This window comes from Dendrobates tinctorius, unplaced genomic scaffold (genome assembly GCF_039654945.1).
Source record: "Dendrobates tinctorius isolate UK_male_01 unplaced genomic scaffold, ASM3965494v1 ptg000016l, whole genome shotgun sequence".
NCBI lineage: Eukaryota > Metazoa > Chordata > Amphibia > Anura > Dendrobatidae > Dendrobates > Dendrobates tinctorius.
Window position 1 is genome coordinate 81,243,994 of NW_027361684.1, and position 576,716 is coordinate 81,820,709.

A 576,716-nucleotide genomic window follows, 5' to 3' on the forward strand; every position below is an offset into this window, starting at 1 on the left:
TTATGATGACTTTGCTTACTGTGGTCCTGTGACTCATCCTTCTAGACCTGTCCTAGAAGTGGAAGAGACTGAGTGCACTGATACCCAAGCACTTTGCATGCTGGAGGATGAGAACATGAGAGGGCAAGTTCAAACAGTCATTGGACCTCCGCAGCACATTTCATATGATGAAAAAACTCACATGCCAACTACAGCGTCTTGCTGCAGTGTGCAGACTGGCAAGGAGGCAGAGTTGAAGAGTCCTTGGAAGATGATGCAGAGAATGATAAGGTCCCAGACCCCACATGAAGCAGAAGATATCCTAGTGATGTGCGCACAAAAAGAGGGAGCAGGGTGCAATGGTAGAGTGGGTGGCCCCTAGCAGGACTGCTACTAGGAATTTCGGGGGCCCCATACTGGAAAAAATTTTGGGGGCCCCCTTGAGACTCCGCCCAAGCTCCACCCCTGAAACTGTCCACAGTCCCACCGCTCTCTCATAAAAAACCCACTTCTCACCAATCACACATTAACAGTTTCCATCTCCAGATCACACACACAGCCAGCAGCTTTGTTTTGGCCAAAAGATTTTTTAAATCTGCCACCACAACAAAGTAGACTCTTTTGGCCGGGCCCTTATCAGGAGAAACTGCCAGGTGAGCACTTACCAGCGGTTTCAGCAGCCCTGACAGTGAGAGCTTGGAGCCTCTGATGGCCTGACACAGCTGTACTTACAGCAACCGGGAGCTGGGCAAGATGAGAGCAATACAGCAGGGCTGGAGAGATCAGAACACCTGGTGGTGAGTGTACTAACAGTACCTGCAGTCATGTGACCACAGGGAGCAGGGCTTAGCGCCCTGCTGCTGGAGATGCATGCAGGATGCTAAAGGGACCCTGGAGCAGAGGAAAGAGGAAAGGATGGGGCACCAAAGGGAGACAAAATCCAAGTCAAGCCAAGGTCAGTAAACGAGAGAGGCAACGCGGTACACAAGGAGCAGGCTAATCAGGAATAGTCAGGGACGTAGCAAGAGTCAGAAACCAGAGAAGTAAATACACAGTACAGAAACAAAAGGCAAACTCACAACGGGAGACAGAACCGGGTCAAAACCTTACAAACAGCTATGGCACAGGCACAATGTACAGTCACACAGGGGTCGACACACTCAGCCAAGGGTTAAAGTTTAACCAACAAAGGATGGCCCCACAATGAGGATATAAAAAGCCTCAGAGAAAACCAAAAGGAGGCCATCCAGGTTAACCCTTAACACACCCAACCCACTCACCAGCAAACCATGACAGCCTAGTAGATTGATTCACCCGGTTGTTGAAGGTGAACTCTGCTAACGGTAGGACATCACACCAGTCATTTTGCAAGGCAGAGGTCAAACATTGAAGAATCTGCTCAAGTGACTGGTTGGAGCATTCTGTTTGACCGTTGCTTTCAGGATGGTATGCTGAGGAGAAAGACAAAGATATCCCCAACTTTTTACAAAAGGCCCTCCAAAACTTGGCCACAAACTGTGGCCCCCATCAGACACTATATCCCTAGGCACCCCATGTAAATGTACAACATGTACAAGAAAATGTCTGGAGAAGGTCTCCGCTGAGGGTAAACCTGTCATTGGTACAAAATGAGCTAGTTTGGAAAATCTGTCCACTATAACCCATATCACCATATTACCCCAGGAAGAAGGGAGATTGGTAATGAAGTCCATGGACAGATAAGTCCTTGGCCTCTCTGGAATTGGTAATGGCACCAATTCCCCAGCCAACCAGCAATGAGAGCTCTTTGAACGGGCGCAGACCCCACATGCCGCAACATTTTTTTTATATCAGAAGCCATTAAAGGCCACCGAAATACTCTTGCCACTGCTTCCCGCGTGGCCAAAATACCTGGATGAGCACTTAGTTTAGATTCCTGAAATTCCGGCAGGAGTTTAGTGTGCATCTGTTCAGGGACAAACAGTTTGCTTTGGGTCTAGACTTTGGAGCTAAAGATTGAGCCTCCACAATCTCCCGCTCAAAATCTCGGCTATCGCCACCCCGGGTTGAAGAATAGAGGATGGCGGCTCAGGGGCGGACACTGGCTCAAAACTACATGACAAGGTATCCGCTTTCACATTTTTCGATCCAGGGCAAAAAGTAATAGAAAATTGAAATCTGAAAAAAGTCACCAACGAGCCTGCCTGGGCGTTAACCTCCTAGCGGACTCAGTATATATTCTAAATTTTTATGGTCTGTGATGACAGTGATGGGATGAGCCGCCACCTCCAAAAAATGCCTCCATTCTTCGAACGCCAAATTAACTGCCAGGAGCTCTCTGTTGCCTATGTCATAGTTTCTCAGCCGGAGAAAACTTCTTATAAAAAAGCACAAGTCATAAGATTAGTCAAGATGGCGGGTCCCTGCGACAACACTGCCCCCCACCCACCTCCGAAGCATCCACCTCTACAACAAATGGCTTGGATGGGTCCGGTTGTACCAAGATAGGATATACAGCAATACAGCAGGACTGGAGAGATCAGAACGCTTGGTGGTGAGTGTAATGACAGAACCTGCAGTCACATGACCACAGGGAGCGGGGCTTAGCATCCTGCTGCTGGAGATGCATGCGGGATGCTACAGGGATCGTGGAGCAGAGGAGAGGAGAAAGGATGGGGCACCAGAGGGAGATGAAATCCAAGACAAGCCAAGGTCAGTAAACGAGAGAGGCAACGCGGCACATAAGGAGCAGGCTAATCAGGAATAGTCAGGGACGTAGCAAGAGTCAGAAACCAGAGAAGCAAATACACAGTACAGAATCAAAAGGCAAACTCACAACAGGGGACAGAACCTTACAAACAGCTATAGCACAGACACAAGGTACAGGCACACAGGGGTCGACACACTCAGCCAAGGGTCAAAGTTTAACCAACAAAGAATGGCCCCACAATGAGGATATAAAAAGCCTCAGAGAAAACCAAAAGGCAGCCATCCAGGTTAACCCTTAACACACCCAACCCACTCACCAGCAAACCATGACAGCCCTATTCTACTCTAACCTATTAAACATTTGTTAAAATATCCAATACAATTTAGGTATATTTCTATTTCTTTTTTTAATTTTTAAAATGACCAATAATAATGACATCCAAAGGGACAAATACCACCGCACCATGTCCAGACCACATATTACCACCACAGTGACTAAATAAGATTACACACAAGGGACAAATACCACCGCACCATGTCCAGACCACATATTACCACCACATGGTGACCAATAATACCACATACAAGGAACAAATAGAGCCACACCATGACCAGACCACATATTACCACCACGGTGACAGAATAATAGCACATACAAGGGACAAATACTACCACACCATGACCATATCACATATTATCACCACATGGTGACTGAATACTACAATAATGATCATTGATTAAAAAGCACAATACTATTACCATAAGTGTTATTATACACAGGAGCTCTGTATATAGTGTCAGTGTACAGGTAATTCAGTGATCACCGGTGACATTATACACAGGAGCTCTGTATATAGTGTCAGTGCACAGGTAATACAGTGATCACTGGTGACATTATACACAGGACCTCTGTATATAGTGCCAGTGTACAGGTAATACAGTGATCATTGGTGACATTGTAGACAGGAACTCTGTACATAGTGTATAGTGTCAGTGTACAGGTAACACACTGACTCACCAGTGATATCTCTAGGTGAAGTCCTTCAGTTTCGCTTTTTATCTTTCATCCACCACAGACCACCATCACGTCGTCCAGCCAGGGCTCGTTTCTGCAGGAAATAACACAGTTATTTAGAGCTCCGCTTGCAGAACATATTACTTATTTTTTTCCCAACTTCTATGCTTCACCAGATGAAGAAAAAAAGGTGACATAGTGTCGCTCTGCACAGTAACAGGACTGCCTCTCATTTAAAATAATATCCTCAAAAAAATTAAATAAATACATCACTGCAGTAATAATATCCCTTAATTAGCCCCTGTGGTAATAATAATATCCCCCATCCTGGCCCTGTGTACCTCATTTCTGGCTCTAGCCATATGTTCTCCCATCCTGCCCTCATGAGTATCCATTCTGCCCTCATATGATCTCCTCATCCTGCTCCATCTGTCCCATGATCCTGCCACCCCATCTGTCTCCACGTATCCATCCTGCCCCATGATCCTGCACCATGTGTCTCCCATCCTGCCCCCTGTGTCTCCCATCTTGCCTTCTGTGTCTCCCATCCTGCCCCCTGTGTTATCCATCCTGCCCCATTTGTCTCACATTCTGCCACCTGTGTCTCACATTCTGCCCTCTGTGTCTCCCATTTTGCCCCTGTGTCTTCCATTTTGCCCCCTGTGTCTCCCATCCTGACCTGTGTCTCACATTCTGCCCCCTGTGTCTCATATCCTGACCCTGTGTCTCACATTCTGCCTTCTGGGTCTCACATTCTGCCCCCTGTATCTCACATCCTGCCCCCTGTGTCTGACATCCTGCCATCTGCGTCTCACATCCTGCCTCCTGTGTCTGACGTCTGTCATCCTGCCCCCGGTGTCTCACATCCTGCCCCATGTGTCTCACATTCTCCCCCCTGTGTCTCACATTCTGCCCCATGTCTCTCATCCTGCCCCTTTTCTCCCATCCTGCCCCCCTGTGTCTCCCATCCTGCCCTCTGTGTCTTACATTCTGCCCCCTGTGTCTCACATTCTTCCCTGTGTCTCCCATCCTGCCCCGTGTCTCCCATCCTGCCCCGGGCTTGCCGCTTTCAATAAAAATAAAAAAAACACTTTCTCCTTACCTGGTCGCGCTCCTGCGGTAAAGCTCCCTCCACGCCGGGCCTATTCGGATTTGAAGCAAATCCCTTGTCTGGCGCATGTGCTAAACTTGGTGGTGCAGAGCTTCCTTTAAAATTACCCACATATGCCAGAAATGCTACTGAACGTGCGGCAAGGAGGTTATACCGAAGACAGGTCGGCAGCAGCAGAGTGAGAATGCCAAAAGCGCACACACTCTGGCCACACTTTGTGACCAGATGAGGAGACGGTGGAGGAAGCGAAGTACAAGGAGTAGGCAACATGTAAATGATAAGCTTGCGAGTAGGGCCCACTCTCCTCCTGTAACTGTTTAAACTGTCTTATTTGGTATTGATTTTTTTTGTCCGTATATGTTTCTGCTTAATTGTAAAGTGCTGTAGACTATGTTGATCTATAGAAATAAAATTAACATGGACAGTGAAAAGGCTAGGTGCCTTTCTTTTGTGCCTTTCTCCCTCGTTTTCTAGGGCCGTGTGACCACCACCTCTTCTTCCATACTGCCCATGTCACTCAAAAGGCCTTGACTCCATGTGGGGTCTAGGACATCATCCCCCATTGCATCAACATACCTCTTCAGTCTGTCTGTAACTCTGCTGCCCTACTAATCCACTTCTGTCATCGCTACTACTCTGCTTCTCCCCTCTGAAAATCCTTTCATTGTCTCCCAATTCCACAAGGTATCCACTCCAAGCAAGTAACACGGTCCTATAGAGCTGTCTATAATCTGTCTCCATCATATATCTCTGAACTAATCACCCAATATCTTCCGCCACGTAATCTCTGGTCCTCCCGGACCTCCTTCTCTCCTCCACAATTGTACATTCCTGATCAAATTGCCTGCAAAACTTCTCCTGAATATCACCCATCCTGTAGAATTCTGTGGTCCATCACATCTGACTATCCCCTACATTCACATTTCAAGCAAAACTTGAAAATCCAAGTCTTAAGAACAGTTTTCAACTTGCAATGACCCCGCTGCCACCTCACCAACACCAGAGCTGCTGCATCCCCCAAACCTTCTATCTCCTTCCACATTTTCCTGTAGAATGTAAGGCCGCAAGGGTAGGGTCCTCTCTCCCCTGTATGACACTATTAGCTTGTTAATTGTAATTTGTATTTGTGTATTGTATGTAATCCCTCCTCTTGTACAGCACCATGGAATCAATGGTGCTGTAAAACTAAATAATAATAAAACTAATCCCCCACATGATGTTCCATCCAGTCGTTACCCCTGACCTCCTTGTGGGTTTACACACAGCAGGAAGCTACAGCAATTGGCAGCTGTGTTATGTCATCAGCAAAATCAGAGATGTGCTGCAGTGGTCGGCTGATCATTTGCACTACCCACCCCACGTACTCATCCTACAACAGAATAAGTGGTTGGGCATCAGTGCACTCATTTTCTTCAGATTGTGGGGCAGGGCCAGGTGGTTGGCCCACAGAACCACAGCCAGCAGAGACACCAAACAAAAATAGAAGTGACTGTTGCATGACTTAGGGTTCAGAGTGTTTGCCTGATTTGCAAGGTGATAAGGTGGAAAACAGATGCCCATGAGCCACAGGTGCCAAATCTGCACTTCAATGGTGGATCATGTGGAAGGCAAAACAAAGGGTTTGAAGGCACTCTCAGTCAATCAATCCAAAACCACCTCTACCTGTTCTGGCCTCAACATTCATCCAACTGTACTCGGTCCTAAGAAATTACCGTACTCAGAATTTCCTGTTGCTTGCTTGTAGCAGAGGAAGGTGTTTCATTTGGGCACACAGCAGACACAGATCTACAATGCCCTCTCTGTCTGCAGCAGCTGCATCCTCACAACTAGCAACGTGGCCACATCTCCTATTTGATGCTCTCTTCATTGTTTTAAATCAAAAAATTGCAGAATATTACATGGCCTGTACAGAGAGAGAATAAGAGGCTAGAAAATTATTACACTACCTGTTTTCAGGGTACTCCAAAAAAATCAATTAAAAAAAGCAGTGTTTGCTACCTCTTCCTCCCCTGTCTCTTCCATCTACACCTCCTCAAATATATCAATAACCCACCAGGGGTACAAAGATTCTAATCAACATATTCAAATTCAGAATGGATCTAACAAAATACATAAAATATAACTTTTAATAATTTAAAGATTAAAAATAGGAGATGTACCCAAATAACATGACAAACACATGCAAAAACATGAAATAAGTGCTAAAGGCAACCAGTGCAGATACAATGGATACGGAAAGTAATCAGACCCCTTTAAATTTTTCACTCTTTGTTTCATTGCGTCCATTTGGTAAATTTAAAAAAATACATTTTTTTCTCAATAATGTACACTCCGCACCCCATCTTGACTAAAAAAAATAGAAATGTAGAGATTTTTGCAAATTTATTAAAAAAGAAAAGCTGAAATATCACATGGTCATAAGTATTCAGACCCTTTGCTCAGTATTGAGTATAAGCACCCTTTTGAGCTAGTACAGCCATAAGTCTTCTTGGGAATGATGCAACAAGTTACACCTGGATTTGGGGATCCTCTGTCATTCTTCCTTGCAGATCCTCTCCAGGTCCATCAGGTTGGATGGTGAACGTTGGTGGACAGCCATTTTCAGGTCTCTCCAGAGATGCTCAATTGGGTTTAGGTCAGGGCTCTGGCCAGGCCAGTCAAGAATAGTCACAGAGTTGTCCTGAATCCACTCCTTTGTTATTTTAGCTGTGTGCTTATGGTCATTGTCTTGTTGGAAGGTGAACCTTTGGCCAAGTCTGAGGTCCAGAGCACTCTGGAAGAGGTTTTCATTCAGGATATCTATGTACTTGACCACATTAATATTTCCTTCAATTGCATCCTCTCGTCCAGTCCCTGCAGCTGAAAAACACCCCCATAGCATGATGCTGCCACCACCATGTTTCATTGTTGGGATTGTATTGGGCAGGTGATAAGCAGTGCCTGGTTTTCTCCACACGTACTGCTTAGAATTATAGCCAAAAAGTTCTATCTACGTCTCACCAGACCAGAGAATCTTATTTCTCATAGTCTGGGAGTCCTTCATGTGTTTTTTTAGCAAACTCTATGCCGGCTTTCATATGTCATGCACTGAGGAGAGGCTTCCACTCTGCCACAAAGGCCTGACTCTCTCATCAAGGATCTTCTCCCACAATCGCTCAGTTTGGCTGGACAACCAGGTCTAGGAAGACTTCGGGTGGTTCCAAACTTCTTCTCTTTAAGGATTATGGAGGTAACTGTGCTCTTAAGAACCATATGTACTGCAGAAATTCTTTTGCAACCTTGACCAGATCTATACTTTGCCACAATTCTGTCTCTGAACTACTTGCCCAGTTCCTTTGAATTCATGATTCTTATTTGGTCTGACATGCACCTTGAGCTGTGAGGTCTTATATAGACAGGTGTGTACCTTTACAATTCAAGTCCTATCAGTTTAATTAAACACAGCTGGACTCCAATGACGGAGTAGAACCATCTCAAGGAGGATCACAAGGAAATGGAGAGCATGTGACTTAAATATGAGTGTCTGAGCAAAGGGTCTGAATACTTATGACCATGAGATATTTCAGTTTTTCTTTTTTAATACATTTCCAATAATGTCTTCATTCCTGTTTTTTCAGTCAAGATGGGGGGCATAGTGTACATTAATGAAAAATAATGAACTTTTTTGAGTTTACCAAATGGCTGCAATGAAACAAAAAGTGAAATATTTAAAGGGGTCTGAATACTTTCTGTACCCACTGTATCTGACATTGGTTCGATCTCACCATTTGCTGTCTTCTAGCGAAGTCGACCAAAGGAACAGGAAGGTGATAGATCAAAGTATCACCTGGATGTCTAATACTTTTTATAAGTTTTGACAGCAGCTCATAAGACAACTTTATTTTCTCTTAATCTATGGGTGGCTAATGCATCATGAGAAACCCAAAATATAGCCACACTGTATCAAAAACTTAATCAGTCTCTCCTCCTTCTCGGAATCCTGATACTTTGATCTATCACCTAACAAGCTTGACCTATCACTGTGAGATCTAGGTATGAGGTCAGATGCCAATGGGAGGGGCCATCATATCCTTAGCATATAAAAGCGGGCACTGTACATGGTGGCCATACACCTACTTGATGTTGCATGCTGCACAGCACTCTGGCAGCATTGAGGAGCATTTGTTGAGCAACTAACCTCCTTTTTTTCTTGAAGCAATGAGTCCATAAACTGGAACCCTAGTTTGCATTGTTTTGCACGTATATACCCAAAGCCCTACGTGTTTCATCCATCACTGGTGGATGAAATGCGTAGGGAGGGTTATGTAGGGACATCTAGTGGGATAGACCACACTTGGGTACTGTCCTGGTTAGGACAGAAGACATAATTTGGGCACGACACAGAATTTATTGTTCCTGACCTGTCTAATCTCCTTCATGTACAACCTGTCTTGCAAAAAACCAGCCCCCATATGTCTATGTGGACAGAAAAATAAAAGTTATGGCTCTGGGAAGAAGGGGAGGAAAAACAAACATACAACTTCACTCTAATTGTGGGTGCATTCCAACATCCAGCGTCTTGGATACAAACAGATATGGCCCACCCCTGCCTAGTGTTTGTATATACACAGAAAGTCAATGTGGACCAATCTACCTAAACCAATCCAGAAGGATAAAAGGAAACATAAATGGAAATATGCACAAACACAAGGCTCTTATCGCACTGGCACTGTAAGACAGACTTTATGGTGGTCTTCTTCCATATTGAAACAATTGTCAATGCATTTGTTTTCTGTTTTACAGTTATAAAGTAGAGTGAAAAATGTTAGCAATGTTTCTGGAGCCCAGGGATAGTTATGAGTCAGCTTCTGCGGTTTATGTCATTATACAGGCTGAAGTCATGGATACAAACAGTAAGCAGCAAATCAGTCTTTTCAAATATGCTCTTTCTTAAGAAAGGAAATGATTAAAGACATAAAGAATGTGATAACCAGGCACATTAGAGGGAAGCATAAAATATAGACAAAACACTTCATTTCAACTAATTTTTCAAGCTCATAAAACACTTTAAAGGGAAGTTATGTACTTCACCATATCATAAAATAAACGTGATTAAGCCGAGCAGATGCAATAAAGTAATTGTACAGTCCATCCCCAACACAGCTGTCATAGGCTTATACATTGTGCTAATTCTCTCATCACCCCTGAGTACAGCCCTGTATTATATGTGCAGGTCATATTAAATATTAGTAAGTCATTTCAGTCAGTTCAGAGGTAAGTATCTTCATCTCTGTGACAAACACTGGAAAATCAGCAAAGAGGGGAATGTGCCTGGTACCATCCTAAGGCCTCTCCCTACTAAAACACACTCTCAGAGTTTTACATTTTTCTTTTAAGACATGGAAAACTGGAAAAATGTCATGAAACACATGAACAAATTTTTTCATAAAATTGTAGAAGAGAAATGTACTGCGAGAAAAATTGCCAAAAGGCTGCCAACATGAATCCACTGGATGCGTCTTCTGGACAGGCATACTGTAAGCAGACTAAGTTTTTAACACAGAGTTGGTAAGAACATGGATTACGGTACATTCCCATTACAATGTACATTGGAGGCATAGTTACCAAGATTTTTCAACATTCTGAATGTGTCTGGATAGATTAGTGTAATCAACTAGCCAAACCCTGCATAATATAAAAAGAAACTTTTTTGGTATCTGTTGTATTATTTGGGGCCTATACAGTGCCTTGCGAAAGTATTCGGCCCCCCGGAACTTTTCAACCTTTTCCCACATATCATGCTTCAAACATAAAGATGCCAAATGTAAATTTTTGGTGAAGAATCAACAACAAGTGGGACACAATTGGGAAGTTGAACGAAATTTGTTGGTTATTTTACATTTTTGTGGAAATTCAAAAACTGAAAAGTGGGGCGTGCAATATTATTCGGCTCCTTTAACTTAATACTTTGTTGCGCCACCTTTTGCTGCGATTACAGCTGCAAATCGCTTGGGATATGTCTATCAGTTTTCTGCATAGAAAGACTGAAATTCTTGCTCATTGTTCCTTGGCAAACAGCTCGAGCTCAGTGAGGTTTGATGGAGATCGTTTGTGAACAGCAGTTTTCAGCTCTTTCCACAGAATCTGGATTGGATTCAGGTCTGGACTTTGACTTGGCCATTCTAACACTTGGAGATGTTTATTGGTGAACCTTTCCATTGTAGATTTTGCTTTATGTTTGGGATCGTTGTCTTGTTGGAAGACAAATCTCTGTCCCAATTTCAGGTCTTTTGCAGACTCCAACAGGTTTTCTTCAAGAATGGTCCTGTATTTGGCTCCATCCATCTTCCCATCAATTTTAACTATCTTCCCTGTCCCTGCTGAAGAAAAGCAGGCCCAAACCATGATGCTGCCACCACCATGTTTGACAGTGGGAATGGTGTGTTCAGGGTGATTAGCTGTGTTGCATTTACGCCAAACATATCGTTTGGCATTGTTGACAAAAAGTACAATTTTGGTTTCATCTGACCAGAGCACCTTCTTTCACATGTTTGGTGTGTCTCCCAGGTGGCTTGTTGCAAACTTTAAACTACACTTTTTATGGATATCTTCGAGAAATGGCTTTCTTCTTGCCACTCTTCCATAAAGGCAAGATTTGTGCAGTGTAAGACTGATTGTTGTCCTATGGACAGACTGTCCCACCTCAGCTGTAGATCTCTGCAGTTCATCCAGAGTGATCATGGGCCTCTTGGCTGCATCTCTGATCAGTTTTCTCCTTGTTTGAGATGAAAGTTTAGAGGGACAGCCGGGTCTTGGTAGATTTACAGCGGTATAATACTCCTTCCATTTCAATATGATTGCTAGCACAGTGCTCCTTGGGATGTTTAAAGTTTTGGAAATCATTTTGTATCCAAATCCGGCTTTAAACGTCTCCACAACAGTATCACGGACCAGCCTGTTGTGTTCCTTGGTCTTCATGATGCTCTCTGTGCATCAAACAGAACCCTGAGACTATCACAGAGCAGGTGCATTTATACGGAGACTTGATTACACACAGGTGGATTATATTTATCATCATTAGTCATTTAGGACAACATTGGATCATTCAGAGATCCACAATGAACTTCTGGAGTGCGTTTGCTGCACTGAAAGAAAAGGGGCCGAATAATATTGAACGCCCCACTTTTCAGTTTTTGAATTTCCACAAAAATTTGAAATAACCAATAAATTTTGTCCAACTTCACATTGTGTCCCACTTGTTGTTGATTCTTCACCAAAAATTTACATTTGGTATCTTTATCTTTGAAGCATGATATGTGGAAAAAGGTTCAAAAGTTCCAGGGGGCCGAATACTTTCGCAAGGCACTGTAGATAAGTTCAACCTCTATGCTGGAAGCTATCCTGGCTCATATGATAATTCTGCACAGTGAACTTATCTTTTGAGCAGCAGCTTTTGTGTCATTGAAGCAAGAATAGATGTGTTGACTATGGTACGTTGTGCATTAAAAGTGCCGTTTACGTGACAATTTCTTATTTCACAATGAGGACTAGATGTGAGCTTGGCTTAAAAATGGTTGTTTTTCCAATTTTAAATGGTTCCATTTTGGCTTTTTGTTACAGTGACCACCTAATATAACAATTTGTTTGGGAACACACAAACATACAAAAAGCCATGAAAACAATTTTTAGCTTCAAGGGGGTTTGTCACCCGATTTTATAATATAAACTGAACACATCATTAAATAGATGCCTTAAATCTAACAAAGCTGGTGTACTTATTTTGAAAATCTATGTAAGAATGCTTGTACAATCCTTTTTCAAAGGTTTCTTTCCTTATATTTAGAGGAGCCCTTCATTTGATTCATGCTGCCTGAACTACGGGCACCATGAATCAGACACTGGCTTCATTTTTGCAGCCATGTATGTTTTACTATGAGGCATTGTGGCATTTCAGATAAATCATACTTTGAAAAGCTGTAAATATGCATATCAGATAACTAGTCCGTTAGGTCACCAGCAGCCTCTTCCTGCACTGATCCCCTTGACATACAGGACTAAGAGCTTGGGTATAGTGAATAACTGTCAGTCATGGGGAGGTGAGCGGGGAGGAGCTGTCATGAACCTGCCTCAGACAAGAGGTCTGAGATGAATGGCTTCACTTGGCGTTTCATACTATGTTTTATTTGAAATATTAAAGTGTTTCAGAGTAAAGTATTTATGGCTGTGTTGCAGTCAATGTCTGATTCATGCTGCCATAAGTTGGACACCAAGAAGCTACTGCCAGGCCTCTCCATAAAAGGAGCACTTTATGAGCCAGACCAATCTGGATTCATAAAATAATCATTCTAATACCTGTATTAGGCTAGGTTCACATTTGCCACAGCGTATCATCCGCATGCGCAAACGCATACAAAAGCACATGCATATGCGTCCTGGTGGTAATCTGTTTTTTGTCCTTTATTTTCTTGGTCGAGTGGGTGTGATGGCCCCTGTAGCAGTCTTCTGGTGTGCTGCTGGACTGGGCAGTGTGGTGGAGGCTGCTGGCTGCAGGGGTGCTGAACTTGGGAGCATGGTGGATGTTGCTGGCTGCAGGATTGATGAAGTCGGCAGCGTGGTGGATCTCTGAACTGGAGGCGGTGGTGGTGGAGGATAGTTTGGTGCTGTTGGAGATGTAAAGTATATGTTCAGCTGCTGGTAATATCCTCCGGCCTGTGAATTGTAGCTTTGGGACTGCTGCTGCTGCAATGCATGGCTGTAAGCAGCCTGGCAGGCCTGCATGATGTTGGGCTGGAATTGAGGCATAAGGTTTTACAACACTTCCTGCTCTATTGCTGAAAAAAAAATTTACGCCGATCTCTCAAGGTCAGCTTCCAGGCGGTCAAGGCATTTGTTGACATCCTGTATAAGTGTGTTCACATGGTTTAACCCACTCTTCTGTCTGTCATAAGGCACCTTAATAATAATAATAATAATCTTTTTATAGCGCCAACATATTCCGCAGCGCTTTACAGTTTAACAGTTTCACAACACAAGTCATAAGTAGAGTTGAGCGATACCGTCCGATACTTCAAAGTATCGTATCGGATGGTATCGGCCGATCTTTAAAAAAAGTATCGGTATCGCCGATTCCGATACCGGAAGTCCCATTCAAGTCTATGGGACTTCCGGTATCGGAATAAGAAAAACCCTTTCCTGCCCTTGTACAGCCTCTCTGGGGTCTGTACGGGCCTTTCGGGGGGCTGTGCCGGCCTGCCAGGGGGTCTGTGCAGGCTCCGGTGGTCTGTGCCGGCCTGCCGGGGGGCTGTGCCGGCCTGCCGGTGGTCTGTGCAGGCTCCGGTGGGCTGTGCCGGCCTGCCGGGGGGCTGTGCCGGCCTGCCGGGGGGCTGTGCAGGCTCCGGGGGGCTGTGCCGGCCTGCCGGGGGGCTGTGCCGGCCTGCCGGTGGTCTGTGCAGGCTTCGGGGGTCTGTGCAGGCATCGTCTGATGGGACTACAAGTCCCATCGGGCGATGCCTGCTACCATGACAGTGATTGACACATTAGCCAATGATGGGACAGTAATAGTCCTATCATCCGGCTAATGTGTTGAATGTAAAAAAAAAAAAAAAAAATTACATGCTACATACATACAACATGCATACTACATACATGCTACATTCATACTACATACTACATACATGCTACATACATGCTACATTCATACTACATAAATACTACATGCAACATACATACTACATATATACTACATACATACTACATATATACTACATGCATGCTACATACATACTGCATGCTACATACATACTACATGCTACATACATACTACATGCTACATACATACCACATATATACTACATACATACTACATGCTACATGCATGCTACATGCATGCTACATGCTACATACATAACACATATATACTACATGCATGCTACATACATACTACATACTACATATATACTACATGCATGCTACATACATACTACATGCTACATACATACCACATACATGCTACATACATACTACATATATACTACATACATACTACATGCATACTACATGCATACTACATACATACTACATGCATGCTACATACATACTACATGCATGCTACATACATACTACATGCTACATACATACCACATACATACTTCATACATACTACATACATACTACATGCTACATACATACTACATATATACTACATGCATGCTACATACATACTACATGCTACATACATACCACATACATACTACATACATACTACATATATACTACATGCATGCTACATACATACTACATATATACTACATGCATGCTACATACATACTACATATATACTACATGCATGCTACATACATACTGCATGCTACATGCATGCTACATACATACTACATACATACTACATATATACTACATACATACAATACATTCATACAATACATACATAGACATACAGTACATATAACATAGAGTAACATACTTACCAATACTTGTCACATTGTTCCCCGAAGCCATTGTCTTTTCCGGAATAAATATTAACATAACAAACCACAAAAATACTCACCCACGATCCGAAGCAGTCCACGAGTGTGTCCCACAACGATCTTGGGTAGAGAACTGCAGCATCAGCTGATGCTGCCGTTCTCTACGGGCTGCAGGAATCCAATGACGGAAGGTAGGTATCCTTCCGCACTGTATTCCTCCGCCACTTAAAAAAAAAAAAAGTCCCTAGTCTCACTTTATGCCATTGCTGTGTGGGAAATTCCCACACAGCAATGGCATAAAGTGAGACTAGGGACTTTTTTTTTTTAAGTGGCGGAGGAATACAGTGCGGAAGGATACCTACCTTCCGTCATTGGATTCCTGCAGCCCGTAGAGAACGGCAGCATCATCTGATGCTGCAGTTCTCTACCCAAGATCGTCGTGGGACACACTCGTGGACTGCTTCGGATCGTGGGTGAGTATTTTTGTGGTTTGTTATGTTAATATTTATTCCGGAAAAGACAATGGCTTCGGGGAACAATGTGACAAGTATTGGTAAGTATGTTACTCTATGTTATATGTACTGTATGTCTATGTATGTATTGTATGAATGTATTGTATGTATGTAGTATATATGTAGTATGTATGTAGTATGTATGTAGCATGCATGTAGCATGCAGTATGTATGTAGCATGCATGTAGTATATATGTAGTATGTATGTAGCATGCATGTAGTATATATGTAGTATGTATGTAGCATGCATGTAGTATATATGTAGTATGTATGTAGTATGTATGTGGTATGTATGTAGCATGTAGTATGTATGTAGCATGCATGTAGTATATATGTAGTATGTATGTAGCATGTAGTATGTATGTAGTATGTATGTAGTATGTATGTGGTATGTATGTAGCATGTAGTATGTATGTAGTATGTATGTAGTATGTATGTAGTATGCATGTAGTATGCATGTAGTATGTATGTAGCATGTATGTGGTATGTATGTGGTATGTATGTAGCATGTAGTATGTATGTAGCATGCATGTAGTATATATGTAGTATGTATGTAGCATGTAGTATGTATGTAGTATGTATGTAGTATGTATGTGGTATGTATGTAGCATGTAGTATGTATGTAGCATGTAGTATGTATGTAGCATGCATGTAGTATATATGTAGTATGTAGTATGTATGTAGTATGTATGTGGTATGTATGTAGCATGTAGTATGTATGTAGCATGCATGTAGTATGTATGTAGCATGCATGTAGTATGTATGTAGTATGCATGTAGTATGCATGTAGTATGTATGTAGTATATATGTAGTATGTATGTAGCATGTATGTGGTATGTATGTAGCATGTAGTATGTATGTAGCATGCATGTAGTATATATGTAGTATGTAGTATGTATGTAGTATGTATGTGGTATGTATGTAGCATGTAGTATGTATGTAGCATGCATGTAGTATGTATGTAGCATGCATGTATGTATGTAGCATGCATGTAGCATGCATGTAGTATGTATGTAGTATGTATGTAGTATGTATGTAGCATGCAGCATGTATGTAGCATGTATGTAGCATGTATGTAGTATGTATGTAGTATATATGTAGTATGTATGTAGCATGTAGTATGTATGTAGCATGTAGTATGTATGTAGTATTTTTTTTTTTTAACATTTAACACATTAGCCGGATGATGGGACTACTACTGTCCCATCATTGGCTAATGTGTCAATCACTGTCATGGTAGCAGGCATCGCCCGATGGGACTTGTAGTCCCATCGGACGATGCTTGCACAGACCCCCGGACATCAGCACAGCCCCCCGGCAGGCCGGCACAGCCCCCGGCAGGCCGGTACAGACCCCCACAGGGTGCACAGACCACCGGCAGGCCGGCACAGCCCCCGGCAGGCCGGTACAGACCCCCACAGGGTGCACAGACCACCGGCAGGCCGGCACAGCCCCCCGGCAGGCCGGTACAGACCCCGGGCAGTCCACACAGCCCCCCGGCAGGCCGGCACAGCCCCCCGGCAGGCCGGCAGAGACCCCCGGAAGGCCCGAAATGACGGCGCATCATGATGCGCACACACCGCGCATCATGATGACGTCAGGCCGTCAATCAACTGAACTTCCGATTCCGATGCCGAATTCCGATATTGAAAAAATATCGGAAGTCGGTATCGGAATTCCGATACAGCAAGTATCGGCCGATACCCGATACTTGCGGTATCGGAATGCTCAACACTAGTCATAAGTAATAACGTTAACAATACAGTAATTAAAGTAAAATAAGATGACCCTGCTCGTGAGAGCTTACAATCTATAATGAGGTGGGGGAGATACAAAGTACAGGTGTGTATTTACAATGATGTATTTACAATGATGGTCCAGCCATCTTGAGAAGGTGGGGGACAGAGATAGTGAATGGGCTACATACTCACACTTGCACATAAAATGACTGATTAGTGAACGTGATAGACTGCTCTGAATAGATGTGTTTTGAGAGAGCGCCTAAAACTGTGCAAAGTGTGGATAGTCCTAATTTCTTGTGGTAGAGCATTCCAGAGGGTTGGCGCAGTGTGGGAAAAGTCTTGGAGTCAGGAGTGGGAGGTGCGGATTAGTGCAGAGGTTAGTCAAAAGTCTTTTGCAGAGCGCAGCGGTCGGCTAGGCCGATAGACAGAAATGAGGGAGGAGATGTAGGGGGGTGCTGCACTGTGGAGAGCTTTGTTGGTAGGAACAAGTACTTTGAATTGGACCCTATAATGAATGGGCAGCCAATGTGAGAGCTGGCGAAGAGCGGGCGCGTCCGAGTACCGATTAGCCAGGTAGATGACCCTGACTGCTGCATTAAGTATGGACTGGAGAGGGGAAAGTCGAGTAGCGGGGAGGCCAATTAATAGAGCATTGCAGTAATCCAGGCTGGAGTGGATCAATGCTACAGTGAGGGTTTTTGCTGTTTCCATAGTGAGAAAAGGGTGAATTCTGGAGATGTTCTTTAGGTGTAGGCGGCAAGAGCGGGCAAGACATTGTATATGGGATGTGAAGGAGAGGTTGGTGTCAAACATAACACCCAGGCAGCGTGCCTGCTGCCGGAGTGTTATTATGGTGCTGCCCACAGAGAGGGAAATGTCAGATTTAGGGAGGTTAGTAGATGACGGGAGCAGAAGAAGTTCAGTTTTTGAGAGGTTAAGTTTCAGATAGAGGGCGGACATGACGTTGGAGACTGCGGACAGACAGTCACTGGCGTTCTGTAGTACAGCGGGGGTAAGGTCGGGGGATGACGTATATAGTTGTGTATCATCAGCATAAAGATGGTACTGAAAGCCAAATCTGCTGATGACCTGTCCAATTAGAGCCATGTAGAGAGAGAAGAGAAGGGGGCCAAGGACTGAGCCCTGAGGTACCCCGACAGCGAGAGGAAGAGGAGATGACGTGGAGCCAGCGAACAAAACACTGAAGGAGCGGTCAGAGAGATAGGAAGAGAACCAGGAGAGAGCAATGTCCTTAATGCCTAGTGACTGGAGCCTATGGAGTAGGAGACCTTAATCCCATCCTGGAAGACCGAGCTTAAGTGCATAAACTTGGGCATGAGTGACCTCTCCCAGGCCCTCTGCTGCTGATGAAAAGACCCAACAAAAGCAGTGGCAGAGGGCTGGGAGAGAGGAAAACCTGATGGACCAGCCTGTGATGCCTGACAGGTTGCTACATCGCTGGTGGATAACTGGGACTGCGTCTGTTCGTTGTCTGGTCGATGAGGGGCCACTTCAACAGAGGATGATATAGGTTGTGTTGTGCTGCACCAGGTTCTGTGGTGAAAATAAAAGAAAAGCATTAGTAAAAAAAAGGATAAATAATAGTAAGACAACACAAAAGATACTCACGTTCACTGAGCAAGCGTAGGCCTCAGAAAAGCAAGGTTACGGTGGTATTTGTATTTTCTTATTATCCTTTGAGCAGCAGCACTTTTAACCTTGTTCTTCTGTCTCATGTCCTTGTTGAAGCGATCCTTCATCAAGCGTCAACGGACTCTTATTCTCTTCACTGTGAAGGGGGAAAAAAGGAAAAAATAAATTGTAAAACAATGCACCTACATTTACAGTTTCAATGCTTCACACCACATTGCAATACTTACCAAAATTATTTCTGGTACATGGTGTGGCACGTTCCCAATCATACAACAGCGATCTGGTCACTTCTTCCCAGAGTTGTCAAATCACAACAGTGTAGGAGTGCTGACGATCACGGGTGTCCCACAACGGTACTTGCTCTTGCACAAGGTTAATGAGTTGATCGTTGTCAATGTCATGTTTGGCTTCTTCCCATTGTGGAACTTATAGAACAAATATAAAACAATTTTAAGTAAAACTGAAAAAAATTAAATTACAACTTTGATGAAAAGAATGTGAAAACATATCAAGGACCAAAGAAGGAAAAATATGGCTTGATTAATAATAATGCAGTGAGATACTCCCCACAAAATGTAGAACCATAAGAAAAAAATGGGAACTTACGTCCCTCAAATAAATATTAATATATGTGAACAATAAGACCATCAAAAAATAAAAAATGTCCTCTTTATGCAAAAATGTAACAAATTTTAGAGTCGCTCTATCACATTTTTTCCTTCTCTGCTCCACGAATATTATATGTGAACATATAAATAAATTTCTTCTTGGCATCAAAATCACTTTACGGATTGAGTGTGCAGTGAATTTTCTTCATAGGGATCCAGGGTCCTAAGAACCCATTGCATCGGCACCTCGCTTTTGGACAGAGTGCAGGCCAATTTACCTTACTTGCACACCGTGAAACGACGCATGTGTACGCAAAAGCATGCGCACGCATGCAAACACAGGTCCCTGCGTACACCATGTTAAATATATGTACTCATGACGCATGCGGATTTATGGTGATAAAATGCTGTGCACACAGACACAAACGTGAAACCATCCTTATACAGTCTTTTTGCCATAAGTTGTCAAGTTAAATAATCCAACCTTGTCTGGTCTATTTAACAATGTATCTGGTCATGTGACCGATCGACTATAAGTCATGTTACACGCTCCTGATAAAATAATAGTTCACTACAGTCATGGCCAAATATTTTGAGACTGTCACAAATTTTGATTCTCACAAAGTTTTCTGCTTCAGTGGCTTTTGATCTTTACCGAAGTACAATTACAAGTATTTTATAAGTTATTAAACTATTATTATTTATCACATTTTCTGTGTCTTTGTTTCACCTGCTTTATAAGGAGTGACCACATGTTCTCAATGGGATTGACATTTGGGGAGTTTCCTGGCTGTGGGCCAAAATTTTCCATGTTTTTTTCATTGAGGCAATGAGTTAGCACGTTTGCCTTGTTACATGGTGCTCCATCATGCTGGAATAAGCATTGTTCATCAACAAATTGCTCTAGCATTGCTTGTATATGTTGCTCTTGGAAGAAGTGAAGAAGTTTAGATACCATTCTCCATTCATGCCAGTGTTCTTAGGAAAAATTGTTATGAGCCAGGAAACTCCCCAGATTTTAATCCCATTGAGATGCTGTGGTAAAACCTCCAAAAATGAGCACACATACAAAAACACAGAAATTGTGAAAAACTCCAAGCACTCAGCAGGCATGAACAGGTTCGCATCAGTAAGGAATTGGCCTAGAAACTGATATCCAGCTGCCAGGGTGAATTACAGATGTCTTAAAAAAAATAGCTCAGCACTGTCAATATTGAGTTTTTGCATAAACTTGATGCATTCGCTAATAAACGGTTAAAAACCTATGACATACCTATAATTCTACTTCATGGCCATATACACATCCGACTAAAAGGTCTAAAAACACTGAAGCAGCAAACTTTGTAAAAACCAAATTTTGTGTCAGTCTCAAAATGTGTGGCCATGATTGTATGTAGACTGATTTCCTTCACATGTTGTCACACACACTATAAATGACTCCCTGTGTAAGTGACCAAAATGTTTATTAGTTATAATGATAGTTATTTGAGCAGCACAGAAGGCCATCCATAATAAAGTGAGATAAAAATAGACCATAAAGAGACCCAAAAAATACTTTGAGGCTGCGTCCATATATAAATAGTGTAAAGATCGCTCATATAGGAGGCGATTCATCAAGACTGGCATAGCACATGCTAGTATTAATGACGCACTCACTGGAGGACACTGACCTGATTCATTTACCGCATCAGATACTGAGCGCGCGCCATTGCCAAGGTTGGCATACATTTCTGGAATAAGTTATGACATCAGTGGCGTAACTCATGATGAATTTTATGGGTGGGCCGGCGTGACCACTCTCCATTCCACCCATGCCCAGTCCGAGCTACTTCCATATTGGACGTCTAAATGACAAAAGTCACAATATTATTGTGTAACTGCCTAGTTGTGCAAAAATATTGAGACCTATTATGCATAGACACCTTAATGAATCGGCCCTATAGAGTATCATAAAGTGACCTTTTACATAGCGTCATTCACGGTGCTGGAGATTGCCCATATTACCCACCACACAAATACCCTCTATAATCGTGCATATAAAAGGACTTTTCATGGAACAATTTAATATAAACTTTAAGTCATGTCTAGGCAGGGTACATTCAACAGTTTCTTAATAAAGAATTTAATGATGTCTGGAGGTGCTTCCATATCAAATATCCTTTCACCTTGGTTAACCTTCAGTAAATTGGTCTATTGTATTGTAATTAGGAAATCAAGTCGGTTACACCAGTGGATTTACATGAAAGGAAAAATATGTTATAATGTTTAGACAACTTCAGTTAAAATCAGAACTGAACATAAACTGTCGAGACCAACACAATTCACTGAAATACAATGCATAAACATGTAAAATCTTTTGTCTAAACCACAATTTAATTGAATTGTGGCTTTGTACATGTGTAATTCTCTTCTTTTTTACACTCAGTGCTGGGAAATACAACCACAAGGTTAAAGACATTTCAACCATATTTTAATTGAACCCAGTGTAAAATAAATCAAACTGTCCTATTCTCAAGTTCAGCGGAATGAAAGTAAAATGATACAGTTTAAGAACCATTTTCTCTGCTTTATTAAAAATGTTGGTATGAATTATTGCCAAGAATGTCAGATAGAAATGTGTCAATAAAAAGCTACCTGAAATCTGCACTGCCCAAAATACACATCTCTCCATTAGACTAAGCTGCCAAAGAATGCTCAAAATACCTGGAGAGAAACTACAGAGATCCATGAATGAGAATTAGGTCTGAAGTATAAGAAGGTCAAAAAATTCTGGAGATTACTAACTAGAAAAACAAGCAATGGACCGGGCCTGCAGATCTCACAATCACTGTGGAAATAATGTCAGTGGTGTACCTTTCAGTCTCCGGTACATGACATCATTGCTAAAAAAAAACCCCAGCAAATGTGAAAAAAATATGTTTTCTATATTTGGAATGTTTATGAAAAACACTGAGTCCTGCAAAACGTCTAGTAATTTTCTACTGGGAATATTTTTCAGTCATTTTTGTTCTGCTTTAACCCTTTTGTGACCAAGGTCTTCAAAATACGAATGTCTAACCCTCACTTCTGATGAATGTCAAAGGTGTGTGACCAAGGAAAGTGCCACCAAAGAATGGCAAAAAGGTAGTCTAATTGAGATATTCTTAAAAGCAATACATAATTATTTAAAATGCTACCTTTTTTTTGCTGACTTTTGCATAAACTAAATAAAATACTCTTTATGCCGTCTATGATATGGGAAAAATACAAAGGTGCGGAATTTCAGATCCAAAAAACTGCTATATAGCCCTACGCTTAAGGCCCTTTTACATTTAGCGATGCACCAGCGATCCAACCAGCGATCCGACCCGGTCAGGATCGCTGGTGCATCGCTAAATGATCGCTAGTGAGCTTTCATACAGAAAGATCTCACAGCGATGCAGCAGCGACGCAGCGCACGATACTTACCATTCACACACAGCGATCCTGCGTCCTCCCGCCCGCGTCCAGCGTCGCTCGTCGTCACAGCAGGAAGTCTCAGCAGGAAGCGCCCGACGAGAAATGGAGCCGGACATTCTCGCGCGATCAGCGATGGACAGCGGGGGAGCCGGTCGCTGGTAAGTATCACACATAGCGATATCGCTAGCAATATCGCTATAACGTCACAAAACCAGTGACGTTTTAGCGATATTGCTAGCGATATCGCTTAGTGTAAAACCCCCTTTAGGTATTTAGGCTCCAGACAGGTGACACAATATAATCAGTGCGATCACAACTGATACTGAACCAGTCTTGTACTTATCCTTCAGAGAACAAAAGCGTTAATCTCCTGATGATCAGTTTCGTCTTCATCTGGCTGGCTGGAGCCATTCCTCTGTAGCCTAGGGTGCAGCACTAGGACAGGGTACAGTATGGAGACTTCTGCTGCAGAGAGTTGTCTCACAGATACACAGAATAGTGAGGAGAATGAGGTGGAGGACATGGCTGAGCTCCTGAGACACAGAGAAGATTTCTTTATCTTATTCTCAGCTTTATATGTAACATGATGCAAAATAGATTAAAGGATAAAGAGGAGGTTAAAGGGTTTGTCCGACCATGGGGTACAAGTCTGCAGTTGCTCTATGTGATGATTTTTGCGCATTTCCAGGTGCATTCCAACTAGGCGTATCCGGCCTTGCTGAATACACTTGAATGGAGCTAGGTCGTACACAGCTAGTTGGCAGGTGATCATATGTATGCATATCACATACTTGTGGTCATGCCCCACTGCGTACACTAGTGAATCCTCACAACGCGCAGTGCGTGCGATATAAGGATTCACAAGTGTGAAGTCACATAGGGTGACTGGACTTGTACTCTAAGGCTGGACAAACCCTTTAAGTAAGGATTTGCTTGTATTTTTTAATTTTTACACTGTTTGTGCATTTTCTGTTCTGTGTTTAACATACCTTTAATGGAGGCTGCACATGAGGTCAGTATTAACACTATACAATATACTTGATGGGATGACACGTGTGACATATAGAAGCCCATGACTTCATCTTAGCATCATAGGTTTCCATGATAATGGCCTGGCCTGAATGCAGATTTTTCCAATTCTCAACCTCAAGAAAGCATTAGAATGCGTAAAATGGCCATCTGCCATGATTGTCTCATCTTCTCTGTTTTGGATAATGTCACATAATTGTGAAGGATCGGTGAGTGCTGGATTTCTTTATTCTATGCCAATTATTAATGATATGATCATGTACAGAAATATAAATAATAGAAGATATTTTACTAAAAGGAATTGAAATAAGATTAATGTATGTAATATCAGTGCATAATATAACAAAAAAAACTGTTTTTCTTTTTTTGTCAGTGCAGTTATGCCAAAAAATGCTGTTCTCTATAAACTATCCAATGTATGACAGTAATAGATGAGAATAACATACCAGCACTTAAGCTAAATGTGTGCCAGCTAATAACCATGAACTGAAGAGCCTGACACTGAATTTATCAGGAATGACACATTCCCCTTGAGAGCCCTCCCATAGGAAGTACAGCAGTCAGCACAAGAATACGGACACCCAGTGTATGAGAGAGCCAATGCTAACATTGCTCATAAATGCATACTGTGAATATGTCCGTCCGCTCCGTACAGTCAAATCCATTTTTCCTACCACATCTGTTTCATTAGAAGCTGTAAGTCCCAAATGGTTACTGCTTTCTGGATAGTATTCGGCAGCAGCTGCTGCAGTAGACTTTCCACTTCAGCATACATTATCACACATTAAATCTGAGCTTTGTCTATGGCAACCTACAATAACAAGAGTACTCCCATTGTATCTCAAGTTCTCCAAAAAAGCCTGGTATAAATGAAAGCACTGATAATTTTGGCTCTGCAGCTTTTATTTTTTTGAGGTACTGCAAAGAAACCAAACAGGAGATACCCATTACATACCTGCATGGCCAGTTGATGATAGCATCTGGTCAAAAAATGTAATGAGACTGTCATAGTTCCACCGCTCATGGTGTCAGGGATGCAGTTACTAACAGCTCAGCCATCCAATCCGGTGCAGGGGCGTACTGAGCTGTCAGTGTGTTTATTGACAGCTCAACTAGCCAATCTGTGACTGGGAGGCGTCGGCTGTGATGCGCCCGAGGGGCAGTGGGGTACTCGGTAGCGGGCCCGTTAACTTCAATGGGAGATGTCACAGCGGCGGTGACCTGGTCCGTGGCCCCAGGCGGTAATGTAAAAGGGGTAGAATTGAATGGGGGTAAAGTTTATGTAGTGATTCGTGACGCCAGTTGGAGTGTTCGACTGTAGTATAGCCGGCACTGCAGATGATCCCTGCGGGAGTAGATGATGATGGCAGTGCAGATGTTAAACCGTCTCCAACCAGGGCATGGCCCACAGAGATTGTGATGCAAGTAGAAGGCACGGAGTAATAAGGCAGGAGACAAGGAATGTCACTTTATCATTTACTGTAGTTCAGGTGCAGTTCAGAGGAGATATTACAACTCTCACCAGGTGACAGTCTGCTCTGGAGAATGGGAGTTATCTTTCCTTGCTGTTACTCAGTGTAACCTCCTTCTATCCTAATCCCTTCTGGGACCAAGGCTTTCTGGAGTTTAGAACTTCCCAGTATTGCCTTTACTCACTGTGTATTTCGCCTTCAGCAACTTGCAGTTTGAATCCTTTGTGAAGCAGCTCAAGTTCCCACTTGCACTATCCTTCACTGATCCTAGGTTTTTGCAGTATTTCTGAGGGAAAACACTTTTCTGCTGGTTACGTAATCCCACACAGTCTCTCAGCTTACCACCCAGCTCTGAAAGCATGGATGATCTAGGGGCTGGTTCCCTGCTTTGTAGCTCTCACTCCTGGATCAGCCACATGTCATCATGGCCTCCAAGTGTACTTCTTCCTTCTTCACACTAAGAACAACAAGTCGGCCCCTCCCCCTCCCAGTCTGGGCATGTCTGCAAAGCTCGCAGCTTCAGACAAATGGGGGAGTGAGGCAAATTGTGTGTGTGTGTCTAGCAGACAAAATATAACTCCGATTTCTCACAAAACACATACAGAACAGTAAATATTTAACCCTTTTGTGGCAATAAAGACACAGGGCGCCACAGCTGTCTCTAGGTGTTCAATATCCCAGGTAAATGCCATGCCTACTTAACTGAGCAGCTTCTCCCAGACCACTGCCAGATGTACATTCATCTTGTGAGGTTTGTGCTTTGTGCTCTCCTGTGCCTTGAGTTCTATATGCTTGATCTGTTGCCTAACCTTGGACTTTGCTCTGACTATTTTCCTGTTTTAACCCCTTCAGCTCTAATCCGTTATCCTCCCGGTACTCTGACCTCGGAACATTACCTGACTACGCTTTTGTTTCTTCCTTCTGTTTATGATGTACCTTCCTGGCTTCTGACCTTGGACTCCTTGACCACTCTGACTTACAACTTGGCCATGAGAAGTGACTAGCGTAACAGAGACCACCTCTAATGCTGACCACGTATTGATGAGGTGGCTATGGATGCATGTGACCTGCTCTACCAGACTATGGGGGGGAGGGAAACTATCAAGACAGTGACTCCTGGAGACTAAAATGGAGAGTCACAATCATGCCATTTCTTTTCTGAATAGGATCAACTCATAGTCATCAGACTAGGCAAAGTGTATACCATGGAAAAATGGTAAAGGCTCCCTACTAGCTGAAATGAAGAAGAGGTCTTATCATTAAAGAGATAGTTCAATGCTTAGATATTGACAAAGTACCCTTAGTATAGCTCAGCAATATCAGATCAGTGTTAGTGCCACACTCAGCACCCCTAAAATCATCGGCAACCAACTCTGGCCACAGACACATACGAACATTGTATGTAGCAGGACACCACCACTTCATCACACTGTTTAGTGCCTGGGTACTGCAGATCAAATATCAATTATTTTAATTTATCCATACAGTTTGTGTTTGACTACTACCATAGATGGTAACAGCTGATAGGTGAGTGTGCCGGATGTCAGACCCTGACTAATGTGATCTTAGTAGTGGAAAAACCCTTGAAGAGTTTTAGACTCTGTTTACATAGAATTTTTTGTGACATATATAAAAAATGTGAAACATGTGACATATATCTGTTTTTCTAAGACCCTATGACATTTACCAACATATGAAAAATATCTCAGCTGGAAGGAAAAAGCAATAAGTGAACAGAGCCAGGCAGTGTGTGTACAGTGAATGCGAGGGATGAGGCAGAGCCCTGAGGGGTATCAGAGATCAGTGCATTGTTTTAACATCTTCTCCAGTTCAGCCCAGTCTGTTATTTCCAGCAGTACTCAGGAGAAATAGTCTGCAGAAAACTTTAGAAATGAACATTTGTAAGGCTATAGTAAAATAATGTTCATGGTATGCTATCTTCCTGAAATTTCACATTAAACAGTTCACAACATAACAGTTCAGGTGACAGCAGACCTTAAACAGACGTTATCATCAGACATTTACATTTAATTTACATCAGATTGTGTTAAATTTATTTATTTTTTTGTAATTTTTCTTATCTTCTTTCTTTAAAAAAAATAGTAATCTTGCAATTTGCACGATGGCTATTGGGTTTTTATAAACCCATGCTTTCTGGGTTTACAGGAGCTTTCTTATCAGTTGAGGTCAAAGTGCAATGACAGATAACACCTCTATACACAACTGCTAATAAAGATCCACCAATCACAATAGGCAATGTCACAGTTGACCCCGTTCCCCTCCCTTCACAATGACTTTTGAACATAATGCAATGATAGAGTTGGGGTCTGTTCATTGTGACTATGTACAATGGGTACAGAATAGTGGCAAGGCACAGATCTGGCCAAGGTTACAAAAGAATTTCTGCAATACTCAAGCTCCTAAGAGCACAATGGCCTCCATAATCCTTAAATGGAAGAAGTTTGGGACCACCAGAAGTCTTCCTAGACCTGGCTGTCCAGCGAAACTGAGCAATCATGGCAGAAGAACCTTGGAGAGAGAGGTAAAGAAGAACCCCAAGATCACTGTGGCTGAGCTCCACAGATGCAGTAGGGAGATGGGAGAAAGTTCCACAAAGTCAACTATCACTGCAACCCGACGGAAGCCTCTCCTCAGTGCCAGATATATGAAAGCCTGCATAGAGTTTGCTAAAAAAAAACCACATGAAGGACTCCCAGACTATGAGAATTAAGATTCTCTGGTCTGATGAGATGAAAATAGAACTTTTTTGTGATCATTCTAAGCGGTATGTGGGGAGAAAACCAGGCACTGCTCATCACCTGCCCAATACAATCCCAACAGTGAAACATGGTGGTGGCAGCATCATGTTATGGGCGTGTTTTTCACCTGCAGGGTCAGGACGACTATTTTCAATTGAAGGAAACATGAATGCGGCCAAGTGCAGCGATATTCTGGATGAAATCCTAACAGAAACAGGAACTCTAGAAGATCTTTTATTATGTTTATGCTTCTTTTATTATCTTTAACCAGACTGATACCTTTTGAGGTCACTTTTCATTGTCGGAATGAAAGTTTCATACCTTGTGATGGAGGCTAGAAAATTGCATCAAATCAGCCATTGTTTTGTGGATTCTCTCCCTGCTCTCATTTACGATGCAACCTAAATATCGTGTTTATGGTGTACTACTTTTGCACATTAAAGCATTTTTTATGCAATGGGGTTATTCACTCTTTTTTACTTTAGTGCATCTCAAAGTTCACCAGAGTATACCTGCCAGATGGAGACTTTTCCGAGCACTATATCACCACTGTTGTGCCCATATTTGCACTACCCCAAAAGGTGCCATGTGGTACTACTGAAAAAGTTATTAGTTTTAACAGCTGATTGTTGGGATGAAATAGAATCTAAAAATTCTCTTAAAGACTAAGGCGATGTGCAAAGTGACATGCACTTCGCCACAAAATTCACTTCAGTCAGACACTGGAATAAGATTTGTGACATAAAATATGCCACCACTCACCCATCCCACCTCAGTTCCACCTAATTTGTTGAAGCCAGTAGAAAATGACATGAAAATGTCAAGGCATCTCTTTGTGCAAATATTTTGCAGCTTTTCCAAGATTTTTACAACAGTTTTCTGACATAAAAGCTTTGTTGAATTGGATTCATAGTCTCTTACTTCAGCTTGTTGATAGTTCAGCTTTCAAACTGTTTGATTATCAATTTCTTGGTTTTATATGAATAATAGCATTTGCAAGAATAATGAACAATATGACAAGAATATATATTCTCTTTCCAATGCTCCATTTGCTACTGTAGAATTCCTGCAAAACATAATCAACCAATCACTGAAAGCCATCCCTACTTAGGACATGAATACCATTTCTTCCTTTTCGCCTGACTTATCGTTGAATGAGTGAACAATCTCCATTCACTTAATTCTTGAAAGACGAATGAGAATTTTTTTGCTCACGTAAATGAAAACAGGCTCTCCATGCATGTGTTGTGACAGAGAAACAACCGTGACACATTCAGCTGTGGCGCCAAACAGCTGATCAGCAGGAGCGATCCAGGTATCCGGGTTCCCTCTGCGGCTTGTTCGGTAAGCGCTATAGCTTGCCGAATAAGGAAGAAGCTGAACATATTCGCTCACCTCTATTCTTTATACAATATAAGGGTAAGTGGTGGAGAATGCTTTATGGCCTTTTGCCAATAGATTCTGCTGCCTCTAAATAGGTGGCCATGCCAGCTGATACTATTTCAGACACATTCTAATATTATTCATAGTGAATATTACCAATAAATTTTATTTGCCTTTAAAATTATACAGCGTTGTAATTATCAGATATAAAACTGAAAATGTGGTGTTAATCCCCTGAAATGAAATTCTGAAGCCTATATTTAAAGTGCTCGATGATTTAACAGAGCCTACAAAGGTTACATTTTTGTATTGACTCATATGGTTAACACCTGATGTTCATTTTAAAATGAACAAAATAGTCGCATAGCTACTCCTTACAAATACTCCCAAATGATGGCATGTCAAGTATTTTGATTTTGCTTCTACAGTGTGTAGTTAATAACACAAAAGCATTACGTCATCAAATATAGGAAAATTCCAAGGTACCTGAGTTTACAGATAAAGAAATTATTTTTATTGATCATATAAAAATGAAAACAATTTGGCCACACACAGCCATTTTCAAGCCAAAACAGAAAAAGCCAAAAATATACATTTGTATGGACCAACAATCTATTTATATACTAAGGACATACAGTAAATGAGAAGACTCAAACATATCGTGATTTTTAACCCATTAGCCTCCAGTGCTGCAACGTCCCCGGTGGGCCCAAAAGTGTAAGGTGTTCAGGGAATAGAGACATTGCCAAAGGAAGGGATACTGAAACCCAAACACCACTGAACAAGACACATAAGTTGAAACGTCAAGACTGGGCAAAAAAATATATGATTTTTAAAAGATTGTATGAACTGATGAGATTAGAGTGACTCTTGATGGACCAGATGGATGGGCCCCTGGCTGGATCAGTAATGGGTACAGGCCTCCACTTCGATTCAGATGCCAGCAAGATGGAGGTAGGGTATTGCTACAGGTTGGTATTATTAAAGATGACCTTTTTGGACCTCTTTGGGTTGAAGATGGACTTAAAATCAACTCCTAAATATACTAGCAATTTTTTGAAGACACATTCTTGAAGCAGTCGTACAGGAAAAAATCTGCATCTTTAAAGAAAACCATGAGGTTTATACATGACAGTGCTCCATCACATGCATCAAAGTACTCCCCTGCTTAGCTACCCAGTAAAGACCCTAAAGATGAAAGAATAATGACATGGCTTCTTTCCTCACCTGACTGAAACCCTATTGGGAACTTGTGGGTCCTTCTTAAATGGGAGGTGTACAATGAAGGAAAACAGTACACCTCTCGGAATAGTGTCTGGGAGGCTGTGGATGTGCCCTAAAAGTTGATTCTCAAAACCTCACTTTTATTTACTTAAGTATTTAGGTTTCTGATTTATTAACCTTTTGGATTGACTGACAGCAATGTATTTGTTCAATAATAAATGTAATAATCTAAAATACAATTTGTCTAATAATTGTGCACATAGTGTAGATGTTAATACCCAAGTATATACAGTTGTGGTCAAACGTTCACAAACCCCGGCAGACTTTTTTCTTTCTTGGCCTTTTTTCAGAGAAAATTAATGATAACACCAAAACTAGAGATGACCGACTTTGCCTTTTTTAGGGTCGAGTCGGGTTTCATGAAACCCGACTTTCGCAAAAGTCGGGTCGAACGAAATTGGCCGACTATAGGGAGAAGTCGGAGGCCGACTGAAACACGAAACCCAATGTAAGTCAATGGGGAAGCAAAGTCGGCAGGGAGTGGAGGACAGTAAACACACCTACAGTGCCCATTTCTATGCCAAAAACATCAATTCTTATTACTGAAGCTTGTCAACCTTAATTTACTTCATAATATTAGTTACGCATTGAAAACTGGGGGTTATTTGGCTAAAGTTGTGGGGGGCTAGGGCTGGCTCCAGGTTTTCGTGTGCCCTGGGCCAAAGAGTGTCAGTGCGCCCCTTTAACACATACCACAACTCATGATGCTCCGATACGGCACAAAAATATAGGTATAGTACAATGACAAATACTTCACTGCTTACATGACATGACTGATCTATTGTAAATTGTACAATAGCTGAAAAAAAGGACAGCATATTACTCCATACAGTATTATGGCCACCACATTGTGCGCCATACAGAATAATGAGCCTCATATATTTCTCCATACTGAATAATTGGTCACATATAATGTTCCATACAGTATATGATGAGCTCCACATAATGCTACAGTATATGATGGTCCCCATGGACGATGCTCCAGTGTGTTATGGGTCCAAATAATGCTCCATATATAATGGGCTCCATTTCTAATGGTCCAGTGTATAATGGGCCCCATAAATGCTGCTCCAGTGTTTTATGTCCCACATTTGGAATGCTCCAGTATTTGATGGGCCTCATGGATGATGCTCCAATGTATGATGGGCCCTAATAATGCTCCATATATAATGGGCTCCATTTCTAATGCTCCAGTGTATAATGGGCCCCGTAAATGCTGCTCCAGTGTCTGATGTCCCCCATTTGGAATGCTCCAGTATATGATGGGCCTCATGGATGATGCTCCAGTGTCTTATGGGTCCTAATAATGCTCCATATATAATGGGCCCCATTTCTAATGATCCAGTGTATAATGGGCCCTGTAAATGCTGCTCCAGTGTCTGACGTCCCCCATTTGGAATGCTCCAGTATATGTTGGTCCCCATGGATGATGCTCCAGTGTCTTATGGGCCCTAATAATGCTCCATATATAATGGGCCCCATTTCTAATGATCCAGTGCATAATGGGCCCTGTAAATGCTGCTCCAGTGTCTGATGTCCCCCATTTGGAATGGTCCAGTATATGTTGGTCCCCATGGACGATGCTCCAGTGTATGATGGGCCCTAATAATGCTCCATATATAATGGGCTCCATTTCTAATGCTCCAGTGTATAATGGGCCCAGTAAATGCTTCTCTAGTGTGTGATGTCCCCCATTTGGAATGCTCCAGTATATGATGGGCCTCATGGATGATGCTCCAGTGTATGATGGGCCCTAATAATGCTCCATATATAATGGGCTCCATTTCTAATGCTCCAGTGTATAATGGGCCCCGTAAATGCTGCTCCAGTGTCTGATGTCCCCATTTGTAATGCTCCAGTATATGATGGGCCCCATTTTTAATGAACCCAGGCATGGTATGTGAAATGAGCTCCATGGAGTAATCTGAAGTGTGTGCTGCCGCATCCTTCACTTTTGGTGTGCGTGAAGGACACAAGGAAAGAGTTTGCTCCTGACCTGAAGCCTGCACTGACGACTCAGTGCTTGCATTTTTTGAAACTTCAGAAGAGGAGACGATAGAACTGGAGGCTGTTTCAGCAATGTAGGCCAAAAACAGTTCCTGATGCTCTGGCTTTAAAAGCAGTCTACCTACTCCCAGAAAAGGGAATCTTACAGGCCTTCCGGAGCTACACCATGATACAGGCGCAACACCTCCTGCCTTAGCTGCTATTGTGTTTTTGGCACTACCAACAGATGCACCACCACCACCACCATCAGTACCAGGTGGCCCCCCACACCCATGTCCGCGTCCTCTTCCACCATACTTCCTCATATTTTGGAAAATGGACCCAAAATACCAGCAGATATATGGTACTGTATCAGAAGCGTACAGCTCTATACAGTCTAGGGATAACAGTAAATCTATGTATATATTTCATGAGTCATAGACAGACGCTCACAAGCTCAGTATGGATTACACAATAAAAAAAAGTTGAAACCGGGTACAGTATTACCAGATACAAGGTACATATAGTATAGTGTAAACATTCTGAATCTCCGTATATATTTCAGGAGGCAGACACAAACGGTCTCAGGCCCAGTATGGATTACACAAGAATATGAAAAGCTGTAAATGGGTAATGTAACACAAGCATACAGCTGCATACAGCGTTGGGGTAATCTTAAATCTCCAAATATATTTCCGGAGTAACAGAGAGACGTTCACAGGCTCATTATGGATTACACCAGAATCTAAATAGCAAAAAAGGTTACTGTATCAGAAGCGTACAGCTGTATACAGTGTTGGCCAAATTTGAAATCTCGGTATATATTTCCAGAGTCACCCTCAGACGCTCACTCAGTCTGGGTTTGACCATAATAAAAAATGTTGTAAAAAAGGTACTGGATAACAAGATAGCAAGTATACATATTATAGGGTACAATTGAAATCTCCGTATACATAGTCCCGTAGTCACTCTCAGACGCTCACTCAGTATGTATTTGACAGTAATTCTAAATGTTGAACAAAGGTACTGTATAACAATATACAAGCTGTATCGAGTATAGGGTAAAAATTGGTATCTCCGATTCACCGTATATATAGAAGGCGTAAACCACACACGCTCACTCACTATGGATGATACTGTAATAAAAAATTTTGAGCAAAGGTACTGTATCAGCACAAACCAGGTGTATCCAGTCTAGGAGTAATTATAAATTTCCGTCTATACTTCCGGAGTCAGACACAGACACTCACAGGCTCAGTATGAATTACACCAGAATTTAAAAAGTAGAAAAAGGGAAAGGTATTCGAAGCGTACACCAGTATACAGTGTTGCGGTACTTTTAAATCTTCATATATATTTCAATCTCAGTAAGCCAGTCCAGACTCTCCGCTACTGGAAACTACATGGATACCAGTACAGACGGAAAGTCGAGTGTTAGCAGAAATTTGGGAATTACTCATCGCGGGAAAACCTCCCAGTAGATGTTGCAGAGGCGATGCAGACCCTCAATTACTGTGTCTGTGGAGACAGCGAAAACAGTTCTTTGTGAAGAAAGGATTGCTTTATAGCAGTAGTGTGGATCACATCACCGTTACTCGTCTCCATCAAATTGTGATAACAGGGAGAGATGTAGACATGGTCCTCATTGCCTATCATGATGTGTCTGGTCATTTTGGAGTGCAAAACACAGAAGCCATAGGCTGTAGGCGATTCTATTGGATTGGCATGAGAGGAGACATTGAAAAATAGTCACACATCTGTGACTATCACAACTGTGAAAGGTGTTCCTAAAGCACCACTGCATCCGCTTGTAAGTTGACGTCCATTACAAATGGTAGCCATTGATCATCTGAAGGTAGAGGCCAGCAGGACAGGCCATAGCTACATCTTAACCAACATCGATCAATACACCAAATTTCTAGTTGCCGTCCCTGTGAAGGATTTAACTGCCCAGACTACACAGCGGTGGACCAGGGAGAGGGAAGTATTGCAACTTGCAAGTGCTGTGGCCATGACCAAGCAGGGGGGCACACTCGTGGGCGATGGTACTGGCACAGGGCCACTCATAGTACGCTGGTGTATCTGATGGCAAGTGGTCCCCCCCACCATCAGAGACACTGTATTGTACTATGAGGGGCCCTGTGCCAGTGCCGTTGGCCATCAGTGGGCCCATCCACCTGTTCAGGGCAACGGCACTTGCCCGGGTGCGCCAGGTGTTGACCCCAGCCCTTGGGGGGTTGGGCAGCCCAGTTAGGGAGGTTTAAAAATGGCATATGTTGATGTGTAGGCTGGACATTCAGCAGCTGCAAATGGCGGAATCGGGCAAGTCCGAGGAAGAGGAGGACAAAAGCGAGGCAGTTTTCTGGCAACCTATGTGTCATCAGGGGAAGGTGGGACAAAATCCTTTGAAACCTATGCATGATTATTTTAATAAAGGTTAGATAATCAACATTTTGGGTCAACAGAAGGGTCCTTTTTTCTGTCAGGATTGATCCAGCAGCACTGAAGACTCTTTCAGATAGCACACTAGCAGCAGGGCAGGCGAGCTCCTGTAAGGCATACTGTGCCAATTCAGGCCAGGTGTCCAGTTTAGAGGCCCAATAGTCAAAAGGGAATGACCTGTGAGGGAGAACATCGATATACAATACAGTGGATATACAATACTGTTTGAGAATCAGACAGTTCAATACGGTGTATGGAGAAATGGAAATGTCCGTATATGTATTTACGGAGTGTCACACACACACACGCTGACTCTGTATAGATGTGACCGTAATGCGAACGGCAGATATACAATACTGTTTGCAAACCGGACAGCTCTATACAGTGTCTGTATGGAAAATTGTAAATCTCCATCTATTTTTATACGGAGTGACACACGCTGTCTCTGTATAGTTTTGACCGTAATCAAACAGCTGATATACAAAACTGTTTGAAAAGCGGACAGCTCTATATGGTGTAGGTCTGGAAAAATGGAAAATCTCCTCGGTTTGTTTTTCCAGAGTCACACACAGATAGCTTGTATTTGTCTGTGATACCAGCCGGTACATGGTAGTGTGTGAGAAGTGTACACCGCTATACGGTGTGTGAAAAAATGAACGCTCAGTAACTGACCAGAACAAAATAATAAAAGTTGGAGTGCTTTGAAAAAAGCAGTTTGAACAGTAGTGTGCACACAACATTGCAGCTATCAGGTAGCCTAAATACTCTGCCTAATCACCACCAATGCTGCTGCACACAAAAATCCTCCCCTTTCACTGCACACTTACTGTACAGTGAAAAGCGCTATCAGCAGAAGCTATTTTTTTTCTTCCTCCCTGTATAACGCTCTCCCTTATTCAGAATCAGCAGTAGCACCTCTCCGTATTCTAAGATCGGCAGAAGTAAGATGGCGGTCGGCGGTCACGGCCTTTTATAGCCACTGTGACACCACGCAAAGCCAGCGAATCACTTCAATGCCCTTCTCTAAGATGGTGGTGGCCGCTGCCCATGTCATCGCGTTGCCCACAGTGTGCGTCCTCCATCATTGGCTGAGAAAAAGCACTGGAAGCATTATTTGAAACGCGACTTTGGCGCACTGGTCGGTGACCTCATGGCCGACCTCACGCTATGGTCGGGTTTCGATAGGCGAAACGCAACTTTAGCTAAAGTCGGCGACTTTTGAATTTGACCCACCCGTTTCGCTCAACTCTAACCAAAACCTTTTCTCCACTCATGGTTAGTGGTTGGGTGAAGCCATTTATTGTCAAACTACTGATCAGGGTCATTTGGATGTTTTGGGTTGTGATTATGATTTAAAAAGAGAAAACACAGTAGTTTGACAATAAATGGCTTCACTCAACCACTAAACATTAGTGGAGAAAAAGTTTGGTTGTTATCATTCATATTCTCTGAAAAAATTCCAAGAAAGCAAAAATTCTGCTGGGGTATGTAAACTTTTGAACACAACTGCACTCCCATGTTTGCCTGTTGCAGTATAGAATTGATGCAATAACTGAGATCACTCTTAAAAATTAAATTGAGACTCAACTGAAAAATCAAGTTCAAATGTAATTAGCTGAAAATGAATTGAAAATTAGTTATTAATTAATTTCATTAATTCATATGTTTCGATAATGATTGCAATGAGAAACCATATAAAAAAAGCATATTTTCATTGACTTTTTGCAGTGGTTTTGCCTTTTTGTCATAATAATGCAATAGTTTTATTGTGTTCATGGAAAAACTGAAGGGCACCTCCGCTGTTCAAAAGATGATACCCAAATTCATAAATGAAGGAAATCCCCTAGTATTTTATTTCCATTATAAGTTCAATATTTTTGACAACATCCTATGCTAGTAATGATATTGTCATGGAAGAATAGATAAAAGTTTATTTGTCTCTCCTCCATTAAGCTACTCTTCCATATCATTATCCTTGAAGAGAAAGAGCTGTAAAACTTCTACAAACAGTAAGTGAAGCATTTTACAGAACAGAAGAGCACCAGCAACAATGATTTTCACTGTATGCATGAATAATAGTCTGTTCATGGCCTCACTCATTCCCGGATCAATCTACAGTGCCGACCAAGTGCTCCCATTCTGCTTAGTATGGCACTTGAAGAATAGAATTCCTATCCTTCTCTGGGTTTTTCACTGCGCTGAGTGCTCATTAATATTCAAGCACTGTGTAAAAATGCTGTAGGAACATTTCCATTTTCAACGAGTTTTAGTTCCCAGTGTAGGTAGTGAATAAGTATTCTTCTAGGATCCTAAACAGAGGACTTTTCCTTTCATAATAAAAATAATAAACCCATGAATAATAATACATATGTTAAACAGGGTAATGCACTACTTGCTACTTTACTGGAAAAATTACTGTAACTTCTAGAAGAAACAGTCGACTGTACTGAAATTTGGACTTTATATACTTTCGTTCATCAAAAATGAACCTCAGCGACGAGAAACATCCTCGCGCCGAGTGGTCTTGCCAACTTGTCGCCATGCTGGTCAATCCCACTATGAAATAGACTTTCTGCATGGCTTTCTGCACGTTAGTAATTTATGTGTGGTGCTCGTGCTTCACTCTTGCCGAATTCCTTCTTCATTTGTTAACAACGTACAGAAACAGTTTGGAGGAGCATGTTTTCATGATAAAAACTTTTTGGAAAACTGAGTCTTTAAAGATGTACCAAAGTGAGTTTGGGGGTCGAAATATGCAGTCCAAAACCTGTATTGAAGCCTTCTTTGATGCCAGCGTAAATTCCAAGGGACTGTGGCCATTAAGATCACCTGATTTAACACCGCCATATTTTTTTCCTTTGGGGCCATTTGAAAGGCCAGGTGTACAGTAACAAGCCATGAACATTACAGGCAATCCGAGAGAACATACAGCGAGAAATTCAGGCTATGACCCCCGACATCCTGCAGAATGTATTCAGCAATATAGTACAGCCTGCGTAGGCGTGCATAAATGTGAACAATGAACATTTTCAATACCTGCTTTAAAACATCAGTTTCTCATGAACCAAGGTACATACAGTCCAAATTTCAGTACAATAGATCATCTTTTTTACAAGATACAGTATTTTTTCTGGGTAAAGTATTAAGTGAATCAAACTGTACCATGTCAATTATGTAATCCTAGTACTACCTCTCTGCACATATTGAATGCTGTATTGCAAATCAGCTCAAATGTTGAATGGGGCTGACCATCAATACCACAGACAACCTGGGGATAGGTGTGGTACTGTTCTGGCAACAATGCAGTCATACTTTACTAATTCTGTACCACCCACTGAATAATTTGCACATACAGATGCTACTCACAAAATTAGAATACCATCAAAAAGTTAATTAATTTCAGTTCTTCAATACAAAAAGTGACTCATATATTATATAGAGTAATTACACAGTGATCTATTTCAAGTGTTTATTTCTGTTAATGTTGATGATTATGGTTTACAGCCAATGAATACCCAAAAGTCATTATATCAGTAAATTAGAATACTTTATAACACCAGCTTGAAAAATGATTTTAAAATCCGAAATGTTGGCCTTCTGAAATGTATGTTCAGTAAATGCACTCAACATTTGGTCGGGGCTCCTTTTGAATCAATTACTGCATCAATGTAGCATGGCATGGAGGTGATCAGCATGTGGTACTGCTGAGGTGTTATGGAAGCCCGAGTTGCTTTGATAGCAGCCTTCAGCTCCTCTGCATAGTTAGGTCTGGTGTCTCTCATCTTCCTCTTGACAATACCCCATAGATTCAGCAAAAAGCAGCCGACCGCACAACAGGAGCTAAGTGGATGCAGGTTCAAAGGTCCACGAACCCAAATGAACAAATGTCCATATAAGAAAAAGGAACAGCATCCAATCCAGGTGAAGATCGTATCAAAAATTTATTCTGCCATTGTGAAATACAACGTTTCAGCCATATTGTGGCCTTTTTCAAGTATACCATAATAGCACAGAAGGTGGCCTTTTATGGTGTGGCGCAGCCAATCACCATTTCAGGTAACACCCATCACATAAAGTCATACATAAAATACGTACAAATACATCCATCAGATACAAATATCTTCAATAAAACTTTTTATCTGATTAATATCAATAACTGTCATAATCTTATTAGAAATATTACAAAAATATTTCATCCATAAACAGAAATCCCAAAATAAACCCACCAATGATCGTCATGCATCTAAAGTATCCATGGAGATAACATACCAATCACCAACAATGATACATATCCCTGTATAATCCACCAATCCATATTCCCATAGTAACGGCGCCAACCCCAGAAGCCAATTATATGTGGACTCACACATCCATGTATAGGCAGAAGTCCCTCTCACCTCTATGACATCATCAGCAGGAGCCAAGCTTTGTCAGAGGCGCAACCCAGTGACGCATGTCACCAGGACACTGCGCACGCGCCGCCCACTCCAATAGGTCCGGTCACGTGACGCATCCAACACAAAGCACCGCGCTTGCGCAGTGCCATGCATGAGAAGCAGCCACACGAACCGCCCACCAGAGGGACCGCGCACGCGCAGTGACCCGGAGTCTGCAGACACACGAGACGCCCCCTCTCAAGCTCGCGCCTGCGCAGATGATCAAAAAACAGTACGATACCGCACTTGAATAAATGAGTCCACACAAATGAGCCAAAGATATCCTACATATCAATAATATATAGCAACATATAGGGCATTACAAATCAAGTAACCACATCCATAGTAACTTTAATATTTTATATTTTGTAAAATCCCCCAAAAAATGGGTCACCATATATTGCATATTATAGAAGGAGCACAATCATGACGGGGATACATGTATAACAGGAAACAAATAAGAAAAAAAGAAAAGAAAAAAAGAAGAGAGGGCACGGGGAATGACAGGCAAGAAATATATGACAAAAAATCTCAAAGGACAACATCCTCTTCACAATTCAGGACTGTTCAGTCCCCGTGTCCTCCACTCCATGCAAATGTGCAACCTATAAACACAAAAATAAACATAAGAAAATTTTCTAAAAAAAGGAAACCATAAAAAAACACATATATAAATATATTCCCCAACATCAAAGGATAATGACACAGGACAAGGGATTAAGTAACACAAGTCTGTAAATTATAATATAAATTTAAACCCCTTGGTTGCAATGTATCCAAAATCGATATCCATCTCAACTCCTTCTTTTTCAACATCTTTACCCTATCACCAACACGTCTCAATACAGGAACCCCTTCTATTACTCTAAATCGTAACTGATTCACTGAGTGTCTACACTCCAAGAAATGCTTCGGAATCGGCAACTCCACAAGTTTGGTCCTAATTGTACTCTTTCGAGCCCTAATCTCCATGGTGGTCTCTCCTATATACATTAGCCCACACGGGCACAAAATCAAATAAATCACAAAACTCGATGAGCACGTATATCTTTAGATATGTCTTATCTTTAGATATACGTGCTCATCGAGTTTTGTGATTTATTTGATTTTGTGCAAAAAATAAAAGCAAATAGTCTGCGAAAAAATGTCTCATGCAGGCGGACGTGGGCGTGGGGGGCCACCTGGTACTGATGGTGGTGGTGGTGGTGCATCTGCTGGTTGTGCCAAAAACACAATAACAGCTAAGGCAGGAGGTGTTGTGCCTGCGTCATGGTGTAGCTCCAGAAGGCAGTTTTTCATAGTGACTATTATCCACAAAGGGACACCATACACCCACCCTTCAGATTTTATCCTAGACTTTGAATACTAAAGCCTTATGTATTTACATCTATGCAACATATTGTTACACTTTGTGTACCACTCTCATCAGATATTGGATACCCTAGACAATGAGACGCTACTCTGTTTATGAATAAGCTACAAGTACAGTAGTTCTAGCGGTAACAGTCTATTGTGATTCAATAATAACTAGATTGGTTTACTGTTGATCACTGGTCTTTTGTCCACAGGTTAAGCAAATAAACATTAGTGTGCTCATTATTTATATTTTTATAACCTATAACATACATTAAACTGCCTTCTGCATTGCACACTGGCACAAATCCGCTGTCTGCAGTCACTTACAGTGACTGTAGACTTTTGTTCTTAGGCTGGAAAACCAATTAAAATAGTTTATGCATCGACTTCCATCGCCACTCTGTGATGCAATATCAGAGGAGACGATGGCCTGTTATACCAGCTAGTGCCTTGCTGAAGGCCCTCATGGCTGCCATCTTTGTCTTTCGGTGAAGCCCAGCCCATGGCTTGACTTCGCAAGAGAACGTCATTTTGTCTTTGTACTGCAATATAGCTGTATTGCAGCATATAGAAAAAGTAATCAAATGAGCTCATATTCAAGTCCAAAAGGGGAACTAAAAAAATAAATTAGAAAAAAACATTATTGAAAATATGAAAAAATGCAAAAATTCTAATCACTGTGCCTTTTCCACCATTAGTAATAAAAAAAAATGTTAAATAAATTAAAAAAAGCATATTTTGTATTGGATTATCTATAACAGTCTGATCTAGGAAAATATAAAATTAATTAGCTTTTATGGTAAATGCAATGAGAAAAAAAATCAAAACACAAGAATTGCATTTTTTTGTTCTCCAAACCTCCGTAAAAATATGCAATAAAAATGTTGCTTCTATCCAAAAACTATACAATTGAAAACATCATATACGGTATGTCTTATACTGGTCTACAAACAGAAAAATTTAAACGTTTGGGCTCTCAAAAAATAGAGACGGAATTATTTTTTACAAAATTACAGATTTTTTTTCAGTACTTAAATTAAAGAAAACTTTAGAAGTTTGTTATCCCTAAAATTGTACTGACCTGCAAAACTGTATTGCCTTGTCAATTTTACAGTATAATGAACAAAAGAACTATTTGCAATTTCACTGCACTTGTAATTTTTTTCCCATTTAGAGTACATTGTATATTACAATGAATTACAGTAAATCATTGAAAAACACAACTTATCCCGCAAAAAACAAGCCCTCACACAGCTTGTCGAGGAAAAAATAAAAAGTTATGGCTCTTGAAAGAGGAAGAAAAATGGAGGCCACAAAACAGAAAATTGCAAACCATCCTTAACTTTATTTTTTATATTTTTCCCCCATATAAGTCATATTAGAGCTCTGCACCAAACACAGTCACAATGCTTTATCTGGATGTTCCGTGTGCATTTATCTTAATTAAAGGGAATCTATCACCAAGTTTTCGCCACCTATTCTGATAGCAACATAATGTACGGAGAGGAGCCCTAATTCCAGCAACTTGTCACTAAGTGGGTTGCTTGCTGTAGTCCTCCATCATGAGCTCTATATATCCTCACTCCCATTATTGACCGGCAGCTTTCTGCCTATGCACAATGTACACAGAAATCAATCAGTGGTGTGGGTGGGGTTATAAAGAGCTCAGCATTCAGACAACTGGTAGATCTATAGCAGATACAACAATTTTTAATCAAAACTGCAGCATCCAGTAAAGTACTGTATTTTTAGGACTATAAGACACACCGGACCAGCCTGGTATTCTGGTAGGCATGTCCCCCTTTTCCCTAGACTGGTAGTTACGGCCCCCTCATTCCTAGCTTGGTAGGCATGGTCCCCTCATACCTACCCAGGTATGAATGGCCCCCCTTCCCTATCCTGGCATGCATAGCCTCCTCATTCCTATCCTGGTATGTATGGCCCCCTCATCTCTATCCTGGTATGCATGGCCCCTTCATCCCTATCCTGGTATGCATAGACCCCTCATTCCCATCGTGGAATGAACAGCCAACTCTTCCCCATCCTGGTATGCATGCCTAGCCTGGTAGGCATATCCACCTTATCCCTAGACTGGTATGCATTGCTCCCTCATCCCTAGCCTGGTAGGTATATCCCCTTATCCCTAGACTGGTAGGCATGGCCCCCTCATTTCTAGCCTGGTAGACATGGCCCCCTCATCCATACCCTGGTGTGCATGGCCCCCTCATCCTCATCCTGGTATGCATGGCCCCCTCATTCCCATCCCGGTATGTATGGCCCACTCTTCCCTATCCTTGTATTCAGGGCACCTTCATCCATATCCTGGTATGCATGGTTTCCTCATCCCTATCTTGGTATGCATGGTTTACTCATCCCTAGCCTAGTAGACAACTCAGCCTTATCCCTATCCTGGTAGGCATGGCCCCCTCATCCCTATTCTGGTAGGCATGGCCTCCTCATCCCTAGCATGGTAGGCATGTCCCCCTTATCCCTAGTCTGGTAGGCATGGCCCCCTCATCCCTATCCTGGCCTTGAAGGTTCCCCTAATCCTTATCTTGGTATGCATGGCTCCCTCATTCCTGTCCTGGTATGCATGGCCTCCTCAACTCCATCCTGGTATGTATGGCCCCATCCTTATCCTGGTATGATTGGCCCTCATCCCTATCCTGGTATGCATAGCCTCATCAGAAAACATTTAAAAAACATAAACTATTATACTTACATTCCTGCACTCCCTCACAGCGTCTTGTTCTGATGCTAGCAGCTGATTTATGCTTGTAAGTAGCGCATGGCAGAGATGTCATGCCCTGCTTACAAGCCGAGGACAGCTGCCAGAATACTCACTGTTCTCCATGCCGGGACTATGTGTTTGGAGAGCAAGGAATATTCATTGCTCTTTAATATCGGGCCCAGTGTTAGCCACAGCCGCCTGCTTCCTGCAGCTGCCGGGCGTTCACATGTGCCCGCTACTAAAGGGAATGAATATTCACTGCATTCCACACCTATGGGAGTGGAGAGCATTGAATCTTCATTGCCTTAATAGGGGGCACACATGAACGCCCAGCAGCTGCAGGAAGACGGCTGCTGTGGCTAACACCGTGTCCTTTATTAAAGAGAAATTAATATTCACTGCTCTCCATGTCCATGGGTGTGGAATGCAGTGAATATTTATTCATCTTTAGCAGCAAGCACAGGAGTAAGACACAATCACTGGCCCCTGCCTCCTGTGACCTGCTGCTCCGTCCCTGCCTCTCTCCCCCTTCCCCATGACAGCCAGAGTAGGTATATCCGGACTATAAGATGCATCTCCCATTTTCCTCCACATTTTTGGAGGAAAAAAGAGCATCTTATAGTCTGAAAAATATGGTAAGTGACACATCGCTTTAATCAGGTTCTCCCCCCCACCCAGACAACATCCTGCTCTCAGATGGGATTGCAAAAACCTGATGACAAATTCCCTCTAAATTGCTATGAATATATCAGAAAAAAACTAAAGTACAAGGATATGCTTTACTCGATTTTCCCTTTCAGTCAATCCCATGACTTTGCACAGAATACTTTTGATTGACCTTGAGGTTGTCTCAAACATGTTCTTGCTGGTGCAATGTATCTGGTAATTATATGGAGAGGATTATTGAGTCTTTTATATGCCCTGATTGAACTGGGCATGAAAACAATTGCTTTCTTCCAAGACCTCAGGCGCTAAAGCTGTCAAAAATGTTAGGAAGGTGTCACGAGACAGTCTGGATTCATTTACAAGATCAAAACTGACTTCTAAATATTTGCTGTTTAAAAGTAAAGCACAACAGATGTTTTATGCATTAGTATTAGAAATTACTGTAATATTTGGAGATAATAGATGCAACTGCATTTTTCTTTCTATGTTTGAGCCTATTTTGAAATTACATTGTTTAACTGTAATCAATAAAGTCTGTTTTAGATTAAGGATGGCAAAAATGTAACCTGTTCTTGCAATGCAGAAGCTAGTACGGTATGGTCCCATAGTCCACCAAACACTTATTTCTTTCACTCGTCGGCCTTCAGAATTGATGTGTGAGGCTTAACCCAAAGCAATAGTGGGATTGGATGTCATTCTCATAACGCATCTTCTTATGGTACAATCATGATTTTTAAGGGCCAAAGCAGGCAGACGAAAATTAGCTTTATTCTAGTTTTCTATCGCCATAATGAGGCTGCAACATTCAGGCCCACCCAGCTAATAGAATCGTGTGACATTCTAATTCAGCAGCTATATTTTGTCAGTGAGAGACCAAATTCCAACCATATAAAATGTGCCTAATTATCGTGATATAGTAAACAGTAGTGTACAATATATACAGGCACTATAGTTAGGCAAGAGGGTGTCCATATCCAGAAAATTCACCAAATGCGTAAAACAACCTGTTCACAAAAAGGTATAAAGTATTGGGGTATATAAATATTACATTTTATTACATCATAATAGAACAATACAATAAAAGGATAAAAGCACTACATAGAGTGCACGGAAAGTGACTGACCATAGCAAGAGGAGATGGCACTACAGGTTATATCGCATCTTTAACATATCAACACATTATCTAATAACCATATATGAGAGACGTATGTGGCTACCTGAGCACAATATATAACAATAAGTATTGTCAGGTATAGTATATAATAATAACAATCAAATTCAAGGAAATAGAAAGGTTTTTTTTTCTTGTGCAATTACCTGTATCCATCTCCCACTGGAATGGCACGTAAGGCCATTTTTTTTTTTTAAACCTTGTTTTTATTGAATACAAAGATTTTTTTTATTTACATACATACAACAATGCAAACATTACCTGGGGAGTATAAGTCAAATCATCTATTCCAGAAATTGCATTGGTTCACAGGAGAATAAGTCAAAACAAGAACCGGAAAGAGGGGGAAAAGGTATGTCAAACACAGGTACATTTCTTACTTTTCGGACACCTAACATGAGTGCCTAACTTTGAGCACAGGACCCACCGACACCAAAGTATACCTCCAACACCTAGAAGTAACCCGATGCCTATATAGGTGTCTCTCCCAATAGTAGCTGCTCTTGATACCAGACTGTTGGTTGAAAACAGGTTTTAATGTCATCCTGGATGCATTGTGGAAGCAGAGAAATGAAGCTTTCCTGTTTCAAAAAAGGACTGCACCATGCAAGAAGGCCTCAACCCATCAATCTGAAGCAGAAATGACAGTTTTTCTAAAAAGATCTTGAATCCAAACAACCCTGAGGATAGGGAAAAAAGGGAACAACGCCGCGCACGATCTAAGTGCAGTAGAATCTAGGTGTAAATTGCACGTTTATATAATTGCACTCACCTAGTCAAAGGCGAAAATTAAGCATTGATAGGGGATCGGACAGGAATCCAAGGGGAATGGTCTGCAGCTCGGCCAACTGGGCACACAGAAAAGGCCCTCAGACATCCGTGGTAAAACAATAAATATCTAGGAAAATCCCAGTATGTAGCCGGCGCTTCTGTATAGAGATTTTCAGAGATGTTATATATAAATATCTTCTTTATTGAGGTAATAAAAAATTACGCGACAACGTGTTTCGACTCCTACACCCTGAAGTCTTCTTCAGGTCATTAAAAAATAAATATTATATATAACATCTATGAGAATCTCTATACGGAAGCGTTGGCTGCATACTGGGGTTTTCCTAGCTATCTAAAAAGATCTTGAAAGGAGGGGCATGGTCATGGATCTATGTCTGCAGAATGGCCTTAGTATCTGCTGCCGCCATCAAATGTAGTAGTTTACAGGCCCCTGGAGAGCAGGTGTTTTTATCTGGTTCTAAATATCCAAAAAATGGCCCATAGAGGTTCATCAGGAGAAAAATTTGTCAGATGTGTACTGGTGAATCATCGTATTTTCTCCCAAAATGGTCTGATGACTGGGCATGCCCAAAGGCAATGGAACAAGTTGGCCTCTGGGGAGTGGCATTTGAAACATTTGGAGGTTGTGCACAGCCCCATTCTATGACCCTTTTACGGAGTGAGGTAGGATCTATGACAGATTTTAAATCTCATTTCTATGAAACGAGCTGAGGGGAGGAATCTATAGGCTTGATCTAGAGCGTTCACAATGGTTATGCAGGAAAGGCTGGAGTCCTCAGTTTGCCATTTTGTTAGCGGAAAATTGGGATTGGTCATAATACTGGGCTACATGGATAAATTTGTAGTTGGTGGTTATTTCGCCAGACGAAGAATTAGATTTGGTGAACCATCTAAACAGGCATGGTCTCCACTCGAGCTCAGGAAGATGTGTTAGTATTTTTGTTACGTAACTTTTACCTTGTAAGTATTGGAATTGAGGGAATATGACGGTGGGGTATTTACATTGCAACTCCTCTATTGAGTATATCTGTCTTTCCTCGAGGTGGACTAAGTATTTAATAGATGTTATACCCTGAGAGTGCCATTGATAGAAGATGGGGTGAGAATGTCCATTTTGAAAGTGAGGGCTACCAACGAGCCAACGAGTGGAAGAAGGAGAGACACCAAGGGGGAGAGACGAAACTGTCAGCGTATCTTTTACCATGCCTTCCATGTAAACATCAGAAGTGGGTTAACTCGTATTTCAGCCAGAAACTCAGTATAAGGGAGGGGTAAGAGGGCAGGGAGAGCTAACCCTGGGGTGAGGCAGCATTCCAAGTCATATTGGGGGTAACAAGACGTCCCTCCTAGCCAGTCCAACACCACCCGGATTAGGGATGCTAGATTATAGTATCTAATATCAGGGAAGTTTATCCCCCCATTTCCCTTCAGCTGTTGGAGTAATTTGAAGGCTATATGGGGCTTTTTTCCCTCCCAGTTAAATGAGCGGTATAGATAATTGATCCGTTTCTCTTCTTTAGGAGCGAAATAAATTGGGAGAGTAAGGAAGAGGTATAGAAGGCGTGGAAATTCTGTCATTTTAATTAAATTGGTTCTGCTTAGATATGAAAAGCTGAAATCTTTCCATTTGGCTAAGGTGGATTCTAAGTTTTTGAGATATGAATTAATATTGGTTTTGTATAATTTGACTGGGTATCTTGTCACCTGTATTCCCAAGTATTTTAATGAGCCAGTACTAAACTGAAATGGGAACCTCGATACCCATAAAGGTCTGGAGGGGCCACGCAGCATCATCACCTCTGTTTTATCCCATTTAATATTATAGCCCAATAACCCTCCTACATCCTCCAACTCTTGTATAAGGGAGTGTAGGACATGTTTGAGGTTAGTTACTACCAGTAGAATATCATCTGCAAATGCCGCAACCTTTAATTCTCTAGAACCCATCGCAAGCCCTTTAAAAATAGGGGTCTGCAATAGGTGAGGAAGTAAAGGTTCTACAGAGAGGATGAATAGGAGGGCTGACAAAGGGCATCCCTGTTTGACCCCCCCCCCCAAAAGAGATATATTGTGGGTGCACTATATCCATTGACTGTCGTACAAGTATTTGCATTTATATGAAGGTATTGGACATACTGTAGGAACCTCAGGCCAAAATTTCCTCTGCCCAGGACCTCATATCGGAAAGGCCACGCCCCTTTATCAAAGGACTTTTCGGCATCCAGACTCATCCGCATTGTAGGTGGTTTTGATGCATCCTGGGCAAGGACCGTGGCTGCGATTGCAATGCGTTTATTTGCCACACTGCTCCGAAACTGGGTAAAGCCTGTCTGAGCCTCACATAGAAGGCCAGGCCACAATGTTTGTAGATTGTTTGCTAGGATCTTTGCCAAGAGTTTATAATTCTGGTTGAGGAGTGAGATTGGGCGGTAAGATTGTGGCAATAAAGGGTCTATATTAGATTTAGGGACAACTGTTGTGCGTTAGTCTGTAAATGGGTTGATGGAAGCCCCCTGAAGAAAAGCTTCATCAAAAAGATTAGACTGAATGGGCACTAAGTAAGGGGAGAGAATCTTATAATATCCAGCTGAGAAACCATCAGGGCCTGGGGTTTTAGCGCTAGATGCGTCTGCTATAGCTTGCCTCTCTTCATCCTCTGTTATCTTTGAGTCTAGCATCACTTGTTTTTCAGCAGTCAGAGATGCAGGTTAATAAGGTTCAAAAAGGAGTTAATTGTGGGGAGATTGGCAGGGGAGGCTCTGTATAGGTCCTCGTAGTAGTCACTACAAATTTGTGTGATCTCTTCATGGTCAGTCGTCTGCAAGTTCCGTAGTTTAATAACTGGATTGTAGAGTTGTTTGCTTTTAGTTAGGGTAGCTAGCAATTTGCCCGTCTTGTTTCTCCAGCGGTAAAATTTATTTTGGGTTAATTGGATTTGCCAGCGTGATTGGGAGTGTATAAAAGAGTCCAGGAGATGTTTGGCCATAGAATAAGCTTGTTGTTCATCAAGGGATGGGGACAGGGCAAGTGTTGTCTGAGTCAGAAGGACGTCAAATTTCCTTCTATGTGTCTTCCTTCTACATGACAGATAACTGATGATATGGCCTCTCATGACAGCCTTAGAATTGGTCCAGAGTAGAGGGATATTTTCATTATGGAGGACATTGTCGTCCAGGAGGTCATTCCAGTGCACTTTAAGAAAAGTTTTGAAATGGTCTGATTCTGCCAGGTAAGACGGAAATCTCCAATGTCATGTCTGAGGGCTTGGGTCTGTTAAAGTCAGGGATAATGAAATGGGCGCAAGATCTGAGATCAGTATTGGGTGGATGCGGGAATCATGATGTTGAGGAAATAGTTGTGTGGAGATGAGAAAGTAATCAATACGGGAGGACTGGTGCGTAAGGGAGTGGCATGTGTATTCTCTAGCTGCAGAGTCCGTCACTCTCCACGGGTTACAGAGTGAGCTGTTCCATAAAGTGTAAGACAGAAGCGGTGGCTACGGAAGTCTCTGGGGAGGGTGGGGAACTGTCTAGGGCAGGACATTGTGCTAAATTAAAATCTCCTCCTACTATTAGATCGTTAGGCCCAAGTTCCAAAAGATTCTGGAGAATTGATGTGAAGAAGTATGAATGGGTGCATAGAGATTGACAAAAAAATATATTTTATCGGCTATGGAACATAGCAGGCCCTTTTTAATAAGGATGGCTACTCCTCGTGATGATGAAGTAAGCGAGGCAGCCCTCCAATGTGTCTCTTGAAGAAAGATCACATCTGGCAAGAATCGTTTCATATGTATTAAAACTTTTTTACGCTTGAGGGGGTTGTTAAGGCCCGCCACGTTCCATGACAAAAAACGCGTAGGTGGCGTTGGAGTCTGGTGTCTGAGGCATACTAATCCTGGATCCCAGGGCAAGGTCTACACAGTATATAGCAACACGGTATGTTCATCCCTTTCAGTCCCAGTGAGCCGCAGGCATGAACAAGTAGTAAAGGTGTCATCGGGGGGTGGGTCCCGTGTCCTAGTACCAGATATGAGAGGGGGGAAGCACAAGAGGGTAAAGGCAACAGAGAACAACAAAGAAAACAACACAGTTAACTTTTTCGGATCAGTGACAGAAATGGGCTGGGAGTATACCAGGAGAGCCATGCCATCACCAAAAAGAATGTTCCATAACAGAAACAACAGTCCTCCTAAAATGAAAGATAACATGCATAGTGAGTTTTGAAGATCATCTCACTGCGACATCGCCAGCAAGACTGAATCTTCTGTACGCCACCTCTGGATCTTCTTAAATAGCTACACGGTCTCCATCTTGGATTTTCAGTTTAGCTGGATAAAGCAGTTGAAACCTAATGTTTTCTTCGATCAATAGACGACAGATAGGTACAAATTCTTTGCATTTCTCAGTCACAGCCGCAGGGAAGTTCTGGAAGATTAGAATCTAGAATCGTGGATAGTCAGTTCTCGTTGTCGACGATATGCTCTCCACACCCTTTCTTTCACGGCCCAGTTAAGGTATTTTGCTATAACCGGACAAGGTCTGGTATACCACCATTTTGGGTAGGCCTATTCTGTGTGCTTGTTCTATCATCGAGTCATTACCAAGGTCCAACTGAAGGGCAGCAGGGAGATCTTTGGTAAGGTATTCCATAAGATGTTCACCGTCCACTGATTCCGGGACGACCACAAAACGTAGATTGCTACCGAGGTCTCTGTTTTCCAAGTCTTCTAACTTATCTCGCAGTTCTTGCTCTGAGACCTGATTTTGCTGGAGAGAGGTCCATAGCCCTACAAGTTCCGTTTCATTAAATTGAACTCTTTATGTAATCAAACTATAGACAGCATGAATCAGAGATTGGCAACACGAGGGCCGGGGATCAACCGAGTTTTCCAAATAGATTTTCTCTGAAAAGAAAGAGTATTGCAGACAAGAATATATCTGGCTGCAATCATGTAGCGAAAGTCTGATTTATGCTTTTTGTGGTTTGGGCAGCAAGAATCAGCTGACAGGTTCCCTTTAAACGAAATCTTTCAGCAGGTTTCTGCCACATAATCTGAGAAACCCTCCAGCGGGCCTGTCTGACAGTCTCTCCGATAATGATTAGCATTTTTTTGTACATATTTTAACAACCTAATTTGCTGTTGTTTTATAAGGGGGAACAAACTAATTGACAAACATTTTATCTAAATATCTCTAAATCATGGGCAAACATATCATTGGTGCAACTTGTGCAGAAGCACAAGGGCCCAAAAAGTGAGGAGGGCTCATTTCCAAAGCAGGTGGAATTGTGCATTATGATGAGCGCACAGGGTCCCTCTTCTGCTGTGTCAACCAAGTACAATTGGATGATGCTGTAGAAATAGGACACACTGGTACTGTAGCTTTTGGGCATTGCAATGGCATTAACATTTCAATTAAAATTGCTTAGATATAATGTTATAGAAAACAAACAGTTCAATTACGGTAGTTTATTTAATGTGAATGCATCTAATCTCCATTGACATATCTGGGGCATGTGATGATCATTGGTCTTGCCTTCTGGAGGACTGTCAAGTTTGCAGCAAAAATATCAAGGAATTGGTGGATTTCTCTAACCTTTGGCCTCTGGGCTTTCATCATTAATTATCTAAGCTAATCCAGATTCTCCATGTGAATGTCTGGCATAGGAAGATTTTATCCAGACACCCCAGAGGCGCTTTGCATTATATAAGTATGTATTCTACTTCATTGTGTTCCCCACCAATATAAAATATGTCTTAATATGATATAAACATAATACATATCTACATGTATGCCTATATTTATTAATATTTCCAAGTACCTTAGTCAAAGCCCTTCCAAGGCTGATTATTTGTGATTTTGCATTTAGTTGCTCACTAACAGCTTATTACATTTGCATAAATTAGTCCTGTGATGCATTATGAGTAACGGATGCTGTCTCCAGGATTCATATACGAAGTTCTAGCCACAGTGGATATAACAAGTCTACACACACTAAAACAGGCTGATATGATTCTCCAGGTCAGTGCTAGAGATGAGTGAATTTGATCGGGTCACAGCTTATTCGGCAAGCTATAGCGCTTACCGAATAAGCTGCATCGGGAACTCGGCTTCCTGGATCCCTCCGACTGATCAGCTGTTCGGCTCTGCAGCTGCATGTGTCATGGCTGTGTGACAGTCACGACACATGCATGGAGAGCCTGTTTGTTGGGCTCTCCATGTATGTGTCATGACTGTTTTTTTATATTTTTCATATTAAATTTTTTTTTAATGTACTTAATAGTCCCCTTAGAAGACTTGAGGCTGCAATCATCCGATCGATAGTGCTATACGTAACAGGGCCTTAGCCCTGCTGTGTTTAGCAGAAATCACAAACTACAATGAACACCAGCCAAGAGTCGGCATTCACAGAAGAATCACAAAGACAGGCATGGGAGTCATCAGCAGACCCTCGGTTGTCATGAAAACCCATTGGCGCCCCGTGATCACAAGATTTGGTGCCGTTGGTCAAGATGAAAGACATGCTTCCAGCCGTTGTGTTAAATCCCACTGTCAGTGATTCACAGCGGGATTTAACTGGTTAACAGCAGCTGGTGGAGCACCACCATTATGACCGCCGATGCACCTTTTAACGGCGGCAGTTAAAGGTACTTATTTCTCAGCACCACTTTTTAATGGCGCTGAGAAATAAGGGTATAGCGCTCCCCAGCATCGGAAAATCTCCAGGGTCTCGGCTATCGGGGGTAGCTGAGACCCCGGAGAACAGGATTCGGGTCTGTTTGTACCGACCCCAGTCTTATCGCCAATTGCCATTATTCACTGCAAAAAAAGTCAGATTTCCCTTTTATTTCTCTCTCCTAGGATATGATCTACCATACCAGAGGAAAAATGGGGTCCCCCAAGCCCCCCAGTACCTCCGGTGTTCCCCGGGTCCCTCCGGCTCTGTCCCTCGACCCTTGGTGTCTTCTTCCGGGAAGAAAATGGCCGGCATATGCGCAGTGTGCCCACCGAGACCTGCCGGCCGGCACCCGGCAACAATAGTTTTTCCTATTGGTTCATTTTCATCACTGTGATAGACCCTATCACAGTGATCAAAAAAAAAAAAAAGTAAATCAAATCCCCCTTTATCACCCCCTTAGTTAGGTAAAAATAATAATAAAAAAAAGTATGTCTTTCCATTTTTCCATTAGGGTTAGGGCTTATTTATTTTATTTATTTTACTCATTTATATAGCGTCATTAATTCCACAGCACTTTACAGACATTATTGGCACTGTCCCCAATGGGGCTCACATTCTAAATTCCTTATCAGTATGTCTTTGGAATGTGGGAGGTAGACAGCGTACCCGGAGGAAACCCACGCTAAAGCGCCCTTCACACTAAGCGATATCGCTAGCAATATCGCTATAACGTCACTGGTTTTGTGACGTAGCAGCGATATCGCTATGTGTGATACTTACCTCCAACCGGCTCCCCCGCTGGTTATCGCTGATCGCGTGAGAATGGCCTGGGCAGTTTCTCGTCGTCAGCTTCCTGCTGTGGCGACGAGCGACGCGTTGACGCGGGTGGGAGGACGTCTTCATCGCCTCGTCTGACAGGTATGTAGTGACCGCTGCTATGTCACTGGTGAAATCTGCCTGTTTGGCAGCTCACTAGCGACCACTTAGCGATGCACCAGCGATCCTTACCGGGTCATATCGTTGTCGGGATAGCTGGTGCATCGCTAAGTGTGACAGTACCTTAACACGGGGAGAGCATGCAAACTCCTTGCAGATGTTGTCCTTGGTGGGTTTTGAACGTAGGACCCCAGTGCTGCAAGGCTGCAGTGCTAACCACTGAGCCACAGGTTTGGGGATAGGGTTAAAGTTTGGGTTAGAGCTAAGGTTAGGGACAGGGTTAGGATTGGGGTTAGGGTTGTGTTGGGGTTCGGGTTAGGGCTGTGTTAGGGTTGGAGTTAGAATTGGGGGGTTTCCACGGTTTAGGTCCATCATGGGGTCTCCAAATGTAACATGGCGCTCGTGATTGATTCCAGCCAATTTTGGGTTCAAAAAGTCAAACAGCGCTCCCTCACTTCTGAGCCCTGCCATGAGTCCAAACAGTGACTTTCCCCCACATACGGGGTATCGGTGTACTTAGGAGAAATTGCACAACAAATTTTGTGGTCCATTTTGTCTTGTTACCCTTGTGAAAATAAAGTTTGGGTCTAAAGCAAATTTTATGTGAGAAAGGTAAAATGTTATTTTTTTCCTTTCACATTGCTTTAGTTCTTGTGAAGCACTTGAAGGGTTAATAAACTTCCTGAATGTGGTTTTGAGCTCATTGAGGGGTGCAGTTTTTAGAATGGTGTCATTTTTGTGTATTTTCTGTTATATTGACCCCCCAAACTCACTTCCAATTTTAGGTGGTCCCTAAAAAAATGGTTTTGCAAGTTTTGTTGGAAAAATGAGAAATTGCTGGTCAACTTTTAACCCTTGTAATTTCCTAACAAAAAAAAAATTATGTTTCCAAAATTGTTCTGATGTAAAGTAGATATGTAGGAAATGCTATTTATTAACTATGTTGTGTGATATGACTGATTTAAGGGCACAAAAATTCAAAGTTTCAAATTGCAATATTTCCAAAATTTTAGCCAAATTTCAGCTTTTTTCATAAATAAATGCAAGTCATATTGAAGAAATTTTACCGCTAACATGAAGTACAATATGTCACGAAAAATCAATCTCAGAATCAGTGGGACCCGGTGAAGCATTTCAGAGCTATAACCTCATAAAGTGACAGTGATTAGAATTTCAAAAATTGGCTTGGTCATTAAGTACAAAATTGGCTGTCACTGAGGGGTTAACTGAGAAAATGGAAACGGTCTTAGGAGCGCAGGAAAGAGACTCAGACAAGAGATGGGGTTAAACCACAATGCGTTTCGACGGAGGATCCGTCTTCATCAGGTGGAAGTTTATTAATGACATAGGGCATGGGGTATTTAAATGGGAGGCAGCCAATCACAACAGTCAAAACAGTCACATGTTATGATAGTCACATGTTACAACAAGATGACATCATATATTAGAAAAAAAAAAGGGAATTAAAACAACTTACATAAAACGTGAGATAAAACAGCATGAGGTAAACAAGTTTTAAATGTATAAAATGTGCAAAAAGGAGCAATAAAATAATATAGATAAAAATGAATAAAATTATTAACAGGTTAGTAGACCAGTAAAAAGACCAATAAAAAAGCGAGAACCCATATTAATAATAAAAGCATGTAAACAATAGCATCTAGGTAAAACGCACTGATGCTAAAAAGGCAAATAAAGTTATCTGGTCACTTTATCTATAGTTAAATTCAGGCCTTCAGGGGCAAGTGTGCCAAGCTTGAATATCCAAAAGCTTTCTCTATTGATTAAACTGTTGAAGCGATCAGCCACAGTATCAGGTATGTGGTCAATAATTGTTAGTTTCAAAGTTTTTAGATTTTTTGATGCACAGTTAAAAAATGTTTGGAAAGGCTGTGCAGGAGAAAGCCACTTTGGATATTCTGTCGATGCTTGTTCAATCTAGCATGCATCGTTTGTATGGTTCGACCTACGTACTGTAGGCCACAACCACATTCAATCAAGTATACCACAAAAATAGATTGACAGTTAACATGAAAATTAATTTTATATGAGGTACCTGTAGTGTTGGATTTAAATTCATGTACCCCATTTAAAATGGAGGTGCAGCAAAGACATTTGGGGGCTCTACATGCATAGCAACCAGGGTTTAGAGAAATTGGGAGAGAGGATAGGGAGCCTGAACTCAAGGTGGTGTTGCTTGGTGCAACAAGGTTTCGTAACGTGCGGTTTCTGCGGAATACCGTTCTAGGTCGGTTGAAAGTGGTAATGAAACTCCATCAATCTATGATCTGTTCATCATCTGGACTGGCACAGAGGAGGAAGCACTTGAATTCATCCGCAATCTAAATTTGAATGCCTGGGGCCTCTGCTTCACAGCTAATACCTCCACTACGTCTATCCAATTCCTGGACCCTGTTGGTACATGTTGATAAATTGGGACGGTTTTTCACCACCACACATTTTAAAGAAGTAGATGTGAACAGCTACCTTAGTTTCAGCAGTGGTCATCTACCCAAGTGGATTCAGAATATTCCATACGGGCAATATTAGCGTATACAAAAAAATTGTACAGAGGATACTGACTTCATTGAGGAGGCAAAAGTTCTGAAACAGCGGTTTCAGCAGAAAGGGTACCCTAAAAAATTGGTCCAGGATGCATTCCTGAGAGCCAAAACTTTCACACAGAATGACTGTATAAGCAAGATTATGAGTAACAAAACCGCTTGTTCTTCTGGTACGGAGCTAGGTAGATGGAGTTTCGTTACCACTTTCAACCAATCCTATGGGTTGATTAAGAAGCTCCTTACCAAGTACTGGTTCATCCTGAAAGGGGACCCAGTTTTGACCAAGCATATTCCCCCCGACCTAGAACGGTATTCCGCAGAAACCGCACGTTACGGAACCTTGTTGCACCAAGCAACACCACCTTGAGTTCAGGCTCCCTATCCTCTCTCCCAATTTCTCTGAACCCTGGTTGCTATGCATGTAGAGCCCCCAAATGTCTTTGCTGCACCTCCATTTTAAATGGGGTACATGAATTTAAATCCAACACTACAGGTACCTCATATAAAATTAATTTTCATGTTAACTGTCAATCTATTTTTGTGGTATACTTGATTGAATGTGGTTGCGGCCTACAGTACGTAGGTCGAACCATACAAACGATGCATGCTAGATTGAACAAGCATCGACAGAATATCCGAAATGGCTTTCTCCTGCACAGCCTTTCCAAACATTTTTTAACTGTGCATCAAAAAAATCCAAAAACTTTGAAACTAACGATTATTGACCACATACCTGATACCGTGGCTGATCGCTTCAACAGTTTAATCAATAGAGAAAGCTTTTGGATATTCAAGCTTGGCACACTTGCCCCTGAAGGCCTGAATTTAACTATAGATAAAGTGACCAGATAACTTTATTTGCCTTTTTAGCATCAGTGCGTTTTACCTAGATGCTATTGTTTACATGCTTTTATTATTAATATGGGTTTTCGCTTTTTTATTGGTCTTTTTACTGGTCTACAAACCTGTTAATAATTTTATTCATTTTTATCTATATTATTTTATTGCTCCTTTTTGCACATTTTATACATTTAAAACTTGTTTACCTCATGCTGTTTTATCTCACGTTTTATGCAAGTTGTTTTAATTCCCTTTTTTTTCTAATATATGATGTCATCTTGTTGTAACATGTGACTATCATAACATGTGACTGTTTTGACTGTTGTGATTGGCTGCCTCCCATTTAAATACCCCATCCCCTATGTCATTAATAAACTTCCACCTGATGAAGACGGATCCTCCGTCGAAACGCGTTGTGGTTTAACCCCATCTCTTGTCTGAGTCTCTTTCTTGTGCTCCTAAGACCGTTTCCATTTTCTCATTGCTCCTATCCTCCATTGGAGGTTTTCAGCTGGAGCTGCGGTGGAGACCTGACATTTTTGTCTGCCCCTGGGTTGCTTCCTAAGCGCTCCCCTATGACCGCTTATCACTGACTCTTACTGAGGGGTTAAAGGCACTTGTGTGAGGTAAGATGTTGGCTTGCACTCTGAGGCAACACGACCTTTGACAGACACAACCTTTGGGGTAACTATACAGCAAAGCTCGAAGGAGTTAATGAATATGTGTGTATAATATAATCCTACAGATGTTCTAAAATATATAATTAGTTATTTATTAAAGTTAAAATTATACACAAATAAATGTTAAAAATCAGGAAAATTTCAAAAACTTAAGCAGATATGTAAGGGATGGGGTGAAAGTCCACATAAAAAAGTAAATGAATAGTAGATCAATTCATGAGATTATATAGCTCTGGCAAAAACTAAAAGACCACTGCAAAATTTTCAGTTTGTCTGATTTTTCTGTTTATAGGTATCATTTGAGTAAAATGTAAATTGCTCTTTTATTCTATAAACTACTGACAATATGTCTTTGAATCCCAAGCACTAAATTTTGTATTTATTTTCAGAAAATTAGAAATGGTGAAAATAAAAGAATGCAGTGCTTGCAGACCTCAAATAATCCTAAGAAAACAAGTTCAGAATCATTTAGAAACAACAATACTAACGTTTTAACTCAGGAAGAGTTCAGAAATCAATATTTTGTGGAATAACCACAATTTTTAATCACAGCTTTCATGCGCCTTGGCATGCTTTCCACCAGTCTTTCACACTGCTTTTGGGTGACCTTATGCCATTCCTGGTATAAAAATTTACGCAGTTCTTCGTTTGATGGCTTGTGACTACCCATCTTCCTTTTGATTACACTCCAGAGGTTTTCAAATGGGTTAAGGTCTGGAGATTGGGCTGGCCGTGACAGGGATGTGATGTGGTTGTCCTTCATCAACACATTGATCGACCTAGCTATGTGACATAGCGCATTGTCCTGCTGGAAAAAACAGTCCCGAGAGTTGGGGAACATTGCTTGAGCAGAAAGAATCAACTGTTTTTCCAGTATAACCTTGTATGCGGCTTGATTCATACTTCCTTCTCAAAGATTTACCTGCCCAATTCCAGCCTTGCAGAAGCATCCCCAGATCATCACCGATCCTCCACCAAATTTCACAGTGGGTGCAAGACACTGTGGCTTGTATGCCTCTCCAGGTCTAAGCATTAGATGACCAGGTGTTGGGCAAAGCTGAAAATTAGACTCATCAGAGATTACCTTACTCCAGCCCTCTATGGTCCAATACTTACAGCCTTTGGCAAACTTCAGCCTGGCTCTCCTTTGCTTCTCATTGATGAAAAGCTTTTTCTAGCTTTACATGACTTGAGTTCTGCCTCTAGGAGCCTGTTACAAACTGTTCTTGCTATGCATTTCACCCTAACTGCCATTTGCCTTTCCTTTTGTAGGTCACTTGATGTCATCCTGCAGTTGCTGAGTGACATTCGAATAAGATGACGGTCATCCCGGTCAGTGGAGAGATGTTTTCGCCCTCTGCCGGTCTGTAGCTTTGTTGTCCCAAATATGTGTTGCTGGAATTTGTTGTAATGGACTGCCATCTTAGAAATTTTAAGGATAGAGGCAATATGATGCTCACTGTATCCCTTTGCTAGTAAAGCCAGAATTGAGCCCTTCTTTTCCTCACTCAAGACTTTTCAACTCTTTTGGCATGGTTAAAAGTTATTTTTTCATTCCATTTACTTTTGGGATATTACTAGCACTTATTTTGCCATCCAACTTGCCCTATTGCAAGAGGATTGTGAACACCACAGCAGGGTTTTTATACTTTCCTTTGTTCAATAAGATTTGGTTCAGGTGATCACCTAATCAGAAGCACATTCAGTAGAATGAGGTGTACTCTGGTTGGAATTCAACTGACACCGGAATGGAATGGCTGGCAGACATGTAGAGAAGCTGATTTTTATAAAACTATGCAGTGGTCTCTTAATTTTTGCCAGTGCTGTATATACTACACTCACTACAATATTTAAGTGCCTGTGCATAACTGTAAACCTAAATCTCAGACATGATTGCATATTTGCTACATAATATGAAACAAGATCAATGACAATTTATCCTAACAAACATTCACAAAGTCCGGGCCCCAGCGCACGTTTCTCAGACCAATTTCTCATTTCTCAAAGGGATGAATATTCAATCATTTCTGACATTTAGATTTACATTTATGCACAGGCACTTTACTTATTATATATTGTAGTGGGTAGTATATATAATCTCATGAATTGATCTACTATTCATTTACTTTTTGATATGGACTTTCATCCATACCCCTTACATGTCTTCTTAGGTGTTTGATATTTCTGTTTTTTAATATTTGTGTATATTTTTAACTTTAATAAACTATTTATTACTGTAGTGTGTGTTACATTTGTAGGGTTTATTGTTTTATATATTGGATGCACAATAATGCATTTCCTAGTGTTCATTCATAGGTCCGAATTTTCTACATACAAGAAAAGCATCCTCATTATTCTCCTTAGACTTTGACCAAAGTGTGGTTCAAGTAATATCCATTTTTCTCGTATGTGGAGAAAAAGTTTCTCTACCTTCTCCATTTTAACAGTTTGTGATGTCATCTGAGTGTGTTACTGATTTTTTTCACAGACCTATTGGCTTGCATTGCTGATTTTGATCCGATTCTCTTGGTCCGCGAAAAATCATGGATATGTGAATGGTCCCATAGACTATCACTGGTACAAGTTCTATACACGAAAAACACAGATAGCCCTTGTATGTGAAAACTGGGCATCTGAATGAGCCCTTAATGTAATTTTTTTGCCATGTGTAATTTTTCAGTTTCTGACACTGTACACGCTGTAGTGTACTTTGAATATTATTTAATGTATTTCCTTCTGTCCTGAATAATTTAATACACCTTTAAGCTTATGAAACATTGCAGCATATACTCATGAGAACGATGCTGTTACTTACAAATTAACTGTTAATATTACATGCAGCTCTCCCCCATGAGAAAGTCGTAAGTAGTGACCTTGCTTAGCAAGTATGAAAAATGAATTAAGCTAACACTTTGTTCCTGTGCCCTGTTCGTTTATGTTCCGTCTTTTCCTGTTAGTGTTAGCCCTTGTACTGCCCTTCCCTGCAGCCTCTGCCAAACTTTTCAAACAAAATACAGAATTTTCCAACTTTCACAGAAGTTTCTATGGACCTTAGAACGTTCTAACGACTTTGCCACTTCATCAGCCCTTGTTCACATACAACTGAAGAGATATGTAACTTGTAATGTCAATTATACTGTATGCTTGTTAAGCCCAGCATTGCTCTTTATAAGGTTTACTTTTCCATCTGGTGTTTATATGATTTAGCAATCTAAGTGAATGTACTCCATGCACTCACAAATTCTATGTCAAACAGAATTAAGAAAACCCAAAAGGACCGGGTGAAATGTTGATATGTGGTGAAAAGGTTTCATTCTTATTGATGTGTTCCCCTGAGGAAACAAGGTTTAATGGAGTGCTGGGTTGACATTAAAAAATTAGTTCATAGAATGTTAGAGTTGGAAGGGACCTCAGGGGTCCAAAACAGGATTCACTAAACCATCTCGGACAGATGTCTCTCCAGTCTCTGTTTGAAAACTTCCATTGCAGGGGAACTCATCACCTCGTGTCAGCTTGTTCCACTCATTGATCACAATCACTGTCAAAAAGATTTCTCTAATATCTAATCTGTATCTTCTCCCATTCAGTTTCATCCCATTGCTTCTCGTTTCCTTATGCAAATGAGAATAATAATTATACCTCTACCCTGTGACAGTCCTTCAGATATTTATAGACAGCTATTAAGCCTCCTCTTAGCCTTCTTTTTTTCAAGCTAAACATATTCTTTAATCGTTCCTCATAGGACATACATACTTTGCAGTCTGCTGACCATCCTTGTAGCTCTTCTCTGAACTTGCTCCAGTTTTTGAATGTCTTTTTTTTAAAATGTGGTGCCCAGAACTGGACGCAGTATTCCAGATGAGGCCTGACCAAGGAGGAGTAGAGGGGGGTTATTACTTCACGTGATCTAATTTGTTAGAAGTTTGATTTCTCTGATCAGACATATTACAAAGTTTCTTATTTTCACGTGCACTATTGATTTATGAAATAAAAATGGCAGTGACATTTTAAAACGTAACAAAAGTGGTGCAGAGCATGAAAAAGCTATCTGGAGCATGTAGCTTAGTAAATCAGCCCCTCCAGTGTGAAACCTGAAAGGGTTAGAAGACTCACAAGTTCAATTATTATGTTCAGCTAATTTTTAACTAAAAATCCATCACAAGATCAATTCTTGAGGAAATCATGACACACAACATATAGTAATGTTCCCAGGTAACACTATTTATCATGATTTTAAGCACTAAGCAATGGAAAAGCCTCAGTTTTATAAAGAACTCAGATCAATAAAATAACCGTGAAATTGCCGATTGCAGCTTTTATGAAACTGTAATATAATAGTTTGGCTTTTTACAGGAAGGGAAAAGAATCCATTCTTTTATGCTCTGCTATTAAATTCAGGACATTTTCTCACAGACCAGATCAGTAGCATTGTATTTCTCACGGTTCAGACTTCCTAGCAGTATGTTAGGTTAATGGTGCGTATATGGTACTTACCAGTTTGAATTAACACAGAACTTATTTCGTTCATCACATTAATCATCAGTCAACATATAAATCCCTTCCAACATTAGGATGTGAATAAACATCCTGTGCAGGGAGCCACAAATGGATGGGGTTCAGTGGATGCCAACTATGGTACATAGCCGGCATCTAACAGCTGCTAATAGACAGCAGCAGTGGCCAGTAACCTAGAAAACAGGCAGTAACGATAAGATAGGAAATCCACCCATTCTTGAATAACAAATAAATTGTAAAGTTGATTGTATAAGCACTTTGCTATTTTGACACTGTTCATTTTATCATGTGATATACCAGAAAGTATGAAAAAAAATTCCAAGTGCGGAAGAATTGCGAAAAAAAAATACATTTTCACAAATTTTTTTATTTTTATGTACCATGTTCACTATACCATAACAATCACCTGGCAATATAATTTTCCAGGTCAATAACGATTAAGGAAATACCACATATGTATACTTTTTATTTAAGTGCCGAATATAAATTTGGAAATATGTACCAAAAAAAAAAAAAAACGTGCTTGTGTTGCCATTTTCGGAGAACCAGAACTGGAGATGAGTGATCCCGAACTGTAAAGTTCAGGGTTCGTACCGGACACTTAGTGCCCGATGCTGAATTCCAAACATGGGCTTCTCCCAGAAGTCTGCTGTACTGTTCGAAGAGAGAGAGATATTCTGTGGGGGCACTCAGCTTCCCTTGACAAACCTTACTACGACCATTTTACAGCACCATTGACTTTACTGGGTTCGGGTTCAAGTTCGGACAGAATTCTGGTATCTGAATCGAAGATTAGACTAAAGTTCGGTTGAAGCCGAACATCCATGGGTCCACTCATTCCTACCTGTAAGATTTCCAACTTTTAGTTGATAGGGCTGTGCGCTCTGAGCTGACATTTTTACTGATACAATATTGGGGCAGATATAATGTTTTGATTGCCTCTTGTTGCATTTTTTTTGCAGTGTTGCGATGGCTGAGAAACCGTAATCCTTGTGTTTAATTTTGTTTCTCAGTGCGCTACTTACCGATCAGGTGAACCAATGCTATATTTTAATAGATCAAACTTTTACAAATGTTATGACACCACATAATGTTTGTATATTGCTTTTATTTTTTCTTTATAGCTCAAAAAGGGAGGTGATTTGAACTTTTTTTTTTTACATTTTTAAAGACACTTTTTTTTTTTTTTTTTTTTTACTTTTCACTGTACTTGTTTGTTTCTTAGGGAACTTGAGCCTGTTCTCTTCTCGCTTGTGCTATATACAGCAATACGACAGTACTTATGTATAGCAAAAATTATAGTCTCCTATGAACATCAGCCAGAAGCTAGCATTCATAGGAGGTTCATCATGACAGGCACAGGGTGTTAAGCTGACCCCTGGCTGTCATGGCAATTGCATCACAGAGGCACCGATGAGCACATGGAATGAAGCATTCGCCTGGTGAGCGGTAAATGCCGCTGCCAGAGATTGATAGTAGCATTTAACTCGTTAACAGCCGTGGGTGGATTTTCTGAGCTAGTATCAAAGGCAGGGAGCCAGCATATGAAGTAACTGTACGTAATGTCAATAAGAGGCTAAAGGGAATCTGTCAGTAGGAACAACCTCCTGGAACCATCTATATGGGCATGTAGATCATAGGTGAATAAAATGGTACCTTGATATCTGCAATCCAATATTTTATTTCAAAGATATTAACATTTTTCTTAATATTTAAATGAGCTATTAAGATCTATGGGCCGGACACAGATCTCCAGAGTTTATATCTTTTTTTTTTTTTTATTCCATCAGATGAAAAAAATACGCTGGTGTGACCCTAGCTTCACTGTGATATCCCCAAAAAATGTTCAGGTCACTGACACACGAAGCATGTGGGTTTATATTTTAATGAAAATCATTCAATATTGTTCTTTAATAGCTGCAAAAAAAAAAACTAACCTCTCTTCAGTCCGATCACATTTCACATGGAAGATCGTAAAGTAAAATCAAATGCAAAATATGGATTTTAAAATAAAACTTTGATTTAATATACAAGTTTTCTGTAAAATACAAAATAGTAAAAGACAATTGCAAATCTAAACAGTTTATAGATAAAGTCAACATTGCATTATGCAAAACAAAGTCAACGTTTGAGATAATCCTAAATGGACATCCGGATTCCTAGAGAATATGAACACTGCTGTTAAAGAAAAGTATCTTGAAAGATATATTCTCTCAGGGAAGTCTTGTGGAATTGTTTGGAAATCTCCGTTTTCCATCTCCTAGAAGAACTTGAGTTATTGTTCTTTTTGGTAAAAATTGTCCAGAAAACATAGCAAAACGTTACATATTTCACTTTGTGATTAGTATTCCATTTATATTCTAAGTCTTTATTGGCAGTACAGCGGGGATATGAGGATTCCATCTTCCCCGTAGAGAAATATTCCAGCTGCAACCATACGTGCTCATTCAGTAAACCTAGGGGAAATGCAAACTTTCCAAGTATCGAGTAATTCTTGATAACCCCTAATATGCTTGGAGGGATCCTTTTATCAGACTGGTAAAATGTAAGTAATTAAGAAAAAGCTTCTTGCTATAAATTAGATTAAAATGGTCACAGACACGTGTAAAGACTATGAAATGTCAATTTTTGTTATTAATATGATATAAACCATGGATATATTCTGTAACGGATAAGAACAATGGACGAAAAGATGTATTTGATTAGTAGAAAAAAAGTACATCTCACTACTTTCAAAGTCAGCGGCTTACCCTTTACCCTCAAACTGTTTTGTTAACAAAGTGCATTCAACTGCTTCTTCCATGGACACTCAAGATGGATTTCGTAGAATTGAGGCACAAATATTTTAAGCCAATATCTTTCCATTAAAAAAAAAAAAAAAACACAAACAAACTATAAATTTGTCTAGCATTTTAACACGAGTTTTACATTTAACCCATTTTAAATTAAGCTTCCAAATGAACGATTTACAGATTTCTATAAATATTTAAGTAAACTTACAAAAACTGGCCACGTAAGGTCAGCATAAGACACATTTGATTAACGATGTATGTGATCTAGTTTTCCTTTAAAGGGTTCCGTTTGTACAAACAGGAAATTATGTGAATTTAGCATGTTGAAAATAGATTACACTAAAGATAGGCAAATTTATTTGAGTGGAAATTAATTACACTGAAATTTTACAAATTTATGTATCCTGTTGAGTGGTGATTTTCTTTTTTGGATTTCACTCTGCAAATTCAGCAAAATTTTGGCCATTTAGCTAAACTGTAAAAGGGCCAGTAGAACGTTAAAAAAATAAATGAAAACAAGCCACTAATGCATCACAGTTCAACTCTCTGGCTACCGCCTCTCCATGCTCTCTCCGTTACATTCCTCAGCACCTCTTCTTACCATTCCCACATGGGTATTTTCAAAGGAGGCTCGGGACGTCCGTGTGCATGCAGATTGTGGCGCAAGTCGTGATGCAACAGCGTGTGCTGTGACCTTAGGACGGGCACTCAAGGCCAGAAATTCTAGCCCTGTCTAGGCTGGGACATCTTTGTCCATTTGTGTGATGATGTTGCGTCATCATGACCGTGACCTTCCCTCCACATACACATGGATGTCCTGGTCCTAGTCATGGCTGTAAGCTGGTAACAGGGAGCAGTGAAGGTGAGCTGTGAGATGAGTATTATTTTGTTTTTTTTCTACGTCATACTTTTATTATCTTCTGTGGTCTTTCAACGAGAATTCAAGGAGAATAAAACAACTGCAATTGGTATTTCCCAGTAAAATCCAAGTGATTTGGTGAATTTGAACGTCGTCAGTGTTCAACATTTTATGCAAAATGGCCATCGGATTCTCAGAACTTGTACTTTGGCCACTAAAATAGAGGATGCTAAAATGGTCGATCCCTCCTGTCATGTACTAATTTGCAGCTCATACTATTTTACTACTTTTATTCATGGACTTTTTTCCCTTAACAGAAAAAAAAATTATGGAAAATATTTCAAACTCTTGTTTTACCAGATTAGTACTGAAGATCATATTAAAGTAATACATGCAAGCTAACTGTAATTGCTTATGAACTAATTATACACACTTGACTTGAAAGAGTGCCTAATGAACTCGTGGCATGTCCAGACCCAACTAAGTCTTTGCGGCTCCACCAATTGAAACCTCAGCTTTGCTGTGAAATTTAGCTAGTATAAGAAATACAGAAATAATTTCATATGGGTGTTCTTAATGTCCACTTATGCTGCACAATTATTGATTTTCGCAGGAACACTAGTTTCATAATAATCTTGCAGTCTAAACAGGCTGTCGATCACCAGAAGAATGTTTGTTCATTGGGTTAAATGATCGTTTGCTTTTTTCAAAGGAACATAATTCTTGGCAGAACACTGTCCTGTGTAAACAGCGCCTATGCTACCAAGAACAATGGCAGCCTATGCACAATGAACTATCTATTACAGACCATTGTAAACAGGTAATTCAATGACCACCGATTGGTGAACAAATATCTAGCGTTTTCATTCGGCAGGTGTAAACAGACTAACTTCTGGAAATGCTCCACATCTCATTCTGGTGCTTGAAATCCATTCTTTGTAGGAAACGGATGAGAGTTTTAGCGTTAACAGGTCCCAGAATATTTGTCAATTCCGCTACCAAAGAGCCAGTGATCTCCAGCTTGATGGTTAATGAATATTCTGAGATAAATTCTACCTGCAATAAACCTGCAAAATATGTACCCTACGGGAGACATTGTCTAACCCAACTTGATCATGGTTAACATTTCTATCTGTGTTACTATGATTGCTATAAATTATTAAACTCAGTCTTGTGTCAATTATAATCCACAGCTCCTAAGAAATAAAAAGGTTACATTACATTTCAGGGTAACCCTTTAAATATTTCCTGCTCAATTTGTAATTTTTACAGTATTGTACTTGTATCATGTAGTTCATGTGCTATTTAAAACATATTTAATGTATTTTTTCCCCAAAAAGGCCAGTAACAAATGGCTAGTTCATTTTCATTACAAGAATGAGTGCAAAACTCATAGTTTGCTAATGTATAAAACATTATTTATAATAACACATATTGTAAAATGCTGGTGCCCATTGATTTAAAGAAATAATGGCAATTCCAACCAACGTCTATGTATATTTTTCTATACAAAAACAAATTTATAGCAGACACCTTTGGAACTTTCTGCACAAAGAGAAGTCTGATTATAATGTGCAACTGAAAAAGTCCATGAAGGTTTGCAGGTAATATTAGTGAACATTCCATTCCTAATGAGCGCCGCAAGCAGGACGGCTAAATCAACAAGTCAGTCAATGTGCAAAACTAAAAAAAAAAAAAAAAAAAAAGACTAATCAAAAGTCTATCCATAAATAATTGATAAAACATTCCTGTAATGGATTCAAATCAAAGAAAGCAAACTCTTCAAATTTTCACTTTGGAGTGAAATTGCACCAAATAAAGGGTACGGTCACACACAGGTGAATGGCTGTAGAAGTCATGCCAGCTGCTCCAAGCAGTCCAGATGATCCGGTATAGGAAGGCCTGTTAAAATTGTCAGACATTTGTTCCAAACAGTAAAGGTGGGACACACAGGCTGTGCAAAAGCAATGTCAAAAGTGTAAAGGTGAATGGAGTTCAAGGCATCATAAAAAGATAGTGAACCATTATCGTAATCTAGCAGAATTCCAATACGCCGTAGATGTGGAGAGGGTTCAATCGGAATCTCTTTACTGTTATGTCTCACTGCCCAGTTATTGTTACATCGACAAAATACCCAGGAGGCCGAATTCTTTCCTATCCACTCGTGCTTTGGTGCAGACTTGTATGCAATCCCAACCGCATACCTAAAAAAGAAAAAATAAACAAACAATTACTCCAAAATAAATGATCACTACCAGATTTTGATAGCTTATTTTAGTAGTATTTACTGACAGTTAAATTTATATTTATGTTTGGGTTATTTTAGCTAATGAGCACCCTCTGAAAAGTATATTAAGAGCATTAGTACTATATTCATCTTATACAGTGAAGGAAATAATTATTTGATCCCTTGCTGATTTTGTAAGTTTGCCCGCTGACAAAGACATGACCACTCTATAATTTTAAGGGTAGGTTAATTTTAACATTAAAAGATAGAAAATCAAACCTAAAATCCAGAAAATCACATTGTATAAATTATATAAATGTATATGCATTTTGCAGTGAGAAATAAGTATTTGATCCCTCTGGCAAACAAGACTTGATACTTGGTGGCAAAACCCTTGTAGGCAAGCACAGCAGTCAGATGTTTTTTGTAGTTTGTTCCTGTCTTTGTCAGTGGGTAACCTTACAAAATCAACAAGGGATCAAATAAACATTTCCTTCACTGTATATATATATATATATATATATATATATATATATACACATATATACATATATATATGTAAACAATAAAATAATTATATATATATATATACATACACACACACACTATATATATATATATATATATATATATATATATATATATATATATATATATATATATATATATACACACACAAATGTATGTGTACAAAAAGTTGCCGTATTTTTCGGCAAATTTGGGGGGAAAATGGGGGTGCGTCTGATAATGCCGATATAACTTATCAGTGCTGCGGGCGTCTCCGATGCTGCTGCTAGTGTCTCTGATGCTGCGGGGGCTCTGCCGGCATTTTGTGAAAGGCCAGAAACCCCGCAGTTCCATGGTTTCCTATGCGGTGGACTCGGGAAAAAGCCCGCTGGGGGCAGCACATGGGCAGATGGAGATCTCAGCGCTGAGCCCCCGCAGCAGCACAGGAGACACCTGCAGCAGCAGCACCGGACACGTGCATTAGCGCGCCGCACATCCAAACACCCCCTCATCCCAGCATGCGGCCTGCAGCAATGCTCTACTCTTGCCTCCTCCAGCAGCTACCCTGAGACCCCGCTTCACTGCAGCCACCATCCCGGTATGCATTAAGACGCATGGATTATAAGAAGCACCACCATTTTATTAAAAAAAAATTCTCCTATTTTTCTCCTCAAAATTTGGGGTGCATCTTATAATCCGAAAAATATGTATTCAAAGAACAAGTCATTTTCTGATGATAGATTTCCTTTCACCAAGAGAACGAACACAAATTAGGCCCTACTAGATCCCATTGATACAGCTCAACCCCTTCATGCATCTGGGAGAACTTTGTATATCCTGGATGCTTTCAGAACCATGTGGAGTAGCTTAAATTATAAACTAAGCTACAGTTTGCACCATTTCACAAAAATATATACTAAATTGCAGTGTGTAAAGAGTGTAATTCTGCTATTTCATGAAATCCTTACATACTAAATAAAATTCACAGGATTCCAATGTAGGTTTTCATTATTGCTTAGTATTGTGGTCACTAAACCAAGGCCTTATTTTAACCTGAAATGCAGAAATTTGGTAAGGCTGATAATAAAAGCAAATTACCCATTTGAGAAAGTTTTTATAGAGAATGTTAAAATCTTCAATTTCCTCTAAACATCGATACTCAAGTATATAAAATTCTTAAGGGAAACATAGGCCTACTTGTGTTACTGTTTAAATATTATTTCTGGTTCATTATGGTATACTCTTCATGTAAAAAGAAAGGAAAACCAGCAGATATAAGCTCAGGGACTGACACGTAATACATACCAGGTGCTTCCACTTATAACCACTTCCCAGTAATGGCGGCCACTGTCCAGGAACACATTGCCAGCTACACCATAACTTCCTTGGCTTGTGAAACGTTCTGGTGTGTGGCTCTTTTTCGAGGAGGTTTCGTCTCTTTCCACAGTCAAGTTGTCATGAGAAACCTTAAGCTTCCGATGGGCAGACTTTGGGTCTAGTTTAAATGGCTGACCTAGAGAAAGCAAACAATGCGGAATATAAAGAATTTTCAGCTTTTCACAGTGAAGTTTTATCTGGCAGCACTACACCCAAAATGTTGTTAGTGGCATTGTGCGACCCGGTCCTTTCAATGATGCAGATCAAAGCTGACGGTCACATTGAGCAGCTGTGTACCAGAGAGGTGAAATAAAGTTCACTCTGCTTTATAACGTGAATATCGGAAAGAGGCTGCCACCTTACTGACTGATAAAATCACATTTCTTTTTTGGGGATATTTTTTAGGCAATCAGATAATTATTAGAAAATGCAAACACTTTTTTTCCAACATACAAAAAAGTTATCATTTAATTTAATATAGTAAAACATAAACAGAGGCAGTACCGATAGTTCTATCTATCCACTTGGCTAGAAATAACTTAAAGAAGGGAAAAATTCAAGAAAAAAATATTCCCCTGCAATTTAACATTAAAAAATTCTGAATAAAATATTAGTTGAGTGCAGATTAGCTCTCCTCCAGAAGAAAGTCTGCCCAATAATGCCATCAGTAACTCAATGTCTGACTTTTTAACGAGCTTGAACTATATTACATTTCTAGTTGGAGTTTTTGGCTAATATTATTATTATACAAACAACATATTGGGAATACCCCATTAAGAATGTTTTTCCAAACCCAAAAAAATCTCCAAAAGTAAAACAATCATTCAAATACAATGGTTTTGGGGTTCTTGCTCCATGTCAGTGCAGAGCAAAATACTGGTTGTCTCGGTTTACAAGGCACGATCCATGCCGGTAAATATTCTGTGCCAAAAGAATGTCATGTATAGGCAGCGCATTAGGCAATGTACTGCAGATGATGAGGACTATAAAATCTGCTTAAAATTGATTGCACATGATGAATGAGCGAGTGCTTTTTCATCGGATGTTTGCTGGCCTGTTTAGAAGGGCCAATAGTCAAGAAAAAATCTCTATGAACATACGTTACCCAAAAGCTTCTCTTCCATCAAAATTATCCCGCGTAGAGGTAATCTTTTTACCACAAAGAAGCCAGAATTCAGGTTTTATTTTCCCATTACCATTTCGATAATGAATTACTGAACCCCTTGCTTAGAGCAATAGGGCCACATATTTTCCTAGATTGCACAAGTAGAGGAAAAAAAACAATAACAAACAACATGGTCCATTGCTGGGAAATCTTTCTTCCTCCACCAGCACTCTCAATTCCATAAAATTAGAAATAGTGTTCGATCTTCAGAACATTAAAATCAATCAGTTTCATCCATTAGCTCCAGAGTAGTTAGCAAACAATAAGGCTAACAACATTTAATGGATAGTCTAAATGGTATAGGTGGTTCTGCAGGCAGTCTGTTGTGTAAGGGGGCTTCACGACTGCTGATCCTTTAGTTTTCATAAAGATATACACCAAAGAATTCAACAGGGCGAGGGCTCCTGTGTATGGAGCAGTTGGGAGACAAAGCTGTCAGCCAAACAATCGGCAGAATGACAGCAATCTATTTGATATGGGGCCCATTTACGCTACAATTGTATGCACCCAAAAACATTGAAAGCAAAAAAAAAAAAAACAACAAAAAACAGAATTAAACAGATGACTATCTAAATATTATTATATTTTCATTGTCTATGACTATTGAGATTGCCATTTAATTCCCTATCGAATAAGACATTATTTAGAGACAAAAATGTCATATTGTAACAGAAGAGTTAATAATCTGATAAATGGCTAAACAATTAACTTTCATGTACTTTTCATGACAATACTTCAGGTCCAGTATCTCACATTACATCACATGTATACCTGACAGAGAGTGAACGGCACATAAAACTGGATGAACAGTTCTAGATTTCAAACTACTAAAGGAAATTAAAGGGGCTTAAAGGAGGCACGTCCGTAAGCTTGTGCAGATCAAACGAACTCTCCGAGGACTTGTAAATGGCAAAATAACATTCCGGTGTTGTATTTAATACTTTAGAGTTTAAATCCAGGATTACGCTTGGATATCACCCTGGGATAATAAAGAAACACAAAGTGGAAGGAAATCTTGCCCTTTTAGATATACAAGATACATTTGTATACAACATAGGTGCTGGATGGAATAACAAATGTGATCAGTGATAGCCCAATTCAGTATTCTTGTCAATTCTGTTTATAAAGCTTTAATGGAAAAAAAAATGAATTTACTGGGAATTGCTCATAAACAAGATACTTCCTACTATGTCAGGATCAATATATCTTTGTATGAAGCCTGAATAAAGGTAAAGCTTACTAAGGAAATGGTGGATGTTACATTGAAAAAAAATTTATAAAAGACATCTAAAAAAATAACCTAGAACAATGCCAAACTTCTATCTAGATAAAAGAATAGAAAAACAGTGCAGCAAACTACCCAAATGTGTCTACTAAAGAAATGTTGCCATCCTTGAGGGTGGAAATACTCTTCAAAGGTCTACTTGAAACTGGACATTACATGGACAAAAGTCCTATTAACATTATGATAAAGTGGAAAAAGTTGTCTTGGAAGAAAGTGTACCTTATTTGTCCTGGAATTGCTCAAAAAAGCAAAATATTGTTGTATTAAATACATGTCCATGTTTAACAGGAAGATGAACTCCATGTGGATGTTTGCCTTTACATGAAATTTCAACATGAAGCTTAATGTTCCTGGCTACAAGTCAGTGTCAACAAAAGATGGCACAAAGGAGAAAAGACTGCCACATAACATGCCATGATCCAAACAGTGGAAAGAATAATATAGTCACGGCCAAAAATACCATGTCAATTTCCATATTTCAAGAGAAAACTTCACTCTTCTCAATAAACACAAAGAAAAATATTTTCTATAGCATGAAATCGGAAACTTGTATCGTAGGGTTGGAAACGTGCCTGTGTTAGACAAATAAACACTGAAAAGAAATTAAACTATACATAGTTGCATACGGCTTTTTACATACGTGGCGGTCCATTAAGTTACAATGGCCTCAGCTGACCATATTTCAATTCTCAATGGTCATCCGGGAACAAATTAAACTTGTAAGTTGAGAGACACTTGTGTTTTTAGCAACTCAATAAAGGTCCTATTACCAAAAGATTAGGGTTACAAGACAATATAATGCAAAAATCTATTAATATTACTCCCTAAAAGGGTATTCTAACCTGGTAGAATTACATAATTGTTAAAGCAGTGTGAGGCCCCATCTCTTGAACCCCTACTATTACCCAAATGGGGGACTTAAGTCTCCATACTCCATTAGCTACAAGACTGTGGCCAGGAGGAGTTCAATACAGTGGCAGTTTCTTTCATTGTGTGACCAGAGCTTGTCTATCTCTGTCAATGCCAAAGACTATGACATGTGGACCAGAAAAATGGCCAAAAGAAAAATGCTCACAGAAAAAAGCCAACAGCCATGAATACCCACAGGAAAATTGCCTACATGAACAAAATGACATTTATCACCCCCCCCCCTCAAGATCTGTAATATGTTATATCACTCCAGAGCCGGTGCACAATGTGACTATAGCTGTACTGGCATGTGAGCATGGCTACAGCAGTACGGCATGTGACCAATTCTCCGTGTGTGAATACTGCCTTAGACCTCTCTGACCCCTTCATGCTGTGGCCAATTTCCATTTCTGCATTTCCATTACTTTTCTGTCCACATTGACAGATGAGGGATTATTTTATGTGGGACAAGTTGAACTTTTGAATGACATTTATTGTACCACATAGCGTACTGGAAAATGGGATAAAAATTCCAGCAGCGAGCCCGCTCCATGCACCTGTTTCCGGCATGCACTATACATATCTATATATCTGAATTTCCCCATGGTGGGAGGATTAAAGGATTATCTTATCTTATACAGAAGATGTTGTTAAGGGGTTAAAAAACAGTTTTAATAAACTGCTATTTTGTCCAGGTAGGACATTTTCCTGTCGGCATTCATGTCTGCAGGCTTTTTTCCTGTGCGCATTTTTCATGGAACCCTTTGACATATGTCCCTGAGTATTCGTAGAGGTCCGAGTGGTGCGACAGATGAGTGGTGAGACAGATCTAGCATCAGCTATCTATTAGGTATGTGATAATCTGCAGACAGAAATATTCTTTCCTTGCCACTGTGACATGGTTGTACGGCCTACAAATAAACATAAAAGACTGATGGCAGAAAAGACCACATGGTCCATCTAATATGCACTTACATCATTTCCTTTTTATTTTGATCTTAGGCTGAACAGCACCGGTATTGGTATTGGATTATCTTTGGCCAGCGAGCCAGTCATTCTAATAGTGGTGCTGAATATACAGTATATGCTGCGATTTTAAATTTAGAATTATGTAAATATCTAATGATAACATGATCATGAGTATAAAACTACTTTTTTTTGCCATAAAATAATCAAAAGGTGGCAATTATAGAATATGCTTTAAAGTGCAGTTTAAGTTTGGCTGCTTTAATCCACACAGTTGAAGGCTAAAGAATTTGTCAATTTTTTTTTTATTGATGGCAACACCCCCTTACGATCAGCTGTTCACTGTGCCAGTCAGATGTCCTTGGATGATGTTCATTTTAAGAAGGGGTGGACCTGCAGTACCCAGCCATGTCGATTATAGAAATGACTGAGCTGCTGGGTTCTGGCAACATCCAAAAACTTCTACATCTGCTGCCAGCACCAGTAGCAGCTAATCGGCGGTAGTGTAGCACACTCACAAATCAAATATATCCTAAGGCAAGGCCATCAATAAAAAAAAAAAAAAAAAAGTAGAGGTAATAGTCTTAGATCCAAACAGGAGAAAAGGAGTTTCAGCATCTGTATTGTTAAAAATGTCCCACATCTTAATTCATTTAAAGGGAATCTGACAGAAAATTCACAATGACCAAACCACGGGCAGCATGAACCAGAGATTGGCTCTACAATTGCAACCAAGTACCTTATGTTTTAGGCTAGAGACAAGTTTGTTTGTATAAAAAATCGTTTGACTTTCATCCCAAAAACAAGGTCAATTTCCATCTACTTTTCACACATGTGCCATCCATTTGACCATTTTTTACATTCATGTGACATCCTTGTGGGATCAATTTACATCTCCATCTACATTCAAAAAATGTACAAGATAAAATACAGCTCCCTTGGTTAACAACGAAAACGTATCCATAAAAATTGTATGAAACGTGGATGTTCTGTGTGATACCAGATTCTTTTTTAAATGGGCGAGTCTCATCCGAGACTCGGAAGAAAGTAGTGCAGGCTGTGGTCATTTTCCTCATAGACAGCCAGATCTAGAGATAAATCAGTCTTCCAAACAGCCCTTTGGAATAACATGGGTCAGTGTTCTGTTCGTGTGCTGTCTGGTCATAAATCACATGTCCGATTTATACGCTCAACAGTAACGAGCCCTGAGAGCCTGAGGGAACCTGCAGACAAGTATGTAAATCTTGTTCCCTTGGAAAAGTTCTAATTGACATGGAAGATTACTTTACCTGCAGATTGAACACCTTCACAAAGGAAGGTAAAACTTCCCTTACAAAAAGTGTTGTACAAAAGATTATTAAATATGACTAAAATAAAAAAACCTCACCACTCATTCTGCAAAATATTGGGAGAGGTCAATGACTACATACATGACTCACTAAATTTGAGTGAAAGCCCTGTACACAAAGATCTTCTAAAGACCGGATCACAAAGGAAAGTGATATATTTTATGGGTGAAAGGTCTTGCCTACAGCTGCTGTTGAGTTTGGAGTTTGGTTTTAATCTTACCTGAATGTTACTTTAGGGACTGGCTTTTTATGACTGTTCTTGTTAAACCAGATGAGAACTGCTTTCCGCCTGAAATAACATGTAGTAAGCCACTTACCCCTGATCATAACTGCACCACAGGTCACGGCAGATATTGTCTGTTTTCCTCACTATTCTATTCACGCTCTTGTAACAATGCGGGAAAGTGAATGGACTTCTTGAAGAATGTAACAATAGCTAATAGTGCATGACTCCTACGAGACTTCAGTCACAACTTTTATTATTGTATAGATTTTTCACAGCTGCATAACGTCTAAATACAATTTCATTAGTTCTGACATGCGGTCAACTTTAGTAAGAGAAAATGAATCAAATATACAGCAAAAAATGCATAGATTTTTTCATTGAATGAGACATTAGAACGGATAACGAAATCATGGCAAAATGTTACTCTTTGTGAACTACAATATAAAACAAATGTCAAATGGAGAAACTAGCTGTGGATGTCTTTTTGCATTCAACAACTGTAATAGCAGTTGATGATGATTAGTTGATCACAGGTCGTCACACGGCAGGAACCTGCAATGATTAGCTATGATTCTGTGGGGAACTCAGGAACACAATTAAAAGGAAGCTCTCATCAGATTTATGCAACCTGAACCATAGGCAGCATGAATCAGACACCGGATGCACCTTTTAGAAAGATGGCTAAGGACCATAGAGAGAGACCCATCTATATTGATGCAGTCCCATGCTGGCTTATCCCAGTTCTGCTCCAGTTGATGGATAGGTCTCTCCCATGAGTGTACATGGAGACTTGTCAAATAAAAGGGAGCAGGTAGAAAATCTGACCAGGGACCACATGAGACTCCCCTCAGGTCTCTCCTTAAGGTTCCCAACCGGCTTTTCAAAGTACATTTACTCTGGAATACACAGAGAATGTAGAAATCAAAATTCAGGAACAAACTGAAAATTCTGGAGGCAAACAAACTCTGAGTAGCAACTATATTTTTTAATTTATTTCATTTTCTAGGTCAAGTATTCTATAAAGGTATGAAGATCTCCAAAAGTGAACCCTGTATATCAAAAATTCTCTCATGGTTTATTTAAAAATGGTTCTTCAACTACAATTAACTACTCATGGGCCAAAAATAATGACAACGGAAAGGACCAGAGGCAAAAGGTTGCAGATACACCACATCAAACTATCATTAGATCCCTATGTACCTGTGTAAGCCTTTGCTAGTAATAAGATCCTGCCTACATTGTCTATGACAGCTCATTAATACTTGCCATGTCTTTAGTCCATCTTTTTATGTTGGGCCTAAACATGGAGATTTCATAAAAATATCTTTTACCAATGTCAGTGTTGCTGCATGTTTTAAACAAAAATGTCTGCAATGGTAACAGGAAGGAAAATAAATTAAATCGACAGTGCACCATCTTTTCTGGTTCAAGTCCCACAATGACATATTGAACCACTGCCAAGTGCTGTGATAAAGACATAAAGGGGTATTTTCCTTTCTAAAAAACGTATGACGTATTAAAGCTTTTTGTTGAGATTGTCTGATGGGTGCAGGTTCCAAAGCTTTGATAGGTCGGTGTCTTGGAATCTATCGAAAAGGAAGAGGGAAAACCCACAATCTTTCTACAATTGGCTCGTCATAGAGGCGGAGGCCACGTATGTATGTTGCCATTTACATTATCAGTGTTGTGTTAAGATGAACTGGGGTCAGCAGAGCATGCAGTCCTACTCAGTGCACCATTATTAATCACACATCCCTGTCCTGAAGTATGCGCCACTTTTCTTCTTTAACATGGAAACTACATGAGAGCAGTCACACATTCCCATAACCAGATGGTTGGGCGCTGCATAGAATGGCATCATGGGTCGTAGGTAATAAATAATAATCTATCAAGACTATATGCTGAGAATAAGAATTGACTACAGATAAAAATACAAATGTTAATACGAGTTTATTCTTAACAACTGACAAAAAGCAAAGTGAATGAACAAAACAGAAATCTAAATCAAATCTATATTTGGTGGGACCACCCATTTCCTTCACAGCATAAACTCTTCTAGCTACATTTGTACAAAGTATCATCTCTATGCTGATGACACCCAATTATACACTTGTTCTCCTGACATCATGCCAGCCTTTCTAGAAAACACCGGCGATTGTCTAAACGCTGTGTCTAACATCATGTCCTCACTATATCTGAAACTGAACTCCTTGCGTTTCCTCCCTCTACTAATGTACCCATACCCGACATTGCTATTTCTGTGTGTGGCTCCACTATTACTCCCCAGCAACATGCCCGCTGTCTTGGGGTCATACTCGATTTCGAGCTTTCCTTTGCCCCCCACATTCGATCACTGGCTCGCTCTTGTCATCTGCACCTCAAAATCATTTCTAGAATTCGACCTTTTTTTACTTTTCAGTCTGTAAAATCTCTTACTGTTTCTCTTATTCATTCTCATCTCGACTATTGTAACTCTCTTCTAATCAGTCTCCCTCTTACCAAACTCTCCCCTCTCCAATATGTCTTGAATGCTGCAGCCAGGATCATATTCCTCACCAATCGTTACACCGATGCCTCTACCTTGTGCCAGTCATTACACGGCTACCCATCCACTCCAGAATTCAGTATAAACTTATTACCCTCACCCACAAAGCCCTCCATGGCTCAGCACCACCCTACATCTCCTCCCTTGTTTCAGTATACCACCCTACCCGCACCCTCCGTTCTGCTGATGACCTGAGGTTAGCATCCTCAATAATCAGAACCTCCCACTCCCGTCTCCAAGACTTTACACGTGCTGCGCCAATTCTTTGGAATGCACTTCCCAGGTCAATACAATTAGTCCCCAATCCCCACAATTATAAGCGTGCCCTGAAAACGCATTTATTCAGACTGGCCTATCGCCTCAACACATTAACCTAATCTATCCCTGTGTGGCACAGTCAAAAGTTTTACCATAACCAGGTTCCCCGCATCATGCTCCCACATGCTTTATGCATCCATTAGCCCTCTGTGTCTGTACTGTTACACACTTAACATTATGGCTGGTCCATACAATCAGGGCAACTGTTACCACCCACCTTTCGTGTCTCCCTTTATTTTCTTCATAGATTGTAAGCTTGCGAGCAGGGCCCTCATTCCTCTTGGTATCTGTTATGATCTATGTGATTATTGCTATGCTGTAATGTCTATTGTCTGTACAAATCCCCTCCGAAATGTAAAGTGTTGCGGAATATGTCGGTGCTATAGAAATAAAATTTATTATTATTTATTATAAAGTCAGGGATTTTTTTAGCATTACACTCTGGTACACGAGTAGCAAATTATACCAAATGGGTAGAGATTTGTGGATCTTTCTCTAAGATATTTGGATCAACATCCCTCCCATGTGTAACCTAGAATAAATGATGCTGTTTTGAAGACAAAGATTTACTATTCTCTTTATTCACTCACTTTGCATGTTGTTAATAGTATCAATTATCACTTCTATTTCTGAAAGCATTCTTGCGTAGAAGAATTTTATCCACACCTGCCTAAAACTTTTGGACAGTAATGTAAAAAAAAAGCTGTATCAACAGTTCCCAGATGTTGCCAAAGGAAACTACAGCTAGGACCTAATTATACTTATTCGTGCTCAACAAATTTTTGAGGCTACAGAACAGATGAACTGGGGTCAGAAGAGCCTGCAGGCCTTCATCTCTACTAGATATGCCAAACGTACTTTTTCTATCCAACTCTTTACAAAACAGCATTTCTTTCCAAATTTATAAAGACACAACAAAGAAACATTTTTAATAAAAGCCTATTTACCCAACGGGCCCATAACAGGCATACCATGAGAAATTTTCCAGGTGACAGTCCAGGCATGGTTCATTGAGTAGAAGCTGGGTGGTATTAGTAATAGAAATTTACATTTCAATGGCTAATAATAAATTTTATGAAGAATAACCTGTTTTGTTATGTTGCTATTGATACTTGCAATAACCATGATCCATGTTTATGCGAGCCTGTTTGGTTCCATCCATGACTGTTCCTCACTGCTACTGTAGTGGTATGTAGGCATATAATTCCCCTATTTTAAAACAGTGTTCTATGGGAAAATTAATGCTGCTATCTTTGAGCAATTACCTTTATGACCGGCAGCATTGAACATGCTAATAAGGTATGTAATAAGCCCCGCCCAGCGGACCGGACAGCGGCAGTTTACATACATCTGAACCGATATAAAAAAAGGTATTTATGCATGAAAGGTGCGGGGTCAGGGGGAAGCAAAGTACTAAGAGAATCCTAATATGACACACAATTGAATGATATCATTATATGATATCTCAAAAAAGGGTGACAGATTCCCTTTAATAAAATCTGCTGCCCACCCAGCCGGCACCTCTGCCCTTCTGTTCTAGAGATCTATGAAAGTCTCCAAAAATTAGGCCTTCAGATATTCTATTCTGTCATGTTGGTCAAGAATCATTTTATTTCGAACACACGCCGAGATGACAATGAACAAGGTTTGTCAGTCACCCTTTTGCTCTCCAACAAGAATGTGAAATCTACCAAGTAATGCAGCACATATACAATAGCTTCCCCCTCATAAGATTGCTTTGAATCGTGTATCATTTTATCGGGCATGCAAGACTTCTATATAAGTATTTTGGTTTTATCCTATGCTCTATAAATAGACTAATAGGCCAATTGGATAATATTGGCCCTTATATGTATGTAAAACACAAATTACCTTGTAAGACCTATTGCAGAGAAGTAGAAGTACTTGTAGTAGAATATGATGGTGCTATGGAAATTTGTCTATGAAGATTTGTCATTCAGGATAGCTGCAGGACGCCACCCTGGGAGCTGTAATGGTGGACATAATAGCAGCTATCTAGTTGAATTTTACACAATTTGACAAAAAAGGACAACTCAAGATCTTGTCTTGTGTTCACCCGCGATGCTCACATTTTTGTGAAAATGCACTGCTGGTCATAGAAATTACTGCATGTTCCACAGTGACATTGCTACATGTCTTAACTCATACTGTTCCCCTATTTACATTTTTTTTCACCAAAATACCTAGTATACCTAATAGTAAACCATAAACAAAAGGATGCCACTGTTACACAAGTCAATTCATGAAATTTCTTTCCTCTGAAATATTACATGAACATCTGAGAGTTTCTATCTTGTAAAGTGGTCATATTTAGGAATCACAGCACTCACATGAAATGGCAGACCATATAATGTTACAGAACAGAAGCGACAAGCACTGAGCACAGTGTATAAAGTCACCTATGATCTGCTGACTGAAAAACTGCAGAGCTACATGCCTCACCTAGCATTACCAGCAGCACAAAAACGGCGCATGGCATGGGTTTCCATTGCCGAGCAGCTGCATGGAAGCCTAACATCACCATTGCACAATTCCCAAAGTTCGATTGAGTTGAATCGGACCAGTCAGACGAATGCTACCTTCCTGTCTGCTCTGTGACAACTGTATAGTTTGTTTTATAATGGGTTGGCTTAGACCTCTCAGTTCTGGTGAGGAGAAATCATAATGCTGTGTGTATATCAAATCTTCTAGGCACACTTGCACATGGTTTTTGAAGAAACTCGGCAGGGATGTTATTCCAACCATCTTAAAGAACTAACCAAAGATCTGTGGCAATATGGTTTGTGCAAATCCTTCTGTCTCTTCATGTAATTCCAGACAGACTCGGTAATGTTCAGATCAATGCTATGTGGGACCATATCAACACTTCCAAGACTCCTTGATATTCTTTATGCCTTTCAATGTCATTGGCTTTATGTTGTTTGAGGTTGTAGTCCTGCTACAGAACAAATTTGGAGCCAAATAGATGCCTCCATGATGGTACCACATAATGGATAAGCATCAGCCTGTAATTCTCCAAAGTGAGAATATAATTAATCCTGACCAAATCTGCAACAACATTTAATGAAATTAGACCCCAAACTTGCAAGGAACCTCCATCATGCTTCCCTGTTGCTTGCAGACACTCATTATTGTTTCACTCTCCAGCCCTTCAGTAAACAAACTGCCTTCTGTTACAGCCAAAAATTTCACATTTTGACTCATCATTCCATGGCACCTGCTGCCATTTTTCTGCAACCCAGTTCCTATGAATTTGTACATAGTCACCTGGCCTTGTTTCCATATAAAAAAATATGGTCTTTAGGCCACATTTCTTCCATGAAGACCACTTTTGGTCAGACTTTTCTGAATAGCAGATAGATGTAGCTGGGTCTCACTGTTCTTAGTTGATGGCACTGTTGGACATCTTAGAAGGAAGGCGTGATGTGCCATTCAAATATTGAACTATGTTTCCTGGGCTGACCACTGCACTCGCATGTGGTCATAAATGTTGCCTATTTATTGGTGTTCCTTTATAAGAGATTGAACAGCACATCCTTAAACTTCAGACTGCTTTAGAATTTTTGCCTGGGAGAGACTTTGCTATAAATACCTTATGTTTTGTTGTTGTGTACTGTCTTGCTACTGTGTATGATCTGTAATATGAACCCATCTTCCAAAACCTCACCTTTCTAGTACAGTTTGGGTATTCCTCACACAGTTTTAAGCCTCGTACATGACTGTTTCTGTTTTAATTAATGACTGTGTTTAAACCTACATGTGAAAATAGGTATTAGACCTACCGGTAATGATGTTTCCAGGAGTCCATCCTGACAGCACCATGGAGGACGTCCTCCTCCTCCTTACAGGGACAGGAAAAGCACACGAGAGGTTAAAAGGTCATGTCCCACCCCCTTTCCCTCAGTGATTTAACAAGTACCACAAGGTGGATGATGCTAGTAACAGTTTAATAAAACAATCATATTTACAGCATATGACATATCGTAATATAACATAGTATAACATAACAGGGAGGGAACTACCCGTGCTGTCAGGATGGACTCCTGGAAACATCATTACCGGTAGGTCTAATACCCATTTTCCAGGACGTCCACCTGACAGCACCATGGAGAGTACCAAAGCACCTCCTCAGGGTGGGATTACCGCCTGGAGAACTTTCCTCCCAAATGCGGTCTGTTGACCAGATAACACATCAAGCTTGTAGTGCTTGCAGAATGTATTAAGGGTGGCCCAGGTTGCTGCTCTACAGATTTGATCAACCGAGGCCCCCGTCCGTTCCGCCCATGAGGCCGATACCGCCCTCGTAGAGTGGGCCTTTATGGAATCTGGCGGGCTGGTGCCTTCGGCTTGGTAGGCGTCAGAGATTACTGAGGTAATCCAGCGCGCGATGGACGCCTTAGAGGCCTTTTCCCTTTAATTTTTACCCCCAAAAAGGATGATGAACAAGTTTGGGTCGATGCGCCAGCTATTGGTGGCCTCTAGATAGTCTAGAACTGCACGCCTCACGTCCAGCGAGTGAAGACGCTGTTCCTTTTTATTACGGGGATTGTCACAGAACGATGGTAACACTACCTCTTGGTTTAGATTCTTTGCGGAGGCTACCTTTGGGGTAAATGCCGGATCTAACCTTAGGATTATACGGTCATCTCTTATCTGAAGATATGGGTCCTTAGTGGACAGGGCCTGGATCTCCCCTATTCTTTTGGCCGTGGTAATGGCTACTAGGAAGGCCGTTTTACGAGTGAGAGCAGGGATGGTTATTTTCTCGCTGAGGGCGTAGGGTTCTGTACAGAGGAACCTGAGTACCAGGCCCAGGTCCCAAGGCGGGGTGAGCTGCCTAATCGTGGGGCGCAGGCGCTGCGTGGCTCTTATAAATCTGATTACCCAGGGATGTGAAGCTAGCTGGTAGTCGAAGAAGGCGCTCAAGGCTGAAATCTGGACTTTCAGAGTGCTGGGCTTAAGGCCTTTATTAAAACCTGCCTGCAGGAAATTTAGTATACTAGGGAGGTCGGGGGTGCCCGCCCCGAGATCGGACCTGCCACCTTCCAGACAGAATCTTTTCCATATCTTTTGGTAGATTGCGGATGTCACCGGCTTTCTACGGGCCTGTAGGGTGGATATGACCTGATCCGACAATCCCTTTGCCTTTAGGATGTCCCTCTCAGGATCCAGGCCGATAGGTGGAGTCTTGCTGGGTTTGGGTGGTAGATCGGGCCCTGGTGGATGATGTCCTTCCACAGGGGTAGCTCGACTGGGTTTCCTACTGCCATGGCTCCTAGAAGGGGAAACCAGCTTCTCTTTGGCCAGTATGGGACGATCAGCATCACTCTTGCGTGGTCTTCGCGTATCTTCCTGAGCACTGCCGGTATGAGAGCTAGTGGTGGGAATGCATAAGCGAGGGATTCTCCCCAAGTCTGGCTCAGAGCATCTACGCCTTCCGGGTGGTCCGTCGGATACAGGGAATAGAATCTGGGGACCTTCGAGTTTTTTCGGCTTGCGAAAAGATCTATACTGGGGGTCCCCCAACGCTGACAGATGGTCGAAGATCTCTTCGTTCAGTTCCCACTCTGTCGGGTGGATCCGTTGTCTGCTCAAGTAGTCTGCAACTTCGTTCTGAGAGCCTTCTAGGTGTACTGCGGTCACAGATTGGACTGATTGCTCCGCCCACGCGAATATCCTTCCCGCTAGGGCCTGTAGTGGTTGATGTCTGGGTCCTCCCTGGTGCTTCAGGAATGCCACTGTCGTCATATTGTCAGATAGTATGCGGACGTGACGATTCTTTAGTACCGACTGGTTTCTCCGCAACGCTTCCCAGACCGCGAAGAGCTCTCTGAAGTTGGAGGATCTGGACCTGATGTCTACTGGCCATCTCCCCTGGAAGATCTTCCCTTCTATGTGGGCTCCCCAGCCCCACGCGCTGGCGTCTGTGGTGACTACCACATATGGAGAGGTTGTCCAAAGTACGCCCATCTGAAGGTTTCTGGACTGTGTCCACCACCGAAGGGACTCCCTTACACGTTCTGGCAGCCTTAGGGGTCTGTCTAGCGATGCCTGACTTCTGTCCCACCTCGCGAGGATCTCCTTCTGTAATGCTCTCGAGTGGAATTGGGCCCATCGGACACACTGAATGCAGGCCGTCATGAGGCCCAAGACCTCCATTGCCTCTCTTATGGAGCACTGACGTCTCAACAGGTCTCTGGTTCTGGCTTGAATGGTCCTCTGCTTCTGCTCGGGTAGCCAGGATATTCTGTCGGCTGAGTCTAGAAGGACTCCAAGAAATACTTTTCTGGTCTCTGGTCTGAGGTCCGACTTCTCCCAATTGATCACCCAGCCAAGGAACTCCATTACAGTAATTGCTCGGTTTGTGTCGCGAATGAGCTTTTCTTTGGATCTTGCCACCAGTAGGAAGTCGTCCAGATATGGGATGATCACGATACCCTGATCTCTCAGGTAGGCCACCACTTCTATCACCAGCTTTGTAAAGATTCTGGGAGCTGAGGCCAACCCAAATGGAAGACACTGGAACTGGAAGTGGCAGGTCTGGGCCGGTAAACTGACCGCGAACCTTAGTAACCTCTGGGATGAGGGATGGATAGGGACCTGGTAGTAAGACTTTTTTAGGTCTAGGGTACACATGACGGCGTCCCTGTCTATTAGGGGGATTGCGGATCGGATTGATTCCATCCGGAATCTTTTGTACCTGACCCAGGCATTTAGCGGTTTCAGGTTTATGATGGTACGAGCCTCGCCCGATGGCTTTGTGATTGAAAACAGGGAAGAGTAGTGCCCTCTTCCTCTTTCTGTGGGCGGAACTGGTACTATGACCTTTGAGTCTACCATGTCCTGTAGATCCGTCCACATTGCGGAGTCCTCCAGGACAACGGTGGGGGTAATATATCTCTCGGGGGAGGAGAATAAAGTTCTATGCTGTAGCCTTCCGCGATGGTTCTGAGGACCCATTGATTGTGGGTGACTCGGGACCAGTTTGTTGCGAAGTGGCGAAGTCTTCCCCCAATACCTATGGCGTCAATGCCTCCTCGATCTTGATGTTGACGTGAATGGGTGACTCTTGTTCCTCCCACCTTGGCTGAAGGAGCTCCTATAGGAGCTTCTATTGGACCTTGCCCGACCCCTGAATTCGGTCTGTCTCCTAGAAAAGGAGCCTCTCCGAAAGGGCTGGGGCCGCCTGGGTTTTTCCTCTGGGAAACCTTTATTTTTATCGGACACCAGCTCTAGAATGTTATCTAGGGCTGGCCCGAATACTCTCAGGCCCGAGAAAGGGATGGAGCATAGCTTAGTTTTAGAAGCATTGTCCCCCGACCAGGATTTTAGCCAGACTGCTCTTCGGGCCGCATTAGAGAGGGAGCAGTTTCTGGCTGCAAACCTTACTGATTCGGCCGACGTATCCGATAGGAACGCCGTGGCCGATTTCATGAGAGGAAGAGAAGCTAGGATCTCTGATCTAGGGGTAAGGCCTTCCTCCAACTGCCCCATCCACAAAAACATAGACCTGGCCACCGAGGTGGCTGCTATGTTGGCTCTAATAAGAGCCGCTGACGTCTCCCATGCTCTCTTTAACAAGACGTCCGCTTTCCTATCCATCGGGTCTCGGAGACCTGATGAGTCTTCAAATGGGATGGCCGTTTTTTTGGTACCCTTAGCGACCGGGACATCTATTTTAGGGACTTCTTCCCATGCCCGGGTTTCCTCGGGATCAAAAGGCAGTCTATTTTTAAAGTCTCGGGAGAGTATCAACCGACGCTCTGCCTCCTTCCACTCCTCCTGGACCATCGCTTTGATGTGTTCACTTACGGGGAACACTACCTGTTTCCTGGCCACTAGTCCTCCAAACATTAAGTCCTGTCTGGACTGCGGTTTAGAGACTTCTTCTATTTGCATAGTGTTCCTGACTGCCTGGACCAACTCGTCAGTGTCCTCCAGTCTGAACAGGTACTTTCTGCTCTGATCCTGTCTATCCCCCAGGATCTCACCTTCTTCCTCCTGATCTGAGTCCCGGAAGTCAGACTCCTCACTAGGGCTTGCTTCCGACTCTGGGTCTGCCTCCCACCTTGGACGTTTGCGACTCGGCCCTGGGCTGGGGGACTGACGACGAGCGCAGCTGGCTGTAGAGGCCCGGACTTCCTCCCTTATCAGCGATCTCATTTCGGCAAGGAGGGATGGCTGTTCCTCGCCTATGACCCTTGAGGTACAGGGTCCGCACAGGGTCTTGTTATAGGTGTCTGGCAGCTTTACCCTGCATACGGGGCATCGGACTGATTTGGAGGTGGCTTTGGCCGGGTCCCTCACCCCCGAGGGGGATTCAGCCGGGGTTCCCTTCTTCTAATAATACAGAAGGGGCTCTACTTAGATCTGGGTTGTGGGGATGGATGGGGGAGGGTGGTCTGCGCTGTGCGCACTTACCCCTCCACCTGCTGGAGCATTTCCTTCCATCCTGGCGCGGTTCTGTAGAGCGCTGTGGGCCTGCAAAGCGTGCGCTGTGGGCCTCTGAAGCGTGCGCCACAGCCTCTGAAGCGCGCGCTGTGCTGTAGCGCGCTCTGTGGACTCCGTAGCACGCTCTGTGGACCTCGACGGCGCGCGCTGAGATTCAAGGCCGGCGTGTGACGTCACCGGATGTGACGCGCGACCTCTCGCGATAGGCCGCCTCTCCACTTCCTGCCGGGCCCTGCGCGCGGCCCCCGCCTTGTTGGAGCCGTCGCTCTTCTCCCGGTGCCGACCTCCTGTCGGTGCCCCCCCGGCCTGTCGCGGCGGTCTGCTGCTCCTGCCACGGGGCCCCGCCGTCGCTCGATATGGCGGCCTGCCGGAGGCCTCTCTCCTGCCTCCCGGCCTCCATTCTTTCGTCGGTGCCCGTTCGGCCAGCCGCCTACGGGGAACCGACCATCGCCTGTATGGCGGTCCGTGCTGGAGCCGAGAGCCTCCCCTAGGGAGGAACGGCTCCCTCCAGGAGCGTCGTCCTGCTCCTGGCCTTTGGGGCAGAGGGACTCCCCCTCGGAGAGTTTCGGCCCCGGGACCTCTTGACAGGGGAAGGCTTGGACTGGCCGCACGATCCCCTGAGCTCCTCCGGTAAGTCTCTCGTGTGTCCCTCCATGCAGGGACAGGAAAAAACACTGAGGGAAAGGGGGTGGGGCATAACTTTTTAACCTCTCGTGTGCTTTTCCTGTCCCTGTAAGGAGGAGGAAGACGTCCTCCATGGTGCTGTCAGGTGGACGTCCTGGAAAATGGTGATCATTATCACCTGTTTGGTTTAACGGGTTGCCCATATACATGACAATAAAACTGCGGACCTTGTGCAAGTGCACCTAGAGGAATTGAATTGAAGTGTGTTTGAAGGAAAAGGGGTAGTCACACCAGTATTGATTTTATTTAATTTCTCTCTTGTTCATTTACATTGCCTTTTGTTAATTGATAAAATTCCATTTGAAATCAGATGTCCAGCATTGCCATCAGCTCAGAATTGTCAGCAAGCAAATGGGACCCAAATTCACCATACTGATTGGAAAAGTTTGGCCAGAATTGGTCTCCATTTAGGAATCATGGCCAAAACAATACATTCAATATGGAAACAAAGCCAAGCAACGCAATTATGCACATCAATATAGGAATAGGATAACGAAAAAGGGTAGTTGGTACTCTAGACTGATAAGTCAAAATGTGATATAACTAGCTGGAACAGAAGACAATTTGCTTGCGAATGGCTGGAGAGCTGTACAACACGGAGTATCTGCAGGCAATGGTGGAGTATGGTGGAGGTTCCTTGCAAGTCTGGGGCTAAGTTTCATCAAGTGGTGCCTTCTGAATGCTAAGAAATACAGGCAGTTAGTCATCTATCATGCAATAACATAAGGGAGGCATCCAATCGGCTGCTAATGTATCCTGCAGCAAGACAAAGACCCCAAATATACAGCCAATGTCATTAAGAACTATCTACAGCATAAAGAATAACAAGAAGTTGAGAAAGTAATGAGCCCTGATCTCAAAACTTTCTGATTTGATTACATGAAGAGACAGAAGGATTTTCGCAAGCCTATATCCACCTAGCATTTTTGGTAAGTTCTCCAAAATGTTAGGAATAATCTCCCTGCAGAGTTCCATTGAAAAACTGTGTGCAAGTGTACCTAGAACTACTGATTCAATGATGCGGTACTGAAGGCTAACTGTGATTGTCGGAAATATTGATTTAATTTGAATTTCTGGTTTGTTCATTCACTTTGCATTTTGCTAATTAATTGAAATAAACTATGAACACCTATTATTTAAATCATTGTTATTTTGCAGCATTTTTACAACACCTGCCTAAAACTTTTGCACAATATTGTATATACAGTTGTTCTCAAAAGTTTACATACCCCAGCAGAATTTTTGCTTTCTTGACCTTTTTTCAGAGAATATGCATGATAACACCAAAACTTTTTCTCCACTCATGGTTATTGGTTGAGTGAAGCCATTTATTGTCAAACTACTGTGTTTTCTCTTTTTAAATCATAATGAAAACCCAAAATATCCAAATGACCCTGTTCAAAAGTTCACATACCCTGGTGATTTTGGCCTGATAACATGAACAGAAGTTGACACAAATGGGTTTGAATGGCTACTAAAGGTAACATCCTCACCTATGACCTGTTTGCTTGGAATCAGTATGTGTGCATAAAAACGGAGTTTCTGGGATACAGACAAACATCTTTCATCCAGCCACTGAAATTTCTGGATTGTGAATCACAGGGAAAGCAAAAGAATTGTTAATGGATCTACAGGAAAAGGTAGTTGAACTGTATTAAACAGGAAAGGGATACAAAAAGATATCCAAAGAATTGATAATGTCAGTCAACAGAGTTTAAATTGTGATTAACAAACAGAAAATCAGCGGTTCTGTAAAAACAAAATCACGGTCGGGTAGGCCAACAAAAATTTCGTCCACAACTGTCAGGAAAACTGTTCGAGATGCAAAGAAAAACCCACAAACATCAGCTGAAATACTGGACTCTCTGAAAACTAGCGGTGTGGCTGTTTCAAAATGCACAATAAGGAAGAAAAATGGGCTGCATGTTCGAGTTGCCAGAAGAAAGCCATTACTGCACAAATGCCACAAAATATCTTGCCTACAATACGCAAAACAGCACAGGGATAGGCCTCCAAACTTCTGAAATAAGGTAATTTGGAGTGATGAGACTAAAATTTAACTTTTTGGCCACAACCATAAACGTTACATTTAGAGAAAGGTCAACAAGGCCTATGATGAAAGGAACACCATTCCTACAGTAAAGCATGGAGATGGAGTGCTAATGTTTTGGGGATGTGTGAGCTACAAAAGGCACAGGAAACTTGGTCAAAGTTGAAGGAAAGATGAATGCAGCACGTTATCAGGAAATACTGGAGGCAAATTTGCAATCACCAGCCCGGAAACTGCGCATGGGACGTATTTGGACATTCAAACATGACAACAATCCAAAACACAAGGCCAAGTCAAGTTGTCATTGGCTACAGTAGAACAAAGTGAAGGTTCTGGAGTGGCCATCTCAGTCTCCTGACCTCAATTTCATTGAGCCACTCTAGGGAGATCTCAAGCGCGCAGGTCATGCTAGACAGCCTAGGAATTTACAGGAACTGGAGGCTTTTTGCCAAGAAGAGTGGGCAGCTTTACCATCTGAGAAAATAAAGAACCTCATCCGCAACTACCACAAAAGACTTCAAGCTGTTATTGATGTTAGAGGGGGCAATACACAGTATTAAGAAATGGGGTATGTAAACTTTTGATCAGGGTCATTTGGATGTTTTGGGTTGTCATTATGATTTAAAAAGAGAAAACAGTAGTTTGACAGTAAATGGCTTCACCCAACCACTAACCATGAGTGGAGAAAAAGTTTTGGAGTTATCACTCATATTCTCTCTGAAAAAAGGCAAAGAAAGCAAAAGTTCTGTCGGGGTATGTAAACTTTTGAGCACAACTTTATACACACACACCCTCTCTCGAGTTATACATAATATATACAAAAACATTGACATTCATGAAACTTGGTGTAACATATGTGAATAGACATTTTAACAGCTCCCATGTTGTTCCTTAAGGGTAAGAAAACATGAACTTCTGAAGATTCAGTGGGTGGATGTTCTTCAGTAAGCCAGATACAAATTACTGGTGTTTTAACTCTGGCCAAAACAAGAAAAATCTCCCTGTTTAAACTACTTTACCCTAACACCCTACACATTTCCTACATGTTTTCTTAATCCGTCCCAATAATTTTTCAAATGCTCTGTTTGGCATCAAGCTGAAGAAAACTAAAACTTGTGATTTTTAATTTAACTTGAATGCCTAGAAACACAAAAAAGTGTTATTTATTACCTGTTTAATTCAGCCAGCCTATTGTACCGTTCAGCGCAAAATCTATTTGTTTAGTGGTGGTTCTGTATCCTGATTGAGTATTTTGCGAGTAGGCTGTATCCAATGGGAAATCTACACTGCTGTTCCAGCTGCGCAGAATTATTTTTTACAGGCATGTCTAAGATCTGCATCTTAGCAAAAACGAGAGAAAGTTCTAATCTGCATACAGATCTGTAGAGTGTCAAACTAAATATCCGCAACAGAAATCGGAGTATAATTTATAATATACAGGTCTCAAATTTAGGTTTTTTTTAGCTGAAATCTTTTTTGTTCAATGAGTAGTTAAACTTTGAAGACACACCTACCTAGCCTCTATTTGGGTAAGCCTATCAAACCTGTGTAATGTAACCTGGGATAATGAATTTAATTATCTAAAGGGCCTGTGTGATATTAGAAAAAAATTATTAGTTTTTTTCCCCCAGGAACATGACATTTGCTGAGCTGTAATACTAGACATAGCCATAAGTGTGGGGCAGTTTATACTGGAAAACTGCTATAGTTCGCCTATGTATTGCTAAAAACAATTTTCAATGATTTCAATTTCAAATCCTCAGTGCCGGTCTATTTAGGATGCAGATGTTCTCTGCAGCATGTGACTGAGCAAAAGCAGAGGAGAAAATCCACTGAATACACACCCCGATGGAACATACCTTAACCCCATAATGGCGCTAGACTTTATAATGACACTTTCTGCATAACTTCGGACCTGTGCAGCTACTGACACTGATCAGAACTAGCGGTGAGTGAATATGCTCGGACAAGGTGTCATGCTCGTGTGCTAACCAAGTGTCTTTGGCGTGCTCGAAAAATATGCTTGAGTCCCCGCGGCAGCATGTCTTGCGGCTGTTTGACAGCTACAACACATACAGTGATTGGCTGTTTGTTAGGCAATTCCTGCATGTATTGCTGCTGTTGAACAGCTGCAAGACTTGCGGAGACTCAAAAATAATTTTCGACCACGCTGAAGACACTCAGAACAAGAGCATGCTCGGATAACACCTTATCGCTCACCACTAATCAGAATGTTGGAAATTTCCATAGCTGATTATACAGTCTCACTCACAGTCATTTAGTCCTGATCTTATCTTCCTTTCGCTACTTTGGAGGGACAATCATGAACACCGAGCACGACTGTCTCCAAGCTTCGAGAGCCAACCAGAATTGAGTACTTTACTTTACAAACACTAGAGTTAACCTAAAGTGCACTGAAGTACAATGCAAATGTTATTAAGAGCCGCTTAATAAAATTTGGTTGTCTGTGTGCAAAGAAAAAAAAAAAAGAAAATCTACACTACCTATGTATGAGCAGGTGTAGATGTGCACCATCATTTTTTCCACTTTCAATAGTATGTTATGACAAATCTACGGCTGGCCCGGTCTCCTCCCATTCAAACCTGTCAGTTCTTACTTTTGAGAACTCGTAAAGAATAATAAAAAAATGCACATTTCCGGCCAAGTGTGTCTTGTGCCAAAATGTGAAACTTTTTTACAATACAAAACAAGTGTACATCTAATTTCCCAGGTGTCTAACCTTCTAATGAGCATAAACCCACCTACTGTTATACCTATAATTCTCGAAGAGGAAAAAAACTCACAAGGAAATGGACACACATTTACAGCTACTTACTGTTTGTCTTTAATTTCCCGGGTTCGCTGTTTCGGCTGCCGGCTTGGTTTATAGCCTTCACAATAAAAATATACTTGGTGCCACTTTGTAGGCCGTGCACTGTATAGTGGTTCTGCTTGATATTGGGCACAATCATCCAGCTGTCGGCAGAATTACACAAACCTGCAAGAGCAAATGAATGTACTGGTTATTACACAGGCTAGATGTGCATTTTGCAGCCTCATTTGCCAAGTGAGGGAGTAACACGACTGAATATAATATATAGTGCCCTTATTATAGGGCATTAATGCGCCATCAGTGAGGGTCTGACCCCGAGTAACATAACAAATACCAGAAATAAGTGGCCATCTGGTGATGCTCTAAATCACGTGGCTCTGTCTATCACTGCAATAAAGGGTCACGGCAAGTGTCCCTTAGAGAGTTTAAGGACAGAACAACAATATGATGTCCTGGTAAAACCCTTTTTTAACTTTTACAAGACAACTGGCAACTTAAATTGTACTTCTAATTTATTTTTCATAATGCTCCACTGTTACTGGGCAAAAAAAGAAGAGGTTTGAAAACTTCTTCAGTCAAAACACTCAAATGCTTGACTGAAGTGGACTGATAACTATTTTCTGCAAAAGACAAGGGCAACGAGGAGTTTAATACATATGAAAAGTGACACTATAGCGGCACAAAGCCACAGATGTAGCAGTGTGATTGACAGCTGTGGTGACATTACTGCACACAGCCATTAGCACTAGTAAAACACCACATTTTATGCTCACACCCACACAATCCATTCACATACACATATAGACCTTCTCATTAGAACAGGGTAAACATGATGCATATAGATCACTATCCATAGGATAGATGATAAGTTATTGATTGTTATGAGTCCGACTACTGGGACCAGCACAGATCGGCAGAATGGTCGAACTTTTATCCCTGTTAGAATAGTGTGGCAGTGTGCTTGCTCGACGTCTGTTCAATTAAGCCCCTATGAAACTGGTGAATGCTGCCCTTGGCTTTTTTCCCCATATAGAATGAATGGAAAACATTCCCCAATCTGCCGATAGGTACTACTGGGACAGACAACCATCAGCAAGTTAGGTGATTGGACAACCCTAATAAACCATCAACAAATTATTACTAAAGGTATATATAGCAGATTTACATTGTGAAAAAGAATGGCTTCCAGAGGTTATCCAGTCTTTGAGAGATAATAATAATAATCTTTATTTTTATATAGCGCTAACATAGTCCGCGGCTAGCATAGTCCACACATTATCATCGCTGTCCCCGATGGGGCTCACAATCTAAATTCCCTATCAGTCTGTCTTTGGAATGTGGGAGGAAACCCACGCAAACACGGGGAGAACATACAAACTCCTTGCAGATGTTGTCCTTGGTGGGATTCGAACCCAGGACTCCTGCGCTGCAAGGCTGCAGTGCTATCCACTGAGCCACCGTGCTTATTAGACTTATTTGTAACTAATAAGTCATGTCAGACTAACTTAATTTCCTTCTATGACGGAATCACTGATTGGGTGGACCAAGGAAATGCTGTAGATATAGTATATCTTGACTTCAGCAAAGCATTTGACAAAGTCTCTCATATAATCCTTATTGCAAAAATGACTAAGTATGGAATGGACAAGGCAACTGTTAGGTGGATTCATAACTGGCTTAGTGATCGGACCCAAAGAGTGGTCGTAAATGGCTGCACATCCAGTTGGAAGAATGTCTCAAGTGGGGTACCACAGGGCTCTGTCCGGGGCCCTGTATTGTTCAACATCTTTATCAACGATTTAGATGAAGGAATTGAGGGTAAACTGATTAAATTTGCTGATGACACAAAGCTAGGAGGGATAGCTAATACTAGAGGAGAGAGAGAGAGGATTCAAAAAGATATAAATAAACTGGAGAAGTGGGCAGCAACTAACAGAATGGTTTTTAACAGGGAGAAATGCAAAATACTACATCTGGGCAATAAAAATGAAAAAAGCATATACAGAATGGGAGGAATAGGGCTAAGTGACAGCACATGTGAAAAAGACTTGGGTATACTAATAGATCACAGACTGAATATGAGTCAACAGTGTGATGCAGCAGCAAAAAAGGCAAATGCAATTCTAGGATGTATTAACAGAAGCATAAAGTCTAGATCACGTGAAGTCATTATTTCCCTCTACTCCTCTTTGGTCAGACCTCATCTGGAATATTGTGTCCAGTTTTGGGCACCACATTTTAAAAAAGACATCAACAAACTGGAGCAAGTTCAGAAAAGAGCGACCAGAATGGTGACCGGTCTGCAAACCCTGTCTTATGAGGAAAGGTTGCAGGATTTGGGAATGTTTAGTTTGCAAAAGAGAAGACTGAGAGGAGACTTAATAGCTGTCTATAAATATCTAAAGGGCTGTCACACTGTAGAAGGATCAACTTTATTCTCATTTGCACAAGGAAATACTAGAAGCAATGGGTTGAAACTGAATGGGAGGAGACACAGATTAGATATTAGAAAAAACTTTTTGACAGTTAGAGTGATCAATGAGTGGAACAGGCTGCCACGAGAAGTGGTGAGTTCTCCTTCAATGGAAGTCTTCAAACAGAGGCTGGACAGACATCTGACTGGGATGATTTAGCGAATCCTGCTTTGAGCAGGGGGTTGGACCAGATGGCCCAGGAGGTCCCTTCCAACTCTACGATTCTATGATTCTATGAATCAAATCGATTGCACAATTTGAGGCCACTTGCTAACACAAACTCTTATTTCACCATTGAGGAAACATGTCCTATGAGCATTCTAGTTCACTTCTGAAGTCAGGGATGTTTCGTATTCTGCTGAAGTGTCTGCTCCCAGAGATGAGAATATAAAGCATCACAAATTATACACATCTCCACTGTAATCCGAGATAGGGGGCATAGTAAAAGGGGTTTCCAGAACTAAGATATTGATGAACTTTCCTTCTTATCTTGCTCAGTACCTTCTGTATTGGTCACTCTTGAGTACAGGTGAATGTAATTTGAGGTGCAGTACCTAGGAGCAACCACTATGCAGTGTATTAAGTAGTCATGTTCTAGCTTCGTAAACTGTCAGATTCAGATGGACACGTCTCCAGGCACCAGCTGATCGGTGTGGTTCCTGGGTGTTGGGCTGCTCTGTTCGAAGATGTGGAGCCAGCACAATGCTATCACAACTCACGAAAGCGACGCAGTTGGCAACTCTACGTATTAGCCCATGCCATACATGTTTTATGTAAACTTTTTTAACTTGGTTAACTCCCTTAATGGTGTTAGAAGAGTCTCCCGATTTTCTGCATGCATCCTGCAGAAGGAAAATACCAGAAACACTCCCAATGAGCAAACAAACATAGTTTGAAATGACTTCTTACCAAACTCTGAAATCAAGAATCTATTTGTAATTGCCTTGCCTGCAGATATCACAATTTCTGATGGGATCGGAATTATCTAATGTTGAGACAAGAATTAATTTAAACCCATTAGATATTATTATGTCATACTGACATTGTGCTGTACTCAAGCTCTATGTTATACACTTCTGAAGCTATCAGATGCCTTCAGATCCAACATGGGATCTTCAACCATCATATGTATTTTTCGACAGACTTCCTCAGGTCTTATTTAGCAGTGCTGAAGTTACGGTGGGTCTGTGTTTTTGCAGCCAGTGACCCCTGTGGCAGATACTAGTCTCAAGTGACAACGTGGACGCACTCATTGACAGTCGCATTAGTGTGGCTAGTGCTTTCAGTGAATATGACCTACAGCCGTAATCAGTCTTGAGAGAGGAATCTCTGATCTGTCTGACAAGTAACTTCTTGAGGGAGTATAAGCTGAAAGATAACCTAAAAAAACTGTCAGGATGGAGAAATCTGTACATAGTTTCTTTACAAACAAGACAAGACTTCTTTTTCATTTGTTTTAGCTAAAAACAAATCCATACAGACCTTTGATTGATCTCTTATATACCGTAATAACATATTCTTGCCTATTTCAAGACCAACAAAATACTCTGACTGCCATGTATTTCGAAGCATAAGTGATTTCTGCACTAAACCATATTCCTTTATAGGTTTTCACCTCAAAATCCTTAGCAGAAGTCAGAAGCAATCCTTAAATATAAGTGAATAAGCTACATTGCACTTTATATTTTCTAAAGTAGGATGAAATTATGAAAAAAGCACAACTGTATATTGTTTTTAAGACACTCATTGTGCAATAAAAATGACCAGGTGTAAAGGATACAGCCGGGGGGAGTGGCGCAGATCCCACCACTGTCACCAGTTTGTCAGGTGAACGCAACTCTGCTGCCTCCAAAAGTTAGGGCAGTTACGCAACTGACTAACGGGTGATGGACGAGGCCGCAGCTGCTTCCACTACTAGGCAAGTTATTGGGGAACTCACAGTAAGTGTATGGTATATACACCTCAGAATCCAATGCATAGAATATATGTACATACCCCGGGGTAAGGTCACTGCCAACTCCACAACAACAGTGGGAACCACTACTAGCGGTCACCATCATTTATACCATCAAAATGGACACTCATTACAGGTACCAAATGACGTCAGGGGTGCGGTGTTCCGAGCAAGAGGAACTATCAAATTATATGTATTTAATCCAGAAAGGTAGGAGGTGTTTAAGACATATAAAGGAATAACGAAAGAGAAGTACTAAACCTGATGTTGCAGGAATGGCTCTTACCTTTATGGAGGCAAACACTCTAATTGGGAAAACAATGTAATTTGAAACACTCTCACAGTGAACTATGTCTTCCAAAATGACAAAGACAGACATCTAAATTCTGCTATTTGTTAGATCAAGGTTACGCCCACATTACTCCCCTTGATGAGCTCATGTGGAAGACTGGTTGTAGGATGTGCTAAGCCTCTTAGAATTTTATGACATGCTCAACTTACAGGATGTCATTGCCCCTGGAGGTAGATGTTGTCGTCATGTTTCTATTTGCGATTTTACCTGGCTACAGAAATGAAACACAACATGGATAGCATCATTTGTTGGACCGATATTATGTTGCAGTTCTGCCGGCTTTACAGTGATGTGAGTGAATTAGGTATGTCAGTCCCTTCGCCGAAAATATATTTTGCATAAATATTGGATTGATGCAAAAACCCAGTATTCATCACTGACCACTGGCTACAAAAGATCCGCAATCCTGGCTTTGATCGGAGGAAGCTTATGCCTGAGAAACATACTTCCCTGCCTCTCATATTTTTTAAAACATGAGTGCGCCAAAGCTTCCTCATTTGCACATGAAATAAAAGTTGTGTTTTCAGCCAATAAAACAATAAGTTATATAATGTCGGTATGATTCTATAGGGGTTAAGTCCCCTGTATAACGCTTTTAGCAGTTTAATATATGTTTTGGAGGGGACTTGACTCCCTTTTAAGTAACTGCAGAAAATGAATTTCCGCACGTACAGTATATGTCTTTCCAAGATAATTCTGCACTGTAACATAAAGCTTATTTTCATCCTACACTTTCATCATACATCAGCTTTACATTTCCAATCTATGGGCAAGTCATGCATGGTTCGTCCATGGAGCCAATCAGTATTTCATTCTCCACATTCTATTTGGATGATTAAGCAGAACGCAGCACCTTAGCCGCCTACATTGGTATGAAACAATGTTCAGTGTGCATACCAGATGGTGGAATGGGTTATTCTGCAAGAATGTCCGGTAATTATTTAAATTGTGTACAATTCATTATATATAACCTGGCAAAAAACGGTCAAAAGACAGTACATAGAATCATGCAATATGTGACTCATCAATATAACGTAATTCACATTTATCTGTTCCTTATGGAATAGAAAATTACAGGTTACTATTGGACCTCTGCAAAAATCAAATCTAAAAACAAACAACAACAACAACCCCATATATCCGGAATATATGTTTATAGAAAATAAGATTAACGGCCATTTCCTCCTATTGAGCCTGAAATGTGAGTACTTTCATATGCTGGTAAACATGGAGCGCTTGACTGAAGGTGCCTAGTTTCAGCCATAAAAAGCTCAGATGCAAATGGACGGCATTAGGAGGTATTTCCTTTCAGAGCTGTGCTGTTTATGAGCAGCAGAGAGCTTTAACTAAACCCTCATCCAAACAACTTAAAACAGACTCCAAGAGCAAAAAAAACAACAGATTAGAGGTTAGATTCCTAGCTAATCTATCAAATGAGCTAGAAAACCACTCTGGCGTTCTCTCCGTTTATCAATCTAGACTAGTTGGGAAGGAAGAAGCCCGAGGGGATCCGACCCAATGACTAGAAACCTATTCCCGACACCTATGTAAGTTGAGTTTTCTCTGAAATGCATTTAAAAGTAAGACACAGATGTCACCAATGAGGGAGTCTATCCCCCTGAATCACGCCGCCCGTGGCTCAGGCCATAGGAACCATCCAACAGGTTCTTATCTCTCTTCCATTCAGGGCGAGACGCAGTAAATAGGACAAACCTTGGTGTCTGACGTAGAGGTTCTAGAAATCAGACTCCCATCAATCATGTTACATGAAGACATCCTTGTGATATACCATCATTTTAATATTAAATTATTTAACATGTCTATTTAGCGAAAAACGTTGTTGCAAAACTGTGCAGAACTTGTCATCACTTTCTATCCCTGTGGGAGAATTACCCAAGAGATTACCCAAACATTACCAGTGAACCCAAACATAAGAATATTCAGTGAAGACAGTTTCCAAATAATGAGATAGATAAAAGGGTGTTTATAAAGTTTTATGGAGCCGCTGCTACAGAATGTCTGTGCCCGCCTCCAGCTCTTCCCTTTCCTCTCTCCGCAGAATTTTAGAAGCACCAACTGTCATCTCTTGTCACTGAACACGGATTTTATTCATGAATTAAGAGTATAAGAGCAGCTGAAGAGGAGAAAGAAGCATACCTCCTACCATACTTTTGCCACTCACAGACGTGATATTAGATCATTTTCCTCACGTAAAAATGACTAATGGTATGTGCACACATTAGGTATTTGGTTCAGAAATGTCTGCATCTCTTGGGTGGAATAACACTACAAAGCTAAAGAAATGAGTAGTGTGAACGTGCTCTTACATTGTGCACTTATACCAGCTTATAGTCCGGCTCGTTTCTTTGGTTTTGCTGTATTTTTTTGTACGTTGTACAAACATATTTCTGAGCTAAGTATTTCATTTGTACAGCTTCTCAAGGATGGGAGTCTCAGTTAGAACCCTGCACTGCTCTACCCTTACCACACTGAAGTTGTTATACACAAGGTAAGGCTTTAATACTAGAGGCAGGTTAGGACAAACTCGACGAGTACGGTACATTGTGCCATGGTGGGATAGTTTTTATGATGAAAATAGTGTTAAAGTACATTATGTTATGTACATGCACTAATACCATTTACTTATTATCTTCCTGTAAAGTATATACTCATTTTTTATTGGGTTTTTCCTAGGATAAATATTGCGTAAAATAGGTGCGTATTTAATGATTTTTTTTTATATTTTTTTTTGGTGCAGATTTTTCCTCACTTACTAGTATGAAAGAAATCTGCAGCAAAACGCTAAAAAAAACTTACATGCTGATTTAAATCTGCACCATATCTGCAAGTCATAAATAATCAACATGTGCCTAAGACTTTAGGATTCTCATTCAGTTTGCTGGCATCAGGAAACCTTCAGGTTTTGTGACAAATCAACACAAAAAACCCTGCCACAAATCTGCAATGTGTGCACAGGCTAAGACTAGTTTCACACTAGCGTTCAGGATGGCTGCGGATGGAAGCCTACTTCCTCCTTTCTTCCTCCGTGAAGCTCCGCCCACTGCTGCATGCGTCCTGAGTTTCCCTGCATATCTATCTTTAATATTGGGTATGCAGGGACATGCGTTGTAGGCGGACGCGTCCGCATGCGGTGATGACGTGTGCGGCGACCGCGTTTCCGCGAGGTCGCTGCACACGTCAAATCGCAGCATGCGGACGCATCCGCATGCAACGCATGTCCCTGAGTACCCAATGTTAAAGATAGGTACAGAGGGAAACGCAGGACGCATGCAGCAGTGGGCGGAGCTTCACGGAGGAAGAAAGGAGGAAGTAGGCTTGCATCCGCAGCCATCCTGAACGCAAGTTTGAAACCAGCCTTACATGTTTGACTCATTTGTTTGTTTTTTTCTTTTTAATACTTATCCGACTTTGGAAAATCGGATGCAATAGGTCAAATTTATGCAGAAATACGAAAAACTCTGAAAGGTTCACAAACTTTCAAGTACCACTGTAAATGTTTGGTTGTGCTGAGGATTCATGTGTATGTGAGAGCCAGGAAAGATAGCGGTCTCATGTCCGCTCAGAACTGGAGAGCTGCCGCGCTGGGACAATGGAGATGAAGCGACGGCGCGAGGCAGGTGAGGACTTGGGGAGGGTGAGCCATACATACAACAATGAGACGGGGGTGAGCCATGCATACAAGGATGAGAGGGGGGGGTGAGCCATGCATAAAACGACGGGACCGGGGGTGAGTCATGCATACAAGGATGGGAGGAGGGGGTGAGCTATGCATACGACGGTACCAGGGGAGCCATGCATACAACAGGGAGAGCCACACATACCAGGACAGGACGGGGGGAGGCACATATACTAGGACGGGGGGAGGCACATATACTAGGACAGGACGGGGGAGCCACACATAGCAGGACAGGATGAGGGGGGAGCCACATAGCCACATATACCAGGACAAACTGGGGGAGCCACATACCAGGACAGTGATGAGGGGACAATGCATACCTGGCTTATACTCGAGTCAATAAGCTTACCCAGTTTTCCGTGGCAAAATTACGTGCCTCGGCTTATACTCGAGTATATACGGTATATTATGTTCCATTACAGCTGGAATGTGAAAATGAGAGCAGAAAGAAAGAGGTTCCCAATGGAGAAAACATTCACAAACTGGAGAAAATATTGCAGAAAGTTATTTACTCAGGGGTGGTTACTGACAAATTCACAAACCGGATGGGACAAATCCTAAATTCATCAATGACAGCTGAAGGAAAATATCTGCACCATTTTACTGAATCATATCAAAATCCTGTAGCCAAAAGCAGTCAATGTGGTCCCCAGGAGATCTGGATCTAGTTCTGGATCCTGTCTCTGAGCCACCGGAAACATAGGGGAAACCACTTGGAGTGACGTGAAGGAAATAAGTGGCTACGAAGGACGACAGAGGAAACAAGTGATGTGAAAAACACAGGACAATTTAACAAAGAGCCTGAGTGATGCGAGTGTGGCTGTGATATGGGCAAGTGCACTGCAGTGTCAGGCTTTATTAACACATTACATTTTGATGCAGTTTTTGCATGCAATGTTCTTCTATGAGGAATGCACAGAAGAGGAAGGCTCCTTTTCCACGATGAGCTTTTGGTGCGTTTTTGACGCTGTGTATTTTTCCTGCATAAAAAAGCAGCGTTTTAGAGTACTAGCAATGAGGATGGGATTTATAGACATCTCCGGCCCACTGTGCTTTTATTTCACTCAGCGTGAACTTAACTACGGAGCGAGGTGCAAATCCACAATATGGCAATTTTTTCTTGTGGGAACATGGTGTGCAGACTTTCCCCGTAGACATATAGAAAATCCTGAGGTAAGAAACACATGCGTTTTTTAGTGCTTTTCCACGGTGGAAAAAGCATCAAAACACATGTAATCCGAAACTAACTATATCAATAAAGTTTTACCAAAGCCAAATACCAGTAAGAATCAAAAACAAAGCATCTTTATTTAAAGCACGACACAACATCAAGAGAAACTAGATGTGTATTTCCTGAAGGAAGTACAGATAGTGCTTTGAAATGGTGCCCGGGCTGCCCCTTTAAGAGAGACTTGCCTGCTGTCCCGTTTTAACTGTGGGTGCCTCTCAGGGGCCACTTTGGCCTAAGGGTCTGATTTGGTGGGTGGGGCCCCTCAGGATCCAATTTGGTGGCCTGGGCTCCTCATGGCTTGAATTGGTGGCCTGGATCCCTCAGGGTCCGATTTTGTGGGTGTTGCCCCTCAGGGTCGGATTTTGTGGGTAGGGCCCCTCAGTGTCCAATTTTGTGGGCGGGGCCCCTCAGGGTCCGATTTTGTGGGCGGGGCCCCTCAGGGTCCGATGTGGTGGGCGGGGCCCCTCAGGGTCCGATGTGGTGGGCGGGGCCCCTCAGGGTCCGATGTGGTGGGCGGGGCCCCTCAGGGTCCGATGTGGTGGGCGGGGCCCCTCAGGGTCCGATGTGGTGGGCGGGGCCCCTCAGGGTCCGATTTGGTGGGCGGGGCCCCTCAGGGTCCGATTTGGTGGGCGGGGCCCCTCTGGGTCCGATTTGGTGGGCGGGGCCCCTCAGGGTCCGATTTGGAGCGCTGACCCTTTAAGACTCATTTCGGTGCGCCGGCCCTTTAAGAATCACTTTGGCGCGCCGGCCCTTTAAGAGCTAGTTTTGCCCACTGGGCTTCTAAATCCACTTTGGCGCACATTCTCTCTCAGGGGCATGCGTCATGTGATGAAGCTAGATTTGCATTTGTGCTGTGGGTTTCTCTTTAAGAGCTGATATTATCTGCTAGAAACTGTGTCCTGGAGAGGTCATGTGACGTTCGTAGGCGTTGGCATAGTAACTGGGTCTGCCTGAGCATATCAATGAGCTTAACTGCCATTTCAATCGCCTCGGGGCATGTTTTGACTGTGGCAACATTTTTCCATTGAAAAGCGTTGAGACAGTGCATTCCAATGACGGGAAAATAATTTTTCAAACGCAAATTGCGCAAAAACTACAAATCCGATTGACACGAAAAATACTTAGCACACTACTCATGGACGCTGGTTTCGAAACGACACCTCAACGGAGTCTGTGCGTGTAGCGGTTCGGGCCGCATTAATTGCGGAAATCAACTGAATAATAAGAAGAATAAGTTAGCAGCGTTCGGATTACAAGATAGTGCTTTCTTCAAAGCACTATAAAAAAAAAACGCAGAGTCAAAACCACAACAAAAAAGCACCCAAAAAACGCAACGAAAAATAGCAAGTAACCTAATTTAAATAATAGGTACAGAAATGGTGCAGAAATTCTGCAGCGTCAAAAACTCACTAAAAGCTCATCATGGGAACAGAACCTAAATGCTCAAAACCTGAAGATTAGATTATTCTGTCCCATGTAAAGGCAGCACAGTATAGTTACAGGCCTGCTCTGCATTTAGCCAGAACAACGCAAATAATACAGTATTCAGCAGTTTGCTTAGAGCCACATCACCACCACCAGTTTACCAGTACTCTCTTAAAACAGAACTTAACATTTTTCTTTGCATCTTTTAGTGATAACTCTGCAGCAATATTCTAGTTGTATGCGGTAATTGGTTTAATCCCATCTCAGACAAGTCTACACGTTTTCCCCCTCATGGGCAGCTGGATCATCTGACCTCCAGTTCGACAACCAGTCCAGTTCAGATTTTATTGCACGGACAGGAAATGCTTTTGAAGTACATGATGACATCATCAACTATCAAATCAGTTCTGGTTGGTGTCAGACCTATTCCCTCACTATTGAACTCTACCTGCATGGGGGATATATAGAGGAACGGGGAAGGCAAATGTAATGGGATGCTTATAAAACTAGCTAAAAAGTTGAGCATTGGAGTCAAAATGCAGCATTAATTTTGTATTATGCTTTTAAGAAATATGAAAACTGCACTGAGACTGGTTACATCTAATACAGTTTTTGACAGTTTCATAAATATAATGCAGAAATAATGATACATATAAGAAAGCATTGATAGTGTATGTGAGATATGATGAGACTTTCAGACCCTGCTGTACACATGACACAGGAGACACAGACTCTGTTGCATATATCACAGGGTACATGGAGACTGAGATATACATCACATAAGATACAATCAGACTAGACTGCTAAGTACATCATATAGGACACAAAGACTCTGTTGTATGCATCACATAGGATATACTGAAACTCTGATGTAGATACCACATAGGATACACTGAGACACTGCTGTATACATCACAAACGGCACACTAAAACTCTGCTGTAAACATCACCTAGGATTAACTGAGACTCATTTGTATACATCACACAGGACACACTGAATCTGCTGTATACATTACATAGGACACACTCTGCTGTATACATCACATAGGATACTCGGATAATTTGCTGAATACATCACATAGGATATACTCAGAATGCTGAATACATCATATACATATGCATCACATAGGATATACTGAAACTCTGATGTATATATAACTTAGGATACACTGAGAGAGACTTTGCTATATACATCACAAAGGACACGCAAATTCTGTTGTATACATCTCGTAGGACACACAGATTCTGTTGAATACGTCACATAGGACACACCGAGACTGTTGTGTACATCAGATAGGACACAAACTCTGCTGTATACAATCACAAAGGATTCACTAAGATTGCTGTATACATCATATAGAAATCAACGACAATGCTAAATACATCACATAGCATACACAGGCTCTGTTGTATACATTACATAGGGTAGGAGAAAAAGCTGTGCAGAATCAACGTGCACACACACAAAAAAAAGCTACAAAAAGTGGCTTTATAGAAACAGATTGCCAAAATAAATTAAAATCAATTAAAAACACACAGACACCAATACAAACAACGACAATGGGCAGGGAGGACAAAATAGTCCCAGATCAAAGTTTATATATAAATAGATGATAAATATAATTATAATGTAAGTTCATGAACTAATTACAGAGTAAATACATGAACCAGGAATTATTAATATTTAGAAAATTGATGTAGATGTACTGTATAAACAGATATTTTTTGTTATCTCAATAATACATTGCTGGAACTAAGGCCTATAACAAGTATAAGCAAAAGCTAGGCCAAAATATAATTATTGAATAATACAAATGGATCCAGTGCCGCTGCAACACAGCACACATAGAAAGATAGTATGATATATTCACTATTAACGTTGCCCATGCATAAAATACTATACCCGTTGTGGAACCAATTGGCCCCACCAATACCCAACACGTGTCGCTATCAAATATAGCTTTGTCCTGAGAAGTCCAGTAAGTAGCTCCCAAATTCCCTATTTTTGCGGTGTCCACTATCCTTGTTCTTTCATATGGTGCACACTGAGATTCTGCTGAATACATCACATAGGATACATTGAGACTGCTGAATACATCACATAGATATACTAAGACTGCTGTATACATTACATTGGATACACTGCGACTGCTCTATAGATCACATAGATAAAATGAGACTGTTGTATACATTACATAGGATACACTGAAACTCTGCTCTATACATCACATAGGATACACTGAGATTCTGCTGTATACATCACATAGGATACACAGACTCTGCTGTATACCAGGGGATAACAGCTGATCTATTACTGCTGCAATTAGGAGGAAGTGCAAGGTGATGAGATTTTACCCCTCTTCAAAGCAAGAAGCATCACATGAATTGTGGTCTGCAGCAGACAACTATCAGTTAGGAAGACAGATTCACGATGGCAAACACAAAAATGACATATTGATAAGACAAGGCTCTACATTTTTTTTTTTTATAACAGCCCATGCTGCATTAAAAATGCTATTTTTGCTAGAGCGCTGTTTTAAAATGATAAACCATACATCTGGACAGCAAGCTCAATGGAAATATGTGTAACAACTACAAAATTAAAAGGTTTAAGTTTGCATAGTAGTCAGTACAGGGAATACATTTGCCTGCAAGCGGATTTCAATCTTGAGCCTCTTAACCTCCTTTTTAAGAAACCCATTATAACTTTTTTTTTTAGTTGTGATGCTTTTCACTGTCTGCTCTCACGTATTCAGGAGTTAATAAACTTGTTACTAAACTTTATAACCAGCAGGTGCATTTTGTAAATAACCTCAAGTATAGAAGTATAGCATATACTTTACAAATATTTCTTTACAAATATAGTGTTTAATATGCAGAAGTATTGTCTCTAACGAGATTATAATTTTATACAAGATAACAGGACTTGTAAACCAACCTATAAGATTAATTTTATTAACTGAACAACTACAGTGCTGCCGGTCAATCCAAAAGGTCAATAAATCTGAAAATTCAAGAAAGTGAAAGTGAGTTTTTGTCTTTCTTAGGAGAATATCTATGTGTGCAAAATTATTGGGCAACTATCAGTGTATAGAATTATTATGCAACTAAATGAAAAACATACATTTTTCTGTCTCAATTCTTTATTTTGATGTGTTAAAGTGAAAATAATAACCAAACAACTCAAAATGTACAAAAATACATTTCTGAAACATTATAAAAAAGTGACAAATACCAATTATTATTGTTTATTACTATAGTGCCATTTATTCCATGACGCTTTACATGTGAGGAGGGGTATGCATAATAAAAACAAATACAATAATCATGAACAATACAAGTCAACGACTGGTACAGGAGGAGAGGGGACCCTGCACGCGAGGGCTCAAAGTCTACAAGGGAAGGGTGAAGATACATTAAGTGCGGGGTACCAATTTACCACCCATTCTTTTCAATAAGAATTATAAATCTTCCATCCATGGAGACTTAATTTGTTGCCAATCAACTTTTTGGGCAGCACCAACCACAGCCTCCTAGGCATTGTTCACAGAGGTGTACAGCTTTCCTTTACCATAAACCTCCCATTTAAGAAGGGCCCAAAAGTTCTCAATAAAAGTGAAGGTCTATGCCAATTACTGATGGAGCCACCAGCCCATCAATCTGGTCCATCAAGAATTACTCTCATCTCATCAGCCCTTAAAACCTTTGAAACATTCGTCTTCAATTATGTTTTGGCCCAGTCTTGACATTCCAATTTATGTGTCTTGGTCAGTGGTGATGGAGTTTCAGCCTTTCTTACCTCAGCCATTGTATGAGTACTGAAAGCCATGTACTTCTCAATTCCATGGAGGTTGAGGTTCTGGAAAAAGACAGCACTGGATGATAATGGTTTCCTTGTCTCTTCATGCTTGATTTTTCTCAAATCTTTGGCAGTTAATCTGCATCTTTTTTTTTCTCTACATGTTTTTTACAACAACTATTTGCTGGTTCTGTGATCACACCCCAATATCTTAGCAAGTTCTACAGTGCTGAATCCCTATGTAAGACAAGGAACAATTTTTTGACTTTTCAGATAGAATTACATTCTTTTTTGGCCCATTTTGCCTGAGAAAAACAAGCTGCCTAATAATAATTTGGCATACTTATATAAAGGGTGTTGATGTCCTTAGATCATGTCCTCCCTCATTACACAAATGCACATCACCTGATCTGCTTCATCCAATAAGCATTCAGCTTGGAAAATCTGCCTAAAAATGATGATGTGGTCAAAATACCCTCTTGCCTAATAACTGCGCTCACAGTTTACAGCATTACGATAGGCTGCAAAGTGAGATGTACAAAATACAGTAGTTACATTTATAGCATTGTTTTACTTATTTTTTACTATTTAATATTCGTTGAAAAAAAATATGTTTTCTGAAAGCTAAATTACTGTTAGCTATATAAATAAAATCACTGCAAATGAATTATTTTTTCAGAAGCCGAAATGACGATTAATATTGGCTCTTCTACTGTTATGATCTTGTAACCTGAAGAGTTGCGGCATCCTCTTTGAACAAGTCTCTTTTCATGTTTTGTGTTGGCAAGTGTCACACGTTCACTTACTTTGACTTTGTGCATCGGATCCGTCCGAGGATTTTTTTCTCAGAGCGCCAGAGGCAATTTCATTACAGACAACTTTTCTTTAACCACAAGTGGGATAAGTGCCAGAGTAGGTATATAGCACCATGCACAATAATAAACATATTATATCCGGCCAGGCATGAATATTTGGATAAAAAAACTAGAGTAACTTAAGGAACACATAAGACCAGGATATCGATTTGACATTTGTTCATAATTGATAGTCTGGACAAAAGAACAAGTGCTAGGCTAATATTTGGGAATAAAGTGCTAATATAGTCACCATTAAGTACCAACAGCAAGCCAGGGTTAACCACAGCTGCTGCAGGTGTTACCTTGCGGGGCCGGGGAATGTGTGGTTACAATCTTGTGGCTTTCTTTCTAACACCCAGATCTAATACATCAACATGTAATCTCACATATGGTTTTAGAGTGAAAGCTCAAAGAGACTGGAAACAAGGCTCACTGTAAAGGAATACTATATAAAATCATGTCCAAAATACAGAAAAGTTATAAAGAAACTTTTTGTAAGGCATTTTGTAAAGTATGGAAAAAAGAATAAGTTATGAAGCGCATTTCAAGTTAAAAGGTTGGTCTCAATATCTGTCTACAGGAGATCAAAACTACTGCCTCATGGCTCCTTGCTTGCCAGACAGGAGTGTGCTCCTGATGATTGACAGTTCGGACCAGCGGCATGAACGCATTGGGGCAGCGATTCTGGCTGGATACAGCAATCCGGCTAGCTTCAGAGCAGCGCTTGCCCAGGAGAAGGGCCATCGGTGATCGGCTGCAGAGGTGGCCAGTAACCTAGGCAATGAGCAGAGAGCCATAGAACTAGAAAAAAACCTTCATTTTTGAAAATGGAAAGGATTTGTAATAACATGTAAATTGCTGCTTGTTTTTAGAAGTACTTGGCCAATTAAACTATCTCCTCTGCTCTCAGAGGACCATCTGAAAACACAATTTCAGGTTTTTGTGGATGTGAATGCACATTCATTTGGTTGTGAACAGTGTGGAGGATTTGTAGCCTGATTCAAACAGAAAACTAAGATAAGTTATGGAGTGAAATGTCGCCGTGTTGTTCTAGCTTAATTGTGCATCATCTTACACATTTGGACTGGTGTGCATTTTAGCTTAATGAGGAATGTGTAGCATAACAAATCCAGTCAAATAAGCAAACAGGTGGCACCTGGACCTGTTGAAGCGTAAAGAATAAGCGAAACGGCCGTTGTCCACCATTGAACAGACTCTCCCACTTCCACAATTTTAATCTTCATGAACTGAATAAACAAGATTTTTACCGGAAAGCAGAGTGCCACCTCTTCACTTCTTCGTTTAGATTTCTTACGACAATGCACTTCTAAGGTGCCGCACCTTCTGCTGTGGATCTTTCAAGGTATGCATATTGTATTTAGTGCCGGTGTCTCTACACTTGTGAGGAATGTGGCATACCTCGCTGCCAGTCACTTGTGGCAGCATTTATCTCCTTGGAGAGCAAAGCACTGGAGATGGACGCTTTTCTTTCCTTATACAACACACGTCAGGAGAGATGTTTAGCTCCACTAAAATAGGAAGGAATGACTCAAAATAATCTAATCTAATGTGTGTGGCCAATTTTAGGGGAAATAATTTCAAGCAAGTCTTCTTATCATCAAAGGCCGGATTACAGTGTCAGGAAACACCTCTATACACAGCTGATTACACAGGATCCACCAATCACAATAGGAGATTGTTACATCTGACCTTGTCCATGTCCCTGCCCTCAATGATCTTATGCACACACTCATTAGATGCTTCAGTACAAAAGGAAGGGAGAGTTCTGTTCATTGTGGCTAATGTACATGTGAATTTTCTGAAACAGGAAGAATGAGTCTAAAATGCCCCAGTTAGCCAGTGTGAAAACTGCAAGATTTCTAATTTTTATATTTAATACAAATTGTGATATGGGAAAAGAATACTGCCAAAAAACATATTTAACTCAAAAATTTGATGTAAAGAAGAGACCATTTTCTGATGATAGCTTCCTTTTAAGCATCTTTCGGGCTACCTAAGCATCAGTTCAGCAATGAGCTTACACATTTCTGCTATTTTATGCCAATTTCTGGTGTAAATTATACTCAACCTCTTGGGCAGTGCCCATCCCCTCTCACTAAGTAGTCTCACTTTGCAGAACACTTGCGCATCTTCGCCTTGTGCAAAAATCTGCAACAATTATACTGTATGTATGTAAAGTGTATAATACATTACCGCATACCCTTTTCTGAGCTGTTCATACTATTAGGGTAAGCTCACACAGGGCGTTTTTGCTGTACCAAAACCTGATTTCTTGCCAGGAAAGAAGTTGCGTCAAAAACGCAGGATTAGGTGCATTTTTTTCATGCGTTTTAGTGTCTCTTTGTGCATGCTAATAAAGCTGAGTGCCCCCAGTGAAAAAAAAAATAACTGCTTCCTGTAGAACCACCCATAACATTAATGCTCATCTTCCTATACCAAGACATGACTGCTACCAGACACTCCCTCACAATAGCTCACTATCAGGACACCTCACTACCAGACACTCCCTCACAATAGCTCACTATCCGGACACCTCACTACCAGACACTCCCTCACAATAGCTCACTATCCGGACACCTCACTACCAGACACTCCGTCACAATAGCTCACTATCCGGACACCTCACTATCCGGACACCTCACTACCAGACACTCCCTCACAATAGCTCACTATCTGGACACCTCACTACCAGACACTCCCTCACAATAGCTCACTATCCGGACACCTCACTACCAGACACTCCCTCACAATAGCTCACTATCCGGACACCTCACTACCAGACACTCCCTTCACAATAGCTCACTATCCGGACACCTCACTACCAGACACTCCCTTCACAATAGCTCACTATCAGGACACCTCACTACCAGACACTCCCTCACAATAGCTCACTATCAGGACACCTCACTACCAGACACTCCCTCACAATAGCTCACTATCAGGACACCTCACTACCAGACACTCCCTTCACAATAGCTCACTATCAGGACACCTCACTACCAGACACTCCCTCACAATAGCTCACTATCAGGACACCTCACTACCAGACACTCCCTCACAATAGCTCACTATCAGGACACCTCACTACCAGACACTCCCTCACAATAGCGCACTATCTGGACACCTCACTACCAGACACTCCCTCACAATAGCTCACTATCCGGACACCTCACTACCAGACACTCCCTCACAATAGCTCACTATCCGGACACCTCACTACCAGACACTCCCTCACAATAGCTCACTATCCGGACACCTCACTACCAGACACTCCCTCACAATAGCTCACTATCAGGACACCTCACTACCTGATAATAGCTCACTGTCACTATGGACACCTCACTAACCACATCCCAAGCTCTTGGCTTTGAGGTCACTACCTGCTGGCCATGACTTTTCTGTAGAAAAAAAGCAGCAAGTAATGATACCTGTGTTTTTGCAGCACTTTTTTTTTAAACACCCATTCAAGCCAATGGGTGAAAAAACGCACCAAAAACGCTTAACCCCTTCACGACCTATGACGCCTACGTAGGCGTCATGAAAAGCAGTGCCCAAACGACCTATGACGCCTACGTAAGCGTCATGCTATAAATAGCCCCCCTGCGGGTCGGGTGACCTGGGTCACTGAAAGGTCACCCGACCCGCACACAAAGGACCCTTCAGAGTTAACACCTGGGGGTGTGGCTTAGCCCCCACGTGCCTACGATCGCTCTGATTGGCTGTTAAAAGTGAAACTGCCAATCAGAGCGATTGTAATATTTCACCAATGAAAATTGGTGAAATATTACAATCCAGCCATGGCCGATGCTGAAATAGCATCGGACATGGCTGGACACCGAGACCCGACCCCCCCCACACCGACTGACGGCACCGATCGGCTGCCGCCACCGTCTGATGGCACCGATCGGCAGCCGCCGTCATGATCTGCCCCTCCGCCTTCCCTCTGCCCCCCCAGCCCTCCGATCGCCCCTCCGATCACCCACTCTCACCCTCCTTTGTGCCTCCGACCTCCCGCTATCCGTCCCGGTGTCCTGCCGTCCAGCGTCATGGGCGCCGCCATCTTGCAAGATGGCGGGCGCATGCGCAGTGCGCCGAATCGAATCTGCAACGCTGCAGATTCATTCATTTATTTTGATCACTATGATAAACTTTCATAGTGATCAAAATAAATAAAATGTAAATCACCGCCCCCCTTATCACCCCCATAGGTAGGGACAAATAATAAAATATATATATATTTTTTTTCCATTAGGGTTAGGTCCAGGGCTAGGGTTAGGGTTGAACTTAGGGTTAGGGTTGAACTTAGGGTTAGGGTTGAACTTAGGGTTAGGGTTGAACTTAGGGTTAGGGTTGAACTTAGGGTTAGGGTTGAACTTAGGGTTAGGGTTGAACTTAGGGTTAGGGTTGAACTTAGGGTTAGGGTTGAACTTAGGGTTAGGGTTGAACTTAGGGTTAGGGTTGAACTTAGGGTTAGGGTTGAACTTAGGGTTAGGGTTGAACTTAGGGTTAGGGTTGAACTTAGGGCTAGGGTTGGGTTGGGGTTGGGTTTACGGTTAGGCTTGTGGTTAGGGTTAGAGTTGGGATTTCGTTAGGGGTGTGTTGGGATTAGGGTTGTGGTTTGGGTTATGATTAGGGTTGGGATTAGGGTTAGGGGTGTGTTGGGGTTAGGGTTGGAGATAGAATTGAGGGGTTTCCACTGTTTAGGCACATCAGGGGCTCTCCAAACGCGACATGGAGCCACCATTTATTCCAGCCAATTTTGCATTCAAAAAGTCAAACGGTGCTCCCTCCATTTCGAGCCCCGACGTGTGCCCAAACAGTGGTGTACCCCCACTTATGGGGTATCAGGGTACTCAGGAAAAATTGCACAACAACTTTGGGGGTCTAATTTCTCCTGTTACCCTTGGGAAAATAAAAAAATGGGGGCTAAAATAATTATTTTTGTGGAAAAAAAAAAGATTTTTTATTTTCACGGTTCTGCGTTATAAACTTCTGTGAAGCACTTGGGGGTTCAACGTGCTCACCACACATTTAGATAAGTTCCTTGGGGGGTCTAGTTTCCAAAATGGGGTCACTTGTGGGGGGTTTCCACTGTTTAGGTACATCAGGGGCTCTGCAAACGTAACATGACGCCCACAGACCATTCCATCAAGTCGGCATTTCAAAACGTCACTACTTCCATTCCGAGCCCCAACGTGTCCCCGAACAGTGGTCCCCCCCCATATATGGGGTACCAGCGTACTCAGGACAAACTGGACAACAACTTTTGGGGTTCAATTTATCCTGTTACCCTTGTGAAAATAAAAAATAGTGGGCTAAAAATCACTTTTTGAGGAAAAAAAAATATTTTTTTATTTTCACAGCTCTGCGTTATAAAATTCTGTGAAGCACTTGGGGGTTCAACGTGCTCACCACACATCTAGATATGTTCCTTGGGGGGTCTAGTTTCCAAAATGGGGTCACTTGTGGGGGGTTTCCACTGTTTAGGTACATCAGGGGCTCTGCAAATGTAGCATGACGCCCACAGACCATTCCATCAAGTCTTCATTTCAAAGCGTCACTACTTCCCTTCTGAGCCCCAACGTGTGCCCAAACAGTGGTCCCCCCCACATATGTGGTACCAGAGTACTCAGGACAAGCTGGACAACAACTTTTGGGGTCCAATTTATCCTGTTACCTTTGTGAAAATAAAAAATAGCAGGCTAAAAATTTATTTTTTGAGGGAAAAAAAATATTTTTATTTTAACGGCTCTGCGTTATAAACTTGTGTAGCACCTGGGGGTTCAAAGTGCTCACTATGCATCTAGATAAGTTCCTTAGGGGGTCTAGTTTCCAAAATGGGGTCATTTGTGGGGGAGCGCCAAAGTTTACGCACACAGGGGCTCTGCAAACACAACATGGTGTCCGCTAACGATTGGAGCTAATTTTCCATTCAAAAAGTCAAATGACGCTCCTTCCCTTCTGAGCCATGCCGTGCGCTCAAACAGTGGTTTTTCCCCACATATGGGGTACCAGTGTACTCAGGACAAACTGGACAACAACTTTTGGGGTCCAATTTATCCTGTTACCCTTGGGAAAATAAAAAATAGCGGGCTAAAAAATCATTTTTGAGGAAAAAAAATTATTTTTTTATTTTCACTGCTCTGCGTTATAAACTTCTGTGAAGCACTTGGGGGTTCAAAGTGCTCAACACACATCTACATAAGTTCCTTCGGGGGTCTAGTTTCCAAAATGGGGTCACTTGTGGGGGAGCTCCAATGTTTAGGCACACAGGGGCTCTCCAAATGCGACATGGTGTCCGCTAACGATTGGAGCTAATTTTCCAATCAAAAAGTCACATGGCGCTCCTTCCCTTCCGGGCCTTGCGGTGCGCCCAAACAGTGGTTTATGACCACATATGAGATATTGATGTACTCAGGAGAAATTGCCCAACAAATTTTAGGATCCATTTTATCCTGTTGCCCATGTGAAAATGAAAAAACTGAGGCCAAATAAAATTTTTGTGAAAAAAAAAGTACTTTTTTTTTTACAGATCAATTTGTGAAGCACCTGGGGGTTCAAAGTGCTCACTATGCATCTAGATAAGTTCCTTGGAGGGTCTTGTTTCCAAAATGGGCTCACTTGTGTGGGAGCTCCAATGTTTAGGCACACAGGTACTCTTAAAACAAGACATGGCAACCGCTAAACATTCAAGCATATTTTACATTCAAAAAGTAAAATGGCGCTCCTTGCCTTCTGAGCCCTGCCGTGCGCCCAAACAGTGGTTTATGACCACATATGAGGTATCAGTGTACTCAGGAGAAATTGCCCAACAAATTTTAGGATACATTTTATCCTGTTACCCATGTGAAAATGAAAAAACTGATGCTAAAATAAAATTTTGGTTGGAAAAATTAAAATGTCCATTTTTTCATTCCATGTTGCTTTAGTTCCTGTGAAGCACCTGAAGGGTTAATAATCTTCTTGAATGTAGTTTTGAGTAGCTTGAGGGGTGCAGTTTTTAGAATGGTGACACTTTTGGGTATTTTCTGCCATTTAGACCCCTCAAAGTGACTTCAAATGTGAGGTGGTCCCTAAAAAAAATGGTTTTGTAAATTTTGTTGTAAAAATGAGAAATTGCTGGTCAATTTTTAACCCTTATAACTTCCTAACGAAAAAAAATATTGTTTCCAAAATTGTGCTGATGTAAAGTAGACATGTGGGAAATGTTATTTATTAACTATTTTGTGTCACATAACTCTCTGGTTTAACAGAATAAAAATTCAAAATTTGAAAATTGCAAAATTTTCAAAATTTTCGCCAAATTTCCATTTTTTTCACAAATAAACGCAAAAATTATCGACCTAAATTTACCACTATCATGAAGCCCAATATGTCACGAAAAAACAATCTCGGAATCGCTAGGATGCGTTCCTGAGTTATTACCTCATAAAGGGACATTGGTCAGAATTGCAAAAAATGGCCTGGTCATTAAGGTCAAAATAGGCTGGGTCATGAAGGGGTTAAAGAAGTGACATGCTCAATGTCCAAAAAACGCAGCAAAGCACAAAATGCTGATCACACAAAAAGCCAATGTGTGTGCACGAGATTTCTGAAATCTCATAGGCTTTGCTGGTAATGGAAAAAGCAGCTGAAAATTAGCATAAAAATGCAGAAAAAAAAGCAGCAAAACACCCTGTGTGAACTTACCCTTATTGTAAAAAGCATAGAAACAACCAGCTGTTAAACTGGAACACAGCCCATTAAATGTGCCTTGTTTTATTTATGCATTGTTTGTAAAGTAATTAAGAAAAGAGAAATACAAAACTGAATTTGTATCTCATGGCTTAAGGATGAGCACAGCTTACTACGATTCTTATGACCCTGGTATGACATAAGTAATCATGCAACCTAAATGTAATTTATTGATTCCTGGCACGCTGTGGATGCCAGTAAGATTATTCAGAAAATCCACCAGGGTCCCGGTTAACTGACAGAATTTCTAAATATATAGCATCAATACCTTCATCATGCAGGAACTGCTGACACACTTCAGGCACATGAGGCCCAGCACTGTTATCCCACAGAAGGAACCCAGGGCCCACTGCACCTTCATATGGTCTCACAATGGGTCTGAGGATCTCATCCTGGCATGCTCTGACTAGCCCATAGGTGAACAGGAGAATCCCCCCAGTGGGCCCCTGTGAAAATCAGGGCCACCAACCTTACTGTATGGACAGTACTTGGCATAATTCACTTGATTCACTCAGGAAAAAAAAACAGCACCTCATTATTCATTAACCAAACTACCCAGTTTACTATTGTATAGAGTTATAGGTAAATTTATTAACCAGGGTCGTGTAATATTTGTATACAGGTGAAAAGTGGGCCCCCAAAGTCAATGCTACTGGTGGGCCCTTGGCAGCCCAGCCCGACACTGCATCCCTGTACCTAATGGCAGTCACTGTACCTCTGTCTAGCACATGGAGGGATGAGCTACCCTCCAATGAAATGCCTCCCCACTCCATTACTGACCCACTGCCAAACCAGTCATGCTGGAGGATGCTGCAGGCAGCAGAACATTCTTCATGGTGTCTCCAGACTGTCACATGTGCTCAGTGAGAACCTGCTCACAACCGTGAAGAGCAGAGGGCACCAATGTCTAATCTGCCAATCTTGATATTCTCTGACAGATGCCAATCGCCCTGCACGATGTTGAACTGTAAGCACAACACCCATTTGTGTTCGTCTGGTCCTAATACCACCCTCATGGAGTCTGTTTTTGACAGTTTGAGCAGACACATGGATGTTAGTGGCCTGTTAGAGGTAATTTTGAAGGGCTCTAGCACTGCTTCTCCTTGTATAAAGGAGGAGGTAGCGGTCCTGTTGCTGGGTTGTTGCCCTCCTAAGGCCCTGTCTCCGATGTACTGGCCTGTCTCCTGGTATCATGTGCTGCACACTGTGCTGACAGACACAGCTACACTTCTTGCCACAACCCACACTGATGTGCCATCCTGCATGAGCTGCACTACCTTAACAACTTCTGTGGATTGTAGACGCTGACTCATGCTACTTTACCTGTAGGGGTGAAACAATGACAAAATGCAAAAGTGACCAAAACAACAGCCAAAAAGGGATGAGAAAAGAGAAATGGTCTGTTGTCATCCCCTGCAGGACCACTCCTTTATAGGAGTTGTCTTGTTAATTGCCTACCATTTCTACCTGTTGTATGTTCTATTTGCATAACAGTAGGAGAAATTGATTCAAAATCACTGTTGCTTCATAAATGGACAAGTTGATTTCACAGAAGTGTGATTGACTTGGGAATTTCATTGTGTTGTTTAAGTGTTTCCGTTATTTTTTGGAGCAGAGCATATACACTACCGTTCAAAAGTTTAGGGTCACTTAGAAATTTCTTAATTTTTGAAAGAAAACCACAGTTTTTTCCAATGTAGCCAACATTAAATGATTCAGAAATACACTCTATACATTGTTAATGTGGTAAATGACTATTCTAACTGCAAACGTCTGGTTTGTAATGCAATATCTTCATAGGTGTATAGCGGCCCATTTCCAACAACCATTACTCCAGTGTTCTTATGGTACTTTGTGTTTGCTAATTTTGTTAGAAGGCTAATGGATGGTTAGAATACCCTTGAAAACCCTTGTGCAAGTATGTTAGCACAGCTGAAAACAATTTGGCTGATTAGAGAAGCTATAAATCTGACCTTCCTTTGAGCTAGTTGAGAATCTGGAGCATTACATTTGTTGGTTCCATTAAACTCTCAAAATGGCCAGAAAAAAAAGAACTTTCATGTGAAACTTGACAGTCTATTCTTGCTCTTAGAAATGAATGCTATTCCATGCGAGAAATTGCCAAGAAACTGAAGATTTTCTACAACGGTGTGTACTACTCCCTTCAGAGGAGAGCACAAACAGGCTCTAGCCAGAGTAGAAAGAGAAGTGGGAGGCCCCGCTGCTCAACTGAGCAACAAGACAAGTACATTAGAGTCTGTAGTATCCGAAATGGACGCCTCACAGGTCCTCAACAGGCAGCTTCATTAAATAGTACACGCAAAACGCCAGTGTCAACGTCTACAGTGAAGAGGCGACTCCGGGATGCTGGCCTTCAGAGCAGAGTGGCAAAGAAAAAGCCATATCTGAGACTGGCTAATAAAAAGAAAAGATTAGAATGGGCAAATGAACACAGACATTGGACAGAGGAAGATTGGTAAAAAGTGTTATGAACAGACGAATCCAGGTTTGAGGTGTTTGGATCACACAGAAGAACATTTGTGAGATGTAGAACAACTGAAAAGATGCTGGAAGAGTGCCTAACGCCATCGGTCAAGCATGGTGGAGGTAATGTGATGGTCTGGGGTTGCTTTGGTGCTGGCAACGTGGGAGATTTGTACAAGGTAAAAGGGATTTTGAATAAGGAAGGCCATCACTCCATTTTGCAACGCCATGCCATATCCTGTGGACAGCGCTTGATTGGAGCAAATTTCATCCTACAACAGGACAATGATGCAAGGCACACCTCCAAATTATGCAAGAACTATTTAGGGAAGAAGCAGGCAGCTGGTAATCTATCTGTAATGGAGTGGCCAGCGCAGTCACCAGATCTCAAACCCATTGAGCTGTTGTGGGAGCAGCTTGCCCATATGGTACGCAAAAAATGCCCATCAAGCCAAACCAACTTGTGGGAGGAAGCATGGGGTGAAATTTCTCCAGATTACCTCAGCAAATTAACTGCTAGAATGCCAAAGGTCTGCAGTGCTGGAATTGCTGCAAAGGAAGCATTCTTTGACGAAAGCAAAGTTTGAAGGAGAAAATTATTATTTAAAATATAAATCTGTTTTTTGAACCTTGTCAATGTCTGGACTAGATTTTAAATTCATTTGGCCACTCATTTGACTAATAAAAGTGTGAGTTTTCATGAAAAACTCAAAATTGTCTGGGTGACCCCAAACTTTTGAACGGTAGTGTATGCATATACCGTATATACTCGAGTATAAGCCGACCCGAGTATAAGACGACCCCCTAATTTTGCCACAAAAAACTGGGAAAACTTATTGACTCGAGTATAAGCCTAGGGTGGGAAATGCTCCATAGATTATTCCCCCATATGGTGTCCCCAGAAGAAGCTCCATAGATTATTCCCCCATATGCTGCCCCCATAAGAAGCGCCATAGATTGTTCCCCCATATACTGCCCCCATAAGAAGCTCCATAGATTATTCCCCCATATGCTGCCCCCATTAGAAGCTCCATAGATAGTTACCCCTTATACTGCCCCCATAAGAAGCTCCATATTGTTCCCCCATATGCTGCCCCCATAAGAAGCTCCATAGATAGTTCCCCCTTATACTGCCCCCATAAGAAGCTCCTTAGATTATTCCCCCATGTGCTGCCGCTGCTGCATGTAAAAATAAAAAAAATGACATACTCACCTCTCTGTCGCTGGGTGTCAGATACTCACCTGTCCTGCGTCCATGGCTGCTCACCGCTATCTGCCATGTCATTGGTCAGTGACGTTCAGATTGCAGGGGGCGCGGCGCGCACTAATCACGTCACCACGCCCTCTGCTGTCTGAAGTTACTGACCGAAGACAGACAGCAGCAAGCAGCCATGGACGCAGGACAGGTGAGTATTGCTATACTAACCCATCCTGATGCTGTCGCTTGAGCCCCCAGCTTCTCCGCACTCTCTCTCCCTGCCTTCAGCGGTCATGTGATACCGCTCATTAAAACTCATGAATATGCGCATGTTCATGAGTTTTAATGAGCGGTACCACGTGACCGCTGAAGGCAGGAAGAGAGAGCGCGGAGAAGCTGGGGGCTCAAGAGACAGCGTCAGGACGGGTAAGTATGACCTGACACCCCCGCCCTCCCTCCCCCGGTGTATATGACTCGAATATAAGCCGAGAGGGGGACTTTCAGCCCCAAAAAACGGGCTGAAAATGTCGGCTTATATTCGAGTATATACGGTATATTTTTGTTTTTATTGCAAATATTCTTATTATTAACAGTGTTTATTCGGAGTCTTGAAACTGCACAGACTCATCCATTACTCAATTTCAGGGTTTATTATTTTAGTGGGTTTGTATTGACAGGAAAAGTGTTTAAAAAAATGGGACATATTGAACATCATGCGGCATCTTTATTTTACTTCCATGTGTCATATAATGGTATTTGGCTGTGAGAACTGTAAAGTGAAGCATTGCCTGTTTACAAAAGACTTCTATATATAATCCTAACACAAATATGACTTAAAAGCTCCACCACCAACAATAGAACAAGCAAAGGAAGTGTTCAGTTTATTGCAAAGAAGGTTCCCAAAGACGTAACATACAGGACATACATCAGCAGACTTCCTGGGAATAGGCTGGCAAGATTATCGTGTTATGTTTAGAGATACTTCAGATTCCAGTGTGAATCTTTAAAAAGCACCTATCAGTCTGGGGCTGCCCTTTTCATTTAATAAAAAAGAACAAACCCTAGTACCCCCCTTAAATGGCCAGGACAACACACGGAGGCCAGTTGTGCAATGAAAGCGTATTATTGCAAAAGTTCTATCTTTTTTGGACGAACCCAGTGTTACCGAATATCTTAATAAGAGGTTTAGGAGTACATGAAAAAAGCAAAGCCTACATACACATGATTTGTGGTTGGTTCTCCAAGATGTTAGGAACAATGTCCCTGCAGAGTTCCATTAAAAAACTGTGTGCAAGTGTACCTAAAAGAATTGGCGCTTTGATGCTGTTTTCAAGGCAAAGCGTGATTATACCAAATATAGATTTAATTTGAATTTCTATTTTGTTCATTCACTTTGCATTTTGTTAATTGATTAAAATAAACTCATCTCTACAGTTGAGCGAAACGGGTCGAACAATTTCAAAAGTCGCCGACTTTTGGCAAAGTCGGGTTTCATGAAACGAAACCCGACCCTAGGATGAGGTCGGCCACGAGGTCGGCGACTTACGCGCCAAAGTCGCGTTTCAAAAGTTTGTTTTGCGCTCTTTTTCAGCCAATCAGGATCCACGGACACTGTGGGCAACGTGATGACATAGGCAGGGGTCACCACCATCTTTCAGAAGGGCATGCAAGTGATTGGCTTGCTTTGGTGGGCGTCACAGGGGGTATAAAAGGGCGTGCACGCCGACCGCCATCTTACTTCTGCCGATCTTAGTATAGGGAGAGGTTGCTGATTCTGTAGGGAGAGCGCTAGGCAGGGAAGAAGACAAAAACACTGCTTCTGCTGCTAGCGATTTGGCCTGCACAACACACCAGTCACTGTGTGTGCAGTGCAAGGGGAGGCTATATAGTGGTGTATCAGTGGTGTTGGTTGTTGGGCTGCCTTCTAAGGCTTCCTGACATTCCTGCATTGCTGTTTACCCACTGCTCCGCAAACTGCTTTTTTAAAAGCAATCCAATCTCCCTTATCCTCTAGTCACTTTGGTCACAGCTGTGCCATCGAGCCTGTCACATAGCGCTCAGATATTCATTGGGCCTCACACAATCCAAAAGTGTCCAGTGTCCAAAAGTGTGTGCAGAGATTCAAAATCTCCCTTATCCTCTAGTCACTTTGGTCACAGCTGTGCCATCGAGCCTTTCACATAGCGCTCAGATATCAGTGGGCCTCACACAATCCAAAAGTGTCCAGTGTCCACAAGCGTCTGCAGAAATTCAAAATCTCCCCTGTCCTATAGACACCTTGTACCTTGTTTTACATTACTATATAGTTTGTTGGATTTTGTCTACATTTCTACCAAAAATGAGGAAGGCTGGTGGAAGAGGCCGTGGAATTGGGCGGGGGTTGGCAGCTGGTAATGATGGTGTTGGTGGTGGATCTGATGGTAGTGGACCGAATGCAGGAGGTGTTGAGCCTGCGTCATCGTCTGGCTACACAAGGCCTCGAACGCTTAGGCTGTGTGCACACGCTGCGGATTCCGCTGCGGATTAATCCGCACGGATTTTGCAAAAACCGCAGATAATCCGCAGGTCCAAAGACCTGCGGATTATCTGCGGTTTTGCCTGCGGTTTGGTCCTGCGGATTCACTATCTCCACAATGGTGGAGATAGGAACCCGCAGCGGTTTCCGCAGAAAGAATTGACATGCAATTCTTTCTGCGGATTCAAAACCGCAGCAAATCCGCGCGTTTTTTTCCGCAGCGTCGGCACAGCGTTTTTTTTTTTCCATTCAAATGAATGGTACTGTACACCGCAGCTAAAACTGCTGCGTGTCCGCAGCGGCCAAAACCGCTGCGGAAACGCAGCGGAATCCGCAGCGTGTGCACACAGCCTTAGTTTTCTAGGAGTTGGCAAACCGCTTTTAAAGCCAGAGCATCAGGAAAAAGTTTTGTCTTACATTGCTGACTCAGCCTCCAGCTCTATCACCTCCTCTTCTTCAGTTGTAAAAAGAGAAAGCACTGAGTCGTCATTGGAGGCTCATGTTCATGAACCACACCTTTCCTTGTGTCCTTCACCCCAACCAAGATTGAAGGATGACGCAGGCCATACTACTGATTACTCCATGGAGCTGTTTTCACATACCATGCCTGGATTATCAAGTCAAATGGTGAATTACCCAGGCCAAGATGAATCTGACATGGAGTGCACTGATGCACAGCCGCTGATGGATGATTCTGCTGGTACATTCACTCAGAGCACTACATTGTCCTCGCAGTGTACAGAGCCAGATTCTGACCCTGATGAGACTCAGGTGCCCCTTCCCGCACACTATACCACCATACACGGTGACACAGAGGAAGGTGCACATGACATAGAAGAGGAGGTGATGGATGACCCAGTTGTTGACCCAGATTGGCATCCATTGGGGAAGAGGGTGCTGCTTCCAATAGCTCAGATGAGGAGCATCCACAGCAGACATCGACATCGCAACAGCTGTTATCTGGCAGGCCCGTAGCACTCCAAAGACAGGTTCCAAACATCAAAAGAGTTGCTGGACAGCTTGTCCAGAGGGTCAAAAGATCACAGCGTGCTAGGCCGCAAAATGTCTGCCAAAGTAGGAAGAGTGCAGTGTGGCACTTTTTTGAACAAAATCCTCATGACCAGGCCAAGGTTATCTGTAAGAAGTGCGCAAAGACCTTTAGCCGAGGGAAAAATCTGAAAAATTTGAATACCAGTTGCATGCTTAGACATTTAACCACCATGCACTTGCAAGCGTGGACACAACACCAAACCTCAAGTGCCACATGTGCAACTGATCACAACGAAGGTAGTCAGCAACGCTACATTGTTTCCCCCACTGTAAGCCCACCGGTTAGCACAGCAGCAAATGTTGAGGTGTCGTTGCAAGGCCACAGCAGTCAGGGAATCCCACTGTTATATCAACGAAAGACTGATTCTAGGCCATCAGAAAGAACACCAACTCCATCACCATCATCAACCCTCTCTCAGTCCGCCCTGTCCACCGCTACTTCCACCATATGCAGCTCTCAAGTCCAGCTCACCATCCCAGACACTATGAGTAGGTCAAGAAAGTACTCAGTCTCTCATCCGCGTACACTGGGTTTGAACGCCCACATAGCCAAACTAATCTCGTTTGAGATGATGCCCTTTCGGTTGGTGGAAAGCACAGCTTTCCGCGAACTCATGGCCTATGCAGTACCACGCTATGACCTACCCAGTCGCCACTTCTCTCGCAAAGCCATCCCAGCCCTCCACCATCATGTGAAAGACCGCATTGTCCATGCACTCAAGCAGTCAGTGAGCGGAAAGGTGCACCTCACAACTGATGCATGGTCCAATCGGCATGGCCAGGGCCGTTACGTGTCCATCACTGCGCACTGGGTTAATGTGGTGGATGCAGGGTCCACAGGGGACAGCGGTGGTGGGACAGTGCTGCCTAGCCCACGGTATAGGAAACAGTTGGATGTAGGCGTTCGACCCTCCTCCTCCTCCTCCAGAAGCGAAAGCTCGTCCACAGAGTGCAGTCGTACGAGCACTCCATCTGCAGCTGCCACTGTTGCACACGATGTGTCCCCCTATCGAGCAGCTAGTGGAAAGCGTCAGCAGGCTGTGTTGCAGATGATGTGTTTGGGCAACAGACACACCGCCGAGGTGCTGGCCGAGTACTTGAAGCGACAAACTGAGTCATGGCTGGGCAGTGTACATCTTGAGGCAGGCAAGGTAGTTAGTGATAACGGCCGTAATTTTGTGGCAGCCATAGCCCTTTCAAAACTCAGCCACATACCTTGCTTGGCTCACACCTTGAACCTGGTGGTGCAGTGCTTCCTCAAAAATTATCCGGAGTTAACAGCCCTGCTCCAGAAGGTGCGAAGACTGTGCGCGCACATCCGCCGGTCGCCTGTACACTCCGTTCGTATGCAGAAGCTGCAGCGATTGCTCCACCTTCCCAACCACCGCCTCATTAACGACATTGCAACAAGGTGGAACTCCACCCTGCACATGGTGGAGCGGCTGTGCGAGCAGAGGCAGGCCATAATGCATTTGTGGGAGGATACACGGCCAGGCACTTTGAGAGCAGACATGGAGTTGACAGGTGTGCAGTGGTCGAAGCTGAAAGACCTCTGTAAAGTCCTTCAGTGTTTTGAGGAATGCACACGGCTGGTAAGCGCAGACGACGCCATCCTAAGCATGAGCATCCCACTTATGCGTCTGCTCATGCAAACTTTGACGCACCTTAAGGAGCAGGCGTCTGCAGCCAATGTTGATGAGGAGGAAGAGGAGGAGGGAATCCTTGATGACATTCAGCCATTGTCTGCTCAGGGACCTCTCCTGGACGAGGTGGAGGAAGAAGAGGAGGAGGAGGATGATGATGGGGATGATTACTTAGGGGAGGAGGATGCATCTCGTGGGGCAAGTGAAAATGTTGGCGTGGCAAGGTCTGGTACAGGGTTTGTGCGTGACTGGAGGGATGTGGATTTGCCAGAAAGTGCTCCTCCACCCAGCACTCGCAGTGCATCATTGACACCGGGAACATTGGCCCACATGTCAGATTATGCCTTGCAGATCCTAAAAAGGGACCCCCGCATTGCCAAAATGATGAACGATGACGACTACTGGTTGGCCAGCATCCTGGATCCACGCTATAAAGGCAAATTACAAAACATCATGCCACAGGAGAACCTTGACCTAATATTGGCTAATAAACAAGCAACTCTGGTAAATCGGTTGCTTGAGGCATTCCCAGCACACAGCAGCGGTGATGGTTCTCACACGAGCCGTACGGGCCGGGGGCAGCTTGGCAGAGGTGTTCGTGGTGCACACAGCAGAAGTGGCGTTGGAGACAGGGGTTTCATGACAATGTTGTGGACTGATTTTTCAAATACCGCTCACACAACTGGTAATACTGCATCGATGGAAAGTGACAGGAGACAGCAGTTGTCAACTATGGTTACAAACTACTTTTCCTCCCATATCGATGTTCTCCCACACAGGTCATTCCCCTTTGACTATTGGGCCGCTAAACTGGACACCTGGCCTGAATTGGCCCAATATGCCTTACAGGAGCTCGCTTGCCCAGCTGCAAGTGTGCTATCGGAAAGAGTCTTCAGTGCAGCTGGATCAATCCTGACAGAAAAAAGGACCCGTCTGTCAACTCAAAATGTGGATGATCTAACCTTCATTAAAATGAACCATGCATGGGTTTCCAAGGATTTTGTCCCACCTTCCCCTGATGACACATAGGGTGACAGAAAAATGGCTTGCTTTGGTCCACCTCTTCCTGGGACTTCACCTATTTCGCCTTTAGCATCAGCTGAATGTCCAACATCAACATATGCCACTTTCTAAAACTCCCTAACTGTGCTGCCTCCCCCCCATGGCTGGGGTCACCACCTAGCGCACGACACCGTGCGAGTGCCGTTGCCCTGGACAGGTGGGTAGGCCGACTCTTGGGCGCGGGCACTGGCACAGGGTCCCTCATAGTGCAATCAAGTGTCTCTGACGGTGGTGGTGCACACCCGCCGTCAGACACACCGCTGTACTATGAGGGGCCCAGTGCCAGTACCGGCGCCCACGAGTGGGCCCCCCTTGCTTGGGCAGGGCCCCAGCATTTGCAATCTTTACCTCTCCCTGCTCCTCCGCTGTGTAATCTGGGCCGTCAAATCCATACTGTGCCTGACACCGTCTGAGCCTGCCTCCTGACGTATAGACATATATTTTGAATGTGTACGCTATCCATACATGTTATCCGGGGATACGGTACCCTTTCTAACCTTTGTGCAATCACGTGCAATCCATACTGGGCCTAACACCGTCTGAGCCTGCCTCCTGAGACATATATTTTGAATGTGTACGCTATCCATACATGTTATCTGGGGATACGGTACCTTTCTAACCTTTGTGCAATCCATACTGGGCCTAACACCGTCTGAGCCTGCCTCCTGAGACATATATTTTGAATGTGTACGCTATCCACACATGTTATCCGGGGATACGGTACCCTTTCTAACCTTTGTGCAATCACGTGCAATCCATACTGGGCCTAACACCGTCTGAGCCTGCCTCCTGAGACATATATTTTGAATGTGTACGCTATCCATACATGTTATCTGGGGATACGGTACCCTTTCTAACCTTTGTGCAATCACGTGCAATCCATACTGGGCCTAACACCGTCTGAGCCTGCCTCCTGAGACATATATTTTGAATGTGTACGCTATCCATACATGTTATCCGGGGATACGGTACCCTTTCTAACCTTTGTGCAATCACGTGCAATCCATACTGGGCCTAACACCGTCTGAGCCTGCCTCCTGAGACATATATTTTGAATGTGTACGCTATCCATACATGTTATCCGGGGAAACGGTACCCTTTCTAACCTTTGTGCAATCACGTGCAATCCATACTGGGCCTAACACCGTCTGAGCCTGCCTCCTGAGACATATATTTTGAATGTGTACGCTATCCATACATGTTATCTGGGGATACGGTACCCTTTCTAACCTTTGTGCAATCACGTGCAATCCATACTGGGCCTAACACCGTCTGAGTCTGCCTCCTGAGACATATATTTTGAATGTGTACGCTATCCATACATGTTATCCGGGGAAACGGTACCCTTTCTAACCTTTGTGCAATCACGTGCAATCCATACTGGGCCTAACACCGTCTGAGTCTGCCTCCTGAGACATATATTTTGAATGTGTACGCTATCCATACATGTTATCCGGGGATACGGTACCCTTTCTCACCTTTGTGCAATCACGTGCAATCCATACTGGGCCTAACACCGTCTGAGCCTGCCTCCTGATGTATAGACATATATTTTGAATGTGTACGCTATCCATACATGTTATCTGGGGATACGGTACCCTTTCTAACCTTTGTGCAATCACGTGCAATCCATACTGGGCCTAACACCGCCTGAGCCTGCCTCCTGAGACATATATTTTGAATGTGTACGCTATCCATACATGTTATCCGGGGATATGGTACCCTTTCTAACCTTTGTGCAATCACGTGCAATCCATACTGGGCCTAACACCGTCTGAGCCTGCCTCCTGATGTATAGACATATATTTTGAATGTGTACGCTATCCATACATGTTATCCGGGGATACGGTACCCTTTCTAACCTTTGTGCAATCACGTGCAATCCATACTGGGCCTAACACAGTCTGAGCCTGCCTCCTGAGACATATATTTTGAATGTGTACGCTATCCATACATGTTATCCGGGGATACGGTACCCTTTCTCACCTTTGTGCAATCACGTGTAATCCATACTGGGCGTGAGAACGGCTGGTGAGCTGTTAAGCAAGCTACAGCACCTGTGGTTTGCACACGTAAGTTTTTCATTTTTTCAGGAATGACGGTTAGGCCTAATTCCGGAACTGCGGTTGACCTGCACTTACTGGGAAATCATTGTTCGCGGGTAATAATTGTAATCAGTGATCCCCATCACTAACGTTGTTCAGCGGGTTATCTGCACCTGTAAGCGACAAACGCTGGCCTTTTCAGTGTAGCGCACATGCAGCCACGGACATGTAAGGGCATGACACACCAGTTATTGGCCAATCTCATGTGCCAGAGCCTCACGTGTCCCTCTAGTAAGCCGGACTCGGACCGCGGGGCATGACGGAGTCTCGTTCGTTAACGGAATTAAGCTTGCAATGTGTGCATCTGTTCTGTAGCTGGCATGGTTGAGGTTTCCCAGGTGGAGTCGAATTTAACCGTAGGCTCCACTCCTGGTGGTGCCCTTCTGGACATTCCTTTAAGGTTCAGCTTTGCAATCATACTGCCCACGTAAAACAAACACTTTGCCTTCATGAACGTTGTTTGGAGGGTCATGACTCGTGGGAATAACGCCGCCCAATCAGTTAACCTGCTAGAGAGATCCTTCGTTGCTCCCAAGCATGACATCACACTCCCTAGGAAGAAGGTAATGCCACTGTGGCGACCGTACTCCTGGGGGCGACACAAGTGCACTGATGCCCAGCCACTGCTCGATGAATCTGCTGGTACATTGACCCAGACCACTACATTCCCCTCGCACGCTACCCGGCCTGAATCTGACCCTGATGAAACTCAGGTTACCCTTCCCATATACAGTTCCATCTTACACGGTGACAAAGAGGAAGCTACAGATGAAAGTGCAGGTTCGGCCCACCCGCCATCAGACACACCACCGTACTATCAGGGGCCCTGTGCCAGTGCCGTCGCCAACGAGTGGGCCCCCCCTGCTTGCCCAGGATCACAGCACTTGCAAAGTTGAAATACTGTGCAGTGAGATGGAAGATGGGGACGACGAGGAGTCTAGACTAGTACAGGGATTCCCTAGCGAGGAGACTTATTTGATTGTTTTCAATGTTGGGACAGCAATTTTTGGGGAGCACTATACTCTGGAGAATGATAGATGGGGCCCACCATACATTGGAACATTCCAAAGGTGGACATCAGACACTGGAGCAGCATTTACAGGGCCCATTATACACTAGAGCATTAGAAATGGGGCCCATTATGTTTGGTGCATTATTTGGGCCCATAAGACAGTGGAGCTTCATCCATGGGGACCAACATATACTGTAGCATTATGTGGAGCTCATCATATACTGTTTCAAACATTATATGGGACCAATGATTCTGTATGGAGAAATAGATGGGCCTCGTCATGAGATGTAAAAAGTGAGGTATTTTTCATTGTACTATACCGCTATTTCTCTGCCGTATCGGAGCATGATGAGTTGTGGTATGTGTTAAAGGGGCGCTCTTTCGCCCAGGGCACATGAAAACCTGCAGCCAGCCCTACCCCCCCACAACTTTAGCCAAATAACCCCCATTTTTCAGTGCGTAACTTGTATTATGAAGTTAATTAAGGTTGACAAGCTTAAGTAAGAAGAATTGATGCTTTTGGCATTCAAATGGGCACTGTAGGTGTGTTTCCTGTCCTCCTCTCACTGCCGACTTTTATTCCCCATTGACTTACATTGGGTTTCGTGTTTCGGGACGACCCCGACTTTTCCCTATAATCAGACGATCTTGCTCGACCCGACTTTTGGAAAAGTCGGGTTTCACGAAACGAAACGCGACCCTAAAAAACCAAAAGTCGCTCAACTCTACTCATCTCTGCTATTGTTCAAAGCATTCTTACTTTACAGTATTTTTGTATACCTGTCTAATTTAATCCTTTGCATAGAACTGCACATATTTTCATTTTTGCATCAACTAATTTGAGTAAAACCAGATATTTTGTAATGTAAGTTATATCGTTAACCTTACTTTCATGTTATGGGTTAAAAAATGTTCTATAAAACCCATCTCATCAAAATTTTGGAAATTGTCCTTAGATTCAGTGAGATCTAGATTAAACTTTTACTTTTCAAAGGGGGTGTACTTATTTATGCTGAGCACTGTCTACTTTGTAGATTTGCTCTCATAGCAAAGATCTGGTCCTCATGGGTGATATGATAAGGAAATTCATTTAAAATAAAAGATACAATTAAAAAAAAAGTATAAATAAATATAAGAGATGAAAAACGCCTACATGGAGACCTTATGAATTGAGTGACAGATCTTACATGCCAAAAAGAGATGCAGTATTGAAGGAACAATTTTGCTACATGACCAATCTGTCCTTGGACACAATGAAACCAGAATAATATTGCACATTAGATAGAGTTCGGTTTGTATAAGCAATTTCCAGTTTTGAAGGGTAATTTTATGCCCAAAAGATAAAAAAACTGTTCTCATATTGATAATAATGTCAACATTTGTCCTTCAGTTATAGACAAGATGTCTGTGTCTTCAGTCATTTTTATAAAAAATATTCACACAGTTGAACAGAGAAATGTGCAACACAACAGACATACAAGTGCTTCTCACTAAATTAGAATATCATTAAAAAGTTAATTTATTTCAGTTCTTCAATACAAATAGTGAAATTCATTTTATATAGAGTCATTACAAACAGAGTGATCTATTTCAAGTGTTTATTTCTGTTAATGTTGATGATTATGGCTTACAGCCAATGAAAACCCAAAAGTCATTATCTCAGTAAATAAGAATAATTATCAAAACACACCTGCAAAGGCTTCCTAGGTGCTTAAAAAGGTCCTTTAGTCTGTTTCAGTAGGCACCACAATCATGGGGAAGACTGCTGACCTGAGATATGTCCAGAAGGCAGTCACTGACACACTCCACAAGGAGGGTAAGCCAGAAAAGGTCATTGCTAAAGAAGCTGGCTGTTCACAGACTGCTGTATCCAAGCATATCAATGGAAAGTTGAATGGAAGGAAAAAGTGTGGTAGAAAAAGGTCCACAAGCAACCGGAATAACCGCAACCTTGAAAGGATTGTTAAGATAAGGCCATTCAAAAATTTGGGGGAGATTCACAAGGAGTGGACTGCTGCTGGAGTCATTGCTTCAAGAGCCACCACTCTCAGACGTATCCAGAACATGGGCTACAAGTGTCGCATCCCTTGTGTCAAGCCACTCATGACCAATAGACAACGCCAGAAGTGTCTTACCAGGGCCAAGGAGAAAAAGAACTGGACTGTTGCTCAGTGATCCAAGGTGGTGTTTTCAGATGAAAGTAAATTGTGCATTTCGTTTGGAAATCAAGGTCCCAGAGTCTGGAGGAAGAGTAGAGAGGCACACAATCCAAGCTGCTTGAGGTCTAGTGTGAAGTTTCCACAATCAGTGATGGTTTCGGGTGTCATGTCATCTGCTGATGTAGGTTCATTGTGTTTTATCAAGACCAAAGTCAGTGCAGCCATCTACCAGGAAATTTTAGAGCACTTCATGCTTCTCTCTGCCGACAAGCTTTTTGGAGTTGGAAATTTCATTCTCCAGCAGGACTTGGCAATTGTCCACGCTGCGAAAAGTACCAATTCCTGGTTTAAAAACAACAGTATCCCTGTGCTTGATTGGCCAGCAAACTCGCCTGACCTTAACCTTGCCAAGAGGAGGTTGAGAAACAACAGACCCAACAATGCAGACGAGCTGAAGGCTGCTATCAAAGCAACCTGGGCTTCCATACCACCTCAGCAGTGCCACAGGCTGATCGCCTCCATGCCACGCCGCATTGATGCAGTAATTGATGCAAAGGAGCGTTGACCAAGTATTGAGTGCATTTACTGAACATACAATTCATTAGGCCAGCATTTCAGATTTTAAAATAATTTTTCAAGCTGGTGTTATAAAGTATTCTAATTTACTGAGATAATGGCTTTTTGGTTGTCAGTGGATGTAAGCCATAATCAACATTAACAGAAATAAACAATTGAAATAAATCACTGTTTGTAATGATTCTATATAATATATGAGTTTCACTTTTTGTATTGAAGAACTGAAATAAATTAACTTTTTGATGATATTCTAATTTTGGAAGAAGCACCTGTATTTGACATAATCTAAAATGGCCTGTACTATAAAACTTATTTGTAATTTACCCCCGAATTGCTGCTTTTTCATCAACTAACCTTACCAAAAAATGGAACAAAAATTACCCCAAAACACATATGGACCCAAGTGTACATGTATATGGGAGTCAGGTTAGAAGGCCGGGTTCAGAATACAGTATCAAAACAGCCAGTGAATTGTGGATGTGACTGGCTCCGTTGCACCTTTGTGTGCTTGTCTGCATAGCGGATGGCTGCAGGATCTGCCTATTTACATGCATTGAACCAGACTAACCCATGCTGCAATTTCAATTAAAAAAAAAAACTCGCTGGTGTGCACTTGCACATGGGCTATTATTGGGTAGGTGTGCCGTCCACTATGGACATACACAGCACATTGCCTGAAAATATAACCGTCTGAATAAGGCCATATATACGTCTCAGCACAAGTGTTTAGATAGCTAGCTAAAAGTGGGTGTGGGTACAAGTACTATGTGAGACCATTAAAGGGAACCTGTCAACTGGTTAGGCGATTTGAGATTCGGCCACCACCTTTCAGGGCAGATATACAGCATTATATCTATCTAACTGGTCCAAGGGGTGTTGCTTTTCTTGCGATGCCGGACCAAGAAGAGCGACACCCATAGGACCGGACAGCCCCGCAGGTGAGTATAATAAAAGTTATTTTTCTGCTCTTCCAGGTTGGGTTGGGTGCTTATCTACAGCATTATAGAAATTATAGAATGCTGTAAGTAAGCCCTGAAAGGTCATAGCCGTAACTCCTATCGGCCTAACCTGGTGACAGGTTCCCTTTAAAGGCTTCACCAACTCATACCTTAAAATTCCTTTTTATGGTTTTTAATCACATTCATTCATTGATTTTATTGAAAAATAAAGAGGGTCCATGTCGCCAGAAGTACAAGCATGGCACAACGTACTGGGCACTACAACGTACTGGGCACTACAACGTACGACCACCTGACCAAAAATACAAGCTTTCAATTCAATAGCAAAAACTTTTCATCATATTTTCTAATCATGGCTGATGAACTTGACATTGACAAGTAGTGAGCAATCCATGGATTCCTGTAACATATTAGACACTAAAAATGTGAAATTCTGAATCTTTTACTTCCTTCAAACCACGTTCTCTAATCAATCTATCCCGCATTTTGTTTCATTGTGTTGAAAAAAAATTGTAAAAAAGAATTACCGTACTTCTTCAAATTAACTAGAGAGTTATATTAAAATCCTCTTACAAAGGCAGATTTTCCATCTATTTGTTTAAACCTCTATATAGGAAAAAGTCAACTTTCATATAACTAGCCTTCCATCTTGTTAATTATCTTACACACACAGCAGTAATTAAAGTGGAGGGTGACGGCTTCCTACTGTGCCATCTTCAAAGCCTAGCAATTAGCACATCCCAACATGGAAATCCTATTAACACATCCACTGACTATACAGATTTTGTCTACACCAATTACACTTATCGCTCAATAATTAAGCAATTAGACATTGGCTTGGGCTTAAAATAGCAAAAATTAAGAAAACATAAATATATAAGTACAACCACAAGTAAAGCCCAGAGCAAGATTCAACATATATGATTTTCCTACAGTCTTGACACAACCCTGCTAATTTTCTTTATTACCGTAACCAAACAGTTCAATTTGTCATTATGCAAACCTCAATAAAGTAGTGCTGGATTCGTCTTGCATAATAATTTCAGTCCAGTTGTACCGATACAGCAAATGTACTTACTGACTAAGTTGGATTGTCCAGTGAAGATCGTATACTGAAGCTCATAGGAAACGACACTGAACTCGTCATCAGATGTCCAGTGAACAGTAATTGTGTCATAAGATGCCGTACAGAGTTCTTCTCTAATCACTGGAGGATTAGGAGCTGTCAGAAGCAATAATACATTCAGTTATGAAAAAAAAAATCTGGGGAATTTCAGCTACACTTCGTTTTTTTTAATTAAGATTAACAATTCCTGTACCCAGGTATTAACAGGGTTCCTAACACTAACATAGCTTTTGTCCGGTTGGAGTAGCATGCTAAACAGTCTCTAACCCCTTTCCTATGTAGCCCATTTTACATTTTTCAATTTTTAACCCTACCTTTCAAAAGCTATAAGAGCTTTTTAACAAGGGCAATTTTCATCCATAGTTTTTCAGGTTTTGTTCTTTTTATGGTTGACTATGCAAACAGAGTGATTCCAATTGTGTGTACTTTTGCATCCCTTAAAAGGTGTTGTCCACTTCCAGGACTGTGGGCCAAAAACTGAATAAAATGTGTAAGATACACTCAGCAGAAACTCACCCTCCCTGAGTCCAGCACCGGCTCACTGATGCTGCTCTGGCCCCAGTAATTGGACTGCAGCAGTGACATAAGACCAACAGGTTGAGGACCTGCGATGCTGAGCTCAGTGACTGATGCAAACTGTTGACGTGACATGACTGCTGTCGTCTACAGACCTGGACAAGAGCAGTGGCGGGGTGCTAGCGCTACACCCAGGTAGGATGAGTACCTGCTGAATTTGTTATTTTATGTATTTTACACACTTTGAGGCCACTTTCAAGAAAGTGGACAACTTTTTTTTTTTAGTATTTTTACTGCTTCTTTTAATACTTTTGTATGGCAGCTTGTCATCATTATCATAATAAGCATTGCCTCTGGCAGTGCCTTATAGAAGTACCACAATGGCACATTTGTAGACCTTCATCAGGCCCCTGATTGCCATGTCAAACCATAATAGAGGACCAAGTACCTCCCTTTGTCTAGCCATTTGAGTCCCTAGCTATCATGACAACCAATCTTTAGCCTCCAATCACATAACAAGGGTTGATATGAAGACACAGGAATCCCCTCCCTTTGTCCATCAGTTTATATAGACATGGCCGAAAGTGTTGACACTTGACACCCTTGAAATTTGTTCCAGAAAATGAACTATTTCTCCAAGAAAATTATTGGAATTGCACGTTTTATTATACATCTTTATTTCATTTGTGTGTATTGCAACAACATAAAAAAAGGGAAAAAAGCAAATTTTACATTATTTCACACAAACCACCAAAATAGGCTGGATAAAATTATTTACACCTTTCCAAAATTGTGGGTAAACAACTTTGTTTCAAGCATGTGATGCTCATTCAAACTCACGTGTGGCAATAACAGGTGTGGGCAATAAGAAAATCACAGGAAAAAAAAAAATGGAGATTCCAGCTTCTGGTGTTAAGAATAAAAAGTTTTAGGCATTTATTCAGATCCCATAGGTGGCACTAGAGTTTTAGTCCTCTTCCTCTCTTAAAAGACAATAGACATTTATTCAAACATTTAAAAATCGATTACAATTATGCAGGGAGCAGTAAACCACATGGCGACGCGTTTCGACCACAATCCAGCATTCTTACTCAAGGCCTGATGGGAAAATTTTCCCGTTAATCTTGTAAACCAATGTGAATGGATCTCACAGAACATTTAAAATATGCAAAAGAATGAAATAAATACAAATAACAAAATAAGATAAAAGAATATACAGCATATACTCGTGTATAAACCAAGTTTTTCAGCACTTTTTTGTGCAGAAAACGCCCCCCTCGGCTTATATATGAGCCATTGTCCCAGAACACAGCAGGGGAGGCAGAGTGGGGGAGCAGCGGGTCACAGGAGGCAGGAGCCAGCTGCTGTGCTCAACTCCTGTGCTAAAGAGAAAGGAATATTCACTGCACTGGCAATGAATATGCATTTCTCTTATAGCACACACAGTGTCAGCCACAGCCGCCAGCTTCCAGCAGCGGCCAGGCTAGCACTGGTGCCTGCTTATTAAGGTAAAGAATATTCACCTCTCTCCACTCCCATAGGCATGAAGAGAGAGGTGAATATTCATTACTGTAATGAGCAGGGAGACATGATTGCTTGGCCGCAGGAGCTGCTGACACCAGAACAAGATACTGCGAGGGCGCGAAAGGAAGGTAAGTAGGATGTGTTTTTTATGCTTTTCTCATGGGGGGGGGGGCTATACATACAAGGATAGGGATGAGGAATCATGCATACAAGGATAGGAATGAGAAGCCATGCATACCAGGACAGGGATGAGGAGCCATGCATGCAAGGATATGGATAAGGAGCCATGCATACAAGGATAGGGATGAGGAGTCATGCAGACCAGGATAGGGATGAGGAACCATGCATATCAGGACAGGGATGAGGAACCATACATAAAAGGATACAGATGAGGAGTCATGCATACAAGGATAGGGATAACGAGCCATGCAGACCAGGATAGGGATGAGGGGACAATGCACACCCGACTTATAGTCACTCGAGTCAATAAACTTACCCAGTTTTTTGGCAAAATTAGGTGCCTCGGCTTATACTCGGGTCGAATTATACACGAGTACATACGGTACATAAAAAAAAAAAAAAAAAAAACAGAACAGCATTTACAAAGCCTAATAATGGCATATGATATTGCGACGCAAGTTGAAACCCTCTGAAAATCGAATTCCCAAACGGAATAACCAAAAGGCTTTCTTGATTAGAAGTAACCTTCTCATGTCTCCACCCTGTGGTGGTTCCCTCACCCTTTCGATGCTAAAAACCTGAATGTTGGATAATTGTCTTTGATGACAGGTAATAAAGTGCTTTGTGGCAGAGGAAATGTGTCCGTTGGCAAGATTATTTCCATTAGAAATATCGTTTAGATGTTCATTGATTCTGATTTTGATTTTACAAGTGCATCCTAGGTAGAGCAACTGGCAAAGTGCACAACGAATACAATGAATTACAATTATTATATTGTTTATTCTGATGTGTTTGGGTGTTATTATTGTTTGAAAAAGCAATACATGAACTGGCATATTCACACGTTTTACAACGTGCAGCCCACATCTGTGAAAAACCCTTGTAGTTAAGCCATTAAGTACTTCATGACAATATGTTTAATAGTGGTATAAATTGTGAGCTATATTGAATGGACAAAACTGATCTGGGTGATTTATTGGCAATATTAGTGGTGGTTTTCCTATGATTATATTCAATCAAGTAGATTCTATAATTGGCACCACCAATATTGTGCAAACAACTCAACGTCCATCTATATTAACCTGGATTCCACAGTCTACATTTCATGTTCACAAATCAGATAGTCACTGCAGTTTTGAAACACCCCGATTTGTTGATGTGCTTGGGTTGGCTGCTAGTGGGGTGGAGAATAGTATTTCCCGCAGTGGGTCTTCTATACATAGATGAAGAGACAATGTCCAGATAGGTCAGTAAACGGCATATCCAAAAAAGTAATGGTGGTAGAATAAAAAAAAAAAAAAAAAAAAAAATGGGCAAATTTGAAACTGTAACCATTGGTATTAATGTAATCAATAAAATGGTAAATATCTTAACGTCACCACACCAAATGAGAACATCAATAAATCTACCAAACCAATGGATGCGTTCAAATAATGGATTCCGTGGTGTGTATGAAATTGTTCTTCCCAAACTACTTAAATCTGGCTGCAACACTGTTGCAACATAAGCTCTGTCTTTGGGCAAAGTACCTACTGTAGTTTCTTTAGCTCTAACAGACCCAGTATCACATGGCTTAACTACAAGGGTTTTTATAGATGTGGAGTTGCACGTTGTAAAATGTGACACTTTTTCAAATAATAATAACACTCAAACATATCAAATTAAAGAATATATTAATTATAATTCTAAAAACGTAGTTTATTGTATTCGCTGTGCACTTTACCTGTTGCTGTACGTAGGATGCAGTAGTCATAAAATGAAAATCAGAATCAATGAACATCTAAATGAGATTTCTAATGCAAATAATCTTGCCAACAGAAATATTTCCTTTGCCGCTAATCACTTTATTACCTGTCATCAAAGACAATTATCCTCCATTGAGGTTTTTGGCATTGAAAGGGTGAGGGGACCGCCACGGGGTGGAGACATGAGACGGTTACTTCTAACCAGGGGAGCCTTCTGGATAATCAATTTGGGAACTATCTTTCCTGAGGGTTTAAACTTGCGTTGCGATATCATGTGCCATTACTAGGTTTTGTAAATTCTGCCCTTTTTTATGTACATTCTTTTGTCTTATTTTGTTATTTGTCTTTTTGTAATCTTTGCATATTTCTTGTGATTTTTATCCTATGGTATCGATCCATTTACATTGATTAAAGGATTGAGGAGAAAATTTTCCCATCAGGCCTTGAGGAAGAACGCCGGATTGCGTTCAAAACGCGTCGCCATGTGGTTTCCTGCTCCCTGTATGATTGTCATGGATATTTAAATGTTTGAATAAATACCCAAAATGTTTTACTATTAACACAAGAAACTGGAATCTCATTTTTTTCCTGTTGTCTCAAAGCTTGTCAGAGCGTTATTCCGTGCACGATGTACTACAAGATACGGTGAGCTGGTAACTTTTCCTAATATAAAAATCACACCTGAAACCAGATAAAAAGGGGAGAAGTGGACTTAATGTTTGCATTGTGTGTTTGTGTGTGCCACACGAAGCATGGAGGACAAAGTGGAGAAGAGAACTGTCTGAGGACTTGAGAACCAAAATTGTTCAATTTTGGTTCTTAAGTCAATCTCCAGAGATCTTAATATTCCTTAGTACATGGTGTGCAACATAATCAAGAATTTTACAAACCATGGCACTGTAGCTAATTTCCCTGGATGTGGATAGCAGACAAAAATTGATCAAAGGTTGCAACGCAAGATAGTGGATAAGCAGCCCCAATCAACTTCCAAAGAAATGTAAGCTGTCCTGCAAGCTCAGGGTTAATCAGTGTTAGGCTGGTTTCACATTTGCGTTTTTTAGCGCTGGAAAAAAACGCATATGTGCGCATGCGTTTTTTCCCCTATATTTAACATGGGTGCGCATACCTGCGCGCTTGTAAGCGCATGTATGCGATTTTCATGCGCTGCGTTTTTTTGGGGTGTGCGTTTGGATTTTCCAGACGCAGCATGTTGCATTTTTTGGCCCTGCAAAAAAGCGCATGCGCACATATGCGCACGTTTTGCGCTAAAAATGGCCATTATAGCCTATGGATGCGCATATGTGCGCACTGGCATGCTCATGTATGCGTTTTTTTGCATATGCGTTTTTTTTTTTAACCATGGAATTTAGGGGTTTGGGTTAGAGTTAGGGTTAGTTAAGGGGGTTTAGGGTTAGGGTTAGGGTCAGGGTTAGGGTTGGGGTTTGGGTCAGGGTTAAGTATGGTTTGGTTAAGGGTTAGGGTCAGGGTTAGGGTCAGGGTTAGGGTCAGGATTAGGGTTAAGTATGGTTTGGTTAAGGGTTAGGGTCAGGGTTAGGGTTAAGTATGGTTTGGTTAAGGGTTAGGGTCAGGGTTAGGGTTAAGTATGGTTTTGTTAAGGGTTAGGGTCAGGGTTAGGGTCAGGATTAGGGTTAAGTATGGTTTGGTTAAGGGTTAGGGTCAGGGTTAGGGTCAGGGTTAGGGTCAGGGTTAGGGTCAGGGTTAGGGTCAGGGTTAGGGTCAGGGTTAGGGTCAGGGTTAGGGTCAGGGTTAGGGTCAGGGTTAGGGTCAAGTATGGTTTTGTTAAGGGTTAGGGTCAGGGTTAGGATTAGGGTTAAGTATGGTTTGGTTAAGGGTTAGGGTTAGGGTCAGGGTTAGGGTTAGGGTCAGGGTTAGGGTTAAGTATGGTTTTGTTAAGGGTTAGGGTCAGGGTTAGGGTTAGGGTTAGTTAGGGTTTAGGGTTTGGGTTAGGGTTAAGTATGATTTGGTTAAGGGTTAGGGTCAGGGTTAGGGTTAGTAAAGTCATGGTTTGGGTTAGTGTGAGGGGCCACCCTTATGTTGGAAAAAAACGCAAACGCGGTAAAAACGCACTAAAAACGCATACAAACGCATAAAAACGCTGCGTTTTTTTCATGCATGCTCATAAAAATGCTTGAAAAAAACGCAGCAGTTGTATGCTTTTGTATGCGTTTTTTCAATGCGTTTTTTTGCGGGAAAAACGCGCTGCAAAAAAAAGCAAGTGTGAAACCAGCCTTAGTGCTAACTATCCATCGACATTTGAAGGAAATGAAACGCTATGGCAGGAGACCCTGGAAGACCCCACTGATGACACAGAGACATAAAAAAGCTAGACTGCAGTTTGTCAAAATCCTTCTGGCAAATCAATTTGTGACAGATGAGACCAAGACAGAGCTTTTTGGTAAAGCACATCATTCCACTGTTTACCGAAAACGGCCTACAAAGAAAAGAACACAGTATCTACAGTCAAATATGGTGCAGGTTCAAAGATGTTCTGGGGTTGTTTTGCTGCCTCTGGCACTGGGTGCCTTGAGTTGAGTGCAAGGCATCATGAAATCTGAGATTACCAAAGGATTTTGGGTTGCAATGTAGTGCCCAGTGTCAGAAAGCTGGGTTTGCTTCCTAGGTCATGGATCTTCCAGAAGGACAATAACCCGAAACATACTTCATGAAGCACCTAGAAATCGATGGAAACAAAGCTCTGGAGAGTTCTGAAGTGGCCAGCATTGGGTCCGGATCTAAATCCCAGCATTCTGTAATGCTGTAGATAAGCCCCCTGATGTAACCTGAAAGATAAGAAAAAGGAGTTAGATTATACTCACCGGGGGGCGGTCCGGTTTTGGTCCGATGGGTGTTGCGGTCCGGCGCCTCCCTTCTTCTAACGGTGATGTCTTCTTCTTTGCTGCCTGTCGTGGCTCCCGCGCAGGCGCACTGCTCTGCCCTGTTGAGGGCAGAGCAGAATACTGCAGTGTGCAGGTGCCGGACCTCTCCCGGCGCCTGCGCACTGCAGAAATCTGCTCTGCCCTCAACAGGGCAGAGCAGTACACCTGCGCAGGAGCCACAACAGGCAGCAAAGAAGAGGACGTCACCGTTAGAAGATGGGAGGCACCGGACGGGACGGCAACACCCATCAGACCGGACTGAACGCCAGGGTGAGTATAATATAACTCTTTTTTTGTTATCTTTCAGGTCACATTGGGGGCTTATCTACAGCATTACAGAATGCTGTAGATAAGCCCCTGATGTCGGTGCTGGCAGCTGATAGGCGAAAAATAGGGTGACAGATTCCATTTAAAATTGCTGTTTGGAGAAGGCACCCTTCAAATAGGAGTAACCTGGAAAAGTTTGCAAAAGAAAAGTGGTCCAAAATTCCACTTTTGAGATTTTGTGTGAGATTATGTCCAATTTGCCTTTTTTTGTGCTGTTCCAATAAACACAAAGGAAATAAACATGTGTATAAGAAAAAGTGTAAATAAAATAATGTTCTGGGAGAACTACTTCATTTTCTGGAACAATTTCATGAATACTTTCGGCCATGACTGTACATAGAAACTTAGCTAATATCCACTTGCAATTGAAAAAATGAACGATAATAATCATCACAATGGCAATGTCAGCTTAAAGATCTGCTTTAACTCCTAAGAATAAACACTCATGATTATACTTCATGTGTCTAATCCTGCACCGCTGCATCTTTTAAAGGAAATCTGTCACTAAGATCAACCCACACAAACTAACCACATATATATAGGCATGCCAGACTTTGAAATGTTAATGCACTGAAATCTTTATATCTTCTATCTGTTGCTGCCTTCCAGCAGAATTATCTTTTTGAATAATGAGGAGTTAAGTCCTCTGAGCATGACATAGCACTTAATTATCTGCCTCGAGTACTGTATTTTTCGGACCATAAGATGCACTTTTTTCCCCCAAAATTTTGGGGGAAAGTGGGGGGTGCGTCTTATGGTCGCAATATACTCACTTTCTGTGGCTAGTGCGGGTGCGGTGGGGCTCTGTGGTAAGGTGGTGGCGGCGGGCTGTGCTCCGCTGCAGGGGCACTGTGCTCCAGTGCAGAGGCAGCGGCTCCGGCGGCATTTCCTCAAAGACTGGAGACTGCCATGTTGCCGCATGCTCAGGTACAGATCTCGTCCCAGGGGAAGAGTCTTGAGGAGATCATTTGCATATTCCCAGTGCCTTCTGGGATAAGTGAAGAGTCTCCGCGAGCTCAACGATCACTGGGTTTTGGCGGTTGCAGCTCAAAAGAGGAAATCGGAAAACCAGGGGAAGAGTCTTGAGGAGATCATTTGCATATTCCCAGTGCCTTCTGGGATAAGTGAAGAGTCTCCGCGAGCTCAACGATCACTGGGTTTTGGCGGTTGCAGCTCAAAAGAGGAAATCGGAAAACCAGGGGAAGAGTCTTGAGGAGATCATTTGCATATTCCCAGTGCCTTCTGGGATAAGTGAAGAGTCTCCGCGAGCTCAACGATCACTGGGTTTTGGCGGTTGCAGCTCAAAAGAGGAAATCGGAAAACCAGGGGAAGAGTCTTGAGGAGATCATTTGCATATTCCCAGTGCCTTCTGGGATAAGTGAAGAGTCTCCGCGAGCTCAACGATCACTGGGTTTTGGCGGTTGCAGCTCAAAAGAGGAAATCGGAAAACCAGGGGAAGAGTCTTGAGGAGATCATTTGCATATTCCCAGTGCCTTCTGGGATAAGTGAAGAGTCTCCGCAAGCTCAACGATCACTGGGTTTTGGCGGTTGCAGCTCAAAAGAGGAGATCGGAAAAACCGCGCGCCGATCGGCGCGCGAAATTTGGCTCATCTTTCATCGTTTTTAAGAAATCTCAAGATGGAAGAGGCCAGGAGCCATTTGGTGAGCTGCATTTCTTGCTACATGTTCACAGATTTACCAGTGGAAAAGCCAAACTTCACATGCCACAAATGCAAGCTTGTGTCCCTGTTGGAGGAAAAGTTGCAAAATCTCGAAGAGAGGTTAGCTACGTTGAAGATCATTAAGGAAGGTGAAGAGTTCTTGGACAGAGCAGAATTATCTCTTCATGTTACAGAAAGAGAAGAAATTCGAAGTGCACCTGAAGAAACAGAGGAATGGAGACATGTGACCCAGAGAAGCAGGAGGATCAGGAGGCAGTCAGCACCCATACTGCTCAGAAACCAGTACCAGGCTCTCACGCAGGAAAACGATGAAGAAATACATCAGGATAAGACTTTGTGAAAGAACTGGGAGCGCAGGTGGTCTTCTCTTCCATCCTCCCAGTGGATGGCCATGGAACAAGGAGGTGGAATAAGATTCTGCAGGTGAACAACTGGCTACGTCGATGGTGCCGTCAGCAACGATTTGGATTTCTGGATCACGGAGTGAACTACTTATACGATGGACTACTTGTTAGAGATGGGGTGCACCTTACGAAGACTGGAAAGCATGTATTTGGAAGTCGCCTTGCTACACTTGTAAGGAGAGCTTTAAACTAGAACAACATGGGAAGGGAAGCAAAAGACCAGAAAAAGCCATACACCTGACAAATGCTATTGAGAACTCTGCTATTAGAAGTGGAAAGGAAGAACAAAGACAAAAGAATCTAATTAATAAAAATATTGGAGAAAGAGAAACCAATCACAAACTAAAATGTTTCTATACTAATGCACAAAGCATGGGCAACAAACAAGGAGAATTGGAACTACTAACACAGGAACAGAAATATGATGTAATTGGAATCACTGAAACTTGGTGGGACAATACACATGATTGGAATACAAGACTAGAAGGATACAACTTATTTGCAAGAAACAGACTTGATAAACAAGGAGGGGGTGTCGCATTGTATGTTCGAAACGCGTATATCTGCACAGAGATTGAAGCTTCAGAGACTGGGAGTTCTGTGGAAACTGTTTGGGTAAGAATACAAGGACAGAACAATGGAAAGGACACCATTGTAGGCATTTACTACAGGCCGCCTGTGCAAGCCGAATATATAGATGAACTCTTTATGCATCAGATGGCCAAGTTCTCCAAAAAATATGACATAGTTGTCATGGGAGATTTCAACTATCCAGACATTTGTTGGGAATCTCTCTCAGGCAAAACTAACAGGTCAAGGAAATTCTTATCCTCTCTTGCTGACAACTTTATCTTCCAAAAGGTAAGGGAGAAAACAAGGGGAACTGCTACCTTATAAACAGGGAGGAAATGGTTGAGGAGGTAAAAGTGGCTGGGACCCTAGGAGGTAGCGACCATGCTATTTTAGAATTTTGGATTACTAGAGGTGGAAGACCTGTGAAGACTCAGAAGTCAAGGTTAGATTTCAGAAAGGCAGATTTTAAGGGATTCAGAAAGAGAATTGGAGGGATCCAATGGCTGGATATCCTTAAAGACAAAAATGTCCAGGAAGGATGGGAAATCTTGAAAAATGAAATTCTCAAAGCACAGTTGTTAACAATTCCGAAAAGAGGGAAGAATAGGAAGCATTTAAGGAAACCAGGATGGATGAACACAGAACTTAAGCACATGCTAAAAAGGAAGAAAAAAATGTTTATAAAATGGAAAGAGGGAGGCATATCTAAAGAAGAATATAATGCTGTCTGCAGAACCTGCAGGGCACAAATCAGATTAGCTAAAGCTGAAAATGAACTGAGGCTTGCAAGAGATGTCAAAATCAATAATAAAGGATTTTGGGGATATGTCAAAAGTAAAAGAAAAGTCAAAGATGCTATAGGATTTTTACAGGATGAAAATGATGAAATGGTAAGACAGGATGTTGAGAAGGCTGAACTTTTAAATTCCTATTTTGCATCTGTTTTCTCTCAGAAAGGAAATGCAACATCAACTGTTATTCACTGTCCTATTAAGGGAATAGAAGAATCCAGGATATCTATAAACAGAAAGATAGTGAGGAAACACTTAGCTAACCTAAATGAATTCAAGTCTCCAGGTCCAGATGAATTACACCCCAGAGTACTGAAGGAGATAGCAGAAGAAATTTTTGAACCCCTCTCCATAATCTTTGAAAATTCTTGGAGAACAGGAGAAGTGCCAGAAGACTGGAGAAGAGCAAATGTTGTTCCTATCTTCAAAAAGGGGAAGAAGGTGGACCCAGGCAACTATAGGCCGGTGAGTCTGACTTCTATACCAGGAAAGATCTTTGAACAAATTATTAAACAACATGTATGTCAATACCTGGATAAGAATGAAGTGATTAAACAGAGTCAGCATGGGTTTCTAACTAATAAGTCATGTCAGACTAACTTAATTTCCTTCTATGACGGTATCACTGATTGGGTGGATCAAGGAAATGCTGTAGATATAGTATATCTTGACTTCAGCAAAGCATTTGACAAAGTCTCTCATACAATCCTTATTGAAAAACTGACTAAGTATGGAATGGACAAGGCAACTGTTAGGTGGATTCATAACTGGCTTAGTGATCGGACCCAAAGAGTGGTCGTAAATGGCTGCACATCCAGTTGGAAGAATGTCTCAAGTGGGGTACCACAGGGCTCTGTCCTGGGCCCTGTATTGTTCAACATCTTTATCAACGATTTAGATGAAGGAATTGAGGGTAAACTGATTAAATTTGCTGATGACACAAAGCTAGGAGGGATAGCTAATACTAGAGAAGAGAGAGAGAGGATTCAAAAAGATTTAAATAAACTGGAGAAGTGGGCAGCAACTAACAGAAAGGTTTTTAACAGGGAGAAATGCAAAGTACTACATCTGGGCAATAAAAATGAAAAAAGTATATATAGAATGGGAGGAAAAGGGCTAAGTGACAGCACATGTGAAAAAGACTTGGGTATACTAATAGATCACAGACTGAATATGAGTCAACAGTGTGATGCAGCAGCAAAAAAGGCAAATGCAATTCTAGGATGTATTAACAGAAGCATACAGTCTAGATCACGTGAAGTCATTATTTCCCTCTACTCCTCTTTGGTCAGACCTCATCTGGAATATTGTGTCCAGTTTTGGGCACCACATTTTAAAAAAGACATCAACAAACTGGAGCAAGTTCAGAAAAGAGCGACCAGAATGGTGACCGGTCTGCAAACCCTGTCTTATGAGGAAAGGTTGCAGGATTTGGGAATGTTTAGTTTGCAAAAGAGAAGACTGAGAGGAGACTTAATAGCTGTCTACAAATATCTAAAGGGCTGTCACATTGTAGAAGGATCAACTTTATTCTCATTTGCACAAGGAAAGACTAGAAGCAATGGGATGAAACTGAATGGGAAGAGACACAGATTAGATATTAGAAAAAACTTTTTGACAGTTAGAGTGATCAATGAGTGGAACAGGCTGCCACAAGAAGTGGTGAGTTCTCCTTCAATGGAAGTCTTCAAACAGAGGCTGGACAGACATCTGACTGGGATGATTTAGCGAATCCTGCTTTGAGCAGGGGGTTGGACCAGATGGCCCAGGAGGTCCCTTCCAACTCTACGATTCTATGATTCTATCTCAGGAGACGAGATTCAAATCTCGGCAACGAGATCTCAGGACGAGATCTGAACCGGAGCATGCACCGTCCCCGGACCGGCGTCCATCTTCCCGGCGTCCATTTTCCCGGAGCCACGGCAACATGGCAGCCTCCGGTCTTTGAGGAAATGCTGCCGGAGCCACTGCCTCTGCACCGGAGCACAGCGGCCCTGCACCGCAGCACAGCACCCCATCCCCAGCACAGTACCACAGCACAGTACCCCAGGACCGCAGCACAGTACCCCAGCACTGCAGCACCCCAGCACAGCACCCCTTCCCCAGCACAGTACCACAGCACCCCTTCCCCAGCACAGTACCCCAGCACTGCAGCACAGCACCGCTTCCCCAGCACAGCAGCATAGAGTCCCAGTACAGCGTCCCAGCACAGCCCCCCTTCCCCAGCACAGTACCACAGCACAGCACCGCAGCGCTCCAGCACAGTACCCCAGGACCGCAGCACAGTATCGCAGCGCCCCAGCACAGCAACCCTTCCCCAGCACAGTACCACAGCACCCCTTCCCCAGCACAGTACCACAGCACCCCTTCCCCAGCACAGTACCACAGCACTTCAGCACAGCACCGCTTCCCAAGCACAGCAGCATAGAGTCCCAGTACAGTATCCCAGCACTGTGCCCCAGCACAGCCCCCCTTCCCCAGCACCCCTGCCCCAGCACAGCACCCCTGCCCCAGCACAGAGCCGCCACCGCACCAGCTTGGGATGGGATTTCCTAGCGGCCACCGCACCAGCCTGGAACACCGAACCACCCCTGTGACCACTCCTCCACCTGTGCCAGATCCCTTCCCTGGTAAGCTGAATTCGGACTGTAAGACGGACCCCCATTTGACACATTATTTTTTTCCCTATTTTCCTTCTAAAAATTTGGGGTGCATCTTATGGTCCGGTGCTTCCTATAGTCCGAAAAATACGGTAAGTTGTTTTCTATCCCAGGACCAGTCTTTTTAGCTTGATTAATAGTGGACTATCAATCAACCTAAAGAAGGAGGTGCTAGACAGGGAAACAACCTTGGGAGGTAGGAGATTGTTAAGTGCTCTGTCATGCCAAGAGCACTTAATACTTTATTTTCATATGAATTAAAACTCTGATTTGTCAGGACTGCAGCAACAGATACAGGATATAAAACTGTTAATGAATTTACATTTCAAAGTCTTGAAAACAATTTTGGGGAGGAGTTGATTTTACTGACAAATTGAACTTAGGAGAATAATACTGTATGGCAAGAACAAACAAAAGGTAGAAGAGTGGCTATGCTTCAGAAGAAAAAAAAAAAGGTGTATTTTTTAATGTGACTTAGCACTTTAAATTTCTTTTCTATAAGTACAGTAGATTTAAAAAAAAAAAAAAAAAAAAAATACTTTAGTTTGAGCTTACCTGTGAGATAATCAAGACATTCTAACAGTTTCTTCTCTCTGGAAAAATCCAATGCGAATGTGTCAAATGTGTCATTCAGATTAATCTCGGGAATCAGCACTTGAGAGGACGCAGTGGCCATGGAAACTCTAAAAACACAAAAACAAAAGTTTTAACAGAGGCACAACAAGTAGTTATCCCACGATACAGCATGAGTGGTTTTTCCACGGATACAGAAAATATTTGAGAATGTCAAAAAGGATCAGGACACGAGTAAAGTGGAAGCAAAGATGAACCACATCAGAAATAAGTGCATTTATGGGCTCTCTGAACATGGTGGACACATTGGGATGTGACCTGGCCACAGAAGTGGAAATATCAGATATCACAAAAGGATTTCACATAACGGACCTTACGTGTAAAAACTATGCAGTGTTGCTGTTAACAATTAATCACATTTCGGCTTCTTTTTCTCACCAAAAAAACAGATTAAAAATTGTAAGCACACAGATTGGTTGACATTGGCTCCATCAATACTCAGCAGCTGCATCAGTTTTTTATGAAAGATTATTGTGCTAAATGGGTTGTCCGTCCTGGTGACATATCCTTAGGAAAGGTCGTCCATATCCAAGTGGTGGGCCACTGACACCGGCACCCCCACAAATGAGCCATTTTCAGCTCCAGTGCTGGCGGGATGGAAACAGCGCACTGTTCAGCAAATACCAGCTCTGTTCGTGTTGTAGTTGCTGATGCCGAAAACGGACTCTCAGCTCCTATTTAGCTCTATTTCACTGTTCTCTGGTTGCATCTAGTCAGCTTTAGGGCTGAAATCAGCAGATCTGATATTGATCATCTATCTGAAAGTCCGATCATCAATATCATTAGGCCGGACAGACAGTTTATGTTCAATAAACTGAATAACAGAAACTCATATAAGGCCAGAAGGCCTTGGTTTTAACAGGTTGTCATTGTTAAGATTTTGCCAAAAAAATGGGATCTTCTTTTAGTACCAGAAACAGCATAAGTTGTGTGGTATTGCAATAAATGGTACTATGATGGTACAAGCAACAACGCATAGACAGCGGAGTGACAGCCCGTAGCCCAAGGAGTGGATGTTTTCACGCTCAGTCTCTGCTCCATTCATTGTTAAGGGGCCTGACAGTGAAACAATTCCATACACAATGAATGGAGCATAGGTCAAGGATTGGCACCCCTGGCTCCATTATAGATGGGACTACAGAGGGGTCCAGAGCACCAATATCAGGATCGCGGGATTTCCCAGCGGTTGCACCGCCAGCGATCACCAAGTTATTCCCTATCCTATGGTTAGGGGGATAACTTGTTATTTTGTGAACAACCCCATATCAATCCCTTTAGTCTCACTAACTGCTGATTTTGGTTTCAACCAGGCAAATTCTTTGGTAAACAGTTATGTCTCCTTTTTTCCATAAACATGCAATAACAATGGCCAATCTTTGAGTAGTTATCTAACATGATTGTCAAACTTACTATTCAGAGGTTTTTTTAAACAAGCAACTAAACTGCCTGTAAGGGTATGTTCCCATGGTCAGTAAATGCTGTGAGTTGGACGTTCCCTACATACGCAGCGCCCAACCCGCAGCGTCCAGATGTTACAGCATAGTGGAGGGGATTTCATGAAATCCCATCTCCACTATGCGTGCAGGGACACCTCCGGCTTCCCTGCGGAGACGCACATGAGGTGCATTTTTACCGACCGCAGCATGTCTATTTATTTTGTGAAGATGCTCAGTCTCCGCAAGATAAATATCACTGTTCAATGTATAGCACGCGGAGATTCTGCACAGTTCAATGAATACATGCGAAATCAACTGCGTTCAAAAGCCGGCAGCGCTTTGGACGGAGCGGACATGTGCTGCGTTCAAAGCGCTGCCGGTTACTGACCGTGGGAACATACCCTAAGAAGCATCAAGTGGTGACAGTGCATGAGGATTGGCACTCGTTACACTTCCTTTTACATTTGGCAGTCATATAAACTCTACATAGACAAGCCATCATTACTATGATGATTCACAATGAATTAATGATCTTTAGATCCACATAAAACCTGTGATTGTTGTCTGCTTCTCCTGTGGCCGTTGTCATGTACAATTCAGCCGATCACCATGTAAAATGAGCTTTTATGTCATCTTCATCTTTGACTAATTTCCCCAGTTTTAGCATCAACAAATTTTACTTTATCCATAACTTCAAATGTATGTCCTCTCTTGCCCACAAATACAAAATTAAAAAAAATGGGCAAGATCAAGCTTCCTGTGATGAAAATCTTCTAAGTCTCCCCTGCTGATATCTTTTTTCTCATCTTGAAAACAGTTGTTTGAAGAGCCAAGTCTGGTGACTTTAAAGGCCAACTTTAAAATTCCTGGGAACGCTTTCTTGATAAATTGTACACATATGCCATAAAACCTTCCAAAATATCTTGGCTTACAAACATGTTACTGCATTAAACAAAATCAGACTGAGTTTCTGCTGTAGACTAGAAAATAATGGTAGCCATGTTGAAGTAGAAGACACAAGATGCATACTGGAAGCAGTACGCCATATATCATCTGCTACCAAAAGTAGCCGTCAACTATAATGCAAACAGACATAATGATATATGTTAAAAAAATGTTTATCTGTGCATATACTATAGTTCAGTATGCTTTCTGCCTTTCTTGGCTTATGCGCCCATGGCAATAATCTGTCATTTCGACACACGAATATGGCTGCCAAACACTGGTGAATTAGAAAAAAAGAATGTTGCCTCAGTTGATTATTTGAAAATAGTTTTTAGATAAAGTAGAAAATCAAACAAAATCACTTTACCTTTCTGTGATGCTTTTTGCGGACTGGAGGAAGCGAGCGTGATCTGCCTCCTTTAGAGACAGCTCTGCTTGGGAAATGAGAGATGTAGAGCGTTCAATGCACTGCTTGCAATTGGCGACTTGCTGGGCCAACTTTCTCAACCGGACCACCTTTGAGGAACAGTCAATGAAAACTAATTAGAATTCTGCAAGTACGAAATAGAATAACTGGTTTGAGAATATAAGTGTTCGATTATAATTTGCAGAGTCTAACACTTTAGTCTCATACACACACAAATTTAGTTTAGGCACAGTTTGTGGTCTCCATTGGCTGATCTGTAGGCAGAGCTTGACCACAGTAGCGGCATGGTCCTCCCTGAGCTGCTACACATCTATCCTAATTTCCCAGATCAGGACCAAGGCCACCCATGCCTGGGTAAGGCAGCCATACCAGATGGGCAGCTGTATGACCTTCATCCAGTCTGCCGACCTTCTCGTCACATAAGAGTTCAAAGGGAATGTCCACTTTTTGGACAACCCCTTGTAAAATAATAACACGTATACTCACCTCCGGTGCTAGCGTTGTTCCAGCGGTGTCGGCACAGGCTCTCCCGGGGATTTGCCATGTCAAGGTATCCCTGAGGCCAACCAGTGCTGCCTTCACTCTCCCAACCTTCACATACATCAGGAGGAAGTTAGAGAGCAGCAGACCTGCCATGCAGCTTTTGAATATTGACTTTGATTCACTGCCAATCGACTCCGACGAGTTCAGTGTCACAATCTGACCTCACACAACACAAAACATTATGATAATCAAAATGGTTTGGGTGGGAATCTGCCTTCTCACAAAAAATAATTGCCCTATCAGAAAAACAATTTACAACTCTTTTCTAACCCAATCTGTGCTTCCCTCCTTTTTCACCATTCTTCTCATTTTTACACTGTACCCAGATGAAACAAAAACTGACCTCTTCTGCTCAAGACTTTCTGGAATGATGACCAGCTCCATTTTACCTCTACCCAAATCATTACTACCTCTACTTTATTCATCATGGTTGAGATGCTCTGTCTTCTCCCCCAAAGGCTACTGAGTCTGACTTCTCCACCCCTCAAAGCTACACATTAATTGCACTAGTTGTATGGCTAATTTTGAGTTTATTGCCATTACTTCCACATCCTGTGAATATATCCAGTATCTAGCTAACTCCGATAGGACAAAAAAGCAAATATCACCTGTTACAAACACAGTGACTTAAAATAGAGAGGCTATGCAGTTGTATTAATGGAATATTCATGGCAAAGCTGATGGCATTTGCTAACAGGGCCTTGTGTTATATGGGTATTCTTTGTAGTACATTTTTTAATGCCTTTTTATGCCCCCACCCTCCTCAGACCTTGTGGGCATTATACAGACAGTATATAGAAATGTTGCTTATTTCAATTCCAATCCGGGGAAACATCAAAAAAAGTTTTTCTATGATTTTCATATTCCTGTGTTGGCGTTGTCCAGGTAGCCTAGCTATTCCCATAAGGTTAAGTGCAGATGACATCTTTTTCAGGCAGATTCAGCCTGGAACCTGCTCGACAAACTGCTAAAAACAAAAACATAAAAAAGAATGAACATATGCATAGCAATATAAAAACGACTTGCTTTGCAAAGGTTTCATCTTTTGTCAATTTTATTACCACTTCAAGCTTCGAAAGCCATTAAGCAGTTAAAAGAAGTGATCGGTCCATTCTTCTGGCAGCTTGTACTTGGCAGCTTGTCCATTCTTCTGGCAGCTTGTAGCCGCCACTATTTTACATATAGCATGTAAAAAAAAAAAACACAATCAAAAAGCAAAAAATTTAAGAAACTGCTGGAGGCAAAAACCACCCCAAATAACGCTAGGAAAGCCAAAGTTTTTGTGAAGCATCTTCCACTTCAACAACAATGCGGCACGCCAGCATCGAAAAGTTGCCGTGTACACATACCTGAGACATACTCGAACTCACAGTGACCCGCAGGCGTGTGCCTAGGATATGAAAACTGAACTGCGATCCCCACTGGAGGGAGCGACGATTGTGATGCAATACACAGTCTACAACACCACAGTATATGTTGGTGCCTTCAGATTCCTACACATGTGGTGGCTTTATTAGTATAAAAAAAATTAACATAAAAAGGCTCAATTTTATGTAATCGGAATGGCTGCAGTAAGAGTGTGATTTACAAATTGCATGCATTAGGTTTTAAAAGCCCAATGTACATGAGGTCATTTGTTTAGATAATCCCTGGGTAAGTAATCACTTGGGGAGACAAGCATATACCGGCCTCACATCACGGCATCGGGCTGTGTGGGAGTCTGTATCCAAGTGACATTTTGGCAGTAATGCTGAAAACATAATTAATAATGCTGCAAAATGGATGACTTTTTCCTGTGAAATTAGAAAATGATGGTAAATAGTCCCAGAGATCCTTTTCATAGCTTAAATGCATTCCTCATGTGTGCAATAATACTTAGACTTTAAGTACTAAGCAGAAAAGATTGTCTATATAATGCCAATCTCATCAGGACCACACGAGCCAAAACAAGCACAGCTGGCCCCGCGCTCTCGCCATCCGCGTCATTTCCTGATAGATGTCTCTTAACATGATAACCACAATTTGTGATAAGTAAAAATTGTTGCAAGCATATAAGGTTGTAGTCATTCAACTACGTTTGGTTTTTCCAAGGTTAAAAAAATCCAAGTTTTTTAATGTAAAATATTCCACAGACCTGATAAATAAAAACTTATTTACTATTTATTTGGAAACTTCACACTAGACCTCAAAGCAGCTTGGTTTGTCTCTCCACTCTTCCTCCAGACTCTGGGACCTTGATTTCCAACGTCTAGTGTGAAGTAATCAGTGATGGTGTGGGGAGCCATGTCATTTGCTGGTGTAGGTCCACTGTGTTTTATCAAGACCAAAGTCAGCACAGCCGTCTACCAGGAAATTTTAGAGCACTTCATGCTTCTCTCTGCAGACAAGCTTTTCGGAGATGGAAATTTCATTCTCCAGCAGCACTTGGCCCCTGTCCACACTGCCAAAAGTACCAATACCTGGTCTAAAAACAACAGTATCACTGTGCTTGATTGGCCAGCAAACTCACCTGACCTTAACCCCACAGAGAATCTATGGGGTATTGTCAAGAGGAAGATCAGAGACACCAGACCCCACAATGCAGACAAGCTGAAGGCTGCTATCAAAGCAACCTGGGCTTCCATAACACCTCAGCAGTGCCACAGGCTGATCGCCTCCAAGCCATGAAGCATTGATGCAGTAATTGATGCCTAAGGAGGCCCGATAAAGTATTGAGTGCATTTACTGAACATACCTTTCAATAAGCCAACTTTACAGATTTTAAAAACATTTTTCAAGCAGGTGTTATAAATTATTCTAATTTACCGAGATAATGACTTTTGGGTTTTCATTGGCTGTAAGCCATAATCATCAATAGTAACCAAAATAAACATGTGAAATAGATCACTCTGTTTGTAATGACTCTATGTAACATATGAGTTTCACTTTTTGTATTGCAGAACTTAAATAAATTAACTTTTTGATGATATTCTAATTTTGTGAGATGCACTTGTATCTTCACAATGAGCTCCATTCTAATGTGGTCATCTAACGAGACAAGTCTCGGCAAGACTCTCAACGTTATACTAGCACATGCATCCTCTCTACACTGGCTGTCATATACGGTAAGTGGACCTGTCATAGTCTCCTAAAGGATTAATATAATCACCCTGCCGCCAAACAAATTGTTTCCAAGTTCTATTCCAACACACCTCAATGTAGAGAAACTCATGAAATTGGAGGCACCAATGTTAGGCCATGTTTACACTTGAATTATTTGAGGATTTCTTTTATTGGATCCTTCCAAAATGCCTCTTGGAAACACATCCTATTAAATAATCGCTCCCATCAATGTTGTTATCCTCTTAATATATTGTAGACATCTTATTTCTACCCAGCTAATTCTTCTCTGTTCCATTAGTTCCATGATATCATGTGATTAAAAACTGACTAGCTGAATCCTTCTAAGCTCTATGTATAGACAGCAAGTCTCTTCCATGCACGAGTCATCCATCTCTCTTCAACTTCTGACCCAACTGCCCCGCTCTTTCCCCCTGCCTGGGACTTTACAGTGAGCAGAATTGTAGTTTTAATTATGATTCATGTTGGGAAAAGGGACTCCCTGTTTTTGATTGAATCCATTCAAATGAGGCATTGTCCAATTTAGAAGGCGTTAAAAAAAAAAAAAAAACTTAAAATTTAAGTAATGTAAAACTCCTCCAAAAACGCCTAAAGTAGTTTCCACTTAAAAAAACTCATTTTAGAATGTCTCAAACATCTCCATGTGAACAAAACCGTAAATTTGTATCATGTGCTGTTTATAACATTTGGTCCTTTGGTGTTACTGCTATCTATTTAGCGTACATCCACATGACATGTAACATCAGCAGATGTGTCAAGAAATGTACAAAATCTGAAATATTTTGTAAAGCACAAAATCCGTTGTGAAGATCTGCAGCATAAATGGACAATCCTGGATTTTTTATGCAGCATGTGGATGACATCTGGTTAATTCTCATTCACTGGGCAGGTACTGTGACATGTTGTAGAGCAGGGGTCCCCAACCGTCGGTCCGCGGCCCAGCACCGGGCCGCTGCAGTGTCCTTGCCGGTCCGCGGACACAAGGGGAGCCAGGGGCGGTCAGTAGCGTAGCGGGGGCTGGGGCGGCGCGCAGCAATTCTTAAACTGCCCTCATGTGTAGAGGCGGCCAGGGAGCAATCCAAGCAGCTCAGCTGCCTGCAAGAGGGAATAGCAGGAGCGGAGCTGCAAGGACCCGTCCAGCTTCCTGCCCGCGCTTCTGTCTGACTGACACAGAGAGGAGCGTGCCGCTGCTGTGTCAGAGCGAGGAAGCGCGGGCGATGCTGCGACAGGTGAGAGGAGAGAGGTGGTGTGTGTATGTATGTCTGTCTGTGTGTGTGTGTAAATATATGTCTGTGTGTGTGTTTGTCTGTGTTTGTGTAGGTGGAGCCTGGCCCTGGAGGAGATGGGGACATGAGGAGAAGACGGTGATAGGAGAAGGCCATGAGGGGGTAATGGGAGAAGGCCATGATGGGGGTGATGGAGAGAAGGCATTGATGGGAGTGATGGAGAGACGTCAGTGATGGGGTGAAGGCAATGATGGGGAGAATGGAGTGATGGGGTGAAGCAGTGGCGTAGCGTGAGGTGGGCGGTCTGCCCCAGGCGGCACATGTGTGGGGGCGGCGCAGCAGCAGCAATTTCTCTCTGTGGGAGAAGCACGGAGGCAGTGAGGCACAGTGCACTGCAGCGGCGGGCAGGGAGCAATCACAGCAGCTCCGCTGCCTGCAAGCGGGAATAGCAGGAGCGGAGCTGCAATGGTCCGTCCTGCTTCCTGCCCGGTGGCCGCGCTTCCTGTCCGGAGGCCGCGCTTCCTGTTTGACACAGAAGCGCCGCTGAATGACATCATCATTCAGCGGCCGCTGCTGTGTGAGCGAGGAAGCACGGGCGATACTGCGGAGAGGAGAGAGGTGGTGTCTGTGTGTATGTCTGTCTGTCTGTGTCTGTATGTATGTCTGTGTGTGTGTATATGTCTGTCTGTGTGTGTGTGTGTCTGTGTGTGTAGGTTAGCCTGGCCCTGGAGGAGATGGGGACATGAGAAGACTGTGATGGGGAGAGAGAAGGCCATAACATAATAGTGATGGGGTGAAGGCAATGATGGAGAGAAGGGAGTGATGGAGCAGGCAAGGATGGGGGTGATGGAGCACTCATTCAAAACCTATGGTGAGTTGAGTCACATTATAAATGTTATTTAATTATAAGTATGCACTGCTACACTACAACCGCGTCCATAGCCCCGCCCCCTTATGACCAAAGCCCTGCCACACCTCCATCCCCGCCCTGCCGGGCCATGGAAGAATGGTCTTGCTTGAAACCGGTCCCTGGTGCAAAAAAAAGGTTGGGGACCACTGTTGTAGAGCATACATGTGTTAAGGATAGGGAGAGGGGAAAAAGCTGCAGCCAGAAGCTCCTGCCGGCAGCTTATATAGGGATCGGTCATATTGCCATCCAGAGATAGTGGGGGTATCCCCATACTCATTAGATAGCCGGTCTAATGATTCAGTTCTAATGCATGTGGTCACCTTAAGAAAAAAAAAATTACCCCAAACACTGTGGTCAATAAATACATTATAAATTATGGAATTTTATTTCGGATTCATAACAGGTTTATAACAGATCGGAACCATTTTTTAGATTACCTCCATGAAATGTGTGAATGCTCTGAACACAATAAAGGAGCATGAAAGTGGTGACTTCATCTTTTAAGTAAATCATTGCGATCCGTCCGCGGGGGTCTTAATTCTCTGAATAAGTCACCAGAGACTTTGGTTAAACAGTAGAGGGAGGATTTGCATGATGCCTAATTCCTTGACGTTACCTTCCGTACAAGCCTGGCCTTGCCCTCTGGATGGCTTTTAACTGTTGCTGTGACACAGCCGAAAAACAAATATTATTCTAATGTGTCTGACTCGGGGAAAGTGGAAATGCTCCACCTCAGATCCTGAACTGAATTCCAGACACTTCAACATTTCAGGACTGCTCAAATCATAAAAGAAAAAAAAAAAAAATGTATAAAAATATAAAAATCAATCACCAGGACTTAAACCGATTAAATCTGTCACTTGAATATTGTTTTTGCATTTCTCATTCCCACCCTGATCCTTGTGCTTGAAAACTCAGGCACAGCCAAGCCTGACACTGCTGTTCTGAGAACAAATGGTCAACGTGGAAGATCCTGCCAAATCTCACAATGCTTCAGAAGTCATCTATTTCATAGATTTACACATCTGATCCTGGGTCAACATGGCTTGTAAACCACAAACAGTATTCCAAGCGTAGAGCCGACGAGCCGCTCAGGATAAACTGCACATGAGCCAGAGGACAGAATAACCAGGTTATAGCAGGACAGATGGAGAAGTCAGAGAGGTCTTCACATGAAAATAAAGATCTGACCTAAGAATGTACTGAGCATACTGGGATCTGACACTGGCATCTTAGGCGTTAGGATGAAATGAGTTATTGTGTTGCTTTCCGATTACTCATTCAGTCTCTTAGTGCATCAATTTGTAGAAACCATATTACGAAAAAGCTGATTACCAAATTCCCATGCGCAGAGGCAATTTACAATTCCTGCACACATCTGGCACACAATGCTGCAGGCACAGGCTAAAACAGCTGGGTAACTCCCCCAGTTTTCTTTGGGTTGTCCAGAATAACTTGATTCACAGCCCAAAGAACACCCAATCTACTGGAAATATTGCGTAAAATTTGGGGTCATTGTCGCCCCCTCCTCTGATCGACAATGAGGCAACTCCTTATGTTGGAGATACAGTTGTGGCCAAAAGTATGGACACCCCTGCAATTTTGTCAGATAATACTCCGTTTCTTCCTGAAAATGATTGCAAACAAATTCTTTGGCATTATTATCTTCATTTAATTTGTCTTAAATGAAAAAACACAAAGAGAGAATGAAGCAAAAAGCAAAACATTGATCATTTCACACAAAACTCCAAAAATGTGCCAGACAAAAGTATTGGCACCCTCAGCCTAATACTTGGTTGCACAACCTTTAGCCAAAATAACTGCGACCAACTGCTTCCGGTAACCATCAATGAGTTTCTTACAATGCTCTGCTGGAATTTTAGACCATTCTTCTTTGGCAAACTGCTCCAGGTCCCTGATATTACATAGTAACATAGTAACATAGTTATTAAGGTTAAAGGGAGACTTTGAGTCCATCTAGTTCAACCCATATCCTATCCTAACTTGCCCTAACATGTTGATCCAGAGGAAGGCAAAAAAAACCCATGTGGCAAACAGTAAGCTTCACATTGGGGAAAAAAATTCCTTCCCGACTCCACATACGGCAATCAGACTAGCTCCCTGGATCAACGCAATATTAAGGAGACTAGTGTATATACCCTGTAATATTATACTTTTCAAGAAAGGCATCCAGTCCCTTCTTAAATTTTTGTAGTGAATCACTCATTACAACATCATATGGCAGAGAGTTCCATAGTCTCACTGCTCTTACAGTAAAGAATCCGCGTCTGTGAGTATGCTTAAACCTTCTTTCCTCCAGACGTAGAGGATGCCCCCTTGTCCCCGTCACAGGTCTAAGAGTAAAAAGATCATTAGAAAGGTCTTTGTATTGTCCCCACATATATTTATACATTGTAATAAGATCACCCCTAAGCCTTCGATTCTCCAAACTAAATAACCCCAAGTGTAATAACCTGTCTTGGTATTGCAGACCCCCTAGTTCCCTAATAACCTTGGTCGCTCTTCTCTGCACCCGCTCCAGTTCAGCTATGTCTTTCTTATACACCGGAGACCAGAACTGTACACAGTATTCTAAGTGTGGTCGCACTAGTGACTTATATAGAGGTAAAATTATGTTCTCCTCATGAGCATCTATGCCTCTTTTAATGCATCCCATTATTTTATTTGCCTTTGCAGCAGCTACTTGACTCTGGCCACTAAATGTGAGTTTGTCGTCCACACATACACCCATGTCTTTTTCAGTGACTGTTTTGCCCAGTGTTTTACAATTAAGCACATAATTATACAACTTGTTCGTTCTACCCAAGTGCATGACCTTACATTTATCCCCATTAAAGCTCATTTGCCATTTATCAGCCCAAGCTTCTAGTTTACATAAATCCTCCTGTAATATAAAATTGTCCTCCTCTGTATTATTACCCTGCAGAGTTTAGTGTCATCTGCAAATATTGAAATTCTACTCGCTATGCCCCCTACAAGGTCATTAATAAATAATGTTAAAAAGAAGGGTTCCTTCTCCAAACTGCCATTTTTAGATCTCTCCACAGGTGTTCTATGGGATTCAGGTCTGGACTCATTGCTGGCCACCTTAGAAGTCTCCAGTGCTTTCTCTCAAACCATTTTCTAGTGCTTTTTGAAGTGTGTTTTGGGTCATTGTCCTGCTGGAGGACCCATGACCTCTGAGGGAGACCCAGCTTTCTCACACTGGGCCCTACATTATGCTCCAAAATTTGTTGGTAGTCTTCAGACTTCATAATGCCATGCACACGGTCAAGTAGTCCAGTGCCAGAGGCAGCAAAGCAACCCCAAAACATCAGGGAACCTCCACCATGTTTGACTGTAGGGACCGTGTTTTTTTCTTTGAATGCCTCTTTTTCTTTCCTGTAAACGCTATGTTGATGCCTTTGCCCAAAAAGCTCTACTTTTGTCTCATCTGACCAGAGAACATTCTTCCAAAATGTTTTAGGCTTTTTCAGGTAAGTTTTGGCAAACTCCAGCCTGGCTTTTTTATGTCTCGGGGTAAGAAGTGGGGTCTTCCTGGGTCTCCTACCATACAATCCCTTTTCATTCAGATGCCGACGGATAGTACGGGTTGACACTGTTTTACCCTCGGACTGCAGGGCAACTTGAACTTGTTTGGATGTTAGTCGAGGTTCTTTATCCAACATCCGCACAATCTTGCGTTGAAATCTCTTGTCAATTTTTCTTTTCCGTCCACATCTAGGGAGGTTAGCCACAGTGCCATGGGCTTTAAACTTCTTGATGACACTGCGCACGGTAGACACAGGAACATTCAGGTCTTTGGAGATGGACTTGTAGCCTTGAGATTGCTCATGCTTCCTCACAATTTAGTTTCTCAAGTCCTCAGACAGTTCTTTGGTCTTCTTTCTTTTCTCCATGCTGAATGTGGTACACACAAGGACACAGGACAGAGGTTGAGTCAACTTTAATCCATGTCAACTGGCTGCAAGTGTGATTTAGTTATTGCCAACACCTGTTAGGTGCCACAGGTAAGTTACAGGTGCTGTTAATTACACAAATTACAGAGGCATCACATGATTTTAACAGTGCCAATACTTTTGTCCACCCTCTTTCTTATGTTTGGTGAGGAATTATATCCAATTTGGCTTTAGGACAATTCTTTTTGTGTTTTTTCATTTAAGACAAATTAAATGAAGATAATAACAAACAATTTGTGTTTGCAATAATTTTCAGGAAGAAACTGAGTATTATCTGACAGAATTGCAGGGGTGTCAATACTTTTGACCACAACTGTATATTATTTTGCCAGTGTTAATTTTTAGAGAAAATCTGTCATCAAGTTTAACTATTCCATCTAACAGTGGTATGATGCAGGGGCAGAGACCCCAGTTCCAACCACGTATCATTTATTGGGGTAAGGTTTTAATAAAATCACAGTTTTATCTGCTACAGATCTATCAGTTCTCTGAATGTTGAGCTCTGGATAACCCCCACCCACACCACACCACAGAAAGCTGACAATCAGTGGTGGGGGTGCGGTTATACAGAGCTCATCAATATGGAGGACTACATGGCAGCAGATTTACTAGTCCTCTAATTATAATCAAAACTAAAGAAAGCGGCCCATTAACTGACACACTACAGGAATTAGGGTCTCTGCCCATACATTATCCTGCTCTCAGATCAGGTAGAAGACATGGTGACATTTTCTCTGTAATTGAGTAGCCACATGGCGCATGTATGCACCTATACATTAATTTAATACTAAGGGTATGTGCACACAGAGTTTTTTGGTGGTGCGGATTTTGTAGTAAAATCCGCAGATAAATCCACAGGACTAAAGTCCTGCGGTTTATCTGCGGATTTGCCCTGCGGTTTCACACCTCATAATTGATGAGGTGTGAAACCGCAGCGTTTCTGCACAAAAGAATTGACATGCTGCGGATTGTAAACCGCAGCAAAACCGCACGGAAAAATCCGCAGCATGCGCACAGCGTTTTCCAGTTTACCACTGAAAACAATGGTACTATACAACGCACCTAAATCTGCTGCGGACCCGCAGCTGCAGAAACGCTGCGGATCCGCAGCAGAATCCGCACCGTTTGCACATACCCTAAGTGTGTGGGCCCTTTATTTGTTTTTTTTTTTTGTAGTGTACTGTAGTGTTTACTTGGCTCTATCCAAGGCTGAACATACTTATCCACCCATCTTTCCCAAGTAAGGTATTAATTATATGGTAAGTTGGTTTCCTTACACCTCCTCAGGTCAGATGAGCCCTGGCTTAGCAGACAGAGGCGAAACATGGTTGGGACCATCCATACAGGTTACCTTGATGAAAAAATGGTAACCAAATACCTTACGGTTTTAACGTGTATAGCAATATTTGCGTTCATCTATTCTTTAGTCAAAGTGTTTGTATATTCGCTACTTTGCATATTTATATTCGCTACTTTGCAGATTTGTGCTCCTGAACATTAATTTAATACTAAACAGGTGCAGCCGCTATTGTCATTTTTTGTTTTGTAGATTTCCTTTCAGAATGGGGATTGCCTGTCTACAATTTCTCGCTTACAGTTACATCAGGGTTGTCTCCCCATGGAGACAACTCATTGGCAGGTTTGGACTTTTATCCACAGATAGGGAGACCAAGCAGTTGGGCACACTATCGGGAGAAGGCTTCTGATGAATGTAAATACCTGGATAACCTTCGGTTGAGGGTTCATAGGAATGCTCGCTCCCAATTATGGTGGTGACAGAGAATGCGCTGCCAATACAACCCTATTAGCAATCATTCAGCCATTGGCCGATGTAAATGGACCAGTACAAGAGTGACAAATGACTTGTTATGTAGCCGATCAGCACTTCTTAAGGTACAGTGAAGGGCTAAAAGAGCACCAATGTGTCATTAGAGACATCTCCACAAGACCGACTAGACTGCGCAAGTCTTAGCGGCTGGACATTATGACAATATACTGACCAGCTACTCATCTTATGGAAATAAAAGTAGCCTGTGACTGAGGCTTTCCATTTGTTCTTTATTTCGAAGAGTAAGGTCTGGACGTTATCTTGGTCTTTCTGAATAGGCCAAAATAGAAAGAGTTTAAAAGTCCTTGATCTAATTCTCTTTCCAAACCTAACCCTGATGTGATTCCTGACGCTTGAATGCCTAAAGCCCCCGTTACACATAGCAATATCGCTGTAATGTCACCGATTTTGTGACGTAGCAGCAATATTGCTAGCGATATCGCTATGTCTGATACTTACCTCCGACCGGCTCCCCCGCTGCTCATCGCTGGTCGCGCGAGAGCGTCCTGGATCATTTCTCGTCGGGCGCTTCCTGTGGCGCCGACGAGCGACGCGTGGACGCGGGCGGGAGGACGTCAGGATCGCCGCGTCTGACAGGTAAGTAGCGACCCCTGACCCCTGCTATGGCAGCTCACTAGCGACCACTTAGCGATGCACCAGCGATCCATATCGTTGTCGGGATCGCTGGTGCATCGCTAAGTGTAACGGTACCCTAAGGCTAACCATGCACAATAGATGCCTGTCGGTCAATAGCCATCTTAGACGACTCTACCATACATGAGAGACCTCATTTGGCCGAGCGCATCTATGTTCTTTATCAGAAAGCCCCAGAACAACATGTTGGTAGGCAACTAATCTAAGGAAGAACAATGTGATCAGCAGTCCAAAATCAGACATATAGGCGATCGAAATCTCTTCTGACCATCTGTTGGCTGGTGCCCCATACACATTAGTCAGTCGGCCAAACCCGTTGCTGTTGGCATGTTCAGGGAACATTTGTCTAATGTGTATTGGGGTCTTAACAAGATTTTTCCTTGACATTGCCTATTTTCACATTTGTCACAATATGGTGCCCATTCCCATTTTAGAATTTCTTAGATGTAATTAACTTGATGTATGCACAGCAAGCTTGAGATTAATCATTACTGACAATATCAAAACGTGCACAACAATAGTCTCTCTGTCAGCAGCCAAGAGAGTTAGGAAATAATTATTTGTTAGCAAAATTCTCATTTAAATTTAGAAAAAAAACCGGACTTTTTTTGGTCCATAACGATCGAAAACTGAGGATGAAATGGAAAATTGTAGGATATAATCTATTTGAACGGTAAAGCCTAAAAAGGTCTATATTGCCTCTAACCTAACACAATGTCAGAATGTGTTATATCAGAGTTATCCAGTGATGAAAGCACTGCCGGGGGCCATTATTAGGACCAGAATGGAGAGATATGGATTGTTATAAGAGTGACAAGACAGTCTGTGGTTTTGATCATAAGAGAAGCTGCCCACTATTCTAACCTAAACCCAGTACTGTCGCCCCCAGTTAGACATATTGACCACATGATAAAGTCTTGACTAACAAAGACAAGGAATGATTCTGCGCCAATATCACAACTGAATACTGGACTGGGGGTTCGGTTTTCCTAAAGCAATGGACATCAAGTTTTGGATTCCGGCCTTGTTTTCAGAGAACCTATTTCTTTAGTTACTATTTTAACCGTTTATGCACCAGCTTTATGGCTATGATATATGATGGGTCAGATACTTTATCATCAAACATGCGCTTAAGTAATAAGAGTTTATTATTAAGAACACATTATTGCTAAGGTTTTGAACAAAAATGCTGGCCTGGCTTTTTTAAAAGTATTTAATCCCTTAATCACACTGCTGACCAGTTTATATTAAAGCCCCCATGGTAATTGGAGACAGAAAACTGCTTGTGACATTTCACCCTTCAGAGCACCGCTCTTCTAGTACTTTTGCATCAAGACTGGCCAACAGGTCTTTTATTTGAAGTTAATTAGAGGTGCATGACGGCTTAGTGAACCATTAAACCCACAGCGGCCTTATTCTTAGTCGGCCCTTTTCTCACAAAAGCACCATTAGACTTGACATTTAAAGTTAACTTCACAGTTAGAGAATAGCGCATACAAGGACGACACAGCTATGCCAACAAATGACCACAAAACGAGCTCGCTCTGGCCTCGAGGAGGATAGAAAGCTATTGTGATGGAAAGAAGTCATCTTTGTACACAGGACAACAATGGCATACCCTTAAAGGAAATATGTCAGCACATTTTTACCTCTAAAAGTAGGGCATGCTTGTACAGGTTCTTATATACCCCCAAAAAATTATATCTGTTTTTCTTTATACACAGAAATCTGATGTACCACTAATGAGAAATGTAGTATGGAAGCCATGTGAAAATCTGGTACCAAACAGGATTGTTCTAAAATAATAAGAAAATATACTATTTTAACCTGTTAAATGCCACTGTCAATATGCGACAACGGCATGCTGTCCATTGTGTGACAGCGGCATGTAAAGCGCACCGACATAAAAGTGCATCATTCTATCCGCCCATCTGCGCGCAAGTGACACGGTCGAAAGACGCCGATGGGTGGTCATGACAGCCTGGGGTCTGCTGGAAACCCCCGTGCCGGTCATGACTATATTCCTTTGAAAGCGAGACTGTAGCTTGCGTTCATAGGAGACTGGGATTTTTACTAGACATAGCAATACTGTGACATTGCTGTGTGTGGTACAAATGATCGGCTAATCGATTGAAGTCCCCTAAGAGGACTAACAAATACAGTAGAAAGTGAAAAAATAATATTTTAAAAATATGAAAAAAATAAAAAGTATAAAAGTTCAAATCCTTTTTCTCCATTAAAAAAAAAATACACATTTTGGTGTTGCTGCATTAGTAAAAGTCTGATCTATCAACATATGAAATAAATTAACCAATCAGTAAACAGCGTAAAGAGAAAGTAGCAGATAGAATTACGATTTTTTTGGCCAAGGCAACAATGCAATGGAATGCAATAAGAGGCGATCAAAACATCATATCTACCTTAACCCCTTCATGACCCAGCCTATTTTGACCTTAATGACCAGGCCATTTTTGGCAATTCTGACCAGTGTCCCTTTATGAGGTAATAACTCAGGAATGCCTCAACGGATCCTAGCGATTCTGAGATTGTTTTTTCATGACATATTGGGCTTCATGTTAGTGGTAAATTTAGGTCGATAATGTTTGCATTTATTTGTGAAAAAAACGGAAATTTGGCAAAAATGTTGAAAATTTCGCAATTTTCACATTTTGAATTTTTATTCCGTTAAACCAGAGAGTTATGTGACACAAAATAATTACTAAATAACATTTCCCACATGTCTACTTTACATCAGCACAATTTTGGAAAAATTTTTTTTTTTTTGTTAGGAAGTTATAAGGGTTAAAAGTTGACCAGCGATTTCTCATTTTTACAACAAAATTTACAAAACCATTTTTTTTAGGGACCACCTCACATTTGAAGTCACTTTGAGGGGTCTATATGGCAGAAAATACCCAAAAGTGACACTATGCTAAAATCTACACCCCTCAAGCTACTCAAAACTACATTCAAGAAGATTATTAACCCTTCAGGTGCTTCACAGCAACTAAAGCAATGTGGAAGGAAAAAATGGACATTTTAATTTTTCCAACAAAAATTTTCTTTTAGCATCATTTTTTTCATTTTCACATGGGTAATTGGTAATAGGATAAAATGGATCCTAAAATTTGTTGGGCAATTTCTCCTGAGTACACCGATACCTCATAGTGGTTATAAACCTCTGTTTGGGTGCACGGCAGGGCCCGGAAGGGAAGGAGCACCATTTGACTTTTTGAATGGAAAATATGCTGGAATATTTAGCGGTTGCCATGTCGAGTTTGGAGAGTCCCTGTGTGCCTAAACCTTGGAGCTCCCCCACAAGTGACCCCATTTAGAAACTAGACCCTCCAAGGAACTTATCTAGATGCATAGTGAGCACTTTGAACCCCCAGGTGCTTCACAAATTGATCCGTGAAAAAAAGGACTTTTTTTCACAAAAATTTTCTTTTAGCCTGTTTTTTCATTTTCACATGGGCAACAGGATAAAATGGATCCTAAAATTTGTTGGGCAATTTCTCCTGAGTACACCGATACCTCATATGTGGTCATAAACCACTGTTTGGGCGCACGGCAGGGCCTGGAAGGGAAGGAGCACCATTTGACTTTTTTGAATGGAAAATTAGCTCCAATCGTTAGCGGACACCATGTTGCGTTTGGAGAGCCCCGTGTACCTAAACATTGGAGCTCCCCCACAAGTGACCCCATTTTGGAAACTAGACCCCACAAGGAACTTATCTAGATGTGTGGTGAGCACTTTGAACCCCCAAGTGCTTCACAGAAGTTTATAACGCAGAACAGTGAAAATAAAAAATCTTTTTTTTCCTCAAAAATGATTTTTTAGCCCGCTATTTTTTATTTTCATAAGGCTAACAGGAGAAATTGGACGTTGTTGTTCAGTTTGTCCTGAGTACGCTGGTACCCCATATGTGGGGGGAACCACTGTTTGGGCGCACAGCAGGGCTCAGAAGGGAAGGAGCGCCATTTGACTTTTTGAATGGAAAATTAGCTCCAATCGTTAGCGGACACCATGTCGTGTTTTGAGAGGCCCTGCCTACACTTTGGAGCTCCCCCACAAATGACCGCATTTTGGAAACTAGACCCCCTAAGGAACTTATCTAGATGCATAGTGAGCACTTTGAACCCCCAGGTGCTTTACAGATGTGTATAACGCAGAGCCGTGAAAATAAAAATAATTTTTTTTTTTCCTCAAAAGATGATATTTTAGCCCACTATTTTTTATTTTCACAATGGTAACAGGAGAAATTGGACCCCAAAAGTTGTTGTCCAGTTTGTCCTGAGTACGCTGGTACCCCATATGTGGGGGGGACCACTGTTTGGGCACACGTCGGGGCTCGGAAGGGAAGTAGTGACGTTTTGAAATATCGACTTGATGGAATGGTCTGCGGGCATCATGTTACGTTTGCAGAGCCTCTGATGTGCCTAAACAGTGGAATCTCTCCACAAGTGACCCCATTTTGGAAACTAGACCCCCCCCCCCCCCAAGGAGCTTATCTAGATGTGTAGTGAGCACTTTGAACCCCCAAGTGCTTCACAGAAGTTTATAAACCCAGAGCCATGAAAATAAAAAAATCATTTTTTTTCCTCAAAAATGATATTTTAGCCCGCTATTTTTTATTTTCACAAGGGTAACAGGATAAATTCGACCCCAAAAGCTGTTGTCCAGTTTATCCTGAGTACGCTGGTACCCCATATAACGCAGAGCTGTGAAAATAAAAAAATCTTTTTTTCACAAAAAATCATTTTTTTTATTTTCCCAAGGGTAATAGGAGAAATTAGACCCCCAAAGTTGTTGTGCAATTTTTCCTGAGTACGCTGATACCCCATATGTGGGGGTAAACCACTGTTTGGGCACACGTCGAGGCTCGGAATGGAGGCAGTGCTGTTTGACATTTTGAACGCAAAATTGGCTGGAATAAATCGTGGCGCCATGTCGCGTTCGGAGACCCCGTGATGTGCCTAAACAGTCGAAACCCCTCAATTCTAACTCCAACCCCAACACACCCCTAAACCTAATCCCAACTCTAACCCTAACCACAAGCCTAACCCTAATCCCAACCCCAACCCACCCCTAACCCTAATATTAACCCTAATTCCAGCCCTAACCCTAATTCCAACCCTAACCCCAATTCCAACCCTAACCCTAATTTTAACCCTAACCCTAATTCCAACCCTAACCTTAATTCTAGCCCTAACCCTATTTCTAATCCTAACCCTATCTCTAACCCAAACCCTATCTCTAACCCTAATTCCAACCCTAACCCTAATTTCAACCCTAACCCCAATTCTAACCCTAAATGGAAAAAAAATATTTTTTTTTTATTTTATTATTTGTGCCTGGCTATGGGTGTGATAAATGGGGGTTGTATTTACTTTTTTTTTTTCCATTTTGATCACTGTGAGAGTTTATCACAGTGATCAAAATGAAAAATGAATGGGCAGCTGGCAAATTCATGGGCGCCGCCATCTTGGACAATGGCAGGCGCACTGCGCATGCGCCCGCCATTTTGCAAGATGACGGCGCCCATGATCCGGACGGCGGGAGACCGGAAGCCACAGCAGGACAACTGAGGTACCGGGGGGGGGGAATCGGAAGGTGGGTGTTAGGAGTCAGATTTCTGCCCTGGCTATGCAGAGATCTAGACCCTTACATCCTGCAGTCTCCTGCTATCCGTCCACTGCAGCAGAGATTGCAGAAGAGTTTGCTTTTCAGCAACTCTCTCCGGAGGCTAAGTCCTTCACCCCATACTCTGAGCTTGCTCCAGGGACAACCTCCCATTGGAGCTCAGGAGTCAGGTGCTCAGGTCCTGCTCCTGATTCCATTGGTCCAGCTCAGGGTTATGGAGACTTCCGGAAGGTCCCGTACACTATAAAAAGTGCGCATGGCTGTTCCGCCATGCGCTAGTATTTTCATACTGCTGCTGTGTGCATAGTATTGTATGATTGGACTGGTGGATGACGTATTATGAAACCCCTTCCCTCTGATATTACGATTGTGTGAGTGATTGGGCAGCCGCCAGTAGCAGCGCTAGCGGCAGCGCGCTCCAGCCATACCTAAGCGTCCTGCATTGCGCCAGCGTCCTTGCAGCACCTTGCTTGCGGCTCTGTTCACGCCGCGCTGCAGTTGCAGCTTATTTCTGCGTCCGCGGTTGCGACGCCAGCACACTTGTTACTACGGTAGGTGTCGGACGTAGTGACGATTTAACTACTCCGGGTTTTGCCTACCGCATGTGTGTCGCTGAGTCCCTGTGTTACTAACAGGCTCCGCGTTACTTTTCTATTTTTCCTGTAGCAGCTCTGTGCACTTAACAGAGACTGCTTGATTGCACCTGGGTGATATAGAACCCCGTGCACATTACCGCCACAGTGCTCTGTGTCTTCTAGCTGTGGTTTTTCCATCTGCCGCACGGTGGACCCCGGGCGGCGAATACGTTTATTTATTTTTTTTTTTTTTAAGCGTGTTCCGCCGCCGTAACAGTGGGGGAGAGCGATAGGAAGGGGAGGGGGAGCAGATGATGACGGCGGCAACCAATCGCTGCCGTCCATAAGTGGCAGGGGCCGATCGGCCCCGCCAGTCGGTGTGGGGGGGTGTCTGTGTCCAGCCATGTCCGATGCTATTGCAGCATCGGCCATGGCTGGATTGTAATATTTCACCAAATTTCATTGGTGAAATATTACAAATCGCTCTGATTGGCTGTTAATAGTGAAACAGCCAATCAGAGCGATCGTAGGCACGTGGGGGCTAAGCCACGCCCCCTAGGATTAACCATAGAGTGTCCTCTGTGTGCAGGTCGGGTGACCTTTCAGTGACCCCGGTCGTCCGACCTGCAGGAACACTATTTATAGCATGACGCCTATGGGGGCACGACTTTTCATGACGCCTACGTAGTCGTCACGGGTCGTGAAGGGGATAAAATGGTATTAGCTCAGGGCAAGAAACAATCACACAGCCCCAATGACCAAAAGACGTCTCCAAAAACAAAAACAAAAAAAAATGGCGACATGATTGTTTTCTTATTTGCTTTTTTTTTTTTTAACAAATTTTCGAAATGTTTTTTCACCCCTTAGAGCTTTCTTTTGCTCATTTGCCACACTTGGAATTTTTTTTTCCAGCTTCGCAGTACATCATAACAAAATGAATGGTGTCATTCAAAAGTACAAGTTGTCCTGTAAAAAACAAGCCCTCATATAGCTATGTGGATGGAACAGTAAACGAACTATAGCTCTTGGAAGAAGGGGAGGTAAAAATAAAAGCGCAAAAAATGGAAAAATCACACATTAGGAAGGGGTTAACTGCTGTGTATCTGTCCCCAATCTGACCTGTAAGAGAAGAAAAAGAACATACTCCCATGTGGGATGGTCTGGTCCAATGGGTTTCGCTGGTCTTGGTCCAACACGTCCCATCTTCTTGTGATGCCGTCCTCCTTCTTGGATCGTGTGGATGACGTGTCCCTGTGACAGTCACAGAAGTCTAATCGTCATCGCGCTCCTGCGCAGGCCTACTTATCTGTCCTGTTTAGGGCAGAGCAAAGTAATGCAGTGCGCAGGCGCTGGGAAAGGTCAATGACCCCAGGTCGAAGACCCCCAGAGCATGCGCACTGCAGTACTTTGCTCTGCCCTCAACAGGGCAGATAAGTAGGCCTGCGCAGGAGCGCGATTCCGGGAAGACTGTGTGTTTGATGCAAGGATGCGTCATCAACACGGAGCAAGATGGAGGACGGCATCACAAGAAGATGGAAAGTGTTGGACCAAGACCAGCGAAACCAATCGGACCGGACCGCCCCACAGGTGAGTATAATAAAAGTTTTTCTTCTTCTCTTACAGGTTGGATCAGGGGCAGATATACAGCATTATAGAATGCTATATATTAGGCCTTAAAAGGTGGGGGCCGTATCTCATAATGGTCAAACCCGACGCCAGGTTCCCTTTAAGAATAATTATTCTGAGACACAATAAAATAATTAATGAATATTTTCTGTGTAAAAAAAAAAACAAAGCCAAAACAATAATGATATATTATGATAAAACTCATTATTTATATAAAAGCAGAGTGAATCAGGGTGCTAGATGAGCAGGGACCAGAGTCATGAGGACATGATGTGGAGTGATGCCGAATCACTAGGAATCAGGCGGTATGACGTTGCGGGCCCTACTAAACACAAGAGGCGCCAGGATGTCAGGACAAGGAAGGTTGCGCTGATGTGGTCCGGCTGCCACAAAGAGCACACGTGGACGCCGAATCTGCAAATCTTTCTGCTCAATTCTAGCAGTGATTATTACTTTATTCACCCCTCACAGGAATGAGGCGATTGATAAATAGAATTGCAATATTTAGGCATGCAATCTATAAAATGCTTGTAATAAATGGTCAGCCTATGGAGAGACTCATATAGAAGAAGTTCTATACCTTGCCTTCCTTAATTTTTGTTCCAATAATCTGTCTCCTCTGCTGTATAATTTCAATGAGTTGGTCGCTCTCTTCCATTAATTTTGCTTCTTGGCGAGATGCATTTACCTGTGGGAATAAAAATAAACTGCATTAAATACATAAAAATCATTTTTTCATTGTTATAGAGATTCTGTGCAGTCAACTGATCAAAGGACCTAAAGAAATATCGATCTACTTCAGTGTTAAGTGCTGCTCTAATGTGCAGGCGCATGCTTCACAAGGTAAATACAGGCCACGGCTCAAACACTACGCTTTGCACTTATCTTCAAAATGCACTTAAAAAAAAAAGTGAAAGCTGACTTTAAAGTTTAAAGAAATCCTTGCTACACCTACACAGGTCATCTGCTAAAACAATTTATTGAAGAGCAACATGCATGATTAAGTGCGTCCAAAAATAAAATGCATTAAAAAATTATTCGCAAAAAGCATTAGAATACTTGCAATTTTCACATGACTATTTTAGACTCATACTGCCTTTCCTTTCAGGAAGATTATTCAGCAGTCTCATTATCATCAGAGGCAGGATTACAATAACAAATATTCTATACACAGCCCATAACACAGGAGTCACCATTTATCACACTATGCATTCCTATTTTGGTGTTTCCAGGTACTCCATCGCAGGCAAATTACCGGTATTCCAGATCTCTAATACGGAAGCAATACTGATGACAGAGAAATATGGTGGCTCAGTGAATAGCATTGTATCCTTGCTGCCCTGGGGTTCTGGATTCAAAGCCCACCAAGGACAACATCTGCAAGGAGTTTGTATGTTCTCCCGTGTTTGTGTGGGTTTCCTCCGGGTTCTCCAGTTTCCTCCCACATTCCAAAGACTCACTGATCGGGAATCTAGAGTGCGAGCCCCATCGGGGACAGCGATGATAATGTCAGTAAAGCGCTGTGAAATGTGATGGTGTTATATAAGCAAGAATAAAAAAGTAAAGATACAATATAATCCTTTATTCCTACTGTAATATTATGTTGACATTTTATGCTCATGTGAAATAGGCCACATACTAGATTTAGCTAAAAAAAAAATAAAATAAATAAAAATAAAAGCAAAATCTGCTTTAGAACTATGCATACAAAAAAAGCTCATTTTATTTTCTACAAAAAAGGCCATGGCCCCCCTTTGAGATAGGGATTTCATCTATATAGCTTCCCATGAGCAGGTGTCCGAACCCTTGTCCTACTCTGCCCACATCTACATTGTGGTCAACTGACACAATGTATGGTTTCAACACCAAAGACAGGATAGGACCGTCCCGACTGGGTACACCTTGTTGCGGTGGGATGGCTGTTAACACTATTTTGAAAAGTGTAACTAAGTACCTTATGTTATTTATATATGCACTATTACTATTTTCTTACTACATGGTATATGCTAATTTTCTTTTGTCTATGAAATGGCCACAGTGTGAATGTGCTCTAACGCATGGCACATATACCAGCTTATGCTCTGGCTCATTACTTTGGTTATGCATGCAAAAAAAAGTCTGAAAAAGAACAAATCAAAAAGCCAGATATGGGGTTCATTGGGTAAAAAGTAACTTCCCAATATGGTGCTTATGGAAATAAAGTGCTTGCTTATATATACATTTTTATAAGGTTACTTTATGCATCTTGATAGAAATTATGGACACAGACATGACTTCTCAACTGTCATGATATGTTAAGCCACTGTACTTCAATTTGACAGCTGCCCAAAAAGCTATAAAAAATATAAATCCCAGATTCTGTTTGAAGAAACAGAAGTCTTCCTTAGACTTTTTTTTTTTATCAGAAATTGCTATAGGAAATAGATATTAAAATTGGTACTTGTAGTGAAGATATTACAAACCCATGATTATCACCAACACTAAGTATACAAAACTTTGTAAGACTCAAAAAAAAAATCTAAAAAAAAGTCAAACACCCTGGATAAAAGTTCTAGGAAATGTTCCATCCTTTATCATTTGTACAAAGCATCAAAAGCCAAATGGCCTACAAAACAGTAGAAAAATGGTTGTTCAGGTCAACTTATCCCATGTCCATGATTATTCCACATGTAAAGTATAGGAACAAAGAGCCGGGAGTGGGTCAACAAACATCTTACTCCGTCAAGTTCATGCAGCCTAGGACCCCAAGAGTGATAACTTTGTTACCGCATTTTACACTGTATGTCAAACATAAATCCCTTTCAAGTACGGTAACTCTGATTGTCTCCAATGATATGACTACAACCGAGGAAGTCTGAGGTATGGGAGGCCGGTTAAGCAATATTAGACAATTTCTGAATGCACTCTGGAAAATTTATAACTAAAATTCCGGATTCCAGCTTGTATGTACATCCTGTACTGCACCCATCCTCAAGCATTTCCCAAAGTATTTAGCAGGTAGGAGACAAGGTTACAAAAATGTTATCACAGATGGGAAATCTCTGAATGACAAAGAGGAATATTAAGAAAAAAAAAAAAAAACTAAAATAAAAATAAGTTAATATTTAGTTTTGAGTGCTTAAGCTTCTAGTTCTAGCTTAGCATAATTCAGAATAGGCAATTGAAACTTGCTGGACGACAGCCACTTATCTGGGGTAGCCAGGCAGCACATGCCTCACAGTCTGTCACTCAGGAGTTTAAGTCAGGGCCAAATTGGCATAGACTGGAAAGCACAAAGGTTGCAAGAAAGCCTTTTTTCTTTCTGTCATACTATCCTTTTATATACTTTTATTGTTTCATTATAAGATATTTTTAATTTACAACATTAATGCATCAATTTTTGCATATAACAATAAATGGGCTGTAAACTACAAGGAGAACGACTTCTTAAATTAAATGTTTGGCCCCAATAAAATAATAAAGCCTATGCTCACCTTCCATGCCGGCACCGTTCCAGTGGTGTCAGTACTCGCTCTCCCTGGGGCTGTGATGCGGTGAAATGACACGTGATACCTGGCGCCCAATTAGCACCGACGTCACTGTCTCCGCCTTCGGACAAACTGAACATGAAGAGGAAGTCCGGGCTGCAGCTGATCTCAGACTTCCTCTTCATATTTATTTTGACAGGAGGTGGAGACAGTGACATCAGCGCTGATTGGCTCACTGGGTGTCACAACACCGCATCACAGCCCTGGGGAGAGCGAGTGCTGACAAGGTGGGAATGGCGCCGGGATGAGAGGAGAGTATAGGCTTTATTATTTAATCAGGGAGGAACATTTACCGTAGTTTAAGAAAGGGTTGTCCTACCAGTGGACAACCCCTTGAATTACTATGGTTGTGTAAAAGAAGGGGCTGAATACAACTCTTGACGACCTCAGTGTTATACACATCTTTCCAGAGTAATTGGAGTTCTTGAGCTTTGTGGTGAACCGATTCATTGCAAAATCAAACTTTTGGGAATAATCTGCCAAAGCATTTCAATTTCAAAACATTCACTCATCTGTAGTCTACAGTCTAAGTAGTAATAGAAATGGGTGTCAAACTTCTTACGAAACCATAAGCAGCCAAGTTAGCCAAATTATCTGTGCTTTGAGTTTTATTGGCTAACTACGCAACATTCAACCCATGCTGTGGCATCTAGTGTCTTTGTGTTTTCGTAATGGCAAAAAGCCATTTTCATGGAATTTTTGAGAACACAGGAGGGCCTGGCCAAGCTGAGCGCTCATATGTTTGGGGCAGCTGGGAGAAATAGCTGTCGGTCAAACCATCATTCAGCCAACAGCTCTCTATTCTTAACGGGGTGATTGAGACATTATTGTGCTTTTTCAGATCTTCGCATGGATAGAGGTGGCGCAGTCTGTATGAACAGGGAGCGGGTACATGTGGTGAGAGGCAGAGGAGTATGGATTGCTACTTAAGACTGGTGTCCTCAGAAGGAGGCATCTCAACTTCTCACACTCGATGCAATCTGTCGAGCACAAATAGTAATGTTTTTTATAAATGATATTTTCCTAACTGCTGCAGCACCAGGATCCCTGCACTGTTGCTGTGGGACACGTCAAATAGGATACGTTAATGAATTGGTAGTGTCTGTTGCCATCATCAATGTCCATGACAATATTTAGCGATTGGACTTTAATTTGCTGTGTGGATTTCTTAAACGTATAGGTGCAGGAATTAGTGGCTGGACGGAGAAGTATAAAATAACAAACATTCTATCTCAAGGTCCTCTTGAGGTAGATTCATTTTTTGATAAAAATATCACTTTAGTTTAAATCTGTACGGAGAGATCCCGCAAGGAGGCAGCAGACAATTTTCATAGTTGTTGAATGCTACTATGCAAGTCTCTCGTATTACAATGATTTCACGGTCGGTTGTGTGTAGCGTGCACTGATTGTCTGTAGCTTTCACATATGTCAAGTTATACTTTTGTGCAACCAATATGCCACCCACACGCATTAAAAAAGCAAAAGGTGAAATGTCGGCACACGTATGAAGCCATCCAGACAGCTCTGTATACTGTCATGGGTTTATGATCACTTTCTTTGCTTGTAAAAACCTCAGCTGCAAAACTCTTCTTTGTAGCTGCCAGTCTGAGCACCAGTGTCCTCCAGACATGGCGGAGTAATGTGACATGTTTACATCTGCAGCCATATTCCACATTTAGCGTCGGCTTTGAAGCCCTGAGTGACCTAAAGCAGAAAGGTCCTGTAACTCACACTGTTTTAATGACAAAATGTCGATAGACACACTAACAAAAATGCAATAAAAGAATGGAACTCCCTGAGGAAAAGCGATGTAGTATTTGCCACGGTAATGTGCATGAATGAGTCAAAATTAGCAAGCTTCCTGCAAAGTCCCTGTGGTTGCACAATGTGGGGATTTCCAAACAAACAGGCAATCCGCCACATATGTTAAGCAAAACATCCGAGCACGCCCAACATACTCTGAGACAACACCCGATCATGCTCAGATAACACGTTATCCAAGCACGCCCGCTCATCACTATGTAAGACATTACGTCAGCTGTAATTCTGATATATCAGTAATGATGTACTAATGCATGCAAGTATGAGTATGAAGCCATGCACAAAAAGTCCGGTGCTATTCCTCACTCCGACCAACCACATGGATACAGATGTGATCAATAAATAAAATATACACAGTGAAGTCAAGTGGTGACCCAATGTGACCCAAAAGTGCGGAAAACCATGCCCTCCACAATCCAATAACTTTGTAGAGTCCAAATAACCTGCTTAGAGATCACGCTAAATAGAAACTGCAGGTTTCCACCCCGTCTAGAACATGAAGAAGTCCTAAGTATAAAAATATGGAAGGATTTGTCTTTATGAGACCGTTCTCCACTTCCATGTACCATATGTTTTTTGATGATTAGGGAGATTATACAGTGCCTACAAGTAGTATTCAACCCCCTGCAGATTTAGCAGGTTTACACATTCGGAATTAACTTGGCATTGTGACATTTGGACTGTAGATCAGCCTGGAAGTGTGAAATGCACTGCAGCAAAAAAGAATGTTATTTCTTTGTTTAATTTTTTTTTAAATTGTGCAAAGTTTATTCAGAGGGTCATTTATTATTCAACCCCTCAAACCACCAGAATTCTGTTTGGTTCCCCTAAAGTATTAAGAAGTATTTCAGGCACAAAGAACAATGAGCTTCACATGTTTGGATTATTTATCTCTTTTTCCAGCCTTTTCTGACTATTTAAGACCCTCCCCAAACTTGTGAACAGCACTCATACATGGTCAACATGGGAAAGACAAAGGAGCATTCCAAGGCCATCAGAGACAAGATCGTGGAGGGTCACAAGGCTGGCAAGGGGTACAAAACCCTTTCCAAGGAGTTGGGCCTACCTGTCTCCACTGTTGGGAGCATCATCCGGAAGTGGAAGGCTTATGGAACTACTGTTAGCCTTCCACGGCCTGGACCGCCTTTGAAAGTTTCCTCCCGTGCCGAGGCCAGGCTTGTCCGAAGAGTCAAGGCTAACCCAAGGACAACAAGGAAGGAGCTCCGGGAAGATCTCATGGCAGTGGGGACATTGGTTTCAGTCAATACCATAAGTAACGTACTCCACCGCAATGGTCTCCGTTCCAGACGAGCCCGTAAGGTACCTTTACTTTCAAAGCGTCATGTCAAGGCTCGTCTACAGTTTGCTCATGATCACTTGGAGGACTCTGAGACAGACTGGTTCAAGGTTCTCTGGTCTGATGAGACCAAGATCGAGATCTTTGGTGCCAACCACACACGTGACGTTTGGAGACTGGATGGCACTGCATACGACCCCAAGAATACCATCCCTACAGTCAAGCATGGTGGTGGCAGCATCATGCTGTGGGGCTGTTTCTCAGCCAAGGGGCCTGGCCATCTGGTCCACATCCATGGGAAGATGGATAGCACGGCCTACCTGGAGATTTTGGCCAAGAACCTCCGCTCCTCCATCAAGGATCTTAAGATGGGTCGTCATTTCATCTTCCAACAAGACAACGACCCAAAGCACACAGCCAAGAAAACCAAGGCCTGGTTCAAGAGGCAAAAAATCAAGGTGTTGGAGTGGCCTAGTCAGTCTCCTGACCTTAACCCAATTGAAAACTTGTGGAAGGAGCTCAAGATTAAAGTCCACATGAGACACCCAAAGAACCTAGATAACTTGGAGAAGATCTGCATGGAGGAGTGGGCCAAGATAACTCCAGAGACCTGTGCCGGCCTGATCAGGTCTTATAAAAGACGATTATAAGCTGTAATTGCAAACAAGGGTTATTCCACAAAATATTAAACCTAGGGGTTGCATAATAATTGACCCACACTTTTATGTTTAAAATTTATTAAAATTTAACTGAGCAACATAATTTTTTGGTTTGTAAGATTTATGCATCTGTTAATAAATCCTGCTGTTGTGTGAAGTTTGAAGGCTCTAACTTATTTGCATCTTATCAAACCTGCTAAATCTGCAGGGGGTTGAATACTACTTGTAGGCACTGTACATTGAGAGACCCCTGGTTTAGATATTAGAAAGACTCTTGATCCAAAACAGCTCTTACTCGTCAAGGCATGGGTTCCACTACACCCCTGATGGTGTCAGGTACCAGGATATTAGCAATGATGCATTTTATAGATATTTTTTCGGATTGGACGCCCCTTTTAATGTGTGTTAAATAGCAAAATAAAATGTAAGACAACAAGTGCATTTACATTGCATGATTATCGGGAACAAGCTTTCTAAGGATGGTTCATTTCCCAATAATTGTGCAATGTGAACAGGCTGCAGATCACACGACAAACGAGCAAAATGCTTGTTTGTTGGGTGCAATGATCTTTTAACTTGGTAAAAACATTCTTCCTGGTGGCACCACATTATCCTGTATAAATAGGACCTGTGCTGCTGAGAACAATGGCAGCCTATGCACACAGAACAATCTATAACAGATAATTCAGATTAACATGCATTTATATGCTGCTGAATACCAACTCAAACCAAGCTCAATTTTTTTGTTTTTTTTCTTTGTATTTTTGCATTCTGTGCAAGCCGGGGTGTGGCCTCCCTCTCCTGAGCTGGAAATTGTATATAAGACTTCCCCAGACTGGTGTCCACTCGTTGGGACTCGGTCCTTTTGTCTGCCCTTATTCACACACTGAGGTCAACTTTGACATATGGTAAGGTTTTTAATATTAGAACAGACCTGGACAGAGTGCGTCCCATGGGCCATATTCGACCCTCTGGCTGTCTCAGTCCAGCCCGCGGACCGAGACAGCCGTGGGGTTGGAAACCTGAGGTGTGCGGGCTGCACCGTGCCCGCCCGCTCGCTGTCTCTCACTGTCAGCATTTTTGGAGGAGGGGCCTTCGGCCACTTCCTCCACCAATGAGCGTGTGAAACAGCTGACGCGATGACGTCATCTCATCGAGTCAGCTGTGTACCGCCAGAGAGTCAGCACATCGGAGGCAGAAGCAGGGCACTTGGGAACGGGACCGAGGTGAGTATGTGGTGGTTTTTTAAGGTGTATGAATATGGGGGTGAACATGGGGAGTCAATGGAATTGAACATGGGGATTCTATGGAATTGAACATAGGAATTCTATGGGGGTGACATGCTGCAAATGGGGAGGCTATATACTGTCATGCAGTATATGGGAAGGATGTGTGGGGCTCACGCTGTACATGGGGAGGCTGTGTGGGGCTCACGCTGTACATGGGGAGGCTGTGTGGGGCTCACGCTGTACATGGGGAGGCTGTGTGGGGCTCACGCTGTACATGGGGAGGCTGTGTGGGGCTCACGCTGTACATGGGGAGGCTGTGTGGGGCTCACGCTGTACATGGGGAGGCTGTGTGGGGCTCACGCTGTACATGGGGAGGCTGTGTGGGGCTCACGCTGTACATGGGGAGGCTGTGTGGGGCTCACGCTGTACATGGGGAGGCTGTGTGGGGCTCACGCTGTACATGGGGAGGCTGTGTGGGGCTCACGCTGTACATGGGGAGGCTGTGTGGGGCTCACGCTGTACATGGGGAGGCTGTGTGGGGCTCACGCTGTACATGGGGAGGCTGTGTGGGGCTCACGCTGTACATGGGGAGGCTGTGTGGGGCTCACGCTGTACATGGGGAGGCTGTGTGGGGCTCACGCTGTACATGGGGAGGCTGTGTGGGGCTCACGCTGTACATGGGGAGGCTGTGTGGGGCTCACGCTGTACATGGGGAGGCTGTGTGGGGCTCACGCTGTACATGGGGAGGCTGTGTGGGGCTCACGCTGTACATGGGGAGGCTGTGTGGGGCTCACGCTGTACATGGGGAGGCTGTGTGGGGCTCACGCTGTACATGGGGAGGCTGTGTGGGGCTCACGCTGTACATGGGGAGGCTGTGTGGGGCTCACGCTGTACATGGGGAGGCTGTGTGGGGCTCACGCTGTACATGGGGAGGCTGTGTGGGGCTCACGCTGTACATGGGGAGGCTGTGTGGGGCTCACGCTGTACATGGGGAGGCTGTGTGGGGCTCACGCTGTACATGGGGAGGCTGTGTGGGGCTCACGCTGTACATGGGGAGGCTGTGTGGGGCTCACGCTGTACATGGGGAGGCTGTGTGGGGCTCACGCTGTACATGGGGAGGCTGTGTGGGGCTCACGCTGTACATGGGGAGGCTGTGTGGGGCTCACGCTGTACATGGGGAGGCTGTGTGGGGCTCACGCTGTACATGGGGAGGCTGTGTGGGGCTCACGCTGTACATGGGGAGGCTGTGTGGGGCTCACGCTGTACATGGGGAGGCTGTGTGGGGCTCACGCTGTACATGGGGAGGCTGTGTGGGGCTCACGCTGTACATGGGGAGGCTGTGTGGGGCTCACGCTGTACATGGGGAGGCTGTGTGGGGCTCACGCTGTACATGGGGAGGCTATGTTTGGTTCATGCTGTACATGAGGAGGCTGTGTGTGAGGCTCATGCTGTTCATGGGGAGGCTGTGTCGGGCTCATGCTGTGCATGGGGAAGCTGTGTCGGGCTCATGTTCATGGGGAGGCTGTGTCGGGCTCATGCTGTACATGGGGAGGCTGTGTGAGGCTGATGCTGTACATGTGGAGGCTGTGTGGGGCTCATGCTGTACATGGGGAGGCTGTGTGGGGCTCATGCTGTTCATGGGGAGGCTGTGTCGGGCTCATGCTGTGCATGGGGAGGCTGTGTCGGGCTCATGCTGTGCATGGGGAAGCTGTGTCGGGCTCATGCTGTACATGCGGAGGCTGTGTGAGGCTGATGCTGTACATGCGGAGGCTGTGTGGGGCTCATGCTGTACATGGGGAGGCTGTGTGAGGCTGATGCTGTACATGTGGAGGCTGTGTGGGGCTCATGCTGTACATGGGGAGGCTGTGTGGGGCTCATGTTGTTCATGGGGAGGCTGTGTGAGGCTCATGCTGTTCATGGGGAGGCTGTGTCGGGCTCATGCTGTGCATGGGGAAGCTGTGTCGGGCTCATGTTCATGGGGAGGCTGTGTCGGGCTCATGCTGTACATGGGGAGGCTGTGTGAGGCTGATGCTGTACATGTGGAGGCTGTGTGGGGCTCATGCTGTACATGGGGAGGCTGTGTGGGGCTCATGCTGTACAAGGGGAGGCTGTGTCGGGCTCATCCTGTAAATGGGGAGGATGTGTCAGGCTCACCCTGTACATGGGGAGGATGTGTCAGGCTCACGCTGTACATGAGGAGGCTGTGTGTGGCTCATGCTGTACATGGGGAGGCTGTGTCGGGCTCATGCTGTACATAGGGAGGCAGTATGGGGCTCATGCAGTATATGGGGAGGCTTTGTGGGGCCTCATGCAGTATATGGGGAAACTGGGGCTCATGTAGTACATGGGGAGGCTGTGTGGGGATCATGCTGTACATGGGGAGGCTGTGTGGGGATCATGCTGTACATGAGGAGGCTGTGTGTGAGGCTCATGCTGTACATGGGGAGGCTATGTCTGGTTCATGCTGTACATGAGGAGGCTGTGTGTGAGGCTCATGCTGTACATGGGGAGGCTATGTCGGGCTCATGCTGTACATGGGGAGGCTGTGTGGGGCTTATGCTGCATATAAGGAGGCTGTGTGGGGGCTCATGCTGTATATAGGGAGGCTGTGTGGGGGCTCATGCCCCATATGGGGGAGGCCGTGTGGGGCTCATGCCCCATATGGGGGAGGCCGTGTGGGGCTCATGCCCCATATGGGGGAGGCCGTGTGGGGCTCATGCCCCATATGGGGGAGGCCGTGTGGGGCTCATGCCCCATATGGGGGAGGCCGTGTGGGGCTCATGCCCCATATGGGGGAGGCCGTGTGGGGCTCATGCCCCATATGGGGGAGGCCGTGTGGGGCTCATGCCCCATATGGGGGAGGCCGTGTGGGGCTCATGCCCCATATGGGGGAGGCCGTGTGGGGCTCATGCCCCATATGCGGGAGGCCGTGTGGGGCTCATGCCCCATATGCGGGAGGCCGTGTGGGGCTCATGCCCCATATGCGGGAGGCCGTGTGGGGCTCATGCCCCATATGCGGGAGGCCGTGTGGGGCTCATGCCCCATATGCGGGAGGCCGTGTGGGGCTCATGCCCCATATGCGGGAGGCCGTGTGGGGCTCATGCCCCATATGCGGGAGGCCGTGTGGGGCTCATGCCCCATATGCGGGAGGCCGTGTGGGGCTCATGCCCCATATGCGGGAGGCCGTGTTGGGCTCATGCTGCATATGTGGGAGGCTGTGTGGGGCTTGTGCCACATATGGGGGAGGCTGTGTGGGGCTCATGCGGCGTATGTAGTAGGCTGTGTGAGGCTCATGCTGTATATAAGGGGCTGTGGGGGGGGTTAAAAATATATATGGGGGTGTCAGCATACTTAATACTGCTCAATATTAAGTGATACAATTAATATTAAAAAATTAATATTGAGTATAATTAATTTCAAGCTATTGGTTTGGCCCTCCACAACAGTCATGGTCTCTCATGTGGCCCCTCAGGAAAATTATTTGCCCACCCCTGCATTAGACAGTGTAGGACCATCCCGATCAGAGTCACCTTGTCAACGGTGGGATGGCTTTTATGATAGTTTGAATGAATTACAGTAATACTAAGAACTCTGTATTATTTAGATACACGTTTGCTTTTTATTTAGTTATTGCAGGGTGTTTGCTCATTTTGTTTCTTGTAGGTTTCGCACATATCATTCAGTGTATATGGGTCGCCCACCCAGGGCTGTGGGGTACTCGGTACCGGGCCGGTGTCAGCGGGATATGTAACAGCAGCGGTGACCCGGTCCGTGGCCCTAGGCGCCCAAGTAATGGGGGAATTGAAATGGTGGAATGTAGTTGATTAAATAAATAGTTTGTGACGCCACCTTTGGTATTCGGCAAGTGAGATGTTAAGCCGACGCTGCATGCAGATCCTCTGGGACTGGTGGTGTGTTGCAGCCAAGATGGTGAAGCTCCCCACAGGTGGAGCTGTAGTCCCAGGGCAGTGTAGATGTAGGGGTAGAGGAGAGGCACAGGTGGTAGCGGTACAGGGTGTGTTAGCGCAGGAATAATTGGAGGACACCAGAGCATGTAGTTCCAAAGCTTTACTCACAGTCTGTAGTACACACAGGAGCCTGCCTCCGTGCTGTGTCCTCCAGGTCAGGGACCTAGTCAACCTCCAGGTCAGATGGAATGCTCCCTTCCAACACTCCGCCAACATGTGCCTTTCTGAACGTCTCCTCTTATAGCGCCTTTGGTGTGAAGTACTCCTAGTACCGAGTTACACTGGAGTTCCTCCTGACAGATGTTCCCAAGAACAATACTTGTACGGCAGACAGCTGTGGCCTGCTTCGGGGACTCCTTACTCCTGAGTCCCGACTCACTATCCAAGTTGCTGTTGTGCCCCCAAGTCTTAGATGGGAGTAGTGCATTTACAGCTCACCACTCCACCGGTGTCTGCTGTAGGACCATTAGTATCCATTCAACCTCGGGGACCGGGCCCCGGCCTTGCGCTAAGAACTTCTAGGCAGGGTTCTCTCCTAACCCACGTCCTCTGTTGCCTTTTACTCCTACGTTCCGTACTAGTCTCTCCTTCTTATGGAAGATCAGGTTTCTGTTCAATGTCTTTCTCCTTCTTTCCTTTCGTGTGCCAGCAGACCCAGGTCACTGAGATCTGCTGCAGCACCTCCTTCCTCCATCCCTCTCCCAGGGACCTTCACTCCTCTGACTCTGAACTGAACTGCAACTCAACTGAACTCAACTCCTAAACCTTCCCGCTCTTTTATGTATTCTAACTCCACCCGCCTCCCAGCACGTTTCGTGTTCCAAGCAGGGAGCCACCAAAGGTGCTCTGCTACACTACAAGCAGGGAGCCGCAATGTGGCTTTGCTGAACTACTGTGTTGTGTGGGATGCAAGTGTTGGAGCGTGGTCAGGAGCCTCCAACTTACCTGGATGGTGGTGTACCACACCTCAGGAGGAGGTGCAGTACCTCTGTGGCAACTGAACCCTCAGGGACACCACATTTATGTGACACACGATGCTGCCGATCAGCGATCATTTAAGGCTGGCTATACATATTGGATAGCTGTTGGCTGAAAGCGGATTCGGCCAATTGTTCGACTGACAGCCATCTCAGCCAACTCTCTCAAACACAAGACTGCTTGCACAGCTCTCCTGTGTTCTCTATAAGAAAGTCACCTGACATGTCAGCTGATGAATGATGTCACAAAGAACAATGTTATTGGTAGTCCGAAATCAGACATGCCTGATCAACATCTCTCTTGACCATCTGATGGCTGGCGCCACATACACATTAGGCAGTTGGCGATATTGGCAGGTCCAGCTGACATTAGTCTAATGTGTATTTGTGCCTTAATGCCACAGGTTGGCGGGTAAAAACCCAGCTTTTCTCATATACCTCAATGAGTGCCCCAACCTCCTCTGTCCTGAAAACTCCACTTTCGACTTGAGTTTGACACAGAGGGTCTTTCAGTCAGTCAGCCAGCCCATGTCACACACATGCTCGCTACTTTCCCCGACTATGAAACACTGTCCTGTATTGAACTAATAAGCTGAAAACGAAGTCCCTGGGACAAGGGACATTTGTCGGATGTAAGGGGGTAGGGGCACACTTATTAATTGAAGGATATGATTAATGCGTACATCATGCCATTTTACACACATTTAAAGATATCTTCTTCTAACTGAACAATCCCTGTAAATCCTGTAAATTGTGAGGGGAGGCCCCCATGGTTGCTACACTCATGACATTTTTATTTTACGCTACATAAACATTTCCCTGAGAAAGGCCGATTCAGTGCTGTGATCAATGTCACACTACAGAATGTCAGCGGGGGGGCACCAGCTAAGGGATATGTTAGGATTGTACCAAGAAGAACGAAACCTTCCACTCTCGCAATGACCTCACACAGAGAAACTGTGCTGTATTTGTAATTTTACGGGTTTATTTTCCTTTTTAGAGGAAGAGTTCTATATCCATAGTGTATTTCACAGCTGCAATATTACCCCCTTCCTTCCAAAACATTCTCAAAATAGCGGCCAGGAAAGGATTAAAGGAAATACCAAAGTAGGCCTGAGGATTAGGAAGAGTCATCTAATGGTGGGAGAGAAAGGAAACCGTGCTTCCCCAAATGCATGGTCACAGAGAAAACTCTGACATGAAGGATTGGAATTATAAAGGGGCTTGCGTGTCATTATTACATTGTGCGAGGATTCTTTCTCCTAAGAGTATTGGCAAATTAGGAATGACCCAGCAGTGATGAAACCACTAATGTTAGCATACTATGGCCGTAGAGATGGCACACAACCAAGCCATGATAGGAGTGTACACACCTGACATTTGTATGGCACATCATTCTTTTTTTCCTGCCATCTAGTAACATTTTCCTATTAGGCCATTACTAGTATATATGACTTGATGGCTGAACTTGTGTTTTATGCAATCAGAACATAAAATCATTTTATACCATGGATAAAGTACACTGGATAACCAGTTTTGATGCGTTCCCTCCATTGTCCTGGGGGACAACAACGGGTTTCCTGGTTCCCAGCATGGTAGACCTGTAGTATAGCACCTGCACTTTCCTACACAGTAAAACGCATCAGTCAGTTCGGAGTCTGACAATTACTGCTTTGGGAAATTTGGCAGGAAAGGGAAGGAAGGTAGGGGGTAAATGATGAGGAATATCTCATACATACATTTATTTTCACACAGACAAGCATATAAAAATCCTGTGTATAGTAGTGTCATGCTGGAGATTAATTATGGCGCAAGTCTCATTTCTCAACACAAACCCTGAGGTAATCTACCAGCCATAATCGGAGCGTCTTACAGAGGTAAACCTGGCTTACTTATTCTCCACGTTTTGCTGCTGAATACATACACTGAATACACTGTATAGTGGAGGATTATTTTGTAGTATCCAGATGTATTGAAATTCCCTACACCATAACAATGATTGCCTGCATGTTTCTCTAATAATGTGTTCTAAAACGGTTCACACAATGCATTTTTGTATAACTTTTTTATGTTTTTTTCAGCGCCAAAATGCGGCATTTTACAGTACCAGCAAATACCAGATTTTGAGATTCTCAATCACCATGCATTTCTTTCCTTACATACTTTGAACTGCTGCGCGCTTTTGGAATTCTGCAGCATGTCAATTCTGCCATCGGTTTTATTCGGGCACAAGAATATTTTGGCAGCGCCACAATGGCCTATAAGCCAAGGTCAATGTCTGTCATAAATGTGGACAAAAGCTAATAAGGGGCAAATCTATATAGAGTCCAGTCTAGAAAATGTGAAATGACAGATGACTGCTAAAACAGAGGAGGCTTATGTGTGAGGTAAAACACTTTAACCATTACTGAACAACTCCATTTGAATATACACAATGTGGATTATTAAAAAAAAAAAAATACTTGACTTGTGGTCACGTGACACGTTTTATGTCACGGATGCGCTGCAACCTATCATTGGCCACTGACTGGCTGTAGTCTTCACAGTTTGGTCAGAGTGGGCAGAATGAAGGAACTGAAAACCTAAAGGCTCTTGTAGAGGCTACAAATATGATTTATTATCAGTATTTCATATCCATTGGTTACACGTGAGTACAGTATTACCTTAATGTTTCAGGTGAAGACCCTTAATCAGACAAACAGGCCATCTTCAATGCATTTAGGACAAAGGGGTCCAGAAAGCAAGGTGGGAGTCCTCCAAATAGAGACAACCAGGATTCAGCTGTATCAAGGCCTGCAATGTCCCCATTTGTTGGAATCCCACCCGTAATACTGTACTTACGAGAGTGTAACCAATGGATATGAAACACTGACAATAAGTCCTATTTTAAGCATCTCCTTGTGCCTTTAGGTGTGCAGTTCCTTCCCTCTGTCTGCCATTGGTCTACAGTAGCTCAGTGATGGCTCCAGAGGAACTAGCACCTTTTATTATTATTATGCATTTATATAGCGCCATTTATTCCATGGCGCTTTACATGTGAAAAGGAGAAATATAGACAAGTATAATAAACATGTGCAAGACAAGGGACACACAAGTACATAAGGAGAGAGAACCCTGCCCGCGAGGGCTCCCAGTCTACAGGGATGGGTGAGGATACAGTAGGAGAGGGTAGTGCAGGTTGTGCGGTGGTTCAGTAGACCGAGGATCATTGCAGGCTGTAGGCTTGTCGGAACAGGTGGGTCTTCAGGTTCTTCTTGAAGGTTTCCGTTGATGGTGAGAGTCTGATGTGTTGCGGCAGAGAGTTCCAGAGTATGGGGGAAGCACGGGAGAAGTCTTGTATGCGGTTGTGGGAAGAAGAGATAAGGGGGGAGTAAAGAAGGAGATCTTGAGATGATCGAAGGATGCGTGCGGGTAGGTACCTAGAGACCATGTCACAGATGTATGGAGGAGGCAGGTTGTGGATGGCTTTGTATGTCATGGTTAGGGTTTTGAATTGGAGCCTCTGGGCAATAGGGAGCCAGTGAAGGGCCTGGCATAGGGGGGAGGATGGGGAATAGCGGGGAGACAGGTAGATTAGTCGGGCAGCAGAGTGTAGGATGGACTGGAGCGGTGTGAGAGTGCTAGAGGGGAGGCCAGAGAGTAGGAGGTTGCAGTAGTCAAGGCGGGAGATAAGAGCATGCACTAGTGTTTTTGTGGTTTTGTGGTTGAGGAATGAGCGGATCCGGGAAATATTTTTGAGTTTGAGGCGGCAGGAGGAGGTGAGGGCTTGGATATGTGGTTTGAAAGAGAGCGCAGAGTCGAGGATCACCAGTACCAAGTTTATGCGGAACATCACTGGTGGAAATTATGTGTTGGAGTCACTTTGCCTTTCTTCACCCACGTTTTTAAAAAGTCGGTGGCACTGGCATAGGGGCACCAAAAGACTGCAACATTCATCCCTAGTGTGTGCACCAGCAGAATAGTGAGTGCTGCTCTGGGATATAAAATACAGGATGTAACTCAAGGTTAGTAATGTAATGTATGTACACAGTGACTACACCAGCAGAATAGAGAGTGCAGCTCTGGAGTATAATACAAGATGTAACTCAGGATTAGTACAGGACAGGATCAGTAATGTAATGTATTTACACAGTGACTGCATCAGCAGAATATTGAGTGCAGCTCTCTCAAGCCATCTATTTCACTGGGTGATCCAACTGTTTCATTACTACTAGTGATGAGCGAGTATACTTCTTACTCGGGTTTTCCCGAGCATGCTCGGGTGATTTCCGAGTATTTTGGCGTGCTCAGAGATTTAGTATTTGTCGACGCAGCTGCATGATTTGAAGCTGTTACAGCCTGAATACATGTGGGGATTGCCTGTTTGTTAGGAATTCCACACATGTATTCAAACTGAATCATGCAGCAGTGTCGACAAACACTAAATCTCTGAGCACATCAAAATACTCGGAAATCACGCGAGCAACGAGTATACTCACTCATCACTAATTACTACTAGTTTGGTCAAGGTGGACATCACTACAAGATCGCTGGGGGATACCGGACATGGAGAAGAGGAGAGACAGCAGTGCGGGAAATAAGTATGCACTTTTTTATAATGGATATTGGAGACATTCAAAATTGGTTTTCAGTAACTGATCCTTTAACAACCATCATTTTTCATACTATAATGAAACATTTGTACTAGCATTCGCTTCCTTGAGTGTCGCTACAAGTTTCACAAGTTATCTGATAGTAATTATCTTCGTAGAGCTCCAGATACCCTCTAGCATAGAATAGAAGTAGACTCAAGGCTACACAGATACAAAAACTTCACCTTTTAAGAGTCAAAGAAAAAAAAAAAAAAAAGAAAACTTGGAACTAACTGAATCCAGGTCAACAATAGTGGAGATCAGTCTGGAAATGTATCCCAATTTCCTCTCATTGCTTATCAAAGCAGTCTAACTGTGCCGCAGGATTTCAGGTAATTGTTACAAAACGGACGATGTCCTTGGGGTGGCCTCATGTCAGAACAACCGTGCAGGATTAATTCTGTAACATAAAACTGAGCCTGAGTTTTTATGCTCCATTCCCAAACATCAAAGTGAAATCTTAAACTATTGCGACTTGATAATAACAATGTATTAGGAGCAGATTATGACTGCATAACAGAGATGCTTCCACAAAGACAAGAATTGGACACATCCACTCATGTATTAGAATACTAACAGCCAAAAAGGCCTTAATGATCATTGCGTCTCCATAACTGATGTGTAAAGTCATTTTTAGATTATGATTATAAGCGGAAATGAAAAGTACTAACATTTTTTAAACGGTTATATAAATTCTGGCTCTCCGGAGAGAATGCTACAGGGTATCTGGAGCTCTACAAAGATAATTACTATCAGATAACTTGTGCTTACCAAGTTTCATTGGGCAGATTTATAGGAACTATCTAAAATTTGATAACCCCTTAAATAAATGGCCCCAACTACAAGATAAAGTAAGGAAAAAATGCACACTTATCTCCCAGACTAGCGGTGCTCCTCTGCCCTCAAGCCCCCACGGTGGTGTCATGACATAAGTAATGTTACTGGGCCACTGATGGCTGGAACCTTCACAACATTCATCTGCTCTGACATAATTGTGAACACTGCAGCTGATCAGTGCCTGCTGACTTGCTGCAGCGGTCACACAAAACAATGTCACGAGACCAGCGATGGACACAGAGCGCAGGAGTTGTGCTGGTCTGGGAGGTACCGTAAGCAGTTTTTTCTTATTTTTTATTTTATTTTTTAAAAATTTTATGCAGCACACCAAGACCAATAATAAAGAGTTGTTAATCATTAATGGAAAATCCCGTTAAGGAAACTGTCTGGAAAAAAAAAATTGCCTTTGTTGCCTTATTCAAAGTTCAGGTTTTGTTTTTATAAAAACAGAATGCTAATTAAAAGCTGCACTGAGAATTAAAAGCTAAGAATAACATAGAAGCTTTATCTTCTTTTCTTTGAGACATTGTGGGAAATCTCCCACATTTCCTTTTAGGATTTGGTTAGATGCTTTTATGCAAACTAGAACAAGTCTTCGATAATCCTACATACTTATTAGTCCATGTTCACACGTGGGTTGAGTATTCACTAGGAAACTCCGTCAGTGATACGGGTCATAATGTGATTTTTGCATTAATAAAATATTGGGACAACGTGAGAAAAAACCCTACGGACGCTCATTTAGTCAATAGAGCATGTCGGATGCTAGTGCCAGAATGTATGGGATCTGGCATGGCAGATAATTAAGATTCACAAAATTAAAACTATTTGGAAAAGAACCTCAAAAGTGGGTAGCATCAGCTTACAGGACCTAAAGCAGAGGTGCACTTCAAGATCATGGCTTCTGCTTGTCCAACCACTGCTGGAGGCTAAACCTGGCATCTTAGAAATATGGTTACCACCAGTGGTTGGAGTTTTGCAAATCATTGCTCATCTTTGGTGGACCTCATACAAGAAGTCACCTCTACTTTAGTATTTTTGTGACCAGTTTGTGTATAGGAGAGTTAGTAAATGACCAAGGAACATTTATTGTAAAATTCTGTTACTCAAATGTTCATAAACTTCATGTTGTAAAATGAATATAACAAGTTGAAGAAAAATGAATCCTTTATCTATGTACAACTCATTAATAAAACGTCATCCAGAACAGATTCCTCTTTGTCTGAACAGGTCTGCAGGTTGCGCTAGAACATAATTCAATTCATTGCTTTGGTGAAACTCAATCGTCATACAGTATTCATGTGAATGAGATGACTTCGAGGCATGTTTGATCAAATTTAATCCATTTTGGCAAGTGAACATTACCAGAAGAGGACAATTACGTACAAGGTCAAGAGGTGTTTATGCACATTTACGATGCAGGTCACCTTACTAGACGTCGAATACTCAAACAAGGGAAAATAAGCGTGAAGTAAGTGTACAGTTAAGAATAGACGATGCCCTAAGAAGCAGACACAGCCAATAATTGCATAGTTTATTCCAAAGCCCGTTCCAATTTGCGGTATATTTATTTTTCATAGACTGTTACGTTTAATTCCGAAAAGCTAATAAAGACAAACCATGCAGTATATAGAGAGTTAGTTTTATACATCGACCTGTAACAAAAAACGCAAAGGAACTACTCAATAAGAGATCTGGGTGGTACGGCAGGGAGTCATGTTAGGTCCAAAGTGCTGGTGGCTCTGGAGCCTTAATTCTAGGAAAAATGCCAAAAGGACAAACAAAACCATAATTTGAGTGCTCTATAATGGGCTGTAAAAACATATTTCCCAAGTATTACTGGCAGCTCCCCAACTTGTCTCTTGAGAACAAAAATTCCTGCCACACAAGGTCTAATCTGGGCCACACATTTATCCATCAACATGATGTGTGCTCTGCTACTTGTGAGACCTTTGTTATCACTGGCAACAAAACTTTAATAAAAGCTGATAAAATATTTAAAATCTTATAAAAATAATGAAAAGCATAGTGTACTATTAAAATTGTCACATGTACACATTGTATCGAAAAAAATATTTGGACAAACCTTTTAATCATTGAGTTAAGGGTTTTCATTCAGTCCCATTGCCACAGGTGTATAAAATCCAGCCCCTTGCCGTAACCATGCCATCCGCCTTTCCAAAACTTGTGAAATAATGAGTTCTTCTAAAGAGCTCATTGAATTACCATAGATTGTAGCACTGTAGTGGGATGCCAATATTGTAACAAGTCATTCAGTGAAATTACTTCCCTCCTATATATTAACAGTTTGGGGAAGAAATTTTTCTGTTCCAGCATGACTGTTTAAATCAAGGTCCATAAATACATAGTTGGACAATTGCAATTTTGGTGTAGAAGAACGTGACTGGTCTGCACCGAGACCTAACCTCAACTACAATGACATTTTTGGGATGAACTAAAGAGGAGATTGTGATCCAGGCCTTTTCACCCAATATTATTTATATGTCTGACGTCACAAGTGCTCTCATACAAGAGTAGGCGCAAATTCTCACAGACAGTCCAAAATCATGCAGAAAGCCTTCCCAAAAAAGAGGAAGCTGTTCTAGATGAAAAGGGGAAGCTGCCACTACAGAGCAGAAATAACAAAGAACAAAGACAGATATAGACCCAGGGGTAGAGGAGAATCTAAAAGGTCAATATTACTATTATTCATTACTGTACTTTTTGTTTTAATAAAATGATGTTGCTGGAAGCTAAAATTATTTACAGAATACAGAATTAATAAAAGTGTTGGCAGCTACTTTTTTTTCTATTTGAGGCCTATTCTCGAGATAGGCCATCAATATATGATCAGTTGTGATGTCACGCCCATCGATCAGCTGTTGGATGCTGCCAAAACACAGCAGCTTCGTCAAAAACATAGTGGTCATGTCTGGGTACTGCACATCTGTAACCTTTCCTTCCTTCACATTTGAACATTATTTTTCACAACAGCCAATTGTCTAAAGGCCCTCTTAAACATCAACGTCAGACCATCTGATGCATATGTCAGCATCCTGACTCACCTCCGACAGATGATGTAGAAATGGAGAAGGATGGGGCAGTTTGAATTTAGACACCCAATCCCTGAGTTCTGACAGGAGATAGGCCGCCATCGGTAGTGTCTGGCAGCAGCTTGCTCATATGCCCCACTGAAAACACATGAAAGGTCAGCTATAATGCAGTCAGGGCAGATACAAGTATGGGCACTTTAAATGGGTTGTCCGACAACAATATACCTGGACAGGGACAGACTGCTGGCACTATCTGCCATGAGAATGAGCGTCCCAAAGTTCTCTGTGAGAATGAAGCATTAGGAAACATGTATGATCACTGTTCTCTGAACTGATGAGTTGATCAGCTACCAAACAGCCAACATTCATGCATGTATGAACTTTCCTGTGGATATGTGAATAAATGATAAATCTTGCTTATGAGACAAAACATGTTTAAAGGCAACCCTATATAAACCATGTCTACTACCTTTTAGCCCTCTTTAATAGATTTCCTGTAACCCCTTAATAAGAGTCCACTTCATCCACGTCAATCAAGCTGGAGATCTCCTTTGGACCAATTACTTATGTGCGTGACAGAGATAAGGGATATGCGTGACTGCTAAGTTCACATCAAGGGGTTGGAGGAACAGTATTAAAGAGGGATAAAAAAGTGGTTGACATGATTTATATAAGGTAAACCTGGTGACAGGTTGCCTCTAAGGCTCTATTTACACTGGCTATTGCTTAATAAGGCTTCCCTTGCTTTTGAGCACTTCAATTTGTGCCCTCACTTGTTCCCTACTCATTGCACCACCAGCCATACTCTTCACTACATGTTGCATCTCTTTGCCCCTATATAGTCTCACCCCTGCAAACCCCCACACCAGTAGAAGAGTCACCCATCCTGAGGCTGTCATATCGCCTCACCATGCCTGGTAACTACTAAAATGGTGCTCTTTGTATATAATAAAGTAATAAAAAGCATCATGAACACGTGACCGGATAAAATGGAATCGACCCTTTCATGTTTTGATCTTTACAAAGAAAGGTATGCAGCCTGCAACCAAATGGGGTTCCCTAATCTGTGTCTGGAGTTTGAAGATCTCCACATATGTAATGTATACTGAAAGTTACAGCATTGCTGCTCTTTAGAAGTGAACGCCTCCTTTCGCTTTGATGTTTCCACTATGAATGGCTGTCAAAAGCAACAATCAGCTTTACAGCACAATGCATTTAATATATGACAGATGAAAGAAAATAAAACCAGACTGTGCTATAGCCTCCTGTGTTCAGACACACATGGAAGATCCGATTTTAGATCCAATGAGATGGGCTTTAGTGTCCGAGTGATGACTTTATGATGGCAGCTGTAGTTTATACATCCTGGCCACACTGGCATCGTAAATCCATTTTGAGCCATACAGAGAAGCAATTCATTGGGTTGTGCAAAAGTAACCACCACTCCGTTGGGATCTAATACTGTTTCCCTGGTAAAATGCTGACAATTCCACATGTCAGATAATCCGAGAGCTCGGTGTCTCTACTTTGATCAGCTTCTGTCAAGCTTCTCATTAGATAGCATCAGTAACTATTTCTAAAGATGCATAAAGAAGGGGGGTAGGTGGCAGACAGATCAACTTCAAAGTGCCCCGCTCTCTAAACACTTTGCTGCAGAGAAAATGGGATGTTCTCAAATTTTGATGTTTCAATTATATTTCTGTGATAGTTTGTCAGGAAAGTAAAAGCAGATGTACAAGAAGCCAAGTGTTCCACAATCATCTTAAGTCTAAACGCATGGAATAAAAATCATTAAGGAGCACAGCTGATGAAAGTAATCCCAAGGAGGAACCAATTTCCGCAGCTTACAGCATGTATACATTGTGTATTAAATGCAAGAAGCATGTTTGGGACGTTTCTTAGATTGGAACCACTCTTAAATCCGCGCAGTCACCATGAACAGGAAAGAGTGGACATGAGCCAAAGCATTTGAACTTCAGGAGTTAAATGTGTTTAATGGATTTTATGGAATGCCAGGAAGGAATCTAGAGACGTGAAAATCACTGCGCAAAATGTTGTCTTTAAAGAGAACCTGATAGCTGATCGCATGCTACCTGAACCAAAGGCATCGTGAATCAGAGAACGGGTTTGTTATCGCAGCTATGGATGTTTCCCGGGTCTTTCTTTATGTGTGCGTAAAGGCAAGCACCTGTCAGTCAAAGGGAGCAGGGCGGAGAGAAACCACCAGGGATCCGACTCTTGGACTAGTTGTCCTAGTTGCATCGCACTGGCCTTTAAAAGTGTGCCATGTCTAAAATGCTGCAGCGTTTCAGAGTGAAACAAGCACAGCTGAGATAACGAAGCCAGTGTCTGATTCATGCTTCCCGTGAATCAGCTATCAGGTTGCCTTTAAACTTGGGCAAGTCAAACTCAAATGCACAGTGGGCCAATATTAAAAACTTGGACAAAGTGAGGGGCCATCCGTAATAATTATAACATTAATCACAACAGAAAAAAAGTGGGGCGTGAAATGGGTTGGGGGAATCTACCTAAGGTACGGAGAACCTCAATACTGCAGGAGACGTCAGGGTTGTGGGGATGTAGATCGAAAACAGGGTAATGTAAAAGGTGTGATGACTCTCAAACAGAAGGAAATATAGGAAAGTAAAGAACATCAGCAGTACGTAAACTGCACTGAAACAATAATCTCAGAGTCAAGATGGTAGGGAGCGAACAAAAAGGGGTAAGGTCTCAGCAAATTGGGTATGGATAACAATATATAAAAGAACAAAATGGAGAATACATGACCAAAGAGAGCAATAAAATAAATGATGGCAAGAGCGCACAGGCTCAATAAGACTACCTGTGCCCAGATTGTGGGGGAGACAGAGGGTCGGAGGCGCTATGGTCGCTGAGATGTATGGGAGAGCACGAGAGGAGTAGACGAGGGAACTCCCAGGTTACGTGAATGCTGGTCAGGAAGTGCACCACAGCTGGGGAGCGCGTTACTATAGGGCCTGTTGTACACAGCCTTGCAGCAATCAGGGAGCGTGCAGGAGCGGAATTGCGGGATTTGTAGTATTAGGTACATATGCTGTCTGATGACGGGCCATCTCTAGTAGACGCAAGGTATTTTCTCACAGGCCAAATATATTAAAACAGATTTGGCCCACAGGTCTGAGTTTGTCATCTATGGAAGAGAAACTTGTATTGCTTTTTAGACTACAGCTGTAGCTCGACAGCCAAAATCAATCAGCTGCACAACAAAAAGTCTCTGTGTAGCCCGTCTAAAGAAGTAGCGAGGTAATCTACAACAAAAAGGGTTTGTAACTCCAAAGAGCGCCGCTCTTGTCTGTGGACTGTGCTGGTATTGCAGCTATAAGTCAATGAAAGATTAAAAACTAGGGCAAGAATAATACGGGTTTGGAATCAAAATTAGACCGTTTTCTATTACAAAGCAGGGGCTTTACAGTAACATTGGTTGTACTACTCCATGATCGCAATGTAACGTTTCTATCTATTGATTGTCAATGTGAGGAAGCGGCTGCCAAATATGCTAAATTACTGCATTTTTTAGTTGTTGGCTGAATGCATTTTTGTCATTGTACACTTCAATATAAGTTGGCAGATTTTTTTTTTATAATCTGACCTCAAGTCTAAATTACGAAGAAATTGTGAAGAAAGTTGGCGACAAGTTGTTTTTATTTGCGAGACTGAGACTCAATGTTGCACAAGCAAAGTCACTGTGCAGCCGAAGCCACGTGCATGACGGCCAAGCGGCAACTTCCAACAATACAATAAAACTTCATGAACCAACAAGCAGAATCCTCTGCCTTGCCAAGATCTAAACCATTCTTCAAAAAGAAAGTTGTAATAATCCCCAGTTGTGCGTAGTTCTCATTACTATTGCTATAATGACACAGGGATATAATGGAGTTGATATTTGCACTCACCTCCACATGCTGGCATGTCTGGATAAGCTTGGCTAAGAGCATTTCCATCTCGGTGTTCCTTTTGATGAGGCTGGTGAGGTTGCTTTCTAAGCTTTGCTGTAAAATACAAAAACACAGCAAAGTTAACATTTCATGATATATTATTTTTGGAATTTTGCAGCACATAAAAAATAAAAGCTTACATGTATGTGGCGTGGATGGAAAAGGCAATACGAATTTACTTTCATGTTTACTACACCTGGATGCACAAGCTTTCATTTTTTTTTTTACAGAGAACTGGTGGATTAAAGTCGGCTGAACCCACAGCGTTTGGCAGATGTGCATGGCCTTCTATCCCTTCGGTGAGGGATAAAGATCAGACAGTTTGAGTTCAAGAGCACAGTCCTTCTGTTCTGAAGCTAGATAAGCCACTGACAGAGCAACTCACCTCTTCATGCCGAGCGTTCATGCGGAGGAGCAATCGGGAGACATAGTTGTTGGCTAATGTGTATGGACGTCTTCTCTAGTAGTAATATATGGCAAAAGAACATTTACCGAGGGAAACAACCGAAGCTCTCCCATCCACTGTTAGGAGCCTCCAAAGCCAATATTTTAGCTGAGGCCCCCTGCACAGATCTGATCCTCGAGCACTGTTATTTTATTAATGGACTACAGATCTACCATGGAAAATTAAAATTCTCTAACTTAAGAAAAGTACAAACAAAAGTCAAATATAAACTACGGCCATTTTTTCAATCATCTTTTTTTTCTTTAATTTTAACAATGCATCCAAAATGAAAAATAAAGACACTTTATTAGTAGATTTTAATTAAGCAATTCCTATTATTTTGGGTCTACAGGCCCCTTGCAAATCTATGCGTAACCATGGTAGCTGACAACAATCAAACCCTGTATAGTCTGATCTGGGTACTATGACTCTCACCACGGTGAAATGTAAGCGTTTAGGCAAGCACTGATCTGCACAGAGATGGAACTCGGACATTTTAGACATTACTGAGTGCTTTTGCTTTTTGCAAAATGGTCTATTCACCCAATACCACCCCAAATAAAAACTCAAAAAGTGCAATCATCCTTTAACTTACAATTTTAGCTATTTATAAGCCAAAAGAACTCAAGCTGGTCATCGTCCTAAAGCTCCCCCATACACAATAGCTGTCGGACAAAGAAAACTCTTTCATTCCACACCTCTCTTCTCCCCCATACACAGGAATGCTTGGCTAGCGAGTCTCCTGTATTCTCTCTGAGAGCCATTGCTAGACCTTTCTGGCAATGGCTTATCTCCTGGAGAACAAAAGGATCAGTGGTCAATACTGGACCTGTCGGATCCTTCTCTCCCCTGACATCATCTGTCGGTAGAGTCAGGAGGCCCCTATACACATTAGGCTGTTGGCTGATGTTGGAAGGTCCATACAATGTTAGTCTAATGTGTATGTGGGTCATTAGTCTTATGTTACCAGATCCTGTAGATTTCATTATGAATCCCGATTGGGGCTGTCTAAAGCCCCTATAAATTAGATAGTTTAGATCTCCTACACGCAGAGACCCTCCTGTGTTTACGAGAGAGCTGCTGCCATGCATCTCTGCTGGTGACTTATCTCTTAAGACCCATTTACATGGACCGACCGGCGGCACAATATGACGGCTTATCATAAACATTTACCCATCGGCAATCATTTCACTGCGTGTTTATATAGGAAGATCAATCGAAGTACATGGAGTGATCTAGTAAACAAGCATTGTGCACTGAGTGTACATAGACTTTCCATAGTTCTCGAAGGTACAAGTTCCGTTTAGATAACATTATGACGACGTTAGTCTAGTGTGCATGGTGGCATTAAGAGCTAATTTTATATGACTGACACTTATCTAGATTAGCTGCTAGACTTAAGGCCACATTCACACTTTCAGTATTTGATCAGTATTCTACATCAGTATTTGTAAGCCAAAATCAGGAGTGTAACAATCAGAGGAAAAGTATAATAGAAACACGTCACCACTTCTGTATTTATCACTCACTCCTGGTTTTGGCTTACAAATACTGATGTACAATACTGATCAAATACTGAACATGTGAACATGGCCTAATAGTCTCTTATCTGTCAGTTCCACCATGGCCAACACCTTATTCATTGTTTTGGTTTTTCTGTTTTCTCACGGCACACTGTTAGGGTACCGTTACACGTAGCGACGCATCAACGATTCCGACAACGATACGATCTGGCTAAGATCGTTTGTGCATCGCTAGTAAGCAGTCATACAGGCCGATCTTCATTACGACGCATCAGCGATGTCACTAACGACCACGGCGATCGTTTGTAACGTGTCACACACTGTCTATAATAGCGATTCAGACTTTGAATAGGCGTCCTTCAGCGCTATCTATATGAGTTCGAAGTCGCCAACGAGGTCGCTCGTCGTTGATAAGGGGCGTCAAACACAGCGATGCATGCTGGTCAGCGTGACGCCAGCGATCAAAAAATGATCCTGAACGTTTGCGCACAATCAGCGACATTGCAGCAGGGAGCCGGTCGTTTCCGCGTGTCACACGTAGCGAGATCGCTAGCGAGATCGCTAGCGATGTCGCGTCACAAAATCGTTGTCGCTTCAGCGATATCGCTAGCGATCTCGCCGTGTGTAACGGGGGCTTTAGTAACATACAATTAGCACTGCCAAGTTTCCTCACTCTTTCTCTATGCATATTTTAGCAATGAATAAATGAAAGTAAAAACTTGTTACAGTAGAATTGATTCTGTTTAATAATCATTAGTGTAAAGATTAGTACATGAACCGTCGAGTGATTCAGGTTCGTAATGAACAGAACGGACAGGTTTCTGATGGGGTTCTGGTGCTCTCACGCCAATAATCGTGGTGAAGATGGCGCTATTTGTTATTACATAGAATAGGTTTATGGACAGTACAAAGCAGATCCATAAATCACATTTATATGTCCTGCAGGAAAGAATTTCATTTTATAATGGCAGATGACTCTGGATACTTAAATATAAAACGAGCTACTTTTATTTTAATATTGCAATAGTGACAGGTAATGAAATCTACCGCCCATTATATCACCTGTCACAGCCTTATTACCCTTGTCAGGTGAACATGGAAAACGTAAAGAAATTTATAAGGTTTCAGAGCAGGTTATTAAACAATAATGTCAGATGTAATTGCTACTCCTTTCATCAAACGTCTAACATGAAAAGTATACTTTAAAAAAATCTGAAAAAAAGCCACTGACGCAGTAAATCCTTCTCATCTTACCTGTTCCACGCTGCGAGCAAAAGTGATCCAACTACACGAGGACATGTCTCATAATGCACATTACTTATATTTTAGGCACTTAAAATGTTCAACTCAATATGTCATATGGGCTACAGAATAAGTGAAAGCACAATCTTCCCGTTCCCATGTCATTTTTATGCCACTTATGGTATATTTAACTATGAAATGGAATTACAAAACCTCTTCGACATCAACTCCCATAATAATTCTCCCATAACTATAACTTTTAAGTACTTTTATTTAAAAAAAAACTATATGAAATAGAAAAAGAAACAAAATGCTTAAACAAGTCTGTAATGTATATATGCAATTTTACCAATGAGTGCTTCTAGGCAAAACTGTACCCCATCAGTCACAGCCTCGGAGATGGGCATATATTAACATTAGGAAAAAACCTACAGAATACATAATGTCTCCTGGGACACATTAAAACAACATTTAGCATTTTATAAACCGATTCTACTAGGGATATGGGGTTGTGGTCTATGCTGTTTATTGGGATTTAACAACCACATAATACTCCTAAAAGTTGTGCAGCAAGCAAAATAATTGTATAATAAACCAGGCATGCAGCAAATATTACACAACAATGTAAAAGGTTTCGCAGACAGACGGCCGTCTTGGTGCCACAGAAAAAGACGACAGGACTGACCTTGATTTAACCCTACTCTATTTGACGACTCAACATCCTGTAAAAGAGACAATAAAATGTCTGATAAAAGGCCCAGAACAACCAGATAAGGACCCTAAAAAGAGGACAGATATCTTGACCTGCAAGCTTACACATATACTTATACACTTTTGCAGGCAAACTAATATATGAGGAATTCAATGCATTGATACATTATACATGTGTGTATGATAATTATATAATACACCCACACATACTATATATATATATATATATATATATATATATATATATATATATATATATATATATATATATATTTTAGATAAATTGATAGATATAGATAAATACACATATATTACATAAACACACAAAAATTATATATATATATATATATATATATATATACATATAGATAAATTGATAGATACACACATACATATATAATACACACAGACATATACATAATGTATCAATGCATTAAATTCCATATATATATATATATATATATATATATATATATATATACACACACACACACACACTCACTATAGTATTTTAAATGTACTTTGGAGTGTTCTATTCAGTCAATGCAGAAAAATATTATTTTAGATTTTAAAGAGTATTAATTTATTAATAAGTCATAATATTGATTCCTTCTCCTAATCTACACACATACATTATATGTGTGTGTATATATATATATATATATATATATATATATATATATTTTATTTATTTGTACAGGTCAGAGAGAAGTGCGGCTGCACAGGAGCACGATCGTGCACACTGTCTGGTGATGTGGGATGTGTCATCCACATTAGGCAAGGAGGACAGCGATAGCAAGAAGAGAAGGAGGGCAGGATCAAGACCAGTGACACTCATCGGACCAGACCGCCTCGTAGGTGAGCATAATAAAAGCTACTTTTTGTGTTATGCACAGCGGATTGGGGACGTATATACAGTATTCTAGAAGGTTATATATGAGGGCTTACAGGTGCTGGCCTTGCTTTATATGTGAAAAACTTGGCCGACAGGTTCCCTTTAAGAAGTCCTTTGTCTGAAGCCCTTCGCCAACTCTGGGTTTAATCGCTATAACGGGTATTGAATATACAGTGTAATTTTGAAAGCATACAATTTTATATTCTCAAATTGCACTGCCAAAAGCAGACATGAGAATGTGGGCGTAGTAACAGGGTGTGAGCTGAAATGCTAGGGGCACTATAACAACCTTTGATTTCTATCTTTCCAGAGTAAAAATTTTATAACATGGCTTAAATTCAAGGCTTACTAATTTGTTTTTTTTTTCTGTTTGATGCGCGATAAAATTCTTTGTGGAATAATCCTATTAAGGTTTTACAAAGAATTTACAGATAAAGCCAACTGCACGTAACCATTATGACTACAAAGATACAAGTCATTACCTTGCAAAGCCCATGAATAACTCTCAGGAGGTCCACATCACATCAAGTTATTATATTTTCTATCAAAAGGAATATTGTGATTGTAATTTCATCAGTTAACTGATCAGCCCATCATACAGCGCCAATCTCATGTCTGGAGTCCAGATATTCATACACAAACCAGAATACAAACTCCAGTGTTGGAAAGTTTAATTTGGCATAAGAGTCAACTGCCTGTTCACAACTCCAATAATGTAAGCAAATGTTTCCTCCAGCCAGTGTAGACTGATGTTGTCTTGTCCCACAGCCTGGGGGAGGAATGTCATAAATCCGAAAAATGTTCAGTCAATCTGTGGTCCACAGAGAATTGTGCCGCTGGCTGCAATTTTCACTTCCTAATGCTATCGAATGCCAGTGGCGTCTGTCTGAAAAATTTTGATTGGCAATTGTGAGTCAACTAATTTTGCTTCAAGAGATGATTCTTCTCTTCCAGGTGATTGGTTCTTCACCAGATTTATACTCAATCTGACTTTTGGTATAAGTGTAATATAGACATTAGTTCAGATTGTTAATCGACATGACGCAATCCTGAGGATAAAATACAACAGCTCCCAGCAAGTCCGTCAACAATTTTACAAAATGTTTCCACAACAGTAGATGAGCAAAGGGTAGGTTGGAAATCAAAAGAATTTAAGAAATCTACTGTTGACACCATGTTTTCACCCACCTCATTATCTTAGATAAATTATCTTCACAAAAATTCATATGCGAAATCAAAATATGCATAGTCTACAGACCTGTGACCTCTCATACTGTACATTACGAGATAATCATCAGCGGATGGATCGTTTCACCAACAGCTGTCACGCTCTCTCCATACACTGTGTTCTCTAAGAGCGAGCCACTGCCAGACTCCTTTGACAGACGCTTAGCTTGGGGGAAAATTCAACAGGCTGGATCGTTCTCTCCCTCGAACATCATCTAATAGGGGAGTTGGGGGGGGGGGCTACTTCCACAAATTACAACATAGTTGGCCAATCACACCAATACCTGCAAGTTTAAGCAAATCTAGTGTAGTGTACATGGGGGAGGCTTTTTGAGGGGCCATACACAGTCAAAAGTTAATCAAGACAGTCAATTTCATCTAAAATGATTGATGCAACAGCTGAAATGTAATAACAACTGATCGTATTAGTTAACTCCACCTTTATCCATGTTTAGTCAATGACCAATCCTTATCAGAGAATGTTCCCAAAAATATCTGGTACAGCTAATACTCACTAAATTGTGTCTAGCTCCATCAGTAGAACAACGTTTTATCATGCCATTATTATTTCACTGGTTGTTCAACCATCAACTCACTTCTATCCAATGTGTATGGCCACTAGGGTGACCGCAAAAAATCGATGTCGGAATTTTGTCCTTCTGGACCCCACAAAACGATTCCCCTTTCCAGATATTGAGATAGCCAAAATTTGAGCTCGATCAAACGACGTTAACCCGTGCCGCTCGTCGCTCAAAGTTTGAAAAAAATCCAAATTGAGGTATTTTAAGATTTAGGTATTTTGCATAGTCTGTTAGACTATAAAGAATGTGACAACAACATTGCAGAAATAGCCCTGACCAAATTTTCGAACCATTTGTGGTATTTGAATGCAGAGTTGGTGGGATTATCGTTTTTTGATCCCACCATTGCAGACAATGAAAAGTTGTTAATGGCTAATAAATTGCTCAGTAGCACAGATGAACCATCAGAGCACGCTAGGGTTGTAAATCCAAAAGTTAGGAAAGAAAAATTAAAAGAGGTAGGAAGTAACCGACTTTAACGACCTTCTGACAAAAGATGAACAAAAGCAATATGTCCTGCAAGTTGTAAGCAAATGCCGAGCATTATATTCTGACGTTTCAAAAACTACTTTAACAAAAGCTCTAGAATAGATTAGATAACTATGTAAAATTATCAACTCATGTAGGTTAGCGTGCTCTGATGGTTCATCTGTGCTACTGAGCAATTTATTAGCCATTAACAACTTTTCATTGTCTGTAATGGTGGGATCAAAAAACGATAATCCCACCAACTCTGCATTCAAATACCACAAATGGTTCAAAAATTTGGTCAGGGCTATTTCTGCAATGTTGTTGTCACATTCTTTATAGTCTAACAGACTATGCAAAATACCTAAATCTTAAAATACCTCAATTTGGATTTTTTCAAACTTTGAGCGACGAGCGGCACGGGTTAACGTCGTTTGATCGAGCTCAAATTTTGGCTCTCTCAATATCTGGAAAGGGGAATCGTTTTGTGGGGTCCAGACGAACAAGATTCTGACATTTTTTCCCCCCCATATGAGATCCGGTCACCCTAATGGCCACGGTTAGAAGAACAAAAAGAATGCCCAGATTTACAATTATGTATTTCATCTGCCTGAATATCGCCTAGACTGGCCTTTCCCAGATAACCTCACTAAAATCTACAACTTTTGTGTTATATTTTGTATATTAAGCTCACACTATTTTTTGTTTTTTCATTGAAGGTCAACCGACATACGGTACCTCCAATGAAAGGCTTCACAGTAAGCTACTATGTAGGCATATAGGGGCCCACTCTAACATTTTATACAATGGAAAGAAACCAATGCTACTTATAAGAGCAGGGTGTAAACCAAACGATACTCTCTGGGCATATCCTGGGTCAATAGGGCCTCATGAATATATTTAATAAGCACAGGGAGCGATTCTAGCGTATAAGTCAAACATAGTGCAATAATAGGTATAAGCAGAGGCTTAAGGGGCATTTACATTGGAAGATAACAGCTCGCTCATTATTTGCTTTGGTCTGCTTGTGTAGACAGGCAATTAAACAACCGATCAGTAAAAGTTTATCGATGAACGGTAGTTTCAAGCCGCCAGTTGATCCATGTACAATGTTTTACGAAAACCGTTAATACAGAACCCGCAGTGGACTGCTGGTACACACAGCTCATCGGAACATCTATTCTTAGGTGACACCCTAGATCTAGATCCTGCCACTGGTACCAGTAACAATCTAGCTACAATCTCCCAGACTTTTGTTCTGACAAAAAAAAAGGGTAGACAAGAGAGACAAAAAGAAAAGAGGCAGACTCACTGTCTCAAAAGGGTTTTTTTTTTTCTTTTTTTTAAATAATACATTTGACTTTAGATCTCTGTGCATAATTTTGATTATTAATGTTAGCTGAGTTTTAATTAAAGATCCAAAGAAAACCAGCACAGATGGACGGGAAGAACATGTAAACTTTCCAAGCTTTATGTCAATAGGATTAAAGGAATTGTTCGAAGACAAAGTAATTTTCCCCCTAAACCCCTATCTAATTAGTGCCAGAATCTAAACTATTTCTAATATACTTGTATTAATAATTCCCTATCTGCCCCTAACGAACAATAACTGATTTTCTATCTTTGTCTACTGACTTCCTTTCTGATGACGCTTTGCTTCAGCAATCCCAGTGCATGCTGGGATACTCAAATGAAGCGTAATCAGTGGGTAGAGACTGCAGTAACAGCCGCAGGGCTGCCCCCTCCCTGAATTGAATCATCAGTGATGCTCGTTTCAGGATCTGTACTAGTCCCTGCACACTGTGCCATGTGCACAATGACAGCGCACACTCTATCGTTGGATCAGACAAGTGTTAACGAGTTGAGAACAGAGCGGTGTCAGAATACCTGGTACCCCAGCAAGTGATGTCACTGGCCTCTGCATGCCAGGTATTCTGGACACAGCTTGGTTTCTGGCTCATTGCTGCTAATGTGAGCCGGGAACAGAGCATGCTGTCATTGTGCACACTGCACATCAAGCAGGGACTAGCCCAGACCTTAAAATGAGTGTCATTGATGATGCTTCGGGGCGAGGACAGAGGCTGCTGTAGTGACCGCAGCATCTGTCACCTGATGATGCTTAATTTGACTAACCCAGCATGTTCTGGGATTCTCAAACAAAGCATTATCAAAAAAGTGAAGGATAGAGAATTTTTAATGCAAGTATATTAGAAAATAGTTTAAATTATGGCACTAAATAGATAGGGATTTAGGATCAAAATGACTCTTCCTTCTATCTTAAGATGTATTTCACATTATTGGTAACTACCGTATTTGGATTCATGTATGTTAATTTTGCAGCTTGGAATATCTAATAAGGTAAATTGTAGGTTCAAACGCCGAAAGAAAGCACAACAAGTAGATGTATCAGTTTATCTGCATAATACTCCACCAACACGTAGATAATTCCGCAGAGACTTACTGTAGACAAGGCCACTATGAACACATTTCAGCGGTGTGAAGTTTCACAGAACAGTTTACCGTTTCAAAAGGTACAAACATGAATGGAAGCCATACTCGGAAGAGCAGAGGACTGAGGGAGAAAACCTTCCGTTACACTAACTTGCCTCAGTAACTTTACTCAACAGCTTTATTTTCAAGCACACAAGAGCCCTTGTTGGAAGCCATGTGTGAAAATAATGATGTTCTGTCCGCTACCTGTGGAATAACCCGCTCTTAACAAAGATCCCTTAAAATCTTTCATCTGTCTTGGCACAAGAAATCTGAATTACAATGATGACCAAGGGAATATAAGCAGCTGAAACTCTTCAGTTTCTTGTCTGAATTTTAACCCACACAGTACTGATAATATAGCACGAGGTCTTCTGGTCTTTTCTGACGTCCCATAAAGATTTAGCTTTTTTGGTTTTGGTTGGACATCGCTGGGGTCTTATATTAGCAGGTTCCTTTATGTATTTTATCTGGCATATAAAATGGTCCTGCTGCGGAGATATGCTGGTACTGAATGGGACAAGCTGTGATACAAGGCTTAAGCCCCTTTACATTTAGCGATGCACCAGCGATCCCGACAACGATACGACCTGGTCAGGATCGCTGGTGCATCGCTAAGTGGTCGCTAGTGAGCTGCCACACAGGCAGATCTCACAGCGATGCAGCGACGCAGCAGCGGTCGTTACTTACCTTTCAGACGCGGCAAAGATGACGTCCTCCCGCCCGCGTCCACGTGGCGCTCGTCGGCGCCAGCAGGAAGCCGCCGATGAGAAATGGACGTGAACGATCTTGCGCGATCAGCGATAGGCAGCGGGGGAGGCGGTCAGAGGTAAGTATCACATGTAGCGATATCACTAGCAATATCGCTGCTGCGTCACAAAATCGGTGACGCTTTAGCGATATTGCTAGAGATATCGCTATGTGTAAAACCCCCTTAAAATCGCCTGTACAAATGATGCCACCACAACGTGAAGGAACGTGCTGATGGGGTCAGACCAGCAGGACCTCCGGCAAACACCGATGGCCAATGCTAATGATACTGTAGGTTTACAATTTTCAAGCCCATTTGAAGGAACAGTTGTTTTCTGTTCGTAATCACTGACTTCTAGTCACTAATGTAATTCAGGAACCTTTGCACAATAACCGATATTGTAGACTGATGGTTTAGATCCAGGCCGCGATAGTCTTAGTTACTCACCGGTTAACGGTATTTTTCGGAGTCCATGACAGCACCACCTGAGAGAGGGGATCCGCCCTTCAGGAACAGGAAACCTATAGATACAAAAGGGCGGCACCTCTCCCACGCATCAGTTGGATTACAGAGCACAAGAGGACCACAATGGTTAATAGCAAAATTTATACACAGTGTTTTTTATACAACTATTCCTTACTAGTGTACATATAAGAGAAAGAAGTGCATATCCAAATTTAAACTACAAAAGGGGGGGGGAATATGCGGGTGCTGTCATGGACTCCGAAAAATACCGTTAACCGGTGAGTAACTAAGACTTTATTCGGTCGTCCATGACAGCACCACCTGAGAGATTTACAGAGAGTAATAACTATTTTAGGGAGGGACTACAGCCTGCAGTACCCTTATACCAAAAGAGAGGTCTGTGGAAGCACCCAAGTCTAGCCTATAATGATTATAAAAGGTGCTCGGAGAGGACCAAGTAGCCGCCTTACATATCTGGTCAATGGAGACTTCTGATCTCTCGGCCCACGAGGACGCCATGGCTCTGGTGGAATGCGCCCTCAGTTTTGCAGGTGCCGGTCTGCCCTTTGAGGTGTATGCAATTGAAATAGCCTATCTAATCCACCTAGCTAGTGTATTTTTTGACACTCTACAGCCTTTCCTGGGACCTTGATGGGAGATAAATAGGGCATTCTCCTTTTTCCAGGGGTCAGTAACCGCCAGATATTCTTTAAGGCATTCTCTAACATCTAAGGTGTGTAATTTCTCTTCCTTCTCATTAGCTGGATTAGGGAGGAAGGATGGAAGGACTATTTCCTGTGTTCTATGAAAGCTAGAAACTACCTTCGGTAAGTACGCCGGGTCAGGTCTGAGTATTACCCTATCGTCCTTAAACTGTAAATAAGGAGGACGCCTAGATAATGCCTGGATGTCGCTTACTCTACGAGCTGAGGTTAGAGCTACCAGGAAGGCTACCTTGAGGGACAGGTTTTTTATAGAGGCTGATGAGATGGGTTCGAATGGAGCTTCTGTCATGGCTGTGAGGACTAGGTTCAAGTCCCATGGCATGAATCTATCCTTCACCACTGGCCTGGATCTACCTGCTGCCTTGATGAATCTACTGACCCAGTAATTACCCGCGATGTTGCAGCTAAAGAGGGCCCCCAAGGCTGAAGCTTGTACTTTGAGGGTACTAGTGGAGAGCCCCATTTCTAGACCTTTCTGAAGAAATTCTAAGATTTGATTTATAGGAGCCGAACCCCCAGCGACTACTCTAGAGTTCTTTAGGAATCTCTTCCAAATTCTGACATAGATCTTGGTAGTAGTGATCTTTCTACTTTTAAGTAGAGTGTCAACCAGGTTTGGGGAGAAGCCTTTATCTTTCAGCAGTGTCCGTTCAAACTCCACGCCGTCAGATGTAGGCCAGCCACCTGAGGATGAAAGACTGGGCCCTGGGATAGGAGATCCGGGATCTCCGGCAGGACCCAAGGATCGGACACTGACATGGTCCTGAGGCATGAGAACCAAGCCCTCCTGGGCCAAAACGGAGCGATCACTATAACTTTCGCTCTGTCTCTCCTGATTTTCCTCACCACTAGAGGTAATAGCGATAGGGGAGGGAAGGCATAGGATAGCCCGAAATCCCACTTTATCAGCAAGGAGTCTACCGCCAGGGGGTCTTCTCTGGGATTTAGTGTGCAAAATTGCCTTACTTTCCTGTTTTCCTTGGTGGCGAAGAGATCTATCTCTGGCAGTCCCCACTTCTGTACAATCAGGTCGAAGATAGAGTTTTTTAGGGACCATTCTCCTTGCCTTAAGAGATTGCGGCTCAGGAAATCTGCCGTGGTGTTTTCTTTCCCCTTTATATGTAGAGCTGTTAATGATAGGAAATGCTGCTCTGCTAGCTGGAACAGCCGTTCTGCTACATTCATCAGGGATTTGGAACGGGTCCCGCCTTGGTGGTTGATATACGCTACGGTGACCAGATTGTCGGAGAACACTCGCACATGATGGCCCTGTAGATACACAAGCAGTTCTTTAGCCGCCAGCTCTACTGCTGTCAATTCTTTCAAGTTGGATGACATCTCTATCTGATGATGCTCCCATAGGCCCTGGACCAGAATTTCCCCCATATGAGCCCCCCAACCGGAAGGGCTAGCATCCGTGGTGATTATGCGGGATATGTCATATTCCCAGGGAACCCCTCTGGATAAATTATTCTCGTCTAGCCACCATTCTAGGGACTCCCTTGTGTTTCGGGACAAGGTTAGCTGGCCCTCTAAGTAACCCCCAAGCATTTTTTGATGCCTTAAGACCTCGCCCTGTAGAGTTCTTGAATGAAACTGGGCCCACTGGACCGCCGGGATACAGGAGGAAAGTGAACCTAGAAGGGACATGGCTTTCCTGAGGGACATGGTCGGGTTATTGGAAGCGTTCAGGACCTGATAGTGTAGGCGAACCAGCTTCTCCGGGGGCAGACGGCATTCCTGTTTTTCGGAATCTAGGATGAGGCCCAAGAATTGTTGGATTCTCATCGGCTGTAACCGAGATTTTTTAATGTTAAGCAGCCATCCTAACCGTTCTAGGGCAGACCTTGCCCTTTGTAGCTGTTGCAAACAATGGTTAGCCGTTTTCCCTACAATCAAGAAGTCATCTAAGTAGGGAACTACTAAAATGTCTGATTCACGTAGATGGGCCATAACTTCCGCTACTACTTTAGTAAACACACGGGGAGCGACTGCCACCCCAAAGGGGAGGGCCGCATACTGGAAATGTTGAACTGACCCATCTAACTGCACTGCCACTCTGAGAAAACTCTGATGATCTGCATGAATGGGTATATGGTAGTAGGCATCTTTCAAATCTAACACCACCATGAAGCAGTTTTGAAACAGTAATTTTATTGTTGAATTAATTGTTTCCATCTTAAATGGACGTGTGACCAGGAATTCATTGAGGGATTTAAGATTTATTATGGTCCTTAAGGAACTGTCTGGCTTGCGGACCAGGAACAAAGGGGAGTAGAAACCTTTCCCCCTTTCTTCCTCTGGAACTTTAGTTAGGACCTTTTTATGGCAAAGATCCCGAACTTCAGCTTCCAGGGCAGACTGTTCTGATGAGGATGACCTAAGAGGAGTGACCTTAAAACGATCTTGGGGAACCCGGGAGAATTCTAGTCGTAGGCCCGCAGTTACCACCCCCAGTATCCAGTTGCTATTAGAGATTAATGCCCAGGCCGGGTAGAAGGCAGCTAGTCTCCCCCCTACCGGAGCAACTAGTCATTGGAGCGGCTTTTTAGTGTCCCGTGCTGGACCTTCCTGGCGCCCCCCTCCTCCGAACATGAATCCAGTACCTCTCCTTCTTTTGTCGTCCCATCTGCCCTGATCCCTGGACGGCCTCCTACGGAAATATCCTTTCCTGGTAAAGGGGCGTCTAAAAGAGGGGTTCGGCAGACTGGGGAACTTCTTTTTATCGTCCCCGGCCTTCTCTAAAAGTTCATCCAGGACGGGCCCAAACAGGTATTCGCCCTCACAAGGAATGGAACAGAGTCGAGATCTGGCCTGGATGTCTCCTGGCCAGCATTTTAACCAGAGAGCCCTTCGAGCTGCGTTGGATAAACCTGCGGTCCTAGCCGCCATCCTCGCAGAATCTGCTGACGCATCAGCCAGAAAAGCAGCAGCACTTTGGATAACTGGTAAAGCTTTTCGAATGTATGCTCTTGAGGTTCCATCCTTCAATTGGGAATCCAGCTGATCCAGCCAGACCATCAAGGATCTGGCCGTACATGTGGCCGCTACCGCTGGTCTCAAGGCACCCGCTGACATCTCCCATGTTCCTTTCAGAAAAGAATCCGCTTTTTTATCTAGCGGGTCTTTTAAGGAGGCCATGTCATCGAAAGGTATGGAGGACTTTTTGGAGGCTTTGGCCACTGCCGCGTCCAGCTTAGGGGCCTTGTCCCATTTGGTTACCACTGGGTCATCAAACGGGTACCTTCGTTTGAAGGCAGGTGGCAAAGAACCTTTTTTCAGGCTTTTTCCATTCTCTATCTATTAGGTTCTGGACTTTATCATTCAACGGGAAGGATCTGCGCTTTCTGGGATCTAGGCCTCCGAACATCACGTCCTGTGCCGAAAGTTCCGGTTTTGTGTCTGCTACCCCCATGGTGGACCTTACTGCTTTAACTAACTTATCCATCTGGTCTAAGGGAAAGCAGAAACGGCTCGAGTCTTCCTCTGAAGATGATGAAGTGGAGGCCGGGGAATCTGAGGAGATATCGATTCCAGGTGCGGCCGAGGACTCTGAACCAGAGAGGTTAACATCTCTTCCCTTAGAGGAGTCTTTTTTAGATAGGGCCTTCATTTCTGTCCTGATTATCTCCCTCAGGCTTGTGGTGAAGTCCGGTGTTTCTTCCGCCACCTGTATGGACGGGGAAGAGTGTAAGGGCCTGTCAATCTACCCCTAGGGTACCCCTATCCAACCCCTACCGTTTGTCGCACGCATGGCTGACACAACTTTTTAGGGTGGCCGTCTGGCAAAGGGCAATTACAGAGGGCACATTCCCTGTGCTTCTGCTTCCCCGTAGCTTTCCTTGCCTGCGAAAGAACAAAATAAAACACTGCATCAGGGTACATTCACGGAGATCTCTTACCCATGCAGATGAGGCAGGTACCGGGTCACGGAGGGAGGCAGGAGGGTCCTTTAGCCTGGAGGAACTTCTGTGGCTTTGTTCGCCCGTCCGTTTCTTCTTCTGCTGGCCACTCGTATGTGAATTCACTGTGGCCTGTTTCTCTGGGCGCTCCTGCGCCTCGTCCTGCTGCTCTGTGGGGGCTTCTGTCGAATCCATTGCTGGGCCTTCAGAAGCACCCCAGCAGCGTCAACTCCTGTGCTTTTAATGCCTCCCACAGTGTCCGGGTCAGCAGGGCTCTGGCGCGGCACCTCCCCCGGGTCCTCCCCCCCCCCGCGACTCCCCCCCCACATGCTCCGTCCCCCCCCCCCCCGGGTACCGCGCGCCGCCCCAGACCGCCGAGCACTGGCGGCGCATCCCGGAAAGCCGGCCGGCACCCGACTTCCGGTTTCGGCGTTCCCGGCCCCGCCCCTTCCGCTGCGTCACTTCCGCCGCGCGATCAAGACCGCGGGAGCGCGCGGAAAGGAGCCGGCACGGCGCCCCCGGCTCCGGAATGCCTGCCGCCCCCACATGCGCCGACCTGCGCCCGCCGCACAGGCGCGACCGCCAGCCCCCGGCGAGAGAGAGAGAGGAGCAAGCGGAGACCGGGTGAATGCAACAGGAGGGGTTCCAGGGGTCATACATACCTTGTGCCGGCCCTATGGAGACGGCTGTCCACCGGACCCTCTGCTCCGCCTGCTCCAACCACTGTCGTGGTGACCTACCCGGCCCCGTGGCGCATCCAGGGACCCGAGCTTGACCGAGGTAGGAGACCCCCCGCTACCTGGGTCGGTCAGCCGGCCTGGGAATCCCTCGACGACTCCATGATGGACCATCTGTAGGAAGTCCCGTCCTATAGGAACAGGAAACCAACTGATGCGTGGGAGAGGTGCCGCCCTTTTGTATCTGTAGGTTTCCTGTTCCTGAAGGGCGGATCCCCTCTCTCAGGTGGTGCTGTCATGGACGACCGAATAAAAAAGGGATATTTACCTTCTGTTACATATCAAAAGTATATACTATAAATGTCTGATATATAAAAAAGAAAAAAAAATCCAGTTTGCAGGTTCATCCAATAAAATCCCAACGCTCTATTGTAGAAAAAAAATTTAATACAGTTGCAGCAACAACACCGCAGTGAAGGGAGCCCATGCATTTCCCACAGCAATTAATTATAATAATAAAAATGTCTGATAGGCATAAATTCTAAATACAGGACTCTTACCTCTAAAAATCAGCACTCCAATGGTACAGTCATGCTGAGGTTTTTGACAAAAATTTAGAAATAGATCCTGCTCCTAAATCTACATCAAAATTCTGGTTGAATATGTTTCCAACTAATTTTAATGGGAAAAGCTCCATTAGTGCACACAGAGCTGATTTTTCTTCACGTTATTTTGAAAATCTGCAGTAAAATAAGAATCTTATTTACAGAGTATTTGAAGCATTTTTTACGTGGATTTGCATTTTCTAAATCATAGTAAAAACTGTGTGAATACGTCCTAAAGAGGGATGCAAGCACATAGCCCTCTACAATAGACCGTGGGTTTTTTTCCTTACCGCCTAATGATTCCTTAAGGCCCCGTCTCACATAGCGAGATGGTTAGCGAGATTGTTGAAGCGTCACGGATTTTGTGACGCAATAGCGATCTCGCTATGTGAGACACGTAGCGGCGACCAGGCCCCCGCTGTGATGTCGCTGATCATGCTTGAATTTCCTGGGCCATATTTTGATCGCTGGCCAGCGGGCATCGCTGTGTTTGACACAGATGAGCGACCTCGCTAGCAACTCAGAAATCATGGACGCAGGCGGGAGTCGTCAGAATCGCTGCTGTGTGACAAGTTCCCAACGACCGCCGAGGTGGTTATACGGATTGCTGGATTGTTGCTGCGTCGTTGGGTAAATCTGCCTGTTTGACAGCTCACTAGCGACCATTTAGCGACGCACCAGCGTTCCTTTCCAGGTCGTATCGTTGTCTGGATCGCTGGTGCATCGCTAAGTATAACGGTACCCTTAATCTCAAACCACAGTGGAGTCACAGACGCCATCACTTGCTCAATTCACATACTACTTTCTGAAGAACGGGTGACGAGACCCCATTCTGCTGATGGACGAGGCATCCAGAGATTAATACACAGTGCACTATTAGTATTTGCCAGTCTCTCCTCCTAAACTGCCTGCCATTCTCTACGAATTAATTTGTCATACAACCATTTTTCTGTCCACATGGTTGAATGGTTGGGGGCGGCACAGAATAGCATTACAGGCCGCATATGGCCCCCACTACGCAGGTTGTGACCCCTGATTTAGGGTCTCAATAAAAACTGTCCAAAAATGTAATCAGATCACCTCGCACACATTAAAACATACTCTGGAAAGAGTTAATCACGAATTAGGTTACTATGGGGAAGACTTGGGTGGGAAGGCAAGAGATGTTTATTAGTGAAGCATATAACCCACATATGATCAGCTTCAGACAGATGCTTCTCGGCATCGTTCAGCAGCATGAAGTGACGCCAGCCCACTGGAGAACAAAAACAGTGGGGTCCATGGAGACAGGACCTCATGTTTCTGAATGTGGTGCACCTGCTGACAGGAATATAATAGGGCACGATCATCATATAGCTCCGCTGCAGAATATTTCTGACAATAAGGATTACCGTAAATTAAATTGCTAGGAGGCATACACTACAAATGTATTTGGCAGCAGAAGACATTTTGAAAAATTAAAAAACATTTTAAAAACCGTTAGGGGTCTACAACTCCTATGCAAACATATATGTTATAATGGCTACAAAGTGGGCCAATAAACTGCACCTGAACATTATCCATTGGTGAGCTACCTTAATTTTTTGGAGATTATTGTAAAGGTTTGGTACATGCCTGGAAGGTTTTTGCACCCAGTTGCTATTTTTTTGTGCTGCTTTTTTCTTTTTCATCTTTATATCTATAGATATGTAGATAGATATATACAGTATATATAGATAGATATATCTCTCTATCTATAGAGAGATATATCTATACATTCATATCTATCTATAGATAGATATATAATACCAAGGCCGATGTTTATTAATGAACAATGTTTAATTTTGAAAAAAAAAGGAAAAAAAATGGCATGGGCTCCCTCGCAATTTTCTGCGCAAGAGAGGGAAAGCCGTCGACTGGGGTCAGATATTCATAGCCTAGGAACAGACCATGGTTATTGCACCCCCCCCCCCAGGCTACAAACATCTGCCCCCAGCCGCTCCAGAAATTCCAGCACTTAGCCTCTCTCTTCCCACTGCCGTGTGGCGGTGGTATATGGGGTAATATTTGTGGGGTTGATACCACCTTTGTATTGTAAGGTGACATCAAGCTCGGTTAGTAATGGAGACGCCTCAATAAGATACCTATCTATTACTAATTCTAGAGTTGGTAAAGGTTAAAAAAATAAATAAATAAAAAAAAAATAAAAAGACACACCCAGAAAAAAATTCTTTTAATGAAATAAAACACTGCACAGTTTTGCCATATTTATTAGACGCCTAATCTTCTGCAGCATGTGCACAACAAACCCGAATTTCCCATTCACTAACATTGGCTGTGCACTACCCTGCAGATTTGATGTGAATCCGTGAGGCCAAAAACGCTGTGGATTCCAAGAGCTTCTCGGATTCCCAAGAAATACTTATAATAGACAGTGTGTGGTAGCTTAGCATTTATGAAATCCTACCCACAATCTAATAAAGCATAACATTGCAGATAAGTGTATTTATCTTAGCTCTCACTGGCTCAGGTTCCCAACAGACAAGAAGGAAATACAATTCAGCTACCATAAAGCCATTTCAATATAGGTGTGTAAACACGGCAGGATGAGGCAGGAAATTTGCTTTAGTATTAAAGCTGCACTTTGTACCAGAAAAAAGGCTGGACATATACTGCCTGACCTACAGCATTCAGGCGTCATTATTTGTAGAATTAAGATAAGTAAAGTAGCTAAAGTGTTAAAATTAGGAAGCAAAACACAATTGTAGCAAATAAACTAATAAACTGCTCAGTTACCATGAGCCCTTAAGGCCCCGTCACACTAAGCAATATCGCTAGGAATATCGCTAAAGCATCACCGAGTTTGTGACGCAGCAGCGATATTGCTAGCGATATCGCTATGTGTGATACTTACCTCCGACCGGCTCCCCCGCTGGTTATCGCTGATCGCGCGAGAACGGCCTGGGCCGTTTCTCGCCGGCAGCTTCCTGCTGGCGCCGACAAGCGACGCGTGGACACGGGCGGGAGGACGTCTTCATTGCCGCGTCTGACAGGTAAGTAACGACCGCTGCTGCGTCGCTACATCGCTAGTGAAATCTGCCTGTGTGGCAGCTCATTAGCGACCACTAAGCGATGCACCAGCGATCCTGACCACATCATATCGTTGGGGATCGCTGGTGCATCGCTTAGTGTTACGGGGCCTTTACACCACAAACACTAAAATTCCTTTACTCAGACACTAATTTGTTTGGAGAGTCTGCTTGTGTGGCACCTGGAGAAAATAACATCAAGCTCAACTATCAGGAATGATCTGGTCAAAGAGTAAATGTCCAATCGTTACCAGTGTGTGATCTACTGAGGAGCTAGAGATATCACAATCACTGAAGCGTTCTCTGCCTTTTACATATTCCATCATCTGATAGTTTAGGGCCTGTGCACACGTTGCAGATTTGTAGCAGAACTTGAAGGGTTTCCTGATGCCAGCAAAGTCATCAAGTATCCGGAAGTCTCATGCACACGTTGCTTATTTGTGACATAGATTGGGTGCAGATATAAATCAGCATGTTAATTCTTTCAGTGTTTTTGCTGCAGATTTCACGCATACTAATGAGTGGGGAAAAAAATCAGCACCAAAAACGTATTTCTGCCAAGAGATGCAGAAATTGTGCATAAATTTCTCCACCAAAAACTTACCGTGTGCACATACTCTTACACGGTCAAAAACAGAAAACAAGGATACAAAGAAATCGTAGCTGACTTCCTGTTAAAGGTGTTGTCCAATTTTAGAAAACTTTAGATAGTTGTTACCCTACCTCATGCAGAGAAAGCGCCACCGGTGTCTAAGTTTTGTCTGCAGCGGTCATGTCACAAAAACAGCATGCATCAGCACTGCAGCCAGTCACTGAGTTCAGCAGCTCTGCTGTTGTTGACGGTACGAGCCTCCAAGTTCAGTGATTGGCTGCACCCGTGATGCATGCAGTAGATGAGACGTCACCGCTACAGTCTTGGCTCCGACACCGGAACAGTGGCAGGGAGCCGCTGCTGGACCAAGGGAGAGTGAGTACTACCTCTTTGGATTTTTTACACTATCTAATTGATGTATATTTAATTAAAAGTGCAAAAAAATGGGTTTTATGTTGGCATATGTCACCCATTAGCTCACATGGTAAAAAAATAAGTATATAAATAGTATAGAGGGGTCCATGGACAAGTTAGAGGTATAAATCATTGACTACTCTCAATGTCTACTCCAGCTGTGTAAGAAAAGGTGCGAATTTAGCCTTCAATTGCAAATTTGTAGTGCTATTGAACATAATTTTAAAAAACTGTCAATGAAGCTATTTTACTAAATAAATCAGTAAGGGTACGTGCACACGCTGCGGAATGCTCTGCGGATTTGGCCGCGCGGATTTTGTAAAATCCGCAGGTAAATCTGCAGGTCAAAAGACCTGCGGTTTTACCTGCGGATTAGCATGCGGTTTTGCCCTGCGGTTTATGACCTCTACAATGGAGGAGATGGTAAACCGCAGCGGAATCTGCAGAAAGAATTGACATGTCAATTCTTTCTGCGGTTTAGTAATCCGCACCGTCTGCACTGCGGTTTTTGATATCCATAGGATATTATGGTACCGTACGCCGCAGCAGAATCCGCAGCGTGTGCACACACCCTAAACGCACCACAGATAATCAGTGTTTAAAGTAAAGATTAATTAGGTACACATATTAGATGCAACAGGGAATTATCAAAAACACATTGATGTTAGTCACATCCAAGAGCTTAGCATAAATGCGGAACAAAAGTAAATTAAGAGTGAAGAATAGGTCAAATTATGAAATACACAAAACCAGGCTGGGCGGGAGAATAAGGGATGGGTCTGGTAAGACACTTCTGAAAGATCTGTCGGAAACATAATCCAGTAGTGACCTACAAAAAAAAAAAAAAAAAAAAAAAGGAGATCCCTATTTTGCGCTCCACTTTCTGGCAGCCTTCATTCTGTCGTTGCGATCTGTTCACAGTTCCATATCGCAGCTTCAGGCCAAGCAATCTCTTGTATAACTCATGTTCAGTGATCATCATGAATAGCTAAGCCGAAAACTCATTTGTGTTTGTCATATTCAATTGAAGATCTGCAACTTAACCAGTTAGGCTCCGGCATGACGACCTTTAAGTGAAGCTCATTTTGATCATCTACGTACAGATCTAACAGAACAAATTAAGTCTATTATTCAACAGGAATTCGGAGTTTATTGGTGTACCCCAATAATAAAAGCATTACAGACGCCTCATGCACGTTGTGCCCATTCTCCAGGGTACAAGGGTACATTGCACTATCATGTCATTCCTACGCTCCTCTTACCTGCATTTATATCAGGGTAAGTGCATTTATTCCGCTCTGTGTTACTGCATTATTATCCCTTTCGAGTATTGTAAGAGCTTTCTGATGCCGTGTTAAATTGCGTCCTTCTGTAAATAAATTATACATTCACTTCTATTCCGTTCCCGCACGCACTAAAAAGCCAGAACAGCAAGTGGGAACCTTACAAAAGCCTGAATATTATTTTTTGTACCGTAGTTGGCATCGTTCACTTTCTGTTGGAGCTCCAATGCTTCTCATTATTAAGAATATCATTGCATGTAACACAATTCGTGCAAAATCGCAAAATGCCAACAGACACCTCCCAAACTCATTTATAAGTTAATGCGATCTGTTACGATCCAAATCCATTAGATTTGTTATGGATTGGTTAACGTAACCATTGATGGAGTCTTTAGAATAGCATGTTGTCCTCACATGATCACCACAAAAATATTTAAGTCCTTAGAGACCATATATTATTTATGAACATAAGGATGAGTGACCTCATGGAGATCAACATCCAACACTGCGGAGACACCATCACATGTTTCTCAACGCAGTGATCTAGAGCAATGCCCCCATCCCTTATGGGAAATATGCAAAAGCATGTAAATCAACAGCCGCGGAGACACCATCACATGTTTCTCAACGCAAGCAATGACTAGCCAGGTCTTTCCCCGGGAAGGAACAACCACGGGAAGGGCAGTCTCCAATGAAGGAAACCACCTATGCCAAAACATGGTATCCATCCACAGACAGCTGTTTCGGGGTATTGCCCCTCATCAGTGTGGAGTAGGAAACTGGCTAGTAGGAGCAATGCCTAGTGAAAGACTATGAACATAAGGATGAGTGACCTCATGGAGATCAACATCCAACACTGCGGAGACACCATCACATGTTTCTCAACGCAGTGATCTAGAGCAATGCCCCCATCCCTTATGGGAAATATGCAAAAGCATGTAAATCAACAGCCGCGGAGACACCATCACATGTTTCTCAACGCAAGCAATGACTAGCCAGGTCTTTCCCCGGGAAGGAACAACCACGGGAAGGGCAGTCTCCAATGAAGGAAACCACCTATGCCAAAACATGGTATCCATCCACAGACAGCTGTTTCGGGGTATTGCCCCTCATCAGTGTGGAGTAGGAAACTGGCTAGTAGGAGCAATGCCTAGTGAAAGACTATGAACATAAGGATGAGTGACCTCATGGAGATCAACATCCAACACTGCGGAGACACCATCACATGTTTCTCAACGCAGTGATCTAGAGCAATGCCCCCATCCCTTATGGGAAATATGCAAAAGCATGTAAATCAACAGCCGCGGAGACACCATCACATGTTTCTCAACGCAAGCAATGACTAGCCAGGTCTTTCCCCGGGAAGGAACAACCACGGGAAGGGCAGTCTCCAATGAAGGAAACCACCTATGCCAAAACATGGTATCCATCCACAGACAGCTGTTTCGGGGTATTGCCCCTCATCAGTGTGGAGTAGGAAACTGGCTAGTAGGAGCAATGCCTAGTGAAAGACTATGAACATAAGGATGAGTGACCTCATGGAGATCAACATCCAACACTGCGGAGACACCATCACATGTTTCTCAACGCAGTGATCTAGAGCAATGCCCCCATCCCTTGAGAAACATGTGATGGTGTCTCCGCAGTGTTGGATGTTGATCTCCATGAGGTCACTCATCCTTATGTTCATAGTCTTTCACTAGGCATTGCTCCTACTAGCCAGTTTCCTACTCCACACTGATGAGGGGCAATACCCCGAAACAGCTGTCTGTGGATGGATACCATGTTTTGGCATAGGTGGTTTCCTTCATTGGAGACTGCCCTTCCCGTGGTTGTTCCTTCCCGGGGAAAGACCTGGCTAGTCATTGCTTGCGTTGAGAAACATGTGATGGTGTCTCCGCGGCTGTTGATTTACATGCTTTTGCATATTTCCCATAAGGGATGGGGGCATTGCTCTAGATCACTGCGTTGAGAAACATGTGATGGTGTCTCCGCAGTGTTGGATGTTGATCTCCATGAGGTCACTCATCCTTATGTTCATAGTCTTTCACTAGGCATTGCTCCTACTAGCCAGTTTCCTACTCCACACTGATGAGGGGCAATACCCCGAAACAGCTGTCTGTGGATGGATACCATGTTTTGGCATAGGTGGTTTCCTTCATTGGAGACTGCCCTTCCCGTGGTTGTTCCTTCCCGGGGAAAGACCTGGCTAGTCATTGCTTGCGTTGAGAAACATGTGATGGTGTCTCCGCGGCTGTTGATTTACATGCTTTTGCATATTTCCCATAAGGGATGGGGGCATTGCTCTAGATCACTGCGTTGAGAAACATGTGATGGTGTCTCCGCAGTGTTGGATGTTGATCTCCATGAGGTCACTCATCCTTATGTTCATAGTCTTTCACTAGGCATTGCTCCTACTAGCCATTTTCCTACTCCACACTGATGAGGGGCAATACCCCGAAACAGCTGTCTGTGGATGGATACCATGTTTTGGCATAGGTGGTTTCCTTCATTGGAGACTGCCCTTCCCGTGGTTGTTCCTTCCCGGGGAAAGACCTGGCTAGTCATTGCTTGCGTTGAGAAACATGTGATGGTGTCTCCGCGGCTGTTGATTTACATGCTTTTGCATATTTCCCATAAGGGATGGGGGCATTGCTCTAGATCACTGCGTTGAGAAACATGTGATGGTGTCTCCGCAGTGTTGGATGTTGATCTCCATGAGGTCACTCATCCTTATGTTCATAGTCTTTCACTAGGCATTGCTCCTACTAGCCAGTTTCCTACTCCACACTGATGAGGGGCAATACCCCGAAACAGCTGTCTGTGGATGGATACCATGTTTTGGCATAGGTGGTTTCCTTCATTGGAGACTGCCCTTCCCGTGGTTGTTCCTTCCCGGGGAAAGACCTGGCTAGTCATTGCTTGCGTTGAGAAACATGTGATGGTGTCTCCGCGGCTGTTGATTTACATGCTTTTGCATATTTCCCATAAGGGATGGGGGCATTGCTCTAGATCACTGCGTTGAGAAACATGTGATGGTGTCTCCGCAGTGTTGGATGTTGATCTCCATGAGGTCACTCATCCTTATGTTCATAGTCTTTCACTAGGCATTGCTCCTACTAGCCAGTTTCCTACTCCACACTGATGAGGGGCAATACCCCGAAACAGCTGTCTGTGGATGGATACCATGTTTTGGCATAGGTGGTTTCCTTCATTGGAGACTGCCCTTCCCGTGGTTGTTCCTTCCCGGGGAAAGACCTGGCTAGTCATTGCTTGCGTTGAGAAACATGTGATGGTGTCTCCGCGGCTGTTGATTTACATGCTTTTGCATATTTCCCATAAGGGATGGGGGCATTGCTCTAGATCACTGCGTTGAGAAACATGTGATGGTGTCTCCGCAGTGTTGGATGTTGATCTCCATGAGGTCACTCATCCTTATGTTCATAGTCTTTCACTAGGCATTGCTCCTACTAGCCAGTTTCCTACTCCACACTGATGAGGGGCAATACCCCGAAACAGCTGTCTGTGGATGGATACCATGTTTTGGCATAGGTGGTTTCCTTCATTGGAGACTGCCCTTCCCGTGGTTGTTCCTTCCCGGGGAAAGACCTGGCTAGTCATTGCTTGCGTTGAGAAACATGTGATGGTGTCTCCGCGGCTGTTGATTTACATGCTTTTGCATATTTCCCATAAGGGATGGGGGCATTGCTCTAGATCACTGCGTTGAGAAACATGTGATGGTGTCTCCGCAGTGTTGGATGTTGATCTCCATGAGGTCACTCATCCTTATGTTCATAGTCTTTCACTAGGCATTGCTCCTACTAGCCAGTTTCCTACTCCACACTGATGAGGGGCAATACCCCGAAACAGCTGTCTGTGGATGGATACCATGTTTTGGCATAGGTGGTTTCCATCATTGGAGACTGCCCTTCCCGTGGTTGTTCCTTCCCGGGGAAAGACCTGGCTAGTCATTGCTTGCGTTGAGAAACATGTGATGGTGTCTCCGCGGCTGTTGATTTACATGCTTTTGCATATTTCCCATAAGGGATGGGGGCATTGCTCTAGATCACTGCGTTGAGAAACATGTGATGGTGTCTCCGCAGTGTTGGATGTTGATCTCCATGAGGTCACTCATCCTTATGTTCATAGTCTTTCACTAGGCATTGCTCCTACTAGCCAGTTTCCTACTCCACACTGATGAGGGGCAATACCCCGAAACAGCTGTCTGTGGATGGATACCATGTTTTGGCATAGGTGGTTTCCTTCATTGGAGACTGCCCTTCCCGTGGTTGTTCCTTCCCGGGGAAAGACCTGGCTAGTCATTGCTTGCGTTGAGAAACATGTGATGGTGTCTCCGCGGCTGTTGATTTACATATATTATTTATGGCATGCCTTAAACCCATGCTGATGTGCTGTATATACAACATGGATTTAAAGAGGTTGTTCACTACTTTATCATGATCTAGGTCATCAGTGTCTATCCAGTCGGGGTCCAACACCCAGAACCCCCACTGATCAGCTGTTCTTAGTGTCGGCAGCGGCCGCCGGCTGGAAATGCTTAATTGCAAAGCTGCTCTGTCTTCTGATAATGGCGGAGGCAGGGTACTGAACATCTGCCTGCTATTCAAATCAGTAGGAGGCGGATATGCAGTACTCGGCCTTGGCCACTATTAGAACAAAGCAGCTCCGCAACGGAGTACTTCAGGCAGGCGGCCGCCACCAACACAGAGATCGCTTGATTGGCGGGGGTATCGGATGCCAGACCCCAACTGATCAAACATTGATGACCTATCCTAAGGATAGGTCATTAATAATAAATTCGTGGACAAAGTCTTTAAGGAAGCTACCAGAATGGTTGAGGGAAAACCAAGAGGCGTTTTCACCTCTTCTGTTTTCTTTGCTCTCATGCAGTATTCAATTAAAGCAGTGTATGGAATAGAGCCCGAGCTGCCACCATTGTTGCTCCAAGTGGTCATGTGATTGCCTGGATACTGGCAATAAGAAGCTGCCAATGGCTGTAACAAGACCCATCACAGTCCTCCTATTGGTGACAACAGTAACTATAACAGGGGTGCTTTCTACCTAACCATTATCCTAATTTGAAAGTAGAAATCTTGTGCACAAAAGGTGTAAGAAACCTACATTGGTGATAAAGTAAAATACCCAAAATCATGTCACTATCTGAACAAATAGACATATCTTAAACTAAAGATGGGGCAACCATTGTGAATTAGGGGCCTCGTGAATCTCCATCAGATGATGTCTGGGAGGAGTAGGGTTGGGCTGCTTGAATTTCAACACCCGATCCTTCGGCTTTCAATGGAGATACGCCATCACCGTAGGCGTCTAGCAATGGCTTTTTCCTCTCTCCCCATCAAAAACACATAAACCTTTAGCTGAGCGCTCTGTGTAGGGAATTTAGGAGAGATATTTGTACGACGAACCAACGTTCAGCCAACAGCTGTCTCGTGTAGGACCTACTATATAAGCACTCCAACAGCTAAACTGTATCTGGTCCTGAAACCCTATAAATGTCCTGAATCTTAACTACACCACATTTCTCTATAGAGATTTTACTTTTTTTTTTTTTTTTTTTAAATTTTAAGTGAAAGATTTCTAATTAATTTTCTATACCAACAAGAACAAATCTTTCATGGTTTTCTAACATTAGATTCTGTCTCCTGTAACACATCGTTAAGTCAGCTACATTTCAATGTGAACAGTCACGTAATGTAAATTGTGACTCATTTATGATCCAGCACTTGTCTTCCTGATTGTTCCTGGCAAGGATATCCTGTGCTCAACCAAGACAAGATACAAGAAGGCTGGAATGTCAAAGCCAAGTGACAGTAACTGATAAAAGTTTCAACATTAACCCTATGCGAATACCAAACAGGAATCCTGGTAGGAATTTATCATTGGAGTATAAGTGTTAAAATTATCAAAGGGTTTGTCTGGGCAAAATAATAACATTTTGCCTAGGTGAGGGGATACAGAGAAACTAACCAAGTCATACTGACACAGATTGCTCTGAGATCTGTACAGACACAGGAAGTGATGTCATTTCACCATCTATTAGACCACTGCAGCCTGTGATTGGCTGTAGTGGTCAGATGACTTGAGCAGCGTTTCAATGGATATTTTAGGATGATGGACTTTGTTATTATTTATACATCCTGTCCCCTAGGCAAAGCTTTATTTTGCCCAGACAACCCCTTTAAAGCTATTTCCAACACTAAAAGTCCAACTAGTGTCAGACTGGGGTGTCAAGGGCCCAACAGTAGCCAACTTCAGGGCTCCACCTTTCAGCTTCATGCAAATGTGACCATAACCATGAATTGGGTAGATTGTTAAATGAATTACATACTGCTTTTGTCTGTGCGTAGTGACCAGGGCCGTGGAGTCGTAAGCCAAACCTGCGACTCCGACTCCTCAATTTCCCTTACACCGACTCCCACATATATTGCTTATATTCAAGTGAAAAATTTATTGTAGTACAATGTGAACATCAGACACTTAATCATTTTTATGATACAATAAACAAGATATTTAGATAGAACATAATATATATTTATTGGAATACAACTTTAGAACACAAAAAACTGTAATAAATTGTAAATATCTAATACACTATGTAATATCGATTACATTTATAACACTGTGTAATAAACTATGTAAGTGGCAAAAAACAGTTTTCAACAAAAACATACTAAATAACATTTTTGCAGTCTATGAATTTGTCCTAAGAAATAGATTTGACTCCATCAGATCCTCCTTCATAAATTACCTCAAATCTGACCTAATAATTTTAAGGCCAGAGAACAACCTCTCTACACTAACTTGGGTTGGAGGCAAAGCCGTAACCACATGGGCAGCATCTCTAACAATTTCCGGGTATAAAGGAATTGCCTCATGCACAGTCATTTTGATGAACGGTTGAATTTTTCTATTTCTTTGAGAGCAAGTGAAACATTTTTCTGAAATATGGTCAATCTGCTTGCTATAGGAGACAGAGTGAAGTCTTTTTCCTTGCTGCAACACTTTGCCTGCTCCATGTCATCCAAATACTTGTCAAAGTCAAACTCCTCATCTGATGAGGATGAAGATATGGCAGCAGTAGCACTGTCAGTCCTCTTGCGCCTGGCAGTCCTCCTGTAGGCCACTCATCCTAACTGCTACCTCAGTCAGAGCTTCTTTTCCTTTAGTAAGCTGTTGATCATCAAGCAGTATACGATGACTTGGGTCCACATAAACAGCTGCCAGAAAATTTTTATTTTCCAATAGCTGTATCTCTCTCCATTTCATTGAAGCAGAAATGCCATCTGCGATTAAACCACCTCTTTGGGACAAGCAAAATGGCAAGTTCTTCCACTCCCTTATGAAAATGCCAGGAGTTAAATCCTCAGCTTGTAATTTTTTAGTCACGGTAAATGGGTGGTTAAGCAATTCCTTCAATTCAGCCACCTGTGTCCATTGACCTTCATTTAGGGTTAGCCATATCTGTAAGAAATGGTTTTAGTTCAAGCAATCGCTCAATCATTAAATAAGTGCTGCACCACCGAGTGATCAACAATTGCCCCTTTCCCAGCACGTCTCTTCAAGATGGAATCAATTTTAGGGGTTCTGGCGGCAATAGCCAATTTCCTCACTTTTCCAAATGAGATTTCCAGCATGTTCCTCTTGCAGACTACCTCTTATTGCCAGCTGCAGCGTGTGCACAACACAACGTATGTGATGAATAGGAAAGTGTTTTGAAGCAGCATCAACAAGATCATCTATTTCTACAGTATAATTTTGCTGTTCTTCTGTTGTAATATCTGTTTGTTCCTCAGTTACATGAACAGCACTGTGGCCTTCCATCTCAAACATACTGAATCCTAAATTTTCTTCTAGCTGTTGTTCATTACTCTCATTCATCAGTTTAATTGTACTTATGTTTGAAGTATTGTCCGTTACAATAGCAAGAACCTGTTCTTTTTTGAGTTCGTAATCTTGCAGGACTTTTTCCACTAAGGCCTGGAGAAACTAGCTGCTGTGATGAGCTTTAGTATCTTTTACTGCCAATGTCTTAGTAACAATTTCTTTGTTGTCACAAACATATCGAACATTGATGGCAAAATAGTTCACTCTGTGACGTGTGCAGGCATCCATTTTAAGAAACATGAAGCGTCTTTTGAGAGTCTTTTTAAGATCTTCCTTTTGGTTAAGGGCTTCTTCAATCACTAATTTTCTAATACTTTCTCTTTCCAGAGAAACACCAAGTTTGCGGGCGATTTCACCATTAAGAGCTGTAAAAGCTGGTCGTGCAAATAGTGATAATGGTACACCGTCCTTCACAACAAGCTGTATGAGCTGTCTTTTAAACATATCTGCTGTCACTGTTACAGTAACTGTGTCACTTACAAAATATCTTGTTAATGATGTTTGAGATGCTCTTTCCTCCTCATTTGCCTGGCAGGAAGTGCTGGGCGCGGGTTTCTTGGTGCTGCTGTTATCTTTCTCAGTCACAGATTTGAAAACTTCTGGGTGGAAGCGCTGTAAATGTCTTTTTAGATTGGAAGCTCTTGCAGGAGCATTTTTATCACTGCCTGAGTAAGCGCTGATTTTGGCATCACAGCATTTGTTTTCCTCTGGGTCACTTGTCATACATTGACACAAAATATTTTTCATCTTGAGTCACTGTGAAATGCTCAAATACAGCTGATTTCATGGGGAGCTTCTTAGACATTTTGTAATCATATAAATTCACTCTCAAAATAATTTTGTCCTATAAAATAAAATAATGTATATTATAATTCCAGCAAGAACAGGGAACCATGTACAGTGGGGAAAATAAGAATTTGATACACTGACAATTTTGCATGTTCTCCCACCTACAAAGAATGGAGAGGTGTACAATTGTACACTTCACCTGTGAGAGACAGACTAAAAAAATCCAGAAAGTCACATTGCATGATTTAAATAATATGCATTTTATTGAATGAAATACGTATTTGATACAATAGAAAAACAGAACTTAATATTTGGTACAGAAACCTTTGTTTGCAATTACAGAGGTCAGACACTTCCTGTAGATTCTGTTTCTCTCAGTTGAAGTGTACCTATGATTAAAAATTTCAGACCTCTCCATTCTTTGTAGGTGGGAATTGACAGTGTATCAAATACATACTTTCCCCACTGTATAATTTTAGATAGAAATAAAACAAACTTTGCATAAATCAATAGTACAGATGACAAATATAAAGTTTGTAAAATATGTTATTAGATAGCTTTACTTTGAATTTCCAAGGCTTTTCTTGTTAGGGTACAGCTCACTAAATGCTTCACAGTCTATGAAGAGTGGAGGAGGGAGGGAGCAAGTTTGTTGTATATCATACTCCAGGAACAAAGAAACTGATAACAGAGCTAATAACTTGATGTTTTGGCTTCTATACCTATACAAGTCCTCATATAAGTCCTCATCAATCCTATTGCTGTATTTTCCCTGTATATTGTATGTATATTGTATAAAAGTAAAGTATATGAGCTCAAAGAAGAAACAAGCATCAAGCATACAGAGAGAACATACAGTATACTGGACTATTGATTTATGCACAGTTTATTGAAAGTTTAAATATGCTTTAAGAAGTAATTACCTTAATCTTGATATTCTGTTCACTCTAGCAATTCTTCTGAGATAATTGCCTTCCTTCTTTCTGAATGTTTACTTGTCTGTGTTGTACCCTTGTCTGTAGAGGAGGAGCTTCACTGGTGCTAGAGTTCACCACTGACACCTCAGCTGCTGCGAACCTCATACTGCATACCCCTACACTTGAAAATAAAGCCTGCACCTTAAGAAGATGTGGTGAATGCAGTCTATTTATTCCAACTATCAATTGATGTTGATGTGTTACTGAAAACGAGCAATGCCTGTCCTGGGCGTCCTTTTGGGCAGCTATGAGATGTACCTGACTGGTGCTAAAAAAAAAAAAAGTGTTAAGGGCCTGTCACAATAAGCGATATCTCTAGCAATATCGCTATAACTTTTGACGTTATAGCGATATTGCTAGCGATATCGCTGTGTGTGATACTTACCTACGACCGCTCCCCCGCTGCTTATCGCTGATCGCGCGAGAACAGGCTGAACTGTTTCTCGTCGTCAGCTTCCTGCGGCACTTCCTGTGGAGAGAAGAGCGTGGAGCCGGGCGGGAGGACGCAGGATCGCCTCGTCTGACAGGTAAGTAGCGACCCCCGTCCCCAGCGATGTCGCTGGTGAGATCTGCCTGTGTGACAGCTCACTAGCGACCACTTAGCAATGTACCAGCGATCCTGACCATGTCATATCGCTGGTCGGGATCGCTGGTGCATCGCTAAGTGTGACAGTACCTTTAGGGTACCGTTACACCTAGCGATGCACCAGCGATCCCGACTAGCGATATGACGCGGTCAGGATCGCTGGTGCATCGCTAGGTGGTCGCTAGTGAGCTGCCACACAGGCAGATCTCACCAGCGACATCGCTGGGGACGGGGGTCGCTACTTACCTGTCAGACTAGGCGATCCTGACGTCCTCCCGCCCAGCTCCACGCGTCGCTCGTCGGCGCCACAGGAAGCCCAGCAGGAAGTGGCCGACGAGGAATAGTCCAGGAGCTTCTCGCGCGATCAGCGATAACCAGCGGGGGAGCCAGTCGGAGGCAAGTATCACATGCAGCGATATCGCTAGCAATATCGCTGCAACGTCACAAAATCGGTGACTTTACAGTGATATTGCTAGCGATATCGCAGTGTGTAACGGGGGCTTTAGTCTCTGTGCTATCCGGCTTTCATTGTTTTTGGTACAGATAAAATATGGACAGACAGATATGGATAAATGGATGGAGCAGATTTCTAATCTGCTTTTGCTATTGAAAACATTATGAGCTCAAAAACCTTTCAGGTGATGCAGTTTTTTAAAAAATCTGATCTGATTTTGCAGCTGAAAAACATATCCTCAAAAAACGCAGCAAAAACGCTGTGTGTGAATGTAGCCTTAGATCAGGAATAGAACAGCCATTTATAGAACATTTCATAACTTTCCCAAATTCCTATGAAAAAATATTCAGCTTATTCTGCATTGAATTACTGTACCCAATTTATTATATATTTTAGGAGTCAGAGTCGGTCCATTTTAAACCGACTCCACCTCCACAGCCCAGGTAGTGACTCAAGTATATTATGCCCAGTACTGATCATATAAGAGGGTTGTGGCCCGCTCCCCCAACAGTGGCCCACCGGAGGAATCTCCTGTGGGCCAGTCCAAGCCTGGTCCCAGTACTCAGAACCCCACCTATCAGCAAGTTCTCTCCCTAAACTAGGGGCACTAAAACGCCTAATAAGAATGGACAATCTATGTGACTACTAGAGACTCCAGAGTACAGTGCTTAACTTTTTCAGACCGCCCCATAGACAATTAAGTCTGATGGGAAATTTCACAGTGAACTTTCAATGTTAGAAATATCTTTTTAATTGGTAGCAATGAAAATTTTGACTTTTGCCGATGACCGTATTTTCAGTTCGAGTGCAATTTGACAAAACATCGGAACATGTGCATGTCTGATTTTTGTTTCCTCGGACAGACTCTGTCAAAGGAAACAATTGCAGCATGCACGATTTGCTTCAAATATTCTTTTCGCACTAGGCCATGCAAGTCAATGAGTCCGTCAAAAAATCAGACCGTACTCAGATGACATCTGAGGTCTGATCTTCACCGGCTGATAGAATGGAGAAAATGGAGAAATATTTTTCCATCTTCTCCACAATGAGAAAATCAGATGACACTCTAATCACAGATAGATCAGAGTGATTAGCATAATCGGACCAATTTTCCCGGATGAGAGAAAATAAGGTCTTTTGACCCTAGTCTTAGGGCCCCGTCACACATAGCGACTCACCAGCAATCCCGACAACAATATGAACTTGTCGGGATCGCTGGTGTGTCGTCACATGATCGCTGGTGAGCTGCCAATCAGGCAGGTCTCAGCAGTGATCAGGACAGCGACACGCGGGTAACAAGCCTACGCACGTCGCTTAGTCACCCACAGTGTACGTTAAGACACCAGCGCCGCTCGGCGCTTAGAAACCTGATGTTTACCTTGGTTACCAGCTCCCTGCACCAGCGCCCTGGTATCTAAGGTACACATCGGGTTTCTAAGCGCGGCGCAGCGCTTAGAAACCAGATGTTTACCTTGGTTACCAGCTCCAGCTCGCTGATCACTGGTCTCCCGCCTGCCACACGCAGTGATGCGTGCTGGCCAGCGGGAGACCAACGATCAAAAAAATGTCCAGGCCATTCGAGCACGATCAGCGATACCTGGCAGGGGGGGCCGGTCGCTGGTCAGTGTCACACACAGCAATCTCGCTGGTGAGATCCCTGTTGCGTCACAAAACTTGTGTGACGGGGGCTGTAGTGTAAGAGAAAAATGGAATTACATGTGGACATTAGGGTGCCAAGGAAATGCATGATAAAAATTAAGTAGCAAGTTTTTGAAGTTCTTACCTCCTAATTTTGTTCATTTTTGGTCATAGATATTTTATAATTTTCTTTTTTTAAGATTAGTTATCATTTACTGGTTGCTCAATGGCACATCATATTGCAGTTTTAAATGTTTGCTTAGCATTTATCGTCATGCACGTCCCGCGTTATGTATGGTATGTTATGCCGTTTACCGATTAGATTAATTGATTTTATACTTTGATAGATCGGGCGTTTCTGAACGCGGCGATACCAAGTGTGTGTGTGTGTGTGTGTGTGTGTGTGTGTGTGTGTGTGTGTGTGTGTGTGTGTGTGTGTATGTATGTATATATATATATATATATATATATATATATATATATATATATATATATATATACACACACACACATACATATACATACACACACACATACATACAGTACAGACCAAAAGTTTGGACGCACCTTCTCAGTCATGAAAATAAAGAAAACTCTTTGAATATGAAAATTGTAGATTCACTCTGAAGGCATCAAAACTATGAATTAACACATGTGGAATTATATAATTAACAAAAAATTGTGAAACAACTGAAAATATTGTATGTCTTATATTCTAGGTTCTTCAAAGTAGCCACTTTTTGCTTTGATTACTGCTTTGCACACTCTTGAAAATACCAAAAGAACAAGCAGTCAAAAAATCCATAAAACAACAATGTTTATTAAGTAATACTCAAAATATGGACATACAGTACATGGAATGGGAGGATAAATGGATGGACATGCACAGTGGTCATAAAGGCCAACCACACTGCAAACACAGTGCCAGGAAAAATGGTGTGCAAGATAATAGATGTAATAAAACTTTATAACAGGTTAGGGACACATCATTATAGATAATATATCAGAAAGTGTATTGAACAGTCATCGTATAGCAAGTGCTGCTGCCTATGACCAGCTGACAAAATAAAGACACAAGGCCATTGCAAAGCTGGTGCTCAAAGGAGGCACCATAACAATTAGATCATATTGGCTGCAATAAATTTACCTGGAAACTGTGAAGACAGTGAGGTCAGTCCTGTCCCCAGGGGACTTCCAACAGTCTTGAAGGAGTTCCCAGAGATGCTTAGCACTTGTTGGCCCTTTTGCCTTCACTCTGCGGTCCAGCTCACCCCAAACTATCTTGATTGGGTTCAGGTCTGGTGACTGTGGAGGCCAGGTCATCTGGCATAACACCCCATCACTTTCTCTCTTGGTCAAATAGCCCTTACACAGCCTGGAGGTGTGTTTGGGGTCATTGTCCTGTTGAAAAATAAACGATGGTCCAACTAAACGCAAACCGGATGCAATAGCATGCCGCTGCAAGATGCTGTGGTAGCCATGCTGGTTCAGTATGCCTTCAATTTTGAATAAATTCCCAACAGTGTCACCAGCAAAGCACCCCCACACCATCACACCTTCTCCTCCATGCTTCACGGTGGGAACCAGGCATGCAGAGTCCATCCGTTCACCTTTTCTGAGTCGCACAAAGATCTCAAATTTGGACTCATCAGACAAAAGCACAGATATCCACTGGTCTAACGTCCATTCCTTGTGTTCTTTAGCCCAAACAAGTCTCTTCTGCTTGTTGCCTGTCCTTAGCAGTGGTTTCCAAGCAGCTATTTTACCATGAAGGCCTGATGCACAAAGTCTCCTCTTAACAGTTGTTGTAGCGATGTGTCTGCTGCTAGAACTCTGTGTGGCACTGGCCTGGTCTCTATTCTGAGCTGCTGTTAACCTGCAATTTCTGAGGCTGGTGACTCGGATGAACTTATCCTCCGCAGCAGAGGTGACTCTTGGTCCTTTCCTGGGGCAGTCCTCATGTGAGCCAGTTTCTTTGTAGTGCTTGATTGTTTTTGCCAATGCACTTGGGGACACTTTCAAAGTTCTCCCAATTTTTCGGACTGACAGACCTTCATTTCTTAAAGTAATGATGGCCACTTGTTTTTCTTTACTTAGCTGCTTTTTTCTTGCCATAATGCAAATCTAACAGTCTATTCAGTAGGACTATCACCTGTGTATCCACCAGACTTCTGCACAACACAACTGATGGTCCCAACCCCATTTAGAATGCAAGATATCCCACTTATTAAACCTGACAGGGCACATCTGTTAAGTGAAAACCATTTCCGGTGATTACCTCTTGAAGCTCATCAAGAGAACGCCAAGAGTGTGCAAAGCAGTAATCAAAGCAAGAGGTGGCTACTATGAAGAACCTAGAATATAAGACATTTTCAGTTGTTTTACACTTTTTTGTTAATTATATAACTCCACATGTGTTAATTCATGGTTTTGATGCCTTCAGAGTGAAATTACAATTTTCATAGTCATGAAAATAAAGAAAACTCTTTGAATGAGAAGGTGGGTCCAAACTTTTGGTCTGTACTGTGTGTATCTATATATTATATATATATATATATATATATATATATATATATATATACACACACACGCACAAACACTTGAGCAAGTGGTAGATCTAAATTTAATGTCAACATATTTTACATGGTGAATCCTTATGCCAAAAGAAACACATTTGAGGGGTAAGACTTACCAATTTGCACAGTTCATTTTTTCCTTGGCACCCTAGTGGACATAACCTACATCATGGAGCATTTCCATGTATCCAAGCACATGTTGCAAACACAACCCTAATCAAATGAAATGGACCTTTCAGTTGCAGAAATGTCTGCAGCAAATCCAAAATTTGTGAATGTTACAAATTTAAACAACATCAGACAGAAAAGAGAAGTGAAATCCCATGTTAATCGATTGGAGTAAAAGTGATGTCAGGACTTGACTTGATGAGGATAAATGAGTCAAGCGGCATGTAAACTAGACATCTCTGCTCCCCACTTGTGACAATCACACAGCACAATATTTCCATTAAACTTTAGCATTTGCTTGATCTGCCAGAACTGCACAGGAAGGAAACAAACTTCTCTTAAGGAAATATGTAAGAGGAGATAGAAGTTAGATGATTATAAACTAAACATCAGCCATCAGTGACCATTTGGCACGTGTGCTACTTTGGGTAATTTTGCTGTTTTGCCGAGATACTGAAGTAAGGGGAATTTTAATCTAAATGAAAAACAAGATATTTTCCAACTATTGTAAAAGGCTTCCTAGACTGGAACAACACCAATTTTATAGGCCAGATTCTGTGTATGAACTGATACATGTCAGCAGAAGAAAGCCATGTAACAATACATGTCCTATAGGTTTAGACTAAAGCCTTATTAAAATGAATGCTGTCAAAGTGGAACGATGAAGGCATACAGCAGCCAATCAGAATTCCAACTCAAATATCTTAGGGGCTTTTCTAGAGATCAGAGTTAAATCTACTTTTTCTTTAAATTAATCAGTCTTCTCTAATAATTTTATGATGTGAGATTGAGAGGGTACAATGTTTAGTCCCAACAGTCCATTTCCAACCCCTCTCTGCATAATGATAGCAAAATACATATAATATATACACACACACACACACACACACACACACACACATACACTAGGTTGGCCCGTGCAAAATTTTCGCACATTGGTCGACAGGGGGTGCAGGCAATTTCAGAGAAAGCAAGCTGGTCAAATGTATATGTATTTCTTGAGATGATGGCTCTTTTCTTGCTGAATGGAGCAAGTTTACCTTTCAAGTGGTGAATCATTTGAGTGTGTGGGGCAAAGTAATCAGCGAAAAAGCAGTGCATGTTTACAAATGTGTTTGCATATGTGACTCACCATTTGTGTGTGGGGCGGAGTAATCACCGAAAAAGCAGTACATGTATACAAATGTGTTTGCATATGTGACATACCTGCAGTGAAGTGTGCAATCCTCCAATGTGCCTGAAATAGGCTGGGCAAGCACTTGAGCAAGCTGGAAAGACCCCAAGGCAAATGTTTGGATTTGTTTATGATGTCTGTAAGCAGCTTTGTGATAGTGTGCTTTGGGGCAGTGTGCTGTCACCTGCAGGTAATTTGACCTTTCAAATGGTGTATCATTTGTTTGTGTGGGTGGAGTATGAACGGAGCAAGTGTGCAATTCAATAGGCTGTGCATGTTTACAAATGCGTTTGCATATGTGCCTCACCTGCAGTGAACTGTGCAATCCTCCAATTTGGCTAAAATAGGCTGGGCAAGCACTTCGGAAAGCTGAAAAGCCCCCAAGGCAAATCTTCGGATATGTTTGTGATGTCTGTAAGTAGTTTTGTGATAGTGTGCTTTAGGGTAGTGTGGTGCCACCTGCAGGTCATTTTACCTTACTGCAGGTTTATAAAAATTAATGTTTAAACTGTATTTTGTGATCAAATTGTGGATGTGTGGCCTGTTTGGCTATTTTCTTGCTGAAGGGGGCAAGTGTACCTTACAAATGGTGTATCATGTGTGTGTGTGGGTGCAGTATGAATGGAGATACAAAATCATCACCAAAAAACAGTGGCTATAAATATATATTTATTATATATATATTTTTATCATTATGCAGAGAAGAGTTGGAGGTTGGGACTAAACATTGTACCCACTGAATGTCAGGCAGGTCCTATTTAAGTAATTTCTTGATTGAGAACAGGTGTGTAAGAGTTAGGCCTGTTTCACACTTCAGTTTTTGTGTGTCAGTTAAAATCCGCTAAAATGGCGGAAAGCGGATCCGTTGGTAACTGATGTGAACGGACCGTTATTTTGAAGAGAGAGAGAAAAACCGCAAAAAAACGGATCCAACGGATGGCCATCCGTCAAGATCCACCGGTAATGCAAATCAATGGGGAAAAAAACGGATCCGCCAAAAAAAATGGTCAAAAACGGAAGTGTGAAACAGGCCTTGTTATCAGGCCTGGGTGTGGCTAAGAAATTTGAACTCCGCTTTCCTAAGATGTGATAAACCAAAGTTACCATATTTTTCGGATTATAAGACACACTTTTTTCCTCAAAAAATTGGGGGGAAAATGGGTGTGTGTCTTATAGTCGTAATATACTTACAAATATTGTGGTGGCAGCAGGAGTCGGGCAATTCTGCGGCAGTCCAGGTCCGCCACTGTCGTGCGATGATCACAATCCCTTCCCAGGCTGGTGCAGCAGGTTCGGCGGACGTGCTCTGTGGTGCGGGAGGGCTCTGCTGGCATTTTGTGAAAGCCCGCACATCCATTGGCTTCCAAGAAAATGGCCGCCTAGGGCGTCACATGCTCACATTGCAGCCTTGGCCATGTGGGGCCTCCGGGCTTTCACAAGATGCCGGCGGAGCCCCCACCGCCGAACCTTCGTCACCAGCCTGGGATGGGATTTCCTGCAATGGATATGCGGGGCCTCAGGGCTTTCACAAGATGCCGGCGGAGCCCCGAGCACCACCGCCGAACCTGCCGCACCAGCGTGGGATGGAATTTCTCAGAGGCCACAGCACCTGCCTGGGATGGGAGTCATATCGCCGGACCACCGAACACCCCCTGTGACCCCGCTCCACCAGCGCTGCCGTTCCCCCCCCCCCCAGTCAAGCTGAGTTCGGACTGTAAGACGCACCCCCATTTGAAACATTAATTTTTTTTCCCTATTTTCCTTCTGAAAATTTGGGGTGCGTCATATAGTCTGAAAAATATGGTAATTTATGTTTTATGAGGGGGGAACAATCACATTTTCACACAGGGTTAGTAGGTTTGGATTTCTTTTTCCCTTAACCCCTTCTCTACCAAGGGTGGTTTGCACGTTAACTCCCGGGCCAATTTTTACAAATCTGACCACTGTCCATTTATGAGGTAATAACTCTGAAACGCTTCCATGGATCCAGGTGATTCTGACACTGTTTTCTCATGACATATTGTACTTCATGTTAGTGGTAAAATTTCATTCAAATAACTTGCGTTTATTTGTAAAAAAAAAACGGAAATTTGTCGAAAATTTTTAAAATTTCGCAATTTTCCAACTTTTAATTTTTATGCCCTTAAATCACAGAGATACAGCACACAAAAAACTTGATAAGTAACATTTCCCACATGTTTACTTTACATCAGCACAATTTTGGAACCAAATTTTATTTTTGTTAGGAAGTTATAAGGGTTAAAAATTGACCAGCGATTTCTCATTTTTGCACACCATTTTATTTTTACGGACCACATCACATTTGAAGCCACTTTGAGGGGTCTATATGATAGAAAATACCCAAAAGTGACACCATTCTAAAAACTGCACCCCTTAAGGTGCTCAAAACCACATTCAAGAAGTTTATTAACCCTTTAGGTGCGTCATAGGAATTTTTTGAATATTTTAAAAAAAGAACATTTAACTTTTTTTCACTAAAAAAATACTTCAGGTTTTTATTTTACCAAGGGTAACAGGAGAAATTGGACTGCAAAAGTTATTGTGCAATTTGTCCTGAGTACACTGATACCTGATATGTGGGGGGGAACCACTGTTTCGGCGCATGGCAGAGCTCAGAAGGGAAGGAGCGCCGTTTGACTTTTATAATGCAAAATTGGCCGGAATTCAGATCGGACGCCATGTCGCGTTTGGAGAGCCCCTGGTGTACCTAAACAGTGGAAACCCCCCACAAGTGACCACATTTTGCAAACTAGACCCCCCAAGGAACTTATCTAGATATGTGGTGAGAACTTTGAACCCACAAGGGCTTCACAGAAGTTTATAACGTACAGCGGTACAATTAAAAAATCATATTTTTTCCACAAAAATGATCTCTTCACCCTCAATTCTTATTTTTCCAAGGGTAACAGGACCCTAAAAGTTATTATTGTGCAGTTTGTCCTGAGTACGCTGATACCCCACATGTGGGGGTAAACCACTATTTGGGCGCATGGCAGAGCTCAGAAGGGAAGCAGCGCCATTTGACGTTTTTGGCTGGAATTGAGATCGGACACCATGTCGCGTTTGGAAAGCCCCTGATGTACCAAAACAGTGGAAACTCCCCACAAATGACACCATTTTGGAAACTAGACCTCCCAAGGAACTTATCTAGATGTGTGGTGAGAACTTTGAACCCCCCAGTGCTTCACAGAAGTTTATAATGCCCTGGCATGAAAATAAAAAAATCGTATTTTTTCCACAAACATGATCAATTAGTCCCCAATTTTTTTTTTTATTTTCCCAAGGGTACCAGGAGAAATTGGACCCGAAAAGTTGTTGTCCAATTTGTCCTGAGTACGCTGATACCTCATATGTGGGAGAAAACTACTGTATGGGCACACGTCTGGGCTCGGAAGGGAAATCGTGACATTTTGGAATGCAGACTTTGATGGAATGGTCTGCAGGTGTCATGTCCGTTTGGAGAGCCCCTGATGTACCTAAACTATTGAAACTCCCCACAAGTGACCCCATTTTGGAAACTAGACCCCCCCACGGAACTTATCTAGATGTGTGGTAAGCACTTTGAACCCCCAAGTGATTCACAGAAGTTTATAACGCCCGGGCGTGAAAATAAAAAAATAATTTTTTTCCACAAAAATGATATTTTTGCACCCAATTTTTTATTTTCCTAAGGGTAACAGGAGAAATTGGACCCCAAAAGTTGTTTTGCAATTTGTCCTGAGTAGACTGATACCCTATATGTGGGGGTAAAACACTGTTTGGGCGCATGGCAGAGCTTGGAAGGGAAGGAGCACCATTTGACTTTTTCAACGCAGAATTGGCCAGAATTGAGATCCGACGCCAAGTTCCATTTGGAGAGCACCTGATGTGCCCAAACAGTGGAAACCCCCAATTCTAACTCCAACCCTAACCCCAACACACCCCTAACCCTAATCTCAGCCCTAACCCTAGCCCTAGCGGGAAAATGGAAATAAATACATTTTCTTTTAAATTTTATTATTTTTCGCTAACTAAGGGGGTGATAACAGGGGGGTTTGATTTACTATTTATGGCGGTTTTTATGTTTGGCGGCTGCCACACGCTAAAAAGACGCTTTTTATTGTAAAAATAGTTTTTGCATCACCGCATATTGAGAGCTATAATTTTTCCGAATTTTGACCCACTGAGTCATGTGAGGTCTTTTTTTTTGCGGGACGAGTTGACGTTTTTATTGGTATCATTTTCGGGCACGTGACATTTTTTGATCGCTTTTTATTCCGATTTGTGGGACGCAGAATGAATAAAAACCAGCGCTTCATGAATTTCTTTTGGGGGGTGCGTTTACACCGTTCCACCTGCGGTAAAATTGATAAAGTGGCTTTATTGTTCGGGTCAGTATGGTTACAACGATACCTCATTTATGTCTTTTTTTAATGTTTTGGCGGTTTTATGCAATGAAAACCATTTTATATAAAAAAATCGCTTTATTCTGCGAGCTATAACTTTTTTATTTTTCTGCGGATGACACAGTATGGCGGCTCGTTTTTTGCGGGACAAGATGACGTTTTCAGTGGTACCATGGATATTCATATGCGTCTTTTTGATCGCGCGTTATTGCACTTTTTGTTCGGCGGTATGATAATAAATCATTTTTTTGCTTCATTTTTAATTTTTAAGGGGTTCGCTAAAGGGGTTAACTAATGGGACAGTTTTATAGGGCAGGTCGTTACGGACGTGGCGATTCCAAATATGTGTACTTTTATTTTTATTTTTTTTTTTATTTCCAAAAAATGAATTTATTTGGGAATATTTTTTTTCCAATTTAGGCTAGTTTCACACTAGCGCTTTTGAGCGCAGCGACGGCCTGCGCACGGCCGCCGCTAAGCCCAGCCCCCTGCCGCACCTCCGCCGGTAGCTCCGCCTACCGGCGCATGACGCTGCATGCGTCCTGCGTCCTCTATCTTTATCACTGGGGGCGCAGGCCGTGCGCAGTATGCGTTTGGCGGCGCATGCGCCTTTTTGACGGTGCGCCGGCGCAACCAAACTGCAGCAGGTTGCGTTTGGCGCAGGTCGGCGCACCGTCAAAAAGGCGCATGCGCCGCCAAATGCATACTGCGCACAGCCTGCGCCCCCAGTGATAAAGATAGGGGATGCAGGACGCATGCAGCGTCATGCGCCGGTAGGCGGAGCTACCGGCGGAGGCGCGGCAGGGGCGGAGCTTAGCGTCGGCCGTGCGCAGGCCGTCGCTGCGCTCAAAAGCGCTAGTGTGAAACTAGCCTTAGCGATTTTTTTTAAATTATTTTTAGACTTTTTTTTTTTTTTTTTTAACTTTATTAGGTTGTCCCAGGGGAGACATCACTGTCCTGTGACAGATCGCTGATCTGTCACATCACAGATCACTGTGACAGATCAGCAATCTGTCACAGGCATAGACGCAGACTTCCTCATGCCTGCGCTTTGCAGGCACTGAGGAAGTCAGCTCCCTACAGGCCCCCAAAGGTCCCTGTCGCCATCTTGGATCTGGGGACCTGTAGGGAAAGAGACCCCCGCAGCAGCGCTGCACATTGCGCTGCTGTGGGGGGCTCAGGGAAGCACGGAGGGAGCCCCCTCCCTGCCGATGCTTCCCTTTAACCTCCGGTACACCGCGATCGTGTTTGATCGCGGTGTGCAAGGGGTTAACGTGTCGGGGGCGGTCCGTGACCGCCCCTGACACATTGTGCCGGGTGTCAGCTGTGATAATCAGCTGACACCCGGCCGCGATTAGCGGCGCTCACCATGTGGGCGCCGCAGATCGCTATGACGTAATATTCCATCCATGGGACTTAGGGCCAAGGTCACATGGACGGAATATTACGTCCAATGTAGGAAAGGGATTAATAATGAAGACCTTCATTTATAAATTGCATTTTGTGGTTACTTGTGGTATCTTATCTAATATTTATATTTGTTTGGTGATCTGAAACATTTAAGTGTGACAAACATGCAAAAGAATAGGAAATCAGAAAGGGGGCAAACACTTTTTCATACAACTGTATCTACTATCTATCCATCTATTTTATATACGGTATAGAGCTCTGGCAAAAATTAAGAGACCACTGCAAAATTTTCAGTTTGTCTGATTTTTCTCTTTATAGATATATATTTTTGAGTAAAATGTAAATTGCTCTTTTATTCTATAAACTACTGACATGTCTTCGAATTTCCAAGCACTAAATATTGTATTTATTTTCAGAAAATGAGAAATGGTCAAAAGAACAAAAAATGCAGTGCTTGCAGACCTCAAATAATGCTAAGAAAACAAGTTCATAATCATTTAGAAACAACAATACTAATGTTTTAACTCCAGAAGAGTTCAGAAATCACTATTTGGTGGAATAACCATGATTTTCAGTCACAGCTTTCATGCGTCTTGGCTGCTTTCCACCAGTCTTCCACACTGCTTTTGGGTGACCTTATGCCACTCCTGGTACAAAAATTTACACAGTTCTTCTCTGTTTGATGGCTTGTGACTGTCCATCTTCCTCTTGATTACATTCCAGCGGATTTCAGTAGGGTTCAGGTCTGGAGATTGGTCTGGCCATGACAGGAATTTGATGTGATGGTCCTTCATCCACACATTGATTGACCTAGCTGTGTGGCATGGCGCATTGTCCTGCTGGAAAAAACAGTCCTCAGAGTTGGGGAACATTGCCTGAGCAGAAGGAATCAATTGTTTTTCCAGGGTAACCTTGAATGCGGCTTGATTCACACATCCTTCGCAAAGATTAGCTTGCCCAATTCCATGCCTTGTAAACAGAAATAGCAAACCTCTCCAGATCATCACCGATCCTCCACCAAATTTCACAGTGGGTGCAAGACACTGTGGCTTGTATGCCTCTCCAGGTCTCCGTCTAACCATGAGACGACCAGGTGTTGGACAAAGCTGAAAATTAGACTCATCAGAGAAGATTACCTTACTCCAGTCCTCTATGGTCCAATCCTTATGGTGTTTGGCAAACTTCAGCCTGGCTCTCCTTTGCTTCTCATTGATGAAAGGCTTTTTTTCTAGCTTTACATGACTTGAGCCCTGCCTCTAAGAGCCTGATACAAACTGTTCTTGCCATGCACTTCACCCCAGCTACCATTTACATTCCTTTTGTAGGTCACTAAATGTCATCCTGTGGTTACTGAGTGACATTCGAATATGATGGTCATCCCGGTCAGTGGAGTCATTTTCGCCCTCTGCCGGTCTGTAGCTTTGCTGTCCCAAATATCTGCTGCTTGACCTTGTTGTAAAGGACTGCAGTCTTAGAAATTTTACGGATGGAGGCAACATGACGCTCACTGTATCCCTCTACTAGTAAAGCCAGAATTGAGCCTTTTTCCTCACTCTAAACTTTTCTTTTCAACTCCTTTGGCGTGGTTAAAAGTTATTCCATTCCTATTACTTTTCGGATATTACTAGCACTTGTTTTGCCATCCAGATTGTCCTATTGCAAGAGGATTGTGAACACCACAGCAGGGTTTTTTTTATACTTTCCTTCGTTAAATAAGATTTGGTTGAGGCAATCACCTAATCAGAAGCACATTCAGTAGAATGAGGTGCACTCTGGTTGGAATTCAATTGACACTGGAATGGAATGGCTGTCAGACATGTAGAGAAGCTAATTTTTATAAAACTGTGCAGCGGTCTTTTAATTTTTGCCAGAGCTGTATTTATAGATACACACACATATACTCATATACATAAGTCATGGCTGAAAGTGTTGCCACCCTTGAAATTGTTCCAGAAAATGTTCCAGTATTTCTCCCAGAAAATTATTGCAATTACACATTTTGCTATATACGTTTATTTCCTTTGCTTATACTGGAACACAAAAAAAAAAAAAAAAAAAACAGAGGAAAAGCCAAATTGGACATAATTTCACATAAAATCCCCAAAATGGGCTGGATAATACTGTTGGCACTCTCAATTTAATATTTGGTTGCACAACCAAACCAGTTGGATCTTTCGTCTGCTTATAATTATTTAAATTGACGCTGTGCCAGCAAGGAGTGTTGGGAGGTTTCAGCTCTGGGGCATTCAGGATTATCAATTTACCTAAGTACTTTAATACAGGCTGCAACCTAAGATAAGTAGAACATAACTATTCTAAATTACTCATAAATAAACTTAAATCACCACTCGAGCATTTTATTTTCTATTTGAGCCCCAAGTTCCTGCCCCTAGGATTAAACTCATCAGCCGCTGTCTTCAGCTCTTCCTGGTGCCCATCCGATCCCACTCTGTCATCTTGTGAGCGCAACTTGTGACTGACCAGAAGTCAGAGGTAACGGTCACAAGCTCTCAGTGTATGTCTATGAGAGCTTCGTTCTGGCCTTGTTCTAGCACTCACAGACTTGCACTGAGTTGTAACATCCTGACAGTACCGGTTACAAACTGCTGGAGACTGATCGGAGCGGTGTCAATATGAGATGAGAATGACGACTGGCAAGTATAAGGCTATGTGCACACGTATGCAGAAAATTTCTGCATGAAAACCGGACTCCTTCCCAGAAAACGCGCATTTTTGCCGCGATTTTTTCAGGAGCGTACCCAGACACATAGAAAATAGCCAGAAATGCTATTTTTACCGCGAAGCGGTTTTGTCGTGGTAAAAAACACATCAATATGCACAAAAGTGCAAAATCCATTAGCAGCTGGGAGAAAATTAACTTTATTCCCCCCGAAAATGTTCCAGGTTCAGTCATGGGGGTGGCACCGGCAAAGGACCAGTCACGGCTCCGAGTATACAGAGTGGCAACTGTACGTGCCCCTGACTGATAGCCGACCTCAATGTAGAGCAATCGACATTAATTCTGTAGGTTACAAAGTCTATGCACACTTTAAAATGAGATTGTTGAGGGTGAGACTATTGCACCCACTTTGATCAGCCATATCTATAGGTTGCAGGGCTCATGGTTTGTACTCTTCCACACCATATTTTTTACAACAGCTGATCATGAAATTGCAGGGATGTCCCAATTAAAGGAATAGAACAACCCTAGGGGTATGTGCACATGTTGCAGATTTGCCTGCAGAATTTTCTGCACAGAATCTGCATCTCTTGGTAGAAAACGCAGGTAAAAATCCGGGCGCTTTTGATGCGTTTTTTTTTTCATGCGGATTTGTATAAGTTTTTGTAAGCTAAATAAAGATTATTTAATGGAAAAAACAAAGTTGTGATGTCATTTCTTTGTCCAACCTCTTATTTTGCATATTCCATTGAAGAATAATGTTTGCACACACAGATATAGATAGATAGCTAGATCTATGGATATCTATCTATCTATCTATAGATATATCTAGGAATCCAAAAATAGGATTGAGAAAGGTTTGTTTATTTGGACTGAAACATCACCATAATGGGCTAAATAAAATAGCTCTCTTTTTTCACAAGAAACAGTGTGCTGTTCCTATTTTTGGATTCCAATACTAAGAGGTTTGGTATCTGCCTGTGGGAGCCTTTTGCATCCGGACTTACTTTCTCTTATTGGATTATGCTGCTCTAAAGTTCCGGTTTCCATATAGATATATCTATGTATCCATAGATATAGCTATAGATAGACAGATATATAATTCCAAGGCCAATGTCTATTAATGAACAATATGTTTAATTGTGACAAAAAGGGAAAAAAAAAAAAAATGTTGTGTGCGCTCCTGCGCCATTTTTTGTGACAGGGAAAGCCGATGACTGGGGGCAGATATTCATAGCCTAGGAAGGGACCATGGTTATTGCCCCCCCCCCCGCTACAATCATTTGCCCCCAGCCGCCCCAGTAATGGCACATCTGTAAGATATGCCAATTCCAGCACTTAGCATCTCTCTTCCCACTGCCCTGTAGCGGTGGCATATGGGGTAATAAGGGGTTAATGTCACCTTTGTATTGTAAGATGACATCAAGCCCGGTTAGTAATGGAGAGGCATCAATAAGACACCTATCCATTACTAATCCCATAGTTGTTAAGGGTTAAAAAAAAGACACACCCAGAAAAAATTTGTTTAATGAAATAAAACTACACAGTTTTGCCATATTTATTAGATGCCTAATCCATGCGACACCCTTGATCTCCTGAAGAAAAAAAAATAAACAAATACTCCCTGTTCCGACATAGTCCATTTAATAACAAGTGTCCCACGATGATCTCCCCTGTAAAACAGTGACATTAGGTGATGTCACTGCTCTACAGGGCCTCCCACCATGGACTAAAAGGAGACAATGGCTCCTGCAGTGCATCATTGAAGGGGTTACCCGAGTTCAGGCTCTCACTTTACAGCAATGCTGCGTGAGAATTAGAGTTAGGGGTCCTCTCTCCCGGCGGTGGATGGATACTGTAATGAGTAGCAAGTGTGGACCCTCTGGGTCACAATACCGGGATCCCTGGAGCGAGCTGGCCAGGTGGTGTCGACCCCTATACAGGGACCGTTAGGAGCAGGCCCGAAGGAGTCGAATACCGCGACAGCTGATACCAAGAGGGGCGGCTCTGGTGCGGATGAGACAAACAAGGCAGAGGGTCGGGAGCGACTGGAGTCAGGAGTGACTGGAGTCAGGAATGACCGGAGTCAGGAGCGACAGGAGTCAGGAGCGACCAGACGGGGCCAGAGTACTGTACGGAAGGAACACGATAATCAGGCGTTTCCATGAGGGAGGAGCCGCCTGATATACCCTGTGCTGGAGCTTGATTGGTAACCGCTCCCCAGGGAAGGTGCAGAAGGGGTTAAGAGAGGAGAAGAGTGCGCGCCGTGGCCTAAGGCACATGCCCGGGACAGGAGCAGAGGAGGAGGAGGAGGAGGAGGAGGAGGAGGAAGCCTTATGCAGAGCTGCAGGACGGGAGACTGGGGGTGCCGCGCGCCAGCTGGAGTGCTGAGCGGGGTGTCGGGGGGAGACCCAGGGAGCAGGAGCAGGCAGAGCGGGACCCGGCGAGACAGGTGACGCCGGCCCCGACCTGACAGGCGGCGCCAGCGTGACAGATACACAGAAGAGGATTACCTCCGCCTGTCAGTTCATCGCGGGAGCCCCTGTAGAGCACTGACATCACCCAATGTCAGTGATCTACAAGGGAGATCGTCGTGGGACACTCGTTACTAACTGGACTACGGCAGAAAGGTTGGTTTATTATTTTTATTACAGGAGATCGAGGACAAGGCGATTGGTGAGTATGTACTCTATATTATATGTTGTATGTACTGTCTGTAATGTATGTACTGTATGTTTTGTTTTTTTTTTTGTTTTTTTTACTACTGAACACATGCATCATCGGCAATGCTATCACTGTGAGCATTCATAGCGGATGGAAGCAGTAGTCCCATCAGACAATGGCTGCACACAGACCCGCACAAACACAGGGACACACGCACACACACTACAGGCAGATCCCGCACATACATATTATTATTATTATTATTATTATTATTATTATTATTATTTATTGTTATAGCGCCATTTATTCCATGGCGCTTTACATGTGAGGGGGGTATACATAAAAACAAGTACAATAATCTTAAACAATACAAGTCATAACTGGTACAGGAGGAGAGAGGACCCTGCCCGCGAGGGCTCACAATCTTCAAGGGATGGGTGATAATACAGTAGGCGAGGGTAGAGCTGGTCGTGCAGCGGTTTGGTCGATCGGTGGTTACTGCAGGTTATAGGCTTGTCGGAAGAGGTGGGTCTTCAGGCTCTTTTTGAAGGTTTCGATGGTAGGTGAGAGTCTGATATGTTGTGGTAGAGAGTTCCAGAGTAGGGGTGATGCGCGAGAGAAATCTTGTATGCGATTGTGGGAAGAGGAGATAAGAGGGGAGTAGAGAAGGAGATCTTGTGAGGATCGGAGGTTGCGTGCAGGAAAGTACCGGGAGACGAGGTCACAGATGTATGGAGGAGACAAGTTGTGGATGGCTTTGTATGTCATGGTTAGGGTTTTGTAATGGAGTCTCTGGGCAATTGGGAGCCAGTGAAGGGATTGACAGAGGGGAGAAGCTGGGGAATAGCGGGGGGACAGGTGGATTAGTCGGGCAGCAGAGTTTAGAATAGATTGGAGGGGTGCAAGAGTGTTTGAGGGGAGGCCGCAGAGCATGAGGTTGCAGTAGTCAAGGCGAGAGATGATGAGGGCATGGACTAGGGTTTTTGCAGATTCTTGGGTGAGGAATGAACGGATGCGTGAAATATTTTTGAGTTGAAGTCGGCAGGAAGTGGAAAGGGTTTGGATATGTGGTTTGAAGGAGAGATCAGCATCAAGGATTACTCCGAGGCAGCGGGCTTGTGGGACTGGGGAGAGTGGGCAGTCATTTACTGTAATTGATAGGTTCGTAGGGGGGGTCACGTGAGATGGGGGAAAGATGATGAATTCTGTTTTGTCCATGTTGAGTTTCAGATATCTAGTGGAGAAGAAGGATGAAATAGTGGACAGACATTGAGGGATTCTGGTTAGTAGGGAGGTGATATCTGGTCCAGAGATGTAGATCTGTGTGTCATCAGCATAAAGATGATACTGAAAGCCATGAGATTCTATGAGCTGTCCCAGGCCAAAGGTGTAAATAGAGAACAGCAGGGGCCCTAGGACTGAACCTTGTGGGACTCCGACAGATAGGGGGCGAGGTGAGGAGGTGGTGTGTGAGTGGGAGACGCTGAATGTCCGGTCTGTTAGGTATGATGAGATCCAGGAGAGGGCCAAGTCTGTGATGCCGAGGGATGAGAGGGTCTGTAATAATAGGGAATGGTCCACTGTGTCAAAGGCAGCCGACAGGTCCAGGAGGAGGAGGACAGAGTAGTGTCGCTTGCTCTTGGCAGTTAAGAGGTCATTGGTGACCTTAGTAAGGGCAGTTTCAGTGGAGTGGTGTGACCGGAAGCCAGATTGTAAGCGGTCGAAGAGGGAGCAAGAAGAGAGATGGGAGGACAGTTCAAGGTAGACGTGTTGTTCCAGTAGCTTGGAGGCGTATGGGAGAAGTGATATAGGGCGATAGCTAGATACAGAGGATGGGTCAAGAGAGGGCTTTTTGAGGATAGGTGTGATGGAGGCATGTTTAAAGCTTGAGGGGAAAACACCAGTTGTTAGTGATAGGTTGAAGAGATGGGTTAGGGTTGGGATGAAGACTGTGGTGAGGTTTGGGATGAAGTGGGATGGGATACATACACGCAAACCCCCACACACGGACACGAACATAGTCTCCGCCCTCACACTTACCTCTTCCCGATCTGCAGCGTTTCTCACACCTACATCCGCAGCAAATTCGCAGATGTTTTTTACATCTGTGGTTTTGCTGCGGATGTGCCTGACTCAATAGAAGTCAATGGGTGCAGAAACGCTGCAGATCGCATCTAACTCTGAAACGTGTGCACACAGCCTAGAAGACCTTGAATGGGAAATCTAATATTGATGATACAGTATAGAACCTCTGTAATATGGGACTCAAAGGTGAACATACAATTTAAATGGTGATATATTGTGCTGATAGATGATGTCCATATGATATGTGGCTGCTCAGTTTCTACAGGCTAGCATTACAGCATACAGGTGTGGGCGGATTTGCTTGCTAGTAGTCACTGTTTGCTGGGGGAAGCAAGCATTAAGGCGAGGTATTGTCATCCTTGCCATGCAAACAACTTTACATAAAAAGAAAAAAAAAAAAATCACAAGAGTTTAAATTGGCTGAATATTAGTGATGAGCAAGCATGGGGGCTCTCAGGCACACTCCCTCCCAGCCCTCCTGTTGGGGTCTCCCTGAAAAATGCTTGAGTTTCCCACTGACTTCCATTATACTCGTTACTAGTGTCAAAGCGGCTCAATTGGAGTATTGAGCATTTGAGCATTTTAGTGCTCAATCATCACTACTGAATGTGTGTCCCTTACATGCTTTCATTCATTCATGTGTATATATTATGGGATATGCCATGTGTAATTCTACATTCACACCAGAACAAAAGTAAAAATTGGGACCTTTTCTAAACTGCTTGCATCTCAAAACCCATGTAACAGCAAAATTAAATACTCATACTCTTATTGTTTTATCAGTTTAAAGGGAATAAGTCTCAAGATTTTTACCTCCTAATCTCAGAGTGCTGTTATGTAGAGACAGGGACCCTGATTTCAGAGATGTGTCACTTACCGAGCTGCTTGCTGTAGTATTCATAAAATCACTGTCTTATCACCAAGAGTTTACACTAGAGGACAAGTAAACCTGCTGCCATGAAGTACTCTTCAAAACCCGCCCCACTGCTGATTGGCAGCTGACTATGCACAGTGTACACAGAAAGCTGCCAATCAGTGGTGTGGGCGGGGTTACACAGAGCTCAGCATTCAGAGAACTGCTAGATCTGCAGCAGATAAAGAGTGATTTTATCAAAACTGCAGTAAGCACCCTAAGCTGTCATACATTGCTAGAATCGGGGTCTCCTGATTCTTCTGATGCTGCTCTCAGATGGGGTAGCGAAAAACTGGTCACAGATGCTTTTTAACAATACACTACACTTGCGACAGAAATCCAAAATTGTGTATCTATTAACGAATGCCTATAGACTAGATGAATGAAAAAGTGGTAAAAGTAAAGCAAACTAACACAATCAATCAAGACTGATACAAGATAAGTGTCGAGTTCTGCTGGATAGAACAACTAGTTATGTAAGTGCACCATATCCAGACTTTTACTTCTAGAATCTTGGCCTCGTAATCCTATGGAGACATCCACACATTTAGTATGAGGTGTAAAATATTTAGCTGTCAGATGTAGCAGTGTTCTACCATGGCCTTCAGAATTACAGCTTTCTACGTCCCTATGTCTAAGTGGCATGGGGAACATGTTCATCTCACAGTCTCCGGTTAGCAAAGAGATCTTGGGACATCGATTATGTGCTTTGTGCCCAGACTGTACGTCTTACATCTCTCTAGGCATCCGTGCCAGCCGTCTGACAGATACCCAGTGAGAGGTTACATAAAGATCCACTCGAAAAGCTTGGCAGAACATGGAGCTAGCGCGAGCCAAAGCCGCACAAGTTGGTCCTGTTACTCACAAATACCCTTTCACCCTGGGCCAGGAGGCACCCAGCTGTCTGTCCCAGGAGCTTTGTGAAAGTGAAAAGTGGGATTAGGGCAAACACGAAAATCATGATTTCGGTTAATGGTTTAGCAGGTCAGATAGCCTACTCATTTCCATACAATGTCTATAGATAATGCTTCTTTATTGAACGTTATTTCAAATGCAGCGCATTGTGTGTTATTTACATTGGCATTGTCATCATGATAATATGATTTTTTTTTTTACTAAAATTTGTAATGAGGCTACTGATTATGCAGAAAATAGAGCAACCGCTCCCATGAAAGCAGCCCTGTTGAATAATGCAGATGGCCAGCCTGCTCTACAGTAAAGGAGAATTTGTGTGTCTGGTACTTAAAGGGGTTGTCACAAAGACACCCTCTATCCAATTGACAATTTGCACTATCTACAGTGGAGAATTACACTCAAACACTGGCTCTTTACTCTGGCAGACGTCCCCACGGTATTTCAACACATGTTGTCAAAAATAGTAATAGATAACTTTAAAAGTAATGTGGGAAAAAAAATCTACAATATTTTTCTCTTTTAAGAAGGTAAAAGCTTTACACCTTGCATTTGTTACAGCAAAATTAGATCAAATTAAATTGTCCTAGTTGAAGGAATTCTAAAAAGTTGCCCAAGCCTTTTGACATATCAGTCAGGTAGCTTTCAAGGGAATGTCATCTGGTACGTTTGCTGGTAAGGAAGATCCAGCTTCAGTAAGTAAAATAAAATTACTTTATTTGTATCCGTTAAAACATGACATAGCTGTAAAGACATACGCTGTCGGGTATACCGGAGGAAGAGTGCCTAAGGATAACTGAACGCATTTCGAATACGCTGTGTTCTTAAACTCCGTTTGATGTCATCTAGTACACCTTCTTAGAAAGTCTGATGCTGGTAGTGCCAAAATTTAGGAGACCTGTACCTTGGAAAGAACAAATAGTCGGCTGGAGTAATTATTTAAAAGTGGGTTTATGTAGATGTAACTACTGGCAATCATTTTTAAAGGTGGCCAGCATATAAGTTTGCCTAACTACACAATCCTCAGCTTGTGGCTAAAGCCCCCGTTACACACTGCGATATCGCTAGCAATATCGCTGTAAAGTCACCGATTTTGTGACGTTACAGCGATATTACTAGCGATATCGCTGCATGTGATACTTACCTCCGACCGGCTCCCCCGCTGGTTATCGCTGATCGCGCGAGAAGCTGCTGGACCATTTCTCGTCGTCCACTTCATGCGGCGCTTCCTGCTGTGACGACGAGCGACGCGTGGAGCCGGGCGGGAGGACGCAGGATCGCCTCGTCTGACAGGTAAGTAGCGATCCCCGTCCCCAGAGATGTCGCTGGTGAGATCTGCCTGAGTGGCAGCTCACTAGCGACCACCCAGTGATTCACCAGCGATCCTGACCGCGTCATATCGCTGGTGAGTCACTAGGTGTAACGGTACCCTAATAAATACTATTAGCCCATATCTAATGTCTCACCAAAGTCATCTGCATCAAATACCTTGACATTTACAGACATACAGTGATGGCACAATCACGTAACCACCAAGAAAAAAAATACAGCTGGGTTCAGTATGAATGGTTTTCTCTGAACGTTGTTCATAATGTTGGCTTCTGGAGTAAAACAAGCTTCTTTTCAAATTTATAAAAAAAAAAAATCTATAATTTATACCCATTTAGAAAACAATGACAATAACTGGCAATACGTCACACAATATATCATTTTTTTTAAATCTAGAGGTAACGGGAAATATTGAATTAAACATTAGATTAGCGCTAGATAAAGCTTGGGACCCAAGTAACCAACAACACCAAAATTTTCAATGGCACCTAAAATCTTTTGGTTTGTATGGATGTCTATTAATTGACCACTTTTTAACCCCAGAATTGGACCATGTTCACAGCAGATTGATTCATGAATGACGGTAAGTAAAAGCACGCCAGCCAAACATTAGTCTCATAGCACACACCTTGCAAAACATTCTTCAATTTTAAGTTATTTGCTGTTAAGTGCCATATTTTTGGAAATTGTTCACGAGAGCTTTGAACCATCATATAACTGGAGTTCAAGAAGTTCACCATAAGGGCGCAATCAGACGGTCACACAGCAGTTCTCGGACTGACCATCGGCTACCCTGACTCTATGACAGCTGCATAGAAATACAAGCGGTCATGCTTGGGTCAGGAGAGCCGCCGGCCAGTCCAATCATTGCGATGCGATTGTCTGCGTCCTAATTATGTATGTTAATTCTGACTTTTCTGTTTATACATAGCATAATTTCAGCCAAAGGATCTCGACACCCAGCATCTCAAAAGTCAGATGGTCTGTGCACCTGTTGCATATAAATGGCATATTATGAGCACCTCCCTGAGTCCATCAAGAGATTTTACCAAATCCAATAGTATACTAAATCTATTGATCTAAGATCAAGTGTCATAGGCATCTAAACTTGTCAGGTTATTAAAAGTTCCATCCATATGAGGAACTGGCAAGTCATCACTAACCTGACATATTTTACTCCGCACCAGCCCTGGGGGGTTTTGCATCCACCTCAAAAGAACAGTCTAATTCTACCTATGAAATTACCAGGTTTATTTATTCATAGAGCTTGACAAGACATTCAGGTCCTCGAAATGAGCAACATATGTTTCACTAGCCCTCACGAAACGGCACGACCATCTACATTTAAGCCACCTGTGAGCTCTAATTGATGCCTCTAAATGTAGACCGCATGGAAGAAATCACTTCTATACACAGAGCAAAGTCAAATTTGTCAGAAATAGAGAAAGTGGCATTTTACTTAAACTTGGTTACTTTTTTGTGCCTTGACTTGATATTTTGGGTAAAAAAAAAAAAAAAAAAAAAGTACTTTTTGCATCCGTGTGAAAAGGGAAAAAAAAAAAAAAAAGATTGCACAGAGCCCCTTTGTTCCCTGCCTAATGAAGGATGATCTGCTATTAAAATAATTAGCAACGGTACTTTGATAGAGTGTACGTAATTAACGGAGCCCAATGCCCAGGAACAGAAAGATTCCAGGCAGTTATTTATGACACAAAAATGCGTTACTGTAATTTCACATCATAATTATAGCTCGGAAAATCTGACGTTAATTTAAACAATCACAAAGAGCCTCGCACGCCACGCTTTCTAATGTCGTGATTAGGAGGTTCCACCTGTTTCTATAGGAATGAATGAGGAGCTCATCCTGCTAATGCACCGTGGCAAGCTAGCAAATGAAAAATTATTAGTAATTCATGTCTGTGACAATAACGGTGAAATATAAGTGACAGTACAGGATCTCAACAATTTCTCTCTCATTCTGTTAAAGGCACAGACCCGAAGCTAAGTCTTTAAAATGACCTTACCGATCATGAAAATGTCATGTAGGTGAATGGTATCTCGAATGTTTGAATACTAAATCTTCAATTAAAGTTGTTCCTTTGAACAAAATCAGCCTTATCAGGTTAATTCTCTTAAATAATACATCTACAAAGTATTTAACCTTACCAAGTAAAACAAGTATCTATGAGTTAATAGATTTTAATGGTGCATCAATTAATATTCCCAAAAGTAGCTTCTGTATCCACATTTGTGCATCCCAAACCCATATTGGAATAATGTGTAATTAAATAAGTGTGTAGAGGTACTCCATGCACCCCCCCCACTGACGGAGCGCTTACCTTCAACTTGTCGTATCGATCAGCTAGCGCAGCAACCTGATGATCCCGATGCCGCCCAACCAATTTACACAAGGCACATATTAGTTGGTCATCCGTCACACAATACATATTAACTTTCTCATCCTCATGCTCCAGGCACATTAACCCTCTGATGTGTGAGTCAGGGATAGGTTCAATCAAACGATGGCCAGTGAATGGCTTCTTATTTGGGTGAGTTGCCTTCAGGCAGTCATCACAATAAGACACTTCGCAAGTCACGCATGTTTTTATGGCCTCTCGTGCCTGGTCCTGGTCACAGAACTGGCAAAGTACTTTTTCGCTGGAAGTCATGCTGTTGTTGGAATCGTATGTCCGCTCTCGACGTGTCTCACTAGGGGAATTAGGCCCACTCACAGATGCCTTCTGAAACCGGTCGATGATATTCTGCAAAGTCACGTTCCTCTTGAGTCCGTCTAAACCACGCTTACTGAGTGTGATGACATAACGGCAGGTGGGGCACTGGAAAGCGTTAATAGATTCTACGGATTCGTTGTTGGCACAGTGGGAGACCAGGATGCGATGCGCGCAGTTGAAACAGAGGCTGTGAGCGCAAGGCAGCAGCAGTGGGTCTTCAAACAGCTCCAGACAGATAGGGCAGGTCAGTTCAGACTCCAGTGTTTCCATCTTCAAGCAAAGCTTTCCTGTGTCGTCAGCGAAATCCAGGAAAGCTGATCAGCTATCTGAAAGCACATTATAAAATTTGATTAGGTGAGAGGGGTCAACCATGGGGGGTTGTCAACATTAATTTTAGCATTACAATCCAAAATCTCCGTAGTAGACACCATCAGCAATTTGCTTCTGTTTTGTTCATAGACTTGTGTTATGTCCTGGCTAATTGGGAGCAGTAGAATGGCTTAAGTAGCTATACATACGCTATCGCTAAAATACAAATTTGGTGATACTACAATTCTAAAAATCATAATCAGCAAATAAAAACAAAGACTTTTCTTGAAAACTAAACCAACTAATGGAGATCTTTCTTTGTATCTCATAAAAGACACATAAGAGGTTAAACCAGTTGACTGCAATGCCTCTATCGTAAAATTCACCATATTTCAAAGGAAAAAAAATGTTCATGTAAATTAGTAACTGGTTCATACCTGGACCATCGTTTGTGAATGAGAAACACTTAAGACAGCTTTGCTGTGAAAAGCGGTCTCACACTTGTGATACGAAATAACTGGAACCATATTTTCTGTTATGCTTTCCAGTTGGAGAGTGAGGAATGGGTTTGTCGAGTCGCCCTCCGCAGCTCTCCCTGCCTCTGCTCTCGTCATGGGCTCATTGCTGCTTTAGGTTGACAAGTCGGTGAAGCAGAAGCAAAAACGATGCTTCACACTCAGCGAGATGTACCTTCTCTCAGAACCACATACATTGGCTTTGTTGTTCCTGTCCTTGGACAAATTCAGACGGCACAGCTGCGGCACTGTACACTGGGAAGTTTAGTAACTATGTTTCTGTGTTCAATGAATCGCTGAGTGCACAAAGCCAAAACATAAAAATACAAAACGATGGGTCATTAAAGTTTACGCTCATTAGCGGCAGCTTGGAAAACAAACCATTGCACAATGACTTCCCAGCAATTCACCCAAAGCAGATAATATATTAATAGGATTGCTTTTTTCATCCACTGCTCTTGAGAACCTTCGGGGAATAAAAGAAGCAATAAACCAAAGAAAGACTAATAATTTTATAATATTTGTCAAAATATACATATACAAACACATCCCTTCAGGATTAATTTAACTTCTCACTGTAAAACAAAAACAAAATGTACATAATCTTATTTTACACTCATTGTACTAACAGTATATTATGATAGTATTTTTGGTAAGGAATTGTCAATGCCCAAGCAAATCTGCACTGAAAAAGACTCTGAAAAAAACTTTATATTGATAGTGATATTCCAGGTGCCGACAGTGGTTGAACGATGTTCAGAGTGAGGGAGACGGAGTTATTTTTTTTATTTTAAAAAAGTTGATCCAACTCTTTCACCACCAACTCCAAAATGCGTAATACAACAAAAAATAAATACTTAAATAAAACTCTTCATCTACATGACTTTGGGCATCCTTCATCCACTGGCAGAGCCCAGAATATCCCACAATTTTTTTTCTAATTCTCAAACGTTCATTCCAGCTCCAGTACTATACACCTAGGAAGGAGCGGTGGTAGCTTCAGACATCTCTAGTTTTGTGCCTCCCCAGGTGAGAAGTGCATGATCTGGTATTGAAACTAGATGCAAGAAAAAAAAAAAGTGTTCAGCTCACCCTTTATACTTCCATGTTGCTTTCAAGCACGGGCCACAGTTCTGTCAGGCAGTAGACAAAATACAGAAAGGACGGTCCAGCTCAAAAGGATAAAATCCAAAACATTTTATTTAAATATCCATAAAATAGGTATGCAGAATACAAAAATGCATGAACCCAACCGGAAAACCGGAGGGAAGGTTGAGGAGACACTGTACGCGTTTCGAACGAAAAGTTCTATTTGAAGAACTTTTCGTTCGAAACGCGTAGTGTCTCCTCAACCTTCCCTCCGGTTTTCCGGTCGGGTTCATGCATTTTGTATTCTGCATACCTATTTTATGGATATCTAAATAAAATGTTTTGGATGTTACCCTTTTGGGCTGGACAGTCCTTTCCGTATTGAAAATAGATACACAGATTTCAAAAAAAGCGATTTCCCTATTTTGAATTACACTTTAGGATTTAAAATTCAACTGTTTTCAAGTTTTCATTGAGGAGTGATAGCGTTATAGGCAAATCGATTAAAACCATAGTGGAAAAATAAGGGACTTTTGAGTCAAAGGGGTCTTCTGGACACCATTGGTGGCAGCTGTGTTACTTATTTATCAAAGTTTATTTTTCCCTGTTTCTACGAGGGAACGGAAAAGTGGAATTCACAATATTGATGCGAATCAGCATAACAGAAGCTGCCATAAATGTTCATCTGCATTTCACCAAAGAACCTCAATGGCAATGGTGTAGGATTTGAAGCCTTCCACTTGTCTGGGGTTTTCATGTTCAAAATTTTGTATTTGCATGATGTAGGTGGTTATCTCATGCCAAGGCAGAACAAATACTATAAGACAGTTACTAGAGTATCCATATCTAACTTCTTTGGTAGTTTATATTACTTAGAGAACACCATAAACTAATTTTGAAGTCTAAATGGCTTTCGAAGTCATCAAAACAGTCAAATTTATAGTGTTGCAAAAAAAAAAAAACTACTGAAGACTATAAATCCCATTGAAATGTATATAGGAACCAGGACAAGGTACTGTACAGCATGGTGATGCAACAGTTTCCGGTCATACGCCATCTCATTTATCCTCACTGCATTATAAACAGAGTTGACTTTAATCCACAGGTGGAATATATACACACGGCACATCTGCTCATCAGTGGAAAGCATCTTTAAAGAAATATGGGACATTCCTTTCTATATTATGCATTCCTTAATAGCATGCATCTTTCAACAAGGGAGGAGAACAATTGCCAAAATCAACAACTGGAAGAAAGCTTGGAGAAATTTAGATCTTAACACTTTAATGTCTATCCCAAAACCGAGGAGCCTTCTTCCTAGTTAGTGTGCATCAAGTCTATAGAGCACAACATGATCAGCAGTTGGTGTGCCAAGTAGCTGGTACTGGCCCAGTAGTTGGTGTGCCAAGGAACAACTTTCAAGTTAAAGTGGTAGTCCAGAGAAGACAAGTCATCACTTATCTACAGGAAAAATGAAAATGTATAGATAGCTGGGGGCCTTACTATTGGGACTTGCACCAATCGATAAGATATCACCTGACCTGTGGACAGCTGATAACTTATTTTCAATGGAGAACACCTTTAACCTTGGGCTATACCTGTTATTTAGCAATTCAAAAGATTCCCATAAACTTTAGATAGCTGTTAACAGAACGGTAGTAAGGCCGATCGTTTGGCTGGCTGCTATCTCTCTCTCGCCCTACTTTTCCATACACAGAGGTTGTTTTCTTATGAAAAAGCCACTGCCAGACTTTTCTGGTGGCATCTTACCTTAGGGAGAACAATCGGATAAGCTGAATGATTAACACCCCCGACTATAATCTGTTGAGGGCCCCCATACACATTGAATTGTCGACGGACATAAATCTATTATGTATGGGGTCTAAAGTATCTCTTCAAGTCCTCGGGTTTCTTTTAGCTAAATATATGAAAAGGAGTACTTCATACATTAAGGTGACATCATTACATGGCATATTTCCTAATCACTGTCCACTTTATTAATACTTCATTTTACAAAGGTACATTCTAGGTTAAAAGGGAAAGTACAGGATTTTCTGTGCATGACGGAAAATTTAAAATAATTATTGGTTGCCCCTCATGGCATTTTAGCAAGCGACAACAACGATCACACTTCACTTTACGAACTCTACCCCTGACAACCCATTGGTGAACCATTTCTGAAAACAGCAACACTGTCAAAAACGGAAACGTTTTCCAGTACTTTCATAGATTAGTTCATTTATCAGTCAAGTTCTTCAGTGTAAATGACTGATAAATACTTAAAAAGTTATCACAATCAGAAAGCTTAGCATTATCTTCTTATAAGCAGAACCTGGAATAAATATTATGCTTGGGGTATATTTTTCTCCTTGTTGTTCCTGGCAGTCTTTTTTCCGGACATTGTCATATGTTTTAATAGTAGTATCAGACAAAAGCACAATTTGACAACGTCATTTGAAATATCATATTAATGAACATCTTTAGGTTCTGTGATTCAATAATCCATAGTCTCACAGACGAATAGTTCTAGTCGTTACAGGCTCAGAGTTTAGGATTCCAAATACATTTTGGTACTTTACAGAACATTATTGTCTACAGTATTGGGGTCACTTACCTTCTAATAAGGTAGTATTTAACAGATTCCTCTAAAAGCTCTAAATCTAGCATGAGATAAGCATGGAGCAATTATTTTATTTTTTTTATATTTAAGGACCCACTGAAATACAATAGTATAACAAATTCCAAATATGACTGTGAGGCCAATTACATATCCAGGCAAATTGGTGGGTGAACAAGCTATCATCTCTTGAATAATTATTATGAAGACACAACCATACACACATTAACCGGTATTGGCCTTTTAAGTTGTTCAAACTGGTCAAAGATGCTCAATGACTCCGGATAAAGGCTGAACAATCTTTTTAAAAATATTCTGGGAAAGTTTCATAGATTTTAAGGTTGAGGGTAGACTTAAAGGGGTATCCCCACATCCAAGATCCTATTCCAATATGTAGTAGGTGTAATAATAATAATAATAATAATAATAATAATAATAATAATAATAATAATAATAATAATTAGCAGCATTAACTCCAATTAGAAATGTAGAATAGTTTTTCTGATTCACTGTGTTGCTTTCCCCATGTGCAGAGCATTGCAGGACCTTAGGTGTCCATGGTTACAACCACTGATCTAGTGACAGTTAGCTAGTTGCTAGTGGTCGTAACCATGGATAGCCAGGGTCCTGCAATGTTTGCACATGAAGAAAGAGACATAACGAAGAAGAACTATACTACATTTCTAATTGGAGGTATTTGCTAATATTATTATTACATCTACTATATATTGGGAGAGGATATTGGAGATGGAAATACACCTTTAAGTCCATCGAGTTCAACCTACAGCCTAACATGTTGATCCAATGAAGGGAAAAACCTTTGGTGCAGAAACTAAGAGCTCCATATTAGTGGGAGGTTCCATAGTCTCACTGTTCTGACAGTAAAGAATCTGAGTCTGTTCTTTCACGGAAAAATGTTTGAGAACTAGTTACCACTCGTATAAGGTGGAAAAATAAAACACAACCAACTTTTTTCAGAAAGTTTTTTCGTTGGAAAAAAATGGATGTTCTAAAATTTCACCCCACAAAAAAAGTTTTGGTGGAAATCGTCAAACCACTGCTATCTTAGAATTACTGACCCTATACAAACTTTGTCGAGACTTGCCGGCCATCTGCTTTACGTAGAGGTCTCCTGACTGTGCTCCGACAGACCGATGTTGACGTAGAGAAGAAATCGGGCAGGAGGAATTTCGATGCCTGTTCCTTTTGTTTTCAGGGGAGATAAGTCCCCTCTGTCAGTAGCTCTCTCCTCTCTCCCTAAAGAAAACACATGAGCACTCAGACAATCTGAGCACTCGTGTGTATGGGGAAGTTAGGAGCGAGCTTGCTGACGACCCCTTGTATGAAAGGCTGTATGTCAATTCGCATCTTGACACAAGAACAATTTAGGACAACGTTGTGTGGACATGAGAATCAATTTCTGAATAACACAACCATTACCTCTATGGAAAACAGGTGCAGCGTTTTGCAGAAAAATCAACATAATACCTTTAGCCATAAAAGAAAAAAAAGTCATGTTCCTTTTGTCAAACACTACACTTTGTATAAAGATCAGAAACCATTCAGAGCAACAAGCATGCAACAATAAAGGACAGAAAAAAACCTCCTTCCCATCACCGTAGCTTAGATCTTATCGTGGTTCTTATTTTAGATCGCCCCCATTATGATAATACAGGGGCATTCACTAGGAAAACAAAAGACAAAGATCTCACGAGTACAGCTCTAAAAATAGCTGTATTCATCATCAAAATCCCTCACTGCCATTACGGCACTCAGAAGGAAGAATGAGGGGAATGTGAATGCAGAAGAATACATTTATGCTTGGACAAAGGAGAATAATGTAACTGCATTACTTGTTTCCCTTTTCCTCTTATATTATAGCAGTGTTATAGCCTGGCAGACACAGGTAGACGGCAGTAAGCAATGGGTGCCGAGTGATCTATCATAGGTCCGTAATAGATCACTGAGTGGACGTAGGAGGCCATAGTCCTTCCTCAGCAGCTTGAATTTACAAAAGACTATGCCCTACCAAGAACGATGATGTTTTGTGCTGCCCAAAAGTTCAGATCACCAGATGAACAAGCGCTTTGCCTGTCCATCGAGTGATCGGCAGCCTATATACACAGCAAGATCACTGTAACAAGAAAATATCTTCACAATTACCGTTGAGTGTGAATGATCCTATAGATTGCATCAATACATGTCAACTTTTGATGTTGAACGCCTGCTAATCAGCTACAAGTTTACATACCAGCCATCCTTTAATAGCTTCCCATGCACACAGAATACGGTAATCTGTGCGCATAGACTGCGATTGTGTTTGGTAGAACATGTCCTGTTTACACAGCATGATCTGTGGGCATAGGCGCCACTGTTATCGGTAGCACATGTCCTGTTTACACAGAATGATATGCTGCCTAGAAGGATGATTTTTAAGAAAGATTAAAAAATAATTTCATCTGATGGGAAAAGTGCTTTGCTCGCTAACCAGGTGATCTCCAGCCTGCTTTGACTGCATGACTCTCTGGGGAAAAAAAGGGTTCCAAGCAACGTTCATTTATTGTTATCAGTTCGTGTAAATGTACCCATATCAGATAAAGCTAATTATACAGCATATGGCAATTCTGAATTTGCAGAGGATACTCTAAACTTCTATTCTCCTTAAAGGAAGTTACTCTACATTAGGTGTTTAATTTTAGTGTTAAGACCAACAGCTCCATGTGGACTTCACCATTTCCGAAGGAAAAGATTGTTAGGCGATATATGATGGCGTAGTGGTGGTTTAGGTTGTTAATGACCTGACAGGTACCTTTTAAAGGTCACAATACATTTTAGACAAACACTTATGGAACTGCTTTACCATGTATATTAGGCATTGGGCCAAAATTTGACACGTTAGGTGGAAAAGGAATTGAGCATTTTGAATTTAGGCATGGCAGATTCCTTGTTCTTTAGGGAGGTAAGGCACACTCAACTTTCATCATTAAAGGGGTTGTCCGATATCAATCTACAAGTTTGTGACTCCTCACATCGTGCGCACTGCACGCTATAAGGATTCTCCGATGCCGGCGTCAGGAGCGGGTGGCCATGTGACTGCAAGGATGTGATCTGCATACATTCGGCCACATTCCGACTAGACTGTTTATGTTTAGTTGGAACTTGCCCACTTCCATGCAGCTCACATACTTGTGATCACTCACATACTTGCACACGCGATTTGAGGATTCATAAGTGACTGCATACGTGTAGCTTAAGACCCTCCAACCCCTTTAAGAACACGTGCATGTTTGCAGTGAGTGGGGATTAAGTAGGATTAGATGACAGATGTTGATATATACACACCTTCAGGCCTCATTCAGACATCCGTATTGCACTTAGGTTTTCTAGCTGCATTTTTCATGAATAAATCATCTATCCATTAAAGTCTATGGGATTGTTCACAGTCAGTGTTTTTCACAGATCGTGTGCCATGTAAAACGCAAATGTCCATTTTTTTAATGGCAGCACGGATGAAAAGTCCCAAAACAAGTATATGGGTTCATGAAAAACAAACTCAGTATTTAATGTTGCAAAGGATAAGAGAAGATTTGTCATTGAATTATCCATCCTTGAAAAAACAACCGATAACGTATGGTAAAAACTGACACATGGAGCCAACGGTGATGGCACACTGATCCAAAACACTCATGACACCCGGTACAATTTTTTCACGTACGTGTGTAAACATGGACATGTAAATGAGGCCTTACATGTACGTTAGTGTGTGTAAGTAAAAGCGCATTAATCAATACAAAATTCATTATGATGTCACTGGAACTCTTTTCATTGCTCAAACACAACAAATAGCTGAAAGGAAAAATAAATAGAAAAAAACAATCCTTGTAGAAAGCTTTTGCAACTGGATTCCACCCTAGTGTGAACATACCCAGGCCCTGGACAGCTTTCCTGGGACTGAATCACTTTATTATGGCCCGCCATTATTTAGGTAAATGTAAACACAGCTGTCCCAGAGCAAAGCCTGGTGCCATTTTGGCCAAAATCTGCGTCACACCTTCTTTTTAAACAAAAATAAATCCTGGAAATGTCAATAGGTTTTATTCAAACAAAACCAATTTCCTCAGCTATGACTGCAGGAGTTTATTTGGCCTGTGAACTGCGTATTTGCTTTGTTCTAGACCTCACAGTGACAATGTATGGAGCTGAGCGATCCACTTTTCTGGCAATGTAAAATCTAGCAGACATCTCAATTTTTGTTCTACAACTTAAAGTGGCGTCTAAATCACTCGAAGTCTGATATTTGGCATTGTGGGGGTGAGGAGGGGACATTTTTAACACATGAACATGTAAAATTTAGGAAATCGATAATACTCAACAGATAAAAAAAAAAAATAGCATAGGCTATAAAATAAACAATAGCTAAAAAAAAAAAACAGCCTAAAAGAGCACAAACATACGTACTAGACACAGGAGAAAATCATTCCTCCAAAAAATCTACATGGCACTACGATCTACCACCGATGCCAGCCTTTGCTCAGCCTTGCCACCTGTTCCTTCCTCTTCTACCAACGGCCTGGCACTCCGGTAATGCTGGATAATCTGAGGAGCTAACCTTCAAATGAAAGAATATGTAGGGTAATTATAGCCGAATGTTGGCTCAACCATGCCTCAGATGACACTACATCTGTTATCGGAGAAAGCCTTTTGATGATGACATATTATTGAATACTCACCGACGGATCTCGCCATGCTTCTGTTAAGTAGAGCATTGTGCAAGAGGGGGGACCAAGCAAACCCAGGGCTGGCAGGTCAGGGGTCCCGAGTTGAAATGCTACTGAAGCACAACGTACCCTTGTGCTGAGCTGGACTACTTAATGTGAGACTGCTGACATTAGATCACAACAGGAAAATCTGTGTTACAATGCCAGGAAAGCCAGCTCCACCCAATCACCTCCGCCAAAACTTCTCGCAGCCCGACCCCGGCTACAGATAGAAGGCCTTTTCTCAGATTCCTGCTGAAGCTGAATGAAAGGCTGCTCAGGATAAGCTTCTTTCACTCCAGCATCTCTAACCTGTATGGGGCAAGATCTGGTAATGGAGATGTGGAAAGTAGGATAAGCTCAGCTTTCTCTGTAATTAATCCACAGCTGAATGAAACTCACCAGTTCCCATGAATGCAGCAGGAAGCTGACCTGCCACCGGCAGAATACTTTACATATTAAGCAATGAGGGACCTACCGGTGGCCACATACAAGACAAATCCAACAGCAAGAAAGCAATACACATGCTAATGTGACAGACGGCGACAAGCAACTCTACAATGGAGCACAATATAAAGTATACAGACACTTACATTGCACTTGAAGTCTATACACCAGTAATGTAGCCCTATGTGGGTCACATGATAGAATATACGTATAGCAAACAGACAACCATTTAGAATCTCTTCTAAATATTTGCTGAATATGCTAGAAGGACAAATTAAGCGCAGTAGGGGTTTAGCCAATATACCTGTATATGAAAAAACGCAGTAACTGCTCACCTTGTCTGTTTGTGTGATACAACACTAGTTAGGCGATGGACAGAAAGTGTCAGTAGCTGCAACACCAACGGGTTTTGGTAGGTCTAACATGGTAATAAAATAGTGGAAAATGTGGGCGATCTGTGCTGCTGGTTTTGTATCTATAATAAAGGTCCAATAAGTGGAATCAGTGTTCCAACGCGATTTTATTCTCAATGCGTTTTGAAGTTGACAAACTTCTTCAGGAATAACACAACTAGCAAAGTACTGCAGTGCGCAAGTGCCGGGAAAGGTCAGAGAGGTCCAGCGCCTGCGCACTGCAGTACTTCACTCTGCCCTCAACAGGGCAAATAAGTACGCCTGCGCAGGAGTGCGATGCCAGAGAGCAAAGAAGCAAACATGAGGGCGGCGTCACAAAAAGATGGGAGGCGCCGGACCCGGACCTGCAACACGCATCGGACCGGATCCCCTTTCGCCCGGTGAGTATAATAAAACACATTTTTCTTATCTTGCAGGTCGGATCCGGGGCTTATCAACAGCATTATAGAATGACGTAGATAAACCCTGAAAGGCAGTGGCCGCATCTTATAGCGGTCAAAACAGGTGACAGGTTCCCTTTAAAGCGTAACTTGTTTCAGGAGAACGTGCAGTAGAATATCTGTCTGTGCCTCTAGCCGCTCCCCATCTCCAGAGAACTTTATGAGCACCAAATGATATCTGTCATCTCAGTCATTGGAAAATCTGTATTCACTGAAGACCGATTAAGCGCTCACCTGTGATTTGAAAGTGAAAGATCAGTCCTGACATTCTGATCTCTGCTTCCTAGCCCTAACTCACCCCACAGAAAATTATTACGGTATTTATTTTTAGAGCACCACTGAATCCATGTTTTTCTTAAAAAAAAAAATCTTTAATCAGTAAGTAATTTTCTGAGGATAGCTTCCCTTTAATTTTTCAATATCTATTGTCCCATGGGCTTATCTTGGCCTGATGACTAGCGCCAAATGACTGACAAGTCGCTGTCCTGTTTATAGCTGCTGATGACAACTTATGGGAACAGAACATTGGTTAATACGATTGCTCTGCCCCATGAAGCATCACGTTGTCGGCAGCACATCGCCTGTATACACAGGGTGATGTGCTGCCGATAACAGTTTATGCCGGCATAAATAAAACTATCTGTTCTCCCAGCAAATGAGAGTTTTGCTCATGTATTAGCTGACTACCAGCACCATGCACCTACCATTGGGAATGTTCATTCACTCATTACCGGCTCGTCTGAACCTTCAATGTTGCCTATCCATGCGCTGTAAAGATAATATGCACTTTTAATTTAAAGATACATAGATTCTATTTACATTAAAATACTAAAATTTATTTAGTTTTTTAAGCTATACAGGGGAGTCCTCTTTGTGCATCATTTTAACAAGTTTGACTCCCTGAAAGAGGATATAGGGCCCATACAAGCCTGTACAATGGAGGCAGGGAGAAATTCTATGCAGTCAATGAATATGAAACAGTTAAGTCTGATTCAGATGTTACAGCACAATGCCCTTTTCATGAAAAGAGCAATATGTCTGGGGAAAGTCGTGGCACTGCCAGCCAGTATAAATATAGTACCATGCCATAAGAGCCAGAAAATAATACATTGCTTTTTTCATTCTTTCCAGTTTCGTAAATTTCCCAGTACTGCAATGGTTGGTAGGTCACAGAATCGCTCATGCAGGGAAGGTAGGTCACAACACACGGTTGGGTAATCCGGGAGAAAAAGCCTCTGGCCCCGCCACTAGTGAACACTTCTCAGCAAGGGAAAAATAATACACGGTATACATAAATCTCAGAGACTATATTTGGGGAGAGTGGAGGGGTTTGCTTACACGCGTGAAGTTACGCACAATGATAAGCTGAGTTCTACGGCACCAGAAGGTAAAATGGACATGTGGTTCTCAGAATTACAGTGAATGGTAAAAACGTTCAACCTAATTACACACTTGACTATGATTGAGCTGATGACCGGTGCGCGCCGCTCCAAATTCAAGGACGATGAAGGTCACTCCTAGTGTATAATTACATTCCTAGAAAGACTGATTGGTCAAATAGCACAACTGCAGTTCTGTTCAGATAAAAACTCATTATATCACAGTTCCAAGCTTCAGAGATTTTGGGGATTTTGGAGTGATTTCCAAAATAAAATCCAATCAACCTGGTGCAGTTTTCTGCTGCAGAAATTTCACAAGAGACAACTCAAAAGTGACAAATTAAATGCTATAGTTGATGGGGATTGTCCTTTTCAAACCGGTTACCTGTACAGTGAGCTGATCAATGGTTGCTGGATCCCCTTAGGGCAGATAGTATGTAAAGTACTCACTGAGGGTTAAGGGGGTTTTACACATAGCAATATCGCTAGCAATATCGCTAAAGCATCACTGATTTGGTGACGCAGCAGCGATATCGCTATGTCTGATACCTCCAACCGGCTCCCCCGCTGTCTGTCGCTGATCGCGCAGCTCAATTTCTCGTCGGGCGCTTCCTGCTGGCGCTGACGAGCGACGCGTGGACGCGGACGGCAGGACGTCAGGATCGCCGCGTCTGAAAGGTAATGACCGCTGTATCGCTGCTGCATCGCTGTGAGATCTGCCTGTGTGGCAGCTCACTAGCGACCATTTAGCGATGCACCAGCGATCCTGACCGGGATCGCTGGTGCATCAAAAAATGTAAAGGGGCCTTTAGGTTGGGTTTCCAGATATACTTTTGTGCATTATAGATAATAATGATTGCAGGGTACATAGGATACATCAGAAGTAGAGTCCATGTTCACAAGTCATACATGGGTAGTCAGTCAAATTCTTGTAAGGGGTAAAAAAAAATCTTATTAAATGATTATGGGTTAATATCTTAACCAAATTTTTTCATAAAAAAAAAAAAATTCCTATGACTCCTTCCACGCAGTGCTCCCATCTCCCTCTGCAGGAAGTTACGAGAACAACCAATCGTCTGCAATCACATGCAACTTCCTATTGAGCGGCCTGCTGAAGTAGATCTCAATATCATAACATGTTCCTTCACGAGGAATGTGGACAATAAATTGCATGAACAAACTATATCTCAATATGTGATATCCTGAAAATCAACACAGGAATGATAAAATCCAGCCTGGCAACAACTTTGAGGATACTCGGGGCCCATTTATACTGATTGATGATCACTTGAACACTCTTTTCCAGATATTCAGCCTGTCTAAATAGGTCAGCAATCACACGATGAAAATGAACATTTGATGAGTGAAATTATTTTTAAGCAAGCTCAAAAATAAAACGTTCTCGGCAGCACATCATCCTGTGTATTGTCAAACATGAAGATGATTTTGCAACAGATGGCACAGTTCTTTTTATACCATGGAAGAAAGTGGTCAGTCACAGTCAGAAACTCTATATACATTACCAGGGTCATTTTCACACCTTCTCAGACCCTTCCAGCTCCCTCACCATGTTTCCAGCCAAAAAATAGGACTCTGCCACCTCCTTCCTGATGTTGCAGCCTTGTTGAGACATGGTGGCCATCCACTACTCCATCCATCAACTCCTTCAAGGGTTGCATGGCAATCATCAGTAAACAGGATTATTATAGAATTAGACTTCATGTATGTCTGGGTCCACTGCATCAATTTCTGCTTGTGAGCACTGTTTAGCGGTAGCCAAATAGTAGGTTTATGGACAACTGCAAGCCTCTGTAGGATTTAACATCTTGAGGTTTACGAGATTCCAGAGGAACCAGCAGCTTCAAATACCTGTTTGCTGCTTTATAATGGTATTTTGCAGTTGTTCTCTTAAATTGACGCATTTGTCTGGCAGAAACCTTCCTAATTATGCCTTTATCTGCACAAACCCATCTGTGCTCTGTATCAGCCATAAAATCTCTTCACAGTACGATGATCAAGCTTACGTTTTCGTGAAAAATCTAAATGTTTTCATACCATGTCCAAGGCATTGCACTATTTGACAATTTTTGGCAGCAGAGAGATCCTTTTTATTTCCCATATTGATTGAAAGATATGGCTGCTTAATAATGTGGAACGTCCTTGTTAAGTACCGTAGTTTTCCTTTAATTGGGTTCACCTGGCAAACTAATTATCACTGGTGTTTGAATTTGATGTCAATGATCCAAAGAGCCCTTAGACACAATACCATCCTTGAGTTTATTTAAAAAACAAAAAATTACATCTTTATGCCACTTAAATCCAATTTGCATAATAGGCAGTAGCTTGACAGCCAATGGGAGTAACTTTTCTAGGAATTGATCATTTCTCAATTATCAGCATGTCTTCCCTTGCTATGCAAAAGGCTTGTTTGTCAGATTTAGGGTGTGCAAACGCTGCGGATTTGGCCGCTGCGGATCCGCAGCAGTTTCTGCGGTGGTGTACAGTACCATAATATCCTATGGATATTAAAAACCGCTGTGCAATTGGCGCGGATTTTTCCACGCGGATTTGCTGCGGTTTCTAAATCGCAGAAAGAATTGACATATCAATCCTGTCTGCGGATTATGCTGCGGTTTACCATCTCCTCCATTGTAGAGATGATAAACCGCAGGGCAAAACCTCAGAGCAATCCGCAGGTAAAGCCGCAGGTCTTTTGACCTGCAGATTTTTCAAAATCCGGCGGCCAAATCCGCAGAGCATTCCGCAGCGTGTGCACGTACCCTAAAGGGAGCCTGTCACCAAGTTTGGATGATACGAGTTACGGCCACGGCCTTTCAGGGCTTTAGATACAGCATTCTATAACGGTATAGATAAGCCCCCGATCCAACCTTCAAGAGAATAAAAATAACTTTATACTCACCTGTGGGGCGGAGCGGTCCAATGGGTGTCGCAGGTCTTAGTCCGGCACCTCCCATCATCTTGCTATGCCGTCCTCCTGCTTGCTTCATGTGGCTGACGCGTCCTTGCATCATCCACACAGGCTCCCCGGCATCGTACTCCCGCGCAGGCATACTTATCTGCCCTGTTGAGGGCAAAGAAAAGTACTGCAGTGCGCAGGCGCCGGAAAGGTCAGAAAAGCCCAGCGCCTGCAGGAATTTTCTCTGCCCTCAATAGGGCAGACAAGTATGCCTGCGCGGGAGTACGATGCCGGGGAGTGAGTAAGCGAGCAGGAAGGCGGCATCACAAGAAGATGAGAGGCGCTGGACCAGGACCTGCGACACCCATCAGACAGGACCGCCTCTCAGGTGAGTATAATAAAACTTATTTTTCTTCTCTTACAGGGTGGATGGGGGGCTTATCTACAGCATTATAGAATGCTGTAGATACATAAGCCCTGAAATGTAGTACCCGTAACTGATAACGGCCAAACCTGATGACAGGTTTGCTTTAAATAATTTTTAAACAAGCTAAAAATAATTGTTCTCGGAAGCACATTGCCCTGTGTAAACAGGACATATGCTGCCGAGAGCATAAAGTCCATAGAGTGACGTCGGCAGGTCTAAACTGGGCATTAAATGAGTGCTGATTGACCAGTCTAAATGCAGTATTGTTGCTGAACAATCATATACCATGCTTTTTGCTAGCACAAAACTGACCAATTTACGGTAGTTTTTTGTATCTTTTTGACTACTATGTTTGAAGCGTGCCAAAGATCTGATGTTCGCTCCCATATTCTATATTTCCAAGAATCTAAATCAAGCATCTGAAACAAATCATACTGTGTTTTACCAGAAACCCATTTTCCCACAGGCATAATCATGTTATGTCCATGCTTGCTTATGTTTCCAAATGAAGTTTAGCTTTGGGAAGCTGGATAGTCTCCCTTCTGGGATGTTTTCTGTAAATAGCGAGAAATACTCGGCTTACAGGAACCTGAGCAAAACGTCGGCACACCCCTTATCAAGTGCATGCATGTGAAACCAAGGCTTCCCAAATGAAAACCAAGCTTTGCGTAGCTAAGAAATCCCTGAAAGTCTGGATTTTGGAAATGCGGCTCCTTCACTAACCCCACTTGACCAAATGATTCACACTCCACTAAGCAGACATTTTGCCTGCTTTCAGTTGACATAGATCGTTTCGGTCTTACTTGAGCAATGAGCCTGTAATCTTCTATGGAATGCACACTGAATACCGCTAATGTTCGGCAGATGGAGTATAAATGTATTTTTCATGACTCGGAGATCACAAAATTACTGCTTCGAGAGTGCAGTACATACGGTATATATTGTTTCTTCGTACTCTTGAGAAGTGGTGTCCTGTCCGGCAATAGCATCATCTGTTATAAATCTATGGGAATGTGAACGCATGAAACGATTGCCAAGTTTAGAAAGTCTATTTCGTTCTCATTTTGACAATCTTGAACAGAAAAGTACCGACCAACACTTCGTTTTAGCCATGAGAGTCTCGGACCCGCTATGCCAACAATTGTCCTCAATTTTCCATATCCTCCACAAACAAATTTTTCAGTTATGACACAGAATCACAACTTGTTGACGCTTGAGTCTTTTTTTCCCAGAAAAACAGATCAAGCTTCCATTAAAAGATTATTCCGATCACAAACAGATATTTTTTGCAATTTACTGCTTACTCAGATTTGCATGTGTTCAACGCTGAAATTTTTCTTTTGTTATAACAACTAATTTTTCTCCATTTACAACTAGGAGCAATAGTCAACATTACTTGCCCTCCTCAAAAATATTCTTCAGCCAAAGGGACCAATGCATAACATTGTACAATAATGAAATATCGCAAACAGTAATTTAAAAAGTGACCAAAGTTATCAACGCAGTGAATTAGCACATGGGGAAACGCGGCAAACACCTCTGAGGCTCGGTGATGTAATGTACCTTATGTGATCCTAGAACTTATGCTGAATAACTCGTCTCCTGGAACAAGCCGCCGGCTAATCTCCACAGACATTTACTATCTTCATGTTTTGTAAGTGTAACCGACGTGAATTTAGAAGGAGGCTGACAAGAAGCAGCCCAGCAACATTGCCTAGTTAGTGCTGTAGGCTTCAGTCACTAGCGTAAAGGAAATGACAAGGATAATGTGAGCAAAAGGAACATGTATAAAATATCCTACTATACAAGTAACTGACTGTAGCCAAACCAGCTTTTTAATTTCACTTTATAGAACAACAAGATATAGAATACAGTTTTTATTTTTCCCATAAACACAGTAAGTTTTAGCAACAAAAATTATACAAAATTATAGGGGTTGTCTTGCCTTAGGATATACCACATGCTGTGACTTTTTCTGTGTCAAAGCTAGAAAGGTGCGGCCTCAAGTGTATGGAGCGAGGCTGGACAAGTCAAGTTGGAATGTGTCCGGGAGTATGCAAATCGCAAGCATGTGGTTACATGACTGCTCGCTCCCGATGCTGCCACCAGTGAATCCTCACAGTGTGCAGTGTGTGCGATGTGAGGATTCATAAGTCTGCAGTCACATAGAGAGACTGCAGACTTGGAGCTAGAGTTGAGCGAATTTGTTCGGATTCGGTCGCCGAATCTGGATTTGCCATATTCGTGCCATATTGGTACCCTATTTGTGCCGAATTGTATGTTTGATGATCGGTTCTGAACATATTTGGTAATTTCTACTCCCATTAACTCTAATGACGTTCGGCTGTGTTCGACGAATTTTGCAAAAACAATATTCGTTGCCAATCCTATTCGGAACTGAATCCGAACAATTTAGTTCAACTCTACTTGTAGCCTAAGGCCAGGTTCACAAGCCAGAATCTTCAGTCACTGTAGATAATAGGCTGCATACAGACAGTGCAAGATGCAAAAAAAAAGGATCGCCTGGCACTAGTCTTGTCCGCTTTCTGAGTGAGAATAGTGCACATAATGGCAAACATCCTGGACTAATATGGAAGAGAGCATTGAGCTGCACATGGACCCAGGCTCAAATATGACTGTCCCAATAATTTTAGTTCTCTGAAACTGGCTGCCCTCTTTAACGGCAGGACAGTGTATGAAAAAGTACGCATTCTTATTAGCCTACAAGAGACAAATATTTTTACAAATCATGGGTAAAGAAGATCCCCCCCCCCCATTAGTAAATCTAGAGCAATGTTTTACAAGGTTTCTTTTACTAACAGTAGTGGTCACAACTGAATAGAAGAGTAAAGGTACTGTCACACTTAGCGATGCACCAGTGATCCCGACCAGCGATGTGACGCGGTCAGGATCGCTGGTGCATCGCTAAGTGGTCGCTAGTGAGCTGCCACACAGGCAGATCTCACCAGCGACATAGCAGGGGTCGGGGGTCACTACTTACCTGTCAGACGCGGCGATCCTGACGTCATCCCGCCCGCGTCCACGCGTCGCTCGTCGGCGCCAGCAGGAAGCCCAGCAGGAAGCTGACAACGAGAAACGGCCCAGGACGTTCTCGCGCGATCAGCGATAGCCAGTGGGGGAGCCAGTCGGAGGGAAGTATCAGACATAGCGATATCGCTATAACGTCACAAAACCAGTGACGTTATAGTGATATTGCTAGCGATATCGCTTAGTGTGACAGGCCCTTAACAAAAAATCTATAAGAAAAACAAAAGTAGAGCACTTGCCTAATTTCTTGTATACCAAGAGAAAACCATTCTCACGTTTTCAGTGGAACATCTTTCAGAGGTTGTCCCATCAAGAGACTTCCTGTCCTTATGCCCCATGAGGGTACATGGGCATAGAGAATTTGGTACCGCCGTTTCTAAACTAAACTGGTAAGGAGTTCTGTACAAGCTGCTCCAGGGCTAAGCGGACTCAAGTCGTCCTTATATTACCAGGGCTGTTGTTCATTCGAGTGACCACGATTTCTGGTTCTGCCTTTTCCCTGTAAAATTAAATCTTTGCCAGAAGTGCAGGAGCAGGACCCAGAGCCGATCATTCTGGGGGCTGTATTCCCTGATAAGGCAACCTGTCTAAGCCATGTGATAATATTCAGACATGTCAAAGAATTCACTGATAAAGATGAAGGAGACAGGACTAATTTAGAGAAACCTTCAAAGACCCTCTGCACTTTTGTAACCTTCATTATCTATTAAAGGGGTTATCCACTACTCAGACAACCCCATCTCATCAACCATTTGCGTTTCCATGATGGCAGCCTAGAAAAAGCATGGTGTTCCCATCTGCTATGCTTTCTGTGGTAAAAAGGCACTGAAAATGGAGTAACGGGTGACTTATTGTATTGGAGGTCTGCTATAAGACTACTTTAATTTAAATGGTATAAAAATGTGAAATAGGCTAACTGGCTGAATACCTTTATGCATGCAAAAAAAAATGGACTACTGATTTTAACCCCATTGAGACGAAGCCTGTTTTCACCTTAATGACCGGGCCAATTTTAACAATTCTGACCACTGTCACTTTATGAAGTCATAACTCTGGAGCAACGGATCCTGGTGATTCGGAGACTGTTTTCTCGTGACATATTGTACTTCATGATAGTGGTAAAATTTCTTCAATATGACTTAATTTTTATGCTCTGAAATCAGAGTCATATCGTACAAAAAAAGTTAATAAATAACATTTCCCATATGTCTACTTTACGTCAGCACAATTTTGGAAACCGTTTTTTTGCTAGAAAGTTATAAGGGTTAAAAGTTGACCAGCGATTTCTCATTTTTACAACAAAATTTGCAAAACCATTTTTCCTAAGGGACCACCTCACACCTGAAGTTACTTTGAGAGGCCTATCTGACAGAAAATACCCAAAAATTACACCATTCTAACTAAAAACTGCACCCCTCAAGGTACTCAAAACGACATTCAAGAAGTTCATTAACCCTTCAGGTGTTTCACAGGAATTTTTGGAATGTGGAAGGAAAAAAAAAAAATATTTACTTTTCTTTCACAAAATTTTTTCTTTAGACCTAATTTTTTTTTACTTTCACAAGGGTAAGAGTTACTCTGTACTTCGTCTGGCCTCTGTTTTGCAGTGCTCTTCTTTTCAAAAGTGCACAAAACTGAGGCCGACGGTACTTTTATGCAATCCTAAAAAGACGGACACCACCGGATCGCAGGTGAGATGGCGCCCATAGTACCTCCATCTGCCTCATTACAGGGAATCTTCAGCCATATGTTGTCAGAATCACATTTGAGAGATTTACAAGGATAAATGTGCACCGAGCCTTACTGCAATCTTTGGGAGGCAGAATGGAAAAAAAAAAAAAAAAAAAAAATCAAACAGCATGTGAAGAATTGGTTTTATTTATTTTTTATGCCGTTCCTCGTGCGGTGTTAGTGATTAGTCGATTTTATTCTCTGGGTCGGTGCGATTACAGCGATAACAGATTTATATTGGGGTTTTTTTTGCGTTCTACGTGTGGTAAAATTGGTAAGGCAGTTTTATTCTTCGGGTCAGTACGATTTCAGTGATACTTTTTTTTTATGTTTTGGTGCTTTTACGCAATGAAAACTATTGCATAGAAAAAGTATTTTTGCATCGCTATAACTTTTTAATTTTTCTGCTAAAGGATCTGTATTGCAGCTTGTTTTTTGGGGGACAAGATGATGTTTTCAACAGTACCATTTTTATTTACATACGTCTTTGTTTGAATTATATTGCACTTTTTGTTCAGTGGTATGATAAAACATTTTTTTGCCTCTTTTTTTAATTTTTTTACGGTGTTCACTGAAGGGGTTAACTAGTGGGACAGCTTTATAGAGCGGGTCGTTACCGACGCGGTGATACCAAATATGTGTACTTGTATTTTTTTTTATTTACATAAATAAATGTATTTATTGGAAAAATACTTATTACTTTTTTCCTTTATTTAGGGATTTAAAAAAAAAAAAAAAAAATTTTTACTTTATAATTTTTTTTTAAAACTTTTTTACATTGTCCCAAGATGGGACATCACTATAGAATGTCAGATCGCTGATCTAACACTCTGCACTGCTGAGTATCAGATCAGGAAGGAAAGGAGGCATGCCGATGCCTGCTCTCAGCAGGCGCTCACAAGCCACCTCCCTGCAGGACCTGGAAGGACCCTATTTTGGTGCCGGGGGTCTCCATGGAGACCATTCAGGACATTGTGATGTGATCGCAATGTCCTGATGGAAGCACGCAGGGAGCCCGCTCTCTGCGCGATGCTTCTCCATGAGCTGTCACTACTGACAGCGGCATAGTAGGGGTTAAATGCCCACGATCGGTGCTAGCACCTATCGTGGGTGTTGCTGCGGGGTCTCAGCTGTCACATATAGCTTACACCTGCATGCGATCGCTGCAGTGCTCTGCATGAGGCTGTGCGATGGCAGCAGTGTACTAGTACTGCTCTGGGCACGAACGCACCTCCCGCAGAACAGTACTACTTTAGTATGGCGCATGTCGCGAAGGAGTTAAAGGGGTTGTCCAACACTCAGGACATTTCCGTCCCAATCAGCATGTTCCCACCACCAATGCTGGCGCCGTACCAGTGGTGTCAGCACTGGCTATACCGAGCTCACACTGTGTGAGATCGCCGTGTGTGACAGCGAACAGCGACCGGCCCCCCTGCCGGTATCGCTGATCGCTGCAGGAAAGGCCAGGACTTTTTTTTGGTCGCTGGTCTCCTGCTGGCCACCACGCATCGCTGCGTGTGACAGGCGGGAGACCAGCGATCTGCTGGTAACTAATGTACACATCGGGTATCCAAGGGACGTGCGTCCCTTGGATACCCAATGTGTACGTTAGTTACCAGCTTCCTGCATCAGCGCACTGGTTACTAATGTGCTCGGTGTCGCTGTGCTGATCGCTGGTGAAGCTGTCTGTGTGACAGCTCACCAGCGATCACATAGCGATTCACCAGCGATCCTGACACATTTTATATCGTTGTCAGGATCGCTGGTGAGTCGCTATGTGTGACTCCAGCCTTACGCTGAAACTGTTAACGAATTTTGAGTAAGCTATGCTATTGCATGAGCAGGTTCAAACCGGTTTTCTCTGGCTTGCTTGACACCTTTTTTCCTGGCCTTTGATTGGCAGTTCAAGAAAAGTTCGGGAAAAGTTTGTGTATAAATATCAGCTGTTTCTAATGGTCAGGACCCTCTGTGACAAGAAGAAGGAATATCCCTTCCACCCTCCCTATTTTCTGATCTTAATTTCTCAGTTTGTGTTGTTTATTTTGAGGGAAAATCGCCCGGTTTTGCCGGGTGGATTGGATAAGTTGGTCATGATGAATTTTAGTTTATAGACTTTATATTAAATTATCATTTATGAGTGAATCAATTATTTTCAAGGTAACCCAAAAATAAACGCCACGGCCATTTTATTCCATGAAATTTAGTGTTGTGGATTTATTTAGTATAAGTGGGTCTTGTGTTACCATGAACGGTTAGCCGCAGCTCTGACTCTTGATGTCGGATTCATTTAAAGGTGGGAAGAGTGAAGCCAGCGCTGATTGGGTGCAGGAATCAAGTGTCACAACGGGATGTGGGCTCGGGAAAGCCAGTGCAAACCCCGCTGGTACGGCGCCGACATTTGACTAGGAACAATGCTGATTGGATCGGGGTTGTCCGACTAGTGGACAACCTCTTCAAAATCCATAGTCCATTCTTTTGCATACATAGAAGTGTTCAGTCACTTAGCCTATTTCAAGTTTTCCTACTCTTTAAAAGACTATTTGCAATGTAATCTGAACCTAGCCTAAGGTGTACGTTAACTTTAATAGGCTAAATATTCTAGAAATATTTCTAATCACTGGGAAATTCTCATATCTATTGACAAAAAAAAAAAAGTAAACATGAAGATGGATATCAAGGAAAATATATGACAAGAGACTTTAGACTACATTTCCTGTTAATAATTTGAAAAACAAACAAGAGGAACCAATATAATTTGTCGTCTTAGCAGGGGTTATATTATCCCGCAATAAGGATCATCCAGAACCTGAATTTATTACAGAGAGCGGGACAAAGCTCCAATAATCCTGCCAGCTGTTGGTGAGTGACAGCTCTCAGCACGCTCCTGGCTGCTCAACACTGCCAATATCCACAAACTAGAAAAGACTTCTGGAACAAAAAAAAACGTAAAAGGACCCAACTCAAAAAAGTCTTTTTTTTTTTTAAAGTCACTTGTATTAGCGGATGACTGGAGCGCCAAGTTCCTCAAAATGATGCACATAGATCATGAATTTTGCACAAAAGTGGAAAAAAAAAATTCTGTCTTAAGAGAGCAAAAAATTTTTATTTTTTGTGAAATGTCCACAAAAAAAAGCTGCAAAACACAAAAAAATGACTATAAAACAGATGCAAATGCAAGACTGAATCAGGCCATAAATGACCCTATACATTTAGCAATTACTGTATGTTAAAGGAAACAGATCATTAGGCTTTTTTATCCCAAACCAATGACATCTATGTAAAGGTGCTGAAATGCTGATTACATCCATATATTTATTTTAAAAATCATTAGAGAAATATATGGTTCAATTGTTAAGCAAATAGCAGCATCCTCAGCTTTGCTGCCTCTTTTCCCTAATTCCCGCACGCCACCTATCTCCTGTCAGTGATTGACAGGTCACTCTTCTTTCAATGTCCTGCCTCTCTCTCCCGATTCTTTGCTGCCTCTTTTCCTTAATTCCCCGCACGCCACCTATCTCCTGTCAGTGATTGACAGGTCACTCTTCTTTCAATGTCCTGCCTCTCTCTCCCGATTCTTTGCTGCCTCTTTTCCCTAATTCCCCGCACGCCACCTATCTCCTGTCAGTGATTGACAGGTCACTCTTCTTTCAATGTCCTGCCTCTCTCTCCCGATTCTTTGCTGCCTCTTTTCCCTAATTCCCCGCACGCCACCTATCTCCTGTCAGTGATTGACAGGTCACTCTTCTTTCAATGTCCTGCCTCTCTCTCCCGATTCTTTGCTGCCTCTTTTCCCTAATTCCCCGCACGCCACCTATCTCCTGTCAGTGATTGACAGGTCACTCTTCTTTCAATGTCCTGCCTCTCTCTCCCGATTCCAAGTACAGGCGCCGTCATTCTCTAGCGCAGCGTATGAACAATAAGGTTCTGACGAAAAAGACAGTGAGCGGCAGATTGCAGATCACACCAGTACATGGCCTTCTTCACTCCTGCTGTTCTTTTCTGTTTTGGTTGTTCTAGTGAAGAAAACTTGTCTGTGTCAGGTACAATCTGAAAAATATGCAAATCGAGCCCAAACACCGGCCGCCTTTTCTGCAGGACGTTACTGACAAATGATGGCACTTGCACTAGATCTTGGGCAGGAGAGGCAGGTCACTGAAAGAGTGACTAGTCAATCACTGTCAGGAGACAGGCGTTAGGCAGAAAACAGGGCAGAGCTGTAGGTGCAGTTCCCGCCCACTGCACTTGCAGCCGTTTACATAACAATTAATACATTTCTCTAAAATGAAAATCCAGATTTCTAAAATAAAGGTATGGCTGTAATCAGCATTACAGGGTCTTCACATAGATGGCAATAGTTTATAATATATAAACCTGACGACAGCTTTCCTTTAAGCATGGCAGAATATGTGTATGGAGGAGTCGGGGGAAGAGAGCTGAAAGATTGACAATACCCTTGCTCGCTGAGCCATCTATTGAACATGGGGCCCATTAGTGGTAAAGTTGTTACATAGCGGTGTGCACTTGCTCTAAGGACAAATGGCAATGAGACCCCCCTAGGTGTCGGCACAAACATATGCTATCCCACTCAGGACATTACGACTCCATTTAACAACTTTGTGACACAATAACAGCATAAAGAGGAGGTGGGAGAAATCACACCCCTCAAGGTATCCAGTGAAGGGTTGGGAGCACATTTATTTTACGTTTCCTTTTTGGAATCCCAAACAGACCGCATATTCCCACTGACACTAAGAAGAAGTTTCCTTCCAAGTTGTGCTCTTGCCAAGGGTTCAATTAACTCTTAATCACTTGCCGGTAGCGTGCCCGCCTTATTGAAGCAAATGATGTATTAGAGAATTCTGCTTTCAGCGTAATGCTAAGATTACAGGATACCGCAATGCTCCCTTTATGCCATCAGTAGATGTCATAACCCCCAGGACTACTAAGGAGAAATTAGTAATATTAGTGATAAAAACATAACTCCAAAATGGAGACTCTCTGCGATCATCTAGCACTAATTAAGCAATGAATGAGCCTACAGAGGCCACTGCCCAATTAAGTGCTACCATTCTGGTTCAATAGCACTGAGCGTTCTGCGCCAAGCACAGATGTGCCCAGTTTACAATGCATGGCCAGGTAGCTGAGGAATGCAAATATTCTGCTACACGTCTCACCGAAGCAAAAAATGTGAGGTCATCACAGAAGCGATGAAGGCTGGGAGCCAGAGCAAAGGAAAAAAAAAAAAGATTCAAAACTAGTGTGCTTGTTCACACCATGGTGCACTCACATCCATCGCCTCAGGTGTATATAGCACAGCCCTCTATAACTAGGACGCTTCAGTGTGTGAAACCATAAAAGGCTGAGATATTTACAACTTCTTGGAATTGTAGAGTACATTTACCTTCTACAGCTAACCAGGTGTCGTAACCTCTTACCCCTCTATTAATGATATTGTTCTTCACATGCAAAGGTTTTGCTGCACCCTTGTCGCGGCCAAGCATTTGGTAAATTTTACGCCCCTTTTTTTTGCATATTGAGGTCCTTTCCCTGCTTTTTATTGACAGTGCTCTCTTTCCAGAATGCACATGTGCACTGACACTGCCTAGCCCAACCACACTCACAGTGTCAATGCCGGCGTGGGCAGGTGCGTTGTCCTCAATGACTCATCTCCTGTACAATGGCATCTGATTAAAGCTCTTACTATATAGAATAAGGGTAACTTTATAAAATTGAAGTGGTCGCAGTTAATCAGGCGTAATCCCTGTAATTTCACAATAGCTATGAGTAACACTACAAAAAATAGAAATATAGTGTAAATTTCAAAATCGGAAGTAGGAAAAAACAATAATGCAACATTCGTTGAGCAATGGAAAAAGATTCAAAGAATTGTACAGTTCCATCAAAGTAATCGTGTAAATGTCAAAATGGTCAGAGATTGGCTGCAGTGGTCACAGATAATTGCGAAAAAGAATGCAGGGGAAGATCTAGGAAGGATTGGCTCCAGGGTAGTAGGGGATTGGTAAAATGAGTACTTTTGGCATTTAAAAAAAAAAAACGTATGGGGATGGACAAACCAAAAAATGTTCCAACAAGGCATTGACTAATTTCTAATTTCGTTGACAGGTCAGAATTAGACATGTGCTCCAAATATTTAGAAAATCTGGCTCTTCATTTCTTTGCACGCAATATTAGAGTAGTGGTCCATCTGCTGTCTTAGTCATGCCCCGTACAGAACTGAGGAACGCTCCGAGCAGTAGGGTGCACGGCAAGATAACACAGATGACCTTTTCTCTATACATGAAATTGGATCCGCAATAATACCGTATCTATGTGTTCTGTAGTTATTACAGGAGACAGAAAGTAAAATGTTAACACTACAATTCCCTTCCTGCTGAAGAGAAAACCTCTGCAATTCTCAAGCGATACTGACATCAATACGGTACTAATGCAAGAACATCTTTGCAGATTTCTAGCAATTAAATATTCATCATTTTTGGCATTTAAAGAGTTTGACCATTACTTTTATACTGATGATCTATCCTTACAATTTGTGGGGATGCAACACCCCGCTCCTCAACATTTGTTACTGGCAATAATAAAAAAAAATAGTGGCCAAACCTTTTAAAAGGAATCTGTCAACAGTTGTCATATAACAACTAAAAGGGAATCTGTCACCCATTTTTTGTGATATGAAGTAAAGATATCCTTCAGGTTGTGTTCACACGTGGCGTTTTTCTCACGTTTCCGCGGCGGTTTTTACCGCGAAAAATAAGCATCCCATGCATTCCTATGGGATTCCGCAATGCTGTGCTAATGCTGCGGTTTTTACCGCGGTGGAATTGCTTCGCGGTAAAAAAACGCAGCATGCTGATTAATTTCGCAGAATCACGGTGATCTCGCACCCATAGGAATGCATTGTTCTGCTTACTTTCCGCATGTGGCTGTGCACACCATGCGAAAAGTAAGCAGAACATTTGCGGATGGTACCCACGGTCCGGAGGAGAGGAGACTGTCCCTCCGGTCTTTGGGTACCATATCCCTGCAAAAAATAGAATTTAAAATAAAAAATATTGTTATTCTCACCTTCCAACGTCCCGCGCAGCCTTCCCGCCTCTCTCTCCACGCTCCCGGTCCCAGTAAGCCTTTGCGAGCGATGACGCCTGTTCTCGCGGGATCGCGAAGTCTCGCGGTCATTCGTGCGACGTCATCGCGAATGACCGCGAGACGTCGCGATCCCGCGAGAACGGACGTCATCGCTGTAATTGTAAAGGATTACTTGCACCGGGAGTGTGGAGAGGCGCGGGAAGGCTGCGCGGGACGTCGGAAGGTGAGAACAACAATATATTTTTTTTATTATTTACATTCTATCCTTTACTATTGCTGCCGCATAGGCGGCCTCAATAGTCAAAAGTTGGTCACACTCGTCAAACACTATGTTTGACGAGTGTGACCAACCTGTCAATCAGTTCTCCAAGCGATGCTACAGATCGCTTGGAAAACGCTAGCAATTCTTCAAGCTAATTACGCTTGCAAAATGCTAGTTTTTCCGTGGGAATTTAAAATGCGATTTTCCCGCGGAATGGAATTCCAGAATTCTCACGGTAATTTCCGCGAGAGATCCGCTACGTGTGAACCCAGCCTAAATTTAGTGTTGCATAAGCATAATAGCAGTACCTTTGATACCCCCTGACTCCCCACCTGTGATGCACAAATACCATTTTTAGCTCTCCTGCGGTGTATGTAAACACAGAAAGGTATTTCTATACTGTCTGTAGATTGGTAATACAATAAACTGGTTTGATAAGTAGAGGCCAAAAACTGTCTTTTGGTTGAGGTGCCACCTGCAGGTCATTGTTTCTTTCTGCAGGTTTATGAAAATGAATGTTTAAACTGTATTTAGTGACAAAATCGTGTATGTGTGGTTTGTTTGGCTCTTTTCTTGCTGAAGGGGGCAAGGTTACCTTTAAAATGGTCCATCATTTGTGTGTGTGGGGCAAAGTAATCAGTGAAAAAGCAGTGCAAGTATACAAATGTGTTTGCATGTGTGACTCACCATTTGTGTGTGTGGGGCAAAGTAATCACCGAAAAAGCAGTGCATGTTTACAAATGTGTTTGCATATGTGACTCACCTGCAGTGAAGTGTGCAAGCCTTCAAATGTGCCTGATATAGGCTGCGCAAGCACTTGAGCAAGCTGTAAAGACCCCAAGGCAAATGTTTAGATTTGTTTGTGATGTCTGTAAGCAGCTTTGTGGTAGTGTGCTTTGCGGTAGTGTGCTGCCACCTGCAGGTAATTTGACCTTTCAAATGTGTATCATTTGTTTGTGTGGGTGGAGCATGAACGGAGCAAGTGTGCAATTCAATAGGCAGTGCATGTTTAAAAATGTGTTTGCATATGTGACTCACCTGCAGTGAAGTGTGCAATCCTCCAATTTGTCTGAAATAGGCTGGGCAAGCTGGAAAGCCCCCAAGGCAAATATTTGGATTTGTTTGTGATGGCTGTAAGCAGCTTTGTGGTAGTGTGCTTTGGGGTAGTGTGGTGACACCTGCAGGTCATTTTTCCTTACTGCAGATTTATGAAAATTAATGTTTAAACTGTATTTTGTGATCAAATCATGGATGTATGGTTTGTTTGGCTATTTTCTTGCTGAAGGGGGCAAGTTTAACTTTCAAATGTGGTGTGTGGGTGGAGTATGAACGGAGATACAAAGTAATCACCTGAAAAGTTTTTAGAAATAATAGAATAGATATAGCTTACAAATTTTAAAAAAATGCTTGGAAGAATCTACTTTGTCAATGATAATAAGTAATTGATTATTAGGCTAAGTGCACACGTAGCAGAAAATTTCTGCTGAAAAACCTGACTCCCTTCCCAGAAACCAGGCGTTTTTTTCTGCACGTTTTCTGCGCGTTTTTTGAGCAGAAAACGCGCGGTTTTTATGAGGTTTTTTTCCGCGCGTTTTCAAAACGCATAGAACTAGCCAGAAACGCGGAAAAATCAGCTAAATTAATGAGCATGCTGCGTTTTTTACCGCGATGCATTTTTTTCACTGTGAAAAATGCATCAATATGCAAAAAAAGTGCAAAATGCATAGAAATGAGTGGGAAGCTTATTTTTAGCAGTTTATTGGAAAAACCGCTAAAAAAGCGCTGTGTCTGAACACAGCCTAAAAGGATGAAGAAAAGATCCAGCACCTGCAACATTTACAACACATCTGCATAAGAGCCAGCGATCAGTCTTGCGGGGAAGAAAGCCATCTGTAGGGTCTGCTTAAGCTTGTGTGCACTGTACAACATGCAGCTTTTGTGAGCACCATAGTCTGCTAAACCACACGTTAAAGGTGTTTTGGATACAAGAGGATTTGTCCGTTTTTCTAATGCAGTTCCAGGGAATGGTTATTGCATGGCTTCACGTACCATATATAATATAAAAAAAAAAAGCTTCATTCACAAGTCAATATACAGTCAATATACAGCCAGTACAGTTTATGGCATTGTAAAATTGTATGCACATAATCAGGTCAAAAACAACTTTTAATGAATTAAAACTGTAAAATGACCTGTCAAGGATATATTCATATGCCAATGGTTTTCCCTAAATGGTTACTGTACTTTTGAATTTGATCTCTGTTGATGAATATTGTGATAAATAGGCAACCTGCAAATTACTTTATATACAACTAGCTGAAGAGCCCGGCGCTGCCCGAGCATAGTAACTACCTGCCGTCCCGCTCTCTCCCTCCGCAGCCCCGCTCTACACTCGCCATCACACTCTCTCCCTCGGAAGATCAGCTCTCCACCCGTTGTCCCGCATTCTCCCTCAACAGCCCCTCTCTCCATCCACCGTCCTGCATTCTCCCTCAGCTGCCCCTCTCTCCATCCACCGTCCTGCTCTCTCCCTCCACAGCCCGTCTCCATTGGCCGTCCTGCTCTCTCCCTCAGCAGCCCCACTTTCGCTCCGCAGCCTAGCTCTCCATCCACCATCACGCCCTCTCCTTCCGCAGCCCCTCTCCAATCGCTGTCCCGCGTTCTCCATCCACAGTCCCGCTCTCTCCCTCAGCAGCCTTAGGATTACAGGTCAGTCTGACAGGAGGTCAGTGAGGAAGGAAGCCACTCGGAAAGGAGTGGGGATCCCTGGAAGAGGGATGGTCGAAGGAGTGCTGCAGCTGCCTCAGTGATCTGAGCCAGCTGGCACGGGAAAGGAAAGGAAAGAAGGAGAAGGACACTGACCTGAAGCCTGAGCTTCCATAGAAGGGAAAGGACAAGTACGGAACGTAGGAGTAAAAGGGAACACAGAGGACGTGGGTTAGAGGAAGAACCCTGCCTAGAAGTTCTAAGCGCAAGGCCAGGGCCCGGTCCCCGAGGTCGAATGAACACTAATAGTTCTGCAGCAGACACCGGTGGAGTAGTGGGCTGTAAATGCACTACTCCCATCTAAGACTTGAGGGCACAACAGCAACACGGATAGAGAGCCGGGACTCAGGAGTAGAGAGTCCTCGAAGCAGGCTACAGCTGTCTGCCGTGCAAGTAGAGTTCTTGGGAACATCTGTCAGGAGGAACTCCAGTGTAACACGGTACTAGAGATCTTCACACTTAAGGGCGCTATAGAGGAGACGTTCAGGAAAGGCACATAAGTTGGCGGAGTGTGGAAGGGAGCATTCCATCTTGCCTGGAGGTTGACTGAGTCCCTGGCCCGGAGGACACGGCACGGAAGCGGGCACTACAGACTGAGTAAAGCTTTGGAACTGCATGCCCTGGTGTCCTCCATTCCTTCCTGCGTCCGTCCGCCTGGCACCGCTACATCCCCTGCGCCGGACACTACACCACCTATGTGTCTCCACATCTACACTGCCCTGGGACAACAGCCCTGCCTGTGGAGGGCTATACCATCATTGCTGCACCACACCATCTGTCCCGAAGGATCTGCATGCAGCGTCGGCTTAACACCTCCCTTGCTGAACACCACAGGTGGCGTCACAAACTATTCATTTAATTCACATCTTCCTATTACTTGGGCGCCCAGGGCCACGGTCCGGGTCACCGCCACTGTGACACATCTCACTGATACTGGCCCGGTACAGAGTACCCCACAGCCCTGGGAGGGCGACCCACATGTCCCATAGAAAATCCTATGGTAACAAAATGACACGCCATAGTATTTGGAGCTTTATAGCTAAAACATCTGGCTGCATTTTAGCCCCCATAAACAAGTGAAAAAAAATATATAATAAAAGGAACCTATAAATATGAATAAAAAGTCCAATGCAAAAAAGTGTGATAAAAACTGCAGCAGATAATTCAATGAAAGAAGAGGAGCAAATTCAGATGAAATGTATGTGAAAAAAAATAATCTGCTGTAGCATTTTTAAAAGTACATAAAACATGTGGCCGGGGCAGGTAAAATATTCAGAGAGGCACGCAGGCATTTCAAGCATGTCCAGGCAAGCATGAAATGTTTTGGCACAGCCCCATCAATGGTTCAACCTCACTTGCACTGCCAGTTGCTTTAGACTAAGGAATGTTACCGTCTCGTTTGGAATATAAACTAGAAAATCGATAGGCCGACAAATGGCATTCAGACAAAACAGAGAAAAAAAAAAACAACTTTTCATGGGAAATCCATGGCCGTGCCACAGGTAACACAATACATGGGGCGCACATCCCAAGTGTGGATATTACGTGTGTTCACAGGGAAAATATGCAGGAAGGAAATCAAATGAAAATGTAAAAAAACAAAACATTAACATCTCAGTTTGTTATTTGCAAAGGCAGACGTTTAACCCATTGATCAACGTCAATCCTGCGTAAATGTATACCTTTAAGAACAAAATGACTTAAAGTACATACAAAGTACAAGGAAGACTGTGCCTCGCCTTAAAGAGGACCTGTTACTGGGTCAAAAGTGTTGTTTTTTGCTCTTATCTTATTCCTGCCATACTGTTCCAGAGAGTTGGGCATTTTTATTTGGCGCTAATATTTATAATCTTTGCCAAGTAGGCGTGTCTCACGGGGTAATAATGCAGAGCAGTCAAAAGACACGCCCCACAGAGGATCCAGCGAGCCAAATAAAAAAAGGTCCATATATCAGAAGCTGTATGGTGGGTTAAAAATAAAAACAGTACTCATGGGAGCAGCTGGAATAAAATTAAAGCAAAAATTTCCACAAAAGGTGACAGATCCTCTTTAAGGCCAAAAAGCAGATAGCAAAAGCAAAAAAATAGGTGTGTAGCCTCCATTAAGACCTGAGGCCAGGGCACCGTGCTAAACCTGTTGTACGATAGATCCCATATAGATTTCCCTTAGATTTTTTTGTAATCTGTACACGTTTTTCCCTTGACTTAGGCCGTATGCCGATATCCAGAAGAGAAGTAACGGTGCTTTAGGAATGGGTCATCGCACACCTCACAGATGCTAAATATTTAGAAAGGCAAAGAAGCAAAAAAGTGTTCATCTTCGCTCGTTCATTTTACAGACTGCCCATAATAAAAGCGCCCATGTTCTCGTCAATCAAACCCAAAGGTGAAGAAAACAGTTGTGGTTCACTCAGCAAAACAGATTAGGAAGGAGGTGGCAGGGCGGCCGCCGCCGGAGACAGGTCCTCTCAGCATTTCAAATGCTTTAGAGGAAACGCATTTCACAGCTTATTAACAACTGACACTATACATGCTGCCATCGTAATTAAGTGACCCTATGACTTGTTAGCCCTAATTGTTGATTATTTTTCCATCCACATTAGTTTCCCGGTGTAGAGCAGCTGTGGTAATGTCAGCAGGCTTTTTGCGGTATTCCTGAAAGGCAGAGGTAAGAACCTACCAGAAGTGGCCAGTAAGGCTCATTGATGGATTAGGTGTGGAACTGAAGCCCCTCTGTTCTGATCACAGGGGGCTACATCAGCACACACTGCTAATTATGATGGAAAGATTACACAGCACACAATACATCACTGCTTACAGTGAGAGACGCCATGTTGATGCCTTGCCAATACTGAAAGCCCATACAAAGGCTTAGACAGTCATTTAGGATGAAAATTAATTTGTATTTCGGACCACCCCTTTAAAGAAAGGCTATCAGTTTTATTGTCGGATAAACAGACAGAATACACCAAGCATCTAACACATGAGAACTGGACAATATGGCAATGGAGGAAGACGGAATGACCTGATGAATGTTTTCTTTCATAGCTTACATAAGGAAAAGATGGCACCAGGATGCACGACAAGAAGAAGGTCGGAGGAGACGGTGCCATACCAAGGGATTTATTACACAGAGAATCTATCATGGGATGATACCAATGAGAACAAATTCTAACTTTTATTCCTAGTACAGGCTGAAAATGATATGCAGACTTCTGATGGCGCCAAGGGTGGTACCTGATACCCCATGAAGTAAAGATTCAACCACCACTGACTTAAAGGGAATCAGTCACCAGGTTTTTGCTATGTAACCTGAGAGCACCATAATGTAGGGGATGAGAACCAGATTTCAGCAATACCACAGGAAAAACGATGTGCAAAAGGTGGTGTCATTCAGTTGCACTGCTGATAAAAGCTTGATGGCAGAGGTAAACGCAAAGGAGATTAGTAGTACAGGTTTTACATGTCAACGCGTTTCAAGGTTCTGCAAGACCTCTTCATCAGGACAAAAACCTATAATGGGATCCAAGCAATGTGTCACTTACTAGGCTGTGTTTTCGTGTTTCAACACAATCAGTATTTTACCAGCAGGAGATTATCACTACAGGACAACTGGCCTTGTGCCCCCTAGTCCAACCCTGCCCCCAGCACTGATTAGCAGCCCTCTGTCACTATACAAAGTGCAAATAAAGTCTGTGGAGCCTCATTTAAGAGTCTCAAACACGGGACAAAGTCCACAGAAAGCTGCTAATCAGTGGTGTGGGTGAGGTTATACAAGGCTCAACACCCCAAGCTCTGCTAAATCTGTAAAAGAAAAAAAATCTGTGATTCTATCATAATTGTTGCATCCAGTAAACTAAGTAACATTACTGGAAACAGGGTCTCTGTCCCTACCTCATTGTGTTTACAGATTACATTTCAAAAACCTGCAGACAGAATTGCTTAAAAGCCATACGACAATGCTTTGCAATTTTATAGCCATAGTAACTACAATACAGCTTATGTTTTAATATATAAATGACATAAAAAGAAAAGTATACTGACCATGTGCGGATACGGCTAAAGGAAGATATGACATATGTCTGTCCCCGTGACCCAGCCACTGTGCAGAACACAGCTTCACTCAATGAGCACCCTGTTATAGGACACAGCGACTGTCACATCCATCAATAACCTGCGCGGCCATACTACACCTCCCAAACCACAGAAGTGAAGCTTTGTGACCTCTCTTGTCAAAGGAATCATGGAAATGTGTATGGGATCCCAAACAGCTCTGCTTGTGCCCATGTGTCCGCACATTCATAATAGTTATATAGCATCCTAACAGCCGGGCACATTAGCCTCACAATAGGCCATTCTGCCATCTGATACCCGACAAGCCTCCCGGCATACCAGCATAGAAAGGGGCTATTGGATGCCAAAAAAGGCCCACAAGACGTCTTCTTGGTGACGGCATACACTGCCTTCACATTCAGACTCCCATAGATCTGGAAGTCTTTTGCGCTGGCAGTAATTTAATAGGCATACAGGAGAGGAACATAATGGGATAGCGGAGCTTGGCTTTTACGAGGAAATGTGAGAGCCTCAGTCTACATATGTGGGAGCCGAGATGTAAAAAAAAAAAAACCCGTCAAGAATGGCAAAATAAATACATTGCAATACACATGATGTGTGGTTGATGACAGCTGCTAAAAACATACACAGATTAATTTGTTTCAGCAGGGCATATGCAGGGTTCAAGGTTTCCCTGCCGCCTAAACTAATATTATTCTGCACTTCATCACAACGCAGTATGACTCCGACCGAGAAACATGCTGATATCGGGCTCCTACCCAAGGCGTGGAGATGAGGAGGTACAAGGATTAGTGCCACCATGTACAAGTATCACACTACAGGGTGGAAAATCACTACATTTATCCTATCCCTGAAATATGGGACCCTAATGCTCTCCTATATATTGGTCTTCTCTACTATCTGTTCCCTAGGTAATTATTGTGGTTATCACAAAATGCTTTTTCCTATATAGCGCCATTAATTCCACAGCGCTTTAGAGACATTATCGTCGCTGTCCCCATTGGGGCTCACAATCTAAGTTCCCTATGAGAAAACCTTTAGAGTGTGGGAGGAAAGCGGAGAACCCGGAAAAACCCACACAAACTCCATGCAGATGTTATCTTTGGTGGGACTTGAACTCAGAACCCCAGCGCATGCTGATGAACATTCTTCATACAGATCGAGCATCCATGGGGAAAAAACTATCCAAGTATGTGAAGGGGTTAAAACATGTACATGATCACAGAATAGCAATCTCGCCATAAAAATCGGCTGTCATGCTGATGTTCAATGTGGGATCCGATTTTTTTCTCGCACCCATAGACCTGAATGTGTGAGTCTCATCCAAGACGCAGATGAAAGTCGTCCATGCTGCGATATTTCTCCCAGACACTCGGACGGTGAAAAAAATAATTCATCTGAACAGCACTATGAAATAACATGGGTCAGGGTCCTGACCGATTAAAACTCAGAGAGCGCATGTCCGATTTTTGCTCTCGTCTGCATGAGCCTTCAATGTCGGCTAATTTGCAGCAGAACAGGCCATTCATCTGATATTGGTGCAGGAGTCAATGGTGACAAGGCTATTTCTTCCATGCCAAGGACAAGGTACTAGGAAAGCAGCATGTCACTGTGCAAGCCTCCTATACCCTAGCCCCCCAGACTCCTGTCAGTGACCACACAGATTGGGGGACACAGCTGGGTCTTCAGGTGTCCAGGAGTCAGAATTAAGTTATAACACAATGGTTTGTATAATGTTCTTCAAAGTGAAAATGACGCTGTAGAGCTGAATTCAGATGGACGTCACACTTACTCGGACTAGCTACATGATTGAGAACAATTGTTGGTATTAATCCTATGACTTATTATTATTCACCCAAATTCTTCCTGTTTTTATAGGATTCAAGATGCACATTGTAGATTGTGTAAATTCTTAAGTAATTCACTACTGAGTGATTCAATGACTCAGCACGGCACAAAGAGGTTCTTGACAAGTGGACTCCTGAAAGTCTCACCACAAGATCAACATCATGCAAATAACCCAGAACAGTTGGAAAAGTACACCGACCCCGACGGGGACGAGGCTTACAATAGTCATCCATTATGTAGCCTGTATGCGGCCTCCCGACAGCAGTAAAGCTCAGAAGAACCCAGCAATATCACAAGATATATTTTACATCGATGATCTCGCCTGCGGCCCTAGAAATCCTTCAGCAGAGTAGAGACGGCAGCTGACAGGAGCCTCTTTCTCTGCACCCCGCAGAATCCTCAGGCTGTCGCGTGACTGCTGACACGCTCCTTGGGTTGGATACAAAAATATCTTATTGGTATTCGCCACTGGCCGCCTATTACTATTCCCCAGGCACAGGTCACTAGGTATATGGTATGTCACTAGGTATATGTTGATGACGTCTATAATAAAATCCACAACCACCTTTTTCTTATAATTGTTGTATATGGGATTAGGTTTAGTTTACATATCTTAACTCTCCAATGCGATGCAGCCGATCATGTCAGATCCTAGAGGTACCTGCTAAGCCCTTGTGTTCAGGACAGAACCAGATTTACTGCTTCTGTAAAAACAACTGAGATGCTGAGGAGTTCCACTAAAATCTAAACATGCCCGTAACGATGACGTGGATTTAGAGGAGTGGCGCCCTAAGGGTGTGTGCACACGCTGCGGATTCTGCTGCGGATCCGCAGCAGTTTTTTCTGCGGTGTACAGTACCTTTATATTCTATGGAAAACAAAAACCGCAATGCACACAGTGCAAATTTTTCCACGCGGATTTGCTGCGGAAAACCGCAGCATGTCACTTCTTTGTGTGGAATCCGCAGCGGTTTCACATTTTAATAGCCAGTAAAGGCTAAGTATACAGTTCTGAGCTGATATTAATGGCCTGGGAAGCTCCAAGGGTATTACCCCTTTCCCAGGCTATAAACATCTGCCCCCAGCCGTCGGCTTTCCCTCTGCTGGTTACGAAAATTGCGCGGGAGACCACGCCATTTCTTTCCGAAAAAAAATAAAGCTTTTATTAAATACATGTACAGTAATTTGCACACACACTGTACTAATTGCATTTGTTACTGACATCTATATATCTACTTATTCTATTTGTATTTACTGCATGTAATCCATCTCTTCTATCCTGTTTGCTCCTGCAGCAATTTTACAGAACACAGTAGATGAATTACCTGCTTTATGACAGAGAATTGCTGTATGTAAAAGATCATGTTAAAATCGCATGGTAATAGTATAGCAATCGCACTGCATTCAAATGTTAATCAGATGCTAGATGTGAGAAGTCGGATTGTACTCGCATGACACTCCTGCAAGTCTTGGCGGGGAGACCCTAACCGATATCCCACACGTTAAAAGGGAACCTGTCACTTGTTTTGGCCGCTATAAGACATGGCCAGCGCTTTTCAAGGCTTATCTACAACATTCTATAAAGCTGTAGATAAGCCCCCGGTCCGACCTGAAATATAAGAAAAATAAGTTTTATTATACTCACCGGGTGGGGGGGCGGTCCGGTCGGTGTCTCAGGTCCGGTCCGGCGCCTCCCATCTTCTTCTTGCGAAGACGCCCTCCTGCTTGCTTCATCGCTCCCGCGCAGGCATACTTCTCTGCCCTGGTGAGGGCAGAACAAATTACTGCAGTGCGCAGGCGCCGGGAAAGGTCAGAGAAGCCCAGCGCCTATGCACTGCTGTACTTTGGTTTGCCCTCAACAGTGCAGAGAAGTACGCCTGCGCAGGAGTGCGATGCTGGGGAGCGAGGAAGCAACAGGAGGGCGGCATCGCAAGAAGATGGGAGGCACCGGACCTGTACCTGCAACACCCATCGGACTGGACCGCATGGACCGCCCCCCCCGGAAGGGTGGGGAAGGGGAGGCTTATCTACAGCATAATAGAATGCTGTAGATAAACCCTGAAAGGCAGTGACAGAATCTTATAGCTGCCAAAACAGCTGACAGGTTCCCTTTAAGTGTGACTCCAGCCTAAGACTGACATCGGTGAGGGAGGGGAGGGACGGCATCACTTTGTTTATTTAAGGTCTTTGTGTCACAGCAGCCATCACAGATACACATAAGAAGCAGATATGAACCTCTAAAGGCCTCAATGCACCAACCAATAATCGGCTAAACAAACATTCATAAGAACGCTCATGCCCGGGAATTGGCCTGTGTAAACATGGCAGCAATCAGCCAACAAACAAGCCAAACCTTTCATTTGCAGTCTGGTCAGATTGTTTATGAAGGCAAACGGAGCTGCTGGAAATAAGGGGCCGGAGCAATCATATTAATAGAAATCTGTTTCTACAAACCCACCTTTACCTAAAATTCCAAGCAAGAAAATTCAGCCTAAATAGGTCACTGACTCATAAATGCACATGAGGGTCAGCGATGGCATCAAGCGTCCGTCTAAATCATTCCTTGCAATGTATTATGACCGGCAGTTTATAGTGGTACCAGCGATTTGGGCTGGACAACACAATATCAGTTTATATCCTAAAGACGTCATCTGAATCTGGTGGCAAGTTGGCCATCAATGAAAAAAATAACATTGAAAGGGATTGTCTAGGCATGGAATTAAATCATGAAAGCATTTTGCGCATGCTACCTCGACTCCCCTGAGCTCCCAGATATGAGAATGCCGTCACGTGACCGTATGTACACTATTGGCATTATCGTGGTCATGTGCCAAATATACTCCGTCACTTCTCTCAATAGAAGACAATTCTCACGCATGTGGTCATGTGATCACCTGCTCGCACCAGGAATTCTACACTGCCATTGACGGCAGACATCTGTCCCCACCCCAGACAAACCCCTTATTTTGCCAACGTGGGCACTAGCTAGCAAAATCTCTCTTCATATAAATACACAACCTTTTCCATATTTAGATCATTTAGGGATTATAGATTTTCAGGTCAAGACAATAGAACAATCACACTTTTGGGCCTTTTTTCACCAAACTCAAGCTTTATATTAATTAGCCAGACTCAACATTTGTCTTTTAGATACTATGCAGACCTAGAAAAGAAAAGTGAGATTGCTGCCCGTTTTCTGCTGAGATAGCAACAGTGCATGAAACGAACCTTCGTGATCGTGACTCATTGTTGGTAAATCATGTGTGTGTTTTGGTGACTTTCCAAGCGCTGCACGTGATTTTAGGACATTTGCCCGTCACTTTTAGGCACGGTGTTTTATAGGAAACGGAAAACAATTCTGGCGCCAAACCTGACACGTTGTGCCCATGGTATTTCGTAAGGAAATTAAAATGCAGCAAAAACAGTGAGGCTGTAGCCATCAAAGCCGACACGCATATCACAGATGTAAAGAAAAATGTTCTCTCTCGCCGATATGAAATCATTATGAAAAGTAACGTTCAACTAAAGCCTTAATGTAGCTTGTACAATTTATGCTCGCCACTTCAGCTAAGAGGATTTGGTGACTTTCATGTTTAAATAAGCATTACATGATGAAAGCCAGGCAGTGTTAGTATGCCGAGCGTCAAGATGGATGGCAGATGGCACTGTAGGTCATAAGAGCTCCTAAAGGTTTATGTTGGCTCATCAGAATATTAGAGCGAGGAGCACAGATTGATGAGAAACCCTGCACAAGAACATCAGGCAGCCTGTATTAAGACAAAGCCTATTTAGGATCGGCAGGGTTGTCCACCGTCCAGAAATTCCAGGACAGTCAGTAAAAATAGGGCACTTTTTTGTCCTCACATCTTCACATCAGAATTATGGGCTGCAGACATGTATCACTTCTAATAAGGCATATAAGGGCTCATTCAGACATCTGTGACAATTGGTCTGAGCACGGACCACTAATACATGAACTGGCCGTGGCTTTCCCGTCCGAAGCGTGAAAGCTTCAGGCTAGTCTGTACACTGCACGGACATCTGAACGCGCCTTCACACTATTCAGACTATCCTTATGATAACAGATACAGCTATAGGTTATAAATCGCCATGGCCCATGAATTTCCATTATATTAAAGTCTACTTTGTGAGATATGTGTTTGCTTTGAGTTTCCTACTCAAACCAGCCTGGGGAAAAGAACACAATAGTAGTGTATAGACTCTTTTCCGCCATGCCGATTGGAGAATTAGCCCTGGAGAATGGGTTTGCTCCAGTCGGTTTTTTGGAAGTCGTGACCTGCTGGATTGATCCAGTGCTTGCTGGTCGATCTGGAAGTGACAACTCAGTGTACACCTACGAGAGCCAGAACGAGACTCTCATACTTACATTGAGAGCTTTGACCATTATCACTGAGGTCACAAGAAAACATAACGAGACCAGGATGGCGCTGGGAAAAGCTGAAGACAGAGTCTGGCGAGTATAAGACTAACGGCAGAGACCGTATATCAGTGGCACCACTCCCGTGCTGAAATTTATAAAAAAAAAAATAAAAAATTATGGAGTGGTGCTTTAAAGGGTTTAATCTGTAGGTTAATAGTGTTACCTACCTGCCCAGCGCCCGCACTTATCCGCATGCATCAGGGAGAAAATTAACTTTATTCGAGAGCCAGCCACGAGACATGCGGGTGTGGGGACTCAAACATATTATTCGAGCACACCGAAGGCACTCTGTTAGCACCCGAGCATGCTCTGATAGCTCCTTATCCGAGCACGTTTGCTCATCGCTAATCAGAATTAATCAAAAGGAAAGAAAAAAAAAGTCCGCCCAAGGATTTAATTGTTAAATTACGGTAAATGTTAAAAATGTTGAGACTTCTGGGATGAAAATAAAAGCAAAAACCGTTCATTAGGCTGAGTTCACTCGTGGTGTTTTTTTCGCGTTTCCGTGGCGGTTTAACTGCGCGATTTTGCCGCGAAAACACGAAAAATAAGCATCCCATGCATTCCTATGGGATTCCGCAATGATGTGCTAATGCTGAAGTTTTTACCGTGGCGGAATCGCTTCACGGTAAAAAACGCAGCATGCTCATTAATTTCGCAGAATCGCGGCGATCCCGCACCCATAGGAATGCATTGTTCTGCTTACTTTCCGCATGTGGCTGTGCACACCATGCGAAAAGTAAGCAGAACATTTGCGGATGGTACCCACGGTCCGGAGAAGAGGAGACTGTCCTCCGGGCTTTGGGTACCATATCCCTGTAAAAAATAGAATTTAAAATAAAAAATATTGTTATTCTCACCTTCCGACGTCCCGCGCAGCCTTCCCGCCTCTCTCCACACTCCCGGTCCCAGTAAGCCTTTGCGAGCGATGACGTCCGTTCTCGCGGGATCGCAAATGACCGCGAGATGTCGCGATCCCGCGAGAACATACGTCATCGCGGTAATTGTCGCAAATGATTACTGGGACCGGGAGCGTGGAGAGAGGCGGAAAGGCTGCACGGGACGTCGGAAGGTGAGAATAACAATATTTTTTTTTTTAATTATTTTTTACATTCTTTTACTATTGATGCCGCATAGGCGGCCTCAATGGTAAAAAGTTGGTCACACTCGTCAAACACTATGTTTGACGAGTGTGACCAACCTGTCAATCAGTTCTCCAAGCGATGCTCCAGATCGCTTGGAAAACGCTAGCAATTCTGCAAGCTAATTACGCTTGCAAAATGCTAGTTTTTCCGCGGGAAAATCGCGGGAATTTAAAATGCGATTTTCCCGCGGAATGGAATTCCGGAATTCTCACGGTAATTTCCGCGAGAGTTACGCTACGTGTGAACCCAGCCTTACTAGTAGTAACAAAGAAAACAAATTTCAACCAGAAAAGTGGGACGATTTTTTTTCTCATTTGTCATTGGTATGCAATGTGCTATCCGTTTTTATATAGCAATTATTAAAAATTTACAAGATCAAATACAGTTTCCTTTGTAACAGAATTGCAATGTACACGCAAAAATCAGCACCGTACAGAATCCGATTTTCATAGCACTCACAGACTTGAATGAGCAAGTCTAATCTGACATACAGAAGAAACAAGTGCATGCTACTTTTTTTCCATAGGCGCATTTTGCAGTGAAAGAATAAATACCGTAAATATAATTTAAAAAAAAAAAAAAAAAAAAAAAAAAATCGCTAGTCTGCACTGCCCCACCGAAAAGGTTTTTTTCACGGACAGCACTCAGTCGATCGAAAATGCGGTCGCCTGAACTTGGCCTTACTGTGAGCAATCCAATGATTATAGTCAATCCTATCTACAACATTAGACCTGCCTGCAATGTCACACTTAACTACAACTAATGAAGGCAAAAGAATAACTTCCTAAATCAGCGCATTTACATTCTAACATGACAGAAAATATGCATTGTACACAACTCTGCTCTTTGAACATCAGGCGTTTTACGACTCAGGGGTGAGGCCTTCACCTCCACTGCCATGTGACTCACAAATCACATTTGTCAATCTGCTTTGAAATGGAACCTCAAGTCATTACAGCTAACTAACATTTGCTCTGGGCCAGCGTCATAATTTACAACGGATGTCTCCTCTTGTAGCCACACTTCATGAGGCTGCATAAAGTGGTTCAACAGGTCCTGTGAACTGAAACAATTAACAGCACTTACCCCAAGAAAAGAAATAGAAACACTTTAGCCTTGATGTTTTAGCCTTTGTCAGGCTACTTCTCTTCCTTGCTTGTCCTCTGCATCTTACCCTATTCTCAAGGAGCCATTATGCCAAGTGCCCTACCGTATAGAAGTGTGGGCAGGATCGGGACTGGCTCCTTCCTGGAAGCAGTGTTGGCGTCACCAAATGTTATCCCAATAATATCAGATTATCACTAACTATATTTTAGGCTGGCTTCTAAACACTATTTATCTACGCATGGGGCAATATTTTCCCCATATCTGACATACTTGAAAACAGTCAAAATATAGAGCAATTCTACAACCCAGAAATGATAATATCCATTAAAATGTGGAATTATTAATTATTATAGCGCCATTTATTCCATGGTGCTTTACATGTGAGGAGGGGTATACATAATACATACAAGTACAATAATCTTAAACAATACAAGTCACGACTGGTACAGGATAAGAGAGGACCCTGCCCGCGAGGGCTCACAATCTACAAGGGATGGGTAAGGATACAGTAGGCGAGGATAGAGCTGGTCGTGCAGCGGTTTGGTCGATCGCTGGTTACTGCAGGTTGTAGGCTTGTCGGAAGAGAAAAGGTCTTCAGGTTGTTTTTGAAGGTTTCCATAGTAGGCGAGAGTCTGATGTGTTGGGGTAGAGAGTTCCAGAATAGGGGGCATGCACTGGAGAAATCTCGCATGCGATTGTGGTTGCGTGCAGGTAAGTACCGGGAGACTAGGTCACAGATGTATGATGGACACAGGTTGTGGATGGCTTTGTATGCTATGGTTAGGGTTTTGAACTGGAGTCTTTGGGTAATGGGGAGCCAGCGCAGAGGTTGACAGAGGAGAGAGGATGGGGAATAGCAGGGGGATAGGTGGATTATTCAGGCAGCAGAGTTTAGAATAGATTGGAGGGGTGCGAGAATGTTAGAGGCGAGGCCACAGAGCAGGAGGTTGCTGTAGTCAAGGCGGGAGATAGTGAGGGCATGGACTAGGGTTTTTGCAGATTCTTGGTTGAGGAATGTACGGATCCGTGAAATATTTTTGCGTTGAAGTCGGCAGGAAGTGGAAAGGGCATGGATATGTAGTTTGAAGGAGAGATCAGGGTCAAGGATTACCTCAAGGCAGTGAGCTGGTGGGACTGGGGAGAGTGAGTAGCCATTTACTTTAATGGATAGGTCCGTTGGGGAGGGGTCGAATGAGATGGGGGAAAGATGATGAATATTGTTTTGTCCATATTAAGTTTTAGAGATCTAGCGGAGAAGAAAGATGAAATAGCAGACAGACATTGTGAGATTCTGGTTAGTAGGGTGGTGATATCTGGTCCAGAGATGTAGGTCTGTGTGTCATCCGCATAGAGGTGATACTGAAAGCCGAGAGACTCTATGAGCTGTCCCAGGCTGAAGGTGCAAATGGAGAAGAGCAGGGGCCCTAGGACTGAACCGTACGGGACTACAACAGATCGGGAGCAAGGTGAGGAGGTGGCGTGTGAGGAGGTGGTGTGCAAGTGGTAGACACTAAATGTCTGGTCTGTTAGGTATGACAAAATCCAAGATAGGCCCAAGTCTGTGATGAAAAGAGATTAGAGGGTCTGTAGTAATAGGGAGTAGTCCATTGTGTTAAAGGCAGAGGACAGGTCCAGGAGGAAGAGGACAGAGTAGTGTCACTTGGCTTTGGCAATTGTCATTTGTGACTAAAGTTAGGGCAGTCTCAGTGGAGTGATGTGAAATGTGAAAAACCCAGAAGCAGAAGGTTTGAAATACGTAATTGGTTAATAAAAATACAATTTATCTATTTTGCATACATACACAGTTCATACAAAGATTATAAGGCTCTACTTAATGAGGCTGTCCAATATTAGGCCAACCACTTCTGATATCCCACGCTTGGTCTACATAAAATAAAAAAGCCTATACACACCTCCCGTGCTGGCGCCGTTCCCGCGATTTCGGCACTCGATCTCCCAGGGAATCCTGTGCAGTTTTTGTGACCCCGGCGCCCAATCAGCGATGTGTTACTGTCCCCGCCTTCTGTCGAATTAAACATTAAGAGGAAGTCAGGGATCAGCTGCAGCCTGGACTTCCTCTTCATGTTCAATTCGACACAAGATGGGGACAGTGAAGACAGTGCTGATTGCAGTGTTGTGACATGTGACCCCGACGCCCAAGGGAACACCATGGAGAGCAAAGGAGGTCACCTCGGGAAAGGCACCGTGACGGGAGGCGAGTATAGGCTTTTTTATTTTATAGGTGCCAAGAGTGCGGTATGAGAAGGGGTTGCCTAAGTTGTGGACAACTTCTTTAAGGCCTACTTCACACGTCTGTTTCCAGTGTGGCATCAGCTTTTTTCACTGAGGCCACACATACTCTTCTAACCTATGGGGCTATGCACATGTCCGTGTGTCTCCATGTGTTTTGCATGGACACAAGTCTGTTTTTGTCTGTTTTTTCCGGCAGCACAGATGACAAGGGCCAATACAAGTCTATGCGTGTACAATCTGTGCTCGGTAGGTGTTTAATACTGTAAAGGAGCAGATTTGTAATTTCTTTCATTCTTTATTCATACTGGAAAAACACTGACAGTATAAACGGACACAAAGATGACACCGATATCATTTTTTCATGTACGTGTTCTAAACTGACGTGTGAAGGAGGCTTAAATCTGGTAGAGGATTTACCCCTATAATCTATTAGGAGCACTTCATCAGGCTCCTAATAACGTTTATAATGGTGTAACATATTGTTAATGCAGTCATTGTAAAAATAATGTTTATTCCTGGCGCATTTATATCCAGACAAGATCATGCCCAAAGCAGCATCACTGACAAACCAAAGTGAGCATGGAAGAGAAGGAAGGACAAATCCCATTGATAGGTCTCATGTAAATATATACCTTAGACCTGAAGAGCCTGGTGTACTTATTTTGAAAATCTTAAACAGAATGAATGTTTCTAATAATAAAATGGGCATTATATAAGTCCAGCTATTCTGTAGGGCTGAGCACAGCACCGTTTTATTTTCTCGGCCCGAGCCAGTCCAAGGAGAAAATCACTGTGTTCCCCAGTTGGATCTGATTATCGGATCTCACTAGGCCATGCTAGTAAATGAGTCTGTGGAAACCAGATGTCATCTTAGTGCAATTGATTTCCATGGACTGACACAATGGGGAATTTTATGTTTTTCGTCTTCTCCTTATCTGGGAAAATCGGATCACACTATGATGAAACTCTGATCGGAGTAAGATTAGCATATTCTCAAATGAGAGAAAACACGCTGCTATGAGTCTTATAGAATCCAGCCTAATGTGACCCATCTCACCACCTATTACAGCCAGGCCACCAGCCAGTAAAAAGTAATATAAAGGGCACAATAAAATTGATGAGAGGCTGAGGAATGGTAATTTTTGTTTTTAAATCCTAGAAAATCCTAGAAAACATTAGGTAAGCGAACATTGCTCTAACTGCTTCATGTAGGTTTGTCTGAAGCCCCAGGCCCTGCTTTCCCTCCAACAAAGAGTACTGGCGGGTCACCTTTGTGTTTTTACAGAAACCAGCCTGGGAGCTGGCTCATTGCTGGGTGGCTTCATTCTTTTCATTCTCTTTTTAGGCATTCCTACTAATATCTAGCACCTCCTCAAACAGCCAGAAATAAAAATGACAAAGCCCCTGTGTCTAGCTGACAGACACACAGTTTACTCAGCTAACTCTAACCCTAAAAGGAATCTCATCGGTCAGAGCTCTTCACATAAGCACTGGACGGACAGAATCTCGCCTCCTAACCTGACTTTTCCCACAGATGCTCTTGTCGGTGGTCAAAACTCTACACCCTACCACTCAGGAAGCCCTCGCGGAAAGTCAAGTGATAGGAGGGCATGCCCAAGTCAAGGGGATGGAGATGTGATGGTGGTGACTGAAGTAAAGGTAAGTATACTGTGGTTAGAAGCAAAATATGCTCTGCTATTCAGAATGGTAATCAACTTTTCATGGCCCAGAAGAAGCCAAATGATCCATCATTAGATGCTGAGCCTTCCTGAGAGGTGACTCTTTCGACCTTCCCAAATCTGTGACACATCCGTTTTTCTCATCTGTGTATTGTCCATTTTCTTTTTAAGTCCGACAGCACACTGCGGCATTAAGTTGAATGGATCCATTTACAATTTTTTTTTAAAGTAAGGCTCTGCTCACATGTTCAGTTCTCATCCAGTATTAAAAAAAAAAAAAAAAAAAAAAAAAAAAAAAAAAAAAAAAAAAAAAAACACAACACATCCGACACAAAGCCAAAAAGGAAGCAAAATGGAAACAGTCAATTATGATCTTTTTCCCACAAACTTCGACAACAAATAAAAAGTGTCTGGTTGCCATTTTTTTTTTTATTTTGAAAGCACAGAAGAGATGTGCAAACTAAGTTTTTCATTCAGCTAAAAAAACGGATAGCAGCTAGGAAGGAGCCAAATGGAAGACATTTTATGACATCTTCGTTCCCATTCAAATGAATGGATCCTGTAATGGAACATTTAATTTCCGTTTTCTATGATCCCAAAATGGCTCCAAAAAATCTCTAAATATGGAAATAATCACTGGACATGTGAACAGAGCCTAATCTGAGCATCCGTTCATGTTCGGCTATTCAAGTCTATGTAATTCTATTAAACCGGACAAAAAACAGAAGATACAGTTAGGTCCATGTATATTTGGACAGAGACAACATTTTTCTAATTTTGGTTCTAGACATTACCACAATGAATTTGAAACAAAACAATTCAGATGCAGTTGAAGTTCAGACTTTCAGCTTTCATTTGAGGGTATCCACATTAAAATTGGATGAAGGGTTTAGGAGTTTCAGCTCCTTAACATGTGCCACCCTGTTTTTAAAGGGACCAAAAGTAATTGGACAATTGACTCCAAGGCTATTTCATGAACAGGTGTGGGCAATCCCTTCGTTATGTCATTCTCAATTAAGCAGATAAAAGGCCTGGAGTTGATTTGAGGTGTGGTGCTTGCATTTGGAAGGTTTTGCTGTGAAGGAAACATTCGGTGAAAGGAGCTCTCCATGCAGGTGAAACAAGCCATCCTTAAGCTGCAAAAACAGAAAAAAACCCATCCGAAAAAATTGCTACAACATTAGGAGTGGCAAAATCTACAGTTTGGTACATCCTGAGAAAGAAAGCAATGGTGAACTCATCAATGCAAAAAGTCCTGGGCGCCCGCCGCCCACGGAAGACAACAGTGGTGGATGATCACAGAATAATCTCCATGGTGAAGAGAAACCCCTTCACAACAGCCAACCAAGTGAACAACACTCTCCAGGAGGTTGGCGTATCAATATCCAAATATACCATAAAGAGAAGACTGCATGAAAGTAAATACAGAGGGTTCACTGCATGGTGCAAGCCACTCATAAGCATCAAGAATAAAAAGGCTAGACTGGACTTTGCTAAAATACATCTAAAAAGCCAGCACAGTTCTGGAAGAACATTCTTTGGACAGATGAAACCAAGATCAACCTCTACCAGAATGAAGGAAAGAGAAAAGAATGGTGAAGGCGTGGTACAGATCATGACCCAAAGCATACCACATCATCTGTAAAACACGGCGGAGGCAGTGTGATGGCTTGGGCATGCATGGCTGCCAGTGGCACTGGGTCACTAGTGTTTATTGACGATGTGACACAGGACAGAAGCAGCTGAATGAATTCTGAGGTATTCAGAGCCATACTGTGTGCTCAGATCCAGCCAAATGCAGCCAAACTGATTGGTCGTCGTATCATACTACAGATGGACAATGACCCAAAACATAAAGCCAAAGCAACCCAGGAGTTTATTAAGGCAATGAAGGGGAATATTCTTGAATGGTCAAGTCAGTCACCTGATCTCAACCCAATTGAGCATGCATTTCACTTGTTAAAGACTAAACTTCAGACAGAAAGGCCCACAAACAGCAACTGAAAACCACCGCAGTGAAGGCCTGGCAGAGCATCAAAAAGGAGGTAACACAATGTCTGGTGATGTCCATGAGTTCAAGACTTCAGGCAGTCATTGCCAACAAAGCCTAGAACCAAGTACTAGAAATGAACATTTTATTTACAATTATTTAACCTGTCCAATTACTCCTGGTCCCTTTAAAAACAGGGTGGCACATGTTAAGGAGCTGAAACTCCTAAACCCTTCATTCAATTTTAATGTGGATACCCTCAAATGAAAGCTGAAAGGCTGAACTTCAACTGCATCTGAATTGTTTGGCTTAAAATTCATTGTGGTAATGCCCAGAACCAAAATTAGAAAAATGTTGTCTGTCCAAATATATATGGACCTAACTGTATTTTTCTTTTGAAATACCACAGCCAATGAATACGGAGTCATTTGCTCACAATTATTAATCCTTCCCACCAAATTTTTCCAATAAAGTTCTGAGTATAAAACAGAAGAACCTATGAAAGTGCCGATCTACACCTACAGATTTATAACAGCCGACATCAATTTTAAAGGAAAGTATGTTGGGTCAACATGCCCAGTATGGTGCTCTTACCGGAGATTAGCCATGCATCGGAGTGGCCTATTCCTCTCTAAACATTGATAACATGATGCACCCTTAGGTCATAAGAGTGTGCACGTGCATGGGGTGGTCCAAAACAAGTATGACAGGTGTATGGTTAGCCTAACAGCAGCCATGTCTTTCTTGTAGTCAATCTGTACTCGGCCGCAAACATTAAAAAAAAAAAAACTTTTCCTAAACATCAACAAAAGTCGCTGGAAATCATCACTACAGAACTATAAGGCCCCAAATAACGCATCACTATACTCACATTAAAGCAGATACCTTTCCATATGGGTTTCATGTACTACAGATGTCCCATAACATTTTACATTGGTCAAAGATTGAAAAAACAAATGTTTTCATTCATTTAAATATGTACTAAAGGAGGACAATGTTACAATCACTTGTATACAGGTAAAGAAATGAGTTACACGTGGAAAATCTTCCAGCATCTGCCTCCATTCTCTATTGTTCACGAGACCTTCTAATATTGTCATTATCAGCACATTAATGTCTGGGCCGATGTGTACGGAGGAATTACACTACCGAGTCCTGCGTATTGCAAACTTCAAGTCTGACCTCTACAGGCTGCTAATTGAAATCAATGTACATTACTGGTGTACATGTAATGCTGTGCTGACATGAGAGCACCAGAGCAAACACTATCAGTTGTGTGACTATCTAACCGTGGTGGTCTGCTGGACACACACAACTAATGGCTCTACCAAAGGTCACCATAAATAAGAACCAACTCATTTCACTTCAACTGATATATCTGCAACACGCAGTCCTCCCTCACACACAATCTAAAGATACAGATCGTAAATTAGAGATGGCCCAAGTAGTCCACAACACGGCCATAACAACTTGAGATAATGTGGCTTTATTCCGTCAGTGGTCACAACCATGCCAAGATGACCTGAAGTCAGTGTCTCCTTGAAACATGACCATAGTGTGCAAGTTGAATGATCGAGAAGACTTCTTGCCTCACCTTCATTCTAGTTACCAGTCGAGAGCGATACAGGAAAAATACCGGTATATCTTTGTACCGTGTTAGCCAGTATAGTCCTCGGTGGTTGATAGCTTGTAGTGGCCAACTGAAAAGATGGTAACAACGGCAAGCTACGCCTGATGAAGAGACCCGAGTAGGCTCTAAAGCTTGGGATTTGTTAACATCTTTTCACTAAGGCCAGGATCACACATGCGAGAAACTCGGACGAGTCTCACATGTTATTACCTGGCACTGCCGCCGGCACTGAGGAGCGGAACGTGCGGCTCCATGTATTGCTATGCGGCCGCACACTCCGATCCGAGTGCCGGCGGCAGTGCCAGGTATTAACATGCGAGACTTGTCTGAGTTTCTCGCATGTGAGATCCCAGCCTTAGCCTTTAAAAAGGTATCAACCACTGAGGACTCAAATTTTTATGTTATTATTTAATATCCCTTTAAGACGCTGGACAATAAGAAGTTCTAGAATTTGGGGGCTCTTACCACGGTCCATACTCTTCTACAATGCAATCCAACTAATCTAAAATAATTGAATCCGATTTTTGATCAAGTTTCCACTCACTTCATTGACAGCTTCTGCTGATAATGGAACAAGTGAAGAATGGTGAACTTTGGTGACAACCTCAGCCCCAGAGTCTAGAAGGTTATGCTGGTGAAGCTGGAACAGGTCCTGTTCCCGTACAGTAAACTAAAGGGAACTTGTCATTAGATTCATGCTGCTCAAAAACGACAGGCAGCATAAATTAGACACGTATGTTTTACTCTTAACTGCTGGGACAAACAAGAGGAAACATACGGAGATAGGCCGGCTGTATACAGTAGAGACCCAACTACTCCAATGGGGGGCCCAAGCCAGGCTCCAGATGATTGACAGGTCTCTCTCTATGTAGACACATGGAAAAACCTGTCAATCAACTTGAGAGGGGCAGGGAGAAGCTGGCTGGGGACCGCATTGGACTAGTTGGGTCTATAGTGCCTGGCTTATTCTAACCACAATGTCTCAAGAGTAAAAAACACTCCTTGCAGCAATGAAGCCGCCTTTCATGCACCCATCGTTCAGGCAGCATGAATCTGTTACCATCAGTGGTAATCTGTCAGAAGGTTTTTTCTATGTAATCTGATAGTAGCATAATGTAGGGGCAGAGACCCTGCTTACAGTGATGTGTCACTTACTGGGCTGTGTTTTGATGTTTCAATACAACCAGTGTTTATCAGCAGCAGATTATCCCTACAGGACGAGCTGCCTCGTGCACCCAAGTCCAACCACAGCCTGTCACTACACATTGTACACACAAAGCTGTTGTGTGGGCGAGGTTATATACAACATGTGAGCTCTGCTACATCTGCAGCAGAGAAAACTAACTATCGCTACTGGTGCACCCAGTAAACTAAGTGATACATCACTGGAATCATGGAATCAGAGTCTATGTCCCTACATCATGGTGCTGTCAGATTACATAGGAAAAACTTGCTGACAAATTCCCTTTAAGGAAATCAAAAAGACTACTACACAGGTACATGAAGCATAACATTGCAGTTTTAAGCAAACGTCCTGCGATGCCATGATGCTTTATAGCCTATAATTCAAAAACTGTGGTCTTTCGAGCAAAATTCACCCTGATCGGTAGTGCTTTCTGGGTATTTAAAGGGAACCAATCACACACATAAGGAGAGGACCTGTCAGTCTAGCTGAGTGGGCAGGGAAAGCTGTTGGGGACCTACCTTTTGGATTAGTCACCTCATGCCCAGGTCACACTTGCAGCAATGTTTCCGCTGCTGCAGTGCCCCAGAGTAAAACATATGTCTGTAGATCAGGAACCAGCCTCTGATTCAGGCAGCATGAACCATGTGATAGGCTCCATTCAAATACAGCTGGTTCTCAATATGAAGCCGCTGATGAATCTGTACATCATGTCATTAAGCTGAACAAAAATTAGGTCAGTGAGATTTTCCCCATTTCCAGTAATGAGCCGTGTAGAGACCAACTGTAGACTCCACGAAAACATTCTCTTTGGCCTAATGACAGCACAGCCCTTCTTAGGGGGATATTGTCACCCCTGAGGAAGTCGGGGGGGCCATTGTCACGCCCGAGGTAGTCGGGGGGGGCATTGTCACACCCGAGGTAGTCGGGGGGGGCATTGTCACACCCGAGGTAGTCGGGTGGCTATTGTCACACCCGAGAAAGTCGGGGGGCTACTGTCACACCCAAGGAACTCGGGGGGGCTATTGTCACACCCAAGGAACTCGGGGGGGCTATTGTCACACCCGAGGTAGTCGGGGGGCTACTGTCACACCCGAGGTAGTCGGGGGGCTATTGTCACACCCGAGGTAGTCGGGGGGATAGCTATTGTCACACCCGAGGAACTCAGGGGGGGGGCTATTGTCATAGCCGAGATAGTCGGGGGGCTATTGTCACACCCGAGGAAGTTGGGGGGATGGCTATTGTCACACCCGAGAAAGTCGGGGGGCTACTGTCACACCCAAGGAACTCGGGGGGGCTATTGTCACACCCGAGGTAGTCGGGGGGGGCTACTGTCACACCCGAGGTAGTCGGGGGGATGGCTATTGTCACACCCGAGGAACTCAGGGGGGGGGCTATTGTCATAGCCGAGATAGTCGGGGGGCTATTGTCACACCCGAGGAAGTTGGGGGGATGGCTATTGTCACACCCGAGGAACTCAGGGGGGGGGCTATTGTCACACCTGAGGAAGTTGGGGGGGATGGCTATTGTCACACCCGAGGAACTCAGGGGGGGGCTATTGTCACAGCCGAGATAGTCGGGGGGCTATTGTCACAGCCGAGATAGTCGGGGGGCTATTGTCACAGCCGAGATAGTCGGGGGGCTATTGTCACAGCCGAGGTAGTCAATACAGTGTGTCCAAAGAACGCTCTTTACTAGAAAGTCTGAGCTGTCAAGTGACTGAAACAAACTTTCCAGTGGCATCTCCGCGGTTTAGTTTGCTGATCATCACCACAAATATGTTAACAAACTGCCCATTGTCCAGTGGCGGCATCCACTCTGTTCCCACAAACCTACAGCAGAGGTTCCCATAGTTACCCGCTTGTCTATTTACCACCTAAGCGATCAAAGCCAGCGTGCAGCGCACACAATGAGCTGTGCCAGGCTTCCTACAGGGCCAATGCCCAGCCACTAATTAACTAATATACTCCTGCATATGGATGCACCGCTCACGTTCCCCATTCAAATAAACATTTGTGTCACCGGGGAGTCGTCCACTAGTAATGGCTGATAATGGGGACATTCATCATATACATCTCAGGGCACATTAATGCTGCACACACCGGCTATTCATTCACATCCTACACTCATTAGTTGGGATCGGCCGGACATTAGATTTTATAAATAATCATCTTCACAAGAACCAATCTGATGATTTCACGAAAACAGACAAAGCAAAACACAAAACATAACCCAAACATATATATGAGAAATAAGGAACTATACTGCTGAACAGGGACTGGAGTAGTCGGAGGACTGGAGTAGTCGGAGGACTGGAGTAGTCGGAGGACTGGAGTAGTCGGGGGGGACTGGAGTAGTCGGGGGATCACTAGATACACAATCCCCGTGGCTGACTACATACACACCATATAATTTTCTGTTTTGACCATGGACACCGGTGGTCCGCACCTTAGGGGGCTTTCTACCTGTGGTCCTCACATGTGGCTCCGCTGACTTGCACTGTACTTGCCATAGCTGCAGACAGGTTTGATCAGTGTGATGGGGCTTGTAGGTCAGGTTATTACAGCAGGTGGGGTACACCTCCTGCTGTAATAACCTAGGAGCAGCAGACACCACCTAGGCTAGTGATGGGCCTGGCCCCCATTACAGCACTCAGTGGGGTCTGTCACCCCAGCATCCTCCTCCCAGCTCTGACATTTGCCGGAATTAATGGGTAAATAACTGCTAATTCCGCACTTTCCCCACAGAGAGCCATCTGCAGAATCCTGCGGAGGGGGACGAGGCAATGAATGCTGCCCCCAGCGCGATCCCCAGAGCACTTGCGTCTCACCTGAGTCATGGTTGGCATCCCATAATCCATCCAGCCGATGTGATACAAGGTGCCAGTCCCCAGGGAGCTGTGCTGCACTCAGGGCTCAGCTGCCGCCGCCGCCGCCTCCGTCCCGGGCATGTCCCTGCACTGCACACTTTCTGCCTGGGACAATCTGAAGTTGTGTCCCGGCTCAGCCTATGAGAAGTGAGCAGCAGCGGCGAGAGGCGGCTTCATCCGCAGCACTGCACGGGCTGTGTGCGCTCACTGTGCGACCGGCCAGCAGCGGCCAGCCGCCCAGCCAATCAGCGGCGGGGGGCGTGGCCTACGGGGCTGTGAGGCGATTATGGGGATTAACCGGCTGTATGCTGAGAGGAGGCTCCTGGGTTCTGTCCGCATGACTGAGCGCACGGTGACTGCGGCGCATGAATGGTTAACAGAGCGCTCAGCTTTGTGCTCCACAGCGCACTGTCTGTGCTGTCACCTCACGTAATGCATGGGGGGCTGCGGCGGCCCCTCCCCCACTAACTTAATTATGCAAATATGAGGATAAGGGAACTGAGCTAGTGAAGCTGCAAGCGGGGGTCTGCACGGACCCGGGCACAGCTGTGTGGGGGCACAGAGGCCGGGAGCCCACCGCCACAGGCTGGAGGCCACTGTGTACACCGACACGTGGGGGGGTGTATGTGTGTGTATATAGTATATATGTACTGTGTGTATGTATTGTGTGATATATTTGTACTATATGTATATTAAATAAATATATATATATATACGGTATATACACAGACACAGATATATAGCTCATAATAACATAAAAAAGGAAAAGTGATGGAAATCACAGGATGGATAGACATGTTCATGATATGTAAATGATTAAAAAATGGAAATAAAACTTTCAAAACACTTCAATTTCTTTGGTATGGAATATGAGCATCAAGCACACATATACCCGCAAGGCTGAGGTCGCGTGGCGGTTTTTTCGCGTTTCCGCGGCGGTTTTTACCACACAATTTTGCCGCGAAAACGCAAAACATAAGCATCTCATGCATTCCTATGGGATTCCGCAATGCTGTGCTAATGCTGCATTTTTTTCCGCGGCGGAACCGCTTCGCGGTAAAACGCAGCCTGCTTATTAATTTTGCGGAATCGCGGCGATCCCGCACCCATAGGAATGCATTGTTCTGCTTACTTTCCGCATGTGGCTGTGAACACCATGCGAAAAGTACATTTGTGGATGGTACCCACGGTCTGGAGGAGAGGAGACTGTCCTCCGGGCTCTGGGTACCATATCCCTGTAAAAAATAGAATTAAAGTAAAAAATATTGTTATTCTCACCTTCCGACGTCCCACGCAGCCTTCCCGCCTCTCTCCACGCACCCGGTCCCAGTAATCCTTTGCGAGCGATGACGTCCGTTCTCGCGGGATCGCGAAGTCTCGCGGTCATTCACACGATGTCATCGCGAATGACCGCGAGACGTCGCGATCCCGCGAGAACGGACGTCATCGCGGTAATTGTCGCAAGGGATTACTGAGACCGGGAGCGTGGAGAGAGGTGGGAAGGTTGCGCGGGATTTCGGAAGGTGAGGATAACAATATTTTTTTTATTATTATTTTTTACATTCTATCTTTTACTATTAAGGCCGCATAGGCAGCCTCAATAGTAAAAAGTTGGTCACACTCGTCAAACACTGTTTGACGAGTGTGACCAACCTGTCAATCAGTTCTCCAAGCGATGCTACAGATCGCTTGGAAAATGCTAGCAATTCTGCAAGCTAATTACGGTTGCAAAATGCTAGTTTTTCCGCGGGAAAATCGTGGGAATTTAAAATGCGATTTTCCCGCGGAATGGAATTCCGGAATTCTCTCAGTAATTTCCGCGAGAGTTCCGCTACGTGTGAACCCAGCCTTAGGCTGGGTTCACACACAGCTTTATTTTCACGTTTTTCCCACGGATTTACCAAAAAATCCACTCAAAAAACGCTTAAAAGAAGCATCCCATTCATTTGAATGCATTTTGCACTTTTTGCACATATTGATGCCTTTTTTTCCGCGAAAAAAAACGCTTTGCGGTAAAAAACGCAACATGCTCATTAATTTCGAGGAAAATTCCGCATTTCTAGCTATTTTCCATGTGTCTGGGGACGCGCGGTAAAAACACGCAAAAATCGCAGCAAAAAACGCGCATTTTCTGGGAAGGAGTCCGTTTTTTATGCAGAAATTTTCTGCATACGTGTGCACATAGCCTTACACGCCTCGGCTGCTATCAGTGAGGTCATTAATGGTTTTCTGAGGAATGTTCTGTCTCGCTGAAGGCACTTGGGCAAATCATCAAGATTCACTGCTGGCAGCAACCTTTATGATTGCCGACCAATGATGTCCCAGTGTGCTCAAGCATCAATAAGTTTTCTTTTTTTAACTGAAAGCTTTATTTGAACTATTTTTCAATAGGCTTTGGTTAGTTTCGCACTAGTGTTCTTGGGCGCAGCGCCGCCGCTAAGCCCCGCCCCTGGCCGCGTCCCCTCCGGTCAGTTCCTCCTCTGATTGCATGACGCCAGTGTACCCTATATTTAGCGTTGGGTACGCTGACCATGCGCTGGTCGTGCACTGGTATGATTTTGCTGGCGCTGCGCCCGAGAACACTAGTGTGAAACTAGCCTTAGGAAGAGTTTTTTTCTTCTTTCTTCTCACGCTTTTTTTCACATCTTTTTGACTTGACAGAGTTAAGTGTGACAAGGAATCCACACCAAAGAAGAGACTTTTTTCCATCACTGAGGTTTTTGAAACCTTGTTGGATAAAAAACAGTCTGAACACAAAGTGGATTTTCTGTTGAAATCTATCGAAAACGTGCTCAAAGCACATTTGGTGCATTTTTTATGTGGACTTTGGAGCAGATCCTCTTTACATTACTTGTTGGAAAGCTGTGTAAGAATCTCCACATTATGCCAGCATCCACTTATAAAAATCTGTGTATACTCTGAATAAGGCCGAGGTCACACTTGCGAGTGTGATGCGAGAAACTCGCACAAGTCTCTCGCATCAATACCCGGCACTGCCACCGGCACTCGGGGCCGGAGTGTGTGGCTGCATGTATTTCTATGTATGTGTGTGACCCCGGTCTAAGTTTCATGTTCCCTTCAGTAGCACAACATACCAGTTTTTGGCCACGTTCTTCTCCGCATGGTAAGAGTATGTGTACACAACGTGTCTCAGACCTGTGTGAACCCACCAAGGTTTCCAAGCAGAAAACATTTCAGGAAAACACTGGCAATGTTTTTCCTAAAGAGTCTTTTTTTAGTGTCTTTATTTTGTTGATATTTACTTGTATGTATTAGGCCTCTTTCACACATCCATGTCTCCAGTAGGTGTGGTGACAGTTTTCACACGTACCGGAGAAACTGACACACATAGACCCATTCAAATGAATGGGTCTGTGCACATGGCAGTGTGTTTCCACGGACCATGTGTCCGTGGTCAAAACACGCTGACATGTTCGTTTTTTACCATCAGCACGGACGGCAAAATGTCCTGCACATATGCACACAGAGAACACACATTGATGTCCTCTGTGTGACACGCATCGCCACCTGGAAGGAAGCACTACAGTAAGCTGATATAGGCCCCCCCAACCAATCTGATATAGGCCCCCAACCAATCTGATGTAGGACCAGGGCCGCCATCAGGGCATTACTGCCCTGACTGGCGTATGGGGCCTGGTGGGCAGAGGGGGCCCGCATCGGGCCCGGTCTCCTCTGCTCACCGGGCCCTACCGGCGCTAAACCGGGCCCTCGGCGCTGCAGCAGTTGATTGCTATTGACATGCGGGCCCGCGCCCGCACATCAATAGTTAACAGCCGCCAGCCAATTGGAGGCTGATGTCTGACGTCCGCCGCAGCGCGCACCTTGCCGGCGTCTGACGTCAGTCGCCGGCGAGTGCGCGCTTCTGCATGGAGGGACACCTGGAGCTTCGCCGCTGGACCGCGGCCAGGTAAGAAGAGCTTGTGTTTTTTTTTTTCTTTTTATTTATTGAGAGCGGCGATCCGGGGGGCCCGGGGCAGATGGCAGAATGCTTAGACGCGATGGGGGCAGAATGCTGAACACTCTGGGGGCAGATTGCTGGACATAGTGGGGCAGAATGCTGGACACTGTGGGGCAGAATGCTGGACAAAGTGGGGCAGAATGCTGGACACTGTGGGGGCAGAATGCTGGACACTGTGGGGGCAGAATGCTGGACACGATGGGGGCAGAATGTGACAGTGACACAGGAGGGGGCAGAATTGACATGGGGGCAGAATGTGACAGTGAGACACACAGGAAGGGGCAGAATGAGATACGGGGCATGATTGGAGACATGGGGCAGGATCAAAGACATGGGGGCATGACTGGAGACACTGGGGGCAGGATTGGAGACAGATGGGGCAGGGTTGGAAACAGATCGGGCAGGATGGATACGATGGAGACAGATGGGGCAGGATGGGGAGATCATATGGGGCAGAATGGATTCTCATGAGGGTGGGATGGGAGAACGTATGGCTGAAGCCAGGAATGAGACACACGGGGGTCAGGATGGGGTATATTATAACCTCAGGGCCTAATTAAGGGATATTATTACTGCAGTGATGTATTTATTTTATTTTTTGAGTATACTGTTTTAAATGGGGGGGTCCTGTTACTGTGTAGAGCGACACTATGTCGGCTTTTTTTCTTCATGTGATGTAATGTAGAAGTTGGCAAAAATAAGTAATGTGCTGCAAGCGGAGCTCTAGATAACTGTGTTATTTCCTGCAGAGACGAGCCCTGGCTGGAAGAAGTGATGGCGATCTGTGCTGGATGAAAGATGAAAAGCAAAAATGAAGGACTTCACCTAGAGACATCACTGGTGAGTTAGTGTGTTACCTATAAACTGACACTATACAATGTATAGAGGCCGTGTGTATAATGTCATTGATCTCTGTATTACCTGTACACAGACACTGCATATTAAGCACAGATCTCCTGTGTATAATGGCACTTATGGTGATAGTAACATGTTTTTTTTTATTACTGGTCAGTATTGTAGTATTCAGTCACTATGTGGTGGTAATATGTGGTCTGCACATGGTGTTGCGGTATTTGTTCCTTGTATGTGATATTATTCGGTCACTATGGTAGTAATATGTGGTCTGGTCATGGTGTGGCGGTATTTGGTCCTTGTATGTGGTATTATTCGGTCACTATGGTAGTAATATGTGGTCTGGACATGATGTTGCGGTATTTATTCCTTGTATGTGATATTATTCGGTCACTATGGTAGTAATATGTGGTCTGGGCATGGTGTGGCGGTATTTGTTCCTTGTATGTGGTATTATAGGTCACTATGTGGTGGTAATGTGTGGTCTGGGCATGGTGTGGCGGTATTTCTTCCTTGTATGTGGTATTATAGGTCACTATGTGGTGGTAATATGTGGTCTGGACATGGTGTGGCGGTATTCCTTGTATGTGGTATTATAGGTCACTATGTGATGGTAATATGTGGTCTGGACATGGTGTGACGGTATTTGTTCCTTCTGTGTGGTATTATAGGTCACTATGTGGTCTGGACATGGTGTAGCGGTATTTGTTCCTTGTATGTGATATTATTGGTCATTTTAAAAATTGAAAAATAAAAATATACCTAAATTGTATCACATATTTTAACAAATAGTTAATAGGTTACAGTAGATTAGAGCTCGGCCAAAAGAGTCAACTGTGTTATGGTGGCGGCTTAAAAAATCTTTTGACCAAAACAAAAGCTGCTGGCTATATGTGTGATCTGGTGATGAGAACTGTTAATGTGTGAGTCCTGGACGCAATCAACATTTTTCTGATACATACAACAAAAATACGTTTATGACCTTTTAAACAAGCTGATAATCAGAGATTGGATTATATCGGCATTGCAATAATTGGTGTCGGTGTCACATTTCCCTCTGTAAATGAGGGACGTGCTGCTGACAACACGATACTGAATGGGGACAGAATGATCATATTAATGATTGTTCTTGTTCATACTGGACGGACCAGTAAACCAGGGCAGATCCATTTGTCTGGTCACTCAGTTCTCTGAAAGGATATGTTCACGTCATGAATTTTTCACGCAGGTTTGGAGTTGGTCCTCACCTAAACCTGACTGAAAAAGCGCTAATAAAAATACTAAAAAGATTAAATGATTTCTATGTAAAAATGACAGGCTGCTCACATGTTCAAGAATACAAGTCAAGGGAAGGGCTTAAAAACGCCCAGGCATCTTTTTCATAGTTTTGTAGGCGTTTTTGTTCCAAAAACCGCTAACAGTGTCTTAAGTTATAAATGTAGTTGAAAAACATCTGGAAAATGCCAGTATAAAAAGACACCTAAAAACACTGGAAAAACATAAAAAAGCAGTGATCAAAAACATTGAAAAAACAGACAGAAAATGACTAAAAAAAGCAATGTTTACATAATGCCAGAGAAAAGGAGAATTTCTGCTTGAAAAATAGTAGCCTATTGTCCAATGTAAATTGGCTCATACTCTACTCTACCCATTGAGAACACATGAATGCTTGGACAAGCTGAGATCAGAATCCACGTAGACTGAAAATGAGATGAAAGCACAAAAAGAGCTAAAACACTTTTTTGACTCTTATTCTTAGTTCTCTCCCCAGTCACCCACCTAAGAAAGTGGTATCGCTGAAGTTTCTAATATGGACCATTACTGTACTATCAGTGCATCAGCAGTAATTAGAACTTAATGTAATCAGCTCCAGTGGCTTTCTTATATTAGTAATTATTTCTAGGATCCTATTTTCTCAGGGAATTTGTCCAAAGTCACAAAGCATAAATCCCGGAGTACTAAAACGTTGTTCCCCATGCTCATTTAGACAATTATCAGTATGGTTCATCAAGTTTAAGTAGACACAACAAAGGTCAGATCCTGTAAGAGATCCCTCTACTACGACTTCAACCGATAACACAGCAAATTTTACATGGGCAATAACTGCTAGCTTGTTATTGATCACATCTATTACGCTTATAGGAACATTTCCCCTATGTGTCAAAAAGTATCTGGATGTCAGTTGACATTGAAAGTTTACTGGGGGGGTGTAAAAGGAAAAACCTTATAATTATTAAAAATACAAAACAAAATCAAGTGATCACCTATTGATTTGCTCTATTAGAGCCTGATGAAGGCAATTTTTTTTTGTAAATGTAAAGGACCCCGAGCTAAGTAGTACAACTATAACCATAAAATTCTAAGAAAAATATTAACAATCATTCTGTCTCCCTCATATCGTATACTTTACGCCATGGTTGGCAACATATTCCTTGCTTAGAACAAATGCGATGCCAACCAACAAAGATGTTTCATCACCCATAGAAAAAAACGCAATCAATCAAGTTTTATTTTCTATTGTTAGGAAGGGTTACAGCGGCCAATCATTGGGAAAGGATGTTCATAAAGTCAGTCAATCACTGCCCTATGTGGAAGGCCCTAACTAAAGCCCCCATCACACACAGCGAGATCGCTAGCGAGATCGCTGCTGAGTCACAAGTTTTGTGACGCAACAGCGATCTCACCAGCGATCTCGATGTGTGTGACATGTATCAGCGACCGCCCCCCCGCTGGGTATCGCTGATCGTGCTCGAATGCCCTGGACATTTTTTTGATCGTTGGTCTCCCACTGGCCAGCACGCATCGTGTGGCAGCGGGAGACCATCGATCAGCGAGCTGGAGCTGGTATCCAAGGTAAACCGCGGGTAACTAAGCGCGTGCGTCGCTTAGTTACCCACTGTGTACCTTGGATACCAGCGTGCTGGCACTGGGAGCTGGTATCCAAGGTAAACAGCGGGTAACTAAGTGCCGCGCGCTTAGTTACCCGATATTTACCTTGGATACCAGCTCTCAGCGCGAGCACGCTGGTATCCAAGGTACACACCGGGTAACTAAGCGACGCGCGCTTGTTAACCACGTTGTCACTGGTCCTGATTGCTGGTGAATAGAGTTGAGCGATACCCTCCGATACTTCAAAATATCGGATCGGAATGGATCGGCCGATCTTTAAAAAAAGTATCGGTATCGCCGATGCCGATACCGGAAGTCCCATTCAAGTCTAAGAGACTTCCGGTATCGGAATTGGAAAAACCCTTTCCTGCCCTTGTACAGCCTCTCGGGGGTCTGTACGGGCCTTCCGGGGGTCTCTGCCGGCCTGCCGGGGGTCTGTGCCGGCCTGCCGGTGGGCTGTGCGGACTGCCCGGGGTCTGTGCACCCTGTGGGGGTCTGTACCGGCCTGCCGGGGGGCTGTGCCGGCCTGCCGGGGGGGCTGTGCTGATGTCCGGGGGTCTGTGCAGGCATCGTCCGATGGGACTACAAGTCCCATCGGGCGATGCCTGCTACCATGACAGTGATTGACACATTAGCCAATGATGGGACAGTAGTAGTCCCATCATCCGGCTAATGTGTTAAATGTAGAAAAAAAAAAAAAAATACTACATACATACATACTACATGCATGCTACATACATACTACATGCTACATACATAGTACATATATACTACATGCATGCTACATACATACTACATGCTACATACATACTACATACATACTACATATATACTACATGCATGCTACATACATGCTACATGCTACATACATACTACATACTACATATATACTACATGCATGCTACATACATACTGCATGCATGCTACATACATACTACATGCATGCTACATACATACTACATGCTACATACATACTACATACATACTACATGCATGCTACATACATACTGCATGCATGCTACATACTGCATGCATGCTACATACATACTACATGCTACATACATACTACATACATACTACATGCATGCTACATACATACTACATGCTACATACATACTACATACATACTACATACATACTACATGCTACATACATACTACATACATACTACATGCATGCTACATACATACTACATGCTACATATATACTACATACATACTACATACATACTACATATATACTACATGCATGCTACATACATACTACATGCTACATACATACTACATGCTACATACATACTACATGCTACATACATACTACATGCATGCTACATACATACTACATGCATGCTACATACATACTACATGCTACATACATACTACATACATACTACATGCATGCTACATACAATACATTCATACAATACATACATAGACATACAGTACATATAACATAGAGTAACATACTTACCAATACTTGTCACATTGTTCCCCGAAGCCATTGTCGTCTACGGAATAAATATTAACATAACAAACCACAAAAATACTCACCCATGATCCGAAGCAGTCCACGAGTGTGTCCCACGACGATCTTAGGTAGAGAACTGCAGCATCAGCTGATGCTGCCGCTCTCTACGGGCTGCAGGAATCCAATGACGGAAGGTAGGTATCCTTCCGCACTGTATTCCTCCGCCACTTAAAAAAAAAAAAGTCCCTAGTCTCACTTTATGGTAAAAGCTGTGTGGGAATTTCCCACACAGCTTTTACCATAAAGTGAGACTAGGGATTTTTAGCATGTATGTAGTATGTATGTAGTATATGTGCTATGTATGTAGCATGTAGTATGTATGTAGCATGCATGTATTATGTATGTAGTATGTATGTAGTATGTATGTAGCATGTATGTAGCATGCATGTAGTATATATGTGGTATGTATGTAGCATGTAGTATGTATGTAGCATGCATGTAGTATGTATGTAGTATGTATGTAGTATGTATGTAGCATGTAGCATGTATGTAGCATGCATGTAGTATGTATGTAGTATGTATGTAGCATGTAGTATATATGTGGTATGTATGTAGCATGTAGTATGTATGTAACATGCATGTAGTATATATGTAGTATGTATGTAGCATGTAGTATGTATGTAGCATGCATGTAGTATGTATGTAGTATATATGTGGTATGTATGTAGCATGTAGTATGTATGTAGTATATATGTGGTATGTATGTAGCATGTAGTATGTATGTAGCATGCATGTAGTATGTATGTAGTATGTATGTAGTATGTATGTAGTATGTATGTAGCATGTATGTAGCATGCATGTAGTATATATGTGGTATGTATGTAGCATGTAGTATGTATGTAGCATGCATGTAGTATGTATGTAGCATGCATGTAGCATGTAGTATGTATGTAGTATGTATGTAGTATGTATGTAGCATGTAGTATGTATGTAGCATGCATGTAGTATATATGTAGTATGTATGTAGCATGTAGTATGTATGTAGCATGCATGTAGTATGTATGTAGCATGTAGTATGTATGTAGCATGCATGTAGTATGTATGTAGTATGTATGTAGCATGTAGTATGTATGTAGCATGCATGTAGTATATATGTAGTATGTATGTAGCATGTAGTATGTATGTAGCATGCATGTAGTATATATGTGGTATGTATGTAGCATGTAGTATGTATGTAGCATGCATGTAGTATGTATGTAGTATGTATGTAGTATTTTTTTTTTTTTTAAAACATTTAACACATTAGCCGGATGATGGGACTACTACTGTCCCATCATTGGCTAATGTGTCAATCACTGTCATGGTAGCAGGCATCGCCAGATGGGACTTGTAGTCCCATCGGACGATGCCTGCACAGACCCCCGGACATCAGCACAGCCCCCCGGCAGGCCGGTACAGACCCCCACAGGGTGTACAGACCACCGGCAGGCCGGCACAGCCCCCCGGCAGGCCGGTACAGACCCCGGGCAGTCCACACAGCCCCCCGGCAGGCCGGCACAGCCCCCCGGCAGGCCCGAAATGACGGCGCATCATGATGCGCACACACCGCGCATCATGATGACGTCATTTCGGCTGTCAATCAACTTTGAACTTCCGATTCCGATGCCCGATATTGAAAAAATATCGGATGTCGGTATCGGAATTCCGATACTTGCGGTATTGGAATGCTCAACACTACTGGTGAAAGCTGCCTGTTTGCTCACCAGCGCTCATGTAGCGACACACCAGCGATCCTGACCGAGTCATATCGTTGTCGGGATCGCTGGTGCGTCGCTATGTGTGACGGGGGCTTAAGTCAAGACCGTCACATTAGACTGTAGTCTGAACCCATCAGCTGACTTTAATCTAATGTGTATAGAGACCTGAGGACTTTGCTGGAATTTCACTCTAATACATTGTACTCTTAAAAGAAATGTGTCTGAGAAGCTTGATTAGGATCCTTTTAAAGACCCAGATACATTTCCCTCAAGGAGCATTGGTTAATGGGCGCTCCTTTAATAATATTTACATGTTGTAACGGATGGAAAATTTTCTGTTATTGTTGGCAGCTGTGATCATACACAAATAAGTGTTCGATGATTTGTAATATGACTGCTGCGCCTGTTTACAATGAGTACTGATTGTGAACGGACGTACCTGCAACCAATGACATGGGCAATCATCACCTAGTGGTAACAGCCCTTTACACTAGACCCTGATTCCCAATCGGTGGCTTGTGAGCCATACATGACTTGCAGATGCGCGGCTGTCTACCATCTTGGTGTATTACTATAGGCTCACGCTGTCAGTCATACAGGTTAGAGATCATCACACAGGAGAGGGCCGCAGCTTAGCTACAAGCAGCAGGGACCCGAAAACAGAGCGCAGAAGGAAGGTCCCCAACCCCACCTGGCAGGGTGCATCCCCTGAATGCCTCCAGGCGAGCTGGACTCAATCCCTCATCTGTATGTGGTATCCCAGATTGCAACTACTTTCAAGTAAAAGGTAAAGAAAACTGCACCTCTCTGTGTCCTTCACTTATTCTCTGCACCACAACGTTCACCACCATTTGAACAATCAAATATATTTTCCCTGGGGCCCCGCTCTACCCGTGAGGAGCTGAACCATCTTTGGTGCGTCACCATCAGCCCCAAAGGACCAAAACCGCAGCGTCAGCCACCCATTGCCGATCACCACAATTAAACATCACATAACTATCCTCTATTTAATTACTGGACGCCCAGAACCACGGACCGGGTCACTGCCACCGTGACATCCCCTTTTGAGAGCCTGACTGGCCCGATACCGAGTAACCTAAGGCCCTGCGGGGCGCTCCATATGATTAACCCCTTCCTGACATCCGACGTACTATCCCGTCCACGGTACCCAGGCCCGTATGACCGTGGACGGGATAGTACGTCTACCGCGATCAGCGGCGCCCACGTGGTGAGCGCCGCTGATCGCGGCCGGGTGTCAGCTGATTTTCACAGCTGACACCCGGCACTATGTGTCAGGGGCGGTCACGGACCGCCCCCGACACGTTAACCCCTTGCACACCGCGATCAAACATGATCACGGTGTACCGGGAGTTAAAGGGAAGCATCGGGAGGGAGGGGGCTCCCTCCGTGCTTCCCTGAGCCCCCCACAGCAGCGCAAAGTGCAGCGCTGCTGCGGGGGGCTCCTATCCTCCAGGCCCCCGAATCCAAGATGGCGACGGGGGCCTTCGGGGACCTGAGGAAGCTGGCTTCCTCAGTGCCTGCAAAGCGCAGGCAAGAGGAAGTCTGCTTCAATGCCTGTGACAGATTGCTGATCTGTCACAGTGATCTGTGATGTGACAGATCAGCGATCTGTCACAGGACAGTGATGTCCCACCTGGGACTATGTAATAAAGTAAAAAAAAAATTGAAAAAAAATGTAAAAATAAATTTAAAAAAATCGCCAAATAAATTAGAAAAAAAAAAAAATATTCCCCCAATAAATCCATTTTTTGGAAATAATAAAAAAAAAAAACAATAAAAGTACACATATTAGGTATCGCCGCGTCCGTAATGACCAGCCCTATAAAACTGTCCCATTAGTTAACCCTTTAAGCGAACCCCTTAAAAAATAAAAATAAAAAACGAAGCAAAAAATAATGATTTATTATCATACCGCCAAACAAAAAGTGTAATAACGCGCGATCAAAAAGACGCATATAAATATCCATGGTACCGCTGAAAACGTCATCTTGTCCCGCAAAAAACGAGCCACAATACAGCATCATCAGCGAAAAAATAAAAAAGTTATAGCTCACAGAATAAAGCGATGCAAAAATAATTATTTTTTATATAAAATAGTTTTCATTGCATAAAACCGACAAAAACATAAAAAAAGACCTAAATGAGGTATCGCTGTAACCGTACTGACCCGAAGAATAAAACCGCTTTATCAATTTTACCGCACGCGGAACGGTGTAAACGCACCCCCCAAAAGAAATTCATGAAACGCTGGTTTTGTTCATTCTGCGTCCCAAAAATAGGAATAAAAAGCGATCAAAAAATGTCACGTGCCCGAAAATGGTACCAATAAAAACGTCAACTCGTCCCGCAAAAAATAAGACCTCACATGACTCGGTGGGTCAAAATACGGAAAAATTATAGCTCTCAATATGTGGTGATGCAAAAACTATTATACAATAAAAAGCGTCTTTTAGCGTCTGACAGCCGCCAAACATAAAAACCGCCATAAATAGTAAGTCAAACCCCCCGTTATCACCCCCTTAGTTAGGGAAAAATAATAAAACTAAAAAAAAAGTATTTATCTCCATTTTCCCGTTAGGGTAAGGCTGTGTGCACACGCTGCGGATTAGGTGCGGATTCACCCGCGCAGATTTTGTAAAATCCGCAGGTGAAACCGCAGATCAAAAGACCTGCGGTTTTACCTGCGGATTGCTCTGCGGTTTTGTCCTGCGGTTTTTCATCTCCTCAATAGAGGAGATGGCAAACCGCAGGAGAATCCGCAGAAAGAATTGACATGTCAAATCTTTCTGCGGATTGAAAACCGCAGATAATCCGCGCGGAAAATTCCGCACCGTCTGCACTGCGGTTTTTGATTCCCATAGGGAATCATGGTACTGTACACCGCAGCAAAAACTGCTGCTGGTCCGCAGCGGCCAAAACTGCTGCGGAACCGCAGCAAAATCCGCAGCGTGTGCACACAGCCTTAGGGTTAGGGCTAGGGTTAGGGTTAGGGTTAGGGCTAGGGCTAGGGTTAGGGCTAGGGTTAGGGCTAGGGTTAGGGCTAGGGTTAGGGCTCAGATTAGGGTTAGGGGTGTGTTGGGGTTAGGGTTGGAGTTATAATTGGGAGTTTCCACTGTTTGGGCACATCAGGGGCTCTCCAAATGCAACATGGCGTCTGATCTCAATTCCAGCCAATTCTGAGTTGAAAAAGTCAAATGGTGCTCCTTCCCTTCCAAGCTCTGCCATGCGCCCAAACAGTGTTTTACCCCCACATGTAGGGTATCAGCCTACTCAGGACAAATTGCAAAACAATTTTTGGGGTCCAATTTCTCCTGTTACCCTTAGGAAAATAAAAAATTGGGGGCAAAAATATCATTTTTGTGGAAAAAAATGATTTTTTTATTTTCACGTCCGAGTGTTATAAACTTCTGTGAAACACTTGGGGGTTCAAAGTGCTCACCACACATCTAGATAAGTTCCGTGGGGGGTCTAGTGTCCAAAATGGGGTCACATGTGGGGAGTTTCAATAGTTTAGGTACATCAGGGGCTCTCCAAACGCACATGACACCCGCAGACCATTCCATCAAAGTCTGCATTCCAAAACGTCACTGCTTCCCTTCCGAGCCCAGACGTGTGTCCATACAGTAGTTTTCTCCCACATATGGGGTGTCAGCATACTCAGGCCAAATTGGAAAACAACTTTTGGGGTCCAATTGCTCCTGTTACCCTTGGGAAAATGAAAAAATTGGGGACTAATTGATCATGTTTCTGGAAAAAATACGATTTTTTTATTTTCATGCCCTGGCATTATAAACTTCAGTGAAGCCCTTGGGGGTTCAAAGTGCTCACCTCACATCTAGATAAGTTCCTTAGTGGGTCTAGTTTTCAAAATGGGGTCATTTGTGGGGGGTTTCCACTGTTTAGGTACATTAGGGGCTCTCCAAAGGCAACATGACACCCGCAGACCATTCCATCAAAGTCTGCATTCCAAAACGTCACTACTTCCCTTCCGAGCCCCGACGTGTGCCCATACAGTAGTTTTCTCCCACATATGGGGTATCAGCATACTCAGGACAAATTGGACAACAACTTTTGGGGTCCAATTTCTCCTGGTACCCTTGGGAAAATAAAAAAATGGTGACTAAAAGATCATGTTTGTGGAAAAAATACGAATTTTTTATTTTCACGCCCGGGCATTATAAACTTCTGTGAAGCACTGGGGGGTTCAAAGTGCTCACCACACATCTAGATAAGTTCCTTGGGGGGTCTAGTTTACAAAATGGTGTCATTTGTGGGGGGTTTCCACTGTTTAGGTACATTAGGGGCTCTCCAAAGGCAACATGACACCCGCAGACCATTCCATCAAAGCCTGCATTCCAAAACGTCACTACTTCCCTTCCGAGCCCCGACGTGTGCCAATACAGTAGTTTTCTCCCACATATGGGGTATCAGCGTACTCAGGACAAATTGGACAACAACTTTTAAGGTCCAATTTCTCCTGGTACCCTTGGGAAAATAAAAAAATGGTGACTAAAAGATCATGTTTGTGGAAAAAATACGAATTTTTTATTTTCACGCCCGGGCGTTATAAACTTCTGTGAAGCACTGGGGGGTTCAAAGTGCTCACCACACATCTAGATAAGTTCCTTGGGGGGTCTAGTTTCCAAAATGGTGTCATTTGTGGGGGGTTTCCACTGTTTTGGTACAACAGGGGTTTTCCAAACGCGACATGGTGTCCGATCTCAATTCCAGCCAAAAACGTCAAATGGCGCTGCTTCCCTTCCGAGCTCTGCTATTCGCCCAAATAGTGGTTTACCCCCACATGTGGGGTATCAGCGTACTCAGGACAAATTGCACAATAACTTTTAGGGTCCTGTTACCCTTGGAAAAATAAGAATTGAGGGTGAAAAGATCATTTTTGTGGAAAAAATATGATTTTTTAATTGTATGGCTTTATGTTATAAACTTCTGTGAAGCCCATGGGGGTTCAAAGTTCTCACCACACATCTAGATAAGTTCCTTAGGGGGTCTAGTTTCCAAAATGGTGTCATTTGTGGGGGGTTTCCACTGTTTTGGTACATCAGGGGTTTTCCAAACGCGACATGGTGTCCGATCTCAATTCCAGCCAAAAACGTCAAATGGCGCTGCTTCCCTTCCGAGCTCTGCCATGCGCCCAAATAGTGGTTTACCCCCACATGTGGGGTATCAGCGTACTCAGGACAAATTGCACAATAACTTTTAGGGTCCTGTTACCCTTGGAAAAATAAGAATTGAGGGTGAAAAGATCATTTTTGTGGAAAAAATATGATTTTTTAATTGTATGGCTTTATGTTATAAACTTCTGTGAAGCCCATGGGGGTTCAAAGTTCTCACCACACATCTAGATAAGTTCCTTAGGGGGTCTAGTTTCCAAAATGGGGTCACTTGTATGGGGTTTCCACTGTTTAGGTACATCAGGGACTCTCCAAACGTGACATGGCGTCCAATCTGAATTCCAGCCAATTTTGCATTGAAAAAGTCAAACGGCGCTCCTTCCATTCTGAGCTCTGCCATGCGCCGAAACAGTCGTTCCCCCCCACATATCAGGTATCTGCGTACTCAGGACAAATTGCACAATAACTTTTGCAGTCAAATTTCTCCTGTTACCCTTGGTAAAATAAAAAAAATTGAACCTGAATTATTTTTTTTATGAAAAAAAGTTAGATGTTCATTTTTTTTAAATATTCAAAAAAATTCCTGTGACGCACCTAAAGGGTTAATAAACTTCTTGAATGTGGTTTTGAGCACCTTAAGGGGTGCAGTTTTTAGAATGGTGTCACTTTTGGGTATTTTCTATCATATAGACCCCTCAAAGTGGCTTCAAATGTGATGTGGTCCTAAAAATAAAATGGTGTTGTAAAAATGAGAAATCGCTGGTCAACTTTTAACCCTTATAACTTCCTAACAAAAAAAAATTTTGGTTCCAAAATTGTGCTGATGTAAAGTAAACATGTGGGAAATGTTACTTATCAAGTTTTTTGTGTGCTGTATCTCTGTGATTTAAGGGCATAAAACTTCAAAGTTGGAAAATTGCGAAATTTTCAAAATTTTTGCCAAATTTCCATTTTTTTCACAAATAAACGCAAGTTATTTGAATGAAATTTTACCACTAACATGAAGTACAATATGTCACGAGAAAACAATGTCAGAATCACCGGGATCCATGGAAGCGTTCCAGAGTTATGACCTCATAAAGGTACAGTGGTCAGAATTGTAAAAATTGGCCCGGTCATGAACGTGCAAACCACCCTTGGGGGTGAAGGGGTTAATCAATGGATAATTGTTCTGATTGTTCAACGAGTGATTGCACCTGGGATAACCAGAAACAAGCATTTATATTTACTTATCTACCTGGGTATTTGGACCATAAGCCTGAGTTCACATGTACAGTAATCATCCTCTTGATCCAGTAAACAAAAAAACAGGGCTGGCTTTACAGATGAAAAACTGGAAACATTATAAAACTGTTCCGTTCACATTGACCTCAAAGATTTAACACCTGGATCTCGCTGCCATCAGCTTTTTTAGCTGGACAAAAAAGTTGTGCAGACATAATTTTTTTGTCCAACTAATGTTAGGATCAGATTAATACAGTGGTCTTCAACAAACACTATGTCAGGGTTTCCATCAGGGTTCCCAAAAAACTGTATTCCAAAGGGAACCCTGACAAAGCGCTAACAGATCCATTCACTTGAAGACAATGTTACTATTAACAAACTACTCTCTGTCCCAACACTATACATTTTTTTCAGACATGCAGAATAACGCGTATTAATGTGAACCTAGGCTAAAAAGACTGATTGCAGCTGGATTCGTTGATTACATAATTTAAGTCAATGTGAACACATCGGTAATTGAACTCATGCACACTACCGTGCTAACCATCAAAAAATCAGATCGCACTCAGACCAATGTTATTCAATTGGGCAGTACAGATGAATGATTTTTTTTCCTCTGACAATTGCAGCATGCTCGATTTTCCTCTGAATACTGGATGAGACTCACCAATTCAAGTCCATGGGTGTGAGAAAAATATCGGATGCCATACGTAGACACAGTATACCGTCCGATTTTTATGGATACATTGCAATTCTAATACAGGAAACTGCAAATGGTCTTGTAAATGATTAATAGCTGCTGCTGCTGTAGAAAAAAGGATTGTATATGGACAACACATGGATGACAAATGGGAAAAAAAGAAAGAAAACATCCCACTTCTCTAAATGAAACCTTGAATGATTTTTTATATGATTGTGTGAACCTGCCCTTAGGGTGTGTCAGTTTTTTATCAGTTTGAAAATGAACCAGTTGAGAAGATTGTTTGCAGACATACTATTCATTTTTTATAGTCAACCAGGCCAAAAATTCACAAATGGTTGACAACCTAGGATGTAAAGGGCACAGGGTCCCCCTATTCAAGACACACACAAGACATTGGATTCTCAATTCTGCAGTTTACAATACTGTACAAAAGTTTTAGGCAGGTGCGGAAAGAATGCTGTAAAGCAAGACTGTTTTAAAAAGTAGAAGTGTTAATAGTTTATTTTTATCATTTAATAGAATACAAAAGTGAAATCTAAATCAAATCAATATTTGGAGTGACCACCCTTTCCAATACCATCAGAGAGGAATCTGACTGGCTTTACGTTTATTCTGCAGCAGGACATCAACCCCAAACGCACAACCAAAGTCATTAGCAACGATCTTCAGAATAAATAAGAACAAGGAGTTCTGGAAGTCCTGATCCTCGAGTCTGTCTGGGATTACGTGATGCGACAAGGATCTGTGAAAACCTACATCACCAGAAGATCTGTGGTTAGTTCTCCCAGATGTTTGGAACAACGTCCCAGCTACGTTCCTTCAAAAACTGTTTGTAAATGTACCTTGAAGACTAGATAATTGAATGCTGTTTTGACGGTAAAGGTCACATCAAATATAGATTTGATTTAGAGTTCTCTTTTTTTCATTCACTTTTCTTTTTGTTAATTCATAAAAATAAACTAAGAACACTTCTAATTTTGAAATCATTCTTACTTTGCCGCATTGTTCCACACCTGCCCTGTTGATGCTCTGTTATTGTCTAATCACTGGTACAGATTTCACAATGTTGGATAAGAGCTTTTGTCTGGCATCTACATGTCAGTGCACCTTGGAACGTTATAGCAGAAGAATTAACAGTCCTGGTTTATAGCATGATACTAAAGGATACATTTTACTTCTACAAATGTGCCTGGAGTTTTACTTTAATGACGAGACTTATTATTTAAATAACTGTCTCTTTCTCTGGATAAAATTCATATGACATTTTAATATAACATAACCATAATAATATACATTATGATATAACATAAATATACAAAAACCAGGCCAACAATTTCACAATACACAGATTTTGTCAAATAAAATCCATGTAATTTCCTCTTACGGATATTGCCTACTGGAACACCATGCCAGAGAGAATTTGTCACCTTCTTTCACAATAAAGTGAAGTGGAAATTCATTTGCTTTATGACAGTAAAAAGAGATAAATGGGTGTATGCATCGTTAGTCTGTCCATGGCTATATGTTCCTCATTTTAACAATGTGCCATCAATTCATTTACTTTGGAAAATCCTACTCACCGACCTCATTAACAATGCTATTAGATGTATTTTACCAAAAGGTTTCTGACCCCTATTTATGAATCCAATATTTTATCAGATAAAGCACTATGGAGAATCTAACATGACCTATTGTTACATTGTACAAAATATAGACTCATGATCTGAAGAGATACACATGAAAATAGATTTCAACGTCAAGTATGAATTTATGGTCACAAACACAATATTGGAGGGATGCCAATTTGTATTATACTTCATATGTATTTTTATTTTAAACAATGTAATAATATTTATAGCTTTATATTTTCACATAAGTTTTTATTGTCTTTCCCCTATCTGCAAGTATTTCTAATATTTCATGTGTCTTTACTTCTGCATTGGGTGATTCATATTTATATTGTTTATCAATAAATGTTATGTTATCTATGGCATTATTCTTTTATACACTGGATATATAACAGCAGATAAGCTAATATGGCAAAATTTAAATAAATATATATATATATACTGCTCAAAAAAATAAAGGGAACACTTAAACAACAGAATATAACTCCAAATAAATCAAACTTCTGTGAAATCAAACTGTCCACTTAGGAAGCAACAGTGTTTGACAATCAATTTCACATGCCGTTGTGCAAATGGAGTAGACAACAGATGGAAATTATTGGCAATTATCAAGACACCCTCAATAAAGGAGTGGCTCTGAAGGTGGGGGACCTCAGACCACATCTCGGTACCGATGCTTTCTGGCTGATGTTTTGGTCACTTTTGAACGTTGGTTGTGCTTTCACACCAGGGCCGGACTGGGACAACAGTTTTTAGCATCAGTTTAAATCTGCCAAAATGGCGGAAAGCGGATCCGTTGCTGTACTGATGACAACGGATGCTACCGGACCGTTTTTTTTAACGGATCCGATGTAGGAAGAATTTTAAAGGATTTAAAGGAACCGTAGCCCGGGAAAGGAGAGAGAGAGAGAGAGAGAGAATTTTTCTGGCCGCCAGAGATGATTTCAGGGTTAAATTTCCGGCAGACTTCTTTCCTCCGGCCATGCGCACTATAAAATACGGATCCTGCAGCACAAAAAAAGTTGCATGGTCCGTCCGGCCATGTCGGCGGACGCCAAAATTTTGGCGGATCCGCAAAAAAAAGGATCCAACGGATGGACATCCGTCAAGATCCGCCGCTAATGCAACTCAATGGGAAAAAAAACAGATCCGCAAAACAAAATGGCGGATCCGTTTTATTTGCAAAACGGCGGATTTTGACTGATGGTCATAAACAGACGTGTGAAACAGGCCTAAGCAGAACTGCCACACAAACCCCACCAGCCCACAAACTATAACACTCATCAGCCCCGATCAGTGAATTTTTGTTATACTTTGTCGTCCCCTCATCACTCTATTAAAGGAGTTATTTAAAGAGCCACATGTTAATGGCGTCACAGAGCATATGATTGGACCACAGCTCCATTTACATGGTTCTCTTCAAAACTACATTTCCTAGGATCATGGGGTTCCCAGCGGTCAGATCCACAACAAACAGAAAGTCATCCCCTATCCTAAAGGTAGGGGAGAAATTCCAAATTTGGATAACCCCCCATACAGTATTATGGGCACCACATAGTGCTCCATACAGTATTATGGGCACCACATATTCCTCCATACAGTATTATGTGCACAACTTAGTCCTCCATACATTGTTATTGGTACCACATAGTCCTCTTTATAGTATTATAGGCACCATATAGCCCTCTATAGAGTATTATGGGCCCCACATAGTCCTCCATATAGTATTACAGGTACCTCATAGACCTCCATACAGTATTATGGGCACCATATAGTCCTCCATAGAGTATTATGGGCACCACATAGTCCTCTATAGAGTATTATAGGCACCTCATAGACCTCCATACAGTCTTATGGGCACCATATAGTCCTCCATAGAGTATTATGGGCACCACATAGTCCTCCATACAGTATTATGGGCACGACATAGCCCTTCATAGTATTATGGGCATCACATAGTCCTCCATACAGTATTATGGGCACCACATAATGCTCCATACAGTATAATGGCCCCATATATTGCTCCATACAGTACAATGGACCCCACATATTCCTCCAAATGGTACAATGAGCCCATATAATGCTCCATACACTATTATGGGCCCCATACATTACTGCATACAGTTTTATGGGCCCCATATAATGGTCCATACAGTATAATAGGCCCTCATACTGTATATTACTTCAAACAGTATAATGGGCCCCATATATTACTTTATACAGTATAATGGGCCCCATATATTACTTCATACAGTATAATGGGCCCCATATAATACTTTTCCCTGTCCCCACTGCTCTGGTCTCCTCAGTGTATTCTGATCCTCTGCACTGCTTGGCACCGACGATTCGCTGTAGTGATGTCATTGCACCCTCTGCACTAAGACATCACAGAGCTCAGACGCAGAGGGGGAAAGATGAGAGAGGGAGCATCAGCAGATGGCTCCCTCACTCATCATTGTTTTCAACTGTGTCAGCGCTGGCACCGGAGCCCCTACTTACGAGCCCCATAGCATGCCAAGTCCCCGATGGCACTTTCCCGCTTTTGCTGGGTGGTGATGTCAGCCTTGATATGTGTCATAATTGAGCACCACCAAATATTAAGCAGTGGGTGAAATGCGTTTAGGACACACACCCTTAAATCAAAGGCATTTATAAAAGGAAAATAATCAGCACACCGATTAAATGATTAAATAAGAGAAAAGTGGAGGTCTCTTTATTAGCTCATGTGGTAATATTTCAATTCCATAGCAGAGAAATGATCTGTTATACATCCAAAACTTTGTCACATGGGCTAATAAAGAGTCCGCCACTTTGCACAATCATCGGAGCGCTTTTTATTTTCATAGATACACACACTTAGAGCAGATACTTATATTTACACCATGTATACAGGACAGGAGGAGTATACACAATGTACACAGCTCTACACTATATACTGTGGTAAGGAATATAGAGTGGAGCTGTGTATATACTATATAGTGTAGAGATGGGCTAGAGTATATAGTGTGGATTCCACACTATATACTATATACACAGCAACATACTATATGAACAGCTCTACACTATATACACACAACTCTACATTATAATTGACAGTATTATACTATATTATGTTACATATTGCTGAATATATATACATTTTAAGTTTATGCTTAGAACATACAACACTGCCCTTCACCTCTCCAAACAAATCTATTTCAACACCCTCATCACCTCACTGTCCAATAACCCGAAACGTCTCTTTGACACTTTTCATTCTCTACTCAATCCAAGAGTACAGGCCCCAACCACGGAGCTCCGAGCTGACGATCTGGCCAATTACTTCAAAGAAAAAATTGACCAGATTCGACAGGAAATTATCTCCCAATCACCTCATACCATGCACTGTCCTCCCTCCCCCACTGCATCTAGCTCACTCTCTGATTTTGAACCAGTCACAGAACAAGAAGTAAGCAGGCTCCCTGCATCTTCTCGCCCAACTACTTGCACCAGTGACCCATTTCCGTCACATCTCCTCCAGTCCCTGTCCCCTGCTGTCACCCCTCACCTAACTAAAATATTTAACCTCTCTCTCTCTTCTGGTATTTTTCCCTCCTCATTTAAGCATGCCATCATACATCCACTACTTAAAAAACCATCCCTCGACCAAAACTGTGCCGCTAACTATAGACCTGTCTCTAATCTTCCCTTCATCTCTAAACTCCTGGAACGTCTGGTCCACTCCCGTCTTATCCGCTATCTCTCAGAAAACTCTGTTCTCGACCCTCTCCAATCCGGTTTCCGCTCTTTACACTCCACTGAAACTGCCCTCACTAAAGTCTCTAATGATCTGCTAACAGCTAAATCAAATGGTCATTACTCCATGCTAATTCTCTTGGACCTCTCTGCAGCATTCGACACTGTGGATCATCAGCTCCTCCTCACTATGCTCCGTTCCATTGGCCTCAAGGACACTGTTCCATCCTGGTTCTCCTCCTATCTCTCCGACCGCTCCGTTACTGTATCTTTTGCCGGTTCCTCCTCCTCTCACCTTCCCCTTACTGTTGGGGTCCCCCAAGGATTGGTTCTAGGCCCCCTCCTCTTCTCCTTGTACACTGCCCCTATTGGTCAAACAATCAGTAGATTTGGTTTCCAGTACCATCTCTATGCTGATGACACCCAATTATACGCTTCTTCTTCTGACATCACGCCAGCCTTTCTAGAAAACACCGGCGATTGTCTAAACGCTGTGTCTAACATCATGTCCTCACTATATCTGAAACTGAACCTGTCAAAGACTGAACTCCTGGTGTTTCCTCCCTCTACTAATGTACCTATACCCGACATTGCTATTTCTGTGTGTGGTTCCACTATTAGTCACCAGCAACAGGCCCGCTGTCTTGGGGTCATACTTGATTCCGAGCTTTCCTTTGCCCCCCACATTCGATCAGTGGCTCGCTCTTGTCATCTGCACCTCAAAAACATTTCTAGAATTCGACCTTTTCTTACTTTTGACTCTGCAAAAAATCTTACTGTTTCTCTTATTCATTCTCGTCTGGACTATTGTAACTCTCTTCTAATCGGTCTCCCTCTTACCAAACTCTCCCCTCTCCAATCTGTCTTGAATGCTGCAGCCAGGATCATATTCCTCATCAATCGTTACACCGATGCCTCTACCTTGTGCCAGTCATTACACTGGCTACCCATCCACTCCAGAATTCAGTATAAACTTATTACCCCCACCCACAAAGCCCTCCATGGCTCAGCACCACCCTACATCTCCTCCCTTGTTTCAGTATACCACCCTACCCGCGCCCTCAGTTCTGCTGATGACCTGAGGTTAACATCCTCAATAGTCAGAACCTCCCACTCCCGTCTCCAAGACTTTACACGTGCCTCACCAATTCTTTGGAATGTACTTCCCAGGTCCATACGATTAGTCCCCAATCCCCAAAATTTTAAGTGTGCCCTGAAAACAAATTTATTCAGACTGGCCTATCGCCTCAACACATTAACCTAATCTATCCCTGTGTGGCACAGCCAAAAGTTTTACCATAACCAGATTTCCCGCATCATGTTCCCACATGCTTCATGCATCCATTAGCCCTCTGTGTCTGTACTGTTACACACTTAACATTATGACTGGTCCATACAATCAGGGCAACTGTTACCACCCACCTTTCGTGTCTACCTCTTTCCTCATAGACTGTAAGCTTGCGAGCAGGGCCCTCTTTCCTCTTGGTATTTGTTATAATCTACTGTATGTGATTATTGTTATGCTGTAATGTCTATTGTCTGTACAAATCCCCTCTGAAATGTAAAGTGCTGCGGAATATGTCGGCGCTATAAAAATAAAATTTATTATTATTATTATTATAATATATATCGCATTGAGACTACTGTATACACATACAGTATGTATATACGGGTGCTGGGGCTGAAGTATATATATGGTGCGGGGGGCTGATGTATATATGGGTGCTGGGGCTGATGTATATACGGGTGCTGGGGCTGATGTATATACGGGTGCTGGGGCTGATGTGTATACGGGTGCTGGGGCTGATGTGTATACGGGTGCTGGGGCTGTTGTATATACGGGTGCTGGGGCTGTTGTATATACGGGTGCTGGGGCTGATGTATATACGGGTGCTAGGGCTGATGTATATACAGGTGCTGGGGCTGGTGTATATACAGGTGCTGGGGCTGATGTATATACGAGTGCTGGAGCTGATATATATACAGGTACTGGGGCAGGTGTATATACGGGTGCAATGGCTGATGTATATACGGGTGCTAGGGCTGGTGCATATATGGGTGCTGGGGTTGATGTATGTACGGGTTCTAGGGCTGATGTATATACGGGTTCTAGGGCTGATGTATATACGGGTGCTGGGGCAGATGTATATATGGGTGCTGGGGCTGATGTATTTACGGGTGCTTGGGCTGGTATATATACGGGTGCTAGGGCTGATGTATATACAGGTGCTGGGGCTGATGTATATACAGGTGCTGGGGCTGATGTATATACAGGTGCTGGGGCTGATGTATATACAGATGCTGGGCTGATGTATATACGGTGCTGGGGCTGATGTATATATAGGTGCTAGGGCTGGTGTATGTATGGGTGCTAGGGCTGGTGTATATACGGGTGCTGTGGCTGATGTATATACAGGTGCTGGGGCTGATGTATATATGGTGCGGGGGGCTGATGTATATATGGGTGCTGGGGCTGATGTGTATACGGGTGCTGGGGCTGATGTGTATACGGGTGCTGTGGCTGATGTATATACAGGTGCTGGGGCTGATGTATATTCGGGTGCTGGGGCTGGTGTATATACCGGTGCTGGGGCTGATGTATATACGGGTGCTGTGGCTGATGTATATACGGGTGCTGGGGCTGGTGTATATACGGGTGCTGGGGCTAATGTATATTCGGGTGCTGGGGCTGATGTATATTCGGGTGCTGGGGCTGATGTATATACAAGTGCTGGGGCTGATGTATATATGGGTTCTGGGGCTGATGTATATACGGGTGCTGGGGCAGATGTATATACTGGTGCTGGGGCTGATGTATATACTGGTGCTGGGGCTGATGTATATACAGGTGCTGGGGCTGATGTATATACAGGTGCTGGAGCTGATGTATATACGGTGCTGGGGCTGATGTATATACAGGTGCTGGGGCTGGTGTATATACAGGTGCTAGGGCTGATGGATATACAGGTGCTGGGGCTGATGTATATACAGGTGCTGGGGCTGATGTATATATGGTGCGGGGGGCTGATGTATATATGGGTGCTGGGGCTGATGTATATATGGGTGCTAGGGCTGGTGTATATACGGGAGCTGGGGCTGATGTATATACAGGTGCTGGAGCTGATGTATATATGGTGCGGGGAGCTGATATATATATGGCGCGAGTGGCTGATGTATGTACGGGTGCTAGGGCTGGTGTATATATGGGTGCTGGGGCTGATGTATTTACAGGTGCTGGGGCTGATGTATATACAAGTGCTGAGGCTGATGTATATATGGGTTCTGGGGCTGATGTATATACGGGTGCTGGGGCAGTTGTATATACCGGTGCTGGGGCTGATGTATATACAGGTGCTGGGGCTGATGTATATACAAGTGCTGGGGCTGATGTATATACAGGTTCTGGGGCTGGTGTATATACGGGTGCTGGGGCTGGTGTATATACGGGTGCTAGGGCTGATGTATATACAGGTGCTGGGGCTGATGTATATACAGGTGCTGGGGCTGATGTATATACAGGTGCTGGGGTTGATGTATATATGGTGCGGGGGGCTGATGTATATATGGGTGCTAGGGCTGGTGTATATATGGGTGCTGGGGCTGATGTATATACGGGTGCTGGGGCTGATGTATATACAGGTGCTGGAGCTGATGTATATATGGTGCGGGGAGCTGATATATATATATGGTGCGAGTGGCTGATGTATATACAGGTGCTAGGGCTGGTGTATATATGGGTGCTGGGGCTGATGTACTGTATATACGGGTGCTGGGGCTGATGTATATACAGGTGCTGGGGCTGGTGTATATATAGGTGCTAACTAGAGGCTGATCAGTGATGTATATACATACAGCCCATATATACATCAGCATTAAGTCAGCACCAGTATATACATCACCCCCGCCAGCACCTGTATATACATCAGCCCCAACACCTGTGTATTATACAGGTGCTGATGTATATACTGGTGCTGAGGCTTATGTATATACTGTTGCTGAGGCTTACGTATAGATAGGTGCTGACTCGAGGCTGATGTATATACAGTGTACAGTGTATATACATCAGCCATTTTGGGCACAGTGGCTGGTACTGAGGAAAAGAAAGAAAGAACAGAGAGAGAGCGAGAAAGAAAAAAAGAAAGATTAGAGAGAGAAAGAAGGAAAGAACAGAGAGAGAAAGAAACAGAGAGATAAAGAAATATTCTATAAAGATACTATAGCAATCTTAAAAAGGAGAAAACGGAGTAACGGATCCAAAATATATGCAAAAGTATAAATTTTATTAGTACTCACATCAAGTGCTGACAAGTATACAAGTTGACTAAAATAGGGGGGATAAACCCCAATGATACAACAATCAGGACAGACAAGGACAGGGTAAATAAAATGATACCAGTGCTCCAAATCTACATGGCACAACGTTCAGTCAGCCCATGGGCATTGCACATAACAGACATATGTCTAATGGTAAAAGATAGTCAAATATGGCATACTCAATTAAATGTGTATTGTACATAGTTGTACATGTCTGGAGCGCCAAAAAAAAAAAAAAAAAAAAAAAAAAAAAAACATCCAGAGGGGTCAATGTGCAAGTCCAATGGACACTGAACATAAATGAAACAATGACATGTGAAAGAATTCTTAAATAGTTAATAACATATGTATCAACATATCAAAACTGCGCAATTGTGCCAGAGAGAACCCGGGAGACGACCCGCCCAGTGGTCCAAATGACCGAAGTGTGGAAACAAGTAAAGGCAGGCTGCTTACCGGGGAGCAGAGGAGGTGAAGGCCCATGCAACGACCCCCGACGTACGTTTCGCGCCCGCCACAGGCGCTTTATCAAGGGACTCCCTTGATAAAGCGCCTGTGGCGGGCGCGAAACGTACGTCGGGGGTCGTTGCATGGGCCTTCACCTCCTCTGCTCCCCGGTAAGCAGCCTGCCTTTACTTGTTTCCACACTTCGGTCATTTGGACCACTGGGCGGGTCGTCTCCTGGGTTCTCTCTGGCACAATTGCGCAGTTTTGATATGTTGATACATATGTTATTAACTATTTAAGAATTCTTTCACATGTTATTGTTTCATTTATGTTCAGTGTCCATTGGACTTGCACATTGACCCCTCTGGATGTTTTTTTTTTTTTTTTTGGCGCTCCAGACATGTACAACTATGTACAATACACATTTAATTGAGTATGCCATATTTGACTATCTTTTACCATTAGACATATGTCTGTTATGTGCAATGCCCATGGGCTGACTGAACGTTGTGCCATGTAGATTTGGAGCACTGGTATCATTTTATTTACCCTGTCCTTGTCTGTCCTGATTGTTGTATCATTGGGGTTTATCCCCCCTATTTTAGTCAACTTGTATACTTGTCAGCACTTGATGTGAGTACTAATAAAATTTATACTTTTGCATATATTTTGGATCCATTACTCCGTTTTCTCCTTTTTAAGATTAGCATATGGAGTGGTAATCCATGCACAAGGCGTTTTTGGACCATGGTCACCGCCTTGTCTCGTTCTCTGATACTGGGCATTATCATATATGTAAAGATACTATAGCAGCCCGGCTCCCATTGTAGTGCCCATCTGAGCCTCCCAATGCAGGACATATCATGATCCGCTCACATTGCCGGCATCCCCGATTCCAAGGCAATCCCGCTGCCCACGCTGTCGGAGGAGGACACGGTGATCTGAAGCATTCCCTGAAGTGCCTCCATGGTTCCGTCACAATCTCCTGCCGAAATTACCTAATTTCCGTTTAGCTTCTAGAATGTCACTTCCGGTAGAACGTCACGTGCAAGTTTTAAAGTGCTCCTCGGGGCTCCGCCGTGTACTCCTTTGTCCATGGGAAAAGTAAGCTCCCTGCTGGGGCAGTCTCTCTCTCTCAAAATCGGGACTGTTCTATTGGATAAGGGAGGGTTGGTAGGTATGAATGGTCCCCACCATACACCTTGTACACGCATGGCTCCGCACGCCTCATACACACACGGTTCAGCTTTGTATGCCTCGTACACACACGGCTCCGCTCTGTACACCTCGCGCACACATGGCTCCACTCAGTACACACATGGCTCCGCTCCGTAAAGTTCGTACACATGCGACTCTGCTCCGAACGCCTTGTACACACGCGGCCACGCACTGTACACCTTGTACACACATAGTTCCACTCCGTAAACCTTGTACACATGCGGCGTTGCTCCATACACCTCGTACACACGCGGCTCCGCTCCATACACACGCAGCTCCACTCCGCTCCGTACACCCTGCACACACGCGGCTTCATTCCGTACACATGCGGCTTCATTCCGTACACACCGCTCCGCTCCGTAAACACAAGGCTCAGATCCGTACACTTTGTATACACAGGGCTCCATTCCATACACCTCGTACACACACGGCTCCGCTCCGTAGACCTTGTACATACCTCCGCTCCGTACACCTCCGGCTCCGCTCTGTACACCTCGTACACACACGGCTCTGCTCCATACACCCTATACACACCCAGCTCTGCTCCACTCCGTACACCTCATACACATCCGCCTCCGCTCTGTACACCTCATACACACGCGGCTCCGCTCCGTACACCTCGTATACACATGGCTCCGCTCCGTACACCTCGTACACACACGGCTCCGCACCGTACACCCCGTACACACCCAGCTCTGCTCCACTCTGCACATCTCGTACACACACGGCTCCGCTCCATACACCTCGTACACACACGGCTCTGCTCCTTACACCTCGTACACACGGCTCCGCTCCGTCCACCTCATATACGCTCTGCTCCGCACACCTCGTACACACATGGCTCCACTATGTACATCTTGTACACACACGGCTCTGCTCTGTACACCCGTACACACACGGCCTCTGCTCCGTACACCTCGTACACATGCGGCTCCGCACCGTACACCTCGTACAGACATGGCTCCACTATGTACATCTTGTACACACGGCTCCACTCCGTACAACTCGTACACATGCGGCTCCGCTCCGTACATCTCATACACACGCGGCTCCGCTCTGTACACCTCGTACACACACGGCTCCGCTTCGTACACCTCGTACACACACACAGCTCTGCTACATCCACCCTGTAAACCCCTCCTGACCCCATACAGTCTTCCCTCATCCAGCACCATGATAACCAGCACATCAGACTCCTGCAGACACCAAGAGGCAGGGATGTGCGCACAGGACCTGTGATGAGGTCACAGAAGGGGTGGAATCAGGGGTCACATGATCAGGGGTCTGGACAAAGGATCCTGATCATGGGACCCCCTGACTCCTCCCCTCCTCCCTCCTATGACCTCATCACAGGTCCTGTTCGCAGAGAAGAGAGCAGCCAAGCAACGCTGTGAGTGGCTGCAGAGGGGGGGTCTCTGGAGGGCAAGGAGTGTGGGGGTGCGCGGTGGCTTATCTCCCTGCTATAACCGCTGCACCTGCAGAGGGCCGGCGGCATGAAGAACAGCCAGGCCAGTGGCCCCATCAGCTGGCAAGAGGCCAGATGAGCAGGTGCTGCCAGCCCGCGGGCCACATGACAGCGGCCCAATGGGAAAAAGCCGGGCCTGTTTCACACTCGCAAATCTTCTTGCCACAGCTCGCATTGATGTGCCATCCTGGATGAGCTGCACTACCTGAGCCAATTGTGTGGGTTTTAGAGTCCGTCTCATGCTACCACGAGTGTAAAAGCACAACCAATATTCAAAAGTGACCAAAACATCAGACAGAAAGCATTGGTACTGAGATGTGGTCTGTGGTCCCCACCTGCAGAACCACTCCTTTATTGCCAATAATTTCCATCTGTTGTCTATTCCAATTGTACAACAGCATGTGAAACTGAATGTCAATCAATGTTGCTTCCTAAGTGGACAGTTTGATTTCACAGAAGTTTGATTCATTTGGAGTTATATTCTGGTGTTTAAGTGTTCCCTTTATTTTTTTGAGCAGTGTATATAATGTACATTGGGCTATTATTAGGCAAAGCCTATACAATACTTTGTAACGCTCTAATTAAAACTTAGGTTTCCCTATCACACCTTGTACATAACTGTGCAATAGTGATACTCCACAATTGGGTAATGCTAAAATATTGCTCATACCATAGTATTTAGGCTACATTACCATGACGGGCTTTTGATATTTCAGATTTTCTGCACCATTTCTGGACCTATTAAGTAAATTAGGATTTTTGCATTTTTTTACATGCATTTTTATCAGGTTAGTTTACGTTGAGTAAAATAAAGCACAGTAGGCCGGAGATTTCTATAAATTCAATCCACTTTGCTAGAACTGTAAGACTATGTTTCCACGATGAGCTTTTGGTGAGTTTTTGATGTTGCAGATTTTCTGCACCATCTCTGCATCTATTAGGTAAAATAAGTTACTTGTAATATTTTTTTTAAATATGCAGCATTAAAAACTCACCAAAACTCATCATGGGCACACAGCCTAAGTCTGCCACGAGCTGCAGTACTGAAGAATCTGGTGACAACATATCCTTGCTAATTTTTGAAAACTTGCAGTCTTAAAAATCTGTGTATGGACTCAAGTAATTTTCTAAATTAGCCAACTTGGTTTGTATCCGTGCAACATGTCCACAAAAGAACTGCGCCGGGGGAAGAAATCACAGAGGACAAGTTAATAGATTCAGTAGAAAAATATTCAGGATTGAGAGTCCTCAGTAGTTGATACCTTTTAATGGCTAACTGAAAAGATGGTAACTAGAGTTGAGCGATACCGTCCGATACTTCAAAGTATTGGATCGGAATGGATCGGCCGATCTTAAAAAAAAGTATCGGTATCGCCGATTCCGATACCGGAAGTCCCATTCAAGTCTATGGGACTTCCGGTATCGGAATAAGAAAAACCCTATTTTTGCCTTGTACAGCCTCTCTGGGGTCTGTACGGGCCTTTCGGGGGGCTGTGCCGGCCTGCCAGGGGGTCTGTGCAGGCTCCGGTGGTCTGTGCCGGCCTTCCGGGGGGATGTGACGGCCTGCCGGGGGGGCTGTGCAGGCTCCGGTGGTCTGTGCCGGCCTGCCGGGGGGCTGTGCCGGCCTGCCGGTGGTCTGTGCAGGCTCCGGGGGGCTGTGCCGGCCTGCCGGGGGGCTGTGCAGGCTTCGGGGGTCTGTGCAGGCATCGTCCGATGGGACTACAAGTCCCATCGGGCGATGCCTGCTACCATGACAGTGATTGACACATTAGCCAATGATGGGACAGTAGTAGTCCCATCATCCGGCTAATGTGTTGAATGTAAAAAAAAAAAAAAAAATTACATGCTACATACATGCTACATACATACAACATGCATACTACATGTAACATACATACTACATATATACTACATGCAACATGCATACTACATGCATGCTACATACATGCTACATACTACATACATGCTACATTCATACTACATATATACTACATGCATGCAACATACATACTACATATATACTACATGCAACATACATACTACATATATACTACATGCATGCAACATGCATACTACATACATATACTACATGTAACATACATACTACATATATACTACATGCATACTACATACATGCTACATACTACATGCATGCTACATACATACTACATGCATGCTACATGCATGCTACATACATACTACATGCATGCTACATACATACTACATGCTACAAACATACCACATATATACTACATGCATGCTACATACATACTACATGCATGCTACATGCATGCTACATACATACTACATGCATGCTACATACATACTACATGCATGCTACATACATACTACATGCTACATACATACTACATATATACTACATGCATGCTACATACATACTACATATATACTACATGCATGCTACATACATACTACATATATACTACATACATACTACATGCATGCTACATACATACTACATGCTACATACATACTACATACATACTACATATATACTACATGCATGCTACATACATACTACATGCATGCTACATGCATGCTACATACATACTACATGCATGCTACATACATACTACATGCATGCTACATACATACTACATGCTACATACATACTACATACATACATATATACTACATGCATGCTACATACATACTACATATATACTACATGCATGCTACATACATACTACATATATACTACATACATACTACATGCATGCTACATACATACTACATGCTACATACATACTACATACATACTACATATATACTACATGCATGCTACATACATACTACATGCTACATACATACTACATGCTACATACATACTACATGCTACATACATACTACATATATACTACATGCATGCTACATACATACTACATGCATGCTACATACATACTACATGCATGCTACATACAATACATTCATACAATACATACATAGACATACAGTACATATAACATAGAGTAACATACTTACCAATACTTGTCACATTGTTCCCCGAAGCCATTGTCGTGTACGGAATAAATATTAACATAACAAACCACAAAAATACTCACCCATGATCCGAAGCAGTCCACAAGTGTGTCCCACGACGATCTTGGGTAGAGAACTGCAGCATCAGCTGATGCTGCCGCTCTCTACGGGCTGCAGGAATCCAATGACGGAAGGTAGGTATCCTTCCGCACTGTATTCCTCCGCCACTTAAAAAAAAAAAAAGTCCCTAGTCTGACTTTATGCCATTGCTGCGTGGGAAATTCCCACGCAGCAATGGCATAAAGTGAGACTAGGGACTTTTTTTTTTTTTAAGTGGCGGAGGAATACAGTGCGGAAGGATACCTACCTTCCGTCATTGGATTCCTGCAGCCCGTAGAGAGCGGCAGCATCAGATGATGCTGCAGTTCTCTACCCAAGATCGTCGTGGGACACACTCGTGGACTGCTTCGGATCATGGGTGAGTATTTTTGTGGTTTGTTATGTTAATATTTATTCCGTACACGACAATGGCTTCGGGGAACAATGTGACAAGTATTGGTAAGTATGTTACTCTATGTTATATGTACTGTATGTCTATGTATGTATTGTATGAATGTATTGTATGTAGCATGCATGTAGTATATATGTAGTATGTATGTAGCATGTAGTATGTATGTAGTATATATGTAGTATGTATGTAGTATGTATGTAGCATGTAGTATGTATGTAGCATGCATGTAGTATGTATGTAGCATGCATGTAGTATGTATGTAGTATATATGTAGTATGCATGTAGCATGCATGTAGTATATATGTAGTATGTATGTAGCATGTAGTATGTATGTAGCATGCATGTAGTATATATGTAGTATGTATGTAGTATGTAGCATGTAGTATGTATGTAGCATGCATGTAGTATGTATGTAGCATGCATGTAGTATGTATGTAGTATATATGTAGTATGTATGTAGCATGCATGTAGTATATATGTAGTATGTATGTAGCATGTAGTATGTATGTAGCATGCATGTAGTATATATGTAGTATGTATGTAGTATGTATGTAGCATGTAGTATGTATGTAGCATGCATGTTGTATGTATGTAGCATGCATGTAGTATGTATGTAGCATGCATGTAGTATGTATGTAGTATATATGTAGAATGTATGTAGCATGCATGTAGTATATATGTAGTATGTATGTAGTATGTATGTAGCATGTAGTATGTATGTAGCATGCATGTAGTATGTATGTAGCATGCATGTAGCATGCATGTAGCATGCATGTAGCATGCATGTAGTATGTAGCATGTATGTAGTATGCATGTAGTATATATGTAGTATGTATGTTACATGTAGTATATATGTAGTATGAATGTAGCATGTATGTAGCATGTAGCATGTATGTAGCATGCATGTAGTATGCATGTTGCATGTAGTATATATGTAGTATGTATGTTACATGTAGTATATATGTAGTATGCATGTTGTATGTATGTAGCATGTATGTAGCATGTAATTTTTTTTTTTTTTTTACATTCAACACATTAGCCGGATGATGGGACTACTACTGTCCCATCATTGGCTAATGTGTCAATCACTGTCATGGTAGCAGGCATCGCCCGATGGGACTTGTAGTCCCATCGGACGATGCCTGCACAGACCCCCGAAGCCTGCACAGCCCCCCGGCAGGCCGGCACAGCCCCCCGGCAGGCCGGCACAGCCCCCCGGAGCCTGCACAGACCACCGGCAGGCCAGCACAGCCCCCCGGAGCCTGCACAGACCACCGGCAGGCCGGCACAGACCACCGGAGCCTGCACAGCCCCCCGGCAGGCCGGCAGAGACCCCCGGAAGGCCCGAAATGACGGCGCATCATGATGCGCACACACCGCGCATCATGATGACGTCAGGCTGTCAATCAACTTTGAACTTCCGATTCCGATACCGACATCCGATATTGAAAAAATATCGGATGTCGGTATCGGAATTCCGATACAGCAAGTATCGGCCGATGCCCGATACTTGCGGTATCGGAATGCTCAACACTAATGGTAACACATTGCAAGCTGTCGAGACTACTCAGGTCTCTTCATCAGGCTAGACTAGGGGTACCGTTACACCTAGCGATGCACCAGCAATCCCGACCAGCGATATGACGCGGTCAGGATCGCTGGTACATCGCTAGGTGGTCGCTAGTGAGCTGCCACACAGGCAGATCTCACCAGTGACATCGCAGGGGTCGGGGGTCGCTACTTACCTGTCAGACGCGGCGATCCTGCGTCCTCCCGCCCGCGTCCACGCGTCGCTCGTCGTCACAGCAGGAAGCGCCGCAGGAAGTGACCGATGAGAAATGATCCAGGAGCTTCTCGCGCGATCAGCGATAGCCAGCGGGGGAGCCGGTCGGAGGTAAGTATCACATGCAGCGATATCGCTAGCAATATCGCTGTATCGTCACAAAATCGGTGACTTTACAGCGATATTGCTAGTGATATCGCAGTGTGTAACGGGGGCTTGATACAAAATCTGAAGTCACATATTTATGCACAATACAGCCTAGAAAAAATGCAATAGATAAGACAAGTGACGTGAAGCAGAACTATCAATATGGGAGAGGGAGAAACATAAATATAAACATTGGACCAGTTCATAGATAAGTACTATTTGTACTAAATGTCTAAAGGGCATGTCACACTAAGAGATATCGCTAGCAATATCGCGATAACTAGTGACGTTATAGCGATATTGCTAGCGATATCTCTGTGTCTGATACTTACCAGCGACCCGCTCCCCCGCTGGTTATCGCTGATCGCGCGAGAACGTTCAGGACTGTTTCTCGTCGTCAGCTTCCTGTGGCGCTTCCTGCTGTGAGGACGAGCGACGCGTGGAGTCGGGCGGGAGGACGCAGGATCGCCTGGTGTGACAGGTAAGTAGCGATCCCCGTCCCCAGCGATGTCGCTAGTGAGATCTGCCTATGTGGCAGCTCACTAGCGACCACTTAGCGATGTACCAGCGATCCTGACCGCGTCATATCGCTGGTCGGGATCGCTGGTACATCGCTAAGTGTGACAGTACCTTAACTGGGGGTCTGTATGTGAGGGAGACAGGGCAAAAGCTTAGAACAAGAATGAATGCTCATCGTCACACAATAAGAGAAAAAAGAATGGATCTACCTGTGGCAAAACATTTCTGTATCCCTGATCACAGCAACGTGGATATGAAATTACTGGTATTGAAAGGTAACTTCAATTCGCAGAGGGAGAGACGAGTTTGGGAGTACAAATTTATGACGAACTTTGACACTCTCAGTGCTGGAATGAATGTGTCGCATGGATTTATGTCTTTTTACATCAATTAAGGAATTTCCTTTTAAAACCTTGTGGGGGCATCACAACACAGAACCAGACCCCAATCAGAGGACCATAAAACATCCGGACTCCTTATCTATGAACTGGTCCAATGTTTATATTAATGTTTCTCCCTCTCCCATATTGATAGTTCTGCTTCACGTCACTTGTCTTATCTATTGCATTTTTTCTAGGCTGTATTGTGCATAAATATGTGACTTCAGATTTTGTATTAGTCTAGCCTGATGAAGAGACCTGAGTAGTCTCGAAAGCTTGCATTGTGTTACCATCTTTTCAGTTAGCCATTAAAAGGTATCAACTACTGAGGACTCTCAATCCTGAATATTTTTTTATCTACTGGCTAACACGGTACAAAGATATACATCTTTCCTGTATCAAAATAGATTCAGTAGTGCAGTCTCCTGCCCTGGGTTTGTGACTAAAATGATTATATCAGTGCAAATGTCTATTTTTTTTAAAGCATGGTTTTCACAATTCTGTAGCACAATTTTTTTTGCGGCAGGTCTACTCAAAATATTTCTATACAGTAAAGGTACTGTCACACTTAGCGATGTACCAGCGATCCCGACCAGCGATATGACGCGGTCAGGATCGCTGGTACATCGCTAAGTGGTCGCTAGTGTGCTGCCACACAGGCAGATTTCACCAGCGACATTGCTGGGGACGGGGGTCGCTAATTACCTGTCACACTAGGCGATCCTGACGTCCTCCCGCCCGGCTCCACACTCGTCGCTCGTCTCTCCACAGGAAGCGCTGCAGGAAGCTGACGACGAGAAACAGTCCAGGACGTTCTCGCGCGATCAGCGATAACCAGCGGAGGAGCGGGTCATAGGTAAGTATCAGACACAGCGATGTCGCTAGCAATATCGCTATAACGTCACAAGTTAGTGTGACAGTACCTTAATGGTAGTCTTAGAAAAGAGTCTATAAAACTGACATGAAGGGGTATTTTATAGATAGATTTATAACCTATTTCCTTGTAAAAAAACAAAAACAACTTTTTACCCTTTTAACCCTATGCTATTTTTATGCTGCTCAGAAGCACAAAGTTGTCATGTGTAAAGAGTCTGTTCTCAGCAATGTAGGCAGTAGGCATTGTTGTCCATGTTTTTTTAAGAGCCTGAGAACTGTGCTCTATATTCGAGTGACTGTGAGTATCAGAAAATAGCACACTAGGATGGGGTCAATCGTAGCCCTCTCCAACAGGAGAAAAGGCCCCCAATAATGGATCACCATCCTTCCGAGCCAGAAGGCTACAGTGAGAGTCAGGGACTAGTGGCCGACCCTAGCTGCAGCCACAAGAAACACAGTCTTGCTACCAGCATCTGCCCAGGCTGCCACCTAAGAAAAACTAGGAGCCATCTAGATCGGCTCCCCTCCCGATTAAGGAGAGTCAGAGGTTTTCAGGGGAGGAGGACCTGATCACTTGTCATGTTCCTATGAGATACAGCTGAGACCACACTCCACTCCAGAAAGTCAAAGGTCTGTCTTAGGGTACCGTTACACTTAGCGATGCACCAGCGATCCCGACAACGATATGGATCGCTGGTGCATCGCAAAGTGGGCGCTAGTGAGCTGCCACACAGGCAGATCTCACCAGCGACATCGCAGGGGTCGGGGGTCGTTACTTACCTGTCAGACGTGGCGATCCTGACGTCCTCCTGCCTGCGTCCACGCGTCGCTTGTCGGCGCCACAGGAAGCGCCCGATGAGAAATGATCCAGGACCTTCTCGCGCGACCAGCGATAACCAGCGGGGGAGCCGGTCGGAGGTAAGTATCAGACATAGCGATATCGCTAGCAATATCGCTGCTACGTCACAAAATTGGTGACGTTACAGCGATATTGCTAGCGATATCGCTATGTGTAACGGGGGCTTTAGCTCATCTAGAGGTCAACTGATAATTTAAATATTACATTGCATATGTTGGACTAACACCCAATCTTTAGTATATGCACCTGCACATGTGTCACAAAACCATATCAACTGTAATAAAAGGAAAGAGCAATTAATGTAAAGCTGGCCAATCCCATGAATGCAAATTTGCATTTTATTATTTGCATAAAAAACATTTATCGCAATTTCAAATGGAAAATAACGTAATGTGCACAGAGGTTAAAAAATTGTAGTACGTTAATGTTATTTATATCAATCCACAGATACATAACATTACAATATAAGATCCATGTCTGTGTATGGAGTATTCCAAGACCTAATTTGAAATGTTTTTTTCTTCTTTTTTTTGTCCATAGGCAACACTTGTCCCAGACTGTGAAGCAAGATAATACACCTGTGAAAGGAAATAACTGAATGAATTCCACTTGCTATGCAAGCACTTTCACAAATTACTGCTCAGTTGCTTTCCCTACTGACCAGGTGTTACTGTACAAACTTAGCGGCAGCAGATAATCTTAAGGGTATGGTAGTTAATAAATGATAAAGCCACAAAGCTCTCAATCCAATATTCAGAATGGAAAAGCAATCCTGTTATCTGCCTCCGGTGGAATGAAGGGGGCGCCTAGTTACAAGTAGTTCCTTAATTCACTAGTGTCTTTGTAAAGCACACATTGTCTTGAAGAAAGCTTTCTACTAATCATTGTCCTTCCTGACAAGTAGTAGTGAGCCTTCAGGAATGTTCTTAGGCTCTGTTCACATGTTCAGTAATCATCTGTTAAGGCTCATACTCACTTGCGAGAGACTTGCACGATTCTCGTGTGAGTCTCTCGCATGCAAACCTGGGACTGCCGCCAGCACTGGGACCGGAGCGCTCAGCTGCATAGACATACATGTAGCTGCATGCTCCGGTCCCAGTGCCGGCGGCAGTGCCAGGTTTTCATGCGAGAGACTCACACGAGAATCGTGCAAGTCTCTCGCAAGTGAGTATGAGCCCTTAGAGCGGATTCAGCAGCAAAAGATGGTTCCTTTTCAAATGAAAAAAAAAAGATGCTTAATTAATGGATCAATTTTTCATAAACTTTAACATTAAAAGTTAAAAAACAAATCCGGTCTAAATCAGTTTTTGTTTTAGGTGTACAAAAAAGTTGGGTCTGCACAACTTTTTTGTCAACGGATCGCTGCTTGATCCGTTCTAACATGAGTATTGGACATGTGAATGTAGCCTAACCTACTACAATAAATATGTTAAAGGTAAGCATCATTGCAGAGATACATGTATATTATTATTTTTTATTATATTTATGCATTGCTTATATAGAGTTTTCATAATCTGCAGCGCTTTACATACATCATCGCTGTCCCCGATGGGGCTCACAATATAAATTTCCTATCTGTATGTCTTTGGAGTGTCGGAGAAACCAGAGAACCCAGAGGAAACACATGCAAACATGGAGAGAACATGCAACCTATTGATCAAGAAGGCAGCCCTCGATGTAAATAACTTTATATCATGTTGTCCTCATCAGATATCAGATTTTAGGTAGGATCAGACTTATGCTTTAAAGCTGACCGCACAGAAGTGCTAAAAATTGTCTTTCTTGGCTGCAGACAAATGTGGCCCAAACGTTATGTCATCCATCTGTCCAGCCTTTCAGATATTAGGCTGCTCATATTGGACTTCCTCTATAGCATTCACCGTCATTCAGAGATAATATTTTATTCAGCTCAGAACTGGTCATATAACAGTAAATTTACCAACATAACATTGGCGTTAAGAGGTCAGTAGAGTTATGTTGGTTCTCCTTACCTTTCGTGTGGTCTGTGTCCCTTGGAAGATTGGCCATATGTAATACTTAGGTATAAATACAGGTTTCAGGTGCATTAGCTGACTACTTTATGGGAAAATATTACTGCACCAGCAAGTATATAATGTTAACCCCTACATGCCATGGCCAATTTAATTGTAGTTTTTTCCTCCCCTCCTTCCAAGAGCCATAACATTACTATTTTTATGTCCTCATAACTGTTTGATGACTTGTTTTCTGCGGGACAAGTTGTAAGTTTGAATGGTAGCATACATTTTATCATGTGATGCATTGGAAATTGGGAAATGAATACCCCTTCACGCCCAGCCCTTTTTTGGTTTTGCATTTCTGTTTTTCGCTCTCCTTCTTCCCAGAGCCATAACTTTTTTTATATTTCCATCAATATGGCCATGTGAGGGTTTATTTTTTGCGGGATGAGTTGTACTTTTGAATGGCACCATTTATTTTACCACATTGTAGACTGAAAGACATGAAAAAAAAATTCCAAGTGCGGTGAAATTGCAAAAAAAAGTGCAATTCCACAACTGTTTTTTTCTGATTTTTTTTTTACCATGTTCACCAAATGCTAAAACTGCCCTGCCATTATGATTCTCCAGGTCATTACATGCTCATAGACACGAAACATGTCTAGGTTCTTTTTTATTTAAGTGGTGAAAAAAACAAAGTTTGTTAACAAAAAAAAAAGGTGTCATTTTCCAAGACCCATAGTGTCTCCATTTTTCGGGATCTGGGACTGGGTGGGGGCTTATTTTTGCGTGCTGAGGTGATGTTTTTAATAATGCCATTTTGGTGTGGATATGATCTATTGATCACACGTTATTGCATTTTAATGCAATGTTGCGGTAACCAAAAAAATTTAATTCTGGCATTTTTACTTTTTTTTCGCTACGCCATTTACCAATCGGATTATTTATTTTTATATCTTGATAGATTCTGAATGTGGCGAAACCAGATATGTGTATTTTTTTTAATTGTTTTATTTTGAACGGGGCGAATGGGAGGTGATTTGAACATTTATTTTGTTATTTTTTAAAAACTTTTTCCTTTTCACTTGCTTCAATAGTCTCCATGGGAAACTAGAAGCAGTGATAATGCAATTGCCTCTGCTACACACAGGCAGTGATCAGTTAGCCTATGTGTGTCAGAAATGCTCACTTACTCACCTGCGGTCAGTGCTCATACCAATCAGGCAGTGACAGTCACAGGGGTCTGCTGCAAACCCTGGATTGCCATGCCAACATATTGGCGACCCACAGTCATGTGACATGGGCGCCGATGGGCGGGATTAGTGACGTGTTTCTGGCACGATCACATTAGAGTCAATCAATGAGAGATTGACAGCGACATTTAACAGGTTAACAGCTGTGGGTACATAGCGATTCCACCCGTGGCTGTTAGGGGCACATGTCAGCTGTTCAAAACAGCTGACATGTGCTGGAAAAAATGTTAACTCAGCGCAGGAGCCCACATCAAAGGGAGAGACATGACATGTGCAGTACATGTATATGTATGTTCATTATACAGTAAAACTGACCTGGCAATATGATTGTCCAGGTTGGTACGATTACACAGATACCAAACATGTATAGTCTAATATTTAAGTTAAGAGGCGATAAAAAATTCAGCCATCATCAGTTTTGATAGATGCAGGCTTGGCATGCTAGCCCACATCAAAGTCAGGGACATGACATATGACTTAAATGTATGTCATTTGTCGTGAACAGGTTAGGCTGGTTTCACATTAGCGCATTTTCAGCGCGCGCACGGCCGGGGGTAGCTCCGCCCCCGAGCCGGCTCTCTGCCCGGCGTGCCCGCCCCTTGCTTGTAGCGCCGCCTACTAGCGGACAGCGGCGCCTGCGATCGGCGCACCCTATCTTTAGCATAGGGTGCGCAGATCGTGCGCAGGCCGTGCGCTAGTTGCGCTTTGACCTGCGCTGCGCACTTTTGACGGTGCGCCGTGCGCGCCAAAATCCGAAAAGTTTGATTTTGGCGCGCACGGCGCACCGTCAAAAGTGCGCAGCACAGGTCAAAGCGCAACTAGCGCACGGCCTGCGCACGATCTGCGCACCCTATGCTAAAGATAGGGTGCGCCGATCGCAGGCGCCGCTGTCCGCTAGTAGGCGGCGCTACAAGCAAGGGGCGGGCACGCCGGGCAGAGAGCCGGCTCGGGGGCGGAGCTACCCCCGGCCGTGCGCGCGCTGAAAATGCGCTAATGTGAAACCACCCTTAATTGTATTATACATAGAAATCTGGCAAAAATATACTGATATAATAATGTTATTTTTTTGTCTAAATAATTGGAATGATCACAGCTAAAATTATTCCAAGTGCTAAATGATTTCATGGTCCTTAATAATGTGAGGGTCATAGCACTGCAGCCTACAGCAACATTCATGTGGCACATCCCGGTCTTTAAGAGATCTTAAAAAGTTTGTGACATGCTCTGATCAGAAAAGATGACGTCCAGGCAACTTCAACCACCAATATTATTTAAGATTTGTTAAAACACATTACATTATTCGTACGTACATTTGGATGCCTGAATGAAATTCTTTCCCTTCAGTGGATGGCACAAATCTCTCCAGACAGAATAAACAAAACAATGACTTATCAAGAGCGCCACTTAGCACGGCTTTCAGAAAGTCATTAACCGTTACAAATGTTCAACAGTTATTTCTCTAGACGGCAAAATAAACTCAGGGCAAGAAAAATAAATATCCCATGAATTGACTGGCTTACATTCAAATTTTCAGCATTCAGTGATAATTTGTAGGCCCTTATTCTTTACACTCCCTCCAGTGACAAATATTTTGATTATTCCTGAACTACGGTACTTTTTCCTAAATTAAAATTTCTTATATTGGTCTCAGATATTTAGCAAGGAACCAGACAGGAAATCACTGTGTCTTAATACTACCCTGTTATACCCTATAATGGAGATTTCATTTCAAGAATAAATTACCGTACATGCTCGCAGTGTCAGACTGGCATGCCAGGGGCTCACCAGTAATCTTGATATTCAAGGCCCAATGTTTATCTATTTGCCATATTACCTTAACCTCGTTCACAAATTCACCTATGCTTTTATATAATAAACTGGGTAGCTTGTTATCTACTACATTAGGTGTACTGTGCCAAGCACTGCTCATATGGGGGGGCCCACCAGAAGATTTACCTGTTCTCCTGTGGGCCAGTCCGAACCTTCATGTGTATATGAAATGTTTATGTAGCTCAGATACTGATCAGATCTCATGCATTTGATCTCTACCATTATTACTTTTTAACATGTACTGCCTGATTTATCAAAGCTTTCAAGCCAGAATTCTGGTGTAAAAGCTTTGAAAAGTCTCAAAATTTAGGCTCAACTCAGAGCTGCACCTAAATTTTGCGACTTTTGGTGGTTTTACTCCAGTTTCTCCCAGCTCTGATAAAATGGGCAGAGTTTTGGTGGGACCAGGTGCAGCAGGGCACCCAAGCTCATCTAATTTATGATGAGCTGTGGTGTTTCCAACGCTAGAAATCACCAGGAGGCGCCCACCACTCGTCAGACACCTCACGTCATCAAGAGGCGTGGTGCACGCAAAATCAGGAGTGGAAAAGTATAATAGAAACACGTCCCCACTTCTGCATTTTTCACCCGCTCCTGGTTTTGGCTTCCAAATACTGATGTAAAATACTGACCAAATACTGAATGTGTGATTGTGGCCTATGGGCCATAATCTGTTGGAAATACTGCAGGATTGCTACAGCAGCATATGTAATCCAGATATTTTCCATCCTACCATTGTTACCGCATTTTTTACCTGCTTCGATTGCAATTTCTCCCATCATGTGAAGTATTTAACATTTGTTTAACAGAGTTGCAGAATTTTATAACAATTTAAATGATAATGAATATTATGGAGTGGAGTTACATGGTAATTTACAAGTTTTGTCACCAAGAAAATTTTTTATTAGTCAAAATAGGGGGATAAAATCTATATATAATATAGTAATAAGATGTATAATAAGAAAATGATCTGGTGTTTAAATCAACTTTTGGAGTTAAATCTTTTTTTGGACAATATTTTGTTCATATCACAATCTGTATAAAAAAAATAGAAAACTTTCACAGTAGCTAAAAGGACTATTCTAGTATGATTCTTCCTGTTTTAGAAAAAAAAACCTGTTTTCAGCAGCTTCATTATCATCACAGGCAAGATTATAATATACAGCTGATAACTAAAATAGGTGATATCGCAGCTGAACCAGCTACTCACCCTTCACTATGACCTTTGCACACGCTCATTAGATGCCTCAACACAAATCTGAGTCTGAATTTCCTATGAGAACTGCAAGGAGTCTAGAATAGTTGAAAATTGCAAGATTTCAAATTTAGTTTTAAAACAAATTGTGAAGTGAGGAAAAAATTGGGCCAAAATTTACAAAATGCATCTCATATAAAAACCTAATTTATAAAGTAGCTCATTTTCTGATGAAACATTACCTCTGCAGTATAATGTAAAAAATAAGAAATTGTGAATTAATTTATAACCAATGACTGCAGTTTTTCTGGAGACTTTAATTTTGACCATAGTATTAAGAGTAGAGATGAGCAAATTTCTTTGGGTCCCTGCTTATTCGGCAAGCTATAGTGCTTACCGAATAAGCTGCATCGGGAACCTGCTACCTTGATCTCGCCGGCCGATCAGCTGTTCGGCTCCGCAGTTGCATGTGTTGTGGCTGTGTGACAGTCATGACACATATCCAAGAAGTATCATTTCTCCTTGCGGAGAATGACATCCTAAGCATGGAGAAATGATACTTCTTGGATATCGGTCAGACGCCTCTCTCACAGCCAAACCAGATCTCACACTTTGCACTGATGAGGGGCAGTACGCCGAAACACAGTGTCTGCAAATTGAGATTCTGGCTTGGCTTTTATCCTAAGTCATGTGACAAGGCTTGTTAAAGAGTCGACATTGACTTTTAGGATTGCTACTTCCAATAGGTGGCACTAGAGTTCTAGTCCTCTTCCTCTCTGAAGAGACAATTTGCATAATTAGTCGTGACACATGCTTGGAGAGCCTGTGTGTTGGGCTCTTCATGCCTGTGCTGTGACTGTGACACAGCCGCGACACATGCAGCTGCGGAGCCGGACAGCTGATAAGCTAGAGTGATTCAGGAAGCCGGATTCCCTCTGCAGCTTATTCGGTAAGCACTATAGCTTGCCGAATAAGCAGGGACCCAAAGAAATTTGCTCATCTCTAATTAAAAGGACGATATTTACTTTACCTTTTAGCCATTGATATGTGAAAGCTTTTTCTTTAAATAGAATGAGTCGTATAGCAATTCTGACATGACACTAACGTTTGAGCCGAACAGGGTAGAAATTTCCATTCATTCCAGTTTGAAAGGTTTACAAATGCATTGTGTAAAATTCTGATCTGATACTGATCTGCTGCTCAGATGGAAGACTTAATACAATTACGTTTCCACAATTTTCTTTTTTATTTGTTTAGGAAACGCATAAAAGTTCTATCATCTTTATGGAAAGAGATCGAATCTTGACGTACCTCCATTGATAAAATAATATTTCGCTACACAGATCTTACCATTGCTAACAGTATTGATTTTGGTTCATACCTCTAACGGGAAGCACAAGTGGCATTCTCATAAAGTGATCTGGGTCTTATTAAAAATGTATTAGATATCGAACAGGAGCAAAATAATAAACGTTTTCCAGAACCTATAATTAAATCCCAACAAAGGAGAGAAAGGTAATGTCCCTATGTACTCAATATTGTGGCCCCTAACTTGCTCTCAATTTTAAGTCTCTTTAGGATACCATCGATTTTTTTAATCAGAAAGAGGAAGTGGATAACACGTGTAGTAGAAAAAAGAGTGGATACTGTCAAGGCAACATTGATTGCATTGGTATCTCCATGTCTTACACTCCCGCGGCTTAATTATAAAATTACAAATCAGATGCCTAATCCTGGATGAAGTCATAGAAGTGGAGCAAGGATTGCAATTAAGTGATTTCCACTGAAATACTAATTAGGTGGTAGTGTACCCCATGCAGTAATGTGAAAGCGTTCAATTGTGATGCAATTACTGGAGAACTACTTCTCTTACTGCGTGAGTTGTTCTTCTGTATTATGTTTTATAGTAAAACTCACAGCATCGGCAATCCTGATGTGAGATACAATGCAGCTTACTTAGCTGGATCGTAAATTACTGTATAACAGGATCATTCTTCATTACCATGGATCCAATATATACCCCAAAGGCAATGTCGTGTTATAGTTGATGTGTTCTCCAGCTGTACAAATGGTATCTTATATTGACCAGTGTTTTCCACCAAGGAAAGTGGTTGAAATTAGCAGTTTTAGAAAATAGTAATATCAAGTGTACTGCCAATGTACAGAGAATTTGCCACATCAAGTATGTATTCTGATCTGTGGGCTTATTAACCAGGAGGAATCGAGATTGTTATTTCACTCTTTATGAAAGATATCACCTGCAATTTACTGAATTAAATCACTGATAACATAGCTTGCGTTGCTCCCCAGTCCAGGCACCAGGTGGTCGACTCCCTCTGCTCTAGAATGCATCGGTTTACCATAGAGATATGGGGCGCCTCTCTGACGTCACTCTCCTAGGCCACTTAAGGCTATTTCAGGCATGCTGCCGGTTATATCGGAAATTTGGGGTAAGCTAGCTGCCAGGTGCTAGGACCTACAAGAACCACTATTGGCGAGCTCTGTTATTTCAATGGACTCTACTATGTATCCGCATAAGAGTGCTTATTTACTAACTGATCACAGGCATACTGCACACCAGGCAATTTCTGCACCATTTCTGCATCTCTTACCAGAAAAAACGAGGAAAAACGTAGCTATTGGCAAAAATGCACATTTTTGCAGCTGGTTTTTACCTGCCATTTTTTCCCCTCAATGGTGAAAAATGCAGGGCAAAAACACACAGAGAATTGACATGCTGCAGATTATTTTTTGCACCAAATCTGCAAGTCAAAAATAAGCAATGTGTGCAAGACACTTCAGATTACTCATTCACTTTGATGGCGTCAGGATTGCTTCAGATTTTGCTAGCAACTCTGTATGGCAAAATCTGCAAAGTGTGCACAAGCCGTAAATCTCCATTTAAAAAAAACCTGATTTTTCCCTCGTCTACTGATGTAATCGCTCTTATGATTGGGCTTGTATTTGTTCCACCCTAATCCGCTTCAGATTTGGGCACATCCCTTTCCCAGGAGAGGAGGAGATAAAATCAGGATTCTCACTTCTAATCACACATGCCAGATTAATTGCACAATTGTGGAATTTTGATAGTAACCACCCTTGTGGGTCAGTGTAAATTTCCCTTGAGTCTATGTAGAAATAAATAGTAAAGAGGGTTTGCACATCAAAATGACATGCTAGTCTGTCAGGGGATGATGAAAACAGTTTTGCCTTTCATTGACTTAAGTCTCCATCAGCAACCAAAGCACATCAAATCACTAAAAAATGTATGAGTAACAAAGAGGTCATGCTATCTCATAGAATCTTAGACAGGATCAGCAAAGTGTTTCTGATGATACGACCTGAGTCTTCTCAGTTGTTTCCCTATATACATATCATTTTAAGCATTATTTTATTGGCGCACCATCCATATTGACTTATAGGCTCACCATATGTCTCTAGTCTTTACAGAAAGATTGAAAGGATAACTGATAAAATACAATTGTTCACAATTTTTTTTTCTTTTTAGTTTCAACAATTTTATTGAAATGGAAACATCACTTAACATGAAATACAATCACATTAGAGTACAAGGATCCCCTCGCAGGGGGAAATACATAGAAAAAAAAGGCACTTAAAGTCAGACGGTATCCTTGACTACAAAATCTTCATTTAGAATATGTGTAGAAAGACAATTATAACACAACTAAGTTAAACTTAATGGGACGGGAAGGGAAAGTGGGGAGTTGAAAGTGAGTGTCGAAAATACGAGATATACCAACGTGGGACACCAGTGTACCTGTTTTAGAGTCTGTAATTGTAAGGAGCCACTGCCATGCCAGTGTATTATATAGAGATATCATTTTGGAAAGGTCATCATCTCTACGTGCCTGAATCCAAGGATCCCAGATACCTCGAAAGATTTCAAAGGAATCAGATCTGATGGCTTCTATTTTCTCATATAACATTATCAGATTTTTTTTTTCTTTTTAGTTTACTGTGTTCCCTAAATGGTAAAACTGATCTGGTAATTTGATTCTCCTGGTCAGTATGATTACATAGATGCCAATCATACATAGTTTTTTCACTTAAGTGAGGAAAAAAAAAATGTGGAAATTTGCAGAAAAAGTATTGTGCATTTTCCAAGAGCCATAATGCTTTCAATGTTCAGGATACGGGGCCGTGTGATGGTTTATCTTTTGCACCCTGAGATGATGTTTTTAATTATACCATGTAGATGATGTTTTGATCACCATGATCACCATGGACAAATGTCTTTTTTTCAGCCTTGCTAACTATGTTACTATGTTACTATGATTGCATTTTATCACGGCCAAAAAGAAATAAGTCTGCCATTTCAATTTTCTTCTTGTTATGTCATTTACGATCGGATTAAATTTATTTTATATTTTGATAGATCAGACTTTTACGAACGCAGTAATACCAAATACAGTTGGCTAGGGATTGTGAACTCAGCTTCCCAAAGACGTGATAAACCACAGTTAATTTATGTTTTAGGAGAGTGGGAGGGGCAATCACTTTTTCACACAGGGCCCTGTAGGTTTGGATTTCTTTTTCCCTTTAATAAAGACCTTCATTTAAAAACTGCATTTTTTGGTTACTTGTGTTATCTTTGTCTAATATTTAAATTTGTTTGGTGATCTGAAACAAGCGTGACAAACATGCAACAGAATAGGAAATCAGAAAAGGGGCAAAAATTTTATCACAAAACTATATATGTATTTTTTCTTTTTAATGGTTCAAAAGGGGGATTATTTGAATTTTTGTTTTTACTTTTCTGTATTTTTAAAATATCTTTCACCTTTTATTGTATTTAATAGTCCCCTTAGGGGACCTGCAGCTGTGACTGTCTGATTGCTTTTGCTTTACATCGCAGTGCATTATGTGTAGTGAAAATCATGGTTCCCTATGAATGCCAGCCACAAGCTGGCTTTCACAGGAGAATCGTCATGACAAGCAAGAGGGTCATCAGGAGACCCTCGGCTGTCATGGCAACACATCGGTGTCCAACGATCAAATTCCGGGCTTGCAGATTGGCAGGTGGAATGACACGCCCCCTACTGGTATGTGTCAAATGCAAAGACTAACAGATTAACAGCCGCGGGCGGAACTCTTCTTTCCTGGCACATGACGGCTGATTTAATCTGCCATGATGTGCCTTTAACAGATGAGAGCGAAGAAGAGGGCTCGGCGTGCGAGCTCGCATCAAAGTTAATGAGCCAGCATATGATACACCAGCATGTGATATGCCAGTAAGGGGTTAAAGATCTAGTCCGAATTTTCACAACTCTAGGCTAGGTGATTGACTGGATCTCTAATGTATATGTTGTCTGAAACACTGCGGCATTTCAGAGAAAAATAAACCCGTCTGCAGTTGTGCAGCCAGGCTCTGCCTGTGGTTTGGGCAGCATGAGTCAGGTGACATGTTCCCTTAACTTTGAGCGAAAAAGAATTGGCACACATGCTCTTGTTTCCCAGATTAAAAATATGTATCAAGTTCAGAGATCAAGGAAATGTAAATGATAAGTCCATGCATGTGTGGTCATTGGGTTAGAGTTTGCTGTAACTGGCGTAGAGGTGATTCTGTGTTTATTTATCTTCCTATCTACCTACCGTCTATCTCTATCATCCATCCATTTATGAGTTCCTGGAGCTTCACTGCATGTTTACTGCTTTCTCTCACATGCCTCTATAACAAGGAAGCCTCTTGGCTTTTAGGTTACACGTGTACTGCAAAAACTCAATATGGACGACAGATGCCTTACTTATATATGCCTTCTGAAGAAAACAACTGTTGCAAGTAAAAGTTATTTTGAGGATATTTGAGAATTGTAAGTTAGTGACTTTTTATATTATGGACAGATAAATCATAATATCCTGCTTTACAAGACTATGGGACAAATCATCATTATTGAATGTATTAACAGTAATTTAGCATATCATATTGTAAATCAAAACAGAGTAATTAAATCCTAGTAGGAAGTGATTAGTCGGTTGCCATTGGGGATGTCTCCTGCTGGAGCTTTGGGGCCCATAAATGAGTCAAAGTTGTGGTCTACTGGAAGATTTTCTGGTAATTTGTTGGGTTAGTCTGACCTACTTTTATCATCACTACATAGGCCAAAGTTACTACAAAAATTAGGAAAAATGTATACTCAAATGCTCATTAGAGTTAACAATACATTGGTCAACTTCAAAATAACTTCAAAATAATGCCAACAGCACTTAGATCATTTTTCTTCCATTTATTAACATGAATTCTTATTGATTTTACTGAAAGATTGGATACAAAAATCCAATATTTTAATATCTAGTAAACTGAGTCAACCTCATTTTGCTTTATATTCTCTAAACTATAATATTTCCATAAGATTGTCAATGATATTAGGTGACAAGAAATCACTTAAAATATGCGAATTGTCAAATTCTAAAGGATGAAACATGTCCTTTTGGTAAAGTCACTAAAAACCCTCAAGGTAGTGGTGAAGTTTGTGTACCATATTCGCTAATAATCTGCATTTCTTTTTCTCCAGGGCTTAATAATGCTTTTGGTTGAATATTATACTCCTGTCGTAGATATTTTTAATATTTCTTTCCAGAAGGTGAGCGCTACATAAATATAAAATAATGAGATCATAAAAAGGGTTGTGAAGCAAACAGACATTTTTGCCATATACCAGCAATGCGTTTAGACAGCAGATTGGGAACTCCCTCGCCTTGAAGTTTTGGTGTAACTTAAAGACAGTAACTTGACTTATTCTCAGAAAATTCATTCCTGCTGTTCAGGGCAAAGTCATATGCACTTAGGATAAAACACATTTTTATGGCATTTCATTAATTTCAACTCTTGTTGGGACATTTCCAAAAGCAATAAAGCTCTCCATATCAGAGGCTTTTATCTGACTGATAAGGACCAAAGGGAACAGGGGAATAAAAAGCTTAGTACAGGCCTCTATGTATTGGTTTATTGCTAATGTGTTTTCTATTATGGCCTAGGTTATATTGCATGTTAAGTAATACATATCCTTTTCAATAGGAGATTGACACTGGAATCATTGGAGAATTGATGTCTGTAGGGTCCAACAACATGTATATTAAGTCAATGCTAGAAGCCAGGATTTGTACCACAGAATTAAGAAACATGCTTTCTAGAAGGTTTCATTTTTTGCTTAGTCTTAGAAAAGCAATGTATGTTATCTTTCAAATTAGGTTCAGTTCCTCAATTTATCTCGCTGTTGCCTACTCTGTAGATGGTGAGTTTGACAGTGAGTTGGGTGTAAATTTTGAATGCAGATAAAATGTGAAGGTTGAGGATTTGGAACTTCTACATAAGTCATGAACATATATAATATTATATAATTAATAAAATCTTTCAGGACTGATTAAGCTGTATCTGCTTCAGTTCTGAGACTGACAGTCATGGAGAATATGGCAGTGCAGCTAGACTGAGTGTTCTATTGTGAATTGAAAGTTTCTGCTGATAATACAAGATAAACGTTTAATTATGTGGGGTCCAACTATTGAGAGTGACCTCCGTTAATTGGAAGCGCAAACGCTGGGCCTCTCTGACCTTTCCCGGTGCACTGCAGTACTTTCCTCTGCCCTCAACAGGGCAGATAATTATGTCTGCGCAGGAGCGCGATAAAGGGGAGGCCATGATGCAAGCAGGAGGGCGGCAACGCAAGAAGATGGGAGGCGCTGGACCAAGACCAGCGACAACCATTGGACCGGACCGCCCCCTGGGTCAGTATAATAAAGGTTATTTTTCTTCTCTTGCAGGGTGGATCGGGGGCTTATCTACAGCATTATAGAATGTTGTGTATAAGCCCTGAAAGGCGGTGGCCGTAACTCCTATCAGCCTAACCTGGTAACAGGTTCCCTTTATGCATCACAAGTTAATTGCATTCACCTGCATAACCCTGAGATGTAGTGGCGACATAGAGCGATTTTTCACCACACGACCTGTGTAGAGGACAAAACTGATGTGTAGTCCAAGCCTTCTTCAAAAATGCATGTTCATTTGTTCTCATTGGAGATAAACTGCCATAAGTAGTGTCTGGTAGTGGCTTAATCCCCTTTTACTATTGCGATCACATGCAAGATCAAGCCTATGTATGAAGATTGGGAAAAATAGCTGTCAACTGCGTTTTTCTTCTTTACTGCTGCCAAAGTACAAAACCCCATGAATTTCACCAAAGGATAATGGAAGCCCTATTGAAATATGTAGATAAGTGTATGCTCAAAACAGTAAAAAAAGTAATGTTCAAGGAGACCAAAAATCACTTGGTATTTTTTGCCTGTTTAAACAGGCAAATATAACCATTTTTTAAAAAAAACAAAACACTTTTTCAAAATGTTTTCTTGATTATTTTAATACTAGTTTAGAAGTTTTATGAATACACAGGACCTTGGCTCATTCGCGTTATTCACACATGGTAAATATAAATGGTAAAATCCTTAGATTTTGGACACGGTGTGGGGATTACATGGTGTATATTATTATACAATTGATATTACCAAGATGGGCCAATTTTCCTTCATAATGGCTGATTTGGACCTGATGAGTGGGAATTTCTAAGAAACCAAATCTGTTTGAGTGTAAAAGAATTATGAAGATAAGTATCAATTGCCTTTGAAGCCTTTGGAAATAGTGTCATCTGTTTGCAATAGGAACGCAAAGCATATTACAATAAAGGATAAAAGTAATAACATATGTATATGCCTAGTACACATTTTTGTTGGCTACAGAGCTACCTTACCATAGACATAAAGGATGCAAAGGGAATTAAAAAAAAAGAATATAGAAAAATAGAAATCATCGTACGGTTGCACAATATATTTAGGAGAATGAACGGTATGTGAGATTTTGTAATAATGAAGTTGACAAAATATGTCTCAGTGGTTTTATATTAAGCCTTAAATGGGATATTATACTGTACAAATTTATCTATAATTGGGAGAAATTTTGAGAACTGATGAGTTCTCCAAGAGGACATGGTAAGTGGAGGAAAAAGTCAATCTCGGGTAGGTCAATTAAGGTCAAAGTTAAAGTGAGTGCTTCAGAATTTGCTTTGTGTATCCAAGGCTTGAAGAAAAGGTCTTCAAGGCTGGATGGGAAAGGAGTATTGCCTAAAACTGGATTCAAGAGCAAATGGTTAGGTAATATAAAAGATGTGAAATTTCAGAACTAACTCATTGCAACATATTAAAGTAGTTCCTACAGTAGGTTGATGTTTTCATGTCTAATTTGAAAACTAGCTCAACCAAGGCAGCGCTTTTAAAGGAATTGGACTTTTTTAACCTTAACTGAAGTTTAACTAATAGACCCTGATTCTTCAAGGGTTAACACCATAATTGTGGTGTAAAACATGCATGCCTAGATAACAAGTTATCCGAGCACATTCGCTCAACATCACTAGTCATTATTTGATGTCCTCCCAATGAAGGAATGACTACAAAAATTTGATTAAAAATCTACCTAAAATATCTTTACAAATTTCCACTCTGTAGTTCTCAAGACTGATCAGTGCGCCATTCTAGGGTGACTATGGTCTTCCAAAATAAGCTAGCCTGCATTCACTGTTATTAAGTATCGTTATCTCTTATCTATAGCAGGGTATTTCTTTTTTACTATTTTCATACATGGAAAGATTCAAAGTTATGTTTATTAACACCGACCTTTATGTATTAATAAAGAACAGCAATAAAATGTCAGGAAATGTATATTTGCTCCTGGTGCTCTGTTTATCATTGAAGTCTTTATTATCCTCGGATTGAAATGTCATGTGTTGTGGAAATGTCAAGTAATGAAATTGCAGGAGGAAATAATACGGTTTACTCAGGACAAATAGAGGACCTATCTAACATGTCGGGTAGACTCATTCTTATGCCTCTGGGTTTTTATAGCCTAACGTCCTTAACCACTTAATTACTGAAAGGCTGTTACAGAACAAACCAAAGTCCAGAATTTAGACTTCGCAACTCCAATGTCACATCTCGTGCATAGTGCTAAAATGAGCGTGTCATGTTCTGACCTCTTGCAATTATGGTTGCCACATGAGAGAGCAGATACCTGATTACCCAGTGTTTGTGTTTATATGTCATGCTTGGTTTTTAGGGACATTATATTAGCTGTGAGGGTGTTATTGAACTTATAATACGTAACAACATTTGTTCTTCATGGCACAGAGTTACAATTTAGACAAGCAATTTCTGTTCAAAAGAACACAAATATACTTGGAAAATAAAACTCTAAATAACATAGTGTGTGGTCTGATATATTTGATTAAATATGCTGAAAATTATAGGAATTCACAGTGAAAAAAACGAATGCTAATCTTCACAAACTACTGGAAATAGAATATCGGAAGTGTAGAAAGAATGAAAAAAGTTGAAAATGAAAAATAAGAATAAGAATAATAAAAAAACGGAATATTGTAACGCATGGGTATAAATTCACCAGTTAATACATTTTTCATGTAATCATTTTTAATTAGAAGGTAACTTATTACATTGATGAAAAATTTAAAACAGATCTGATGATCTTGTCCAATTCCAACTTGGCTTATTATCACAAAGAAATATTTACCTGTTTACATTGGCAAATGGAAAAATTGATGGTGTTGAAAGAACATACTGGTATAATATGGTTTAGATAACTGGGACACCTAATCCTATTCTAAACATACTGGAGGTCATGTTTAAAGCATAAATTCTGTCTTAAAGGGGAACTATCTTTGACATTTTGCTTCCATAAGTGAATGGTAATGAGCTAGCATGAGAAACTAAACTTCATTATTACGTCAATTTAATTATGAAAATGCTTTTCTTGGTACTTCAGACACTTAATCTTTGCCTCTCTTCAGCCTCCTACACTGATCACTCTCTCTGAATTACACAGACATTGGTGAAATCAGGAAGTCATTTAAAAAAAGAGGGGTAGCACACAGTCATCTCTGTGTCCCCCATACACTATAGGAGTTTGCCGTCCTTTGACCCCTTTTGTTACTCCAGAAACATATATATGAGTTACAAGTGATGGACTATATTTGTGTCTCTCTCCATTGTAAAGTAAATAGTATAAACTACTATGTAGAGAGCTAAAGCTATAGTCCATCACTCGTAACTCAAATGTTTTGGAGTAACAAAAAGGGGTCAAAGGACCTTATACTCCTAAAATGTATGTGGAACACAGAGATGACTGTGTGATACCCTTTTTTATATGGCTTCCTGATTTAACCTGATATTTCTGTATATATGGATGACCTAAATCTCTCCTAAGTCCTAACTGTGGATAAAAGGGACCTCCAGTATTCCCATAAGTTCAACTCCTATTTTCTGAACTACTATATGTTTTTGATTTGATGGAAATGTCTCAGATGGTAATAACCTTCTAATATTTATTGGGCCTTTGTGAGTGATTTTTCATGAGAGTGTAACCCTTGGACAAGGAAAGTTTGTGCGCCTCTGGGTGACATGCATCAAAATCCAAAAATAGAGAAAAAGAAGGAGCTGCTGGAGTAACACAGATGCAGCAAAGCCACTTACAGAAAGTGCTGAAGGTTCAAGTAAAATGTTTGCCTCATCCCAGAGCTGGATTTTCAGCTATACTGTTCAGTACTGCTGTAAAATGTCCTGCAAGCTAATACTGCATCTGAGAATTTGTAATACAACGCTATGAGAGCAGAATTTTAACTTCTCTGTGTGTTATGTGTCTGAAAGATATCATAGCAGCTAGTCTCCATCCCACTAAGGACAATATCTGCATGGAGTTTGTATGTTCTCTCATGTTTGTGTGGGTTCCCTCCCACACTCCAAAGACAAATATGAGTGTCTGAGCAAAGGGCCTGAATATTTATGATCATGTGATATTTCAGTTTTTCTTTTTTAATAAATTTATAAAATTTTTTACAGTTTTGTTATTTTTCAAGTCAAGATTGGATGCAGAGTGTACATTAATGAGAAAAAAATGAACTTTTTTCAATTTACCAAATGGCTGCAATGAAACAAAGAGTGAAAAATTTAAAGGGGTCTGAATGCTTTCCATACCCGTTGTACTGAAATTGTGAGCCTTAATGGGTACAGCAATGATTATATATGTAAAGCACTGCAGAATATGATAGCACTATATAAGAAAAGCATAATAAATAAGTAGTTGCAACTAATACCGTAATTAGAGACAAAATATGCAAAGGGAAAACTGGTGAAAAATGCAAGATACAATGACCAATATTAGTGTTATTTCTCATGCACATGAACAACACCTTATTTTGAAGGGTGGCCTGAAACATACTACACTGCTCAAAAAAAAAAAAGGGAACACTTAAACAACAGAATATAACTCTAAGTAAATCAAACTTCTGTAAAATAAAACTGTCCACTTAGGAAGCAACACTGATTGACAATCAATTTCACATGCTGTTGTGCAAATGGAATAGACAACAGATGGAAATCATTGGCACTTATCTAGACAGCCTCAATAAATGAGTGGTTCTGCAGGTGGGGACCACAGACCACATCTCAGTACCAATGCTTTCTGGCTGATGTTTTGATCACTTGAATGTTGGTTGTGCTTTCACACTTGTGGTAGCATGACTCTACAACCCACACAAGTTGCTCAGGTAGTGCAGCTCATCCAGGATGGCACATCAATGCGAGCTGTGGCAAGAAAGTTTGCTGTGTCTGTCAGCGTAGTGTCCAGAAGCTGGAGGTGCTACCAGGAGACAGGCCAGTACACCAGGAGATGTGGAGGGGGCCGTAGGAGGGCAACAACCCAGCAGCAGGACCACTACCTCAGCCTTTGTGCAAGGAGGAACAGGAAGAGCACTGCCAGAGCCCTGCAAAAAAACCTCCAGCAGGCCACAAATGTGCATGTGTCTGCACAAACAGTTAGAAACCAACTCCATGAGGATAGTCTGAGTGCCTGACGTCCACAGATGGGGGTTGTGCTCACAGCCCAACACCGTGCGACCCTCCAAAGAAATGCCACTCCACACCATTACTGACCCACTGCCAAACCGGTCATGCTGAAGGATGTTGTAGGCAGTTGATCGCTCTCCACGGCTTCTCCAGACTCTGTCACGTCTGTCACATCTGCACAGTGTGAACCTGCTTTCATCTATGAAGAGCACAGGGTGCCAGTGGCGAATTTGCCAATCCTGGTGTTCTGTGGCCAGTGCTAAGTGACCTGCATGGTTTTTCCCATAAGCAAAAGTTCATTTTAATCAATAGATTTTGGAATAATAATAATTTCCACAATTGAATGTGTTTAAATTAAATATTCCTGTGCTGAGATAATCTTATACATGTGCCCCTGCTGTGTCCTATAATAGTATTAATTGTAGCAGATGCAAAGGATATTTAAAATATTGGATAGACCATATTTTTTTTCCCTATGGAGAAAATTGGCTTCTACTCTGTGGGTTTTTTGCCTTCCCCAGGATCAACAATGCAGAACAGCTGCACTAAAAATAGGCTGAACTAAATGGACGTAAGGTCTTCCTTCAGTCTTCAAAACTATGTTACTATGTTACTATTGTCATTAAGGAAAATTATCCTTTTTACAAGAAAGTAGAGGTAATGAAAAATAAAAATGACCACACTATGCCTGTAAAGATTAGGAGCAATTCACATTATAAAGCACTTCCATTCTGAATTATAACATTATGTTTCAAGCCCCGTCACACATAGCGATCTCGCTAGCAAGGTCGCTGCTGAGTCACAAGTTTTGTGATGCAACAGCGATCTCACCAGCGAGATCGCTGTGTGTGACACTTCTCAGCGATCGGCCCCCCTGCCGGGTATCGCTGATCATCCCGGAATGGCCAGGACATTTTTTTGATCGCTTGTCTCCTGCTGGCCAGCACGCATCGCTGTGTGAGACAGGCGGGAGACCAGTTTGGCAGCTCACCAGCGATCATGTAGCGACACACCAGCGATCCTGACAAGGTAATACCGTTGTCGGGATCGCTGGTGCGTCGCTATGTGTGACAGGGCCCTTATAGTATATGAAATTACTGCCAAGTTCAGATTAGCAGAACTGATTTTCAGTTGAAAAAATTGAAAAACCTTTTGTGTTTATATTCCTAAGAGGTGTGTACCAGTGCATTGTGGTCAAATGCCTTGCAAAAAGTGTCAATAGAGAAATAGAGAAGAGCAGGAGAACAGTGACAATGGAAGGTGCTGATAGCCAAGAAATCAACACAATGACTAGTTTTTTAAATTAAAAGAGTCAAGGTTAGCTGTCACGGGGCAGTGTCACGGGGCAGTAAGGGGAAAACAGATGACATGGAAGAAGGGCCCCTCAACTGCCCCTAAGGCTAAGGGGGACCTGACTCTCCTTAACTTGGGGGTACACTTAATGGTAGTGAGGCCCAAGTCCCCGACCTGTCCTTGTCTCCTGTTTAGCCCTGAGCTAAAGCCCCCAACCCCCTCCCCAGGAGGTGAGACAGGGAAAAAGTGTACTGCATCAAAAACCCAAAGGAAAGATTCAACAGACAGGGTAAAACAAAACAATACTTAGCTTGCTCTGCTGCAATGCTCCAGGACAGCAAAGATAGCCACTTGACAACAGCAAACAACTGAAGCACCACTGAATTCTGTCAGCTCCTGAATGCCAGCTTGGTTGGTATCCCAAGAGCAAGTGTATAACCAACAGTGATCTGCAGCACCAGGTGGCCTTATAAAGGGAGGTGGGAGTGGCACCCACCTGCATGGATAACTAATCACAATGCAGTAACACCAGCGGCCACTGGGGGGAAAAACTCACCAGCAGACTAACTAAAGTTGTAGTAACACCAGCGCCACCGGGGGGGAAAAACTGACATTAAAGGGAAGGTGCCGTGATTTTAATTTTTGTATTAATAATTATTGATTATATAATCAATTATTTTTAATACAAAATTAAATGAACTACTTTCATAGTTTTTTATTTATTACCTTTTACTTCTGCCACTGGAGGCTGCCATCTTTGTTAGTGTGGTTGTAACGACACTTTCACTCATCACTTACAGCAGCCATGGGCATAAGAAACTGCAGTCAGACTCCGACCCAATCTCTTACATTGAGGCCGCTCCTGCTACCTCTCAGCTGTGACCTGGGCACACCCCAATGCTGTTCACATCACAGCTGTGGGAGGCGTTCACGGCCATCTTGTTGTAGCCTGCATGTGCTGTCGTGTCAGGAGATGTCGGGGAGAAGCTGCTGCAGAAACATGGAGCGTTATGTCTGCTGCTTTTCTGTGGAGCTCTGATTTGTGGCTGGATGTGTTGCACTTCATCACCCTGATACAGTGACTGTCGGTACAGACCACAGCCTGAAGTCTCCTTGCAGTGATCAATGCATCTGTAGATAGAGCAGGATCCCTGCATGGTTACAAGGGGCGGCACCGAAAGCCAGGCTGGCCTGTAATGGTTAACCCTTCCTTGCCTGCTGTGCATGGTGCAGGTAGGGGGATCAGTGTCCAGGCAGGCAGCAGAGGGGGGCTGCATAGTGTTAAGAGGTGGGTAGCAGCTTCAGGGATGGATCCAGGATTCTGCAGAAGGTCTGACAGCCACCCTCTCACATTGTCCATCTACATGTGTATCCAATCCTATCCTGTGTGATACTCTGTTAAGCCGTGTATCTAATCCTGACCTGTGTGATGCTGAGCTGTGTATCTAATCCTGACCTGTGTGATGCTGAGCTGTGTATCTAATCCTGACCTGTGTGATGCTGAGCTGTGTATCTAATCCTGACCTGTGTGATGCTAAGCTGTGTATCTAATCCTGACCTGTGTGATACTGAGCTGTGTATCTAATCCTCTCCTGTGTGATACTGAGTCATGTATCTAATCCTCTCCTGTATGATACTGTCTGCTGAGCTGTATATCTAATCCTGTCCTGTGTGATACTGACTGCTGAGCCGTGTATCTAATCCCCCATAGACCAGCACACTGCTCTCCTGAAATACTCTGTGCTGCTGTCACCCTGCTCCTCCACCATATATCTCCTCTGTGCCCCCCATAGACCAGCACACTGCTCTCCTGAAATACTCTGTGCTGCTGTCACCCTGCTCCTCTCCCAGAATCCTTGCTGCCTGCCATCCTCGGTGACTGTCTGCTTGTCAGTATAACTGTTCAGTCACCTTCAAAATGGCTGCTCACTGTGTTCCTGAATCTCATCCTCTCTTATCCCTTAGCAAACACCCAGAAGGGGAGGAGAGGAGTGACATCACACCCATGTCAGCAGATTCCGCCCATAATTACTGCAGGACAGTAATGTGAGCTTGTTGTACACTAGGTTTTTGTCAAATTTCAGTAGCTACTCCCCCTAGTGTTTGAAAGTGGAAATGCCAAAACTTTTAAAATTATTTTTCATATTTTGCTAAAATATAAACAAATGATAATATTTTTTAAGAAAATTTAAACATTAATTCTTTACATTTTTTCAATTGCTGAATTTTTTTTTTTGATGGCACCTTCCCTTTAAGCCCCAATGGCCGAAAAGGAAAAAAGTTTAAATGTGAGGAAATCCAAATCTGACACAGATCCAATAAATAGATCGTGACAGTAGCATGGTGTACATTGTTGCCTTTTAGTGCTAAGGTCCTAGTCTTGAATCTGGCAAAGAACAATATCTGCATGATGAAGGGGCAGGCTTGGACTGGTCCACAAGGAAACTAGGTGAATCCCATGGTAAGCCCCGGTACATGTGTGGTCCAACCCCTCTTTTTGAGCAGCAGTTGCACAAAATATTTGATGTGCTACAAACTATGGCAGCATCTCATCATGCATGTAATGAATTACCCAGTTTATTGTTATATAGAAGCATAGGTAAATTTGTGAATTGGGGTAATGTAATAATTACATGTAGCTAAACCATTAATGGGCCCTCAGACTCAATGTTACTCTTGGGCCATTGTCTTACCAGTCCAACAATGAGAAGGAGGAATTCAATAACACTTGTGTGTTGTGCATAAATATTGATCCATAGTCCACTGGAAAAAGATGAGCCAAATTCATTAAGAATTTAAGAGCAAAGGAGACAATAAGTAATTATCTATGGCAACTAGTCAGGTCAGGTCATTCTTATTTTCCTCTTATTTTCCAGGGTTTACACCAAGCTATTTGATCTATTTCATCATTTAATTGTGGGTTCTTTTATTTTTTAACCTAGGTGGGAAATAAATAAAAAAAATCTATGTTTTTACTTTAAAATGAATGGAAGTCTTAATGTCGACCAAGGGTAAACTTGGCCTGCTCTACGTACAATTATGGCTAGGTTTAAATATTACAATTATTACATTTCAAACAAAAACTTTTTTCTTCATCCACAGAACTGATGTAATTGTTATTCTTGGTATTATAGAGAGAATATGAAGCTTTATCTATCTGATAAAACTTTATTATAAAGCTTCAATCTAAGCCAGTATTTGCTTAGTTGGCTTTCCACTACTGTGTCTGCAAGTATGAAAAAATATTTATTCGGAAGGAATTTAGCATACTTGAAGAAGCAGTTTAAATACTGTGTGTAATTTATTAGTGTCTTCTTCTTCGAAAAGCTTTAAAATAACTTAATGTTGGTAATAATTAGTCACTGCTCACATTGTAGAAAGCACATTCTTCTTAGCATTAAAGGGGTTGACCACTACTTGAACAACCCCTTCTCAATCACTACATTTCAGCCTTGTAAAATAATGACAGCTACACTCACCTCCACTGCCAGAGTTTTTCCAGTGATGACAGAGCCAGGTATCCCAAGGCTAGCGTGACATTATTATGTCACGCTAGCCCTGTAGCCCTGAATAACATGATACGACAGGTTCTGGCCAATTAAAAAAATGCCATTCAATTCAAGACACTTGCAAGAAAAAATATTCCCCTTGCCATTTCATACAACACTAAATATTTCTTCAGCCAAGGAGCAGGCTCATGAAGTCAGGCCCAGCCACATGGGCTTTCCCATAATGCCTTGCAGCTTTCACATGTTCTAGATCAGTTAACCCCTTCATGACCCAGCCTATTTTGACCTTAATGACCTGGCCATTTTTTGCAATTCTGACCAATGTCCCTTTATGAGGTAATAACTCAGGAACGCTTCAACGCATCCTAGCGATTCCGAGATTGTTTTTTCGTGACATATTGGGCTTCATGATAGTGGTATATTTAGGTCAATAATTTTTGCGTTTATTTGTGAAAAAAATGGAAATTTGGCAAAAATTTTGAAAATTTTGCAATTTTCAAATTTTGAATTTTTATTCTGTTAAACCAGAGAGTTATGTGACACAAAATAGTTAATAAATAACATTTCCCACATGTCTACTTTACATCAGCACAATTTTGGAAACAACATTTTTTTTTGTTAGGAAGTTATAAGGGTTAAAAGTTGACCAGCAATTTCTCATTTTTACAACAAAATTTACAAAACCATTTTTTTAGGGACCACCTCACATTTGAAGTCACTTTGAGGGGTCTATATGGCAGAAAATACCCAAAAGTGTCACCATTCTAAAAACTGCACCCCTCAAGCTACTCAAAACTATATTCAAGAAGATTATTAACCCTTCAGGTGCTTCACAGGAACTAAAGCAACATGGAATGAAAAAATGGACATTTTAATTTTTCCAACCAAAATTTTATTTTAGCATCAGTTTTTTCATTTTCACATGGGTAACAGGATAAAATGTATCCTAAAATTTGTTGGGCAATTTCTCCTGAGTACATTGATACCTCATATGTGGTCATAAACCACTGTTTGGGCGCACGGCAGGGCTCAGAAGGCAAGGAGCGCCATTTTACTTTTTGAATGTAAAATATGCTTGAATGTTTAGCGGTTGTCATGTCTTGTTTTAAGAGTACCTGTGTGCCTAAACATTGGAGCTCCCCCACAAGTGAGCCCATTTTGGAAACTAGACCCTCCAAAGAACTTATCTAGATGCATAGTATGCACTTTGAACCCCCAGGTGCTTCACAAATTGATCTGTAAAAAAAAAAAAGTACTTTTTTTTTCACAAAAATTTTATTTGGCCTCAGTTTTTTCATTTTCACATGGGCAACAGGATAAAATGGATCCTAAAATTTGTTGGGCAATTTCTCCTGAGTACATCAATATCTCATATGTGGTCATAAACCACTGTTTGGGCGCACCGCAAGGCCCGGAAGGGAAGGAGCGCCATGTGACTTTTTGATTGGAAAATTAGCTCAAATCGTTAGCGGACACCATGTCGCATTTGGAGAGCCCCTGTGTGCCTAAACATTGGAGCTCCCCCACAAGTGACCCCATTTTGGAAACTAGACCCCCGAAGGAACTTATCTAGATGTGTGGTGAGCACTTTGAACCCCCAAGTGCTTCACAGAAGTTTATAACGCAGAGCAGTGAAAAAAAAAAATATATTTTTTTTTCCTCAAAAATGATTTTTTAGCCCGCTATTTTTTATTTTCCCAAGGGTAACAGGATAAATTGGACCCCAAAAGTTGTTGTCCAGTTTGTCCTGAGTACACTGGTACCCCATATGTGGGGGAAAACCACTGTTTGAGCGCACGGCATGACTCAGAAGGGAAGGAGCGTCATTTGACTTTTTGAATGGAAAATTAGCTCCAATCGTTAGCGGACACCATGTTGTGTTTGCAGAGCCCCTGTGTGCGTAAACTTTGGAGCTCCCCCACAAATGACCCCATTTTGGAAACTAGACCCCCTAAGGAACTTATCTAGATGCATAGTGAGCACTTTGAACCCCCAGGTGCTACACAGAAGTTTATAACGCAGAGCCGTTAAAATAAAAATATTTTTTTCCCTCAAAAAATAAATTTTTAGCCTGTTATTTTTTATTTTCACAAAGGTAACAGGATAAATTGGACCCCAAAAGTTGTTGTCCAGCTTGTCCTGAGTACGCTGGTACCACATATGTGGGGGGGACCACTGTTTGGGCACACGTTGGGGCTCAGAAGGGAAGTAGTGACGTTTTGAAATGCCGACTTGATGGAATGGTCTGTGGGAGTCATGTTATGTTTGCAGAGCCCCTGATGTACCTAAACAGTGGAAACCCCCCACAAATGACCCCATTTTGGAAACTAGATCACCCAAGAAACTAATATAGATGTGTGGTGAGCACGTTGAACCCCCAAGTGCTTCACAGAAGTTTATAACGCAGAGCCGTGAAAATAAAAAAATATTTTTTTTTCCTCAAAAAATTATTTTTAGTCCACTATTTTTTATTTTCACAAGGATAACAGGATAAATTGGACCCCAAAAGTTGTTGTCCAGTGTGTCCTGAGTACGCTGGTACCCCATAAGTGGGGGGGGACCACTGTTTGGGCACACGTTGGGGCTCGGAAGGGAAGTAGTGACGCTTTGAAATGAAGACTTGATGGAATGGTCTGTGGGCGTCATGCTACATTTGCAGAGCCCCTGATGTACCAAAACAGTGGAAACCCCCCACAAGTGACCCCATTTTGGAAACTATATCACCTAAGGAACTAATCTAGATGTGAGGTCAGCACTTTGAACCCCCAAGTGCTTCACAGAAGTTTATAACGCAGAGCTGTGAAAATAAAAAAATATTTTTTTTTCCTCAAAAAGTGATTTTTAGCCCACTATTTTTTATTTTCACAAGGGTAACAGGATAAATTGGACCCCAAAAGTTGTTGTCCAGGTTGTCCTGAGTACGCTGGTACCCCATATATGGGGGGGGACCACTGTTTGGGCACACGTTGGGGCTCGGAAGGGAAGTAGTGACGCTTTGAAATGCCGACTTGATGGAATGGTCTGTGGGCGTCATGTTACGTTTGCAGAGCCCCTGATGTACCTAAACAGTGGAAACCCCCCACAAGTGACCCCATTTTGGAAACTAGACCCCCCAAGGAACTTATCTAGATGTGTGGTGAGCACGTTGAACCCCCAAGTGCTTCACAGAAGTTTATAACGCAGAGCTGTGAAAATAAAAAAATATTTTTTTTTCCTCAAAAAGTGATTTTTAGCCCACTATTTTTTATTTTCACAAGGGTAACAGGATAAATTGGACCCCAAAAGTTGTTGTCCAGTTTGTCCTGAGTACGCTGGTACCCCATATATGGGGGGGGACCACTGTTCGGGGACACGTTGGGGCTCGGAATGGAAGTAGTGACGTTTTGAAATGCCGACTTGATGGAATGGTCTGTGGGCGTCATGTTACGTTTGCAGAGCCCCTGATGTACCTAAACAGTGGAAACCCCCCACAAGTGACCCCATTTTGGAAACTAGACCCCCCAAGGAACTTATCTAGATGTGTGGTGAGCACGTTGAACCCCCAAGTGCTTCACAGAAGCACCGTGAAAATAAAAAATCTTTTTTTTCCACAAAAATAATTATTTTAGCCCCCATTTTTTTATTTTCCCAAGGGTAACAGGAGAAATTAGACCCCTAAAGTTGTTGTGCAATTTTTCCTGAGTACCCTGATACCCCATAAGTGGGGGTACACCACTGTTTGGGCACACGTCGGGGCTCGAAATGGAGGGAGCACCGTTTGACTTTTTGAACGCAAAATTGGCTGGAATAAATGGTGGCTCCATGTCGCGTTTGGAGAGCCCCTGATGTGCCTAAACAGTGGAAACCCCTCAAATCTATCTCCAACCCTAACGCCAACACACCCCTAACCCTAATCCCAACCCTAATCATAACCCTAACCACAACCCTAATCCCAACACACCCCTAACGAAATCCCAACTCTAACCCTAACCACAAGCCTAACCGTAATCCCAACCCCAACCCTAATCCCAATTCCAACCCTAACCCTAAATTCAACCCTAACCCTAAATTCAACCCTAACCCTTAGTCCAACCCTAACCCTTAGTCCAACCCTAACCCTTAGTCCAACCCTAACCCTTAGTCCAACCCTAACCCCTAGTCCAACCCTAACCCCTAGTCCAACCCTAACCCCTAGTCCAACCCTAACCCTTAGTCCAACCCTAACCCTAACCCTAACCCTAGCCCTAACCCTAGCCCTAACCCTAGCCCTAACCCTAGCCCTGGACCTAACCCTAATGGAAAAAAAAATAAAAAATATTTTATTAATTGTCCCTACCTATGGGGGTGATAAAGGGGGCGGTGATTTACTTTTTATTTATTTTGATCACTATAAAAGTTTATCATAGTGATCAAAATAAATGAATGAATCTGCAGCGTTGCAGATTCGATTCGGCGCACTGCGCATGCGCCCGCCATCTTGCAAGATGGCGGCGCCCATGACGCTGGACGGCAGGACACCGGGACGGATAGCGGGAGATCGGAGGCACAAAGGAGGGTGAGGGGGTGATCGGAGGGTGAGAGGGGATGATCGGAGGGCTGGGGGGGCGGAGAGAAGGCGGGGGGGCAGATCATGACGGCGGCTGCCGATCGGTGCCGTCAGAAGGTGGCGGCAGCCGATCGGTGCCGTCAGTCGGTGTGGGGGGGGTCGGGTCTCGGTGTCCAGCCATGTCCGATGCTATTTCAGCATCGGCCATGGCTGGATTGTAATATTTCACCAATTTTCATTGGTGAAATATTACAATCGCTCTGATTGGCAGTTTCACTTTTAACAGCCAATCAGAGCGATCGTAGGCACGTGGGGGCTAAGCCACACCCCCAGGTGTTAACTCTGAAGGGTCCTTTGTGTGCGGGTCGGGTGACCTTTCAGTGACCCCGGTCACCCGACCCGCAGGGGGGCTATTTATAGCATGACGCCTACGTAGGCGTCATAGGTCGTTTGGGCACTGCTTTTCATGACGCCTACGTAGGCGTCATAGGTCGTGAAGGGGTTAATCATGGCAGACTACAGTAGGTTCTGTAATAGATGAGGGCTAGAAAAGCTATTTTTGGATTTTACAGTCTTGGGAAAGGAAGTCAGTGTACTCAGCTCAAAGAGGGATAAAAAATTAAATGTGAATGTGGTGTAATACTGCAGCTTTGAAGCACATTGAAAATGGGAGAAAAAGTCTTAGTCTGTGAATAATTATGCAAAGATTAAAGTAATAGGGGGATTCTGTACCTCTGTAGTCACAGTAACTGTAACAACACTTTAATACTATATTTTTTTATTGTAGACACACTTCAGACATCAAGGGCAGTTTCACCCCTTTCTGACATGTGACATAATAATCCATTCCTGTGTCCTGGACCTTAATGTCCAGGGACAGATGATTACGTCATGACGATCGTACACGCACACAGGCTGTGCGCGAGAGATCCCCACCATGTGTCAGCTGATTTTGAAAGCTAGCACTCAGCACTAAGTGCCAGGAGCAGTCCCCCTAAATGCTGCAATCAAATACGATTGCAGCAATCCAGGAGCTGGCAGAGGGATGACAGCTCTCTGCCATTGGATCAGAGACCCCCCAGCGTGATGCGCGGTCCCGATCATTGCCATGGTGACATCCAGGTCACCAGAGCTAGGAAAGTTACTTGATCATGTGTAGTGCATGATCAGCAACTTTCTCTGTCAGTGCAGAGCTGACAGTTTGCACAGCATAGAGATGCTGCTGCATCCCCATGCTATACAAGCGATCAGCCTGCAAATAATGATAGTTAGTCCCATAGTGGAAAAAAGTTAAAAAAAAGTAATTTTTTTAAAATGATTGTAAAAATATTAAAAAAATAATAATAAAAAAATCAAAAGTTATTGTACCCTTAAATAAATATTTGTATGAAAAAAAATAAAAGTGCACATATTGGTATCGCGACTTCCGGAATGACCCAACCAATAAAACTGTTAACCCCTTTAGTGAACACTATAAAAAAAACAAGCCAAAAACCAATGTTTTATCATAATTAGAGTTGAGCGATACCGTCCGATACTTCAAAGTATCGTATCGGATGGTATCGGCCGATCTTTAAAAAAAGTATCGGTATCGCCGATTCCGATACCGGAAGTCCCATTCAAGTCTATGGGACTTCCGGTATCGGAATAAGAAAAACCCTTTCCTGCCCTTGTACAGCCTCTCTGGGGTCTGTACGGGCCTTTCGGGGGGCTGTGCCGGCCTGCCAGGGGGTCTGTGCAGGCTCCGGTGGTCTGTGCCGGCCTGCCGGGGGGCTGTGCCGGCCTGCCGGTGGTCTGTGCAGGCTCCGGTGGGCTGTGCCGGCCTGCCGGGGGGCTGTGCCGGCCTGCCGGGGGGCTGTGCAGGCTCCGGGGGGCTGTGCCGGCCTGCCGGTGGTCTGTGCAGGCTCCGGGGGGCTGTGCCGGCCTGCCGGGGGGCTGTGCCGGCCTGCCGGTGGTCTGTGCAGGCTCCGGGGGGCTGTGCCGGCCTGCCGGGGGGCTGTGCCGGCCTGCCGGGGGGCTGTGCCGGCCTGCCGGTGGTCTGTGCAGGCTTCGGGGGTCTGTGCAGGCATCGTCCGATGGGACTACAAGTCCCATCGGGCGATGCCTGCTACCATGACAGTGATTGACACATTAGCCAATGATGGGACAGTAATAGTCCTATCATCCGGCTAATGTGTTGAATGTAAAAAAAAAAAAAAAAAATTACATGCTACATACATACAACATGCATACTACATACATGCTACATTCATACTACATACTTGCTACATTCATACTACATAAATACTACATGCAACATACATACTACATATATACTACATACATACTACATATATACTACATGCATGCTACATACATACTACATGCTACATACATACTACATGCTACATACATACCACATATATACTACATACATACTACATACATACTACATGCATGCTACATGCTACATACATAACACATATATACTACATGCATGCTACATACATAGTACATGCTACATGCATGCTACATACATACTACATGCTACATACTACATATATACTACATGCATGCTACATACATACTACATGCTACATACTACATATATACTACATGCATGCTACATACATACTACATGCTACATACATACTACATATATACTACATGCATGCTACATACATACTACATGCTACATACATACTACGTATATACTACATGCATGCTACATACATACTACATGCTACATACATACCACATACATACTACATACATGCTACATGCTACATATATACTACATATATACTACATGCATGCTACATACATACTACATGCTACATACATACTACATATATACTACATACATACTACATACATACTACATGCTACATACATACTACATATATACTACATGCATGCTACATACATACTACATGCTACATACATACCACATACATACTACATACATGCTACATGCTACATATATACTACATATATACTACATGCATCTACATACATACTACATGCTACATACATACTACATATATACTACATACATACTACATACATACTACATGCATGCTACATACATACTACATACATACTACATGCTACATACATACCACATACATACTACATACATACTACATGCTACATACATTCATACATATATACTACATGCATGCTACATACATACTACATATATACTACATGCATGCTACATACATACTGCATGCTACATGCATGCTACATACATACTACATACATACTACATGCATGCTACATACATACTACATACATACTACATGCTACATACATACCACATACATACTACATACATACTACATGCTACATACATTCATACATATATACTACATGCATGCTACATACATACTACATATATACTACATGCATGCTACATACATACTGCATGCTACATGCATGCTACATACATACTACATACATACTACATGCTACATACATACCACATATATACTACATACATACAATACATTCATACAATACATACATAGACATACAGTACATATAACATAGAGTAACATACTTACCAATACTTGTCACATTGTTCCCCGAAGCCATTGTCTTTTCCGGAATAAATATTAACATAACAAACCACAAAAATACTCACCCACGATCCGAAGCAGTCCACGAGTGTGTCCCACGACGATCTTGGGTAGAGAACTGCAGCATCAGATGATGCTGCCGTTCTCTACGGGCTGCAGGAATCCAATGACGGAAGGTAGGTATCCTTCCGCACTGTATTCCTCCGCCACTTAAAAAAAAAAAAGTCCCTAGTCTCACTTTATGCCATTGCTGTGGGAACAGCAATGGCATAAAGTGAGACTAGGGACTTTTTTTTTTTTAAGTGGCGGAGGAATACAGTGCGGAAGGATACCTACCTTCCGTCATTGGATTCCTGCAGCCCGTAGAGAACGGCAGCATCATCTGATGCTGCCGTTCTCTACCCAAGATCGTCGTGGGACACACTCGTGGACTGCTTCGGATCATGGGTGAGTATTTTTGTGGTTTGTTATGTTAATATTTATTCCGGAAAAGACAATGGCTTCGGGGAACAATGTGACAAGTATTGGTAAGTATGTTACTCTATGTTATATGTACTGTATGTCTATGTATGTATTGTATGAATGTATTGTATGTATGTAGTATATATGTGGTATGTATGTAGCATGTAGTATGTATGTAGTATGTATGTAGCATGCATGTAGCATGCAGTATGTATGTAGCATGCATGTAGTATATATGTAGTATGTATGTAGCATGCATGTAGTATATATGTAGTATGTATGTAGCATGTATGTAGTATGTATGTGGTATGTATGTAGCATGTAGTATGTATGTAGCATGCATGTAGTATATATGTAGTATGTATGTAGCATGTAGTATGTATGTAGTATGTATGTGGTATGTATGTAGCATGCATGTAGTATGCATGTAGTATGCATGTAGTATGTATGTAGTATGTATGTAGTATATATGTAGTATGTATGTAGCATGTAGTATGTATGTAGCATGCATGTAGTATATATGTAGTATGTAGTATGTATGTAGTATGTATGTGGTATGTATGTAGCATGTAGTATGTATGTAGCATGCATGTAGTATGTATGTAGCATGCATGTAGTATGTATGTAGTATGCATGTAGTATGCATGTAGTATGTATGTAGTATGCATGTAGTATGCATGTAGTATGCATGTAGTATGTATGTAGTATGTATGTAGTATGTATGTAGTATATATGTAGCATGTATGTGGTATGTATGTAGCATGTAGTATGTATGTAGCATGCATGTAGTATATATGTAGTATGTAGTATGTATGTAGTATGTATGTGGTATGTATGTAGCATGTGGTATGTATGTAGCATGTAGTATGTATGTAGCATGCATGTAGTATGTATGTAGCATGCATGTAGTATGTATGTAGCATGCATGTATGTATGTAGCATGCATGTAGCATGCATGTAGTATGTATGTAGCATGCAGCATGTATGTAGCATGTATGTAGTATGTATGTAGTATATATGTAGTATGTATGTAGCATGTAGTATGTATGTAGCATGCATGTAGTATGTATGTAGTATTTTTTTTTTTTAACATTTAACACATTAGCCGGATGATGGGACTACTACTGTCCCATCATTGGCTAATGTGTCAATCACTGTCATGGTAGCAGGCATCGCCAGATGGGACTTGTAGTCTCATCGGACGATGCTTGCACAGACCCCCGGACATCAGCACAGATCACCGGCAGGCCGGCACAGCCCCCCCGGCAGGCCGGTACAGACCCCCACAGGGTGCACAGACCACCGGCAGGCCGGCACAGCCCCCCGGCAGGCCGGTACAGACCCCCACAGGGTGCACAGCCCCCCGGCAGGCCGGCACAGCCCCCCGGCAGGCCGGTACAGACCCCCACAGGGTGCACAGACCACCGGCAGGCCGGCACAGCCCCCCGGCAGGCCGGTACAGACCCCGGGCAGTCCACACAGCCCCCCGGCAGGCCGGCAGAGACCCCCGGAAGGCCCGAAATGACGGCGCATCATGATGCGCACACACCGCGCATCATGATGACGTCAGGCTGTCAATCAACTGAACTTCCGATTCCGATGCCGAATTCCGATATTGAAAAAATATCGGAAGTTGGTATCGGAATTCCGATACAGCAAGTATCGGCCGATACCCGATACTTGCGGTATCGGAATGCTCAACACTAATCATAATACCACTGAACAAAATGTAGAACTGAATAAAAAAGATGTATATAAAATAAACATGGTACCGCTGAAAACGTCATCTTGTCCCACAAAAACAAGCCACCACACAGCTCTATTAGCAGATAAATAAAAAAGTTATAGTTCTCAGAATAAAGGGATGCAAAAATAATATTTTTTTCTATAAAATTGGTTTTATTGTGTAAAAGCGCCAAAACATCAAAAAATATAAATGTGGTATCACTGTAATCATACTGACCTGAAGAATAAAACTGCCTTACCAATTTTAACACACGTGGAATTACATAGACCCTCCAAGAAAAAATTCCTGAATTGCTGGTTATTGTTCATTCTGCCTCCCAAAAATCAGAATAGAAAGCAATCAAGAAATGTAGTGTGTCTGAAAATGGTACCAATAAAAACGTCAACTTGTCCTGCAAAAACAAGCTCTCACATGACTCTGTGGGCCAAATTATGGAAAAATTATAGCTCTCAAAATATGGTGATGCAAAAACTATTTTTTGCAATAAAAAGCATTTTTTAGTGTGTGACAGCAGCCAAACATAAAAACCTGATATAAATCTGCTATCGCTTTAATCGCACCGACTCAAAGAATAAAGTTGCCTTGCTCACTTGTACGACATGAGGAATGGCATAAAAAATAAATAAAACCAAATCTTTACCTGCTGTTGATTTTTTCATTCTGCCTCCCAAAGATTACAGTATGACTCGGTGCAAATTTATCATGCGCGCTGCACTGACCACTTGCACCGGGATTTCATGTAAATCTCTGAAACAGGTGATTTAGACGGAACCCTCAATGGGAGATTCCCTATAATGAGGGAGATTGAGGCACTGTGGATGCCATAGGATCTGTCATCCGGCGGTGTCCGTCTTTTTTAGGATTGCAGAAAAAGAGCCATTGGCCACAGTTTTGTGCATTTCTGAAAAGAAGGACAACGCTGAACAGAGGCCAGACGGAGTCCAGAGTAACTCTGCTGCCTCATTATAGTGAATGGATTCCTCTGGGAATCACGCTACTCAGAGATTTAGATGTAAATCCCCAAAGTAAGTTCTTAGCGGCGAGTTCCAAATAAAAGTAATTGCTCCAAATAAAAGCTTCAACTCAATCCACAAAAAAAGCAAGTCCCCACTCAGGTCTGTCATCAGTTAATGGAAATATAGGGGGCTAAAAAACACATTAAATACTTCTATTATACTAGGAATACTTATTTATAACACCGTAGAGAAAACCCCCATAATAAAATGAACAATATTGTTTACTCAATTAGCTAGATATATTACAAAAGAAAAATGCTAAAAGCACCTATTTGTCAGGTAGGTTTTGAAACCAATAACCACAAGTGAGAATAATTTCCCACCATTAATTTTTTCCTTTATTTATACGTGAATATCTAAAATAGTCCCTTATAAATAAAGGACTACACACATAACACAATAGAAAATGCAAAAAGACAGAACTTAACAAAACCACACCTAGACCACAAAACTGACACACATATGATGCTTAGTAACAAATGGCAAATAAAATTGCTTGTAAGAACAACAATATTCTTTAATGCTGCTAGAGTGAGTCAAGAACAATGCTTTAATTTGAGCATAGTAAAACACTAATTCTTTTGTAGGGATATTAGTCCCAATATAGATGTAAATGTTCAGACTAACCCTCACAAGAAGGTATTCTTGAGCCAACCAGTTATCCCGTATACTGGGCCATATAAAATACTAGTTAACCAAGAATTCCACTACCTAGATATTGTTGAATAACTATCTAAGAGCTTTCCCTACAGTGTTTTAACAAATTGCTCAATAATAAAGTGCAAATATGCAGTTGTCCTAATGGACTAAAGTGTCATGCATCTACTCAGCATCAGAATATACTGTACATAATGAAGGCATGCTGAATAGCCCATATTATCAGCTATAATGAGACACAGAAAATGCTGCAGTTCTGCTAAAGTGTCATGCATCTATTCAGTAGTGTTGAGCCACCCCCCTAGTGTTCGAGTTCGGTTCGTCGAACAGGAGGCAAGTTCGTCGAATGTTCGTCGAACGTTCGACGAACACCGTCAAACCCCATTGAAAACAATTGCAGGCAAACACAAACACATACAAAACACATACAAAACACCTTCAAAGGTGTCTCAAAGCAGACAAACTGCTCAGAAGACACAAATAACACATGGAAAAGGGACAACTACATATAGAAAAGAGGTGGAGGAGTAAAAGGAGGAGGAGGAGACACAGATATAGGCATGTCATGCCCTTATAAAATCAAGAAAAGCTGGAATAAAAATCTAAAATAAAAAAACCTCTAAAATCGAAGACAATCATATACCGTTGGACTTCCCACCATAAATTATGCCAACTGCCGATCGGGCGGCGTTATTCCCACGACCCTCTCAACAGCGTCCATGAAGGCACAGTCTTTGGTTTCCAGGGGGAGTATGGTAGCAAAGCTGAACCTTAAAGGAATGTCCGGAATGGCACCACCAGGAGTGGAGCCTGCGGCTTAATTGGACTCCAGATGGGAAACCTCACCCTGCCGGCCACGGAAAGCATTGACAGATTGCAAGATTCTGTGGGTGGTGGTTCATGGCCGTTTCTAGTTGTGCTAGCGATTTGTCAGCTTAATTCCGTTAACGAACGAGACTCCGGCATGCCCCCGCGGTCTGCGCCCAGCTTATTAGAGGGACACGCGAGGCTCTGGTCTGTCATGCCCTTACATGTCCGGGGCTGCACGCGCGCTACACTGAACAGACCAGCGTGTGTCTACTCTTCGCTGACAGGTGCGGGTAACCCACTGAACCCCGTTAGTGATGGGGATCTGGGATTCCAATTCTTCCCCGCGAACGACGATTTCCCAGTAAGTGCAGGTCAACCGGAATTCCGGAATTAGGCCTAACAGGCATTCCTGAAACAATGAGAAAATTAAGTGTCCAAATCACAGGTGCTGTAGCTTGCTTAACAGCTGGGCTCCTCTGCTGAGTAGGAGACAGTGCTTACATAAAGAGGCGGCATAGCTTGGTTCACGGGTGGGCGCCTCTGCTGAGTAGCAGACACAGGTACTAGGCCCAAAGTATTCACTGGGCTAAATGCAGTTAAAAATTAGTTATTACATTAATAGGAGGTGTTTCTTTGTTCACGGGTGGGCTCCTCTGCTGAGTAGCAGACACAGGTACTAGGCCCACAGTATTCACTGGGCTAAATGGAGTTAAAAACTATTTCTTACATAAACAGGCGTTGCAGCTTGCTTCACGGGTGGCCTACTCCACCGACTAGCAGACACTGAAGCTTTGGAGCAGACCTCTGAATCACAGGCCATAGTATGACTAAAGAGGTCTGCAGACTCACCCATCTGTGTAACCCAAAGCCATAGTCTATGTAGTTTCTTAAGGTTAAAAGGGGGGGGTGACCCCACCCACCTTGAATTGCCGATGCCAATGCCATGTAAAACACAGCAAGGGGACTCCAAAAAGAGTCTCCATTTTGTCTAAAAATTGGGGCACAGAAACCACTTAAGTGGCTTCACTTGTCCGAGAGTTGCTTACAATGCTTGCTGACTCTGCTGAGGTGATTTTCATAAATCATTACGCTTTTAGTCTCCCCAGGATGACACATGGGTTGAAAATTCCTTGTAGATCCATGATTTGTTCATCTTTATGAACGTAAGTCTGTCTACATTGTCAGTGGAGAGCCGCGTGCGCTTGTCTGTCAGCACACCACCAGCAGCGCTGAACACACGTTCAGAGAGAACACTGGCTGCGGGGCACGACAAGATCTCCAAGGCGTGAGTGGCGAGCTCAGGCCATTTTTGCAGATTGGAAGCTCAAAAAGAGCAAGGGTCCAGTTCCACAGTCATGGCATCGATGTTAACTTAGAGATACTCCTGTACCATCCTCTCTAGGCGCTGACTATGTGTCAGATTTTGCGTTTCCTGTGGCCTTGCAAAGGATGGCCGAAAAAATTGGTGAAACGACTGCAAAAAATTGCTGTTACCACCAGATACGATGTTAGTGGTACGGTTAGAGCGATGACTCGACAGTCCCACGGTTGCCAAGTTAGAACTCTGAGATTCACTACGTGCACCACTGGTGTTTTGTGGAAATGCAGATGTAAGATTTTGTAACAGCCTCTGCTGATACTCCTGCATGCGTGAATCCCTGTCTATGGTAGGAATTAGTTCGCCAAATTTACTCTTGTACTGGAGTCACACATAGCGACTCACCAGCGATCCTGACAACAATATCAATGTGTCAGGATCGCTCGTGAATCGCTATGTGATCGCTGGTGAGCTGTCAAACAGACAGCTTCACCAGCGATCAGCACAGCAACGCCCAGTTGCCCACTAGCTCCCTGCATCAGCGCGCTGGTAACTAACGTACACATTGGGTATCTAAGGGACGCACATCCCTTGGATACCCGATGTGTACATTAGTTACCAGCAGATCGCTGGTCTCCCGCCTGTCACACGCAGCGATGCGTGGTGGCCAGCAGGAGACCAGCGACCAAAAAAAAGTTCTGGCCTTTCCTGCAGTGATCAGCGATACCGGCAGGGGGGCCGGTCGCTGATCGCTGTCACACACAGGGATCTCGCTGGTGAGATCGCTGTTGTGTCACAAAAATTGTGACTCAGCAGCGATCTCGCTAGCAAGATCGCTATGTGTGACGGGGCCTTAAGAGTGTGGCAACCCAGTATTCGGCATTACTTCGGATTCTGACAATCCAAGGCTCATGTTGCAGGTAGTGCAGCAAGATGGCACTCATAATTCTTGCGCATCCAGGAGGACCAAGTCCTTGTTTTCTTGGTGGCGGCGAGTCAAGAGTCATGTTTCGCTCCTCTGCCCTCTCCCCCCAACCTCGCACAACAGAAATATCATCAAGCTCTCCCTCATCTGATGAGTCCTCCATGCCCATCGCCATTTCATCCTCCAACTCTTCCTCGGCTCCTGCGCCTTCCTCAACAGTTTGGCTGCTACCATGCGCCCCCGTTATTCCCTCTCCCAGACCCTCCAATGCCAGCCGCCTTGGTACTGCTGACTGTCTGGACCTTGGAGATATTGTCCCATCCGCATACGACTCCTCCTGTTCCTCCTCCTCTTGTCCCACCACCTGACTCCGAATACTGTTTAACATGTGGTCTAGCATGTAAATGACGGGAATAGTCATGCTGATAATGGCATCTTCAGCACTAAACATTTTTGCTGCCATTTCAAAACTCTGCAGAAGGGTGCATAGGTCCCTGATCTGAGACCACTCCTGCAGCGTGATTTGCCCCACCCCTGGATCCCGGTAGCCAAGGCTATATGTCATAATGTATTTCACCAAGGCTCGTCTGTGCTGCCACAGTCGCTGCAACATGTGCAGAGTTGAATTCCACCGTGTCAGCACGTCGCATTTTAGCCGGTGAACTGGCAGGCCCAACAACTTCTGGAGAGATATGAGTTGTTGAGCTGCGGGATGTGAATGGCGGAAGTGAGCACACAGCGACCGTGCTCTCTGCAGAAGGCCATCTAGTCTGGGATAGCGGGCTACAAATTGCTGGACAACTAGGTTCAAAATGTGAGCCATACAAGGCACGTGTGTGACATTGCCCCGGCGAAGGGCCGCACCCAGGTTTGCAGCATTGTTGCACACGGCCTTCCCTGGCTGCAGGTTCAGTGGAGTCAGCCATCGATGGAACTCGGTCTCCAGAGCTGACCACAACTCCTCAGCTGTGTGACTCACATTTCCCAGACATTTTAACGTAAACACCGCCTGATGCCTTTGAGCCCTGGTGCCAGCATAGTAAGGAGGTGTGCAGGATTCCTTCTGCGCAGTTACAACATGGGTGGCATTACCAGACAGGCTTTGGGTGCAGGACCGAGAGGAGGTTGATGAGGCAGAAGCAGTGGAGGAACTTCGACCTACAGAGGATTGACGCGCAACTTGTGGGGACAGCAATACTTGGACAGCAGCCCCTTCTCCTGCTGTCACCATAGTTACCCAGTGCCCAGTCAGAGACATGTAATGCCCCTGTCCATGCCTACCCGTCCACGTGTCTGTGGTGAAATGCACCCGGTCACACACAGAGTTTCTCAAGGAAGCGGTGATGTTGTGTGCAACATGCTGGTGTAGTGCAGGCACAGCTTTCTTTGAGAAGTAGTGGCGACTGGGCATCTGGTACTGGGGCACTGCGACCGACATAAGGTCTCGAAAATCCTCTATGCCCACCAGGCGGAAAGGCAGCATTTCTGTAGCCAAGAGCTTGCAGATGGTGAAATTCAACCTCTTAGCTTTGTCATGGGTAGGAGGAAATGGTCTTTTACTTGTCCACATCTGAGGGACAGAGGGCTGGCTGCCATGCGTAGACGGGGTTGAGTAGGGTGTCCCCGGCAAACTGCTGGTCTGTGACGAAGGTGCAGGCGGAACAATTATGTTGCCTAGATCTGAATGTGGTGCTCTCGAGGTCGCAGAGACACCAGCAGGTGTTTCCACTTCCAAATTAAAGGACGACCTGCCAAGCACACTGGCTGTTGCGGGTAAAGAGGTGGATGCTCTGCATCCAAACACATGTGTGCCTGCTGTCCCCCCAGTCACAGAGGATGAGAGGCCGCGGATGCACAAGATGGGGCAGACGGTCGTTGGGCAGGGCCACTGAGCCGCATTGTAGCGCAGTGAGCTTCCCACTGCACCTTATGCCTCATATCCATGTGAAGGTTCATGCATGAAGTACTCAGACTAGTGAGTTTTTGCCCTCTGCTTAGCTTTTGGTGACAAATCTTACAGATCACATGCATTGGGTCATCCTTTGGAATTTCAAAAAATGCCCAGGCTATGCAAGGCTTAGAGACCATGCGGCCTGAGGAGCCACGACTTCTGCTCACAGGTACAGTTGTGGTTGAGGATGCAGCTGTTGACGTGCTTCCAGTACTCCGTCTCTGTCAAGGAAGGCGCAACCTAACCTCTTCGTCACTATCATCCTCCTCCACCTCCTCTGCTGACCTCATCGACTGGAGGACTGTGGGTTGATGGTAAGTGGGATCTCCAACCTCATCATCATCACCCTCTGTGTTCCCACACCCCTTGTCCTCAGAACTGACCTCTTCCTGCCGTGACCAATCAGGTATCTGAGTCTCATCATCATCTTCCTCATTTACTCCACAAACATGACTTACAGTTTGGGAACGAGGGTCTAGATTATGCTCAGAAGAATCTTGTTCATCTGGGCCTGGATCTGACTCACAAAGCTTCTGGGCATCAGTGCACATCATTTCCTCACCTGGACTCACATAAGCTTTGGAGCAGACCTCTGATTCCCAGGCGATAGTATGAGTAAACAGCTCTGCAGACTCAACCATCTGTGATACACCATACTCAGACGGGCGGCTGGAGACTTGGGAGCTGTGAGGAAGCAAGTGCGCTGGGGTGACAACTCTGAGGACTGGAGTATTTGTGAGGTTGTAGTTGAGGTGGAGGAGAGCCCACTTGAGGGAGCACTTGATATCAAGTACCTGCTCTTTTTGTGCCTCATCAGGAAATTGTGATTGGTGTGTCCGCAAGAAAGGGATCATATCCCATTGTCCACGAAAAGAAGTAGACATCTTACTTTGGCTGGAAGATGGTCTTTCTTCGGCAGATGTTCCAGTTGCTTTAGCACCTACCCCATGGACACAACCTTTTTTTCCCTTTGCAACATGCCTATTCCCCTTTCCACCAGCAGCAGGCCTTTTGCCACTCATTTTGGTGGTTAAGTTATTTATTGGCAACTCTGTAGATGTTTGCCCAAATAACAATGGATGTAAACCAAGCAGAGCTCAGTGACCAAATTGTGGTACTATACCCAAAAGGATTTTCTGGGTTAGATGTGGTAAAAAATTATTAGAGACACACACGGTGTAGCTCCTTGACAGGTGGACTACACCGCTGAGTAGTACACACCGCTACTAGGCTAAAAAGATTTTTCTGCACAAGATGCGGTAAAAAATTATTAGAAACACACACGGTGTAGCTCCTTGACTGGTGGACTACACCGCTGAGTAGCACACACCGCTACTGTGCCCAAAAGGTTTTTCTGGACAAGATGCGGTAAAGAATTATTAGAAACACACATGGTGTAGCTCCTTGACAGGTGGACTACACCACTGAATAACAGACAATGCTAGGATTGGCTGAGCTAGATTTGGACAGATGCTATGAAAAAGACTAGCACAGCACTGGCACAGGCCTGCCTGCCTACACTTGCTATGAACTGCTGTAACGTAGCCCTGAAAAGGGCTATAATTACAACTAGTCCCTACTCCCTAAATCTCTCTCTGCATGTAAGCTTGAATTCGCTGTAAATTCACATTTACAGTAGAGCGCCCACAGCAGTTGCGGTGCCGTCTAACACAAGCTGCAGCAGTGATAAAATGGTGGCGATGGGGGGAAATGGCTGCTTCTTATAGGGCAAGGACATGTGACATACACAGCCAATGCCCTTGCTTGTGTGAAAAAACATGCACTTTGCTTTGTGTGTGTGCACTGCTGATAGGCTGAGAGACTGCACCGCCCCACTGTAAATGCGGGAAAGGAAAAAAAAAAAGGAGATGTGCATTATTTCAGCACAGATCTATCCCCCGCCCCCCATCCCCAGCCACTATGCCATGAAACTGCCTCTTAACATTGAAAACCATTATTACTGTGAAAATAAAGTTACGCTTTTGGTGAACGAACCGTTCTCGAACGCAACCTCGAACTGCCGAATTTTAAGCAAAGTGTTCGAGTTTGGCGAATGGCTTGAACACCGCCTAAAACAACTCAGATTTGAAATTGGCGAACAGTTCGACTTGAACCCCGCTCATCTCTACTATTCAGCATCAACATATACATAATTAAAGCATGCTAGATAGCTCATAATCTCTGCAATAATAAGACACAGAAAATGCTGCAGTTCCATAAATAGGAAAGTAAATAATTCCAAATTGCAGACACAAACATGGTGTCAAAATGATAACTGCACCCCAAGATGAATTCATTGGGGAGTGTAGTTTATAAAATGAGTTCACATATAGGGGGTTTCTGTTATTCTGACACCTCAGGGGTTCTGCCAATGTGACATGGCATCCTCAAACCATTTCAGCAAAATCTGGACTACAATATGGCGCCTCTTGACTTCTGAGATTTGCACTGTGCCTCAAAAGTAGTATTCCCCCACATATGGAGTATTGACAAAATCAGGAGAAATTGCACAAAAAATTGTATTCTGCAATTTCTCCTGTTACCCTTTTGAAAATGCTAAATTTTGTGCTAAAATAATTTTTTTGTGGGTAAAATGTGATTTTATTATTTTCACAGCTCAACGTTATAAACTTCTGTGAAGCACCTGAGGGTTCAAGGTGCTCACCACACATCTAAATACATTTCTTAAGGGGTCAATTGTTGGGGATTTCCACCGTTTAGGCACATCAAGGACTCTCCAAACGGGACATGACATCGCACTAATGATTCCAAGAAATTTTTTTTGTGAAAGAAGATAAATGTTCATTTTTTTTCAACATTCCAAAAATTCCAGTGGAACACCTGAAGGGTTAATAAACTTCTTGAATGTGGTTTTGAGCACCTTGAGGGGTGCAGTTTTTAGAATAGTTTCACTGTTGGGTATTTTCTGCCATATAGATCCCTCAAAGTGACTTCCATTCCCTAAAAAATGAATTTGCAAATTTTGTTGGAAAAATGAAAAATCGTTGGTCAACTTTTAACCCTTATAAATTCCTAACGAAAAAAAATTTGGTTCCAAAATTATGCTCTTGTAAAGTAGACATGAGCAAAATGTTACTTATTAACTAGTAAGATAAGAAAAAAGTCACCACTTTTTAATATCCCACTGTCATAATTTTGCTACTAAAGAAAAATGTAAAACCAAAGTCAGAGATTGTGTACTTTTTGTCCAGATAAACAATCCATTAACAATATTTTTTGCATTTCCCTTGTCTTTTTTTCATTTTATTTTTTAGAATACAAAATAAAATCTCCACTTTCCAGGAATTTAAATTCAACTGTTTATATCACAAGGTGTGCATGTTGTAAAAAAAATGACATTGCTTTTGGAGACTTCCTTGTGGTAATAGTCAAATATTAGAACGTGCATACCATAAGTAAGGTAGGCATCATCCCTTAAAAAGGGATAATTTTTGGACTTTTTTAAAAATGTAAGTAGCTTAAAAAGTCTGTTATTGCAATGCATACTTAAATAGGCTACTACTTATAATCAGAAACCATCTGTTTTCACATAGCCAGCTAGGCTGAGGTCACTTGCACATTAATAAGGCTGTGTTTTTGTTAAAGAGCTCAAAGGGGTTTAATACAGTCCTAAGAGAACTCAGTGTTATACACACCTTTTCCGGGCAATTAGAGGCTTTGCAGTACTTCCATGAGTTTCCATGTGACAAAATGATTGCATCCACAGTTGGTTTACTATAATTGCACCTGCTATTTGGACCAATGTGACAAAGAATTTGCACTTTACAATCTAGAGGATTATTGATTAAATGATCTTTCAGTTATAATTCTGTAAGCCTAGACCATAATAACACATTTAATATCTAGATGAAATGGTAATTTTGACAATGATTGGATAGCTTGGCCAAATTATCCAATAAATTTGAACTGTAATGGTGTAAATATGGAAAGAAATCCTTCATATGGTATCAGGTTTACTAGCTATTATTACCATATGGTTTAAAGTGGAAGTACATATTATTTAGCATTTTTATTGAAATTGAAATATATAGAAACAAAGATAATCCAGTTATAAACAACATTATGTCCTTATAAAAAGCACATTTTCAATTACTTCAATGTAAATTAGATCTAAGCAAAGCAAACTATACAAGATACAGTTTCCAGATGTTATCCATTTAACTAAATACTTTACTTAGTAATAACCTGATGTTTAACTCATTTGGAAAATAACCAATGTATCTTCCAAATGTTTAGGACTGTGCATCCTTCAACTAAAGCAATGGAAATTGAGAAATTTTTGCCCCTGGTCATGCAAAAAATTATCAATCTGCAAAACAAGTCTACCACCAACGTCTTGCTGCGTGCATCATAGCCAACTAATAAGCTGTGGAACCATGATTGAAATATTCAATTGACATTGTTAAAAAACACAATTTTTATTTTTTAAATGCTTGAAATATGCCGCATTTAATGCCATCCACCAGAATATTCTACAGCTTTACAGGAAAGGAAGTTTTCAGCGTCAATCTAAGGGCATACATACATAAATTAGAGGCAGTTCATTCTATAGGCCATATGAATGGATGCATGCATGCACAATGCTCCTGTCACGATTCATTTTTAGATCCATGGCAGCTCTGGTTCTGCTATAATTTAAATAATGTTTTTTATTCTTTTGTGACTACAAGGGTTAATGTCAGTATCCTTGTTGGCAGCTGCTTTTTGGCTGGTCAGCTGATGTGGGTTGTGACCATTCTCACCATCCTTTAAAGAGTCACACGATGCATCAGCTGACTGTTGGTAATAGAGTAGTTCTTTGCAGACAAGCCTGGAGTTAGGAACTCTCTGGTGTTAGTGGTGTAGCTGTTGCTGCTATGGAGTTTTGGATTCCTGGTGCTGTATCCTCCGGCTGTTTGGAGCTTTGCAGAATAGCAAGTCGCTGAGTATTGTTTCCCTAATCTTCATCTGTCTCATGTTTGTCACTTCCTCTGTGTTGTTACCATCTGCAGTGGTGAGTCTAGCATCCTTGCTGGCCAGTGCACTAGCTATGGTATATTAAGGTGACAATCAGGGACCAGGCACATGAAGGCATCAGGGGAGAGGACCCGCATAGGGCGTTAGGGGAGCTTAGGGACAGTCACAAGTTGGAGGCAGGGGTTGCCCCATCCCTTGCTCCCTACTATTAGGGTCTTCCTCTCTCTTTTCCACCCCGCAGCTGATGTATGTTGTGCTGTCCGCCAGACTTACCCGTGCCCGAGTGTGACAGCTCCTTGCTACATCTTCCTTCATCATGGGTGGTGTCAACCTTTGATTTGCACGACTTTTCATCATACTGATGCTACATTAGTAAATATGGAGTGAATCAACTTAAGGGTAATACTGCTTTTCCCATCTGCAAACACAGATCTATGTGAACCCATAACCATAGTGAACACACGTAAATTCACTTCTTTTACCGGTTCACCATGCTAAATGTATGTGGAGGTCAGTGTGGTGGGCCTATTCTTACTACCGTTGCACTCTGAAACTCCAGGTATCTTTTTTTAACCTTTCACCAACCATCTATGATTAAGCAAAGTGGTGGCCAAAGGATGTCAATGCTATGGCGAATGCCATCTTGCTGAATTCACGTGGACTGTATTACAAAAGAATGAGCATTCTGTAGAATATAAATTCGACATAAGCAAACTAACATCTCACTACATCTATAATGGATTCATCCAAGGTGCTTGGCAGCTTGAGTAGAGCAATTCAATATAATCAAGAAGGATAAAATCCAGCACTCCATCCTTCTTGAGCAGGACGGAGTGTTGACTTTTCTCATACTTGATTTGTGAAATTCGAGTTGCACTCAAATTAAATCACCCAACTGTAGCTCCCATTTGTAGAAATTACACTTAGTATATATGTAAATTCATATAGTATTAGGTATGACCGAATCTGTGCAGTATTTTTTTATTTTTTTCTTCATAGATAATGGTGAAATAACCATCTGATTGGATAGAAAATGTCCAAAATGTCCTAACACCTCTGTTCTCAAGATCTGCAGATCCAGCAATATACTGTATAATCAGTAATTAAAATAATCGATTGATTATGAATTAATTTTACATATTTGTTTCACCGGAGCTTCAGACATCACTGCACCCTCTTTGCCTTGTATTTGTGATTTGGCAAGGTCATGAAACCCATTAATGTTTTAATAAAAATATGGTTAACTTGAAAACAATCATAATGTGTAGCCAATTATATAGCAAGTGCAGTTGCCAACACATTTATTCTTGTAAACTGTATTTAGAGCTTGATGTAGATTTTTATAATTTATTTTATGTTTTCATATACTGTAAAGTTTGTTTATGGCTCATCAGTAATTTCGAAGTACCGTGATATTGTTTCATATAATACCGTGATATTGTTAGATTATAATACCGTGATATTGTTTGATATAATACCGTGATATTGTTTTCCTAACTCTTTTTTAGGCTTCTTCTTTTTAAACTCTATGCTGATAAGAATATGATGGCTTTGCTCTATAATTTTATTAAACTTTTAGAAGGCTTCAGTGAAAATCTGACAAATAGAGATAAGTGAATAAATTCCAGTAGAACTGAATTCTACTTAAATTTTACAAAAATCTTTTTGTAATTCGATTCCAATCAGATTCAGTAAAATAGTGGCTGCTGGCTGCCTTTTTCCAGAACTATGAATTGTAATCAGAAAGATAGACAATAAAAAGCAATAAAAATCATTGGAAACCATAAGATTAAAAAAAATGTAAAAAATCTTTATACTCACCTCTTGCCCCTCCACTACTCACACTGGTGACCACCAAATGTCGGGTTCTCGACACATCTTCTGATCCCTCGCCATTCTCACTGGAATCCACATGCCCAACAAGGATTTGTGCTGAAGGTCACAACGCATCTCATCGTGCCCTGACCTTCCGATCCCTTGCGCAGGACACTCCTTGGTGCAATAAAAGCCAAAAGTGTCGGCTGAGCCTGAGAGGCCTGAGATTCCAGTGTGAGTGGCATGGTGTCAGAAGAGAAGATGTGTCAAGGACCGGACAGATGATAGAAAGTAGTAGATGGGTTGGTGATATGAGTGATAAGTTTAATGTATTATAAGGATTTTTTTTACATAATAAGTTTATTATGATCTTGGCTCTGGAGTGCACATGGATGGCCATTATTTCATTCACAAAAGAGGACTTTGGAACTCCTTATTATCATGATTGGTGAGGGTAACTCTGTTTAGACCCCTGCCCCACTCCTGTAGATAAGTAGTAAATAGGGAAACTAAAGGGAAACAAAAATATTTGAATTACCCTAGTCAGGTGTTCAGCTCAGTCCTCTATGGCAACTGGACAGGGGCACTGCTCACTTCTGCACCAACAGTTCTCTGCCCGGTTTCTTTGCTGCTTCAGAAGTCAGCACTGTTCTCTTCCAGCTGCCACACAGGACTGAGCTGGATGCCAGACCAGGGCAGTTCTAATCTAATCTTTTTGCACATCTCCACTGGTAAATGCATTCCACTGTATTAAAGTCAACACTTTACTACAGAAAACATTTTGGATTGTAAATGACTGGCCTGTGACTAATTTATAGTCTTGAATAGAGTCTGGTGCTCTAGATCATAATTCAATTTATAACCACAAGAAACTCCATATCTAAGTAGGAGGTATTTGCTGAATAAATTATGGAGAACAGAGGTAAGCAATAGCACAAAAGTGGCCTGTATGAGCCCAGCATCTCTCCTATTGATGCGCTGTGGAGCATCTATAGTGCTCATGCGGAAAGAGTATCAAGTTCTCTAATTATGTATGTTAGGACAAAAGGCAAGTTAATCATGCATGAGGAAACCTGAAAGAGATGCTCATGTCATTGGGGACTGCATGGTTTATATAAAAGACCCTTTCAATATCTCAAACCAAGACCATCAATGAAGCTATTTCTTTCACGTATCCATAACACAACGTAAGTTTGTTAATAATGTTATCTCTTCACAGATAGTTAAAAACAGCAGAGTTGCATGTAAGTAGCTTGTATTCATATTCTAGATAGGGAAAAACAATTGTGGTTTAGGAGTCTATTAGTTTTCTCTTCATAAACCCCTTCACACTCCATGACGGATAAATACGCCTTGGAGAGTGTCAAGGATTATGAAACGGGCTCAGAAGTAGAGCCCACTCCACCGATGACAGATGCCCCTAAAAGCAGTGATCAGCTGTTAATCTCTTAAATGCTGCTGTCAATCTCTGACAGTAGCATTTAAGCACTGTAATCCAGATGTTAGTTTTGGCAACCATTGGCCCTCCTGCAACACGATTGCAGAGAGCTAATAGGTTGCTGTAATTGCTGGGGCCGGCTGACGCCCCTCATTGCTTGACATGGGATCTCTGGCTGGGCTTTACAGAAGACAATGATTTTGATTATAAAACAATACTTCAGTACTGATATGGTAAAAGTGATCAAACAGACACAGATTCAAGTCTCTGAAGGGGACCAACAGAATTTTTTTTTTACATTCTAGAAGACAAAATATGCATCAACCCCCCTTTTCCCCAATTAAAAATAAAGAAACAAAAAAAATAAATAAAACATACTTATTTGGAATCGCTGTACCAAGAAATGTCAAGTCTCTCAAAATATAAAATTATTCAGTCCGGTTAGTAAACGCAGTAACAAGAAAAAAATCAAAACATCACAATTGCAGTTTTTCGCTATAAAATGCAATAAGAAGCAATCAAAGAATATTATGGATAAAAACATCAGCTCACCAAGAAAAAAATACTGTCCCTTAAGGGCCTGTCACACTAAGCGATATCGCTAGCAATATCGCTATAATGTCACTGGTTTTTGTGATGTTATAGCGATATTGCTAGCAATATCATTATGTCTGATACTTACCTACGACCAGCTCCCCCGCTGGTTATCGCTGATCGCGCGAGAACGTCCTGGACCGTTTCTCGTCGTCAGCTTCCTGCTGTGGAGACGAGCGACGCGTGGACGTGGGCGGGAGGACGTCAGGATCGCCTCGTCTGACAGGTAAGTAACGACCCCCGACCCCTGCGATGTCGCTGGTGAGATCTGCCTGTGTGGCAGCTCACTAGCGACCACTTAGAGATGCACCAGCGATCCTGACCGTGTCATATCACTGGTCGGGATCGCTGGTGCATCGCTAAGTGTGACAGTACCTTAACTCAGCTCCATTGATGCTAATTTTAAAAAGTTAAAAAAACTATACATGCTTAGTATCTCTGCAATCATACTGACCTGGAGATTCAAGTTTCTAGGTATTTTTTGCTGCGCCATTAACACAGTAAAAATAAAACCTCAAAAACTATTTTGGAATTGTATTTTATTTTCACCATTTCACCACACTTCTTTGTATGTTTCCTTATACTATATGGTAAAGTCAATGGTGTTATTCATGACTACTATACTTACATCAATGCATATATAAAAATGTTTGGGCTATTTAAAAAAAAAGAGAAAAAAATTAAAATGCAAAAACAAAATTGGGTGTGGAGGTAAGGGGGTAAAGTTACCCAAGAACAAATACGGTTCTTTCAATGGAGAATTCAACAGCTATGAAATGTACTTTAGAAGTAGTTTTGCAAAACTAATTATTATTTATACATAAGATTGTTTGACTGATGGCAGTATACAAAAAAGCATAAGGGTACCGTTACACTTAGTGATGCACCAGCGATCCCAACAACGATATGGATCGCTGGTGCATCTCTAAGTGGTCGCTAGTGAGCAGCCACACAGGCAGATCTCACCAGCAACATAGCAGGGGTTGGGGGTCGCTACTTACCTGTCAGACGCGGCGATCCTGATGTCCTCCCGCCCGTGTCCACGTGTCGCTCATCGGCGCCACAGGAAGCCCAGCAGGAAGCGCCCGACAAGAAATGGTCCAGGACGTTCTAGTGCGACCAGCGATGAGCAGCAGGGGAGCCGGTCGGAGGTAAGTATCAGACATAGCGATATCGCTAGCAATATCGCTGCTACGTCACAAAATCGGTGACGTTACAGCGATATTGCTAGCAATATCGCTATGTGTATCGGGGGCTTAAAGCTTTGAAAATACATAAGGGAGTAAAGAAAATTCTAGCAATTCATGCTCAATCCTGCCATGTGATTAATTCATAGAAGTGAGGCTGCGCAGAGTCCTCTTGCTGACCTGAGGTTAACTGATGAGCGTGGGAAAATGTTCAGAAACTTTCCCACACTCATTAGTTTCATCATCGGTCAGTCAGGGAGGCTGCGCAGAGATGAGCTAATTCATTCGACAGTTGTTCACAGCAGGTCTGGTCGCATTTGCACTGGTCCCAGTTGTAAAGTAGTTAACTCCTTCTCATGGATTGCAGCGGGGGACTTGACTGAACAGCGGAGAGGTATGTATATTGTTGCCTTTTTATTTTATTTTTTTTTTTACAGATCCATGGCTTTTTTTGGGATTAGCTGATGAATAAATCTGGTCAAAAACTTGATGTGTTTATTTCATTAAAATAATTTTTAATTAATGTTTGTGTTTTTTTTAACACTTTCCTATTCTAGGGATTATAATGGATAGGTAGGTGTCTGGGGGCAGATTTTTTTAGCCGAGGGGGGGAAAAACAATGGTCCCTCTCTAGGCTATTAATATCTGCTCTCACTCACTGGCTTTCCCTCTCTGCTTGAGATATTACTGTGGGAGCCCATGCAATTTTTTTGGGACACCTATATGTCCCAAATTTTACACACAAACCCTCATCTAATTATTAGTCAAAGACATATAAAAAATAAATGAAATAAAATGGTTTACTGTATGTAAACCAAATGTCATTTCATGTTGGGTTTTGTATTGATTTTACAGAAGTCGGCAATTGATTTAGCGGCTATTCTGCTATGTAGAACTCTATGAAATATAAATATATTTATATTTGTGTCTCAATGACATGTATATATATATACTATATATATATATGTGTGTGTGTGTGTGTGTATTCTATGTGTATATATCTATTCTTTCTATTCTTTATTAAACATGTCAGTGTGATTTTACTGTATCGCACACTGAATTCTCGGCTTTTGTTAAAGGACACTGGTGTGTATTTCTCGCAAGTCACACGTGTTGTCCGTGTGTAATCCGTATTTTTCTCACCCCTATAGTCTTGCATTGGTGTATTTTTGGAGGAATACGCTGACAATCGCAGCATGCTGCGATTTTATCAGCCCTTGAAATATGGGGCAGCACGGTGGCTCAGTCCTGGGTTCGAGTCCCACCAAGGACAACATCTGCAAGGAGTTTGTATGTTCTCCCTGTGTTTGCGTGGGTTTCCTCCCACACTCCAAAAAACATACTGATAGGGAATTTAGATTATGAGCCCCATCAGGGACAGTGATGAAAATATGTGCAAACTGTAAAGCGCTGCAGAATATGTTAGCGCTATATAAAAATAAAGTATTATTATTATTATGGCTGAGAAATATACAGCTGATGGGAGCTGCCCCATAGAGAAACATTGGTCCGTGTGCAACGCGTGGTTTTAGTGCCTCTCACTCGTCTGTATTTCTCTTTAGTGTGACGCCGGCCTAAGTGTTTTTATTTTACTGGAGGCAAACACTCATATTGAGAAGGGGTGATCGTAGTAGTGGACAACCCTTTAAAGGAAACTTGTCAGCGGGTTTTTAAACCCCAAACTAATGTCAATTATGTAAAGTCCTGTAATGTTGATTAAATTGTTACCTTTGTTTTCAAAAACTCAGTTTTTATTTTTAAGAAAGCTATTTCTAAACTCTATTTAAGCAAAGGAGCAGCAAATGCAGCTGGGTTAGCACTACACTTATACCTCTCCAACCTCCCTCCCTATTCCTCTGCCACCGACTTGCCTCCTGTTGAGTCCTGACTGGTCACCTATCCCTACATGGGAACATGGAAATGAAAATTTCTTAAACAAAGGCTTGGATTTTTTCAACATTACAGTAACTTTACATATATAACATTAGTTTGGGGTATAGAAACCTTATAGGTTCTATTTATCTAGATCTACAGTAGGTGAAATAAGTATTGAAAACGTCACCAATTTTCAGCAAAACAGCGGCCCCAACCACACAGCCAAGGAAACTCAATTGGTTTCAGAAAAAGAAACAAAATCTGCTAGAATTGCACCTGAGCCCAATAAGAAAATTTATGGAAGGAACTAGAGCTCAGAGTTCATAGAAGGAGCCCAAGGAACCTTCAGAATTTGAACAATGTTTGCATGTGAAAGAATGGGCCAAAATTGCACCTCAGCAACGCATGCAACTAGTTTCTCCATACAGGAGGCATCTTGAAGCTGTCATCACCAACAAAGGCTTTTGTACAAAGTATTAATTAAATGTCAGTATGGGTGTTCAATACTTTTTCCCTGTGTCATTTCTCATCATTACACATAATTTATGGATGTCTATGCTTTGATTTCTTTGCCTGTGTGGATTGGATGGGTTGTTACCGACATCTGATGACACTTCCATGTCAATATCACCTTTAGAAATATATTTACTTGGAAAATTGGTGACATGTTCAATACTTATTTCACCTGCTGTATATGGTACAAAAAAGGGTATAGGAGGCTGTATTTACATTCATGAACATGGTTTATGCTTTTTTTATTTTGTTTTAATTATTATTATTATTATTATTATTATTATTATTATTATTATTATTATTATTTCCTTTCAGCTTTCTCTCAAGCTTTGTAGTCCTTATTATATCAGGACACAACTTCTTGCACAGTATTAAGGTTATAAAATATGAACTATTGCCAGGGTATCTGATTTCAAATGACCCAAGGTCTAACCAATCTCATATTAATGTCTTGTGATCCATAACAGATGGGGGTCACTAATCAATAACGCTCAGTGACAGACATAACAATGCTGCTGAAATAACACACGCAAATAAAACATAAAACAATGATTACTAAATAGAAAAGCAGCTCATGCATGCACAGGTATATTGAGCTTATATGTGTTGAACAGCTTTAATAAATTTCCTTGCTCGCTTAGCTTGACTGCTGCACATTGTATTAAAATTGCCCCATAATATACAGAATTTCTGCCTTTTATTTCCCACTTTTAAAATGTTCTTGGTTTTGATGTTATTAAACATTTTAAACTTTGTTTTCAAAATTTCTTTCTTTTGATCAATTAGAAAGTGCATGAACAAAAGGACAAAAGGAACTTAATGGTAAAGTAAATTCCTCTACAATAACATTGCTTGAACTTGGCATAAATGCTCTGGCTCAGTAGACAAGTGTTCCTGGAAATTTTTTTAGAAAGTTGGCTCTAATATGAACATAAATAACATAAAACCAAAAGAGTGCTACACATCATCATATTTTCCAAATTATTAAAGAGAATGGTCTCTCAAAAGGATTTTATGGTTTACAGAGATAAACAAAGAGGTCAAAACTTGCCAAGATTAGTAACTACAAAAGGTAGCAATCGTGTATGATATAGAGAGCGAGTATAGCAAGAGACATGGTATAGACCACTATGAGGGCAGGTGCAGATGAGGATATAGTCACTGATCCGAGAGAATCGGGCCACTTATGCAAATCACACTCTGATCATACTCTCATCACAGTTTGATCTGAGTGTGAGTATAGTGTGATCTGATTATCTTGGAGGAAGAGAAGATGGAGAAAAATATTTTACACCTTCTCCATTCTGTCAGTTTGTGGAAATTGGACTGCACTCAGATGTCATCTGAGTGCAGTACATTTTTTTTCCATCGACTCATTGACTTGTATGGCAGAGTGCGATCTGAATGTGAGATCAAACTTGAGCATGATGTGACTTTTTTTCAGTAAAAATCAGACATGTGCACAGCTCCATAGAATATTAGTCTGAGTGCGATCAAATGTTTTGTCAGATCGCATTCGGACTGCAAATACGGATCGCACCAGCCATAACTTATACAAACTGGGGCCTGCACGAATCTTGCAGCCTAGGTGCTTTCATTGCACTTTGATATTGGTTAGTAAAATTAAACCATGTTTATATAATGTATTTTTGGTATGATTTTCACGACAATCTGGTAAAAATGCAGCAACTGAAATGAGTGTTTGCGCCTGTTTATGCTCCACAGTTTATTAACAGTTACGTTTTGTAAAAGAAATCGAATCATTTTTCGTTTATTTACATTTTTTTTTTCATAAATTGCAATTAAAAGTTTTGCAAGTGTTTTCTCTTTACCCAATTGAAAAGTAAACATGGTCTTATGGTCTTGCCGAATGTATAGATCACATATAGTAAAGGGAGATAAAAAAAAGCAAAAATGTAAACGTGTGCCTTCTAATAACTTAGGAGAAATTCTCACTACCTCCAAATACGCTGGGGAAAAATAAGGACCCACAAAATAGCAACATTGCTTGCATGTCTATCTCTATGTAAAATGCAGGCACATACACGATGCGCACACTCACAAGAGCATAATGACATGTAAAGGAAATGACAAAACACATAAGAAATATTATACATTTTCTGGCAATTAAAGAAAGAGTAAACATGGAATTTCAATACTAGAAATGTATCTATAGCCAATAAAGCTGGTAATAGTCACTGATCTGATAAAAAAAGGAAAGAAAAAACACTTGGGTTTTTACTAAAAACAGATGCTTTGCTCTTCCTGTACTTCATCATTTGAAGATTTTATTATTTCCCTGAGGTGGTTTTATCCTGGTATTGAATAGCAAAATATGGAATTTACATTGCAGGTCATGCACAACGGAGGCGCTCTTGTAAAGAATGTCAACTTGTCTGCCAGTCATTAGACGTGCTGTGAATTGAACGAGCAGCTACCTACGTGTAATAGCTGCAATGAGAGCGGGCAATTTACTTCCAAAACGTTTCATTATTTTTTTATATAAAGAGAAATAAATAGAGGCCATAACAACCTCCTGTGGGAATGTAAACTGCACTCCACCCTGCTAATATATTACAGTAGACGATGGGAAAAGTACATTGCATAAGTCGCCTGTAAGACAAGATTCTTGGAAATATTAAGCAAATGTTAATTCCCATTAGTCATCCATATTTGACAGTCTGAATGTGCACTGAAGAGATAATAGTGCAAATTAGTTGTAACTAGTGTTGAGTAGAGTTGAGCGATACCGTCCGATACTTCAAAGTATCGTATCGGATGGTATCGGCCGATCTTTAAAAAAGTATCGGTATCGCCGATTCCGATACCGGAAGTCCCATTCAAGTCTATGGGACTTCCGGTATCGGAATAAGAAAAACCCTGTTTTTGCCTTGTACAGCCTCTCTGGGGTCTGTACGGGCCTTTCGGGGGGCTGTGCCGGCCTACCAGGGGGTCTGTGCAGGCTCCGGTGGTCTGTGCCGGCCTGCCGGTGGTCTGTGCAGGCTCCGGGGGGCTGTGCCGGCCTGCCGGGGGGCTGTGCCGGCCTGCCGGGGGGCTGTGCCGGCCTGCCGGGGGGCTGTGCAGGCTCCGGGGGTCTGTGCAGGCATTGTCCGATGGGACTACAAGTCCCATCGGGCGATGCCTGCTACCATGACAGTGATTGACACATTAGCCAATGATGGGACAGTAGTAGTCCCATCATCCGGCTAATGTGTTAAATGTAAAAAAAAAAAAAAAAAAAAATTACATGCTACATACATACAACATGCATACTACATACATGCTACATTCATACTACATACTACATACATGCTACATTCATACTACATGCAACATACATACTACATATATACTACATGCATGCTACATACATACTGCATGCTACATACATACTACATATATACTACATACATACTACATGCATGCTACATGCATCATACATAACACATATATACTACATGCATGCTACATGCATCATACATAACACATATATACTACATGCATGCTACATACATACTACATGCTACATACTACATATATACTACATGCATGCTACATACTACATGCTACATACATACTACATATATACTACATGCATGCTACATACATACTACATGCATGCTACATACATACCACATACATAACACATATATACTACATGCATGCTACATACATACTACATGCTACATACATACCATATACATACTACATGCATGCTACATACATACTACATGCATGCTACATATATACTACATGCATGCTACATACATACTACATGCTACATACATACCACATACATACTACATGCATGCTACATGCATGCTACATACATACTACATGCTACATACATACCACATACATACTACATACATGCTACATATATACTACATGCATGCTACATACATACTACATATATACTACATGCATGCTACATACATACTACATACATACCACATATATACTACATACATACAATACATACATAGACATACAGTACATATAACATAGAGTAACATACTTACCAATACTTGTCACATTGTTCCCCGAAGCCATTGTCTTTCCGGAATAAATATTAACATAACAAACCACAAAAATACTCACCCACGATCCGAAGCAGTCCACGAGTGTGTCCCATGACGATCTTGGGTAGAGAACTGCAGCATCAGCTGTTGCTGCCGTTCTCTACTGGCTGCAGGAATCCAATGACGGAAGGTAGGTATCCTTCCGCACTGTATTCCTCCGCCACTTAAAAAAAAAAAAGTCCCTAGTCTCACTTTATGCCATTGCTGTGTGGGAAATTCCCACACAGCAATGGCATAAAGTGAGACTAGGGACTTTTTTTTTTTTTAAGTGGCGGAGGAATACAGTGCGGAAGGATACCTACCTTCCGTCATTGGATTCCTGCAGCCCGTAGAGAACGGCAGCATCATCTGATGCTGCCGTTCTCTACCCAAGATCGTCGTGGGACACACTCGTGGACTGCTTCGGATCGTGGGTGAGTATTTTTGTGGTTTGTTATGTTAATATTTATTCCGGAAAGACAATGGCTTCGGGGAACAATGTGACAAGTATTGGTAAGTATGTTACTCTATGTTATATGTACTGTATGTCTATGTATGTATTGTATTGTATGTATGTAGTATATATGTGGTATGTATGTAGTATGTATGTAGCATGCATGTAGTATATATGTAGTATGTATGTAGCATGCATGTAGTATATATGTAGCATGTATGTAGTATGTATGTGGTATGTATGTAGCATGTAGTATGTATGTAGCATGCATGTAGCATGCATGTAGTATGTATGTGGTATGTATGTAGCATGTAGTATGTATGTAGCATGCATGTAGTATGTATGTAGTATGTATGTAGTATGTATGTAGCATGCAGTATGTATGTAGCATGTATGTAGTATGTATGTAGTATATATGTAGTATGTATGTAGCATGTAGTATGTATGTAGCATGTAGTATGTATGTAGCATGTAGTATATATGTAGTATGTATGTAGTATATATGTAGTATGTATGTAGCATGCAGTATGTATGTAGCATGTAGTATATATGTAGTATGCATGTAGTATGTATGTAGCATGCATGTAGTATGTATGCAGTATGTATGTAGCATGTATGTAGTATGTATGTAGTATATATGTAGTATGTATGTAGCATGCATGTAGTATGTATGTAGCATGTAGTATGTATGTAGCATGCATGTAGTATGTATGTAGCATGTATGTAGTATGTATGTAGTATATATGTAGTATGTATGTAGCATGTAGTATGTATGTAGCATGCATGTAGTATGTATGTAGTATTTTTTTTTTTTTAACATTTAACACATTAGCCGGATGATGGGACTACTACTGTCCCATCATTGGCTAATGTGTCAATCACTGTCATGGTAGCAGGCATCGCCCGATGGGACTTGTAGTCCCATCGGACGATGCTTGCACAGACCCCCGGACATCAGCACAGCCCCCCGGCAGGCCGGCACAGCCCCCCGGCAGGCCGGCACAGCCCCCCGGCAGGCCGGTACAGACCCCCACAGGGTGCACAGACCACCGGCAGGCCGGCACAGCCCCCCGGCAGGCCGGCAGAGACCCCGGGCAGTCCACACAGCCCCCCGGCAGGCCGGCAGAGACCCCCGGAAGGCCCGAAATGACGGCGCATCATGATGCGCACACACCGCGCATCATGATGACGTCAGGCCGTCAATCAACTGAACTTCCGATTCCGATGCCGAATTCCGATATTGAAAAAATATCGGAAGTCGGTATCGGAATTCCGATACAGCAAGTATCGGCCGATACCCGATACTTGCGGTATCGGAATGCTCAACACTAGTGTTGAGCATTCCGATACCGCAAGTATCGGGTATCGGCCGATATTAGCGGTATCGGAATTCCGATACTTAGTTCCGATACTTTTGTCATATCGGATTCCGGGATCGGAATCGGAATAGGAAGTTCCCATCATGCTATGAGCCTGCTTGCTTTGATTAAGCCAATGGGAATCCTCCAAAGTGTGGGCACATCCTGTTAGGCATGTAGGCATGTTAACTATTGGCATGGCTGTGATTGGCTGCCGAAATGATGTCATGATGCACTATAAAAGCCACCGCAGCCGCCATTTCTGGTCACTCTGCTGTGAATTCAGTTAGGGACAGGCTGCTGTAGAAGACTGTGAGGGACAGTTAGAAATAGCGATTCCACCAAACATCTAGTGCTTTACCCAGGCTACATAAACCACCACTGTAGCGTTCTTTGCCCTAGCAGCAGTGTTCACAGCTGTCTGCAAGGGCTGTGTGAGTGCAGCTCACGCTGTGGAATGGGTCCTGCAGCCACGTCAGGCTGTAGGCCACCCAGTGTGATCACTGCTGCCTCATACATCTTTTATTTTTTGAGCTGCATTTTTTACATAATTTCAATCTAGTGTGCTTCCATCCGTATCCATATACGTTGGTTGCAAACACTAGTAGTAGACAGCGGAGCCTTTCTGCAGCCTTTCAGTGCTAGTGTCCACTTTGCTGCACTGTTCACGGCTGTCTGAGAGGTCTCTGACTGTGTGTGAGTGCAGCTCACGCTGAGTAGTGTGTCCTGCAGCTACGTCTGGCTGTAGGACGCTCAGCGTGCGTCAGTGCCTCACACATATTTTTATTTGAGTGCAGCTCATTTTTTCTTCTATTAGTGTGCATCCATCCGTCTCCATCTACGGTGGTTGCAAACACTATATAGGAGTACACAGCGGAGCCTTTCTGCAGCCTGTCAGTGCCAGTGCCCACTTAGCTGCACTGTTGACGGCTGTCTGAGAGGTCTCTGACTGTGTGTGAGTGCAGCTCACGCTGAGTAGAGTGTTCTGCAGCTACGTCTGGTTGTAGGACGCTCAACGTGCGTCACTGCCTCACACATATTTGTCTTTGAGTGCAGCTCATTTTTTCTTCTCCTATTAGTGTGCATCCATCCGTATCCATCAACATTGGTTGGTTGCAAACACTATATAGGAGTAGATAGAGGAGCCTTTTTTTCTGGCTTGTGCCCTGCCGGCGCAGCCAGATTAGTATTACCCAATTTTTTTGGAGCCTCATCTTTTGCATTGTAGGTTACCTGCCTGCATTGTAATAGCTCCAAAAAGTTGGTGATACTATCAGTTTCAATTCTTTGTTCACATACTTTGAGTTTGTTTCCAACAAAGAAACCACAAAAAAAGTTCACCAAACACTACATTTGGAACTTGTGTAGGCCGCATCAGCTCCTATTAAAGTCTAGTCCACACACACACACTTCATAAAATTAGTGTTTCTTGTACCTGTAACCAGCTGTTCAGGAATAAGCACACTAAGGCCCCCCTTTGTACTTTTTTGCCTATCTTAAGCAGTCTTGCAAGATGAAGAAGGCAGGGAGTAAGGCGCGGGGGCGTGGGCGTGGGCGTGGAGTTTCAGCAGGGAGAGGACGTGGGGATTCTGCAGGGAGAGGACGTGGGGATTCTACAGGTAGAGGACGTGGGGATTCTGGGCCTGCTGCGGGCACCAGTGGATCAGCATCCCCCAGTTTTAGCAGGCAACAGTCCTTTATGCGCAGCTTTGTAGGACCTCAACGTACCCCACTGCTGCGGGAGGAACAAATTGAAGCCGTTGTCGGATGGATGGCAGCTAACGCATCGACTTCAATTACTTCCGCATCCTCTCAGGGTCAGAGCACCGAAGAGCAACCATCTGTCTCTTCACCACCTGCCAAAGTGCCCAGGCAGTCAGAGAGACATGGACAGGAGCCATCACAGTCTCTACTTCTGTTCTCGGAATCTGTTGGCTTGGAAAGAGGGGGCCAGCCAAGCAGCATTCCTGAATGTGAAGAAGAGGGAGTATGCAGTGATGCGCAACTTCTTTGTCCCTCTGAATCTGAAGAGGCGAGTGGGCCAGTGCCTATGGTCAGCACACCTCAGTACGCATCAGATGATGACGAGACTCAGTTGCCACTTTCTGGTGCGTACGGTGCTGGCGAGACAACCCCGGAGAAGCAGCTGTTTGAAGAGGGGAGGGAAGATGATGAGGTCCTTGACCCATCATGGCGTGAGCAACAGGAAGGTGGTGGGAGCAGCTCGGAGGAAGAGATTCCCCTACCGGCCAAAACAGGAGGCAGAGGGAGGGGGAAGACTTGGTTGCCTGTACCCTCCACTTCGGCACCCGTTAGGAGCATTCCTCCTTCCAAAGGCAAACCGGGCGCTCACAAGAGTTGCAGTGTGTGGTCCTTTTTTGACACAGTTGCAGATGACATTTGCTTTGTCAAATGCAAGCTGTGTCATCAGAGAGTCAAAAGAGGGAGAAATGTCAGCAACCTCAATACCACAAATATGTGGAAACATGTGCGCACCAAGCACGAGTTGGAGTTGCAGAGACACCCTGAAGACGTAGGCCAACGTACAGCACCACCTACCACCTCTTCAGTTCGTGTTGGGCCCTCTTCCTCCAGCTCACACACTGCTGGTTCGGCTTCCTCACAGGATCGCCAAGGAAGAACCTCTGCCACTGTTGTCCGGAGACCCTGTCAGATTACACCCATAGCAGCACGTTCCCATCCATCACAGCCATCGGTAGCACAGGCATGGGATAAAAGGCGCCCTTACTCGGCAAACCATCCCCGAGCACAGTCTCTGAATGCTGGCATTGCTAAACTTCTGGCAGTTGAAATGCTGTCATTCAGGCTGGTGGACACTGACACCTTCCGGGACTTAATGGCATTGGCAGTCCCCCAATACAACGTGCCCAGCCGCTTTTATTTCAGCAGGCGAGCCGTCCCTGCCCTGCAGAAACATGTTGAGGGCAAAATAAAACATGCGCTACTAAACGCCGTTAGTAGCAAGGTCCACCTGACCACCGATGCGTGGACCAGTAACCATGGACAGGGACGATACCTTTCCCTCACTGCCCACTGGGTCAATGTTGTGGAGCCGGGTACGGATCTGGAGAGTGGCGCTGTACGTGTTCTTCCAACGCCACGGATTGCAGGACTCCAGTCTGTACACATAGACTCCTCCTCCTACTCAAGTTCCTCAGAAACAGCAGAGCAGGAGCCTGTTACGACCGATATGAGCACAGCCGTGGCCAAACGTCAACAGGCTGTACTCAAATTAATTTCTTTGGGGAATCGAAGCCACACAGCGCAGGAGCTCTGGAATGCTATCAAGCTGGAGAGCGATGTGTGGTTTGGGCCAGCGAATCTCCAGCCGGGCTTGGTAGTGTGTGACAATGGCCGAAATCTGGTGGCAGCTCTTGGCCTAGGCAACCTCACACACATCCCATGTCTGGCACATGTTCTTAACTTGGTCGTGCAGAGCTTTCTGAGGGACTATCCGGATCTTGCTGCACTGTTGCACAAGGTCCGCATAGAGTGCGCTCACTTGCGACGTTCCAGCACGGCAAGATCGCGCCTCGCTGCTCTGCAGCGACGATTTGGCCTTCCGGAACATCGCATCATATGTGACCTACCCACCCGGTGGAATTCAACGTTACATATGTTGGAGCGGTTGTGTGAGCAGCAGGCAGCAGTCATGGAGTACCAGCTGCATCAGGCGCAAACAAGTCGCACTGTGCGCCGTTCACACTTCAGCACCATTGAGTGGGCCTCTATGAAGGACATCTGCCTCGTTTTGCGTGCCTTCGATGAATCCACGCGGATGGCGAGTGCAGATGATGCACTAGTCAGCATGACTGTCCCCCTTATCTGCCTGCTTCAACAAACACTGCAAGCACTAAGGGATGAGGTTTCAGAAGAGGTGGAGGATGAGGAGTCCCAAATGCCATCTGCTTCTGGACAGTCTGCGCTACGTGTTTCCTCACAAAGGCCTAGGCAGGGGACACTTTGTGAGGAGGATGAGGAGGAGTCGATGGAGGAGGAAGACATCTCTCCAGAGGAGGGCGGTACACAAACCTCTACTCAGTATGTACAGCGAGGGTGGGGTGATGCAGAGCAGGCCGAGGTCACGCCTCAAACAGGGGACAGCGGTTCTTTGGCAGTTGGGAGTCTGCAGCACATGGTTGATTTCATGCTGCAGTGCCTGAGAAACGACCGCCGCATCGCCCACATTCTCGTCTCGGCTGATTATTGGGTGTACACCCTCCTAGATCCTCGCTACCGGGACAGCGTACAAAGGCTCATACCAACGTTGAACCGGGAGCGTAAAATGCGGGAGTACGAAGAGTCACTGGTGCAGTCCATAATGTTTTCCATTCCACCCGACAGCATTGTTGCTAGTGCTTTACAAAGCAGCTCTGTGCGTCGAGGCAGTGGAGGAAACTCTGCACAAAGAGGGACCAGAGGCAGTGCCGCAGCACAAGGCAAGACCACTATGGCCCAAATGTGGCAAAGTTTTGTGTGTCCACCACAATTGTCTACACCATCAGCGACGCCTCGAGTCAGCAGGAGGCAACGCTTCCGTCAGATGGTGTCAGACTACATGTCTTGCCCTGTCGCTGTACTCCCAGATGGCTCTTCCCCCTTCAAGTTTTGGGTCTCCAAGCTGGATACATGGCCAGAGCTTAGCCAGTATGCATTGGAGGTGCTGGCTTGCCCTGCTGCCAGTGTATTATCGGAACGTGTCTTTAGTGCCGCAGGTGGTGTACTAACAGACCGTCGCACGCGACTATCTTCCGATAATGTTGACCGGCTGACTTTTCTGAAAATGAACAAGGCCTGGATCTCCAAAGACTTTGCCATTCCTCTTACAGACTAAATTAGTGGTTGGCAACTGTATCCAGGTCTGCTGGTGTGTTCATTTTTCTACCACCTGAACTATAATCCCTGTGCTTCAACACAGCCAGTTGTCGCTCAGATGTGTCGTCTGCACAGAGAAACACACTAGCTCCTGTGTTAGTGGGGTTCAGTAATGCCAGCTGATCCCCTGCTGTGTGGACGGCAGAGTCACCAGCTCCATCAACATTCAAACCACTACTGATTTTTAACCGTGCCCAACTTAGGTCTCTGGCTCCACTGTCTCTACTATTTCCCCTGACCTCCAACCCCGCCATCTACATCTCTGAAGTGGCGTCAGCACAATCTACACTTGTTCCTGTGTTCCTGTGGCTCAGTCCCATCAGTTTATCCCCTGATGTGTGTCCGGCAAGGTCTCCTGCTCTGTCCACATTCCCATAACCAGTAGTGGGAATGAGGACAGAGCTGGCGAACTTGCCGGACAAACATCAGGGGATCAAATGACGGGACTGAGCACCAGTAACACAGGAACAAGTGTAGATTGTGCTGACGCCACTTCAGAGATGTAGCTGGCGGGGATGGAGGCCAGGGTAAATAGTAGAGACAGTGGAGCCAGAGGCCTAAGTGGAGCATGGTTAGAATCAGTAGTAGTCCACAACCTCCATAAAAACCGCTGCCCATTGGCCTCTGCATGCGGCATGCGTAATCCTGGGCTCCAACAGCATCAGTTGGTGTTCATAAGTGTCGTCTCCACAGAGCCAAACACATTCGTTCAAGTGTTAGTGGGGTTCAGCACTGCCAGCTGTTCCCCTGCTGTGGAGATGGCAAGTCTCCTGCTGCCTTTACCTGCCAAAATCCAGTAGGCCCCAGCCTGCTCCTCGCCTAATCCTGGGCTCCAACAGCGTCAGTTGGTGTTCATAAGTGTCGTCTCCACAGAGCCAAACACATTCGTTCAAGTGTTAGTGGGGTTCAGCACTGCCAGCTGTTCCCCTGCTGTGGAGATGGCAAGTCTCCTGCTGCCTTCACCTGCCAAAATCCAGTAGGCCCCAGCCTGCTCCTCGCCTAATCCTGGGCTCCAACAGCGTCAGTTGGTGTTCAGAAGTGTCGTCTCCACAGAGCCAAACACATTCGTTCAAGTGTTAGTGGGGTTCAGCACTGCCAGCTGTTCCCCTGCTGTGGAGATGGCAAGTCTCCTGCTGCCTTCACCTGCCAAAATCCAGTAGGCCCCAGCCTGCTCCTCGCCTAATCCTGGGCTCCAACAGCGTCAGTTGGTGTTCAGAAGTGTCGTCTCCACAGAGCCAAACACATTCGTTCAAGTGTTAGTGGGGTTCAGCACTGCCAGCTGTTCCCCTGCTGTGGAGATGGCAAGTCTCCTGCTGCCTTCACCTGCCAAAATCCAGTAGGCCCCAGCCTGCTCCTCGCCTAATCCTGGGCTCCAACAGCGTCAGTTGGTGTTCAGAAGTGTCGTCTCCACAGAGCCAAACACATTCGTTCAAGTGTTAGTGGGGTTCAGCACTGCCAGCTGTTCCCCTGCTGTGGAGATGGCAAGTCTCCTGCTGCCTTCACCTGCCAAAATCCAGTAGGCCCCAGCCTGCTCCTCGCCTAATCCTGGGCTCCAACAGCGTCAGTTGGTGTTCAGAAGTGTCGTCTCGACAGAGCCAAACACATTCGTTCAAGTGTTAGTGGGTTTCAGCACTGCCAGCTGTTCCCCTGCTGTGGAGATGGCAAGTCTCCTGCTGCCTTCACCTGCCAAAATCCAGTAGGCCCCAGCCTGCTCCTCGCCTAATCCTGGGCTCCAACAGCGTCAGTTGGTGTTCAGAAGTGTCGTCTCCACAGAGCCAAACACATTCGTTCAAGTGTTAGTGGGTTTCAGCACTGCCAGCTGTTCCCCTGCTGTGGAGATGGCAAGTCTCCTGCTGCCTTCACCTGCCAAAATCCAGTAGGCCCCAGCCTGCTCCTCGCCTAATCCTGGGCTCCAACAGCGTCAGTTGGTGTTCAGAAGTGTCGTCTCCACAGAGCCAAACACATTCGTTCAAGTGTTAGTGGGGTTCAGCACTGCCAGCTGTTCCCCTGCTGTGGAGATGGCAAGTCTCCTGCTGCCTTCACCTGCCAAAATCCAGTAGGCCCCAGCCTGCTCCTCGCCTAATCCTGGGCTCCAACAGCGTCAGTTGGTGTTCAGAAGTGTCGTCTCCACAGAGCCAAACACATTCGTTCAAGTGTTAGTGGGGTTCAGCACTGCCAGCTGTTCCCCTGCTGTGGAGATGGCAAGTCTCCTGCTGCCTTCACCTGCCAAAATCCAGTAGGCCCCAGCCTGCTCCTCGCCTAATCCTGGGCTCCAACAGCGTCAGTTGGTGTTCAGAAGTGTCATCTCCACAGAGCCAAACACATTCGTTCAAGTGTTAGTGGGGTTCAGCACTGCCAGCTGTTCCCCTGCTGTGGAGATGGCAAGTCTCCTGCTGCCTTCACCTGCCAAAATCCAGTAGACCCCAGCCTGCTCCTCGCCTAATCCTGGGCTCCAACAGCGTCAGTTGGTGTTCAGAAGTGTCGTCTCCACAGAGCCAAACACATTCGTTCAAGTGTTAGTGGGGTTCATCATTGCCAGCTGATCCCCTGCTGTGGAGATGGCAGTCTCTCCTGCTGTCTCCGCATTACAAAGACAGTAGGCCTCTGCCTACACCCTCCTATTTCCTGGGCTTCAACACAGCCAGTTGTAGCTCGGAAGTGCCGTCCACACGGAAAGAGACACTTGCTCCCGTGTCTCAGTGGGGTTCAGTAACGTCAGCTGATCCCCTGCTTTGTGGATGGCAGTCTCTCCTGCTGTCACCTCATTCAAAATACAGTAGGCCTCTGCCTACACCCTCCTATTTCCTGGGCTTCAACACAGCCAGTTGTAGTTCGGAAGTGCCGTCCACACGGAAAGAGACACTTGCTCCCGTGTCTCAGTGGGGTTCAGTAATGTCAGCTGTTCCCCTGCTGTGTGGATGGCAGTCTCTCCTGCTGTCACCTCATTCAAAATACAGTATGCCTCTGCATACACCCTCCTATTTCCTGGGCTTCAACACAGCCAGTTGTAGCTCGGAAGTGCCGTCCACACGGAAAGAGACACTTGCTCCCGTGTCTCAGTGGGGTTCAGTAACGTCAGCTGATCCCCTGCTTTGTGGATGGCAGTCTCTCCTGCTGTCTCCGCATTACAAAGACAGTAGGCCTCTGCCTACACCCTCCTATTTCCTGGGCTTCAACACAGCCAGTTGTAGTTCGGAAGTGCCGTCCACATGGAAAGAGACACTTGCTCCCGTGTCTCAGTGGGGTTCAGTAACGTCAGCTGATCCCCTGCTTTGTGGATGGCAGTCTCTCCTGCTGTCTCCGCATTACAAAGACAGTAGGCCTCTGCCTACACCCTCCTATTTCCTGGGCTTCAACACAGCCACTTGTAGTTCAGAAGTGCCGTCCACACGGAAAGAGACACTTGCTCCCGTGTCTCAGTGGGGTTCAGTAACGTCAGATGATCCCCTGCTTTGTGGATGGCAGTCTCTCCTGCTGTCTCCGCATTACAAAGACAGTAGGCCTCTGCCTACACCCTCCTATTTCCTGGGCTTCAACACAGCCAGTTGTAGTTCGGAAGTGCCGTCCACACGGAAAGAGATACTTGCTCCCGTGTCTCAGTGGGGTTCAGTAATGTCAGCTGATCCCCTGCTGTGTGGATGGCAGTCTCTCCTGCTGTCACCTCATTCAAAATACAGTAGGCCTCTGCCTACACCCTCCTATTTCCTGGGCTTCAACACAGCCAGTTGTAGCTCGGAAGTGCCGTCCACACGGAAAGAGATACTTGCTCCCGTGTCTCAGTGGGGTTCAGTAATGTCAGCTGATCCCCTGCTGTGTGGATGGCAGTCTCTCCTGCTGTCACCTCATTCAAAATACAGTAGGCCTCTGCCTACACCCTCCTATTTCCTGGGCTTCAACACAGCCAGTTGTAGCTCGGAAGTGCCGTCCACACGGAAAGAGATACTTGCTCCCGTGTCTCAGTGGGGTTCAGTAATGTCAGCTGATCCCCTGCTGTGTGGATGGCAGTCTCTCCTGCTGTCACCTCATTCAAAATACAGTAGGCCTCTGCCTACACCCTCCTATTTCCTGGGCTTCAACACAGCCAGTTGTAGCTCGGAAGTGCCGTCCACACGGAAAGAGACACTTGCTCCCGTGTCTCAGTGGGGTTCAGTAACGTCAGCTGATCCCCTGCTTTGTGGATGGCAGTCTCTCCTGCTGTCTCCGCATTACAAAGACAGTAGGCCTCTGCCTACACCCTCCTATTTCCTGGGCTTCAACACAGCCACTTGTAGTTCGGAAGTGCCGTCCACACGGAAAGAGACACTTGCTCCCGTGTCTCAGTGGGGTTCAGTAACGTCAGATGATCCCCTGCTTTGTGGATGGCAGTCTCTCCTGCTGTCTCCGCATTACAAAGACAGTAGGCCTCTGCCTACACCCTCCTATTTCCTGGGCTTCAACACAGCCAGTTGTAGTTCGGAAGTGCCGTCCACACGGAAAGAGATACTTGCTCCCGTGTCTCAGTGGGGTTCAGTAATGTCAGCTGATCCCCTGCTGTGTGGATGGCAGTCTCTCCTGCTGTCACCTCATTCAAAATACAGTAGGCCTCTGCCTACACCCTCCTATTTCCTGGGCTTCAACACAGCCAGTTGTAGCTCGGAAGTGCCGTCCACACGGAAAGAGATACTTGCTCCCGTGTCTCAGTGGGGTTCAGTAATGTCAGCTGATCCCCTGCTGTGTGGATGGCAGTCTCTCCTGCTGTCACATCATTCAAAATACAGTAGGCCTCTGCCTACACCCTCCTATTTCCTGGGCTTCAACACAGCCAGTTGTAGCTCGGAAGTGCCGTCCACACGGAAAGAGACACTTGCTCCCGTGTCTCAGTGGGGTTCAGTAACGTCAGCTGATCCCCTGCTTTGTGGATGGCAGTCTCTCCTGCTGTCACCTCATTCAAAATACAGTAGGCCTCTGCCTACACCCTCCTATTTCCTGGGCTTCAACACAGCCAGTTGTAGCTCGGAAGTGCCGTCCACACGGAAAGAGATACTTGCTCCCGTGTCTCAGTGGGGTTCAGTAACGTCAGCTGATCCCCTGCTTTGTGGATGGCAGTCTCTCCTGCTGTCACCTCATTCAAAATATAGTAGGCCTCTGCCTACACCCTCCTATTTCCTGGGCTTCAACACAGCCAGTTGTAGTTCGGAAGTGCCATCCACACGGAAAGAGACACTTGCTCCCGTGTCTCAGTGGGGTTCAGTAACGTCAGCTGATCCCCTGCTTTGTGGATGGCAGTCTCTCCTGCTGTCACCTCATTCAAAATACAGTAGGCCTCTGCCTACACCCTCCTATTTCCTGGGCTTCAACACAGCCAGTTGTAGTTCGGAAGTGCCGTCCACACGGAAAGAGACACTTGCTCCCGTGTCTCAGTGGGGTTCAGTAACGTCAGCTGATCCCCTGCTGTGTGGATGGCAGTCTCTCCTGCTGTCACCTCATTCAAAATACAGTAGGCCTCTGCCTACACCCTCCTATTTCCTGGGCTTCAACACAGCCAGTTGTAGCTCGGAAGTGCCGTCCACACGGAAAGAGACACTTGCTCCCGTGTCTCAGTGGGGTTCAGTAACGTCAGCTGATCCCCTGCTGTGTAGATGGCAAAGTCTCCTGCTGCCTACACAGTCGTACCACTACTGATTTTTAACCGTGCTCCAATTAGGCCTGTGGCTCCACTGTCTCTCGTATTTCCCCTGTCCTCCAACCCTGCCAGTTACAGCTCCGAAGTGGCGTCTGCACAATCCACACTTGTTCCTGTGTTACAGGTGTTCAGTCTGGTCAGTTAATCCCCTGATGTGTGTCCGGCAATGTCGCCTGCTCTGTACACATTCCCATTATGGGAATGTGGACAGAGCAGGCGACATTGCCGGACACACATCAGGGGATTAACTGCCCGGACTGAACACCTGTAACGCAGGAACAAGTGTGGATTGTGCAGACGCCACTTCGGAGCTGTAACTGGCGGGGTTGGAGGACAGGGGAAATACGAAAATCAGTGAAGCCACAGGCCTAAGTGGAGCTTGGTTCAAATTAGTAGTCTACAACCGATCTTAAAATTTCTTCAATGCAGCCTCAGCCTGCTCCGTGCTTGTCCCTGGGCTTCAACACAGCCAGTTGTTGCTCGGAAGTGCCGTCTTCACAGAGTAAAACACTAGCTCCTGTGTTTGTGGGGTTCAGTAACGTCAGCTGTTCCCCTGCTGTTTTGATGGCAATCTGTCCTGCTGCCTCCCAATTGACAGCACATCAGGCCTCAGCCTGCTAAGTGCTTGTCCTGGGCTACAACATCGCCAGTTGCTGCTCATAACTGACTTTGGCTCGGGTACTCCCTCCTGCCCAGCTTGGTTCCAGCCCTGCCTGCTGTTTCCGGGAAGTGTCAATGTCAGTTTGCCACCCCAAGTTGCCATGTCGTGTTGCGGTTGGGTTAGCCGAGGCTAGGGTGCCAGCAGTTTAGGTGCTTCCTATGTGGACTGCGGGTTCTGGTAAGAAAGGCTTGTTCCATAGTGCCAGTAGGACAAGCACCCCCTGTAGGACTGTGTGATTCGGTAACTGCGGCCAGCTTGCGGCATGCCAACTTTGCTTTTCAGGGGTAACTTCTGATACCCCTCCGGGTTCCAGCACCGTCAGCTGGTTCTCGTCAGAGCCTTTGGCCTAGGTGCCTCCATCTCGGTATCCGAGTTCCGGCAACGTCTGCTGGTCCTTGGTAGTGCTTTGTAGCACAGGTACCTCCTGCTTAGTAACCGGGTTCCAGCACCGTCAGCTGGTCCTCGGTTGTGCCATTGGCTCTTATTCCTTCTGCTGCCCCTCCGGGTGCCAGCACTGTCAGCTGGTCCTCGCTATTTCCATTTGCTCTTGCAGCTTATGCTACCCCTCCGGGTTCCAGCACCGTCAGCTGGTTCTCGTCAGAGCCTTTGGCCTAGGTGCCTCCATCTCGGTAACCGAGTTCCGGCAACGTCTGCTGGTCCTTGGTAGTGCTTTGTAGCACAGGTACCTCCTGCTTAGTAACCGGGTTCCAGCACCGTCAGCTGGTCCTCGGTAGTGCCATTGGCTCTTGTTCCTTCTGCTGCCCCTCCGGGTGCCAGTACCGTCAGCTGGTTCAAGAGGACAAAGAACAGGAAGACAACCACCAAGATGCAGAACAACAAGAGAGAGAAGACAAAGAAGCATAAAAAAAACAAAGCAGAAGAACATTAAGCATAAGACTAATACTCTGAGCAAATGATATTATCTTATTTATAAGCAGAAGAAGACTAAGCAGTGTATGGGGGTGAGTCCGTTCCTCCTCGTGGTGCCCCTGGAAAAGGCCTGCTGCTGCAGGCCAAACTGAACGCGGACAAATCCTGTTGTAAATCTTTTGTGACAGGCAGAACGGAAGGTGTAAACTTCTAACTTTTCTAGATAACAACTACAGGAATGCCTGACACAAACAAGAATATGATGAAGAAGAATAGGAAGAAGATGAAGAAGTTGAATATGTAGAATAATAATTGTTGAATAAGAAGAATATGAAGTATGTAAGAAAAGGAAGAAGAAGAAGAAGAATGTAAAAAAAGGAAGCAGAAGAATTTAAAAAAGGAAGAAGAAGAAGAATGTAAAAAAAGGAATAAGAAGAAGAATGTAAAAAAAGGAAGAAGAAGAAGAAGAATGTAAAAAAAGGAAGTAGAAGAATGTAAAAAAAGGAAGAAGAAGAATGTAAAAAAAGGAATAAGAAGAAGAAGAAGAAGGTAAAAAAAAGGAAGAAGAATAAGAAAGAAGAAGAAAGAAGAAAGAAGAAGAAGACATACATGTCTGGCAAAATATAAATGAGGCTAAAATAGTCAATATCTTTGTAACTCCTAACATCTTTAAAAAAAAAGTTTAATTCCTGCTATTCCATTTGATTGGGCTAAACCTCTATGGCTTTAATGTCTCCTCCACCTCCCACAATACATTCTACATTATTCTTAGTTGTTTTTCTTCATGTAGAATTAACCTACAAGGAAAGAAAGGGTTTTTTTTAATTCCGATATTTTGGCCCCATTGACTTGCATTGGTTCCCGGTATCGGAATCGGCGATACCGATACTTTTTTTTAAGATCGGCCGATCCATTCCGATCCGATATTTTCAAGTATCGGCTGGTATCGCTCAACTCTAGTTGTAACACGACTTGGTTTTAAAGTGTTTAACTTTATTTTCACTTTTTGTTTTTGTTAATAAATCATTGCGCTCAAATATTATAAATAATGACTATAGCAATAAACCCCTGTCAGAAAATCATCCACTCCTATGATCTACAGCTATAGACTATGTGGACATGCTTTGGCTGGGTTTGCTTTTTGGGCCTATTGACTTGGCACAAGACTCTTTACAAATCCATTAGATCAAAGCAGGCTGTTATGGTCAGTTTTCATGCAAGACACATCATTTAGCAGGGTCCAGGACACTGACGGACACAAACAGAAGAGGGTCCCTGTGTAAGGATAGCATATGGGCCCTATGTGGTCCAATAATTCATCAGAATGCAAAATTTCACCTTTGGATGTGAGCCTTCCACATTTCCAGCTTGGAGCAAAATGTCCAGTTTCAGAGCTCGATCTGGATTACCCCTTGGGTCCCTGTGAGGTTGCATAGATTGCACCAATAATATGTCAGCCCATGCTCCAGGAGTTTCCTGATTTTCAAACTTTTGCCCCTTCATGATGGAGCCCTTTTTCATTTTTGAGTTTCTGTTTTTCACTCCCCTTCTTCCTAGAGACATAACTTTTTTATTTTTACACCAGTATGGCCATGTGAGGGCTTGTTTTTTGCAAGTTGTACTTTTGAACGACACCGTTGTTTTTAGCATGTCGTGTACACAAAAATGGGAAAAAAATTCCTAGCACGGTGAAATTGCAAAAAAAATGCAATACCACAACTGTTTTTTGGATCTTTTTTACCATGTTCACTAAATGCTAAAACTGACCTCCCATTATGATTCTCCAGGTCATTACAAGGTAATAGGCACCAAACATGTCTAGGTTGTTTTTTATTTAGATGGTGAAAAAAAATCCAAAGTTCGTCAAATAAAAAAAAAATTGCGCCATTTTCCGAGACCCGTTGCGTCTCCATTTTTCATGTTCTTGGGTTGGGTAAAGGCTTACTTTTTGCATGCCAAGCTGATGTTTTTAATGATACCATTTTGGTGTGGATACAATCTTTTGATCGCTAGTTATTGCTTTTTAATGCAATGTTACGGCGACAAAAAAAACGTAATTCCGGTGTTTTGACTTTTTTTTGCTATGCTGGATACTGATCGGATTACTTCTTTTTATAACTTGATAGATTGGGCGATTCTGAGTGAGGCGATACCAAATATGTGTATGCTTGATTTTTTTATTGCTTTATTTTGAATGGGGCGAAAGGGGGGTGATTTGAATTTTTATTGTCACAATATGTTACAGGCCCCACGTGACGCGACCCGCCGATCGGTCGGTCAGCAAAACAACTGGACAAACAAGGGAACCCTGGGGACACAATTACAGCGGTGGGCCCTGCGATAGGGAACGGGGAATGGACACCTCCTGCACTCTCCTGCAGCTGAGTCCTGGACTAACCTGACGTCCCTACACAGGGTCTTTCAACCTGTTGCTGAGCAGGATACCTTGTCTCTCACTTACCCTGCACCTATCCCTCGCTAGGGAATTGGTAAGTGCGGACACTGGTCCCACCGCTACAGTAATAAAACACCAAGGAAAGATTAATTTGAAATAAAAATGTAAAAAAAATAATAACTCAAATTATAAAACAGTCATAATTATTAAAATGTTAAAATTTAAATCATATAAATCAATAGCTTCAACATATTTAATTAAGAAATTCTGTATTGAATTTTTCCATGGGAAAAGTCATAAATCGAACCTTTCAATAACAAGAAAAATGCATAGTCATAGTCATTAGCATACTGTATGCAAGTCACCATTCCAGCAAATTGGCACAAACATAATACATTAGAAATCCAATTGTGCTGATCTAATTAATATGTCAACACTCCATTAATTAATTTCAGTTTCTTATATTTTACCAGGCAATTGTTAAATTTACCGTAATACTACTTTAAATAAACAGGTGAAGTTAACTAAAAAATTCAACTTTCCCCTTGTTTTAATAACCTTGGATGACACTAAGGAAACGTATACTATACACGTTTGAGTAAAAACATCTAGAGCCCTACTGAGATCATTTGTAAAGCAGACAATAGTCTCTTACATTCATCATTTTAACTAGTCTCGCTCTATTGGCATGCACTTAAGGAATTACATGCAAAACTAATGCTGAAATGATAAATTGAACTGATACCTTTAACATAAACTGCCCTTTCAATAGTGGAGAGCAGGAAGGTTAAGACTAGCTATAAAAATAAAGATGGTAATAATTAAAATACAATACTCAGCCAATATGACATATAGCATTTTTTACATCTTTTCCTATCCTGCTGCTTTATTTCTTCCTCCTATACTGCTTTTTCCTTTCAATGTCTGGATGACGTATTCTATTTTAATATTTCAGCTTTAGTATTGGCTTTTAAATATTTTATATATTCAAAACCTTTGGACTAGAAAGATTTACCCAGAATATTTATGATATTTATAATAAAGGCATTTTTCTCAAATTAAGCCAATGAAATCATTAATAATACTACTGTTAACAATATAAATTTGAATATAATGCATATATTAAAAATGCTAAAAAATAATGTATAATAGATGTAATGAAATTCATTACACAGCTTAATAAATATAAAATCATGAGGGGCCTGGGAATCACATATAGGAAGGAGAAGACCCAGTGCACAGTCTGACCGCTGTGCACTGAAATCTAATTAGTAGAAAACTATAAAAAAATGGTGATTAAATAAGAACCTGTAGACTGTGAGCCCTCGCGGGCAGGGTCCCTTCCCACAACGGTACTTGTGTATCCCTTGTCTTACACATGTTTATTATACTTGTCTATATTTCCCCTTTTCACATGTAAAGCGCCATGGAATAAATAGCGCTATATAAATGCATAATAATAATAATAACAACCACAAAGTGGATTTCTTCACCAAAGGTTTCAATGTAATCAGTTTTACAGCACCATTACAGTCATTACTAAATCGTGCTGACAGCTAAACTTGGAAGCCAAGTCTAAAGGTGCATTCACACTACAAGTATACTGTGAACGTGCGCTCATAGGAACGCTCGTTACACAATAATCTTGTAGTGTAAAAATAAACTGATACTCACTCAATGAACAAGCAAAAATCTTGTTTTCCAGGAGTAATGAGCTTTGGTTTTTCACAGCACATCACTCTTCAGTGCGCATCATTAAAAAGAACCTGTCTTGTCCTCAAACGGTAGGAACCTGTAGATATGGGGTTCATCTGCAGGTTAATATCGTTCAAAATTTGTTTGTCCACCACACTGAAAGCCTGACTTCTGGGGGGAAATTTATTCTATTCCTACTGGCAGCCTGCGGCTTTCAGTGATGGAGGAGCGGCCAGCACGGCTTCAATCACCGGTCAGTGAGTAGTTAGTTGCGGCTGTCACCACACCGTGGCCCTGACAGCTGGCTCAGTAGTGCATCACTAGAAGTGACACACTAGTGTACAGAATGGACTATTTCACTTCAAAATTGGTACAGTGCAAGAAAAAAATTGCATGGCATATGGACCATCAAAGTGACATCCAATTTTTACAAATATATTCCAATTCTGTAACATAGGAAACTGTAAATGGTCCTGTAAAGATTAATAGCTGCTGAGTAAAAAAAGGGATTGTATATAGAAAGCAGACAAATTATAACTAAGAAAAAATTGTCCCTCTCTCCTGGATGAGAATGCGACAGATTTTTTATTCGCTAGTGTGAGCGAACCCTTAAGCTGGACACCGGCAACAGAAGATCCACCCAAGAAAGTTGCCAAAAAAGTGTACTGATCAAAAGTAAGAGAGCATTGGGAAGTGTCACAATAATAATGAGTTGCTGTTTGTTTGGGGGCCTCAATTTTTCCTCTTCTTAAACATTTGTTTTTACAAGATTATTATACTGTAGCAGTATACCATATTACTGGAAACTGTAGTAAAAGCTAATGTGGTTTATATGTATTTTATAGGGCTATCAAGTATGTGCTCTAAATAAAAATATATACAATTGACATATAGATTATAATAAAATGTCACCAAAGATGAATACTACAATAATAATATTATTTCTGCATGTTAAATCTCCATATGGTCTCAATGTGCGCTATGCTCATTGATTCGGCTATACTAGACATTATTTCTAACCTTAATAAAAAGAATACAGCCAGCAGTATTTCTTAGTGTAAAAGCTGATAAATCACTTCCCAAGAGATTTTACATTGTCCAGGTGCAAAATTCTAGGTCTTTGCATGTATTACAGAAATAAGAAACTGCTGATACTATAAAACTGCACTGGAACAAAGGTGTACAAGGTAGCCCTGAATTTAAAGTTTATCAGGAAAATGGCAACATGTAAAACTAATATCTAAAATGTTAGGTTATCGTTGTTGAGCAAAAATTCAAAGAAGACATCTATTAAAGTGAATTTACCGCCATTTATTTTTAACCAATCAAAACCAGATGCTACTGACACCGGTTACCCAAACTACCATTGGTTGAACCATATTGTCACTGAAAAATTGAGAATTGAAGCTCCATACAAATTAGTGTGGACATGTATTGTGGGCACATCCATGCACTTGGAGTTAATCATTTTGCCCTCAATGTCCTCCCAGGCTAATGTCTATGACGTTTTAAAGCTCTATTTCTCAATGATGGCACATTGGATTACAAGTCAGGTATCATTTACATTGTTGAGCTAGAACCTATCCAGCCATACCGCTACTTACAGCATTAAAATTGTCCTAGTTTTCTTTAAAGGAATATTCCCATTTTGGCCATTCATGGCTGTCTTTATGTGCCTGCCACAAGTGATAGTGGAAATTAAAGTACTAATGTTACTAATATAAACTCCTTGACCCTAGTAATATACGTACCAGCCGCTGTCTTCATCTCTTATCAGAGCCGCTCTGGTCGTCTTCTGCAGTGTGTGATCTGCCTGATTGCTTCAGTGTTTCCTGTACGGACTGAAAGTCGCTACTCAATAAAAGTCTATGAGAGCCAGAAGGAGGCCAGAGAGAGGTTCTCATATACTTACAATGAAAGCTGGTGACCTTGGCCAGCTCTGACTTCTGGTCAGTTAGAAGTTGTGGTCAAAAGATGGCGGATCGGGACTGGAGCAGCGCCATGAGGAGCAAAAGGCTGTGGCTGATATGTATTTTCTATGGGCAGGGTATTTACATTACTGATACCACTCCAGCGCTGAAAAAAAGTGCTGGAGTGGCGCTTTAATGAGATTTACATAAAACATCATAGTACAGTAAACAACACTGTTTCAATAATGCCCTAGTTGCGAAAATAATATATCTTTATACGTTGTTTCCTTAACTTCCATTCATTTCTATAGCTGTTTTTGGTGTTTCTAACTCCTGTGGTGGGCACATTGAGGCTGATTCTCTTGTCTCAGCCATGAATGGCCACGATGGGTATAGCTTATTTTTGTATTTGAAATGCAGCTTATGGCAATGCAAATGGATGAAGCTAAACCCCTTTTTCTCCATTTATCTCTGTTTTGCATAGAAGATCAATAATTCCAATCTTTTTGATTTTTTTTGTTGTATTTTTTAATTCATGTTTTTATGCTATTGAGACTTATTTTTAAACTGAAATAATCAATATAAGCCCCAAAAAAATTCTAAAAGAAAATAGTCAAGTTAAATTTAAGTTCTCATGAAACAATCGCAAACGTGTATCTCCAAAAATGAGTGCTACCCAGCTACACATTTATTGTCCGATCGGTTCTTTTAAATAACAGCTTGATTCAATCCGAACAGCTTTGTCTTTGCGCCAGTGATAATAGCATTAGAAAGAATATATTAGATCTATGAAAAAAATCTCTCGGGATTGCTGTGCAGACGTGAATGCTGGGGTTATCGCTAATTAAGATGTTGACTGAGTCCATAAACATTAGACTTTAGTTGACCCTGCAGGATTCTCATGTAAATGGCTAAAATCTATTTAAAAGTTATCATGCCAGCTGAGGTCTAATTATGGAAGGCTTGGAAATGGAAATTGTGCATTTCGAGCACAAAATGTTAGGAACGGCGGAACGCACTTAAGAAAATAAATAATAAAGTGCGTTCGCCGCTCGGGGTCCACCATGCAGTAGGTGATATAACTGCTGCTAAGTAGTGACAGACGAGCAATATGGCGGAAATGCGCACGCGGGTTGTAAGTCACCCAGGTGCGCTAAGCAATCTCTGTTTGCTCACAGAGATGCCAGCAGAGGTAAACACAAAGGCTGAGCCTGTTAGTGTCACAGGTCTCAGGTAACTGCACGCCCGGTATCTGGTCACAGGAGCGAGACCCAAAGCAGAGGAACTGCGTCCGTCTAGACCTACCGTGCATGCGGCATCGCTACTGCGGACGCCAAAGAGGGCTGAAACTGCAGCGCGGCGTAGGACACTGCTGCTAGTCGACAAAGCAAGGAAGAAGGCGCAATGTCGTACGCTAGCACTGTGGATGATGTAGTAGTGGCTTGAGGCTTGCCACGCGCTGGCGCTGGCTCTAAGCTAAGTCCCTGTACACATTCGTATTATCAGAGGGAGGGAATCTTAATGAGTCAGTCACCAGAATCCTCCATCCATCATCATTCACACAGTAGCAACTAGAGACTATACTAGCGCATGGCGGAACGGCCATGCGTGCCTTTTATAGCCGGGACCTTCCGGAAGCTTCCAGATCTCCGAGATGGACCAACGAGATCTGGAGCAGGACCTGGGCACATGACTCCCGATCTACAATGGGAGATCGTCTCGTGAGCATGCCCAGTAGGAGGACAGAGAGACTTAAGGCCCTTTTACATTTAGCGATGCACCAGCGATCCGACCAGCGATCCCACCCGGTCAGGATCGCTGGTGCATCGCTAAATGATCGCTAGTGAGCTTTCATACAGAAAGATCTCACAGCGATGCAGCAGCGACGCAGCGCACGATACTTACCATTCACACACAGCGATCCTGACGTCCTCCCGCCCGCCTCCAGCGTCGCTCGTCGTCACAGCAGGAAGTCTCAGCAGGAAGCGCCCGACGAGAAATGGAGCCGGACATTCTCGCGCGATCAGCGATGGACAGCGGGGGAGCCGGTCGCTGGTAAGTATCACACATAGCGATATCGCTAGCAATATCGCTATAACGTCACAAAACCAGTGACGTTTTAGCGATATTGCTAGCGATATTGCTTAGTGTAAAACCCCTTAAGTCTCTGGAGAGATTTGCTGCAGAGCAATCTCCTCTGCGGTAGATAAACAGTAGGAGACCGCAGAATGTGAGGCTCTGGATTACTGCAGAGCAGATGCAGAAACCAGACGCCTAACATTACCCCCCTCCTAGGGCCCCCTCCCCCCTGAGCCTTCCAATCCACCACCTTATGCCCATCAGAGGCATAGGCCTCAGACTCGTCCGAAGGCAAGTCTGATGTCCAGGCAGGTGGCAAAGATAACCGGGACACGTGGCAGGCATCATAGGCGGCAAAATTGCCAGGTTTAAGAAGGGACTTGTGGGAGATAACGGGAGTGGCAAAAACGCCAGGAGCAGAAATTGAAGTGGAACACTGCAGTGTGTTGGCGGGCGTCTTCATTCTCTGTTTAAGGAGGCTATTCTGAGCACAAGAGGCGCATGTCCAAATATATTTTTTAATGTCCTGAGCCCTGTGCGGCCACCAATAAGGCCCTGCCAGGAGTTTTGTGGTCTGCATGTAGCCACAGTGACCACCCACCCTGGACGCGTGTGCCCACTCGAGAACCTTGGGCCGAAGGCGAGGGGGGACAAAGGTCTTGCCAGGCGGCACAGAATTTGGCCATTGCGGGGCCCTATTATCTTGGGGAACAGAGTGCTGACAGTGGTAACCGCAAGAGGAGCTTAGTGCCGGACGCGCCTCGAGACTGGCGCAAGACACCTCCATGGGCTCTGGGAGTGAACACTCTGGCTCGAGTGATTCCAGAGGTTCAAAGAGGTTGGGAGCCGGAGTAACCTTCCATCTGGATTGAGCACGCTCCAGCCCGCGCTCCAAAAAACGGAGATCAATGCGGGTGGAAATATCAATCAGCTCCTCCAGACTTGTAGGAACCTCTCTGGTAGATAGAGCATCCTTAACATGCTCTGCTAAACCTCTCCAAAACACAGGGATGAGGGCTTTATCAGACCACTCCAGCTCGGAAGCCAGTGTCCGAAAATGAACGGCATACTGGCTGACCGAGAGAGATCCCTGAGTTAATGCAAGCAGCTGTAGAGAGGTGTCATGCATGACCCGTGGTCCCAGGAAGACCTGCTTGATGTTAAGAACTGAGCAGCGGTCCGAACCTCTGGGTCACCACGCTCCCACAGTGGCGTGGCCCACTCCAATGCCCTGCCTGACAGAAGGGAAACAATAAACCCCACCTTAGCCCGTTCCGTAGGGAATCGCGCAGCCAGTAACTCCAGCTGGATAGAGCCCTGGCTCATGAAACCCCTGCAGGAGGCACCATCGCCAGAAAATTTATCGGGCAACGGGAGGCGGGAAACTGTCGGCGCAGGGGAGGACGTGGACATATGTGAAACTGCCTCTGCGGTTGCCTGTACAGCAGCTTCAGTAGACTTCGCAGCTGAGATAGCACTCTCAAGAGTAGCCAACCGGCCCTCTAGCTGGCGAATGTACTGTAGGAGTTTCTGCTGATCTGCCATTACTAGCCAGACCCTGGCGCTAGTATAATGTTAGGAACACTGGAAAGCACTAAATAAAATAAATAATAAAGTGCGTTCGCCGCTCGGGGTCCACCATGCAGAAGGTGATATAACTGCTGCTAAGTAGTAACAGACGAGCAATATGGCGGAAACGCACATGCGAGTTGTAAGTCACCCAGGTGCGCTAAGCAATCTCTGTTTGCTCACAGAGATGCCAGCAGAGGTAAACACAAAAGGCTGAGCCTGTTAGTGTCACATGTCTCAGGTAACTGCACACACGGTATCTGGTCACAGGAGCGAGACCCAAAGCAGAGGAACTGCGTCCATCTAGACCTACCATGTGTGCAGCATCGCTACTGCCGACGCCAAAGAGGGCTGCAACTGCAGCGCGGCGTAGGACACTGCTGCTAGTCGACAAAGCAAGGAAGAATGTGCAATGTCGGACGCTAGCGCTGTGGATGATGTAGTAGTGGCTTGAGGCTTGCCACGTGCTGGCGCTGGCTCTAAGCTAAGTCCCTGTACACATTCATAATATCAGAGGGAGGGGATCTTAATGAGTCAGTCACCAGAATCATACATCCATCATCATTCACACAGTAGCAACTAGAGACTATACTAGCGCATGGCGGAATGGCCATGCGTGCCTTTTATAGCCCGGACCTTCCGGAAGGTTCCAGATCTCCGAGATGGACCAACGAGATCTGGAGCAGGACCTGGGCACATGACTCTCCAATCTCCAATGGGAGATCGTCTCGTGAGCATGCCCAGTAGGAGGACAGAGAGACTTAGTCTCTGGAGAGATTTGCTGCAGAGCAATCTCCTCTGCGGTAGATAATTTATGCTGAATGCTTATTCTAGTTACGATATGAGATATTTCATGACAAGCTGATGTTCAGCATCGTCTTCTAAACGACTTGACGGAATATTTTTCTTTTGTATGTAATTTTCTGATCAAGATTATTAACCAGAGAGACATAAGCGCTGTTGTCAGAGTTATGTTTAGAGCAGAAGATTTTCTTTTTTAATAATATAATCGCATTATTATAAGCAATAAGACAGGAAATGGTTCATTGGCAAGCATTAATATCAAACATGCTGCATGTCCTGCTCTCGGGAAGAGAGGTCAACGAGACCTAATTGCTGCATATATATATATATATATATATATATATATATAGCGCATATATATATATATAGCGACCATGCTATTTTAGAATTTTGGATAACTAGAGGCGGAAGACCTGTGAAGACTCAGACGTCAAGGTTAGATTTCAGAAAGGCAGATTTTAAGGGATTCAGAAAGATAATTGGAGGGATCCAATGGCTGGATATCCTTAAAGACAAAAATGTCCAGGAAGGATGGGAAATCTTGAAAAATGAAATTCTCAAAGCACAGTTGTTAACAATTCCGAAAAGAGGGAAGAATAGGAAGCATTTAAGGAAACCAGGATGGGTGAACACAGAACTTAAGCACATGCTAAAAAGGAAGAAAAAAATGTTTATAAAATGGAAAGAGGGAGGCATATCTAAAGAAGAATATAATGCTGTCTGCAGAATCTGCAGGGCACAAATCAGATTAGCTAAAGCTGAAAATGAATTGAGGCTTGCAAGAGATGTCAAAAGCAATAATAAAGGATTTTGGGGATATGTCAAAAGTAAAAGAAAAGTCAAAGATGCTATAGGATTTTTACAGGATGAAAATGATGAAATGGTAAGACAGGATGTTGAGAAGGCTGAACTTTTAAATTCCTATTTTGCATCTGTTTTCTCTCAGAAAGGAAATGTAACACCAACTGTTATTCACTGTCCTATTAAGGGAATAGAAGAATCCAGGATATCTATAAACAGAAAGATAGTGAGGAAACACTTAGCTAACCTAAATGAATTCAAGTCTCCAGGTCCAGATGAATTACACCCCAGAGTACTGAAGGAGATAGCAGAAGAAATTTCTGAACCACTCTCCATAATCTTTGAAAATTCTTGGAGAACAGGAGAAGTGCCAGAAGACTGGAGAAGAGCAAATGTTGTTCCTATCTTCAAAAAGGGGAAGAAGGTGGACCCAGGCAACTATAGGCCGGTGAGTCTGACTTCTATACCAGGAAAGATCTTTGAACAAATTATTAAACAACATTTAAGTCAATACCTGGATAAGAATGAAGTGATCAAACAGAGTCAGCATGGGTTTGTAACTAATAAGTCATGTCAGACTAACTTAATTTCCTTCTATGACGGTATCACTGATTGGGTGGATCAAGGAAATGCTGTAGATATAGTATATCTTGACTTCAGCAAAGCATTTGACAAAGTCTCTCATACAATCCTTATTGAAAAAATGACTAAGTATGGAATGGACAAGGCAACTGTTAGGTGGATTCATAGCTGGCTTAGTGATCGGACCCAAAGAGTGGTCGTAAATGGCTGCACATCCAGTTGGAAGAATGTCTCAAGTGGGGTACCACAGGGCTCTGTCCTGGGCCCTGTATTGTTCAACATCTTTATCAACGATTTAGATGAAGGAATTGAGGGTAAACTGATCAAATTTGCTGATGACACAAAGCTAGGAGGGATAGCTAATACTAGAGAAGAGAGAGAGAGGATTCAAAAAGATTTAAATAAACTGGAGAAGTGGGCAGTAACTAACAGAATGGTTTTTAACAGGGAGAAATGCAAAGTACTACATCTGGGCAATAAAAATGAAAAAAGCATATATAGAATGGGAGGAATAGGGCTAAGTGACAGCACATGTGAAAAAGACTTGGGTATACTAATAGATCACAGACTGAATATGAGTCAACAGTGTGATGCAGCAGCAAAAAAGGCAAATGCAGTTCTAGGATGTATTAACAGAAGCATACAGTCTAGATCACGTGAAGTCATTATTTCCCTCTACTCCTCTTTGGTCAGACCTCATCTGGAATATTGTGTCCAGTTTTGGGCACCACATTTTAAAAAAGACATCAACAAACTGGAGCAAGTTCAGAAAAGAGCGACCAGAATGGTGACCGGTCTGCAAACCCTGTCTTATGAGGAAAGGTTGCAGGATTTGGGAATGTTTAGTTTGCAAAAGAGAAGACTGAGAGGAGACTTAATTGCTGTCTACAAATATCTAAAGGGCTGTCACATTGTAGAAGGATCAACTTTATTCTCATTTGCACAAGGAAAGACTAGAAGCAATGGGATGAAACTGAATGGGAGGAGACACAGATTAGATATTAGAAAAAACTTTTTGACAGTTAGAGTGATCAATGAGTGGAACAGGCTGCCACGAGAAGTGGTGAGTTCTCCTTCAATGGAAGTCTTCAAACAGAGGCTGGACAGACATCTGACTGGGATGATTTAGCGAATCCTGCTTTGAGCAGGGGGTTGGACCAGATGGCCCAGGAGGTCCCTTCCAACTCTACGATTCTATGATTCTATGATTCTATGATTCTATGATATATATATATATATATATATATTTTTTGCCTTAGTGTAACACATGGTACTATTTTTCTAAAGCAAAATAGAGAAAAAAGCCTAAAGGGGAGGTCCAGCTTCCCAAAAAGAGATAATTGAAAAAGTCATGAAGTGGACTACGGTCATAAATCAGACAGAAAGAAAAATGTTCAAACTCCTATCGGAACAAGATCAATGATGTGTATTCAGTTACCAAATTCTGCAGCTAGCAGTATGCAGGGAAACCGAAAGCATGTAAAAGCCAAAATGTGCAATATTTTTAATGAAACCCAAATGCAAAAGATATTTTTGTCTCAAAAAACATGCATTTAATTAAAAAGAAATGTTCCCAATGATGTACACTTCTTTTAACCTCTTCACGACCGCCCACAGTAGATAAACGTTGGCGCTTGCTGGGCTTTGTGCAGCGCCGACGTTTATCTACTGTCGGCGGTTTTGTGCCCCCCGGGACCCCCACATACCTTACAACGCGGGGATCCCGGTGCGCAATGCATGCTGGGACCCCCGACGTCATCGAGACCTGATTGGTTCAGGTCCCGATGACGTCAGCGTCACAGCAGCCAATGGGAGCGATCGCTGGGAAAGCTGCTTGTTTCCCGGCGATCTCCCTCATTGTAATGCGGCTTCTCCCTCTGATCTAACACTGACAGCTGATCAGAGGTGAAGCAGCGTTATTGTGTGACTAGATCGCTGCCTGGCACAGCTGATCGCTGCCTGGCACAGCTGTGCCAGGCAGCGATCTTGTCACACAGTAACACTGCTTCACCTCTGATCATCTGTCATTGTGAGATCAGAGGAGAAGTCGCGTTATTATGTGCCAGGCAGCGATCTTGTCACATAGTAACGCTGCTTCTCCTCTGATCTCACACTGACAGATGATCAGAGGTGAAGTGACTTAACTATGAGTCAGATCGCAGGGCAGCGATCTTGTGACAAAAATAAAAAAAAGTAAAAAAAAAAAAAATGCAGGGGCTAGGGCTAGGGTTAGGGTTAGGGCTAGGGCTAGGGCTAGGGTTAGGGTTAGGGTTAGGGGTAGGGCTAGGGTTAGGGTTAGGGTTAGGGCTAGGGCTAGGGTTAGGGCTAGGGTTAGGGCTAGGGTTAGGGCTAGGGTTAAGGCTAGGGCTAGGGCTGGGATTAAGGTTATGGGTGTGTTGGTGTTAGGTTTGTGGTTAGGGTTATGGTTAGGGCTGAGATTAGGGTTAGGGGTGTGTTGGGGTTAGGGTTGGAATTAGAATTGGGGGTTTCCACTGTTTAGGTACATCAGGGGCTCTGTAAATGCAATATGACGCCCGCAGACCATTCCATCAAAGTCTGCATTTCAGAACGTCACTACTTCCCTTCCGAGCCCCACCGTGTGCCCAAACAGTAGTTTTCTCCCACATATGGGGTACCAGCGTATCAGGACTCAGGACAAATTGGACAACAACTCTTAGGGTCCAATTTCTCCCGTTACCCTTGTGAAAATAAAAATTGGGGGCTAAAAGATCATTTTTGTGGAAAAAAAATGATTTTTTTATTTTCACGCCTCTACATTATAAACTTTACTGAAACACTTGGGGGTTCAAAGTGCTCACCACACATCTAGATAAGTTCCTTGGGGGGTCTAGTTTCCAAAATGGGGTCACTTGTGTGGGGTTTCCACTGTTTAGGTACATCAGGGGCTCTGCAAACGCGACATGACACCCACAGACCATTCCATCAAAGTCTGCATTTCAGAACGTCACTACTTCCCTTCCGAGCCCCACCGTGTGCCCAAACAGTAGTTTTCTCCAACATATGGCGTACCAGCGTACTCAGGACAAATTGGACAACAACTCTTAGGGTCCAATTTCTCCTGTTACCCTTGTGAAAATAAAAATTGGGGGCTAAAAGATCATTTTTGTGGAAAAAAAAATGATTTTTTTATTTTCACGCCTCTACATTATAAACTTTACTGAAACACTTGGGGGTTCAAAGTGCTCACCACACATCTATATAAGTTCTTTGGGGGGTCTAGTTTCCAAAATGGGGTCACTTGTGTGGGGTTTCCACTGTTTAGGTACATCAGGGGCTCTGCAAACGCGACATGACACCCACAGACCATGCCATCAAAGTCTGCATTTCAGAACGTCACTACTTCCCTTCCGAGCCCCACCGTGTGCCCAAACAGTAGTTTTCTCCAACATATGGCATACCAGCATACTCAGGACAAATTGGACAACAACTCTTAGGGTCCAATTTCTCCTGTTACCCTTGTGAAAATAAAAATTGGGGGCTAAAAGATCATTTTTGTGGAAAAAAAATGATTTTTTTATTTTCACGCCTCTACATTATAAACTTTACTGAAACACTTGGGGGTTCAAAGTGCTCACCACACATCTAGATAAGTTCCTTGGGGGGTCTAGTTTCCAAAATGGGGTCACTTGTGGGGGGTTGCCACTGTTTAGGTACATCAGGGGCTCTCCAAATGCGACATGGCATCCGATCTCAATTCCAGCCAATTCTGCATTGAAAAAGTCAAACGGCACTCCTTCCGTTCTGAGCTCTGCCGTGTGCTCAAACAGTGGTTTAGCCCCACATACGGGGTATTGGCGTATTCGGGAGAAATTGCACAAAAAATTTAGTGGTTCATTTTCTCTTTTTACACTTGTGAAAATAAAAAAAAATGGTTTTGAAGTAAAATGTTTGTGAAAAAAAGTTAAATGTTTATTTTTTCCTTCCATATTCCATTCATTCATGTGAAGCACCTGAAGGGTTATTAAACTTCTTGAATGTGGTTTTGAGTACATTGAGAGGTGCAGTTTTTAGAATGGTGTCAATTTTGGGTATTTTCTGTCATATTGACCCCCCAAACTCACTTCAAATGTGAGGTGGTCCCTAAAAAAAATGGTGTTGCAAATTTTGTTGTAAAAATGAGAAATCACTGGTCAACTTTTAACCCTTATAACTTCCTAAAAAAAAAAAATTATGTTTCCAAAATTGTGCAGATGTAAAGTAGACATGTGGGAAATGTTATTTATTAACTATTTTGTGCGATATCAGGCTAGTTTCACACTTGCTTTTTTTTGCAGCGCGTTTTTCCCGCAAAAAAACGCATTGAAAAAACGCATACAAAAGCATACAACTGCTGCGTTTTTTTCAAGCATTTTTATGAGCATGCATGAAAAAAACGCAGCGTTTTTATGCGTTTGTATGCGTTTTTAGTGCGTTTTTACCGCGTTTGCGTTTTTTTCCAACATTAGGTGGCCCCTCACACTAACCCAAACCATGACTTTACTAACCCTAACCCTGACCCTAACCCTAACCCTAACCCTGACCCTAACCCTAACCCTAACCCTGACCCTAACCCTTAACCAAATCATACTTAACCCTAACCCAAACCCTAAACCCTAACTAACCCTAACCCTAACCCTAACCCTAACCCTGACCCTAACCCTAACCCTAACCCTAACCCTGACCCTAACCCTAACCCTAACCCTGACCCTAACCCTTAACCAAATCATACTTAACCCTAACCCAAACCCTAAACCCTAACTAACCCTAACCCTAACCCTAACCCTGACCCTAACCCTAACCCTAACCCTGACCCTAACCCTAACCCTAACCCTAACCCTGACCCTAACCCTTAACCAAACCATACTTAACCCTAATCCTGACCCTAACCCTGACCCTAACCCTTAACAAAACCATACTTAACCCTAACCCTGACCCTAACCCTAACCCTAACCCTGACCCTAACCCTAACCCTAACCCTAACCCTGACCCTAACCCTTAACCAAACCATACTTAACCCTAATCCTGACCCTAACCCTGACCCTAACCCTTAACAAAACCATACTTAACCCTAACCCTGACCCTAACCCTAACCCTAACCCTAACCCTGACCCTAACCCTAACCCTAACCCTGACCCTAACCCTTAACCAAACCATACTTAACCCTAATCCTGACCCTAACCCTGACCCTAACCCTTAACCAAACCATACTTAACCCTAACCCTGACCCAAACCCCAACCCTAACCCTGACCCTGACCCTAACCCTAACCCTAAACCCCCTTAACTAACCCTAACTCTAACCCAAACCCCTAAATTCCATGGTTAAAAAAAAAACGCATATGCAAAAAAACGCATACATGAGCATGCCAGTGCGCACATATGCGCATCCATAGGCTATAATGGCCATTTTTAGCGCAAAACGTGCCCATATGTGCGCATGCGCTTTTTTGCAGGGCCAAAAAATGCAACATGCTGCGTCTGGAAAATACAAACGCACACCCCAAAAAAACGCAGCGCATGAAAATCGCATACATGCGCTTACAAGCGCGCAGGTATGAGCACCCATGTTAAATATAGGGGAAAAAACGCATGCGCACATATGCGTTTTTTTCCAGCGCTAAAAAACGCAAATGTGAAACCAGCCTCACTCTCTGATTTAAGGGCATAAAAATTAAAAGTTTGAAAATTGCAAAATTTTCTAAATTTTTGCCAAATTTTGATTTTTTTAACAAATAAGTGCAGATCATATCTAAAAAATTTTACCACCATCATGAAGTACAATATGTCATGAGAAAGCAATGTCAGAATCAGTAGGATCCGTTGAAGCGTTCTAGAGTTATGACCTCATAAAGTGACACTGGTCAGAATTGAAAAAATTGGCCCGGTCACGAAGGCAAAAACAGGCTCGGGTGCGAAGGGGTTAAAGAAAATAATTTTCCCAGAATATTAGTCCACGATGTCATAGATAAACCACAGAGGTTGACTGTCCTATTTATTATAGCGATGGCTGGACCATACATGACAAGCACTTTTTACCTATTGTGGCCCCTCTATTTCCTCACAGATTGTAAGTTTATGAGCATGGCCCTCACTCCTCCTGAAACTGTTGAGCTATGTGTGATTCTATATTGTAAGTACTGTTTGTACGTATCTCCGCTTAATTGTAAAGTGCTGCAGAATATGTTGGCTCTATAAAAATACAATTGTTATTATTATATTAAGGCAATTTATGTTCTGAACTTTAATCTAACTGATTCCACTCAGACATTTTTGTGATTCCTGTATAAAGGCCTCGTCTCACATAATGAGATTGTTAGCGAGATCACTGTTGTGTCACCGATTTTGCGACGCAACAGCGATCTCGCCGAGATCTCACTACGTGTGACACATAGTGGCGACCGGCCCCCTCGCTGGATATCACTGATCGTGCTCAAATGTCCCAGGCCATTTTCTGATCGCTGGCGTCACTCTGGCCAGCATGCATCGCTGTGTTTGACACTGACGAGTGACCTCGTTGGTGACGCAGAACTCAGGGATGCAGGTGTGAGTCGTCAGAATCACTGCTGTGTGACAAGGTACCAACGACCGCCGAGGACGTTATACGGATTGCCGGATCGTTGCTGCGTCATTGAGGAGATCTGACTCTTTGACAACTTACTAGCGACAATTTAGCGACGCACCAGCGATCCTTACCAGGTCGTATCGTTGTCGTGATCGCTGGTGTGTCGCTTAGTGTAACGGTACCCTAAGAAACTTCTGAAAAGAGAAAAAGTTTGATGGCTCTAAAGTTTTGGAATTTGTTGGAGACTCACAGTAATAGACTCTTTGATCTATTAAAATAGCATACTAGGGTAGAATATCGGTAACTTAGCGGTAACTTGTTAGCTACAAGAACTCTGCTTACTTGCCCACAACGTGATAATCTTCTGGTCAATAGTGTTTTAAACATGTCTGGCTGCCTTAGTGAAAAAATGTGTACAGGTAGAAAATGAAGTTATATTCTCTCTGCAGCCACTCACTCAAAGTTATCGGGGCGGTTCAGGGAGCGGTAATAGTCATTGCTCAGTACACAGTGAGCACATTGTAATCACTCCTCTTGCTGCAAGACTGACAGTTTCTTATGCAGTGTAAGTGCAGAGCAGGTTGTCCGTCAAGCTGCAGTGGACTGAGTATAGGGTGCTCACTGTGTAGTGAGTGCTACATATCAGAGACTACTGAAAACAGTAAATGTCTAACATATTTAGTATTTAAATTTGATACAAGGACTTCTATAGGTGGAAGTAATTACTGCATTTGCATTGGCCCTTTATTTTACTTTATATTCTGCTACTTCTGGGCTCTCCCTTGCCATTTTACTTTTTCTTGTGGGACCATTCGTTTTACACCTGTGTTATAGTTATATATAAATATATATATATACCGTATATATGATAGTTATATCCACTTTGTCTTCATTAATTTTATTTATGCAATTTATGTTGTTAAACTATATTACTTAATAAAATAATTTTTGATATATTTTATTTGGGAATTTGCTCCTTCTTCTATCTGTTTTCAGGTGTAATTATGGGAGTATCCTTTGCTAATTTAGCCCCTTCACCACTAGCACTAGGTATAGGGATTAACTATTTAGTGCTGAGATGTATTCTGTTCTAAGGTTTTTGTTCTTATATCAGAGACTACTGCATCATCCTATTGACTGGAAGCAAACAGCTGCAGGGAAAATAAAACTTTGCTTTCTCCCTGTGGCCACTCTTCCAGCAAGCCAGACAAATATGCATTGCCACTAAGTAAGCAGAGTTTTTGTAGCTGACTAGTTCCATTTAAATAAGCAATTCTGACATTGTATTATGTTATTTTAAACCTTTCCCAACATCCTTCATAAAAAAGTTATGTTTTTTTGGAAGAAGGAGAAGAAAAAGCAAAAATAAAAATTAACCATGGGGGGAAAGGATTAAAGGATGATATGTTATGCAATGTTACTTTATTTTTCATACGTCAAATGGATCAAGATCTCAGTAAAATTAGAGAAGCAATTTTCTATATGCGATTGAATAACTGCTTTGTCCTCTTGTGTCTCATAGCAACATGTACATGATTTATGTACAAGTTAAAACGTCCCAGCTGGTGCGGCAGGTGAATAAAGCATCCATGCCACACCAAACAGATAAACTAATTATGAGAATGTTCATTCATCACTTTCAACTTGACATGTTCAAAATATGGAGGTCCAAAAAAACGCGGCAGCTGCTTTCATTTCAATACATTGATTGCTCATGTGTCAAGTAATAGATTCATGATCCATTATGAGTCTCAACTTGAAGATTGAACATTAATTTATTAGGTCAATGACGCATTTTATATTTATAACATTTGCTTTAAATTCTGAAAATATGGATTTTTATAAATTTGCTTCTTGCAAATTTAGCAAAATAATAGCCAGATAGACCCCATTTTGCTAAACCCTAAAGTTGAAAAAAAAACCCTAATATCTCACCGATAACCTGTCCAGCCCCTCCACTGCTTGGTGCCTGCCACACTGTCCTCAGAGTTACCTGTTCTTTCCCTCATTGCCTGCTGCATCTCCCAGCTCCCGGCCAGTTTACTTTAGGCCGGGACTTCCGGGCACGCTACACACAGTTTCAGCCTAGAGATTCAATCTAAATTGAATAGGCCAGGAGATACAGCTCTGGAAAGAAGAAGACGGGATGGCAGGCAGAATTATTCGTTGCCTGCCATCTGGTCTTCGGGGCTTTTTTTTTCTGCTATTGTAGCTACGGTCTTTTTTCTCTAAGCTGGAACTTCTGGCCATGACCAGACCTCAGGAGTAATGCGCAATGACCTTGTCAGGAACACCGCACTGCACTTGCTCAAACTTTTATTTTTATTTTGCTCAATGAGCTAGTGCGTGTGTCCTGGGTAAAGCAAACTGTGCTCAAAGATACCTGTGGAGCGGGCAGCCGCCGAGTAGGTGCGCACTTCAGAACAGCAGGACCTGAAGCACGTGACTACTGGGGGCGTGGCCTAATCTCCAGAGAGCTAGGAGCTGCACGAGAACTTCTAGCAGGGTAACTGCGAGACAAAGTTACCAAGGGGCATAGACAGGTAGGATAGTCAGGACATAGCCAATGAGTCATACACAGAGATAGCTGAAAGGTACAAGAGGGGCGAGCAGAAAGTAGTCAGATCACAGGCAATGCATCATACACAGGGAGGGTAGCGAAGTACAGAATCAACAGGAAAATTCACAACTGGGAACAGAACCGGGTCAGAACCATATAAACAAGTTATAACAACGAACAGGCACAGGCACACAGAGGTCACCACACTCGGCCAAAGGCAAAAGTATAACTGACAGAGATTGGAGCTTCCCAGGGGTTTAAGAAGCTCTCCCAGAACCATAGAGAGGCCACAATCATTAACCCCAGGTGTGCAGGTCAAAACCTGCACTGAGCTCCAGACATTAACCCCTGATGTGCAGCTCAAAAACCTGCACTGGGATCATGACAGACCTCAGAGATATGATTGTGGCTGGAAATCTCCACCTAGAATGTACTGGGCAGGTTATGTGGCTTCTGTTGGGGGAAATGAAGAGACCATGCAGAGACCCTGGAGTCTGGGGAGACAGTGGGGTCTGGCGAGTGCCTTCTAATCTAGCCTAATGCACTTCCACCATGATTTTCATATGATTTCTACAGTAGATTTCTCATGACGTGCACATGAATTTCTCTACAAATAATATTCTTTTTAATCGGGGATAAGTGCCAACACAGCCATAGCACTTATCCCCTTTAAAACAGTTACTATCTCATTAATGACCCCTGAGGAAAATGTACCTTAATTCTGCTAACCTGCAAAGTAAAATCTAATATAAATTATAATTATACAACTGAAATCTAAAACAGTAAACCTCAAAAATTGCTAAACTGCTGTTTTTTTTGGATCCCCCAAAACTAGATTTATAAAAGCAATAAAATCATTAAACTATATGTTCTTCAAAAATATCACCATTAGAAAATACAACTTGTGTCCAAAAAGCAAGCCCTCATATGGCCACAGCTTTAGGTAAATTAAGGTTTGATATGTTATGTACTTTTTAATGAAAACATCTGAAATTTAATGAAAATTTTGAAAAATTAGCACTTTTCAAACTGTGTGACTAAATATACGCTTAAACCAGATAGTTATACCACACAAATTAAAGTAATAAACAACATTTCCAATATGTCTACCTTATATCAGCATCATTTTTCAAATGTACTTTTATTTTGTTAAGATTTAGAAAGGTTAAAATTTAGCAGCAATTTTTCATTATTTGTAGGAAATTTACGAATCCTCGGATTCGTTCAGCTGTGCACATACAGCCCTGGACAAGCAGTCTCTCTCCAATAAGAACTGTCCCTGAGCTATGCAGTGGCGTCAGTGTGCCAAGCGTGACGGCCTGTTGTTTTATAACCCCTGATGGTGTCATATAGCCAGCCAATTACAGTAATGGCCACTATCAAGATGGTTATGGCATTACAGTGACTTGCAGGCAATCCATGCATGATTATTGGCTGTGTAGCAGGCATCATACATGAAGGGCAGGAATTAGAGTATCAAATTCAAGCACCAGCTAATGATTGCCAAGTGCCGACCACAGCCGAGCACTCAGATGCTTGAGTGATATCCAAGTATCACCGAGTACGTTCACTCATCCTTATTAAACTGCAAGAAAGTGCATGCAGTAAACAGAGGCTCACCTACCAAACATGATCTAATGTTAAAAGGTTATTTTCAAAATAGCATGTTATAGCTTGCTGATCTCTGGGGCTTTTGACCTTTAGAATCCATAGCAATCTAAAAAAAATGAGACTCTGGAACCCTAGAGCAGAGCTCTTCAATTTCCCACCTATTCATTGCTTATGAGGCTGACAGAAATAACATTGTTTTGGCTTTGTCTGTCATACACAGTGAATGGAGCAGAGGCCAAGCAGGCACACTTCTGCTCCATCATGACAATGCTCTGTAGAGCTCTGTTCTCGGTATACTAGAGCCCTGTTTTGGGGATATCTGGAAGTTCCAAAGGTCAGAATCCCGGCGCACAGCAAATCATCCCCTATCCAATGGATTGGGACCAACTTGCTATTTTGGGAATAACTATTTAACTTCTTTTTTAAGGTGGGCCTGTCATTTTCAAACAATCGGGGAGGAATATGTTTTTTCAAAAGACTACTAGCTAGACAGTGCTCAGGAGTGTCAGTTATTTTAGAAAACCCAAACATTGCTTATTACTTCAATGCACAGACCCAAAGATGAAAAGCTCTGTTAGACTGTCTATCGCATAATTTTATTTTGGGAAGTATTTTTTTTTAAAAAGCCCAAGAACCTGTATGAATGAAAATGTTTTAGAATACTTGCCTATTACATTTTTTTCCACTGTCTATGCCCCATGCTTGATACAACACCAAATTGATATTGCAACTATTATCATATTAGCAGCAGCAGGGGCTGCTTCGGGTTACAATAGGTTAAAGCGAATGAACAATAAGGTCATGTGACAAGATATCACAATGACAACAACATCACTGCACTTTTGAAAAATTTTACTGTGCACATTGGTGTAAGCTGCGATGGAACTCGCTTCAGTTCATAGTCAATTATTAAGAATTGTCTTCTAATGAATTTGTCATAGCTTTCTCCAGCGGGATTCTGTTTAGATGAGTAGTGTGTGAAATGTCGGTCATAGTAAATTCCATCTATTGATTTAGTTTATTTATATTCTTTGTTATGTGGCTGAATTGTGTTACTTTATGATCCATGTTTGCCTGATAGCCATTTTCATCTTCCATAAAGATTTGTAGCCAAGGACATTGACAAGAACATTATTCTAGATTGTTTAATCACACCGTAGCCTCACTGATCAATAAGTTATTAGTAGAGAGGAGCACATTTTTTTCAAGGTGAATAAAATTTGCTTACAATTTTACAAAGAATTTGGATTCTGATTAATATGAATTTTTTGGTGAATTATTTTCTTAGAATTCAGCAAAATGGTAACCACCTAGCTGCAATTTTGCTAATTTGTAGAAGATGAGGAAAGGGACACAAAAAAATACCAATGACCTTGACGGACTAAAGGCCCTCACCTAGTCCTCTGTAGAAAATTGTGAGTTGACTTGAAGAGTGCGCTGTACACAGGAGATCCCATTATAATCTGACAGATTTGGATCACTACTGCAAGTATGAATTGGCAAATATTTCCAATTCCAAATGTGCTATGCTGATAGACTCCTACCCAAAAAGACCCAAAGGGTACTTCAGCTAAATATTAGTTTAAGATTGTGCAGGTTTATTCAACCACATTATTTTAGCTCTTTATTTCTGTTTATTTCCATCTGAAAATATTTTTTTCACAATGGATTTGTACAGATTATGGGTGACATTAAAGATTGAAAAATATTTAAAAAAATTCTTCTTAGTCTGATTTTTTTTACATGACAAAACCTGGAATTGTAACAGGGGTGTAGACTTTTTATACTCACTGTACATTTTAAAGACTATATGATCTCACAAAAAGTATTTGTGCAAATAGTAGCACATACACAGTCAATTCAATGAAAGTAGTGACTAAAATAATGACTTGGACAATAATGGTGTCTGTAGTCAGACTGACTTGAGAACACACCCAGCTATGTATATATAAGCTCTGTACAGCCTCGGGGCATGAACAATTTTTTAATCATGGAAAACTCATTGCCTGTGTGCATATAGCACTTATAGATGGTTAAGAAAAAAACGAACTAGTATATATAGAGACTTTCTGTAACACACAAAACTTACCTCTCTACTAAATAATTACAATAGGGAAATTTTAGAGATTTTATGAGAATTTTCCCTGAATCAAAATTCTAATTTAATTTGGTCTGTCATCTGACCCAACTTAATATATTCCATTATTAATACATACTGTAAAATGCCATAAAATCAGGAAATGGGGGAAATATTCTTCTATGGGAAAAAGCAATTCACAGTGTGAAGCATGCTTTCACTTGTGGGTCCTAATACTGTAAAGTTAGCATTAGAAATAAGATAATTATCAGCCAATTATACGATGCCACTTTTTTCCCAATTGTTAGTAGTTTCCTCTTTGACCATTATCATTACTAATGTAGTTATGTGGAAATTGGTCTTTCTGAAAACATTGAGGTTGTGGGCAATCAGATGGTTTAAACGATTATTTACATACATCTTTTGTTTTAAAGTGAAGTTATTGTCAAAAAATGACCTACTGATTAAATTTGTTTTTCGGTAAAAGTATTTATTCCTTTTGTTTCAGGAAATAACACATGTACATAGCCACAAAGGTCAGATTCTAACCCTGTCTTCTGTTTCAAAGTGTCTAATAAGCTTTTCATTGTGAAGGAAGTAGAAGCAGAGTCAGGTGTGACATAATCAATTGTGATTGGTGGATCTCGTATTATTAGGGTTTATCTGTCATTATAATCCTGTCTCTACTGATAAGAATAGAATAAGATAAGATAACAGATAAGAATAAGAAATTGCAAAATCACCTTTTTTTCTTATAAAATATCTATCTATCTATCTATCTATCTATCTATCTATCTATCTCTCTATATACAGAGGCTTGCAAAAGTATTTCCCCTTTGCCTTTTACTTATTTTGTTACTTTACAACCTGTGTTTAAACATTTTTGCAATCCGATTTGTGTGTGTGTCATCATCACTTAACAGATTAAGGTGGTGAAGTGAAGTGAGAAAAATAAAGGCATTAAATTAAATTTATTACTAAAAATTGGCATGTGCATATGTATTTACCCCTTTTGTAATGAAGCCCCTAAAAAATTCTGGTGCAAGCAATTACTTTCATATTTCACATGTTTAGTGAAAGGAAGTTCATCTGTGTGCAATCTAAGGGTCCCGTTTCACTTAGCGACGCACCAGCGATCCCGACAACGATACGACCTGGTAAGGATCGCTAGTAAGCTGCCAAACAGGCAAATCTCTTCAGCGACGCAGCAACGATCAAGGAATAAAACACAGCGATGCATGCTGGCCAGCGGGACGCCGATGACGAAAAAATGGACCAGGACATCCCTGCACGATCAGCGATATCCAGCAGGGGGGCAGTCGCTGCTGTGTGTCACATGTAGCGAGATCGCAGGTGAGATCGCTGCTGTGTCACAAAATCGGTGACGCATTAGCGATCTCGCTAGCGATCTCGCTATTTGAGACGGGGCCTTAAAGCCTCCTTATTGGCTGTGTGCACACAACCCTACAAGGTGAGTGCAATTGTGCAGTGTTATCCTTCTTTTTCTACCCAGATAAGACCCTGTTGCACTTTCTGTTTATTCTATTTTTTGTAAAAGTGTCTATCCATCTTTCACACTATACCCTCATTTGTCCAATGTTAATTTTAAGTTGGAAATGTAGTTATCTGGCTCTTATCCTACCCCAGATTATTTTAGGGTTAGGCGCAAGAACAGGTTAGTCTGTTTAATATATGGTCCATCTATAAGAAGTCGTCTTCTCAATGGCAAATGGGATCACAATTAGATCAAAATGTGTGCTAAGAAGCCCACATTTGTACATGTGTATTAGTAATAGACTTCATGTTTAGAATGTTTATGAATCCAATATTAAAAAAAACACATCATTAGTCTATTGGGGTTGGGAACTAAGTTAAGTAGAATGTAGTTCCCCATAATAGAAAAGAAGTGCATATGTGAAGTACACCAATAATGCCAAAGAAGAGATAAAAACAGAGTAACCATAAACCACCAGATGGAGTAAAAGAAAACAATTTTTATTCATAAATCATCATCAAAATATCAAATACACAATATTGTTTAGCTTCATGAGGACAGAAAGGACTATCTGATACAATAGCATCCTGATCAAGTCATGCAGGCATAATGTAGCCTAAGTATCAGCATGTGTCTCCCTAGATAAAACTTGACCATGTCACATAACAACAATCTGACACTTACCCATGTCAAAGTGAGTTGGAATGCCCCACACAGCCTCGACGTGCGTTTCGCTACTGCTTTTTCAAGGGGAGGTGTTTTTATTTAGGCTACATTATGCCTGCATGACTTGATCAGGATACTATTATACATATATGACTTATTGCTAGCACTTTATCTCCATGCACATGCACTTTCTCCATTCAGATTTATGTAATTATTCTTAGAATTGGGCACCCTTTACAATTGACTTACATTGGGTGTCTTCTTACCCTATGATAATAATTACAGTCTGCCCCTCCATTTGGTTGTTCCTCTTTTCTGTCCTCATGACCCAAACAATATTGTGTATTTGATATTTTAATGATGATTTCTGAATAAAAATTGTTTGCTTTTACTCCATCTGATGGTTTATGGTTACTCCATTTTTCTCTCTTGCTATGTATATGATGGTTGCAGAGCACTGTTACATTGTATTTGTTTTTTTCATGGACAGATGAAGCCTTTCATAAAATGTAAAAAATATCAAGATGCAGAAAAGTACAACTCTACACCTACCTACAGTATAACATTTTGTTAAGAGTTAACTTTCTAAATTGTGCTGTCTTTCTTGGGTGATAGACTGAGAAATGCTACATCTGTAGTTCAGCCATTGCCTACTTTCCCCTGGGATTCATTTTATACCATAGGTAGTGCTTTACTATTCCAGAATTCTTTTTCCACTAGTCATGTATATTGTCTTTAAAGTTATAATTACAACAAATAAACAAATGAGAAGAATTTTTAAGAATTTAGCAGAAGACGACATTTCTAGGACTTATATTTATTAAGAATTTTCTCATTTTAGTGGGACATGATTCTTAACTATTTTGTGGAACCACATCAAATTTGGCATTGTGTTAATGGTAGAATGGTATTGTGGCATTGGGCACACTTTGAGCAGGGTGTGCGACAATCGTTAAAATAATAAATAATAATGGACAACCTTGAAAGCAACCTGGAAACATATTTCAGGTCTCTAAAAACATTTATGTAAATGACAAGGAATGTGTCTTCTAACAAAAATGTTCTGTGCTTCAATGATATAACACTCATGACAGTTACCATAAAATATAATATTACGTTTGGCAATGACTGTATAAGGCTAGTTTCACACTAGAGTTTATTCGATGCAGCGCATGGCGCCGCTAAGCCCCGCCCCCTCCCGGCTCCCTGCCCGCCCCTTCCGGTCATCGCCGCCTACTATCGCACATGGACACTTGCGATCTGCACACCCTATCTTTAGCATAGGGTGCGCAGATCATGCGCTGGCCGTGCGCTAGTAGGATTTTGGCGTGCGCTGCGCACTTTTGAAGGTGCGCCGTGCCCGCCGAAATGCAACATGCTGCGTTCAGCGGCGCACGGGCGCACCTTCAAAAGTGCGCAACGCACGCCAAAATCCTACTAGCGCACGGCCAGGGCACGATCTGCGCACCCTATGCTAAAGATAGGGTGCACAGATCGCAAGCGTCCATGTGCGATAGTAGGCGGTGATGACCGGATGGGGCGGGCAGGGAGCCGGCAGGGGACGGGGCTTAGCGGCGCCATGCGCTGCGTCGAATAAACGCTAGTGTGAAACTAGCCTAACACATTCAACATTTATTGCAATGTCAGTGAAAATGAGAATCTTCCCAAAAATGCTCTCAGCGAATTGAAAGCCCTGTAGCAAAGATGCTTTATAGTCAAGTATTTTCTATTCCGATAGTTATACTCGCCTAATTACATAACAAATTGGACATCCTAGAAGCAAATTAATGTGAGGAAGTTTGTTTAGTCTCTTCCATTTTAAGAATGTGTTTTTATAGGTTGCCTCACAATCTCTTCCAGGTGAGTTTATAATAAAAAACCTGTTGGAAATTTACAATATGTCCCAATAAACATTGCAGGGTTTAAGAAAACAGTAAAGTCAGTTTGCTTAATAATGAGCACAATGTGATATATGAAGAAAGGAAATAGTTATTGAATTACGCATTGGCCTTTCAGCACTGGCCTAACAATACACGCAATGGCAATGAGGTGTGCTTAAAAACCCTTTCACTCATCAGGGTGTTTATTCTTAGTTTTAAGGAGATGTTTGCTGGCATTTTACAAATGAAATGACAAACTGGCTGATTGGTCATGAAATAAATTGTTTAAAATTTGTGAAGCCAACACAACTGTGGATGAAGTATTGAGCAAAATACAGTATATGCATTCAATCTTACATTTACTAAACTCTGTAGATTATTAGTATCATAGAGATTGTAAAACAGTATTCAAAGGGAGGCATATTCTTTAAAGAAGATCACTTATACTAATGACATTAACTGGCCTAGCCATAGGATAGGTGACAAATATAGGACGACTGAGCATCCCACAATCACTACAATGGGGACCCCAGCTCTCAACTAAAGGCCCCGTTGCACTAAACGATGCACCTGCGATCCCAACAACGATACGACCTTATCAGGATCGCTGGTGCATCGCTACATGATCGCTGGTGAGCCGCCAAACAGGCAGCTTCACCAGCGATCAGCACCAGCGAGGACGCTGGTCTCTAAGGTAAATATCGGGTTACTAAGTGGCGCGCGTCACTTAGTTACCCGATGTGTACCTTAGAAACCTGCGTGCTCGCGCCGGGAGCTGCCAGCACGCAGGTTTCTAAGGTACTTAGTAACCCAATATTTACCTTAGAGACCAGCTCCCAGTGCCTGCTTAGAGCGCTGGGAGCGTCGCTGATCGTTGGCTCCCGCTGCCACAAGCAGCGATGCGCGCTGGCCAGTGGGAGACCAGCGATGAAAAAACGGCCGTGCACGATAGTGCACGATCAGCGATACCCTGCAGGGGGGCCGGTTGCTGATCCCCGTCACACACAGCGATCTCGCTGGTGAGATCGCTGTGGCGTCACAAAATCAGTGATCTCGCTAGCGAGATTGCTGTGTGTGACGGGTCCTTAAGACCCCAGTGAGGAAGAATTTGAGCGTGACAGCAGTCAGGCATGCATGCTATCATTTTATTCCATGTCTATGCGTGCATGCTATCACTTTATCCATGTCTATGCTGCCCCCCCCTACATATTAGACTTAAGTCGAATGAGCTTGCCGATATCTGCTTTCTCATAGAGAATAGAGGCGCACGCGACAGAAAGAGCGTTTCTGTGTATGGGACAGTCGGGTGAGATGGCTGTCAGCTGAAGCATCGATCGTCAGACAACCATATAGTGCGTATGGCCAGATTAACAAAGCTCCATTCAAATTCCTCCTCACCCGTCATTCAGTGAGAACAATTTAGGACTCAGGATCCCAGATCTGGTGATCAGTTCAGGGCATAGAGATCAAATAATTCTGGAAATATTTAAAGTTATTAGTGTGAAAAAGTCTATCAAGAGTTATCCCAATTTTAAAAGATGGGTATAATTGGAAGGTGGTTGTAAAAACAGGCAAAATTTCAATTTACACCTTATTAAAATTCTGCCCTATTCCTATTATTATAGCATGTTTTATTATTTACAACTCGTTGTCTAGGTTACCAGACACCGCTGTGGTCTAGTAGAAGGAGGCCAGAAATTGCTCAGAGACTACAAGCGCTTTTCTTTTGAACTTGTATGCTCTGCACTGAATTTGGCCAGGATTGTTGGAGCACACAGTTAGCTCCTAATCCCAGGCAGAATAAGGGCCACTGGGCTCCCCTAATTCTTCAGAGACAAGGCTGTCTTCTGTAGCAACATCGGAGAGTGCACAGTTTTGGCCAGCCGCTCAAAAATGGCCCCGTTCCGAACTGTCAATCAAACAGGAGCAACTGATTTCCATCAAGCAGAGAGCCAAGAGGCTGGAGAGAGATGCACTCCTAAAAGGAAAGCCTGAGGCAATCCCTTTAAGAAAACACTAAAGGATCTAATGGCATTGGTCCTTCTGTCTCTAGGTTTCTCTTGGAAAAAAAGTGACTCTTATTTTTTTAAAAATTGATCATTGATAAATATCTTACACTTATACTACATATTATGACTATTAAGGTAGGCTCAGAAGCTGAATTATCTCGAACAAAGAAATTCCTCATTGCACATTTTGTTTTATTACTGTGAGATCAATATTTCTTATAGTATTTCTAGTTCGGTGCAAAGGCAATCTTTTGGCCCAGAACAAACTAACATAGTACCATTGAGCTTCTCGTTAATCCTATTTCTGCATGCTCTGGTGGTCACACTGCACCACTTAGAAGATTATTGACGGAAACATCAACACAGATTGTGCACTTTTCAATAATATAAAATGTAAGTAAAAGAAGGTCCGTCCTGAAACCAAGAGCACGCATGTCTCTAACTTCTACATTAGATGGTAGACATTACCAAAGTGTCCTATGGCATCACAATAGCTGCAACACAACCGAACAATGCAATATAGAAAATAGAAGATTCTGTATATATTATACAACAGGTGACTATTCACGTTATTGGGTAATGATGCAAAAATTAATATTCCCTTCCCCTTTTGATGTGCTTTGGCTGACCTCAAGCACAAGGGACAAAGGCATATTTCTACCACTGCATCTCTTCTAGCTACTTCATTGATCATGTGGATCAATATGAGGCAGAGTGCATTGAAGGATTACTTATGATGTTCCGTAAAAACTAGGCAATGGGTTCCTTGAACAATGTTCATCTTTACTTACAAACCAACTACTAATTTATTCTACTCTCCTCTTATATTCAAATTTATCAAAGCCCATAGTTGCTTGTACCAATTATATCTGATTAACCAACTCAGGCTCATATTGCGTTAAGGGCCCGTTACACACAGCGATCTTGCTGGCGAGATCGCTGATTTTGTGACACATCGGCGATCTCTCTAGCGAGATCGCTGTGTGTGACATCCAGCAGCGATCGGCCCCCCTGCGGGGCATCGCTGATCGTGCTGGATCGTCCTGGCCCGTTTTTTCATTGCTGGTCTCCCGCTGGCCAGCACGCATCGCTGCTTGTGGCAGCGGGAGCCAGCGATGAGCGACGCTGCACGCTGGTTACCAACATAAACATCAGGTTTCGAAGGGCTGCAGGGCCCTTAGAAACCCGATGTTTACCCTAGATACCAGCGTGCACTGCAGGCAGGGCGGGAGGTGGAGGCAGAGCGGCGCACAGACCAGAGTAACTCTGCTATCTGCTACTCCAGTCTGTTAGACCGGAGTAGCAGATAGCAGAGCTACGCCGGTCTGTCTGCGCCGCTCTACCTCCACCTCCCGCCCTGCCTGCAGTGCACGCTGGTATCTAGGGTAAACATTGGGTTTCTAAGGGCCCCGCAGCCCTTAGAAACCCGATGTTTACGCTGGTAACCAGCTTGCGCGCTGGTCCTGATCGCTGGAGGGGCTGTCTATGTGACAGCTCACCAGCGATCAGCTAACAATGTCCCAGCGATCCCATCCACATTGGATCATTGGTGGGATCGCAGGGACATCGTTATGTGTAACGGTACCCTTAGAGCAGTCCGTTCACTGTATGTGCTAAACGGAATGCGCTAATGCTACTCCCTAACGCACTCGCGTTATGCAATCACGCCAGCTCAGATGCTCCATCTGTGCTAGCAGTGAAGGACCCTCGAACGCTACAGCCCGCGTCCGAGGGTCAGTCACAGAATGATGGCATATTGCTAATGCATGCCGATTATGACATGCGTTAGCGATGAGCTACCTAATGGCCATCTATAAGTGCGTTAATGCAACCGTTATCTTGGCGTTAATGCCGCTATGTAATGGACGCTTTAAACGCAGACCCTTAGCGCAATGTGGACCCAGCCTAAGGCTGCTTTTACACTTGCCGTGTTTGCGGCCCCAATAGATTTGTTTTTGCAGTACATCGTATTTGCGGATCACCGTTTTTTCCCTGCAATTTGTTACAATAGGGAAAAACGGCGATCCGAGAAGGTTTTTTGCGGCCCTTTTTTGCGGGAGACCACAAAACTCACAGCAATATGGCCCACAAAAGCGGCCCGTAAGAACAGACTGCAAAAAACCCGGCATGTGTAAAAGTAGCTTAAGATTTGAGTTTATAGTGCTTATACCTGACAGAACACCACCTCTACTCTTATTAGATTTTAAGCTCTTATTAGTAGGGTCCTTGTATGTTATAGCAAAACCAAAGAAATGAGATGGAACTCTTGTTGATACGAGTGCCATGTGTAGGTACACATTCACACTGTGGCTATTAACAAGCATAACCTAGGATAAAAACAAAAAGAGCAAATACTCTGCAGTAAGAAAATAAGTAAATAGTAATAGTACACACAAATACCATAGGGTACTTAGTTGACACAGGTTTGATCAGCCACAAAGAAGGTACACCCAATCAGTATGGTCCTGTCTCTAATGTAGAACCTCTCAAAACCTCACTATGTGTCAGCATGCCTCAATAGACGGGGCAAAGGAGGACCCAGACCTGGCTTTTATATTATGCCTCTTGACCTGAGAAAATGTTGGTTAAAGAGGACCTGACACTATGTCAATTTTTTTCTCTCATCCTGTTCCTCCTATTCTTTTATTTTGTTGTTGCTTTTTTTTAAACCCCTATATGGGTTAATTATACAAATTGTAATTAGCATATTTCCCAGAGGAGCATTGCGGCTTTAAGTCTCCTCATCTCGACATACTTAGCATGTCATTCTCCGCAAGGAGAAATGATACTTCTTGGATATCGGTCAGATGCCTCTCTCACAGCCAAACCAGATCTCACACTTTGCACTGACGAGGGGCAGTACCCCGAAACACAGTGTCTGCAAATTGAGATTCTGGCTTGGCTTTTATCCTAGGTCATGTAACAAGGCTCGTTAAAGGGTCGACATTGACTTTTAGGATTGCTACTTTCAATAGTTGGCACTAGAGTTCTAGTCCTCTTCTTCTCTGAAGAGACAATTTGCATAATTAGCATATTTCCCAGGAAAGCACTGCGGCTTTAAGTCTCCTCATCTCAACATGCTTAGCGTGTCATTCTCCGCCAGGAGAAATTATACTTCTTGGATATCCTGTGAGTAACATCCCCTTGTAAAGACCATAAAAATTAGCACTAAATAAACATATATATCCTATATCCCTGGAACCATATAGAAGACTTAAAAAAAAAAAAAAAAAAAATACTGAACACTAAGGGTAGCAGCAGGAGTAAACAAAAGAGCAAAAAAATTGATGAGTTTTGACAGGTCCTCTTTAAAGACTATGCTTGCAGTATGGGTCTATAACCCCATCATACATCTTAATACATGTCATCCTAAATGTACGTCATAGCAGGTCATTATATTTTTTGGAAAGTGGCTAAGTGTTAAATGAAAATCTAACATGTTCTTACACAAGTCATACTTGGAGAATAGTGTTGTTTCCTGATATATGTCAGTGAATGCACAAAGTGATATGTCATATTGGCTTACTGAGAAATGTAAGGTTACGTTCCTATGATGAGTTTCCGGTGAAATTTTTAGGCATTTTTGCTATGTAAAAGACTTACAGATCCATCACAGTGGATAGGATTTATAGAAAACTCCTGCCCACTGTGCTTAATTTTATGCTGTGTAAAATCGGATTGTGGTATGATTTTGAAATTCACAACATGACAATTACTCCTGAAACTCGCTCCAGGTTTGATGTAAAATGTTCCCCCCTTTGAATTGCATTAGATGCAGAAAGTACAAAGATAAAAAAATGAATATGCCTTTTTAGTGCATTTCCGCTACAGAAACGCACTAAAAACACATGTAGACCACAGATGACTGTATCGATACAGTTTTGTCAAATATCAATTACCAGGAAGAATAAAAACTAAATAGCACAATTTTACAGTATAAAATACCAAAAAAGAGACAAACACCACAGGGGCAAAAATGGGATAAAATTGTACCGTATGTAAAAAAAAACACCGTACAAAATGCGTGGAAAAAAGCACAATTTACCTAGTAGATACAGAAATGCTGCAGAAAATCTGCAACATCAAAAACTCACCAAGTACTCATCATGGCAGCATAGCTGAAGCCTTATTATATAGGTCATACATCATGTATTGATCTTATTCTAGTTTGTGAGCTGGTGAGAGTCTATAGTGTGCAAGTCAAGAATATTATTGAAGAAACAAATATATTTATATTGTCGTCCAGAAAGTAATACAGAGTGACATTCTTCATTAATAATTGAACTGTGCGACATTCTATGGTGGGCGGAAAGACCTCAGACAGAATCATTCCCTCTGTAAATGAAAAATGCATATTTTATAACGCCGTCACTGTGACACACTTTGGCAGTAAGTCTTGATCTTGTTACTTGTAGACAACCTGTATTTAGTAAAGAAAACGACATAAAGGTAAAAACAAAAAATGTTTGTTGTTTTTTTTAACTACAGAAAATAAAGGCTGCTCCTGGTATGACACTATGATATATCTGCTTCACTAAACATGATAGAATCTTTCTTTAATAGTGTCAAGTACCTGTGTGCATGTGGAGCTGAACCATGTCCCAGAAGGTGTTCTTCACCTTGAATGTTCTCCATTTTCTATAAACCCGTGCAAAATATACTTTAAAAAGACAATTTTCTGAGGAGCAGCTAACAAAACAGTTTAAAGGAAAAAAAACTTGTTGTTTCCCAGTTACAAGTATTTACAAGAGGAAATCAAAAAGTAAAGTTGTGCTCATTTTTTTTAACTAAAATGTTATACTGAGCTGAGATCAACACAAATGTCCTGTATTTTCTCCGTCAATGTCAAATCAACTGTCTAGGCAATAGACCAAGAAAGGAAATCCCCCTGATGAAAAGGTTTATCTTTCTCACCGCACCTATTTTTAGATTTCTTCTTTTTTTTCCACATCTCTATTAGACTAGAGGCATAAGGCTCTAATCTAATAGCGTGAATAGGCAACTCTAGTGTTAATTGGCAACTTTAGCCCCAAGTCTGTTTTTCCACTATTGGGAAAAGATGCAGCAATCATTTTTAAAGGTTGGAGGGATGTCTTCAAATTTACAAGTTCTATCATTTCTGGGGTCAGAGGGTAAGAAGTGTTTAAAAGCCAATTTCTCTGCTAAGATATATTAGAAAGATTCTTATATTTGCTTGTAATATTAATTTATGCAAAATTTATTGAAACGACAATGACTAGTTGAGCAGATATAATGCACCAGGGGGATCATATGAAAATATAACTGCTCTATTTGCATGTACAGTCATATGTTAAAGTTTGGGCACCCCTATTAATGTTAACCTTTTTTCTTTATAACAATTTTTGTTTTTGCAACAGCTATTTCAGTTTCATATATCTAATAACTGATGGATTCAGTTATATTTCTGGATTCAAATGAGGTTTATTGTACTAACAGAAAATGTGCAATCTGCATTTAAACAAAATTTGACCGGTGCAAAAGTATGGGCACCCTTATCCATTTCTTGATTTGAACACTCCTAACTACTTTTTACTGACTTCCTGAAGCACTAAATTGGTTTTGTAACCTCATTGAGCTTTGAACTTCATAGCCAGGTGTATCAAATCATGAGAAAAGGTATTTAAGGTGGCCACTTGCAAGTAGTTCTCCTATTTGATTCTCCTATGAAAAGTGGCATCATGGGCTCCTCAAAACAACTCTCAAATGATCTGAAAACCAAGAATATTCAACATAGCTTTTCAGGGGAAGGATACAAAAAGTTGTCTCAGAGATTTAACCTGTCAGTTTCCACTGTGAGGAACATAGTAAGGAAATGGAAGAACACAGGTACAGTTCTTGTTAAGCCCAGAAGTGGCAGGCCAAGAAAAATATCAGAAAGGCAGAGAAGAAGAATGGTGAGAACAGTCAAGGACAATCCACAGACCACCTCCAAAGACCTGCAGCATCATCTTGCTGCAGATGGTGTCACTGTGCATCGGTCAACAATACAGTGCACTTTGCACAAGGGGAAGCTGTATGGGAGAGTGATGCGAAAGAAGCCGTTTCTGCAAGAACGCCACAAACAGAGTCGCCTGAGGTATGCAAAAGCACATTTGGACAAGCCAGTTACATTTTGGAAGAAGGTCCTGTGGACTGATGAAACAAAGATTGAGTTGTTTGGTCATGCAAAAAGGCGTTATGCATGGAGGCTAAAAAACACAGCATTCCAAGAAAACACTTGCTACCCACAGTAAAATTTGGTGTAGATCCCATCATGCTTTGGGGCTTTGGGGCTGTGTGGCCAATGCCGACACCGGGAATCTTGTTAAAGTTGAGGGTCCCATGGATTCAACTCAGTATCAGCAGATTCTTGACAATAATGTGCAAGGATCAGTGACGAAGTTGAAGTTACGCAGGGGATGGATATTTCAGCAAGGCAATGATCCAAAACACCGCTCCAAATCTACTCAGGCATTCATGCAGAGGAACAATTACAATGTTCTGGAATGGCCATCCCAGTCCCCAGACCTGAATATCATTGAACATCTGTGGGATGATTTGAAGCGGGCTGTCCATGCTCGGCGACCATCAAACTTAACTGAACTGGAATTGTTTTGTAAACAGGAATGGTTACAAATACCTTCATCCAGGATCCAGGAACTCATTAATAGCTACAGGAAGCGACTAGAGGCTGTTATTTTTGCAAAAGGAGGATCTACGAAATATTAATGTCACTTTTATGTTGAGGTGCCCATACTTTTGCACCGGTCAAATTTTGCTTAAATGCAGATTGCACATTTTCTGTTAGTACAATAAACTTCATTTGAATCCAGAAATATAAATGAGCCCCATCAGTTATTAGATATATGAAACTGAAATAGCTGTTGCAAAAAACAAAATTGTTATAAAGAAAAAAAGTTAACATTAATAGGGGTGCCCAAGCTTTAACATATGACTGTAAATGTTATCATTTAGGGCTGGGGTGGGCAATTAATTTTCTCGATGGGCCATATGACAGACCTTGACTGTTGGGGAGAGCCGAACCAATAGGCCGAAATTAATTCTGCTCAATATTAATATCGATATATTATAATTAATATATTATTGATAAGATAATTATATTAATATTAATTGTATCACTTAATATTGAGCAGAATTTAGTATGCTGACATCCCCCTATATATTGTATGAGCCCCCAACAGCCCCTTATATGTGGAATGACCCCCACACAGCCTCCTCATATACTGCATGAGCCCCCACACAGCCTCCCTATATACAATGCATTAGCCCCACACAGCCTCCCTATATACACTGCATGAGCCCAACACAGCCTCCCTATATACAATGCATGAGCCCCACACAGCCTCCCTATATACACTGCAAGAGCCCCACACAGCCTCCCTATATATACTGCAAGAGCCCCACACAGCCTCGCTATATACACTGCATGAGCCCCACACAGCCTCCCTATATACATTGCATAAGCCCCACACAACCTCCCTATATACACTGCATGAGCCTCACACAGCCTCTCTATATACACTGCATGAACCCCACACAGCCTCCCTATAGACACTGCATGAGCCCCACACAGCCTCCCTATATACACTGCATGAGCTGCACACAACACCATGTGCATAATGTTGCCCCCATATGCAGCACCATGTCACTCCATGTCATCCCCCATGTGCAGCACCATGTCATCCTCCATGTGCAGCACTATGTCACCTCCTCATATGCAGCACCATGTCACCCCCATGTGCAGCACCATGTCAACCCCCATGTGCAGCACCATGTCACCCCCATGTGCAGCATGACACCCCCATAGTTTTCCCATGCCCCCCAACATCCCACACACATGAAAAAAAAAGAACACCACATACTCACCTCGCTCCATTCCCTGGCATTCTGCTTCTCTCCCTGCTTCCAGTGTGCTGACTCTCAGGAATACACAGCTGACGCGATGAAATGACATCATCACGTCAGCTGTTTTACAAGCTGATTGGTGGAGGAAGTGACTGGAGGCCCCTCCTCCATCAAAGAAGTCAGCGCTCAGCGCAGATGGAGACAGTGAGCGGGCGGGCACCATGCGACACGTGGACCTCTGGTTTCCTGACCCGCGGGCCGCACTTTGCCCAGGTCTGATTTAGGGTAAAGTGTTAGGATAATTGTCCTGTTTAGGTATAACTTGTGTGATCTAATAACCACTATTCCTTAAGAGATAATTATATTGTATTGAAATATGGCCAGATGTCTATACCTAGAAAATTATACCCATCTATACAGAATCTGGACATCATAGTTTTGACACATTTTTTTAAGACCAAGAAAGGTGTTATTTCTGTCATTTTAAAATTGCTCCAGAAATTTGTATAAAGCTTAGTAATTACCACCTAATGTTTTATAAGTGTTGACAACCATGATGGCAAACATTAGGGATGAACGTATCAGGCAAAATTCAAATTCACTTATTTGTGCGGATTTTCCCCGAAAATTCAATTAGCAGAGAAGTTAATATAAATAAATGTAATGTCCCTTATTAAATGTAATGTCCATTATTAAATGTAGTGTTTCTTATTATGCTGTGGGGTCTTAAAAACAATAAGTGTAAGAAAAATAAAAAGACATATACTCACCTCATCCCTCACCTCTCCAGGCCTTCTTCAGCACACTGTCGCCAATCCAGTCTTCGCTGCATTGTCTGATCACTGCCACTTACGCTAAAATCCCCTCCGATGAGGCACTGCACATCATTACATCAAAACATGAGCTGTGACCTTACATACATTGGGATTTCAGTAAAAGCAATTATGATAAGAAGATGCAGTGAGGTCTGGATGGGTGACGGTAAGGAGCAGAGGGGCCAGAGAGGTGAGTGATGAGTTTTTGTTCTTTACCTCTTGATGGCTCTTTACAGTTCAGAAAAATGTTGACCGTCATTTTGCTGAATCTGCAAGAAAGTGAATTACAAAAATATCCTCATTTTGAGGAATGATGATTTTAGATCTACTCTAATATATTCTATCATTTCTAATAAACATGATTTTTTCTGCAGGTAGTTGGGTGGCATGCCCACTTCCATCAGTAGAGATAACACAAAATCTGTAAACGGGCAGAGATTTCAATATGCTTTTTATTGAAAGGTAGGGTAAGCAGTCTTATTACATTTCAGGACTATGTGGTTAAACTAGGCCACATATAATAAAGCTTGGAATATGAAGGAATCCCATTAATATCTAATGTTTATGACTTTAATTTTGATTTACCCTATTTTAGAAAAAAAAAATTTTGGGGTGAAAAAAGGATGGCAAAACATGTCAGAGGAAATATTACAGTGTTTTCTATGCTCATTTTTTTTCTGGGAAAGACAACAAGGCTCCATCTGGAAACTTTCTTTTGAGTAAATAAATTTATTTCCTTAATCTAACAATAGTGATCTGATTTACTCTAGATTATCAATGCAACCGAGGTCTAAAATTCAGATGATATATGATGACATCAAGAATGCTGACAGTAAGGGAGATGCATTGTCTGCCAGGCTGCAATATACAGGCCTGTATAACCTCAGCTCCTTCCTACACATGGAGAAAGGCATCTTTGTTAACACCGTATACTAAATCCAGGCAAGGATCATCATCAGGATAATCATTGTTGGCACTTCTGAGCATAGGCAAATTTTTGTCTCTTTTTAAAATGCAAATTACATTTCCTCATGATTACAGTATATTTTAAAATGATCCCCTTCGCTTCAAGGCATCCAGTCAAAATAAAATAGCCCCTGTCAAATTAGCTGTCTCGGTAACTACATGATAAATGGGTCCTCTCTTTGTTCTCTTTCGGTGGACACTTGAAGTGTTATTATCTGCAGCACCCTCGGGACTCACTGTAGTAAAGCCACTGAATAGCGTCTGGGAGAAAAGTTCAGTCTCAGTATTTTATGAGAAATAGACATTTTATAGAAATAGATCTAGACTTTAACTCAAAAATCACCTGTAAATGTGCCAGTAAATTGTGCGTCACATTTTTAACATCTTTTTAGATCTCCGGTTTCACTAATGTAATATCAAAAGGTTGAAATATCCATAAACCTGGTTGAAAAGCCCCAAGGAACCACCCAGCTGTCCAAAAAACTAATACAAGACATGTGGGAAAATCTAATTATTTTTTAAACAAACCAAAGATTAATGAATGTTCTATCTGATATATACTGATAATAGCAACTTGTACTGTAGGTGAAAGTAAAGTTTTATATAAAGAGAAAATATACAATCCTCAGACACCTGAAGTATAGCTGTATATGTCCTAAATACATTCATCACCACAAACTGCTCTCTCCTTTGTGTTTAAAGGGGCTACACAGAGGCGTATCCAGGGGGGGCAGCCGGGGCAGTTGCCCCGGGCGCAGTCAGCAGGGGGGCGCAGTCGGGCCGTCTAATGCAGCGGTCCGCAGTGTCTCCCCCCCGGCGGCTGCGTTCAGCCGCTCCCCGTCCTTTGAGTCGGCTGTTCTCTCTGATGGCAGAGAAGGAGGCCGCGCCGGCTCCCAGGCAGCAATTGTACTGGCGTCTACACAGAAGCCAGTACAATTGAAGCTCTGACCGCCGGGTCAGAGCGACGTCAGCAGCGTGATCAGTTCATGTGATCACGCTGCTGACGTCACTCCCTGGCCGCCCAGAGCAAACGCTGGTGGAGGTGGTAAGTGTGCTCCACTGTGGAGCTGAAGAACCACCGAAGATGGGAGATGGGGGTTAATGAGTAGAGATGGGGGTTAATGAGTGGAGATGGGGGTTAATGTGGGATGGGGGTTAATGTGTGTAGATGGAGGTTAATGAGTGGAGAAGGGGGTTAATGTGTGGGGAGTTAGTGAGTAGGGATGGGGCTAATGAGTGGAGATGGGGGTTAATGTGTGTGGGGGGTTAATGTGTGTGGGGTTAATGAGTGGGAATGGGGGTTAATGTTTGGGGGGGTTAATGTGGGGATGGGGGTTATTGAGTGGGGAGGTTAATGAGTGGAGATGGGGGTTAATGAGTGGGGAAGGGGGTTAATGAGTGGAGGGGTTAATGAGTGGAGGTGGGGGTTAATGAGTGGAGATGGGGGTTAATGTGTGGGGGTTAATGAGTGGCGATGGGGGTTAATGTGTGGAGATGGGGGTTAATGAGTGGAGATGGGGGTTAATGTGTGGGGGGTTAATGAGTGGGGATGGGGGTTAATGTGTGGGGGGTTAATGAGTGGGGATGGGGGTTAATGTGTGGGGGTTAATGAGTGGGGATGGGGGTTAATGTGTGGGTGGGTTAATGAGTGGGGATGGGGGTTAATGTGTGGGGGGATTTGGAGTGGGGGTTACATAATGAGTGGGGGCTACATAATGAGTGGGGGGTACATAATGTGTGGGGGGATTTGGGTGTAGGGACGGGGGTTATTGAGTGGGGATTGGGGATACTTAATTGGGGGGATTTGGAGTGGGGATGGGGGATTTAATGTGTATGGGGGGATTTGGAGTGGGGATGGGGGGTACTTAATGTGTGTGGGGGATTGGGGATGGGGGGATTTGGAGTGGGGATGGTATTTAATGTGTGTGGGGAGATTTGAGGACACAAAATGAAGAGTATGTATGAGGGCATGTATGAGGAATACTGTAGAGAACGGGGTGCTCACTGCCAATTTAGGTGCTCAGAGTCAAAAGACATATATTGTACAGTAGAAAAACCTCGGCACACAATTTTTTTTAAAAATAATGCTCAAATTTATAAGACTAAAGCAATTCTGATAAAGTTATTTCAATACATTTATGCTGATACAAAGAAAGTACCTCAGATTACCACCACAGAGATAAACAGTATTGTTTATCTCTGTGTTGGTAATCTGAGGTACTTTCTTTGTATCAGCATATATGTATTGAAATGTTTATCTCTGTGGTGGTAATCTGAGGTACTTTCTTTGTATCAGCATGTATGTATTGAAATAACTTTATCAGAATTGCTTTAGTCTTATAAAGTTGGGCATTATATTTCATAAATTTTGTGTGCCGAGGCATGTATGAGGAAATAGTTTGCGGGATGGGTGCAGACAGTAGGGGGTGTGAACTGGTAAATGTATATGGACACAGTATGAGTAGCGATGGGAAAAATGTATGTGGACACAGTATGGGGAGAGAGGGTAATGGGATGTGTGCAGACACAGTATGGGGAGTCAGGGGAATGTGTGAGCAGACAGTATAGAGAGTGAGGGGGTAAATATATGAGGAGACAGTATGGTGAACAGGTGGGATGTTAGAGGAGACAGTATGAGGAGGGAGGGGAATAGTGTGAGACGACAGTATATTGCAGATATTTTTATTTAGGAGCATTATAATGACACTTCTATCTTTAAGGGCATCGTGTGGAGAATTGGTGCAGAAGACCGGAGAAGATGGAAGTCTACAGAGACGAGATGTGGATGAGAAAACTCATTATGGGGTCTGGACAAGAAGAAGTAAAGAAGGAGAACGACTCCAGAGACGACGTCATCTATAAGGTACCTGGATGTAAATAATATTTGTTATACTGACTTATTCTCATGTTTTTATTTATGTTAGGAATATTAAAGGGGTTGTCCAGGTCGGTGATGAGTCTGCAGTCATTCTATGTGACTGCAGACTTCTGAATTCTCACAGTGCTCACTGAACACTGTTAGGATTCTCTCGTGCCGGTAATTTACATACATGCGGTCACATGCTGACTAGACATGCGTGGCCTCACTCAATGAAAATGAACAGAGAGAGGCGGGGCATGTCGAGTCGGAATGTGGCCAGAAGTATATAAATCACATGCTTGTGCTGTGCTGACTGTACATCGGCAAGGGAGAATCCTAAAAGTGTGCAGTGCATTCGTTGTGAGAATTCTGTCATCACATGGACACTTCACTCATATGCGATTTTCACAGTTATGGTCTTGTGACAACAAGCATCTCATCCTGCTTTCAGTTTTTTCACTGAACATTGAGAGCATTAGGGAGAGCAGCTTGTGGGTACTTGCAAGTCGCATATGTACTTGGGGGAGGGGGGGCGCCAAACCAAATTCTTGCCCTGGGTGCCAGAAAGCCTAGATACACCTCTGGGGCTACAGACACATTTGGACAAAGTTTTAGGTTTACTTCATCAGGTACATGCATCTAGCAGAAATCTCAAGGCAATAAACACGTTAGCAGTAAGCCTGTGTGCACACGTTCAGGTTTTTTTGCGTTTTTTTAGCATTTTTCCCTATGCAAAAACACTTAAAAAAACAGATACATTAAGCATTCTATTATTAGAATGCACTCCGCAATTTTTGTGCCCATGATGCGTTTTTTTCACCGCCAAAAAAATACATTGCGGAAAAAAATGCAGCACGTTCATTAATTTTGCAGAAAATCTGCGGATTTGCCACTATGTTCATTGTTTTTGGATGCTCCGGAAAAAAACGCGAAAAATCCACAAAAAAACGCAAAAAACGCGAAAAAAATCGCAAAAAAATAATGCAGATTTCCTGGGAATGAGTCCAGTTTTTCTCAGGAAAAATCTGCTTACATGGGCACATAGCCTTAAAGAAAGTATTGCACAGAGCAACCAGCAGTGCGTGCCTGTAAAATGTGGATAGAGAGCCTCGACGGAGAAAGCTATCCAAAATGAAGAGGCTTAAGGCCCCTTTACATTTAGCGATGCACCAGCGATCCCGACCACGATATGACCTGGTCAGGATCGCTGGTGCAACGCTAAATGGTCGCTAGTGAGCTGCCACACAGGCAGATCTCAAAGCGACATAGCGACGCAGCAGCGGTCATTACTTACCTTTCAGATGTGGCGATCCTGACGTCCTCCCGCCCGCGTCCACACGTCACTCGTTGGCGCCAGCAGGAAGCCTAGCAGGAAGCGCCCGACGAGAAATGGAACTGCACGATCTCATGCGATCAGCGACAGACAGCTGGGGAGTCGGTTGGAGGTAAGTATCACACATAGCGTCACAAAATCGGTGACGCTGTAGTGATATTGCTATGTGTAAAGGCCCCTTTAGGATGAATGTTATCTCTGTGTTATCACCAGAATCAAATCTTTGAGAAGATGAAAGCATTGCTTGAATATCTCATGGTGGTTAACTTGCTAATAAAAATTTGCCAAACAGACATTGAGAGAAATACAAGTCAAACACTTTTTCTATGGATATTTTTAAATGCCCGTAATAAAAAAGGGTGTGCATGAGTTGCAATACCAGGCATACCTATGGAGAACTGTGAAAATAGTGTAGAATCGCTAGTTTAATAACCCCCACCTCTCCTATTTTGTCCGCCCCACCCGCTGTTCTTTGGCACCAGCCAATGACTGCTTACAGCTGGAGCTAGGTGAAAAAGCAGGAGCAGGGAAGTGTTTTCATGGGGGCTGCAGCAAGTTGGCACAGTGAATATTATCCCTTGTTGTTTTATACCATTGTCTGTTGTATGTAATTGGTTCATGAAGCTTAAAACCTCTTTTAGGCTGTGTGCCCACGTAGCGATTTTTAAGCGTTTTTGCCGTGATTTTCGGTGCGAAAACGCAGCGAAAAAGTTTAAAAATCGTGTACAGAACGCCCCCCATGCATTCCTATGGCATTCCGCACATGCTGTGCTAATGCTGCGCTTTTTTCCGTGGCGGAATCGCATCGCGGAAAAAATCGCAGCATGCTCATTCTTTTGTGCGGAATCGCAAAGAATTGCCGCGATTCCGCACCCATAGGAATGCATGAGAATCACTGACTTCCCGCATGTGGCTATGCCCACCATGCGGGAAGTTAAGCGTCTCATGTGCGGTTGGTACCCACGGTGTGGAGGAGAGGAGACTGTCCTCCAGGCCCTGGGTACCATACCCCAGTGAAAAAAAGAATAAAAATAAAAAATCGGGGTATATTTACCTTCCGACGTCCCGCGCTGCATTCCCGGCCTAAGCGTTCCCAGTAATGCCTTGCGGCAAGGCCCTGTGATGACGTAGTCTCGCGTGACTCTAGCGGTCTCGCGAGATCGCTATAGCAACCCGAGACTACGTCATCACAGGTCTCGCAAGGCATTACTGGGAACGCTGATGCCCGGGAATGCAGCGCGGGACGCCGGAAGGTAAATATACCCCGATTTTTTAATTTTTTTTAGCATTTTAACATTCTATCTTTTACTATTGATGCCGCATAGGCAGCCTCAATAGTAAAAACCTGGTCACACTTGTCAAACACTATGTTTGACGAGTGTGACCAACCTGTCAATCACTTTCCAAGCGATGCTTCAAATCGCTTGGAAAGTGCTTGAATATCGCACACGAAAATCGCGGCAAAATCGCAATCATAATCGCGGTAAAATCGCGGTGAAATCGCGCTGCAAAAACCGCACGATTTCTGGGAAGGAGTCCGGTTTTTGGTGTGCGTTTTAACACGCAACGTGGGCACATAGTCTTACAGCATATTTTAATTTTTTTCACAAATGCATGACAAGGTCTGAAATGCCTTGCAGATAGGAGGGGGTCAGGATAAGGTTGGGCAGACAGGGAAACAGGTAAATCCTCCTGTGGTCCCCTTTTCAGGAGTTGGCCACTACTCATCTACATGAGCCGCGTCTTGCACAATATAATTAACTCCTTAGCTACCAATTTTGACCTTAATGAACTAACCAATTTTTACAATTCTGACCACTGTCATTTTAGTAACATAGTAACATAGTTATTAAGGTTGAAGGAAGACTTTAAGTCCATCTAGATCAACCCATATCCTGTCCTAACTTGCCCTAACATGTTGATCTAGAAGAAGGTAAAAAAAAACCCATGTGGCAAACAGTAAGCTTCACATTGGGGAAAAAAATTCCTTCCCGACTCCACATACGGCAATCAGACTAGCTCCCTGGATCAACGCAATATTAAGGAAACTAGTGTATATACCCTGTACTATTATACTTTTCAAGAAAGGCATCCAGTCCCTTCTTAAATTTTAGTAGGGAATCACTCATTACAACATCATTTCAACGAATTCCACTGATTCTGAGAATGTTTTTTGTGACATATTGAAATTCATGTTAGTGGTAAAATTTCTTTGATATGACGTTTATTTATGAAAAAAATGGAAATTTGGAAAAAAGTTTGAAAATTTAGCAATTTTCAAACTTTTAATTTTTGTGCCCTTAAATTAGACAGTTATGTCACACAAAATAGTTGCTAAATAACATTTCCCACATGTCAACTTTACATCAGCACAATTTTGGAAACATAATTTTTTTTTGTTAGGATGTTATCCGGGTTGAAAGTTTAACAGTGATTTCTCATTTTTCTAACAAAATTTACAAAACCATTTTTTTAGGGACCACATCACATTTGAAGTGATTTTGAGGGGTCTATATGACAGAAAGCACCCAAAAGTGACACCATTTGAAAATCTGCACCCCTCAATGTGCTCATTCATATTCAAGAAGTTTATTAACCCTTCAGGTGTTTCACAAGAACTAAAGCAATGTGGAAGGAAATAAATAACATTTAACTTTTTCAGAAAAAATTTTCTTTAGATCCAAACTTTTTTATTTTCACAAGGGTAACAAGAGAAAATGGACCACAAAATTTGTTGTGCAATTTCTCCTGAGTACACCGATGCCCCATATGTTGAGGAAATGCACTGTGTGGGCGCATAGCAGGGCTCGGAAGGGAAAGAGCACTGTTTTACTTTTTAAACGCAAAATTGGCTGGAATCAATGGCGGGCACCATGTCACATTTGGAGAACCCTTGATGTGCCTAAATAGCGTTACCGGGCGCAGCGCACGGTCGCCACTAAACCCCGCCCCCAGCTGCGCCCCCTCCGGTCAGCTTCTCCTCTGATCGCGTGACGCTGCATGCGATCAGCATACCCTATATTTAGCGCTGGGTATGCTGGTCGGGCGCTGGTACACTTTTGCCGGTGCTTGCGCCCTTTTGGCACAAAAAAAGGTTGCAAACGCCGGCAAAAGTGTGCCAGCTCACGACCAGCGTACCCAACGCTAAATATAGGGTATGCTGATTGCATGCAGCGTCATGCGATCAGAGGAGGAGCTGACCAGAGAGGGCACAGCCGGGGCGGAGCTTAGCGGTGGCCATGTGCTGCGCCCAGTAATGCTAGTGTGAAACTAGCCTTAGACACCCAAAAAACATGCAGGGATCTGCGATACCCAGTGCATATCCGAGCACCTGATGCACACTGGGGTAGCGAACACTTTCACTCAACACTAGCCGTCATATTAGCATAATTTTTTTTACTTTTGAAAAACTTCCAACTCTAACTCCAATCCTACCATAGCCCTAACCCGAACCCTAGCCCCAACACAACCTTAACCCCAACCCCCAACCTTAACCCTAACACAACCTTAACCCTAGCCCCAACACACCCTTAACCCCAAACCTAACCCTAACACAACCCTAACCCCAACACAACCCTAACCCCTAACACAACCCCAACCCTACACAACCTTAACCCCAATCCTAACCCTAACTCAACCCTAACCCCAACCCTATCCCCTACACAACCCTAATCTCTAACCCTAACACAACCCTAAGACAACCCCTACATTAACACAAACCTAACCTCAACTCTAACCTTAACACACCCCTAACGCCAACACAACCCTAACCCCTAACACAATCCCTACCCTAAAACAACCCTAACCTTAACCCTAACCCTAACACAACCATAACTCCAACCCCAATTCTAACCACAACCTTAACACAACCCTAACCCTAACACAACCGTAACCACAGCCCGAACTGCAAAGAATGGAAAAATTTAAAATCCTGGAGATTTTTCAACACTGGATGATGCTATTTTCTTATTTCTCAGTGTCGTTAAAAAGCGGCGCTGAGTAATAAGTACCCATAACTGCTGCCATTGAAAGGCGCATTGGTGGTCATTAAGGGGATAATGCAGCATTTACAGACAAAATTATTTAATTACTCATATAACAAACATCACTGTTTGTGGTAGCTCTTCATAAGAGCTTCTATAGAAAGACAGAGTGGCTAATGCTTAGCCTATCAGATAATAAGGGTTGCCCTAGCTTTCACCATTTAACCACAGTACATAGATTAGAACTTAAACAGTGGTACATTGGTTGGGACCACAAGAAGGTTGGTAGCCTGAGAAGCAAGCAGGTGGCAAGAGGAGTATTCAAACTGTTGAACAATGTAAATAAAGCCTTAAAAACAGGACACTCATCTGCGCGAGATTCTGCCTCCAGATCTTATTTTTAATAATAGGCTATTTTAACAGTCTGAAACATGTAACTATCACAATGCTGTAGATCTGGACTGAAACATGAACCTATCACAGTGCTGTAGAACTGAACTTTGTCTCCTTACAAACACATTGGCTACAGCTCTCAAGGCTCTTCTGTATTGCAACACTGGTTACCTGTGAGATGGAAGCTGAAGCACTGAGAGGAAACTGCAGATGTGATAGTTATAGTCACACACAGCTCTGCAGCAAGATCAGGAGAGCAGCCATTACATATCACACTGTTAACGACCCCTTTTATTTAAAATAACCTCTGGAGTCAGATTCTCTTTCAGATCTGTCTAAGGCACTATTTATTTACAGCTCATTTGCATATAGGAAAAACGTGTATTTCTGAGGAATAAGACATCAAAGATATCAAGGTGTCATTTTATTCAGCTTTTTAAGAGCTACATGCCAATACAGATGGCTTATAAGGTTTGAGCGCAATGACAGATTACTTTAAAGCCCCCCATAAATAACAGACTAATGTTGTCTGACAGTCTACTGTGTATAATGGCCCTGGACAATTTCAGTCTGCCAATCAATTACTCTGCGAGAGATAAGCCACTGCTAGACATGTTTTGTGACAGGTCTCTTATAGAAAACATAGGAACCCTCAGCTGAACACGTGTTCATGTGTATAGGTAAGCAGCCAAGATGACTGCTTTCCAAAAGATCAGCTGAATGAATGATCGGTTCTCTAATGCATATGGCAGGCTTCACGTTTGTGCTCACTCCTTTAAGACTGGCATACAAACATCGGTCTTAATCAATTAGGGCTACAGTATCTAAATAACGGCTTACTGTAAAAGGTGAACTATTTTGGCTAGTGATATAAAGATCTGCACTAAAGAATATGGTCAATATTGGCACTCTTTTCAAGAATATCTGATAAAAATAATGAGAATAATAATGTCTAAACTCAGCCTAAAGCTTATTTTAGAGCGCCATAATTCAGACACATTTTAGCATAACTATTACAATTGCTAAACCTGGCACTCCAGCAGTAATACTGAACTGCCCCTAGTTCAGTATAGCAGTAGTGGCCCTTTTAAACAGGCCATTTCACGTCACACTGACCCGTTGAAATGTTGGTGTGACATGAAATGTCCGCCGTCCCTAAGGATACCTGCTTCTCCATTTCCATGTTTTAACACGTTTGAATAAAGGAAAATTTTACAAGAAATGCTTCCTTCTGGTAGCGCACCTTTCAGGCAGGGTGACAACCAGCCGCAAACAGCTCCATCTGACTCCATAAAGGTATGCCTAATTTAATGGTGTCAATCTTTTTTTTTTTTCTGACAAATAACTTAATTAGTGCAGGACTCCACTAAGCACAGTGGGTACCGCTAATAAGGGTAGACTATGCGGCTGCTGTGAGACTCCGTGATTCATGGGGGGCCCAATGCCAAATGGCACTGCTCTCCTCCCTCTGCCCAGAGTCGCAATTTCAATGATATCTGATCCTCAGGATGCACTGTTTTATGGAATTAATTTTATTACATTTTGATCAGACAGGCAGTGCTGAGCATTAAGTACAATAAATGATTTGCTTATGCTTGTGCATTAAAATAAATTAGAACATGACAACTGAAATATGTTGATGTGTGTGGTGTTTGCTTGCCATATTGTGATTTATGTTCCTTGTCAATATCTTTGATTTGTGGCAAGCAGTGCACGGCATTTTTTAAAACAAAGGGCATACATAAGCTATTATATGACCCCCACTTCTTATATTTTTGACAGCATTATTGCTTTGCAGCATTTTTTCCACACCTACAATATCTAATAGTACTTTTGCACAGCATTGTGTATGAACTATGTGTATATATATATATATATATATATATATATATATATATATATATACATATATATATATACACTTATATATATATATACATATACCATATTTTTTCGGGCTATAAGACCGAATGCATGCTTATCGGGTGATTGAGGCAGTGGTGGAGCAGGGTCCCTTCCTCAGGAAGTGGGCGGCAGCAGAAATGTGGCGATTCTGTGGGCCCGATGATGGTGGTGAGCAGAGCGGAGTGCATCAATGTTTTCCAGGCGCCAATTTTCCCAGCACTGTGTGCTGTCGAAGGTGGCCATTTTCTTTAGACTGTGGTCTTCAGGGAAATGACCCCCAGAGGCCACGCATGCGCAGATTGAGATCTGGGCTGCCGGAAAAAGCAATAATGCACTCCACTTTGCTTAGTGCTGACACTGGGTCGACAGCATCGCCATACTTTTACCACAGCCGGCTTCTTAAAGAAGGGACCCTACTCCTTGCAACCCGTTCTGCTCTTCCTCACCGCCGACACTGGACCCGCAGCGTAGCAATGATGGGATACCCCTTCCTCCCACCCAGTGCCCACAGCATTGCCCCACTTCTGCCACCAGCTTCTTGAGGAACAGACCATGCCTCCTGTGACTCCACTCCACCGCCGCCGGCCCTCAGGTAAGATACCTTAAATTCGGACTAAAAGATAGACACCCTCTCATAAAAATCTTTTCTTTTCCCTGTTTTCCACCCCAAAATTTGGGGTGGGTCTTATAGTATGAAAATTACAGTATATAGATTGAGATATAGAAATGCACTGGTAGCAGATTATTTTGCAAAGTGAGTGAAGAAAAGAGAAATCTAAATCAAATCAATATTTGGTGTGTCTATTCCTTGCCTTCAAAATAGCATCTAAGCTTCAATTCTAGATACACTTGCACACAGTTTTTGAAGGAACTCAGCAGCACAGATCTCAATGCTAAGAAATATAGACACATACTGTGCTTATCCATCATGCAATGCCATCAGTAAATCATCTGATTGTCTCCAAATGTTTTCTGCAGCAGGATAACGACCCCAAACATACAGCCAATATCATTAAGAGCTATCTTCAGCTTAAAGAAGAACAAGTGATGATATGACCCCACAGAGCCCTGATCTAAAAAAGAAAAGGATTTGTGCAAGTCTACAGTCACAGAAGATCAGTGGTTAGTTCTGCAAGATATTTGGAGCAACTTCCCTGCCAAGTTTCTTCAAAAACTTTGTGAAAGTGCATTGAGTAGAATTAATGCTGCTTTGAAGGCAAAGGGTAGTCACCAATGATGAGCGAGTATACACATTGCTTGGGTTTTCCCGTGCATGTTCGAGTGTCCTCCGAGTATTTTGGCGTGCTCTGAGATTTAGTTTGTGTCGAAGCAGCTGCATGATTTGCTGCTGCTGGACAGCCTGAATACATGTAAGGAATGGCTGTTTGTTAGGGAATCCCCACATGTATTCAGGCTGTCTAGCAGCTACAAATCATGCATCTGCTTCGACACAAACTAAATCTCTGAACACACCAAAACACTCGGAGGACATCCAAGCATGCTTGGGAAAAGTCGAGCAATGAGTATATTCGCTCATCACTAGTAGTCACACCAAATATTGATTTTAGAATTCAATATTTTTTATTTACTTAGCATTTTGTTAGCTGGTAAAAGTAAACTAATAACACTTCAATGTTTAAGATTCTTAATTTGCAGCACCTGACCAAAACTTTCCCGCAGTACTGTATATTGATAATATTATTTACATACCGTAAGTGCAATATTTTATTACATTTATTAGCATTCTGTTCAGACTGGTGTTGGAGCATTTACATCATGTTTTCATTGCTCTTTGATGACCTGGAGGGCGATCTGCACTACTCTTTTCTACAGAAAAAAATAATTCTAAAGCAAGTCAAAGGGATCTATCTGAATCTGTCAGACAGATCCATTATAACCAGCACAGACTCAGCAATAACAGAATTTATTGAGTCAATGTGAACACCTCCTTACAATTAACGGTAAAAATAAATATTACTATAAATATGCTATCATACTTGTGATAGTGCGTGTAACCACTAACCACGTGTGATTTTACACGTAATATCACATGTGTTATTAGTAATAATCATTATTTAAAATTACTGCTATATCTGGCATTGTTGTAAGTATTAAGAACTACTATTAATTGGCTGCAGTTGACATAATAGCTATGTACAGTCCGGCACACTTTTCTTGTCCTTCTATTAATGAACGGCCATGTCAGTAGATACAGTCACTTACACTATGCTTGAAGCCATCTGCTCCCATAAACAAGAATAGACTGTCCCACAGAGATGAGCTCATAAAACAAAACATAAAACACAGACACAATATATATGAACATAGTCAACAGGAAAAAAAATCTAAATATCTTACCAATTTTCTGCCAATAAATGTGTCAAACTGATAATTCTCTTCAAGTGAAAGTCTAGGACAGTGAGCTTCCTCTTGCCGTTGACATCCAGTTTATCTCTACTAGCTTCTCTCCCATCCATCCAACAAAAGACACTGTCCCTAATCCCCTGCTAGGAAACCAGAGTACACACTGGCACACCAAATGACTTCAGCAGACAAACAAGTCTCTGGGGCCCGTCCCAGTATCTCCTCAATCTATTCATCTATTACAATATGGAAATCCTCTTAGTACAAAGAGAGAGACCATTTGCTCCAAACAACAACAATATAGACATATATGTACTGTATGTATACGAGAATACAAGGAATGGGCATATATATAACTGACGGGCGATGGCAGTACATGTAGACATTTTCTAATATGAGGATAGATGTATGCTTCTCATGCGTTTGTTGCTGCAAGCAGATAGATGTTAATTCATATGTAAGAATGTAGCCTTCATGAAATATAGCACAGTACATGCAGCAATTATGTTTTAAAATGTTTAAAATACAGTTAAAAAGGCAAAAAATAAATCAATGCTGATTGTTCCATTTTTTTTTGTCATATTGCAGATTTTATTTGTACATTACTGTGACGTATCTGTTTCTCAGGCTGATTACACACATTTAGTGTAAAGGCCCCATCTCACATAGTGAGATCGCTAGCGAGATCGCTGAAGCGTCACCGATTTTTTGACACAACAGCGAACTCGCCAGCGATCTCGTTACGTGTGACACTTAGCAGCGACCAGGCCCCCGCTGTGATGTCGCTGATCGTGCTCGAATGTCCTGGGCAATTTTTTGATTGCTGGTGTCCCGCTGGCCAGCATGCATCTCTGTATTTGACACCGACAAGCGACCTCGTTAGCGACTCATCATGGACGCAGGCGAGAGTCGTCAGAATAGCTGTTGTGTGACAAGGTCCTAACGACCGCCGAGGTCGTTATATGGATCGCTGGATCATTGCTGCGTCATTGGGTAAATCTGACTCTTTGACAGCTTACTAGCGACCATTTAGCGACGCACCAGCGATCCTTACCAGGTCGTATCATTGTCGGGTACGCTGGTGCGTCGCTAAGTGTAACGGTACCATAAGTTCACCATATTCTTGCCACATATATCCCAAAAGAGTGTCCTTTGGGCATCCACATGACAGGTATATATTGATATACCTATTTTATTCTTAAGAAAAGCAAAGTCTGCTGTGTTTTTCTATACAGTGGGCCACCATAAATCACTTTCCAGTCTGTTTTTTGTTTGTTTGTTTTTTTGCATTGTGGGTTTATGGATGCCAAATGCCATTGCTTAGTTAAACACTGTCTGGAAACAAAGGAGATACCTGTGATGTTGTCACATCTCCTGTTGTTTGTGGGCTGTTGCCCTTGTTTGCATTCTTTGCCTAGTAACAGTGATGTAGGGGAGAGGAGGAGTCGGGGGGAGGGACGTAGGGAGGAAGGAGGAAGTAAGGAATAAAGAAAAGCACGGCCTGGGCAGCCAAGCACCAGCACATCAGCGTACGTCTCTGAATTCTTTATCGCCGACATCACGACACTACAACTGGCGACGAGGAAGCGTTCATTCATCAGCCACAGGTATTTCAGTCCCACGAACAGTCTACAAGGCTATCAGCACTCACTATGGCTTGTCTACCCGCATTTCCTGCTTTTGATGTGCATCAGTCCCAAGCAAACCTGGCAGTATCTTGGGATAAATGGCTAAAGCGATTCGAGATATTTCTGCAAGCCATGAATGTCTCTGATGATACCCGAAAAAAAGCCATGCTGTTACACTACGCAGGGGAGCAGGTTTACGATATATTCATTACTCTGCCGAATACAGGGGAGGACAAGGACTATGAGCTCAGCAAAGCTGCGTTAAGCAAGCACTTCTCCCCTCACAGAAATCCGGCATTTGAAATTTTTAAGTTCAGGCAGTCAAAGCAGTCGCCAACAGAAAGCATGGCTGAGTATCATGTCCGGCTACGACACCTTGCAGCGCACTGTGAATTTGCGGAAGTAGACAAAGAAATCCAAATGCAGATCGTACAAGGATGTATTTCCTCCAAGTTAAGGAGACAAGCACTCAGAGACCCCACCATGACGTTAGCGAAGTTGCTAGATACAGTGCGTATAAATGATGCTGCAGACAAACAAGCTAAACTGATAGAGAACATCGAGCATGAGCCAGACGCGACATCTTCTATAGCAAAGCTTACACAGAAACCAAATGTGCCTCGCACGCAGGCAGCCACATGTTACAACTGCGGTGGATCGTATCCTCACCAGAATGTCTGCCCAGCAAAGGGAGGAACTTGTCATAATTGCGGAAAGCAAAATCATTTTGCAGAGGTGTGTAGATCCAAGCCACAATCTCCTCATACCACCGCACAACCTAGGCCACCAAAGGTCCAAACACTGCAGATTAATGACGAGTCCCACAGCACCTATTTATTCTCCATGACGGCAGAGGGATCTAATACTGTGCACGCAGTTACTAATCCAAAACGAGTAATCCTAGTGAATGGCAATCCAATAGAAGCCCTGGTAGACACGGGGGCATCAGTCAACGTCATCAGTCATACTGTCTACAACCAGCTCCTAAACAAACCTACTCTACAAAGTACTAATATAAAGATTTTTCCTTATGGCTCAGCAGCTGCACTGCCCCTGTGCGGAAAATTTCAGTCAGAAGTTGCAGCTGAAGGAAAGTCCATCACTGACACCTTTTATGTGTTAGAATGCTCTGCGGACACACTTCTCAGCTGTACCAGTGCAATATCTCTGGGCCTTGTGAACCTTGTCAACAGCATTACAGGTCCTTCGGCCCACCACATTATGCAGAAGTACCCAAATCTCTTTAAAGGCCTAGGTAAGCTAAAGGATGTTCAAATAAAATTGCATATAGATCCGTCAGTACAGCCCTCTATTCAGCCCCACAGGCGCATTCCATTCCATGTCCGCAAGCTTGTGGAGCAAGAACTGCAAGACCTGGAGGCGTCCGATGTCGTCGAACGCGTTGAAGGCCCGACCCCCTGGGTTTCACCAATCGTTGTTGCACCTAAACCGAAGCAGCCAGGTAAAATCCGACTATGTGTGGATATGCGCCACGCCAATCGGGCGATCCAAAGAGAAAGGCACATCACGCCCACTATTGATGACATTCTCGCAGACCTGAATGGTGCGAAGGTATTTTCAAAAATTGACCTAAACTCGGGCTATCATCAACTTGAATTGCATCCAGACTCCAGGTGCATTACAACTTTTAGCACGCATGTGGGCCTGCGCAGATTTAAGAGATTGAATTTTGGCATCTCATCGGCTGCAGAAATTTTTCAGAATATCGTCAGCCAGGTTCTGTCTGGCATTGCAGGAGTCCTCAACGTCAGTGATGATATTCTCATTTATGGCACAACCCAAGAGGAACATGACAATCGCCTAGAACAAGTGTTTCAAAGACTCCAAGCCTGCAATCTCACTGTCAATCCGTCAAAATGTGAATTTAACCAAAAATCATTAACTTTTTTTGGATACATCTTTTCTGAACAAGGAGTTTCAGCTGACCCACAGAAAGTGGCTGCCATAAAATCGGCTAGCCCACCGCAAAATGTGTCAGATGTTCGCAGCTTCCTAGGACTGGTCACATACTGTGGGCGATTTATACCTGACCTAGCCACTGTTTCTGAACCTCTGCGAAAGCTCACAAAGAAAGACTCTCCGTGGACATGGGGTACTGAGCAGCAAGCAGCTTTTGACGCATTGAAAACCAACCTAACCAGCGACACTGTCATGGCCTATTTTGACCCGTCAAAACCCACACAGCTACTGGTGGATGCTAGTCCAGTAGGCCAAGGGGCAATTCTCACACAAGTGTCTAGGGCAGGCGACATATCCACAATCTCATATGCCAGCAAGACACTAACGGATACAGAGCAGCGATATTCACAAACTGAGAGAGAAGCCCTGGCAGTTGTGTGGGGGTGCCTTCATTTCCATTTATACCTTTTTGGACATCAATTCACAGTGATAACTGACCACAAGCCACTCGTTCCAATTTTCAATAAGCCCTCGCCAAAGCCTCCCCCGCGTCTTGAACGCTGGTTGCTCCACTTACAGAACTATCATCTCCAGTTGAGATACGAGGCGGGAGTTGGAAATCCCGCAGACAATTTCTCGAGACACCCAGCACCACAGCCCACCACAGGCGACATCCCCGCGACGATTCTGGCGGAGGAGCATGTCAACTTTGTCGTCGCCCATTCGGTACCGAAAGCTATGACCATACAGGAAATTAAGCAAGAGCTGGATGCCGATCACCAACTTCAATTTGTGATAGAGACGGTTCGGTCCAAGAACTGGAGCAGTTTTCTCGCTGAGGCCCGCCTTCACCCTCCTGATCAGGCTGGGTACCTGGAGGTTTTCTTTAACGCGAGACATTCACTATCAGTATCAGACTCAAATATGCTCTTAAGAGATAATCGCCTGGTGATACCTCAGAAACTTCAGAGCAGGGTACTGGATCTGGCGCATGAAGCTCATCAAGGGGTCGTGAAAACGAAGCAGCTACTTCGGGAGAAAGTGTGGTTTCCCGGACTTGACAAAAAGGTAGAGGCACTCGTTGAAACATGCATACCGTGCCAAGCCACTCCAGTTGCCCATAGACGTGCACCATTACAAATGACACCCCTGCCAACCGGCCCATGGATAGCTGTTAGCATCGATTTCTGCAGTCTACCAGATAGCTCCTATCTGCTGGTGATCATGGATGACTTTTCAAGGTTTCCAGTCACCGAACATGTTTCTACAACCTCGGCCAAGGCTGTTTTACCAAAATTAGACAAGATCTTCTCGGCATATGGCATACCTGAGATCGTGAAATCTGACAATGGACCGCCTTTTATTAGCACAGACTTTCAGTCCTTCGCAACCTTCCTGGGTTTCACACACCGGAAAATAACTCCTTGCTGGCCTCAGGCCAACGGAGAAGTCGAACGATTCATGCAATCGCTCAACAAGACCCTAAGGATTGCAACCATGGAGCACAAGGACTTACAGCAAGAGTTGAACGCATTCCTCAGACAGTACAGGGCTACACCCCACTCTACAACGGGAATACCACCTGCAACGGCACTGTTCAACAGGCCCTTACGGGTCAAACTTCCAAGCATTCCAGCAATCTCCGTCCAGACCCCGATTTCTATTAATGACTCCATATCAAAGGAAAAGATGAAACGGTACGCAGATAAGCGCAACCATCGAGGCAGACAGCCGGCAATACAGGTGGGCGATTGGGTCCTGGCACAAAGGTTAAAAGCGACTAGCAAGTTTGCATCACCGTACTATCCGGAACCCTTTCAAGTTATAGACGTTAAGGGCACCATGGTTACTGCCCGGAATCAAAGTCGTCAGGTCACACGAAATGTGTCCCACTTTAAAAAACTCCGGGGCCACGTCCCAAAAACCACGCCTATTGAGGAAGCGGAGATCGACGACTTCCTGCCAGAGACTGGAGATGCCGTAAGCCTAAAAGGGGATGTCTCCGGGGATACTCAGGGCTCATCTGGTGATGGGCTGTCTCACCGCTATCCGACTAGGACCTATCGAAGACCACCTGCCCACCTTACAGACTATGTTCTGCAGTGAGACTTAATGTTTGAACGACAATATTCTTCAAATGTTTCAGTTTTTTTTTTTTGTTGTGAGAAAAGAAGAGGTGTGATGTTGTCACATCTCCTGTTGTTTGTGGGCTGTTGCCCTTGTTTGCATTCTTTGCCTAGTAACAGTGATGTAGGGGAGAGGAGGAGTCGGGGGGAGGGACGTAGGGAGGAAGGAGGAAGTAAGGAATAAAGAAAAGCACGGCTTGTGCAGCCAAGCACCAGCACATCAGCGTACGTCTCTGAATTCTTTATCGCCGACATCACGACACTACAATACCTTATCAAAAAGACATAATAGAAGCAGGCAATATGCTCACTTGAGCGAGTTGTGTAGGCACAACTCCTGTGAAAGCTCAACCATTGCTGCTGCCCCCTGGCTGGGGGATGGACTCCACCAGGGTGCTTGAAGGAAAAGACAATTCACAGTTTTGGGAAGATCTTCTACTAAAGATCCTTGATCTAATAATATAAAGAAGTGTTTTTAATTCCACAACGCTTTCCATGCCAGACTGGCGTCTTTATCAAATGTGTAGAAGTACAGTTGTTTTTATTTCACTTGAGAAAGATGCCAAAATGCCTTGGAAATTAGATGGGGGAAAAAATGCTTCTTTACATTATTGGATCAAGGATCTTGATTTTTTGATGTTAACAGAGCTGTAGATTCAGTCTCTGACTGGGCTGCCAAGGGTCCACCAGTAACCAAATCTAGGGCTCCACCTTTCAGCTACATGTAAATGTGACATTATCCTCAATCACAAATGTATTTAATGAACTGGGTAGATTGTAAATGAATAAGATGCTGCCTTTGTCTATACAGAGTGATTCAAGAATATAGTGCCAAGTACTGCTCATATAATAGGATGGTGCTCAATTCTTGCACAGGGGCCCACCGGAGGATTCTCCTGTTCTCCTGTGGGCCAGTCCAAGCCTGTATACATAGTAGGATGTACATTGTAATTGTATATTGGTAAGTTTCTTGTAAAATACGTTACAATAATATATATTATTGCTTTAACGGGTGCCATAATAGTAAAAATTTCAGGTACCATCGATTTTACTAAACCTAAGCTGTGTAATCTGCATCTGCAGTAGAGGCGGTTCGATGAACAAGGTGACCATACAGGTAGATAGTTTCCAGCTGGCAGAAACCCACCCACCTTTCATTTACATTTTCATTTACGTAGCATGTGTATGTCATCAATTAGAAGAGGGGAATGAGCTTTTACCAAATACCTCTGCTCATGCTTAACTTCTATGACAACAAAAGCCTCATGTATATTGAAATCCAGCATATCCGACCCTTCTATTCCCCTACACCAGCCATCTCGAAAATGTCAGGACTCCCTGATACACATAAGCTCATAAGTTGGTCCAACCACAGTCTGCTGGTCAGACATTCATCTAATTTGTACGGCCACCCTTAGCTGTGCTATATTGCCGGGCCAAGATATGGCTTTATATCTGACCAGATCATCAACAGCCTGGACTTTTTTCTACTTGTGGAAAGTTTCTTCCAGTTTTGTGATGTTGTCGCAATTAAACTGTAAGCCATATGTGGAAAGGGAAAAATGAAAGTGAATTATATGAAGAGCTGATGAATATGTTAGCACAATAATTAAGAAAAACTAAAAATAAATAAAAATAAAACAAACTTCAGTAGAACGATCTCAATAAAAGCTAAATTGTGCTCCATTATACATGAATAGTGTATGAACTGCAGGTACAATTAATACTACAGAGAGTTTTTTTTTCCAGGATTCATGAAACACAATACCTCATTTCAGCTTGATAGAGGAGTGTCACTTTCAAACAGCAGTTTCCACCTAGTAGACGTGGAATGTACAGCAAGGTCAGTTTTCAATACTTGTTTGTATGCTTCGCTGGCAGCTGGTGTATCACAATGGACGAGACATTACAAAAAGTTGAGAACATTTCTACTTGTAAGGAATGAAACATTAGATGAATGATAAAGCTGAAGAATAAAGGACAAACAAAAAGCCATACAATTGTGATTTTCAGGCTTTGGAATTCAGTCCGAGAGATCTGTTCGTGGGAGTTAATAACTGTGTGGATGCGAGTTTAGTAGGCTGATTAATGAATATGAAGTCATTAGTCTTGTTGAGATGTTTCTGTTATTCTTCTGGGCATATAGTATGAGAATATTATATATTACTGTACAGCATCAGTATAGAATGTATGCAGCAGATCTTTCACCACTGAACATCTGTAGCCATTACTGTTCCCCCCTCGAACCCAGAATATTACAGCTTGTCTGAAGCCAATTTAAATATTACATTGGAGAATTGCCTGATATAATTGCTTTCCAACCTCGCCTTTGTCCTTTACAATGTTTTATTTTTCAAAAACATGGCTTACAGAAGCTATTTTAGATTATATTTTAAAGTGAGCAGAAACATTGTTTTAGCATTTTTTAAATGTTTTCAGGTTTGTTGTACTTTGATTATGAGCTGTGTCAGGTATTGTTTATTTCAGTGGTGCTGAACTGCAATACCTGACACAACATGGACAAGAATGGTGCTGTTTCCACACTTCCCCTTGAATAATGAATGCATATTGGTCCATGAAGTCACCATCCACCCACCATATTAAATGGGACTTTATATTTCTAATGGACAGTCATTGAACATAATGTGCCCCTTTCTTCTGCTGACTCCATCTCTGAGACTGCTGCTCCACCTTTATTTAGAAAATGGCCAACGTCATGTAAGGACTGTGGAAGTTCTGGACTGTATTGCACCTCTCCTCCACTGCCTGTTCTCTGACATTGGATGGACACAACGCTCTTGTCATCTGCACTCATTCATTCTAGGCAAATGGAACATCAGGAAGCCACGGTTCAGATGTTCCACAGTACTCCCCATGCCACTGCAGCATGGACAGCCTTGGTCTTGGAGCAAGAGGCAGGTGCTCCCAGGGCTAGTTCCTCAGTAAAGATCTAGGGTGACCCAGTCAGGGCCATAGATATCAATAGACAAGACTACTCCCCTACCTCCTGACTGAATAGGTATCATTCCTGATGGAGAGAGAATAGCTACTGTCTACATGGCAGTTGACAGAGAGAAAGCTAGACAGGGCATGTTGCTCCGTCTGCACTAACAAGAGTTTTGTGCTGATTGGTTTGTTTTTCCAATAATCACATAATCTCAAAAGACACTCAGAGCTGTTATCAGGGCACAAGAGCTAGTAGAACAGTCAGGGCCTGCAGGTGACCTCCTTTTATCCACTACAATGGGCCCCAGTTACTATGGTAACCTCACTGGTCCTACAGAAAAGATGTTGATGGTTGACCACATGCACGTGAATGATACAGAGTCAATATTTGAGGCTTTCATCTTTTCTCAGCACTCTTCTGTTTGTGAAGAGCACCTGGCTGACATACAGTATAAATATACCGGTGTATATATATACTATATATTGACTACTATATATTGACTACAGCAATGCTCTATTAATTGGCCTCCCCGTTACTCGACTTTCCCCTCTCTAGTCAATACTTAATGCAGCAGCCAGGGTCATCCAACTGGCTAATTGGTACTCGAACACGTCCGCTCTTCGCCAGTCGTTACACTTGCTGCCCATTCATTATAGGATCCAATTCAAAGTACTTGTTCTCACCCACAAAGCTCTCCACAGTGCAGCACCCCCCTACGTCTCCTCCCTCATTTCTGTCTATCAGCCTAACTGACTGCTGCTCTCTGCAAACGACTTTCAACTAACCTCGGCACTAATATGTACCTCCTACTCTCGACTCCAAGACTTCTCACGCGCTGCGCCAATCCTCTGGAATGCTCTATCCCAAGAAATTAGGACTATCCACAATTTGCATAGTTTTAGGCGCTCCCTCAAAACGCATTTGTTCAGAGCGGCCTATCACATTCACTAATCTAAGTCATTTTATGTGTAAATGTGGGTGTGTAGCCCATTCACCAGCTCCATCAATTCCTCACTCCCTCAAGATGGCTGGACCATTATTGTATATACAGGGTGGGCCATTTATATAGATACACGTAAATAAAATGGGAATGGTTGGTGATATCAACTTCCTGTTTGTGGTACATTAGTATATGGGAGGGGTAAACTTTTCAAGATGGGTGGTGACCATGGCGGCCATTTGAAGATGGCCATTTCGGATCCAACTTTATTTTTTCCAATGGGAAAAGTCATGTGACACATCAAACTTATTGAGAATTTCACAAGAAAAACAATCGTGTGCTTGGTTTTAACGTAACTTTATTCTTTCATGAGTTATTTACAAGTTTATGACCACTTATATAATGTGTTCAGAGTGCTGCCCATTGTGTTGGATTGTCAATGCAACCCTCTTCTCCCACTCGTGACACACTGATAGCAACACCACAGAAGAAATGCTAGCACAGGCTTCCCGTATCCGTTGTTTCAGATGCTGCACATCTCCTATCTTCTCAGCATGCACAATTGCCTTCAGATGACCTCAAAGATAAAAGTCTAAGGGGGTCAGATCGGGAGACCTTGGTGGCCATTCAACTGGCCTGTCATGACCAATCCACTTTCCAGGACAGTATAAAAAAGGACAGTATAAAATTTTTGGTGCAGCATAGTATGCTGATATGTCCTATAACGTATAAAAATCTGTAAGAATCTGTATACCGCCTATAGGCATTTTAGCACAGTTCACACTGAACATCAGGACCTGGCTGTGCACTCGGCAGAGATACTAGGTGTAAATGTCACTTTGAGCAGCATATGTATTTATAAGTCACTCCAAAAGCTTTTTCAGGCATCAGCATTTAATCAGAGTCTGTCACCTCCAATATGCAAATTCATAGCATTGGCCCCAACAAAAATCATACCAGTATTATACAGTTTAGTGTTGTATAAATTGACTATAATTTCATATACAAATTAAGATGCTTTAGTGCACCCTTGACTTTGCCTAGTGACTCATTGCATGATTACGTCATCCTATTTGCAAGCATTTGCTTACAAAAAGTGAGAGCTGCCTAAACTCAAAACTGTGAGCCTAGATATACAGTACATAAGCACTGATACTCAAGGAGCTCAAGGCATACGGTGTCAGGGTGGGCGCATACTCATTGGATGCGGTGTGCCCTTTTCTCTGGACCCTCTGAAGCTACTCGCAGAAGCCAGAGATCAGAGGACACCTGCTGAGTAGTGCCCACATGCAGGAACAGAGGTCTGAGATTAGACAGTCAATCAAGATAAAGGTCAGGAATTCATAGCAGAGAAAAATACATAAATATGTTGCTAGCCATACTGAATATATGGCCTCGGTCTTATTCTGCCAGGTGCCACTCCATCTGCTGACCAGCAGAGAATATCAAATGAAAGAAGGGGAGGATGTCACATTCAGTTTTAAGTAAAAATCTTCAAATTTTATTAGAAGACCATGTCATAGAGTCACTCTATGGCTAATAGCGCGTTGTGCACCAGAAACATGTCAGAGTTACTATGCCTTCACCAGTTCACAGTTTTTAATGAACTGGACCTCTTTTAAAGTTGAAGATTTTTACTTACGACAGTAATTTATATTTTTCACCTACAACACTACAATTTATCTTACTGGTATGGTTTTTATAGTGGCTAAGTCCCCTATATAAATGTCTAAGTAGCTGAATTTGCATTTGGGAGTCACAAACTCCCTTAAATTACCCCTACAGTCTTTAAAGATGGTAAAGATAAACAGGTGCAGTGTTTATAAAAAAGGCATTTTGCATATCAAATTTCCCAGAAGAGCATTGCATGGCCTATAAGTCTCCTTACACTGGCATGTCAGGCATTTTACTCTCCACAAGGAGAAACGTTACCCCTCAGACCCAAAAGTCAACTCGTCCCAAAAAAGGAAGAAGTCCTCACATAGCTATGCAGATGCAAAAAGTAATGGTAATGTTAAGGAGGCAAAATTGGTGTTATGTCACAAAAGAAAAGTAGTATAGCACAATAATAAATAAATTATTAAGTTTAAAAAAAATATTTTTTTGCACGCTAAAAATCTTGCACCCTAAGTTCTTTATTATAGTAAAAATGTAATACTATGTATAACAGGAAATCAGCTATGGAAAGTTACAATTTATGTTTATTGAAATGTCAGCTCAATTTCTTTCAGCATTCCCTTAGAATGGTTTCATACTTTCCATTGCACGAATAGTCAAATTGTCTTTATCCAGACAAACCAAGTTGCTGACTCTTTCATATTATAATCTACAAAAAGATGCATGGTGCTTTGATAAAAATATAAACACTTCCCCATCACCATCACCCCAGAGCAAAGATACAAATTGGACTCATTTTAGGTTCTGCATGATACTACCACATACTAAGGCTTTAGGACAGGAGATCCTGGTTCCCCATTCGATATAGATGACATGAGAATGTTTTCTGTTTCTTTGTTTCCTATCATTGCATGATGCCGCTACGGTTTATATGCCCTTTGACCTCAAAAGAAATTGAATCAACGTTTGTGTTTCTTTAAAATTGAGGTCGAGAAAAAAATCAATAAAGATATAATCAATCTTCGGATATACTTATTGACTTTGACTTTTAATTGCAGTTTTTGTTACTAGCTCTGCGGAGAGATCATCACATCTACCCATATACCAGGTGCATGCTTTGCCTCTCCAGACAATTGTGACTAAATAACAAAGAAATGTTTAAAGTTACAAAAATAAGATCTGTAACGACGCAGATATTCCGTATTTGTCAGAGTTCAGAATGTGACACAGGAGTATAACTAAAGGTGCGCTGGATGTATTTGGCTGCAAATCTGAAATTGTCTCATATCCCCACTAGAAATGAACAAGAATAGAGATGAAGTGTGATTTTAGCATGCAGTCATGACTTCCATCCCATAACATAAACACCCAAAATAAATCTTACCTCTTAATGTCATAAATAAATGGGGCAGCCAAGGGAAGTTCCAAGCTAATAGATAGCCTGTTTCCACCAGTACTGGTCGGACGGGTTTGTTCAATGCTCAGGCTCACACATACAGTACAGTAGAAATGTCCTTATGTATCCGTGTACATAAAAGAGACTGCCAACGACGACTGCAAAAACTCGATCAAGTATTACTATATAGCTAACAGAAGCCAATCTATTCCTCGGTGACCCTGATAGGAAACCTAAGGTGACGGTTTGATGGATAGGTCTGTCTGAAGACAATGCAAAGCATGACATCACCACTTCCCCCACTTCTGCTCATCCCGAGATGTCAATACAATGATAATTTAGTTAGTGGGAAACATGGGTTTAACAAAATGTATGTGCATTTCTAATCTAAACACTTAGAGATCATGTCAGAAGCAGATTTTCAATGATGTCTGAACACAATTTCCTGAATGAAAAAGCTGCTAAATGGACAGGCGTTAAATAAAAAGTGACGTGTAAAACAGAATAAGTATCATTGTCGTCCTGTCTTTATTATATACCTTGCTTAAAGGCATTGTGTAAACTAGAAAACTTCATTTACAATGTTGAAGACCCTCACCTGTTAGCCAAAGCTGCACAGAACATCTCTCATTGTCAAGGACTGTAGACTGCAATGCATTAGTGAGCTGATATCAATTACTTAGTTTTCTGTGGTGGTGAATGGTGATAAGTAATTGAGTTATTTCTTATGGGTTAACCCACAAATTGTAACTGATTGGTAATATGCAATTATCAGAATCTAATTCATACATGTGTTTACAGGGATCATCTATCAGTATCACTTTAAGATTTAAGGCCCATTTACACTTGCCAACCGCATCCATTAAATGAAAACTTGCTTTAGTTAAGCCAATTGGCAGTCGTTTAGTTGCCCTTTTAGGCAGGCCAACGTGTATCCTAGGTGTACAGAATGAAAATTAATATGAACATTCGGTGTGCATAGAATATCATCGTTATTGACAGCACGTCTCCCGTTTACATGTTCTGCTGTTAATGATGATTTTAATGCCAGTATGAACAATCTGATTGATCAGCACTTGGTTCATTGGGTGATGTCACGGGTGCAGACCATCACTCTGCATCTGACTGCAGAAGGTCTAAACAGTTTCCTTTGCAGACTTCTTCCTGGGCCTTCTGACTCTAGGACCCATTAGTAACCTTCCCTGGGCTCTAGTTGACACACCTGGACCGGGGTGTTTATAACTTCCAGCTTGCTGCTGGAAGTTGCGGTTGATATTGCTATTTCTATTTCCCTGTTGAGGCTTGGAGCTATAGCTATCTTTCTCTCTGGTATTTCTCTCTGAGTCTACTCAAGCTAAGTGTTTCCCTTGTTTTTTTTTTATCCCATCTGTCTTTAGTGGTAGTGGGGATTGACTAGCGCACATCCTGTCCTTCCCAGTGCAGGGTCAGGCAGGGATTAGGTATCCTGCTCGGCAATAGGTGCGGAACCTATATAGGGATGATAGGGCAGACGGTGAAGTTAGATCTTCCAAGAAGTCTCCACTCCCCTTTCCCAAGTGTTTGGTTCTCTTTCTCTTATCCCTTCATGTTGCACTTAGCCTTTCCTACATGTTGCATGACATTATCAACCGCTTTTCACATTTACAAAAGAAAAAAATATGACACTTGTTTTTTTGGTGTGTTTTTTCTGTGTGGGTTTTTTTTTTTGCTGGGTTCATGGATCCCATTTCTGTGCTGACAGAGCAGCTGCAGTGGTTGGCACTGGAGTGACAGACCTTCGTTCTGAGGTCCAGCAGAAACGGCAGCGGCTGCAGGCTCCTATTGAGGGGGACCGATGTAGCTTGAACCCAAATTTGCCCTCCCAGACAGGTTTTCTGGGGGTAGGAACAGGTTTTTGTGTTTGAGAAGGCATGCAAGTTGTACTGTAAACTTTGTCCTTCCTACGCTGGAGATGATGAGCAACGAATAGGAATTTTTTCACTGTTGTAGGGGAAACCTCAGTCCTGGGCTTTTTCTCTGCCACAGGATTCTATGTGTCTCCTGTCTGTGGAGGAGTTTTTCAGGCCTCTTGATCTATGATGATCCTGACCATATTTCCTTGGCTTAATCCAAGCTGTGTCACATTCAGCAAGGGAATTGTTCAATGGAGACTTATAGCTCTGAATTTCGCAGGTGGTCAAATGGAATGACGCATTAGCAGAGTATGAAACTCCTGTGTCACTGGAGGCTGCCATGTCCTTGGCTATTCCAGTGGATAAACGCCTGTGGGACAGATGGGTAAGACCACCCGCTGGGACCTCTTTCTGGGACAATACCCTGGTGTTGGAGGGAAAGTCTGGGAGTTAACCTATACTTGTAGAGTTAGAGGAACCCATGCAGATGGGGGGTGCATTCATGTCGTATCTTTCCCCAACATTTGCAAGAAAAAAGGTGTATTTTTTGTGGGAAGAAGGGACATTTTATTGGGGCATGTTCTGTAATTCCAAAGCAAAAAGAGACTCGAATAATCCTTGGGAGTCTTGAGTTTGATAATCAAGGGGTGTGTTCATCTTCAACCTGCAATTCTTGTTTTGTCCTGAGAAGTGGTGCTAGAGAGCAGGTCTAAAAAATATTCTGTGTTTGTAGACAGTGGAGCTGGAGTCAGTATGGTGAATGATGAGTTTGCTTGAATTCATGGTTTTGTCTGCTCTAACTTGACTGAACCTATTCCTATTTGCGCCATCTACTCAGAGAACACTGACACAAATTGTTCATAACATAAGACTGAAGGTGGGGCCTTCGCATTATGAAATAATCCCTTGTTAAGTCCTGAAGGGTGTCCACAATCCAATGGTTCTGGGTTTGCCCTGGTTGGTGAAGTATAATCCAACTGTGGATAGGCAATCCAGTGTCATGTCGGACGCTGTTCACACCACAGCGTCCGGCAGGCAGAGGTAGTTCCACCTCCAGCCACTATAGCCTCAGTGGCGCCGGCCTGATCTTCAGGCTCTCGGGGGTTAATCCTGCTGGAGACCAGGTTGGATGGTTAGTCACGCCCACGGTCTTTAAATAGTCATGCTGGCCTATGGGCGTCGCTGATTATAGCTTGTGTTTCATACCAAGTGTTTCCGGTCTGGAGTGGAGGTGTTGCAGAGAGAGAGATTCGTATCTGGTGTAGTATGATCCGTCGTTATCTTTTCTCCTTCCCATATTTGTGTTTAGTTGTGCCCTGTTCACATTACTGTATATTCCTGTGTGTGTGTGGCGCAGTGCAGTTTAAGTTCTCCCTGTCTGTCTTTATTTGTGTGGGGGCTTTGGTGGTGTGTCTCCTCACTGGGTGGAGGGTGGAGGGTTAAGTGCAGGGCTGAGCAGGAGACAAGGAAAGGTTGGAGGCTCAGGCATTTGCACCTTCAGCAAAAACCCTGGGTTGAGGGTCAGACAGGGTTTTCCCTAGTTATAGGGACATCACAGGGCCCCCGGGTATTACAGCCTTAGTGGGACTAAGCCCCACGTGACATTATAATCGGCCCACATTTTTTCAGGAGTCCATGGATCCATTAGATTCCATAACCCGCCAGTTGGCGGCGCTGTCCTTACAGGTCTCCGAGTTGAAAGGGGCAGTTCAGCAGCAGGGCCTGGTAGTAGCGAAGGTGCAAACGGCATCTGCAGGTATCGGTGCAGAGCCGAAGTTTCCGCTGCCAGAATGTTTTTCAGGGGATCGCAGCAAATTTGTCGTATTTCGGGAGGCCTGCAAGTTATACTTCCGCATGCGCCCTTTCTCCTCAGGTAATGAGGCCCAGCGGGTAGGGCTGGTGTTGTCATTACTGAGTGGTGACCCCCAAGCATGGGCATTTTCCTTACCAGCTGACTCTGCTACATTTCTTTCTGTTGATAATGTTTTTTCTGCCCTCGGACTCATTTATGATGATCCTGACCGACTGGCTCTAGCGGAATCTAAAATCCGCGCCCTCCGCCAGGGGGAGCGCTTGGCAGAGGACTATTGTTCGGAATTTCGCCGCTGGGCCGTAGACACATAGTGGAATGACCCAGCGCTGCGGAGCCAGTTTATGCATGGGGTGTCAGGGAAGGTTAAACAGGCCCTCCTGATGTATGAGACTCCGGCATCGTTGGAGTCTGCCATGAGTTTGGTGATACGTATTGATCGCCGTTTTCGTCAGGGGGCACAGGAGATGCTACCTCTGGGGGAAAGCAGAGGTGCAAGTGTGGTTGAAGTAGATGAGTCCCCTGAACTTATGCAGATTGCTGGCGTGGCACAGGTTAAGCGTCGCGCTCCGGGATTCCGGAAGCCCGGAGCATGTTTCTACTGTGGTAAAAGAGGTCATTATATTAACGTTTGCCCGGTACTACCTAAGAGGGTCACATCGGCGGAAAACTGTTAAGCTCAGAGGGTATGGAGGAGACCCAACTGAGCGTATGCATATCCTCCATGATGGTATCTCAATGTATGCTCCCTGCCAAGGTTATTATCGCGGGCAGAGAGCTACCAATATCAGTGTTTGTGGATAGCGGTTCCGCCACCAATCTCATAGATGAGGAGTTTGCACACACCGCCGGGTTTAAGATTGAAAAACTTCCTCACCCCATACAGGTGGTGACCATTAATGCTGTTCCCCTCCCTCAAGGGGAGATTACGGAGTTTGTGGCAGAGGTGAAACTCCACATTGGGGTCCTACATTCTGAGTCGGTTACATGTAGGGTCCTCCGTAATCTCCCAGCACAAATGGTCCTGGGTTTTCCATGGTTGTCCAGACACAACCCGGTAATTGATTGGAAAACACAGGACATAGTACAATGGAGTGGTTTTTGCCAAGACAATTGCTTGGCCACATGTGTGTCCGCCGTGTCGCCCAGCCTGCCGGAGGCTTTGCAGGATTTCGCAGATGTTTTCTCTGAGAAGGGTTGCTCAGAACTGCCTCCACATAGAGCCTATGACTGTGCGATCAGGTTAAAACCCGGGGCCAAATTACCTAAGGCCAGGATGTTTAATATTTCTGGTCCTGAGAGACAAGCTCTGAAAGACTACATCGCGGAGAGTCTGAGCAAAGGACACATCCGGCCTTCGTCCTCGCCTGTAGCTGCGGGGTTTTTCTTCATTAAGAAGAAAGATGGGGGGTTACGCCCGTGTCTGGATTTCCGAGAGTTAAACCAGATTACTATCCGTGATCCTTACCCTATGCCGTTAATCCCGGATTTGTTCAACCAGGTAGCGGGGGCGAAATGGTTTTCCAAGCTGGACCTCAGGGGGGGCGTATAACCTCATAAGGGTCCGTCAGGGGGATGAGTGGAAGACGGCGTTTAACACTCCTGAGGGTCATTTTGAGAGTCTGGTTATGCCGTTTGGGTTGACCACCGCGCCTGCCGTTTTCCAACATTTTATTAATGATGTATTTGCTCATGTCCTGGGGAGATTTGTGATTGTATACCTGGATGATATCCTCATTTATTCTAGCGATCGGGACACTCATTTGGAGCATGTCAGGCAGGTGTTACAGTTGCTCCAGGAGAACCAGCTCTATGCTAAGCTGGAAAAATGTTTATTTTTTGTCCAGGAGTTGCCCTTTTTGGGATATATTGTGTCCGCAGCCGGGTTTAAAATGGACACCGCTAAGGTGCAAGCGGTGCTGCAGTGGGAGAGGCCGGAGAGTCTGAAAGCACTCCAGCGGTTCCTTGGGTTTGCGAATTATTATAGGAAGTTTATAAAACACTTTTCGACTATCGCCAAACCGCTCACGGACATGACAAAAAAGGGTGCCGATCTGGTGAACTGGCCTGAGGTGGCTATACGTGCCTTTGAGCGTCTGAAGAATAGTTTTGCTTCTGCCCCCATTCTGGTGCAACCAGACGTGTCTAAACCTTTTGTGGTGGAGGTTGATGCGTCGGAGGTGGGAGTGGGGGCAGTACTGTCTCAAGGCTCGTCCTTGAGCGAGATGCATCCATGCGCCTACTTCTCCAAGAAGCTGTCGCCGGCCGAACGGAATTATGATATCGGCAACAGGGAGTTGTTGGCCATCAAACTGGCGGGGAACACGGTCATCCTGGTGGTGGTTGACCGTTTTTCAAAGATGGCGCATTTTGTGGCGTTGTCTTCGTTGCCCAATGCTAAGACGTTGGCTCAGGTATTTGTGAAGGAGGTGGTCAGACTCCACGGAGTACCGTCGGACATAGTATCTGATAGGGGTACGCAATTTGTAGCGAGGTTTTGGAAAGCTTTTTGCTCACGTTTGGGGATCAAGTTGTCACATTCATCGGCGTTTCATCCACAGTCTAATGGACAAACTGAGCGCATGAACCAAAATCTAGAACAATATTTACGATGCTTTGTGTCCGACAACCAGGAGGAGTGGTCTAGTTTCCTTCCTCTGGCCGAATTCGCGTTAAATAATCACCGCCAAGAGTCATCGGGAGAGTCTCCATTCTTTTGTGTGTACGGTCAACATCCTCAGTTTTGTACCTTACGTCAGGGTGACTCGGGGGGTGTCCCGGAGGAGGATCAGCTAGGAGCCCAATTGTCATCAGTCTGGAGGCGGGTGAAACAGCATTTGTTGAGCATGAGTGCCAGGTACAAACGGGTGGCTGACAGTAGACGTGTGCCAGGTCCGGACCTGTGTGTGGGTGAATGGGTGTGGTTAGCTACGAAGAACATAAGACTCAAAATTCCATCTTTAAAACTGGGTCCAAGGTTTATTGGGCCTTTTAGGATTTCTGCCATCATTAACCCAGTGGCGTATCGGTTGGAACTTCCTGCGGTGTACAAGATACACAACGTGTTTCACAGAGCTTTATTGAAAAAGGTGGTAGGCTCTGTGGACGTGACGCCGATGCCACCTCCAGTCATGGTGGATGGCGATTTAGAATTTGAGGTCGCCAAGGTAGTGGACTCTCGAGTAGTACGCCGTACTCTTCAGTATTTGGTGCACTGGCGGGGGTATGGTCCGGAGGAGAGGTCTTGGGTTCCAGCCTCAGACATACATGCGGATCGGCTGGTCAGTTCTTTTCACCGTCGTCATCCGGACAAGCCGGGTCCTATGAGTCTTGAGGGTCCGGAGGTCCCTTGTAGAAGACGGGGTAATGTCATGTCGGACGCTGTTCACACCACAGCGTCCGGCAGGCAGAGGTAGTTCCACCTCCAGCCACTATAGCCTCAGTGGCGCCGGCCTGATCTTCAGGCTCTCGGGGGTTAATCCTGCTGGAGACCAGGTTGGATGGTTAGTCACGCCCACGGTCTTTAAATAGTCATGCTGGCCTATGGGCGTCGCCGATTATAGCTTGTGTTTCATACCAAGTGGTTCCGGTCTGGAGTGGAGGTGTTGCAGAGAGAGAGATTCGTATCTGGTGTCGTATGATCCGTCGTTATCTTTTCTCCTTCCCATATTTGTGTTTAGTTGTGCCCTGTTCACATTACTGTATATTCCTGTGTGTGTGTGGCGCAGTGCAGTTTAAGTTCTCCCTGTCTGTCTTTATTTGTGTGGGGGCTTTGGTGGTGTGTCTCCTCACTGGGTGGAGGGTGGAGGGTTAAGTGCAGGGCTGAGCAGGAGACAAGGAAAGGTTGGAGGCTCAGGCATTTGCACCATCAGCAAAAACCCTGGGTTGAGGGTCAGACAGGGTTTTCCCTAGTTATAGGGACATCACAGGGCCCCCGGGTAGTACAGCCTTAGTGGGACTAAGCCCCACGTGACATCCAGAGAGATTGTAAAGTGGGGAGATTACTGTCATGGTAACTGCCTAAATATTTCCCCTTCTGCTGTATCTACAGGGACCTTACCGACATTTTTGTCTGGCTTTGAGGATTCTTCCCCAATTTTGCAGAAGGGGGGGTAGGCATTTCAGCCTTCGGGAAGGTTGTTTGTGCCATCTAAATTGTGCCGCAAGTAATTAGAGAATATCATGACTCTGTACTTGCTGGTCATGCCACCCAGGTGGTAAGGCAACCACGGACCTCCTTTCTTGTAGTTTTTGATGGATGTGGTTGCATCAGGATGTGGTTGAACAAGTGTCTACCTGCAATGTTTGCACACATTCTAAAGTAAAGCATACCCATCCATCTGGTCCTGTTTTGCCACTACCTGTTACTAACTGGATCAGGAGAGACAGGTATAAATGTATGACTGTCAGTAAATGCGTGCCAAGTCTGGATCTGTAAGTGAATGATTCTACGGGGTTGTCTACCAGGAATTTCAGTTCAGATTCTCGCCTCCAATGTCATTCCCTACAATACTTGATGCACTGGAAGGGTTATGGTCCAGAGGAAAGGATGTGGGTTTCTGCATCGGAGGTGAACACTCCCATGTTGATTAGTTCGTTCCACACCTCTTTTCCTGAGAAACCTGGTCTTGAGTGTCCGGAGGCCTCTCGTAGAAAGGGGTGTACTGTCATGGGTGTGTCAGAGGCTGCAGACTGTCGCTCTGCGTCTGACTGCAGAAGGTTACAGCAGTTTGCTTTGCAGACTTCTTCCTGGGCCTTCTGACTCTAGGACCCAGTGACAACCTTCCCCTAGCTCTAGTTGACACACCTGGACTGGGGTGCTTCCAGCTTGCTGCTGGAAGTTCTGGTTGATATTGCTATTTCTATTTACCTATTGAGGTTTGGCGCTATAGCAGTCAGCTATCTTTCTCTCTGGTGTTTAGAGGACCTCCGTGTTTCTCTCTTAGTCTACTCAAGCTAAATGTTTCCATTGTTTGTTTATCCCATCTGTCTTTAGTGGCAGTGGGGATTGACTAGCCCTCATCCTGTCCTTCCCTTGCAGGGCTTATCACCACGATCAGGCAGGAATCCTGCTTGGCGATAGTTGTGGAACTTATATACGGATGTAGGGCATGCCTAGGGGTCTCCACTCCCCCCTTCCCTATTGTTTGGTTCCCTTTCCTTTATCCCTTTGTGTTGCACTTAGCCTTTCCTACACGTTGTGTGACAGGTGATTGCTGGAATATTACACATGCCGATAATCGGCGAGCAAGTGTTCTAATAAACGCAAGCTCCCTATTATCAGCTTGTCTAATTAGGAAACCTGTCATGCAAAAAACGCTATTAACCTGCAGATATGAGGTTAACCTGCAGGTTAATAGCATTCTGAAGCTTCCCAACACCAGCTGCTGGGAGAAAATTGACTTTATTCCTCCTGGCAGCCTCAGGCTTTCAGTTATAGGAGTGCAGTCACCACTCAGTGCAGAGTGATTGACGGCTGCAACCATGCATCAGCACCAAGTGACAGCCGACTCAGCACTCTACACTGTGTGATGACTGAAGCCGCGCCTCTAAAAGCCTGAGGCTGCTGGGAGGAATGAAGTCCATTTTCTCCTGGCAATGTTTGTTGGACAGCTTCAGAATGCTATTAACCTGCCAGTTAACCCCATATCTGCAGGCTAATAGTGTTTTGACAGGTTTCCTTTAACAGAGGGTAGAGGGGAATATCTTTCCTCTTTGTGATGACATAAATCAACACTGATAATGGATGCCAGTCATAGAATATGACATGTCTAGTTTATGTGTTTGAAGGCCACAAGCATGACACAGAGGTGGTGCTCAGCACAACAAAATACAGTCCTTAGAATGCTATGAATACCGAACATGTCAAAACCCATCATGGCAGTGATACTACAATCCTACTTTTTGCAGTCTTAGATACCGTACATGTATCTCCACAAAGAGGCAATAGACATAAGTTACTACTGCAATGTGAGAAAAAATGGAAAATTCATACCAATGCAGTGGGTACCCTAGGTCTTAACAAAAAGAACAACTTAAGTGTATTTCTGTGATATGACTGATGACTTATAATTATGTATAACATGGTTTGAAAGGAATAAAAGGCATAAATGGAAAGCTGTTTTTTTAATAATTTGTTTTTAATGTCAATTAGCTTAGCTAGGGCAGTGCACATAAATATCATTGCACTAATGAGGTGCTCTAGCATAGTCCAGATGAAGTGCAGAGTAGCGCAAAACGGCCGTGACCTACATTTACCCTATCAGGGTTACCCAACTTTTTCGTCTCAGTTTCAGTTAGGAACTTGTAGCTCTCTGGCACATCCCTTACCATCAGGTCAGTCAGGGAACTGCACCTAGGATAAGTAGTCACTGGAAAGGCTGCCTGGTCACGTACTGGCTATTGGGCACTTTGCAGTGAGGGCGTTATGTGTATCACCAGTCCCAGGCTGGGAATACCCACATAAACCTTCGATCCGTCAATGCGATGGTTCTCAATAACACCAGGATGCCACCAGTCCCTCGTTCAATACCAAAGCCTGTATTGGGTCAGGAACCAACCCAGGGTAGCGGGATTTTTCACGGAGTATGTGTCAGTTCGACTATAGAGTAAAAAGAGGGAAACTAGTACATTTATAAATTTATTCCCGAAAATATCGACAGTGTTTACAAAATACAAAGATATTACAAAAAGGAGACAAAATACAATATGTACAAACAGTTAGAAATAAAATGGATTAAAATATGAAACTTACTCTATTTCAGTCACAGGTATGATGTGTCGATAAAGGGGAGGAGAGTCTTCCCAAAGTAATGGATCAGCAGCACAGCATGTTACCTAGCTGACTCTCCGGCAACTGAACACCTCCTCAAATGAGCATTTCAGTTTTATGCTTTGGCCACAGACCTAGAAACTCCTCCCTTGCTGACCTCACTGGTGGGCTGTGTGCAAGGGGGTACACCTCTTTTTGAAGAATATTAAAACACTTCTACGTTCCATTTCTTTGGCTGGAAAGCTCACAGGGTGACAATAGGGGCATTACATTTTCCCCTGCGAATTTACCATTCTTTTGAGACCAAACATGGCATGTCAGCATGTTACTGGGGGGCAGAAACTCATTTCCCAGGTTTCTAATGGCCCTAAAGGCCGCATAACATTGCCATGTATAGCACCAATCACCCTGATCCTGGAAATCTATTTTTCCTGTCTCTAGAATTATTGTGTGTCATACAATTCGACCTGGAATTGCCTGATAGACAAAGGAGTTTTGGAGGGACAAAACCACGCTTAACTCTTCCAGAGCAATAAAAGTGATCATTTGGCTGAAGGGAGGGGGGAGTGGATAGAATTTCACAGAGGGAGACTCAGGGGGTTGGCAGTAGTGTGTGGGGAATACAGCAGGAACTGAGTTTTACACAACCCAATGGGGGGGAGCAGGCAGCTCTGTATGGGTTCCTAGGACAACAGGAAATAATTCATATTTCCCTGACATACCCACTTTCTCCTGCTGTATCCTAGCTGCTACATTTTTTATTCCAAATAAAGATACAAGACACTTATGGTCAGTGCTGCTTTTTCTTTCTTCCAAAGTACATGTCTGGTGTATGATATGTCAGAGTCTTAGAGTCTATGAAGTCTGTCACTTTTATAATAATGTAAAAAAAGCTTAAAAAATAGTTATATTCCAGTTATGATCAATAATTGCTACGAAGGTATAAGTACATGTTGCATGGAAAGAAGAGAAAACTCTGCTCTCCTTTCCCGTCCCGTATCAATGAGCCTTTTGACTTATGATTGGTAATGCATGACATTCAAGAGACCGAACTATACAAAGGTCATATATGTGCCTTTATAAACATTTGTTAAATAGAAAGGGCAAGTAGCTATTTACCGTATTTTTCGCTTTGTAAGACGCACTTTTCCCCCCCAAATTTGGGGGGAAAATAGGGGTGCGTCTTACAATGTGGATATACCTTATCTGTGCTGCAGCTGTTGGTGTTCGGTGCTAGTTGCCGTGCTCTGTCCCCTGGTGCATGCCACCACCGCGCTCTGCCCTTTGCTGCGTGGGGGGTTCTATTGTTCTATTCATGACTTACTGTGCCTGTGAGGTGGATTCCTTCCGGGAAAATGGCCGCTGCGTATGCGCAGATGGATATCTCGGCAGTGAAATCTCGCGGTGGCCATTTTCCCGGAAGGAATCCACTGCACAGGTACAGGAAGGCATGGATGGAACGGCAGAGCCCCCCACACAGCACAGGACAGAGCGCGGTGGCAAGAACCGGGAGACAGAGCGTGGCGGCAGCAAGCACTTGGGGACAGAGCGCAGCGGCAGCACCCAGCAGCACCGGGGACAGAGCAGCGGCAGCAAGCACCATGGGACAGAGCGGGTGGCAGCACCCGGCAGCACCAGGGACAGAGCGCGGTAACAGCAATACCTGGCAACACTGGGGACATAGCACAGTGACAGCATCGGACACACGGAGCCGTGCACCGCACATCAAAACACCCCCTCATCACAGCAGCAACTTTCCACTCCTGCCTCCTCTTCCAGCAGTGACCCTGGGACCCTGCTTCACCGCAGCCACCACCCCCGGTAAGCAATAAGACACATGGATTATAAGAAGCACCACCATTTTATTAAAAAAAAATTTTTTTCCTATTCTTCTCCTCAAAATTTGGGGTGCGTCTTATAATCCGGAGCATCTTATAAAGCTAAAAATATGGTAGCTTCCATACAACTTGAAGAATAAGGGTTTTTTTAGGTAATGTTTTAACTATTATTTTTATTTCAGCACGCCATTGTATAAGTTGGTGGTCAATTAAGAGCTCTAGGGATTTTATCACACTGCTCAAAAAAATGAAGGGAACACTTAAACAGCAGAATATAACTCCAAGTAAATGAAACTTCTGTGAAATAAAACTGTCCACTTAGGAAGCAACACTGATAGACAATTTCACATGTTGTTGTGCAAATGGAATAGACAACAGATGAAAATTATTGGCAATTATCAAGACCCCCTCAATAAAGGAGTGGTTCTGCAGGTGGGGAACACAGACCACATCTCAGTACCAATGCTTTCTTGCTGATGTTTTGGTCACTTTTGAATGTGGGTTGTGTTTTCACACTCGTGGTAGCATGAGACAGACTCTACAACCCACACAAGTGGCTCAGGTAGTGCAGCTCATCCAGGATGGCACATCAATGCGAGCTGTGGCAAGATGAGTTGCTGTCCCTGTCAGCGTAGTGTCCAGAGGCTGGAGGCGCTACCAGGAGACAGGCCAGTACACCAGGAGATGTGGAGGGGGCTGTAGGAGGGCAACAACCCAGCAGCAGGACCGCTACCTCCGCCTTTGTGGAAGGAGGAATAGGAGGAGCACTGCCAGAGCCCTGCAAAATGACCTCCAGCAGGCAAATGTGCATGTGTCTGCACAAATGGTTAGAAACTGTCTCCATGAGGATGACCTGAGGGCCCGACATCCACAGATGGGGGTTGTGCTCACAGCCCAACACTGTGCAGGATGCTTGGCATCTGCCACAGAACACCAAGATTGGCAAATTTGCCACTGGCACCATGTGCTCTTCACAGACGAAAGCAGGTTCACACTGAGCACATGTGACAGATGTGACAGAGTCTGGAGACACCGTGGAGAGCGATCTGCTGCCTGTAACTTCCTTCAGCATGACCGGTTTGACAGTGGGTCAGTAATGGTGTGGAGTGGCATTTCTTTGGAGGGCCACACAGCCCTCCATGTGCTCGCCAGAGGTAGCCTGACTGCCATTAGGTACCGAGATGAGATCCTCAGACCCCTTGTGAGACCATATGCTGGTGCGGTTGGCCCTGGGTTCCTCCTAATGCAGGTCAATGCCAGACCTCATGTGGCTGGAGTGTCAGCAGTTCCTGCAAGATGAAGGCATTGAAGCTATGGACTGGCTCGCCCGTTCCCCAGATCTGAATCCGATTGAGCACATCTGCGACATCATATCTTGCTCCATCCACCAACATCACGTTGCACCACAGACTGTCCAGGAGTTGGCTGATGCTTTAGTCCAGGTCTGGGAGGAGATCTCTCAGGAGACCATCCATCGCCTCATCAGGAACATGCCCAGCTGTTGTTCAGTAGGGAGGTCATACAGGCACGTGGAGGCCACACACAATACTGAGCATCTTTTCCTTGTCATGAGGAATTTCCACTGAAGTTGGATCAGCCTGTAATTTGATTTTCCACTTTGATTTTGAGTATCATTCCAAATCCAGACCTCCATGGGATATTCATTTTGATTTACATTGATAATTGTTTTGTTTTATTGTTCTGAACACATTCCACTATGCAATGAATAAAAATTTGCAACTGGAATATTTCATTCAGAGATATCTAGGATGTGGTATTTTATTGTTCCCTTTATTTTTTTGAGCAGCGTATTTTAATAATATAAAAAATCATGAATGGCAGCACGGTGGCTCAGTGGTTAGCGCTGCAGCCTTGCAGCGCTGGGGTCCTGGGTTCGAATCCCACCAAGGACAACATCTGCAAGGAGTTTGTGTGTTCTCCCCGTGTTTGCGTGGGTTTCCTCCCACACTCCAAAGACATACTGATAGGGAATTTAGATTGTGAGCCCCATCGGGGACAGTGATGAAAATGTGTGCAAACTGTAAAGCGCTGCGGAATATGTTAGCGCTATATAAAAATAAAGATTATTTATGAATGCATATAATGGAAGAGAATAAAAGTGTTGTCCCTATACATCTATGTGCAGTGTACACACACCCGCAATTTTGGATTCCTCAATACCAAATGTTTCAGAAATTAAATAAAACAAGACAGGACTTAGATAAATAAATGATTTGTGTCTGATGATAAAAGGAAACATAGTCAATCTTTGACCCATACCTTCTGTGCAGAATATTTAACTCTAAAAATAACAAGGAAATTGCTCTATATTTGCATTTTTCAAAAAGCTTCTTTGGTTACCAATAGGGATTAATAGTCCTGTCGAAGTATGTGGAATGCTTAAAGGCTTTGTCCAGGCTTGGGAAACCTAGAGTGACTGCAGATTGCTGAATCGTGACAGCGTGTAGTGTCACAATTCCCTGGTATTCCCAGTGTGAGCCGCCTGTCACATGACCGCATGTTTTCCATTTGCATACTTACGGTCATTACTATCTAGACTCATTTTAATTCACTTCTTTTCTCATTCTAGTCAAGACGTGACCCCAAGTATGCAAATCACTTACATATGATGACGTGACCGCCTGCTCGCATTGAAGCATAAAACTACACCTTACCAGAGGAACTGGAGCAAAGCGGGGACTGAATGTTGGTGATCTGATTCCTTGCTCAATTAAAATAAGTATATGCATCTGAACAGATGGCTAGGTTCATGTACTGTTATACAAGGATATAACAAGTAGTGATCGTTCATTCGGTGTTAATGAAAGCAATATTATTAGACAACCTAGTAAACTCCATGGAATATATTTAGTTTGTAACTTCTAAAGCATAAAACATCACAACTTCTCCATGACTTATGTGCATGCTGGTCAGAGTCATCATTACAAAGTGCTGACCTACACACATTTCCTAGATATCTTACATGAGACACATCTGAGAAGGCCTCTTGGCAACCATCCACAGATACTGCAGGGCTTGCACTGAGTGTGGTCTCCCTTCCCTTGTGCAATTGACACACAATGTAAGAGATCACAGACGAATGACAGGCTGTTGTTCTTGTGAAGAATTCAAAGCCTTTTCTTATCATAAGCTGTCTGATCAATGGCTCTGTATCTACACAGAATGAGATTTGTATAAATGAGCTGGCCATCTGAGAGGAAACATTTATCCGATATGAAAACAAATTAATGAATTAATTTGATACATAAGTAACGAACTCTGGTAACTGTATACATGTACTAATGTGTTATTGCTCCATACACAAAGCAGAAATTCAAAGCACAACATATCTGTTCCACAAAACGTCTTGTTTTGCCAAAGAAAATATTTTGAGCAGAAATCGACATCTCTTTGTATATACTAGAGACTCACAAGGGGATACAAAACGATTGGCTCAAAGCTGCATCATTTTTCTAACAAGCAAACTTTTTATTTTATCCTTGCAATTAACTATGTGATGAAAATGTAACAAATTATGAGGAAAGGAAAAAGTGGATAAATCCGTGCTGCTGGCAGATGACAGTAAATCCTGTTCTACACTCAGACCTCTGGGGCAAAGTTTTTATTCCTTGTAGATGTCCAAAAATCTGTCATGATGCCAGATTTTTGGACCTCTACATGGTAGAAAAACTTTGCAACAAGGGCTGAGTGTGGACCTGGATTTACTGTAACTTACCAGCAGCACGGATTTATCCACTTTTTCCTTTCCACATAATTCAATTTGGTCCTTGGATCCGTAGACCTGCTGCAGCTGCAAACAGTGGCCCACGGGACTAATCATGCCCTCCCCAGCCTGTCCCCTGGAGCCCACTGTCACCGCTATCTGCATCCTCGGGGTGCAGGCAGCTGTGAATGCATTGGTGGAGCAGGGGCCTCCCGTCCCTTCTTCCACCAATCAGAGAGTGAGACAGCTGTTGTGATTACATCATTTTATCGCATCAGCTGTGCACTCTGGAGAGTCAGTGCATTTGAGAGAGCAGAGGCAGAACGGGAGCATGGTGAACATGTGTTGTTTTTTGTCATGAGTATGGGATGTTTGCCTGGACATGGGGAGGCTATGTGGGGGTCCCATGCTGGAGATGGGGAGGCTATGTGGGAGTCCCATGCTGGACATGGGGAGGATATGTGGGAGTACCATGCTGGAGATGGGGAGGCTATGTGGGGGTCCCATGCTGGAGATGGGGAGGCTATGTGGGAGTACCATGCTGGAGATGGGGAGGCTATGTGGGAGTACCATGCTGGACATGGGGAGGATATGTGGGAGTACCATGCTGGAGATGGGGAGGCTATGTGGGGGTCCCATGCTGGAGATGGGGAGGCTATGTGGGGGTCCCATGCTGGACATGGGGAGGCTATGTGGGAGTACCATGCTGGACATGGGGAGGCTATGTGGGAGTACCATGCTGGACATGGGGAGGCTATGTGGGGGTACCATGCTGGAGATGGGGAGGCTATGTGGGAGTACCATGCTGGACATGGGGAGGCTATGTGGGGGTCCCATGCTGGAGATGGGGAGGCTATGTGGGAGTCCCATGCTGGACATGGGGAGGCTATGTGGGAGTACCATGCTGGAGATGGGGAGGCTATGTGGGAGTACCATGCTGGAGATGGGGAGGCTATGTGGGAGTCCCATGCTGGACATGGGGAGGCTATGTGGGAGTACCATGCTGGACATGGGGAGGCTATGTGGGGGTCCCATGCTGGAGATGGGGAGGCTATGTGGGAGTCCCATGCTGGACATGGGGAGGCTATGTGGGAGTACCATGCTGGAGATGGGGAGGCTATGTGGGAGTACCATGCTGGAGATGGGGAGGCTATGTGGGAGTACCATGCTGGAGATGGGGAGGCTATGTGGGAGTCCCATGCTGGAGATGGGGAGGCTATGTGGGAGTCCCATGCTGGAGATGGGGAGGCTATGTGGGGGTCCCATGCTGGACATGGGGAGGCTATGTGGGGGTCCCATGCTGGAGATGGGGAGGCTATGTGGGAGTCCCATGCTGGACATGGGGAGGCTATGTGGGGGTCCCATGCTGGAGATGGGGAGGCTATGTGGGGGTCCCATGCTGGAGATGGGGAGGCTATGTGGGAGTACCATGCTGGACATGGGGAGGCTATGTGGGAGTACCATGCTGGACATGGGGAGGCTATGTGGGGGTACCATGCTGGAGATGGGGAGGCTATGTGGGAGTCCCATGCTGGACATGGGGAGGCTATGTGGGAGTACCATGCTGGACATGGGGAGGCTATGTGGGGGTCCCATGCTGGAGATGGGGAGGCTATGTGGGAGTCCCATGCTGGACATGGGGAGGCTATGTGGGAGTACCATGCTGGAGATGGGGAGGCTATGTGGGAGTACCATGCTGGAGATGGGGAGGCTATGTGGGAGTACCATGCTGGAGATGGGGAGGCTATGTGGGAGTCCCATGCTGGAGATGGGGAGGCTATGTGGGAGTCCCATGCTGGAGATGGGGAGGCTATGTGGGGGTCCCATGCTGGACATGGGGAGGCTATGTGGGGGTCCCATGCTGGAGATGGGGAAGCTATGTGGGGGTCCCATGCTGGAGATGGGGAGGCTATGTGGGAGTACCATGCTGGACATGGGGAGGCTATGTGGGAGTACCATGCTGGAGATGGGGAGGCTATGTGGGAGTCCCATGCTGGACATGGGGAGGCTATGTGGGAGTACCATGCTGGACATGGGGAGGCTATGTGGGGGTCCCATGCTGGAGATGGGGAGGCTATGTGGGGGTCCCATGCTGGACATGGGGAGGCTATGTGGGAGTACCATGCTGGAGATGGGGAGGCTATGTGGGAGTACCATGCTGGAGATGGGGAGGCTATGTGGGAGTACCATGCTGGAGATGGGGAGGCTATGTGGGAGTCCCATGCTGGAGATGGGGAGGCTATGTGGGAGTCCCATGCTGGAGATGGGGAGGCTATGTGGGGGTCCCATGCTGGACATGGGGAGGCTATGTGGGGGTCCCATGCTGGAGATGGGGAGGCTATGTGGGAGTCCCATGCTGGACATGGGGAGGCTATGTGGGGGTCCCATGCTGGAGATGGGGAGGCTATGTGGGGGTCCCATGCTGGAGATGGGGAGGCTATGTGGGAGTACCATGCTGGACATGGGGAGGCTATGTGGGAGTACCATGCTGGAGATGGGGAGGCTATGTGGGAGTCCCATGCTGGACATGGGGAGGCTATGTGGGGGTCCCATGCTGGAGATGGGGAGGCTATGTGGGAGTCCCATGCTGGACATGGGGAGGCTATGTGGGAGTCCCATGCTGGAGATGGGGAGGCTATGTGGGAGTACCATGCTGGAGATGGGGAGGCTATGTGGGAGTCCCATGCTGGACATGGGAGGCTATGTGGGGGTCCCATGCTGGAGATGGGGAGGCTATGTGGGAGTCCCATGCTGGACATGGGGAGGCTATGTGGGAGTACCATGCTTGACATGGGGAGGCTATGTGGGAGTACCATGCTGGAGATGGGGAGGCTATGTGGGAGTACCATGCTGGAGATGGGGAGGCTATGTGGGAGTACCATGCTGGAGATGGGGAGGCTATGTGGGAGTACCATGCTGGAGATGGGGAGGCTATGTGGGAGTACCATGCTGGAGATGGGGAGGCTATGTGGGAGTACCATGCTGGACATGGGGAGGCTATGTGGGGGTCCCATGCTGGAGATGGGGAGGCTATGTGGGAGTCCCATGCTGGAGATGGGGAGGCTATGTGGGGGTCCCATGCTGGAGATGGGGAGGCTATGTGGGAGTACCATGCTGGACATGGGGAGGCTATGTGGGAGTACCATGCTGGACATGGGGAGGCTATGTGGGGGTCCCATGCTGGAGATGGGGAGGCTATGTGGGAGTACCATGCTGGAGATGGGGAGGCTATGTGGGGGTCCCATGCTGGAGATGGGGAGGCTATGTGGGAGTACCATGCTGGACATGGGGAGGCTATGTGGGAGTACCATGCTGGACATGGGGAGGCTATGTGGGATTTCCTGATGATCATTGGGAGGCTATGAGGTTCTCCTGCTGATTATGGGGATGCTATGTTGGCCTCCTGCTGATTATGGGGAGGCTATGTGGGCCTCCTGCTGATCATGTGGAGGTTATGTAGATTTCCTGCTGATCATGGGGAAGCTGTGTGGGGGCTCTTACGATATATATGGGCTGTGAGTGTGCTCATACCATATATAGAAGAGGCTGTGAGAGGGCGCAAATGGTATATAGGAGGATGTCAGCATACTTAATTCTGCTCAATATTAAGTGATACAATTAATATAAAATAATTAAAAATAATATGTTAATACTCAGCAGAATTAATTTCATACTATTGGTTCTGCCCTCCACAACAGTCATAGTCTTTCATGTGGCCCCTCTTGAAAATGAATTGCCCACACCTGGGTCAGCATAACCTTTAATTGTTTTATTAGATTTTAACATGCTCTTTTCTCTCTTCCACAGTATATCAAAATGTAAAGAAAGCACAACCACGTAATGTTATGCATAAAGATTGTAATTAAATTTAAATATGAGTATAATTAAAGGGGTCGTCTGGTCTTAAAGTCCACTCCCGAATTTTTTTTATTTCAGTACTGGGTGATGCTACTAAAGTAGGGTCACTGCATCCATGTTGTACTTACCACCCGCTGTCTTCAGCTCTTCCTGTTGCTGCTCTGGTCATGCACTGCCATCTCGTGCACACAACGTCTGACTAACCAGAAGTCAGAGGTAATAGTCACCAGCTCTCAATGCAAGTCTATGAAAGCCAGAATGAGGGTCTCATAGACTTCCATTGCAAAGTGACTTCCAGTTCACGCCAGCAAACAGTGATCCAGCAGGTCACATACTGCTGAAAACTGATGGGAGCGGTGGTGACTAGAGATGGGTGAACGCAAACAGTAAAGTTTGGGGTCTGTACCGAACACCTAGTGCCCATGCATGGACCCCGAACACGGACTTCTCCGAGAAGTCCTTGATACTGTTCGGCTTTGGCAGCCTGAACATAGGCGGTTTTCCACGCTGTCATCTGTGTGACAGTGCGAGAATCACCAGTGGCTGCGATCAACAGTAATTTAGTTACCACCAGTCAGAGCACTGTGGTTCCCACGCTATCATATGACAGCGTGAGCCAGCAGCTGTGACCGGAGGTAAAAATGTTACCTTAGGTCACCTGTAAAAGACAGAAATAATACTCACCTTTAAGCCTAATCCACCTATGCCCATGTCTCCTGTAAAAAAACAAAAATAATATCCCTCACCTGTCCGACGTGAAGATTATCCTTATCTGATATACAAAGATCTGGCTGATTTGGATAGCAGTCACATCAGTGATGTGACCGCTATCCACGCCAGCCAACTCATACTGAGATAGGAGCATAATCACACCACTGCAGTGTGTAGCAGTGACATCAGAATGGTCACCAGAATTCATAGCTGATGAACCCCGGTGACTTCATTTAAGGCACTGCTTGCTGCATGAGAACTTGAAAGTTTTGTCACGCAGCGAGATCACCGGGGTTCATTAGCTATGAAATACGGTGACCTCTCTAACATCACCACTACACACCGTAGGAGCATGATTACGCTACTATCTCAGTGTGAGCTGGCTGGCGTGCATAGCGGTTGCATCACTGATGTGACGGATGAATACTCCCATCAGCGGTGCCTGCTCTCGCTGTTATAAGCGACAGTTGGTGTATGCTGATGGGAGTAGTATTCTCTCAGCTGATGTCTGTGATCGGCAGTAACCTTTTTACTGCCGATCACAGCTAACAGCTCACGCTGTCATCTGACAGCATAGGAACCGCAGCTCTCTGACTGATGGTAATAATCTTATTGCTCATCAGGGCCCATGTTTGCAGCACTGTCACGAAGATGACACTGTGACAAACAACGGATGTTCAGGCCCCCCCATTCATCTGAATGGGGTCCTGGTTCAGGTACCTTTCTGGTGTCCAATTAGAGCTTTATTAAGCTGTTCGGCCAAACCCACTAGGCCCGAACATTCATGGATTCGCCCATCACCAGTGGTGATAGAAGGTGAAAATGGTGGCAGGTGAGTATAAGAGTAGATAAATGGACCTTAGTAGCACCACTCAATTCTTATAATACAAAAAACGCTGAAGTGGTGCTTTAAGCTATAAGTCTTAAGCTTTGTGAGGGCTCTTCAGTGCCAGCACCAGGAGAGGGTAGTCATATGACCGCAAGTATGCGATTTGCATACTTCCGGTAACACTCCAACAGGATAGTGTCTGGCTTTGCTTAAAACGCTTGCATTGAGCAAGGACGCATACTTTCTGCTCCTGCACTTTATTTGTGGGACTATTAATGCACTTTGCAGAAGAATATTGAAATAGGCAATCAGGTATAGGACTGGTGATATATATCCCCTCTCACTGGGAGCGCCTCATTAACTCGTACATATAAGGGAAGCATTTCTGGCGTCTATTTGCCCCGCTGCAGTTCTCTGACTGACCTGGAGCAAGTGGTGGCACCAGAGAGTCGATCACTGCGGGTCCTTCTCTCCCCTCCCCTGAGGTAAGCAAAGTCAATGCACCCTTCCACTGTGAGATCCCTCACACAGTACATGTCCAGGCCGATCTGAACTTTGCTAGAGAGCATTTGGATTATCCAGAAGAGTATTGGGAGAATGTCATATGGTCTGATGAAACCAAAGTAGAACTTTAGGTAGAAACAAAACTCGTTGCGTTTGGAGGAGACAGAGTGCTGAGTTGCATCCAAACAACACCATACCTACTGTGAAGCATTGGGGTGGAAACATCATGCTTTGGGGCTGTTTCTCTGCAAAGAGACCAGGATGACTGATCCATGTACATGAAAGAATGATTGGGGCCATGTATCGTGAGATTTTGAGTGCAAACCTCCTTCCATCAGCAAGGGCATTGAAAATGAAATGTGGATGGGTCTGTCAGCATGATAATGATCACAAGCACACCACCTGGGCAATGAAGGAGTGGCTTCACAAGAAGCATATGAAGGTCCTGGAGTGGCCTAGCCAGTCTCCAGATCTCAACCCCATAGAAAACCTTTGGAGGGATTAGAAAGTCCGTGTTGCCCAGCGACAGGCCCAAAACATCACTGCTCTAGAGGAGATCTGCATGGAGGAATGGGCCAACAGACCACCAACAGTGTGTGCCAACCTTGTGAAGACTTACAGAAAACGTTTGACTACTGTCATTGCCAACAAAGGATATATAACAAAATATTGAGATGAACTTTTGTTAATGACCAATTACTTATTTTCCACCATAATTTGAAAAATAAATCTTACCAAATCAGACAAGGTGATTTTCTGGATTTGTTTTCTCATATTGACTCTCACAGTTGTGTTCTACCTATGATGTCAATTACAGGCCTCTCTCATCTTTTAAGTGGGAGAACTTGCACAATTGGTGGCTGACTAAATCCTTTTTACCCCACTGTATATGCATGTGTGTTATCTGCTCGTCCTTTATCTTATTTGTTTAATCCCAATCATGCTTAACAAAGCTCTGCTCATTCTTCAGAAAAGTGGTGTAAGCAGAGGAAAAATAGTCACAAATTTGCAATCTCACATTGTGTGTTTTACTGAGCTGTGTCAGGTACATTTTAAGATTATCTTATCATCACTGATCACCGTGCTCTGCTAGGCTACCATTGTACAAGAAGAGGTTTTATGTGTAAACCCCTGGAGTAAAACAAGTCATGGGAAAAGACTGAAATATCTAAAAAAATAATATTTTCCAAGCCGCAAACATTTGCTTTTGCTTATTCCTTCATCCACAGACAATGGAGGATAAATTGCTAATATTAATTCTTCAAACAATCTGCAGCTTTGTGTGTTTTAGACTTAACTGCCTTCTACCAGTGAAAAAGCAACTTCCCATTGACAGTAATAGCTCCCGTGCAATCATATTCATATGGAGCTGTGTGTAGTCGTCTTGTAATATATCCTTCAGTTTTAATTATGGGTCATTATTCGCATAATCTGTTCCATATTGCTTATGGTACATAAACAAATAGTTAAATAGGATATTTCTTTTTTTGTTTCATAATTTTGCCGACGATGGAAATATGAAACTTTGCAACTCATTTTATTAGAGGATTTGTCTTAATACCTGCAAAAAAAAATAGCATGTCAGTGGCTTTGAAACCCCCTGGTCTTCATCAGTCTATTTTCCTGTCTTCAGCCGCATTTATATCAAACCATTCTCATTTGGAGTACAGATGATGGCAGTGAAAGACTTTATGCCTGTCTCTTCTTATTGTGTGCAAGTGAACAGTCTCCTGCAGCAGGTTTCCATGAACAGTTAGTAAAACATAGCTGTTGAGCTGATCTTTTCACTGCCATCATCTGTACTCCAAATGAGAATATTCTGATATCAATCCTAAAGGCACACAAATAGACTGGGGAAAACCAGGGGGTTGCAAGCCACTGGCATGTAATTTTTTTTACAGGTATGAAGACAAATCCCCTAAAAAGCGATTAGCTAAAATTCCATACTGGATTAAATTATTTAAAAAAATAAATAACTAAAACAATTAGTACCTCTTTAAACATTGAAATCATGGCTAGTAATTTTAATGAAATCAAAGGAAGCACATTTGTGAACATTTCCATATAAATTCATTGCAATAGTCATGACAAATCGCAGATTAGAGGACAAGTTATTGCTCTGCCCTATCATTTTGCTTGCGCACAAGACTTCAGTGAAAGCCCATTTAACACTGTATGACTGTCCACTTCATTTAGGATTTCAGAATATTTATAAAATATTAGACTGTATGAAAGGTGTAAAAAAGTGAAAGGAATCTGGAAAGGTACAATCTGAAAATGGTGAGCAAACATGAACAACAATATAACGTGTTATAATATAAAAATCTTACCGCTACCAATTTTTCCTAAAACAGCTCTTTATTGTTGCATTCATTATTCTTTTAGAATGGATTTTTTTATAGGCATTCAATTACTTCCTCCTTTATAACCATTGTATTTTTTTTCTTTGTGTTGAATCGGAAAAATATAATTTGGTTACTATATATTGTAAGGTAGCATTTGTTACTCAGGTTGGGGATACTCGCTGTGCAGCCAAATAACCAGGTCCGGCACAGGTTTTTCATAAAACATCAACATAGTCCATGCGGTTTATTCATCATCATAAACCAAAGCAGCATGCAACAGTCTTATAACAGACAACAGGGTATCTTCATAGTGGAGCTCTGCATCATCAGACACTGTTTAGTCTCCACACTTTCCCTGTCTGTTCCGTTCCCCAACTTTTCCATCCCCGACCAGCTCTCCCGGTTGGTGCGGTCATACGTCTCCCTTACAGTTACACCAACTATCCGGTCTGAGTGTGACCCATTGGATATCGCAGCAGAACTAAGGTTTCTCATCTTCGTACCGCCCGTTGAACTGCCACTTGCAGACTTTTGATGTCCTTGACTTGGTGTTAGTTTTTGGTCACCTGCCAAGTCACTACTTGGAGGGACCCTTCGGGTCTTTACCACTTGAGTTGAAGGCGGCCGCCACCTGATGTTCCACATGTCTTTATTTATCTGCAGTCGGTCCAGCCTCAACTGCTCAATCTCTTGCAGGTACACCACTCGATACTCCAAGAGCATCCAAAAGTTTCTCAGGCTTTCCATGTAGCCAACCACAATGATGGGAGCCATGGCCTCCTCACCCGACACCTGGACTTCATCATCCGGAGGGATCCTCTCCTTCACCACACCGGAGATATTTACAAGGTCTTGCATTACCTTCCCGAGTCTTCCAATGACTCTCCCGATCAGACCTTTGGGTACGGGAATTATATCTTCCCCCAAGCCCAGCCGTTTCTTTGCTTCCCTTGCTAGCTCTAGGCGTTGAGCAGCTTTCATATTACTCCACCTAAACAACTGCTTAGCGTGGAGACATTGCAGATGCATATTTTTCAGGACAGCTACCCGGTTTGCTGTGTCTTCCCTGGCTGATATTATCACCAACTGCCGAGTCTCAGGTGCCCAGTGCACCTTACATGCTTTGATGGCCTTTTTAAAAGCCTCATGCACCCCTCTCTCAATGCAGGCTTCTTGCATGTCTTCAGGTATGTCAATCACAGATTTGAAGGTTGTGGTCTTGCTCTCTTCCTGGACAGAAGGCTCTGGGTTTACCACGGACACTTCCCTCATTACAGTTGTCCCGACCGGGTCAATGTCTTCTTCAGCTCTTGGCTCCAATTCTTCAAGAAATTTAGCCTCTTCGCGACCCTTTGCCAAGATGGGTACTGGCAATTCCATCTTGTTATCACTCAGGCGCGACTGCTGTAAGTCTTCATCCAACCTCTTCTCCCGCAGAAGACCTCTTACAGTTTCTTTGAGCATTTTCACCTCTTCCATTAGGGTGTTGTTCAGACTTTGCCACGTTGATAGGTGACATTTGAGCTCAGAGACCTCCTTCTCCAGATCATCTATTCAGTGCTCCCTTTCTCTGTTAGAGCCACAGTCACCCCCAGAGTCTGAGTCACCCCATCAGACGAGTGAACCCTCCAGTTACCGTCTAACTGTGTCTACTCCAGTTGTCTTATCAATTTGGTCAACGTCAGTCATGTAACGAGACATCAGGTCTGTCAGTTGGGCAGACGTACCCCTTCTTCCGGTCACTTCTACATCTGACCTGTCCACTTTAGGAGGCGTCACCGTCTCAACGTCTGCTAGCCCAACAGTAGAAAGGTCTCCATCCCCTTGCTGTAGAGGAACTCCCCTCTCCCACAAGCCAGAGAACATTCTAGAGTCGCAGCCTATAACCACTGGACAGGACAAATTCTGGACTATCGCGACATCCTGTCCCTCGATGTCCCAGCCTGTCTCAAAGACTACCTGGGCCACTGAACAATCCTTAGTGCCCCTGTGGTTGCAAGTGACCCCAACCTTTCTGCCGGGTATCTCAGGAGCAACCCTCAGTAGAGTCACCAGGCTCTCTGGGTCGACCAGACCAACTATCTCCTCATTATTTATCTAGAGGCCACACCACCGTAGCATCGTGCCGGCTGGGTAGTTCACCAGGCAGATTGGACAGACATAGGACATTTGCTCCTGGCAACAGTTCATCTGTCCCATCCCCTTCACGTTGGGATGCCCCTCCTCCTTTTGGGCCACTATCCCCTTTTTGGACTCTGCCTTCCCTAGGGACTCCACCCCTTTTTGGGTTACCACCCCGATTTGGGCCACTGCCTCCCTCTGGGACTCCACCCCTTTTTGGGTTACTACCCCGATTTGGGCCACTGCCTCCCTCTGGGTCTCCACCCCTTTTTGGGTTACCATCCCCATTTGGGTCACCGCCCCCTTTCGGGATTTCCCCTTGTCCCCTCTACAGGTCTCCTTAGACCACAGTTCACACAGTTTGTCTCTCGGGGTTGTACTGGCCCTTTAAGCCCGATACCACACCAGTTCTTGCTGGCACTGCCACAGCTCCTGCTGTCACCAATCATCGGCACCTTTGGCTGCCGCTCACAAACAGCTGCTGGCGTCACCTTCGTAACCCCGCTGAGTAACAGCAAGCTGCTTGTCACCTTTGTAACCCCGCCGAGTTACAGCAAGCTGCTTGTCACCTTCTTGACCCCACTGAGCCACCACAAGCTGACTTGAGAGGGAGAAGAAGAAAAAAAACACAAACACAAAACACACATGGCTTCACTGGGTGCTATTCAGGGATGCGACCCTCCTTCCAGGGTCCCAATACACCGGCCTCAGCAGGTCCAGGGGCTCAGCGGGTGCTATTCAGGACATCCGTCTCCACCTGAGACTGTCCAACACTCACGCCTCACCAGGTCTAAGGTCGCAGCACGTGCTCCTGGGATCCGATTCTTCTCTGAGAATCTCCCAACACTGACCCTCCAGGATCTTGCACACTGAACCATCCAGGTACACAGTCTTTCTCACTGACCCCGGTCAGTACAACACGGACACTTGAACATTACCTGCTGGTGTTGGCCACACAGGTTCTCGGGTACCTCTTATCCACAGAGGCACCCTATAGAAATCAACAGTCTCTTTCTCTGACCCTGATCAGCATACCACACGGTTTTCATGACCGTCACCTGCCGGCCATGCAGGTTCTCGGATCCCTCTACCACAGAGGTGTCCTGTTGTGAGTTCATTTTCCCCTTCACTACTGAGGCCCGAGGAACTCCCTCTTTTGGTGAAGAAAGGTAGTGAGCCTGATTGTCAAACACCTGGGGCTGATGATGATGACTGGCTGAGTGGAGTTAATGACTGGATATAAGGCTGCCGACGCCCTTCTGGCCTGCGGGTGATTTCTCTGTGGACTTCTAGGAAACCAGTCTGATTCCTGCTCATCTAAAGCTAAGATTTCTGCTTTGCCTTTTTGCATTAGTGTTTTGTTTTCCTTGCTTTTCTGGATTCTGCCATTCCCTGCTGGGGTGAGCTGAATCTCCTTTTGCCTGTTGCTCTGTCTTCAGAATATTCCTGAGTACTGACATAGCTTTTTTGAAGCCTAGCGTCTTCAGGGCCTTTTTTACTGTCAGTTTGTTGGCTCTTATTTTCATAGGGTTTTTCACGGATTGCAGACAGCAGCCTTCCTGTCCTTTCCTATCTAAGCTAGCATGGGCCCCATCTTTGCTCAGTCTATCTTTCTGTCTGTGTTTTGTTCTTTCTTCTTGCTTCACCGTCATTATATGTGGGGGGCTGCCTTTTGCTTTGGGGTCTGCTCTGGGGCAGTTTAGATTTCCCTTTCTGTCTTTAGGCTATGTAGTCCTCCGGCTGTGATCGAGGGGCCTAGGGCATCGTAGGAGCTCCCCACGGCTACTGCTAGTTGTGTTGATAGGTTCAGGGGTCTGCAATCCGATAGCTGCCAACTTCTCTGGTTTTCTGGACTTAGCTAGCATTTCTATTTTTGCCTCCTACGGTGACTCAATCATAACAGAATCACCCGCCATACCGCAGATTCTAGGGTACTCAATAGCAGGAAAGAATATTATAAAAAAAAAAAAAAAAAGTGTGTATATTTTTTCCTCTATATCTCTGAGGCCGTAGGGGGATTTTTTTTTTCTCTCAATGGAGATAAAGCAATTGTCTGATCGTGTGGAGCAGCTCGCTGTGGAAGTGCGGGGAATTTCCGCCTACCTTGCTCATTCACATGCTGCTGAACCAAAGATTCCTACACCTGATGTATTTTTTGGGGATCGGTCTAAATTTTTGAATTTCAAAAATAATTGTAAATTATTTTTTGCCTTGAAGCCTAACTCATCAGGGAGCTCCGCGCAGTAGGTTAAAATTGTCATCTCTTTGCTGCGTGGCGATCCCCAGGATTGGGCGTTTTCTTTGAAACCAGGTGATCCTATTCTGACTAATGTGAATGCATTTTTTCAGGCCTTGGGGTTGTTTTATGACGAACCTAATGCCATTGATCAGGCTGAAAAGACCCTGCTGGCATTGAACCAGGGTCGTGATTCTGCAGAATTGTACTGTCAAAAATTCAGAAAGTGGGCAGTACTTACTACCTGGAATGATAATGCCTTGGCTGCTCTCTTTCGGAAGGGGTTGTCAGAAGCTGTAAAAGATACTATGGTGGGATTTCCTGTTCCCTCTGGTCTTGACGATTCTATGTCTTTAGCCATTCAGGTTGATCGGCGTTTACGCGAACGCAGAGCTGCACGAGAGGTGTTGCCACCTGTTGAACAGATGTCTGAACCTATGCAATGTGATAGAGTTTTTTCCAGAGAGCAGCGTCAGGAGTTCAGAAGGCGTAATAAGTTGTGTTTTTTCTGTGGAGATGCCTCGCATATTATTTCTGTCTGTCCTAAACGCGAGAAACGCTTTGCACACACGTTTTCTGTTGGTGGTGTTCAACCTAAGTTTCTTCTGGCTATTACTCTGATCTGCTCCCTGTCCACATTTTCCACCAAGGCTTTTGTGGATTCGGGAGCAGCTCTAAACCTAATGGACTTGGATTTTGCTAAACGTTGTGGATTTCCGATGACACCTCTGCAGACGCCTATCCCTTTGAGAGGGATTGATGCTACTCCTTTGGCTAAAAATAAACCTCAGTTTTGGACCCAGGTGGTAATGCGGGTCGCCCCAGACCATCAAGAAAATTGCAGGTTTTTGGTGTTACATAATCTGCATGATACTATTGTTCTGGGGTTTCCCTGGTTACAAATTCATAATCCAGTTTTGGATTGGAAATCTGTGTCTGTGGTGAGTTGGGGTTGTCGGTGTGCCTTTAGTGAGGCTCCGGTGTTTTCCACCTCTCCTCAGTCGCATGATGTTCCTGATTATTTGGCGGACTTTTATGATGTATTTAGTGAGAATGAGTCTGCGTCTCTGCCTCCTCATAGGAGTTATGACTGTGCTATTGAACTGAGCCCGGGGTGTAAATTTCCCAAGGGTCGGCTCTTCAATTTATCTGTACCCGAGCACGAGGCTATGCGATCCTATATTAAGGAGGCGTTGGAGAAGGGTCATATTAGACCATCCTCGTCACCCTTAGGTGCCAGTTTTTTTTTTGTGGCCAAAAAGGATGGATCATTAAGACCTTGTATTGATTATCGTGCTCTCAACAAAATTACTGTTAAATATCAGTATCCGTTACCCCTGATTTCTGATCTATTCTCCAGAGTTAAAGGTGCTTGCTGGTTTACCAAGCTTGACCTCAGGGGGGCGTATAATCTTATTCGCATTAAGCATGGGGATGAATGGAAGACGGCGTTTAATACTCCGGAGGGACATTTTGAGTACCTGGTGATGCCTTTTGGGCTCACTAATGCCCCTTCTGTCTTCCAGTGCTTCATGAACGATATTTTCCGAGATTTTGTCGATAAATTTTTGATTATCTATCTGGATGATATTTTGATCTTCTCCAAGGATTGGGATTCTCATGTGGAACATATTCGGACTGTGTTCCGGATCTTGAGGGAGAATTCCCTGTATGTCAAAGGATCTAAATGCCTTTTTGGAGTACAGAGGATTTCTTTTTTGGGATTTATTTTGTCCCCGTCAACTATTGAAATGGACCCGGCCAAGGTACAGGCCATTTACGATTGGGTTCAGCCCACTTCTTTGAAGGCCCTCCAAAAGTTTTTGGGTTTTGCTAATTTTTATCGGAAATTTATAGCAAAATTTTCTAGTATTGCCAAGCCATTGACTGATTTGACTAAGAAGGGTGCTGATGTGTTAAATTGGTCTCCGGAGGCTGTTTCTTCCTTTCAGGAGCTGAAGCGAAGATTCACCTCCGCCCCGGTTTTGCGGCAACCTGATGTCTCACTTCTGTTCCAGGTAGAGGTGGATGCTTCTGAGATTGGTGCAGGAGCTGTTTTGTCCCAAAAGGATCCTGTAACATCTAAAATGAATCCCTGTGCTTTCTTTTCCCGAAAGTTCTCTCCATCTGAACGTAACTATGATGTGGGGAATCGGGAACTGTTAGCCATGAAATGGGCATTTGATGAGTGGAGACATTGGTTGGAGGGAGCTAAGCATCAAGTCGTGGTCCTCACTGATCACAAGAATTTGATTTACCTAGAGTCGGCTAAGCGCTTGAACCCTAGACAGGCTAGGTGGGCCTTGTTTTTTACACATTTTGATTTTGTGGTTTCTTTTCTTCCTGGAACTAAGAATGTCAAGGCTGACGCCCTCTCTAGGAGCTTCTTTGCTGATTCTCCTGTGGTGACCAAGCCTGATACCATCTTAGGCGAAGGGGTAGTTCTTTCTGCCATCTCGCCCGATTTGAGACGTGCTCTGGAAGAGTTCCAGGAGGACAAACCTGAGCATTGTCCCAGTGGAAAGTTGTATGTTCCTGACCAGTGGAAGAAGAGAGTGATGTCTGAAGTTCATTGCTCTGCTTTGGCTGGTCATCCAGGTATTTTTGGTACTAGAGATCTGGTGAGTCGGTCTTTTTGGTGGCCCTCCTTGTCTCGTGATGTCAGGAATTTTGTGCAGTCCTGTGGGACGTGCTCCCGGTCTAAATCGTGTTCTCACTCTAGTGGGTTGTTGATGCCTTTGCCTGTCCCCAAGAGGCCATGGACCCATATTTCAATGGATTTCATCTCTGATATGCCTGTCTCTCAAAGGATGACTGTTATTTGGGTGATTTGTGATAGGTTCTCTAAGATGGTTCATCTTGTACCACTCCCTAAGTTGCCGTCTTCCTCTGAATTGGTGCCCCTGTTTTTACAACAGGTGGTTCACTTGCACGGGATTCCTGAGAACATTGTATCTGACAGAGGAGTCCAGTTTGTGTCTAGATTTTGGAGAACTTTCTGTTCCAAGCTGGGAATTCAGTTGTCCTTCTCCTCTGCTTTTCACCCTCAGACCAATGGGCAGACAGAGAGAACAAACCAGACCTTGGAGTCATATTTGAGATGTTTTATTTCTGCTGATCAGGATGATTGGGTTTCATTTTTGCCCTTGGCCGAATTTGCTTTAAATAATAGAGGTAGTTCTGACACTTTGACGTCTCCTTTTTTTTGTAACTTTGGGTTTCATCCTCGATTTTCTTCAGGGCAGGTGGAGCCCTCTGCCTGCCCAGGGGTTGACACTGTGGTGGAGAGAATGCACCAGATCTGGGACCAAGTGGTGGATAAGTTATCTCTCTCCCAGGAAAAGGCCCAGCGGTTTTCCAACCGACATAGGACCATTGGTCCCCAATTTAAGGTTGGTGATATGGTGTGGTTATCATCAAAAAATATTGCTATGAAGGTGGCTTCTCCTAAGTTTAAGCCTAGATTTATTGGACCTTACAAGATTTTGGAGATTATTAATCCGGTCTCTTTTCGTTTGGCTCTTCCTGTCACATTTAAAATCCATAATGTGTTCCATAAATCTTTGTTGAAGAGGTTTGTTGAACCTGTTGTTCCGGGAGTTGCACCTCCAGACCCTGTATTGGTTGAAGGTAACATGGAATATGAGGTAGAGAAAGTACTGGATTCCCGTCTGGCTAGATGGAGACTCCAGTATTTGGTTAAGTGGAAGGGTTATGGTCAGGAGGATAATTCCTGGGTCTCTGCCTCTGATATTCATGCCAAAAGATTGGTGCGTGCCTTTCATCGGGCTCACCCTGATCGCCCTGGTGGCGTGGTTGAGGGATCGGTGACCCCTCCCCAAGGGGGAGGTACTGTTGTGAGTTCATTTTCCCCTTCACTACTGAGGCCCGAGGAACTCCCTCTTCTGGTGAAGAAAGGTAGTGAGCCTGATTGTCAAACACCTGGGGCTGATGATGATGACTGGCTGAGTGGAGTTAATGACTGGATATAAGGCTGCCGACGCCCTTCTGGCCTGCGGGTGATTTCTCTGTGGACTTCTAGGAAACCAGTCTGATTCCTGCTCATCTAAAGCTAAGATTTCTGCTTTGCCTTTTTGCATTAGTGTTTTGTTTTCCTTGCTTTTCTGGATTCTGCCATTCCCTGCTGGGGTGAGCTGAATCTCCTTTTGCCTGTTGCTCTGTCTTCAGAATATTCCTGAGTACTGACATAGCTTTTTTGAAGCCTAGCGTCTTCAGGGCCTTATTTACTGTCAGTTTGTTGGCTCTTATTTTCATAGGGTTTTTCACGGATTGCAGACAGCAGCCTTCCTGTCCTTTCCTATCTAAGCTAGCGTGGGCCCCATCTTTGCTCAGTCTATCTTTCTGTCTGTGTTTTGTTCTTTCTTCTTGCTTCACCGTCATTATATGTGGGGGGCTGCCTTTTGCTTTGGGGTCTGCTCTGGGGCAGTTTAGATTTCCCTTTCTGTCTTTAGGCTATGTAGTCCTCCGGCTGTGATCGAGGGGCCTAGGGCATCGTAAGAGCTCCCCACGGCTACTGCTAGTTGTGTTGATAGGTTCAGGGGTCTGCAATCCGATAGCTGCCAACTTCTCTGGTTTTCTGGACTTAGCTAGCATTTCTATTTTTGCCTCCTACGGTGACTCAAGCATAACAGTGTCCTATAAATCTCTTCCACTGACCCCGGTCAGCATAACTCACGGTTTTCAAGACCGTCTGTTCTCCTAGCTCAGTGTCGCCAGCACTGCAACATGTGCTTCTTGGAACCGTTGCCCTTAGCAACCGAGTTTTGCAGACCTTGTCCGTTGCCCCTAGCAACAAGACTACAACAGTGCCCTTCGCATTCTCCACCAATTATAAGGTAGCACTTGTTACTCAGGTTGGGGATACTCGCTGTGCAGCCAAATAATCAGGTCCGGCACAGGTTTTTCATAAAACATCAACATAGTCCATGCGGTTTATTCATCATCATAAACCAAAGCAGCATGCAACAGTCTTATAGCAGACAACAGGGTATCTTCATAGTGGAGCTCTGCTCCCCTTAGCCATCTGGTCACACATGCTGTGCTTTATCCAGCCAACAGACTATACAGTCTCTCAGTTGCTCTCCCCGTGTCCAGGTTACCTCTTAGCTGCTTCACACTGCAGACGTCCGTTCCCTCCAGGGAACTGTCAGACACACGTAGCCATTACACACAGCATCCACACTTGCTCTCAGGAAGGCAGCCACATCTTCCAGCATGTCGGCCTGATGATACCTTCCATATGGAAAAATTGGGTCCAAGCATTCACTCATGTGACCTACCCTTGTCACCTTATATGGTCCATAGCCATGCCCACCGGATCACATGGCTATGACCTCATCGCAGGTCCTACATCCATTCACACACATACTGTTTATACTTAGACACACGCCCCTGGGTGGGTTTGTAGGTGGTTGGTCCCACCCATCTCACCAACCACTTGAAGGCTTCCCTAACACATTGAAACAGAACATCAGCAGTACCTCTGCTGATCAACACATAATCAAGCCTTCATCCCAAGGTCACCCACCTTGGGATACATAACAGTCATTTAGCATCCTGCCCCTATTACCACACATGTTTCTATATTTATACACATATATATATATACATACAGTTGTGCTCAAAAGTTTACATACCCCGGCAGAATTTTTGCTTTCTTGACCTTTTTTTCAGAGAATATGAATTATAACACCAAAATGTTTTCTCCACTCATGGTTAGTGGTTGTGTGAAGCCATTTATTGTCAACCTACTGTGTTTTCTCTTTTTAAATCATAATGACAACCCAAAATATCCAAATGACCCTGATCAAAAGTTCACATACCCTATTTCTTAATAACGTGTATTGCCCCCTGTAACATCAATAACAGCTTGAAGTCTTTTGTGGTAGTTGTGGATGAGGCTCTTTATTTTCTCAGATGGTAAACCTGCCCACTCTTCTTGGCAAAAAGCCTTCAGTTCCTGTAAATTCCTGGGCTGTCTAGCATGAACTGCACGCTTGAGATTTCCCCAGAGTGGCTAAACGATATTGAGGTCAGGAGACTGAGATGGCCACTCCAGAACCTTCACTCTGTTCTGCTTTAACCAATGACAGGTTGACTTTGCCTTGTGTTTTGGATCATTGTCATGTTGGAACATACTAGTACGACACCTGCATTCATAGAAGAGTCATCAGAAGTAAACCTCTCCTGCACCCTCACCATAAAGTTCGGTGCCAGAAGTATGTGAAAGAATATCTAAACAAGGTTGGTGCATTTTGGAAACAAAGTCCTGTGTGATGAGGTTAAAATAGAACTATTTGGCCATAACGGACAACAGTATATGTGGAAAAAAAGGGCACAGAATTTCAGAAAAAGAACATCTCACCAATCATTAAGAATTGGGGTGGCTCAATCATGCTTTGAGGTTGTGTTGCAGCCAATGGCATGGGGAACATTTCTTGGGTAGAGAGAAGAATGGATTCAATTAAATTTCAACAAATTCTTGATGCAAACTTAACACAATCTATAAAAAAGCTGAAGTTGAAAAGAGGATGGCTTCTACAAATGGATAATGATCCTAAAAACACATCAACATCAACCATAGACTATCTCAAAAGGCGCAAGCTGAAGGTTTTACAAAACCTCTCCAAGAAATATCTTAAAACATTTCCAACCCAAAAAACAGTTATCCATAAATTATAAGCAACTGTTTGTAACCATAGACATATAGTCTGCTATATTACAATTCCTTATGTGTGAAATTGCTGTTGCCACCAGCTTTATGCCACATTCTCTAGTGATGACATACACCTTGGACCCAGTGCAAACACTGCTAGTATTTTAATCCACACTCGTCATCAGGTTTGTTTCATCCAATAAAATAACTCAAAGATGAAATTCACTAGGAAATCAGAAGCTGCAACAACCAAAGTCAATATTCTTTAGTTGTAACAATTAGACTTTTTGGCGTAGAAATCGTCCTGTGTAATAAACTTGGCTATTTCACAGATGTAAAAATGATGTGTACATTTCCACCAATCTATTACATTTTAAGGCCGTGGAGAGTGCTTTACGAGGTGGTTGTATTTAGTAACCGTTATGTGTCTAATCTATGAGAAATGTATGAAATTGTAAGAATTATCACATTCTTCAATCGCTTCTCTGTTTCTGCATAGGAAAATGAAATGACTAGCAGATGAATTAATTAAAGGGTCTCTTAACTAAGTTCTTGATTGAATGCTGATATTTTTACATCATTTTACATCATCTATCCCGGACTGTCAATATACTGATTTATGATATAGGCTACCATTAAATATTCTAGTACGGCGATATTGGTACTTTTCCAATCCTGGCATAGACTGTGCAATCCTACACATCTGGATTCTATAGTTGGGCACTTAACGTCTCTATAGTTGAGGTGTTCTCAGCATACAGTAGGTTATTTTCACATTAAACTCAACCAGCAGATAACTTTTACTATTCTCTGGCCAAGAACATTTATCCAAAATAACTTTTTTTTGCACAATAAATCTCATTCAAGCTCAGAGGAAATTTAGCAATTACCAAACTAGTAATTTAAATTCCTCATACAAAAGCCACAATTCAAGAAAACAGGAAGGGAAATTGTATCCATGCAGAAGAACTCATGCCATATTTCCAAACACGGTTAAATATTCCAGTTTTAAGGTCTCTAAATCTCAGTATAATCACATCAATGGATTTAGAGACTAGAAGTTACTGATCTTTTTTGATATGTTTACTGCAAATTGCCAGGATTTAAAATGGTAATAGCATCTCAAAGAAAAGGATTGACTAGTGACAATCCTCACTAACTATCTGTAATTACAGGATGTTTTTCTTTACTTTGACCTACAGCTTTATGAAATCCATAACTGTGCCCTGCTGAACATGATCTCAAGTACTCCTGACTATATTTGCCTGTAATATCTAATATATAAAGCTCAATGCGGGTGTGTATGTCCAGGATTGGCATCCGCATCGTCGCAGCTACAGCTACAAAATTTGGCACAGTCACACGTCTGGACCCCGAGAGCGTCATACAGTTGTGGCCAAAAGTATTGACATCCCTGCAATTCTGTCAGATAATACTCAGTTTCTTCCTGAAAATGATTGCAAACACAAATTCTTTGGTATTATCTTCATTTAATTTGTCTTAAATGAAAAAACACAAAAGAGAATGAAGCAAAAAGCAAAACATTGATCTTTTCACACAAAACTCCAAAAATGGGCCAGACGAAAGTATTAGCACCCTCAGCCTAATACTTGGTTGCACAACCTTTAGCCAAAATAACTGCGACCAACTGCTTCCGGTAACCATCAATGAGTTTCTTACAATGCTCTGCTGGAATTTTAGACCATTCTTCTTTGGCAAACTGCTCCAGGTCCCTGATATTTGAAGGGTGCCTTCTCCAAACTGCAATTTTTAGATCTCTCCACAGGTGTTCTATGGGATTCAGTTCTGGACTCATTGCTGGCCACCTTAGAAGTCTCCAGTGCTTTCTCTCAAACCATTTTCTAGTGCTTTTTGAAGTGTGCTTTGGGTCATTGTCCTGCTGGAAGACCCATGACCTCTTAGCAAGACTCTTCTTTCTCACACTGGGCCCTACATTATGCTGCAAAATTTGTTGGTAGTCTTCTGACTTCATAATGCCATGCACACGGTCAAGCAGTCCAGTGCCAGAGGCAGCAAAGCAACCCCAAAACATCAGGGAACCTCCGCCATGTTTGACTGTAGGGACCGTGTTCTTTTCTTTGAATGCCTCTTTTTTCTCCCGTAAACTCTATGTTGATGCCTTTGCCCAAAAAGCTCTACTTTTGTCTCATCTGACCAGAGAACATTCTTCCAAAACATTTTAGGTTTTTTCAGGTAAGTTTTGGCAAACTCTAGCCTGGCTTTTTTATGTCTCGGGGTAAGAAGTGGGGTCTTCCTGGGTCTCCTACCATACAGTCCCTTTTCATTCAGACGCCGACGGATAGTACGGGTGGACACTGTTGTACCCTCGGACTGCAGGGCAGCTTCAACTTGTTTGGATGTTAGTAGAAGTTCTTTATCCAACATCCGCACAATCTTGCGTTGAAATCTCTTGTCAATTTTTCTTTTCCGTTCACATCTAGGGAGGTTAGCCACAGTGCCATGGGCTTTAAACTTCTTGATGACACTGCGCACGGTAGACACAGGAACATTCAGGTCTTTGGAGTTGGACTTGTAGCCTTGAGATTGCTCATGCTTCCTCACAATTTGGTTTCTCAAGTCCTCAGACAGTTCTTTGGTCTTTTTTCTTTTCTCCATGCTCAATGTGGTACACACAAGGACACAGGACAGAGGTTGAGTCAACTTTAATCCATGTCAACTGGCTGCAAGTGTGATTTAGTTATTGCCAACACCTGTTAGGTGCCACAGGTAAGTTACAGGTGCTGTTAATTACACAAATTAGAGAAGCATCACATAATTTCTCGAACAGTGCCAATACTTTTGTCCACCCTCTTTTTCATGTTTGGTGTGGAATTATATCCAATTTGGCTTTAGGACAATTCTTTTTGTGTTTTTTCTTTTAAGGCAAATTATATGAAGATAATAATTCCAAAGAATTTGTGTTTGCAATCATTTTCAGGAAGAAACTGAGTATTATCTGACAGAATTGCAGGGGTGTCAATACTTTTGGCCACAACTGTAGGCTATGTTGTGAGGCGAAATTTTAACCCTGTGCGTTCCAACTCACCAAACAATTTTGCCCCTATCTACATAATGGGGAAAAAGTGTGTGTATATCAAGCCCCGCCCCTCATTATGATGTCATAATGGTTGCCATGGCGACGCTAATGTCATAATAGGTTGCAATGGGAAAGAAGCTGTCACAATGGTTGTCATGGTGATGATGATGTCTTAATAGGTTGCAATGGTGACAGTTATGTCATAACGGTTGCCATGGTGATGATGATGTCATAATGGGTATATGGGCACGGGACTATGGGATGGAGGATGTGTGATGGGCATATGGGCACTGGACTATAGGATGGAGGATATGTATGATGGGTATATGGGCATGGGACTATGGGAAGGCGGATATGTATGATGGGTATATGGGCACGGGACTATGGGATGGAGGATATGTATGATGGGTATATGGGCATGGGACTATGAGATGAAGGATGTGTGATGGGTATATGGGCACTCGACTATGGGATGGCGAATATGTATGATGGGTATATGGGAATGGGACTATGGGATGGAGGATATGTATGATGGGTATATGGGCATGGGACTATGGGATGGAGGATATGTGATGGGTATATGGGCACTCGACTATGGGATGGAGGATATGTATGATGGGTATATGGGCACGGGACTATGGGATGGAGGATATGTATGATGGGTATATGGGCATGGGACTATGAGATGAAGGATGTGTGATGGGTATATGGGCACTCGACTATGGGATGGTGAATATGTATGATGGGTATATGGGAATGGGACTTTGGGATGGAGGATATGTATGATGGGTATATGGGCATGGGACTATGGGATGGAGGATATGTATGATGGGTATGGGCCTATGGGATGGTGGATATGTATGATGGGTATATGGACACGGGACTATGGGATGGAGGATAATTATAATTTGTTATAACTAACCACAGTGAGTTACTATGCCCGGGCAGCGCCGGGCTCTTCAGCTAGTTCTGAATATTTGTCAAAAGCCTCAGATTAAAGTTTAATATGATTTAACAGAGGTTAATGGGATGAAACTGAATGGGAGGAGACACAGATTAGATATTAGAAAAAACTTTTTGACAGTTAGAGTGATCAATGAGTGGAACAGGCTGCCACGAGAAGTGGTGAGTTCTCCTTCAATGGAAGTCTTCAAACAGAGGCTGGACAGACATCTGACTGGGATGATTTAGCGAATCCTGCTTTGAGCAGGGGGTTGGACCAGATGGCCCAGGAGGTCCCTTCCAACTCTACGATTCTATGATTCTATGATTCTATGATTTTCATTGACTGCTTTTTTTCTCGACAGTAGGCACTACAGTAAAAATGTGGTATGACTTGTGAGCATTAAAATGTAATGAACTTGGACACATGGAAGGTCCAAGTTCATCAGGAGAGGTCAGGCTTGTTAGAAGCTCTTGACTCTAGCTCACTGAGGTCTGTCTAGATCAGGGAACCCCTCTCTATAATATCCATATGCCCCACTAAGGCATATGAAAAAGATTGTCTAAACAAGCTAACCCTTTTGAAATCTACATTAAAGTCAACTGAATTAAACTGAAATAATCCATCCAACCCACACTGGGTGCCAGAGTCTTAATCCTACGGCTACATAATCAAAAATTCATCCAATAGCAAAGCAGTTTAAAATTGCCAAACTTCAGAGTGGATGATGAGTTCAGATGACGGGAATGGTGGAAAAGTGGCTCACCAGTACAGATGTTATGATAAAATACCCTACAAAGCTTTAGTATTTTTACTATTGATGTTTGCAAATTAGAAATAACAGTGATTATTATGACAGAAGAACCTATAATAAATACTGATTTTGGGAGCTCATGCTACAGTTATATGCAAATATTAGGTGACCCTTGTGGCACCAGGTAAGCAAAACTTTTACCCACAAAACTGCATCCCAATAAACAATCTTTAAAAGTACATTAGCACAGTTTTTTGTGTCACACTACAGCTGTCCTATGACCTCTACATGTTAACTCACATTTAAAGAGGACCTTTCACCAATTATATATGTTGAACTGGAAACATCATGTAACAGTGGCTGCACAGCAGAATAAAATGGTTTTTATTTTGCTTAATTTTGCCTATTTATATTAACAATCAATGTACTTGGCACCTAATAAGTGGGTGTTATCAGACAGTTTTCAATGGGGGCATGTACTTCTTCCCCTCTGTATGACATTGCCCAGTCATAAGCAGGCAACAAAACTCTGGAGAAAGAAGAACACCTTCCCACCATAGCTCAGATTAGGTTTCTCAGTGTTAAATATTTAATGTAATGGCAGACATTCCTGATCTCCTGATTTAACCTCCTTTATGACTAGAAAGTGTTGGGAGTACAGCACAGATAATTAACAGTTTTTCAGATAAAGTCACGACAGTCAGTGTGAGTTCAGGGACAGCATATCTGAGTTTAGCTATGCCACATTAAAAACCCTTTTATCGACTCAGAGCACTGTCACTTCTGCTGTGCTTCTCCTTTCCCAGCACAGCCTGTCTAATTTTTTTTGTATGCAAAGTGCCTCTCCAGAGGGGAAGAGTACTAGAGATCCATAGCACCACCTGTTGAAAGCAGCGATTCTAAAAGTCACTATCGACCCTCAATGGGCCTTGCAATATGACTTGGGATAAAAGCCAAACTAGAATCTCAATTTCCAGACACGGTGTTTCAGGGTATTGTGCCGCGTCAGTGCAAAGTATGAGATCTGATTTGGCTAAATGAGAGGCTCTGGATTGAGGTCTAAGGTGTAATGTTTCTCCTTGTGAAGAATGACATGCCGGCCCTGACATGACAATGTAAGTAGACTTACATGCCATGCATGCTCCTCTGGAAAATTAAATATGCACATTGCCTCTTCCGAGAGGAAGAGGACTGGAACTCCATAGTGCCACCTGTTGGAAGTAAAATTTGAACAGAATTCAATTCTTTTTGAATAAATTCACCCAACTCTCATAGTAGCATCTTCATATGTTTTTTTCTCATGGATGTCTAACAATACCTGATGGGATCCTTGTTTGGTTTTGTGCTGTCATCAAAAAGGCGTTCATAATACTTGAAGCTCACATACTGTTTCGGTTGTTACTGTCTGCCCTGGGCACGATACAGTGCCATTAGTGATTCAGTTTGGTAATCAGCTATGACATCGCAAGTCTGTTTTTATATGGAACTTTACTGTGACATCACAAAGTGCTTCTCTCTGAAAAGAACTGAGACATTACAAATGGGTTTTCTATACTATTAGTGCTGGGACATCAGCAGAGTGTTTCCATCATGTAACTGCTGTGACATCAAAACTATTTATTCAGGTTAGCTATTGTGACATCACAAGTGGGTGTCTGATGGGAAAATTATTGTCAGCTTCTGTAACATCACCGGTCTGTTAAAGTGGTGTAAAATGCTGTAAGATCACAAGTGGGTTTCAGACGGGTATCAAACAGCATTATTACAAATGACTATGACTTCCAACAATATAGCTGGTGGAAAGAGCCTAAATACTGTTCTTGCGCAGGGATCTTCAGTTATTCCCATCTACTTCTGAAAAAACTGCCAGATTGTTTCCATTGTTATTTCATGCTTTTGAGTAATGATAAGTGCTTCTGAAAACACAGGTGCTCATTAGCGCTCTTCATGTGGCCCAATTATTAAGAAATCATTAGACTGGCCAACACAAGTTGAGTTGCGCATCGCCAGTGTCAGTTCTATCTTTTTATCTAATTGTTAATGCAGTTTCAGATACTATACATATTATACAATTATTATTAGGAAAAAGAAGCAATAAAATATGCAAAAGCCTGAGCTTGACTATTTTTCAGTTTATACAACTGTACAACTTGTGTATCAGTTTCCTTCAGTTTCCTTCTTATTAAACATAAAGACCTTTTTTAAACCAGAAAAACAGGATTCCTTAGAATGTCTTAAACCTAAATGTGTTTTCTTTCTTATAAAAGTTTTTGACTTTGAGATTAACTTAACAGATGGTCAAGTGGGGTCATTAAAATGTAAGAGATCCTAGCAGCCTGAGTGCTTTCTCTTTAATACTTTATTGTAATAAAGGATGTTATTTAGTTTTTCCTTCTTTGTTTTGGCAACTCCATTACGTTGTTTAATTGAAATGGAGCCAGAATACCATTTTGGAATCCATACTATTTTGTTTAATCTGAAAAATCTTTCCAGAACACTTTCAATTTGAGTATAGATTTCACATAAAAGAATGAAAAAATATTTGTGTCCTGTTTGTATACATATATAATTGCTAATTTCACTCAAGGGAGAATACAATTCCATGTTTGTTGGTATTTAAGGCTATAACACATTGTAAATATTTCACTAAGGGATTAGATGATTTTTCATTTAAAGGGGTTTTCTGAGATTTAGAAAGTACCTTAGAATAGTCTGAAGTAGACCAAGTTTTACAGCTATTTTGGGTGTTTTGGTGGTTTTATAATTGTTCACAAAGAAAACACATAAAGGTTTAGTATTGAAATTTTGTAAATCCTTCAGAATTTTCAATTTTTCTGCATAAATTTGACCTAAAGCTACATCAGAACTTCACAAAAGTAAACAGAAGCAAATCAAACAAATAGGTAAAAAGTATTAAACGTCGTCATTTTTTACATAAGGAAAATAATCCAATATCACATGTCTGCGAATGGCAAAACTATATAAACTTTTGCTTTCAGTATTTTAGCCCATACAAAACAGCTTCAACTCTGCCTTTGAGTTTTCTGCCACGAACTGCTAAATTCAGGTCCTTCTACAACAATTCTGTAGGATTGAAGTCTGGACTTTGGCTTGGCCTACACAAAACTTTAACTTTACTCTTCTTTAACCATTGTTTTGTAGAATGACTTATGTACTTTCAGTCATTGTCTTTCTGCATGATCTAATTTCTCTTGAATTTCCCTGATATACAGTATTTCAGAATTCATTGTTCCACACATGATGGCAAATAAAGATGATCATATCAGCCAAAATTTAAATTTGCCTTTTCGCTCGGATTTACCCATGTAATTAATTTTGAGAAGTTATCTAATGTACTTTATTATGCTTTCCAAACCCCAGAGCATAATAAGCTTAAAATGTAAAAAATAAAAAAACCTTATTCTCACCTCACTCACAATATGATCCCCGCTGCTTGCATTGAAATCCCCGGGCTTCTAAAGGGCATGTCACACTAAGAGATATACTAGCAATATCGCGATAACTAGTGACGTTATAGCGATATTGCTAGCGATATCGCTGTGTGTGATACTTACCTACGACCCGCTCCCCCGCTGCTTATCGCTGATCGCGCGAGAACGTTCAGGACTGTTTCTCGTCGTCAGCTTCCTGTGGCGCTTCCTGCTGTGAGGACGAGCGACGCGTGGACGCGGGCGGGAAGACGCAGGATCGCCTGGTGTGACAGGTAAGTAGCGATCCCCGTCCCCAGCGATGTCGCTAGTGAGATCTGCCTATGTGGCAGCTCACTAGCGACCACTTAGCGATGTACCAGCGATCCTGACCGCGTCATATCGCTGGTCGGGATCGCTGGTACATCGCTAAGTGTGACAGTACCTTAACACTAGTCGATACTTCCGGCAATGATGAAGCTCTGGAGGATTCTACACAAGTACGCTAAAGGTCATAACATCACGACCTGCACCGTGACCTTGTGCAGGCATGCTCTAAAACATCTCAGGCCTCATCTGAGACAGAAGCCTCAGCTCAGTATGATTTGAGTGCAAGCAGCAGGGATCAGAAGATGCGAGGAGGACCGGAGAGGTGAATATATAAATTTTACACTTTTTTTAATCTTTTGATGGCTCTTTATGATCTTGAAAAATAGAGGCCAGTGGTCACCATGTTACTGAATCCTGTCTGTGGAGTTTAACCTCTTTAGAGATGGTTATATAACCTTTTCTAGTCTGATAGCCTCTTCTTCTGAGGTCCTCAGAAATCTCCTTTGTTCGTGTCATAATTTATTACCTTAAATGTGTTGTAAAGTTCAGACTTTAATTAATTTTTGTTCTTTGAATAAAACAGATTGCCCATTTACACCTGATTTTCTTCCCTTTGATTGGATAAAACAGTCTCTAATTTCATCTTTGAATTATAAGCTAGTTTTAAAGGTTCACATACTTTTGCCACTCACAGACATGTGATATTGGATCATATTCCTCTTTTTGAACAAGTGAGATACTGTAATATTATTGACCCATTTTGTTGTTTTTGGTTCTGTTTATCTAGTCTTAGGAACTGTGTGAAAATCATCTGATGTAGTTTTAGATCAAATGTATGCAGATATATGGAAAACACTGAAGGGTTCACAAACTTTCAAACACAGCTGTAATTATGCCAGAATAACCAGATTCAAGAAGTTATTTTTACCTAAATTGTTTCCAAGATATTAGCACTGATTACACTTTGCACAGTATGTAAAGTGCATTTGATTAATTTACGGTTCAATTTAAAATCAATCAGCTAAGTTACAGAAAGTTAATAAGCATAGCAAAAAAGCAGCAAGCCATGTGCTCAGGCATTATCTATGGGAAGAAAGAAGAAAGTCGCAGCATATCTTTGGCTATGGCTAATCTAACCTAAAAGCTAAGCTCCAGCTGCCTGATCTTTCTCTTTCCCCCTACATTTTATATTGGGGGAGAGTCGGACGGCCCTCATAAGACAAGTCAAGTGGTTGGCTGCTTCCACTTTAATCAACGGGTTCAGCTTACTTTCATCTAAAGGGTGAGGAGCCCTTAAGACTATAATATTCCTATACATATCTCTAATCATACATGCAATATGTGATGGGAAATTGAAAGTGTGGTTAGATATTCTAATTAAAGGGGTTGTCCGGTCTCAAACTGCAAGTCTGTGTCATGTCGGACGCTATTAACACCACAGCGTCCGGCAGGCAGAGGTAGTTTCACCTCCGTCCACTTGTCATGTCGGACGCTATTCACACCACAGCGTCCGGCAGGCAGAGGTAGTTCCACCTCCGTCCACTATAGCCTCAGTGGCGCCGGCTTGATTTTCTCAGGCTATCGGGGGTTAATCTAGCTGGAGATCAGGTTGGATGTTTGGTCACGCCCACGGTCTTTAAATAGTCGTGCTGGCCTATGGGCGTCGCCGATTATAGCTTGTGTTTCATACCAAGTGGTTCTGGTCTGGAGTGGAGGTGTTGGAGAGAGAGAGAGAGATTCGTATCTGGTGGCGTATGATCCGTTGTTACCTTTTCACCTTCCCATATTTGTGTTTTGTTGTGCCCTGTTCACATTACTGTATAGTCCTGTGTGTATGCGGCGCGGTGCAGTTTAAGTTCTCCCTGTCTGTCATTATTGTGTGGGGCTTTGGTGGTTTGTCTCCTCACTGGGTGGAGGGTGGAGGGTTAAGCTTAGGGCTGAGCAGGAGATAAGGAAAGGTTGGAGGCTTAGGCATTTGCACCATCAGCAAAAACCCTGGGTTGAGGGTCAGACAGGGTTTCCCCTAGTTTAAGGGACACCACAGGGGCCCCGGGTATTTCAGCCTTAGTTGACATAAGCCCCGCGTGACATTATAATCGGCCTACATTTTTCAGGAGTCCATGGATCCCATGGATTCCATAACCCGCCAGTTGGCGGCGCTGTCCTTACAGGTCTCCGAGTTGAAAGGGGCAGTTCAGCAGCAGGGCCTGGTAGTAGCGAAGGTGCAAACGGCATCTGCAGCTATCGGTGCAGAGCCGAAGATCCCGCTGCCAGAACGATTCTCAGGGGAACGCAGCAAATTTGTCATATTTCGGGAGGCCTGCAAGTTATACTTCCGCATGCGCCCTATCTCCTCAGGTAATGAGGCTCAGCGGGTGGGTCTGGTGTTATCATTACTGAGTGGTGACCCCCAAGCATGGGCATTTTTCTTACCAGCTGACTCTGCTACATTTCATTCTGTCGATAATGTTTTTTCTGCACTCGGGCTCATTTATGATGATCCTGACAGATTGGCTCTAGCGAATCTAAAATCCGCGCCCTCCGCCAGGGGGAGCGCTTGGCAGAGGACTATTGTTCGGAATTTCACCGTTGGGCAGTAGACACACAGTGGAACGACCCAGCGCTGCGGAGCCAGTTTATTCATGGGATATCAGGGAACGTTAAACAGGCCCTCCTGATGTATGAGACTCCTGCATCGTTGGAGTCTGCCATGAGTTTGGTTATACGTATTGATCGCTGTTTGCATCAGGGGGCACAGGAGACGCTACCCCTGGGGGAAAGCAGAGGTGCAAGTGTGGTTGCTGCAGGTGAGCCCACTGAACCTATGCAAATTGCGGGGGTGTCACAGGTTAAGCGTCACGTTCCTGGGTTCAGGAAGCCCAGAGCATGTTTTTACTGTGGTAAAAGAAATCATTATGTTAACGTTTGTCCTGTGCTACCGAAGAAGGTCACACCGGCGGAAAACTGTTAAGCTCAGAGGGTATGGAGGAGGCCCAACTGAGCGTATGCATATCCTCCATGATGGTATCTCAATGTATGCTCCCTGCCAAGGTTATTATCGCGGTCAGAGAGCTACCAATATCAGTGTTTGTGGATAGCGGTTCCGCCACCAATCTCATAGATGAGGAGTTTGCACGCACTGCCGGGTTTAAGATTGAAAAACTCCCTCATCCCATTCAGGTGGTTACCATTAATGCCGCTCCCCTCCCACAAGGGGAGATTACGGAGTTTGTGGCTGAGGTGAAACTCCACATTGGGGTCCTACATTCTGAGTGGGTTACATGTAGGGTCCTCCGTAATCTCCCAGCACAAATGGTCCTGGGTTTTCCATGGTTGTCCAGGCACAACCCGGTGATTGATTGGAAAACTCAGGACATAGTCTAATGGAGTGGTTTCTGCCAGGACAATTGCTTGGCCACATGTGTGTCTGCCGTGACGCCCAGCCTTCCGGAGGCTTTGCAGGATTTCGCAGATGTATTCTCTGAGAGGGGTTGCTCAGAACTGCCTCCACATCGAGCCTATGACTGTGTGATTAGGTTAAAACCCGGGGCCAAATTACCTAAGGCCAGGATGTTTAATATTTCTGGTCCAGAGAGACAAGCTCTGAAAGACTACATCGCAGAGAGTCTGAGCAAAGGACACATCCGGCCTTCATCCTCGCCTGTAGCAGCGGGGTTTTTCTTCATTAAGAAGAAAGATGGGGGGTTACGCTCGTGTCTGGATTTCCGGGAGTTAAACCAGATTACGGTCCGTGATCCCTACCCGATGCCTCTGATCCCTGACTTGTTCAACCAGGTGGCTTGTGCGAAGTGGTTTTCCAAACTTGACCTTAGGGGGGCGTATAACCTCATAAGGGTCCGTCAGGGGGATGAGTGGAAGACGGCGTTTAACACTCCTGAGGGTCATTTTGAGAGCCTGGTTATGCCATTTGGGTTGACAACCGCGCCTGCTGTTTTCCAACATTTTATTAATGATGTATTTGCTCATGTCCTGGGGAAATTTGTGATTGTATAACTGGATGATATCCTCATTTATTCGAGCGACCGGGACACTCATTTAGAGCATGTCAGGCAGGTGTTACAGTTGCTCCGGGAGAATAAACTCTATGCTAAGCTGGATAAATGCTTATTTTTTGTTCAGGAGTTGCCTTTTTGGGGATATATTGTGTCTGCTGCAGGGTTTAAAATGGACACCGCGAAGGTGCAAGCGGTGATGCAATGGGAAAGGCCTGATAATCTGAAAGCGCTCCAGCGGTTCCTTGGGTTTGCTAATTATTATAGGAAATTTATAAAACACTTTTCTACTATAGCCAAACCGCTCACGGACATGACAAAAAAAGGTACCGATCTGGCTAGCTGGTCTGAGGTGGCGATACGTGCTTTGAGCGTCTGAAGAACAGTTTTGCTTCAGCCCCCATTCTGGTGCAACCGGACGTGTCTAAACCTTTTGTGGTGGAGGTTGATGCGTCTGAGGTGGGAGTGGGGGCGGTACTGTCACAAGGCTCATCCTTGAGCGATATGCATCCATACGCCTACTTCTCCAAGAAGCTGTCGCCGGCCGAACGGAATTATGATATTGGCAACAGGGAGTTGTTGGCCATCAAATTGGCTTTTGAGGAATGGTGACACTTCTTGGAGGGGGCGGCTCACCAGGTCACAGTCATCACCGACCATAAGAACCTGCTCTATCTGGAGTCGGCCAAGCGTCTGTGTCCTAGGCAGGCTCGCTGGGCATTGTTTTTTACACGTTTCAATTTTCTGGTGACTTACCGTCCCGGGGCTAAAAACACCAAGGCGGATGCCTTGTCTAGGTGTTTTCCGGGGGGAGAACCTCGGGAAGAGCCAGTACCCATCCTCCAGGAAGGTGTAGTGGTCTCGGCTCTCACGACTGAGGTAGAGGCGGAGATTGCCGAGGCCCAAGAGGAGGTACCGCCAGGACTTCCCGCCAACAAATCATATGTACCCCTTCACCTTCATCTTAAGGTGTTAAGGGAACACCACGACTCAGTACTGGCTGGTCATCCAGGGGTTAAGGGCACCTTAGAGCTGGTAATGCGTCGTTTCTGGTGGCCCAAAATCCGGCAGGACGTGGTCTCGTACGTGGCAGCTTGCATCACGTGCGCTAGGGCCAAGTCGCCCCGAGCCCATCCTCCTGGCACGCTACAGCCTCTGGGGGTGCCTAATAGGCCATGGACAGAAATCTCCATGGATTTTATCACTGACTTGCCAGCCTCGGCGGGGAACACGGTCATCCTGGTGGTGGTTGACCGATTTTCAAAGATGGCGCATTTTGTGTCGTTGCCTTCCTTGCGCAATGCAAAGACGTTGGCTCAGGTGTTTGTGCAGGAGGTCAGACTCCACGGAGTTCCGTCGGACATAGTATCTGATAGGGGAACTCAATTTGTGGCGAGGTTTTGGAAAGCTCTTTGCTCACGTTTGGGGATCAAGTTGTCACATTCATCGGCATTTCATCCACAGTCAAATGGTCAAACTGAGCGCATGAACCAAAATCTGGAGCAGTATTTACGATGCTTTGTGTCCGACAACCAAGAGGAGTGGTCTACTTTCCTTCCTCTGGCCGAGTTCGCGTTAAATAATCACTGCCAAGAGTCATTGGGAGAGTCTCCGTTCTTTTGTGTTTACGGTCAACATCCTCAATTTTGTACCTTACGTCAGGGTGAATGCGAGGTACAAATGGGTGGCTGACAGTAGACGCGTGCCAGGTCCGGACCTGTGTGTGGGTGAATGGGTGTGGTTAGCGACTAAAAACATAAAACTCAAAATTCCATCTTTAAAATTGGGTCCAAGGTTTATTGGGCCTTTTAAGATTGCTGCCATCATTAACCCAGTTGCTTATCGGTTGGAACTTCCTGCAGTATACAAAATACACAATGTGTTTCACAGGGCTTTATTGAAAAAGGTGGTAGGCTCTGTGGATTCGACGCCGATGCCACCTCCGGTCATGGTGGATGGCGATTTAGAGTTTGAGGTCTCCAAGGTAGTGGACTCTCGAGTAGTGCGCCGTACTCTTCAGTATTTGGTACACTGGCGGGGGTATGGTCCGGAGGAGAGGTCTTGGGTACCAGCCTCGGACATACATGCGGATCGGCTGGTCAGTTCTTTTCACCGTCGTCATCCGGACAAGCCGGGCCCTATGAGTCTTGAGGGCCCTGGGGTCCCTCGTAGAAGACGGGGTACTGTCATGTCGGACGCTATTCACACCACAGCGTCCGGCAGGCAGAGGTAGTTTCACCTCCGTCCACTTGTCATGTCGGACGCTATTCACACCACAGCGTCCGGCAGGCAGAGGTAGTTCCACCTCCGTCCACTATAGCCTCAGTGGCGCCGGCTTGATTTCCTCAGGCTATCGGCGGTTAATCTAGCTGGAGATCAGGTTGGATGTTTGGTCACGCCCACGGTCTTTAAATAGTCGTGCTGGCCTATGGGCATCACCGATTATAGCTTGTGTTTCATACCAAGTGGTTCCGGTCTGGAGTGGAGGTGTTGGAGAGAGAGATTCGTATCTGGTGGCGTATGATCCGTTGTTACCTTTTCACCTTCCCATATTTGTGTTTTGTTGTGCCCTGTTCACATTACTGTATAGTCCTGTGTGTATACGGCGCGGTGCAGTTTAAGTTCTCCCTGTCTGTCATTATTGTGTGGGGCTTTGGTGGTTTGTCTCCTCACTGGGTGGAGGGTGGAGGGTTAAGCTTAGGGCTGAGCAGGAGATAAGGAAAGGTTGGAGGCTCAGGCATTTGCACCATCAGCAAAAACCCTGGGTTGAGGGTCAGACAGGGTTTCCCCTAGTTAAAGGGACACCACAGGGGCCCCGGGTATTTCAGCATTAGTTGACCTAAGCCCCGCGTGACAGTCTGCAGTCATTCTATGTGACTGCAGACTTGTGAATCCTCTCATCACATGCACTACGCGCTGTGTGGATTTTCCAGTGCTGGTGCAGGGAGTCGTTGGTTATGTGACCGCAAGTATGCAATATGCATACTCCTGGCCACAGAATCTATAGCACTTACACTGTTTCAAGTGTCATAATTTTAATAAAACCACCTTAGTGCTCAATTCACATGTTGCAGTTTTTTAAGAATTTGTTTTCACATGTGTTTTTTTCATGCAGAAACAGTAGCAGTAAAATTAATTAGATTTGTAGCAAATCTCATTCATGTAGTTTTTCTTTAAACAGACTAATTAGATTGTTAATATACAATTCCAATTTTTGCTTATAGAGTATGTTATTATATATATATATGCAATGTTAATATAGAGACAATCTTTGCATAATGCAGAATAATTACATATACAGTGGGTACGGAAAGTATTCAGACCCCTTTAAATTTTTCACTTTTTGTTTCATTGCAGTCATTTGGTAAATTCAAAAAAAGTTCATTTTTTTTCTCTTTAATGTACACTCTGCACCCCATCTTGACTGAAGAAACAGAAATGTAGATATTTTTGCAAATTTATTAAAAAAGAAAACCTGAACTATCACATGGTCATAAGTATTCTGACCCTTTGCTCAGACACTCATATTTAAGTCACATGCTGTCCATTTCCTTGTGATCCTCCTTGAGATGGTTCTAGTCCTGCATTGGAGTCCAACTATGTTTAATTAAACTGATAGGACTTGATTTGCAAAGGTACACACCTGTCTATATAAGACCTCACAGCTCACAGTGCATGTCAGACCAAATGAGAAACATGAGGTCAAAGGAACTGGCAAAGGAGCTCAGAGATAGAATTGTGGCAAGGCACAGATCTGGCCAAGGTTGCAAAAGAATTTCTGCAGTATTCAAGTTTCCTAAGAGCACAGTGGCCATAATCCTTGGAAGAAGTTGGGGATCACCAGAAGTATTTCTAGACCTGGCCATCCAGCCAAACTGAGCAATCGTGGGAGAAGAGCCTTGATGAGAGAGATAAAGAAGAACCCAAAGATCACTGTGGCTGAACTCCACAGATTCAGTAGGGTGATGGGAGAAAGTTCCACAAAGTCAGCTATCACTGCAGTCCTCCACCAGGCAAGCCTTTACGGCAGAGTGGTCCAACAGAAGCCTCTCCTCAGTGCCAGACATATGAAAGCCCGCATAGAGTTTGCTAAATAACACATGAAGGACTCCCAGACTATGAGAAATAAGATTCTCTGGTCTGATGAGATGAAGATAGAACTTTTTGGTCATAATTCTAACCAGTATATGTAGAGAAAAACAAGCACTACTCATCACCTGACCAATACAATCCTAACAGTGAAACATGGTGGTGGCAGCATCAAGCTATGGGGGTGTTTTTCTGCTGCAGGGACAGGATGACTGGTTGCAATTGAGTGAAACATGAATGCATCTAAGTACAGAGATATCCTGAATGAAAACCTATTCCAGAGTGCTTTGGACCTCAGACTAGCCCAAAGGTTCACCTTCCAACAAAACAATAACCCTAAGCACACAGCTAAAATAACAAAGGAGTGGATTAAGAACAACTCTGTGTCCATTCTTGACTGGCCCAGCCAGAGCCCTGACCTAAACCTAATTGAGCATCTCTGGAGAGATCTGAAAATGGCTGTCCACCAACGCTCAGCATCCAACCTGACAGAAATGGAGAGGATCTGTAAGGAAGAATGGAAGAGGATCCCCAAATCCAGGTGTGAAAAACTTGTTGCCTCATCCCCAAGAAGACTCATGGCTGCACTAGCTCAAAAGGGTGCTTCTACTCAATACTGAGCAAAGGGTCTGAATACTTATGACCATGTGATATTTCAGTTTTTGTTTTTTAATAAATTTGCAAAAATTCTTCAGATGCTCCCTCATTTTAAGCTTTCTAGTTGCTATCGTGAACTTAAGCAAGCTGGGATTTTATTTGGGTTGTACTTTTGGGCTGCAGTTCTGGTTCTAATTGAAGAGATTTGGGTGTTGTAAAGTGACATACAAGCAATGCTCCATGATAAAATATGCAAACTAGCCCTTCTAGAAGAAAAAGAACTTTCTACAGGAAGCTGTGTAAGGTCGTGGGCCGGACTGGGGGGTGGTCCCTCTGTATACCGCACAGTGACGTAACAGACACAAGATGGAGGCAACTTTCGGGTGCAACAGGTCCAAGTTTATTTCTCGCCGTCCGTTTGACGGCCCCAGCAATACACCGCAATTCTTTTCACGGCCCTCCATTTCTAGGCCCCGTTACACACACCGTACTTTGCACTAGAGACGTAAATATACGCACCGTCCTTTTTCAAATGTAGTGACGTTCCTGACAGCTCAGTCACTGCGGCCACCATAGGCCTGTACACCGACAGCAATTTTACTGATCTGTTGTCGTCCTTAATTCGGTATGTTTTCTCCTGGAGTTTCGTCTGTACTGCAGTACTTTGTGTCAGGACCACCCCCCTGACTTCCTTTCTCCTCAGTACCCTGGTTTAGCTCTCCTCACAACACTCCAATTGTCACAGACTTCTTGACTCTTGAGTTCCTCCCGGGGACTGGAACTTTCTGGAACCCTCCTGTCAAATTTATATCTTTCCCGTTTCCCTGTAACTCCGCCCCCATGACCAGCGGTTTATAAAGCCCTAAGCTGCTGTCAAGTCCTGAACTCACACTCCTCCTTGCCATCTTGTGGTCAACTCGAGGTACTGCACGTCATCTACACTTTCCTAGCTGTTTCCCCACTGTCATAACTGATATCTGTTTAAAGTGTGCCACCCTTCTCTTTCTAGTCTGACAAGTCCGTCCACCCGTCAGGTCACCTTCCCTACAGCTGTACCAGAAAATCACTTGTAGGCAGCTGTTTTGTGGTGTTGCTATCAGTGTGTCAAGAGTGGGAAAAGAGGGTTGCATTGACAATCCAACACAATGGGCAGCACTTTGAACACATTTTATAAGTTGTCAGAAACTTGTAAATAACTCATGAAAGAATAAAGCTATGTTAAAACCAAGCACACCATTGCTTTTCTTGTGAAATTCTCAATAAGATTCATGTGTCACAAGATCTTCTTTCCATTGGAAAAAAATAAAGTTGGATCCAAAATGCCAACTTCAAAATGGCCACCATGGTAACCACCCATCTTGAAAAGTTTCCCCCTCCCATATACTAATGTGCCACAAACAGGATGTTGATATCACCAACCATTCCCCTTCTATTCTCCTTGTATACTGCCCCTATTGGTCAAACAATCAGTAGATTTGGGTTCCAGTACCATCTCTATGCCGATGACATCCAATTATATGCGTCCTCTCCTGACATCATACCTGCCTTTTTAGAAAACACCAGCAATTGTGTAAACGCTGTATCTAACATCATGTCCTCACTATATCTGAAGCTGAACCTGTCAAAGAGTGAACTCCTTGTGTTTCCTCCCTCTACTAATATACCTATACCCGACACTGCCATGTCTGCGTGTGGTTCCACTATTACTCCCCAGTATGCCCACTGTCTTGGGGTCATACTTGACTCCGAGCTTTCATTCACCCCCCACATCCGATCACTGGCTCGCTCTTGTTATCGGCACCTCAAAAACATTTCTAGAATTCGACCTTTTCTTACTTTTGATTCCCCAAAAACTCTTACTGTTTCTCTTATTCATTCTCGTCTAGACTATTGTAACTCTATTCTAATCGGTCTCCCTCTTACCAAACGCTCCCCCCTCCAATCTATCCTGAATGCTGCAGCTAGGATCATATTCCTCACCATTACACTGATGCCTCTACCTTGTGCCAGTCATTACACTGGCTACCCATCCACTCCAGAATCAGTACAAACTTATTACCCTTACCCACAAAGCTCTCCATGGCTCAGCACCACTCTACATCTCCTCTCTCATTTCAGTCTACCACCCTACCCGTGCCCTCTGTTCTGCTGATGACCTGAGGTTAGCATACTCAATAATCAGAACCTCCCACTCCCATCTCCAAGACTATACACGTGCTGTGCCAATTCTTTGGAATGCACATCCCAGGTCAATCCGATTAGTCACCAATCCCTACAATTTTAAGCGTGCCCTGAAAACACATTTATTCAGACTGGCCTACCGCCTCAACACATTAACCTAACTATCCCTGTGTGGCACAGTCAAAAGTTTTACCATAACCATGTTCCCCGCATCATGTTCCCACATGCTTTATGCATCTTTTAGCCCTCTGTGTCTGTACTGTTACACACTTAACATTACGGCTGGTCCAAACAATCAGGGCAATTGTTACCACCCACCTTTCATGTCTACCTTTTTTCCTCATAGAGTGTAAGATTGCGAGCAGGGCCCTCATTCCTCTTGGTATCTGTTATGATCTATGTGATTATTGTTATGCTGTAATGTCTATCGTCTGTACAAGTCCCCTTTATAATGTAAAGTGTTGCGGAATATGTCGGCACTATAGAAATAAATTTATTATTATTTAAGTGTATCCATACAAATGGCCCACCCTGTAGTTTCATGTCCTGTTTTTGACCCCATTCTTTCAAAGTTCTATCCATTTTGGGTGAAGCAGGAGAATATTTTTGTGCAACGTCGAGATGTAGAAAAAATTTGAGATTTATCAAAGTGTTTTATGCCAGATTTCTTGTGGAAATACTTTGATGAATCAGGGACAATATTATACACATAATTCATTTAATTCAATTTATTGTGTTACTCAATTTTGTTGCTGTAACAAAACTCCCATAGTCTTTTTATTTCTGTCACAGAAATCCTTTCCTTCACAGATAGCATATAAACGATTTCTATTTGTATCATTCAGTAGACTGTGTGCAATATGTTTGCTTTGAACATATTTTTATGAGGATGTAAAGAAATTGCAGAATCTTTCCCTAGACAGAATTTCACCCTTACATCTGGAGGCAGTCACAATTTAAAAGGCAGTAAAATGCCACAGGCATTTCGTTCAGATATAATAGTATGACTTGGTGAGGGAGAAAAGGATGAATACTGTATAGTGTATCTCATAACTGTACACCCAACTGTGGATATGTGTGAACCACAGTGTTAAAGATTTAATGGCATTCTGACCTGCTTCCACAGCCAGGTACAATGATTGTTTCCAGTTGGATTAACCTATTTGGATAAAGTATTTTCGTGGCTACAATCTACTTTTTCTAAAAAAAAATACCTGCTGCTGAGCTTTGGAAGAGTCTAAATATGTAGAATAAATCCTCTTGTGAAATAAGATACTAATTCACGTTCTCACACAAGGATTCTATGATTCTATGAAAGGAAACAGCTAATACCGTACATGTGGAGTTTCTATGGAAAGCCGTATTTTGTAACATTTACTGTATATAAATTGAGCTGCCAAATCAATCCATCTGGAAGTACATGAGGCCATTCTCACCTGAGAGATACCCTCAATGGTGATGATGACATAGACCTAAGTATCTCCTAGATATGTGGACTGCATAATTAGCATTAATTAGACAACATCTGTGTGAGGTTTTTTAAATAATGTTTAACTCTCACAGACAATGAGATTATGGGCAAAAACAGGCTGTGCCAAGACATGTGGGAGCCATCATCAATCCGAAGGAATGACATTGACTTTGTTGTGTCTTGAGGTACTGGGCAATAGGCTTAAAGCCTTTGTTAGAGAGACTCGCTGAGATATAATTAGTGGTGAGACAGCCTAGGAATTATTCTGTACTGTTTTGCTCTGTTGTGTCTGAATTGAAGATAATAAAAGTTGGTTGTTGCCAGTGTTGAACTTAATGCACAGCTTTTCAGTCAATGTCCTTTTTGCGCCAACCTTCTATCCTAGAAGTTCGCAATTTGAAAGTTTATTAAGCCATCTGATTTGGCAACAACTAAAACGTTTCCATTTGAAGAAGGGAATGGTGCATCTCTCCTTATGAAAGCTCCAACACTATCTGTGACAATATTTTGGAAATATTTATAATAAAGTACCCCCCTAAACAGCTCTCGGCAAGATCAATGAAGATCATTGCATTATTATCAGAATAATCCTTTGCTGTCTTTTCCAAAAGTTTTTTTTATTATATAGTAATAGGAGATGTAGGTTCAGTAGCAGGCAGATTTGCTACTTGCCATTCTGTCAGTTACTCTCATATCCAGTTGAAGGCAGAGTAAAATATCATAGGACATGACCCATATGAACCTATCCAAGTCTGAACCCACATTTAAAGAAACTAACCAGGGTCAAAAAGGCTATGGATCTGATTCAGCAAGCCTGACGTAGTGTAGTCTTGCTGAATCAGCCCTTCCTGGTTTGATTCTTTCTCAGTGTTTTCCATTTTCCCATTTTGGTTTGCCCTATCACGCATTCTGGGTGGGGCTTTATATAGTATTCCTTCTTTGCACTTCCTTGCTGGCTATATTTCCTGGTGGATGCACATTTTTCGCTCCCCTTCTTCCCAGAGCCATAGCTTTTTTATTTTTTCATCAATATGGTCATGTGAGGGCTTGTTTTTTGTGGGATGAATTGTACTTTTGAAAAACACCATTGGTTTTACCATGTTGTGCACTAGAAAATGGTAAAAAAAATTCCAAGTGCGGTGAAATTGCAAAAAAGGGCAATCCCACACTTGTTTTTTGTTTGCTTTTTTACCAGGTTCACTAAATACTAAAAAACTGGCATGCCATTATGATTCTACAGGTCATTACAAGTTCATAGACACGAAATATGTCTAAGTTCTTTTTATCTAAGTGGTGAAAAGTAAAAAAACTTTGTTAAAAAAAATTGCATCATTTCCGAGACCCGTAGTGTCTCTATTTTTTGTGATCTTGGGTTGGGTGAGAGCTTATTTTTACATGCAGAGCTGTTGTTTCTAATGATACCATTTTTGTGCAGGCATGATCTTTTGATCGCCCGTTATTGCATTCTAATGCAATGTCATGGCGACCCCATAAAACATAATTTTGGCTTTTTTAATTTTTTTCTCGCTACGCCATTTAGCGACCAGGCTAATCCTTTTTTTAATGATAGATCGGGCAATTCTGAACGCGGCGATACCAAATATGTGTATGTTTGATTTTACCGGTAACTCGCGATCACGTGACGCAGGTGCTTGCCGGCGTGCTTGCCGGAAGCACTTGTAAATGCCGCTGTCAGCGTTTGACAGCGGCATTTAATGGGTTAATAGGCTTGGGTGGATCACGATTCCATCTGTGGATATTGCGGGCACATGTCAGCTGTTCAAAACAGCTGACTTGTCCCCGGAAAGATGTGGGCTCACCGCTGGAGCCCAAATTAAAGGGAGGGAGTCCGACTTCGGCATATTATTACGCCTGATGTCAGAAAGGGGTTAATGTGTCTTAGTTTCTCACCATGGGTTCTTGTATCGCTCCTCACACCTTCCTTTCCCCTTGTTGTATCTGTGTTGCGGCCTCCCTTCTGGTTCTTCAGAAGGTACAAGAAATTCCTCAATGACTTTTTAGAGAGCCAGATCCGAGGTGGTGTTTTTAGTTGTGTGGCTAGGGTTTTTCTTAGGGACCAGTTGGGTGTAAGTGCGGTGCTTCCCTAGCGTGGGTATCAACATGTTCAGAACAGATATTAAATTTGTTTGTGGTATGTGAAGGATAATGTTACTAATATGCTGTTACTGCAGTACATAACAGATCAATCGTTGCACAGTCGCAATGCCTATACAGTTAAAGCATTTCCATATCACTTGCATCTTTTTGATTAGAATTCACAGACTGAGACTACCACTCCCTTTTTCAATGTGCTTTAGCATTGCGATAATAAGCCACAATCAGAATTTCTACCAATAGGTGGAATGAGCTGTGCTTTCTGACCTCCTATGCCTGTGCTGTAAGAACCTAAAATGGTACTGCTTGGCTGACCCCATCTCTTATACTGGATGTATTAACCTTTCTGATTCGGTGTGATAGCCATGTGATATGATAGATGCAAGGCATTATTGGGAAGTCCACGCAGCCACACCTTACATCATTAGCCTGCTCTTTAGCCTATGTTCAGCAGTATGTGAAATGGCACAAGACATTTTTACTTTGAGAATCAAAATGCAAAAACATAAAGTGTACAAAAACTTGGGTACCTGCGAATTTGAGAAAATTTGGGTTAAAGTTGATCCTCTGCAGATCAATCCAGTCATATCTTTATGCTATTTGGTAATTTATCACTAGGAGTTATATTTTGCTGTAAGATCATAAAATTTTTCATGATTATATATTTAATCTCAGCAAATTCAACACTATAAGGTCTGAAAAGACTATTTTCTCATTATTTTAATTTTTATGTTTATCGCTAATTAGCAAGTCCATATTTTCTTTATTGTCTTTTTTTAAGTGCAAATAGTATGTTCCATTGTGAATAGTCACATTCAATCAATCTCTAATATGCTTTAAATTGTTTCAACTTCCACTTATTAGGATCCAAACAATTTATCTTTACAAGTCTTGGCTATGATTAAGAGAGTTCATTGCTTGAAATGCGTAGGCAATGTGTTTCATATTTGTAACCCTTTATTTTAAGAGCATATCAATAAAATAATGTTTTTATTTAAAAATTATTTTTTGTGCGGGAGCTGGATATTTTCTGACTTCAAGTATCATTATTCACCTGGGAGCGGGCCCAAGGTTTCTTCCGTGCACCACACCCATTGTAGCTTCCTAAGCTGATGTGAACACTTCTGTCTGTTTGGGTGGCAGGAGTCTGGTCTGAAAATGGAGTTACCAGGCACTGGTTTATGATAATTTGTAGAACACACCCTACCAGAGACAGCATTACTACCCTCAATGTGTACATCCAAAACGTCAATGTCACATGTATGAATCTGTTATGTGAGTTTTAAATTAAAAAGGTTGTTGTTAAATGAGTAATGAAATCTGGGGTCGTCACCAGTTCCTCAAATCATAATTAAAGAGGCTAGCCAGGATTTATTTATTCTTTACTATGTGCCTAAAAACTACCAGACAGTTAATTGTTGTCTGCCTGTTTTACCCTAATCCGCCTCAGAGCATTCACCGACCACTCCAGCCAGAGATTCAAGTGCTCCATGTGAACCGAGCAGCTCTTCATCTTCTGGGTTGTGACTGCTAGCGTCATGCTGGTAGAGAGCTGGCTTCCTTCAGTTGGGCAATCAGGAGCTGGCTGTCAGTCAGCATGACCCCGGCAGTCACGCCCCATCAGGAGAGCAGGCCAGAATAGAAGCAAGTGCTGTCAACATCACATCAGTGGAAGCTGCTGAATTGCTGGCAGGAGAGGTCTGTGATCGCTCTAAGGGGGTGCATTATACTATATGCAGGACTGTGGGGGGTGCATTATACTATATGAAGGACTATGATGAGTACAGTATATTATATGGATGACTATGAGCAGTTGATTATGGATAACTATGGGGACTGTATTATACTATATGGAGGACTTGGTTGAGTGCAATATATTATATGGAGAACTATGAGGAGTTGAGTATACTATATGCAAGACCATGGGGAGTGTATTGTACTATATGGAGGACTATGGGGAGTTAATCAAACCTAATGGAAGGCTGTGGGAAGTGCATTATACTATGTGGAGGACTATGATGAGTGCAGTATATTATATGGAGGACTATTTGGTGCATTATTCTATACTGAAGGCTATGTAGGGGCTACTATAATATTTTGAGGGCTGTGTGGCAGCGTTTATACTGCTTGCAAGCAATTATACAATGTGAAATTTTGTGTTTTTGTGTACATCATGTTGTGTGGAGGGCTGTGTGGGGGTCACAGCTGTGGTATTATACTGCACTAGGGTCACTATATTTTTTCGGGTGAGTTGAGGGGTGGGGTACTGTGGAGGAATTCACTGTGGGGGTATCTTACAGTGTTTGTGGGGCACTTTTGTTCACATCTTCCTCTAAAAGGTGAATCTAGGGCTCCAAAAGGAGGAAAATTACTCTGTAAAGGCTGCAAAGTTGTGGGATATGCTCTTCCGTGACCCTGAAGAATATTGTTTTTTCTTTTGGGGGCCCAATTAGAACTTCTGCTATGGGGCCCCATGATTTCTATGTTCGCCCCTGTCTAGACCAGTATGTTTACAGCAATATCAAGTTTGAATTTTTTGGGGGTGAAAAATGTTTTTCAATGGTGAGAAATGTTTTGGGAAATATGTTTTAAGAAAATGTTTGTGCTATTTTCTGAGACCCATAACATTTTCATTTTTAGGTATATGAGCTGTGTGAACAGGATTGGACTGGAAGGGTACCGGTAAAATGCCCAGTGGGCCCGAGAGAGAGAAGAAAAAAAAGCTTTTAGGGGCATGGGCTCTTTAAAAGCACAGGCAGGGACTCATGCACCCCCCTCAAATGCTCAACTCTCCTCCTTCCTAGCTGCTGCAGTGTGTTCAGCACTTTCTAACTCTGTAGTGTCTCAGGGCAGAGTGAGTGATAATGTCTCTACTGAGCACCCTAAGTAGTGCACAGAGACAGAAGTTGCCAAGCAGACTGGACCTGTGGTGAATGGGAGAGGTGAGTATTTGATTTTTTTTATGTATGGAGCATTATATAGGGCCATTATACTGTATTGCGCAATATATGGGTCCCATTATATAGTATGGAGCATTATATGGAGCTCATTATACTGTATGGAGCACTATGTGGGGACCATTATATACTGTATGGAGTAATATATGGGGAACATTATACAGTATATCGCAATATATGGGGACCATTATTCTGTATGGAGCAATATACTGTATGTGGCCCATTATACTGTATGTAGCATTACATGGGGATCATTATACTGTATGAAGCAATAGATGGGACCTATTATACGATTATACTGTATGGAGCAATTATGGGGGACATTATTCTGTATGGAGCACAGCACTGTGTGGGACAATTATACTGTATAGAGCCATATATGGGGCCACTATACTGTATGGCGCACTATATAGGGCCCATGATACTGTATGGAGCAATATATTGAGCCCATTATACTGTATGGACCAATATATGGGGCTTATAATACTATGTGGAGCAATATATTAGTCCCATAATACTGTATGGAAGTCTATGAGGTGTCCATAATACTCTTTGGAGAACTATGTGGTCCCCGTAATACTGTATGGAGGACTAAAATGTCCAGTCTAAAATGATAAATCTGCAGTCACTCTGTGTGCTCCTGTGTATAATGTCACCAGGATGCTCAGGAACTCTCCTGTGTTTTACAGGTGATGGTCCACTATAAGGCTATGTTCACACGTTCAGTACTTGCTCAATATTTTACCTTAGTATTTGTAAGCCAAAATCACCAGTGAAACAATCAGAGGAAAAGTATAATAGAAGCATGTCACCATTTCTGCATCTATCGCCCACTCCTGGTTTTGACTTCCAAATATTGATGTAAAATACTGACCAAATAATGATTGTGGGAATAACTGCTAACGGGTATTTGCATATAGTTGTAGGGTGAACCCCTAGATTCCATTCCCATTGTCTGCTCTAGACACCACAGTCCAACCCGGTGTCTGAGGGTTTGTTTTTTGTGCAGTGAGGTGTTGTCATTATTGATTCCATTTTGAGTAGATACGACATTTTGATGGCTTCTTATTGCATGTTTTTGTGATTTTGTGGAGACCAAAAGAATGCTATTCTGGTGTTTTGTTTTCTCATTTTATAACATTTACCAATCAAGTTAATTAGTTTTAGAGTTTGATTATTAATTGTAATTTTTTATTATAATGGTGATTCGATTTTTTATTTATTTTATTTCACCCTTAGGGGTCCTGAACCTATGGTTGTCTGACTGCTTATACTATACTAGATGGAGTTAACACAAATATGCTGCTATACAGGATAAAGAAGAGATCCCAATTGTTGTAAAACCAATTTTTATTTAAAAATTAAAAAAAAAAAAAAAAATTACATCTAAAAAAGCAAAATGCCGTTTTTAGGGAACGCTGGAGCACATAATTACAATAATACAAAAATAAGACACTTATAATATAACTCAATAAAATATATAAGTAACGCTGTAATCAATGTTTCCTCAATAATAGAAACAGTAAATAGAATTAATACTATTAGGCAGCAGTACAAAAAGTCATGTGTGTACAAAGAGACATACAAAAAAATCACAATGCTCAAATGAGCTAACGATATCACATGCACTACACATCCAAATCTCTATCAAATCTACTATATAATTGTCTAATTCTGTCTGTCTGTCTGTCTGTCTGTCTGTAATGGAAATCCCACCTCACTGATTGGTCGCGGCAGTTAGGATGCGACCAATCAGCGACAGTTGCTTAGTCTGCTGATGACCTGAGGTTAGCATCCTCAATAGTCAGAACCTCCCACTCCCGTCTCCAAGACTTTACACGTGCCGCGCCAATTCTTTGGAATGCACTTCCCAGGTCAATACGATTAGTCCTCAATCCCCACAAATTTAAGCGTGCACTGAAAACGCATTTATTCAGACTGGCCTATCGCCTCAACACATTAACCTAATCTATCCCTGTGTGGCACAGCCAAAAGTTTTACCACAACCAGATTTCCCGCATCATGTTCCCACATGCTTTATGCATCCATTAGCCCTCTGTGTCTGTACTGTTACACACTTAACATTATGGCTGGTCCATACAATCAGGGCAACTGTTACCACCCACCTTTCGTGTCTACCTCTTTCCTCATAGACTGTAAGCTTGCGAGCAGGGCCCTCATTCCTCTTGGTATTTGTTATAATCTACTGTATGTGATTATTGTTATGCTGTAATGTCTATTGTCTGTACAAATCCCCTCTGAAATGTAAAGTGCTGCGGAATATGTCGGCACTATAAAAATAAAATTTATTATTATTATTATTATAGTCGTCGTGGCAACACGGCCGCATTGCTTATTGTACAGGCACATTACAGCCATTAAAGGCATCACTGCTGCATGGCTCATTACACAGGCACAGTCCTGTACATATTCTGGAGTACAATACATTAGGTAATTAGGTAACAGTAGAACAGTGACTGCAGCTCTGGGTGTAACTTGTGTTCAATACATTAGGTGACAGCAGAAAAGTGAATGCAGCTCTGGGTGTAACTGGAGTGCAATACATTAGGTAAGATCTGAACAGTGACTGCAGCTCTGGCTGTAACAGGAGTTTAATACATTAGGTAAGAGCAGAACAGTGACTGCAGCTCTGGGTGTAACTGGACTACAATGCATTAGGTAAAAGCACAACAGTGACTGCAGCTCTGGGAGTAACTGGAGTACACTACATTAGATAACAGCAGAACAGTGACTGCAGATCTTGGTGTAACTGGAGTACACTACATTAGGTAACAGCAGAACAGTGACTGCAACTCTGGGTGTAACAGGAGTACATTACGTAACAGCAGAACAGTGACTGCAGATCTGGGTGTAACTGGAGTACAATACATTAGGTAACAGCAAAACAGTGACTGCAGCTCTGGGTGTGACTGGACTACAATACATTATGTAAAAGCAGAACAGTGACTGCAGCTCTGGGATTAACTGGAGTACAATACATTAGATAACAGCAGAACAGTGACAGCAGCTCTGGGTGTAACTGGAGTACAATACATTAGGTAACAGCAGAACAGTGACTGCAGCTCTGTGTGTAACTTGAGTACAATACATTTGGTAAGATCTGAACAGTGACTGCAGCTCTGGCTGTAACAGGAGCATAATACATTAGGTAAGAGCAGAACGGTGGCTGCAGCTCTGGGTGTAACTGGACTACAATACATTAGGTAACAGCAGAACAGTGACTGCAGCTCTGGGATTAACTGGAGTACAATATATTAGATAACAGCAGAACAGTGACAGCAGCTCTGGGTGTAACTGGAGTACAAAACATTAGGTAACAGCAGAACAGCGACTGCAGCTCTGGCTGTAACTGGAGTACAATACATTAGGTAACAGCAGAACTGTGACAGCAGCTCCAGGTGTAACAGGAGTATAATACATTAGATGGTGGCCCGATTCTCTCGCATTGGGTATTCTAGAGTCTCTGTTAAAATAAAAAATAGTTATATACTCACCTTCTGATGACCCCCGGACTCAGTCCCTCCTCTCACCACGCTCCCGGGGCACATTATCGAGGAAACATTGATCACAGCGTTACTTATATATTTTATGGAGTGATATTATCATAAGTGTCTTATTTTTGTATTATTGTAATTATGTGCTCCAGTGTTTCCTAAAAGTGACATTTTGCTTTTTAGATGTAATTTAAAAAAAAAAAAAAAAAAAAAAATGTAAATAAAAATTTCTTTTACAACAATTCGTTATCATATGGGATTTGTGTTATATCCTTATGTGAAGTGCCCTTGTTAATTACTAGGACATTGGTTGATATACTAGATGGAGGCCCGATGCGGTAATGTCACGATGGGGGCAGGTTTTGCAGCGTTGAGAATCTCTCCCCCATGTGCTCACCCACCTATCCATTCTCTCTTTCCCCATGTGCTGACTTCTCCCATCTGTGCTCTTTTCTTTGACCGGTCTACCCCATGTGCTATCCCCCTTGTCATATTTCTGTGGTAACTTGGATAGCCATCCTTTTCTTTGATGGTATGGTATATTCTTGCTTTTTTTTATGCTGGCATTGATATTTGCTTTTTAAAGTGGTTATCCCACGAACGTAAGTTCATGTTAAAAATTGTCTGTGTCTGACCGTGTACAGAACAAACCACAGCTCCTGGGCAGGGGAGGAAGCAAAAGACAATACTGACATTACAGCTGGAGATCTCAGAGGATACATTCTGTGAGGTAAAATATTGTTTAAAAACAGTCAGTGAAATATTTCACCTCACAAAATGAACCTTCTGCGATCCCCTGCTATAATGTCAGTATTGTCCTTTGCTTCCTCCCATGCACAAGAGCTGTGGTATGCTCCGCACATGGTCAGACACAGAAAATTTTTAACATGAACTTTCGTTCGTGGGAAAACCCCTTTAATGTGACCGGCTTCCTCTGGCTGTAGACATGTTGCGCATCTGCTGCCGGGATCAGCCGAATGATTCACTGCACCTGTGCAGAATTCACGCAAGCGCAGTAAATCAGACCGCCGCCATCTTTTGCAGACAGATAGCGACGGTCACATTAAAAATGTGCATGCGCTCCTCCTGTACAAAGATGGCAACGGTCAATGAATCATTTGGCTAATCCAGGTGGCACGTTCGCAACGGTGTTCCGCTGGTGGAACAGCGCAAAAGGCTGCATACGGCATATACAGTGTGTGTGGTGCGTACGGCATATACAGTGTGCGTTTGTGTGTGGTATGTATGGCGTATACAGTGTGTGTGTGTGGTGCGACGGTATTCCACTGGTGGTACCGCGCAAGAGGCTGGTACCACCAGCAGTTTCCATATTGAGACACCCATCACTTGGGTGTCCCAATATGGTGGTCGGTGAACTTCCACCGCTTGGAATTCTGGGATCCGGACTCATCTGGATGGAACAGAAAGTGAAGACATTACAAGGTAAGTATATATTAGATATTAGTGCAATATCACAGAATTGCAGTATATATTAAGAAACACTGTCTCCTCAATAGAACACTATCATGACAGCCACGGGGGTCTTCAGCAGACCCTCAGGTATAATGAGTAAACATGGGAGGTGAAGAGTAATGGGCATGAGAAAAGGCAATACCACAGGGCCACACATTTTAAATGACGCTGTTGGAGACTAACAACGCTGTTAAAGCTGGGCTTGAACCAGCACTGTTGGTTCATACTCACGCGAGAAACTCGGCCGAGTCTCGCACGTCAATACCCGGCACTGCAGCAGGCACTCTGATCAGCTGCATAGAAATATATGCAGCTGAATGCTCCGATCCGAGTGCCGGCAGCAGTGCCAGGTATTGACGTGCGAGACTCGACCAAGTTTCTCGCATGTGAGTATGAGCCCTTAGAGGCAGATTCTGGTTGTGTGACACAGCCATTATATGCCGGAAATGATGCAAGCTCAGTTCTAAGCTCAAATCAAAGTAGGAAATCTGAATATGGCAAAAATGTATGTCATTTGTCTTGAAAGGCATTAAACAAATCAGGCTCATCCTGTTCCAACACCTTCTGGAAAACAAGTAATACTGAAATTCTTAACTTTAATTAATGCAAATATGGATTTCTTATTGTGAAGGTAGAAGAGCGGTCTATTTCATCATTTCTAACAATTCCTATGTTAACCAAAGATTGCAGTTCAGAGACCATCAATTCATCCTGAAAAAAAAAGCGGTCAGATCATAAGGCTCGGCTCACTTTATTTCCAATTATATTATCTATCTGTATTTTACAGCAATACAAAGGTCTAAAAGTTATAAACAGGGCATCAATCCTTATAAAAGTCTCTGTGAGCCGGCTGTGAAAGAACTGGCATGCAAAGCCTGGAATGCAAGCCTGAAGTAGGGAGGGTGCACAGTTCTTTATGTTCAGCCATTTGGCACACATAAAAGCCCCCTGCAGTCAACTTAGCATAACATCAATACCTGCCCACTTGTTTCTGAGTCAACATGTCAAACTAATTGGTCAACAAATGCTTTGCTCCTTGTCCTCCTCAGTTTTCATGTGCATCACTGTATGTAGGCATTCATTAACAAGGGTTCATCTGCAAGTGAAAACTAAGTAAAAAAGCATATTTTATCACTACTCTCCTTCTTTATAGATTCAGTGGTAAACAGTCATCTTCATACTGTCACAATCCAGGTTGGATCTGACAGATTAAATGCACAAAGTAACCTTTTTTTTCCCTTTGGCTGTGTACCAAAGGTGGTTTTGCCCCCGGTGGCCATTAGGGTCATTTCACTGTGGTGATTTCAGTTGTAGTTTTCCCCCCGGTGGCCATTAGGGTCACTGCACTCTGGTTACCTTAGTTTGTGCACGTGATTATGTAACACGTGTGATTGCTCTATAAAAGAGTATCAGGTGTGTTAATCACGGTTGGTGATAGTTCCTCATTTGCAAGTAAGCCTGGGTAAAGAATGGAGCTGAAGGAAAGTCACGGGCAGCCCAGTCAGAGTGCTGGAGTAGCAGCTATGGTGTCTGCAAGGAGGGCTGGCATGGAATGGTGGAGTGTCAGCTATGGTGTCTGCAAGGAGGGCTGGCATTGCTTGGTGGAGTGGCAGCTATGGTGTAGAGCTGCACTCAGGATGCTGGACTCAGTTGCTGGACTCAAAATGTTGGACTCTTTGGCACAAAAGCTGAACTCATGTGCTGGACTCTGTTTCTGGACAGCTGCACACAGGTGTGGACACTCTTTGCTCCAAGGCTGCACTATGGTGCTGAGAAGAGTCCAGGACAACTCAGTCAGAGTCCTGGAGTGGCAGCTATGGTGTCAGCGAGGAGTTCATGGAAAGCATGGTGGAGTGGCAGCTATGGTGTCAGTGAAGAATTCTTGCAAAGCTTGGTGGAGTGGCAGCTATGGTGTAGAGCTGCACTCAGTTGCTGGACTCTTTGGCTGAAGCTGCACTCAGGTGCTGAACACCGTTGCTGGACAGCTGCACTCAGGTGCTGGACTCTGTTGCTGGACAGTGCACCCAGATGTTGGACATGGTGGAGGAAAAGATGCACGCAGGTGTTGGGCTCTGTTGCTGGGAGCGTAAGCAACAGAGCAAAGCAAAGTGGTGCTCCCCTGTTTTGTCACTTTTCCTTATGTGTGTTTAGTGCAGTGGTGGGATTAGTTCCGCACCAACCAATTCCCTAGTGAGGGTTTAGGTGCAGGACGAGTCAGGGTTTTTAGGTTCCTGATCGGCGCCCGGGGCAGATCCGGCCTAGGGAACGTTAGGAGTGTAGAGACACTGACTCAGTGGAGTGCAGGAGGTCTCCACTTCCCTGTTCCCTATCGCAGGGCCACCATTGTTATTGTTACCCAGGTTTTCCCTATTCCCTTGTCTTATTGTATTAGTTACCGGCCTGCGGGCCGCGTCACATAGGACAATTACTCGTGCCGCGTCCTATTGTATCAGTTACCGGCCTGCTGGCCGTGTCACTCAGGACGGGGCACGTGACACATACCCTCAGTTTCGCTGTTATTGATGTAATTGCATTATTACATTTTATGAAAATGTCAATTTACATTAAAATATGTTTGAGGAGTTCGAAGAAAACGAAAAAATGGCAAATAAAAGTTTAAAGAATTTTTATTTTAGACATTTTTCTTTTTTTTCTCTTAAATATATAAATATGAATGAATGATGATCATCATATTCATTATATCAACAGTATTGTAACACCAAGCATATTAATGTGTACAGGAGCCTATCTTGTATAGTTTATAGATGAATGGTTTCAAGTTTTGCTATATTGTATCAGTTAAAGTGGATCTCTTATCAGACTACACTGATGCATGTAATGGCAGCATTGTATGAGGACATACTAGCAAAACTAACTCAAAAATATGGTGGCTTTGGCTAATAGTAATATAGTGATTAAAGAATACACACGATAATTACTCATTAAAGGTATGTTCACATGATGGCGTTTTTGCTTTGTAAAAAAATCAGCGTTTTACAGTACCAGCAAAGTGAATGAGATTTTGGAAATTTCACGGAAATGCAGCTTATTTTTTCTTTGCAGATCCAAAGCATGAAGCTATGTTCCCGATGAGCTTTTGGTGAGTTTTTCAAACTGTAGAATTTCTGCACCTATTTAGTAAGGCCATGTGCACACATTGAGTATTTGGTCAGTATTTTACATCAGTATTTGTAAGCCAAAATCAGGAGTGGAATAATCAGAGGAAAAATATAATAGAAGCGCCATGGAATAAATGGCGCATTAATAATAATAATGATAGAAACACGTCACTCCTTCTGCATTTTTCACCTACAGTACTCCTGGTTATGGCTTGCAAGTTCTGAGGTTAAAAACTCCCCAAATACTCAGCGTGTGCATGTGACCAACCTCCCATCTACCTAATTTGCTGGGACTGTAAGGCCACGTGCACATGTTCAGTATTTGGTCAGTACTTTACCTCAGTATTTGAAAGCCAAAGTCAGGAGTGGAACAATCGGAGGAAAAGTATAATAGAAGCGCCATGGAATAAATGGCAGTATAATAATTAATAACAGAAACACGTCACCACTTCTGTATTTATCACCAGCTTCTGGTTTTGGCTTACAAATACTGAGGTAAAAAACTCCCCAAATACTCAGCGTGTGCACGTGACCCATATCCCTTGTGCCTAATTTGCTGGAACTGTAAGCCACATGCACATGTTGAGTATTTGTTCAGTTTTTTACCTCAGTATTTGGTCAGTATTTTACATTTTACAGTATTTTACTTTTGTAAGCCAAAACCAGGAGTGGGTGATAAGTACAAAAGTGGTGACGTGTTTCTATTATACTTTTCCTCTGTTTGTTACTCTCCTGATTTTGGCTTACAAATACTGATGTAAAACACTGACCAAATACTCAACATGTGAAGGTGGCCAAAGACACTGTGTCCTTGAAGCAGCAAAAATACACGTCAAAAACTCATCAAAAACTGAGCATGGGCACATAGCCTCTAAATGCTGTTTCTCGTCTGTAGCATGTCAATTCCTTCAGTACTTTTGCAATGTTTTTCACCCATTCAAATGAAACAAAAATGCATGCAAAACCGCATAAAAAACACGTAAAAAATGTGGTTATTTTATGCCTCGTATGAAGCCTACAGTAGTTTTAGCAATTTTCCGTAGCTTTAATACAGATATACAGGATGTTACACAACAGCATCTACTGAGGAGTCTTTCCTTAGGCTACTGAAAAGAAAACTTTGCAAAGACTTGCCTGACACAATGGGACTATGTCACATTCATTTTTATATAATGTACGCACCCTACCTAAAATCTAATAAAATGGATTTTCTGAAACAAAATGATAAGACATGTTGAGTTTCTATGATCAGGCACAACCAGAGGATTCAGCGCCCTTTGATCTGTTGTTTGTCTAATGACTCAAATCTGCCCCCTAATGGAAATAAATCTATACTTCGATTTAAAAGGTGCATATAGTTGGAGCATCTCATCAGGCCTCACAACTAAAGGGGGGTTTACACATAGCGATATCACTAGCAATATCACTATAACGTCACTGATTTTGTGACGTTATAGCGATATTGCTAGTGATATCGCTATGTGTGTGATACTTACCTCCGACCCGCTCCCCCGCTGTCCATCGCTGATCACGCGAGATCGGGCGGCTCCATTTCTCGTCGTCAGCTTCCTGCTGTGACGACGAGCGATGCGTGGACGCGGGCGGGAGGACGTCAGGATCGCTGTGTGTGAAAGGTGAGTATCGTGCGCTGCGTCGCTGCTGCATCGCTGTGAGATCTTTCTGTGTGAAAGCTCACTAGCGATCATTTAGCGATGCACCAGCGATCCTAACCGGGTCGGATCGCTCATCGGATCGCTGGTGCATCGCTAAATGTAAAAGGGCCTTAAGCCCTAAGTGGCCACCTGTTGTTCCAAAATTAGCAAATCAAGATAATGACAGTAGATGTAATATCAGATTTACCTCCACAATACCAACATTTCTGCAGCCCAATACTTGCCTATATAATTGCCTATGACTACGGCCCTTTGAAGCTAAAGTACATATCAATGCATTTACATTGATAGCCAAATGATTTAGCAACCATGGAGTATATATGATTGTTATTTTTAAGTACTTTTTAATTAGCAGACAAGCCAAAGGTTGCAAAAGTAATAAAAGATGAAACTGATTAACAGCCATTGGATGAGTTAATCTTGTAGCATGAGTAACAAGAACGGGTCACGTGGTGGATCATTACTTCATCAGCATTTTAGTTCCTAAATTCTATAAGACAAACATTTGCATGGAGTTTATTATTTCAGCCCTGACTTCTCTTGGAAATAAAATTCTTTCTATATTCCAAAATCCCATGAACATGATCATCTCAGAAATGTCTGTATGCATGTTATGTGTGCATAGTATGTGTGCATGATATTGTGAGCATGTAATGTGTGCATGTCATGTGTGCATAGCATATGAGCAAGTAATGTGTGCATGTCATGTGTGCATAGTATGCGGGCATGTAATGTGTGTTTGTTACGTGTGCATGTTATATGTGCACAATATGTGAGCATGTTATGTGTGCATAGTATGTGTGTATGTTACGTGTGCATGTTATGCTTGCACAGTATGTGTGTATCTTATGTGTGCATAGTATATGCGCATGTTATGTGTGCATGTTATTGTAGTGTGAACATAAAATGGAAATTTTGACCTTTGTATGTTAAAATACCGTATACAAAAGTGTACGCAATCATACTATTCCTTTAATTTTGTATTGTGAAATAAAATCGAGTTATATTGCAAGTAATATCCTTCTCTTTAAAGCCATATCTGAACCTTAGTTTTAAAAACTTGGCAATAAAGTTATGTGGGCATAAAATGTGTGTAGGTTGTGATGTGTGTATGTTATTTGTGCACAGTATGTGTGCATAGTACGTGTGCATGAAATGTGTGTATGTTATGCGTGCACAGTATGTGAGCATAGTATGTGTGCATGTAATGTGTGTATGTTATATCAGCTTTATAAATAATGAAAAAAAAATGTAAATTGCTGCTGAAGCCTTACCTTAACCTAGTGATAGATGTTATAAGTGAGAAAAGTAAGCAAGCAGCAGAACATCTTTATCAGCTCATGCCAGCATCCCAGCATCTGCCAGCTTCTTGTGGTCTTTGCTGACAGTGGATTTGTCTCAGAATTAGCCACCCACTTGAGTGAAAAAACCCTTATCATCTCACGCTGGTTGCCATAGCTTACCGTAGGCCCTCCCACTCCGTGTAGAGCCATTAAATAAGGCAAAACTGACTATAATCATCATCTTCCAAATCAGCTCCCAGACACAAAGATTGAGGCAAATCAAAGCATACGTAAATTCTATGCCTGTCTGCTTCTTACATAGATGGATCAAGCACAGATGTATGCATAGAAAGACAAATAATAAAAATGCCATAAATAATGATAGAAAATCAGATTTATGCTATAAGGAGAAATACTGTAGATAGATATAAAAAAAGGAAAAACTAGCACAGATAAGAGATATGGGTGCAAGAGTCCAGACTCTGCCATTCATTCAATGAAAAATGAAGAGGTAGACATTAATACAATGGATGCAGTGAAAAAAAGTGAGTTTTGGCTAACCAATATCTACAGTGTGCTGCTTTGGCTTTTAAGACACACTGAACCTTTTTCAAGCAAAAAGACTTAAATGATTTAATGATTTAAAAGCCAAAGCATCACACTGTATTGATGTGGTCAATGGAAGGGCAGCGCGGGGGCTCAGTGGTTAGCACTGCAGCCTTGAGCGCTGGGGTCCTGGGTTCAAATCCCACCAACATGAAGTTTGTATGTTCTCCTCATGTTTGTGTGGATATCCTCCCATGCTAAAAGACATACTGTTAAGCATTTTAGACGGTGATCCCCATTGGGGACAGCAATGATAATGTCTGTAAAGTGGTGTGGAATATGATAGCGCTATATAAGCAATACATAATAATTTGATAGTAGATAAATACATTTTCAATGCTATTATTGCAGCGCTGCCTATCTTTTAATTTAGATAGATACAGACAGATTTTCACTTGTAAAAGAAAGCTTTTTTGTGTTGCATTCGAGACCTTTAAGATATACATTAAACAGATACCCTACAATGACATCAATCACCTATAGGCTCTTATGTTGGAAAAAACATATCCTGCACAGTATACCATTTTTTTACTGGGTGACTCTTTATAGAATAGTGCAGCCTGCAGCCTGTACAACAAGAAAACGGAAACCTCATCGTACAATGGAGAACTTTTTTTATGTGCACAAAAGGCCTTTTTTTCTCAAATATCATTCACATATTTGTCTATATCAGTGTTAGTGAGCCCTTCTACTTTGTCGATATAATCCATCCCCATCACAGGTGTGCCAGATACTGATTAGGCTACTTTCAGACTTGTGTTAGGAGGTGCAGCGCAGGGCCGCTGCTAAGCTCCGCCCCCAGCCGTGCCTCCTCCGGTTAGCTCCTCCTATGGGCGCATGACGCTGCATGCGAAAACCGTACCCTATATTTAGCATTGGGTATGCTAGTTGTGCGCTGGTATGTTTTTACCGGCGCATGCGCCCTTTTTGTGCTGCGCCGAGCGAACAAAAATTCAACACGGTGCGTTTGGCGCATGTCAGCGCAGTGCAAAAAGGGCGCATGCGCCGGCAAAAACATACCAGTACACGGCCAGTGTACCCAATGCTAAATATAGAGTACGCTGATCGCATGCAGCATCATGTGCCCATAGGAGGAGCTAACTGGAAGAGGCCGGGGCGGAGCTTAGCTGTGGCGCTGCGCCTCCTAACGCAAGTCTGAAAGTAGCCTTAGACAGTTTGATTATTTAACAGGCGCCTTAGGCAGCCACAATAAAAGGACACTCTAACATGTGCAGTTTTGCAATATTGGGGGAGTCGGGGGATCAGAAGACCAGTCAGTATCTGGTATGACCATTATTTGCCTCACGTCTCCTTCTCCTTCACATCAAGTTGATCAGGTTATTGATTGTGGCCTGTGGGATGTTGGTCCACTCCTCTTCAGTGGTTGTGTGAAGTTGATATATATTGGCAGGAACTTGAACATGCTGTCGTATGCGACGATCCAGAGCATCCCAAGCATGCTTAATGGGTGACATGTCCGGTGAGTATGCTGGCCATGCAAGAACTGGGATGCTTTTAGCTTTCAGGAATTATGTACAGAACCTTACAACATGGGTCCGTGCATTATCATGCTGCAACATGAAATGATGGTCATGGATGGATGACACCATCAATGGGCCTCAGGATTTCATCACATTATCTCTGTGCATTCAAAATCGCATCAATAAAATGTAGTCATAAGAAAAATATAGTCCAGGTCACCGTGGTATGCATGACTCTATGTCCTTGTAGCATTTTGTGTGAATAAAATATTCACTCTATGTGGATCTGGAATTCCTTCATTTCACATCACTAAAATGCACCAGTGTTCATTGTCCATAATGTACGTCTGCCCATATCATAACTCCACCACCACCATGGGCCACTTGATTCACAATGTTGATATCAGCAAACCGCTCACCCACACAACCCCCTACATGCAGTTTGCCATCTGGCCTGTACAGTGAAAACCAGGATTCATCCGTGAAGAGAACACCTTTCTAACATGCCAGTACACCATAGAATGTAAGCATTTGTCCACTCAAGTCAGTTATGACGGTGAACTGCAGACAAGTGGAGACCTTGATGAGGATGATGAGCATGCAGATGCGCTTCCATGACAAGTTTTCTGGCAGTTTGTGCAGAAATCCTTTGGTTATGCAAACCGGTTGTTGCAGCAGCTGTCCAGGTGGCTGGTCTCAGACGATTTTGAAGGTGAAGATGCTGGATGTTGAGGTCCTGGGATGATGTGGTTACACGTGGTCTGCGGTTATGAGGCCAATTGGATGTAGTGACAAATTCTCTGAAAAGCCTTTGGAGACGGCTTATGGTAGAGAATTGAACATTCCATTCACGGGCAACAACTCTGATGGACATTCCTGCAGTCAGCATGTCATCTATACGCTCCCTCAAACCTTGTGACATCTATTGCATTGTGCTGTGTTATAAAACTGCCTTTTATTTTAGACAGCCTTAGGCGCCTGTGCAATAATCATGTGTTATGAATGAGTCACCGTAGGAGGCAAAAGCAGAAATACAAGCTAAGTCCAGAAAACCAGAGAAGTTGGCAACTATCAGATTGCAGACCCCTGAACCTATCAACACAACTAGCAGTAGCCGTGGGGGGTTCCTACGAAGCCCTAGACCCCTCGATCACAGCCGGAGAATTACATAGGCCTAAAGAAAGAAAGGGGAAATCTAAACTGCCCCAGAGCAGACCCCAAAGCAATAGGCAGCCCCCAACATATAATGACGGTGAAGCAAGATGAAAATACTAACACAGACAGAAAGATAGACTGAGCAAAGACGGGGCCCGCAATTATCTAGATAGGAAAGGACAGGAAGGCTGCTGTCTGCAATCTGCCAAAACCCTATCAAAGACATAAGCCAACAAGCTGATATGAAAAAGGCCCTGAAGCAGCTAGGCTTCAAAAACTAAATCAGCACTCAGGTATTTTCAGAAGACAGAGCTAAATGAATTCAGCACACCCCAGCAGGGATTGGCAGAAATCCAGAAAAACAAAGCAAAACAAAGTCAAAGCATAAAAGCAAAAGGCCGATCAGCAAACTTAGCTTTAGAGGAGCAGGAATTCAGACTGGTCTCCAAGGATCCCACAGAGAAATCACCCGCAGGGCAGAAGGGCGTCGGCAGCCTTATATCCAGTCCGTAACTCCACTCAGCCAGTCATCATCATCAGCCTCAGGTGTTTGATAATCAGGCTCACTACCTTTCTTTACCAGAAGAGGGAGTTCCTCGGGCCTCAGTAATGAAGGGGAAAATGAACTCACAACAATCATGTGTCTAATCAGCATCTTGCTATGACACACCTGTGAGGTGGATGGATTATTTCGGCAAAGGAGAAATGCTCACTAACCTCACTAACACAGATTTACACAAATTTGTGAACAATATTTGAGAGCTAAAGGCTGTACAATGAAAAAATCTTAGATTTTTGAGTTCAGCTCATTAAAAATGGAAGCAAAAACAAAAGTGTTGCGCTTATATTTTTGTTCAATGTATATTGGCCAAATGAGGCCACTAAAAGAGCACTATTCTGACTTCCGTCCAGCGAATATATTCCTAAGTATCTGATTAATATATGCACTGTACGCTTTTCTGGTGCATATAGACACAGTGCGAAAAGATAGCAAAGGTCATGCGTGACATCTAAATAAGAATGTGATAGGTACGTAGATAGATACTGAATCTTAGCGAATGGTTGATTAATGCTCTATTGAATTCACTGCAGTCTATTTGGAGTGTTTCCATTTTCTGCATTAATAAAGCACTAGCACCTGTTGTAAGTCATGGATTAATAAAGTCATCCTCACTTTTTTTTACATTGGAATGTTGCCAATCCTTGTTCTATCTGTACTAAGTGGCCTGGTGGCCCATGAAGACACAGTGTAAAATATCAGCAACAGTCAAAAAGGTTCGTCAAACAAGAATATAGGAGGAAAACAGATTATTCTAGATAGATAGATAGATAGATAGATAGACATATTGTATGTATATATGTATGTTTGTATGCACTTTGAGTTTTTCCAGTACATGCAAGCAGAATCTGAAAATCTAGCAAATGTCTGTATGCATGGGTGAAATTTTAACAAGAATGAGAAATAAAAAGAAAAGAAAGAAAGAATGACAAAAAGAAAGAGAGAAAGAAAGAAAGAAAGGAAAAAAAAGGACAAGGGAAAAGAAAAGGATGAGAGAAGGGAAAATAAAATAAAGTTAAAAAAGAAAGAGCGAGAGAGGGAAAAAGAGACAGCAAGAAAGAAAGAGAGAGAAAGAAGGAGAGGAAGAACAAAAGAACGGGAAAGAAAGAGAGTGAAAGGAAAAGCAAGAAAGAGAGATAGAGATAGGAAAAGAGAGATAGAGACAGAGAAAAGAAAGAAAGGGGCGAGAGAAAGGGAAAGAAAGAAAGAGAGAGAGAGAAAAAGAGAAACAAAGAAGGAAAGCAAAAAGAAATAAGGAAATAAGGAAAGAAGGAAAAGGAAAAGAAAATAAGAAAAGAAAGTGAAAGAGAGGGAAAAGAGAAAGCAACAAACAAAGAAAGAAAGGAGAGAAAGAATGAAAGAAAGGGAAAGAGAGAGAAAAGCTAGAAAGCAAGAAAAAGAAAGAAAGAAAGAAAGAGAAAGAAAGAAAGAAAGAAAGAAAGAAAGAAAGAAAAGGAAAGGGAGAAAGAAACAGAGAGAGAGAAAGGAAAAGAAAAAAAGGGAAAGAAAGAGTGAGAGAGAACCACACCGGTTTCATCTTGACACAGCAGACAGAACCTCTTCACTTCTGGCAAACATCTAAAACTAGTTAAAACAACAAACGCCACATCATCTTTTCCTTTAGTAGGAAATGAAGTATTCTACAGGGAATTTAAGACTAAGACATACTTGATGATAATGGCTTCAGTGCTTTTATGTAACATAGTTTGGAAGTTTTTATGGATTTCAAAGACGTACATTAGTAATATATCCTGTTACATTAGCATATTGAGTCAGACAACAATTCTATCAACAGAGTTGGAAGAAGAAAAGTAAAAACTTCCAAACTGCTGGAAAATTAACTCACTGTGCACAATTTTTGTACCATGTGATCTTCTGCTATTGTAAAATCCTGCTGTCTCTTCAAGTGGAAGATGCTATTATTCTGCACAAATTCATAAGTCGGGTACATTCAGGATGGAGCATGATTCACATCAGGCGATTACAATTCTCCTTAGACTTACAGCGACTGATTAATGTGTTGCTGGAAATAAAAATGGAAAACTGCAAAAGACAGGCTAAGCTTTACATTATATCGGTGTAGGAAGTGGTTGACAAACAATGTATTTTTTATAAAAGCTCCATTACAACGCCTGACATATTGTCTTTTTTTCAATTAATTAAGTTATTCGTAGTAATAGCAGCTATAAAGAGATCTTGTGGAAGATGAAAGATGCACAGTGAGTTTGTAGAGAAATGTACTTCATGTTCTATTTCTGTTTTTTGTAAGCGTTGTTTGGTCAGGGCAATTCTTTGGTGTCCGGCCATCGGTCCCGTCTACAGAATCATAGCGCATGTTACTAATAAGACTAAAAATGAAATCCTGCTCTTTTTCACTCAGAATAAGTCTAAAAATTGAGTACCCTGATTTATCAAAATGTTCACTTCAGACTTCTGGCATAAAACATTTTGAAAGGTCACAAAATATTTGCATAACACCACTTTAAGTGTTTTTACTCCAATTTCAGCAAGTGCCAAAATCATTTTTGGCAAAATGGACAGAACTTGTGCAGAATGGAGGCAGGACGGGGCGCAGGTCGCTCATCTAATTCTTGACGAGCTGTACCGTACCTTACCCTACAAATCTAACTGACTGGAGAAAGATTTGTGGCAAAGCGCATGCAGAGTAATATGGCACTTTTAAGACACAACTGATTCATTAACCAGCATGTACCGCTTAATGAATCAGGCACATCTGACTCCAACACGCTACCACATCAATACTGGCATGAAAAACACTGATGTTGATGAATTAGGGCCAAAGTGCTCATACATCTAAGGTAGCAGTTGGCTGACAGCCATCTTTCACATTTACCAAATTCACATGAACGTTTCGCCCTCTTGAAGTGTTTTAACAAGGAGAAAAGGAAGAGTCACTGCAAGAGGTACCAAAAGGAACCAGTCCAAACTGCCCGATGTATCAGGAGGCCCTAAAACATTAGATGAATCCTGATTTCAAATCAAATCTAATGTGTATAGGGGCCTGTAGTTCTTGGTCCTTGGATATTGAACTTTAGTGTTTGTTTTTATCTTCATTGTTGGGTATGGTTGTATACTATAATAAAATCAAGCATCTTTGTAACTTTTAATTAAAATTACTCCCTGTTCTTATGATATTAACAGTTTTCCTTTTTTATTGTTTACAGCTTGTTGCTTGGAGCACCAGGCACCACTGGAGCCTAGCAGCAGTGACCAAACATACTCAGTGCTTACAAGCTTTATGCTATTGAGCTTGTAAGCACTGCCTGAGCATAGCCAGGATCACTCCCAGCCTTCACTCTCTCTATTTTTTCTGATGATGTAGAGGCAAAGCTAGCTCATATTACAGCATGGAGAGGGCACAGTTCAGGCCAGCTATGCAACAATGCTGCTGGCCCCTAATGTCAATAATGAGGAGCCCACAGCGGTCACTCCTGAAGATTGGTGATAACTCTATAATGATAAAATAGTATACCATAATTTCCTAAGATCTTATGATGATGATAGTTGGAGGCTGCAAGAATTTTATACTTTACACCATGTTGGAAATATACCAAGTTCTGTGTGCCTGACATATAAAAATCACACACTTTGGTGCATGCCCATTTTGTGTAACTTTTTTCAATTTTAAGCTACTTTTACAGGGCTCAGCAGAACGCATAGCCAACCACAGGCTAACAGATTCACTATTGTTCTTGGCAGAAATTGGTGTAGATCATAATGTAAATCTAAGCAATTTATAGCTGGCAGAGATGTCAGTTTGCGGTGTATGGACCGATCACAGTACATGATCTACTAGTGCATATATTAAGACCTGTGGGTATTTTAATGAATCTGCCTCATCCCACCTTAGCAGAATTTTTCTATGACTTGTTTTTGAAAATTCAACCCCAATACATCCCCCATGACTATTTAGGTGATATGGAGCTCTGTTTTTTTTTTAAAAAAAGTTTTCATAGCTAAATTTATAACTATTCTAGATCCATATGACTACTCTTCCTCTTACTATGCACCATTTAGTAATTTTTTTTTACTATACAACTTAATAAGCAGCTCCTAACCCTTGTCTTCTGTGTCTTCCCTGTTCCCTAAAATAATAGATTTTAAAAGATCAAATTTACAAGTCAACGTATATTGCAGACCTAGTGATCTTTGGCTTCATGTGCACATTCACATACGGATTTACAATGTGACTATTAACAGCTCGCTGCCTTTTATCTTAACAGCTAGCTGTTTTTTATCACATCTAGACCATAATAAGCTATCAGCAAAGACAAACTTCGCCTGACATGTGACACGTCCCATCTTCCCTTCGCTCCAGGACACCCACAGATTCCATGAAAAGACTATTCTGAACCGTCACATGAATGAGAAGTGATAGGATAAGAGGAATGGAAAATGAACCATCTCCTCCAATTCGCACACATATCCATTCCCGATATAACTCTTCATATTTATGCTCATAAAATCTCATTCATTGCCAACATCCTTATCTGTTTAACGGACTTTATTTCATATTAAAGCCCATGTCTCACGCTTGGGGCAGCCTAATTTTCTAATTTAATAACGGATGTCAAGCATTCTGCCACTTCACGTCTTGCCTTTCTCATTATCTCTTATATTCGTCATTTGCATTTCATCATATGACATTTTTTAGAAGTAATCTGATAAATACTGACAAAGTAGAAGCTTATTAGTGAGATAAAATGAGATGTCTGGTCCGGAACACAACTAGGGAAGACACAATCGTATAGGCACAATTCAATGTCATGTGGGTCATATGAACACAGAAGAGATGAAGCGAACACAAATATTTACTTTTCTAAACATCAAAAATCTGGTCAGAAAAATACACATTGGGCCTCATTTATCAAATCTAAACTTGTCTGAAACAAAAAGCCTCGACCATCGCAACCAATCAGAGCTCTGCTTTTTTTTTTTTTAAACATTTTGTGTAAACTTAAGCCCGAGCTGTGAATGGTTATTGTGGGCAACAAAGACAGTTTTCATTTTAGACAATTTTGAAAATCTGCCCCATAAAAGGAATCTAATGTTAATAACCACAAAAAAGGGGCATCAACCTGTGTCTTTTATGCTGTGTTATGTTATTACTGCACAATACCATACTAGCAAACATTTCTGGAGGTGCTTAATCCCCTCTAATCCCCCGTGTAAAACCTCCATACCTCCAGGGAATGATCCAACTCAACCTAGAATGCCTAATTTTGGGAGGAGTTTATATACATCTTGATCCTTTTCTGTACGGGACTGTTGTCAATTTTACCAGGGATGTAGGTGTACTATCTGTACCATCTGCTATATGGCACAGTAGTTAAGGGGCACACATCTACTTATACAGTTAAAGATTACAGTGGGTAATTGTATAAGACCGCGAGGGCATTGTCTTCTCCCCTCTATTCCAGTCTGTCGCTGTTAGTTTGTTCATTTTATATATGCATATTGTATGGAAGCGTTTTCACATATATAGCACCGTGGAATCAATGGTGCTCAAACATATATAATAATAATAATGATAATAGTGAGACGGCAGTATGAATTTCCATGCAAATCATTAAGTGGCCAAGGAGGAATCTAACTCAAAAACTCTCAAACTAATTCCCAGCTCAAAAAACAGGAAGGCCACCCTCCTTGCGTACACAAGGGGAAACACCTTCCGCAAAACCGAAAGAAAAGAACTGGAGTATAAGTCGGTATACAGTGGGGAAAATTAGTATTTGATATGCTGGCAAGTTTGCAAGTTTTCCAACTTACAAAGAATTATTATCTATTTATATAGCACCAATGATTCCATGGTGCTGTACATAAGAAGGGGTTACATACGAATTACAGATATCACTTACAGTAAGCAAACTAGCAATGACAGACTGATACAGAGGGAAGATGACCCTGCCCTTGCAGGCTTACATTCTACAGGATGGTGGGGAAGGAGACAGTAGGTTGGGGTTGCAGAAGCTCTGGTGATGGTGAGGCTGTAGCTCCGATAGTGGTGAGGAGGCAGTGGGGTCATTGCAGGCTGTAAGCTTTCTTGAAGAGGTGGGTTTTCAGGTTCCATCTGAAGGATTTGAATGTGGTTGATAGTCGGACGTGTTGGGGCACACAATTCCAGAGGATGGGGGCTATTCGGGAGAAGTCTTGGAGGCGATTAGGTGAGGAGCAAATATGTGTGGAGGACAGAAGGAGGTCTTGGGAGGACCTGAGATTACGTGAAGGAAGATATAGGGAGATTAGTTCAGAGATATATGAAGGAGGCAGGTTATGGATGGCTTTGTAGATCAGTTTTAGTAATTTAAACTGGATACACTGAGGGAATGGGAGCCAGGGAAGAGATTTGCAGAGGGGAGAAGCGGAGGAAAAGCAAGGAGAGAGATGAATTACTCGGGCAGCAGAGTTAAGGATGGATTCGAGAGGTGCGAGAGTGTTAGCAGGGAGGACACAGAAAAGGATGTTGCAGTAGTTGAGGTGGGAGCTAATGAGGCCATGCACAAGCATTTAGGTAGATTGAGTGTTGAGGAAAGGACTGATTCTGGAAATATTTTTGAGCTGGAGGCAACAGGAGGAAAGTTTCGATGTGTGGTTTGAAGTACAGGGCAGAGTCAAGGGTTACTCTGAGGCAGCAAACTTCCGATACGGGGGAAATCGGGATGTCATTTATTGTGATAGACAGATCAGGTCTATCAGGTCCATCTGTGAGATGGAGAAAAGATGATGAGTTTGGATTTGTTCACATTGAGTTTGAGGAAGTGAGAGGAGAAGGAGGATATGGCTAATAGACACTCCGGGATTCTGGACAGCAGAGAGGTGACATCTCGGGCCAGAAAAGTAGATCTAAGTGTCATCAGCATAAAGGTGGTACTGGAATCCATCGGACTTTATGAGTTGTCCCAGGCCAAGTGTATATATTGAGAATATTAGCGGTCCTAGAACAGAACCTTGGGGGACACCAGCAGAGTGAGGGTGGGATGAAGGGTATCAATGGGGATGTTAAAGTCACCCATGATGATGGTGGGAATGTCAGCACAGAGAAAGTGAAGAAGTCAAGTAGAGAATTGGTCAATTAAGGCAGTGGTCGGGCCCAGGCCCGGAGGTCGGTATATGATGGCCACTTGGAGGTTGGAGGGAGAGTAGATGAGGACAGAGTGGACTTCAAAAGAGGGGAGGATAAGGGAGGGTAGAGGTGGGATAGGGTTAAAGGTGCAGTTAGTAGAAAGGAGAAGACCTACTCCTCCACCATGTCTGTTGCTGGGGTGAGGAGTGTGGTTGAAGTGGAGGCTGCCGTAACAAAGCACAGCAGGGGAGGCAATGCCAGAGAGTGTCAGCAATGTTTCTGTGAGGCCAAGGAAAGCAAGATTTTAAGAAAGAAAAAGGTCATGAATCACATGAATCTTATTGCAGATGGAGCGGGCATTCCAAAGTGCTCCAGAGAGAGGGAGCAAGGGGATAGGCGACAAGGGCACGGGTTTTGCGTTGGAGAGATTGCGGTAGTTCATATTAGATAGGGATAGGGAAAGAATGGAGAGGTCTGTTATTTTTATCACAGGTACACTTCAACTGTGAGAGACAGAATCTAAAAAGAAAAAACTGAAAATCACATTGTATGATTTTTAAATAATTGAATTGCATTTTATTGCATGAAATAAGTATTTGATCACCTATGAGCCAGCAAGAATTCTGGCTCTCACAGACCTGTTAGTTTTTCTTTAAGAAGCCCTTCTCCTCTGCACTCATTACGTGTATTAATTGGACCTTTTTGAACTCATTACCTGTATAAAAGACACCTGTCCACACACTCAAACAATAACCCTCCAACCTCTGCACCATGGCCAAGACCAAAGAGCTGTCTAATGACACTGGGGACAGAATTGTAGACCTGCACAAGACTGGAATGGGCCACAGGACAATAGGCAAGCAGCTTGGTGGGAAAGCAACAAATGTTGGCACAATTATTAGAAAATGGAAGAAACAGAAGATGTCTGTCAATCTTCCTCGATCTGGGGCTCCATGCAAGATCTTGTCTAGTGGAGTAAGGATGATTCTGCGAAAGGTCAGGAATAAGTCCAGAACTACATGGGAGAACCTGTTCAATGACCTGAATAGAGCTGGGGCCACAGTCTCAAACACTACCGTTAGTAACACTCTACGCCGCCATGGATTAAAATCCTGCAGGGCATGCATGGCCCCCCTGCTCATGCCAGGACATGTGCAGGCCCATTTGAAGTTTGCCAATGACCATCTGGATGATCCACAGGAGGGTTGGGAGCAGGTCATGTGGTCAGATGAGACCAAAATAAAACTTTTTGGTATTGATTCCAGTCGCCATGTTTGGAGGAAGAAGACACATGAATGCAACCCCAAGAACACCGTCCCAAACGTGAAGCATGGTGGGAGAAACACCATACTTTGTGGGTGCTTTTATGCAAAGGCAACAGGATGACTGCACCGTACTGAAGGGAGGATGGATGGAGTCATGTATTGCAAGATTTGGGCCAGTACCCTCCTTCCCTCATTAAGAGCATTGAAGATAGGTCATGGCCGGGTCTTCCAATGGCCTGAAACACACAGCCAAGGCAACTAAGGAGCATTTCAAGGTCCTGGAGTGGCCTAGCCAGTCTCCAGACCAGAACCCAGTAGAAGATCTTTGGAGGAAGCTGAAACTCAATGTTGCTCAGCCACAGCCACAAAACCTGAAAGATCTGGAAAAGATCTGTATGGAGGAGTGTGCCAAAATCCATGCTGCAGAGTGTGCAAATCTGGCCAAAAACTACAGAAAACGTATGACCTCTGTAATTGCAAACAAAGGTTTCTGCACCAAATATTAAGATCTGTTTTCTATTGTATCAAATACTTATTTCATGCACTAAAATGCAAATTAATTATATAAAAATCATACAATGTGATTTATTGAAATTTTTTAGATTCTGTCTCTTACATTTGAAATGTACTTACGATAAAAATTGCAAACCTGTTGATTCTTTGTAGGTGGGAAAACTTGCAAAATTGGCAGTGTATCAAATACTTACTTTTCCCACTGTATATGCAATGGGCAGGAGCATGTTCACACTGCCATTCAGCATTAACCCTGCTGTTATGTTCGGTCAAAAATGACCATTTTTGAAATTTGATATTTTTAAAAAAATTCATTATGCGGTTCTGAAACTTGTGGTTACTTCTATTTTCCTAATTTGAGGGGTTCTTTCTAAGGGTACATTTTTTTTTTTTGGTTTAGTTTTTGCGCCACATTTTTTTTTTACACTTGTACTGTTCCGGTCAAAAATGACCGAATAGCATTTTATGCTAATTTCAGCCATTTTTTGAGTAAAACAAATGAGTTATAATTTCTTTTAAGACTATTTATTGCATCTACTATTGTTTATGAAGTAAACAGTTGCTTTAGGTGCAGATTTACACATGCTTTCAGTACAAACCATACGCATTGGCTTTCAGTACAGTTTTGTGCAATTTTTTTTCTCTGTATGTTATTTAGGCCTCTTTCACACTTCAGTTTTTTGTGTCAGTTAAAATCCACCAAAAGGACGGATAGTGGATCCGTTTTAGTACTGATGAGAACGGATGCCACCCGTCCGTTTTTTTGACGGATCCGCCAAATGAAGAATGCTAAAGGAATCGCGGCCTGGAAAAGGAGAGTGAGAGAGAGAGAGAATTTTTTTTTTTTGTCCGGCACCCAGACAGAATTTCGGGTTAACCCCTTACCTACAAATGACGTAATATTCTGTCCATGTGACCATGGACCTAATTACCATGGACAGAATATTACGTCATTGCGATCAGCTTCGCCCACGTGGTGAGCGCCGCTGATCGCGGCCGAGTGTCAGCTAATTATCATAGCTGACACCCGGCACAATGTGTCAGGGGCGGTCACGGACCGCCCCCGACACGTTAACCCCTTGCACACCACGATCAAACACGATCGCGGTGTACCGGGGGTTAAAGGGAAGCATCGGCAGGGAGGGGGCTCCCTCCTTGCTTCCCTGAGCCCCCCACGGCAGCGCAATGTGCAGCGCTGCTGCGGGGGACTCCTTTCCTGCAGGTCCCCGGATCCAATATGGCGACGGGGACCTCCGGGGGCCTGCAGGAAGCTGGCTTCCTCAGTGCCTGCAAAGCGCAGGCATGAGGAAGTCTGTGCAGTGCCTGTGACAGATCGCTGATCTGTCACAGTGATCTGTGATGTGACAGATCAGCGATCTGTCACAGGACAGTGATGTCCCCCCTGGGACATTGTAATAAAGTAAAAAAAAAATTAAAAAAAAGTGTAAAAATAATTTTAAAAAAATCGCCAAATAAATTTAAAAAAAAAAAAATATTCCCCAATAAATTCATTTTTTGGAAAAAAAAACAAAAAAAACAATAAAAGTACACATATTTGGTATCGCCGCGTCCGTAACGACCCGCCCTATAAAACTGTCCCAATAGTTAACCCCTTAAGCGAACCCCTTAAAAAATAAAAATAAAAAACGAAGCAAAAAATAATGATTCATTATCATACCGCCGAACAAAAAGTGCAATAACGCGCGATCAAAAAGACGCATATAAATATCCATGGTACTGCTGAAAACGTTATCTTGTCCTGCAAAAAACGAGCCACCATACAGCATCATCAGCGAAAAAATAAAAAAGTTATAGCTCGCAGAATAAAGTGATGCAAAAATAATTATTTTTTATATAAAATTGTTTTCATTGCATAAAAGCGCCAAAACATAAAAAAACGACCTAAATGAGGTATTGCTGTAACCGTACTGACCCGAAGAATAAAACCGCCTTATAAATTTTACCGCATCCGGAACGGTGTAAACGCACCACCCAAAAGAAATTCATGAAACGCTGGTTTTTGTAAATTCTGCGTCCCAAAAAACGAAATAAAAAGCGATCAAAAAATGTCACATGCCCGAACATCATACCAATAAAAGCGTCAACTCATCCCGCAAAAAATAAGACCTCACATGACTCGGTGGGTCAAAATATGGAAAAATTATAGCTCTCAATATGTGGTGATGCAAAAACTATTTTTACAATAAAAAGCGTCTTTTAGCGTGCGACAGCTGTCAAACATAAAAACCGCCATAAATAGTAAATCAAACCCCCCGTTATCACCCCCTTAGTTAGGGAAAAATAATAAAATTAAAAAAATGTATTTATTTCCATTTTCCCATTAGGGTTAGGGCTAGGGTTAGGGTTAGGGTTAGGGCTAGGGTTAGGGTTAGGGCTAGGGCTAGGGTTAGAATTGGGGGTTTCCACTATTTGCGCACATCAGGTGCTCTCCAAACGCAACATGGCATCTGATCTCAATTCCAGCCAATTCTGCGTTGAAAAAGTCAAATGGTGCTCCTTCCCTTCCAAGCTCTGCCATGCACTCAAACAGTGTTTTACCCCCTCATATGGGGTATCAGCCTACTCAGGACAATTTGCAAAACAACTTTTGGGGTCCTATTTCTCCTGTTGCCCTTAGGAAAATAAAAAATTTTGGGGCAAAAATATCATTTTTGTGGAAAAAATTTTTTTTGTTATTTTCACACCTGGGCGTTATAAACTTCTGTGAAGCACTTGGGAGTTCAAAGTTCTCACCACACATCTAGATAAGTTCCTTGGGGGGTCTAGTTTCCAAAATGGGGTCATTTGTGGGGGGTTTCCACTATTTTGGTACATCAGGGGCTTTCCAAACGCGACTTGGTGTCTGATCTCAATTCCAGCAAAAAAGTCAAATGGCGCTGCTTGCCTTCCGAGCTCTGCCATGTGCCCAAATAGTCATTTACACCCACATATGGGGTATCAGCGTACTCAGGACAAATTGCACAATAACTTTTAGGGTCCTGTTACCCTTGGGAATATAAAAATTGGGGGTGAAAAGATCATTTTGTGGAAAAAATATGATTTTTTAATTGTACCGCTGTACATTATAAACTTCTGTGAAGCCCTTGTGGGTTCAAAGTTCTCACCACATATCTAGATAAGTTCCTTAGGGGGTCTAGTTTCAAAAATGGGGTCACTTGTGGGGGGTTTCCACTGTTTAGGTACATCAGGGGCTCTCCAAACGCGACATGGCGTCCGATCAGAATTCCAACCAATCTTGCATTGAAAAAGTCAAACGGCGCTCCTTCTCTTCTGAGCTCTGCCATGCGCCGAAACAGTGGTTTCGCCCCACATATCAGGTATCAGCGTGCTCAGAACAAATTGCACAATAATTTTTGCAGTCCAATTTCTCCTGTTACACTTGGTAAAATAAAAAAAATTGAACCTGAAGTAATTTTTTTTGTGAAAAAAAGATAAATGTTAATTTTTTTTAAATATTCAAAAAATTCCTGTGACGCACCTGAAGGGTTAATAAACTCCTTGAATGTGGTTTTAAGCACCTTAAGGGGTGCAGTTTTTAGAATGGTGTCACTTTTGGGTATTTTCTATCATATAGACCCCTCAAAGTGGCTTCAAATGTGATGTGGTCCGTAAAAATAAAATGGTGTTGCAAAAATGAGAGATCGCTGGTCAACTTTTAACCCTTATATCTTACTAACAAATAAAAATTTTGGTTCCAAAATTGTGCTGATGTAAAGTAAACATGTGGCAAATGTTACTTATTAACTTTTTTGTGTGCCATATCTCTGTGATTTAAGGGCATAAAAATTCAAAGTTGGAAAATTGCGGAATTTTCAAAATTTTCGCCAAATTTCCGTTTTTCTCATAAATAAACGCAAGTTATATGAATGAAATTTTACCACTAACATGAAGTACAATATGTCACGAGAAAACAATGTCAGAATCACCGGGATCCTCTGAAGCGTTTCAGAGTTATGACCTCATAAAGGGACAGTGGTCAGAATTGTAAAAATTGGCCCGGTAGTTAACGTGCAAACCACCCTTGGTAGTGAAGGGGTTAAATAAGTGTCTGGAGGATCCGCCGGCCAAAAAAACATTGCAAGCGCTGTTTGGAAGTCTTTGAGGATGTTGACGGACAGCAACATTTTGGCGGATCCGCACAAAAACGGATGCAACGGACGGCAATACGTCAAGATCCGCCAATAATGAAAGTCAATGGGGAAAAAAACGGATCCGCAAAGAAAAATGGCGGATCCGGTTTTTTTACAAATCGGCAGATCTTGACTGATTGTCAAAAACAGAAGTGTGAAAGAGGCCTTACCCTGCTTTTCCTCTAGAAATAAATAAATTCAGTTGTCACCATCGCATATTGTTAAAGAAAAGAGTTTTTTTTTATTATTTTCCTTGTGTTGGTTCTCTGTGCAAAGCAGACCTGAAAAGCTAATGAGTCATGTCTGCCAAATGTTTGCTTTCTTCTCTGCTATCTCAGCATAATTAGTTAGTTAGTTAGTTAAGCTCAAATTTGTAATTTCTGTGCAGAATTCAATAAGCCCTTGTAACTTTTATAAACACAAAATAAATAAAAAAATTGAGTTTTTTACAAATTTTTTTTTTATAATGACCAACCATGTTCACATACAGTATAATAATGCAACAGATATTCAAAAAATTTTTCTTTAGTAGCTAAAACAGCATTTTAATAGGTCCGGTCAAAAATGACCGGAGCAGTACAAGTGTATAGTGGAAACGAACAGAACAGCAGGGTTAAACATTTTATTTATATCTTAGAGTTTATCTGTTTATTGGCCAGTGTGAACAAGCTCCTACACATTGCATGTATACCAACTTATACTCCAGTTAATTTCTTTCAGTTTTGCTATAGGTTTTTGGAATCAGTTCACGCAAGGGCATAGCCTCCCTTTTTTAAGTTGGGCATTATGTTTACATAGATTCCCATTGCTGGATGTCAACAGTTGGGCCCCTGTCATGCTCGTCCCTCAATCACATTGGGGTCATTTTTTGACACAGTAAGTTTTTAATACTAAAGTTAAAGACTGTCCTGACTGGGTACACCTTGGCACTGCTGGGATTGCTTCTACACTATTTTTGATCAAAAACAGTTTTTAGTGTCCTATGGTTTTTATATGAACTATTGCTTTTACTTACTTATAGCATGGTATAAGTTCATTTTATTTCTATATTAGGTTTTCCCTGTTTAATGGCGAGTGTAAACATGCTCCTACACATACCAACTTATAATCCAGTTCATTTCTTCCAGTTTTGCTTAAGTAATATACTCTGATTCTAATGTGCTGTTAAGTTGATGTAATTCAGTTCATTTACTGAGCATCTACAATTAGGGCTTGCGTACATGCCCGCATTGTGATTCTGTCTTTTATAGAGCAGTAATATGGCTGCCAAAGAGATCCATAGCGATTCCTGTATACAGACACATTAGAAATTATATGAAAAAATGATCACACTTTGGGTGTCAACTTGGACCAGAAATGCGGGAGAAGGCTAATGTATTTTGTCTGAAACTTGACCAGATTTCACAATACAACTATGAACATTACTAGATTTCTTAGACCTGATGAAGCTGATGCACTTACCTTGAAAATTCTTGTAACATTTTAAGAGTCCAGCTGCAAGGAAAATTTTAGCAAACAATTTATGCAGCCATTTTTAATTGAAATTTTCAAAGTAGGTTCACCAGCCTCAACATCTAAAGGCCCTTTTACATTTAGCGATGCACCAGCGATCCGACCAGCGATACGACCCGGTCAGGATCGCTGGTGCATCGCTAAATGATTGCTAGTGAGCTTTCACACAGAAAGATCTCACAGCGATGCAGCAGCGATGCAGCGGACGATACTCACCTTTCACACACAGCGATCCTGATGTCCTCCCGCCCGCGTCCAGCGTCGCTCGTCTCACACAGCAGGAAGCCCAGCAGGAAGCTGACGACGGGAAATGGAGCCGCCCGATCTCGCGCGATCAGCGATGGACAGCGGGGGAGCCGGTCGGAGGTAAGTATCACACATAGCGATAGTGACATTTTAGCGACAATGCTAGCGATATCGCTATGTGTAAAATCCCCTTCA

The 576,716-nt window shown here is 42.8% G+C and overlaps 1 protein-coding gene across 3 annotated transcripts; it reads right to left on the minus strand.

Moving 5' to 3' along the window:
* Window positions 1-64,930: 64,930 nt before the first annotated feature.
* MID1 (midline 1) lies at window positions 64,931-473,140 on the minus strand. 3 transcript variants are annotated; one of them, XM_073566001.1, is made up of 10 exons: window positions 473,055-473,140; window positions 254,836-255,554; window positions 197,707-197,802; window positions 172,356-172,463; window positions 151,610-151,758; window positions 148,784-148,911; window positions 134,882-135,025; window positions 93,500-93,661; window positions 70,623-70,830; window positions 64,931-68,787 (listed from the first exon to the last, which is right to left on the minus strand). In XM_073566001.1, exons 2-10 carry the CDS (start codon window positions 255,496-255,498, stop codon window positions 68,439-68,441), a joined length of 2,007 nt encoding a protein of 668 aa, XP_073422102.1. In that variant the 5' UTR covers window positions 255,499-255,554; window positions 473,055-473,140; the 3' UTR covers window positions 64,931-68,438. The 3 variants fall into 3 exon arrangements, with proteins under 3 accessions (XP_073422102.1, XP_073422100.1, XP_073422101.1); XM_073565999.1 differs by lacking the exon at window positions 473,055-473,140 and adding an exon at window positions 309,629-309,906; XM_073566000.1 differs by lacking the exon at window positions 473,055-473,140 and adding an exon at window positions 264,489-264,621.
* Between the last annotated feature and the right edge of the window lie 103,576 nt (window positions 473,141-576,716).

What these genes read in the sequence shown, in the direction of transcription:
- MID1 (XM_073566001.1), bottom strand. Translation starts at nt 255,498, where the DNA reads ATGGAAACACTGGAGTCTGAACTGACCTGCCCTATCTGTCTGGAGCTG. An exon ending in AGACATGCCAGCATGTGGAG is followed by an intron (nt 172,464 to 197,706) that starts GTGAGTGCAAAT and finishes TTATTCCCACAG; the next exon opens with GTAAATGCATCTCGCCAAGA. An exon ending in TGGACAATCCAACTTAGTCA is followed by an intron (nt 93,662 to 134,881) that starts GTAAGTACATTT and finishes TTGCTCTTGCAG; the next exon opens with GTTTGTGTAATTCTGCCGAC.